The 576,716-nt window shown below is 35.5% G+C and overlaps 11 protein-coding genes across 67 annotated transcripts; 2 read left to right on the forward strand and 9 right to left on the reverse strand.

Annotated features, from left to right (window-relative positions):
• The first annotated feature begins 59,084 nt into the window (after nucleotides 1-59,084).
• On the forward strand, nucleotides 59,085-63,190 carry pjvk (pejvakin). The gene is made up of 6 exons (XM_088605086.1): nucleotides 59,085-59,455; nucleotides 60,191-60,386; nucleotides 60,650-60,791; nucleotides 61,194-61,311; nucleotides 61,781-61,924; nucleotides 62,810-63,190. Exons 1-6 carry the CDS (start codon nucleotides 59,245-59,247, stop codon nucleotides 63,109-63,111), a joined length of 1,113 nt encoding a protein of 370 aa, XP_088461212.1. The 5' UTR covers nucleotides 59,085-59,244; the 3' UTR covers nucleotides 63,112-63,190.
• Nucleotides 63,191-64,623: 1,433 nt separating this feature from the next.
• Nucleotides 64,624-73,456, reverse strand: fkbp7 (FKBP prolyl isomerase 7). Its single transcript, XM_088605085.1, has 4 exons — nucleotides 73,169-73,456; nucleotides 72,602-72,753; nucleotides 68,336-68,463; nucleotides 64,624-64,923 (listed from the first exon to the last, which is right to left on the reverse strand). The coding sequence occupies exons 1-4, from the start codon at nucleotides 73,387-73,389 to the stop codon at nucleotides 64,762-64,764; spliced, it is 663 nt and encodes a 220-aa protein (XP_088461211.1). The 5' UTR covers nucleotides 73,390-73,456; the 3' UTR covers nucleotides 64,624-64,761.
• Nucleotides 73,457-73,762: 306 nt separating this feature from the next.
• On the forward strand, nucleotides 73,763-81,238 carry plekha3 (pleckstrin homology domain containing, family A (phosphoinositide binding specific) member 3). Of its 2 annotated transcripts, none has more exons than XM_088605084.1 (8): nucleotides 73,763-74,093; nucleotides 74,680-74,796; nucleotides 76,168-76,323; nucleotides 77,720-77,856; nucleotides 77,959-78,123; nucleotides 78,452-78,495; nucleotides 79,593-79,708; nucleotides 80,718-81,238. In XM_088605084.1, the coding sequence occupies exons 1-8, from the start codon at nucleotides 74,054-74,056 to the stop codon at nucleotides 80,843-80,845; spliced, it is 903 nt and encodes a 300-aa protein (XP_088461210.1). In that variant the 5' UTR covers nucleotides 73,763-74,053; the 3' UTR covers nucleotides 80,846-81,238. The 2 variants fall into 2 exon arrangements, with proteins under 2 accessions (XP_088461210.1, XP_088461209.1); XM_088605083.1 differs by having other exon boundaries at nucleotides 73,764-74,093; nucleotides 77,959-78,129.
• Nucleotides 81,239-81,713: 475 nt separating this feature from the next.
• On the reverse strand, nucleotides 81,714-94,974 carry LOC148649022 (uncharacterized). Its single transcript, XM_088605081.1, has 18 exons — nucleotides 94,480-94,974; nucleotides 94,060-94,212; nucleotides 92,280-92,371; nucleotides 89,495-89,602; nucleotides 88,832-88,876; nucleotides 88,716-88,742; nucleotides 88,548-88,619; nucleotides 88,277-88,342; nucleotides 88,160-88,186; nucleotides 88,012-88,056; nucleotides 87,893-87,928; nucleotides 87,288-87,368; nucleotides 86,233-86,329; nucleotides 85,611-85,732; nucleotides 85,092-85,211; nucleotides 84,685-84,790; nucleotides 83,998-84,100; nucleotides 81,714-81,959 (listed from the first exon to the last, which is right to left on the reverse strand). Exons 2-18 carry the CDS (start codon nucleotides 94,154-94,156, stop codon nucleotides 81,887-81,889), a joined length of 1,317 nt encoding a protein of 438 aa, XP_088461207.1. The 5' UTR covers nucleotides 94,157-94,212; nucleotides 94,480-94,974; the 3' UTR covers nucleotides 81,714-81,886.
• Nucleotides 94,975-96,736: 1,762 nt separating this feature from the next.
• Nucleotides 96,737-267,813, reverse strand: ttn.2 (titin, tandem duplicate 2). 46 transcript variants are annotated; one of them, XM_088605089.1, is made up of 247 exons: nucleotides 267,610-267,813; nucleotides 265,052-265,155; nucleotides 264,639-264,842; nucleotides 263,455-263,742; nucleotides 263,103-263,191; nucleotides 262,785-263,011; nucleotides 261,933-262,200; nucleotides 261,462-261,605; nucleotides 261,059-261,193; nucleotides 259,419-259,559; nucleotides 258,769-259,026; nucleotides 258,588-258,668; nucleotides 256,982-257,260; nucleotides 256,592-256,651; nucleotides 256,208-256,466; nucleotides 255,859-255,925; nucleotides 255,512-255,730; nucleotides 255,268-255,410; nucleotides 254,678-254,862; nucleotides 254,300-254,530; nucleotides 253,700-253,944; nucleotides 253,275-253,495; nucleotides 252,762-252,926; nucleotides 252,235-252,403; nucleotides 250,234-251,924; nucleotides 249,618-249,899; nucleotides 249,151-249,417; nucleotides 248,605-248,877; nucleotides 248,243-248,506; nucleotides 247,886-248,146; nucleotides 246,939-247,199; nucleotides 246,481-246,744; nucleotides 246,140-246,400; nucleotides 245,690-245,950; nucleotides 245,334-245,594; nucleotides 245,108-245,249; nucleotides 244,716-244,884; nucleotides 244,393-244,624; nucleotides 243,622-243,906; nucleotides 243,293-243,418; nucleotides 242,934-243,122; nucleotides 241,963-242,352; nucleotides 239,606-239,659; nucleotides 226,575-230,489; nucleotides 225,566-225,844; nucleotides 224,677-225,240; nucleotides 224,032-224,313; nucleotides 223,652-223,930; nucleotides 223,270-223,548; nucleotides 222,895-223,173; nucleotides 222,497-222,784; nucleotides 221,958-222,236; nucleotides 221,587-221,868; nucleotides 221,213-221,491; nucleotides 220,820-221,098; nucleotides 220,198-220,476; nucleotides 219,812-220,099; nucleotides 219,031-219,309; nucleotides 218,652-218,933; nucleotides 218,269-218,547; nucleotides 217,890-218,168; nucleotides 217,503-217,781; nucleotides 217,118-217,405; nucleotides 216,699-216,977; nucleotides 216,178-216,459; nucleotides 215,516-215,794; nucleotides 215,142-215,423; nucleotides 214,750-215,028; nucleotides 214,360-214,647; nucleotides 213,932-214,210; nucleotides 213,535-213,813; nucleotides 213,164-213,442; nucleotides 212,793-213,080; nucleotides 212,375-212,662; nucleotides 211,923-212,213; nucleotides 211,291-211,578; nucleotides 210,733-210,846; nucleotides 210,352-210,634; nucleotides 210,016-210,199; nucleotides 206,777-206,866; nucleotides 206,422-206,689; nucleotides 206,055-206,315; nucleotides 205,242-205,451; nucleotides 205,076-205,153; nucleotides 204,962-204,988; nucleotides 204,763-204,819; nucleotides 204,588-204,638; nucleotides 204,135-204,209; nucleotides 203,690-203,770; nucleotides 202,891-202,971; nucleotides 202,552-202,635; nucleotides 202,225-202,299; nucleotides 201,721-201,831; nucleotides 201,422-201,502; nucleotides 199,911-200,030; nucleotides 199,250-199,363; nucleotides 198,658-198,741; nucleotides 198,193-198,291; nucleotides 197,080-197,940; nucleotides 196,590-196,673; nucleotides 196,082-196,165; nucleotides 195,845-195,928; nucleotides 195,469-195,540; nucleotides 195,123-195,200; nucleotides 194,907-195,002; nucleotides 193,083-193,130; nucleotides 190,645-192,765; nucleotides 190,158-190,208; nucleotides 188,918-189,313; nucleotides 188,419-188,688; nucleotides 188,017-188,292; nucleotides 187,788-187,927; nucleotides 187,395-187,521; nucleotides 187,035-187,301; nucleotides 186,343-186,609; nucleotides 185,925-186,188; nucleotides 185,670-185,809; nucleotides 184,946-185,072; nucleotides 184,582-184,848; nucleotides 184,202-184,468; nucleotides 183,621-183,887; nucleotides 183,349-183,488; nucleotides 182,918-183,044; nucleotides 181,779-181,921; nucleotides 180,370-180,493; nucleotides 179,739-180,005; nucleotides 179,540-179,637; nucleotides 179,177-179,345; nucleotides 178,612-178,878; nucleotides 178,244-178,510; nucleotides 177,752-178,030; nucleotides 177,224-177,632; nucleotides 177,006-177,130; nucleotides 176,635-176,901; nucleotides 176,272-176,541; nucleotides 175,871-176,170; nucleotides 175,407-175,709; nucleotides 175,096-175,283; nucleotides 174,880-174,994; nucleotides 174,479-174,763; nucleotides 174,236-174,387; nucleotides 173,992-174,139; nucleotides 173,595-173,772; nucleotides 173,294-173,415; nucleotides 172,887-173,174; nucleotides 172,478-172,774; nucleotides 172,080-172,266; nucleotides 171,868-171,983; nucleotides 171,328-171,627; nucleotides 170,904-171,203; nucleotides 170,699-170,804; nucleotides 170,295-170,491; nucleotides 169,876-170,181; nucleotides 169,498-169,776; nucleotides 169,097-169,396; nucleotides 168,696-168,998; nucleotides 168,089-168,469; nucleotides 167,687-167,989; nucleotides 167,276-167,575; nucleotides 166,854-167,150; nucleotides 166,465-166,749; nucleotides 166,066-166,359; nucleotides 165,661-165,960; nucleotides 165,247-165,555; nucleotides 164,965-165,155; nucleotides 164,428-164,857; nucleotides 163,692-164,000; nucleotides 163,455-163,603; nucleotides 163,121-163,153; nucleotides 162,881-163,010; nucleotides 162,494-162,793; nucleotides 162,049-162,366; nucleotides 161,638-161,934; nucleotides 161,251-161,550; nucleotides 160,833-161,147; nucleotides 160,578-160,726; nucleotides 159,749-159,899; nucleotides 159,372-159,653; nucleotides 158,971-159,273; nucleotides 158,383-158,685; nucleotides 156,972-157,253; nucleotides 156,575-156,874; nucleotides 156,172-156,471; nucleotides 155,769-156,077; nucleotides 155,392-155,673; nucleotides 154,931-155,230; nucleotides 154,536-154,829; nucleotides 151,474-154,437; nucleotides 151,058-151,378; nucleotides 150,630-150,914; nucleotides 150,234-150,533; nucleotides 149,831-150,133; nucleotides 149,442-149,717; nucleotides 149,045-149,344; nucleotides 148,655-148,957; nucleotides 148,260-148,559; nucleotides 147,864-148,151; nucleotides 147,459-147,755; nucleotides 147,069-147,371; nucleotides 146,654-146,959; nucleotides 146,198-146,485; nucleotides 145,791-146,081; nucleotides 145,412-145,699; nucleotides 144,730-145,320; nucleotides 144,533-144,637; nucleotides 144,239-144,436; nucleotides 143,822-144,118; nucleotides 143,140-143,727; nucleotides 142,754-143,056; nucleotides 125,223-142,331; nucleotides 124,821-125,117; nucleotides 123,982-124,569; nucleotides 123,578-123,880; nucleotides 123,166-123,462; nucleotides 122,790-123,077; nucleotides 122,326-122,625; nucleotides 121,939-122,241; nucleotides 121,521-121,826; nucleotides 119,651-121,417; nucleotides 119,240-119,533; nucleotides 118,861-119,154; nucleotides 117,476-117,775; nucleotides 115,291-117,357; nucleotides 114,896-115,198; nucleotides 114,499-114,804; nucleotides 114,104-114,394; nucleotides 113,678-113,977; nucleotides 113,278-113,583; nucleotides 112,875-113,180; nucleotides 112,377-112,658; nucleotides 111,670-112,263; nucleotides 111,281-111,568; nucleotides 110,897-111,196; nucleotides 110,363-110,665; nucleotides 109,947-110,249; nucleotides 109,250-109,834; nucleotides 108,858-109,163; nucleotides 108,460-108,759; nucleotides 107,796-108,371; nucleotides 107,362-107,667; nucleotides 106,671-107,264; nucleotides 100,951-106,571; nucleotides 100,698-100,854; nucleotides 100,017-100,552; nucleotides 99,775-99,928; nucleotides 98,223-98,507; nucleotides 96,737-98,100 (listed from the first exon to the last, which is right to left on the reverse strand). In XM_088605089.1, exons 2-247 carry the CDS (start codon nucleotides 265,140-265,142, stop codon nucleotides 97,802-97,804), a joined length of 96,429 nt encoding a protein of 32,142 aa, XP_088461215.1. In that variant the 5' UTR covers nucleotides 265,143-265,155; nucleotides 267,610-267,813; the 3' UTR covers nucleotides 96,737-97,801. The 46 variants fall into 46 exon arrangements, with proteins under 46 accessions (XP_088461215.1, XP_088461224.1, XP_088461221.1 ...); XM_088605098.1 differs by having other exon boundaries at nucleotides 241,963-242,061; nucleotides 258,555-258,668; XM_088605095.1 differs by having other exon boundaries at nucleotides 206,280-206,315; nucleotides 258,555-258,668.
• LOC148649024 (uncharacterized) lies at nucleotides 231,580-238,839 on the reverse strand. The gene is made up of 2 exons (XM_088605137.1): nucleotides 238,745-238,839; nucleotides 231,580-238,608 (listed from the first exon to the last, which is right to left on the reverse strand). Exon 2 carries the CDS (start codon nucleotides 238,286-238,288, stop codon nucleotides 231,929-231,931), a length of 6,360 nt encoding a protein of 2,119 aa, XP_088461263.1. The 5' UTR covers nucleotides 238,289-238,608; nucleotides 238,745-238,839; the 3' UTR covers nucleotides 231,580-231,928.
• LOC148649025 (telokin-like) lies at nucleotides 239,624-240,557 on the reverse strand (the record flags this gene model as incomplete). Its single annotated transcript, XM_088605138.1, has 1 exon — nucleotides 239,624-240,557. A coding segment is annotated over one exon (630 nt), but the record flags the coding sequence as incomplete, so codon positions are not given.
• A 963-nt stretch (nucleotides 267,814-268,776) lies between the features above and the next one.
• ccdc141 (coiled-coil domain containing 141) lies at nucleotides 268,777-309,778 on the reverse strand. 2 transcript variants are annotated; one of them, XM_088605140.1, is made up of 28 exons: nucleotides 309,279-309,778; nucleotides 308,015-308,137; nucleotides 302,918-303,109; nucleotides 300,588-300,696; nucleotides 299,619-299,872; nucleotides 297,982-298,101; nucleotides 295,784-295,978; nucleotides 294,330-294,502; nucleotides 293,800-293,941; nucleotides 292,061-292,180; nucleotides 291,700-291,891; nucleotides 291,125-291,301; nucleotides 290,295-290,474; nucleotides 288,709-288,834; nucleotides 288,209-288,397; nucleotides 287,722-287,883; nucleotides 287,484-287,633; nucleotides 283,006-283,146; nucleotides 282,551-282,748; nucleotides 280,406-280,589; nucleotides 279,440-279,552; nucleotides 278,994-279,110; nucleotides 278,293-278,832; nucleotides 277,133-278,007; nucleotides 276,204-276,376; nucleotides 270,088-270,242; nucleotides 269,833-269,962; nucleotides 268,777-269,183 (listed from the first exon to the last, which is right to left on the reverse strand). In XM_088605140.1, exons 1-28 carry the CDS (start codon nucleotides 309,378-309,380, stop codon nucleotides 269,029-269,031), a joined length of 5,487 nt encoding a protein of 1,828 aa, XP_088461266.1. In that variant the 5' UTR covers nucleotides 309,381-309,778; the 3' UTR covers nucleotides 268,777-269,028. The 2 variants fall into 2 exon arrangements, with proteins under 2 accessions (XP_088461266.1, XP_088461265.1); XM_088605139.1 differs by having other exon boundaries at nucleotides 277,133-278,076.
• A 6,359-nt stretch (nucleotides 309,779-316,137) lies between these two features.
• On the reverse strand, nucleotides 316,138-355,155 carry sestd1 (SEC14 and spectrin domains 1). 2 transcript variants are annotated; one of them, XM_088605142.1, is made up of 19 exons: nucleotides 355,003-355,155; nucleotides 349,347-349,413; nucleotides 348,049-348,133; nucleotides 344,460-344,568; nucleotides 342,595-342,685; nucleotides 340,933-341,046; nucleotides 332,560-332,673; nucleotides 332,036-332,130; nucleotides 330,793-330,848; nucleotides 327,133-327,344; nucleotides 324,531-324,653; nucleotides 322,960-323,154; nucleotides 322,750-322,864; nucleotides 321,632-321,791; nucleotides 321,267-321,348; nucleotides 320,665-320,787; nucleotides 320,343-320,534; nucleotides 319,197-319,318; nucleotides 316,138-318,339 (listed from the first exon to the last, which is right to left on the reverse strand). In XM_088605142.1, exons 3-19 carry the CDS (start codon nucleotides 348,101-348,103, stop codon nucleotides 318,189-318,191), a joined length of 2,109 nt encoding a protein of 702 aa, XP_088461268.1. In that variant the 5' UTR covers nucleotides 348,104-348,133; nucleotides 349,347-349,413; nucleotides 355,003-355,155; the 3' UTR covers nucleotides 316,138-318,188. The 2 variants fall into 2 exon arrangements, with proteins under 2 accessions (XP_088461268.1, XP_088461267.1); XM_088605141.1 differs by lacking the exon at nucleotides 355,003-355,155 and adding an exon at nucleotides 351,966-352,271.
• A 16,763-nt stretch (nucleotides 355,156-371,918) lies between these two features.
• znf385b (zinc finger protein 385B) lies at nucleotides 371,919-497,034 on the reverse strand. Of its 8 annotated transcripts, XM_088605145.1 has the most exons (13): nucleotides 496,897-497,034; nucleotides 493,131-493,244; nucleotides 463,984-464,068; nucleotides 460,672-460,971; nucleotides 410,414-410,553; nucleotides 404,992-405,102; nucleotides 393,047-393,171; nucleotides 392,225-392,333; nucleotides 385,169-385,334; nucleotides 379,244-379,510; nucleotides 377,957-378,138; nucleotides 375,425-375,526; nucleotides 371,919-374,647 (listed from the first exon to the last, which is right to left on the reverse strand). In XM_088605145.1, exons 4-13 carry the CDS (start codon nucleotides 460,967-460,969, stop codon nucleotides 374,435-374,437), a joined length of 1,713 nt encoding a protein of 570 aa, XP_088461271.1. In that variant the 5' UTR covers nucleotides 460,970-460,971; nucleotides 463,984-464,068; nucleotides 493,131-493,244; nucleotides 496,897-497,034; the 3' UTR covers nucleotides 371,919-374,434. The 8 variants fall into 8 exon arrangements, with proteins under 8 accessions (XP_088461271.1, XP_088461270.1, XP_088461272.1 ...); XM_088605144.1 differs by lacking the exon at nucleotides 463,984-464,068; XM_088605146.1 differs by lacking the exons at nucleotides 463,984-464,068; nucleotides 493,131-493,244 and having other exon boundaries at nucleotides 496,897-497,030.
• Nucleotides 497,035-509,394: 12,360 nt separating this feature from the next.
• Nucleotides 509,395-557,297, reverse strand: cwc22 (CWC22 spliceosome associated protein). Of its 2 annotated transcripts, none has more exons than XM_088605153.1 (21): nucleotides 557,190-557,297; nucleotides 550,039-550,129; nucleotides 546,480-546,682; nucleotides 544,700-544,755; nucleotides 542,518-542,631; nucleotides 541,566-541,943; nucleotides 538,999-539,127; nucleotides 538,722-538,890; nucleotides 538,573-538,626; nucleotides 537,291-537,426; nucleotides 536,758-536,964; nucleotides 534,845-534,907; nucleotides 534,364-534,456; nucleotides 532,098-532,182; nucleotides 524,004-524,064; nucleotides 515,673-515,750; nucleotides 515,244-515,396; nucleotides 514,870-514,997; nucleotides 514,549-514,650; nucleotides 514,046-514,254; nucleotides 509,395-510,366 (listed from the first exon to the last, which is right to left on the reverse strand). In XM_088605153.1, the coding sequence occupies exons 1-21, from the start codon at nucleotides 557,250-557,252 to the stop codon at nucleotides 509,813-509,815; spliced, it is 3,126 nt and encodes a 1,041-aa protein (XP_088461279.1). In that variant the 5' UTR covers nucleotides 557,253-557,297; the 3' UTR covers nucleotides 509,395-509,812. The 2 variants fall into 2 exon arrangements, with proteins under 2 accessions (XP_088461279.1, XP_088461278.1); XM_088605152.1 differs by having other exon boundaries at nucleotides 534,358-534,456.
• Between the last annotated feature and the right edge of the window lie 19,419 nt (nucleotides 557,298-576,716).

The raw sequence follows: 576,716 nt of genomic DNA on the forward strand, positions 1-576,716 counted from the left end.
TCTGTGTCTCTTGTATTTTTTTTTGCTAACCTATTTCAATACTCACATCATGAGTTTCATAAATATTCAAGTTCAGGCACACTTATTACTAAGAGGTGAATCCATTATGTTTGTCTTAACAGCTCTTAATCAATCATTTTCTGATGAACAGACACAGGTGGGAATGATAATATATGAAACACTCCCATAATTAACTTTTTTCTTCTGCAGAGTTCCATTGTTATATTTCAGATACCACATCTGAAACCTGAATAACTGAAACTCAGAAGCAGCAAAGGGGTTAATACAAATTACAGTAAATAAAAATAAAAAACAGAAGATTCAGTGATCCAACAGGACCTTGATTGGAGACCATTGCTGTAATCTATCCCCAAAAGCCACAAGTACCCAAGCAAGAAAGAACCTGGAAACTTGTTCTTCTCACAGTGTACATTGGAGTCTAAGCATAAAGACAGCCAAGCCGCCTGTGAGGCTCCTGCAGGCTTAAGGTCTTAGGCAACAATTCCCTTCACCCATAAAGTGAGAGAGGGGGAGTGGCAATCAGTAGGGCCAGGTATTGTTATATCTTTAAGACAGATTTGCTATAGAATTACTCAAGGTAGGAAGGGAGGGAGTGTCGCACAGATTATCTAGGCATAGATGAAACCAGAGAGGGAAGCTTGTGAGAGTCAAAAGTCTCTCAAACTCTCAGTGTGAAATCTCTAAAGCATATAAGGGAAGTGTCCTAGGGATAGTGACATGTGCATTAAAGATATGGAATCATGCCAGTGTGATATTTTTTACATGTTGTCCTCTTAATTTGAGATAAATCCCACATGCCCTGTGAGAGAGTGGTCTGTAGTTTATGGAACAAGTACTAGGTTTATTCCATGCTGAGAAGAGAAGAGAGAAAACACAATGTTTTGGCTGTGAAGCCTTCTTCGGGTGTAAGAAAGACAGGGCAGACAGCAAAGATTAAATTGCACAGAAGAACAAAAGCTGGGAGAGGGGAGGAGGCAGGAGAGGCAGAGAGGCCACTCAGGAAGTGCAAAGTAGAGAGGGGTGAAGAAAGGTGTGAGGTCAAAACCTGCATGAGAATAGAGAGAATAAGTCAGTCATTGAGAGAAGGGGGATGGTGTGAACCTAGTTTTAGGATGAGTTTAGTTTCTGTTGTGTTTCTGCTATGGAAGTTGAGAAACCCTTCTTTGAGAACAGAGACAGAGAGATCAGTGTGATCATGGCCATCTGAGGTGAAATGAGAAACTATGGCCTTGGAGAAATCTTTATTCTTTTCAGCCCTAACATGTTCTCTGAAGTGGTCTCCTAGTCTCCCCAACATAGATAGCTGGGCATTTTTTGCAGGAGATACAGTAAATGAGGTTGCTGGAGGTACAGGTTGTTGTCTGGGTGATCCGGAATTGACCTGAGGGGCCTTGAATGAGCCTGTCGTTAGATATGTATTTGCAGGTGATGCAGTGAGTTCTGTTGTAGGGGAAGGTGCCTGGTGGGGATCATCGCCCTGTAAAATGGAGTAGTTGTTAATAATGGTCCTGGGGATAGAAAGTGTGTAAGAGTAGTAGGGAAGTACCAAAGGAATGCGGTTGTGAGACCAAGAGTTCCTGGTCGAGTTGATGATCTGAGAGCTTTTTTTGGCCCAGGTGAGGGCCCTATCGATAACATGGGTGGGGTACCCTCTGTTGATAAAAAAATAATACATTTTGAGTGCTTGGTTCTGGAAATCCATGTCGTCACTGAAGAGTCAATGTAGCCGGAGGAACTGTGAAAAAGGGAGAGAGTTTTTGGTGTGAGTGGGAAGAAAAGAGCTTTACAGGAGATAGCTGTGTAAAACTGTGGGTTTGTAATAGACCGAGGATGAGAGTCATGGATGGTTAACAGATAGATGTATGTCTAGAAACGGGAAAGTGGTGCAAGATATGTTAACTGTATATTTGAGGGATGGGTGAGAGTTAGTGAATTGATGCAGGAAGTTTTTTGCTGGTTATTAGAGCATGTAGCAGAGCCAACGCAGTCATCGATGTATCGCTTGTAGAGTGCAGGGACAAAGCCAGTACAGGAAGCAAAGAAGCATTCTTCTACCCAGCCAACACAAATATTGGCATAGCTGTAGTCTATGGGGCAGACCACTGATGTGCTTTTTAGCATAGCACATACTCTAAAGATCCTGGGTAAACTCATTGCAACTCCAGCCATGATATGTGACTTCCCAAATTGATGCACAAAAGGCCTTGTTTCAGAGCAGGACACAACAAGTTTCTAGGTCAACTAAGTCCAGAGGATATAAAGTGGTGTTCAGGTTTCCACAAGGAACCAGCCTACATATTCAAATTCAAAGAGCTTTATTAGCATGCCCGATAAATTAAACCAAATTAAAAACTAATTTTACCAAAGAAGATAAAATTAACAGAACATTTACAGTACAAACATGTTACTGGACATTTACATTCAACTCATAAATATAAAACAAATTATGGCAGGTGTGGGAACTACAGGATTAGATTTGTTATTTCAAGTAAGAATATTTTCATAAAATCCCAGAATTTTTCTCACAGTGCAGCAGAAAGTGCATCTCTGTCTGTGCTTGTCCCTGCTGAGCTCACAATACTATACTCCAAGTCCCAACCAAGAATGCAGGACTTGGTGTATCGAGGTGCATAGATTGTAATCCTGCATCAAAACCGAAGACTCCACAATGAACATGATATTGGGTTTGTGATATGAAGTGTTAATGCTGTAATCAGAAAGGCAGTAAATGATTTTCTTGATGTTCTGCACCATGCTAAAATTAGGGACAACATACAGTATGTCCATGCTTGCAACTGTGTGCCAATGTCTGGCTGTTTTAGTCTACAGATCAAAGGGAGCCCAGTGCTTTCACCTGCAGATTCAAGAGCTTTACTGTCTGCAGATTCCAGGGAGAATTGGGAGGCAGGAGCTCTACCAATAGTAGATCCAAATCTTGTAAAGCCCAAGCTAAATTAAATTATTGAAGAAATTATCCTACCTTAGTACATTAGAAACTTAGAAACATTTCGTGGATGAAATTTTGCAGATTTTGGCATGTTAGGCCTTATGTCATTGTGATTCAGATTTATTCGATATACAATACAGTACATGATTGAAGCTGTATTTGACTCAGAGGGCCGGCCCTTGCTTTTAGTGAGCTCTAGACAAGATTTTGGAAAGGAGCCCCTCTAGATCACGATTATACACTACTATTATCAGCTCCCAACACAACCTTATTTTACTGTTAAGATCAATTAAATACATTGATTATATAACTAGAAAACGTATTTTTACGCTTAAAAACACATAATTAATTATGAACAAGAACATGAAACACAAATGTTGCAGGGATAATGTATTTTAACATTGAAAGTAAGTTTGAAAGCAAATTTCACTGAGACGATCTTGTGCCATGGCTGACATCAGGTATGTTTTAATCAACCTAAGCTCTGAAAAACTCTCTGCTCCTGCCACTGTCACTAGGTGAGTGACAGCAATCCGAAGAGCTACAGGTTGGGTTTACAGTATGTCCATTTAATGAAATACAGGAGAAACTGCAAGGAAAACAATGTTTTTTAATGATGATTACGTATAATTGCTGAAGTCTTTTGTATTGTACATTCACTTTCACGCTTTTGTTTGAGCAGGGCAGCTCTGATTTTTAACCAGGTAAAATAGCATACAGTATGTACAATTGTGGGAAATCTTCTAGTAAAACACCTGAAGTCGTCTACGTGTCAAGCTTGAAAATGCGACTTGTCTACTGTTCGCTAGTTACATGGATCTGACAGACTCCGAACCAAATGAAATAAAAATGCATTACTACAGTGACTTTGTTTGGCTTACCTCTGTTATGATATCTCTTATCCTGTTCTTCTTTTCTGTGCTTCAGAAACACATTACGTAATGGATTATGATTGTTCATTTTTTGACCAGCTTCCTTTAGGATAATCCACAGCAGCAACAGAAAAAGCCACTTTTCGCTCACATTTGAATGTGCCAATTAAAAAAATTTGTTGTGTTGCAACACAATCATGAGGTGTCCATGGAGGCCTCTAGACCCCAGGCAGTCATCTAGTTCACCTGTGCCCAGGGCCCACTTTGTTGACCCCAAAGCCCAAATACAAGTAGGAACATATATTGGTGGAGGTTAGGTAAAATGTAATTGAATGCAGGTTGCGTCACTCTTTTTAACATAAGATACAAGACAATAACAATTTGAGAGCTATGAAAGCATAACAAAAACACATTTTGTTTTGTTCAATAAAAAATGCTCATTATAGTGTCAATAATGTGCTAAAAAGACATTATTTTAATTACTTTTAATAAATACCAAGGATAAGGAGAAATCAAATTTTTGTTTTTTTCAAGGCAAAGCTGCTATGGTTGTAACATTTGTTTATTTTTATAAAAATCAAATTCATGCTCTTGAATTTGTAAAGAATTACAAATGGAGCCACCAAGAATAAACCCTTGTGTAATATCTATTAGTCTCAAACAGAAGAGGGACATCACAAGGGGACATTATACAACTGTTCTCAATCTTGAATGATACTGACAGAGTGAATAGACAACTTAATCTTCAGAAATGAAGTAAGGAATTAGCTATCAAGCCATTGAATTGGAATGTAATTTCTTACATTCTTTCAAATAGTGACTGAATGAGATTCAGCAATTATTAAACTCCTTATATTTTAATGAACAAGATGTCCTTTGTGACCTTTCTATTTCTTTATGATTTTCTGATATGTACATGTAAGTTACATACTACAATATTCTGGGACCACAAAAAACATCTAATTTATGAAGTCTCTGATAATGGAGGAAGCATGCTTATTATCCTCTATCTATGAAAAATTAAACACAGAGAAAAAAATCCCAATATTTACAGTATATGAATACTTTGAATATTGTTTAAACTAATTGTAATTTTTCTGTGTTTTGATCCAGCGCCCTTTCTCAGTATTGATGCATAATTCCTTGCTCAGCTGAGCTACAGTACAGAATAATGGCTCTACTGTGTGTTGTTACACCCACATCTGAGATTCAATTAAAAGTTATCTGGTATACATTCCTCTCATATTCACTGCAGAACTTGGGTCATCAGGGATTAAGCTGAAAACCACGAGTCATTTCCTTACAAACACAAATTGCAGTTCAGCACATAATAGTTAAATTTTCACTTGACTGCATATTATACTGTCCTTTAAACTTTTAACAAAGCAGACATATGAGTAGGGATCTCTGTTAATATATAAAATGCAAAGGAATAAGTAGAGGTTAATTCTATGCTGAAAGTAGAAAGAAATTAGAAAGTCTGATCTTGGAGCAAAGCCCTGTAAAAGGCCCAGGGGGGGAAAGAAGGAATGATGAAGACATCTATAGAAAGCTTCAGCAGGAGGTTTGATATGTTGTAGTTGTATTAGTAAGAAAAGGTTTAACTGCTGTAGGTATGCATGCAGCAAAGGAACAACTACAGTAAATCCATACTGAAAACTACTTTAAACGGGCCAGCTGTACACCAGCCAGACCGCTGATTAACAAAGACTTGTCTGCTATTGCAATTAATCTGACCTCATCTCCCAGACAAATTGTCTACTCATCTGCTATAGAGCAAAGGTTCATGGACAGCACCCTAAGACCAAACACCAGTTTGGCCACAGGGGCACAGGTCCTGTGAAAATTGATTTTTAATTCTTAGACCAATATTAAAGCACTTTACAGTATGTTCCATATAGTTTATTTAATAGTTTTCCTACATGTTTGAAGGCTATTGAGGAGCAACCTGACATTTATGACTCCTTTACACTGACTTTATTCCTGACATGATCCAAACCATACCAAGAAACACTGGCCTGCTAACAAACTGTAAGTAGTACAGCTTTGCACACTGGACTGACTAAAGGCTATGTAAAAAAGAATCTATAATGCTTAAAGTTTCCCAAACATTCTCTACAGTTGTTAATGAAGCACAATCTCAAGGAGAACAGTTGATCTGGTCAGACTTTTTTTTTCAGTTGGCTTTCACCTAAGACTTCAAATTTTTGACAGGCTAAATTGTTTTCTTTTGTATCTGTGCCATGTGCCAAAGAGAATTTATGGATAAGATAAATTGGTCATAAATATATGTTCATAATTAAATATCCAATATCCAATTATATAAATATAATTTCATAATTTCATAAACCTGATCAGATAAAGGTCTTATAATCATATCCTCCAAAGAGATGGATAATTCTGGCTTGCTTCTGTTAAATTGAATTGTAGCTGAAGACCTTAACCTATAGAGCTCCTGTGTTTTATATAAGACAGCTAACAGCATCACTCTTAATCTTCCAGTTCCAGCTTCAGATTTCACTGAAAGTGGCAATGCTTTTATCAGACTAGATATGCTGTAGAAAAAAGAAAAATCAAAGAATCATAAAGACTTGGATATGCAATATTCTGTATACTATTAGTAAAAATGTTAAACTGAACAGAAAAAATACTCTATTATGCAACACTTTGCATCCCATTGGTAATTGTCTCTGGATTAAGATAATTGTTGTTACGAAGCTTAGATCAGGACCCTATGTGGACGGTATAAACCGGAAGGGAGTGAAAGAGGCTAGGAACTGTGCAGAATGACAAACAGGGGGGTTTGACGACTGTGCACTGGTGCTCGGGGGGAGGCGTGGTCCAGGCAAACAAGTCAAAGGGGGTCCAAAGGGAAATCCAAGGTGAAGTCCAAAAGTCAAGAGCCGAGTAATCCAAAGAAGACAAAGACAAAATAAGGTTTAAAAACTGGAACAGGATCCGGTGCAGGAACGGGGAATAAAACAGGATCACGAGGCCAGGCACTCTGAACTCAGCAGGGTCTGGATGCCGATAGGAGGCCTATGCCCTCAAGCCGCAGATGTAGGGCGACTTGGTGTTAGGTAAGCTTCCAGGGATCCGTCTTCCAATGAGAGCCAGGAGTAGCGAGAGCGTCTGCCTTAAGTAAGGAGGGGCAGGATTGGCGATAGGTGCACAAAATCAACTAAAACGGTAAAGAGCTGGAGCACCCTTAAGAAGAGGGACTTACGATCATGACAATTGTGTTAATACTTCCTTAAATTCTTGATGAAATTTTAAATGACATTTTGATTGTCAACCTTTTAGAAAGTTCCAATTTGGAGAGTCAATAATGCTATTGTTTTATAGCCGGCCTTTACAATGGGAGCTATACTGTAATGGGGCAATACAAGTAACTGAAAAATTACTTTTTCTCAGCGATATGGTACTTGGTAATGAAAGGAAACAGCTGTGCACCATGTTCTTAAGATGCTAAAAGGATCAGGTGATTAACTTTCCAACATTCTAGATGTACAGATCCAGTGGGACTACAGGGAAGGCTGAAGAAAAGGCAGCTGTGGTCTTGAATTCCTTCCCGTAAATAACGTGGCTTCCAGCCAATCCAAACCTGTCTGCTATGGAGCTACAATCGGCAGTTTTATTTCAGCTCAAGGGAGGGAAATGGCAAATCTTTATATTTCTAGCTTTAAGACCTGCCAAAGATGTGGTCATTGGAGTAACTGGCCAAATGGAGGGTAAAATCTCTCACAGCAGACATTACAATGATTCACCCTTGATTCACAGCCCATTTTCAAAGCTTCAGCTTTGGCCTTTTGTTTTCTGAGTGCATTCACATTTTTGGATGAACATCTTTTTCAAGTAGAATGTTGTGTTGAACTATATAACTATACTATAATTACTATAATACAGTAATTAACCTAAAAAATAAAAAAAGTTTACTTGTACTCTGTTGTACTCCTGTTATATTAAAGAACTTTCTGAAAGTTCTGAAAGAAACATTACGTTTCTTTATTGTTCACAGCTCAGTTGTGTTGAAAGAAAAGTAACAATCTGGACTTTAGAGGTTATTCGATTGAGTAGTGAAACTTGTCTAAGATAAGTTATTAAACCAAATAAGACAGTGGAAAATATTACTCCACTAATGCATTCTGCAGTTTACATATAACTATATGTATAATGACAAAGAAGGTGGGATGGACAACATTTAACCAGCATAATTAAAATGATGATAAATAGTGAGTAAAGCACTATGAAGTGCAAAAAAAAAAAAGATTTTTAAGCAGCAATTTTCTTTGTAGAATCTAGCCAATAACAAGTAAGTAAGAGATAGCTTTTTGACAGCAAGAATTAGAACTAGAACAATTCAAGTACAGATATTGGATTCTCAAAACCATTTATAGTTAGAGCATGTCAGTACTACCATGGTCCTATTTAAAATGAATGTTATCTGTCACTAAGCGTTTTACAGGACCTTATGCAAACGGTAGAATCCAGAAGGGAGTGCAACAAACAAGTAGACTAGGAACAGGGCTGGTAGATTAACAGGGGGGGCGTGTCGACGGTACACTGGTGCTCGGGGGGGCGTGGCCAAGGCAAAAAAGTCCAAAGAGAGTCCGAAGGGAAATCCAGAGTGGGCTTAAGTCCAGAGCTGGGTGATTCATCCATGACAGAGACGATAAAAGTTAAAAGCCGGACCGGGATCCGGTGAAGAGTCGGGGAAATAAAAAGGGGTAACAGGGGTAACAGGCGCTCCAAGCCCCGGACCCAGATGGTCAGGACGCCTATGCCGTCGGGCCACTCCTGGACCCGCTGGTAGGTGGGCTTCTGGGTGTCTGTCTTCCAAAGCTGAGTGAGAGTGTCTGTCTCTTGTAGGGAGGGGCTAGAACAGGAGGCAGGTGCAAAAATCAACACAAACAAGGAAGAGCTGGAGTGCCATCGTGACATTATCCACAACTTCCACAAAAATAAAATGCTCAGAAGTGCTTCTTAAAATAATTGTAATGATATCACTTTTATGTCATAGTCCTGGAGAAGACATAGAGCAATAATGATTAAATTTGGTTCTGTTTTTACAGATCTATCCATCAATATATTAAGGAAATATGGCATTACATTTAACTTTTTTCATAAATCCCTTTTATAATATGATCATTAAAGTTCTTTCTTAAAAGTGATTTTCTTGGTATGCTATTAGGACAGCAGACACTAGTTGATACAATTGCTGAAAAAAAGACATTTGTCTATTAAAAATAGATTATAAATATTACACAATTAAAATCTCCAGTAAGTTAAAAAAGTCAGAAGCTAGAATTCTGACTAGGTCTTCTGGTGAACATTTAACATCTCTGTTGAAATGCACAAATTTCTTATAGACTGTAGGACATGAAGGGAGTCTTACCCTTACATTTATGACCTCTTGATAAATGACATTCTTTGTTGCATTCTTCAGTCCTCTGACAGTTGTTTCTTGTTGCAATTCTTCTGCCATATGTACATACAGGCAGAATATATTTTACTGTAACATTAGAGTCTCTGTTTCCAAAACTTGCTATAAAACATACTTTTACTGTATGTTTTTGCACTTAATCAATTTGACTAATTAATTTCAAGACAAATATCTGAACAAATTTGTTTCTCTAACCTACTCATATTCAGATGTGTGGAAATTATTTAATTCTTTGTTCAGCCACTTTCACCGATGTTCTATCAGTTGGTGGTAATGAGTGCCATTTTCTACGCAGTGGTGTGCTGGGGCTCTGGGATTAGAGCAGTGGATTCTAAAAGGCTGAACAAGCTCATCAGGAGAGCAAGCTCTGTCATTGGGTCTGACCTGGACCCCTTGGAGGTAGTGGCTGAGAGGAGAATGATGTCCAAACTAGAGGCCATCATGGACAACTTCTCCCATCCCCTCTATGACAGGCTTGCAGGAATGAAGAGCACGTTCAGCAATAGACTGATTCATCCACGGTGCGACAGGGAGCGCTACAGGAGGTCATTCTTGCCTTCTGCCATAAGACTGTACAACGCATCCACCTTGCGTCTTGGCAGAGGCAACATCGACAGTGACCTGTTTCTGGACTAAACGCATCTACACATCTACTGCTACATATGTTCTCTTTCTTTTTCTTTTTCTTTTTCCCATTTACAACCATTTTTTGTGCAATATATGCCAGGGACCTGTGCAATACATTTATATTTATATCTATATTTACATCTATATTTATATTCATATGTGTGATACGATTTTTGTGTGTACTGTTCTGTTCTAGTTTGTTCTTTGTGTGTCCGGACTGTGAGTAACTCTTGTATTGTATTGTATGTATTGTACTATTATTATATAATTCGTTACACTGTGGCTGTGTTGTGTGTGTTAAGCTGCTGTTGCACTGCAATTTCCCTCACGGGATCAATAAAGTATCTATCTATCTTTATTGAGAGTTTGTCTGATATCATCATTGTATCATTCATAACTGTGTCTGGACTTCAGTAGTTGGTCACATATTAAAAGCTGTTTGATGCAACTATTATAGACAGAAATAAGTCAGCTACCATTTAATAAGCAAGTTAAGCAGCGAATGGATCAATATGCTTGGCTATAACTATAGTTGTCGAAAAAAAGTAGGAAAATGTGTGTAAGTAGCTAAATAGCTTGCAAACACACCCTTCCATACTTGTACTGATCATCACTATTATACCTGCAAACAGAATATCACCAAGAAATAAGTGAAAGGTGTATTCAAGGATATACTGTAGAGTTATTAAAAAAAGAAGAAATATGTTTGAACTGTCACCATACATTTTAATGTGTGTCGTCAATCCAGTTGCACATGCAGAGCGTAGTGATAAGGAAACAAAGGAAGAAAACATCAGATCTGAAGAGAGAAGGAGAGGAAAAGCTATTATACAGGCACGTGGTTAATTTTATTAAAGAATTTGAATCTAATCCTGGTTTAAAGTACAAACTGGTTTAAAGATAGGCAATTTAGTGTGTTGTCTACTTAGAGCTTGTTAAATGTGGAAGAAGTGGGAGGTTGGCTCCATGCAGCTGAGCTCATCCCAGTTAAAAGATCAAGACTCATAAACTGTAGGGTTTAAAGAGACAGCAGCTTTCTGAGAGAAGCTGTCCTAGCACTGTTGGGTTAGGCACTAGATTAAATAGCAGACTGAGATATTGAGATGTAAAGTAGTAGCAGACTCGGTGGTTGTTGTGTGAGGTCCACCAATATGTTACATTGGTTATATCATTATTATATCATTATATCAACTTGGTACTATGGACAGAAAGACAGGTAAGTTGGTCCAAGACGAAGGAGGATGAATTAGAGGAGCTACTGTCTGTGTCTCCAAAAAGGAGGAAGAGCAGCTGTTAGCTCTCTTCAAAACACTGGTTAGGTGAATACCACAGTCAGCAACCTAGGCCTAGGAAGAGTCGGCTATCAACAGGAATTCATCTGAGCACCACCAGTTCAGTGTTACATTGTCTATTGAAACTGAGAGTATTTTGGATAGTAAATCACCAGGCTATCAAGATTAAGTATGAGGCTGAGATTTCTTTATATTATGTGCAAGGATAATTAAAGATATATTGAGATCCACGCTCTGGAGTGGGTTTGAGACAGGTTTAGTTCTTCGCTAAACTGTGGTATGGAGTATATTTGCTTAGTCATAATTCTGCTGTGCATGAGAGCCAGCTGTCAGCATACCAATACTTTGAGTTTACAAGAGAAGGGTTAGGGATGCTGCAGTTTGTAATTCCGTAGATATAGTAAGGTGATTGCATGGAAAACACTTTAATTCTGTTGTTAAAAAGCACTTGTTCTCAGTATTGTCAGAGTGGTGTCTGGAATGGACCAGTAAAATATCTTAGTAAGCTCAGAGGAGTTTATGGAGGTTAGGATTAAGGAACACCAGGAATATGCAGGGAAATTGTCTTTGTATGCCAAGCAGCCTCAAAATTTAATTTATAGTTCTGTCACACAATGACCTGAGGAAGGTCAAAGTAGGTCAGTTTTATAACAGAATGGCTCTGCCGCAAAAGCACTCAAGTAAAATAAGTGCAATTTATTTACAGTGATCCCAGTCTCCCACACCAGAAAACAAACCCCCAAAAAGAAACAAAACTAATTCTTCAAATAAAGATAAATCCTCCTTTTCTCACTGCTCTTTCTCTGTTTTCAGTCGCACTACCAAACTACCAACTACCGATGAGCCAGCTTAAATAGCTTGTAAACCCCTCCCCCTCTGGAACAAACCATTTCTCCAATTCAATGCATGTGGTTTTTTCCATCTCCTTGAGAACTGGGGTTAGGTTTGGTCTTCTGAGGCCACCATAGGCTGACCCACCCTGGAAGTAACGACAACAAAGAAACAAACAAACAAACAAACAAACAAACAAATAAACAAACAAACAGTAAGTATCATCCATTTTGAGAGTGCTCTCCATTCACACCACAATACTCACTCATACCTGTGTTTAATTGTGTATTTTTTGTATGTGAATATATATGAAATTAAGTAATAGCAGTTACTAGTCAAGCCCTGAGTGTGCACCCTCAGGAACTTATCTAGCAACCACTCAACGGAAGGTGTATGGATACTGTATCTCCCATGCTATCTGTACCTTGTGACAGGCTCCTCTGTCACAAGTTCCCTGAGCCTGATCCTATGTTAATGTTCAGGTGGAGTGAGGTTGGTAACTAAAGAATCTTCCCTGGTTGGATATATGGTGCCTCGATATCCTAATTATCAGCTGTCATTGAGATTTTCAGAAGGGAAACAATAACCCCAAAATACTCTCAGGGGAGTGTACAGTATGTCCAACACCATCAGAGAGGTTGCAGTATATTCCCTAAGGGGATGCCCAGTATCTGGCCCTGGAGTACACATAGTCCAGGAATAGGTTAGGACTTTAGGATGTAGTCTCGCCAAAGCCGTGTAGCAACAGGAACATTGAGAAGAAACTAGGCCACAGGCCACAGAAAAGCCATAGTTCCAATAAAATTGTATTGGACGGCTGCAAACACTCTGCAGAAAAGTTGCAGAAAACAGCATTTAGCTCAGAAGTAAGCAGTGACCCTTTTACAATACACCATATACTCCTTAAAAACGCCATTTTAAAAAACTAGGTTTTAAGGCAAGATATGAAGACTTAAACGTAGAATTTCTGATTGATTTATTTGACCTATTTTTGTCTTGGTTTCTTTTTGCTGAGATGTAATAAGATTAAATGTTTACAAAAGGATCAGCAATATAACACAATATGTCCAGTGGGTAAATCACAATAATCAGGTCAATAAGTAGCTGCATAGATTCATGCTTCTGTCTGATTTGATTGTTGCAAATATCTTCTACTTTTTTGCCAACATTTTCTTTTTTTAGTTAAAATGCAAGGGACGTTAGTACACTATTTCATTTGCTGCCATCTGTGTATCTTGCTTTTAGCTTTCAGTTTTGGAATCAAAATTCTGAAGAAGGAACTCTTGTCTGTAAATCACTAATAGTTACATCATGCAGACTGAAGTCAGGCCAAAAAAGAAAGAAATTTGCTATGTTAAATGTACTGAAGATTAAACAATACATTTTGGAACTAATAGCTACAAGTTCCTCAAGAAATGTCACAAAGTTGCTGTACTTCACTGTTTTAGTCAATGATCAAGATACTGTTTTACTGCATGAATTTGGTCATGTATTCCACCATTGTAAAAAAATATAATTTATTAATTGAAAGGAAAAATCTCTGCGTGTGTTTGACTATCTGGGAAAATATGTATGTCACGAATTGCACTCTGTATCACAAGCACCATTGCATTCCCACGCGCGGCAAGCACTCACTCCCTAATTAAGCCCATGCTCTTTTCCTATTTAAACCCCCTCTTCACATCTTCCCCTCGCTGGCTATTGAGAACTTCTTGAGAAGTACACTTCTTAACGTTGACGTTCTATTTCCTCGGCTATCGACTTTTGCTTATGAACCCCGGACTACTCCTGGCCTAGAGATTCAGATACCTCAGATAGGGTTTTGCTTTGTTACCAACAGACAACTCCCTGACAATGTGTAATGTTGAAACAAAAATACAGCTTATTCTAAAGGCAATCTAGTCATAAAACTGATGGTCTGATGTGTGAATTCCAAATCATTTAACTTGCTGGATTCATCTATGATTATATCAGATTTATAAGGAGCAGACAAATTGTTGAATAACTGCTTGTGAATAGATAAGACAAATCTATGCATCTGCATTAAGGAGCACATACAGATGTTATTAATTAAGCCTACACATATAAATCTAAGAAACTGACTAAAGCAGGAAGATTTTGCATTTTTCACATTTAATTATTTTATATACCATCATTCAAAGATAGATTCAAAGATATGAAGTTCAATTTATGCTAATAAATAATGTAATAGTATTCAGTTTATTAATGTCCATTTAAAGCATCGGACACATCTAAAGAACTTGAAGTGTTGTAAAACCTCATGTTCTAAACATGGATGATGATTCTTCCATTTTGTAAATATTAACTATATAATGTCTATCTCATACAGATACAATTGAAATAAAAATGCATCCTTTGGGTAGAAAACCTAAGATATTTCATCACAACGATTTCTTCTGGCCAGTAGATTTATAGCATAAGATGTAGAACACTTTGTAACATGCAGTTATGTTTGGAAAATAGGAATGTGGGTGTAATGAAAGACTTAAACATATTTTGATTATACATTATATGTAAGTAGGTTTCACCAACATTAGTTCAGGTTGCCTTCTTTGAAAACGTAGTTTACACAGTTAAGATTATTACCTAAAAGTTTTGAAAAATCATAGTTACATGAAAATATTTTTTTAAAAAAGAAAACACCAACTGTAAAACGGAAAAATCTAAATGGAAAAGTTAATGCATTTCTATATACTGTAGAGCTGTTGAGTATTATGGTTTATTTTCTTTGTATTTTGCACAACTGAAAAATGAAAACAGTGGTTCATATGCTACTGTATCTCTGAAGTGTCGAAGTGCAGAATGCGGAAGACAGCTTTTGAATGCCTACTGTTGTAGCTCAGGAAGTGGATCCAACATCACTCAGCCTGTCTCACAAGTGTCCTAAGAGGAAGTACTATAATATTGACTAATGATAGTTCATCTTACTAAAGTATGTGAATGCCTGTTCAGCAGACTTTTAAGCTGTCCTAAACTGAACTCTGTTCCTCACAATAGACCTCTCACTAAGAACCATTTAGTCTATTTAAAAGAAAGAAAAAAAGGAACTGTGAAAATCAGGAGAATTCTAGCTACTGGTTTTGTATAACAATGGTATCCAAAGTCTGGCCTACAGGCCAGATGTGGGTAGCCCACAAAGCCATATGCAGACTTATACTGTTCTCTGTATTGAAGTGAATGAGTTCCCTGTGATGATGTTAGCCTACAATTAACTAACCAGCTCACAACCCTTTATATCTAAAATGGTGCAATTCTATGAAGTACAAGTAAGTCCTAAAAGAGTACATAAATACAAGTATGTATGATTACACAGGGTTTCTTCATTAAATGCAGTACTGCGGGTAGCAATGGCTGCTACCTCTCTCATTATTATAACTTTAAATGTGGAAATCCTTTTGCACTGTAGCCTACATCATAAATCAAAATGATATCTGAAAAGTAATAGTTGTGTATTTATTAAAAATTAAGGTTTGTAAATAAAGTTCTGGAGTCAATTTCACCCAGCGTTTTAAAATCATAATCATTTTTTTTATTTCTCTATATGCAAAATCTCACACAAACACCTTTTCTCTCATTTTTGTTGCATGCGTGTTTGTTTAGACTACATTATGTCAATGCATGTACCTGATTCAAATAACAAAAAAAACAGAAGGAAAAACACAACATATTCTATTTAAACATAAGGAAAAATAAGTATTCTACCTGTCTCTGTTGTGTCTCATGCAGAATTCAACACATGGACTATGCTCCTAATGATTGAATAGAACAAAATGGATGAAGAAGGCTCTCCACGTAACTTGTTCAAACTGAACAAACAAAACAGTTTGAGATATAAGGACATAAACTTAATTATCACTATGGATCTCTAGTTCTGCTGTTCTGACAAAGAACTTTTGGACTCGAGCGAGAATCTCAGGGTTCTAGCATAATTTATACTGTATCTCCAATTATTGAAATCCCTAACATCAAAGTCTGGACTTTAGCTAAGTTGCAAAGGACACTCCAATCACAGTATACCTTTTAAAAGGAATGTACCAAAAATTCTCTCTCCAATCACAATGAGTTTGGTGCCTTCACCTCTAGTTTCTCCCCTCTTGGTTCCCTCTGCCCTTGAATCTCCTGGTCTTTGCAGCACCTGCCTGTGGCACAGTCAGCATTGAATGTTCACCTTTCTTTCACTGTGTCCACTGTGGCCCAACACTATGGTATCTTGGGCACAACCTTCTCAGCAGCATGAAGGTATTCTTTACCATTTAATTAAGAAAATCTGTAACTAGTCTTCAGAAACGTACATTGGAACCCTTTTTGGCATTATGGAGTAAGTATTTGTACAGCTTTATATACAATCACTTGAAAAGTTATATGCAGGCATTAGGAGAATATTCCTTCTGTCTGTCTGTGGGGTCTTTTTGGGGGGTCTGAGACTCCTTGTCCTCTGGCCAGAAGGCTACACCTTAACCAAGCAAGTTAAGGCTAAACATATTATACTTAAAACACTCAGTAAACATTTTTGGATGTCATTATTTCTTTGAAATTGCTTTTATAAACAATAGTCTTGTAATAAAAACAATTCGATTTGAATAAGTTACTTGCTATTGTTACAATTCATGGCAATACCAATAAGTGGTGATGGACTAGGAGATATTAGTTGGGGAATTTAAAATGCATAGCAATCACAACATACTGTAAGATATTTTATTTTGCAATACTTGCAGTTGTTGTGTTGTAGACCCCAATCTTGCAAAATGTTGGGTGAACTTTAATCTAAGATTACATCTTGTAGGGTAAATATTTTAGAAACATATTCAATGATGTTTGAATATAGAAATATTATGAGATATAATATAATTATATTAAAATGTTTAAATAATAAATGTTTAATAACTGAAAAATCCTTTGTGCCAATGTCATCATTGGACTAGTACAGAAATTTTACATTTACAATGTATTGTTTTTATTTCTCAAATAAAATCTTAAAATTTTCTAAACACCCAACAAGCAGATATCTAGGGCCCATTTAGAAAGGATTATTCACCAAGACATAGGTCCTTCAGATTGCGATGCTTCAGAATTTAAATCTCCCGTATTACATTGATTTTAAGTTTCTAAAAGAACAAATTTGTCAAATACACCAAAGAAATGGATGTAGAAGTTGCATTACAAATAAAAAGAAAATACTAACATAATATGGCAAACCGATTCCAAATAACTGCAAGGCATGAAACATATGTGGTTTCGAACTAAAGGTCTTTACAGGATACAGAATCAAAATGTCTGCACTAAACAACACCAATGTTAGCCCAGAACTACACAGAGAATGGAAATAATTAGCTAGGCCTTGGTCTCCAAGGGAACAGCTGCCAAATACAGTTATAAACAATTCTTCAAACCAGAACTCAATACAATTATAAGGAGTCTAAGACTGTTGGGTTTCTGTAGATTTAAGATAAGCTTTCAAGTTTAATTTATTAACAATCTCCTTTTAATAAAAATGTTATGTTGTTAAAGAAATGTAACTCCTATGCTATTCTATTTAGTTATGATTTCCTCTCATTCCTAGTATTGTGCATGGTAACATCCAGCTTGACCTATTTTTTCTGTCTTCCTACTCTGTAGCCCCATGCTGTCTTCACCTGCCCACCCTCCAAATAATCATTGAGTTCCATTGATACTATTGAATGAATGGATTAAAAACATATACATAAAATATGCATCCTGACACTGGAAATAAATGACCAAATTATAACAAAGCATTACTTTTTTCTTCTTCTAAATCGATGAAACTCATCTTAAATAATATAAACGCTTTATGTATCTAAATTTAAATGGTAAGGAAAACTGCCCCACAGCAGTAGTAGTTAACGAGATTGAAATATGATCTTTATTATAGTCTTCATGTTTGTAAGTGGCTTTTATAGTGACTCTTCCCTTACAATTACACAGAAATAAAAACAGAACATATTATAAAAGAAAAGTAGCATACTGAGTTCTCAGAACATGAAACGAATCAGAAGCATTTCTGTGTTTGCACTTTAGGTTTGGTTTTCCTTTTTGTTGTGTTTTTTCAAAATGAGTTAACACTTGCTGTAAAGGTTTGGGGATAGAAATGTTGGTTAACACATAGTGTTTTTTAGTTAAATAAATAGGAATAAGGTGTTCATAAATCTTAATTTCCCTTTCAACAAAGCATAAATATTTAAGGAATTTGTGAGATATCAAGATGAGCTGGAGTTTGGATTTCACTGAATATTCCAGGTTTAGTGACAAATGACCTTTCCAGTGTTCATCACACCTCATTCACACCACTGCATTCTTTACAGTCCCATGAACTCAGATTCAGTTAAATTAATTCAAAGTTAAATTAGTATTCCTACTACATTTTTGTATTTATGCTTAATATAAGACACTTGTATCATAAATGATCTTTAAACATTGTGTAATGTGTGTGTGATTGTCACAGCATTCTCAGAATCAACTAGTGCTTTTGATGGAGCAGCTGTCTCTCTCAGGCATCTGTATGGTTTGTGCTGTAGGTGTCCATCTTAGGGTCCAGACATAAGTTTAGGCATTTGCATGGGACAGTGAGATTATGATTTACTGTGGCTTTGTTCAACTATTGCTCTCTCTCTCTCTCTCTCTCTCTCTCTCTCTCTCTCTCTCTCTCTCTCTCTCTCTCTCTCTCTCTCTCTCTCTAAAAAAAAGGTTCCAAGCACAAGGTTAAGAATCTAATCAGCTAATAGTGTAGTCAGGTTAGTTTGAAGTTACGGTTAGACTAAAGAAAAGATCATTTCCCATAGAATTGCAGGAAGTAGAAGGTTCTCATATAGATTAAAAGAAAAAAAATGCATTCTCTTTCCTGTAAAGTTAAACTGAAAAGGGGAGGATCCTACCCCAGCTCTCCTGTCATTTAGGTGTGAGTTTACAGGGACATCTATTGAGGAAAAAAGCCGGTTAAAGGCCAAGTCAAGGTGGAAAGGTTTTTATATTAGGATATGTCTGCTCTCAACCTTGGTTTTCACAAATACCCTTTAACAAGGAGGTTTTGTGCATTGGTCCTCCATGCCATGCTATGTTAGGGGGACCTTCCACATGCTTCTTTGGACTTCTTTGATGTTTCAATTTACTTTCTTTTACTGAAAGGGCTTTTTCCATGTCACATCACCGTATTACAACTCTATCTCATTATGTAATAGTCTCCTTGGGATTTGCAACCTCAGTTATGTTACACCATTCCTTTATTAAAATAGGTAGTGTTATAGAAACTGTTACTTGTGACTGGTCTCCAATTGATGCTGTTTCATAAAACAGACCAAGCTTTAGAACTGTTTTCACATTTTGCTATTTCATACTTGTACATGATACAATTATGCCAGCCTTTCATTGTTTTTTTACTGATTTTAAATTCCAACTTCCCTACCTTTTATGGAAACATGTTTCATACTTTTCATACTAACAGACTTTTCATACTAACAGACATTTTTTCTGTAAAATTGTTTATATACAGTATGTATAAGTTTAGTAATTCATAAAATAATACAAAAAAATCATTTTAAACACTTCTATAAGTAACACATATCTTTAATCTAGGCAGATATCCAATATAATATCCAATATTTTAATTGATATAACTCTATATAAGAAAGTTAGGCTTCACAAAGTTTTACTAAATACTGCCAAAAAGTGATGTCAGTCTTCTCCTTGCAAAGAAATTCCTAAGCTTTCTTAGGTATTTCAAAAACATGAAAAATATTCCCCAGTTGAAATTTCATCAATGATTTATCTTCAGATTAATGCATACTATTGAAAAAGTCCTTCTCACCAAGTGAAGTTCTGTTTCCTGGTTTTAAAACTTTACATTTTCTTACTCTTTCTTTAGTATGCTCTTTTTTCTGATTTTCAGAATTTTCTGCTGTAAAATATACAGTATCTGTCCATTTAAAAGTGATTTTTAAGAACTACTATTGGACGAAAAAAGACATTAAATCCTATTTGCAATTAACTTAAATGGTGCTAGACTGTGTTAGCCAATTATGTATATGACCTGCCTCCTTCAATTCCTTTGAAAGATTTTCTTTAAATTAGTTGTAGCACCAAAACCTGAGATCTGTTTAATAAATTACAAACAGCTTAACTGATATCAAGGAAAATTATCTCTCTCTGTAGTTCTTGTTTTATTTTATATAGGAGAGTCTTCTGTGTTCCTACCCATGGAGAATGAGTCTTTTAAGAGTGCCTAAGCCTGGGGATCTCAAATGTTTTTTTGTTCATTCCTGTGTTTCCACATACAATTAACAACCATGGCTGGAGGACCTGAAGTTCTAAGATGACCCTCAGTTCCCATGACAGATGATGTTGATTATATTGTCTGGGTCTTTAACAGCTTGTCCTCTTTAGTATGGATAGTTTTATATTTTCCTTGAAGGCATGCTTCTTCCATATGTTGTGATAGTGCCACCTTGACATGCAACACACTCTTACATTGTAGCCCACTGTTATACTGTTATAGACTAGAGGACAAAGTTTCAGCTTCTTGTGCTTCAAATGGCAGTGCCTCAGTTTCTCTCCTTTTTCCAATTGAATTATTTATCATTGTTTCCTGACAAAAAACTGCAGGAGGGTTCAGAGCATTTCTATATGGTAGGCGATCCCAGAGACCAGACAAATATTACATCATCAAATGAACCAAGGCAATTTACTAATTTTTGAAGAATCCGTGGTATTAATTTAATAACGATTTTTAAACAAATCTAGTATCTTAACTCAAAGATCTCCTGAAGATCTCCTGTCATTTTCTAGGTCTGTGATTGTAAAAGAGGATTTTGTTTGGTTATAAAAACAAAATTATGCAGTTCTTTGGGTACAATAAAACTAACATGTTACAGAGTAGAAGAAAATGAATCAGAAGAAAAAACTAAAGTGGGAAATATAATATGTGCATATACACTAAAGGTATGAAGATTTATATAATTAAATATATTAATAATGAATATGAATGGCAAGTGCATGGCATGTACTATGTGTGTCAATAATAAAAGAAATTCCTAATCAAGAGAAGCAAGTAATCGTTATAGTTTAGATATTTTGTTATTTAACTTGCATTGATTGCATTCTTAGACCTCACAAGTTGCTTGTTTCCCTCTTGCTAGTACTTGTTTGCTCTTTAACCTTCAATAGCAATACCAGTTGGACTTTGTGACACCAGCATATCTTTAATCTTTGAGACCATCTTTTGAGGATCCAAAGAGGAGTAAATCAGATGGGCAGCACATAGCCTGCAGCGAGGAGATGGTAGAAAGGACTGTCGGTCCAAAGTGTTGATGAGTGTCTATGCCTTGAGTCATCTGGTATTGCAGTATTGCAATAATCCCACTAAAACTGCTGTAACAGCCCCATTGAAAGACCTTGTTCCACGTAATAGTACAACGGTCCATTATTACCATTTTTGTGTCTCTTATATAGAGGACCAACAATTTCAAGGCACCGTGTGATGTACAAGAAAAATCAACTGTGCTGCATTTCTCTGCTGTTATAAAAGCATTAGTGTAGCCAGCCCTGTGTCTGGTGTTGACTTTTAAGTGGCTGTTTTGAAACAGAAAAATTTGTAAGTTGACAGTCTGCAAGAACAATTGCAGTTTTACCTAGAAATGTAAGTAGAAATGAAAAAAAATAAATTAACATGAAACAATAGTAAAACAGTGATAACATGTCATATATGCAGTAATTCGCTTCATAAAAAAACTTTTAAAAAGACTGTTGTAAGAACTTCATATATGTGACCTTTTTAGCTCACACACACAATGACTGGTACACCTGTAATAATCATCATGGGCCACTAGAATTAGAAAGAGCAAAGAGGAGGGGACAATACTTCCTGAGTTAGAACACTTACTCCAGAAAAGCATGTAAATTGGTTTTACATGGCTACAGGGAAGTAATTTCCACCAAGTGGAAAACATTAGAAATGTCAGTATCAGCGAAAGTTATGACTCACTGCAGAGGTATCCGAAGGGGGATGGAGGTCTTCTAATTTAATGTTGGATCAAGGCAACTGTTTACTCTCTAGACACTAAGGTTAAGAGGCACAATGAAGGGAAGGCAGGGAAACGCATGTCAGAGAACGCAACACAGAGAATGGGATTAGATTGTGACTACAAAAGAAAGTGATAAAGGGCCTTCTGTGTTTAGGAAAATCCGTTTTTGGAGGAAGTTGTGTATTTCCTAGTTTTCTGAAATTATTCATGATCTTTGCATTGACATTTCTGCCACTTTCTCTAAAAGGATTTTGGCTTCAACCCAGGCTGATCTGTATCTTAAGTTTGAGAATCCACCCCGCCCTTTTAACAAGGAAGAGAAGCAGCTGTTACTTTTATGGCTTTCCGTTTAGCAGCACAGTCTGTTATTGTTCACTTGTTTTTTTCTTCAGCTGTTTAGTATTTCTTGTACAATTTTACGAAATCTCCAATTTTTATTTGATTCAGTCTTGTGTTTTGATTGCATGATATGATTCTGTTCATTATCAATACTTTGACATGCTATTTTAAACATTGTTTAAAAGAACAAAAACAAGACAAGACTAGTAGAACCTTTTGACACAACACTGCATCTTTTGACTAGTTTCTGCCAAGAGAATTTACCCTTAAATTACATATATAAAGCTAAAGTATTGTGGATAGTGACTTATATGATCAATGATAACAAATTCTTTGTGGATATATCATTTATTTAACCAAAAAGCATAGAAAAAGTCACAGTGACATAATAGAGATTCGCCTTTCATCTATCGCATTTAGATATTGCTGATCTAATTATCTTACACAGACATTTCTCAAAGAATCCAAAGGAGTGAGTTTCAAAACAGTAGCATGTAGCCAAACTCTGTGAAGAAGTAATTTCAGACCTAAATCCACTCTTAATTTGTATTGTAATGAACAGGACCATTTGTTAATATGTATACACATATAATACCAGATTTCAATGTATATGATTACAATGATTTGATAATGAAATATTTTAATGAAGACATTAACAAGTAAATTTATTCTTAAATATTCAAATCCATAACCTTCCTCCCCCTATTCCCCTAAACTTACATTAAAGTTCCAAAACACACTTAAGAAAATTAATACTTTCAATGCGTGCAAACACATGCGGTCAAGCAAAACTGAATATGAAATGTATTGAAGGCACAAACGCACACTCACACCAGGGCCAATGTTCCCAATTCATCTACCAGTATGTTTTTGGATTGTGGGAAGAAACCAGAGCACCTAGAGGAAAACCATGCAAGTACTTGAAAGCATGATTTCCACACAGATAGCACCTCAGAGATTTAAGAACATACTGTAACAAAAAAAGTAATCTGCCACACTTCCTTCACCTATAATGATCGCTTAATTTTCAGCGATTTAATTGTAAATACTGTAAGGCATTGATGATTACACTAATTTATTCATATACACTTGTGATTTGTCTTGCAGATGGATGCAAAATGAAAAGTACAAGAAGGATACAGATACTGTATATCTAATCTGAATAACTTCTGATGGCCTCAGAACTTCTAGGAAGTAAATCCATACTTGCGCACAAGCCTGAAGAGATTTTACACCTTCACCTGTAGGGTTTCATATACTGAAAATGAAAAGGAACTTATTACTTCTAACTTCAACAATTACACAGAATTATCAGGAAAATGACCATTTTTGTAGTAGATGCACTGAAATTCTAATAATGATAGGCATGATATAAATTCATTTTGATTAACATTAATCATCAACAAGGTTGATCAAGGCAGGGTCTACTATGAAACTCACAGTTTAGAAGCACCACAGCTGTTGAGTCCATCTGATGTATTATTCTAGCATACTAAAGGAACAAATGCATTGTTGGACCATATTGGTTCTTTTCTGTATTTTACTCTCTTGATTTTTGCCAAGCTTGACATTTCAGAGATTAAATCCCAGCATCACCTGTGCCCAATCAGCTTTCTTGATAATGAAGTGATTTAGTGCTTATTCAATGATCAGAAGCATTTAGGTGTATTGCACTAAGTGGTGAATGGCCAGTTAACCTTTTTGTGAACATCCAAAATCCTTATAATGTACATATTGTACATGCAAAAATAGTGCACAAATAATACACATGTAATAGTAAAAATAACTAATACAGAAATAGTTTATTTTGATGTTTGTTTAAGTACTGTACAGTACTTCACTTTTTACACTACAAACCTATTACTGTATGTGTTGTATGTATCATAGTGTATAATAACCCAATAGGGCTGGTTTTCTCTTTAAAGTAATTGCGACATTATTACAGAATATAAATAACAGTATTATTTACCTTTAGTTACTATAAAATGAAGTTATGGAAATTATAAAACTTTAGTTCCATGAATCATTCTATAATACTATGGAATTAAATGAGAGCTTTTATTAAGCACACCAGGGATGGAACTTAAATCTGCCTGTAAGCAACTTTGATTTTCTTATATTTAACTGTCAGTCTTATGGAAGGTGGCCAGCAATGGATCTGGTTTCTTACTTCTCTTTATGTACTGCCTAGACAGTATTTAAACACAATCTCCAATGTACTCTAGGGCATCTGATCTAAAGAGAGTTAAGGCTTGACAATGACTATACCTTGTTGACAGATGTGAATGTCAGTGACCTCTTGCAGGGGAACAACCTAACATGCAAAGATGGTAAAAGGCTCAGAATTATCGTACAATACAAAATATGGGGTTGATTTATGGTTTTGAAAATTTTTCAGTATATAGTGGTTAATATAATGTGTACAAAATGTATGGATTTTCATTGAACTGTGTAGGACATCTTAATAGCTTATGAATGTCATATTTTGCTGTGGTTACAAACAAGAGAAAGCTATTCAGACACTCTTTCATTTGATTTTTCAGTACCTAATTGATTCAAACATTTCTTGAAAGAAGTCATAAAATAAGCAATAGCTCAGATAAACCCACAATAAACCTAACAAATATAATCTACTTACAGCCTTAGGCAATGAATGATTTTGTCCAAAAATATTTGAAAATAGATTTTATACTTTAAGAACATTGTCCTATTGAATATTTTACTGTGTGGGTAAATTACTAAGATTGCCACCCTATCAAATTTCTCCATTGCAGAACATATCTACACCCACCTCCTAAACTGATTTTAAAGTGGCTAGATGACTTTGTTTTAGTGAAGTAACATGTATCTCCAAAACAGGGAAAGTAATAAGAAACCACATTGAATGTATAACTTATGCATTACACTGTAGTAGTTTAATCGTATTATCATGCTGTTTATGAAATGTCTTGTGCAATTTATGAAGCAAATGCAGTAAGAAAACAATTACATAATAATAAGTCATTCAGGCTATCTAACTTATTTGGTTACTAACAGTCAATTAAAGTAAGTAGTTCATGCAGCCACTTGTAACAGGTAAAAGGTTTTAAGATTGTTTAAGTCTTAATCTTACTGCAATAGACTTTATTCATGTATCCAAAATCCTCATGACATCATCAAACATTCATGACAGCTACACCAATATGTTTCTCTACTGTCAACTGTAAAAACATTAATCTGACAAAACAGCTTTCTCATTCTCCCTGATTAATGGTAGTGCTTCAGCATGGAGAACTCACTATCCTGCATGCAAATGAGGACATACTACAGTAAGTGCGGAATTGGAAGCACAGCTTCATATAAAGGGGGGATGTTGTTTGAAACAAGCTGCCAGCCATTTTGTTTGAAGCTGAGTCCATTAAAAGAAAGTAGTGTATGAGATAATCTGACAAATTATCTAGTAGCCAAATTAACAAAATGAAGTGAATGGTCTTGTTTTATTTATTTATGTGTTACTTAATTGCATTCTTAACAACTCAGACATAAAAAAACTTTGATGTAGTTTTGTGACCAAGTTTTACCACCAACATTCAAACATAAGGGTCTACTTCTCACTTAAAATGATCTACTTATTCAGTGCTGTAACAATGCTACAGTGAAGTTTCATTTAACAAAAACACTCCACTGAAACACAAGCCTGTGTCAATCTAACTACCCTAAAGCAAACAATTAGATTTGATTAATTTCCTACCTTCAATGTTTCATTCAAAGATAAAATAGTTACTCTCTTCGTTTAAGAAGAAAAAGTGCTTGCCAGATGTGAGGCAGTACAAGGAGAAAAGAAAATCTTTGACAAAACAGCTTTCTTATTTTCCCTGATTAATGGCAGTGCTTCAGCATGGAGAAGTCCCTATCGTGCATGCAACTGATGTGCAGAACATGACTGTATTGCATGAACAGTGATGAGGTTCCACAACATCAAAAGGATGTTTCTGCAGTTTAAGTTCAAAATGTACGTCCAAGCTTACTAACCACAGGCTTTGAGAGAAATTCCACAAAAAGGCAGAAATGTGGGTAGGAAGGAGGATAATAAATTCCATACGCATTACTTTCCTCTTATGAGGTCAAAAGCGATTTCAACAGATGAGTGACTGTGCATCTAGAATTCTGAAATGTTTTCCAATAAAAATGGAACTTTATGTTCAATAAATGTATTTTTAATAATATAATTGTAATAGAGTTTTTTATTGCAATTTGCTAATGAGAAATGAGGTGAATTTAAATGTCCATTATGAGTACAAAACCCAACAGTGTGTTCTGAGTGTCGTAACTTTTAATGCTGTTTGCTTGTTGACAGTTGCACATCAATTGGCACTAATTAAACTATTGGTAGAGTAAATTTGGACTGCCTTGAGCTCAAATCTGCTTAACATTACTGGCACATAGTTTTTAACAAATGATCCTATGTGTCCAATTACTAGATTTTTATTTTAAATAGTTTCTTGCAAATCCTGTGATTGATTTCTACTTCAAACATTTAAAGAGACATGGTATATAGCATGGTAGTATTTTATATTTGAAAATGAGGTGCATGTAAAAAAGCTTTAACAAACATCTAGTTGCAGCCCATACATAGTTATAAAGTTACAGTATACAGTTACCAATAACTTAATTTTTGTTCATAATGGACGTTTGGGAAAAGGACAATTCCCACAGATTACTGGCTCTCTATCACATATACAGTAGGGCTTTAGACCAATAGTTCTCAGCACTCATTATTGTAACACACCTTCTGTATTCCCTGAAACCTGGGAAATTAAATTTAATGTGGTTATGTACATAATTGGAAGGCATTACATGCTGAAAGTAAGAACATGAACTTTAAATATCAAATGAGTCATATTTTATTACAATATGCAAAATATGAGAACAATCTAGAAGGTTATGTAGATAATAGTTTTTTAAATTAGTGTGGGAAGCCAATAAAAATGTTAGATATATTAAGAATGTAGATTTTAACGTTACAATTCTTGAATGCTTTAGTTCGGCCTCACTTGGAATTTTGTACAGTGAACAGTTTTATACACCTATTGTTGAGCAAGGTATTTAGGTATGCTTTAGAGTCAGTAAAAATTAGAGCTCATAGACTAATTCTGAGGGAAATCTCATACCTGAACCGATATGGTAAAGAGACATTTTAGTCTGGTCATTTAGGCAGTTACTGTATGTGGGGACTTTATTCAGGTATTCAAAATCCTGAAAGGCATTGACAAAGTCAACTCAGGGGACTTCAAAATCAGCAGCAACAGAAGGATAGACATGAAAATGAAAGTTAGGACTATTTAAGAGAGAAAGCAGGAGACATTTCTTTACACAGAAAATTTTGGAAACCTCGTTCTAGATTTGGGAGTAGAACTCCATGGGATCCTTTAAGAAAAGAACAATTCTTAAATCTTCCAACTGCTAGCAACCAAATTATTTAAACTGAATGTAGTCTCATTTGTAAATTTTCCAATATGCCTGTGAGCCATCTCAGACAGGAAATAAGGTTTTCTGAGACAGAACGTTATTGAGATTCTAGAAGAATGAATGTTTGGTTATTGTTTGTTGTGGATTAATGCTTTAAATGTTTTAGTCTCTTCTCTTCTATTTTTGTTTCGGTTAAGACATTTAAAAAAATGTTTCTGGAAGCGCCTCAGTGTGCAGTGCTAAACACAGATGAAAACATTGATTTGAGCATAAAAGTATAAGAACACAAGAAAGTTTACAAATGAGAGGAAGCCATTTGCCTATTTGGCCATTGCTAGAAGCTTATCTATTCTATAGTTTAATCCTGCCATTTCTTGAAAGAAAACAGGGTATCAGGTTTTACAGCAAGGTTGGGTAATTTGTTCCTGAACCTCACCATCCTCTGGGAGAATTCATTTGCAAATGATGTAATGTAAGCTAGTCAAGCACTTTGAGCCTAAAACCCTTAGGCTTGAGACCATGCTTGCCAATTTCCACAGCATTACAAGCTCTGCAGAATTGAAGGAACTATTTAAAAAGCTTTTTAGTGAGAATGTACTGTATGAAGGCCACAAGCAGGGGGAACGCTTAAGACCAGAGAGGGAGAGCAAGCTGGATGATCATTGGTAGTCAAAGCAGGAAATGGTGTGCTCACCACAAAGGGTGGCATCTCAGACATTTCTATGTCCAACCTTTTTCAGGCTGTAGTGAAGACATATCTTGATACTGAAAGCTTAGACAGTAATATGGGAAGACTAAGGGGCCCATGTTGCAAACCTTCTCTGCAGGGTAGGTGCTTGACAGTGCTGTGAGGGATCACTTGTCATGGCCCTTGTTACAACAGATCACAAAGCAAAATGTAGGTCTCATCTGATTTTCCAGTATAATTATTAGAATTACATCAGGTGAATATTTAAGAATATTTCCTAGATTTTATAATAGCAGATTTGTATATTTATGTATACAAGTACTGAAAATATTTGCATCACTTCAAAAAACTCTCCCTTATTATTTTATATTGTTATAATTAACATCCTCTTACTAATAGAAAACACTTTCTGAAAACCCTTGTAGTCTCAGCAATTATTACAGGGGTCACAGAAATGATCCTGATGACCCAATATCAGGTTGTTGAAATTGATGCCTTCTAGCATTGCTGCTATTTATATAACAAGCCTTCAGCATGCCTTAACAAAGATTGTTGATACTTAAAGTACTGTTTAAGACCAGATTCTTTTTAAACCTGTAATGTGCTTGAATGATAGAGAAAAAACAGCTTTAAGCTAGTTTTCTGACTTAATAACTGATAGGTGAGTAATGACAGATACATCACGTTTACCTAAACGTGCTCAATCACAGCACAGCAATAATACTTTTGTGATTTATTTTTGTTTTTTAAGTATGTGCGCAGTTATTAACAATATGCATTGTCCCTACTTGGCATAATATGTCAAATAAAAAGTAAATAAATACTTCAAATAAATAAAAAGTAACCATAATGAGGTAAACTTTGAAGAATTACATATTTTAAAAAATAAATACACAAAGAAACAAAGTAATTTTATATAATTAATGTGATATTTAACAAAATCAGAAATCATTATCTAAAATATCTCATTACAGCATTACCAAGCTAATTTAATATACAGTAGTTGTTTTGGTAATGCAAACGAGGAAACGTGTACATTTAACTTGATTTTACTTTTATGTTCTAAATATAGGAAATCATAAGAAGTTTTAGTAATTACATTCAGTCCTTCTTATTGTTATTATGATATTAAGACAGTGACAGTGTAACCTTCTGATTCATATAATTTTTTGGATTTAATACTGAATACTGAAGTTCAAGTGAATTGTACTGTTTTGCTTCAATGTAAAAAGATATTTATTGGCTTTCCTTGAAGTACATTTTTGGCAGCTTTATGGAGTGGATGTTAGGACTCTGAGCCAGAGGGTCATGGGATCAAATTCTGGTTGGGATGCTTCTGTTATACCCTTGAGCAAAGTACTTCATGAATCTAAATAACTCCAGAAAATTACCCAGATACACAAACAGGTACTTTCAGATCATAGTTTTAAAATATATAGTTTTTCAATTTACATATTGGGCTGAATTAAAAAAATAATCTGCTACATATCTTCTTTGTTTCCTTCTTTATATTTGACATTTATCTGTCAAAATGGTAGCTTGTTTAAATGTACATCAAGTTTAATTTTAATTTTATAATTGTTTTTTAGTTATTACAAAATATTTGTGTTTGAGTTATCAATTGACTGGTCTGTATTGGATATAATTGGTTATTATTTTGTTAAACCAATAAATGCTATAAAAGTATCTAAACAACTTACATAATAACAACAACATTTTTCTTAGTTTGTTCTTATGGCAGTTTTCATTTTGCTTTGTCCAATCTTTTCTGGTTTCCTGATTTATTACCATTTTAAAAATATTTGTCCACAAATGATCCAATAGGCATTACATTTCAACAGATAGAGTTGATATTTGTTTCCTAATTGTAGGGGAATGTGGGACATGTTTTTACAATTTCCTGACAGTGTTCATAATTATTGATCCATTATTCAAAAAGTTTATATAAAGTTTCACTTTTTAATATACTGTAGAAATATAATGTGTACTTCATACAGTACAGTAGAGTATTTCACTTACAGTATGATTACAAGACCCACTTACAAAACAAATTGCGATTAGTGTGCAACTAGAAGTGCAATCGCAAATTAAAACAGCTAGGATGATGTAAACACTTTTGTAAAAACTACTGAAATAAAATACCACAGAACAACCCCCTTTTAATTTCAAATCTGAACATTGCAGAATCTAAAAATATACCTCTCTTTAAGCCAGTTAAACTATTGCAAGACTGAAAAAACCCATATGTTTCTTGTTTGGCTTAGTATCAAACAAATTTGGCAATACTACATATTTTTAGTTTGCTCGTTGCTCCTTTTCAATCATGAAAGGTATTAGTTTTGATATCATAGGGCTTTCACTACTCTTTGTAGCTATTTGAAGAATAAACACCTATATTGCAAATTATCTTCAAATATAAAACTTAAATTAAAAAAAAGGATTTGATAGTTCCTCTTTGAGCAGAACAGTTGCTAGGGAAATGATGAACAAAAGCTGCAGCAGCTCACAAATGTAAACATTTTGTGTTAAGTTAGTGGTAGCAGAAAGCACTCTCAGATCAACAAATATAGGACTTTTCTGATGATCTCCGTAAATAGGAAATCCCACAGCACTTGTGGGTCACAAGATTTTAATGAAAAGTTATCTCCCTCAGTCTTTGCCACTCTCAGTTTAATCCACATTGGTCTCTTCTGTAGCAATAGCCAAAAAAACAGAACGTCTTAAAAATGCATTTGAAACAAATAACAAATGAAACTTGCCATCTTTGCTTAACATCCTCAGTATCCAGTTCATAAATGAAACTATAATGAATAAGTCCCACTGGAAATTGGTCTGAATACAATCAAACTCCGTCTGGCAAAACTGCGCAAAATGCCAGAAGAATTCACTTGGATTGCAATGAACTCAATTCTGTATTGTCTGACAATGTGAACACTGTCAGGCTGATGTAATATTTCAGCAGCATTCATTTTCTACTTATGTTTTTACCGCTGGAGTTGCTCACTGCTCACATTGTATAGAAGCACACATAATGCAGAAACTGAATAGTTATTTCTGGAGGAACTTTACCTCAGCATTAACAGATGGATGCCAATGACCTCAGAAATATGATCTGTTCACCATATTGTCTTGACAGAAGGTTTCCAAACTGCTTATGTTCTGCTGAGGAAAGGAAATGATTAAGACATACCTCATAAAAAGTGTCCTGAGCTCCTTTTCTTATTTCCTATGTAAAAAGTTATTGTCTATTAAGGATGACATGGTGGTGCATTGGTTAACATTGTTACCTTTCAACTCTGGTGCTCTGTGTTCAATTCCCAACCTGGGGTGCTATCTGTGTGGGGTTTGGATGTTCTCCCTATATTTTTCTCCAGGGTTTCCTCCAGGCCCACCAGTTTCCTCCCACAGTCCAAAAACATACTGGTACTGTATGTTAATTGGCTTCAGGAAAAATTGACCCTGGTGTGAGTGTGTCTGTGTATGCCCTGAGATGGACTAGTATCCCGTTCAGGTTGTACAAGCTGCTCAAACTCCCCCATGAATTTCTGGTCTGAGAAAAATCCATTATAAAAAAAGATCTCAAGCAACTAAAAAATGTTTTCTACAGTTACACTGTAATTTTGAAAATGTTTATTTTGCTAAAGTTGGCAAAAATAGGGATTCTATCCATATGAAAATGAAATATGCACTGCTGTAATATTTTAAGGTACTTGTAGTTTGCATTTCACATTTTTTTTGCATCAGTTTAAAAAAATCTCCATTAGTAAACCATGATCTCATATGCTAGATTTAGTCGTTTTATTTATTAGAAAATGCGTTTGCTTTCATTCCTAATTCTTCTAGTAAAATAAATCTGTGTTCTTCCAAATTAACTTCCAAATTTGGATTTTATTTTGGTTAGGTGTAAACATAGTTTTGTTTTCTTCTAAGGCCATTCTAAGGCAAGATTTTCTGCTTCTCAAATCAGTTTATTATGTTATGGTCATTTTTGGAGAGCCTACTTGTCCGCATTTTGAATGGATTTATTGCATGAAGCTGGAGAATTTGATTTTGGACAAGTTTTGGCAGTTGGCTATTAGATACATTTTCACAATTACCGCCACCTTGTCTTTTTGGTGGAGGGGAAGCTCAGCTGAGGTCCTTTCTTTTTCCGTAATCCAGAGAGTGGAACCCCTTCTGGACTGTCATCAAGCAGCAGCGTACACTCTACATGAAGTGTAGCAGAGGCACCTTGTAACTGTCCCCTACATCTGGCTAGTTATTATCATCCCTCTCATATGGCTCAGACAATGTATGATGATGTTCCTTGTAAAGCTGTAATGATGATCCTTCTTTTTATTCTAATTTGGGGCACTGGATTTTCTCATCACCTTCCTCTGCAGTGGGGCTTTCTGGGAGACTCCTCCTCCTTCAGTTTCATGGAGCTGTCTTGAAGCACCACCTCCTCTTTTCTTGCCAAGTGTCTCTCTAGTGACTCCTCCTCCTCTTTTTCCTTGGTCTGTATTCTTCAGGCTGTGGCCAAGGCAGCAGCCAGTCATGTTTCCCACTATGGGTGAGGTTGTTTCCCTCTTGCTTAGGCTGTGGAGACAGCAGCTGCTTCTCTCTTTTCTCTTGCAATGCTAGCTCAGGGGACATCAGCTCCTCCCTCCATTCTCTCTGACCTGCTTTATGCTGGTAATTCTAGTGGGACCCCCATTCGGATCTCCATCCTGTTTCTCATATGAATAGACTGATACACTGTAACCATATTCAAATCTGCCTGGAAAGAAGGGGGTGCCCTCATACGCAAGCTCTAACTGTTCCTTTTCCAAGGTCTTCTGATGCCACTACCAGAATACCATTTTCATAGTTTGGATGTGGTATGGAAAACAATGGTGGATTGCTTTCCTCGGAAAATGCCTCCACTGCAGGATAGTTTCTGAGTAGCCTTGGGGCAGATGTTTCTTGCCCCCTGTTTCCAACTAGAGTTAAGTCCTGGGGTGGGTCATCCAGTCAAATTCCAGCATATACTTTTTTCATTCAGCACTACTGTACCTGATGTTTTTTAAAATAAAAATCCTCACCTTCACTCTTTCTGTCAGTCACTTGGTTGAGCTGTTTCAAGGACCTAGATATAAGGCAATAGATTCAAAGACATGTCAATACAAGTAAAAAAACTGTTTTTTTATTTAAAGTGGGGGGGGGGGGTCAAAAAGAAAAACAAACCTATTTTGCTTGAACCTTAGCTAAAATAAATCTTCAGTTGGTCTTTCTTAACTGCATGTGTTTTGCTCAGTTGTATCAAGCAAAATTGTAAAATTATTACAATTTTGATGATCCAGCATCGCTTAGTTATTTTAACAATTAATTATGAGCTGTAGAATCTCATTGCACTCACATTGTACCAGTCAAGTTTCAGACACTAACTTGCAAAGAAATATAGGAATGAAAGTCATGGAGAAAATAAGTATTTGTGAATCATCTTTGCCACAGGAAAAATATACAAATTATAACAGAAACCTTGTGGGAAATGGCACCCTTGACATTTCCTCATAAACCAACACCACATCAAAAGAGTTCTTTCAGTCTAGACTACCATGTAGCATTTTGTTATTTGTCATGGGATTCTGGACCCTAAACAGAATGAGTTAAAGACTAGTTTAACTTTTTGTAGTTAGTCACTGACTGACATTTAGGTAAGCCTAAGAAAAAGCTGATAATTTAATAAAATATATAGTATATATTTATGTTTATGCTTTAAGTTTTAGTATGTCCATCTCAGAAACATTCATGAAAGCTTTGTATAGTAGCATTCATGTTCCAAATGTTCAAAATTTCAACACTTCTACATGTTTCACAGGAAAATAATTTGTATCTAAACAATGGCAAATGTTCCCAAGAGCACATCTCATAAGTAAGCTCAAGATCCTGGCTTCTCATTCAGAGTTATTGCATTCAGCCCCCAAGCACCCTCTTTTCGGATTTCATACATATTTAAAACTGTATGACAGCACTGTGGACTCTGCCAGCTAACTATTCCCCTATGATGATCTGTTTCAGAATATATCTAACAGGCTTCACAGATGTTACTTTACTATGTAATGTGGGAAATGAAAGACATATGGTCAATCCATTCGCTTCCTTTGCAAAAATCCTTGAATCACTCAAAATGTTTTAATAAGATGTTTTTCTTCATTGTTGTGGAAGCTTATATCATGCTTGATACATACTTTTCCATTATTAGTAATAGAAATAAGTAATCACCCACAAATTAATGAAGACCTGTTTAATTCACCCATAGTAAATTTCCACATTAAGTGAAACATTTTGAAAGAAAAAGAAAATACACTGATGGAAACCAATTGTTGAATAACAGAATCTATAAATATCTTCCAAAACAAGACTGTTGGTATATACTGTACATCCAATAGAGCATGTGGATAAACAGTCTTAAGTTTCTTGAAATATACTATGCAAAATTATTAACCTGTACATGCTTTCCTAATAACTGATTTCATTACAAATGTATTATGTTCCCTTTTACAGATCTATTAAGTGAAGCTGTTTTCTGTTTGTCATTAGCCAGAGTTTCACATTTTGTATAATTTAAAACCTGTAAAAAATGGGAATAAAAATAATTAAACCTACTGTACACAAATTGTAGCTATTTTGCAGGGTCAAATATATATGCAAACCTTTGCTCATCTTCTACACTAAGACAAAATAGGATACAAAAAGAGCATGATAAAATATTTGTTCTGATTTGTATGGATACATTTTATTAGAACCATTTCCTACCCTTGGGTTGTTTAATTGCATATTCTATTACAGCACAATAATAATTTCAGAATTTGAGAAAGCATAAAGGACTCCAAACCTAAACTGTGAACAAGTATGAAGTTTAGACCACTTAATATTTCAAACAAGTAAATATGCCCATTCTGATAAGGAATCCATTCCAGAATGTTAAAGTTTTAGGGAGCATGTCCAGGTCTAAATACTTTTATTATTGACATATTACTTCTGTAAAAATGCATATTATTTCTCTAAATAAGACCAGGCTTGCTGGTGCTGTACATAATATACTCATAAATGCAGCATATCAAAAACAAGTTGTGAAAGTAATTGAAAATAAATAGGAAATATCCTTTCTTGAGTATATATCAAAACAAAACAGTTTCAGTTTACTATACTATACATGTTATTTCAGTGTGAACTATACTAACATGAACACCTGTATGGCACATTTCTTTTTCAGTTATGGTTCTATTGCAGCAAATGTTTCTATTGGCAGAAATTCAACACTTTAATAAAACATGTAGCTGACAGGAGAGGATCTAATATCAATAAAATAGATCTTTCAACAGGCAAAATGAAAACAGTTCAAGGTACATGCCTTATAAAATTGAAAAACAATTAATTTAAATTGAATGTGAATTGAAAAGCTTTAGAAATGCCATTCCAATTGTAAGATAAACATTGGATAGAATAAAGTGAGATAATTTTACAATTCATTAACAAGTTTCTAAATTGAAAATTAGAAAGCAAAGCATGGTATATCATATGACAATCAAGTACCCCTACATGATTGCTTGATGCCGTCAAATTGTCTAAAATATTTCATGGCATACACAGATACAGTTGTTAAAAGTGGCTTGGGATGTTGGATATTCATCAGATCATTTGTGTTATTTATTGTTGCTTGACAACGGTGTCTGCATCTTTCCAACATGTCCCAGCGGTATTTAATTTGGTTAAAACCAGGCAATTAAGTAGTCCAGTTAATGAGAATGATCATAGAATAATGGAAGAAGATTAACTGTATGTAACCCTCAGTCAGTGAGGCTGAGCTTTACTGTATTGAAAGATTATGTCAGGGGTACCCAAGGTGTAGCCTGGAAACCAAATGACCCAAAAAGCCTAAATGTGCCCCTTACTGATCCCTGTATTGAACAGCATGTGTGTCTCATGATGATTGTGACTTACTACTACTATTACTGCCAACCCTATACAAGGTAGCTAAACATGCACAAACCAGGTAGTACACATCAACAGTCATCCTGGATGTCTGAAATATGGCTGTCACCATTTTCATTTTTATGTATATGCTGAATGCCAGAAAGTCTTTCCATAGCAACAAGTGAAGAATATCTTACACCTAGCTTCCTTCAAAACATGCATACATCAGATGTTAATGAGAGGATTTTCAAATTAAATTTACACATTTTGGGCAGGGAAAAGACACTGATCGCTGCAAAGCTTTGCTAATTAACATGTACTGCTCAGCTCTAAACATAAAAGCAAGGGAGACAATACTGATTGGAGTGACTTGGAGTGTTTGACCTCTTACCCCAGCTTCGGAGTTGAAGTATTTTGGAGATTTTAGTATTCCTATTTAACTCAAAGCTTAAAATTATGTTTCTGAAATTAAAAAAAAAAAAACATTTTATAAGTATAAAGAAAAAGGTTGTTGGATATAAAGCTGCATTATATTTCAACATACAGTAAAATGTTCCAGATAAAAATGTATAAATTACTGTTAAGCATCTGTCTACTTTGAGTTATCAACTGGTTGCTCATAGCACTGAGTATTGAAGATCATCTATCAGACATGCAAGATAGGCAGACTAACCTCCTATTATTGGTTGCCTTTCTTACACATCCCATACATTTCAGAATGTGTCATGTGACAACAACACAAATTTACTACAGTAAATGAACTGTTGCTAGAAGATGATGGGCAGCTCCTGAGTTTAACCTCAGTAAGTCCAGCTGCAGCTCTCATCCCACTCGGGAGCATGACTCAGAAATTTTCCCTGTTCTGTTAAGGCTCCAGACAGCAGGGCTTGGGAGATGGAGCACACACAGTCCTATGGACTATGCAGTCATGCATTACAACAGTTTTTTAGAAACAAGCCCTAATAAGAAATAAAACATACTATATATTTTTTTAGCTATATTCATAAATATTTTTTTACATCTTTGAATGGAACAGTGGACATCTTTGGTTGTAGATTCCTCACTGCTTTAGTGACATTGCAATGTTTACAGAGCCCCGTAGACATACAAGAAAATTTAATGTAAATAATTCCAGTGTTCCTGTTTGTCTCCCCTGTGCTTTTCTTGTATAATTTATCTGTGTGTCTGTAGAAGCTTGAGCTTGCAGCAGCCCTACATTACCACCAGTGGCCTATTGAGCATTAGTAAATGGTGGTAATGGTCACTGCCCACACTTTTGTGGATAAATAAGAGTGGCTTCTCTTACCCATGGGAAAGAATTATTGTTGTACTGTAGAGTATATGTCAAGCTTTTTTTGGGAAATCTACTGTATTACAGATTTAAAGAGTCCCTCCAAGCCCTACCACTTACTTTTGTGCATTCGTCCCTGTACAGGACCCAAAGTCCTTTCCAGCATTCCCTCGCTGTGGGGAAACCCCATTTGGCAACATCGCACTTATCCTCCTTCTGAGGTCTGCAAGGATCCTCTCCTCCAGCTTCCTTGCTCCCCACTCTGTGTTGTGCCAGATGAGAGTGTTCCTTGTGTTCCACAGTCCCTGTTTTGTTAGGGACAACAGCAGCCACAGCAGGAACTGTGTCCCCTTGTCCAATCCAGTTGGTGCCAGCCCCAGCAGGATGCACTGTTAACTGAACACCACTCTCACTTCCAGGAGTTGCATAATTTTGTCCATTCTGCCCCACATCACTTTGGCAAAGGGGCAGCTCCATAACCATTGCTCCTGAGTCTCATGTGTCCTGGGGGCAATGCGGGTTCCTGGTGAGCGAGTGTCTGTAAAGAACCTTCTGTGGTTGCGAGCCTCTGGTGCACTGCCATCCAGTTGAGTTCCTTCAGTTTGTTGTCCAACTCCTTTGACTGCATCCTTTCCCAGACTTGTTTGGGAACCTTCAGCCTTTTCTGGGTGACTAGTTCTCCCCTTACCTCCTTGTACAGGGCTGTGTGGTTGGTGCAGAGCTCTGGCTGTCTCGTGGCCTCGTAGCTCCTGCTCCACATGCCAGCGTGGGTGCAGAACTCTGGTCGCCTCTCTGCTTTGGGCCCAGTGTTTGTCCACTGGACCAGGTGCCTTATCAGGGTGGAGAACCACAGCCTGACAAATTACTGGTACTTACTGGCTGATGGGCTCCCACAGTCCCTGACAGAGGTTGCAGAAGATGATGCAGTTGAGTTTCAGGGGGAAATGCGTCACGTCTCTCCCCCCTTCCCCAACTGGCTGGCACATCCAGTTTCTTGTGATGTACTTGTATCTGTTGCCCCAGACAAACTTGAAGACCATCCCTTGCAGCGCTCGTCTGAGTCTTTACGGCACATATACACCACCGCCAGGTATACCAAAGCCAGCAGGATATCTGCTTTCAACACCATCATTTCCTTGTGAGGGAAAGTGACCACATTTTCCACAGACCAGCTCATGTTCACCTTGGCGATCCTCTTGGTCCAGTTTATGGTCTCATTGTCCTGGCTTTGGAACGAAACCCCCAATATCTTGAGGGGCTTTGTGCAGAGCTCAAGACCTTCCGGTGCCATCGTCCTGTCCTTGCAGGGTATTGCTCCATGACCTGCAGGGCCCTCTTTAACCCCCTGTCCGAAATCAGGAACAGCGTTGTCGTCTGTGCACTGGGAGATCTTCAGGGTATCACCAGGCCATCGATGACAGGGTCCTGTCTGACCGCCTCTGCTAATGGAATTTTTCTATATACTGTATATAGATCCATGTTGAATGTTGTTTACTGCTCTTGACAAACCCCCATTTGAGCCATTTCATTCACTTGCTTTAAAGATTATTTTTCTAAAGGCTGCTTTCCTCTGCTTTGAAAGACAAATCACGTCCTGCTTTGTTTCCCTGCTTGCAGCCTGCTTGTCGTCTTTCTCAGACAACAGAATGAAGGTTAATCTTCACTCGAATCAAAAGCAAATGTGTTTCAAGCTTTCACATTAACCAATCTGTGGAAGTAAAGGCTTGCTAACCCCCCAGATCTAATTTGGAAAGGAAGTGGCAAGTAAAACCCAATTAAAACATAAAAATGTACTATGCAAACAGATGTGAAAAGTTGGAACCAGACAAAGTTGATGTTGTCTGTTATGACTCTCAATGACAGGGACAGACTCAAAATGATAGCCTGGTTATACCTCCAGGTGGCAGAGAAACAGCAGCTTTGGCAGCTCCAAGCATGGACTGCTGTTGTGGGGACCATGGAACCAAAGCTAGAGTTAAATAGTCAGTAACCCCCACTGGTGCTCACAGATTGGCTGAACACCACCTGTATAATGTCTACAAACCAAGTGGACCAAGAGGGGGTACTCTTGTGCCTTGTCAGGTTTGGTATTCTTATCCATTTGATAATAACAACAGCATTTTTATTTGAACAAGAATGTTGAGTTATGAACTTGGTTTTTTTGGTTTGAACACTTTGTAATTATATACTTTAATTGTATTGATATCATTATATTTTCCCAGTGATGGGTAATAAAAATCAATGCAAATGCATCATCTTTACATGCAGTAGTACAGATGGAGCTCATTGGGTGACTCTAATATATATATATAAGTTCAGTTAATTGGATAAAGAGGGAAATTAGATTCCCTTTCATTAGTGGTAATATTTTGATTTTAGGGAATCAATGTTATGTTAATAACCAAAAGTTTTCTTTTAGTCTTGATTACTTTTCATTAGACCTGGTGGTTGCAGTCATCATTCATCCTAGAACTTCCAAATGAAACATTCGTTTTGTGGCATTTATTTCTATTTTGTAACTTAAAATGTTCTTTGGAGAAGTATATTTTAAAAAGACAGAAGACAAGCTTCAAACAAAGCATTTTACGTAAATGACAAATTAACTCATTATGGGGGACTTATGAAAGAATTACAGAAGTATTGAAAATGAAGAAAACCTAATGACACAAAAGCAGGTGTCAGTAATCAGAGGCTATTATTTAAGCAGAACTAAATACACATCTTAGACCCAATAATCTAGTGTATACTGTATGGGAACTAAATAAAAAAGCCTTAAGTTTGCAGTAAGCCTGTAATAAAGATAATTTGATGCATCACCTCTTTATTTAACATACCAAAGGTCAGGTGTATATGGTATTTAAGAAGGGAGGAGCGCAAACAAGAGAGCACATCCTATCTGAAAGAAAAAGGACCGGTTGTGTTTATTTCACAGGAGAGGTATTTCTAAGACCTCTGCAAACTAAGAGAAAGTACATCTTGTAACATGTCTGAACACATACTGAGCTGTCAGAATTCTATGTAAGATGCACTTTCCAAAATGTAAATACCATTGACCCGAAATCCCCTTAACAGCAAGAATAAGAAGGTTTTAGACATGTGAAATACCAAAAACCATTTGAGCATTTACTTTTAGCACTCGTGGAGGTCAATTTCCAGTGACCTTTTTCATACGGGTAATACTGTTTTCTTTAATGTTATATTATGGTTTATTATATACAATATACAGTAATCAAATCTGTAGTGTCTGATGAAACTGTTAAACTCATTTAGTTATTCAGGTGACTGATTTACTTGATTTGTACTGCATAATTATGTTTGCTAACTCAGTACTGTACGTTTTTGCTTAGATTTTTAGATCTAAAACAGGGGCATACAGCTTATTTTTTATGAAGGCTAGTTCCAGATTAAATAACCAGACAAAGGCCACAAACTGGAAAATGACTGCAGTTAAAGTGGCTCTCCAGATTTACAACAGACTATTAGAATAGGCTTATGTCAAATATAAATGCCTGCGCTTACCTAAACCTTTGCATCCAGCACAAGGAAAAAATAATGAATATTAAACAAACATATGTTTACTTAATGGGTGCTTTTCTGACACCAGCTGCTGAATAATGAGCAACTCTGAGCACCGTATATGGGTTATCATCAGTCCTGTCATCCTGGGAATTATTAATCAAATAGCATATTTGCTCAAACATGTAAAAGCATTTGAACACAGAGTAATTTCAGTGCTTCTCTACAGAGATTGGTAAATTGATTGTAGTCCATTGCACAATTGGTGTCATTACACAGTTCCAAGAGGGTCACTTGTCAGAGCATTGCACTTTAATTACTTTGAGATGGAATTCATCAGAAACATCTTACAGGATGACAGGAGCTGCAAAGAGTTTGAATGCAACTTGCTCACAGTCTGAAAACTGTATGAATCTTATGCTATTTTCCAGCTTAAAAACTTTGTGCTCTTATATGATGATTCCTGTCAAAGGTCTCACCAACAGAGGTGTCCTGGCATGTTGTTTAACCATCTTCAAGTTAAAATCATTCAAGTGTGTGGTTATGTTTGTCAAAAGTACCAGATTAGCAATCCAGTCTTCCATGACAAAAATGTCCCTTCCTTTCTCTTCTAGAAAAGACGTTTTTCATTGCAGAACAAACCTTTCCTCCACTCAGCCAATACACTTTGGTATGATAGAGAACAGCACTGTATGGTGATGGCGCTGTGGTGATCTCTAGAAAAAAAATGGAATTCATTAACAAATTAAGTTAACCATGGATCCACAAAGTCTATTATTTCTTTGAATTTCAGACATTTCATACATAGCAAATCCATGTGGATTATGTACTAATACTGCTTCAGTAATGCAGCCTGATCATGCCCAATTTATGTATTTAAACATTTAATAACCATAATCTTTTATCATTGCAAACCATGTTTTGAGTTTGCCCCATAGCAATTTAATTCCACAGAAAAATGAATATTAAAAGCTGCACTGTAACAGTGACATCTGGGCTTTCATACAAAGCTATTGAAAAATTTCATGCATTCATTTTAATTTTATACTTCTTATATTAACTATTGGACATATTAACAGTGTGCCATGGTCATTCTAGAGAGGTCAATGTTTTTAAAGGCATCTTTAGTTTCTGACATCAGGCAGTCTTTAAAAACTCATCTTTCACTGATAAATGGGCAGCTTGACTTTCAGATGAGGTAAGTAGTCTTGAAAGTTGCAATAGTGCATTGCTGTTGACTAAGTTTATTTTCTATACAGTATAAACACTATTCATGACCCTGCAGCTGAGTTACCAGAGAATCTATCTTTTTCATTTTATTAATGTCATGAAGTTCTTTGAGACTAACATTTACAAGTTCATTGCTCTTTTGAGACAATCTGGGGTATTTCTGCTAAGGGCATTGTTTCACCTTTTATTTTTTTAAGGCTGTGAAAAAGACCAATATTTTCAATCTTATTAATTATCTAATAATTTTGGTTATTCTTTGCATGTCAAATATATTGAATAGGTCGGATGTTGAGCACCCCTAATCTGTTTTACAACTTTGAAATCTTTGCACCTTTGATTCAGTCAGCTGGATTTAAAAGAATAATATTCCATTCATTTTACACTAACTTGGATTATCATCCCTAGCCTTAGGACTTCATGACATCATTTTATTAAAGTAAAACGCTAAAGCACATCAATCATTAAAATCAAGAAGCGTCAGGCTTGGGGGCATCAATGCAACATTCTGTAACTTGTAAAAGCCTTTTATATTTTTGCATAGAAAATGTTAATCCTACCTTGATTGAAACCTTGGAGGCTGAGATGTTTTCCAGATGCTGAAAGATGAGAAGAGGTTAAATATTTGTGTTGTACAGCCATAACATTCTTTCAGATGACACGTATATTGGTTACATGTCTGTGTGGCATTAAAATAATTCCTCACAACCTGTTAAGTATAAAAATATTAATATGCACGAAATACATAATTTAAATAATACCTTCTGGAAAGCAGTGGGGTGGATGAAGGGGTGCTAGAAAACATTGTGTAGACTATAATATTTATGAGCAGCCAATGAGTATTATAAGTAGGAGAGCACAGAGCAAGATTGCAATTTGAAATAAATTCTTTCCTAATTTTAGGCTGTCTTATTCAAATTCGTGTAGCCTGCTGTCAATCCATCCATCCAAAGGCTTTCTAACTGCTTCATTCAATTCAGGGTTATGGGGAGCCAGAGCCTATCCCAACAAGCAATAGAGCAGCCAGATCACCCTGCAACTCACAACTGGCATCCCACTGAAGCTAAGCAGGTGTGTTAGTGGGGCCAGCAGGGGGCGCTCACCCTGCAGTCCATGTGGGTCCTAATGCCCCAGTATAGTGACGGGGACACTATACCGTAAAACAGTCTCCGTCCTTGAGACGAAAACCAAGGTCCTGACTCTCTGTGGTCATTAAAAATCCAAGGGTGTTTCTCGAAAAGAGTAGGGGTGTAACCCCTATTACGGGAAAATAGTGAATCCAATTTCCCATTGGCCCTTACCAATCATGGCTTCCTAATAATCCCCATCTATGAATTGGCTTCATTACTCTGCTCTCCTCCCTGCTGATGTGTGGTGAGCGTTCTGGCGCACTATGGCTGCCGTCGGATCATCCAGGTGGATGCTGCACATTGGTGGTGGTGGAGGGGAGTCCCCATTACCTGTAAAGTGCTTTGAGTGGAGTGTCCAGAAAAGCACTATATAAGTGTAAGCAATTATTATTATTATAGAGTGCAAGGCAGGATACATCCTGGATTGGTTACCAGTCCATCACAGGGCACACAGAAACACAAACACACATCAGGGCCAATTTTCTCAAAAGCCAATTGACCTACCAGTTTGTCTTTGGACTGAGGGAGGAAATCAGATCACACAACAAAAACCCTTCCAAACACAGAGAGAATATACAAACTTAAGGCAGATGCACTCAAGATCAGCAATTGAACCCAGGGCCCCAGTACTGCGAGGCAGCAATGTTAACCACTGTGAACCATGCCACCCCCATTGAATCATTAATCATTATTTTATGTTTGAAAATTACAATATATATTACAATGATATATATATATATATCATTACCTGTGTTTATTTTATTTGTGTCTCCTGATGGATCTCCTGGCAATGGATGTATGGACCACTTCCTGCTTCCTTTGAACTTCCTTGGATATGTTTGCTTACAGATTTTCCCCACATGTCTGCACAAATTTCCCTACTTCACAGTGAGCACCAATAAACTGTGTGTCTTTCCTGAACCCTGTCTATGGTCTTTTTTCTGGAATTGTCACCTCGCATAGGGTCTAAAACATCACCCTCCATGGGAGACCATCTGGCTTCCCAACATATTTTGTGTGTTGGAAAGCAAATAACACTTAAAATGATCATGGTAATGGCGAGAAATGTTTAATGTGTACATAGGAGTTTCAGAAATATCTTTCTGTGACTCACACCTATTCTGATATTTTATAGATTGGAGACAGTCAAATACTTTATTTCATACAGAAAAGATATATAGATATGTTTTATAGTTTCTAACATGAGCACGTAAACAGAGAAGAATGCTGGATTTACGTTTTGCTCAATAAACAATACAGTCATGTGAATCCTTAATTACCAAAGATACTGAAAACATTACCTGCTTTGTTAAATATTTTGTTTTCTGTCCTTTAGCAAATGCATATGTTCATGATTGCCAAAATAAATTACTTCAGGTTGGAAAAATAACATTTTCATTAGATTGGCCAGACAACTTGGAATGTGAAAAGTCTCCTTTCTTGTGAATGACCTGTCCTGTTTGTAAAGCATAGTTTTTGCATAGTTGTATATTTCACTGATATAATTCTTCTTTTGGTCATTAACTTTAAGATGTTTGGTACAGTAAAATATCAAAGTAAATACAATTTATGCCTCATAGTGCAAGATCACAATATAGCGTTTTGAAAAAAAATACTTTATCATAAAAGTATTGAAGTTTAGTCCCTGAAGTTTGACCAGTTGGAAATATTTTAGCACATCATTTCATAAAGTCACTTACAGGTAAAAGTCAGTCATCGTAGACACAATTTGGAGTTACATTGTGCTATTTGCATGAACAATTAAGTCAAAGTTTTCACTTGTGTTTTCTACTGTTATAACAACTTTTACTGTTATTCATACCACTTGGGTAAGAAACCAAGTTTAGCAATCTGCAATTCATGTTGGTCAGTATATAAAAAAAGATGATTGCAGCAAGACAAGGTAATCTATACAAGAGAAGCCAATATGAAGCATTGAATTACTAAGTGTTTCTTGTTAGCATAATTTGTTCCTCTCTACACATCTGCTGTTTAAAAGACTATGTTGCGTGCTTTAAAGATAAGATCGATAAGATCACTTTATTGGCCATATATAATTTCTTGTATTAGGAATTTGTATTTTTGCATACCCCAACTTGCTCGCCATGAGACACACAGACAGGGAGAGAAGCATGGGGTCAGGGAGTAGGGTCAGCCATGTTCTGTATATTGCACCCCTGGAGCAGTTTGGGTTAAGGGCCTTGCTCAGGGGCACAACTGAGTAGGATTCCTCTGGATACGAATCGGCAACCTTCCAGCCACAGGTGCAGATCCTTAGCCACAGAGCCACCACACTACTTTTTTTATTTCTTTCATTTTAAAATTCAGAGTTAGTAAGATTATTGTTAGTTGAAAAAATTGATATAATTTTATTTAAAGATCACAAAGAGTTGTATTTCTGCTTCATGAAGAAAAATACATTAAGTGAAATCAGAAGAACTATGTAAAATACAATTAATGTATAACTATGAATTGTAATGAGTAGTTGTGTTTTCTTTGGCTTAGCTGCATTGTCTCATTTTAGACACTGCCTCTCTCTACAGATAGGCTCTGAATCAATAGTAATATCAATCTAGTTATTCAAATTATTAATGTATAAATCAACTAATTTAATTATTTTACACTGTCTTTTGTGATTACAATTTCATGAACATAGGTACAATTCCTGAATATGGGAGTTTTTGAGATATGTAGACAGTCAGGAAAAAAAAAACGAACTACTCTAATGGTGTAACTTTAAAAATTGTCATCTTGTAATCTAAAACATATCTGTTTAAAGATAAAGCCAAAATTCTTTAGCTTAGCTAAATCTTACTCCAGTATTTATACAAGACTAGCTGCCTTTTTTGTAGTATAAACATGTCTGGATACATGTTTATACAAGACTCTGTTCTTTACATTGCACTCCCCATACCATTAATATAAAATGCTCACACCAAAAAATGAAACAAGCTAATTTCTTCTAAGAAGTAGTATTTTATATTCAAAAACAATAATCAAAATATACTATTTAGTATACTTTTATATACTGATTTAGTGTAACAGTATTTAGTGTAACTGAAATAGTTACACTAAATACTATTTACAATTTAGTATTTAGTGTAACTATTTCAGTTAGAAGGGCATTTATTAATACATTATATTATCCTTAAGTTTGAATCTGGGTCATTTCAATAAATAACTGTGGCAAGGATTCCCCAAGCAGTAGAGCTCAATTTTATCTGTACCTAAAATGGTCATTGCTGTGACTTTCCTTTCACCCGTGGGTTCTTTTACACTACTAAACAGCCTGAAATGTGTCCAAAAATTAGTAGTTTATTAGTAGTTTAATAGATGATGGGTCCGCAGATCCTCTCTCACATCTATTCTTTCCTTGTGGGTAATAGGTATCATCTCTGTGAACTGAAACTTAAAAAATACTTTCCAAATTGAGTGGGTATATAATAAAAATAATGGACAGCTCTAATTAAAAATATAATTTATGTTTAATGGTGTTATAAACTGAGATTGTTTGAAGTAATAAAAATAGATCATCACCAGCAATCTTTTAAAAATATCCACTTTAGAAAATGTATGATTAATATAAAAAAATTAATACAAATTAATCAGCAAAGTCATGCTAATCCAGATGAATATTATATTCATAATTTATAAATTCCCACATTATTGTAGTGGAAATGATTAAACCCAAAATGTTTCTGTCAAACATACCAAACAACATAGTTAGTGCAATTATTGGCTTTTAAATGTATCCCTTCTTTAAATTGTGAGGTAAGAACACACCATAAAGAATAAATCCCCAGCCACAGGAAATACAATTTGGGTGGTCCATTTGTTTTAAACGATAAAGTATACAAGTTACTAATCAAGTTATTTGAGTTCCTGAAATTCTTTTGCAATTACCTTTCTGAATAATAATAATAATAATAATAATAATAATAATAATAATAATAATAATAATGATGATGATGATATATACATATATAATGTTCCTTCTTAAGAATTTAAAATCACTGTTTCTGAGTCATGGTCATACACATTTTATGATATTCAATTAAAAACGTAAATTAATCTTGGTTATATTGAGGATTATATTTTCAGGCTACATACACTGTATTTGAAAGCATCTATTTATTTTTTGTTGATTTAAATGTACAGTAGAACATATATGTTTAAGTTATACACAGGGGCTACAGCCAAACATAGTTTTGGGTATAAATAAAACAATTTTCTTTTCTACTTGACACCCATTAAAGACCTTTTAATAAGTGTTTTAGAAGTTGTTAAAGAGTCTATATACAGTTATAGTGGCATCTTCAATTATATGTCAACATATACAGTAGTAGTGACCACTCTCCAGGTACTCTGTAGCTGACTATGCCACTTAGTCATTTTAAGATGCCAGAACCCATACCCCTGCACAATTTTGTTAAATCCCAAGAACTACTGGTATATACATATACAAGCGCAAGATACTAGATCACATAATTGCAGTTTTTATTGTAGTTTTTACTCCTCTAGCAATCACAATATGTTATCACCATCTACTCCAAAAAAAAGAAGAAAAACAATTAATATCATAGTCCCCAGTAACAAAAAAAGTCCCACAGAGCACTTATCACATGCAATATAGTCCCATCCATGTCTATTCCTTCTCACGTACCAAAACAAAATCCACACGTTTTCTGAATCAGCTTAGTCCAATCATCCAGACGCATTTCTTTCTGCTAGAACAAAGAAGGAAAACTCGTTTTTTTAGTTGTTTATAGCATTCTCTTCTCTCCCAAAATCCTTGAACAATATGTTCCATTATACACCCCCAACCCTGTGGTCGACAACAAATTCAGAGTAGGGGAAGAAAAAAGCTTCCAAGCCCCTGGCCTCCACCTACTGAGGCTAATATATCCTCTTTGCGGCCAAAACCTCAAGGAGAGGTGGGAATGTAAGACAGAAGCAGACACAAACAAGTAGGAGCCACTTGAGGAACTACAGTAACTGTATGCAGATGACTGTGTCACAGTGCACTGTGCTCCCTTCCTTTATCTTTTGTCTTTCCTCTCAGTCCTGCTCTGTTATCTTGTCTGGCTCCAGCCTGCTCAGCACCCCACATATCTTATGTGTCTCCTGTGACTGTGTGGTAATTTATGGAAGTGTAAGCAAACAGTGTGTCACTCAATCTGTGATGATTGTCGCCTGCCATACTTTATGCCTACTGGGCAGGCAGATCTTAAAGGGAGTGGGAGGTAATCAGACAGAAGAAAAAAAACACATTATTTCCTATCAAAAGCATGGGACATTATACACAAATGTCCAAGTAAATATAACCCCTAGGCCACTGCTCTACTTTAGTCACCATATGACATGTCCAATGACATGACATGACCAATCACACAGACATTGGAACCAAACAGCAAAGATGTTAAGCCTTACACTGGGTAATGTACTGCAGTTTTACTGTAGAAATTTGTTCATTACCAAACCCATTGCCTATGTAAGTCTACTAATTGAGTACTAACCCACATTAATTACTTAGTGTAAAAACAGTCAGAGGTAAATGAATGACAAATACTAACAAAATAATAATACCTAATACTAAGATAGTGCCCAAACAGATGAGATTTTTATGCTGTTAAAATTTACCTAAGGAAACATTAATTTCAATAAACTAGTTATTTTGTATTTTAAGTTAACCCTCTAAGAGTTACATGTAAAGTTTCAGAACAGCTTGTAAAGTGTAAATAGTTCTGACAGTATGTGTTGTTGATTGAGTGAGTTATTACTTTTTATTTAAATAGAAAGCATCAACAGGAACAACAGCCAATCCAGTACTGGACAGTTAATATTAGAGAATGGCATCTACCACAGTGATTCTCAAATCACATCCCAAAGCACCTCCTGGTGCTGGAGGATGACTCAGCCTTCTGTTTTTTGTCTCCAATTTTTCTCTTTCCCATTCAGGCTAATTGATCGCTCATCGAGATGTGTGGAATTAACTGTAAGTAACTGGACTTTTAAATCTCCAAATCTTTCTTATTGCAAGTATATAACGTCAAAGGCTACATCTGCAGCACTCTTTAGCAGTAAGACTGCTTAAAATGTTGATAAAAAGTCCATATAAAAATTTCCAGAAGTTGTTTTTTATTTGTGGTTTCTTAAGATGGAGCATGTGTTTCAAGAGAAAAATATTAGGAAATATTAGTTAATTGCATTAACCATCTCTCATGAACCCTGGAATATACGCTCTATAACAAAAACAGCCTCAAGCTGTTAAAGATTCTGTGGTGGCTATGAGGTTATATTCAACATTAAAAGTCCAAGAGTGTCTTGCAGGAGCTCTGTCACTGCCATGTTTGTGAATGATCAGACACTAGAGGTACAAAAACACACAACAAACAACAATAATGTTAGTATTGTCATACCTGGAGGTGTATCAAACCATCCCATAAATATTTGTATATTAACGAAACGAAAGATGACAATAAAATGAGATATGGGCAAAAATTATTGCACTCCTTACACCTTAATTACAATTTTGTAATTACATGATGGTAAAATGGTGCATTCCAAAAATATTTATACAGTATCCTCCCCTGTGTTTATGCGATACCTGTCTTCATTTAGAAGTTTCTTTTGTGTTTTTTTTCTCTAGCCTCTTGAAGGTGGAAAAACGTTCTCCCTTACTTTTCAAGAAACATGTAACATGTTATCTCCCAGATGAAACAGGATCCATAGATACTTTAGTGTATTTGTTAGATATTGTTTATTGGCTTTTATCCTAAATAGTTTGAGGTGAAATTAATATTAATTTGCGAGTAGATTTTCTTTATTATTTTCTTGATTGCTCTTTTTGCTTCTTATAAAAAGCTTATTTTGATGTTATCAAAACCAATTCAAGAAAGAAACAGTTAAATGTTTCTAAACAATATACTTTCAGAAGACGCCAACTAAAGACGTGTCAGTTTAGTTAACTCCAACCCCCACCACACACACATACTCAAAAATAAGAAACAGATTTGCCAGTGAGTCATCATCATGACACATGAAGGAACAACCTATAAATTGTAGCTTCTACAGTGGCCTCTAGAGCTGAATTTCTTATCTGCAATTATATTGGTATTATTTAATTTTCATTTTGTTGGATTTGTGTCAATTAATATTCCTATTTAACAGTGTTCTCCAGTTCTGGTCTTCCAGTACTCTGTGACTTCCATTTTTGTTCTGAATGAGCTTTTGACTAAGCATTGAAACCATAATTGAAACAGCTGTTTGATTCTGTTTAATTGTTCTCTGCTTTTATTTTTTTTAGAAAAAAACAATCTTCTTCTTCCTGTGTATCATTTGAAAGAGATGTTGCAAAGAAAACAATTTGAATTTGTTTTAATGTTGTTGCTTTCCCAAAAGTTAATATCAAGTTAAAAGTTATCAATTAACGACATGCTGTATAAGCCCAAAAGGTAATTACAGTACACTGTGTTAAACAATCATATTATAAGTTGGGCTAATGTTGTATAGACCTGTTTTTTATTTCTACACTGAGACTATAATATATATGTAATTAAGGGTAATTCTGAAACCAGGTTTCTGACATAGGGTTTTACCTGCAGATAGTAAAAACATATACTATAAATAAAAGATGGGAAATTCTGAGCTTGAATAGACTATTTGTGAAAACTCTTAAAATACTTAGTTGTTTATTACTTAGTTGTGACAAATAATTTACACCTTCTAGATAAGGGGTAAGCACCTGCTCTAGTAAAGCTTCGTTTTGAATTTTGTGTAGTATTGTGTTCACGACATTATAGAAAACATATTGCTGCTCTGGAATCAGTCTAGAGAAAAACATCCAAATACATTCCATGGCATAAGGGAATGTCCTACACTGACAGGGTGAGCCTTTTTAGTCTTGAATAGAGAAGATTAAGAACTCTTGAAAGCACTGACAGAGTCTTAGCAAATTCCGAATGAACAGTGAAACATGATCTAGAGGGCACAAATGTGGAAGAGGCTTTTATTTATCCAAAGGGTAGTGAGAGTGTGGAACAGGCTACTCAGCTGTGTTGTTGAAGCCAATACACTGGCTACTTTAAAAAAATAGATGGATGAGATCCTTTGACCTCAATTAACCCTAATTATGAAAATAAAAAATATTAAATGTAAGAACAGACATAAACTGTCTGACATTACTTTCACTACACGATTCAGGATATGAAACTTGGAAATGTTTTGGTGTCCATTGTAAACTGTCTTTAATTTTCTTTTTGTAGCCAGTTTTTGAGAACATTTGGCCTGATGTGTACGTAAATATGGGTTAGGAGACAAACACATGTTTTCTTAGTATTTTTAGTATACTCCCCACCTACACATGGAGACATATGGTAGTGTGTCAGAAAGAACTAACATTAACTATCACTTCTCAATAAGTGGAAGAGATGTAGTTTGCAAATGACATTTCAGTGGGACAATAAATTGTAGGAGATTGACAAAGAGAATACAGGCCTCAGGGACCGTTAATGCAAATACAGACTTTCCTTGTTGTGCACAGTTACAGGTATGTAAAGAATGACTTTTCTGGAGCTTTAAGTAAAAATCCAAACATAAACTATAGGCTTTTATGCAGAGACCTTTAAAAAACTCAAACACATGTGACAGAGCAAGCCTATGTTCCTGAATTCTGTTCAAATATTCTGATCAAGTATTTTCAGTATTTAGATTTGTAGATTCACAATGATTTTGTTGCTTTCCCCAGAGTGTCATTGTATTTTTGGACAATTTATCCAAATACTAGTGTATTTTCCTATAAATTTAACTCCTAATATCTTTAGATTTATCTTAAATTATTTTTAATATTGCAGTTTCATATTATATTTTTGAGTGCTACTTTTAACCAACCAGATTTTTTGTCCCTGTGCTCTAGATATTTGTTAATCATTTTCACTCTTTGCAATTTCTCAAAGCTCCAGTTTCCTCAAGTCTGTAAAGGAATACTGATGAAACTGTACAAGAAAGATTTTTTTCGTAATAAAGTTTCTTTATTACAATCCTTAAAATAAAATATTTGCTTTTTTTTAACCCAAACTGACATTTAGAAAGAGGTACAGGATTTAACCCACAATATTTTTTGGAGTTCCAGCTTTGCTTCTTTTATGATTGTCTTGAAGAAGCTTTGTAAAAAGAAACAGAAAGGTCTTTAATCATCTGATGGCCAGTTTTGTGTACTGTACTTAACCCCTTAGGGCAGCATATACCCATCAGATATGGGTTGGAATCTGGCAGTCAACCAGTATTTACATCACACAGGACAGTTGACAAAAGCCAGCTGCATCATTCCTTTCTGTAGGAAAAACCCATTAAGGACAAGGAGGCCCATGTGTTTCATGTAGATTTGCTGGTGTTCTTCTGGGAATGTAAATATGTAGTGCTTGGAACTCTGTTCTTTATTCTTAAAGATTTTCTCTTTGAACAAAAAAATATATTTTTGAACACAAAACCAAAAAAAGTGTACACATTATAGTGAGAATTTAGGAAATTATTTATTATTCTGAAGAAGGTAAGGAAGAAGACATACAGCACTGTAGCAGGATATACTGTACTACAACTTCAAATTATCAGACTAAATGATTACAAGTACAAACTGTTAGCCAGTGACTGAATTTGTTGTCTAAAAAATACCAGTTTTTTTCTTATCAAGTTGCCATTTGACTGTTCAATTGAACATTGAATAACGTTTTTAAGATGAAAAGAAAAATAATTATAAGGGTTTTTCTGGTTTATTAGTACATGATGTTAAAAGGTGTTTAATGAGACTATAGCAGGAAGTTTTTATATGAGTTCTTGACAAGGAGTAGAAAATAAATTTAAACTGGCTAAAGTTTACAAGAGAGCTTGTACCCCAGTGCCTCGCTTTCATATTTCCAGACTTAGTCATAGATAACTCACCTTGTATCCAGATGTTGAAATGTTTAGTTTCTGTCTGCACACTGGATCGTAACAGGACAATTATTTGATTGAAGTAAATCACTATGTTTCTTGGTCTGAAATATATTATACAAGACGTTTATAAGTTGAGTTTGTGTAAAAAAGAAGTTCACATGTAAAATGAAAAGGAAACCCAGTTCTTTAACAATGTACATGTTGATAGTTTTTGGTTTTTGATTGCTGTTACATTTTGTGCTTAACATTCTGTTGTTTTTTTTTTTGTGATCCTAATGTTTGCATCCACCACCTAAAACCTTTAAGATTCTATGTAATCTGTATTCCAGATTTCTGTTACTGGACTGTGTTTTTTGTTAAATGGTTATATAATAAAGAATAATCCACCACAATGTAAAACAGGAAAGTCTGTGATACTAATTTTTGCCTTTGTTTCTATTACAAATCTGGGAATCTAGGTGCTATTCAGCTGCACCTAATGAATCTTACTGTTTATTCTGTTGTTCTAAACAATAACAGTATTTTTATGGTTTTTATATACACTATACCAAGTTCAACTTTAATCCTAACGTCTTTAAGGCGACACTTTCATATTATAAAAAACTTTTAATCTGAAAAATATTTTGTCCAAGACATTTTTTGATTTATAATATGATTCTTTTACATTGACAGTACACAAGGATTTTTTCATTACCTGAAACAATAAAATAATAACAATAAAAATAAAAACAATAAAAATGAGACAATAAATATCTTGCAACCTTATTGTAAAGTGCTACCAATAATACAATATATTTAAAACTTAATGTTTTAAAACCCCATAAAACTTAAGTTTTCATGGGATGTAATCTGTTTCTTTTAGCTATTATCTACTTCTAACATTGTTGACAAGTTTACATGCACTACAGGCTGTACGTACAAATAAATGTTCTTATACTGCCCTCTAGCCACGATTGCAGTAACTGAGCAAACTCACAATAGCTAATACAAGAAGAGCATCAGTCTCATTATACTGTATAGACAAAAAGCCTTACTTAATTAAAAAAAATGTAGTAACTTAATTTTGAGTGCACTATATTTTAAACAACAATTATTTTAATAACAGTATTGCTATTGTCTCGTAGTAGTTGGGATACTGGGGGTGGGCCGCAGCCCTTTTATAATTCTTGATGCATAAAGAGGCACAAACAGAAAGCTTTTTCTAAGTTTAATATATGGTACATCCCCACTACAAATGTTGATGCAAAATAGTGTGAAATGCTTCTGTGAGCTGGGCAACCGCTAATGGATCTTGGTACATCTAGTTTGGTTTCTGTTAGTAGCTAGTAAAAAAAGTAAAAAAAAAAGATATTTTCTACTGAATTTCAGAAATCATTACATAGTATTTCACACTGATGTTGTAATCTGGCTTGCAATCAAGCTGTCCTGCAGGACCTCCCTCAGGCTTCATATATATTTGGACAATTTGCTCTGGCATTAGGAGACAAAGACAAAAAACAAATATTTACAATACTTTTGGATTTTATGAAAAGGACTTATTCATTCTACATATTAAAATATGTTTTTTTAAAGAGTCTATTTAAAATGGAACAGGTAGTGTCTTCTTTTTTTTATTAATTTGAATACATGGACCAAAAAAAAATTAGGAAAAAAATTTCCTGATGTGCCACATGCTGTAAAGAACACCTTGAAGGAATATCCACAGATATCTATACTGTTCATCAACTACAATAGAGTATTAGCGTCATTCATTAGTCAAACCTTCAGCTACATGCCATTACTTACACCATTGTCTTATTATTTGTCTAACAATCGCTTTCAGCTATGGTCCTGCACCACCAGGCAGTTTTAAAGAATAGTGCAGTCTTGCATCAGATGGTTCTAAAAAATAAAGAAAAGCCATGAAGTAGTGTTTTCTGGGATACGTAGACTTGTATACCGACTGATACCTCGCATATTTTTAGATGGCTGGATTCATACAGTAAGTGCACGTTGTCCACCATCTCTGGCGGTAGCCATTCTCTCATCTCAGGTCCACCCTGAGATGGCCCCCATCAGTCTCTTTGTGATTTTGTTAGTGCTCCCCCTTCTGGCAACAATGTTCTACCTATTCTTTCAATGCTAAGGGACAGTCAAACTCTGCCTCTTCTTTTTTCCCTAAATTGGGAATTTCTGGTAGTTCTTCCTCATCTGACAGCCCAGGCCTGGGCTCTTGGCAAAGTGGCAGTGACCAGTCTTCCTCATAATCCCTCTCATGTCCAAGGTCATCTCTCTCTGTTTCAGGCCAGGCAGGTTATACACTCTCCTTTAGTGATTCTGGGACCAGTCTCACTGGAAGTTCACCGCCATCATCTAGGTCCATTCTCTGACTTGAGTCCACTTCCTGGTCTTTACATTGTCACATGACTAAATGTCTTCTTCCAGCTGATCACATGACTGAGGGCATAGGTCATTCCCATTTTCTGGGTAATGTATCTGCCTTTATTTCTGTACCTGCAGTTCACAAGACAAACAACTATCTAAACATTAAAGCTTTTTGTACTGTAGTGATATAGTTTACATTGTGATGTAATGCATGCATTTTCAAGAAACAAACTTGCTGTTAACATATAGTATATATAAAAGGTTTAATCATTTAGGTCAACATCTTCTAGACTGTAATTTCTTTTGAATTGATATGATATGATTTATTTGTGCCTCTAGTACCATGCTTCTGAAGTGCGGTCATTTTTTTCTATTAATTGCCTAGTTAATTTGCTCTAATCTTTTAAGATCTATCTCATTATTGTAAAGTCTGTCCATCTAAAATTATAGATCTTTTCTAAAACCATCTAGTTTCACCTCAAAAGTGATTATGTTGTGGTCATTATTTTCCAAAGCATTTATTACTTCTGTCTTGCTACCTCTAGCTAAGTCGCTTGATAAGATCAGATCAATGCAAACACTTTCTCTTGTTGAGGCTCTGATAAGCTTGGAATGAAAGCAGTCATTCATCATATCAACTATTTAATCTGTATTTCATCTGTGTTTCCAATTGTACTATCCCAGTCTATGTGGGGAAAATTTAAATTTAAACAAATAGATAATTTTCCTCACAGTCTTTTAACTTTTCAAAGTTTTGTACAGGTGCTTTAAATATTTCCCTTAATGGTTTCTGATTCTCTCAGCCTAATATCATTAGTATCAATATGTAAAATCACATTTTGTGTGTTGTTCTTATTTTTGTGTGTATTACTTGTATTAAATACACAACATGAACCATGAATGTTGAAATGTAACTACAGTGGACTTAAAGAAACATGGAATGATGTGTACTTGGAGTATTGAGGATAGACAGTAAATGCATAAAAACACAATAAAAGATTATTTGACATAATTTTTAGAGACAAAAGTGTAGTTTTAGTGTAAAAATTAAAGCCCAAGGTTTTAGTATGCCTTCAGTGTGCATATTTACTCTGGCCTTTGAGAATACTGAAGAATTATGGTAGACATTACCTGAGCAACATTTAGTGCTTTATCAAGGCATTTTATTGGTCCACTGTAGTAAAGCACAGTTAAGGCAAGCTGAAACCATAGGAATGCTATCCTCAGGAATATTATGACCTCTTGTGCACACATTACTGTATGTGCTTTGCCCATGTTCCTGTAAAACATTATGCATGTGATTATAACATCTAGTGTAACAATTTAAAAAGTATTAAGAAGCCATTATGCAGCAGCATTTAAAAAATGTTAACATCATTTATTAAAAGCAGATATGTTTTCAAATGTATTAAACTATTTTCCAGAATTCATAAAGATTCAGGTGATACATGCTACTGTATCTGTCGCAGGATGTGGGACATTGAAGTAGTAGCCGGCTGTGATTAATCGGGTTATGTTGGTGGCCAGGATTGTGTCAATGTGACAGTAGAGCAGGCAAAAATTAGCAAGAATGGTCACTCCCAGATCATCCAGGAAACAATTAGATACTGACGCATGTCAAAAATTCAAAGTACTTTTAGATTTCTAACAATCTAAGTGCTAGCCAAACTCAGATCAAAAGGTCCACTAGTGAGCTATTATTATTAAAAAAAAAACTGACAAGCAGATTTATGGGAACCTACCTTAACAGTTAAAGAAACAGCAGGTGAAAGGGGCTTATGTTTATTTTGTACTTCCATGTATAAACATATTTCCATGTTTATACATGGAAGTATGAGCCAGGTTGTCAGACCTTGGGCAGAGGGGTGGGGGAGCAGTAAAGCAAACAAAGAAATGATAAGTGCCCACGACACCTACTGTAGGACTTCCAGTTCTCAAACGACCCAAGCTTCCACCTGGCAATGTCCTGATCACACCTACCAATGACAGAGACAATGGTGAAACTACTGAGGGGGAAACGGCTTATGAAAGGGATAAAAAGATCTGAGCCTGAATAGAGGGTGCTCTCTCCTCCTGATGAGTCCCTCGACACCATACAGGCAGCGTAAGGAAAGCCGCAGCCTGCGAAACCACAGAGGAGATTGGCCCAGGAACTGCACACTGAGGGACACTTGGTAGAGGAATGGAGGTACCATCCAGAGACGTTTAATACTCGGAGGCAATGAAACAGGCCTGGTGAGTCAATACTGACCAAAGGGGAACATAGTACAGTCTAAAGGAGGACTCCCAATATAGCCCAAACGGAGACTGGGGAAATGGGACTGTGTGGCATCCCCCTTCAATGCATTGCTGTCCTTCTCTGTAACACCAAGACTTTCTAACGCCCTCTCCTCATCACCTGAAAGGACAGCTGACCCTCAGGAATTCATTATGACCCTTGGAAGTACGTTTCGTTGCTGCGGATGCTGTTTTCGTTGTGTCTTTGGGTGATAGTAACTGTTAATGTACTTAGAAAATAAAAAGGGCACTTATGATACACATTTGTTGCTGGTCTGTGTGTGCACTGCTGATTCTGGGAGATTAACACAACCCATGGCAAAGTATTGCTAGTTGTATACAAGGCAGGAAATAATTCTCATTTGAGGGGTCACCTCACTGTGACATATCTATCAATGAAAGCAATAATCAATAATTCAAGTATTTTATCTTATAAACAGGTAATTAATGATGCTGAGTTATTTATGTGTCTATCTCATACTTATCTGCCATTAATTGTTTTTATTCCTGCACACTCTGAGGTCTTCCCAGTCAGTGTAAAACACAATATTTATTCAGATTTTTTAGATTTCAAGGCATTGTAACTCTTTCCAGTTATCTCCTAGTTCCACACACCCTCTGCTTGAAAATGTGAGTAATATAAGATAGAAAAAACTGAGTACAAATATAAAACAGAACACATTAAATATTTTTTTTTAGGAATTATAAAACATGTACAGTACTTGTTGGGAAGTAGGGCAAAAGTATATAATTACATTAGCAAAGTTCAAAGGGCATCCCTTATCCTCTTACAGTCTTTATCCATTATTCATTGTGTTGGAAGGAGAAACAAAAGAGAGTAAGACTCTATCATAAATTCATCTAGGAGAAGAGGGAAACATTAAAACCACATTGGTAGGAAAAAATCAGTTTGCTTAATACAATTATAAGATTTATATTTAAAAACTCGGTGGTCCTTTGATACAATAAACGATCATGTACTGTAACTGATTTTAAGTTTTTTAGAGCAGTATGTTTGCAGCAGCTACAAAAAACTTTGTGAAACAGGTTGGAGATACAGGAAGATTAATTCCTGTACCCAGTCTGAGTGAAGCAGACAGATATCAGCCCCTCAGCTTGGTAACCAAGAGAAAGAAGACTTATTTTTGGAAGAAAACTAAGTATTCCTCCACCCCTTTCTCTTTGAAGGATATACTTGTGGGAGAAAAGGAGATAACAGCAGGTAAGTCAAGAATTCAAAGGGATTTAAATTTAGACAAATGTTAAATGTTTAAGAAGGTGTGTTTAAAAATATGTATGTTTTTCTCAGCAGTTCCATTACTTGTGTTTTATGTTTAAAAACCACTACTGCAATGTTAATAGATGCCCTAGTTGCATTTTATTTGATATGCCAAGTACAAGACAAGTATATAAAAAGCTCTGCTTCACTCTCTATATTTTTATAGAGGGTAAAAAAAGTAAAAATGTAACACTGTCGATATACAGTACAAAGACTAAAGTCTAAACTTTAGACTGCAAATAACTGAAATGTTGGATGTGTGTGTTATATTATTACTACATAAAGGCATTAACATAAGTAAACAATAAAATAACATAATCGTAATTTTTGCAAAAACATAATCAAAAACAAAACTACGGAATATACAGTATTAAATATATTAACAAATGCAAGGTTTTGGAACGGAAAAAAATGAGTCATAAAATGATTCATTATGCTATGAATATATAATCACTATAACAGAAATCACAATTTCTGTTATTTTTGATTGCTCACAAAAAGGAAAACTTTTTTTGTTGTACTTATAATTGAGTCGGAAAATCTCAAGAGCTAATCCAACAAAAAAAAGTCTAAACTAAGACCTATCATATCATGTCAAAAATTGTAAGACTTCAATAGAGAAATTATATTGAACAAACTAATTTCTGTATTGCTTGATTTCTTTCCCTCTCAAAATAGGTGTTTCGTCTTATCAATTGCTTAATTATGAAGACAAGTCTGATGTATCACTGAATGGCAGACTGGGAAACCACATTATCAATGATGTCGGCTTCAACATAAGTGGATCAGACTCTGTTGCTGTAAAAGCCTCATTTGGAATTGTAACAAAGCATGAGGTGGAAGTACCTACTTTGCTTAGAGAACTCAGTTCCAGGTACTAATCACACAAAAATTCACAGTAGCTTTACACTAAGTGTCATTCCTCCTTGACTAGGCTTCATTGCTATATATTCTTGGTGTTTTTGGCATTTAACATTAATTTACACAACACTGATTAAGTTGTTAATGAAAATGCACTGTTGAGTTTTCAGTTGAATTTCTCTGTAAATAATTCCCAATCTATCCAATGGGAACATGCAATGTTGTTTGACACAATTGTTTGGGTTGGAATGATTGTAATATTTTCTTTCATTTCAGAAAAGTGGACCTTGAACATTGCCTGATTCGCCAGTCAAAGGGCAGCGGGCGAGCAGTGCTGTGTGTCGTTATGGAAAGCATCCGGACAACCCGTCAGTGCTCACTTACTGTACATGCAGGAATGCGAGGAAGAACCATGAGAGTAAACACACAACTCATATCCAACAGTATTAATCAACTGTGAATCTATTTCCCCCTGTTCACAAATCACGAATGTAAAAACTCTTGAAAGACCTTGAATCATAGTGTACCAAAGCAGTGACATTCAGTTCTAAAATCTGAGTTTTAGTTTGTGAATGTTTTCTTTTAGCCCGAGAAGGGTATTAAACAACATTGCTTAGTGAAAAGTACTTTAGGTTCGAAGTGCCTTTTGTCAAGCATTGTTTTAATAAATTAAGCTTATACTGAAAAATAATTTAAGTTATATGATATTGTGAAACCTTCTATTGTGAATGTTGACTCCACAATTAGTGTTTGCATACAGCACGCACCTTGCAAAAACCTGGCTCTAGCTCACATCTCACATTGTTTTTTTTTATAACAGTTTCAGATTGATGATGGCCGGAACCACAAGGGCCGTGACAAAGCCATTGTTATCCCAGCTCATACTACAATAGCATTTAGTATATTTGAACTATATATACAATTGGATGGTCGCCTTGGTAAGCAGCAGATTAAACTAATTTATATTTTAAGGTGATTTTTCAGTCAACTATTGTCTAGAGCTGGCGTGGACTGATGACTTAATGAATAACTCCTGTTAAGTTTCTGTCCTTTGTTTTTATTTTACTTTCAAGAAATATCAGGGGTTTATTGCAATGCAGGTGGGTACACATTTAGCCTATTTCATACAGTGACTTACTGTAAGTTATTCAGCTAATTCTAATGTGAATTCAAACATTTTAACTTAGTTTCACTTGACATTTTAATTATACTCTGTAATATTTAACTTAACATTTAAGTTTCTAATAAATTATCTTTGAATATAAAAAAGCATTTTTTTAAAGTGACACTAATATAGGTAATAAAATATACAGTGTAACCTTGAAAAAGTTGATGCAATCATCAGGTATGTAGTGTTGCCAGATTTTTTCAAAGTTTTGAAAATAACTTTTCTTGTGCTTTGGTAAGACCTGTGTGTCACATCAGAGTCAACAGGAGGCTTTGAAAAAGAGCAAATCCGTGAGCAGCTTGGAGGCTTTCTTGGAAGATTCTCAGTGGGAAGACTGAGAAGGTTTTTGTCTGGCATTGTTTATGGGAACCCATTCCGAGCAGGTAATTATTTTTTTAATTTCCCTGGACAAAAAAAACAAACATTTTTCTTCTAAATTACCTTGTAGGCCACCCATCCAGATATTAAGTTATTACAAAGCCACTTACTATATCTCTTCTCACTGGTGAGAAACATGGCCACCTGTTTGCTATCCTGGAAGTAGAGAGCATAAGAGCACAAGGCAGGGTTATAGACAGGACCAGTGTATTGAAGGATACTGTACATACAAGTGAAGCTGGAGCACTTGGCAAAGCTCCACACTAATGCATGCAGAACATGCTAATGCACCTGTCAGAAATACATCCAGGTCTCAAGAGCTGTAAAGTGTGCATGCTAACACAGCTCCATCTGTATTCTATGATAATAAAAAAAGTAATTGTTTTTTTTAAAAAACATAGAACTGCCTCAAGTTGGCAATCAGCAAGACACACTGTAGCACTTTTATTGAAGACTGGATTGCATTTTTATAATATTTAAGGAGACTTATGCATGAATGATTAAAATAATTTCCAAGTGATTATAATTTCAGGTTCTACGCAATATTTTCACAGAAATGTTATCATAGTGTACTGGACAAAATTAGATGAATAATGTTTCGTGCATGTCTGAAATGTTCTGTATTTACAAATTGTATTTGTTCAGTATAGCAGCTTGCATACCAACAAGGTTCAAGGAATCTTTAACTAAAGATATACAAAAAGTTTTAAAATATTGATTTACAGGGGAAAAAACAGATTACCAAAATATAAAAAAAACTGTTTTAAACTTGTATGATACAGCCTATTATTCACATTAAGGCACTTTTGGGGAAAAAATAAGAAATTTATCAGTTAAAACTTCTAGTCCTTTTAATTTCAGCTACTCTGTCTTTCTCTAATTTAATATAGATGATAGAACATTTGATGAAATGACCAATTCAGACATGTATCTGGAAGATTTGTCTGCTGACTATTATGAAAAAGCCACCAGCATGACAGACATCTCCACCAGCTACCTCAGAGAAGGCTCACATACACGCATCAATCTCCTTAACAATAATATTCCCAAAGGACCATGTGCACTCTGTGGGATGGGAAACCTGAAACGGGAGACAGTGTACGGATGTCTTGAGTGTTCCTTCAATGGAAATAAATATGTAAGGCTGCATGTTGTGCCTTGCTTTGACCTCTGGCACAAAACAATGAAGTAAATAATGTATTAGTGCCTAAAAAACAAGCTGAAACTGTGGTGCCACATTGTTTTCAAAATAAAATCACAACTAAAGCATTGACTGCATAGTTTGGTATTTGTCAATATTTAAGAAAATTATTACTGAAATAGTTAAAATACGGAAAATAGATGCATAATGCAAAGAAACAGCAAGACATTAAATAAATAAACAAATCTCCCCTCATGAAGCTCAATTAGCAGATAAAGGTTTGTGAGAAAAGCATCTGGGTTACTCATGAGACAGCAACATAAGAATTTTGTTATTAATAATTCAGCCTAAAACATTAACAATTTAAAGGAAGTATCATGTTTAACTCACACTACAAAATCACTAACTAGGTTCAGGAATACAGGAGAAGAAGAGTAATTTTGACATTTTTTGCAATGAATTGAACAGGATTTGAATAATATGGTTAACGGAGTGTTTTTGTGAAAATTTAACATAACATTACTTCTACCTGAATATTAAAACTATACTATATTATTAGTGTCATTTTATAATACTATCCTGTGGGTAGGAAGAGTAATAGAGTCATTAAAACTTAATGGTGTATGAGCATATTCTGTTTTTCAACACAATACATTTTATAATTTATTTAAATTTAGGGTAATTTACCCAAACCCACTTACAGTACAAATCATATATATATATATAAAGTAATAGAAACAGATATCAGAGCAAAAAAAGTGTGTAAATTATGCATTATAAATCCTTGCGTAAATATCCTTGTTTAAAAATAAAATGTGGTCTAATATAGTAGTACATGTAAGTTGATATACTTTGATAGTAGCGTACCACATAAGCATAAAGTATGGAGAAATATATTTGAAAAACTAATTAAAAACGTAATTGAAAAACCTTTCTCAATATGAAACTAAATGTGTACAAAGTGAATTCTATTGCCACAGCTACATTAGGCACAGAAACATGGTAAGTACCCAAGAAGGAGAAAGACAAATGTTAGGAATTACTTACAAGGATTGAAAGATTAATACTGAAATTAGAAAAAAGAGTGTTTTCACAATTCATGCATAAGAGAGCACATCAGTGGTTGGGCAACGTATTTTGAATTAATAAAAGTGTCTCAAGTACAGCCTCAGATGCAAGCCACAGAATACAGAAGACAGAGGAGAGGGACACCCAAAACAATATGGCAGAGGACAATGTCCAGCAATTCAGAAATGACAAATATATAATAGAAAGAACTGGAGACTGGAATGGTTGATTGACGAAGATGGGTAATGTGAGTGGTGAGACTAATATTGCAGTTATCTTACCATTCAAGAAAAATAAACTTCTATATTTTGTTAAATACTGAATGTACAGTATCTGTAGTTTTTATTTAAATTTTCTACATAAGATTAGTTCAGGTGAAACCTGAGATATACTTTTGTAGCTACATTAAGGTGTATGTTTATTTTCTTTACATGTATCAATGTACTAGGACAATTATTTTAAATATATTGTATGCGTAAATAATGCAGACAAGAGACATCTTGAGTGGTATTTATTTGACAAAACCCCTGCATATCAAATTTCTTGAAGAAACTTCACATTTTCATTGATATTTTCTTTCCAGCAAATAATAATTCAGGCTGATCACTTCAGCGGCTAATCTGAAGTGAAGCATTATAACTCATCATGATCATAGACATTGTATTCCTTGGCAGTTATGAAGCCATCTCCATTGTGATCGCTCTTGTGAAACACATCAGCTACTATAACATCATAGAAAGAGGCATCGCGTTTATTACCACCTTTCTCAAACTCCTTCTTCATATACTCTCTGACCTGGAAGTCAATTAACAAAAGTTAAGTCAATAAAAAACACAATACCTAGTTTAGTGAAACAAATGCAAAAGCAAACCCTTTATACTGGTACTTAATATGAATATACTTATTATTACTTAGAAACTGTAGAATTTACCCAGACAAATTATCATTTTAACTTATTATCAATTATTAATGTTTCACTTGTCTTCACTATTTTTGCTTTTTTGGAATATGCGTTAATATAAAATTCTATTTCAAGAAAAGAAACTGCAGGCACTACAGCATTTTACCAGATAAGTATGAATTTATGCCGGTGTTTGCCGGTGTTTGTTATAAAGAGTGGCTGTTTATATTGTAAGGAGTACGTCATGTTCTGTATTGTTCAATTGTTTGATAGTTGTCTGCTTATATTACTAAGATTGCTGTGTTTATAGTTACACATGAAAACAGTCACATGCAAGATCACTGAATTAGAGTTTCCACCTGCCATTCAGTTGTCCACCTTACACGGCTTATTTATTATATTAACACTATTTTGTGAATATGTATACATCTACACAAACCTATATAAATCACTAAAGATCAGTATTTTCTGTACAAGAAAGAAGAAACTCTCCAATTCTGACAGCAAAGGAGATGGCAGGGCAGGAACAAAAACAGTGAAGAGCATCTCCAGCAAAACAAATAAGTGGCGAAAACAACATTAAGGTGAATGACAGGGCAGGCTGCTGCTGTGCTGGTCTATCACAAATAAAAACATTTGCAATATTCAAGGCTAATGGTAAGCAGTGTTGCAGTATATGCAAAAACATAGTTCCATGCAATGATGGACAGAGGTCTGAGACTTAGTAACAATAACACTAGGGCAACTTATCATTTTTTTATACTATGGGGACAGTAAATATACACAAATGATACCCGAGAGAAAACAAATGTTAGCATAAACTCGAAAAACCACAAACCAACAGTAAGAACAAATAATGAGATACAGAAAAAATATAGCTTAAGCCCTTTAAGAACTCGCAGCTCGACCCAGACATATGAAAGAACTTGAAGACTATGGCTTCCCTCTTCTGTCCTTTCTTTTATCTTTTTCCTTTGCTTATCTCTTCCAAATCTCTGGTTTCCTTTTTTCTACTAATTTATTCCTGTTTGTATATTATTGTTTGATTTACACAGTTTAAGTACCAAGTCTTTTATGCCATGATGATTGTTCACATTTATTCATTGTATATGGTACCATGTAATATTCTTTCTTTTCCTTGAAAAACCGATAAACAAATTGAACATAAAATATATAGCATTCCATGTGAAAGAGCAGTTGCAGCATGCTTAAAACTACCTGCAAAACCTCTTGCCTTTGAAAATTAAAATGATCCGTGTTGGTTAAATGGATTTAACAGGGGTTAACTCTGCATGCCAGCATGAACTGTACAAGTAATCAGTATCAATCTGTAAAGCCAATTAAGTCTGGAAACATATTTTGCATGTGGAACATTGTGCTAATGACTGATGAGTCATTGAGCCCAGCTGACATTCTTACTGTCTGCATATGACTTGCAACAGAGAAGAAGGAAAACCTATGTTTTTTTAACTTCACCATTTTTACACATCTCCTGCAGAACACCATTCAAAACTTTCCCACCTGCTCTTCATCTTAACAGCTTTAATCTTTTCACTGTGGAATTAACCTTAACTTGTTACATTACTGTTATAGATTATCTCTAATTCTACCGCTAGGAGGTACCGTTTCACCCTTTTCTATTTCAAAGCCATGCAAAAGATCAGTGTTTTTCAATATACAGTAATTTTGGGGGGATTATTCTTTGGGGGCTGAAAATAATGTATTTTAAGAAAGAACCCATGGGTGAGCTTCTAGTTTACATATAAGTTGTTTGAAAGGAAACAGTAAAATATGAACATCCCTAACTTAATGGTTTGCTCTGAAATATACAGTATATATAATATTAAAGAAATCAGTATCATGTGTGTGATTCTGAGTCATGTGAAATGCAGCATTATGAAGTTTGTTTTATTCATGCTGAAAATGCACTGTTTAAACATACTCATGTATCTGGTTAGTATTTATAGTTAAAGCCTATCCCCTTGTTTACATTTTTGTAAACTTTCCATCCACCCATTTTCTAATTGTTTCATCCAATTCAGGGTCACGGGGAAGCCAGAGCCTATCCCGGCAATCAACAGGCGCCAGGCAGGGTACACCCTGGATAGGACTCCAGTCTATCACAGGGCACATACAGACACAACACACTCAGACCATGTCTTTGATTGTGGGAGGAAACCAGAACACCTGGAGCCCATGCAAACATGGAGAGAACACACAAACTCCATGCAGATACCACCCCAGGTCTGGAATTGAAGCCAGGATCCCTGTGTTGCGATGACGCAATGCTAACCACTCTATAGTGCACTATAGTCCATATATAGCGCACACAAATGTGTACTATATATTAAATTAATATTAAAACTACCATTTTAAAAGAATATGTATAGAATATGTATAGTATTATACATATTCTTTTAAAATTGCAGTTTTAATATTAATAAATGTTAACATGGACACACACATGCTAGGGGAACACTCTAATTCAGTAACTGTAAATGACCATTTTGCAATAGTTATGAAAAATTTAAAATTTAAGCAGACAACTAGTTAATTATTGTCAACAGAAATTCATGACCATGTTCATCAATTAAGCTTCACTTACAAGATTTTCTGTCTATAATTATATTATCTCTACTATCAGGTTATTCATTATATTTAACATTTCTATTTCTATACACAAAGAACGTGCACATTAATAAATTGCAAAGCCGTTTATTTTGTGGCAGACTGAAAAACACAGGTTCTATTTCAGTAAATGGATAAAAATAATAATCAATTTCTGACATTTACTTTGCTTCATAAATGTTTTTTTTAAATCTAATCACAGAAGAAAACACTTTTTAAAAAATATATGGACATCAATAGAATTATAACCCTATTTATAATTGTGCTTTTACGTGCAGTACTTTTAGTCAAGTGCTAATGTTTATCTCCATGCTCCAAAGCTTTGTTAGAAAACTGAAATAATTTACTGTTTGATTCGTATTCTCCACAATTATCAGAAATGAAAATTAAAGCTCAATGAAGATGTCCTTAACATTAACTTGAGCTTATATATTGTTTTTAAATGTATCTTGTAATTTTTACAGCCATATGTTTTTGTTTTAACCTCGACAATAATACGTATTAATTTCTTTGCTGGATAAGGCCGAGTTATTTTTAAACCCATTTTAACATACGTTTCAACCCAGCATGTGATTCTTTATCAGTATAATAATGAAATTAAAATGAGGATAATGCCTAGAGTGAAGTTGCAGCTTTTACAGAAGGATGATGAACAATATTAAAAATCGGGTAAATTACCTCGTGCTTAGAGAGAGATCTGTCTTTGTCTAGATCTATTTCCTTGAAAGACTCAATACTGCGGGGTCCTCTTGTTACTGTGTATAGTTCAACCTCGAAGATCACTGTAGCGTTAGGTGGTACATTTTCTGTTTGAAGGGAAAATTGGTTGTAAAATTAGTAAAAATAACTGAAAAGCAAATTTGTATGGTAAGTTTACAAAATATGTTCTTCAATGCATAGAAAACAGGATTCTGTGTCAGTCTTCCTGTCCCTCTTCTGCACCATTCCCAGACTGTAACTATCCTATGGAACGAAACCCAAAACTAAAACTGTTTAAGGATAGATTGTCTTTTCCAAAATCTCTCAATTTCCAAATATTATGTTTTGTTACATAACAGAGTGCTAAAAGATAGGGTACATTTGCTACTGTCTTAGGAACATAATACAAAATTGATCAGAGAGCACTTAATATTATTTAGTCTGTGCTTACATCAGGATGGGGATAAAAACCGTGTTCAAAATTCTACTGTACATGCAATTAATCCCTAGAAATTATTCATTTTGTAGAGGCACCGGTTTTATTTCATAATTATTTAAATATTACTTTGATATTTTACTTATCATCCTTCCCCAGTGTTGTTATTGTAATTGCACCTCCTATAAGTGTCATGGTATAAAGAGTATCCAAACATCTCAAAGCCTGAGATATTTAATTCATTGCTTTTAAATAATACAAAAAAACAACACTTAACAAGAGAAAATAATAATAACCATTTGAACTTTTCCAGCATTTGCTTTGTTAGAGCAGGTAAATCTATTGAATACTGTAGATTAAGTGAATACATTTTTTTACAAAATGTTTTCTAAAAAGATTATTATTGAAGGCATATGTCTTCTTTGTGTGTATGTGGCACTTGTCTTCTTTTTTAAAAAACATACCTTTCAAATGCACATGCACTTTCACCCTAGTGTATACCACTTATTCCCACATGCTGACATGCCAAGAGAATGTTGCCTAGAATGTGATTAAGGAAACGTTTTCTTCAGGAACTGTGTAGAACAAACAACAAATAATAATAAGGCAAGCATAGAGACAGAGTTAGTACATGCATAGTTATATTAGTAAGCAAAGCTAAAATATCTCCATAATACAAGCAAAATATCAATGCCCTTGACGTGTTTTTTCTTCTTTAACTACTGCAAATGTAATAATTAAAACTGTTGATTCTACTCTTATATTTTTTATATATTTCTTTTAGTTAGATTTCTTTAGAACAAAAGATGTCTTAAGACACCTAGAACTTATCCATATACTGAGAGACAGACAGTACAGAAAACCAAACTAGATATTCAGTGTATAGACAGAACTTTAAGCTTATTCCCTGATTATCATGGTGTAAACTCCATTTATCTTAAATTGCATGTTTATAGATAGGAGTAGATTTCCAAAATCCCAGAGAGTCAATACGAAATAAGCTAAGTGAGTCAACCATCAAAACAATTTACATTACCCCTGCCAATATCAGGAAGGCAGCCTTTGGTGAAGTTTTTTCAAATGACCCATCTACTGTAATATACAGGTACAGGTGGTCCCCTATATACATCAGGGTTAGGGACCATAAAGTCACCATGTATAGCAAAACAATGTACTGTATACTGTACATCTGAAATTTTCCCTGTAAGAATAATATAAATACGGAGAGTCTGGGACTGCAGGAGCATAAAATTTGGCCATCCGAAGTGGAGTGGAGGTTTTTTCCTCTGGAATTAGTACAATACAGCTGAGTTAGGAACCGTATGTTAAAGAATGTGTTTCACTTGTAGCTAGCAAATACAGTACAGAAGGTCCTATTTTAAGGACACGGTATGCTCCTAAATAATGCAACTTTTAACAAAATGACTTAGAAAAAGGGAATATCCATAATGAATAATGTAATCAGCTTGAAATACTTTCCCAACATACAGTGCAGACTTAAGTATATACATTAAATATACCTATAGGTTATAGCTGATGAAAAACAATAAATAGAATATCTTCACTAACTCCTTTCAAATTGTCATCTTCTTGAAACTAATAAAGTCAATCGTTGCTTAAGGGTATATTTTTTCTACACACCATTCATATATTTGAAGTTAATGATCACACTTTATCCACTAGTTGGATCAGCGATACTGTATATTGCATGGTGATAAGAACTCAACTTATCAAATGTTGATGCATAATGATTCATAACCTAAGTAATATGTTAACAATATTGTATACATGACACATTTTTTTTATTTTAAATTTTGTCCTTCAAAATATTTTTTCATTTCCGGAACAAAATAATTCATGGACCACATACATTGCTGGCTTTTGGTGCCTTGGAAAATGAATAACTCAGTTCATCAATGTCATAAGTGTGAAACAACCTATAGCTTGGCGACTTATGAAGGAATAAGTCTCCGCTGAACCCTGTTTCCATCCACGGTGAGTACATAGAGGGGGTGCAGTCCTACAAGTACTTAGGGGTACACCTGGATGATAAGATGTGGTCTGGTAACACTGACGCTCTGTACAAGAAAGGTCAGAGCCGACTATTTTCTTAGGAGGCTCAGGTCCTTTGGTGTTTGTGGAACACTGCTACGCATTTTTTATGACTCAGTGGTGGCAGCGGCCATCTTCTACGCTGTTGTGTGCTGGGGCAGCAGCATCATGACAAGAGATCCATATAGGCTTAATAAACTTATCAAGAAGGCTGGCTCTGTGTTGGGGTTGAGCCTTGACCCCCTGGAGGTGATGGCTAAGAAGAGAATGCTGACCAAGCTCACAGCCATCATGAACAACGCCTCTCATCCACTTCATGGGACTGTTACTCGGCAGCGGAGCACTTTTAGCAACAGACTGCGGTGTTCAAGGGAACGTTTCCGCAGGTCTTTCCTCCCGGCAGCTGTCAAGGTGTATAACGCTGCCCTAGGCTAGGACTGTTAGCCCTTCATTTGCTCATCTATGGACAGCATGTTGCTCCATTATACTTTTGGACAATCAATCTGTATAAATCTATGCACATTTTGCACATATTCTATAGTTTTTACAGTGACTATGATCATCATATTTTGCACACACCTATGTGTTTATTTTTATGTATTTATTTTTATTTATTTTGTATAATTTTTCATCTATTCTGATGTCTGTTCATCTATTTTTGCTTGTCTTGAGCTGGACTGCTGTAACACATCAATTTCCCTTCGGGATCAATAAAGTCTTATCTATCTATCTTATAATGGGGAACATCTGAAACATCCAACTATAACATAGGGGACACAGTAATAAAGTTGTCAATTTTCAGAATTTTCTTGGATTGGGGCTAGGCAGATCAAAGAGGTTACAATCAAAGAGGCTTTCTTAAAACTAATAGGATCACATCTTAAAAATGTAAAATGTATACATTTACATTAGCATTTAACTTTGCTTTTCCAGAAAATGGACAGATGCAAGGATTCAGGTGCTGGGACTCAAACCTCATCACCAACACTACAAGTAATCACTTTGCAACTTTACAAGTGTTTAGACACTTAACAAGGAAGTGTTGGTACTTTTTCCCCATTGCATTACCTAGGGCAACTATGTTTCTTTGTAGAAGAAATAATTTCATCAATGACTGTATTCTTTCATCTAAAACCTTACATCTTTGTGCCCTGCACAAACAGCTACTAATATCCCACCCATTAAAGTATAATACATGTTGTACATCAGGGGTCTCCAAACCTGGTCCTGGAGATGTCCAGTACAGTGGGGTCTTATACTGTATGTTACTCTGGCTTATTTAGTTTTAAAGCCTGGGAACCGAAATTTGAACTGAAATTTGTTCAGTTAAAGGAAACTGGTCCTTGAGGGCAGACAGGTATTTATGTGCCAAATGATCTTTACATTGTTAAATGAATACCAAGTCACCTGCTTAATTTATCACAATTTGTTTTATGTCTTTTAATATTACAGTTTTAATAGCTGTTTATAAACACCGCTAAATCTGGACACTCCAGGACCAAGCTGGAGACCCCTATATCCAAGTGTTGATTAAGAACAAGAAACACTCTCAAACCCACCAGAGCTGAAATCCAAATTTGAGGTACTAATAGCTACCATTTTCTTGGTTTCATTTATTGGATCACTTTTTTGAGGTTCCCTGATAAAATTAAACTGATAGACAGAACATTCTTAAATGTCTCAACAGATTAATGTGGTGCTTTGATTAGATGTATTTCCCAAATTTCCAATAGACACTTCCCCTCTTCCCAAAATACCTTTCCCTTCTTTTCCAAACGCTAGTGAAGGAGGGATGGTCAATCTTCTTTTTTCTCCAGCACACATGCCATCCATCCCTATATCCAGCCCTTTTATCACTTGTCCAACTCCTAATACAAACCATTTAGGGTGCCCCTTGTTGTCAGTACGGCTGGAACAAAACACAAAATATTCACTCAATATATCATGTGTTTTTTTAATTAAAAAAAAAACGTTTTCTTTTTCATTTGTTCTTCTGTGTTACAAAAATTCGGTAGTGCACAGCCTGGAGTTATGAAACAACTATGTTGTTGAGGTTGTGTAAAATTCTATGGTGAAAGATTTTTCAAATATTTATACTGTGTTCAATGCACAACTATTTAAATGCAAATTCGGTATTGCCTAAAGTGGTCATACATACTAATGTGCTTTGTTTTAGTCATTCACATTAAGACGAATAGAAAATTAGTCCTAAAATGCAATAGCGTCGCAATCAATTTTATTCAATAATGAAAAAGGATGATTAAACTGTGAATTATATTTTAACGCTCATTTTTACAGGGCCCAGAGTTTGTTTTGCGACTTACCTGCAGTAAAACTTTGAGCCATCTTTTTCTAAGAGCCCATCATAATGAGCATTCAGCATATCTCCTTTCTTGCTCTTCCGCGTACAGTTCTCTGGCATGTGCAAAACTTCTATTTTGACTTCGTCCTCCAGCTTATCAGCAAGTGCATGATCAACAAATAAACTGTACGCCTGCAGGTACAAAATAAAAGCTACAAACAACATTGTGAAAGTTTGATGCATACCGCTCAGTACCTAAGTGAATGCGTGGCATTGCATGACAAGAGTTGTGACGTTAGCAGTCCAGCCCTTTTACACTCGTTTGTCATCAGCATAGCAGTACTCCTGCCCTACTGTATGTATCTGCCGACTTAAACTTAGAACTGACAAAGGGCTTCGAGAACAGCTTTCCTATGTAATATACAGTACAAGTGGTGTTCCTTGCACTGTATTACAAATGATTATACTACACGTTAACAAGATTAATTTAAGTAACCTAGCTTTCACTGGTTAATAAATCCTTTTAACAGCGTTTCTGTCCCTTTAAAGAGAAGATCTGCCCACCGTTCCTGGTGATTGGTCAATTCTGTGTCAATCAGGTGTTTTCCTTTCTTTAGGATTAATCCAGGAAGTAAAACTACATGTCAGGGTCAATCAGAGAAAGAGGTTTCTCGGTGTGTGTTATCTGAATTTGCTCATGATGTAGCTTTACAAGGAGCGAGACGATAAGATTATGACTAACGATACCGTTCTGCAGTTCTTAAGAATGTCTCTATCATCTGACTGTAAATTACACCTTAGTAATTGTGGTTTAATAAGGCGATTTTGAATAGTAAATAACAGCTTTTGAAGGAGGGGGTGGGGGGGGGGGCATATCTGTATTTCGCTAACAGAATTTCTTTGAATTATGGAAGGAATTTTGTACAAGTGGACTAATTACATCACTGGTAAATATTGATTCCAGTTTTTTGTACGTTTTAATCATCATACGTATTATTATCCAGCAATTATTTCTTGGCCTTCTTAGTTGACCATATCACAGTAGTTAAGCAAAATCATTGCTCTCCGTATTATAAGAATATAGTTCTTCGCACTGAATTGGCGCTTAACCCAGGAAAACAAATTCGAATAGCAATAATAATGATCAATTATAGTAATGAATCTTAATATGAAGTTATTGGTATAACGATAAATATTATTATAGATGTGCGACGTTTTTCAGTTCATGTTTTCAGATTTACATTTATGAATTGGAGAACTAGATTCTTAAAGCTGATTTCTGTAATTCTGCATCGTTTCTACAACCTTGGCAGCAAACCTAAACAGGGCAAACTGAAATTATGAATCTATTAAAAATAGATTTTAAAAAATATATATTTGAAAATGTATATGCTTGTTTGTACAACTAGTGATAAGTTTAAATATCTGAATGTGCCTTGATGAACCGTTGAAGACATTTCTAAATTGAGTGCAGGAATGGAAAAAAAGTGTCATTTTGTAGTTAATCTAACTTACATTTCTTATTTCTTTAAGGATGGCAGCCACGCTGGTTTGTCTTGGACAATGGAATTCTTTCTTATTATGATTCTCAAGATGATGTGTGCAAGGGCAGCAAAGGAAGTATTAAAATGTCAGTGTGTGAAATTAAAGGTGAGACAAACTATTCAATACAATACAAGCTTCAGTGGTTACTCTTTCTGTGGAGTGAGCAACAAAATGCATGTGCCTTCAGCAGAAGCTCCTTAAGTTATGTTTGCTTAAATAGTTTATTGAAAACTGTTGATAAAAAGTTATTTTCAATATAAATTCCCTGGTAAAAGTCACTATATCCAGAAGTGAAGTGTGTTTTTTTTGTAATAGCAAATATGTTTTTTTTTAAATTGTGGATTATGTACTATTCTTGACCTGCAATAAGAATTTTAAAGAACTAAGAGTTCTGGGTGTGCAGGGGGGAGGGGTAGCATTGAAACTAGTCAGAAAATGCAGTTCTGTATTCTCTTCTTTGATGAGCAAACATAAGTCATGCTTATTGTCTGCTAAATGACAAAAGTTGCCATTTTTTTCACTGTAGTACTGTGCCTTGCAAAAGTATTCAGACCCTTACTGTGGTGTTTGGTTTTGTAGTATTACATAATGATGATTACACATTTTTAAGACTTAGTACTTTATTCAAAACCTGAATGCTGAAACTACAGACTTCTAAGGGTAATGGAGGTTACAGTAAAAGTCAGCACAAACTAAAAACGGAAAACTGAAATCTGTTGATTACGTAAGTATTTAGATATGTGAACTTTCTGTTTGATGGAAGCAACTTTTTAAGCAATTGCAGCCAGAAATCTTCTTGGGCTAGTCTTTACCAACTTTTCACACTGCTCTTGGTTTATGGACAGCAGTTTTTTAAGTCTCTTCAAAGATTCTGAATAGGCTTTATATTAAGACTTTGACTTTGCCTCTCAAAAGTGTTCATGGTCTTATTCTTTAGCCACTCCAGTATAACTTTGGCCTTGTGCTTTGGGTCATTTTCCTGCTGAAAGGTGAATTTTTCACCCGGATTTAAGTTTGAAGTGGGTTTCCTTCTTAGATCTGCCAGTCCTGTCAGTCTGGTCAAGCATACTGTAACTACTTCCCACTGAGAAGCAGAGCTACAATCTAATGCTGCACCACCATGTTTGACAGTAGTGATGGTGTTGACTGCATGATACCCTATGTTGAGTTTATGTCTGATGTCATGCTTTGCCTTTAGACCAGAAAGCTCCAATTTTAACTTGCCTATCCACAGACCTTTTTGCCAGATTTGCAGTATTACTGCTGTATGTGCTTTGTTGCAAACCCCAAACATTTGAGATTTTTTTTTATCAGTTCTATGAGTCCCCTTTGTGGAGCAAACAGGATGTTGTTTATAGGAATGAAACTGCAAGCACTGCAGTTGTATTCTTTTAATAGAATCATCATAAATGTAAGTAATTTCTAGTAATTACTCGACAGTACTGACTCTTGCTTTTTTTTGCTTCTTCAAACTAGTCCACCCTACTGATAATACAAGACTGGAGCTGATCATACCGGGAGAGCAGCATTTTTATGTGAAAGCTGTCAATGCTGCCGAAAGACAAAGGTGGTTGGTGGCTCTTGGAAGTTCAAAGGCGTGTTTGACAGATACCAGAACCAAAAAAGAAAAAGGTAATGTAATAAAACAATAACCATAACACTGAATAATACTCAAAAGGAGTAACTTAACATATATGCATTTATAAATATGATCACCATAGTTTATCAATGTAGATACTACCTAAAGAATGTATATTGAAAAATCCTCTTTGCTGTGCATTAGCAAGTATTTACACCATTTGTATAATCCCGGCTAATGTTAACGAGTGTGTTTGGGACTATTTCTAATCGGGGTTTGTGAAGCTGTTCTGTGAGTTTCAATCAAAATGGATTGAAGTAGACAAAATACAAAATGTTTTCACCATCAGAACCTCATAGGTGAAAGCTTTTTTAGACTTCCAAAGTATGATAAAGGTGATGAATAATAAATATTATTCATTTGGTTTAGTTTATTTTGGTTTTGTAGTAGTTTAAAAAAAACTGCTCAGACTGCTTAAAACTTGGTGTTGGGCTACATTAAGGTACAGAAACTCAAATTATTTTAGATTTCATGTTATTTTTTAGATAAATAGTGCAAAAAGTATAAGGATACTGGCTAAAAATGTTTTACTTTATAGTGAGACAGTGAACATAACCTTAAAATAACACTTTCAATAAGGCTAAGTAAGCTCAGATATCACTAGACTAGACAAAACTACTAACTTGTACATATGAGTTATAATGTGGTGAAGTTTATCATTTTGATGCAAAGAAATGGTACACATACAATAATCAGAACAAATTGCAATTGTAGCACAAGCAGTGAAAAGCTTTATTAGACTTATCTTAAGTTTTTGTTAATATTTCAAGAGAGGTTTCAAGTTGCAACTGTGAATGTGTCCTTAAGTGTTTGGTTTATGAAAGAAATCCCAAACCTTCAAGTAAGGTTATAAAGATACGTATTGAGAGTTGAGGAATGATGGTTAAGTTTTACATTTTAAAACGCTACCAGTATTTCATTGTTTTTCAGACCTTAGAGTTTTCATTGTTATAGTTGTTGTTCATTGAAAATAAAAGTTGTCTAAAAACATGATTTGGTTGTTTACAGTGGCAGTATTTATTATTCATTAATTCCTGATTGATTTATTGTGCACAAACTAAGGTTTATATATTGTAAATGTTGTAAAGGCAGCATAAAGCTGGCAACACATCCCTGGGTTTGTACCAAAAACATCAAGGCGATTATTTTTTTGGTGATCCTTTTGACTTTTGAACTACAACTTAATAAACTGAAATTTATTTTCTTAAATATCCATTGCTCATTTTAAATTTTCCCATTTTTGAAGTATGTTAAAAATGTTGGTATGGTGTGGTAAAACATGTTTAGTGAAAAAACAATTAGCTGTGAACTAAGATATTAAAAAGAATTATAAAAGGCTGATTAGCTTACAGCGAAAATATAATACATCATTTTCACTCTTCAATTTAGAAATTGGTGAAACTACTGAGTCCCTGAAAACGAAGATGTCCGAACTGAGGTTGTACTGTGATTTATTGATGCAGCAAGTCCATACAATACAGGAATCGGTTGATCAAGAAGCAAAGAACACACCACCCAGCATTGAGGTAATGCTTACACTCTGCCATCTCTTTATCCAGTTGTCACCATAGGAGAGTACTGTGACCATAGAGTAACCACGTGTATCTGTTGTATTATTGTGCTTCTAGAACATGAATGAAGCCTCTTCTTTATTGAGTGCCACTTGTAATACTTTCATTACAACACTGGAGGAATGTATGAAGATTGCAAATGCCAAGTTCAAGCCAGAAATGTTCCAGCTGAATCCATCAGACCCTGTGGTCTCTCCTGTTTCTCCGTCTCCTGTGCAGATGGTTCGGGTACAGTTAAACATCTTGTGTATTAACAGTACAGTACCTTAGGGTTGCTTGTTTGTACATTGTTCTTTTGTTATAGTGTTTGTTTTTCTCGGTACATATTTAAATACATTTGTTTTGTCTTGTCCAGTGATAATCTTTATATAATCCTGTGCAAGATTTATATTCAGATATGGCTAGAGAAGACAAAACTATAATTTTTGTCTTGTGTTATAATGTGTTATAAAAGTGTTATAATTTGGTTAAATTTATCATTTTAATGCAAAGAAATGGTACATTGAGCATTTTGAGCATGAGACAATTTTTTTCCCAAACTGTTTTTCAGATGAAACGTTCCATTAGTCATCCTGGCACCTACAATTTCGAAAGGTATGTTGTTAGCAGTCTTATCCAGTTCTAAAACTGCAGCAGTCTAGCAAAAACTATAATCAGGTTGAAAAAAATAGTTGATTGTAAATAAAGTATGTAGGCAGAGAGGGAAGTGACGTCTAAGGAATGAGTGTTAAAAGGCAAGTTCTGTACTACGCTGCCAAGAGTTCATGTATTGTACTGTCTAAAGAGAACTATACTGTTCAAACCCTTAAAAGTGTCAGTTAGGATGGGGTACAACATTGTGATTGTTTATAATAATAGCCAGTTATTTTTTGTTCTATTGAGTGCCTTATAATGTGATAGACATTTCAAATGCCCACAAGCTTTTTTTTGCTATTATTATTATTAAACCCTGTGTTTTGCATTTGTTTCAATCTCTCTATTTAGGATTAATTGTAGGGCCAGTTAAAATATTGGGGCAGGGGGATATAATCTCAATAAATTCTGTATTTGATGCACATTATCAGTATTTATCTTCCTTTAGTTACCACGTTTAAGAAAAATAAACTCAGAATGGCCACTTGATTTAGTGCAGTATTATTGCAATGAAGTGTTATATTTGACAATATTAACTGCTATACACTTGTCCTGAGCACATATATATCTATACAACACTGTTCAACACATTTATTAGTGCAATTATTTCAGATGTTCCTGGGATGAGGACGTGGCTACTTACTTGACAGGACTTGGAAATCAGTGAAAGCTCACCTTATTTTAATGTAATAATAAATGATGATGTGCTGCTGGCAAACATCCAGTCAGTCTTATGTTATTTCCTGTTCCTTTTTCTAAGTATTCTCTGGAATTGCAGTTAAATTATCTAGTTCATTGGGAAGGGAAGAGCCACTTTCTACCCCACATCAGTTTAATGCTGCTGATTTTGTTCCAGAACTGTTTGATATAGCACACTATATTATTCTTTTTATTCATGGAATAGACCTTATTGACTTAAATTAGTTGTGGACTGACGTTTCAACTGTTACTGTTACAAATGTCCAAGTTGGAATGCACTTGAATTTAATTTTCTCTGCAAGAAAGTATTAAAGATATGTGAAATGAATGTTTATAACATCAAAGGATTCTCTTTGCAGGACAAGCCACTCACCAAAGGAATCTTTACCTTCACTTCAGCGCTTATCACACAGAAGAACTAGAACTTATTCAGATACTGAATCACACAGTGATAGTTGCACTGAAGATCCAGACAGTAAGTGACACATTTCAGTATTTCACATTTGCTATCTGTGGACTGTTCCACATGTACACTGGAATAATGTGTTCCAAATTAATTCCAGAGAAGACACAAATTGAAAATAACAAGAGCCCAAATTGACCAAAATAAAATGTCCAGATTTGTAAGTTTGAAGGGAAATTGGTATTTTTAATCTTCCAATGCCAGTGAGCTATCATCCCATACCTTTGCAAACTATCACACAAGAAATGCAATCCCCTAAACATGATTTTGAAATAAACATTTGCAGCACAACAACATAATAGATTTATAAATTTGTAATACTTAAAGTAGAAAACCAGTCATGTAGGTTTACAGTTAGGCCAAATCACTTGTGCTTCACAATATTTTAAATGTCACTTTTGATAATGTAGTATGGATTTTTAATCAGTTTCACATTTGTGTTATTTATTTAATACTATTAGTTACTTATTTGATATTAAACTTTTCAGACTGTTTTCACTCAGGTCCAGTGTTTTGACAATGATTTTCTAATTATGAGTATAATGTCTGTTGTTTATATGATTCTGAAACAGTTTCGGTGATATTTAAATCTGAATAAATAGAATAAAAAAATCTTACAAGCATTTTACTGGAGATGCTATTTTTTGCTGTTCACCTAAAAGTTAATAAAAATTCATAAATAAGACTCCTCGAAACCAGTCAACCATTGGACATTTTAGGGTTCGTTGTGTTTGACATTTGTATCTGGCTTTTCTTATCATCTGCTTCTGTTTCCTCCTTTTAGAAGTCATCACCTAATACAGTTTAGATTCAAATGATTGAAATGAACTTAATTGCTTCCCAGATTTTAAAAGGGTTAACCTGTTTTTAGCAAACGGTAATTTTGCTCCTATACTTAAACAACTTAATGTTAAATGCTGTTGCTAAATCAAACCTGTTGGCATAAACATTGTTTGAAAAATGTAAAGCATTTTTAATAACAGATAAAATGTTCAGGCTCTTCTTTTTTTTTTCCCCAAAGGGATAGTACAGTGTTCCAAAAACAGTGTAAATGGGGATTTTGCTCCCACGACCATCCCAGAAGAAACCAGCATGGGCTCGAGGAAAATATCAGAGACGGATAGTCCAATTTTGGCATTATCTTCCTGAAAATAATAGAAGCCTGTAGTCTTAACTTTTTACACAGAAATTGCTATGCAATCACTGCTGGCATTGCATTACTTGCATTGTGGGAAGTACTGTATTATTTCCTGTAGAAGGATTTATTTGCACTTTAACGAATAATGTAAAAAAACTGAATCCTTATTTTATTGTTGTTTGTATTTCTCTAAGTATTTTTTTTTATCAATTCGCCTGAATAATATGTGAAGGCTGTAATGCGAGTTTATAATAACGATGTTAAATATTCCACACAAATTAAGCTTGTATATCTCTAAAGGTCTGTCAGACAGCTAAATTACTTCTTGTGTACTGGGAAAAAATAACCTTAACACAGAGGTTTGGTGAATGTGCCAAGGACCAATAAATAATATCTAAATGGTGGACTTTGTTTTTGAAGTTTCATGATTCAGTTTGCTGTTTTTGAAGTTTAATATTCTCTTTGATACTTGCTTTAGGTATTTAAAGTAAGGGCCGTTTTTATCTTTATCAATGTTGGTCCTGTGCAGGATTACAAATAAAATAATCATGTTATGTGACAAAGACTTAACACTCAAAAACCCTCCACTAATAAATATTTTTTTAATATCAGCCATGTCAGTATAGGGAGGCTTTCTGTAACTAAGATTCTTACAACTGTATGTGTTTCTATTTGTATTTTAATCTAAGTAAAAAGTGATTTTTAGTTACTGATTTCACTTTTGTGATGTTGATAGACCACTAATCAGTAATAAAGCACATTTTGAGGTTATATTTCAGTCCTTTCAACAGTTGAGACATGAAGGAAGTAATTTGAAAGAAACAGACAGTTCTGACAATATACATTTTGAAACATGCAAGGAAGCAGTGGAACAGCCTGTACATTGGACTGGTGTCATTTTTTTAATGAGGAGTATAGATGCTTATATACACATTACTTTCATAATTTGTCTTAATATGCTAGAATGCATTCATTTTTATTATTTTCCATAGTTAATGATGTTCATTTTGTTGGATAAATAAGATGTCAGTGCTTTTAAAGGAGGTTTGAAGTTAGTCTCTGAAAAAACGGCAGTCTGTTGAATCAATTTTGCAGTATCTGTCACACTTCAAGATCCCGTAAGACCTACAAGAGATCAAACACTTTTCAGTATAAAAGTAGCACTGCACTCATGCATATATTGTACGGTACATTTGAGATTTAAAGAAGTGGTTTACATAACAGTATAGATTAACATTAGTCTGAATTGGCCTTGAAACCTTGTGCACAGTATAAAACATTTTCCTTCTCATTATTGTATTGTACAGTATAGTTTTACCACCTCTAAATCATCGTTACTGTGGTTTCTAAAAATAAATCTTGGGTCATTTTGTTTAACAAATGGAAACATGGAAAGCAGTGAGAGACTGCACCCTGAATGGGGTGCCAGTCTTATCATATGGTCCACACATACTGTATATACAGCAATAAATATACTGATAACACAAAATTGCATTAAGATACTTATTAACTTTTGACCCATACAACATCTGTTTATCTGTGTAAAACAAGGGAAATCTAGTTAAATGGAAACTTTCAAATGACATTTATTATAAAATAATTGAATACATCTTCTTCGTTCCAATTTATCAAAGATTTTATGAATGTCTTAAAATGTAATATGTGCTTCACTTATTGTGTAGGTACAGTATTTAAACAGTTTATGCTTCTCCTTTATTTTTTAAGAAAAAGGTTATACACAATGACTGTGCTCCTCGGTGTCACATGAATTTTACTATGCTACTAAATCATGTATGCATGAAAGTTTGGGGTTCACAGTATAAACAATGACCAGATCTAGTACAGCAGCCAGCAGCCATATTTCTCTGCAACTCACAACGGGCAACCCACTGAAGCTAAGCAGGTGTGAGCCTGGTCAGTACCTGGATAAGAGACCATGTGGGTCCTAGTGTGCCAGTATAGTGATGGGGACACTATACTGTAAACAAGCGCCGTCCTTCAGGTGAGACGTAAAACCGAGGTCCTGACTCTCTGTGGTCATTACAAAATCCCTCAGTGTTTCTCGAAAAGAATAGGGGTATAACCCCAGCCTCCTGTATTTTTCCCATCCCAGTCGTGTCCCTTTTTAATTAGAAATGATATATTTGCATTTTTGAAGTGAATATTTCTAATCAAAACTTCAAAGCTCAAACTAAACACTAATGGGTTTAAGAGGTCGAGAAGTAGTAACAATATGATATGACCTCACCTCTGTTAGACCTCATTTCTTACTACTGAGACAGTTGTAGTGTGAGTAAAAGGCGATGTTGCAGAATATCAGATGCCACAATGGACATTCCCTATGAATCTATTAGGATTCATTGTGTAGTACAATGTCCTGAAACATAGTAATTCAAACAAACCCAAGCTACATGGATACTTAAAGGATTTAGAGGCCTTCTTTATGTACCAACAGTTAGCATACAATCTTCTACATTTGTTTTACATTTAATGCCGGAAGAGGAGTGGTATATTGTTGAACCCAAGGTACATGACCATGCTGAATTTGGTGGGCATCAGTTTCATTTACCAGTAAAAACCAATGCAGTAGCCAATTATAGCTGTAGATGTTACTAGCAGTAAGGCAGGATTACTGTAAATAAACTGATGTTTGTAGAATAGGTTGTCTGCTTGGAGTAAAACATTTGCCAAAAACAAAGTTAAAGAGCAAAATGATCCTAAGTATTGCTAACATTTGATATTAAATCAATAAAGTGTAAAGGCTATCCATCAGACACTGTAGGCATATACTGCTTACACTATACTATCACTGCCACCATTTTTAAAACTTGTCAAAAGACCTACATTATCTTTGCACTCAAGCTTAACAATATAGTTTTAGTTTTCTTAAATCAGTATGACCTGGCTTATTAAATACAAACAACAGTGAGATAAACCAAGCATGGCAAACATCTTCAGATCAAAGAAAAAATTACCCTAGTTGTTCATGCAAGAATAGTACATGCTGCTTTCTTTGTTGTTGTTTTTTAATTGTGAACACAACAGGTAAATCTAGACAGTATTTCAAGTAAAGAAGAAATTTAAATTTATACAGCTATGTTAATAAAGACTGATACAAGTTCATTTTAATATAATGCTTTATCATACGGTAAAATGTTCATACCCTGGCAAGTAAGAAGCGCATGTAAGTTGTCCTAAATCAAGTTGGTCACATTCTTCTACTCCCACGTGCCTGTGGCCATCTCCACAGAAAGCATTCAAGCAGTCTAAAATCAAACCCCCCCCCCACCCCAGAAAAAGACATTAAGACAATAGTATTTTTAAATTACCTGTGATCTGAAAACTTTAAAATAACTTTCTTATATAAAGAGTGGTAAAAATAATTATTTCCTTTATAGAATGGTTTCACGTTATTTAATTTTCATCTTCATGCATTTCACTCCGTATAATATATTTGTAGTTATTTCAGTTATAACTTCAGTATATTCATATATGCACTGCTATGCAAAGGTCTTAGACATCTTACACACAATCATGAGTTTGATTGTACATCAGCATTTCACTTAAAGCCTAACCATAATTTCCTACTATCGAAGAAACATTGTTACTAATATAGTTTTTTGGCTCAGAAAAAACATGTCATTAACATTTTGTTCGTAAGACTTCAATAAACTAAAAGGCTACTTTTTGTATTTTAAAATACAAATGTGTATTATATTATTATATTTATCCTTCTTCATTGTAGGTATGAATAAATCTGGAAGGCTGTTTACATTAATAGTGAAAGCACTATTGATATCAGTGCTCAGAAGTACTGGTTATTTTTGTTGGTCTTTTTATTGTCACTTACTTATACAATTGTCAGATTCATCCTGGTTTCCATCATCACACTCTTCCCCGTATTCTGAATGAAGAACACCATCCCCACAGAACTGATGAGAATCTGGTAGATATGCCTAAGGCATAAATAGAGATATATTTTATTCTGCTACAAATATTTATTTTGTGATGAATATATATTTTTTAATTTACATTTTATTTACATCATATGATTTACAAAGTTGGATTTATGTTTGGAAGCTCTTTAGTGTTAGAAAAATATTCATGATGCTTTAAATGATTGGTTAAAGCAAATAGAGATTATTAGTGAACCTTGATTAAAAAAATAACCAAACAATTATGATGGCAGTTGCTATCTGTCCTCACCAATGTTTCAGCTAATGTTGCTTCTGTATCATAATTGCTTACATACAGTACCTGCACTTTGATCCACCCAGCTTCATTGTAGACGTATAAAGTGCGAGTATCTCTTCTTAGGACCATCACATTTTTTGGTTTTATGTGGGACAGCTCCTCTTCATTGTTCACAATATATATCTATGCATAAGAAAGAGTTTGATAGAATCAGTCAACCGTTTTAAAATTAGATATGTGGTCTAGCAGTACCACCATATTGATTACATTACATTTATTACTATTTATTTATTTACGTAGTTCAATTATTTTCAGCTAGATTAATTTATTGGCCATGAAGATAAGGCTGTTGGATATATGTTGAAATAATTTGACTTTTTTTCCTTTTAAATTGATGACTTCTCAATATTCTCTTCAGCACGCAGTCCCAGTTAAATGGTAAGCCGATATCAGGAAATAAACATTCACGCTAAAAAGAACTACTGTAGTACAATGGGGTGTTATTAAGATTTTATAAGTTCATTTAATATACTGTTTACACAAAACCTTCTATAACTAAAAAGTGTGAGAAATAATACTCACAGATGAAATATCAATATATTCTGAGTTATTCTCTGGTTGATGAATATTTTGCTGCACACAGGTACATTTCTCTGTAAGGCCAGGATGACCTTTTTCTCCCTTTGGTCCAGGTACAATATGAACTAGTAAATCAAAGAACATGGACAATTTGGATGGTATATAATCAATTATAAAAACAATAAGATGATTTAGCATTAACATTTTATAATGAATGAATAGTGTGTTCCTCTGAGTAATACATTTCTGTAACTCACCATAGCAATATTTATTAATATGACTTATAGGAAAATCCAGACAGCCATCCATTTTCTAACCACTTCTTCCAATCCAGGGTTGCAGGGGAGCTGGAGCCAGCAAGCAACATGCACACTGCAGGATATACCCTGGATGGGACGCCAGTCCATCACAGGGAAGACACAGACTTACAATTTAACTAACAACTTAAGAAGCCAATTTGCCTACCAGTATGTCTGTGGGCTGTTGGGGGAAACCAGATCACCTGCAGGAAACCCATGCAAACACAGGGAGAACATACAAATTCCATGCATATAACACCCCAGGTCCAGAATTGAACACAGGGCCCCATTGCTTCAAGGCATTACATAGAAACAGGGATACTGACCTGGTCCTGGTGATCCAGGTCGTCCAGGTGTGCCACGGGCACCTGTAGGACCCACATGCCCCGTGATCCCAGGGACGCCAGAGTCACCATTTATTCCCTATTGTACATTGTGTAGGTGGGAAAAACAAAAATATGGAATAAAGTGCTGGCTGTGTAAGATACAGAAATTTATTAAGAAATACACTTATTTCTTATGAGCAGGTACACACAATAAGGCCGTGCTTGTATCCTGAAGCTTCTTTGGAAACAGGAGAAATATATGCGTCGATATAACCAAAACATTATTCCTTCATAAGTCACTTATTTTAGGGTTTTCATCTATTTTAATTAATTACCAAGCAAAAGTAAAAATAGAACAAAGAATGAAAGACAGCAGTCACAGCTCAAGATGGCTTCCATATGAAAATGTGTTTTCTCTGTTGTTACTTCTGTTGTTTCTGCATGAAAGGGTATTGCACAAACACAACATAGCTACTGTTGCCTTTTTACATTGTTCACACCAAATACTATTTAATTATTACAAATAATATACAATTTGGGTATTTCAGGAAAACCAGAAACTAGATTTTTTTATTTTGAAATGCAATATATCTCATTAAAAATGTCTTCAGGCCATTTCAGTCAATCCACCCATTTAGTCCAATACAGGGTTGGTGTTAAGAGCCTTCCCATGCAGTTAAGAGGCATACTCTGGATTGGATGCCAGGAAATCACAGGGCTACAAAGGGTCAATATCCTCCAGGGTTACAGGGGATCAATTTTTACTCTTATCCTAGACAAAATCTCTTTCGACTGTGGGTAAAAACCAGTACATTAGGAAAAATCCCCGTGAGACAGCTCCATGACCCCATGGCCCCATTTTTTTCATTTCAGGATCTCAAAGGTTTCTGTTCTGTTTTTGATTATTATTATTTACAAGGTATATTTATATTTTACCTACAGCCAGCCCCTGGCACCGCATGCAGTGTGGTAACATGAGTACATTATTACTGTTTATCATCAGGTTTAAATGTTGATATATTTAACTAACAATTCACAAATATAAATGTGCTTACTGATAATCCTCTTTTTCCTGGTATTCCTCTCGGGCCTTCTGATCCATCTAAGCCAACATTTCCTCTTGGCCCTATACCACCCTGAATGCATTCCATAATAAAACATTTAAATAACACGATATTTATATGTAACAGCAGTTGAACAAAAACAATTTCCCCTACTAAGTATTTCTACAGATCATGCATGGAAATCAAAGATAAGAATGAAAAAGTGTTAGTTAAAAGTTAGTTAAAAAGAGTTACAGCTCTCAAATTGTATTAGTAAAGATGTAAAAGAAATATGTACTTTCTTTCCATGTATTGAAATAAAATAACCTAGTAACTTAATGTTCGTCCATCTTTATTCATGGAAACTATTCTATGTCATCCACTAAACTTATGTTGCTGTCAGAATATAAAAAAATACTGTTGAATTTCCACCCTACCTGTAAAAATCTAAACAATCACAATATACAGTGATTCCAAACTTCACAAAAGAAAAATAGTTTTAATCTTCTTGAAATAGGAAAGAGTTCATAGGAAAAAGCATGTGTCCAACTTGATATAGGCAAGTATAGTAGCAAAAAAAAAGAAAATACATGTATGATTGTGGAGATTTGATTAACCTTATAGCCAATAGGTCCAGAATATCCAGGAGAACCCTACAAAGTAAAATAAATATTTTTAAGAGAAGCATAACGTGTTAAAAGTGATTAAAATACTGTAAATACTGTGAAGGTATTACCTTTCCACCGGGAGTTCCCTTTTTACCCTTTATTCCTTTTTGTCCCTGGTGAACACATCAAATATTTGTATTAAAATTTGGAATAGGGAGATTCAGAATGAAAACTGGCTTAATAAATGCAATTAAAAAAAGTAAAGTGAATGCTTACTTTAGCACCTTTCTGTCCCTGTTGCCCCTGAAAATAAATGTCAATAATCAGTTAAGCAAAGTTATGTACTGTAATCTTTCTAGACTTTCAAATGCAAAAATAACTTGTCTTGCTTACCTTTATTTTTCCTCGCATTCCTTTTTCTCCTGAAATACCAACCCAGCCTCTATTCCCTTTCTCCCCCTTTATATAGAAAGAGAAGCAAAACAGAAACTCTTTATAAACTATGCACAAAGCAATTTTATGTATTGTGTTAATCTCTTTATCCATACTGATTCATTCAAAGAGATTTCGTTTACAGACTATACTACCACTCTGTTGACTAAAAGTAATCAACTGGGTAACATTATTTTCAGGGTTGTGAAGATATACAGTAAATTCAAATGACCTTTTGTCCTGGAGGTCCAATAGAACCTGGCAACCCTGGAGGTCCTATTAATCCTACTTGACCAGGGAGGCCCTAGAGAGAACATGAATTCACTGTCACTGAAATAAAGATATGAAGAAACACAAGACATATTCCTCAACTATACAGGAGTTAAAAAAGTTACCATACCCTACTGCCTCTTTGTCCTCTCTGTCCCTGTAAAACAGACAAAAAGGAAAACACTTATTATTTCATGTTCAAAATGAAAATAAGTATAACTACATTCATAAAATTTACATTGGTACCTTTTCACCCTTTGGACCTCTAATGCCCAGCAATGTAGTGTCAGCCTGCAAGACAAAAGTGTTATTTGAAGGTCTAAACATTATTATATCATTACAAAATTAGTGATGATTCTAAAACAAGGAAGATATTAGGATTACAATGTTGATTCTTAGAAAAATAATATAAGTGAGCAGTGAGCAGTCATTAAGTTTAATGTGTGAGGATTTTGAGTCTCCACAACTAAGGCTAAAAATTAGCCAAGCACCACACAATGTGCTTATATCAGGTAAAAGGTAAATAGTTGTAGATTTACTTCAAAAGGAACTGTAGTGTTTAGAGCACTGAAGCCAAGGTTAGCAGCAACTGTATGTATACTACAGAAAAACATAAAGCAGATTATGATGTTTGTTTATATGGTTCTGATTCTGCCTTTTAATGCTGTGAAATTTCAGGAGGTAATTAATATTCACATTCCCGTAACTCATAGCTAAGTTTGCTCTTAGAAAACACCATATCCCTGAACGGTATTCTTTTTAATATAATAATTTGTTATGTAACATGGAAGATTAAAGTTAAGGTATTTTGTAAATACTCTTCTACATTTTTTTCCAATATCTCAAATTAGCCATGCCCAGTTTATGAAGGCGTGCTTAACACGCGATATTATATTTAAAACAAAATACTGTAGGAACAGCTGATAAATAGAGATCTTCACATCCATTGAAATGTTCAGTCATTGGTGCACAGGGCAAATGTAACAAAACCTCCTCCTGTCTCGCTTGGTTTCGTATCTGTGGAAAAGTAATAACAAAATAACAAATAAGAATATAAGAAGAATCTGCAAAGAAGAGGAGTTCATTTGACCCATTTTACTTGTTTGATAGCTCCAGAAATGGCAAATTGACCTGAGACATTTCATGAAAGACGTAATGATATGGCTTCAACAATACGGCAGAGTTGCAAGCTCCAAACTCCCACAACCCTTTGGGCAAAGAAATACCTTGATTTCTCCTCTTCTAGGTTTACTAAGCACTTTATCTTACTTCCTATTGGTGTTCTCCTTTCCAAGTTTAAGAAGTTTATAGGCTTGACATTACTTTTGAGCACGTTGAACAATTGAATCAGGTCACCTGTTAGGCTTCACAGTTAAAGATGTTTGTTTTGAGTTCTATCTAAATGATTTGAATTTCCTTTGCTCATTCTGCAGTGTCTCTTCATTGTTTGGTATCACTTGTAAACTTGGTTAGTTTACAAAATATACCAGAATCTCAGTCATTGACACAAATCAGGAACAAAGGGTGTTAAGACAGATTCCTGTGGTACTCCTTTGATTTCATCTGCAGAATTAGACATTCACCCCTTCGTGACCTTTGTCATCTCTGTTTAGTTTGCTTGAATCCCTGCTGCCTGTATTTTTACAATTAATCTTTTATGAGAAATACTGTATGATTAAACTACTTCTGAAAATCTAAGTATAGAAATCATATGCTTGGGTTATAACCCATTACTAGTGATTTTGATTAAAAGAACTAACAAATCAATTAGGCAATACTTGCTATACTATTTGTAAACTCATGATAATTATGTTAATTCTCTATTTTAGATTTGATTATTGTTTTTACAATCTTACCTGTCATAGAAGTAAAACTTATTTTTCTATCTTTATTTAATTCAATTTTCACAGCTGTTTATTGAATGCATTGCTACATTGCTACATTTTCTGGGTATTACTTCTCTTAGGAGTAATTCTTGGAAGAATTTTTGCTCATAACACCTTTTTTCTTTAAAATTGTTAGGCTACCATCATGCAAGGTGATATTTTTAAGTACTTTCAATACCTAGCTTTCTGACATATTTTGTTATTATTCAAGACAGGTATTCGCTTTTCATCAGTTTGACACCTTTTTGATTAATTCCTGAGTTAGTCATTTAATACATAAACCATTCCCCTTTCATTGACTAGATATTTCCCATAATTATCATAGACTTGTTTTACTTTATCCTTTATTGTTCTATGCTGTCATGATACTGATAAAAAAACTTTATTAAAAAAACATTTTAATTTATTTAGCCTCAGATATTGTTTTCTCTCTCTTGACCATTCTAATATCTTTTTTACCTGTGCTTGCAGGTTTCTGCAATGTAACTGGAGTCCATACTTTTTAAAGTATTTTATAAGTGCCATCTTTGTGTTAAATCTTTCCAAAGATGTTTATGTTATGATTTATGTTTTTAAGAACTTTGAGCACAAATTTCCCAAAGTTTCTGATTTTATATACAAGTGGAAAGCACTTCCTGATGACCAACTAATAATTTGCACTTGATTAGCAGTATCTGTTTCTAATTACCTTCTTAACTAATACGCAGGCAGTAAGGGTATAATTTTTCACACTAGCCTACTGAATTTTGACTGTTTTTTTGTTTAGTAAATAACGCCAAAAGTAAAATTTGTGTGTTATCTGTCACATGAGATTAAGTTTATCTACTGTTAGGAATTGGTGAGGACTTCAGTAGGTGAAGGTCATATATGTCTTAATATATAAAGCCATAGAATCTTAAGAGGGTGTACTTTCTTTTTTACATCACTGTATTATATTAAATTATGTCTCATTCTGTCATAGTCTTCCTCTCTGAAATTCTAAACGTTTGTTTTAAGCTCCATCTATATCATTTAAAAACATACAGTATTTTAAGGTCTTAAAAGTATAGTTGTTTATTGGCCATCTCACCTCTGTTTCCCTCACTAATTATCAACTCGAAGATCAATTCAAGTTCTTAGTGGTTCCTAAAATGTTTTAGAACTGTTTTACCTCAAATATGGTCTAATTGGCCATCAGGTTTTTGTGCCAGTTTAAGTTTGCTGGTTTTAATTTGTACTTCAAATGTCATAATAACTGGCTAAAATGGTTGGGAAGACTTGCAATGGAAACAGCTTTCTACAGATGTTCAAACTGTTCAGATGAGGAAACGAGCAAAGATCTTAAAGCTTACATTCACAAATGTATAACTAATCATATTTACACCTGTTGTCTTTCCTTTTTTCGCAAGCAAGCACCACAGATTTGTCACCTGTTTGTAAAATAAATGTAATCTACACACATAACGAAGACCCCACTGCTGAACTAATCACAATATGTTCCAAATTTACTGCAAGAAGGTAATTTGTGTGTAATTTGGGGAAGAAGTCCTGAATCAGTTACCTGTGCAATAACCAGTTACATATAATATGGTCTGACCTGATGAGTGACTGCCAACACAGTTGTATTTCTACAGGATTTCAGAGTGCTTCCATAACAGCTAAACTACCTACAGTATATACTTTGAAAGACAAAACCATGTGTTATTGTATAGAAAAATCTGTTATACCGTATATGCATTAATATTCAGCAGTGTTGATGTGAAACATCCAATATCCTTTACAATATCGATAAGTATTATAAAATTAAACAAAAAGAAGTAATACAGTACCATGAATATCCATTTTAAAGACTGTGGCGGGAAAGGTGGTGGAAGAGGAGGCTGAATGCAGATTTTGCAGCATTCCAAACCATTTGTATTCACTGTTTCGGAGATATAAGTGTATTCAAAGCTATTAAGTTGCTTAAAAACATTTTGACACATATTAATTCATCTATAGGTAATGCATTAATGAAAACATTTGATGTATTACCTCAGGTATAAAACATTCATTAAAAGATTCATTAAAAAAAGGAAATAACATTTCAACTGAAACTTTTTAGTGTTTTTGAAACCTTTTACATCAAGTCAAATTTTGGTAAAACTGAAACAATATATATAATAGTCTAAATTAGAAACTAAGTAAATTATTTCATTTTACTTTATTGCAGTAATTTATTATTTAGACTATTTCTAGGTAAACTGTAAATAGGCAATCATTTTATATTGATTGTACTTTGGACTTAATTAATGACATTCTATTGATGCTTAAATGGATGATACTGGCCATCTTTCAAACGGACATATTTTTCGGTACTAGTTTTCTATTTAACTAATTACAAAATACGAACGCTAACATCAGCTAAATCTTTAGAGAAGGCCAACATGCAGTATATTAGGTTAGCTAGGTTTGTAAATAGTTTCTTTCAAGACATATAACAGAGACAGCAGAGAAAACATAATGATAGCATTCTGACAATGAACTGCTTTGTAAATGTGAATGTGCCTTGATTTTTTGAAAGGTGCTTATACTGTATATGCAGATAGGCTCTAACTCCTCTACAACCCTGTATTGGATAAAGCCGTTAGAAAATAATGTATAGATAGGTATACATCCTTGTACTAAGCAGTTAAAGTAGACAATAATATTATCAGAAATAAAAAAATATTGAATACCTTTACTGTTTAGCATATTAAAGACCATTATGTGTAGTTTTTTTTTATTTTGAAACTATAAACACCTTTGTCATGATATGATGTATGTATGAACTTATCTTAAAAACTGTATGTGAAAATTTAGTCAGAGCTAACAATCATAACTATAGAGTAAATGTTATCTTTATACAAATTATTTTTACAAATAGAATTGCCTCAGTTACAATCCCTGTAATCACAAATTGTTCTATTGTTTTAGATTAGCAGCATAATTTTTTCCTGTCTTACTAGTAGCTTTAGCATTTTTTCAGTAAAAGCTATTTTGATGGTGATTAAAATGATCTGCCAATTCTGGCAGCCTTATCTTTGACATGTAAGGGGATATTTACAATTTTAATTTATAAAGGGGGCTTAAACAACACCAGCTATATTATTAACTATATACCAGGAAGATCAACAGTGACAGAAAGTAGATGACGGTTGAGACACATCTGAGGTTCAATAAACCATACCAGTGCCTTTTATATACTAATTAACCCTGTTCCAGATTGTGCTCAGTTTTTTAAATTGTTTTTAGAAAAAGTAACAATGTATATTTGTGTGTGTATCAAAATAGTTCAATCTTTCACATAAATGTTCTAATATTAGTAGACACAGTAGAATAAATAACTGCTTTAATTTGAATGTGCATAGTTTCCTTGGGTAGAATTATTAATTTTCACAATGTTGGAAGCATATTTGAAAACATTTAATTGAATTTCATATTAAAAACAAATTTAAAACTCAGTTATATTATTATAAAAAAATATTTTCTTAACAAAATATTTATAGTGTTGTATTCATAAACAATTACATTATATTAATATAAGAATATAAAGAATACCTTATATAAGAATTATTTTCTTATATAACATACCTGATGTGATCAACAAGGAAGCTGAAAGATGATTCACATGTATTAATATGTACCCAAAGAAAAACTGGGTAATGATGACAGCAAATTTTGATGTCATGTTACTTAAGACAGGATTAATACAGGTCCAGACCACATGAAAATTTCCAATGGCTTCTAAAAGTGAAAAAAGTATAAGCATTACATCACACCAAAGTATATTGTCCAAGATTATTTTGATAAGGTCATCCCATAAACTAAATGAAAAAGCTAATTTTATCCTCTAGTTCGTTTTTTATCTAAAATAGCAGTTTACAACCCAATAATGAAGGTACATTAGTAGAATTATGATTTAAAATAACATTTGGAATTGTTTTTTTTTAAATTACAAAACAAAATGATAGAAAAAATCCTTTATATTAAAAAGAAAACATTATAACATACCTCTCTCACTTGGATCTTCAGATGGATCTTAGTATATCTGAAAACCTGGGATGGAAAGGCACATGCTGAAGCTAAAACTGCAAGCTTGCAGACCTGTATCCACTTATCTGTATAATGGTAGAAGTGCATCTCAAGCATTTGCAGTTTTTAGAAAAGGCTGTGGTAGTGCCAAAAATGAACCGACTACTCAATTTCATTAATGTTTTTAAGAAAAATGTTTAGTGCTATTGTTTGTATTTAGTCAATAATAAGAAATATCATATGTCCAGGTATTCTTTTTTTCCAGGTATTCTCTTATATGTCTACTACCATGGATAAATATGAATAGTGAAACCAAAATCTACATGAACTGTATTGTAAAAAAATATATAAAAAAGGACCTGAAATAGCTTTCTTCACCTTCCAAAAAATGAAAATAATAATAGGGAAAATCCTTTATTTCTACTTTTGCATGTACTTACTGACCGTACTAGAAGGAGTATGTATGGTATTTAGGCAATAGAAAGGTGTGTTTTGCACTTTTTTCACTCTTATGGCAGTTGAAAAAAAGCTGTGCTATCTTCATTTCATTGATGGGTAGAAATAAAAAAGCCAAAGAAATTATGGCACAAGGGACAGCAAAGATCCTCCTGTCTCTGAATGGTCAGAGTTCTCTAAAAGACAACTATTTTTATTAGATCAGCTATTCCTTAGGCAATTCCTTTTGAACACACGGTATGAGGACCCTTCATTTTGTCAAACATTTCGGGACATAGAATATGTAGTGTATATGAAGGACTTTCAAATGCAATTGAACAATGGAATGTTCGCTGTTTCACAAGGTGGGCACAACAGATTTAATGTATTCTGGCAATTTTTTTTTGTTTAAGTGAATGTATTTAATTGGAAAATTGATAAATTATTAATAAACTTTGGAGCTTCTCTGAATTGCCATGCCAGATAAACATGCCGACATGCCAATAATCAGTGATTTAATGTTTTGATTTTGCTGGTAAAAATGCTGTCTGCATTTGAAATATTGTGGTCAGAGTAATGCCATTAATTTGTTATTACAAAATACTTTCACTGCTATGAAAACAAACTTAATTAAACTTATTTAGAGAGTATTGGAAATCACTTGCATTTGCAAGAAATTAAAAATGTGTTGTTTATGGTGATGAAAAGTGCAGCGATAACTGAAAATTCACGCATTGACTTGGATATGGATTGATTAGCAAAAACTAAATGACTAAATAACAAAATAGCAGCTGTGAAGAAGCAGATATTCAGTATCATTTAAAAGTCTGGAAAACCTATGATAGAAGCTGAAGGAGAGAAAGATATTGCTGATTCTTCTTCATTAACATGCTGAAGAAATAAGTTCTCTGGTAAAATACCAATGGGAAAATTGTTTAAGTGTGATTGCAGTCAAGTTTATCCTTATCAAGCTTATTAGAAAAGATGCACAGTACAACTGGGGATGTTAAATACAATTAAGGTTTAACAGCCTCATGGGAAAATTTTAAAGCAACTTACACATGTACCGCTTGTAGAGAAAGGTATTATACTGAGGCCATCTTAGTGAAGTACCTTCCATAAGGATACAGTGACTCTTGGGATTTGATCTCTTATTCTTCCAATCATAAGTGTTCATAGGTTTTACTGTAATATTACTCTTCAAGACACTTAAGAATGTTCAAACTTTCAACACGTGGTTGACCTCTTGGACTGTTCAAATCAAGCACTTGGATGCTGCTAAGAGAAAGGGACTTGAATCCAGGTCTTGGCAGTCAACAGTTACCACTAAGATAAAGTAGTGATCAATTAATCTGTAGTTAGGAACCATTTAAAGGCTTTCATATGCAAACTAAAAAGAGAACAGCATGAGATATAACTATACTTACATTGTGCTATCAATAATTTGTAAGTCCAAATAAAGTATTCAAATAATTGAAATGTAATTTCATTTTTTTATTGTAATGATTTAAAAAATATATTTTAAATTAATTAATAGTAAATATGGTTCTGTGGTATTTGCTATAAAAAGAGCATAATCATTTAACTTTTATTTCTATAATATTTATAAAAAAATACTTCTGTTGTTATTCTGTATGACTATTATTCTGTATAATTTGGTCTAATTAAAGTTTGTTTTCCTATTAATGAACTATGAATTTTTATCTTAGTAATATACAGGTAATTGCATATTTTATGTGGTTATACATCTCAAAATCTGTAAAATATAAAAGAGAAGTGGCTCAGAAAGAAAAAAAAGACATTTTTGAGGTGCAGAAATCATGCTTTATTTCAAATCAATAATGCTATAAATCTCAAGGAGGTTACAAATTACGTTAATGCTACATAATTAAATTAAATGAAATCATAGTGCAGGGCATATCCTTAATGCAATTGCTTTCTTTTAACACAGCAGGTTTTTTAGCTGTGGTACACTTCTTGGTTGCCCTGAGTACAGACAATGTGAAATTCTAATACTATCACACAAACACAAAAACACTGCACCCTTGTGAACCTCCGAGAGTTGGCACTGCTTCTGCAAGGGAGTACTTGAATTACTTGGTTGAGGGTATGGCCAGGTGATGTTACTTTTATAAAGTCAATCCAAGCAGTTCCATGCCAGAAACAGTGCACATAGTATTAACTTAGTGTACAAAGTGCAGGCCGCTTGCACTTTGCACATTAATTAATGTATAAGTGTCATTAAAATGGTAGTATGACATAGTCAGTATGAATACAAGGCCCTTTGGTGCTATCTACAGGAGGGTAAATGTAAACAGCACTTAAGGTCTTATAGTCATGTTACTCATTTGTAAAATGATTGCACATACAGAAATGCAGTGCACATTTTTCGGGTTCAGTCAGTCTTCAACAGGGAGCCTCTCTACCTGTTGAGGCATTCTTAGACATCAACATTTCGTTGAGGCACAAAGTTTCAGTTCAGGCTTTCCAGGGTATTCGTTTCCTAGGAAACTTTCTCCTGTCAACCAGTTAGTTTCATTTGTTTCAGTTTATAATGTCACAAATAACAAGTTTTATAAATTTTCCATAACCGGTAATCTCGGCTATATACATTATGTACATGTCACAGAAAAAACGGTTAAAAATCTTAAGTCAAATAGTTACCCAATATGGCACATTATGCATTGCCTTTAGACTTTGTCTAGTTTGGCATAAATTAGTGTCAAGTTTGGTACAAAAATAGATTATATTTACAAGAAAAGAAGTGTTAAGTCATCTTCAGTTACAGAATATGCAACTATTCATTTAATAAATAACAAGGAGGGAAAAGGGAAATGGACATCAGTTCAGGTTTGTTTTTTGTATTTTAAATAGAACGAATGCTGATGTTCACAGTTGCAGAGTCAGATCCAAGCTCATTGGATAGCTTCAGGGTGTACTGCCCAGCATCATTTTCCTTCACACTAGTAATGACAAGAGTGGTGAGGTCTTCAGTTGTTTCAATATGGAACCTGCCACTCTCTTCCTCACTAGATAGGGTCTTGCCAGCACGGGACCATTCAATCTGTGGTGCTGGCTCTCCAGAGAAAGCACAGGCTACTGTGAGAACCTTTCCTTTCTCAATGCTGATGTCTTCTGGGAGAGCTTCAATTTTGGGTGGTGCCCCTGTTTATAAAAATGTATTAATAAACAGCTGTAAATAGAAGAGTACAAGTGTGGTGATTACAAATTCTTAAGAACTACTTTGCACATGCAACTCTAATACTACAGGGTATTTGAGCTCTCACCTTTAAAACCATGTTTAATCATTCTGCTAGTAGACCCTTCTATGTGTGACAGACTTGACATTCCCATGACACTGCTGGAACTCATTGCAACAACTGATTCTTTCATGGAAGACATGCTACTGGCAGACATGCTTGCAAATTTAACTTCAGTCATGCTGGAACTGCTGAAGGAGGCTTCCTGCATAGAGGCTGCCTTGTGGACTGACTTGGAAGAGAAACTTTCTTTCATGCTCGCAGCAGCGCTTTTCTCCAAAACTACCTTTTTGACAGGTTCTTCAACCAGGGCTGTGAGAATATAGCAAACAAAGGAACATGACAATCACATCACTTTAGATGGGAAAGCCATCTTAGTCTGTTTACTTAAGAATTTGAGTCACCCTTGTCTTAGGCTGGATGGAGGCACATGTTAATTGCAAAGTAAATGAGGATTTTTTTCTAATTTTCTCTAACATCATTCTACAAAGAAATACAATTGAATAAACAATACCAAATAAGAACTGGTTAACACAGTTCACTGTAAACGTTAAGGTCTATAAATCTGTTTCTTTCTACTGTACTACAGACCTTTAAAACATAAATGTTATCAGTGTACTGTATTGTAAAAAAGCATATAATTGTAAATAATATATACTACATTGTATTTTGGCCAGATTTTGTGTCTATATTCAAGATCCAGTAACACTTTACAAAATGTGTGTGTTTCTAATGTAATTAATGTTAGGTTTATACATTATTTCTGATTGACTCCTTGTGCTCATTTAGTTTTGATTTATTCATGTACTTTACATTATTTTCTTTCTTCATCTGAATTCATCCTGAAAAACAACTTATTGCAAAGTGTTATTCTACCTTAACTTTGAATCATGCGATACATTTATCTACATTATGAGCAAAATATCAAACATTTATGGCCAGTTGTATTAACATTTAGAGGTAAATCAGTAATCATACTAAGACATTTAACTTTAATACTTTTGCACTTACAGTAAATACCATTCCTAATCAGTTCATTGGTAATTAAGTAACAACATATAGCTCCAGTTTTACAAATGTTAGCTGTGAAAAGAGGATTGCAGAGGAAATGCAACTTCAAGGAAATCTCAGAAATCAGGCAGGTAAAAAGTATTTACACACTGCAATTTAATTTTTTTTTAGGGTATTATATGATATGCTTGGTGCTTCATGTAAAACACAAGCATACCACATAAAATTTTACTTTAATTTCAGTGCTTTTGATTCCACACTTCCATTCAATGTGTACAGTATCTTACATAGTTACTGTAAATTGCTTTAATGTAAGTGTGCTTATATTTTATAACCTTTAAGTTCAGAAAAAGATTTCTTAAAATACTTACAAGTTACAAATAAAATTAAATGTTAATACTTTGGCTTCTAATGTTTGTCTGCAAGTACCACCACCACGATTTTATATATACAAGTTTCTTTAAAAAATAAAAGAGACACATTTTTGAAACTTGGAAGTCATAATAAACACAGAAAATTTAAAATGCAAAACATTAAAACTATAATTATAAAAGCATTGACAGCTTACCCAGTACATTTAAGGATGCTGTAGCAGAGCATTGTCCATACATATTTTTAGCTTTTACTGTATATTTTCCACTGTCTGCAACAGATGTATTACGGATTTCCAATGTAAAAACATTTCGAGATCGGCTCAGCTTCATATTGGGCATCAGAGATACCTAAAATAATCATAGCAATTTCAGTTAGTCAGTAAGCTTTAGTTTGTATTCATAACAGCAGTTTAACTTATAATTTCTAACTACTTACCATGAGGTTATCTTTAAGCCATTCAACCTCAGGAGAGGGTTCTCCTGTCACTTCACATGTAAATATCACATTTTGGCCTTCATTGACATTCTGGGACTTAGGTTGCACAATAAAAGAAGGTGCATTAGAACGCTTCTGTTTGACAGTGATATCAAACTGGCATTTCATGAGGCCATGTGCTGTTTTAGCTTCACATGTAAGAATTCCCTCTTCTTTGTAACTGACTTTCTTGATGGTCAATGAGTGGTCATTTCCTGACACACCATATCTGTAATCTTCTGAGTTAGGAATCTCTGTTCCATTTAGGATCCATTTCACATTGGTTGCTCCAGGGATGTTTGCTTTCAGTGTCAGAGACTGACCTTCTGATATGGTCATTTGAGAATGAGATGCTTTTATTTCTGTGTAAGATGATTTTACTTCTTCGTATACAATTTCCTTTTTAACAATTTCTTCTGTAACTTCACTTTTTCCATATGAGGTAGACATTGCCTCTTTTTTACTTGCCACTTTAAGTGCTTCAGATTTTGCAGAAGCTGAAAAACAAATAAAAATCCAAATGAAAGCCATTAATAAGTAATAATGGGTAAATAGTTTAGTTTCTTAAAGAATCTTAAAATGTATTTCGTAGTGCATTTACTTACAACAACATAATAATACAATAATTAAAAAAACACAAACCTTGAATGGTCACTTTACAACTTGTGTATGTAGATCCTGCAGAATTGGTAGCTGTGCATTTGTACACCCCGCTGTCAGAAACCTCTGTTTCATAGATTTCCAGATAAGCAGATCCATATTCTTCAAAGATTTTATACCTTCCACCATGTGAAAGGACCTGGAAAAATAGAGAATTGGATGTTTTGTTTTATTTCTGAATTCATTGATTTCAATGAAGAGCTTGACATATCAGATAAGAATGATTACAACTTACCCTTCCATCTTTGGACCAGTAAAGACTTGGTTTAGGTTCTCCAGTAACTTTTGCTGTCAGTTTCACAATGGTGTCAGAGGACACTGTGATATCTTTGAGACCTGTTGTGAATGAAGGCTTTGATGCCGATGACTTCACTTCTGTTTTCTGAGCCGCTGATTTCTTTTCCACAAATGTTGTCACTTTTGAGTAAATGCTCTTAAAAGCATGGCCAACTAAAGAGAATGATGTTCTAGACACACCTCCTTCTCCAACAATTTCACAGGCATATTGGCCCTGATCTGCCTCTGTGATACCGTGAATACTGAGATTGTAAGTGCCGTCAGCTGAATAATGAAACTTGAGGTGATTGCTCTCATTTAGCTTCTTGTCATCCTTGTACCACACTACTTCTTTGACATTTAACACAGTACTTTCAGTGACACATGACATCTTCACTATATCTTCAGAGGCTTCAACCTTAAGCTGTTGGAGAATCTTAGGAGGAGTGGTAGCTGGTAGCTCTACTCTTTCTGCAGATGGTGTCCTAACTGTTGGTGGGGACTTAACCCTCTGTGGGGATGTTACTGGTTCCGGGGATTTCACTCTTTTGGGAGATTTGAGTGCTTCAGGAGACTTAACACGAAGCTCTGGAGATTTAATACGTGCCTCTGGAGACTTTACACGGGGTTCTGGAGATTTTACTCTAGGTGGTGAAGTAATAGCTTTCTCCTTAGCTGATGTTCGTCGAATGGTTAGAGTAAATTGTGCTTCTTGTTTACCTTCAGAGTTTTCTACCACCACGGTGTAGCTCCCTTCATCAGATGATTCAACTGCTGAAATCTCAAAGGTGGATTTGTACTGTGTTGTTGTCACATGGTGGCGATGGGAGGTGACAATTGTTTTTCCTGCATGCATCCATGTCACACTTGGTGCTGGTTCGCCATCAATATCACATGCAAATCTTGCAGACTCTCCTTCTGAGACTGTAATTGACTGTGGCTTAGTAAGGATTCGAGCTGGAAGAGTGGTTTTTGCCTTCTCATGAGTTATTTTTTCTTCTGCTTTTTTTACTTCTAAAGCTTTAGCTGTCTTTTCTTCTGATACATACTCTTCATAAACCACAGCTTCCTTTGTTTCAGTCAGTTTTGATTTTGTTTCTTTAATTTCCATAGTTGACTCTGCTGCGGATGTTTTCTTGACTGAAGACACATGGTAAACATCAGTCTTAGTCATTTCAGGAACAATAGCTGTAGGTGGCTCCTCATCTTTGCGACGGGAAGAAAATGTGGTGTATTCTCCCCCTGAAACATCCAAGGTTGCATAGTCTGAAGCTTCTCCCTTATAATTTGAGCAGACAACACGATAGGTTCCACTGTCTTCTTTCTGGCAGTTTAAGACCTCGAGCGTCAAGACACCACTCATGTTGATAAAGCGGAATTTGTTGCTTTCTTCAATAGATTGTCCATTATGGTACCATTTTATTTCTGATTCTGGTTTGGCCTGAACGTTAAGTGTAAATCTGGTGTTTTGGCCACATGGTACACGATGAGAACGCATTCTTAGAGTAATGCGTGGGGCATGGTCAAGACTGAAAGGCTGCTGACTAACAACTTCATATTTTCTCTCAGTCTTCAAAGCTGATTTTCTTGACTCATACCTAGAGAATATGTCAAACCTTGCAGACCTCTCAAATCTAGAGGTTGATCTTTCACTTGTTACAGGACTGGGTGAACGCGGACGTGTTCTTTCAGGAGTGGGTGATCTCCTCTCTGGCACTTCCAGGTCAGCTTCTACTGCTGGACGCGGTCGAGGCCTTATCAGTTCAGACACTGGACGCATTAATTCAATGTATGTAGGAGATAATGACCTTCTCCTTCTTAGCAAGCGCGAAACAGAAGGTGATTTAGTACGAACATGTTCAGTCACTGCAACTCCCTCCTCGGTTTCTGCTGAAACTGCTACAGTTTCTCTTTCTCTTCTTGAGACACGTGTTTTTTCTTCAAATTCCATGCGCTTAAGTTCACTTTTGTATGATGCAAGTCTCTGTGTTGTAGCAACAGGACGAAGCAGCTCCTCATCTTCTTTCTCTTCATATACTTGCTGTTTCTGTCTTGGGGGTTTGTAGACAGCCTTTTCATATCGTTGACGGAGGTCAATATAACTTGGGCCAGCTTCATACTTAGAGGGAATATGATATGATCTGTACTTTGAAACATCTTCTTCTTCCTCCTCCTCTTCATATGCTACATGTGCCCGTGGTGAAGGATGGCGAAGTGCTGACAGCTCAAAACGTAGAGGACTACGACTAGGTGGAGAAGCAGAAAAGCCTAGCTCAAGCTCTTCTTCAAGGCGTAGCCTTTCCTCTTCGGTTCTCTTCATAGCTAAATAGTCGTCAACAGGGAGCAGAAGCTCTTCATCTGATAGATCACCAAGAGACCTCCTTCTTGGTCTATAATAAGTTTCATATTCAGGTGATGGTGTGCGCTGTCTAGCTGGTCTTACTGTTTCCAGGTCGTCTTGGGAAACTTTTGGTATGCGCCACTTGGGCTTGTACTGGTCAGTAATTCGTGGAAGTGGCATGACATAGAATTGCTCCCATCTAGAAAGACGAATACGTTTTGGTCGCTTCTGAACAATTTTCTCCATCGGCTCAGGTATTTCGTACTGGTCACGTAGTTTCCTATACCACCTCATTTCAGATAAAGGTACAAAGTGCTTTATCTCTTTATCTTCTTCAAGGGCTGTTGGAGCACGGACACGGGGTTCTGGAATTTCATATGGCATACGCAATCTCTTTTCTTCTTCTCTCTTTTTCTTTTCTTCTTTAGTGATTTCAAACTCACCCTTCACATGCTTGGTGCTTACTGCAGGTTTGTACATAATTGCAGCTTCTCTTAGAGCATCTTGCGCAACAGGTGTTAATGGAACAACATCAGTACCAGCAAGAATCTGAGCCATTCTCAAAGTCTTATCAATTTGTTTCTGAACACGTACTTGTCTCTCCTCTTCACTCTTGTATTCTCGCTTGACATAGGTGATTCGCTCTACCTTTAGATAAGCTTGGCAACTTGTAGATCCAGCTGAGTTTGTAGCGGTGACTCTATAAGTACCAGAATCTTCAGGTAGAGTATCTCTGACATGTAAAACATAGTAGTCTAGACCTTCATGAATAAATTCAACTTGGGGTCCAAATGCCAAAGGCATACCATCCTTCTCCCACTTCAATGTAGGTGCAGGTGTTCCTGACACTCTCACTTCAAAACGAACACTCTGGCCTTCCATACATTCTGCATTTGCAAGCAAGCGTTTAAACATTGGTCTCATTGTGTTATCTGCAGCAGCTGGATGAGGAGTAACAGTAAGTCGAGCCTTGCAGCTATCTTCACCGAATCTATTGCGAGCCACAACAGTGTACTCAGCATCATCTTCTGCTTCAATATTGTGAATCATAAGCTGATACAGACCTTTGTCAGTTGTGAAGGTATATTTCTTCTCATCATCTCCAGGTTTGATTTTCTGGCCAGACTTTAGCCATGTGACACGTGGTTCTGGGTGGACAGTTATGGTTACCCCAAAGCGTACATCTTCACCAATGTAAGCAGTACGGTTGTACAAAGGCAATGTAAATTCAGGTGGTCTCTCAAGCAGTCTAGATGTATCTATCCTGCGCTTCACTTTCTTTATAGTACGTGCTATAAAGAATTCCCTGTATTCTCTGACACCTTGTACAAACAGTTCAACATAGGAGCTATCTTCTCCATATTCATTAACAACTTTGCATCTGTAGGTGCCATCATCAGACCTGTTTATATCCTTAACATAAATGGTAGCTACTCCATCTTGGTAACAAATTTCATACTTGTCATTGCTCTCCAGTTGTCGTACTCCATAGTACCAGGTTACTTCTGTGGAGCTATCATAATTTTCAATCTTGCAGACAAATTTGGCATGCCCACGTTCTTCTCCAACAGCATGCATAATTTGACCAGCAACTGGACCAATTTCAATGGGTGCAACCTTTACTTTGCCCACAGTGACACCTCTCTGACTTCTGATTGCTCCACCAGAGGAAACACGGGCTGAGGAAACCACAACATTCCATTCCTTTCTTACTAAGCTCTGATAGTATCTCCTGTGTCGCAAGGTTTTGATGGCTTTGGTACTTAGTTTTTCTGCTTTCTGTTTTAACCAAGGATGCTCCAATGCTTCAGCCGCAGTCATACGATGTTTGCGATCTTTGGTCAACAGACGATCAATGAAATCCATTGCTTCAAGGCTAACATCCTTGAAGGCTTCATCGTCAAAGCTGTATTCAGCATTTGAAATGTTTTCTATCATTTGTTGGTTAGTTTCAGCTGTGAAGGGATTGAGTCCAGTTAGAAGCACATAAACCAGAACACCCACTGACCACATATCAGTAGTTGTGCTGACCATATCATGAAGATGGACTTCAGGAGCACAATATTCAGGTGCAGTGAACTGAATTCTCAGATTGTCTCCAGGTTTCAATTGTCTGGCCTGGCCCATCTCAATGATTTTGATAGAACTGCTCCTTCTTGTCACATAAACAATGTTCTCGGGTTTGATGTCAAAGTGACCATAGCTTTGACTGTGCAAGAACTCAAGAGCTTCACACACCTGTCTGATGTATCTCACAATTTCTCTTTCAGTTAGTTCAAAATTAGCTGCACTGAGGCGCTCAAATATATCAACTCCTGAGATGAACTCAAAGATCATGACTAGTTCTTCAAGACTTTCAAATGATTCATGGAGATATAGGAAGTTCTTATGACGAGCAATATTGAAGGTGGCAATTTCCTTCTTCACCAGTGCTTGATCTGCACCTTTCACTTTGACAAACTTGGCCATGTAGGTCTTCTTTGAGCTGATTTCAACAGAACGATGAACTATGCCAAACTGACCACGTCCTAGCTCTTCAGCAATCATATATTTGTTATGTAGTTCTTTTGTGGATGAATGTGGTGCTTTGCCCTTTCCAATTTCTCTGGTTTCATCAACTTCTTCATCATAATTCAACATCCTTGTCTTGTCTTCTTTTGTAACTATAGGATCAGTTGGTTCAGATGGCTGGCTTTGACCAAATTTGTTTTCAGCAATTACACGGAACTGATAACTTGTTTTGCCAAAAAGGTTGATGACAGTATAATGTGCATCACGAGCCTGGGCAACTCGGATCCATCTTTCTGCTGTGGTGGCACACTTCTCAATAATGTAGTTAGTGACTTTGCTGCCTCCATCGTTGGCTGGGGCACACCAAGTGAGATTTACAGAATCCCTTGATATATCGCTAGCTTTGAGACCTCTTGGTGGATCAGGTACATCTGCAACATCAAGTTCAACTGTCTGCTGATCAATGCCAAACCTGTTTTTGGCACAAACTATATAGAAACCAGCATCCTTCCTGTCAACTCCATTGGGGAATACAAGTGAAGTAAAGGATCTCGTAACGATGACTTGGTAGTGTCCATTGTTATCAATTAGATCTTGCCCCTTCTGCCATGTTATTACTGGATCAGGCTTGCCACTGAAAGGAATCTTAATGCTGACCACTTCACCACGAAGGGCATGGACTGCTCCCATGCCTTCCAGATGTTTGGGCAGGTGAATCTTGGCAGGAACTAGAAAAAGGAGAATTGCACACATGTATATTAATACATCATCATTAATGTTTGGAAAATTAAGAGAGGTAAAAATGTACTTGATTGTTATGTACTTACCTTCAACATCCAGAGAGACAGTTGTTGAAATGGATCCTCCCTGGTTTGTAGCTCTGACCTGGTATACTGTGGAGTCTTCTTCATTAACAGAAGTGATAACAAGTTGGTAGTAACCACCTTTGAATTCTTGTATTTTGATCTTTTCACCATCAGGCAAAATTTCCTTTCCACGCTTGAACCATTTCACCACAGGCTTGGGGTGTCCAGTGACCTTGCATACAAAAGTAGCATTGCTCTTGTATTTGACACTGAGGTTTCTCAACTCTTCCTTGAATGCAGGTGCTTTTATAGGTACATCTGATTTTGGAATAATGGACTCTGATATCTCACTCCATTCACTCTCACCTCCCAGATTTTCACATTTTACTCGGAATTCATATTCAGAGCCTTCAATGAGACCTTTGACAGAATAGACTGTTTCATGGATTTCCTCAGATGTCACTGTAATCCATTTGTTCTGTTTCTTTTCCCGTTTCTCAAGGTAATAATTTCTGATCTTTGCACCTCCATCACTTGCAGGGGGCTTCCAAGACACAACACATGAATCTTTTGTTACTCCAGTTACAACAGGTTGGAGTGGTGGTCCAGGTTTCTCTGCAAAATGTAAGTGGGAATAAATGTCACTCTTATGAAGTGTAAACATGTAATTATATCAATACATAAATATAATTTTTCTTTGCAAAAAACTTACCAAATGGACTCTTAATGACGACAACAGAAGAAATCTCCAGTGGTTCACTTGTGCCGTATTGGTTCTGAGCTGAAACTCGGAAGTAATAGCCAGCACTTTCAGTAAGGTTTACAATTCTACAGGAAGTTCCAGAAATTGAAGAAGATACCAGGTGCCATTGTTCACCTTCCTTTGCTTCACGTTTCTCAACAATATAATTTGTAATCAATGCTCCACCATCATCTGCTGGAGGTTTCCAGCTAATTACCACAGAGTTCTTTAACAGGGCATCAACAACCACTGGTCCTTCAGGTATAGCTGGTTTATCTATTTAGAAACAATAAAAAATGAATTATATACAAATTTTAAACACAGAAAAAATCAATTTGTTTTCTATAACAGATATTTTCCATAGTTATATGATTAACACAGTCAAAGTCTTTAAGAAGATTTACCTTGTATTTCAACATTGAGAACAGTGCTAACTGTTCCAAGGGTGTTGCTGATTTGGACTTTGTATTTTCCAGCATTCGTCTTCCGCTGCACATTCCTAATCACTAGATGAGTGTAGTGCTCAGTGTTTTCAATAATCACATTCTCAGATGGCTGCAAAGGCTTCTTTGCATAGAACCATAAGATCTGAGGTACTGGACGTCCAATGTACACAACATGTAGACGAAGGCTTGTTCCATATCCTGCATAGTATTTCTCTTTCAATGGGAATCCAGGATGGAACTGAGGGGCAGCCTGTAGGAAGAGTTTTCCGCTGGTCTCAATTTCTCCAGCATCATTGATTGCTCTGCAAGTATATAAGCCTTCATCTTCTTGTTCATCTGTTACCACAGTTAGTGAATGGTTGCGGCCATCAGAGCTCATTTTGTATTTACGACTTTGTATTAGCTCCTTGCCATATCTGTACCACTTAATTTCAGGAAGAGGTCTACCAATAATCTGGCATTTCAGAGTAGCTGGTTCTCCAAGTTTAGTGGTAACATCCTCAATTTCCTTCCTGAGAGATGGTGCTTCTCCAGCTGTTAAAAAAATAAGCCAGATGTATGAGTTCATTCAGGACGTCATATTGCTTGCCACCTTAATATAAATATTTTATGTTATACATACCAGTCAATTTAGTTTTAATTGTCATAGCTGTTCTGCGAGGTCTGCTGATTCCAGTTTCATTCTCAGCAAGTATTCTGAATTCATACTCTGTGGCCTCAAGGAGACCACCCATGGTAAACTGCCTGTCTTTCACACGTTCTTTATTGCATTTCTTCCATGCACTGTCACCAGACTGGCGATATTCAACCCAGTATCCTAGAATCTCTTTGCCTCCATCACATTCAGGACGTTCCCAATGTATGGTTATACTATCCTTGGTGACAGAAATTACATCAATCTCGCCTGGCTGGCTTGGTTTATCTAAAGAAAAAAGAGAGACATTATAGTTATTGCTGAAACAAGTGCCAAATTTCTAATTACAGGATGGATATTGTGTTAAACAATCACATTTTACTCACCAAATGGATCTTTGCATATAACCGGATCAGATGAAGGGCCTGGCTCACTTAGACCAATATCATTTTGGGCTATGACACGGAACTGATATTCTGCATCAGGCACAAGTCCAGTTAGAGTATACATGGTAGTAGTGATGTGTGTTTTATTATGACGGACCCATTTATCAGTGGATGTCTCTTTACGATCAATGTAATAACCAGTTACACGAGAGCCACCGTCATCCTTAGGTCTGGACCATGATAGACTGACAGTGCTCTTTGTAACATCCAGTATCTCTGGTGGATTGCTGGATGGCTCTGGAGGGCCTGTGGATGGAAGAAAAATGAATTCAGCCATGGACTTTAAATATGGTTCAGTAAAATCAAATATGACATACAAAGAAAATACTTACAGAGAGGTGTTTTTGGTATGACAGCTTCTTCTGATTTTAAGGACCTGCTAGTGCCAAACTGGTTTTCTGCTGTCACCTTGAAGTGGTACTCAACATTTTCTTTCAGGCCCTTGACGACCAGAGATGTCTCTTTAACTCTAGCATCCACAGTATACCAGGCAGCCTTGGGAACTTCTCTTCTCTCAACAATGTAACCAAGAATATCCGAGCCACCATCATCAGCAGGTGCTCTCCAACTCACTCTTACAGAGCGAGCCTGGATGTCATCAAACTCAAGTGGACCTTCTGGTGGATCTGGACGTCCAATTACTTTAACCTTGATATACACTGCCTTTTTCCCACACTTATTCTCCAGCACAAGATCATAAGTGCCAGAGTCATCTCTGTCAGCTTCCTTAATTACAAGCTCAGTGTGTGTTTCAGAGGTGGCAATCATGGCTCTGTGAGAAATATCCCGACCTTCCTTTGTCCATTTGCAGATTGGTATAGGTTTGCCTTTGATAGGCACAGACAGCCTGATGACTCCACCTTGTCTAACAACAAGGCCTTCCTGGTATTTTGGATCCAGCTCATAATCAGGATATGCTGAAAGAAATTAAGCAGAATTCCAGTCAATAATACATTTTAAGGAATATGAACTGTATATGGATAACATGAATAAAGAATCTTTGTTTTACAATTATATAATGTGCCTTACCCAGCATTTCTGTAACTTTTACTGTTCCTGGGACCTCAGCAGGCTCACCAGGTCCTCCAGCATTACATGCTAAGATGTGGAACCTATATTCAGCTCCCTGTGGCATATGGGTCAGAGTATATTCACAGATCTTTGTCGGGGTTGTGTTGCATTTTGTCCATTCATATTGATCAACCTTCTGCATTTCAATAAGATATCCAGTAACCTTTGAGCCTCCTTCTTCATCAGGTGGACTCCAGGCAAGAGAAACTGATGTCCTTGTTGTATCAGTAACCCTTGGGTTCTGTGGCTTTCCTGGTGGGTCTATTTGAAATATTAAAAAAAATAAAAAAGTATGGTTCAATTCTCATGATGTGCAAATGGCTATTTATTATACATTTAATCCGTAGTTTATTTGAAAAAGAAAAAATACATACCAATAGGATCCATAGCTACTGCAGGTTTAGAAGGACGACTGGGTTTACCAATGCCTCTTGAATTGATGGCTGTAACTCTGTGCTCATACTCCAAGCCTTCAATCAAACCAGTGGATCTGTATCGTGTCATTGTCACAGGATTCTTATTAGCACGGACCCATCTATCAGATCGAACCTCTTTACGTTCAATGATATATCCTGTCACCTGAGAGCCTCCATCTTCATCTGGTGGGTGCCAGGTAATTGTCATTCCATCACGGGAAATATCAAATATGTCTGGTGTGCCAGGAGGCCCTGGAATGGCTATTAAAAGAAAACACAACTTTATATTTGCTTTTCTACAAGAAATTTAAAAATAGATTTGGACCGAAGTAAGAATTATTATTAATAATAACAATCACTCAACCATGTAAGTGAATTGAGAACATTCATTCAAAATGATGAATTAGTTTAGATGCTCATGCTGTAACAGCAAAGTAAATAAAAAAAACAAAGAAAAAGCACAACACATACAATCATACAAAAAAAACTTACTCTTAGCACTCTTGCACTCTACAATTTCAGACTGCAAGAAAGAACCAATTCCAAAGCGGTTTGTAGCAGCAACACGGAATACATATTCTGTTCCTTCAGTCAGTCTGGTGAACTTGAACATAGGTCTTGTGACAGATTCAGATACAGGAAGCCATCCTGGACGATGGGCATCGCGCTGTTCAACAACATAACCACTGATTGTTGCACCTCCATCTTTCTCAGGTGGATCCCAGCTAATAGAGACAGATGTTGCATCCACTTCATCTATCCTTATAGGTCCTGTAGGCTCCCCTGGTTTATCTATTTTTAGACAAAAAGCAATAAATTAAGCATTTAGAAGCTCTTAGTAAAGATGCAGTAAGTACTTCTTTTCTAGATTCTTACCAAGAATTATCACTTTGATGGTTTCCATGGTACATCCTGTGACATTCTTCACTTCAAGCATATAGTCTCCAGTGTCATCAATTGTGGTTTCACGCACAGTCAGTTTGGTGTATTTTCCAGTTGTTTCAATCTTGACCCGATCAATTTCTTTGATCTTAGAGCCACCAAAGTACCATGTGCAAACAGGAGGAGGTCGTCCAATTATTGGGATGTGTAGTTCAATGGGTCGGCCCGCTGGTACATTAACAGTCTTTTGAGGAATGCCAGCCAGATCAATTTTAGGCATTACTAGAAACAGAAAGCAAGAAATAGGATCAGAAATAAATTCTTTAGATACATTAAATTTGAAATAACATGCAGTCAACATACAGCTATAGTATTTTAAATACCTCTTTGTTCTTGTACAGTAACAGGTGTGACAATCTCTCTTGGCTCACTAGCACCCTTTGTGTTTGTTGCTCTGACTCTAAACAGGTATTGCTCATTTTCATTCAGGGAAACGATGGTGTGTTCAAGGACTGTTGGTTTAACATTGGCAACCTTCATCCATCTGTCTGTGCCAGGCTTGCAAGCTTCAATGAGATAGCCGGTAAGTCTGCTGCCACCATCATGAAGTGGTTTCTCCCAAGCCAAGATCACTGTAGTCTTGGTTACATCCACAACATTCAGAGTTTGTGGAACCATAGGAACATCAGATACCAGAACAGCATCACTAGTTTCGCGTGGTTCACCTATACCATAGATATTTTCTGGCAAAACTCTGAAGTAATACAGCATTCCTTCTGCCAGGCCAGTAATTCTATAAAAGGTCTTGCTGCATTTAACTGTTACTGTCTTGTAGGCTCTCATAGATGCTTCACGTCGCTCGATGATATAGTTATTCACAGGAGCTCCACCATCAACACTTGGAACATCCCATGTGATTATCGCTGATTCTTTAGTAATTTCTTTAACTCTGACAGCTGCAGGAGGTCCAGGGGTATCTAAAAAATGAAACCATTGTTTTAAGTGCATATCAGCAAAAAACAATGAATTGGTTTAAAAAAATATAATACAGTATATAAACTCAAGTGATAAAGATTATATCAAAGCTTACCATATATCTTGACAAGAATTGTGGCTGCTTTCTTGCCAGATTGGTTCTCGGCCTCAACTGTATATTTACCAGCATCATAGCGGTTTACTTTGTCAATTGTGAGAATTGTGTAACTGTCAGTTGTGTCAATAAATCCTCGACTTGTGAGATCCACACCAGGTTTACTCCAGTTGATAATTGGAGTAGGCCTTCCAGACACAGAGATCATGAGGCGCAGAGAATTTCCAGCTCTCAAAGTAACAGTCTTTTTCAGATCATCTGCAATCTCCAAATCTGGTGGTTCTGAGTAACAAATACAGTAAAAGTTCAAGTATGCATCTGCATCAGCATGCATAGACTGCAAAGGAACAGGTAAAGGTTTATCTCATGCTGAAAGGAAAAGGTAAGAGACACAGAGAGAGAAACGTGTCTCTTTTTTGCTTTCAGCATGGAATAAAAGGATAATAAAAGTCCAAAAGTGACATAATCTAACCAAATTAATGTAGCTCAACCACTTACCAATTCTTTCAATTGGCTCAATTTCAGCACATGCCTCACTGAATTCACCAGTTCCATTCACATTAACTGCTGCCACTCTGAAGCAGTACTTCTTACTGCTCACAAGAGTGGTCGCAGTGTATTCTGCATTCCTCAAGGTTGAAGTGGTATGAGGCCTGTACCACTGATCTGTTCCTTCTTCTTTCATTTCAAGAATATATCCAATCACATCAGCACCACCATCATACATAGGTCTTGTCCATGCAAGGCTAATGCTATGTTTTGTAGTATCTACAACACGTGGGATTGAGGGTGCAGCTGGAGTATCTGAAACAAATCAAATCAGAAAGTAATTAATATTTTGTTTTCTTTCATGTTTCAGTTGAGCAGATAGATTTTGAGTAATGCTGAAAGTGTGACTTACATGTTGGTTCTCTGCAGCATGCATATAAGGATGCTTCACTTGGTTCACTGTTACCTGCTGCATTAACAGCAGTTACACGGAACTGGTAGTCACTACCTTCCAATAGACCAGTAATTTTTAGTCTTGTGTCATAGACAGTATATTCTTTGTTGACTCTGGTCCACCTTACACTCTTCTTTTCACGCTTATCAACAAGATAGTTGCTAATTTCACTGCCACCATCTGTTTCTGGCTTCAGCCACTCAATAATGACATGTTCTTTTCCAACACCAGTTATTTCTGGTGCTCCAGGTGAAGATGGTATTGCTGTGAAAACAAAAGACAATTTAATTTCATACTTCATTATAAAAAATTCATATTAACTAACATGGACTATTTCAGGAACAAATATAGAACTTACTGAATGCGTTTCTGGCAATAATCGGTTCAGATTCCAGTGGCACACCAGGCCCATACTTGTTTACACCTCTGACACGGAAGATGTATTCATTGTTCTTTATCAGTCTTGTAACAACACATGACAGGGTCTTGCACTCTGCTTCTGCTATTACCCAGTTAAGTCTGCTAGTTTCACGTCTCTCAACAATATAATGAGTAACTGCAGCTCCACCATCCTCGGATGGTATTTTCCAGGACAATGTGCATTTTTCTTCCGTCACTCTACTTATGGTAATCTTATCATCACAAGGTCCAGGTGTATCTAATTAAATGAGAAAAAAAAGGTTCAGGTGTTATTTTTCCAGAAAAAGAATCAAGCCACATTTCATTTAGAAACCATAAGGATAAGAACTGACAAGTAATTCACCATATTTATTTCTATACTTACCTAGAACTTTGACATTGACAGAAGCAGTCTTTACTCCACTGGCATTCTTTACTGTTAGTATGTATCTTCCACTGTCATTTCTATCACAGAATTTGATTATTGCCATAGCACGTTTGTTGGTGTATTGCAAGGAGATCTTTTCACAAAGCTCAAGCTCTTTCTCGCCTTTGGACCAGAAGACTTTGGGATCAGGTTTGCCTCCAACAGAAGCATCTAGAACAAGATCTGATCCAGCTCTGATGGTGATGATCTCTCCTATAAGTTTGCTGTCAAGCTCTGCTTTAGGAGGTGCTAAAAGGTTGAAAATGACATCATTAAAACAATACATTATAAACTAAGTGAGAACAAATGTTTGCACTTAAATATCATACAAATAATATATAAAAATATCTTACTGTATTCATCTTTGCATGTGATAGCTCCTGTTGATTCGGAAGGTGCACTGTGTACTCCAGATGCATTCTTTGCAATAACACGGAATTCATACACTTCTCCCTCACCCAATGCTGTTACAGTGAAGTTTGTTTCTGTAACTGTTGTGTAGTTACACTTTAGCCAGCGTCCATCTCCAGTTTCACTGTATGGCTTGCGTTCCACAATGTATCCCACAATCTTGCTTCCACCGTCACTGAATGGCACAGACCATTTCAGTGATACTGTGGACCTTGTCACATCTGTAACCTCTGGTTTGCCTGGTGGATCTAAATGTGAAAAATGAGAGAATGTTTACTTATTGCCAAAGATAGGCTGTGTTTTCAAAGGAAATTGGTTTTCAACTAATGTAATACTTACCAACTGGATTCTGAGCTATCATTGGTCTTGAAGCTTCACTAGCTTTGCTCAGCCCAGCAGCGTTCATTGCATATACCCTGAATTGGTACTCCAAGCCTTCTACAAGAGTCGATACTTTATAGTGACATTCAAAGCATGGAATCTTGTTCTCCTTCACCCAAAGAATGGTGTTGCGTTCCTTCTTTTCTATCCAATATCCTGTAACCTTGCTGCCACCATCATGATATGGTTCCTCCCAGCGAATGGACATAGCACTTGCCGAGACAAAGAATACTTCAGGTCTTGTTGGTGAACTTGGTGGAACTTTGGGGAAACAAAAATCAGAGTTATATACAAATACTTTTTCATAAATTCATTTATCCTAAAATAATATAACAAATTAAAATTATACCCACCAAATGGATGTTCAGCGACAATAGGAGGAGATTCAATAGGCTTGCTTACTCCAAATCTGTTTTCAGCACAGACACGGAATGTGTATTCCATGTACTTGGTGAGATGCGTGACTTTGATCTGTGTTCGCTTAACACTGGAGTTTACAAGCTGCCAAGTTGTTGATCCAGACTCACGCTTCTCCACAATATAGTTAGTTATTTCAGTTCCACCATCATCTTCTGGTTCTTTCCAAGTCAATACACAGGATTCTGAAGAGATTGATGAAACTTCAACAGGACCAGTGGCTTGACCTGGTCTGCCAATAACATTAACAGTAACAGTGAAGGTTCTCACTCCTGCAACATTTTCAAGGATGAGATAATATTTGCCAGAGTCGAATCTCATGGTGTCTTTTACAGTCAAGGTGGTTCTGTCTTTTGTGGTCTTGATGTTGACTTTGTCTGTTTCTTTTAGTCTCATTTCTTCAAGTTTCCAGGTTACCTTAGGAACTGGACGTCCACTAATAGGAATATCAATTGTGAATGTACTTCCAGCTTTGCAAGTAATAAGCTGGTTTGTAATTCCACTAAGATCTGCAGTAGGTTCAATTTGTGGCTCCTTAATAATTACAGATGAGAAAGATTCTCTTGGTTCACTGAAGCCAGCATCATTTTTAGCTTTGACACGGAATTCATATTCTGTGTTCTCTATCAAGCCTTCAATCACTATATTCAGAGCTTTAGTGTGGCCACCAATGACCCAGTGATCTGATCCCTTTTGTTTAGTTTCAACAACATAGCCTGTGATGCGACTTCCACCATCATGTTCAGGTTTCAACCAGGCCAAAGTGGCAGAAGATTTTGTTGTATCAATAATATCCAGTCTCTTAGGAGGAGCGGGTTCTTCAGTTGCAACAATTGGATCTGGCATTTCATATGGTTCACCTGGGCCATATTGGTTCTCTGCAGTAACCCGGAAGAAATATGCCACACCTTCTGCAAGGTCAGAAACTCTGAGGATTTGACGTGTGCATTTCCCACTGACTTCTTGCCAACTACGACGGCTAGCCTCCCGTTTTTCAACAATATAATGATTGATACGAGCACCTCCATCATTAGCTGGGGCATCCCACATCAAAGTCAAAGATCCTCTTGTCACATCCTTAAAGGTAATTGGACCTGGTGGTCCTGGGGTATCTTGTACCTTCACTGTGAAAGTAATAGATTTGCTTCCACTGTTGTTCTCTAAAGTGAGGGTGTATTTTCCAGCATCATACCTATTGCAGTCTTCAATTGTAAGTGTACTGTGGGTGTCTGTTGTGTGAACATCTGCCCTGACACCAAGTTCTCCATCTCCCTTGGTCCAGGTAGCCACAGGAACAGGTTTTCCTTTGAAAGTGATACGAAGAAGAATGGTACTGCCTGATTTCACAATGTGAGTCTGTTTGAAACTGGCATCAATGTCAATCTCTGGTGATGTCAGCCTGTCTACAGTCTGAACAGGATTAGGAATTTCACAGTACTCTCCTTTTCCAACACCATTAAGTGCACACACACGGAATTTATATTCTTCACCAGGTTCTAATTCCGTTGCAGTATATTTAGTGTTGATACAAGTTTCAAGATTGACTTTATGCCATTCTTCAAGGCTGGCTTTGCACATTTCAATGACATATCCAATTATTTCCATTCCACCATCAAAGACAGGTGTGGTCCATTCCAAGCTGACTGATGTCTTTGTAGTGTCAGTTACCTTTACCACAGTTGGAGCACTTGGTGCACTGGTTGGTTCTCTACATTTGATGAGTCTTGATGTTGAACTACATGGTCCAATTCCAGCATCATTTTCAGCCATGACATGGAACTCATATTCATTTCCTTCAGTCAGCCCAGTTACTCTGTATCTGGCTTCAGTTATTGGCCTCTTAGAAGATACTTTCACCCATCGTATGCTCTTCTTTTCACGTCTTTCAAGAATGTAATGCTTAATTTCATTTCCACCATCACTTCTTGGTCTTGTCCAAGAAAGTGTAATGCTGTCTCCAGTGACATGGGTTGCATCAGGAGTGCCAGGAGCCTCTGGTACAGCTGCAAAAAAGTAGCAATATTAAAAAAACATATATATATATAGAAATATGTTTTGTTATTAATTGATACATGTAATTCAGTTTTCAAGCAAATAACTAAACATGAAAAAAAAACTTACTGAATTGGATTTGTGCAACTATAGATTCTGATTCCAGTGGTCTGCCAACACCAAACTTATTCACTGCACAGACACGGAACTGGTATTCATTGCCCTTAATCAGCTTTGTGGCAGTAAATGAGCACGCTTCACACTTGTCATTAACAAGTGCCCAAGAGATTCTGGATGTTTCCCGTTTTTCAATCACATAGTGGCTGATTGCAGCACAGCCATCATTGTCAGGAGGATTCCAGTACAGAGTGGCCTTTTCTCCAGTAATGTTAGTGAAATGCAAGGGTCCAGCAGGTGGTCCAGGTGTATCTAAAAAAAACATAATCAGATGATCATGAAAATCAACGTAATTTGAAATATTTATATTTTTACTTGTTTATTATACTATATGTACTATGATGTGTAAAAGGCTGATACATATTGCACTGTTCATTGTTATTTGGGAATTCTCCACTATCTAGTATATGCTCTAGATGAATTCTTTAGTTGCAGCATAACTGATTTCAGTATTCAAATGTGCTTCATGCTCTTATAAATTTGAATGGGTTTTCTAATTGAAAGCCAATATTAATTAGTTTTTACCCAATTGCATTTCAACTGAAGGAAAAATGAGTGTCTAACATTGTACTAATTTAGAGTGTTTAAGTCAGAAGTAAAGGGGCCTATCTGTAGCCAGCTAAGGAGGGACTTAAAGTTCTTTATGTTCATGCTGCTGTAAATAACACACTTTAGCTAAGCACCTTTGAAACCAAAGCCTGATTGCAGAAAACAAATCTCAAGAGGCAAGCAGAACAGGTCCTGGCATCAATTAGCACCAAGGAGTATAAACTGCTCAGTTTGTAGAAACCACAAAAAACGATTCCTAACAACCAGAAGTTACATACACTTTTATCCTTCTTAATAGAGAAACATAATTCTATGGTAACCATCTACTGAAATTTTAGATAGATTTTGTAGTACCAATAATTATTCTTGATACATTATATGATTTGTGGTAAAAAAAGTAGCCATTTATCTTTATCGCTGAGTACAAAAGAAAAAATTATGCTCAAGATGTGGAGCTCTTGACAATGGGTCAATTAGAAATTAGAATTTGACTGGAAAATATGATGGATTTGCAATTACACTTAATATTGGCTGCTCATGTGTAGTTTATCTTATGGTTTTGAAGATCGTGATTAATGTGAATTAAAGCCTGTTAATTTTTTTACATACATTTTCCACATCCAAAGTTGTTATAATAGTAGTTATAATAATAGAAAGCACTTGTATAGTCATTAAATACATTTTTTATGCTTATTTTATGTATATATTACAACCACTGTCCCTAAAGTGTCTACAGATTTGTACAGCAGTGTATGTTAATACAAATACAAAAATACACAAATACACACCTTGTACTCTGACGTTAATATCTGCTTTCTTGGTTCCAGAAGAATTCTTGGCTTCAACACTATATATACCCCGGTGATTACGATCAGCATCTCTGATAAAGAGGCTGCTTGATCCAATGACTGTTTTAATGTCAATATCAACCATTGTCTTCTTATCAATTTCTTTTCCATCCTTGAACCAAGTTACTTGAGGAACTGGTCGACCCTTGATAAGGACTTTAAGCCTAATACTCTCTCCTGCTTTGACTGTGAGACCTTCAAAGTGTTCTGCACCAAATTCAATCGATGGAGGAACTATAAAGGAGAGAAAAACATTTTATTCAAGTTTGACTGTAGATTATTCTGAGCATTCACTAAGACAAACTTGTCAAATACTTACTGCTTTCATCTCTTGTCATGATGTATCCAGAGGACTGTGAAGGTGGACTAACTGTGCCAACTGCATTTCTGGCAATCACTCTAAATTCAAAGCGGTCACCAGATGCAAGACCAGACACAGTGTACTGGCATTCAGTAATATCGGTGAAGTTGCATCTCAACCAGCGTCCTTTTCCTTGACGTTTTTCCACGCTGTAGGCAACAATTTTGCTGCCTCCATCACGCAAAGGAGGTTCCCATTTAAGTGTGACAGAGTCCCTTGTTACATCAATGTAGTCAGGTGTACCAGGAGGATCTAAAATAAGTAACAATATTTTATACATTATTGTTACACAACTGAAACAAAAATCTCTAAGAAATTAGAAACTAGAATGCTTTTCCAAATGCAGATAAATAGATGTAAAATTCTTACCAACTGGAGAGACAGCCAAGGTGTGTTTGCTAGGCTCACTGCAAGGGCTCAGACCAGCATTATTCTCTGCACATACTCTGAATTGATATTCCAGACCTTCAATTAGACCAGTAATTCTGTAGTCTCTTCCAGATATAGGTGAAGTATTTATTTTCTGCCAGAGAATACTATTTCTTTCCTTCTTCTCCACATAGAATCCAGTAACCTCTGAGCCTCCATCGTACAATGGTGCATCCCATTGAATTGACATGCCATCACAAGTAACATTGTACACCACTGGCTTTCCTGGTGGACCTGGTGGACGGTACTGATGTTTTGCAATTACATCATGTGAAACAAGGGCCTCACTTACTCCATATCTGTTTTCTGCACGCACTCTGAATTGGTATTCTGTTCCTTTGATTAAGTTAGGGATCTTAAATGTTGCTCTGGCCACACTTGAACAAACCATCTTCCAAGCTGTTTGGGAAGTCTCACGTTTCTCTACACTGTAGCATGTAATTTCTCCACCTCCATCCTCCTCAGGCACATCCCAAGATATAATTATACTCTCAGCTCTGATTTCATCAAATCGAATGTGACCTTTTGGCTTAGATGGTGGACCAATGGTGTTAACTTGAAAACTGAATGACTTTCTGCAGACATTGTTATCAAGAACTAAAGTATATTTGCCTGAATTATCTTTTCTTGCATTTTTAATTGTCAGAGACACTTTGTTTTCTGTTTTCTTGAAGCGAATCTGTTCACTTTCTTTCAGAGGAAGATTGTCTTTCAGCCACTGCACAGTTGGCCTTGGTTTTCCCTTATATGGTATCTCTACATGAACATTATGTCCAATGCGCACACTGATTTGTCCTCCTGGGATGTCTGACAGGTTTGCATCAGGTGGAATAATATAGTCCTTTACGGTGATTGGTCCAACTTGGGCAAAGTCACTTTTTCCTTTCTCATTCTTTGCAAATACTCTGAAGTCCATCTCTGCAAGTTCTTTCAGTTTAGTAGCCTCAAACTCACAGGCTTTGGTAGTGCCTGCAATTGACCACTCTTGCTCATTTTTAAGTTTATTTTCAATTATGTATTCTGTGATGATGCTGCCACCATCATAATCGGGCTTCTTCCACTGTAATGTCACAGATGTTTTTGTTGAGTCCTTCATTGAAAGATCTTTGACTGGACCTGGCACCTCAGTAGCTTTAACTGGTTCTGCTGTCTCACATGGTTCACCTACTCCATTTTCATTTTCTGCCATCACACGGAAGAAGAAGGAAGTCTTCTCAGAGAGGTCAGTAACTTTAAATGTGGTATTAGAACATTTACTTGTTACACTTGAATAGGCTCTCTTTGTAGCATCTCTCTTTTCAATAATGTAGTTGGTAACTTCTGCACCACCATTGACAAGAGGTGGTTCCCACACTAAAGTTACATTACCACGAGTGACATTCTTGACCTGCAGTTTTTGGCAGGCGCCTGGTGTATCAAGCACTTTCACATTCACAAATGATGATTTAGGCTCTCCTACTCCATTTTCAATCTGAAGAACATATTTCCCAGTCTCATCTCGAGTGACCTGTGGGATGGTAAGTAATGTAGATGATTCTGTATTGTGGATGTTGTATCTTGGATCACTGCTGATGTTCTTCTCTTCCTTTCTCCAGGTGACATTTGGAGCAGGTCTGCCTTTAAATGGAATCATGATCTCTACATCTTGGCCTGCTTTAACTGTGTATTGTGTTCTCAGGGCAACATCGAGATCAATCTCTGCCTCCTCTGTAAAAAGTAAAGCAAAAACAAATTATTAGCTTCTGACAATGTTATGAAAAACTCTTTTAGTAAAAGTAAAGAAACTGTCACATGGTTGTTGAATACATACCAAGAATATCCTTAGCTTGCACAGGTTCTGTCATTTCAATTGGGTTTCCCTTTCCAGCACAGTTTACAGCAGACACACAGAAGAAGTAGTTGACCCCAGGTTTGAGGTGAGACACAACAAACTCTGTTGTTCTGACTTCACCCTTTGAGCTAACCACAGTCCATTCCGTTTCTTCACCTTCCCTCTTTTCAACTATGTAACTGGTAACCTCACTGCCTCCATCATACACAGGCTTGAGCCATCCAAGAGTAATGGATGATTTAGTTGAGTCAACAACTTTGAGTTTGGTTGGTTCACTTGGAGGATCTGAAGGAAGAGCAATTTGAAAAGTTCAGGTAATTTTTAAAGGTGCAAGGCACATCTTTAAAGAAACATAAGGACAGAAAGAGAGTATGATAAAGAAAAGAAGAATGCTTACCAACTGGATCAGCAGCTTTGTAGAAATCGGATGCATCAGAGAAGGGACCTTCTCCAGCTGCATTGATAGCACAGACACGGAAGTGGTATTCATTTCCTTCTGTCAAGTTTGATACTTTCTGTCTAGTATCACGGATGGAATCTTTAATAACCTTGAACCAACGTAAGCTCTTTTTCTCACGTTTTTCCAGATAATAACCTCTAATATCACTGCCACCATCAACAGTTGGCCTTTCCCAGACCACAGTCATTGAAGACTTGGTTATCATTGTGACTTCAGGTGTGCTGGGCTGTCCAGGAGTGACTAAAATAAATAAACATAGTAAGAAACTGTTTCATGAGTAAAAAGAACAAAGTGTCTTATTTTTTATCATTTGCATTCACTTACCAAAAGCATTCTTCGCAACAACAGGCTCAGATTCCAGAGGCTCTCCAACTCCATACTTATTAACACCTCTGACACGGAAAACATATTCATTGCCTCTTATAAGCTTCTGTACAGAGACAAGGCTCTCTTGCAGTTTTTCTGATATGAGGGACCAGACAACTCTGCTTGTTTCACGTTTTTCCACAATATAATGGGTGACAGGAGCACCACCCTCATCTGTAGGAGGATCCCACATTATTGTGATCTTCTCAGCAGTGACTGTTTTAAATTGAATAGGTCCAATAGGAGGTCCAGGTTTATCTGTTAATAAGAATATATAATATGTGACTTAAAATAATAAGTTATGGTAATAATCTCATATCAAGGTTACATTATACAAATTCCATCTGTAAAGCAACTTTCAGAAATATCTGTTTTTAACAAATGTAATACAATGCCAAAAATACAAACCACATAAAACATACCGAGAATCTGTACTTTAATAGTAGCTGATTTTGAGCCCATTGAATTCTTAAGTCTGAGCTCATAACTTCCGCTGTTGTTACGTGCAGCATCCTTAATAATGATGGCAGAGGAGTCCGTGGTATTTTCAATTGACACTTGAGCACTTGTTTCTAGTTCCTTTCCATCCTTATACCATTCAATTGTTGGCAGGGGTTTGGCAATAATTCCAATCTGAATTTTCACTGATGCTCCAGCTTTGTATTTTACAACATCTAAATACTCCGGTGGCAAGTCAATTTCAGGAGCACCTAAAAGACAATGATACAATTATAATGTAATTACAAAAACCAACATTGATTTTATTTCCCTTTTACATGTAGATGAAATAAAACTTACCAAATGTATCAACACATGTGACAGGTCCTGCAATCAGAGATGGATTACTGATAGAGCCAATTGCATTCTTTGCAAAAACTCTGAATTCATATTTTCCATCTTGGGTCAATCCTGACACAGCGAAATTGGTTTCTATGACATTTGTAAAGCTAGCTTTTGTCCATCTTCCATTTGGTGCATCTCTCTTCTCAACAATGTATCCTGTGATCTTGCTTCCACCATCATAAGGAGGCTTCTGCCAAGCCAGGCTTATGGAGTTCTTTGTGATATCTGTCACATGTACATTTGTTGGAGGCTCTGAAATACGTAATACATTAGTAGTTATAAAACATGTCCTAGCATAATACAAAAGTGAAATAAAACAATGACAAATAAAATTCCCAATTAAAATACAAAAAACAAATATATTTACCGCAAGCATCAATTGCAAGCACTGGGTCAGATGTTTTGCTGACTTTGCCAATACCAGCAGAATTTTCTGCCAGAACTCGGAACTCATAGATTAGACCAGCACTGATATTAGTCACTTTGAAGTGGGTTGCACGAATGACAGTCTTGTTAACCTTCTGCCACAGAATGCTATTTCTGTCTTTCATCTGCAAGTGATATCCAAATACATGGTTTCCTCCATCTGACACAGGTTCATGCCAGCAGACACTGATGCTCTCTCTTGTGACCATAGTAACCCAAGGTGTTGATGGTGGGCCAGGCATTGCTAAAGTAAATAAAATAAAAAATAATAAAAAATAAGTACTGTATGTTAACAATGTGAATTTTATATTCATCAATGCAAAAATATATAAGAAAAATACTTACTGTATGGGAGTTTCACGGTGACATTTTGTGAATCAATGTGATCACTGATGCCAAAGCGGTTCTCTGCCTTAATGCGGAACTGATACTCTTCTCCTGTTGTCAGCTTCATGACTTTGATTATGCTTCTTGCAACTGCTGCTGACACTTCTGTCCAGGCAGCAGTACTTGTTTCACGTTTGAGTACAATGTAATTGGTCACTTGACTTCCACCATCATATACAGGTGGTTGCCATCTTAGGGTCACATTGTCTTCAGTGACATCACTGATTTCAACAGGGCCAACTGGAGGGCCAGGTCTATCTAAGACCACAATGTTTACAAATGACTTTGTTGTTCCACTTGAATTAGAGGCAGTTATATCATATCTTCCAGCATCAGCTGCTATACTTTCTTTGAGATTGATGATAATGCTGTCAGCAGTGGTCTCTGTGTTGAATCTCATTGTTGATTTCACTGCAAGGTTATCCTTTGAAAGTGTTACTTTTGGTAGGGGTTTACCAGAAAGTGGAATTTCAAATTTAAGGTTTGAACCGGCTCTGACATAGACAGTATTGTGAGGAAAATTCTTCATATCAATTTCAGGTGATTCTAGAAATGCAAAAAAAAAAACATTGATTGCATGGCTGAAAAGGTTAAGAATAAAAAGAATAGTGAAAAAACAAACTGGCAAATCTATCTTTAAACAAACACTTTAAATATATGGTACAATTATTTCCATAGAAATAATAAATCGGGGAGTTAATATCTAGTTAGTACTGTTTAAAGCTCTATAAAATAAAAGGAATGAACCAGACAATACATTTTTTCAATGTGTCTTCCTTAGTTGTGAGGAAACTTACCAAGCTGATCTTTCACAACAACTGGAAGCAGCATTTCCTTCGGATCACTGAGACCAGCCTGGTTTTCAGCCCTCACACGGAAGAAATATTCAGCACTTTCTTTAAGACCAGAGACAATGTGATGTGTAGTTTTCACTACTGCACACTTCACCCAATTCTGCTGGCCTTTTTCAAGGGCATCAACTTGGTAACTTGTGATTCTGCTGCCTCCATCGTGTTCTGGTTTACTCCAAGACAGTGAAACACTGTGTTTTGTAACATCTATAACCCCAAGCTTCTCTGGTGGACTTGGTTTTTCTGAAAAAAAGAAAAGTGAACATCATGAAATATCACCAGTGCAAAATGTAAGAATTTCAAAATAAAATTTCCATTTAATGAGATTCAGTTTAAAAAATAGCATACCTGTAATTTTAACGCCTTCCTTGCTTTCAACAGGTACTCCTATACCATATTCATTTTCTCCAGAGACTCTGAAGTAGTAGATAGCTCCCTCTTGGAGGTCAGGTATTTTGTAGGTTAAACGGTGGCAGTTATTTGTAACACAGACCCATGCCTTTTTGCTAGCCTCACGTTTTTCAACGTGATAGTTCTTCACAGGAGCACCACCTTCATTTTCTGGTACATCCCATGATATCAGTGCAGACTCTTTTGTGACTTCCTTTACCACAATATTTGAAGGAGGGCCAGGAGAATCAAGGACTTTGACAACCAGTGTCAAAGTAGCAGTTCCAACAATATTCAGTAATGTTACAGTGTATTTCCCAGAATCATTTCTTGTTGCTTTCTCCACTGTTATAGATGTGCAGGAATCAGTTGTATCAATACTTGCCCTTAATCTCAGATCTACATCTTCTTTATTCCACATCACAGTAGGTACTGGTTTGCCTTTATAAGGTACGGTAAGAGTAAATGAGCTGCCAGCCTTGACAATTAAAGTCTTGCGCATTTCATTGTCAATATCAAATACTGGCTCTTCTTCTCTTTCTTTTGCAAGCTGAGGCTCTGAAGCTGGGCTTGGGTCACTGGCACCAACTTTATTGATTGATCTAACAGAAAATACATATTCTGCACCAGGTGTAAGTCCAACTACAGTAAACTCTGTACTTCTTGTGTTTTGAACAGCTACCAACCATTCTTCATCATCAGTTTTCTTATATTCAACACTGTATCCAGTGACTGGAGATCCACCATCAAACAGTGGTTTGGACCAGGCAACAGTAATAGTGGTCTTTGTGGAATCAATAACTTTAGGTTTAACTGGAGGGGAAGGCAGGAAAAGTGGGTCTTCTGCTTTCGTTAATGGACTCGGTTCACTTGGAGGACTCAAACCAGCAGCATTTTCTGCATAAACACGGTACTCATACTCACAACCTTCACGAAGATTGGATGCTTTAACTCTGAGATCATACACTGGTTTCTTATTCACACGAACCCATCTTAGACCTGTTTTTTCACGTCTTTCTATTACATAACCAGAAATTTCATTGCCACCATCACTTTCAGGTCTTGCCCAGCAAATTGTCATAGCTTCACTTGTAATACTGCTGATTTCTACATTGGTAGGTGCACTTGGAACAGTATATGGATCCAAAGCTTTAACAGGATCACTCTCAAGAGGTTCACCAACTCCATATTTGTTCACAGCCAGAACTCTGAAAATGTATTCATTGCCTTTCAGCAATTTAGTAACTTTGCAAGTTGTTGCTTTCATGTCACCATCCACCAGTGTCCAGGCTAGTCTACTTGTTTCACGTTTTTCTACAATGTAATGGGAAATTTCAGCCCCGCCATTCTCCTGAGGTGATCCCCAGGATATTGTACATTTCTCTGCTGTAACACCAGCTACTGTTAGTGGTCCAGCTGATGGTCCTGGTCTGTCAAGTACCTTGCAATTCACTGCCATTGATCTTGTTCCTGCAACATTTTGCAAAGTCAGGACATACTGTCCAGAGTCTCTTCTGATACAGTCTTTCACAACTATTGCAGTCCTGGTGTCTGTAGAGGAGATTTCAACTCTGGCTTGTACATCAATCTCCTTGCCATCTTTTGTCCATGAAACTATAGGCAGAGGACGTCCAGCAATATCTGCATTAATTTTCAAGATTTCTCCAGCCTTTACTATTACTGTGTCTCTGAACTTGACATCCATCATGATACGAGGTGGATCAACATCATCCTTCACAGTAATTGGACCAGTACATTCAGATGGTTCACTGAATAACCCAGCTGCATTCTTTGCAATAACATGGAAATCATAACGCTGATCTTCTGTAAGGCCAGTAACATCAAAGTAGTTTTCCTGAATGTTTGTGAAATTACATTTCAGCCAACGTCCATCTGGTAGTTCTCTGCGTTCAATTATATAACCAGTAACTTTAGCACCACCATCATATTCTGGCTTAGTCCAAGACAGAGATACAGATGTTCTTGTGATGTTAGTAACTGTAAGGTGACCTGGAGGATCACATGGATCTCTTGCAGCAACAGGTTCACAAGCTTTTCCACACTTTCCAATGCCAGCAATGTTTTCAGCATATACACGATATTCATACATTAAGCCTTCTTCAATACCAGTTACTTTCATCTCAGTGTCAGTTATCAAACCTCTGTTGATCTTTGTCCAAAGAATGCTGCTTCTTTCTTTGCGTTCAAGATGATAACCAAAGACTGTGCTGCCACCATCATTGACTGGTTCATTCCATTGTACTATCATGAAAGCTTTTGTTGCATGGACAACACGAGGTGTTCCTGGAGGACCAGGTGGTTTAAATGGATATTGAGCAACAATTGCTGAGGAATCTGTGTAATGGCTCTTTCCATAGCGGTTTTCAGCATAAACACGGAACTGGTATTCAGATCCTTGTGTCAAGCGTGAAACTTTAATTGATGTTCTGGCAACGGTTGCAGAAACAATTTGCCATGTTGTTGTGGTAGTATCCCTCTTTTCAACAATGTAGTTATTGATGTGGCATCCACCATCATATGTTGGTGGGTCCCAGGATATTGTTATACTGTCAGCACTAACCTCATCTACTCGGATGGGGCCAGGTGCTCCAGGCTTGTCAAGTACAATAATTGAAATCTCTGCTGTTTTTGAACCAGCTGTGTTAGACACTGTAATTGCATAATTTCCAAAATCATCTTTGGTGGCTTCTTTGATGACCATAAGAGTTGATGTCTTGGATGTCTGAACATTTACTCTGGTTGTCTGCTTTAAAGGCTGACCATCTTTAAACCATGAAACAGTAGGTAGAGGTCTGCCTCTGAAAGGAATATCAATCTTGAGGTCATCTCCAGCCTTCACACTGAAAGTATTGAAAAGTAGCTCCAAGCTGGGTTCTATTTGAATATCTTTAGCTATTACAGGCACTCCCAGTTGTTTTGGATCACTCTTGCCTTTCTCATTCACAGCAATGACTCTAAAGAAATATTCTTCACCTGTTGTGAGACCAGATATAGTTGCCTCCAGCGCTTTCACTTGAGTGCACATGGTCCATTTCTCACTGCCTTTAGTTTGCATTTCAACCACATAGCTTGAAATTTTGCTACCACCATCATGTTCTGGTTTCTCCCAAGAAATGGTTGCACTGTTTCGAGTTACATCTACAAGTGTAACTTTTCCAGGTGGCAAAGGTGCTTCAGAAACTTTAATTGGATCAGTAGTCTCTGCTGATAGCCCAACACCATGTTCATTAACAGCCAGGACACGGAAATAGTAACTACCTCCCTCCTGGAGCTGATCAACCTTGAATGTATTCTTTGTACAATTGTTTGTTACAGTGGTGTATGCTTTTCTTGTTGTCTCACGTTTTTCAACAATATAGTTAGTGATCTTTGCTCCTCCATCAATAAGTGGTGGCTCCCATGACAGTACAACTGAATCTTTCTTTATATCTTTGATTCTGAAATTAACAGGTGCGCTTGGTGAATCAAGTACTCTCACATTGACAAAGGCTGATTTTGTTCCGCTGTTATTTTCAAGATTCAATACATATTTACCACTGTCAAATCTGTTTACATTGTCAATGACAAGCATAGTGTAGGAACTTGTGACTTCAATCTGTGCACGTTCAGTGAGAGTGCCTTCTGCCATTGTCCACTTTACTTCAGGTTCAGGTCTACCTCTGATAGTGACAAACAAGCGAAGTGTTCCACTAGCACGTACAGATACTACTTTCCTAAGGTCTGCATCCAGTTCAATTTCAGGTGGCTCAACCTTTTCAGCTGCAATTACAGATCCAGCGATTGCAGCAGCTTCCCCAACTCCTTCAATGTTGATAGCACAAATGCGGAAATTGTATTCAGCATTTTCTTTTAGTTTTGTTACAGTAAAGTGTGTTGCTTGTACACCAGTTGGAGGTGTGCATGTAGTCCATTCCTCAGCTGAAGCCTCTTTCATTTCTACAATGTATGCCTTTATTTTGGCACCACCATCATAAATAGGCTTGCTCCATGCAAGAGACACAGAACTACTAGAAGTATCAGTCACTTTAGGATTGTTTGGTGGGCCTGGTGGGTATGTTGCATCACATGCTCTGTAGAACACAGATGGTTCACTTGGTTCCCCTACACCAGCAGCATTTTCAGCAGAAACACGGAACTCATAGAAGTGTCCTTCGGTGAGTCCAGTTACTCTAAAACGTAGATCACTCAATCTCTTTTTGTTACATTTTGTCCACCTTACTCCATCTTTGTCACGTTTTTCAAGGACGTAGCCATCAATTTCAGCTCCACCATTATCCTCTGGCCTGTTCCATGTTGCAACCATAGAATCCTTAGTGATAGCAGTGACCTCAGGCACTGATGGTGGGCCTGGTGGCTTGAATGGATTGCGTGCTAGAACTGGTTCAGATTCAAGTGGCTCACCAATGCCATATTTATTTACTGCCATAATTCTGAATATATACTCATTGCCACTTAGAAGTTTGGTTACTTTGTAACTGATTGCCTGAACATTAGAGTCAACAACTGTCCAAGACAGCCTGCTGGTTTCTCTCTTCTCAATAATATAATGAGAAATGCTGGCACCACCATCTTGTGAAGGAGGGCTCCAGGACAGGTAGCATTTCTCTGCAGTAACACCTGACACTCTTAATGGGCCATCAGGTGGACCAGGTCTGTCTAGAACCTTAACTGTGATTGGTATTGTTTTTGTACCACCGACATTACTAAGAGTGAGAACATACTGTCCTCCATCTACTCTAATGCAGTCCTTTACTATAAGAGTTGACCGTTGTAATGTAGTTTTGACTTCCATTCGTGCAGTAGCTTTGTCAATTTCTTTTCCATCCTTTAACCATACAACATCAGGCACTGGTTTGCCGTAGATATCAGCTTCAAGAGAAAAGGTTTCACCTGCATTCACAACAATTACATCTTTGTATTTTGGATCCATTGAAGCTCTTGGGGTTTCAATTTCATCTCTAGCAGTAATTGGTCCAGTGCTTTCAGAAGGTTCACTGAAAATACCAGCTGCATTTCTTGCAATTACTCTAAATTCATATCTTTGGTCTTCAGTTAAGCCTGTGACTGTAAATTCAGTCTCAATTACATTTGTAAAGCTTGCTTTCATCCAGCGACCTTCAGGCAACTCTTTCTTTTCTACAATATATCCAGTAACTTTGCTGCCACCATCATACTGTGGCTTTGTCCACTGAAGTGTGACATGGTTTCTGGTAATAACAATGGCCTCAGGACAACCAGGTGGATCACATGGATCACGAGCTACAAAGCACTCTGAAACTTTGCTTGATTTACCAATGCCAACAATATTTTCGGCATAGACTCTATATTCATATTCAATGCCTTCTTCGAGGTTGTTTGTCTTGAAGCGAGTGTCTTGAATAAGAGTCTTATTAAGCTTAGTCCACAGGATACTGTTCCGTTCTTTGCGTTCCAAATGGTAACCTATGACTTGACTGCCACCATCATTGACTGGTTCATGCCATTCAATAACCATGTGGTCCTTTGACACAGATGTAACAAATGGTGTACCAGGTGGTCCAGGTTCTTTATATGGGTACTGTACAAGAATGGATGGTGAATCCAAAGAAGAACTCTTTCCATATCTGTTTTCAGCAAATATTCTAAACTGGTATTCTGAACCAGTTTTAAGTTTGCTTATTTTAATTGTTGTCCTTGCTATTGTTGCTGATACAATTTGCCAGGTTGTGGTGGTTGTGTCTCGTTTTTCAACTATATAATTATTTATTTGACAACCACCTGTATATTGTGGAGGATCCCAGGAAAGTGTAACAAAGGTAGAGCTGACTTCATCGATCCTTACAGGGCCAACAGGTGGACCGGGTTTATCAAGTATGATAATTCCAATTTCTTCTGTAGTTGTACCAGCATTGTTAGTTGCTGTGACAGTATACTTGCCAAAATCATCTTTAATGCTTTCTTTAATATGAAGAATAGTTGAGGTTGGTGTGGTCTCAACATTAACTCTGGTTGTCTGTTTAAGTGTCTGTCCATCTTTTGTCCAAGCAATTTTGGGTCTTGGGCGTCCAATTACAGGTATTTCTACCTTAAGATCTTCTCCTGCTTGGACACTGTAAGTGTTGAACATAAGTTTGAAACTGGGTTCAATTGTAAGGTCTTTGGCGATAACTGGTGCAGCTAATGGTCTTGGATCACTCTTTCCTTTCTCATTGTATGCAATTATACGGAAGAGGTATTCTTGTCCAGGGCTTAGTCCAGAAACAACACCCTCACATGTTTTTGTCTGAGTTGCTACAACCCATTTGTCAGACCCTTTAGGCTGCATTTCGATTGCATACCCTATAATCCTGCTGCCTCCATCATGATCTGGTTTTTCCCATGAAAGAGAGACGGTGGTTTGGGTGACATCAGTAAGAGTGACCTTTCCTGGCGGCAAAGGTGACTCTGAAGCCTTTACTGCATCTACTGTTTCAATAGGTAGACCAATTCCAAATTCGTTCTCAGCCATTACTCTAAAGTAATAAATTGCTCCCTCTGTGAGATTTTCCACTTTGAAGCTTGTTTTGGTGCACTTTGTAGAAACATTTGCATAAGCTTTTCTAGTTGATTCACGCTTATCAATCACATAGTTCTTGATCTTTGCACCTCCATCAATTAAAGGTGGTTCCCATACTAAAGTGACTGCATCTTTCTTGATATCTTTCACTTTAAGATTTTGAGGTGTTCCTGGGGTATCCAATACTTTGACAGAGACAAATGCAGACTTGGCACCACTGCTATTTTCTAATTTCAGAGTGTATTTTCCAGCATCATTTCTGTCACAGTTGTCAATGGAAAGTTGGGTATAGTTAATGCCTTTTTCAATCTGAGTCTTCTCAGGTAAGTCTCCTTCATCTTTAGACCAAATGATCTCTGGAGCTGGTCTTCCTTTGAATGGTATATGGATTTTCACAGAGCCTCCAGCACGCACCACTAGTCCTTTCCTCAATTCTGCATCAAGGTCAAGTTCAGGAGCCTCCAGCTTATCTTCAGGTTTGACTGTTCCTGGTACAGAAGCCGGCTCACCTACACCTAATTTATTGATGGCACATATTTGGATCTTATATTCTTGATGCTCCACAAGTTTGATGATTTCAAAGCGGTTCACACGCAAACCAGTAGGTGGTGTGCACATGGTCCATTCTTCCTCATCAGCTTTGCATATCTCCACAATGTATCCCTGAATTTCACTGCCACCATCATAAATTGGCTTACCCCATGCAAGTGAAATAGAGCTTCTTGTGGTATCAACAACATGTACATTGGTTGGTGGTCCAGGTTTGAATATAGGATCACAAGCCTTGTAGTATGCCGTAGGCTGACTTGTTTCTCCCACTCCGGCTGCATTTTCCGCAGATAATCTGAATTCATATTCATGATCTTCTGTGAGACCTGTTACTCTAAAGCGCAAGTCTGTAATTCGGCGCTTATTGCATTTTGTCCATCTGATGCCAGTCCTATCTCTCTTCTCTACAATATAACCAACAATTTCACTGCCACCATCTGAGTCTGGCCTGGTCCAGCACACTGTCATAGAGTCCTTTGCAATGTTGGTTACTTCCAAACCTTTTGGTGGTCCTGCTGGGATGAATGGATTTTTCATTAAAACTGGTGCAGACTCCAGTGGTTCACCAACTCCAAATTTGTTAACAGCCATTACCCGGAATATATATTCATTCCCTTCCAGAAGTTTGGTCACCTTGTGCATGGTAGCTACAGCATCAGTAGCCACTACAGTCCAAGCTAGGCGGCTGGTTTCTCTCTTCTCAATGATGTAATGTGAAATGCTGCTGCCTCCATCATGTTGTGGAGGAAGCCATGACAGTGTACATTTGTCAGCAGTGACACCACTCACATGAATAGGCCCTTCAGATGGCCCTGGTCTGTCCAGCACTTTAACTTGAATAGGCACAGTTTTGGTGCCAGCAACATTAGTTAACTGAAGATTATACTGGCCACCATCAATTCTAATTGCATCTTTAACAACAAGCGTTGTTCTGAAGTCAGTGCTCTTGATCTCACACCTTGCTGAAAGTTCAACTTCTTTATCACCCTTGAACCATTGGATTGTTGGTATTGGCTTTCCGTAGACATCTGCATCAAGTTTGAATGTATCTCCAGCATTTACAACAATTGCCTCTTTGTATTTTGGATCCATTGAGACTCTTGGTGGTTCAACTTCATCCTTTGCAGTTATAGGTCCAGTACTATCAGATGGTTTGCTTATAGTTCCAGCTGCATTCTTAGCAATAACTCTGAAGTCATACTTAGAATCTTCAGTAAGGCCAGAGACAGTAAACTGTGTTTCAATGACATTAGTGAAGCTAGCTTTCATCCAGCGACCATCTGGAAGGTCTCGTTTCTCAACAATATAACCAGTTATTACACTGCCACCATCATATTCTGGTTTTGTCCATTGAAGAGTGATTGAATGCCTGCTCACAATTATTGCTTCAGGGGTTCCTGGTGGATCACATGGGTCACGTGCCACATAGCATTCAGAAACCTTGCTACTTTTGCCAATACCAACTATGTTTTCAGCATAGACTCTAAATTCATATTCAATGCCTTCTTCTAAAGGACTGGTTTTAAAGCGTGTGTCTTGAATGAGTGTTTTATTAATCTTTGTCCAGAGAATACTGTTTCTTTCTTTTCTTTCAAGATGGTAACCAATAATTTTGCTTCCTCCATCTGCAATCGGTTCATGCCACTGCACAACCATATGATCCCTTGATACTGATGTAACAAATGGTGTACCTGGTGGACCTGGTTCCTTGTAAGGATATTGGGCAATCATAGCTTCAGAATCTAATGCAAAGCTCTTTCCATATCTGTTTTCAGCAATGATTCTAAACTGATATTCTGCACCAGTTTTAAGCTTGGTAACCTTGAGTGTAGTTCTTGCTACAGTGGCAGAAACAGTTTCCCAAGTTGTTGTAGTTGTGTCTCTCTTTTGAATAATGTAGTTTGAAATTTGACAGCCACCAGTGTATTTCGGTGGATCCCAAGAAATAGTGATACTTTCGGCGCTAACTTCATCAAATCTCACAGGGCCGCTTGGTGGACCAGGCTTATCAAGGGTGACAATTTCAATAGATGCAATCTTCTGTCCAACAACATTAGACACAGTAATTCCATATATTCCTCCATCATCTCGGGTACTTTCCTTAATATTGAGAGTTGTGTGGTGTGCAGTATCAACAACATTAACCCTCGTTGTCTGTTTAAGTGGTTGGCCATCTTTAGTCCAGGAAATTGTTGGTTTGGGTCGACCAGCAATAGGGATTTCTATTTTTAGGTCCTGACCCACCTGCACACTGTAGTTGCTGAATGCTGGTCTTACATCAGGCTCTATAACAAGGTCTTTAGCAACAACTGGAACAGCAAGTGATCTTGGGTCACTCTTCCCTTTCTCATTCACAGCTATGACTCTAAACATATATTCTTCTCCTTGAACTAAGTTAGTTACAACAGTTTCAAGAGTTTTAACATGTGCACATGGAGACCACTTCTCACTACCCTTGGCTTGCATTTCCACCACATATTGGATGATTCTGCTTCCACCATCATGTTCAGGCTTTTCCCAGCTAAGAGAAACACTGTTGCGTGTTACATCAACAACAGTAATTTTACCTGGTGGTTGTGGTACTTCTGATACTTTAACAGGATCAACAGTTTCTGCGGGTAAACCGATGCCATGATCATTTTCAGCTAAGACTCTAAAGTAATAGTTACAGCCTTCCTGAAGTTGGTCAACCTTCCATGACATCTTGTGGCAGTTGGTCACAACAGCTGAATAGGCCTTTCTTGTGCTCTCACGTTTTTCCACAATATAGTTTTTGATCTTTGCACCCCCATCCAAAGTAGGTGGCTCCCAAGTAAGAGTTACAGATTCCTTGGTAATCTCTTTTATTTTAAGGTTTAGTGGTGCACTTGGTGTGTCAAGCACTCTAACACTGATGAAAGCAGACTTTGTCCCACTGACATTTTCAGCTGTCAAGGTGTACTTTCCACTGTCGAATCTGTTCACATTATCTATCACAAGTGAGGTGTAACTACTTGTAACCTCAATTTGAGCTGTTTCCCTAATTTCACCATCAGCTTTTCCCCATTTCACTTCAGGAGCAGGTCGCCCTCTGACTGGGATGAACAATCTAAGGGACCCTCCAGCTCTAACAGTGACCACCTTTCTGTGTTCTGGATCAAGATCAAGATCTGGTGCTTCTAACTTGTCTTCCACAAGTACAGCTCCAGCAACATCTGCATGTTCTCCAACACCAGCCTTGTTGATAGCACAGACTCTAAACTTGTACTCATGTTTCTCTTGTAACTTCTCAACTTCAAACCATGACTGTTTGATGCCAGTTGCTGGAGTACACATCGTCCACTCATCAGAAGTTGCTTCACAGTTCTCAACAATATATCCTTGAATCTCACAGCCACCATCATAGATTGGTTTACTCCATGAAAGGAAAACAGATGACCTGGATACGTCAGTTACCTTAGGGTTATTTGGTGGTCCTGGTTTGAAAATAGGATCACATGCCTTGTAGTAAATTGAAGGGGAGCTTGGTTGTCCAACCCCTGCGGCATTCTCAGCTGAGACTCTGAATTCATAGCTGCGGTTTTCAAGAAGTCCCGTCACTCTGAAGCGCAATTCATTGACCACACGTTTATTGCATCTGGTCCATCTAACACCCTCTTTATCTCGTTTTTCAACAATATACCCGATAATTTCACTACCACCATCTGAAGGTGGTCTTTCCCATACGACAACCATGGAGTCCTTTGTAATTGTTGTAACTTCAACAGCAGTTGGTGGATCAGGGACAACAAAAGGATTTTTAATTACCACGGGCTCAGACTCAAGAGATTCTCCAACTCCATATTTGTTCACACCCATCACACGGAAAATATATTCATTTCCTTCCAGAAGTTTTGTGATTTTCAGATTAAGAGCTAGTACTTTGGAATCAACTAACGTCCAGACTAATCTGCTTGTCTCTCTTCTCTCAACAATGTAGTGGGATATATCACTGCCACCATCATGCTGTGGTGGTTTCCATGAGATGGAACATTTCTCACTTGTAATTCCATAAACAGAAATAGGACCTTCAGGTGGGCCAGGTCTATCTAAAACTTTGACATTAACAGCGACTGATCTTTCTCCACCAACATTCTTCAGCAACAGAGTGTATTGGCCTCCATCAACACGAATAGCTTCCTTAACACTCAGAAATGTGTTAAAGTCTGTGCTTTTTATTTCAAGTCGTGCTGTGTTTGCTAATTCTTGATCTCCTTTGAGCCAAAGGATTGTAGGTATTGGTTTTCCATGGACATCAGCATCAATCTTGAAGGAATCTCCAGCATTAACTATGATTGTTTCTCTATATTTGGGATCCATGCTAATGCGAGGTGGATCTACTTCATCTCTGGCAGTTACAGGTCCTGTGCTTTCAGAAGGCTCACTGAAGACACCTGCTGCATTCCTAGCAATTACATGGAACTCATACCTCTGGTCTTCAGTTAAACCAGTCACAACAAACTCAGTCTCAATGACATTGGTGAAGCTAGCTTTCATCCAGCGACCATCAGGCAACTCCTTCTTCTCAACAATATAGCCAGTGATCTTGCTGCCACCATCATACTCTGGTTTTGTCCATTGTAGTGTCACAGAATTTCTGGTTACAATCACAGCTTCAGGACGACCTGGTGGGTCACATGGATCTCTTGCAACATAGCATTCTGATACTTTGCTTGCTTTTCCAATGCCTACAATGTTTTCGGCATAAACTCTGTATTCATATTCAATTCCTTCTTCAAGACCAGTGGTCTTAAATCTGGTGTCCTGAATGATTGTTTTGTTCAACTTAACCCAAAGAATGCTATTTCTTTCCTTGCGCTCAAGGTGATAACCCAGTATTCTGCTGCCACCATCATTTACTGGTTCATTCCACATGACGACCATGCTATCTTTTGTAGCTCCATGTACAAATGGTGTGCCTGGAGGACCAGGGAGTTTAAATGGATATTGAGCTACCACAGACTCTGAAACAAGAAGAGGGCTCTTGCCATATCTATTTTCAGCTGCGATTCTGAACTGATATTCACAACCAGTCTTCAAACGGCTTGCTTTTATGGTTGTCCTGGCAACTGTGGCAGATACAATCTGCCATTCTGTAGTAGAAGTGTCTCTCTTTTCAACAATATAGTTGTTAATAGTGCATCCACCATCATATTCTGGGGGCTGCCATGAAAGAGTTAAGCTATCAGCGGTGACTTCTTCTATTTTTACTGGGCCTGTTGGTGGGCCAGGTTTATCTAGAACAACAATGCCAATAGTTGCTGTTGCTTCACCAGCAGTGTTTGCAAGTTTTACAGCATACTGTCCAACATCATCTCTGCAAGCTTCTTTAATTACAAGATATGAATGGTTTTCTGTGCTTTCTGCATTTACTCTTGTAGTTTGTTTGAGAGGAAGATTATCTTTGTGCCATGTAACTGCTGCTTTAGGACGTGCAACAAAAGGTACATCAACCTTCAAGTCATCTCCTGCCAGAACACTGAATGTGGTGAACAACAGCTTGAACACTGGAGCAATAACAAGGTCTTTTGCAACTACAGGCACACCAAGCTGTCGGGGATCACTAGTTCCCTTCTCATTTCGTGCCGATACACTGAACGTATATTCTTCACCTTGTGTCAGTCCTGTTATGACTGCTTCAGTGACTTTTACTGTGGCACAGGTGGTCCATTTTTCACTGCCTTTGGTTTGCATCTCTACAATATATGCCACAATTCTGCTGCCTCCATCATGATCTGGTTTCTCCCATGACAAGGTTACACTATTTCGGGTGACATCTTGAAGGGTGATTTTACCTGGAGGAAGTGGTCTTTCAGATACTTTGACTGACTCTGAAGTCTCCACAGGAAGACCTACTCCATATTCATTTTCAGCGAGAACTCTAAAGTAATAGTTACATCCCTCCTGCAACTGCTCAACTTTCCAGCTTGTTTTGTGGCAGTTCGCCACAACAGTTGAATAAGCTTTTCTTGTTGATTCACGTTTTTCTACAATGTAGTTCTTAATCTTGGAACCACCATCAATAAGTGGAGGATTCCAAGTGAGTGAGACAGACTCCTTAGTAATTTCCTTAATCTTGAGGTCTTGTGGAGCTCCAGGTGTATCCAGGACTCTAACGTTTACAAAAGCAGTCTTGCTTCCTGAGCTGTTTTCAACTGTCAGCATATACTTGCCACTGTCAAATCTATTAACATTTTCAATTATAACTGAAGTGTAGGATGATGTATTCTCAATTGTTGCTCTGTCAAGAGGTTCCCCATTTTCTCTTGTCCATTTCACTTCTGGTGCAGGTCTACCCTTAATAGGTACAAAAAGGCGCAATGTGCAACAAGCTCTGATATTGACAGCTTTGCGAAGATCTGCATCAAGCTCAATTTCTGGAGGAATCTGTCTGTCCTCAGCCTTTGGTTGACCTGGAACAAGAGCAGGTTCTCCAAGTCCTTCGGAGTTAACAGCAGAAATATGTATTTTGTATTCCTGGTTTTCCTTTAGATTTGTTATTGTAAAGGATGTGGCTTTTAGTGCATCTTTAGGTGTTACAATTGTCCATTCATCTTCTTCAGGTAGGCAAGTTTCAACAATATATCCTGTGATCTCAGAACCACCATCATATATCGGTTTGTTCCATGCAATTGTAATCGATGACTTGCTTGTATCTAAAACTCTTGGGTTGCCTGGAGGTCCAGGTTTGAATATTGTGTCAGAAGCCTTGTAGAAAGGACTAGCTGGGCTAGGTGAACTCAAACCTGCAATATTTTCAGCAAAAACTCTATATTCATATTCGTGTCCTTCTGTTAAACCAGATACTTTGTATCTTAAGTCAGTAACTGTCCTCTTGTTACATTTTACCCAACGCAGACCAGTCTTATCTCTTCTTTCTACAATGTAGTTAGTAATTTCACTTCCACCATTTGACTCTGGATGTCCCCAGCAGACAACCATTGAATCTTTAGTTATGGCAGTTACCTCAGGCATTTGTGGTGGGTCAGGAGGCACATATGGGTTTGCTGCAACAGTTGGTTCAGATTCAAGGGACTCTCCAACTCCATATTTGTTGACAGCCATAACTCTGAAGATATATTCATTTCCTTTAAGCAACTTAGTCACCTTGAATCGATTGACCTGTAAATCTGTTGCTACATTTGTCCATGCAAGTCTGCTTGTTTCACGTTTTTCAATAACATAATAGTCAATCTTTGCACCTCCATCATCTTTAGGGGGCAGCCACGATAATACACATTTCTCAGCAGTGACATCTGTAACTTCTAAGGGTCCTTCAGGTGGACCTGGTCTATCAAGAACTTTAACATTAAACACATGCTTGGCAAAGCCACCAGGGTTGCTAGCTGTCAAAGTGAACGCACCCCCATCCCTTCTAATGGAATCTTTGTTGATCAAAACTGTTGAAAAGTCTGTCGTTCTGATTTCAAGTTTTGCAGTCTCTTCAAGTTCCTTTCCTTCTTTAGTCCAAACCATTGATGGTAGTGGGCGGCCAGCAACATCTGCCTCAAGCCTGAAGACTTCTCCTGCTTTCAATAGTATTACATCTTTAAATCTCGCATCAACCATGATTCTTGGTTCTTCAATATCATCTCTGCAGGTTACACTATCTGATGGTTCAGATGGTTTACTCACAGCTCCAGCTGAATTTCTGGCAAATACACGGAACTCATAAGCAGCATCTTCAGTGAGACCACTTACAGTGAAACATGTCTCAAGAATGTTGCTGAAATTTGCCTTGAGCCAGCGTCCATTTGGTAAGTCTTTTCTTTCAACTGTGTATCCAGTTATCTTAAAGCCACCATCATACTCAGGCTTTGTCCACTGAAGAGTTACAGCATGTCTAGTAATGTTAATTGGTACTGGCTTGCCAGGTGGATCAACAGGATCAAGAGCAAATATTGGTTCTGAGGACTTGCTTGGTTTACCCACACCAGCCATATTTTCAGCTGCAACTCGGAATTCATATGCAATTCCATCTGTAAGGCCAGTTGACTTGTAAATATTTCCTACTACCAAAGCTTTGCTTATTCTCTGCCATAAAATACTGCTCCTTTCTTTTCTCTCAATGTGGTATCCCAAAATTGTGCTTCCACCATCAGAAACTGGCTCATTCCAGCTAATTGTCATTGAATCCTTGTTGAAAGATATAACTTGTGGAGTACCTGGAGGACCAGGCACCTTAAAAGGATAGGCAGCAACCACATTTTCTGAACTGATTGACGGGCCAACTCCATATCTGTTTTGGGCTTTGACACGGAATTGATACTCAACACCTGTAGTAAGGCGAGCAGCTTTAAATGTTGTACGTATTACTGTTGCAGCTAACTCTACCCAGTTTGTGCCAGTGGTGTCACGCATTTCTACGATGTAGTTGCTAATTGGCACTCCTCCATCATTTTCCGGGGGATCCCAAGATATTGTAATGTAGTCAGATGAAATTTCATCACATTTAATTGGACCTTTAGGAGGCCCAGGAATATCATGGACCTGAACGGTAATAACTTCTGTGACCTCCCCAAGAATATTTTTTCCAGTCAGAGAATATTGTCCACTATCATTTCTTGTGCATTCATTAATATTCAGGATGGTTGAGGTTGCAGTATTTTCAATGTTCACTCTCTGTGTTTGCTTAAAATCCTGATTTCCCTTTTTCCAGGAGACTGATGGTTTTGGGCGGCCCAATATGGGTATTTCAACTTTGATGTTATCACCTGCCTTGGCAATGACCAGCTTTTGGTAGATTCCACGTAAATCAAATTCAGGAAGTGTTGTTTGTTCTTTAATTAGTATAGGTCTGCTTTCTCGAGGATCACTTCTACCAGAATTGTTGACAGCCATGACACGGAAAGTATATTCATCATTTTCATTTAGATTTTTTGCTACATAGTCTAGAGTCTTTACAGTAGCCAAATGCATCCACTGCTCTGCACCCTTCTTTTGAGCTTCAATGACATATCCAGTAATTTTACTGCCTCCATCATGTGGTGGTTTTGGCCATGCAAGACTTGCAGAATGTTTAGTAACATTCATGACATTAAGACTTTCAGGAGGAGATGGAGCCTCAGATGCCTTGATTGGTTCAGGTGTTTCAGCTGGTTCACCAATACCAAATTCATTTTCAGCCATTACTCTAAAGTAATATTCTGACCCTTCAGCCAAGTTGGGGATTCTAAGGGAACACTTTTGACAGTTTGTTGTTATAGTGGAGTATGCCTTACGAGTGGACTCACGCTTTTCCACTATATAGTTAGTAACTTTTGAGCCTCCATCAATAAGAGGAAGATCCCACTGAAGTGTGATGCTGTCTTTGGTAATCTCTCTTGGTTTAAGATTTATAGGAGGTCCAGGGGAGTCCAAAACCCTAACATTTACAAATCCACTCTTTTTGCCCGCAGCATTTTCTACATTCATTACATATTTTCCAGCATCATGCCTGTTGCATTCAGGGATAATCAGAAGAGTGTATGATTCCGTATTATCAATGTGCGCACGACCTTTAAGAGGAACATCTCCTTTCATCCAGGTGACTTCAGGTGTTGGACGACCTTTGATTGGCACAAAAATTCTAATTGATAATCCAGCCTTGACAACAAGTGTCCTTCTAAGCTCAGCTTCAAGCTCAAAGTCAGGTGCTTCTTCTCTTTCCTTTATTTCAACAACTTCTTTGATTTCTGCAGGTTCACCAGCTCCTTCTGCATTCACTGCACTAATTCGGAAATGGTATTTGCCTCCTGGCTGCAGATTGGCAACTACAAATTCAGTAATTCTGAGAGCTGTTCCTGTTGTGTCTTTTATCCAGTCCTCTTCTCCTTCTTTTTTATGCTCTACAATGTATCCTATGATATCCAGTCCACCATCGTAATGAGGTTTACCCCAGTGTAAAGTGGCAGTAGTTTTAGTTGTATCAGTTACTCTTGGATTTGAAGGTGGACCAGGCACATCTGAAAAAATGAAAATATAGGTATTTAAATTGAATTATAAATTACACCTTACAGGGCTCACAAAAGCTCCTGAAATTACGCTGTTTCATCTCCTAACACAATAGAAGTATTGTTGTGATTATATATGAAAATTATTACATTCAAGAAAAAATACATATACAGTACATAAGAATTAGAATTAAAGTTCTAAAAAAGTAACCCAAATTGACTAATGTTACATAAAATCTATTGCATATAATACATTTATTTCCAGATCAATTAACATAAATTTGTAATTAAAAATAAAAAGTATGCTTCAGGATATGAATAAAAATTGTCTTATTACAGTTTTTTTAATTATAGATATTAACAAAATGTATATTACTGTAATTAGGTTTTAAAACATTCCGTTACATTCCAAACATAGAAAAACATATACTTACATGCCACATCTTTGGTCAAGACATGCTGTGATGGCTCACTTGGTTCTCCAAGACCAGCTTTATTTTCAGCAGTGACTCTAAATTCATATTCAACTCCTTCAGAAAGGCCTTGCACTTTGAAACGGAGGTCAGAGATGGTTTTCTTTGTTGCTCTAACCCATCTTAACCCTTTCCTTTCTTTCCTCTCAACATAATAGCCTGTGATGTCACTTCCACCATCATCAGTAGGTCTCTTCCAAGAAATAGTAACTGTATTCTTGGAGACATTGTCAATTTCCGGTTTTGATGGTGGACCAGGAGGACCTGTGATTTAGAAAAATCTAGTTACAATTTTGCCAATAAACAGAATTTACACATGTTTGTAACTGATATGCTACTCAACTTACCAAATCTATCCACCATTCTGACTGGCTCAGACTGCACGGAATCACCAACACCGTATTGGTTTACAGCTGAGACACGGAAGACATACTCATTGCCCTGGATAAGTTTGGAAGCAACAAAACGGCAATCCATAATGTTTTCAGCTACTAGTGTCCAGAGGAGACGGCTAGTTTCCCTCTTTTCAAGAACATAAGACTTGATTGGAGACCCACCATCCTCATGAGGTGGCAACCAAGTAAGAGTCACCTTTTCAGATGATACATTGCTAGTTTCGATTGGCCCTGGAGGTCCAGGAACATCCAACACTTTCACTTTCACATTTTCTTCTTTAATACCAAATGGATTGCTGGCAGTAATGGTGTACTCTCCAGAATCCTTCCTGGTAGCATACTTGACTGATAATGTAGAAGAGGTTGGGGTGGACTCAATCTGGACAATATCTGAAAGTTTGAAGTCTTTTCCAGCTTTAGACCACACAGATGTTGGAGGTGGTTTTCCAAGGATACTTGTTGCTGTTATTACAATAGTGTCGCCAGCCTTAACCGTTAGTCCTTCCTTTACAGTTGGATCAATAACAATAGTTGGTGCCTCTGTTAAAAAAAAAGATGAAACTGGTTTAAATCATCATGTGACCTTAAATAAATAATAAATGCTAATAATAATAATAAATACTTTTAAACATACCATATTCATCTTTGCATACAATGGTGTCAGTTTGCTCAGATGGAGGACTTATGGCACCAGCAGCATTCTTGGCTCGAATTCTGAATTCATACTTGCAGCCTTCAATGAGATCTGTCACTGTAAATGCACATTCTTGCACATTGACATGGTTGGCTTTCATCCAGGCCTTTGAAGGTAGATCACGTTTTTCAACAATGTATCCTGTCAATTTGTGTCCACCGTCATATTTGGGCTCGCTCCACATGAGTGTTACAGTGCTTCTTGTAACATTTATAACATCAGGTTTACCAGGAGGATCTAAAACAAATTTTAAAAAGTTTGTAGGTAGTATATGATTAATATATGAAAATGAATAATGGTTAAAGTTTTTTTTTTATGGAGAAGAACTTAAACAGCAATTAGCAAAATGCCACTTACCAATTGGATCCAGAGCTACCATAGGTTCTGTCGGTAAACTTGGTTTACCAACACCTGCCATATTTATAGCCATTACTCTGAATTCATATTCAAGGCCTTCAGTTAAACCACCCACTCTGTATTCCTTCATTCTCAGTGGTGTCTTGCTGGCTCTTTTCCAAAGAAGACTATTCCTTTCTTTGTACTCAATGTGATAACCTGAGAATGCACCAAGAACAAATAATGTTAGCACTTTCTATGTATTAACCAATAACCAAAACCTCTTGTCATAACAACAGAAGTAACAATATTTACCAGTTATTGGGGAGCCACCTGTCTTTCTTGGATCTGACCAAGCCAGTGAAGCAGATTCATGTCTCATAGCAATAATCTGAGGTGGAGCTGGTGCATCAGGTACATCTAGTGAAAAAATATGTACAGTAGATATATTTAAAGACAAATTCTATGAGCAACTAATTTAATTTAATTTCTAAAAAGAAAAAAAAACTTACTAAATGGATGCTGTGCCACTATAGGATCTGATTTGAGGCCTACTCCAACTCCATATTTATTTTCTGCACTAACTCTGAAGATGTATTCAGTTCCTTCATGAAGTCTGGTAACCCGGAAAGTGGTTTTCTGTACAGCAGAAGCACAGGTAACCCATTTGTTGGTTGTGGAATCCCTCTTCTCAAGGATATAATTTGTTATTTCTGAGCCACCATCATCCTTTGGTGCTCCCCATTTTAAGGTTACACCATCAGCTGTGACTTCATCAAACTTAATAGGTCCAGTGGGTATTCCTGGTTTTCCAACGACTTTCATAAAGAGTGTGCATTCTTTGGTGCCAGCAGTATTCTTCAAGGTAATTGTATATTTTGCGGCATCACTCTTTTGACAATCATGAACCAGAAGAGTTGTATTGACAGCTGATGACTCTACAGAGACTCTGCCAGTGTCAGTCAATACCAAATCTTCACCTTTCTTCCATGTAACAGATGGAGTGGGTTTGCCAGAGATTGGGATTTTAAGACGGAAGGTGCTTCCTTCCTTCGCAAGATAGCATAAATCTGGGAAGTCTCTCAAATCAGCTGCTGGTGGAACTGTAAGAAGATGATAAAAATGGAAATTTTCAGAATAAAACACATTAAAAACTATGCTTAACAATATTTTAAACCATGTAAAAATGCTTACCAATGTGATCTTTAGCTACAAAATTAATTTCCTGTGGTGAACTGAAACCAGTATCATTTAGTGCTCTCACACGATATGTATATTCCTTTCCTTCTTCCAGATCTTTGGCACTGTACTGCATATTTTTGGATCTCAGGACCTCCTTCCACTTATCTTCACTAATCATGAGTTCTACTGAATATGCAATAATGCGACTTCCACCGTCACTGAGAGGCTTCTTCCAGGCTATTGTACATGAGTTCTTGGTAACAACCAATGCTTTAAGATCTACTACTGGCCCTGGTTGTTCTGGAAAAAAAAAATTGATTATTAATCAAACATAAACAATTGAATAAAGCATTAAGATTTTTAACGTTCATACATTTTCATTTTTACCAACCTGATGCTCTGATTGAATCATGTGTCTCACATGGCTCCCCAATTCCATATTCATTTTCAGCCAAGACTCTAAAGAAGTAGCTTTTGCCTTCTTCTAGGTTGGAGATTCTGAATGATGTTTTTGGACAGTCGGTTGAAACCGTGGACCATGCCTTTCTCTCTGCATCACGTTTTTCAACAATGTAACTCTTTACAGGACTACCACCATCAATAAGAGGAGGATCCCAAGTTATAGCAGCAGAATCCTTAGATGTTTCTTTGATAATAAGATTGAGTGGTGGCCCAGGCGTATCTATTGTAAAAAAGCAAATAAAGTAAAAACAATTAACATCAACATGAACAGAACATAAAAATGTTTATGAACAGCAAATGATAGAGTATTTCATAACACAAAGTAATGCAACTTACCAAGAACCTTTACAACTATTGTGTATGTCTTAATTCCACTGCTGTTCTCCAGGGTCAATACATACTTCCCAGCATCATATCTGTTCACATTTTCACAGTATACTAGAGTGTCCCACTCTGTTGTCCTGATATCTAGTCCTTGTCTATCTTTGATGTTAGTGTTCATTTTTGCCCAAGTAACCTTAGGAGCAGGACGGCCTCTTATTGGCACATAAATTCTCATTGTAACTCCAGCACGTAATACCAGGGCTTTCCTCAAATCAGCATCCAGTTCTGCTTCTGGTGCAACTGAAAAAAAAATAGATGCGTTTAGATACCACATTACAACAAAAGCCATTTTTGTGTTGGTTTTAATCACATTCAATTTACTCTCCTGCATAAAGAGTTACTTAAATTAATTCAATGAAAACATTAATTAAAATAAACAGAGAAATGATTATTAAAGTGAAAACGTACTCAAAATATCCTTTGCAGTGTGTTTCTCAGGAACTTCACTTGGGTCACTGTATCCGATCTTATTTACAGCAGTCACTCTGAACTCATACTCTGTATTTTCAATCAATCCAGTAACAGTGTAACGTGTTTCTTGAAGGTTCTTTGGTACATTGCATCTTATCCAGTCCTTGCCATCTGCTCTTTTAACCTCAACCAAGTAGCCCAAGATAGGGCTGCCACCATCATATGCAGGTTTACCCCAAGAAAGGCTAACTGTGCTGTGAGTTGTATCAGTCACCTTCGGGAAAGCTGGTGGACCAGGTGGATCTATAAGACAGCGAAATATATATTATAAAAATAAATAAAAACATATATCCATAAATAAATAGAATTTGGCATTTATAAAGTTTTTGAAGCCATTGTATAAAATACTTACACTGTGGATCAAGTGCAATGGCTGCACTGGATGGATCGCTTGGTTTGCCCAACCCAGCTTTGTTGAGGGCAATGACCCTGTATTCATATTCAGTTCCTTCAGAAAGCCCTGTTGCTTTAACTGTTCTTTCAAGTACTGGCCGTCTGTTGACTTTACCCCAGTTAACTGCTTTGGTTTCACGCTTCTCAAGCATGTATCCAAGTATAGGTGAACCACCATCATCTGGTGGTGCCTTCCAGCTGACAGTCATATGGTCCTTTGTGATGTTGCTAATTACAGGAGCATCACATGGGCCAGGAACATCTGAAACAAATTATTTAGAATTATTGCTCATGATTTTGATTTTTAAACTTGGCAACATGCATGAACACAAAATCAACATAGTCTTACCATATGGATTCTTTGCGACAACAGGATCTGTTAAGATGGGGTCACCAACACCATACTTGTTTTCAGCACTGATTCGGAACTGATACTCATGACCTTCAATCAGTTTCTCAATAGAGCAGCTGGTAAGCTGAACATTTGCTGTGACCTGAGCCCAGTTAGGTCTGCTTGTCTCACGTTTATCAACGATGTAGTTAGTAATTTCAGAACCTCCATCTGCAAGAGGTGGCTCCCATTTAAGAATGACACGATCTGAATAAACGTTGCTTATCTTGACTGAAGCAGGTGGGCCGGGTTTGTCTAAGAAAAAAAAACATTAAATTATGCATAATATGTTAACTATTCAGAAGTTTATATTTAAACATAAAGAACAAAAGAGCAACTTAGTTTATTTTATACTGTACTCACCAAGGACTTTAAGTTTAATGTTAGCTGATTTGGATCCACTTGCATTTTCTGCAAGAATTGTATATTCTCCAGACTCCTTTCTCTGTACACTGAACAATTCCAGGTTGCAAAGATTTCTCTTTTGTTTTATTTTAATGCCTTCAGCTGCTTGTACAGTGTTGCCATCCTTCTTCCATGTGATCTTTGGCATAGGTTTTCCAAATACATTGGCCTCAAGGCATACATTTGTACCAGCCTTTACTGTAATCAGAGATTTCATCGAAACACCCAAATCTATCCTTGGTGGAACTAAATTAATAGAGGAAATTAATTATAGTTAGATTAAATGCTTACTAGAAAAAAATAAAATTAATTAAAAAAAAACACAATTATCCATCATCACAAATGAAATCTTACCATTTTCTGCCTGAACTGCAATTGGGTCAGACAGCTCTGAGGGGCGGCTGAGATTTATAGCTGTCTTTGCAATTATTCTGAACTGGTACTGAGCACCTTCTTCCAGTCCAGTAGCTGTATACTCTTCTTTAGGCACATTTTGACTGCTTGTATTGCAACGTATCCATTTGTCACCAGGGAGCTTGCAGGCTTCAACATAATAACCAATTATCCTACTACCACCATCATGTTTTGGTCGGGTCCAAACAAGGGATACTGAATTTTTAGTCACATCAATGACTTCAGGTTTACCTGGTGGATCTAAAACGATATTACACCGATGTGTGTTAATTCTTTAAAAGTAATGCATCGATCGTAGAAGAAAAATAAAAAATACCATGAACATAAGTACTTACCAACTGGTGTTCTTGCTGTGACAAACTCAGTAGGTTTGCTTGGTTTACCTTGGCCAGCACGGTTTAAGGCTGAAATCCTGAATGTATATTCAAGGCCTTCAATAAGACCAGCACATGGATATTCAGTAGTGCGAACAACTGTGTCATTTGCCTTAACCCACAGCAGACTATTTCTTTCTTTGCGTTCAATGTAGTAGCCAGTAATTGGACTGCCACCATCACTCTCTGGTTTATCCCAGGCAACAAACATGCAGTCTTTGTTGACTTTGTTGAGGCGTGCATTCTTTGGTTCACTAGGTACATCTAAAATGAAACATACGCATTTATATTAGAATGTGCGATAATAATGCTAGTCAATAACAAATAACAATTATTCTGTGAATATCTCACCAAAGGGGAATTTTGCAATCATTCTCTCAGATGCAATCGGATCTGACACGCCAAAACGGTTCTCAGCACGGACACGGAAGATGTACTCCTTCCCGGGTACAAGTTTTCCAACTCTGCAGCTTGTCTTAGTGACAGAGGCAACGGCAGTAATCCAGTCACCTCTACTCACATCACACTTCTCAACCACATAATTAGTAATATTGCTCCCTCCATCTTCACGTGGCATGTGCCAGGATAGACTGCAAGCGTCAGCATCAATATCACTGATCTCAAATGGTGGTTCTGGTGGTCCAGGTATATCTGTAATACAAAGCAAGATTATTGGATTATTATTACTTTGTTATTTGTAGTAATATCATTATTAACAGTATTTCTATTGGTTTTCTGAAATACTCACCCATTATTACAACTCTCAGGTTCTGGGAAACTAGTCCAGAGCTATTTTCAGCAGAAAGATTGTAATAACCGCTATCCTTCCTTGACACATCTTTGATAATGAGTACACAGGAGTTCTGAGACTTATGGACTGCCAGGCGACTAGAAGAAACCACATCCTCTTCTCCTTTCTTCCATTTGCATACTGGTGCTGGTTTTCCAGACACATACGCTTCCACTCTTAGTTTCTGTCCAGCTTTAGCAGACACTGTGTCAGGCATGACAATCCTTGGTGGCACTAAATGAAACAAAATAAAGATTTTAAAACTGTATTTTTGTATGTACAAAACATAATGACAGGGGAAGGGTAAAAAAGAGACGATAATAATTTAAACAAAAATATGAACTTACTGAGTTGTTCTTTGATCTCAAACACTCCTTCTGCTTCTCTTGGCAGACTGCAACCCACTAGGTTTCTTGCTGCCACTCTAAATTTGTACTTTTTGCCCTCCTTTAATCCAACCACAACAATACTCAGATCTTTAACAACTGAATATGGTGTCCACCGCTCATCAGGCTGGCCATCTTCAATATAATCTATTATGTAGCCATCAATTTTAGCTCCTCCATCTCTGAGTGGGCGTACCCAAGCAAGCGTGGCACTGTTCTTTGTGATATCAATGACATCAACTTTTTTAGGTGGGTCAGGTTCACCTGAAATTCAAAAATTACAGAAAAAATTTAATTTCATTCTATTACATTATAAAAAATTAAATATGCTCAAAATAACAGAAGACTTTAAAAGAATACTTACTAATGGGATCAGTTGCCAGTATGGACCTTGGTGAATCTTTAGGTACTCCTGTACCATATTCATTAACTGCTGTAACTCTGAAATAGTATTCATTGCCAGGAACAAGATTTATAACTCTGAAGCTTGTCTTCTTTAAGTCACTAATGACGGTTGCCCAGGTCTTTCTGTCAACTTCACGCTTCTCAAGGATGTAGTGTGTTACTGGACTTCCACCATCATTTTCAGGAGGTGACCAGGATAATTGGCAAGATATCTTTGTTACATCAGTAATATTGAAATCTGCTACTGGCCCTGGAGTGTCTATCAAAATAAATAAGCAAGTTTGTTTAAGATACTGTGAATTTAAACAAATTAAAGTACACAAAATAAACAAATTCATAAATACGTAATACTTACCAAGGACTTTAACATTGACAAACACTGCTTTCTCTCCAGCAGGGCTAGTAAGTGTTAATGAATATTTGCCTGAATCTTCACGTGTACTTTCAGGGATGACAAGGAAAGTCATAGTGTCAATCAGATCTACATTTCCTTTCCTGACAACATTATCTATACCCATTCTTCTCCAGGTCACTTTTGGTGCAGGTCTTCCTCTTATTGTTGCAAAGAGTCTGATTGGACATCCAGCTCTGACTGTGAGAACCTTTCTGAGGCTAGCATCCAAATCAATTTCAGGTGCCTCTGTAAAATTAAAAAAATAAGAAAATATATTTATTTCATTTTTTATGAAAAGCAACTTAAATATAAAATCGAATCATCTGCAGCAACCAAATTTACATGAAAATAACAATGATCATCTAGAGCAAAAGGAACGCATAGTTTACCAAGTATCTCTTTAGGAGACACAGCTTCTTTCAGTTCTGCAGGTCGACCCAGGCCAACTTGATTTTGTGCAGAAACACGGAATTCATACTCCTGTTTCTCATCCAGGCTAGTAACTGTAAATTCTGTCAGAATGAGCTGAGCAGCTACATTACATCTCTTCCAGCCTTCATCTGGTTTATCACTTGCTCCTTTAGGTCTAATTTCAACTACATAGCCAATGATAGGTGCTCCACCATCATACACTGGTTTAGACCACCCAAGAGTAATGGAAGACTTTGTGCTATCAACCACTTTCAATCCACTTGGAGGACCCGGAGGTTCTGAAAATACAAATACAAAATTAATTAAAAATGATATATTACCACATGCAGAACATTCATATAAAAATGCATAGTTATGTAAATTAGAAACATACCTATTGGATCTTTGGCAGGAACAGATCTGGAAGGTACACTTGGATCTCCTAATCCAACTTCATTTTCTGCCTTAACACGGAATTGATATTCATGTCCTGGGATCAGATTAGTAACTTTCATACGTCTCTCAGAGATTGGACTCTTGGTAACTGCCACCCATCTCACAGCACGTTTTTCCTTTCTTTCCAGAATGTATCCAGTAATAGATTTACCACCATCATTTTCAGGTGGGGCCCATACAACTGTCATCTCTTCCTTGCCAATTTTCGTAACTTCTGGTGCATCTGGTGGACCAGGTCTGTCATACTGGGTCTTGGCAATGATTGGTTTACTTTCCACTGGTGGGCCAGTTCCCATTTTATTCTCTGCCCGAACCCTAAATACGTATTCATTCCCTTCCACAAGACGAGTAACGTTGATATAGTTAGTCAAGACAGATGAAGAATAAGTAGACCATACCATTCTCTTTGTCTCACATTTTTCCAAAATGTAGTTTTGGATTTCACAGCCACCATCATCTTCTGGAGGCTCCCACATTACTTTACATCTATCTACAGAAATCCCAGTGATCTTTAGGTCTCTAATTGGACCTGGTTTATCCAGCACATTTACGGTAGCATATGCAGTAAAGCTTCCAGCAGAGTTTGTTGCAGTTATCACGTATTTTCCACTATCTGCTCGCCTGGACTTATTCATGACAAATTTACAGTAATCAGTACCAGTTTCAATGCTAACTCTTGGATTTCTGCTTAAGTCAGTTTCCTTGTCCTTTGCCCATATGACTTCTGGCTGAGGTTTTCCTCTGAGACCAGCTTCAATTCTGATGGAATCACCAGCTTTTACAACCAACGCTCCAGCCAGTTTCAGGTCCAGAACTGGTTTCTGTATCTCTTCTTTAACTTGAATTTCACTTGTCTTTACCCAGTTGCTCTCTCCTCCTTCATTCTTGGTTTGCACTCTAAACTGGTAGGTCTGGTTTTCGATACATTTTTCCACTATAAAGTGTGTCTCTTTAATGCTGCCTTTGTGAACTCTTTCCCACTCCTCTGAGTCTTTTAGTTTCCTTTCTACATGGTAGGAAAGATTTGGACTGCCTCCATCATAGTCTGGTTTTCTCCACTTGAGGAGAACAAATGTTTTTCCAACATCGGCTATGTGGAAATTCTCTGGCTCACCAGGCTTTTCCACAGGATCAATGGCAAGAATGGGTGTTTTGGTCTCTATTGTTGGTCCAGCACCAACCTTGTTTTCTGCACAAACACGGAAGAAATATTCACGATTTTCCACAAGTGGAGCCTTTATTATACGTTTCGTAACATCTGAAGAGATCATTGACCATCCTCTTTGGCTGGGTTCACGGCACTCTACAATATAATTTGTTATTTCTGTGCCTCCATTATCTTCTGGATTTTCCCATGAAACCATACAAGATTCTTTGGTCGCATAAGTTGTCTTCAAATTCTGACAAGGTCCAGGCCTATCAAGGACATTCACTACAACAGAAGCCTGAGCTTGACCACTGCTGTTTTTAGCCACAATTGCATATTTCCCATGGTCTGCTCTGGTAGCTTCTTTAATTGAGAGCTCAACAAGAGGGAAGTTATTGTTCATTTCAGTACGCTTGTCTCTGCCCAGTGCTCTTGCATCCTTTGACCATGTAATGTCAGGATCGGGTCTACCTTTCACACGAGCAGTAATTCCAATATTCTGACCCACCCTGACAGTCAGCAGGTCACGGCAGGAGATATCAATATCTACCTCTGGAGGACAAAGGATGTCCTTTGCAATAACTGACTCTGGGAGTTCTCTTGGCTCTCCCTCTCCAATGACATTAGCAGCTTTAATGCGGAACCTGTATTCCATGCCTTCAATGAGTCCTGGTACCCTAAATGCACACTGCTTGATGAGTTCATCTTTGTTAATTCTATCCCACTGAGCACTGCCTGTTTTCTGGCACTCTACAATATAGCCTAAAATAGGACTGCCTCCATCTCTTGTAGGCTTTGTCCAGACCAAATCAGCATATTCTCTGCTCCAGTCTTTCAGTTTAGGATTGACTGGTGGGCCAGGTGGTGAGATTGGACGAGATGCTCTAACTGGATCAGAAGGAGGAGAAGGTTTACTTAGACCAGCGGTGTTTTCAGCAAAGACTCTGAATTCATATGTATTGCCTTCAAATAGTCCAGGTGCTCTGTATTTGAGATCCAGAACAGGTGTCTTGTTAACACGAATCCATTTGCCTGACATTTCTCTGCGTTCAATAATGTAGCCACTGACTGGGCTGCCACCATCAGTTTTAGGCATGGTCCATCCAATAGTTATAGCACTTTCTGTAATGTCAGAAGCCACTGGTTTTCCAGGCGGACCGGGTGGGTCATACATATGTTTGGCAACAGTAGGTGAACTTTCCAGAGGCTCACCAATGCCGATCTTATTCTCTGCACGGACACGCATTATATATTCACATCCTTTCTGTAGACGTGGAATCTTGACTCTTGTGTTGGTGCTTCCAGAGCTCACAACTCCCCATGTTTCTTTCTTAGATTCTTTCTTTTCAACAATGTAATTCATTACAGGGCTACCACCATCATCCTTGGGAGGCCGCCAGCTGATTACCATATGTTCAGGAGTTACTTCAAGGATGTTAATAGGGCCTATTGGAGGACCAGGAACATCTAAAACTGTGACATGCAAAGCAGCTGTCTTGCTTCCCGCAGGGTTAGACACTGTAAGAAGATATTCTCCTGAATGTTTCCTTGTGCATTCTGTTATGTTGAGAACTGTTGAGAAATTATCAGTATCAATCCTGTAATTGTTTTCAGTTTTTAGTTCATTGCCATCAGCTACCCATTTTGGAGTAGGAACGGGAACGCCTCTCATTATTGCAGGCAGTCTGATGGTACTTCCAGCTTTAACAGTGATCCCTTCAATTAATTTCACATCAACTTCAATGGTTGGTGGCACTGAAAATACAACAATAAAAAATAATTATATATTAGATGGCAAAATTAAATGGAAAAAAAAGTAACTCATACTATTTAGTAATAGAAAAACAACTTACCAAGCTTCTCTTGGCACAGAACTGGCACTGTAGTGTCAGGACGGCCTAGGCCAACAGCATTCTCTGCTTTTACACGGAATCTATAGGTTTTTCCTTCCTCAAGTCCAGTAACAACACATTCAGGAATCGTGACAGTCTTAAAAGTAATCCAGTCTTTTGCCCCTTCTTCTTGATACTCGACTAAAAATCCAGTTATGTCACTACCACCAGTACGGTCAGGCCAGTTCCATAGAAGAGAAACTTCAGTTTTATCCACATCTGCATGATGCAGATTCTTTGGTGGGCCAGGGGGATCTAAAGAAACCAAAGGAAAAATGCAGGTAAAATATTCCCATAAATATTAAGAAAATATTAAGAGAAGATTTATAATTGAAATGTATGCTTTGTATACTCACACAGTGGATCAATAGCCTTGACAGGTTTGGTAGTTTCAACATAATCACTCCTGCCATACTGATTTTCAGCAGCAACACGGAATAGATACTGGTTGCCTTCCATCAAATGTTTGGCCATGATGCTATGTTTTTTAGAAGAACTACTCATTGGAACCCACTTAATAGCTGCTACATCTTTCTTCTCCACAATATAGTTGGAAATAACAGCTCCTCCATTATCATCTGGCTCCTTCCAGGTAAGGTAGCAAGAATCACTTCTAACTTCAGAAACACTTAGATTCTTAGGTGGACCAGGTTTATCTAGAATTTATAGAAAAAAGCAAAATGTTATGACAAAGAAGTCATTACATTTGTTTTCAATGAACTAGTAGCTTAATCTTTATTTATCTTTATCATAAACTGTATTATGTACATACTTTTAGATTAGTTTAAATTATACAGTATATATAAAATCACATTACCTAATACAATCACTTTGCATGTAGCAGTTTTCACTCCAGCTTCATTTTCTGCTGTTATAGAAAAATCTCCTCCGTCAGAGCGAACACAGTTGTGGATTTCAAGTTTACTTCCTTTTGAGGTGACCTCAATATCAACTTTAGATGGTACATCCTGGTCATTCTTCTTCCAGGTTACTTTGGGGAAAGGCATTCCCTTGATTCCAGCACTAAGTGTGATAAGAGTTCCAGCTTTGGCATGATGTTCACGTGCCATATTAGCATCAAGCATGAGCTCTGGTGCTTCTGTAGAAGGAAATGACATTAACATGTAAGTGTTTTTCAAACAATATATTTAAAATTTTTAAAAATATATATAGGAAATGTAATGACTACGTTACCAAGTCTATCCTTGACTTGAATTGGATCACGGACGTAGGCAGGTTCAGATTCTCCAGCTGCATTTACAGCCATAATTCTGAATTTGTAAGTTTCTCCTTCAGTGAGATCTACAACTTTAAATTTTGTTTCTGGGCATGAGTCAGGTGTTTGGTTTGCCCTCTTCCATTCTTCATCCCCCGGCTTTTGGTATTCAATGACATAGCCATAGATTTTACCTCTTCCATCATGACGAGGTGGCTGCCAAGACAAACTTACAGAATTCTTTGTTTTGTCTGCTGCTTCTGGGTTTACAGGGGGACTTGGTTTTACTGTGAAAGAAAAAAAGAAATGAGCTTGTTCAGCACTTAATATTATTATAGTGACTTTGTTCAAGCAGTAACCTTAAAATGACATATAACTTACCAATTGGGTCTTTGGCAAAGACAGGTTTGGATGGAGGACTAGGATCACCAAGGCCAATTTCATTCTCTGCCATAACCCGGAATTCATACTGGCAACCCTCAAGAAGATCAGGAACTCTGTACTGGGTTTCAAAAACTGGTTCTCTTGATGCACGTGACCAACGATTTGACATAGTCTCCTTTTTCTCTACAATATAGTTAGTGATGGGCTTGCCACCATCACGGGGTCTGTTCCAAATCACAAGGGCAGAGTCCTTGGTTACCTCTTTAACAATAGGCTGTTCAGGTGCTTCGGGGACTCCTATTGAAAGAAATAGAATAATCAGTTATAGTTAAAATAAGAGCAGAAAAAGTGAAAGGTATTCAGAATTAACTTTCATGCTTCAGCAAGGACTGTTACGTACTGAAACGATCTTTAGCTTTCATTTCATCAGAGAATAGCGGGTCACTAATGCCATACATATTCTCAGCGCAAATCCTAATAATATATTCTCTTCCTTCAATTAGTTTAGGCACTTTGCATGTTGTTTTTGTAGATGCTGAGGTCACAGGCATCCAAAGTTCCCTGTTTGTATCTCTCTTCTCAATGATATAGTTTGATATTGGGCTGCCACCATCATCCAGTGGAGGCTTCCAGGAAACAACCATGTGATCTCTGTGAACTTCTTCAAATACAACTGGGCCTTCTGGAGGCTGTGGACGATCTAAAATAAAATAGATAAAAGTGTATTAAATTCCTTCAATCTAAGTGAACAGATAGATTTTAAATAAAAACAAAACAAAACAAAACAAAAAACTTACCTGCAACTGTCACATTACAAATGCCTTTACGTGACCCAGTACTGTTTTCCAAAAGCACACAGTAACGGCCACTGTGCTCACGTTTAGCCTTAATAATGCCAACACACAGTGTTGTAGGTGTTGTTTTGATCTTTATGCTCTCATCTTCTTTCAGGGTTACATCATCCTTTGTCCAAGTGACTTTTGGTGTGGGTTTTCCACCATAACGACCTTTTAAACAAAATGTCTCACCAACACGTACAACAAATGTGTCACGGAAGTCCAGCTCAATTGTTGGGGGTGCTAAAAGATAAAGAATTTTAAAATTCAGTTCTAGGACATTGTAATAAAAAACAATTAGCTACAACATCACCATTTAAGAAAGATTACAAATAAATATCTGGTTGTACTTCTCAGCACTGATTCCAGATATAAAATACATTGTGTAATGTGGTGATAGCATAAAATGTTATGCTATTAGTTCTTGGTAGAGTATTTTACCATTTTAACATAACATCTTTTGACTAAAATGCTACAGTTTCAAGAATATATCCTAACATTCACTAATAACACTAATAACATACACATAACACGGTTTTCCTTTTTATTGTTCCCTAACATTGACTAGATGATAAGAAATAAATGATATGTCAACATAAATACCAAAGACTTTCTCATAAGCAGATTTGTTAAATTCAGTTTCCAAACTTTTATTTTGTATGTGATATTTTGCTACTTGCGTGCTATGCACTGGTTTTTTAAATGCCAGATTTTTTTAAATTTTTGATCAGGTGACTTCATATTTAAGCTCATTGATCATGTCCCACTCAATAACACCCCAGGCAAAGATGGTGTTCTTAAAGAAACATTTGTCTTTTATATGGAAAGGAAATAAGAAGAAATCTGTGACAGTCAATATTTGCTAATGGTTGTACCCAGCTGTGAAATGGTACTAAGAGGAACATCAATCAGAGCCTTACAACTATGGCTATGTCTACATCATCCACATAACCTCAAAACTTTATGGACCTCTTTGCCAGTGTGGTCTACTTTCCACATTATACTACAACATTATTACAGCCTATGGACCTGTGAATCATATCTAAATTCAAGGTGTATTATCTAAAATACACTTTTAGGCAATTGGTTAGAAACATATTGTAATTGTAAGGCATAGTCCATCCGAAACTGTAGAAGGATTATAGCATTATGAAAGCCACTGAAAGCATCACTGGATTCTGGAAAGACATCACTACCACCTGCATGAACTATGTGTGGAGAAAGAATAATGAGTAGTATCACATCAATCATCTTTGAGGGGAATCGTCCATTTAATTAATGAAACTGGAATGAAGGAAATCAACATTGCTGATATGGATGTTGGATATAACAACAAACAGTAACTATTTGATTCTGGATTACCAAGACTTACCAAGCTCATCTTTGCATGTGATTGGTTTGGTACAGAAGGAAGGTTTTCCTTGGCCAATGATATTTACTGCACTGACCCGGTACTCATAAGTGTCACCCTCTTTAAGACCATCATTGGTATATTTTCTATCCATTAGCTTCTCTTTAGTGATTCTGTTGAATCTTTCCTTGCCAATCAGACGGCTCTCAAGAATATACATGGTAATGTCCGAGCCTCCATTATATTTAGGTGGCTTCCAGGTGAGACTAACTGAGTCTTTTGTCACCTTTGTGACTTGAAGGTCTTCAGGACGATCTGGTACAGCTGGTGAAAACAAAGTTATTACATGATTAGTAATATAATTTACAAGTAATAGATTTATTCCATGCTGAAAAAAAGGAAAAAAGAAAACACAACGTTTCGGCCGTGGAGCCTTCTTCAGGTGTGAGTCAATTTACATATATAATTTATTTGATATAGAATTTACATATCTTTAATTTTAATTTTATGGATAAAAACTGAAAACAACACAGAAAATTAAATAAATACAGATTCTAATGCACAAACTGTATGAACATATGAAACAAGATAAGATAACTTTATACTTACATATAGGTTCTTTTATGACAATTTCATCCTTGGTCTCAACAAATGGGCCCATTCCTATTATATTTTCAGCAGCAATTCTGAAGAAATAGCCCTTTCCTTGAATCAGACCCTGCACAATGGCATTTTGCCTAGTGACTGTGTAAGAGACTGCAGTCCAGCCTTTGCGATCTGCTTCACGCTTTTCAATAATGTAGTTGGTAACTGCAGAACCACCATCATCATCAGGAGAAAACCAAGTTAACTTGCAAGAATCATTTGTAAGGTTCTCACTGAGGAATGGTATGCCCACAGGACCAGGTACATCTACCAAGGAAAAAGAAAGAGTGTATTTTAAATTTGATATTTTCTTTGCTTTGGGATCTATACATTTATAGAGGTCAAAAATATTTCAAAGTACTCACCTAATACATCAACAATGATAGCCTTCTTTCTTTCACCTCCTTCATTCTTGGCAGTTAAAGTGTAGATACCTTGATGTCTTCTCATGCATTTCTTTATTACCAGAGCAGAGCTAATTGCTGTGGTTTCAATAACAGCTTCCTCTGGTAAAGGACCATCATCTCTAGACCATGTGATCTGAGGAGCAGGCTTTCCTGATACATAGGCCAGTATGCGGATTACACCACCAGCATGAACAACTATCCTCTCCTTTACACTTGCATCCAAATCAACTTCAGGAATAACTAAAAAGAATGAAAGCATTGTTAGTTTCCTAAAATCCCTTGCACACACAGAAAGTGTGATTTTCAAATAAACACAAAATATGTCGCTGACTTACTTGTTCTGTCTTTAACTTCAATAACTTCAGAAACATCTCCAGGTTCACCAACACCTGCAGCATTTACTGCTCTTACTCTAAACCTGTAAAGTGTATGTTCTTTCAGTCCAGCAACCACTAACTTTGTGCCTCTTACTTCTTTGTCTTTGGCCTGAAATAAAAAAATGAAAAAAGTTTAAAAAGTACCCTACTGTGTATATGCTTTATTGTTCTTTATTTTTGCCTCAAAGCTTTTCCTTCTTTATGCAGTAATACAATTTTATGTGTATTTTTTTTAATGCTGAAATGCTGGTTATTTTGTTTTATGATAACAGTTAATCCTGATAGATATGTAATTTGTAGTACAAAAGGTAGCATGTATGGATGTACAGAAGGGCCAAATGAGGCTAATCTAAAGGACAGTGAGTAATCAAATTAGATTTGTAAGTGTGATGGATTAGCTAATAGTTTACCTTGAAATTTTACAGATTTTTGCATATGTGTCACATGTGATGTGTCACACTAGAAGCAATTCTCCCACGTGAAACCCATGTGAACACGAGAGGAACATACAAACTCCACACTGATGCAGTTTTTGGCAACTTATCAATATCAGTTTGAATTAAAGATTGCTAAATGACAAGACTGTTTTCTTCTCATCCAAGCTAAGTAGTATTTGTATCATTGAAAGTTATTATTGATAAAAGAAAAAAACTATTTGAGGTTCGGAAATTGCTCATGGTCATAATATACTGGAACTTCTTATTGTGTCTAAGATATCTTTTGTACAACAATGTATTAATACTTGTATTTAAATCCCCCAAATTAAAAGAAAAGTATTTATGCTTACTTTTTCCCATTCTTCCTTGCCTTCCTCTTTATATTCAACAAAGTATCCAATTATCTTAGATCCACCATCTTTAACTGGTGGAATCCACTCAACATCTACAGTTGACTTGGTCCAATCAGTTACTTTGGGAATTGGAGGGCCAGGAGGAGCTAAAAGAAAACAAAGCAAAAATGTTATTGATCATTTTAGTGTCTATGTAATATTATAAATATTACAAATTGCATGGTATAGATTACAAACATGATGACAACATACCAATAGGATCTCTAGCAAATACAGGATCTGAAGGTAAACTTGGAGGACCACATCCTGCAGCGTTAATTGCAATTACACGGAACTGGTATTCAGATCCTTCAATCAGGCCTGTCACTTTGTAAGATACACCAAGAGGCATTATTTTGACTGGATCACGGTTCACTCTGTTCCATCTCTTTGCTGTTGTCTCTTTGCGCTCTAGCCAGTACCCAGTGACAGGTGATCCACCATCATATTCTGGTTCTTCCCAGTTGACAGTCATGGAGTCAATGGTCACGCTGCTAATGGTTGGTTTATCACATTGTCCAGGAACAGCTTTGGAATGAAGATAATTAGTGTTACTTATATCAAAGGAGAATCAGCATCATATAATTATAGAAAATTGCCAGTAATGTTATTTTATACCAACTGTACTTACTGAAAAGGTTTCTTGCTGTTTCTGGTTCACTGTCAAGGGGTTCACCTACACCATATTTATTCTGAGCCATAATGCGGAAAACATAGTCATGGCCTTCCAACAGTTTAGGTACAGAGAACAAGCACTCTTTGGCTTCATTGGAGACATGTACCCAAGTCTTTCTATTTGACTCCCGTTTCTCAATGATATAATTAGTGATCTTTGAACCACCATCATCTTTAGGAGGAAGCCAAGACAGAGTCATTCTTTCAGCTGTAATTTCTTCAAACTTGATGGGACCAACAGGTGGTCCAGGACGTCCTAATGAAACAGAAAGTTTAACATTAACAAAAAAAAGGAATACAATAAAAAAGTCTCAGCAGGTAGTTTGAAAATGTAAAAACATACCCAAAACATTCAGTCTCATTTCCTTTGAAGCTGTCCCAAGGTTATTTGTAGCAGTTATTGTGTACAAGGCTGTATCCTTCCTGTTGGCCTGCTGGATTAGCAATGTGCAGCTATCTTCAGCTACAATTTTGTTGACATGTTGATCATACTGCACCTCAGTTTTATCATCCGCCTTAAGTGGAGGTGCTTTATGCCAGGTAAGTGTTGGGAATGGACAGCCCTTAATTTTAGCAATGATACTGGTATCTGTTTTTTCCTCAACTTCCATAAATTCATTAAGTTCTATAGCTGGTGCACCTAAAATTGTAATACAAAACAGATTACAAGGCATCACATTTACATTCTATTCAGATTTCAATTTCCAACAGACATTTTTATTCTTATATTGACCCAAGTCTTTTGTTTACTTACAGGTCTGATCTTTAACTATAATTGGTCCAATAGTAGAAGATGGTCTGCTTGCACCAGCCTCATTTACAGCCTTGACACGGAATTCATATTCCCCTCCTTCTTTGAGGTCCTCAACTTTGAAAGTAGTTTCTTCAACATCTCGTCTGTTACATTGTTTCCAGGTCTCCTTTTCTTGTCCAGTTGTATCCCAGCTGAGACGTTCAACAATATAATGTGTAACTGGAGCACCTCCATCATTCTTTGGAGGTCTCCATGTCAGAGTGACAGTGTTCTTTGTTACAAGAGCAATTTTGAGCCTTGTGGGAGGTTCAGGAGGATCTGAAATAAAAAAATCAATAAAATTAAAACTAAATAAAAAATTAAAAAAATGTTTTTTGAGATAATGACCTAATTTCAGTCTGTTGTTCTTTTTAAAAAATCCTTTCAATCAGATAAGCAAACTTACGGATTGGATCTCTTGCCCTTGTCCTTTGAATAGTTGCCACTGGTGGACCTGTGCCAAAGCGATTTTCTGCACGGACACGGAAGAAGTATTCTTGTCCTTCAATTAGATCAGGTACCACAAAGGACTGGCTTCCACATGCTGGATTTACTTTTGTCCAGGCTTTTCCTTCAACTGTTTTCTTCTCAATAAAGTAGCTTTTGATTCTATCTCCACCATCATTATCAGGAAGCTTCCATGTAAGCCTGCATGTGCTTCTTGTAATATCACTTACTTTGAGGTCTTTTGGAGGTCCTGGCACATCTATAGACACAAATCACAAATATTTAAATTTCTTCTGAACAAATACCTGCAAATGAAAAAAAGAATTTCTGAAAAAATTTTACTTACCAAGAACATTGACTCTAACGTTCACTGTTTTTTGTCCAGCCTTGTTTTTAGCAGTGATTGAGTATCTACCAGAGTGGGTTCTCTTACACTCAGGAATAGTCACTGTTGATGTGGTTTCAGTTGATTGAATCTGAAAATTCAAATACATATTTACAATGCACCATTAATTTAAAGGTTTCCATTTTTTTAATTTTCAGTGAAAAAACGAAAACAAATATCAGCACATGATAGTGATCATACCTGTATATCTTCAGGAACATTGTGAATACCATCCTTAAAAAAAGGGGAAAAATAATTACATCTAATCCACTTTACATGTACTATACATTTATTGTACATTAGAATCCCAAGCTACCAACAAAACCACTTATGTTTATGCCATAACGATTTGACACTATTTAACATTTTCATGTGCATCTTGTCCTACCAGATTGCTCAATTTACAGAAGTGTAAATTGGTATATTGTGTTGGTGCATAGTGATTTGCTGACTAATGCTTTCAAATGTAACTATTAAACAATAGTATACATATTTTCTTCTGTAAGTGTTTATTTGTTTAAATTCATGTGGTTACCTTAATTTCTTTTTTAGCTTCTCCTTCAAATTCCCAAGTAACCTTTGGGACTGGGCGTCCTTTGATGAAGGCAGGTATCTTTATTGTTGAACCAGCACGACATGACAGAAGTTCTTGAGCATTGACATCCACAGTGACATCTGGCTCCTCTGCACAGGTAAGAAAAAACATGTTACACATACAGAAATTTTGAATTTGTCTTTCATGGGTATGTAATTTACATTAAAAAGATTTTACCTTGTAACTCCTTGACAAGTACTTCAGTAGTCCTAGGACTTGGCTCAGACTCTCCTGCTGTATTCACGGCAATAATTCTGAACCTGTATTTCTTCAGTCCTTGAAGATTTGGAACAGTGAATTCACAGGTAGGATGCAACTTGTCTGGTTCATTCACTCTAGTCCAGTCAGATGTGCCCTCATCTTGTAATTCAATAATGTAACCTTTGATTGGACTTCCACCATCTTTGTCAGGTGCCTTCCAGGTAAGAGTAACACTTGACTTAGTTTTGTCCTTAACCTCTGGGCAAGATGGTGCTCCTGGAGGATCTAATACAGAGAAAATTTTTTTTAAGACTGCTGTATTATAATACTGTATACAAACCTACAGTGGACCAAAAAGCTGTCTTAAGAATAAAACACTTGTTGCAGTTTTAGCAAACAGGAATTGTCTTTAGTTATTTTGATTAAAATACAATGTGATGATTTAAATATTTAGTTTTTCACAAACTTTATTTTATTTGATTTTTCTTAAAAAATGTAAGAAATAATTCTATAAAATCCCCCTTTTTGTGTGTGTGTTCAACCTGCAATGGGTTATTGTCACAGTAGAGGCTACATACAGAATGCTCCCTGGGCTTACAAGATTCCAGGTTTCAGTAACCCTTACCAACAATGATTGGCTTTCTGAATGGATGTAACTGACAAATAAATACAAACAATTAGAAATTTGGTAAATATTTTCATTTAAACTTACAGATAGGATCCAGAGCGAAAACTGGGTCAGATGGTTCACTTGGAGGGCCAACACCAGCTGCATTGACAGCCATCACTCTGAACTGGTACTCAACGCCCTCAATGAGTCGGAGAACATTGAACTCAAGGCCTTTGACAGCAGGCTTTGTAACAGGAGCTCTGTTTACACGAGCCCAATAAACACCACCCCTTTCTCTCTTCTCAAGCCAGTAGCCTGTGATTGTGGATCCACCATTGTCCAAAGGTGGCTCCCATGTTACAAGCATGGATGATCTTGTGTGCTCAGCAATCTTTGGTTTCTCTGGTGGACCAGGAAGACCAAATGGATCTTTAATGATTACTTTTTCTGATTCTGCGCCATCACTGATTCCATATTTGTTTTCAGCCCTGATTCTGAACTGGTAAGCACCATCTGTGGTCAATTTCCAAACCTTTAAGAAGAAAATATATATTACCATAGTGATTTCAGTTATTTCTGTTTCAGCACTACAGTATATTGTAATCATTTTATTTTCTGATTGTAACACTTTTCTCTTACCCCATATCTTCTTTCTATGATGTTATTTGTAATTTCTTCCCATTCAGACTTCTTCTTGCTTGCATCCCTGCTATCCACAATGTAGTTTGTCAACTCACTACCTCCATTATCCTCTGGAGCATCCCATGTAAGGTAACAAGATTCAGCTTTGATGTCAGAAACCTTAACATTTCGTGGTGGTGAAGGACGGTCTGTAACAATAACACATTGTGTAAGTTATCTCTGAATACTCAAATGAATAAAATCAATCAATCCAAAATGTCTTATGTTCAATACACTTACCTAGTACTTCCACATTAATTGAGTGATGGGCAGCTCCAAGGCGGTTAGAAGCACTGATTGTGTAAAGACCTTTATCTTGTCTGACAGTAGCAGGAATACTGAGCTTTGTCTTTTCATTGGTTCTAGATAGCACCTCTGTGTCAATCAAAAGTGATTCTGTAGGCTTGGCTATAACAACCTCATTTTTAGACCATTCAATTTTAGGCAATGGGAGGCCTGTTACTTCTGCTGGTATTTCAATTGGCTCCCCTTTCTTGACAGTTATTGCATCTCCTTTGAAGTGTTTCAGCAATGTCACAGTTGGAGAAACTAAAATACAGAACGCAAAAAAGTAAATAAAGTGCAGTAATGAAAATGTATCTAGGTCATCAGGTCATGTAGATAGAGTATATACTTCACACAAAAACAACAAACCTTCATCATCTTGAATGACAACATTCAATGGAATCGAAGGATCACTTTCTCCTATCTCATTCACTGCTTTTACACGGAATTCATACATGTGCAGCTCCACAAGGTTGTCAACTAGCAAAGTAGTGTCCCTGCATAGTTGTCGGTTGACAACGTCAAATTCAGTTGCGTCATGTCTTTTCTTTTCAACAATGTAGCCTTGAATTGGACTTCCACCATCATTACGAGGAGGTTTCCAGGCAAGGGTTACAGAAGTTTTTGTCCTTTCAGTGTAGTGAAATTTCTCTGGTGAAGTAGGTGGACCTAAAATAAATTAAATTAAAAAATAGAAGTAAATGTAAATTAATCATAAGTATATTTTTTCTTTAAATTAAACGTGAATGCATTTAATTTGGAGGAAGAAGTTACCTAGTGGATCCACAGCAGCAATAGGTCCTAGTTCAACTGGCGGACCACAGCCATACTTGTTCTTGGCAACAATCCGGAACATGTACTCCTGTCCTTCAAGCACACCTACGATGTCACATTTAGATGGGACAGTCTCAATAGGCTGTCTCCATGTATGCATTTTAGCATCCTTTCTTTCAACAATAAAGCCAGTGATATCACTTCCTCCATCATCTTCAGGATCTGACCAGTTCAACATGATCATCTTTCTTGTGACAACAACAGGTTTTAAATCAAGTATAGGTCCAGGAACATCTTATGGAAAGGAAAAAGCAAAAACACAAATGTTACACATATCCCAGAACACAAAAAGTATGTTTTTTTAATTTATAATACATACTTTTTTATTTTATTACTTACCCATTATATCCACTCTCGTCCATGCAGATTTGCTTCCACTGCTGTTTGTAGCAGTAATAATGTACTTGCCATGATCTTTCCTGAGAGCATTTTTGATAATAAGCGTGTTTGTTGTTCCAACACTTTCAATGGTAACGCGTTCTGCTTCTATTTCACCTTCCTCTTTGGTCCATTTTACTTCTGGTGAAGGTCTACCAGTTACTAATGCAGGAAGCTTCAGTGTGTCACCAGCTCTAATCTGAACTCCGTTTCTCACGCTGATATCCAGTTCAACAACAGGAGGTTCTGTAAATATAAGCAGACTTAAGCCAACTCATCTTTAAATTTATTTTTAATTTTGGATATGCTATAACATTCCAAATGTAGTGTTTTAGCTGGAAAACAATTACCTTGAGGATCTCTAACAGTTACAGGTTCTGTTATTCCAGGTGCACCTTCACCAGCATTATTTACAGCTATCACACGAATTCTGTAGTCAGCTCCTTCTCGAACTCCACGCACTGTAAGCTTCCGGTCCTTTACCAATTTCTCTGTGCAGCGTGACCAATCATTTTTGCCTGCCAGGACTTTATCAACGTGGTACCCAATGATTTCACCACCTCCATTGTAAATGGGAGGATCCCATGCAACTTCAATGGAGGATTCCGATGTATCAACAATCCTTGGAATAGGTGGGCCAGGTGGTACTAATGAAAATAACATGAAAATTATTTTAATCTGATTAACTAAAAATAAAAATGATAAAATATATACAGTACAAACTCATACATGCATGTCATTTTTATATTGCATTAAAGCCAGTTCTACATACATATTGGATCCTGTGCTGTCTTCGGTTCAGATGGAACGCTAAATTTTCCAGGTCCAGCAGCATTTTCAGCGCAAACTCTGAAGATGTAAGTCAATCCTCCCAATAGACCATCAACCCTTGTTTCCAATGCATTGAGAAGACTTCGGTTAACTCTAGCCCAGTGTGTGCTGTTAATTTCACGTCTTTCAATCCAGTAACCCAAGATAGCACTGCCATTGTCTTTAGGTTCATTCCATTTGACAAGCATACTATTGCTTGTCACATCCTCAACTTCAGGCTTATCGGGGGCCTCAGGTGGTTCTAAGTAAAAAAAAAGTATTTTTCATTTATATTTAAGAAAGATGTACAGTATAATAGAAAATAAGTTACATTAAAAAATAATATACATTAGCTCACTTCATATTGACTTACCAAATGGATCCTTTGCAAGAAGTGGCTGTGAAACAGATGGTCGTCCAGGGCCAAACCTATTCTCTGCTGTAACACGGAAAACATACTCTTTTCCTTCAATAAGTTTGGTCACAGGATATTTGCATCCCCTGAGAGTTGATGTCACATTAACCCATCCGATTTCAGCCTTGGAGTTATCTTTCTTTTCCAAGATATAATTAAGTATCTCACTTCCACCATCATCTAGGGGTGGTTCCCATTTACATATCACAGAATTTTTCCGAACTTCTTCAAAGATAAAGTTTACTGGGGGCCCAGGAACATCTGCAATTAGCAATATTTAAGAAAAAAAGTTATTTTTCATACCATCCATTTATTCACACACACATTGAAACAAAAAAATTAAGAGTACTTCTGTCTTACCAAGCACATTCACTTCGCATGAGGCAGAGGCAACACCGTGATCATTTTCCACTTTGATTGTAAATTTTCCATGGTCCGGTCTAATGGAATCACGCACCATAGCACAGGACTCCCCTTTCCTGCTGTTGTCAACTGTTAGACGCTCAGGCAGGGAAAGATAGAATGGTTCTTCAGGTTCAGCTACTGCATCCTTTTTCCTCCTAATAATTGGCTTGTCAGGTCTCTTCTTTATTTCTTCTGGTCTTATCACTTCATCGTTTCTATACCATGTTATAGTTGGATAAGGTGACCCAGAAATGTTGGCATCAAGTTTGATTTCTGTACCCCGTTTAACATCCAGGCCAGATTGCAGACTTCCACTGAGGAAGACCTTTGGTGGATCTGCAAACCAAGTATTAAAAACTAATTAAATAACAAGCACATGAGTTAATCAAATAGCTAAACATATTTTAAAAAGATAAGTAGAAAACATTGATTAATACAATACGTTTTCAGAATGTTAATTCATAATTAATAAGTATGATTTTTTGTTTTGATATCCAAAATATCTTGATTACTCCCCATACCCAGATAATCAATCAAAACCCTATTTGCATGTTGCACTTACCTATAGGATCAGCAGCCTTTACTATTGGTGTGCTACGCGAAGGATCACTAACACCTGCGGCATTTTCGGCACGTGCACGGAACTGGTATTCCTTGCCTTCTTCCAGGCCCTTTACAGTATAAGATAAAACAGGCACCAGGAACTCATTACACCTTTCAAATTTGTCTCCACCCTTCTCCATTTTCTCCAAAATATAGCCCATAATCTTGCAGCCTCCATCATACATTGGTGGTTTCCAAGTCAGGGTCACTGACTGTGAAGTAGGATCATGGGTTTCAACATCGACTGGTGGATCTGGACGAACTACATGGAAGAAAAAAAGGAGAAAATTACAGTTCAAACTGATTTGTAAAAAATACCATGAAATAATTCTATGAGAAAACTGTTTAAAAAACACATACCCTTTTGATCTTCAGCGATGACAGGGTTACGGATCTCATTGTATTCTCCACCACCAATCTTGTTAACTGCTTTAACTCGGAAGTAGTATTCCCCATTTGGTATCAGATCTTTCACTTGCCAGGATAATTTGTTCTCTCCAGACATGACTGGCACATAGGTTCTCCTTCCAGCTTCACGACGTTCAAGAACATAATGTAAGATAGGGCTACCACCATCATTATCTGGAGGTTCCCATGAAACCTTGCATGAATTTTTGGTGACTTCAGTTGCAGTGATATCCTTGCACTGACCTGGTAAACCTTTACATTAAAAAAATTAAAAATAAAAGTTAAAATATAACCAGATATTTTAATTTATGAAAATAAAAAAAAAACAGTAAATGGGAATGTATTAATCCTACCTATGACTTTTACATTAATTGTTCCTGTTGTGGATCCAAGTTTATTCTCAAGGGTAACTGTGTACACACCAGCGTCTGCATGTACACAACTGGTAATTTCAATGAAAGCTGCAGTGTAATCAGACCTCAGACCAAGTCTGTCACTAGGTTTTAGTTCTTTGCCATCCTTATGCCAAGACACAGTAGGCATTGGTACCGCCCTGTAAGGAATGGGAAGACTCATCTTCTCACCCTCTACAACAACAATGTCTTGAGTCTTTAACTCAATGGATGGATTACCTGGAAAAATAAGAAGGAAAAAATCTTTTAGTATCTTTAAATTATTTTATAACTTTAATCTATTATAAAGACAGCACAAGAAACAAAAAGGAAACTTACAATCAGGGTCTTTAGCAAAGACATTTTCTGAAATCTCAGAGGGGTCACTGACTCCAACACCATTGACAGCACGAACTCTGAGAACATACTCTTTATCAGGGATGATGCCTTCTTCTGCTTTAAATTTAAGATCTTTCACAGGACGGGAGTTTACTCTCATCCACTTTTCAGTTCCAGCCTCACAGAGCTCTATGTGGTAGCCAAGGATGGGGCTACCACCATTCTTCTCAGGTGGCTTCCAGGCAATTGAAATATGACCTCTGCTTGCATCTGTTACGTGTAGCTCCAAGGGAGGAGATGGTGGACCTATGACATAAACAATAAGGTGTTTTAGATATTTAAATATGAATGGATACCAAATCCAGTACTTACACTGACATTAACATATCAAGGTATAGTATAAAGGAAGGATAACATACTTGTTGGATCTTCAATTGTAAGAATGTCTGTGGGTTCGCTTGGATGTCCAACACCTGCTTCATTCTCAGCACAGACCTGGAACTGCACCTCTGTTCCCTCAATGACATCTGTGACTTTGTATGTGCAGTCTGGTCCTGATGTTTTTCCTGCTTTCACCCAACGAGTCCCAAGTTTCTCCTTCTTTTCTACGACATATCTATGAGAAAAGTGTTCAAAAATCAATCTCCATTTAGTTTGAGAAAAACTGTGACTTTTCCCACATTTGTTTCTTCAAAACTTACAAAATTGGATTGTGAATTTTTAAAAATGTTTTTCTACTTCTCTTTCATTTTTTGCAATTTCACTTTCATCTTTCACTGTCTAATAAGAAGTGAAGTACATTTAGTTTTAGTAAAAATATTACCTTAAAATTGGTCTACCACCATCATTCTTGGGAGCCTCCCATTTCAGATCAACATGTCTTTTTGTAACATCTACCACTGTAAGAGCATACGGAGGTCCAGGAGTAGCTGAAGAGATAAAAGATAAAAGAACAATTGACTAAGTGTTGACAAGCACGAGAAGTAAAATGCATAAAAAATAGTGAAGAGGGAAGAGAATTGACTTACTGAATGTGTCTTTGGCAAGAACAGAATCTTCAATTTCACAATAGTCACTCTGTCCAACAGCATTCTCAGCTGCAACACGGAAAACGTACAGTGAACCCTCATTGAGTGGACTAACAGTATACTTCATATCCTTAACTGTGGTGTCAACTGCTTGCCAGCCTTTGCGTCTAACATCCCTCTTCTCAACAATGTAGTTGGTGACAGGAGAGCCACCATCTCTTTCTGGAGGTGACCACTTCAGTTCGGCTGTGTTCTTTGTTACGTTAATAACTTCAAGCCAGCGTGGAGGCGACGGAGGATCTGGGAAAAAGAAACAAGGCATAGGGATTTTATTCCACTTTTATCTTTTTCTAAGATAATTTTCCCCATTTTTATAGAAAGCATAAAACACAAGGATGAGGTTGCTACAGATAAATTGACTTACTTAATCTCTCCTTGCAGAGCACAGGATCACTTGGTTCACTAGGTTCGCTTTCTCCAGCTATGTTCACAGCTCTGACACGGAATGAATATTCTTGCTTTTCCATAAGCCCTTTGAGGAAATGCTCAGTCATAGGAACTCCCTCTGCAACACGGACCCAGTCCTCAGTTCCACTTTTTAGTAGTTCAATAATGTAAGATTCAATCTTTGCCCCACCATCGTGTTCTGGTTTAGTCCACTGCAAGAATGCAGATGTCTTCATAACATCCTTAACTATTGGCTTTCCAGGAGCCCATGGAGGATCTGAAAAGAAAATGCAAATATAAATTATATTTATAATTAAAATATAATTTTTCTAAACTACCAAATTTTGTATATGACTAATTTTCAGTAGTCATTATGCTTTTTCATCTCCAATAGCAATTAAATTTGCTACGACTTCAACATATTTTAATAGTACAGGAGAGATTTCCTGTTTAGTCATGGCTAAATCATTTAAGAGTAAAGTCAATATAGCACACTTTTTACAGTTGATATCCTTACCAATGGGATCTTTAACCAAGAACTGATCTGTTTCGTTGCTTGGTTTTCCAGGACCAGCAAGATTCTCAGCTAAGACACGGAACTTATACTTCTTCTTAGTTGGCAGACCTTTAACTCTGTAAAACATAAAGAAGTAATTTTTCAATATGAATAAAATATGTTTTTAAGATTTATGTTATCAGTACATTTTCCCACCATCTTTGAATTCCTACCTGAAAGTTGTATCTTTGATAGGTAACTTGTTGCATCTAAGCCATTTATCATTTTCTGGGTCATATCTCTCAACCCAATATCCAGTGATGGGGTTACCACCATCTTCAGCAGGTTCATTCCATGTCAAGGTCACAGAGTCCTTGGCAATATCAGAAGGCTCCAGTCTAGTTGGTGGACCAGGTGGATCTGAGCAAAAGAAAAAAAACTGTAAGTCCCATTTTGTATTATACTCATACATTAAATTAGTAATTAAAGCTTGGTCAATGAAAGTAATGATATTACAATTATCTTATGTACTCTGAATGTAATGCCATGTATATGCATGAAACATATTTTTAAGTAGTTACATGTATTAGTGATTTGATATATTACATTTATACATATATCCATGACTTACCAAAAGAATACTTAGCAGTAATTGGTACGTGTTGTGCAGGCTCCCCAATGCCATACATATTTTCAGCAAACACTCTGAAGACATACTCCTTAAGAGGCACCAGATTATTGGCTTTATATGTAGTTTCCTTAATAGTGGAGGAGAGTTTATGCCAGACTTCACTGTCTGTGGCTCTCCGTTCAACAATATAATTAGTGACTTTTGATCCACCATCATCTCTCGGAGGATTCCATGTCAGGAAACATGACTCATTTGTAATATCAGTGATATCAAAAGCAGCTGGAGGTCCAGGTTTATCTGTTGGGTAAGAAAACAAATAGTGAAAGGGAAGTATTCAAAAGCACTTCTTATGGTAACTGTGGTATGTAATATGCATATTAACCAGAAAAAAACAGAAAAGATTAAATACCTAGGATGTTGACCTCAACGGTTGCTGTTGCACGCCCACTGATGTTAACAGCTTCAATTATGTAGGTAGCACTGTCATCTCTCTTTGTTTTAGCAATTGTCAGTATTGAATGACCGGGTTTGGTATCAATGGAAACTCTGTCATCAGGTTTCAGGACAAGGTCAGCCTTTGTCCAGGTAATCTTAGGATCTGGTTTACCCATAACTGTGGCTGGCAAGTCAATCTTTGTCCCAGCTTTTACTGTTAAACCAGCAAGTAATTTAACATCAAGCATAATCTCTGGAGCCTCTGTTGGATGAAAACAATCCAAAATTAGTTTACATCTTAAAAACACTTAGACTCAATTTAAATATTAAATATAATAAAAATATAAAATAATCTAAAAATTCAAATGTCACATTTTATACCTTTGGCATCCACAGCTTGGATCTCATCTGTAGGTTTACTGGGTCTGCTAGCACCCAGACGATTCAAAGCTCGTACACGATATGCATACCATTGTCCTTCACTGAGCCCCTTGACTTCATACCTGCATAGGAAAAATAGTATGTTTAATAAAAAACAATATATTACATCACTTTTATAAGCAGTAGTGTACAGTACATATGTTTTAAGTGTATAAAAATCAATATCAGCAAATCATGGCTTTAATGTTAATTAAATTATTTTAACTGTATTACAATGTGTTTATTGAAGATGAACACTCACTTCAGATCTACAACAGGGTCTCCACAGGGCTCCCATTTATCACTACCACGCTGGCACTTGTCAACAATATAGCCCTTGATGGCAGATCCTCCATCATATTTTGGTGGTTCCCATGACAAGAAGATTCCTGAAGCAGACCTATCTCTCCATTTCACATTTTCAGGTGGGTCTGGTACAGCTATGTAATGAAAAGAATGTTTTTTTTTTGTATTCTGTATGTTTTAGTTATTTACCACTGCATCATTAGGCTTTTAGAAAAAAGTCTCCAAACTTGTTAAGTTTTTAAACTTGAAAGATAGCCATTATCATCCATCTTCAACATAATTGACTTAAAAATCTTGTTGTCTTTAAAATTATACGCATTTGTCATTTCTTTTAAAAAATAATAAACACTTACTTGCTGGTGATGATACATTCACCGGTTCATCAATGTATGCAGGTTCTCCTGGACCACATTTGTTGCAGGCAAGAACTCTAAAGAGATATTCTTTGCCTTGAATAACATCTGTGACAGTGAACTCCTGGTCCTGTACACCAGTAATAACCTTAAGAGAAGTATTAAAGCATTTAAAATTATAATACCTGTGCTTAGGGTTTGTCAATGTAATTTTATAAAGACATTTAAAGCAAAGGGGAAGTACCTTAACCCAAGTCTTGCGATTGACTTCACGCTTTTCTACTTGGTATCCAGTCAATGGGCTTCCACCATCATGCTCTGGAGCTTCCCACATCAAATGCACTGAACTTCTGGTTACTTCAGCAGCTTTCAAATCTCTTGGTGCACTTGGGCAAGCTGAAACCACAATGCATTAAAGTCATGTATACTTAGAATTTCTTGTTACTTGTTTATGCAGTTTTCATAAAAAAAAAAAGATTTTACATACCAATCACATTCACGTCAATTTCTCCTGAGACTGTTGTTACAGGATTCTCTAACTGCACAGTGTAGATGCCCTTGTCTGGCCTTACACTAGGGGTAATGACCAATTCTGTATAAGACATTTTGGTATCCATTGACACTCGGTCTCCCCTTTCCAAGTCTTTTCCTTCCACAGACCACTTTGCAGTAGGCAGGGGATATCCAGTAATAGGAATACGAATCTTGAGTGGATTAGGAACAATGACTTCCAAGCCATCTTTAAATGCACTTAGGTCCAAAGTAGGTGCCACTAGACAAAATTGAAATAAATAGAATAATCATCAACATCATGGTAACTCTCATTTTCAGAACTCCAATTCATATTATATTATTCATATTTAAGGGCATTAAAAAAAATATATGTACCATGTGGATCATCTGCCATAAGAGGTCCTAATACATCAGCAGGATCTGAAACTCCAGCAGCATTCTCTGCAGACACTCTGTAAAGGTACTTCTGTCCATGCTTCAGACCAGTAACCTGTATGGTACATAGAAAAGTAACAATATTAGTGATGAAAACAATGTTATTATCCATTTGAATTTTTTTTTCTCTGAACAATGAGATCAGTACAGAAATACCTTGTAAGAAAGGTCAGGACAAAGCCTTGCATTGCATCTCAGCCATTTGTCTGTTCCTTCTTCACATTTTTCAATAATATAGCCAGTAATCATGCTTCCTCCATCACTCAAAGGAGTCTCCCATGTAAGCTGAACAGATGACTTTGTCTGGTCAGAATAATTAAAGTTAAGTGGTGGGCTTGGACGTTCTGAAAGAGAAAAGAAAAGTTATTCAGAATCTGAATTTTATTAGTATGTGTGAAATAATAATTATTTCATTCATCATTAATTTTGTGCTAAATATATGGGTAATACATTTCTGTCATATTTACCAATAGGATCCATAATCTTCACGGGACTGGAAGCAGCACTTGGTTTTCCAATTCCAGCTTTGTTTTCAGCTCTGACCCGGAAAATGTATTCTTTATTCTCCACAACATCATTAATGGTTGCAAGAAGCTCATCTGGTTTTGTCACAAGAGCAGGCTCCCACCTAACCGAAGTCCTGTCACGCAACTCAATGATATACGCTGTAATGTCAGATCCACCATCAAACTCCGGGGGTTCCCAAGTGACTGTAGCCCCAAACTTATTCACATTTCCAACCATTACATTTTGTGGTGCATCAGGAACATCTGAAAAGCAAGCAAAAATGTAATGCTTTAGAGATGAAAGATCCAACAGTTTACAAAAAGCGTTTTATTGGTCATAGTTGATAGTATTGCTACTATACATAACTATATTGGACATTAATATAATTATGTTTAACAAATCTGTGGCATTTTAAAATACTTACCAAATTTGTTCTTGGCTTGAACTGGTGTATCTGTTTCCACTGCTTCACCACTGCCTACCCTGTTGCGTGCGCAGACACGGAAGAGATATTCAGCATCCTTTTGAAGTCCAGTAACAGTGTATTCAGGGCTGTCTGCACGATCAGTTGCAAGTGTCCAGGTCTTGCGTTTGATGTCACGCCTTTCCACAACATAGCCTAAGATCTTGCTACCACCATCGCTTTCAGGTTCTTCCCAGGCAAGACTAACTTCCCCATCACTGGTTTCAACCACGTGCAGGTTCTTAACAGGTCCAGGAACATCTGCATTACCCAAAGTATATTATTATATCATACTTATACATCATATATATCAAAAGTTTAGGTGTTTAAGAAAGACTAATTAATTATTTAGGCCGCCTTACCAATCACATCCAGATTAATAATTGCTTCTCCCTTTCCATGTTTGTTTTGAATAACAATTTTGTATCGCCCCTGGTCAGACTTCTTAGGATCCTTTAGCCTGTAACTGGTCATATCCACTGTAGTGTCAATGTTCTGTATTGGCAGGCTGATGTCATCAAAGAACCATTCAGCCTCTGCTCGTGGGTAAGCATCATAGGGAACAGTCATTGTGAAAGACTTTCCAGCATCTGTCACAAGGTTTTGGTCAGTTGTCTTGATAGTTGGCACAGCTATGATAAATTAAAAAAAAAATCATCAGGTTTGTTTGCAAGAATGAAATTTTCAAGTCACACCAACTTTATGTTGTTTATATAGTAACTTACCTGCAAGTTCAAGCTTAGCTCTGGCATCTTTGTCTTTGGCAATAATTCTGTATTCTCCTTGGTCTCGAGGCCTGATTTCACAGACTTGTAGCCTGTGTACCTTGCCTTCACTCATCATTTGATATTTGTCACCCTGAACAATGATCATGTTGTTTCTTAGCCATTTAACCTCAACTCTGTCTTTGTTAAGTTCAGCTTCAAAGACAACATCTGATCCAGGGGCATCAGAGACATCCTTCGGTGGTCTGATAATCTCAACAGGGATTTCTGAGGTGAAAAAGGGAATGAATTGAGATTAAGGAAAAAGCAATTTATAGGTTGAAAAAATATTACATAATATATATATAAAAATCTAAATTATGAAAGAGTACCTTCAACAAAGAGCCTAGCCCTTGATCGTCTCTCTTCCACACCACAGGCATATTCACATTCGTCATCTGGCCTGCATTCTTTGATGCAAAGTCTGCAAATGTTGCCTTCTTTTTCCATGTGGTATCTTTAAAAAAACACAGAATAAATAGTAAGGAATCTATTTTTTGAGAGGCAATTCAAACTTTCATTTAAATTTTAGCAAATAGAAAAGACTTACCTTGGTCCTTCCCTAATTTCTCTGCCATTTCTGTACCATTTCACTGTTGCCTTTTCTTTGGAAAGTTGGCATGTGAAGATAGCATCTTCGAATTCAGTGACTGTCTGGTCTTGAAGGTGGCTGGTAAAGTCAGTGGGTGCTTCACTAATAATCAGCTCAGAAACAGCTTTGTCTGTTCCAGCAATTACAGTATACTCTCCCTCGTCGGCTAGGCTGCAGTCTTTCACTATAAGCGTGTGCTTGTTTTTATCTATCTTGTACAAGACACGTTTGTCGAAAGCAATTTCCTGTCCTCCCTTCATCCACTTCAGTGTAACATTTGGTCGGTTGACTTTGCAGATGAAACTGACTGTCTTCTTTTCCTGAGTTTCACAGTCTTCAGGAGGTTCAATGATCCTCAGGTCCTCCTCTGTATGAGGTAAATAAAACCCATTAGTCTCAATGGTAACAAACATCCCTTGTATTTTAAACAGAAAAACACTCTCAAACAATGAGAAATTCTTTTAGAAAACACAATCTTAAATATACCTTGAACAGTTAATTTTGCAGAGCATTTTGCATGCTCTCCTCTGTGGTTTGTCACTGTGATGGTATAAGTTGCTTGATCTTCCAGCTGGGCATCTCTGATTCTCAGTGAGAATACCAGATCTTTCTGGATGAGGATGTATTTTGCACTTTCAAATATTGTTTCATCATTTTTCAGCCACTTGGGTTTAGCTCCCTCTGTGTTTACTTCACAGTTAAAGACAATTTCTTGCCCTTCTTTAGCTTGTGTGTCTTTGATAGGTGTTATAATTCTGAGTTTTTCTGCAAAAAGAAGAAAATTTTGAAAATGACAAATAGTGGATAAAACTTGTCATATTTAAAATTTATTATTTAATGTTTTTAAAATCTTAAGGAGTTTTGACTTACTTTAATCAAGGTAAGCACAGAACATAAAATAATTACACTATGAATATATAAATTATATGGATGATTAGTGCAAAGTTCACATTAGACAAAGTAAAAAACAAATCTTACCAATTACTGCCAGGTCCGCTGATGCTCTTGAAGTACCAATTGAAGCAACAAATGTTCCTTCATCACCAGGGATGCAATTCTTTACAACAAGAACTCTCCTTTTGCCATCAGAGATAATATCATATTTATCTCCAGCTTCAATCTCCTTGTCACCTCTGAGCCATTTCACTTCATATGTGTCCTTGGATACTGAACAGACAAATTCAGCTTTGTCCCCTTCAAGTACTTCTTGGTTCTGAGGTCTGGCAATAAATTCTGCTGCGAGTTCTGAAAAAGTTAAAAAAGACAGAGAGTACAGATAATTATGTTTCTTTAAAACAACTAATTGTCAGTAAATTGGTGTTCTTGATGGCTCTAGCTTCACCTACCATTAACTTTGAGTGTTGCTGATGTCCGTGAACTTGGCAGTCTGCAGTTATACTCTCCTGCATCACTCATGCAGATACCCTGAATAATGAGTATCCTCCTTTTACCGTCAGTTATCTGGTCATGTCTCCCACCTTCAGGCAGTTCAGTGTCACCTTTATACCATCTGACTTCTGCACTGGGTTTAGAGACCTCACAGATCATTTTGATGCTGTCTGTTTCAGTGCCCTCAACATTTGATAGGTTCTTTGTAAAGACAGCTTCTTCTTCTGCAAAGGGAAGATGATTAAAAAGATAGTTAAGTACTTTTTGACCTACTGACAAAAATTGAAATGGAATTTCCTTGTCTGTCCCTTTTTTCTGTCACTAGAAAGTAATATTTTTCATAAGGTTCAGCTTAGTTAAACCTAGGGTTTAGTTGTTTAGCATGTACGCATAAAGGAGAATTGTATGTAAAGAGGAAACAGTTTCAAATAAGATATTCAGGTTTATTTTCATAGCCAAGACTCTGGCTTTTTTTTAAACATTTTCTGAGACCTCTTTAGAAATATTTTAAAATTCTCTTACCTATGACAGTAAGCATTCCAGAGGTTTTGGCAGTCCTTGCATCACATTCATATTCAGCTTCATCATCAAAGACTGACTTGCTGATTATAAGAATACGCTGGACACCTTTAGAAATGATTTCATACTTCTTGCCTTTTCTGATTTCACTGCCATCCTTGAACCAGCGAACCTGATCGCAAAGAGGAAAATAAAAAATGTTATTAGACTTGAGAAATGTTGCACAATAAAAAAGCCTTTAATAACAGACTAATAAAATTGGTATAGGAGGAAGATTCAGTTTTACCTTGATTATATTCTAGTGTATATCCAGCAATTACTATTACAGTATTTGCTAGTTAATAATTGTCTAAACAATTTACTAACCTTCGCACTTTCACGGGACACTTCACATTCAAATTTGGCTGATTCCTTTTCTTTAACCTCAACATCATGGAGAGGCTTTGTGAACTCAACATGTGGAGCTGCAAAAACAATCACATTTTAAAAACATGTCTTGAAGTAATTAATATATTTTTCACAAGTTATTAAATACTGATGTCTTTTTGTATTAGAATTCACTTACGCTCAACGTTTAGGAAAGCAGAAGTCTTAAAATCCTTGGCATCGCAGGTATATGTTTTAGAATCATCAAGGGTACAGCTGTGAATGATAAGTCTTCTGACTCTGCCCTCTGCAACCATCTCATATTTCTTTGTTTTGTGAATTTCTTGACCATCTCTAAACCACCTGACCTCAGCATTTTCCCTGGACACTTCACACTCCAGTATAGCAGTGGCCTCTTCTTCAACAGTTTGATCTTCAAGAGGCTTTGTAAATTCAACTGGTGGCTCTGAACAGTAAAATCAAGATAATGTTTGAATATGTGCACATTTCCATAGATTAGATTTAGATAATTGTATAGATGTATTGAATAGATAGACTGTATTTTAACACAGTTGTCCATTTCTGTACCATTCGTCTGCATGATTATGTTAACATTCTAACAAACAAAAGTTTAAAATTATTTATTAGAAAAATTACATACAAGCAGAACTATTACATTGACAAAGTAAATCATGATGAAACTAGTTAATGTCAGGTATTTCATTCACTATAAAATAGATATTATCCCAATTTTTCCCAAGTTAACAAAGCCCCCTTGGTTGACACAATAAACCTAACCATGAAATGGCACAATAAAATATTTTACCTACCTTTAACAATGAGGTTAGCCTGTATTTTGAAGTCCTTGGCTGTCAGTTTAACTTCACCAGCCTCGCCTAACTTAACATCCCTGAGGGTAAGTGTGTGAACTCTTCCTTCAGCACGAGTGACAATCTACACAAAGCATAGTAACACAACATTTATTTAGACCACTTCAATAATGGATAGCAACACTATTAACATCAATGTAACCTTAATAACGAAAAGAAATCTTGTGGTAATGAAAGCCTCAAGGACCATGTACTGTAATTATTGAGCTCTCAGAAATAATACTGAAACAATGCTCCCCGTTACCAAATTCTGCCTGTTCTACCTATAACTACAGTATAACTAATTCATTAAGTGCAATTAAAAAAACATTTGTTAATTGCATCTACAGTATATAGCAAGGATCTATTTAATGTTAATTTAAAAAAAAATACTCTAGAAAGTCACACCAAAGTTGGCAAGTGAATTAACTAATTTAACACATGGAATAAACACGGTATTTCTGCAACTCTATAGAAGTTACAAAATTAAGGCACATGCGGATATATTCTATTATCCACTCCAATGTTGATATATAATTCCAGGTTTCAGTTGTTATTTTTATATTTGTTTTTATTGTTAAATAGATAGTTAAATAATATTTTAATGAAAAAACATGACTGATGAACTCCACTTTTAGGCTTGCAATGTGCAGCATACTGGATTCATGTTTATGTGTTTAAAAACTTGATTTTTAAAAATAAACGTCAGCAAGTGCATCAAGCTTCTCACAAAACTCACCTACAGTACTTATGTAAAGAAACAGGAAGAATTCTAAGTGTTAAATGTTATTATTTTATATTAAACGTTTTCTGACATTTGAAATGAATTCTATTAAATAATTTTGGATTAATGTACAGCTTACTGTTTTAAATGATTGCTGTCAAATAACTCAGCTTGACCCCTGCCCTCAAAGCACGGACGCAAGCACTTGAAGTGGTTAAAAATAACCCTGTAGGAACGCTTGCAGGGCAGAATAACGCACCATGTTATCTCAAAACCCAGATCAAATGCCTGAAATGGAATTTTAATCCTTTGAGGACCTTATATGCAGAAAACACTTAAGTGACAAATGGTTTCAAGGATATTTAATTATATGAAAATAAATTATTTTTTACAGAAATAAAACTAAATGTATATTTATATTGTTAAAGGTAACACAATAAACTTAAAATGAAGTAAGCCAAATAAGATTTATTGATTCATCTTAAACATTGAAACATCCAAAACAATAACCACTTCAGATGCAAAGGTGTGAACTGCATGCTTGTTATTTGTTAACAACTACATAACTACATGGTAAGTTTAACACATTTACTACTCCACTCATTCTCATAATGTTATTATTAACAATATTAATTATATAACTTACTCTGTCACTTGGTTCCAGTTTCTTATCTCCAAGGAACCATTCCACTGCAATGCCTTCATAGGAAAGTTCACAGTCGAAGGTAGCAGTCTCTCCAGCAGTAACTGTAACATCCCTTAGGGGCCTGAGCAGGCCAATTACACGCGCTTTGGATGGAGGAGAAGACATGATTAGATCTCCTCAAGTCCCAGTAGAATTTTAATCCTGCATATCTTCATTTCGCAGTCCCATCAAGAAGTGGGCCACTGCACTGGAGCTTCACGAGCCTCCTCAACTACTGGGAACTCACACAAGGAGTATCTGTTCACTGGGGACCCTCTATTTGCATATTCAATTTCCTGAAGATGAATATGGTCAGCGTAATATGTTAAAGGCATCTGCTACTCCACCAATCACACATGGCCCACTCTAGATAAGGCTTGTGGCTTCCAAAATAGCCTGGGGACCTGATTGGGGGACATCAATTGGCACCCAAACTTGGCTATCTGTTGCTGTCAATCAGCCTATTGGCATTTTCCAAAAATGTTGGGTTGGCTGCTACTCAACTACTTGCAAAAATGCAGACACATCATATACAGAGGTTACGTTTCATAACACTGGTTTGCGCAATTATATAATTCAAACCAATTCTCTTTAGAGATTAGGGATACGAAATGTACACTTTTAGCAAAACATCTGGAAATGTTGTATTTACATGCTTTTATTCACCTCTTTAACATCCAGTTAACAAGTTAGTTCAGAGAGATAATATGTTCTTTGGAACACTGGGCAACCACATGATACTTTAAAAAACTTCTAATGGATTAATACAAACACTTTCAACTACTTCAAAGATTTTAACCTAGTTAATTTAAGATTTATTGTTCATTTTTAAATAATGCAAAACAAGTGAATAAAAGTAAAAGCAGCTTCTGAGCTTGATACTTTATTGTGTCTTAATGCAAACAAATAAATTAAACAAAAACATTTTCCCTTCTGTGTTTATATTTGTGTACTCCCTTTCTACAGATTTAGGCAGTGGTGTTTATTAAACAAAAGCTCTCTTTTATGTTTGTATATTCTTTCATGGAACACATTTAATGAAAAGAGAAATAATACCATTATATATTCACATACTGTAAAGTTCCATTCTATTTTCTTACCTTTTACTCTAAGATGAGCACTAGATTTAGCATTGGCAGCCTGAAAGTCTACTCCACCAGCTTGATCCATGCGTACATTGTACAAGATGAGCATATGTTTTGTCCCCTCTTCCTTAATTTCACAATCCTTAGAGCAGAATAAATGTATTTTAGAATTATTAAAAAGATTACAAACTAATACAAATAATTCCAACCATTAGTCACAAAAATAGTGTTCAATCACATTTGACAAGTTCATTTATCCTCCCTCCTTTTGCTTTGTAACCGGAATTCCTGAATTCCTGAAGTGTTTCATGGATTAAGGAAAGGTACTAACTTTACTAAATTCTAAATTATTTAATTGTATAATATTGAAATTAAAATGATATAGTCCCACAACAAGAAAATCAAATATTGTGTAATGATGAATTAAAAAAATATGTCAGCCTTACAGGTGATTGAAGAAGAGGGTCCCCTTTAAGCTTCCAGTTGCCATGAACATCTTCCTCAGAAATTTCTGTCTCAAAGCGAGCAGTTTCTGTTTCTGTAACTTCAACACTATATAGAGGACGCACAATCTTAATGTCACGCTCTGTATAGAAAAGAGGAGAATAAAAAGATCAAGATGAAATGTCAAATTAATAATTTTACTAAGAAATAACTGCTATAATTAATAAATATATATATACTGTATAGCACTAATGAAGAAATAAGAAATCCAAACCTTCAATGTTGAGTTTAGCAGTGGTCTTGTCTGAGCCACAGTCGCAGGTATATTCACCAATGTCTGCCTTCAGTGCTCTTTTGACAACAAGGATTCTCTTCTTTCCATCAGCTTTAATCTGGACATTCTTTGATGGTGTGATTTCTTTGCCATCTTTAAACCATTTAACTGGAGCAGCTGCCTTGCTAACTTCACACTGCAAAATGACTTCATCTTTTTCTACTGCTGTGTAGTCTTGCAATTTTGTAATGAAGTATGGCTCACCCTCTGTAAATATCAAGGGGAAAATAACTCTCAACTGAATTAAAGTTTTACATCATATGTATTACATTACCAAAAACAAGATATGGCTGACTTTTCTATTAACTACCATTTTATAGATATTAATGTAACTTATATTGATATATATATAATTTATTCTTTATATATATATTTAGAAAAATATACTGAATATATGATTTTATATTAGTTAATTTATATTTAATTGAAATTATGTTTCTATATATAAGCATAATATTTCAGACAGTGCAGTTAAAGCTCACTTTTAAAGTTTTTGATATATATAGGAAAAAAATACATACCGAGGACAGTGAGTTTAGCCTCTGAGCTTTTGCCCATTGCCTCCACTTTAATGAGGGATGTGTCATCAATGGACACCTCCTTAAAAGCAAGTGTGTGGACCTTGCCTTCATCTGTCATATGTATGACTTTGCTGGGATGTAGACGTGTGTCATTCTTATACCAAGTAACTTGGATCTTCTCATGTGAAAGCTCAACGCTGAATTCTGCAGTCTCACGCTCCTTTACTGTGACATCTTTGATAGGCTTGATAAATTCAAGACGGATTCCTAAAATGTTATGAGAAAGGAAAAAAATGAAATTGTAGTTTCATTCAATTACTCCATAAATTGCAGAATACACAAATAAAACCATGCAGAGTAAAATCTCAATTGCAGTTTACCTTGGATTATTAATTTCCCACTTGTTCTTTTATCTTCAGCTTCAAACATGTACTTTGCTTCATCTTCAAATGCAACAGATTTTATAACAAGGGAATGCCTCTTCCCTTCTGCAATAATTTCAAATTTATCATCCGCCTTCACCTCCTGAGTGCCTTTAAGCCAGCGGAAACTTTTGGGTTCCCTGGAGACCTCACACTCGAACCTAGCTTCATCTTTCTCATATACTTTCACATCACTGAGAGGAGTGATAAAGGTGAGTGGAAGCTCTGTATTTAAAAAACAACAATGAAAATAACAATAAAAATTCTGATCATAAGACTGAAAATAGCTTAGAAGCATGCTAAAAAGGAATAAGAAAAGCACCTTTAACTTTAAGATTGGCTGCACACTTAGCATTGGCTGCCTGGAAAGATACTTCTCCAGACTGGGGTATTTTGCAGTTGTACAAGGTCAAGATATGTTTGGCACCGTCTTCAATAATCTCAACATCCTGCGAATGCACATACAAGATATGGAGATAAATAAAACATGCAACTTGACCACAAACAATAGACAATTTTGAAAAAGAAAATAGCAGCTTCTAACTTTTTTATACTTAGTATTTACATTTAAAATTTATATTTGTTTCTCTTTCCACAACAGTATAATCCCATTGCCGGTGGCTTGGTTTAAGAAAAAAAAAGAAATGCAGTTTAGAAAACAATCTAATATTATTCATACAAAATAAAAATCCATCTCGCTGTGCATTCCTGCACATGACTTGCTATTTATCTCTCACAGTTTAAAGAAGTTCATCATCATTCTCTTCATCAACTTAATTTCATTCCTCAACATTCACTTAAAATTTCTAATTATTAATATGTATTATAATTTATCTTGTAATAAACAAATAATACTAAAGAAATAATAAAACATCTGTTATTCAGTAGAAAATAATGTAGGATTAATTTGTGTTTCTTTTTACAAGTAACAATCACAAATACTACTACCTCTAAATAGTCCTTGGTAATCTCTACCAAGTTATCATAGTCTGAGTATGGATCCATATTTTTTTAATAACTTCAAAAATGTATAAAAAGCCACATACCGGAGAGGGAGATAAGATTTCTCCCTTCAGCTTCCATTGAGGATGAACATCTGTTTCAGAGATTTCCACTTCAAAACGTGCAGTTTCCCCATCAAAGAGCTCCACACCATACAAGGGTCGAACAACCTTAATATCTCTAGCTGTAAATGAGAAGTTGGCAAAATGGAATTACACCAAATAAATAAGTACATCTATATCACATGAAATATTTGTTCATAAGAAAATAAAATGGTACAGTATGTACTGTATTCTTACCCTCAATGTTCACAGTTGCCATCGTCTTGTCTGTCCCACAGTCACATACATAGTCTCCCTTATCTTTGTTTTCCACTCTTTTGATAGACAAAATCCTTCTTTTGCCTTCAGTCTTAATAGTTACAAGTTTTGAAGCTTTGATCTCCTTCCCATCCTTGTACCATTTCACAGGGACATCTTTGCTGAGCTCACAGTCCAAAATGACTTCATCTTTCTCAACTGCAGTGTAATCTTGTAATTTAACTGTGAAGTATGGATCACCCTCTGGAAAATTAAAGGAATGGTCATGCATGCTGATCTAAGTATATGAAATAAACTTAAAATATGCATTGTATATATTTTTCTACAAATACACAAAACAGATTAATTACAAAGCACAATACTAACAAGCAAAAGGAAAAAATAGAATACACATTACCTAATACAGTCAGGTTACCCAATGTAGCAAGGCTAAGGGCTTCAGCCTTAACCTGGCAAGTGTCATCTAGAGTGACTTCTTTGATTTCTAATATATGCTTCTTTCCATCTACAGAGGTAAGCACTGTTCTGCTTGGGTGAAGTTTTCTTTCATTCCTGTACCAGGTCACCGGTACATTCTCATGAGACAGCTCAATTTCAAATCGAGCTGTTTTACCTTCCTTCACAGTTTGGTCTTTTAATGGTTTGAGGAACTTCAGCCTTATGCCTGCAACATATTAGTTTTTTTAATTAGTTCTCCATGAAGGCACTCTGTCACATTTGTACCAGGAAAAAGGATTTAGCATTGATAATTTTAGTATTGTTAGAGTACAGGATGCCCTAAAATAAAGAAGCTTTCTGGAAACTCAATTAATTAATGTACCATTACAGAGAGCAAACAGCCTACATTAGGTTTGCCAGCTAGTAAAATATAAGAGATCCTTACTCTAATTAAAACATTTAAATTGCTAAAAAATTGTGTCAGGTGCTAACAAAATATACAGTTTAGTCATTTGAATACTATTATCTATTAACTATTATCAAACAAGTCTTTTAAAAAAATAAATTTACATTTTTCCTAATTAGCCTTATACTGTTTTTATATGTCATATTTATTAAGTGTATTTATACAGTATGTGAAGCAACACTTGCCTTCAACGGTAAGTTTAGCTGTTGACTTTTTGCCATTAGCTTCAATTGTATAATCTCCTTCATCGTCAAAAGTGCAGCTGTTGATGACCAATATATGCTTCTTTCCATCATCAATAGTGTGAAATTTTTCACCAGACTTGATGATGTCAGAACCTTTGGTCCACATGACCTTTGGAACTTCCCTGGTAAGAAGGCATTCAAACTTTGCCTGCTTTTTCTCTGGCACAGAGACATCTTTCAAGGGTACTGCAAAGTCCAGTTCGATTTCTGAGGTGGGGGAGAAACATCAATTTCGTTTCAAGGGACTTTTCCTTTTCTCACCGGTATTATAAAAGAACAATAACTTTTAAAATTGTTTACCTTTGACTTTAAGCATGGCAGTAGTGATGGCATTCAATGCTTGGTAGGTAATTTCACCAGCTTGATCAACTTGGACATTGTGCAGAGATAGCATACGTTTCTTACCCTCTGCTTTGATCTCACAAGTCTGAAATGAAAAAAGAGCTTAAAATGTATATATATATTCTACATAACATGTCAATGACAAAAATTCTAATTATTTTATAATAACAGCTGACATTCTATGAAAGATCTTTCACACAAAGTAACAAAGGTATACTATGGCCTGGCATGAAACAGAAGTAAGATAAGAAATCATCAATGGCTGATTCAATACACACAGCTCCATAAAATAGCACATTAAAGTTAGCAAAGGTACAGTATATATGTATTTGTAATCTGTCAGTCTCTTACAGGTGATCTCTGCAGAGTTTCCCCTTTCAATTTCCATTCTCCTGGAATATCTTCCTCAGAAATTTCAGTATCAAAGCTAGCACTTTCTTTTTCATAGATCTCCACACTTTTCAGGGGTTTCAGGATTTCAGCCTCACGTTCTAAAATAAAACACAAGTAATGAATCAACTGGCATACATGTAAAATAGTAGGCATTAGACTTCATATATTTACAAACTACCTAACTTACCTCCAAGAGTGAGTTTAGCTGGATATCTGCGACCTTCAACCTCAAAGGCATAATCCCCAACATCTTCTGGAGTAGCATTCTTCACAAGAAGAACATGCTGATTTCCATCCTTCAAGGGTTCAGTCTTGTCATTGGGTTCTGCTGGGATTTCATCATCCCCTTTGAACCATTTCACATTTGGTGTGTCCTTTATAAGCTCACATGTGAACTTGGCAGTCGCTTTGGGTTTCACATGTTGATCTCTCAGGGGTTTCACCAGCCAATCTCGGATAACTTCTACAAGGTAAAAGTTATGCTTTTAAGCAAGATAACAACTAGTAATGAAAAACTATACCTTAAAGAAGATATTGAAAAAGTAGTTAAATCCTAAACACAATGGATTTTATCTTTTGTTATGCATACCTATTACTTTTACAGTTGTTTGGCATTTGATGTCAGCTGTCTCCACTGAGTAAACACCAGCATCAGAATCATCAGCGTCTTGTATGGTCACAGCTCGCTGCAGTCCAATGACATTCACTGCATGCTTGCCAGGTATCTCCTTTAGTGGCACACCATCCTTCTTCCAGATCACATCTCTGTCTTTACTCAGTTCACAGGTCAAGTACATAGGCTGTCCTTTGATGACTGAGTACTCTTCCTCAAGGGTCTTTGTAAAGCGAACAGGTAGTTCTATAAATAGAGTAAATCATGCATACAGTTAGTTATATATGCAAAACAATAATATATTTGGCTAACACATTTTGGCAGCAAGCCAAATTGTCCATTTATTAATTAATTAGTTTGAATTTTATAGATTTTTTTCATGTTTACATAAGCAATTTTGTAGAGAGCCACAATGCCCTTTGGGATGAAGTACTTATCTTTAGCATGGATTTTAAACAGGGCTTAATGAAAATACCTTCAACAATGAGTTTGGCTGTAGAGGTCTTTTCTTTATTGCCGAGCTTGGCTACACAAGTGTATTCTCCAGTGTCAGAAAGTTGCACATCAATAATACTCAGTTTCCGATCCTTCCCGTCTGAAGTGAATTTGTGTTTTGGACTTTCTCTTAGGTTGCTTCCATCTTTCATCCAGGAGGTGATAGCAGTCGATGGTGAGATCTGACACTCAAAAACAGCTGAAGACCCTATGGACTCAGCCTCTTGCAAAACAATGTCTTTCAGTTCCTTGACAAACTTCAGTGGGACAGCCTTGAGCTGGAATCCAAATGGTGATTCCTCAGGAGGTTTGTCACCCCCAGCTCCTGGTCTTAGCCTCCTCCTATCTGCATCACCAGGCGACGGCGTTTGCCTCGCTAAAATTTAGATTTGAAGACATTACCTTTTTTTGATTTGTTTTCATTCAGCGCATGCTCTGACGATGAATTGGCATGATGCATCCAAATAAAAGTTTTCAGTTTAAATTCCGGAAATGCGATTAGAGCAATTGAAAACAGAAGCCCTTAGGAAAAGCATAGCCAGGTTCTTCGGGGAACCATCCAAGAAAGCAATGCACGGCACCACAAACCTTAGTAGAAGGCAACTTTCATCCACTTTAGTTCAGACAGTGTTATTCCAATTTAATGAGAGGGGGGTTGCAACTATTTTCTTCTGAACTCTTGATAGACATTTGTCAGCAAAAGATACAGCTTTATTTTTTGTCATTAAAAGGAATACCTTTTTTACACAGATGTAGAAAAGGTTGTATTTGCATTGAATATCAATTATGAGTATTTGTTACAAGTTAATAAGATGCATTAAAAGGCATAAACAATTTACATACACATTCCAAATCATTTATAATATTTATGGATTTCATATCTACAGGTGAGTTTAAAATGCACATTGCAGGCAAACTGTTACATTCAACACCATGATGCTGTCTGATGTGTTTTCACTCAAAGAAAAGCAGTTTCTGACATTTTCAGATGATTACATGCAAATCAACCACAATTCTATCAGAGTAATAGTATAAGTGAAGTTTCTAATGTATGGTTTCCTAAGATCTGGATTGCACTTCTTATTACTATATACTAATGATGTAGACAGTGGGATGTACTGTACTTGCTTGTTGTGTAATTTTGAAATACATTTGAAGTTGATATAAGTTTTGCATGCATCGATCTTTGACAGTGAACATGCAATGGCTGGTTCTCTGACCTTTTGGTAGCCCTCTACCCCTTCCAGCTTCCTCTCTGGGTGCCTTTGCATCTGAAGCAAGATAGCAACATTATTTTCATTTCCTTGAAAATGTTAATGTCAAGTTAAAACAGTATGAAAAGACCAGAGTACAAATTTCATGACATTTGTTGAAGATAAAAAAGATAAAACATTATTGGGAAAAGCACCTCATGCCACATATTAATGGAATGAAATGTTACACCACAACGTAACATACAATTTAAGGACTTAATAGCCCTTAGTCTTGTTATTGATGGGAATGTTTAATGTTTACAATAATAGTATTCGTAGACTGTTTAAAAACAATACATATGGTATCATGCAACCATAGGCAAGACAAAGGAAGACAAACATGAATCTTTTTAAAACAACGGACGAAATGGAGATTATTGGGGTAAAACACTGCTTTTTCCGAAGCACAGGATATGAGGCAGACAGTGGTGAAGGGCTGCAGCAGCCGTCTCACCTCGTCTTTCACCTGGCTTTCCTGGAGTCTCAACAGCCCCCTCTTCTGTTTCTGCACTTTCATCCCAGTCTTCCGATGAAGTATATGAATCACGTGGACCTAGTTCCCATCCCCAAGTTTCCTCTTCATCCTCCTCTTCTTCGGGCTCTTCTTCAAAGACTTCTTCTTCTAAATGTGTAGGAATCTTCTTCAGCTGTACAGTTTCCGGAGACAGTTCTTTCATCACTGGTACCTTCCCTTTGCCAATTTTAAGTGGGACCTGAGGAGCTATTTCTTCTGGAGACTTGGTTTTCTTTGCTGCTTTCTTGAGTAGAATGGGAATATCCTCCACAGAATCTTTCGCAGCAGGTTTTTCTTCAGTTTTTTTGGCAACATCTGCAATTGGTTTGCGCTCCAGAGGAATGGATTCTATAACTTTTGGCTTTCCTACAATTTTAGGGGAAGGAGTCTTTTTCATTTCTATTCCTGGTATGCTGAGCTCCATGTGCTTAAGTGGTATTTCTTTGTCTTTTTCATCTAGTTCTTTGGGCACGTGTCCCACCTTCTTAAGCTGTACAAGCTTTTCCTCCTCCTTTGGACTCTTACCTTTTGTTAGAGGAATAACTTTAGGAGCTGTTTTTTCTTCTATTGGTATAATTTTTGGTTTCTCCTTTACACCTTTCTGTACCTTTTCAGGTTCTTTTATTGGTACATGTTCACCTGGTGATTCCGTTTTCTTCAGCTCAGGTTTTTGAAGAGGAACATGTTCTTTTTCCTTTTCCTGTGTTGGAATTCTTTCAACTTTCTTTAAAAACAAACCAGGCTCCTTTGGGATTCCATCTATTAGGACCCGGTCGGGCTTTTTTAGGGCCACTGGTTCTTTTTCTCCCTCTCCTGTGGGGATTTTTTCTACTTTCTTTAATGTTATACCTGCTTCCAGGGGCACTTCATCTTTAGGAACCTTTTCTCCTCTTTTAAAGAACATAGGCTCTTTTTCCTTTGCTTCAATAGGAATTTTTTCTTCTTTTTTAAACTTTTTACCCACTTCATCAGTGTGAACAGGTGATACTTCCTTAGGCAACTTTGGAACGGGTATCAGTTCCACTGTTTCTCTTTCCTTTTCCAGTGTTGGAACTCTTTTCACCTTTGTTAAATCTGTATCTGGTTCTTTGGGTTTTTCATCTTTTGGGATTTTCTTCAGAGGTTTTAGAGTCACATCTTCTTTTTCTTTTTCTTCTGTGGGAAGTTTTCCCACTTTCTTGGGTGGAATAGCAGGTTCTTTAACTACTTCATCTTTTGGGGGTCTGCCAACTTTTTTCAAAGTTACCATGTCTTTTTCTTTTTCTCCAGTTGGAATTCTCTCACCTTTTTTAATTGGAATACCTGGCTTCTCAACTTCTGGTGGTTCCTCATGTATAGATACTTTTTCAATTGGTTTCAGGGTCACTGTTTCTATTTCCCTCTCCTGAGTAGGAATTCTTTCCACTTTTGCCAGAGTTAAACTAGGTTCTTTGGTGATCTCAGTTTTGGGATGTTTTGCAGTTTTCTTTAGAGCATCCCTTTCTCTATCCTTTTCATCTGAGGAAATTTTCTCAATTTTCTTCAGAGGTACCATGGGTTCCTCTGGAACTTCTGTCTTGATGTCTCTTTTAATTTTTTTAAGTTGAACTTCTTCTATAATCTCCTTTCCTTCTGGTTTTGTGACTTTTCCAGCCCTTTTGGGAGGCTTAAAAGTCTGAATTTGCTCCTCTGTTTCATAGCTTGCAATTGTTTTGAGTTCTACATGTTCTGCTTCAGTTTGCTCTATTAAAATTCCTGAAGGAACCTTTTTCAGTGTTATACCTTCCTTTTCAGGTCCTGGCTTTTTTGGAATCACTTCAACTTTCTTGAGAGACACATGTTGATACTCTTCTTCCTCATACTTTTCTGTGCTCATGACTTGTTGAAAAGATATACTTAATTCTGGTGTTAGTTCTTCAGAAGGTACTTTAGTGACTTTTTTCAGAGTTATTGTTTCTTCTTTTTCCTTCTCCTTTGATATTTTGGTCATTTTCTTTAAGACTGGAACTTCCAGCTTATCTTCTTCTTCCATGTGGATTTTACCTTTTTGTTTAAGAATTGTCGGTGCCACACTGGGTTTTTCTGAGGCGATAAAGTTTTCACATTAAACATATATCTCAAAATTACAAACAGGGAACAATCTATTAAACACAATATTGGACAACATATATTTTGTGACACAACAGAACAAAAATCCATTCATCTTTTGAGGTGTCGCACATACCTCAATACGTTTTCAGTCACAAACAACGATATTGTACATATAAGCACAAAAAACACTAAAGGACATTTAAGTACTATGAACAACAACGAAACAACATTTCCTTCAATACATAAGACAATACAGTATGTCCAGTATAATTGAAGCTATATTGTGTCTAAGATGATGATCACCATACCTTTTTTCTTCTCTGGTGCAGGAGCAGTAACAGGGCCCTTTTCCTCATCTATCATAGAAATTAAAAGATAGGTCATAGTAAATTAATGCAAAAATACAACAAGAAAATATGTATATTCAACCAAATTCTTGATTTCATTTCAGTGTCTGGAATAGTGAGATGGAGTGCAGTACTGGTAGCCTCATCCTGTCATTCTCTCAATTAATCAGACCAAAAGTAAATCTGTATTATAAACTGGTAATATTTAATATTGCCTACCTTCTGAATGATTCAATACCATGTTTAGTCCCAGGATACTTAATTAATGAAACCTTACTAATGCTACTGTTACATTTAATCTAGTTAATCTTGCTTTGTACAAAGTTTTGGAATGAGCATAAGAGCCACTAATGTACTTGAAATCAAGTAAAGAGATTCTATTTTCACCGACGCATAGCTGATTTGCATCAACCATTTTCTTCACAATATTCCTGGAATTTAAAATGATTGTTTTTTGTGTCAGCCAAACACATCTCCTAAAGATAAAGGCTAAGCTTCAGGCATTAATGGTGGACAATATGCTCACTTAATGTAAGGGCAGGCAACATTTTCTTTCCACTTTATTGCATTTAAGTCTAAATATTTTAGTGATATTGAACACAAAGTGCATAACTCAAATAAGTAATCTGAATACAATTAAGAGTTTAAAGAAACAGGATGAGAATGTCTGGATCTGAAAAGATTATATGAGTAACACCCTAATCAAAATACATTCAAATTAATCTCTTTCTGTTATCCCTGACTCAAATGACTAAATTTTAGTCATGCTTATGAAATCAAATCATCTTTTTTATTATTGAAACTAATCAGTTGTCAATCTTTTCTTGTGGTGAGACTATCCATATAAATCTTAATCTGGGCAAATCAAAAATGTGATCTTCAGATTCTGTTTTGAAGTGATAAAGCAAAGTATTCCATTAGATTTTCCTGCTATTGCCAGGGAGACAGAGATATTTTGGTATATCAAGGAGATATCTACCAAAGAGGTATCAAAAATTTCATTTAGGTATTTCATTTCATCTTGGTAATATGTGGAGGTGTTTGACAGAATATCAAAAATTGCATTATCGTGCCACATATTTATACCATGAGCACTTTTCTTTGCTCTCTGCTTGAGATAAACAACTCAACAGACAACACCGGACTGGATTACACAATACCAAAGACACAATCCAATGGTTTTTAGAATTATGGCTCTGTAAGAAAGACTTTGAAAAAAGTATCCAAAAATGAACTTTTCAAGATGGAAATAATCATTACAGCCCCAAAGTAATTAAAGAGTCTTTGTACTTCTTTACTTTCTGCACTTTAATTCTGTAACTAGTGACTAGTTCAGTCTACATCTTTTAAAATTAACTCTTAATAATATCATCCAAAGACAAAAATTGAATACAATACATGTGGTACGTAGGTTTTTTAACATACAGTATACTGACAAGGACATAAAAGGACAGTCAAAAAACATATTTATAAAGAAGCATGTAAGGAAATTGTGCTTAGACAATTTTAAGACAATGACACATTGCTGGTTAGTAAATTATTGACACAACAGACAATTTATACAAACATCATTAATAAAAGGTTTTAAGATTCCAAAGATGACACATAATGTACCAAAGAAGGGGATCAAAGAATAGTGTTTGTGTTAAAACGAGTATTTCAATCCAGAATGAAGCAATGAAGATGATTACATTGGTAAGTAAGAGTTTAATACCTCTAAACAAATGAAGGTAAGAAGTAGCAAAACCATGAAGAATGAATAACGGACTGCCAAACACAAAATACCTTTTACTGGTTTAACCAATGATTTTTCCTCCTCTTTTATGGGCACAGGTTCTGGTGCCACTGGCTCTGATACTTTCATCTTGGAAGGTGTTGGAACTTTGAAAACATATTAATTGGTTTTCAGAATCAAAAGGAAAATTACATTACAATTGTTAAAGTAAATTATCATTTTAAGCTGCCAATATAAGGTATTTATTTTGCTGTTGACATCAATACCTTTTTCTGGTACAATCTTTTCTGCTTCCAACTTGGTGATGGGAATAGATTTTTCAGCCTTCTTTGTAGGTTCATGAACTTTAAAGAGAGTGTAGTTTTTATTTATAGCAAGTTTACAAAAGATAACAACAGAGGTATGGAACACATTTTAGCACGGAAGCATGAAGACATGAACAACATTGAACAATAACAAAGATAAAACAGCATAATGCACATAAATACAAGACAAAGTTATTGTGAATGTCAAATGTAACTAAAATGAAGAAAGTTTCTAATGTTTGTAAATTCAAAATGGTATGGATAATGTAGGGGTTAGTGATATTTTTCATGTTACTAAATTAAATACCTTTTACTGGTGTGGCTTCTCGTCTTGAAACACTGACTGAAGTAACATCTTCAAAAACAGCTGCTCTCACATCTTCAGTAGATTAAAAACATGTTTCTCATTAACTTTTTTCAAATTTGTATGATGAATTGGAATTTTTAGAGCAGTGAAATCAGATGTGACAATGATGATCAGTGTAAGAAGCTGAATTCAGTACAAAGATTTTGCTGTTGTTTGTTTCTAACACAAATCAATTCAGTTGAAATTGCAGAACATAAAACATTGAGAGATAAAATAAAGCAAAACAAGTTACTTAACACACAATGACAGCATTATTTTTCTAGTAGAGGAAGAGCTTATGACAAAGAAATCAAGAGAAAGGGTAGGTGTTTTGTACCTTTTTTAAGTGTTATTTCTTCCTTTTCTGGAACACGTACTTTTGTAACTTCTTCAATCACAGGCTTCTTTCTCAGCTCCGGAACTTAAATAAGTGAATGGATTGTCATTTAAGATACTTTTCTATAGATGTTGTATGGAACATGTATGACTTAATATTCAGTTTTCTTTAGGACCATTAATTACAGTCGAGTAATGATAAATGAATGAAAATGAAGGGTGTAAAAATATTGAATACCTGACACTGTTGGTATTTTCTCTTCTTTGCGTTGCACTGATGGTTTTGGTTTTTCGGGAGTGATCTTCCCTACCTCTTCTGGCACTTGAAAGAACATTTTTATTTTTAGTTAAATAAAAAATATTCAGAAATAGCTACTGTTTCAAGAGAAAAAAAAGATTTAACTTTTAAGACAAATTAGACAAAATAAGAGACATTTGTACATGAAGAACAAAGACAAAGACAAAGATTTAACACACTCTGTACCTTTGCTTGCAGGAACACTCTATGTTTTGGGAGAAATCAAAAGTACTTGAGCTTCTTGTGTGGATTTACACTTTACACACTTCCAATATTTTTTTTAACTTAAGATTGAAACTTTTGTTCAAGTAGTTTAATAGTTAAGAGAACTGAACACAAACACATAGGCAAACATACACTAAATAAACATGACATGAACACAAGAACAAGTCAAGAGAGAAAGATTTTTGATTGTTTTCAAAGAGTGTCCCAAGTGCATTTTCTGTACCTTTTCGTAGAGTAGCTTCTTCTTTGATTGAAACATAGACTTGTTCAGGTATCTCAGGAATGGTCTTCTTTTCTGGTTCAGACACTTTATAGAAACATTATGTAAAATTTTACAGAGAAGCATAAGAAGATTGAAACACAGAACACACAGCAACATTAAAGAAAAACTGAACAGAACATAGAATGATGGTTTGACTGTTATATGAAAATGTGATGAGACAAAGTACAGTACTTCCACAAACATGTAAGACAAAAACAAAAGACGACATGGTTTACCACTTGTAAGAACATGCTATTGTTTCATTTCAAACAAAATGTTAAGATCAGTTTTTATTCACTGCATTGTGTAACAACCACAGCAAATGCAACAAGACACATTATAGAGAAATATTTGCTTTTATGTAAAGAGGCAATGGAATGATGAAGTAAATGAATTATTTGCATCACAGCGTGGAATGAAATGTTTTTCTTCAAGGTGCTTTAAAGAGTACCTTTCACTGGAGCTACCATCTCTTTCTTTGGAGTGATTCTCTCTTTTTCTGGTGCTATTTCTTCCTTTTTGACAAGGATGGCTTTCTTTGGAGCAATTTCCTCTATTTTAGGAGCGACTTCTTCGATTTTAGGCACTCTTTCCCTTATCTTCAGTGCGATTTCATGTTTTCTAGTAGGAATGTCTTTTTTGGGTGCAGCTTCTTCCATATGAATGTCTTCAGTTTTTACTATTATTTCTTCTTTCTTTGGAGGAAGGTCTTCTATTTTAGGTAAAATTGTATGTGCTTCAGTGGCAATTTCTACCTTCCTAGGCAGAACATCTTTCTTAAGAGAAACTTCTTTAAACGATATCTCCTCTTTCTTGAAATAAGCCTCTTCTTTTTTAAGAGAAACTTCTTTTTTGCTGACAGGAATTTCTGCTTTCTTCAAAGGAATTTCTTCTTTCGTGTGTGAAATCAGAGAAACTTCTTCTTTGCTGACAGAAATTTCTGCTTTCTTCAAAGGAATTTCTTCTTTCTTGTATGAAATCAGAGAAACTTCTTCTTTGCTGACAGGAATTTCTGCTTTCTTCAAAGGAATTTCTGCTTTCTTGTGTGAAATCACTGCCTTAGTGATAGGAGTCTCCTCTTCCTTGAATGAAATATCGTCTTTTGTAACTATTAGCTCCTCTCTCTTGAGAGATTCCCTTTTCTGGAATGAAATCTCCTCTCTCTGGACAGGAAATTCTTTCTGGAGAAAAACTTCTTGCTTTACAGAAATCTCATCTTTCATGTATGACACTTCTTCTCTTTTTGCAGTTCTCTCCTCTGTCTTAACAATAGTCACAGCAAGTTGTTCAGGCTTCTTGGGGACTTCCACCACTTTAAAGAATATTTGAAATTTAACTTAAAGCACTGTGTAGTGCTACCAAAGAAATCAGATATTTTTACTCAACATATAACACAAACAATAGGTATATAATAAAAGGGACAAATAAAGAGCAATTTACTATTGCACATTTGGGTAATTTGTGACAGCTACTCATAAGACCATTGATAAAACAATTCTCAAGATTGTAAAAAAGCAACAGCTTGTATAAGAACAGAAGAGTTCTAGAGCTAAACTTCAAATACCTTTCATTGGAGGAACGTCTTTCTTTGGAACAGCTTCCTCTTTTTTAGGAATGGGCACAGCAGGTGCAATTTTCTCAGGCTTCGTGACAACTTCTGGCACTTCAAAGAATAATTACATGTAGCTTTCAGCACACAGTTGTGCTCATAAATAAATGTAAGAATGAGACACAGACAAGATACACAAACAATTCAAAAAGACAGGGAAGGGTAATGAATGACAAAAGTACAAAATATACTGTATGGCACTATGTGTTATACCATTATAGTTACTAATGAAAATAATAAAGAAATTAATTATCTAATTTATCTGTTGTATACAATATATCAATTAAATGTGGACTATGTTTTTAAGACATATAGATACAACTGACCAACTGTACAACAATGACACACAAAGAGTACATAAACAAAAATGAAAGAAGAGAAGATGGTGTTTTGATGATCATTTTTGGATTTTGTCTATACCTTTGGTCGGTGCCCTTTCCTCCACTTTAGGTACAGTGATGGGGACTTTTTCTATACGTGCTTCTTTCTGTTTAATTTCAGGTGCTTTAAAGATATTGAAGTACAAGAAATTATTAATGGACATATAAAAACAAAACATGACAATAACTTGGACAGAAACATTTTTCTTACAAGATTTGACAAGACTTTAATGTAAAGATTTAACTTGTGCTAGAATAAAAAAAAAAGTCTATGTGTAGAAAAAAAGGGTCAAGTCAAATTCTGTTTTGCAGAATGTTTACACTGCGTATAAATAGTCCCTTCCAAGGGCATTTTTAAATTAAATGTTAAAATATGTGGAATTTCTTTATACATTCTGAAGCGAAGAATGTTTTTCAAAGATTGATTTCATTTATTTTGAGGAACTTCGGATAACCAAACAAAACATACAGAATAATTGACATAACGGGAATAACGGGAACAAACCAGTGACAAAAAACAGAATTAAAAAATAAACTTTAAGATGCCTAAAGTACTTTGTCAATAAGAACACAAAATACAAGTCAAACAAAACATGAATTTGTGACCCTTCAAGACGAAAGTTTATGTATACCTTTTGTCGGAACGGCCTCCTCCTTTCGAGGTGGAGGAGCTGGCTTTGGCTCTGGCTCTGGCTTGCTAACTGGCTCTCGCCTTGCAGGTGCTGGCTTCTTTGGCTCCTCAGGAACTTTAAAGAACATTTTAATTTTCCTTTTTGGACATTCACAGATGCATGTTGAGATTCTTATAAGAATGTACTGTAAGCCATCTTGTCCATTCTACAAGCAAATGCATAGACTTTTTTTTCTGCACATGCCACTCTTTCCATAATGGCAGGCATATTAAAGCCTGTTTTTTTAGTAGAAGACAAATATGACAGAATGGTCCAATTTACAAAGACATGAACCACATATAAACTTTATCATATAAATGAAACAGACTCAACAAATAAGAATGACATGATTCACATATGAGTTTTATCACATTCATGAGGTAACAAAACCAAGTCTGACACTTAATGGACATTAGCCAAGAATGACAATGAACACTGGACACAGAGCAAAAGAATAACAATGTTACATTTCCAACAGTACTGTACGGAACACAAACACTACTTTTTCTGTTACAGTGAGATTCTGCATTTTCTAGAAAGCAAGCACTAAAAGACTGCACTGCAAGAGCTTGCATTACCGCAGACCATATGAAAAATCTCCTTACAACTGCTTTTCAAATACCTTTTACTGGAGCAACCTCTTCTTTCTTAGGAGGGGCTACCTCCTTCTTAGGAAGAATCTCCTCTTTTTTAGGAACAGCAACTTCAGCAGTAACTTCAGGCTTCCTGGTAACTTCTGGCACTTTAAAGAACATTTCAAAGTAAGCTTAATGCATATAATTGTGGTGTTAAGAGATGGAGTCCTTAAGTGGAACATGCAACATATAGACACACATACACCAAAAGTACAAATATTTTAATACAATGTGGCATTGTCCTAACAAATATACAAAACATCACATCACATGTTTACACTGTGAAAAACTATAAAAAGTGTACTTTATTATTATAAGTTGTATTCAAGAACTTAATATCATGTGTCGATACCTATTATTCTGAGCTACAGTATACAGAAGAGGATGGCATGTGATGTTGAATTGTTGCCTTAGCGTTCTTCGGTCCTGGATTCAAATTTGGCCTGGTGTGAAGTTTGAATTATATGCTACGGTTAAGTGGGATTTCACCAAGTCCTCCAGTTTCTTCACACATGTCATGTTGCCTAAGTGTGTATCTAGATTCTCAATTGTGTGTGTTCCCTGCAATGGATTGCCTTGCAGGGTGTATCTGGCCTTGTGCCAATTACCTACTGGGTTACTGCAAACTTGAACTGGATTAAGCAATAATACTAAAAGAGATGGAATCTTTGTAAGTGATCTGTGGTAGAGATTATCAAGCTTTACACTTTCTCCCATTAGTTCAATACTGGTACTTGTATGTCCAATGAAAATGGCAGTTAATGTAAGTTAGAGATTCCTTTTCAACACAAACACAAAAAGGCTTTTTTAATACAACAAAAAAGCCACAGAACCAGCCTAATGCTGTCAGACAAAGACATAAGACTAGGGATGACAGAAAAGAAGACAAAAGAGTGTATTTTGAAGACAGCTCACAGTTAATTCTTGACAAAACATTACTAACAGACAACAAGAGTACTCAAGACAAACATAAAAATAAAAAGGAACGGTATATTCATTGCCTTAATCTGAATGTTTAAATTTCTGCATTTAATTTTAAAAGATACTGTTTATGGCTTTCATACTTCTAAGCTTAGTCAGGTCTTTGGTTTTGTACATATTTATTAAATATTTATTAAAGAATATGAAAAAATCATCTACTGTATATGCACAAAAGTATTCAGTGCACTATTTGAATTAGTTTATGAACCATTAACCATTAAATACGAACTTGAATTCAAGATATATTTTGAAGATCTTAACAATGTTCTAAATTTTGTAACTCAAGGTAAATAAACACTTAGAATAACCAACAATGACGTACTTTGACATACAGTAGCAACACCTACACACTTTTCACAAACACATTTGAGGGCTATTTTAATAGCCCTATTTAAATAAAGAATGCTGAAGCAATTAGTCACGGGTTGCACAAAAGACAAAAGAAGGCAACGTGTGTACAGGGGTCTTTATTAAAAACCCCAAAGCACTGTGAAATATTTTCTCCTTTGAGTGATACCTTTTGTTGGAATGGTCTCCTTTGGAGGAGCAGGTGTTGGCTCTGGTTTTGGAGGCACTGGCTTCTTAGGTTCCTCAGCAACTTTAAAGAATATTTTTTTTGTATTTTAGACATACATTACCCAGATACTGTACAGTATTTAGTATATGCATACATACAATATAGAAAAAAAAGTAACATTAAGAAATGATTCCATCTGGGAAGCGACAGATCTTACAAAAAATGAAGATTGCAATAAACCTTAGCTACTGGTACTTGACTAGGAACAGAATAAAACAAAATTGCAGACACAACAGTACCTTTTGGTGGTGCAACTGTGGGCTTCTTTTCTGGTTCAGGTTTTCGTTCAGGTTCAACTTTAGCTGGTGGTGCAACTTTAGGTTCGGGTACAGGTTTCTTAACTTCAGGCACTTAAAAGACATTCGTATTATTTTAGACAAAGACTACATTGATGTCATAAGAGGCAAGAAATTAGCACAAACAAATATTGTACAAAACGTTCTGCGTCAATTACAAAAGAAAATCACAGACGACAAACAAACATTCTCAATTTTCAACGATCTACAGAGTTTTTTTTTTAATGAACACAATTAGAAAGATGTCTACAAAATATGGTACTTGGGATCCAAATGAAAGAAAGACCAATTGTGAAAAGACAGACATGGACAATGTCTTAGTTATTAAAACATGAGACAAATACACTAAAAACAAACGCTTATAATTACAGATATAAATCGACACAGACAAGTTAGTAAGCATAATGTTAACCAAGCATAGAAATCACTGCATCTTCTATATTATACCTTTTTTAGGTGTAACCTCAACTTCAACAGGAGAAACAATTGGTTCAGCAACAGGCTTCCTGATTTCTTCAGGTGCTTTGAAGGTATAAATTAAATGTTAGATAGAAAGAGATTTTAAAAGTGTGAGAAATAATAAGTTAATGGATTGGAAGAATCATGTTGCAATTTTAAGGGAACTTGAAGCACAGTAACAGATAACATGGAACAATTACATTTAAGAGAGCTTGTCACACACACGTAAGAACATTATGTTCCGACACATACAGTATCAGTGTTTCTGTTCTAACAGCAAGACAATAAGACACTTTTAGAAACACCAAACAATACCTTTAGGTGTGGGACGTTCTTTCTTTTCTGGAACAACTTCTCGTGTGGTCTTTTCAAATACTGGCTTCTTTATCTCTTCAGGTACTTTAAAATAGCATTGTATTCAGTGAGATCCTTTTTTATTTAATTGCTTAAAATATTTTCTAACTTTTATTATATCTCACATGTACTGTATAAGATTTTAATAGAAGTGTTTATTCAATTAAGAAAATAATATATTTTATATTAAATTTTTAAAAGATTAAATAAATAAGACTTAAAATACAGCAAAAAAAAAAAGAATTTTGCAAAATGTCTTCCAGGCACATATATTATATTTTAAGCATATTTTATTGTTACCTTTAACCACTTCAGGTGCCTCCTCCTTAGGTGGAACTACAGCAGGTTCAGTCACTTCAGGCTTCTTGGGAGCTTCAGGAGCTTTGAAGACATTTACTTTGCTAGACCAAATGTGCTAAAATAATCTTATTTATGCAAGTAAACATACAAAAAACAATATAAAAAACACAAATTATCTATCATCCATTTTCTAATTGCTTCATCCAGTGTAAGGTTGCCTGCCCTGGTGTGAGTGTGTCCATGTTTGTCTGTGTGTGTGGCCTACAATGGAGTGATCTAGGTCCCATCCAAGGTGTATAAGCCTATCCTGACAAGCAACGTGCACAAGACTTATACACCTTGGATGAGAGCTAGATCACTCCATTACAGGACACACACACACAGACAAACATGGACACACTCACACCAGGGCAGGTAACCTTATACTGGACCAGTTTTCCCAAAAGCCAGTTAACATAAAAGGATGCCTTTGGCCTGTGGTAGTAAACCAGAGCACTCAGAGGAACATGGAGAGAATGTACAAACCCCATGCAGATATAACCCCAGGAATTAAACTACTATGCCACCAAGCTCCCCTAACCCAAATTATACAGCAATGAAAACGGATCTCCTCAGTGGTTGGTGCAGGTTGAGCTCTGTGATCTTGGTGTTTGAGCCTGGGTCATAAAAACTAGATGACGGGTAACTGGGATTTCCCAAACACTGGCACTTTTTGGCTAAGCGCTGCTTTGAGCAAGATGGGAGTGGTCAGCATTTACATACATGTAAATGTTTGCCTTTAGCTATAGGCATATATTACCTCTTTGTGGAACTGTTTCTCTTCCTCCTACTGTAAGTCTTGTGACTGTTTCATCTACAGGAACCCTTGGAGGTTCAGCAGCTAAAAAGACATTAAGAATGATTTTAGATCAGTTTTACTCTTTATTTTTTTTATGGGAAGGAGACCAAAACACACAAAGTGTTTAAAAAAACACAAAATACTATACAAAGACACAAAATGTGTTTAAAGAGTGTGACCATGTTCAAATTTTAGTCAAAAAGTTTGGTTTAAGATAATACTGAAAGAAAATGCTGACATTAATGGTACTGTACAAAGACGTGACAACATAAAAACAACAACAGTACATAAATTACAATAAGATAATCACTCTATTACAAAGATTGTGTGAATAACATTGAATTCAGCATAAATCTGAGTTGTTCTAAGACCAACAGCAAATTTAAAATCTATATGTCTGTAATACCTTTTTCCACAGAGATTTCCTTTTCTTCATAGACATAGTCTGTTACTGTTTCTTGAATTTCCCAGCTTTTGTACTCTGGCGCATTAAAGGACAACAATGTACAATAAGAGTCAAAAATATATACACACTTCATGCAATGTTTGGAGTCCTTAAGAAAGTCAGAAAAAGATTTTGTTACACTCTAAAAGAAACACATACAGTATGATTTAACAAACGAAACACATACAGTATGATTTAACAAACAATGACACACATTAAAGTAGTAACAAACAATGACAATTTTTTTAAAGACAGGTAAACCACAACATTTAGTTCAATTAATGGTCAGCAACACCTAAAAGGACAATTTTTATAATTAGTTTCCGACTCAAAACCATTTTAGTTGCTGTCATGACAGTATGAAAGAGTGAGTAATGAATGAATTATGGATTAAATGAGTACTTTCTATAATACCTCTCGCTTCCATCTTTTCTTCATAATAATAGAAACCAGGAGGAGTCACATCTTTTGAAAGAGGAATTATATGTATGTCAGGACAAAATATCTAATGACATTTTAAAAATGCAAAATGTGATTTATTAAAATTCAGCCAGCATCCAGTACTTTGCCAGCCACATCCCTTTCTTACCTTTGGTAGTGATGGCAGAAGGTGCTTCAGGAACTTGTATAGCAGTATCAGGGACATCTAAGAATGTTAAATGTAGTTTAAATACATGAGAAAGAGAGTGTTGTGTGTGTGTGCATGTTAGCATTATGTCATCACAGAAATTAAACAACACCCCCAACAATTGGTAAAATGCATGGCTTTCCCAAATGAATCTACTTACCTTCAGGAGCCTTTCCCTCCTCAATTTCTGTAAAAGCATATAACAATCCATTTAGTGAAATGCACTGAAAGACATTTGAAACAAAAATATTTGCTTTCTAATCATACTACCTACCTTTGCCTGATACATAAAGTTCAGCAGTGCTACGAGCTTCACCCCTTGGCTCCAGACGTGCAATCACAGAGTAAACACCTACAAGATTAAGAATGAAGACAATTAAACTTACAGTCTTCCAAAATTTGTCAATGAAAAATTATTCTTTACACTAAGCAATACAAACCTTCATCTTCAGAAGTAACATTGTGGATGGTCATGAAATGGCGTCGACCTTCACTTCTAAAGCTGTACTTTGGGCTTTCTTTTAGTTCTGCTGTGTCTTTGTACCATGTAACAATAGCATCATCAAAGGAAACCTCACATTCAAAGGTTGCTGACTGATGTTCATTTACAACAATATTCTGGATCCTCTTGGTGAACTGAATTTGCTCAGCTGAAAGAAATGTACAGTACATAAATAAATGTAAATCATAAATCAGAATGTTTGTTGCAATGATTTTGTGGCAGGAACCTCATTGGATACATTCTCTTAAAGCTGTTCTTTTGCAGTGTCTATATTCTAACAGTTTTAAACTTAAGCAGCTTCCAGACAGATGTAACCTAAACAGCATTAATTGTCAAGCCTTAACCTTCTCTTGAATTTTCACAATAATTTTCACAATAATTTGGTGTTGACAAAAGTAAAAGTTGTAAAGTAAAAATACTGCCAAAAGGCATGAGATTAATTAATTGAAAAACAAACTCAGCTTTGTTAAAATATGTTGATGCAAAATTGTTGATGCACTACATCAAAAGGCAAGATTCAAAAAGACTTGGTAAAAATATATCCAAGACAAGAATGGAAAAATGCAAAAGAGATGGAAAACATGAAAAAAAGCATATCAAATATTTAGCATTAGGTTACAACATTAATAAATGTTAAAAATGAAAATGAAAAAGGTTAGAATGTAAAGACAAAAATGTTTGGTTCACTTCACCACTAGATGAGTTGATTAGATGTTCCAGTCTAACATGTTTTTAAGCAATAAATACAAACCTTCTACCCAAAGATCTGCAGTAGTCTCAAGGTTGTCATATTTGCAGGTAAAACGTCCTTGGTCTTCTGATCTAAGGTCTTTAATAGAAAGTTTCTGTATTTTGTCAGTCACATCGAATGTGTATCTGCCATGTGGGTCTAAACGTTTTCCATTTTTAAACCACTGTGTTTTTACATTAGGGATAGAGAACTTGCAAGTCAATGTACAGATCTGGCCTTCCTTACCAGCAACAGTCTGAAGCGGCTGTTCCACTACAGGTTCTGTAAATAAGAAATAAAATGTTTTAGCACCACATTAGTACTTTGGCATGTATTAATCTACGTTTTCATTAATGTGCCGCAAAAAGGAGAAAAAATGGATACCCACCTACAACAGTTAACTTGGCACTTGAGATGTGTGGACCACAAACAACACGATAATTTCCTTGGTCCCGAGTCTGACAGTTTTTAATTTTCAACAGATGACGGTCACCTACAATGCTTATATCATATTTTTCATTGGTATCAAGCTTTTCAGTTCCTTTGTACCATGAAAGTTTGATCTCAGGATAGTTGATCTTGATCTCACATTCAAATACTGCATCCTTATCTACAATAATTGTCTGATCTTCAATGTCCTTCACCAAAGTGACAGGCTAAAATGAAGAAAAAAAATGTAAATCTCACCATATGGAACTTCTTCAAAGTTTATTTTTTATCGCAGTTAGTAACATTATTCGTACCTCGGCCTGGGTCATTCTTTGTTGTAGAAAAGAAACAAGCTCATCAAACTCTTTTTCCTCTTTGGGAGTTCTTTCTTCCAGTTCCACTTCCTAAAAAAATAAGAAACCATTCTGATTCACTGGTATGGAAATATAAAACACCAAAGTACTGTATATAAGATGGGAATTTTCAAAAAGGGTTAGTTTCCCATTTGTCCACGTGAAACTTCTTTGTTTATGTTCTAGAACTCTTTGAATCCAAAAATCAATGTATAGTAGGTTATGTAGCCAAGCCTTTTCAAAGTAATTTCTTTCTAATGGAAAAAAATAAAATTAAAATAAAGGAATTAAAATAGCTTGAACACCTCTCTTTTACTATTAATCCATCAATTTTCTAATCACTTTATCCAATTCAGAGTTGTGGGGAAGCCAGATCCTGGCAAGCTACAGGCACAAGGCAAGATACATCCTGCATAGAACACCAGTCCATTGTGGGGCAGGCAGACAAACACAGACATGCACGCATTCATACCTAGTACCAGTTTTCCAGAAGCCATTTAACCTACTAGTAAGTTTGTGGACTGTAGGAGAAAACCAATGCACCTGAAGGAAACCCACACAAACACAGGGAGAACATACAAACACCAAACAGATAGCACCCTGAATCCAGAATTGAATCCAGGATCTGAGTGCTGTGAAGTGGAAATGCTAACCACTGTGCCAACATGCTGCCCCTCTTTAATTCATTTAAAAATTGCAAGTGCTCTGGAAAAATAGTGAATATGTATACCAAAAGAGAGCCTTGAGCAAGATTGATAACGTCTTCAGAAATTCCCAAGGAAAGCACTTGCTTTGCATTAACATTCACAACTAAAGTTTTCTATAACACCAACCTTGATGGTTCAGACCTAGGTCACTATCCACCTACTGTATCAGAACCTTAAAACAACTAGAGACTCCAGTTGTAAATAAATTAAATTATCAATCTTCCCTCATACATCAAAGACACCAACCACTCGCTCCAACTTTTTTATGATTTCCAATTTCAGGGTACCAAAATGTTACATTTTTACCATGGACATCACATCTCTGTACACCATCATTCCCCATAATGACGGCCTTACAGCCCTCAAGCACACACTGGACAAACGCACAGTGCTTCATTCACCCACCCACACCCTGGTACGCCTTGCAGAATTGGTCCTCACACTGAACGCATTTTCTTTCAATAATCTTTTTTACCAACAGGTTAGTGGAGTTGCCATGGGCACCAGAATGGGACCCAGCTATGCCAATATTTTTGTCGGCTGGGTAGAAGAACGCTTCTTCGCTTCCTACACTGGCTATGTCCCTGACCTCTACAAACAATATATTGATGACTGCGTCGGTGCCGCCACATGCTCCAACGATCAGCTTGAGTTCTTCCTGCACCATTTCACCAACTTCCACCCGTCCCTCAAATATACGGTTAACATATCTTCCACTACTCTTCTGTTTCTAGACATCAACTTCTCCATCAACTACCCCCGACTGTCCACTTCAGTTTATTACAAACCCACAGATTCATACAGCTACCTCCTGTACAGCTCATTTCACCCCAACCACACTAAAAACACTCTTCCTTTTTCACAGTTCCTTAGGCTACGGCGATTATGCAGCGACGACATCGACTTCGAGAACCAAGCCCTCGAAATGTATTCCTTTTTCATCAACAGAGGATACCCCAGCAGTGTGATTAACAGGGCCCTTGCCCGAGCCAAAAACACCCCCTGGACCATCAACCCGATCAGGAACTCCCGCAGTAACAACCGCATTCCTTTGGTGCTTCCTTACCACCCTAACACACTTCCTATCCCCAGGACCATTAACCACAACTTTTCCATCCTACAGGATGATCCCTCCATTGGGGCCCTCTTTTCTGATCGCCCTCAGGCCCCTCAGGACAATTCCAGATCACCCAGACAGCATCTTGTACCTCCAGCAACCTTATTTACTGCAGTAAATGCCCAGCCATCTACATTGGAGAAACAGGAAGGAGATTCGGAGATCGCTTCAGAGAACACGTCAGCGCTGTGAAGATTAAAGATCTCTCCAAGCCCATTGTTTCTCATTTCACCTCTGATGGCCACGACCACTCTAATCTCTCCGTCTGTGTTCTCAAAGACGGTTTTCTGAACTCATACATCAGAAAGACCACCGAAACCAAAATTATTCTGCAGATAGTATCACACATTCTCCCTTCTCTTAATGACAGACTACTGTTCTTTTAAATTTTCTCCATTCATTGGAAGTTTCATTTCACAACTCTCTGCACCCATTCTGACTTCACACCTCTTGATTGACCTCTCCCGCCTCTCACTCCTCCTCCCTCCCAACCTTTGTTCTCCCGCTACTTTACCTTTGCCTACTGCCCTGTCTCTCTCACACCTGAAGAAGGCTCCACGGCCAAAACGTTGTGTTCTCTTTCTTCGTTTTTTCAGCATGGAATAAACCTATTACTTGTTCCTTTGCAGCCTACGCATGCTGACGCAGCTTCCCACCTGAACTATCAATTAAATATATATTTTTTTATTTAAACAGTAAATAATAACATTAGTTTTTCCAATAGTTTCCACACTGTGGATTGTTACATTGTTTTTCAAATGCACATTTGATGGGGCATATCAATATGTTTATGCTTTACTGTGTCTAACAATTAGTGATTCCCCCTTGTATTGATAGATTTGTAGTTTCTAGTCCTGGTCCCGGAGGAATACCATGTCTGCTCTGAACTTCTGAAAAAGGAAAAATGCTCATTGAAGGTTGGTTTCAAATAATATCACTCCCACTGTCTGTTCATCATAAATGGATCAGCTAGTTAGAGCTGTTTAGTCAGTGATAGTAGGAAACTTGAAGTGAGGCGGAAAAGTCGTAACGTTCTGTCTGCTGAAGTTGTTGAATGAAAAGGGTACTTTTGAAGCAAATTATTTTTGACACTCAGGAATGACTGAAGAAGAATGTTCAAGAAAAATCCCAACAAGCAGTCAGAAAAGTTAAGTCATCAATAAGAACTGGAGGTTTAGACTTTAACTGGAAAGAAAACCAGCACGTACAGTGTTCCTCCTGCACCAGGAAACATTGTGATAAACAACAGAGCATAATTTAAAGAAACCTCAAATAATATCTATTTGAAGTTTACAAAGTATGCCCTTTCTGAGTTATAAAAAGAGTCATAGTATATTTTTTTGAGTTTTTAAACTGTACATTTCATGGCTACTTACTACTCTGTGAGTTTCCTCTTCACGCATTTTCTTTATTTGTTCAATTGCCTGAAGAAGACCACGGTAATCTGTGATTCCGTACATACGAGCATATTTCTCATACTCTTTAGGGTCAACGTTCTTCAGCAGCTCAACGATATCAATCTCTGGTTCTTCTGGTTGTTCCTTTTGCTTGGAAGACACTCTAAACACAAATAAAACAAAGACGTGTCACAACTACAACTTAATTGTCATTTGTATTAACTTATTATTAGAATTCCTTAAATATTTGTGAAAATGCACATGTAATGTGGGAAATGTGTTTAATATCGACAACAATCAAGAAACTTTACGTACTTCTTCAGTTTTGCTCGGAAGTCTCCTTCAACTACAATTTCTTTTTTCTCTTCCACCTCAAGACTGGTACTGCATTCAATTTCTCCAAAGTTGTTTGAAGCAATGCATCTGTACTGTCCAGAATCAGTTCTGGTCACTTCTTTGATTTCAAGTTTGGCCTCTTGTCCCTTCTGCTCGACCACTATACGTCCTCCATGATTGATCTGCCTCCATTTTCCCTTCATCCATTTTACATTTGGAATGGGATCTCCACCAACTTTGGCAATGAAAGTTGCAGTCCCCTCTAGAAATAAACATAAAGCAACAGCAAGAAATAAGAATTATTCATTGAGGGAAATTTAAAACATTTGTGTTTTATAAGATAATTTTAGTGGCACCTACTTTCTGACGCTTTGGTGCTCTTAGGTTCATCAATGAAAAACAGGTTGTCCAATTTTGGAGGTTTAGCAGGGGAAGGTACTCCTTCAACAGGTGTAGGTGCTCCTGGTTTTTTGTCTAAATCAAAAGTCAAATCAGTGCTTTAATTAGACTACATAACACATTGAGAACACTTTACCTACAATCAATCTCAGTTAAGAAGAAGAGTGCAATATCCTGACATTTGTATTACTATAAATCGGCTCAGTTTAAGATGTTTTCAATATAAAGAGGTCGTGTTTGTTTCAATGTAAAGAAAAAGACAGAAAAAAAGGAAAGTACTCTTTCCTTCAATGCTTTTCCCTAACATAATGATTCTTAAGATCAAGCAAAATATGAACATGACATGAGCTCTAAAATTTACTTACTGAAAATTACTTTTAAGCAAGAAGTAATGTCTTAAATTGTGCAAAGATGAAATGCAAAGAGATCAGTAAGTATAAGAAACTATTCATGATGAAAGGAAAAGCAGCCTTTAATACAGGCACACAAATCACATTTTGGAAAACAGAAGAATTTTACCTTTTACAGTCACTTTGGCCTTGCAAGAATCACTTCCAGTCTCATTGGTTGCTTTGCATAAATAATCACCAGAATCTGTTCTAGTTGCAGCACTTATTTCCAACGTGGCAGCACCATCAGCATAAATCATACTGCACTTATCTGAAGATTTGATTTCTTTCCTGTCCTTCAACCACTGTATCCTGATTGGCTCAGATCCTTGCATGTGGCAACCTAATTGTAGCTTCTCACCTTCATTAAGTGTTATTGATTTAAGAGGCAGATCAAAAACTGGAGGCCTTTTAAGTTCTGGAATTGAAAGGAAGATAACAACCTCAAAACAAACTCACTGGCAAAGAAAACTGAGAAAGTTAATTAACATTAAGAAAATTAATTAATATTAAGATAAAGCTTAATGTCATTTTTCAGCACGACTTAAAGATATCAATGCTGGTAAGTATGTATCATTAAACCATATAGACATTTAAACTCTAATTGTAGTCCAAATGAAATGTATATCCAAAATGCAGAAGATATCATTATAAAGTAAGAAGTGTATATCATACAAATAAGCATGGTAGAAAAACAGTATGTAGAACAGTATGAAGAAAATAGAAAATATGGAAGTCACAAGAAATTCCATGGAAACTAACCTTTAATAAGCACAGATGCAATACATGTGGCTGTTCCAGCTTCATTTGACACTTTGCAAAAGTAAGAGCCTGAATCAGACAGTGCGGCTTTCTTAATGTTCAATTGCACTACGTTGTTTTTGAATGACACATCATAACTGTCAGAGATTTGAATTTCTTCTTCATCCTTAAACCAGCTTATACTCATTGGCTGGGAACCAGAAACGCGGCCTTCTAGTTTGACAAGTTTTCCTTCAGTGTCCTCAATGGATTCTGAAGGCTTTTTTGTGAAGGTAGGTGGTATTTTGCGTTCTGCAACAAACAAGTAAACCAAGAAAATAATCACTTCAAGATTATAATCCAAAGAAAATGAAAATTCGGAACACTAGATAATCTAAACATTTAAGAAATGAACAATATAAAACCAACATGAAGTTAAAATCATAAAAGAAAAAGAACCTGTTAGGAAATACCTTTCACAGTAACTTGAGTTGAACAAGAATCCTTTCCAATATCATTACTAGCATGACAAGAATATTGGCCAGAGTCAGCCTTATCTGCTCTCAGAATCGTAAGATGTGGTGTGTTGTCAACACATGTGATCTTGTAATTTCCTCCTGCACGGATGTCTTTGTTGTCCTTTGACCACGTAACTTTGATGGGTAAAGATCCAGTCAAATGACACTCAAGTTCAACACAGTCTCCCACAGACACAGCCAAGGGAAACAATTGTTTATCAAATACAGGAGGAAACCGTGGTTCTAAAAAGTTAAATGAAAGAATAACACAAGAAAGAAATTGAGACATCAATATACTTACAAGTGTTTCAAGAATGATGAAAGATAATGTAAGTTAAAAAATTATTATTAATAAAACCAAGATGCAACAAACCTTGAAGTGTAAGCTTTGCTCTACAAGAGGCAGATCCAACAATATTAGAAGCCACACAAGTATACTCCCCTGAGTGTTTCATTTCACTTTTAGAAATTTCTAAGACTGCAGAATTATCAGTAAAAGAGGATGTGAATTCTTCATCTCTTGGCAAAGGTTCACCATCTTTAAGCCAAGAAACCTCAATAGGAGAGGACCCAGAAACACGACACTCAAATCTAACTGGAAGGCCTTCAGTCTGTTGAAGACTTGTAATTTTTCTTGTAAAGGTAGGTGGTGTTTTGATATCTGGAAAAGAATTGTTAATTGTTAAAGAAATTTGACTTTACAGAAATGAAATGCAAAACTTTGAAAAGAGAGTAGATTGTCACCTTGTACTGTTAAAGAGGCACTTGAAGAAGCTGAACTTATTTTGTTTTCAGCTTTACAGGTGTATTCTCCAAAGTCATTTTTGACAACCTTGCTTAGTTTCAAAGAGGCAATGCCTTTGGTGAACTCCATTTTGCATGTAGGACTCGATCGCAGTTTTGAATCTCCTTTAAACCAAGACACTTTAATTTCAGGTGTTCCTCCTATTTGGCATTTCAAGCAAACTGCATCTCCCACAGTCACATCCATTGCTTCCAAATTTTGAATAAAAAATGGAGGTTCTAAAGAAGGAAATAAATTCAGATAAAAGATGTATTCAAACAGCTTTAAATGGTGGTAATGTTTAGATATGGTTAAAGTAAGATACACAAACCTAATATTGAGACTACAGCTTCACAAGTATCACTTCCAGCTTCATTTACAACTTCACAAGAGTATTTTCCACCAGCATCTTTGTCACTGTGAATATACTCCAATATGCAGGACGTCTCTGTAGTTGTTATATTGTATTTATCTGAAGATGTAATTTCAATGTCATCCTTTCTCCATGTCACAGATATTTGTGGAGTCCCAGAATATGTACACTCAAGAAACAGAGATTTCCCCTTTTCAACACTAGAATCCTTCAATTTCTTCAAAAAGTGTGCAGATTCTAAAGAAAACAATATAGGAATAAATTAAAAGAAATACTTTCATAGCTAGACAGATCAAGAGCAACAAAGAATTTTCCATAAATAATGCATTCCCTTTAAAACAATGCATTAACCAACCTTTCACCAACAGGTTTGTTGTGCAACTATCCTTTCCAGCATCATTACTTATCTCACAGGTATACTCTCCAGTTTTTGACGAGTCAACTTTGAACAGTTCCAGGGTTGCTACTGTGTCTTGTAAAGAAATTGCATAGTGTCTTCCAGAAACAATTTCTGTGCTGCCCCTGAACCATTTCAGTTTAAGTGGAGGGGTTCCAGCAACAATCCCCATAAATGTAACATTGGACCCAGGTAGAGCTTCCAAAGGTTCTGGCTTTTTCACAAAAGATGGAGGCTCTAAATCAAGAAAAAAAGGCATCCAAGATGTAAAGTCAAAAAGGATAAACAATTAATTTAAGAAATACAAAGATGAATACTTTGAAGGGCATTTAAGAAATCACATTTTTATTATAAGATATGAGTCAAAATCGTGTGTATTTACTGACCTTTTACAATCAAAGAAGCACTGCATTCATCAGACCCAGCACTATTAGTTGCTTTGCATTCATAATGTCCAGCATCTGATAATTCTAGAGTCTGAATTTTTAAAGTGCATGTATTTTCACTGAACGTAACCTGATGTTTTATTCCATCTGCTATCTCTTCCCCATTATGGAACCAAAAAAGAGATAATGGTGGAGATCCAGATACTTTGCAGTCCAACTTTCCAGCTGTTCCCAAAACTGCAGTAGTGTCCTTTAATTTCCTTGTGAATGTAGGAGGTATAATTTTATCTGTTTAGAGAAAGGTTATTAAAGATGAGCTTCTTAAAGAAAACAAAGAGACATTTCCATAAATTTGTAATTGTGGAGCAAGAGAAGATTGTAATTACTAACCTAAAACAGTAACAGATGTTTTACAGCTGTCACTGCCAACATTGTTGTTTATCTCAAACATATACTCTCCAGTGTCCCCTTTTTCTGCAGACAAAATCTTAAGAGTGGAAACCATTTTTGAAAATGTAATCTTATATTTACGGCCAGATGCCAACTCTTTACCATCCTTAAACCATTTTGCTTTCAGCTCTGGTGTACCAACCACAGTACATTCTAATGCTGCAGGATCCCCTGCTGTAACACGGATGGGTTCTGGTTTTTCCACGATTGAGGCAGGTTCTGAAAGACATTCAAGATTATTTGCTTACTAAGACATGCATGTTAAAAACAATGGGCCATAATGAAATAAGAAATAAAAAGAGCATGTTTTTTTTTTAATTTCTTGTACTAACCTAAAACAGCTAAGGATGCCATACATTCCACCATTCCTGCATCATTTCTTATCTGGCAAATGTATTTGCCAGCATTTTTTGGTTCTGCATTAAATATCTTCAGAGCTACCACATTCTTTTCATAGGAGATTTTGGTATTTTCACTCTCTCGAAGAACATCTTCCTTGCCTTTAATCCAAGACACGGTAATTGGTTGTGATCCTTTAATAGTGGCACCTAAAGTTATTTCTTCTCCAGAGACAGCAGTCACATTTGAAAGTTTCTTCACAAACACAGGTGGCTCTGAATAGTTTAAGAAGACCAAGATTAATAAGAGTATTGTAAAACAGTATAGTGAACATTAAACATCAGTTCATATTCACATCTATACTAACCTTTGAGTTTTACAATGCAAGTGCAACTTTCACTTCCCACATTGTTTGCTGCTTTGCATTGATATTCACCAACATCAGAAGCCTCAAGACTCAGAATGTGCAAAGTAGCATGGTATCCCTCATGGGTGACTTTGTACTTTTTACTGTCTTTAATTTGCCTTTTGTCTTTGTACCAGGTAATATCAAAAGGTGCTGAACCTGAAAGTTCACATTCAAGACTAACATCTTTGCCTTTCATGCCCTCCAGGGGTTCAGGTACTTTGAAGAAAGTTGGTGGTTCTGGAAAAGGCAACAGTGATTCATATATTTCAGTGAGTTAGCCCCGCACTGTTTTGTGATTTTCTGAGAAATGTTTTTCTTCTTTTTCAAATAACGTATTATTTAATTTAACTTTACATAGCAACTTAAGTGTATCTTTACAAACTTTTATAAAACTAGTTGAATTCTTTGTAAAATAAACAGCTTCCTTTTCTAAATGTACAAAAGTAAATTCTGTTCTCTCCTAAATTTAATTTACTAGAAAAAAAGAGATCATTTCAACAGTTGTAACCAATTCAATGAGCTGGATAAGGAATAGGAGAACATTTAGACCAAAAGTCACTTAATCTTTCTAGAACTTTTCAGAATTTACAAATAAAACATTATTCATTCCACTTCCTGACCTTTTACTGTCAGTGTAGTGCTGCAGCTGACACTCCCAGCATCATTCTGAGCTTCACAGGTGTAGTCTCCACTGTCATCAAGGGTTGCTGACACAATTTCAAAAACTGCCACAGAGTTGATGAAGGATATTTTGAAATTTTCATTCTCTGTGATCTTATTGTCATTTCTGAACCAAGAAATTCGCAGTTCAGGTGATCCAGATACTTTGCATTCAAGGTGCAACTTTTCATGCTGCTTCACAACCTTTGAAGACTCAAGTTTCGTAACAAATGTCGGAGGTTCTGCAAAACCAAAATATTAAGACACAAGTAAATAGCAAGATAAACATGAATAAAACCATAAGAGGACATGAAAGGAACAAAGAAAATTGTGAAGATATGGATAAGAAAAATGGCTTTGGTTTAAGATGTTTAAGTTAAGAGCCTGCAACAGAATTGACAAAATTAATAAGCACAGTAAAAGCGGAAGTGGAAGATGATGAAGATGGCATAAATGATGCAAGAAAATAAGAAGTTCAAACCTTTTACAAGTAAGTTTGTTGTACAGGTTGCTGTACCAGCATCATTGCTAACTTGACAAGTATAAATTCCACTTTGTGAAACTCCAACAGAATAAAGATCTAAAAAGCAAGAGAGGCCCTCCAGTCCAATAATGCAGGTTGGTCCAGTTATTATTTCTTTGTCGTCCTTCAACCATTTCACTGTAAAAGGAGGTGTTCCCTTTAAGATGCTCTTAAAATGTACCGTAGAAAGAGGAAGAACGGTCTGTGGTTCTGGTTTCACCACAAAACCTGGTGGCTCTAAAAGTATATTAAGAAAAAAGAAAGAATGAACTACAATAGGCAACAGACACCTTCAGCAGTAATCAAGAAGAGTCAGTGATTTGAAAAGGAAAAAAGAGATTGAAAAAATTCTCAAATTAAATAATATTTATTCTGACCTTTAACCACTAGTGCACCATTGCATTCACAGCTTCCTGCTTCATTTGATAGTTTACAAGTGTACATCCCCGCATCAGTTTTCTCTAAGTGCTCAATCTCCAAGGACACAGTGTTCAGTTCATGGGCAAGATTATATTTTGTTCTACCAGATATGAGAGTGCCGTCCTTTTGCCATTCCACACTTATAGGAAGTGAACCAGTAATTTTGCATTCCATTCGAACAAAAGATCCCAAAATGTGTTGCATTTCCGTCAGTGGTTTGAGGAAGGATGGAGCTATTACTTGTTCTGTATACAATACAAAAAAAATGTAAGGATTGCATCTCCAATTTTATTTTATATGAATGATTCTTCATACTTTAAAACAAATAAATTAAGCACCAACCTAGAACGGTCAAATACATTTTACAACTGCAGCTTCCAATGTCATTGCAGACCTCAAAGGTATATTCCCCATCATCATCAATTTGTGCAGACTGAATGTTAAGGCTTCCCAAATTATTCAGGAAACTGATTTTATGTTTCCTGCTGGGTGTAAGCTCTTTGTCATCTTTAAACCATTTAACTTTGAGTTCAGGGGTGCCTGCAACTTTACAATCTAAACTGACAGGATCACCTGCAGTTACACTTATTGCCTCAGGTTTCTCTGTAATTTGGGCAGGTTCTGAAAAATAATATAAATTAGAATGTTATAAATAAGATATAATAAAAAAATATTAAATTGAATAAATCTGTGTCAGTCAAGCAATACAACAAAGAAAAAAAAACTAACCTTGCACCAACAGAGTAGCAAAGCACTTTACCATGCCTGCATCATTCATAAGCTGGCAAGTATATCTCCCACCATGACTTGCTTCTACTACAGCAATTTGCAAAGAAGCAACATTGTTCTCAAATTTCATCTCAATATTAGGACCTTCCAAGACCCATTCTTCATCTTTCTGCCATTTTACTGACAAAGGAGGTGATCCAGTCACAGTGCACTGAAATTGAGCTGAATTTCCTAAAACCGTGGCAACATTTTGGACCTTCTTCACAAATGATGGTGGTTCTGGGTTTAATAAGATACAAAAATGTTTCTTAGCTAAGTTTAATAAAAAAATATTACAACCCAACAAAACCAATAGTTTGGTGTTTATGTAAGTACTAACCTTTCATTCGTATCACTGCCCTGCAGGAGCAACTTCCCACTTCATTTGCTACAGTACACTGGTATTCACCAGCGTCTAAAGTGTCACATTTCAGAATATGTAGGTTAACAATACCATTTGACTGTGAAATTGTATGCCTCTTACTGCTTCTGATTTCTTTAGCATCCTTATACCAGTTAACTTCAAATGGGGCTGTACCAATTACTTGGCATTCAAGCAACAAATCAGAAGCCTTTACAACCTCAGTGGGTAATAATTCCTTTATAAACACAGGAGGTTCTGAAAAAAGAAAGAATTAATCAGGTTCAGCAGATACACTTACCCTTTTTAAGAAAAACACAACTGATATCAAAACTGCAGAATTCCAATCTCTGTATACTAACCTTTCACATTCAGTTCAATGCTGCAACTTTCACTACCAGCGTCATTGCGCGCCTCACAGACATAAATTCCACTGTCTCCCATGTCAGCCCCAATAACTTCCAAACTCACCAGGGAGTTATCAAAGGACATTTTATATTTGCCACTGGGACTTATTTCATTTCCATCTCTAAACCAGCAAACTTTTATTTCAGGGGTGCCTACCACCCGGCATTCAAATGTCTTGCTTTGTCCTGGCTTCAACAGTGCTATGCTTTCAGGCCTCTGTGTGAATTTTGGAGGTTCTAAAAATAAAAGCATGTATAAAATATCACAACATGGTAGATGACTTAAGTGGAATACAACAATAATTGAGAAAAAGATTAAAGATTAAATAAGAACCTTTGACAAAGAGTGTTGCTTTACAAGCGTCAGAGCCAACGTCATTACTGATCTCAAAAGAGTAATCTCCAGAGTCTGAAGCCTTTGCAGAGAAGAGTTCCAGCAAGCTTGCTGTGTTATCCTTCCAGACAGAGCAAGAGGATCCAGACACAAGCTCCTTATTGTTTTTAAACCACTTTATGGTCAATGGTGGAGTGCCACCAAAAAGAACTTTAAACTGCACTCGTGATCCAGGTAAAACATCCTTTGACAAAGGTTTTTCTACAATGGTTGGTGGTTCTATATACGATTAAAGAGAGAGAGAAAGCTCTTAAAAATAAAAAACACAATTATGCAACTTATACAGTATATATATATATTTGGAAGCTTTTATTAAAATTAAGCAATGTAAAAATCCATACTAAATTGTTTTAAGATTATATTCTGTAAAAATATAACTTTTAGTGTATCTCAACAACTAAAGGCTTTAAGAATTTTCTCCAAAATAATCAAGAAGTGGGCAGAATAAGCAATGGTTTGGTAGGATGGAAATGTGGCGCAAGTCCAGTTAGTCTCCTTTGGTTTTTCTCTTTCAGTTTTCAGTTCTCTCTTACTTTCATTTTAACATTTTACTAAGATTCAGGAGTTTAATTGAAAAACTACTCATTGTTGCTTGGATTCTTTTTTAGTTCTAGGGTGATCCCCTCAAGAATTACTTTGCAAACTCTAAACACTATAAGATTGACCCTGTCACCTTTGCAAAACAAACATATGAAGATGAACAACATAAAAGTCTGCAAACCTTTTACAATTAATGAACCAGAACACTGGTCACTTCCTGCTTTGTTTGTTGCAATGCATGAGTACGTCCCACTGTCAGAACTGTCAAGACGGCTTATTTCCAAAAATGCAGTATTTTCATAAAGTGTGCACTTGTGTTTTTCATCAGTTGATATCTCTTTATCGTCTTTGTACCAAACTACATTCATTGGGAGGGAACCAGACACAAGGCATTCCAGGTGGGCAAAAGATCCTTTGATACTATCCACTGGTTTGAGTTTTCTTGTGAAAGACGGCTTGATTATTTGATCTAGCCAACAAAACAAGAATCAATGTCAGCCATGTATCGTTAAACCAACCATATAACTTAAAAAATATAAATAAATTCTACTTTCTCTGTATACCAACCTAGAACTGTAATAGTGGCCTGACATGTGCTGGAACCCTCATCATTGGAAATTTCAAATGTATACTCTCCACCATCAATCTTTTCCGTTGAAACAATCTTTAACAAAGAGCTTTTCTCCGTAGTGAGGATTTTATAGTTCTTGCCTGATGTTAGTTCCTTCCCATTCTTGAACCACTTAGCTTTAAGTACTTTGGTTCCTGAAAATCTACATTCCAATGCAGCTGGATCCCCAGCAGTGACACTGATCGACTTAGCCTTTTCAGTAATGTTTGCAGGTTCTGTGACAAACAAGAGAATCATTTGTACAAGGACCATTTTTGTTTATAGAAAAGTTAACTCTAGAATGTATTCATGGTGAATAAAAATAATATATAATAAAAATGAAAAACCTATCCAAACTAAAACGTTTTAACATGCTTTACTTATTTTCTTTTCAAGGTCTGTCAAATTCCTTTAATTTATATTTAATATTAACACTGTACACTGTAATAAAAAGCAGTAACTGTGAACAATACTTACAAATAACATTACCATTTCTTCTGGACAAGTTCAAAATCCATAATTTTAAAATTCAATGTAATAATCGGTAAATAAGTAGAAAATATGTACATTACAACTAACCTTTTACTACTAACGAAGCAGAGCATTTCTGAGCCCCAGCGTCATTCTTTGCATGACATGTGTACTTTCCAGTATGATGTGTCTGAATATCACTGATATACAGTGTGGCAACATTGTCCTCAAAATAAATTTTTACGTTCTCATTGATTGTCACTTCATGATTATCCTTGATCCAGGAGACAGTGATTGGCACTGAACCTTTCAGGGTACATTGCATTGTAATTACACTTCCTACCAGGGAACTCATGTTTTCAAGCTTCTGCACAAATGATGGAGGTTCTAGTAAAACAAAAGTATACATTGCAAGAAGATTAGAAAACCCACTGCTTGCTATTTCTCAAAATGTAGGAATTCCCAAATATCAAGCTGTCAATTTTTGGATTTGCTACCAACCTTTCAGTGTTAATCTGCAGTCACAGGAAGACTTCCCTACTTCATTTGATACTGTACACTGATAACTTCCAACATCTGCTGCATCACATTTCAGAATCTGAAGAGCAACTACGCCATTTTGCAGGCTCATCTGGTGCCTTTTATCACTCCTGACAGGTTTATTGTCTTTATACCACATTATATCAAAAGGAGCTGAGCCAGACACCATGCCTTCCAAAATAACATCAGAACCTTTGACAACATCCTTTGACTCAAAAGCCTTTGTAAATTCAGGAGGTTCTAAAACACAGAAAAACAATTTAAATGTTTAAATATTTAAACATCCATTCACTTTCTCTTACTTAAAGAAAGAGATTTTAGAAAGTAAATCAAACCTTTAATTGTAATCATGCTGCTACATCGATCGCTGCCGGCTTCATTGAATGCTTCACAAATGTAATCACCACTGTCATCAACATCTGTGTTGACAATGTCCAAAACAGCCATTGAGTTGTCAAAGGACATTCGATATTTCTTACTCATACTGATTTCACTTTCATTCTTGAACCATTTAATTTTGATTTCAGGAGTACCAGTTACTTTGCATTCCAAAACAACAGGGGATCCACTCATTAAGAGTTTCGAAGACTCAAGCTTCTTTACAAATGATGGAGGTTCTATAAGGTAAAAGGCACTGGTAAGTTTGCAAGAAGATTTGGCATGGCATAAATACAAGAGAAATAAAGAAGCAGAAGAAGAAGAGCACCTTTCACGAACAAGACAGCGGTGCATGTCACGTTTCCAGCATCATTGCTAACTTGACAAGTGTAATTATCTGAATCAGAGGTTTTCACTGAATGAAGTTCCAGAAAGCTTGAGGATGTTTCCTTTTTGATAAAACATCTTCCACCAGTTGTCATTTCAATATCACCCTTAAACCACTTAATTGACAATGGGGCTGTTCCAGTAAAAGCACTCCGCAGGATCACAGTTGAACCAGGTATTACATCTTGCGAGTCTGGTTTTACGGTGAAGATAGGTGGCTCTACATTTTGTTCGGGGGGAGGAAAAAAGATGTTTAATCTCAAATAAATAACAAGATAAAAAAATTACCAAGAGGTTTGGTTTAAAGTTCTATAAAGAGGTTGTGTTTCCATAGAATAAATACCATAAATCAAAACTAAGAGAGGAACTTATAGTTAAAATATACTAAATGAACTAATACAGTGGATTGACCTTGAAGAAATCATTAATAAATTCAAAGATTTTTTTTAAAGATGTAAAAATCTGTGTTGTTCTTCAAACCTTTTACAATTACAGTTCCACTGCTCTCCTTGCTCCCTGCTGCATTTGTTGCTCGGCAGGTATAGATTCCAGCATCAGTCTTTTCTAATCGGCTAATTCCCAGTGTAGCTGTGTTTTCTTTGAATTCCATTTGGTGTTTCACACTTGCTGAGATCTGTTTTTCATCTTTGTACCAGGAAATCGTCATAGGTTGAGAACCAGAGACTTTGCCTTCCATGTTTACACTGGTACCTAGAATTCCATCGACCTTTCTTAGAGGTTTTGTAAATGATGGTGAAATGATACGATCTGTTTAACGAATAACAAAATGCTTTTTAAAGAACAGAATCCATTAGGTCTGCAGTAAACCTTATTAAAAAAAAGCTTGGAAACAATAATTAAAGAGGGTCAGAACTAACCAAGCACAGTAATAGAAGAAGAACATTTGTCCTTTCCAACACTGTTTGCCACTTCAACCACATATTCTCCGCTGTCCCCTTTTTCTGCAGCAAGAATCTTTAGCATGGCAATATTATCTTTGCAGCTTATTTTATATTTTCTGCTGGAACCCATCTCTTTTCCATTTTTGAACCACTTTACTTTCAGTTCCGGACTTCCTGTTATAGTGCACTCCAAAGTTGCTGGGTCTCCAGCTGTCACACTAATCGATGCCATTTTTTCTACAATTTTAGCAGGCTCTAAAAGGGATCAAAGCATTTTACATTATAATATATTCATGGCTAAAAAAATGTTTTATTTAATTTTCAACTTCTGAAATGAAGGTATGCACTAACCTTGTACTGATAAAATTGCTTCACATTTCTGAAACCCAGCATCATTTTCAGCTTGACATGTATATCTGCCACTGTGGCTAGGGTTAACAGTTGCTATTTTCAAAGTAGCAGCTCCATTTTCAAATGTAATTTTGGTATTAGAATCCTCTTTCAGTATCTCAGAATCCTTCAGCCATTTAACTGAAATAGGAGCTGAGCCTTTCAAAGTTGATTGCAATTTAACAGGATCCCCCAAAACCACAGAAGTGTTTTCAATCTTCTTAACGAACAAGGGAGGTTCTAGATTGAAGAACATTTTTATTAACAAAAAATGTTTATAGTTTAAAGTGCAATAATTTAATATTCTTTTTTTTATGAGAGCATACTCTTTAACCTTACTAACCTTTCAACTTCGCAGTAGATCTACATGAAGTTTTGCCAACATCATTAGATACAAAACACTGGTAATCTCCAGCATCTATTGTTTCAAATGAAGAAATTTCCAAAGAGGCAATGGCACCTTCACAGGTAATTTTGTGTTTTTTACCAGTTTTAATTGGTTTCTTATCTTTAAACCAGTTCACTTCAAAAGGAGCAGTACCAGCGAGCTCACATTCAAGTGTTGTAGTAGATCCCCTCACTACCTCTACCGGATTCAATTCCTTTTTAAAATAAGGGGGTTCTAAGGAAGAAAAGATTGAATGTAACAATGTTATATAGCCACAGAATAATAAGTCTTACTAAAAGGGTTAAAATTAAACTGATGAATGTATTAATACACACCTTTTACTGTTACTTGAGTGCTGCAGCTTTCACAACCAGCTTCATTTAAAACTTCACATGTGTAATTTCCACTGTCAGAAACACTAACATCACTTATTTCTAAGACTGCCACAGAGTCAGTGAAGATTATCTTGTATTTATCACTTGTATGTAATTCCTTGTCATTCTTAAACCAGGCAGCATGAAGTTCAGGTGAGCCTTTCACTGAGCACTGCATCCGTGCTGTCCCACCATGTTTCCACAGAAGCTTGGACTCCAACCTCTTAATAAATAATGGGGGCTCTATGGGAAGTATTTTAAAGGCATTAAAATTGAATGCTCAGGAAAAATAAATCTTGGTACGTACTGTACAAATACTGTAACATGCGAAGAAAAAAGTCAATTCAGAGAAAAGAATAGATTTCTGCACAGGAAAGAACCAAGAAGAAGAAACGTTTAGAGAAATGAAGATTACAGAACACCAATACCAAGCAATACCAAGAATACCAAGGCACCAATTAAGAAGACTGTAAAAGAGGTGTCTGGAAAGACAGACCTTGCATTGTGAACATGTTATCTTTTCACACTTCTATTATTGTTAATTTTCCCTCATTAAATAATTTGTATCCGTTAACATAAGAAAGGGAAAATTAACTCACACCTTACCTCGTACAATTATAGAAGAAGAGCAAGTACTGCCCCCAGCATCATTTGTAGCAGTGCAAACATAGTTTCCAGAGTCCTTAAGCTTTGCATTTGGAATTTCAAGAATTGCTACCTTTTCTTCAAAGATAATTTTGTAATCCATGGTGTGATGGAGCTTTTTTCCATCTCTGCTCCAAGTGATGGTTACTCCTGTATCTTCATCCACTTGGCACTCAAGTCGTATAGGGTGCCCGACAGCAACTGACAATGGTTCAATTGATTTTACAAAATGTGGTTTATCGATCACCTTCAGTTCAGCACTGCACATGTCGGTTCCAACTCCATTTGTTGCTTTGCAAAAGTAAATACCCTGATCTACAAGTTGAAGATTTTGAATTTCAAGAGTGTGTTTGTTGTTATCAGCTGTAATCTTATAATTTGCCTCTGAAGAAATGGCAACATTGCCTTTTTGCCAAACAATATGCATTGGCGAAGAACCAGTCACTAAACACTGTATTCTTGCACTTTTTCCCACAAATAAAGTCATTGGCTCTGGCTTAGCTACAAAGACTGGAGGGAAAACTTCTAAAAGATAAAAAAAAGAAATAAAAATCTGCATTATTATTTTTGAAGAATAAAACTGTAAAAATGATGTAGCTACCCCAACATACCATGAAGATGTCCAAAATATTTAAAATAAATTGTCATTCCTATAACACATAATACAAGAGAAGTAATTTCTTTAAAAGAATTATGACAAACCAATCAATCGAACACATGGTCAAAATGTAATAAAAAATCTTCTTATCTGAAATTTGTTCCTGATTTCATCAAGCTTCATACAAAAAATAGCTCATTGGGAAACCAAAAAAACACTAAAACTACCCAATAATCATAGAAGTAAACTTACCTGCAACTTTTAGGGAGGCCATACAGCTGTCACTGCCATGTTGATTAGAAGCTTTACAAGTATATTCACCACTATCTGTCAGTTGTGGATTCGGAATTTCCAATGAGGACATGTAGTACCGGCTGACAATTCGGCATCTGTCACTGTCTCGGATCTCACTGCCAGCTTTAAACCACTTAAAGGTCACGTTTGGTGCATCTTCAATCTCACACTCAAATTTTGCAGGATTTCCAAGAATGACTTCCTGGGGTTGAATTTTCTTCTTGAAAACAGGTGGAACTACATTTTGGCAAGGTGGGAGAAAAAAGAATAAAAAATTAGTATATTCACATATATAAAGTGTAAAATGTTAAGTAGGGAGGTGATCAGCTGGAACAAAAATGATAGGGGTGCAAACACTAGCAATCCAGGGAGTGACTGTGAAAAAAAGTGGCTGTCAAAAGAGGTTAGAAGGAAGAAAACCATCACCGTTTATAAAAATGAACGCTTAGTGAATGATGAATATATGATTTGATGCCCAACAAAGCATGCACACAACTGTGAATTCTTGTGCAGGTTGGCACAAAATGGACCAGACGATGAGAAATGATATGCATTATAGGGAATGATGAAGTGAATCAATGTCCTTTAAACAAAAAGGTGAATAAGTAAAAGAAAAACAACAGTGAAGTGGATATGGGGATGGAAGTTAGTCTAATCTTTATTTTGAGAAAGGAATTAGTAAAGATTCAAGATGAAAAGTGATTAAAGGTAATATTTCACAAAAGCTTCAGACTATATTCTATTGATAAGTAAGATGGGATAACTAAAAAGAAGAATTTCAAAAGTTCAAGATAAAAAGAGTAGAAAGATAGACCAAAATGAAAGGTCAAAGATTAAAGAGTTAAAAGGGTGTAAGATTATATATTTTGTGTTAAAAGTATAATTGAACTCAAAAAAGTAATTTTTTGAGTTATAAATTTAAACTTTGTTAGTTTTTTGAGTAGTTATAATATCCCCATTATCCAACCTCTTAAGAAAACTGTGAGATTCGATGATGTTGAGGTCTTTCCAGCTTCATTCACTGCCTCACAGATATATTCTCCTTCGTGCTTCTCCTTGATTGTTTTGTTGATTACAAGAGTATAAGTATCATGGTCCTTTAAACATTTGAACTCTTTGCCAGATGAAACCAATTTTCCATTGAAGAGCCAGTTTACCTTTTTGGCATTAGCTACATTTACACTGATAGTAACTTTACTATGTTCTTCTGCAGAAATGTCTTCCGGAGCCCTTGTTATAACAGGAATGTCTTTCACTTTTTCTTTGGCTTTGGATATAATTGTTTCTTCCTTCAAAATTTCCTGTTTTCTTTCTTGCATTATACGAACATCCACAGACTGTTCAACCGGAATTGGTGCTAAAGGCATGTCTGTAGTGATAACTGCTACCCCAACATCTCTCTCACGACCTTTTACTGTCACTGTCTTAACTTCCTGAACAGACAACTGCTCCTGAAAATCCATTTTTGTTTCTGTGGTTACTTCAATCACTTGTGCACTCATTGAACGCTTTGAAGATGAATCAATTGACTCCTGCAACAAAGTTCGATCTTGAGCCGTTACAGTTTGGATTGATGGCTGAACTTGGGTTCTAAGTGCAGCTGACTGTGTTTTGGGTGGTGCAAAGTCTGAGACAGACTCAGTTAAACTAACAGTTTCTATTACAGATGATAACATTTCTTTGGAAGGTGCACTGCTAACATGTAACCTTTGAGGCCTATCAATTTGCATGATCCCTGGTTGTTCAGAGGACAGGACGTGCTGTTCCCGATGAATAATAGATTGAAAAGCTGCCTGAAGTTCATTTTTTAGATCAGCAGTCTGAGGATATTCTCCTTCAAAAGCAATCGTTATTTCCATAGGTGGGGAACTGCTTGTAGTAATAAGGTATGTAAACATTTCATATTTTGGTTCTTTACAGATTTTTACATCCTTTATCTTTATGTCTTCCAAACACCCTAAAACTTCAGCCAAAAGTAAAGGTTGTTCGCTAGCTACTGCAGATTGCAGTGCACTTCTTAGTTGTTTTCTAATGTCCAAACTGAAAGATTTGGGTGTTTGGATAACAAAAGTAAGCTCTTTTGGTAGAACTCTAGTTTCCTGTATTTCATGGACTTGCATAGCTCCTTTTGTCTGTGTTTTTATATGAAGTGTTGTTGCTTCTGATCTAGTTAGCTCTTTAGATCGTTCACCAATTATAATTTGTTTTTCTTCCGTCAACAATGGCAGTCTTATGCACTGCCCTTCCTGAATCCAGTCAGCAAAGTCCTGTTCAGCAGCCTCTAAAACAATACTACTTTCTGTTGTAACTGCTTTCTCTTCAATGTGAATTGGCTCAGATGGAAATTTAGGTTCCACCTTTGCCTCACATGTGAATCTTTCAATTCCCTTAAAAGTATCTGTGTGGCCCTCTTCCAAAGCCTTGCTCTCTTCTACTGTTGTTAAATGCATTATGTTCCAGCGGTCTTCTTTCTGCACTAATGCACGCTGCTGCTTCACATCTGTTGTGAATGGGCTTTCCTTTGGTAATTGAGTGGATTCTGTAATTACTTGAAGACACGTCTGAGGCAGAGGTTCAGTTGTATGTTCAGTATGAATTCCTTTAACTGCTACATCAAGATCAGTAGAATAATCAGCTGAAAATTCCCTTTTTTCTTCTGCTATAACTGCCTGTCTACGTGCTTTTTCGAGTCTCTCAACAGCTTTGTGGGGTTCTGGCTTCTCAAAGCTTAATATACCTTCCTTTGGCAATGCACATTCTTCCTGTACAGACTGAAGATGTAACTTAGCTGGACTTTCTTTTGTAGGTTGAACAGAAAATGCACTTTCTTTGGCAGAAAGCAGAGAAGTCTCTTCACAAATTATAGATTTCTGTTCATCTGTGATTGATGTATGCATCAAAGTGGGGCTTTTTCGAATTTCTGCTTGTTCTTCTGGTGGTACCTCACAACTAAATCTACCTTCCGCTGGTAATGCATCTTGTTCCATTATAACCTGCAAATGCACCAGTTGTTCTTCTTCCTTTTGAGAATGAACAGAGACAGCACTTTCTAATCCTGGAATTTGTTCTGTGTGTTCACCTTTGAGCTGTTGCTTTTCTTCAGCAATTAAAGCTGATTTCCATAATGTGTCCTTTGTTAAAGTGACCTTTTCCTCCTTTGCTCTTTCTAAGACAAATTGTTGTTCTTTCGGTAAGGATTTTTGGATTTCAGTAACAGGTATTAAAATTGGCTTAGCCAATTCTTTTACTGCAGTAGCTTTTGTGGCATCTTCAGAAACTGATAGCTCAGTGGAATGGGCTTCAGAAATATTTTGCTTTTCTGATGCCACAGCAGTGTATAATATTTTAACACCTTCTTTAACCCTATAACCTCTTTCAACATCTGGTATCTGAAGAATGTATGATTCCTCTTTTGGAAGTGGAATCTTACTTTCCACTTGATGGCTATATACCATGGGCTTTGGTTCAAGACCTGGCACCAAATGCTCTGTCTTCTTGTCACTTAAAGTTTCTGATTTCACAGAACTTAAAGGGACTATTTCTTCAGCAACAGCTGAAACTAGTTTTGAAGGTCTTTCCTTTGATACTTCAAGTTTAATGGCTTCTGGTTTTTGTATTGGATCACAGTGCTGCTCTGTAAAGCCTTGGCTTTCTTGTACAGAAGAAGTAAAGGCTGCTGTATGCAGCTGTCTCATCACTGGGACGATTGATTCAAGAACAGCTTCAGTGATTGAATCTGTGACATGCTCTTCAACTTCTTGAGATTGTAAAATGGCAGCTTGGTGAGTAGGAACATGCTCCCTATGCAATGAAGCTGCTGAGATATCCAGTTCCCGTAATGAGCGTACCTCTTCACTGCTTACTGACTGTCTGTCCTCTGTACCAATTGTGTACACCATCTGATGTCTATCTTGGAGATTAACTCTTGCTTCCCCTGGCAAGTTTACCATGTATAGACGGGATTCAGTTGCTTGCTCACTTGTTGAAACTTTGTAAGCCATTTCCTTCTGAACAACTGTGTGCTCTTTGTGTCGAGAAACAGCATATGTGTCCCTAAACACAAGCAGTTCAGCACTACAGGAGGCTTCTCCGGTTGGGTTGAATGCTCTGCAAGTGTAAAGGCCACTGTCATCTTGCTGAACATTTTTTAAATATAAGAAGCCAGAGCCATCAGAGTTGTGCACAATTGTGAAATAGATATTTGGCTGAATCTGGTAGCTACCCCTGAACCACTGTATTTCAGGGAGAGGTTCCCCTGATACTTTGTATTCAAATTTAGCTTGACTTCCTTCTGTGCATTGTGCAGGTTCTATTGTTTTTATAAATCGAGGGGGTTGTCCAGTCACTTTGAAGGTTTTCTCTACTCTGTGTTCAGTCTTAATGGACGCAGATTCCTGGATAACTCTCTTTTCTACTGCAGATGTCCTTCTAAATCCACCTGTTATTGCTTTTGTCTTGACCCGAAGAAAAGCACTACAAGATGACTGACCATGTATACTTTTTGCAGTGCAAGAATACTCTCCTTCATGTTCAATCCTTACTTGGTGAATAGTCAATGTGTACTCATCGTTTTCCTGAGAAAATGTGTAATCTGATGAAGGAGTCAACATCATGCCATTATGAAACCACTGAATTCTGGGTTTTGGGATACCAGTAACCGTGATGGTAAACCTAGCAATTTCTCCAACAGTAACCTCTATGTGAGACAATTGTTTAAGAAAAACTGGCTCTTTTTCCTTTTCTTTCTTCTTTTCTACTGTGCTAGAATAACGTTTAGATTCTGGCTTGAGTTCAAATGTTTTGGTTTTTTCTGATAATCGTAGGCCACTGCTGTAGGATTCTTGTTTCTCTTCTTCAGATGTGACAGTCAAGCTAGAAAATTCTGTGTGAAAAATGATAAAGTTAAAAGTTTTACTAAAACATTCACATAAAAAGTCAAATAGATGTATTTATTATTAGAGGTGTTTTCTAAAGCACCCCCTTCCAATAAAGCTTCAAGAATCTTTTGCATAATGTTTTCAATAAATCAAAAATCATATAAATATTTTCTTCAAAACATATTTATTTATAGAACCATAAAAATGGCATCACATACACATCAGAGAAAGCAGAAACTATTTTACAAACAAAGCAGTTTCACTGAGAATACATTTTTATCTAACTTTCTGCATTTCATTCACTTTTCATTCTTAGTATTTTTGTTGTTTCTATTGTATACATTGTGACTACACTAAAATGTATTTGAACTCCACAAAAAAAAATTATTAATGCAATATGAACTGTGTTTTTATAATGCAGTTTCTCTATTACATCTGTTATTTTAAATCACCATACTTTAAAAAAACTAAACTATATAATGTAATTCAGCATTATCAACCAATAGATTGATCCTGTACAGGGAATGGATGAAGGTCTAATAGAGTTTTATCGAGCTAAGTTTCACGCATCACCTTCATTTTATATTTTGTAGAATATTAGCAGGCAAAAACATAAAAGTCTTGCATTTAAAAAAATACACTAATATTCCACCTAGCAATTTGAAGGCTGTAAGTTTAGCACTATAATGTTAAGGTTTACAAATGTAATCTTGTTTTACTTTGTTTTATTTGTTTCAGAAAACTAATTTTAAATAATTTAAACTATGGAAACCCGAGCACAGTTAGCCAAAGAAAAAGCTGGCTAATCTGTGCATTTTTTACAATGTACACAGGAAAGTAAAAATATTTATAAAATGATTAAGCAAGCAGTCAAAACCTTAGAATATAAAATGATAATATTTTAGAATTTTTTTATTGTTCACCCTTGTTACAGCTATTTTGTGGTGGAGGGAAGGATGCACAAAATAAATTATTTTTTAATACATTATATTAAATGACATGGTGTTAGAATTATCACCATAGTTCCTGGCTTCCAGTGCCTAGCCAAGAACAGTTTTGAATTTCCAAATTATTATTATCTCCCTTGTTACTCCTAAATTTGAATAAGTACAGTACAGAATTCATGACTACTAGCCTAATTATCTTTAAAGTCTTGCTGCTTATGATTTCATGACAAATAACCGCATTTGGTAATAAAATAATGCCTTTAACCAACCGATTTCACAAGACTCTGCTTCTTGTGTTGAGTTTTTTATTTCCTACATTAAATTATTTTTAATACATCCTCCTAATCTCTTCTAATCTTAAATAAAAGAAGAAAATGCATAGGCTAATTTGCCACGAAAACTAACAAAATGCAAAAATGGCCGTCAGCTTCTATGTGTCCATTTCATTTAGACAGCGTAATTTAATATTGTTTGAAATAATTTGTTTTTCATGTGCTTTAAAACACTTTCAACAAACAAACAGTTTCAGTGGAACCTGCTGTGTTTCGAACAATACACTTGAACTCACCAGCATCAGCTTTGTTTACATTCATAATAATTAAATTAAAGCTTCCAGAAGCTTTTTCCTGAATTATGTACCTGTCTTTTTTAATAGCTTTTCCATCTTTGTACCACTCTGCAGTAGGTCTTGGGGTACCAGTAACTAAGCACTGAAGCACCACTGAAGTCCCTAGAGCAGCAGTTATACTTTTAAGTGGAACCAAACATTTTGGAGGAGATTCAGTAACTTGAAACTGAAAACTACAAGTGTCTGATTCCTGAGCTTTAAATTCTATCATGTCTTCTTTGGAAGATTCAGCAAAAACATCAAAATTAATATTGACACATTTTTCCCCCTGTTCCTTATGCTCATGGTCTGTCACAGCTACAAGTCTCAAGGCTTTTTGGGATTCATCAGTTTCATGCTCAAATTCAAATTCCAGTTCGATTTCAGAGGTCTGATCTCCTTGCACCATTGAATTTCCCACAAGCAAGTCAAATTTCTGAGGTTGCTCTTTGGCACTGCCCAATGATATGGCAGTTATTTCTTTTCCTCTTGCTTTACCAAAATATTTATGTGTATCTAAAACAACAAGGGAAGCCCTACATATTGTTTCACCTACTTGGTTTACTGCCTGGCATGAATATATGCCACTGTCATAACAACAAACATTTTTTATCTTAAGATAATGACTATTGTTCTCTGAGTAAAAAATGTATTTTCTGTCACCTTGGGGAATTCTCACACTATCTTTAAACCACGCTACAGTGGGAGCTGGCATCCCTGTAACAGAACACTCAAATACTGCATCTGTGTTTTCTGGGGTCTCCATGTCAAAAATGGGGTTTATAAACCGAGGGGGCATTTCCGTCACTTCAAAAGCAATTTTTAGTTCATCACTATCCTGTGTTATAAAGTCTACTGTGTTTTCATCAAATAGGCAAGGAAGAACATCAAGAGAGATAATCATGCTTTTGTTGTCTGGAGTGTATTCTGGGATGGTTATTATTTTCACTTGTTTCTCAAATTCCTTAACTTCATTCTCATCAAGTTCCACTTCCAATAGAATTTCCTGTGGTGAGGGTGACCGTGATGTTGCATCATCTTCTACATCAAATTCTATTACATGCTGATGAGTAACTGCAGGAGAAGTTGGCATTAATTTGGCCTCCAGTGATATAACTTCAACCTGAGTGATGCTTTTTGCTTCCCCAAAACCATTAACTGCATTGCATATATACTCTCCTTCATCTGCCTTGCTCACGCTTTGAATTTCCAATGTACAAACATCCCCATCTCTTTCCATTTTTGTCCTGTGATCTGTTTTTAGCTGAATTTTATTTTGGTACCATTTTACCTCTGGGGATGGTATTCCAGTTAATTCAGCACAAAATATTAAAGCTTCTGTTTCGAAAACACTTTTTTTGGTTATTGGTTTAATGAAAGCTGGTGGAATTCCCTGGGGTTTTGGCTCCATATCCTGAAGTGTTCCAAAAGCTCCTGAACTACGTCCTTCTGTTGTGGAACTTCCTTCCTCTAAGCTGAAAGTGAGTGGTGTTGTTTCAATGCCTTCATCTTCAGGAGATCTGAAGATTTTGGGAGGAGAAAAGAGTCTGTCAAGCACAGTACCGTTGGAGGGTCTATTGCTCTCAATAGTGGAGAAACTGCACTGGGGAGGAGTGACATAACCTTCTGGAGTTCCGCATGGAGTATGAAAAGAATCTGGTGACTTTTGAAGCTGAGAATTTTCAGCTGATGATGGCGGTGTATAAAACTTTTCAAGCTCTGCAATTTCATCACTGCAGGTACTGCTCATTTCAATTGACATTTCAGATTCTGGAGACAAAGATCGAATCCACTCAGGTTGTTGATTATAGTAGTCATAAACAGCTTTAAATGTTACTTCTTCCTCTTCAAGTGAGCTTACACCAGGCTCATGATATACCTTTTCTTTTGCATTATCTGTTTTAGTAACAGATTTTTCTTGCTGTGCTACTGATATCAGATAATCAGTTAATGAGAAGGTATTATCTTCATGTACTTTAGGAGTTTCACAAATTGGTTTTGACATCTTTAAAGAAACTGCTTCATGTTTTAAGGGTTCTTCCATGCTTTGTATTTTATTTTTAGGTTCTTGACATTTATATTCTTCTACAACTTCTTTTACACCACTCTGTGTTTCACCTTTGTTTTTTAATTCAGTGGTTTTGGAAAGATCTGACTTTTCTGACTGTTCATTTTCTGGCATTATTTTCTGATTTGTGCCATCAGTGAAAGAATGAAAGTAGTCACTTAAAGAACAGAAATCTGTTTCCATTCCAAGTAATTCTGGAGCAGTAAGTGATATTAAATTTTGTTTGGATTTTACCACATCCTCCTTTGAAGATTCTGAATAAACACTGGAGAATACTGGAATTTGAGGCACAACCTCCAGTACTGGTGGCTGATGTTGCTCTTCTTCCATTTTTCCATCTCCTGCTGTATTCGTCTCTACATGCTTTAGCTGATGTTCATAGCTAAGTGTAGGGGACCTTTCTAGGGGAACGAAGTTGATATCAGATTTCCTACTTGTGCCATCTATCTTTCTTTCAAATTCATCTTCATTTGGTAGCTTTAATATGTTTCTTTTAATAGGTTTATCTTGATTTTTAGGAATAATTTCTTTTTGACACATAACAGGCAATATTGCTTCTGGTTTGACTAGCTTGGGTATTTCATAGTCCTTGCTAATGGTTTCAAATTCATTTAAATGTGCAAGTGAAATGAAATGGCTTTCAACAGTGTCTGTTCTTTCAGTAGAGGCGTCTCTTGATTGCTGTATAAAGCTTATTGGAGCAGATGTTTTTGCAGAGTCTGATGAAAACACATCTTTGGTTTCTGATGGAACTGACGAAACTGAGGCAATCACATCTTTTGTCTCAGGTGGAACCATTGATCTTAAATTATGGATAAAACATTCAGCTTCAAGCTTATGTTCTTTTGGGAGCACCAATACATTTGCTTCCTTTTGATTAACTGTGACTATTTCTTTTAGGGGATGGCTAAATCTATGTGGAACAGGTTGGACTGGAACAAGTTTTGCAAATCTTTGCTCTCCAGAGTCTGTAAAAGAGGATGTAAAGTCATGTGAGAAAAGTTCAAGAGGTTCATCTGATAAACTGACTTTTTTTGTTTCTGCTGCAATTTCTTCTTTTCTCTGCTGAATGAGGCTTTGTGACAGCACTTCTTGATGTTTAGATACATCTTTTCTACTACCACGTTCAAAATCCCTTACTTTGCCCAGTACACTATTTGGAGCTTGCTCTTCTGGAAAGTATAGGTCAAGACATTCCTTTCTTGTGTCTGCTGAGTGTTCTTGGACAGGAGACTCAAACATCTGCTTTATTTTTGAAACTCTAGTTACTGTTCCACATGATGTCAAACCACAACCAGTTAATTCAGACATATCTCTGGAAGCCTGTTCTCTAAAGCGTCTCCTTTTTGCAACATTTTCTGATTCTCGATTGGTGGCTTCTGCTGTATCAGTCTGTGTAAATTTTTTCGTGTCAACAACAGAGACAAAGGGTAGCTCAGCAGTTTTTTCAGAACAACGTACATCCTCTGTTTGCTTTTTTAAGAAAGCAGAATTTTTGTGATCCATGTGATAACTCTCCACAGCTGGCATCCTCCAATTTTTTGAGTTGGTTACAGGAATAAATAGAAATTCATGATGTCCCTCCTCCACCGTTGGCTGGTCATTTTGGAATTTTGGAATTCCAAGTGTTTCTGGTCCATCAGCAATTAAACTTTTTGTTTTCCTAACTTCATTGTCACCTGCAAGTCTATCATATAAAGTTGTATATTGCTGTGCACTCATTTCTGTTTCTTCATTCCACTGGCAAAGAGAAGGTTCCACAGTAACATTAGATATGCTTTCAGCTTTTCCCAGTTTGTTCTTAGCGATACACTTATATGTTCCTGCATCCAACTGCGATACGTCATCAATATACATTCTGTAGATTTTCTCATGTTCTTCAAATTTGTATTTGCTACTAGCAGTACTCAAACTTCTGTCATTGTGAAGCCATGTCACAACTGGAGCTGGGTCTCCCGATAAAAGACACTCAAGCATTATAGTGTCACCCTCTCTACACTGTATACTTTCTAGATCACTTATAACCTGTGGGGGCTCAGTGACAACATCAAAGGAAAATGTAAACTTGTGTTTAGTGGTTTGTGATTGGTTGTCTTTTGCTGAGACATCTGAAGTTTTATCAGAAGGTTCTCTTAAATCTTTTGCATCCTCATTTTGTTCTGGGATTGGTGTAGGGGCAGTAATCATAATCTCAACAGGAGATGAAAACAGAGATGTGTCTGAAGGTCTTGGCCTTGACAAAACCACTTGAGGGACCTGTAAAGTGGACTTAAATTCATCATTTGTATCTACATATGACTTAAGTTCATCTTCTATCATTCTGTCAAGTTGTTCTTCAGTCATCTCAGCTTCTTCAGTTACTTTAAATTCACATGTAACCATTGGCTGCTTCTTGTTTACATAATCTTTTACAATCTTAAGAGTAGCTGAACTTGTGGCTGTTCCATACTGATTAAATATGACACAGGTATACACACCCTGGTGCTCACTGGTAGGATAACAGATTGTCAATTTAGATTGAGTTTCTGTGGTATTTATATCATAATCCACATTTTGTGGAATAGGTCGGTCATCTTTATACCAAGTCACTGTTGGCTGAGGATGGCCTTGGAAATGACATTCTAATGTGCACATCTCACCTTCTGTAACTTCCAAATGTGACATTTCTTTTTCAAAAAAAGGAGAAAAAGGTTCCCATTTTCTCATAAAATAATTAGCTTCTTTTCCTGTTTTACTTAGAATCATAGCAGTTGCCATTGTTTTGTTTGAATGTAACTCAAGTTCATTTTTCAGATATCCAGGTGATAGTCCACTAACATTTATGGAAGGCTCCTTTTCTGTAGCCAGTCCTGCTTCAATTATGTTTGTTGTATTTTCAGTTTCATTTAAATCTGACACCAACTCAGCCTCTTCTTGGGATGCCGGCATATCTTCTTGGCATTGTTTTATGCTCAGTGTAAAAGATTGATCTTTACTCATGGCTAATTTCCTTTGAGCAGGCTCCTTACAGATGACTTCTTGAGAAACATTTTCTTCTATCTGTTCATTTTTTTCTGTTTTATCATGGTTTTCTGAAGCACTCTCATATGCAGGTGATAGTTCGCTGGCATATATGGCAACATTCTTCTCTGCAGCCAAATCTGCTTCAGTCATGTTTGTTGTATTTTCAGTTTTATTTAAATCTGGCACCAGCTCAGCCTCTTCCTGGGATGACAGCATATCTTCTTGCCATTGTCTTATGTTAAGTTGAAAAGATTGATCTTTACTAACTGCTAAATTCCTTAGAGTAGTCTCCTCATAGATGATTCCTCGAGAAATATCTCGCTCTATCTGTTCATTTTTTTGTGTGTGATTATGGTCTTCTGAGTCACCCTCATTTAGAAACTTTTCTTTCAATGTCTTTATTGCCTTAGATTCTTTGAATGATGTTTCTTCACTTGGTTGTGGTGATTCTTTAACATCTGGAGCAAGGTCTATAATTCTTTCCATCCTACCATGAATGTTTGCAGTACTCTTACTAATTAATGATTCACCCTGATCTGGTGTTCGGACATAATGTTGTAGGTCAGGCAAGGAGACAGGCTTGTGTCTTAGTCGTTCAAAATAGTCTGTATGGCTTGACTCACTTCCAACCGATTCAAGATCAAATTCAGATGATGACCTTGAGGAAAGAGACAGCCTCTTCCTCTCTTTGACAGCTCTTTTTAAAAGATGGAGTTTTACTTTAACATCTTCATCAAGCAGACTTTCAGTGTCACTAAGTTTCTCTGACAAATGAGGAGAACTTCTGTCGGAAGCAGCTTCACTTAACTGCCAGTCCTGTTTTATTGTTGGAGATGAACTTCTAAAATACATGGTACGCATCAAACCATGCTTTGGAGATGGCCCCCTAGATGATCCTTTAGCAATGTATTTCTTATCAAATGGAGACCCTACACATCTAAGGTCTATCTTAAACTTTATTTCTCTTCTTTTCTCCACTAATGAATCTATTCTTTCATGTGTCTTCTCTGACCTCTTAACAAAACTTAAATAATTGGCATTTTGCTCCTCCTTCAGTGCTACCAGTAATGAAGCAGTGGACTCTGCTGATCCTTCACTGTTAATTGCAAATACTCTGTAGCTCCCTGAATCTCTTTCCTGCACATTGTTAATTTCTAAATTGGAAGTATGGATATGCATTGTGCTTTCTGTTTTAACTACACGGCGGTGCTCCCTTGGAATTGGTCTGTTGTTATGAAACCATGAGATTTTGGGGGGTGGACAGGCAATGAGTTTACAGCGAAAAGCTACAGACTCCCCTTCAAGCACAGACTGGAATTTTATCTTTTTAGTGAATGAAGGCCTAATGTTCTCAGACCATGAGCTTATGGACGATGTTCTACTTGAACAACGATTTGCAGAAACAAAATCATGATCAAGGTAATCTTCAGTGTCTGAAAAGGCACCTCGCAGGTCTCTTCTGGTATCAGCATATTCAGTTCCGTCATTGAAGAACAGTTCTAGAAAAAAAAAGAAAAGTATTTTAATAACAGTGATATTAGATGGAAAATGAATGAAAAAATATTTGAAATGGAACATTAATGGAAAATTAAACATGCAATAAAATCATAAAGCTATTTAAAAAAAATCACTCACCATATTTGTTCGAATAAACGCAAGACTTGGTTCTTTTTAAAAGATTCTGACACGAATATCGTTGGTTGTTTTGTTCCTTCTTCAAACTGCAGAAATTTCTTCATAAAAAGTGTAAATGTTTCCAAAATAAATTGATGTTTTTAAGAAAACATGTTATTCTTGTGGTTTTGGAGTTGTTACTGAAATATTTCTTACCTGACTTGCAGACAGCTGAATAAACGCCCTTTCTGATCCTTTGAATAGGAGGTAAATTGTTCAGGCAAGGGACACATAAATTGCCATTACAAATATTAGAGTAAAAAACGTCCTAAAATTGTATGAGAAGGCGTTTATTCGAACTAATATAGTATCCAGATTACAAATGTTATATAAAGTGCAAACACCATTAATCACATACCGCTATCTGCAAGCCAGTCTAAGAAATGTTTGCGGGAGAATGAAATTCCAGATGCAAGAAACATAAGAAGCAATTAAATGATGTGGCAACTTCAATATCTTTTAAAGAAGATTTTCCCATTGCCTGGAAACTTTAAAAGATACACATCCTTCACCATTGTTCCAAAATACAGTCAAGATGAGGTTCTTTTCATGCTTTAAAATGACAATAGACAAATGCAAAACCCTGCTATTCAAAAACTGCTGCAAAGCAAGCAATACTAATTAGCCAAGAATGTCTGACAAATAACGATTAAAAATACTTATAAAAGGACAATTTAAACATGAAACATTTTTGTCATATAAAACCAAAATGTTGCATGCATCATTTATTTCTAACAAAAAACATTCATTGCTTCGTAATCAAATTTTTAGATGTTTAATATATATTACACTAAATGAACTGAAGACTTAAATAGATCTTACCTTTAACTTCCATCTCAATTTTGCGTTCAATCTCCTCTCGAACCTTCTTTATCTCTGAAACAAAACAATACAAATTTAAATAAAGGTTCACATATACTTTATATAATAACCATGGTAGTATGGCTCACTTGTATTTTTTCAAATAATTTACAGGAAAAAGTCTTACATGCTTGATGGTTTTTGTTTGACAAGTATAAGTGAAAAGTACCAGAATAGTTTAACTCTATAGCCAACTGTTTTATAGGCTTCGCAAAACTTTCCTTTATTTTTGTAACATGCCTTGTCATGCTGTTTTCTCTGAATGTTGGTTTAAGAACCTTTTTTACCCCCAAAAAGTAAATCCTTTGATATAATTGGAAAAAAGTGAAACGAACGATGAATTCACATTCACATTCTGAAGGACCAAAACATGCAGTTGCCAACCTGTGACCCTGAGATGTGTGCTGCACGCAGCTTCTCCTGCAGAATTGACTATTTTGCATATGTAAGAACCACCTTGACTGGGATCAATTTTCTTTATATTTAAACTGCAAAGGGAGCCATCGTGTTTCAATGAATATGATGCAGACTCTTGGACAATCAACTGATTGTATAGCCAAATAACACAAGGAGCAGGAATGCCCTTTATAACACAGAAGAGTGATACATCATCTCCTTCTTGTACAGTGATTTCTGGGGATAGTTTTTCAAGAAATTCAGGAATGGTGGCACCCATTTCTGGTTCTTCACAGGGCACAACATCTGGATAATAATCTCTGCTTTTCTGTCTTTGAGTTCCACTTGGTCTTTGAGCTGTAGATAGTTGAGATCCTGTAGTTTTTGCTGGGAGCTCTTGCTTGTCTTGGTCAGAGGGCATTATATGGGACACTTTGTCTGTTTTAGAACTTTTACTGCCTGAATCAGAGGGAATTTGTGTGTCTGCTTTGGCTTTTGCTTCTTTAGCTGGGTAAGAATAAAGTTAGGAAAATTATTATAGATTAGGTGCATCAGCAACAATATTTTAGATGTTACCTTAGCTTTAAAAATTTAGAGCCATTCTGAATTGTATGTGCAATGTAAAAAATGTCATTAGAGCTTATGTCTAGAGAATACTAGAACTATGGCAAAGGTTAAATACTGCATTATCTATTGCAAAATGTTATATGTTAAAGCAAATCAAAGTATTAAATGTCAAAAGCATGCAGTGATTAAGCATAGAATTATTTAAATTAAAAAAAACCTTATAACCACCTTCTACTGAAAGCTGTGCAGATGTTGTCTCTTCACCATATTTATTTTTTACTGTACATCTGTAACAACCTTGGTCCGCAAGTTGGACATTGAAGATCGAAAGACACAATGCACCTCCATTTTGAGAATATTTTGCTCTTTCTGAATCCATAAGTCTCCTTCCATTATGCTCCCATACTATCTCAGTGAAGGGCTGTCCATCAAAAGAGCAGATGAACTGAGCCATCCCACCAACTTTAACCCTTAGATCATTGAGTTTCAAAAGCAATGTGGGACTCTTTGGGGCTAGTGTCTCAGATTTTGTCACAATAGTCACTTGTCCAGCCTCCATCATTTTTACTGATGCAATCTTCTTAATAGTGGACTTTTCAGAAACACCTTCAAAAGCACTATATTCATAGCTGGGTTCCTCCACTGATCGGAATTCTTTTGCATAGGTTTCCATTTCCTTAGTGGTTAAAGGAGAATCAACACGAGCCTCAGATATGGTCTGTGAGGTGATTGTTTCCTTTACAGATTTTCCAGCACTTGATATTTTTGGCCTAGCTATAGTTTTCAACGTTTGATCTATGCAATAAAAAAGAAAATATTAAGAACTGATCAAAAATTCAATATATAGAGGTAAAATGGTTTACAATAAAACATGCCAATTTCATGAGTTCAAAATGTACTTGACGGATGAGATTTTTTTAGATCCATGAAAGGAATGAAGAATGAAAGACAGAGGACGAGTTTCTTCTTTTGCGAAATGTAGAGCATCCTTTTGACAGACGGATAGAATGGTGATGAAATGGTGTCACACGATGAGACATGCTACACTACAGAACCATATTTTTTTAAACCTTAGACCACATGTGATCCATTTCAAATTGCCACTTTTATCAAAAGAAACTACATTTGAGACAAGCAAGAAATCATTGAAGTTAAATTGTGAAATTAGTTGATGCATGAATGCAAAAATCACTGCTCTTTTAAAGAGGTCTTAGGGTTAAACATGGGTTTTGGTTACCACACCAGTCCAAGGAAAGAAGATGAAAAGAAGGTTGTGCCAGAAATGGGAAGGATTATTAATGGTGAATTATGAAAACACTAAAACTCTAAATTTCACCAAAAAACACTGGGTTTACCTTCAGTAGTTACAGCAAGAGTAGCCGTGCAAGTCGCTTCTCCAGCACTATTGCTTGCTTTGCAAGTGTATTGTCCAGCATGCTCAGAGAAAGCATCAACTATAATCAGAGTAGCGGTGTTTGTGATTTCATCAAAATAAAACACCACATTTTTTGTTGCTTGTATTAACTGCTGGTTATGAAACCAGCGGATTTCTGGTTTTGGCATGCCAGATACACGTGCATGAAATCTGGCCACTTCCCCATGATGTACAATGCAGCTCGAAATAGGCTGAATGAAAATAGGCCTCTGGCCTATAGGTTCCTTCTTTGCACTGGAAACACTTGAAGAGACACTGGTAGAAGTATACCACTGAGCCTTGGATGTAATTTCTTCAACTTTTTTAAGTCCTGAAAGGAAGTATGCCACTGTTCAATCTCACATCTTTAAGTATTACTCTTTACATAGCCAAAATGATTGCTTTATGACACAGCGGTTCACTATTCATTTTGATTCATTGTAGATTTAAATTATTTTCATTGGTTTACAAATTCATTACATAAATACATGGTTTACCATGAATACAGTGTCAGAACTCATGTTATAAATTTAAATGTGATTAATAATTTGACTTTAGAGGCCATATTTCGATTAATATGCATAATATATTTGGAAGAATAGTTTTGATAGAATGCCAACTAATTACATATCAGAAGCAAAAGCTAGAGAATACTACTAATAAATCAGGAAACACTCCACTGCACTGAATCTTATGAATATGCATTAAAGCAATCACTGGCAGTATGCTGTTTACCTTGAAATGTCTGAAACTGGAACTGGTTTCGTGCAAAAAAGTTGTATAATCTATTTTATTAAAGTAAAGAATAATTTGCATTTTTAACATTACAACAAATTTGAAGTCTCAAGGACATGCATCCATTTATAAGCAAAACAACAAACCATGCTTTCTTTTGTAATATTGAAAGCTTACCTTCAAGAGTCAAAACTGCAGAGCATGAGACCTGTCCAGCCGAATTTTTTGCTACACAGGTGTATTCTCCTTCATCCTCCGGGTATGCCTTAATAATTTCAAGCTGGCAGCTATCTTCAAATTGAGTCATTTTGAAAAACTCGGACTGTTTGATCTCCTTGTCCTTGTTGTACCATGTAATGGTGAGATCTGTTTTTAAAGTTAAATGACAATATAAGTGGCAGTTTTCTACGGTTTTTTATCCATTAAAAGTCCCTTAAGACTTATTATGGTACACTCAAGAGTGCTACAAAATGGCATTGACCACATTTTATGGTAATATCTTTAACAAAAGACATCGCAGGAAATACAGTACTCACCTTCTCCAGAAACCCTGCATTGGAAATGAGCTGACTGTCCCTCAACTGTAGAAGTGCTCTGAATAGGAGATATTAGCACAGGAGGGGAAAGTGGAGCTCCTGTGTCTGGAGAAATCACCTCTGGTACTGAAGAAGAAAAGTAGTATGGTAAACAAATTGATGCTTTTAGATGCAATCACTGGCATAAAATATACTGAAAACAATCCAAAAAGTCATAGAGCCAGTACTACAAAGTAAGAGATGTTGGCTACTGTATAAATATAACATCAAAATTATGAAGTTCAACACATATTTTATTTAAATATTTAGTTTTTTCAACAGGTTCTTACCTTCAACTTCAAGAGATGCTGAACTGCTAGCTACTCCATAGTCATTTTTGGCTTCACAGTGATAGGCTGCTGCATCTTCAGGGAAAACTTCAATCAGCAGGAGAGTGTACTCATCCCCATCATGAAGGAATTTGCACTTAAATCCTGCTGATAGTATCTGTGAATCCTTATACCAATAAACCTTAGGCTGTGGAATGCCTTTAACTACAACTGAGAATCTAGCAGGTTTTCCAGACTCCACTGTCAAGGGCTCCATGTGTTGTATAATCTGTGGTGGCTCTGGAACTGAAATAAAATAAGTAAATTTAATTTACGTATTAAAACACTTAATCAACACCACTAATCAGTTTCTTCCTTTATAATTTATAATAGATAATTGTTTTTATTACAATAGATACTTGTATTTTATTACCATGTAATGCTCCAAATGTCTATTGCAAAATGTTGCAAAATCTACTACCCTACATTTATATCAAGACTACATACTGTCTAAGATATATGCTATACACAGCTGTTTGTCTGTTTCAAAACTACTGATAATTACAGTGGAGGGTTAGTGTCAATCAGAGGTTAGACATGGCTACAAAACAGTTCTCGCAGGCACCAAGCAAACATAAAAGAAAAATAATATCTCTGTTGATTTCATTAATGTCCAGAATTCTTTGCCAAAGTCGGGTTGCTCCAGCCTCAACATGGTTGAGGAAAAAAGATATTTAGGATTAATTTGTGGGAAGTTGTTTAAAAGCAGTATAAGCAGATACAAATACTTACTATTCACATGGAGTGTAACCACACTTCGGTTCCTGCCAGCTACAAAGGTGTATTCACCAGCATCAGTGCGTATGGTTTCCGTGATGGTCAAGCGATGGAGCCTTCTGATCACCACATATTTGAATCTCTCTTCAACTGAGAAATTGATTTCAACTCCATTTCTGAGCCAGCGGGCTTCTGTTTCATCCTCATTTACTTCAAATTCAAGGACAGCTCTTTGTCTTTCCACAACCTATTTGTTGGAAAAAACACATGTATTAACCCATGACTCAGAAAAACCTTCTACTCTGCTACACACAAAGTAAGAAAGTATATAAACATACTGTGATGTCTTTTTCAGCTGGTTCTGTTATCTTAATATCACGGCCTTCAACGGTTAAAGTGGCAGTGGACATATTCCCGCCAGCTACCACTGAGTATTCTCCAGCATCAGACATGCGCACAGTAGGAATCATCAGGCGATGCAGAAATTTCTCTGCTGTGACTTTAAATCTGGGAAAAAGTAAAGAGAAGGTTTAATTTAGTTCATATCTATATATATATTTTTGATATTTCATAACCAGCTATCACAATGAGATAATAAGAAAATTTAATAATAAAAAAATAAAGAGCTACTTTTTCACAATACTTAGTATTTTGTATTACTGGTCCATCTTTAACTATATGAAGAGCACCGTAAAAATTAGAACACTGCAAAAGTAGTAATAATAATTACCTTTCTGCTAAGTCAATTTCTTGTCCATTTTTCATCCATTGCACAGTGACATTGGGCTCTGAGAGTTCACATTCAAAAACCGCTTTTTTCTTCTCTACTACTTTGATGTCTTTAATGTGCTTTCTGAACTCAATAACACGAGCTGGAAAAAATACAATACTGTAGTAAAATTGAAATAAAAGAAAACAAGCAATATCTAATCAAGGAAAAAAGCAAACATATTTACCTTCAACATATAAATTTGCAGATGTTGCTGCTGAGCCAGCCACAAAAGAATACTCTCCAACATCACCAAAGTGTACATTTCGGATTGTCAAAGAGTGTGTTTGTTGTTTTGACTTTATCTGGCATCTGTCTGTTGATCTGATCTCCACTCCATTCTTCAACCATTTGTAAGTGATTCCTTCATAATTTACATTTACTTCAAAAGTTATAGTATCTTTCTCCTGGGCATTAAGGTCTTCTAGCATGGATGTTATTAAGATGGCTGAAAAAGAAAGCATTGTATTATTTAGATATTTAGATTGACGTGTAAAAATTGTATTAGTGCCATGTGTGTAATATCTAGAAAAGACTACTTACGATTTACTGTGAGAGTCGCAGAGACTTTGTCGTTTCCACATATAAATGTATACTCTGCAGAATCTTCACTGCTTGTGTTCATAATTATCAGCTGGTGGAGCTTGCCCTGAACTACGATCCTGAACTTCTCACTCATTTCAATTTCAACTCCATTTTTCAGCCACAGGGAGGGAACGTTGAAGTGAGAGACTTCACACTCAAAGGTTGCAACCTTTGTTTCAGGAATCTCAATGTTCTTCATCGTCTTTGTAATACGCAAAGCTGAAATATAAAATATAATTAAAATGTCTACCACAAATGCACAAAATTTCTATTTAGTGTGTTTACTATAACATACATGTCCATACATGAGCAATTGGTGATGTTGACTCTATTTACAAGCAAGGGTAGGGGTTCCCAATAAAAGGATGATAAAATGATATGCAATTGTTTTACCATGAATATGCTTACCTTCAACATGTAATCTGGCTTTGCATTCCAAGTGTCCAACAATAGCTGTGTATTCTCCATCATCTGCAGAACTGATGTTCTGAATTATGAGTTTATGTGCCTTCCTTTCTGATAATATCTTGCATTTTTCACTTGGTTTCAGCTCTACATTATTAAACATCCATTTCACTGGTACGTCATCATGAGACAAGCTCAGTTCAAAGGAAGCTGTGGCATCTACTAAAGCTGTCACATCTTTAGGTTTCTTAACAATCTTAATAGCTGAAAGAGAAAAAAAAGTAAGGCATAGCACAAAATCTATACTTACTTTTTAAACAAACATATATATGGTTCCAACTTACTTTCCACATTAAGTCTGGCATTAGCTCCAACCCTTCCAAGTTTGAAACTATAAACTGACTCATCTTGTGTAGTGCAGTTTTTGATCTTCAGTGAATGAACTGTGCCATCAACACGTATTTCATATTTGTCACTTGGTTCAAGTTCAACACCATTTTTAATCCACTGTGAACCCTTTACATCAGCATGTGTGAGTTCCAGGGTGAAAATTGCATCCTTGGTTTCAGTTACAGTGAGATTCTTCAGAGTCTTCTTAACTTTGACAGCTGTTAAATTAGAAAATACCAATTAGTCACACAACAATGGCAGAGAAATTATCTAGTAAAAGATTGCAATTTTTAACATATATCCATGAACATAAAACTCTTCTAGTTTGCTCATACAGTTTCATTTTTCAAAACAATATGCTAACTTAAAAATTCTATAAATATTAATAATAAAGAAAATGTTTTAACTCTACCTTCAACTTTAAGATTGGCTGTTGTCTTCGAAGTTGCCACTTGGTAGGTATATTCACCAATATCTTGTGGTTTTGTAATGACAATAACAAGCCGTCTTTTTGCACCATCTCTTTCACTCCTAACGTTATCATTAAAGTCAATTGGTTTGCCATCCTTCAGCCATTTTCCCTCTGAATCAGGGTTGGCCACCTCACACTCAAATACAGCACTCTGAGACTCAGCTACAGTCACATCCTGTAGTGGTTTGTTAATTGCTCCACCTAGAGGATGAAGTGAATACAATATTCAACTGCTGTAACAGCAAAGCAGGATTTTTTTTTATTATTAATGCATTAAAAAATGCATTAACAAATGCAAGTTGTTCTTACCTCTTTCAAACTTGTTAAAAGTTAAAACTAAACTTTTTAATTAACTCATAAAATGTTAAAAAAATTTGATCAGATTTATTTGACATGAAATATTTTTCCAGGTGTTATGTGAATTATTGAAACACATTAACAAAAAATGTTAAATCTTTATCATAATGAAGTGGTAGAGGAAAAATGTATTTATTATGATACAGCAAATGTTTTACTATCCGGATCAGTACTATCCGGGATGTTTCTCAAATCGTCTGCATTTTATACATAAGTCAGCAGAAAATAATCTTTGACTATTCGGGAAACGTTCTGGTTCTGTCCTGTTTGCATGCTCAGTTGCTGCCATCTTTCATTACTGTAAACATCCTCATAACACAGACTTCATCTTTGCCTAGTTTTATCTTGTAATATTAAGACCACACAACATTTGTGTCTTTCATATCTTGACTAATCAACATAGTCAAGCAAAGCTTTTACTGTAAATTGATTTGAATTCCAAACAGTGGACATAGAGATAACTGCACTGAAATCAGTAAAGAGGACACTAACACTACTCATGCTGGTACACAAAATATTGTGTATCATACCTGATACTGTAAGTTTTGCAGTTGATGTGTGTTCTCCAGCCTCAAAAGTATATTCTCCTTCCTCATCTTTCATTGTATTGACTACTGTCAGCAAGTATCGTGTGTCTTTTGTTTCAATCTTGTACTGGGGATCAGCTTTGATGATCTGGTTCTTAAACTTCCAGACAGCATCAATTCCAGGATGAGACAGCTCAGCTTCAAAAGTCACATTTTGGGTTTCAGTGCACACCTGATCTTGTAGATGTCTTACAATATGAATTCCTTCAAAAAAATAAGAAAAAAAGAAATTAGTATCCTCATTAAACCCACCATACTTGCTTTAAAGATTTTCAGAATTAAAAAAAAATTAGTTCCTACTTTCAATAGAAAGGTTGCAACTTGATTCAGCCCTGCCAACAACAAGTCTGCACCGTCCTTCATCAGAGGCAAAAGTACGAGTGATCACCAAACGCTGCTTGGATCCTTTGGCAACAGCTTGAATCCTATCGCTTGGCTCTAACAGCTGGTCGTTTAGGTACCACTTCACTGAACTGATGTCTGCAGCAGAGATTTTAGCTTCCATTACAGCTTTTGTTCCCTCAACACAAGTGATATCCTTCAGTGGGATCACTATATCAACACCTGTTAAAAAATGCAATGAAATGTTTTTTTAAAACAAAAGTCAAAATTATCAACAGCAGCACATTAAAACCAAAGAAAATAGTATCTTCTGAGCTTACTCTGAACAGTCAAGCGTCCTGTTGTGGAAAGATCATGTCCTGTTACAACAAAAGAGTATGTTCCAGCGTCTCCCTTGGTGGTATCTTCTACAAGAAGCTTGTGTGTCTGCTTGTCAATCACAATGTGAATTCGATCGCTGGGCTGGATGGGTTGGCCACTCTTCATCCAGGTTCCTTCCACATTTTCTTGAGAAAACTTCACTTCAAGTTGTGCAATATCACCTTCACAAACAGTTTTGTCTCCAAGTCCTTGCACAAGTGTGACAGGGCGTACTAAAAGGAGATGCACATGGTTCAATTCATTGTTTTTTTTATATTTGAATACAGAAAAACACAAGTGTCCTATTCCCTAATTTACTCATACATCAGGGACATCTTCAAGAAGTAAATAAAACAGCACATAATAGGACTGACAGCTTTAAATATCTGAATTATGTTTTTCATTTCCATAATATTTCAAAAATATTGTATGCAAAGTATATATTTTTAAGTATGTGGATATATCAAATATATAATCTTATTTTAAAAGACTGCTAAAATACTTACATAACATTTTCAGGGTAGAAGTTGTCTTTATGTCACCTACAATGAAGCTGTATTGGCCCTGGTCTTCCTTTTTGACATCTTTCACTGAAAGAGTGTGTCGGCCACGCCGGGAAGAAATTACATATTTACTGCTTGGTGTAATCTCAACGTCCCCATGATACCACTTCCCCTCAGCATCCTCACGAGAGAGAATACACTCAAATTCCCCTGAGTAGGTTTCGGGTACTTCAATGTTTTCAAGTTTCTTTATGATTTCTAGTGGGGCACCTATGGAAAAAGAAAAAAAACATTTGAGAAAAAAGTGACTTCTACACTACTAATAGTGATTTTGAAAGCGTTTGCTAATTTATTAGTAAGGGAGTAAGCTTGCTTAATTACCGACTTAAAATGTGCATAAGCAGAATTGTCGAGAAGCAAAGCAATAATAAACAATAAAATCAATTTCTGTATCCTTCAACAAGGCTTACCTTCAACAACAAGTCTAGCAGAAGTTTTGATGTAACTGTCTTCTACAAGGGCACATGTGTATTCTGCTGCATCCCCCATATCAATGATTAAAACAGAAAGAAAATGAACTTTTCTGTCAGAGTGCATCCTGTATTTGTCTCCAGAGAAAATATCAACATTATTTTTTAACCATTTCACTTTGACAAAGGGCTCAGAGGTTTCACACTCAAAAGTCACCATGGTGTCCTTTTCTTTAGCACTGACATCTTCTAACTGCTGAGTGAAGGTAATGACTTGCTTAGCTGAAAAAGAATTGAAAACAAATGTTGTAGTTAAATCAAAAAATAAAAATCTATGTCTTATTATTCAGAAAACAAACTTTGCAATGAAGAATAAAAATCCTGCAGGAGTGAATGCAAAGATGTAATGTGAATAAACCTGTACTTTCTTGTTAATTTTCTGTATGTACTTTATGCATATAAATATTGTTACATTGAGTAGTGTCAGATGATATTATAAGCATACAATATACAATAACTTTTGTAAATGTTATCTACTTTATGTTCAATACAAAATTAAAATGTATGTGAATTTAGATCTATCATAAATAACACTAAAACACAATACAAGCAGTACCTTGTACAAGCAGGAATGCGTGGCTTGAAGTTTCTCCAGCAATATTGATGGCTTTAACCATAATGCTAGCAGAATCTTCTGCTGAAACATCTCTAATTACCAATTCACATACATTATCTTCAGGCCAGTACCAGTAAATCCGTTCGGTTTTCTCTAGTTTTATTCCATTCTTGAACCACTGGCACTCAGGATCTGGTTTTCCGACCACTCTAACACGGAAGCGAGCCTCATCTGCCAGGGCAACTGTCTGGCTTTGAATGCGTTCCAGGATCTTTGGAGCCTCCATACTTGGAGAGAGCTCCACTTTGTCGGGTTTAAGTATGGGAATGGTCACTTTGCCTTCAGGGAGGGGCTTTTTCTTCTCCTCCTCAGGCACTTGTTTGGTCCAGTGAAGAAGTTCCTCTTTCCTCTTCCTCAACATGTCCTCATATGATTCATCCTTTCTGCGAGACTTCAATTCTACAGCTGTGATGGCTTCATAGTAGCCTTCTTCCTTCCTGCGCTTGAATTTGCTTCTAAGCTCTTCTGACTCCTCTGTTTCTTTTTCATGAATAACTCTCTCAGCTTTCCTAAGTTTTACAATTTCTTTAGGCTGTGGGGCTTCAGGTGGTTTTTCAACTTTAATAACTTCATATGAGGCCTTTCCAACTTCTGCAGCTGTTTCAACTTTTGGCTCAGGGGCACGGCGTAGAACAGACCTGAAATCTTCCCTCTGCTGAATTTCAAATTTCACTGTGTGATCAACAACTCCCTCTGGGTTTTCAGCAGACACTTTGACTTCTCCCGAATCATAGGACTTGCATTCAACTATTTCCAGGTAATAAATACCATCATAACGAAGCCTAAATCTCTTGCTTTTGCGGATGAGCTGTCCATTGAGGTACCAATTGACCTTTGGTTGAGGATATCCAGTCACTCTGCAGCGGAACCTTGCAATCTCACCTTCCAGTACCCTTGCAGGTTCAGGAAACAAGACTATTTCAGGTTTGGTTTTCTCTGACACTTCTTCAGTGAGCCCTGTAAGAGCTCCTTCATGGGCAATACGCTCTAGTTCTTCAATTCTTTGCATTCCCTTTCTGCCTTCGGGCAACTGACTTTCTTCAACAAGACTCTTCTCATCCTTGACAATTAGAGTTGCTGAAGTCTGGTCAACTCCGTACTTGTTGGTGGCTCTGCAGGTGATTACGCCACTGTCTCTAGAATAAGCTACTTCATAGTCAAGACTGCAGTAGCCAAACTCATTTACCATGCGAAGTCTGTTGGCTGCTTCCAAAGGTTTGCCATCATGCAACCATTCAACAAACATTGTTGGATCACCTATTGGGGTCAGTCTGCATTCGAAGTGTGCAGGTCCAAAACGCTTCAGCCTAACAGAAGTGAGCTTCTTTTTAAAATGTGGCTTCTGCTGCTTTTCCTTGTCATATAAATCCCCTTCTTCCCACTGCTCTTGTCCGTAACGGAGATGAAGAGGTTCCAATTCAGGTGCTGCTATTTCTTTGGCCTTGTATGTTCCTTTTGGGATGATCAGCTTCCTTTCAGGTTCAGGCTCTGTGAATTCTACTTCCACATTGACTCTGCATCTTGTGGTGTCACGGCCAGCTTTGTTGATGGCTGTTGCCGTGTACCATGCACTATCAGCACTGATAGCTGAAGGTATTTTAAATGTGGCTTCTCCTTTGCCACCGTCAATTCTGAAACAAATTAGCATACATCAAATATTTCAACTACTGACAAAGTCTACAAAGTCTATCTGGAAATAGAAAACAAGATGTTCATTGCATACAGTATGTGCACATTTACTGTAAAATTAAAACTTTAAGACCACAGTGTTAAATTAATATCCTATGCTATATTTTATCTATACAGTATATTATTATTAATAAACTAAGAAATAAACTGAAAAGAATATAATTAACTGTTAGCCATCATTAATTTGCCTCAGGCTACAGTTTATAATTAGATTTTAATTTTAGGAATTAATTATTATAGAACACCGTGTACCTGATGTTTGGATATTTGTGAGGAGAGATGATATCACTGTTTTTTAGCCAGACAATATCAGGATTTGGGTTTCCAATAGCCTTGACAGCCAGCTCAACCAAAGAACCTTCTTTAATGCTCAAATTTTTTAGCTTCTCCACAAACTGGGGTCTCTGCAGGTTTTCCTTAGCTACAAAGGAAGAAACAAAAACAACAAAATATTTCAACTTAATTGCTATAAATAGTAAAACTACAGAAAACATATATACAATATATATCAAGTGGGTAGCTGCAACAGTATGCATAGGCTGCAAAGGAACAAGTAGTAGGTTTATTCCATGTTGAAAAGAGAAGAAAGGCTCCACAGCTGAAACATTGCGTTTTCTTTCTTCTCTTTTCAGCATGGAATAAACCTATTACTTGTTCCTTTACAATATATATCTACAATAGATTCAATTAAATTATTTATTGTATATATTAAATGAATCCATAACCCCTCTGTCATCTAGGAAAGACAAAAATATATTAACTTAATGTAGTATCCATACCATCCACAGTGAGCGTTGTGGAAACAGATGTTTTTCCTGCCCTGTTTTGTGCAACAACTGTCCATTCACCAGAGTCATTAGGCATTGCAGGAACAATAATCAAAGACTGTGTGCCATCTTCTTTTACCACAATTTTATGGGTATAATCATTAATCACTTGTTGCCCTGAATAGAAAAAAGCAGAAATAGGTGTCTTAAATGGTATTAAGAACTTTGTTTATGGTACAGTGTTCATGCATGCAATATATTTTCGATCTCTTTATATCAGACTGATAATATAAAATCATTTTAGGGCACAAATGAATCCATTTCAATGTCATTTCAGTGTTACAATGCTGCTTTTTGTATTTATTCACACAAGAAAACATTATATATATACATATATATATACATTTTAGTATATAAAACTAAAACTTGCTGCATCACATTGAGCTTTTGCAGAGCAATTTCATTTCAGAATAAACTGTCAATATTATCTGAGGCCATCAAAATAAAATTTGTATCGTCTCTTACCATTATGGAACCAGAAGGTCTCAGGCATAGGTCTGCCAACCACCTTTAAGTCAAATCTCGCAGTTTGGCCTTCAGCACACCTGAAGGATGAAGGCTTCATGACAAACACAGGCTTGTACAGTCTCTCCAGCTGACTCTCATCTGTCTCATCAAGTCTGCGAGCTGGGGAACGGCCTGGGGATCGTCCAGGAGAGCGACTTGGAGATCTTGGGGAAACAGAGCTGAAAAGGAATTAAAAAGTACTTTTACTATTTTTAGTATTAAACTGTAATCAGACTAGAAGACTAGAAAAAAAGAGTAAAAATAGAAGCTATTTTAAAAGGGACAAATAATTTGTGACTGAGAGAGAATTGACAAATGGCTGCTTTAAGTCAGTTTTGGCACAATAATAAATGTAAAAGTACAGAATGATAAGAAAACTGTACCGGATTCTCTGTACTGCTTCAGGTTGAGGGAAATATGGTTGAGCACCACTTGGTGCTGTGGGTTCCACATACAGCTTTCCAGAGGAAACAGCATTTGATTTCATGTTGCAGGCAAATGCTGTGTAAATGCCTTCATCCTCTGGCAGTATGACTGGAATACGTAGACTGGCTCTTCCATCCTGCAGAACTTCCATTTGGTAACGGCCTCCGTGTTTGATGCGTTTTCCATCTTTAAACCATGCAATCTTTTGCAATACAAGAAAAACACCAAAAAGAAACACACATGTTTATCAATGGGAAGAAAAAATAAACTTTTTGTTTTAAAACTAGACAGAACAGGTCAAAGAAATAAACACATGAAAACTTAAAACTTAAAAGATTAAAACAAAAGACAAACTTTAAGAGTACTCTAAGAGTAACATCTGTCCTCAACTGTTGGACAATATACTGTACTGTAGCTGCTAATGTAGCACTTATTAAATACTTTATTTTGGTCAACTGAAAAACTTGAACATACTAGCTGGATTGAAATTGCAGTTATTTTTATTTTATCTTATATTATATTTTTATTTTCACTTTATTTTTGTATTTTAAGTTTACCTTTGGAAGAGGATTTCCAGATACTTTGCAATGAAATGTAACTCCCATGCCTTCAAAAATTCTGTAACTTTTAACTGCTGTGTCAAAAGCTGATTCCACAGCCTCATGCTCTGGGACATCCACTATCATTTCTTCCCCATCTTCTGTTACAATCTCCTGGTAGGTAATCTTTAGAATTCGGAACTCAATCTCTCTGATTATCTTCTCTTCGAATGCAGAGATTTGATATTCCTGTGAATAACAGAAACATATTTTATTAAGAATCATACTGAACTATTGCCAAGTTTCATATTTAAAAAAAAACATGGAATCTTAATTATGAAGCCAATGTGCTATTTTTAGAATATTATTTAGTGATTTTTAATCTCCATTCCTCACCTGCTCCTGTACTAAAGTCTTCATCATGATTGTCTGCTGGGCCATTTTCTTCTTAATAAGAATCTGTTCTTTTTCATATTCAGTCATGGAAGGTGCAACATCTGCCACTTTAGGTTCTTGCACAAATGCGGTTACTTGAGTTTGGTAAGTTATCTCTTGTTGTTTCATAAAAGCCTCATATTCCTCTGCAAAACAAGATGTAATAAAATAATAACATTTTTCTGCTTCAATATATTTTTAATGTATCCCTATCATCAGCTGTTTCTCTGGGTAATAAAATGTTATCATGCTGGCATGTACTCAAACCACATCAAAAAAGACTATTCTATAAATTCTATTAATTTAATGTTGTCCACTTTCATTTTTAAAACTGTTTCTTTCAACTTTGTTTTGTCTCAATATTGAATCTCAATACCAAAGAGATATTACATTAAAAAATAAGCCCTTCTTTAATAAATGTTTTATATTGCATATATAGATTTATTTAAAATATACTTCTGCTTTCAACATATTCTCTATGAGTGCCTTATGGAGTTCAGAAGAAATTCATGACAAAGTGATTTTCTATGTTTCACAGGGAGCTTATTGACCTTCTTCAAGAAGATTCACAGTGGCAGATACTTCTCCAAGCTGATTCCGAGCAACAATGGAATATTCTCCTGCATCATCAGCAAATGTCATAGAAATTTCGAGTTTGCATTCTCCGCTTTCCTTGTTGTAGGCCACTCGATATCTAAAGTGTATAAAAGAAAAATAAAAGTATTAAGTGCATACAATTTGAAATTACAGGAAATTTAAAAGCCTGTATTATAAATTGCACTCTATTATAAGTACCTATATCCAGTTGTCAGAGGCACACCAGCTTTTTTCCAGTAAATATGTGGCTTGGGACTTCCTCCAATCTGGCAGTCAAATACAATACTTCCTCCTTCTACTAACTTCTGCACTGTGGGTTTCCTCACAAAGAATGGAACAACACCTGCTCCAGATTCCACAACCTCTGCAACACCACTAATCTCGGACACTGTCTCTTCTCTTGATTCAGCAGCAAAACTGCAAACGGAAAAGATTAAATCCAAAATACATATTATTCCTTTGCAATAGTAATAAAATAACAGCACAATCATTACAATTTTGTTATTGTAATTTGTACAGTATTTTCTGAAATTCTTTTAACTTACCTTTTCTCTACAGTCACAACTTCAGAAACAGCAGAGACTTCTTCTCGGCTCTCTATTTCTTCTGAAACTGAAATGCAAGAAAAAGGTTCAAATGCCGATTCCTGTGGAACTGATTGAGAATACGGACACAAAATGAAAAGTATTAAATAGGTAATTCAAACTCACGCCAACTATGTCAGATATGTTGCAACATTATATTGCCTGGTATTGAGTAAAGGTAATGACCCTAAATTTCCAATAGTATTTTCCTTTACACTGAAAATTAATTTAAGAACTTTCACATAAAGAAATATTTGCAATTATTATAGCTAACAGTATCCATTAATGGATAGCATATTTAAATTCTTACCCTGGACAAGCAGGTAGCAGGATGTGCTGACTGTTCCAGCTTCATTAGTAGCTGTGCAAGTAAAGCGGCCACTGTCTTCAGCAAAGGCTTCACGAATTATAAGACGTGCAAATTCATTTTCATAGGTAATCTGGAAGTCAATTGAGCTCTCGATCCTGTAGTCCTCTCTGAACCACATTATAGCAGGGGCTGGATGTCCAGAAATGTGGCATTCAAGAGTCACAGATTCTCCCTCAATGACTGTGACATTTTTCAAACCCTGAAAATTAAAATGCATGAAATTATTTTAAAATCAGATATTTTTTACAGAAGCTCATTTTGTGGAGTTAAAAGATCCACACCATATTTCCTCAAGAACACTACATGACAAAATTTAACACTTACAGCCACCAGTGTAGGTGGAAAGACAGCTGTTTCTGCAGGAGCAGGAATTGCCTCTTCAACCTGTAAAAGTGACATTTTGGGTTAGCATTAGAAGAGGTCAAATTTGAATATATTGCTTGTTTTAAAGGATTGGGATAACACGGCCAAGTAATAAGTCAAGCAATGGTGAAAGGTCTTCCAGCTGAGGGAGCTGAATTATGTTCCAGAATGTAAAGTTTCTTAAGATCACTCATGACTGCAAGGTAACAAAGAAGCAAAGTGGTGCTCAAGCAGATGCAATCCTTGAGGAGGGCAAAGATGGGTGGGTAACTGCGAAAGGGAAAGGTTATTGAAACTGGTGCACAGTGCCAATACAGTGTTAGGTGATGGAGAACACACTTTGTTACAAACCTGATTGTCCCACTCTTCCATGGTTTTGTACTTCTGCTCTCTTTCCATCACCCCTAAAAAGGAAGTACCTATTTCTTTTTGTAAGTGTGTGTCATAATGTGTTTGGTACTTTTCTGTGGTTTCTTTAAATGGAGGTGGAGTTGAGACCACATGCTCTGCCATCACCCGTGTCTCCACTGTCTTATGGGGGGGAGGCTTCACTGGCCTGGTGATCTTTTGAGCAGAAGAAGCAGATAGCTCTTTTTGCAGAGTAGCAATAGCAGAACCTGCTATTGAAACCTAACCAACCCAAGAAGAATACTGTTAAAATAGTGGTCCAAAAAATCACTTTTTTATTCAACAAGAAAATGAAATATATTAGTTATCCAAGTTAGTTATGATTCAAAAGAAAATGAGAAGGATTGGAACATTAAGGCCATTAGTTAATAAGGGTATGGATGAAAATAGGCATTTCATAATGGTGGGGTTTTTATTTTATTATTATTCTTTACTTGACAAGTTGTTACATCTTGATGTTATTGTTTGAGAGACATTGGTGAAAATGTAGATTTTTTTAGCAGGATAGACAGTTGCAAAGTCTCATAGGCGCCACCTTTTTCTAAATGATATGGTATAGGCTGAAAGGAGCAGCATCACCCATCCTGCAGAAAATTATTTCTTTATTAGTTGTATCATGATGACTATGGTTCTATTCATAGCACTTTTCCTAATACAACTCCATAAAGTACACTATTTTTAGTCTTCTGTTTACTCAACAATAAGTTGTTTAGGAACAACTTTATTTTGACTGGAACAGTTTAGACTCTTAAGCCTTTTTCAGATGTGAGCTCACAGCTGAAGAACACTTAACAGATCAATTGCTGTGCCTTTTCTAAATTTCTAATTCAACAGCGTGGAATTATCCATTGCATGTTCCATTGCAGCCAATGCACACTGATGCAGTTCCCCACCCAAACCTAGTTACATATTTGCACACTGTGTTTCTTTTTCCGAATCTGACTAATTTTTAATATTTTTTGTATGTAATAAATGCAGAACACACTTTTGGAGGTGCTCAAGCATTCATAAATCTACAGAGCTGGCGCCTATGCTAGGTTCAAAAGAACAGTGTTTAGACAACTATTACAGTTAGATGAATCAGTGAAACTGTAAACGGGTCAATTAACTTCTGCTTCAGAAGAAACAGGTTGAATGTCAGACAAGCAGGAACCTACTTTACACTCAGAGCTTCTAGACAGCTGCCTAAAATAGGCTCATATCATATGATCGTATGATACTTGCTAACTCATCGAAATAGGAGTCCAGCACCTGTGGTCATCTGTCTTCTCTGGCTTTCAAATTGCAGATCTAATTAGACCTTAGATCTGTAGATCTAATCCTAAAGTACAACCTGCATTAATCTTCCACAGAAACCTACTGTATATTTTGTTGCATTTGAAGATTTATTTTCCTTTATTTAAAATACAGTAAGTGCTTGATTGTTTTGGAGTTCCATTTGGATTTACAATGAGGACAATTAGCTCTGCTGTTTTAGAAATGGTTTCACTGCTTGCCTGATATTACCCATTCTTACCTCATATGTATGATCAGGTTTAGGAACAGTTACTTTTGACACTGTGAAATGAGGAACTGGGGATGTAGAATATGTGGTGTCCACGTGGGCAGTAGATTCTTTACTTCTTTCAATCTACAGCAACCAACAAAGTACAGTTTAAATGATGCCAACCAAACGTGAGATTTTAATTAGAATTATTATTTGGTGAAGATCCAGGTTAAAAAAGGCTAACCTGTGTAACTTTAAATTCCATTTGATCAACTGGCTTAATCTGAACTTCCGAAGGAACTCTCACAGCCTCCATTTTGATGGTCTTGGTAAGAACTTGTTGCTCAGAGGCCTGCTTAGATATGGCATGATGTTTATAATCATGCTCTACAGCCACTTCTTCAGAGTAAGCCCCTTCCACATGCACTGGCTCCCGTGTACGTGCTTGATCCACAGCGGCCAGCACTGTGGCCACTGCTTCAGCCTTTTTCCCAACCTCAGCCTAGAGACAACAAGCAGTATTTTGTGTTTGAACCTGCACATAGATTCTAATCATCCATGGCATTAAGATTAAATACATCAAGCCAAGGTAGATGTGTCAAGCTTAACATTAAAACAATCTTGATCTGTTAACAGTGTTAGATGACCTAAAGTAAGAAAACTGTCACTAAGGTTTAGAGTAAGATGTTAAGGTAAGCTGATATTTACAGTACTTCATTCTTGTGCATTTTAGAGGACAAGAACAATCCTTTGGACAAGGATGCATGCACCAGGATGTTAATCTTCTATCTTAGTAGCAATGATATTAGAGGGAAAGAGGGAAAGCTAAACAGAAAGATAAGGAAGGTGAAGGTGTAAACTGTCTTGTGTATGTCACATGTCATTGTGGGCTACCTGATCTTGAATTGCCTGCACATGTATGGCAGATGATGTTTCCTTTGTTGACTTTTCTGTCACCATGGGCACAGGCTCTTGCACCCAGGCGTGGTCAACAGCTGCTTTTACTGTTGCCAATGCTGTTGCTTTTTCAGAGTCCTGTTGTTGGACAATCAAATAAATGAGTTTTCAGCATAATAAATAAATAAAAATGCAATTAATCTGGTTTTGGCACTGCTAAAGCTACAAATTGATATTTTACAATCAAAGTGCTCTAAAATGTGGCGTTCCTAAAAGCATGTGTACACAGTGAAAGTGTTTACATCCAAAAACTTTACTTCTTATAACACTAAACAGGTTTAAGGAAACCTGAAACCTAACAAAATGAAATTGTATAATATACACCCATTCCTCAGATACTCTACTAATCCGTCTGTTTCTAAATAAAATGGGACTTATACTGCATTCATCTATAACTGTGTGGTTTTAAAAGACATTTAAAATAATAATTGTGTCCTAGAAAGTTATTCATTTTATCACGAATGGTGGCAAGTGAAATTCGGGATACGATACTGTGCTGTAATTATACTGAAGCGTGAAATGCACTCTAACAAAGTGGAGTGATAACTAAATTGAAATCCAAGCTACCTGATCCTGAAATAGATGAGCTTCAACATTACACCACGTTCTCTCCAAAGCGTAAAATTCATCAGTTCTTGAAATTACGCCCATTACACTAGCTTGGTCAATTGCAGCGATTACAGTAGCAGCAGCTGTGCTTCTTTCAATCTCATTGTGCAGCTTAGCAAGGCAAAATAAAATCAAATGCCTTAAAAACATACTTGAATTAATAATGAAATAAATCTGTCACTAAAACGAATAGAATACTCTGTATACAAGAACATTAAAGAACCTAACTTGATATTTCACTGTTTATAATTAATACTTTTTAATACTATTTACAGATTGTTTTACAACATTGTTCTAGGTCTTCAAGATGAATTGTGTCTGAAGACTAATCATCTTTTATTGCCAGATTATTATAGTGATATGTTGAATACCTAAATTAGAAAATTACACAGAAATGAATGTCTTTTTACAACAGGGACTCTTCACTTCAAGCTAGAATGATTGATTTACAAATGAAACTACATTTATCAGTCTTAATCCCCAACAATGTTAGTGACTAATTTGTTAATTGTAATACATATGTTTGACTAAGCTATAGTTGTTTGACAATAGAAAGTTTTCTAAATTTATTGAGCATTTAAAAGACTAAATCTAAATCTCTAGGACTATGGAGTTAAAATAAAAAATCATTATTCATATCGCTCAATTGACACCTTAAACTTAAACAACCATTTTCTTGTATAAATGGATGTTGAATAAATCTGAAAGCTATTGTGTTGTCAAAAAAGTATGACTTAACAACATTTATACATTTAATAAAGAAGTGAGTATCATTGTTAGAGAATGAAACTATCAATGCTTATATCTTTAAATGTAGCTGTTAGAGATGCATAACATTAACACATTTGAAATCCTCAATAACAAATTCAATGGGATGAAGTCATTGGTAGGAAAAATGCAGAGTGATTCTAAATGAACTGCAAAATAGAAATCTGGAATTAAATAACATTCTTCAGAAGACATTATACCTGGTCTTGCATTTGGACTTTCAGTTCTATTTCCGTAGTAGCATCTTCAACAGTGGATTTTAATTTGGCTGCTTCTTGGCTGATGCCATGAACCACAGTGGCTACAGATATTTCTTTATCTGCCTCATGTCTGGTCTATATGTATTTAAAAAAATGAATAAAGAATTAAATTGCATATTTAAATAGCAAATATAAGGTGAAGAAATTAGAATAAATGCTGAATGAATATAAAAGTTAAAAAAGGATGAAAATGGGGAAAATAATTATGTGGAATGGTTGAACAAATTGTTAGGGAATTGTTTTGGAGGAAGAGGTGCACAGTGTGAAGTGAAAAAAATAAATAAATGGCTGTGTGAAATGAGTGACCAGATGATAATGGATTTTTTATTTGAACTACCTGTACTTTCACTGGCTGTAAATGCATAGCAGTCAGACTTGTTTCTGTACTTGTCCGTTCTACAGAACTTGAAGGTTCTCGGCCCCGGGCCTGGTCCACAGCAGCTACCACCATAGCTACTGCAGTTGTTTTTTCACTCTCATGCTGATCCTATTATAAATTAGTGGGATTAGAAAACGTTTTTCATTTGCATGGCACATTCTTCATAAACAAGGCATTGTCGTGCCCCCTTTTGACAAAGATGAGCTTGCACTGATGGATATTTAGAGACGTTGTAAACATTTCCTTATACCTTATTAAGAGAGATGCAAAGCTCAAACCACGTAATGCAGACCTTGTGTCAATATCCAAACAGAAGCCATACAGACACATAACAATTGGGTATTTTGATGTCTATTCAACTTTAAATGTTTTCATACTCATGCTGGCAATACACAAGGATGAACAAATCAAGAATCTAGTAATTTAGTACTTTACCTCTTTGGTGGCAATTCTGACAGCACCAGAAACTTGCTGCTCTACTCCATACATTCCTTCCCATTGTTTTTCAATGTGAATTTGGGTAGCACCAGTAGTCACTCTGGTTTCTCGGAATCTGGTCTCAGTCCCAGATATATAGTCCTCCTGTTTCCAGGGAGGGCGAACGTCAGCAGCAACAACTGTGGTTGTGGTTTTGCGAGTCAGCAGTGGGGATTTTACAGGTCTAATTGGAGAAGTAGAGAGTCTTCCCGAAGGAGATACAGATCTTTGAAGAATTAAAATAAAACAAATTGTTAAAAGTATATAGAAAAACAGCAAACTACTATTCACAGTCTAGGACACAAAGGAATACCCCTTAGGTTTTGCAAATATTTAAAACTACTGATTAATTGAAATCAGTCCTCAAATGGGCAACACAGCTTTGTGCTGAAAGACAAATCCTGTAGAGTGCACTATTGTTCAAGGAAATTATTCAGGAAATATGGATTTTTTTATTGTTTCACAAGTTGTTTCCCTCAGATATATTTCACAGATAACGTAATTTCATAGATAACATGATTCTTGTAAATTGTATTTACTTGAAATACAAGATGGATACCTACATTAACATCCTTTATTTTTCCATTCACCTTTCACCCATAACTGTATATATTAATATATTAATCTCCTTTTTAGTGCTCTTTAGGTATAACATATATAAATTGCCATCTTGTCAATACCACTGAATAATCAATTACATTTTGGGAAACCAGACAGCAGTTAAAGAGCAAAACTGGTGAAGTATGCATGAACCTATTAAGAGGTAATACCCCAGAAAAAAAACATATGCATTAGACTGAATCTGTTTACCTGACAGGAGATGGAGCAGGGGCTTTCACATGCCTCACAGGGGAAGGCGACTGGTGGCGTGCTCCTGCAACTTTGGCAGCTGCAGATGGTGGAGTTGGAGATTTTGAAGTTGGTTTAGGTGGCACACGAGGGGGAGTCTTGTGAGGCAGTTGCTGTATTACCATGGTTCCATCCACAACCATTTCCATTGCTGCTTCTGCTTTAGTCTCTAAATGAGTTTCTATTCTCTGTAAGAGAGGCAAGGTAACATCACATCATTAATCTACCACATAATAAACTGTATAGAGAAACTGCATCCAAGAGGTGAAAATCACATACCTTCTCAATTCTTGCCTGTCGAGTCTGAGAAATCTGAGCAGTTGATACAATTGTCTTTGTCTTTTTAGCAGGTACTGCTTCCTCTTCACCTTTAAATGAAATGGAATAATATTATTGGACATATAATTAATACAATATCCTGTCAAAGTAGACGACATCTGTAGTTTTCCACTGCAATATTCAAAATATTAAAACCTGCATGTAATTGTTAAATGAAACCATTTTCTTTAACACTTGCTCAAAACATTTTTATTTTTTTTTTAAATAAAAAGACTTAATCTGTCTTTTTAGGAAGTGTAATTATGTCCGTTGAAAAACTACAAAGAGCAACACGAATTATCAAAATGTGTACCTTGAACCAATAGTTCGGCTGTAGAAGTAGCACGTCCACTGCTATTGGAGGCAGTAACGGAGTAGGTTCCAGAATCTTCTGGGAAGGCTTCTGCAATCAATAAACTGTAAAGGTCTCCTTCTTGTACAATCTGGAAATCAGGGGAGCTCTGGATCTCTGCTCCCTCCCTGTAGAACTTTACCACAGGTGTAGGGATTCCTGTTACACGAACATCCAGTCTCACTTGGCTTCCTTGTCTCACAGTCATGCTCTGTAGTCTCTGAATAAAGTTGGGGGGCGCTGTTTCGGCTACAACAGAAAAGTAATGAAAGCAACCTGTTAATATCATTTCAATTAATTTACTTAAATATATGCATTAACCTATAATGTTTTAATCACCTCTCTCTAACTTGAATTTTGCCTTCCATCAAATATTAAAAAGCAGTTCCATTGTTTTTTAAACACATAAAATAATATTTTCAAGTTATCAAGGAGGGCAGCATGATGGCACAGTGGTTAGCATTGCTGCCTTCCAGCACCTGGGGTCCTAGGTTCAATTCTGGACCTGGGATGCTAACTACATGGAGTTTTTATGTTCTCCTCATGTTCATGTGGGTTTCCTCTGGGTGCTCCAGTTTCCTTCCACGGTTCAAAAACATACTGGTATGTTAGATGGCTTCTCGGAAAATTGACCCTAGTGTGAGCTTGTGTGTCTGTGTTTGAGTCTGCCCTGCAATGGACTGATGTCCCATGGGTGTTCCAAGAGTGTACCCTGCCTTGTGCCCATTGCTTGTTGGGATAGCCTCCGGCTCCCTCACGTTCCTGAATTGGATAAAATGGATGGAACTTCTCAAGGAATAATCTGACATGCCATTAAGCCTCATTGTGCTTAGTAGTTGATATTGGATGACTTTAATCAACAACCATTTGTGATATGAAGCACTATATGTCAATATAGAAATTCTATTCTCAACAAGACTCAAATGTTTCAATTCTATATTCTATAATTTGAAAAAATAATTGAATACTATGAGAATTATCGAATTAATGTGGAATCTAAGGTAAATATTTTAACAAGACCCTAGTTAAAATGATTATAAATGTATTTTAAGTTGGTCTGAAAAGATGCCAAGGCTAGTGTCTAAGTGACTAGCACATTATACATCACACAATTGCGGTTCTCTCCATTCTTATCTGCTCTTTACCTGTCACAAGTAATTCGGCTGTGCTAGTGGCTTGTCCAGCACCATTGGTGGCTCGCACGGAAAATCTTCCACTGTGGGCAGCTGTCACGGCAGGGATCGTCAGTCGAGCGCGGCCATCGCTGAACGAGATCTGTATGCCGGGCAGAGCGGCAGTGGAAAGAACCTGGCCATCACGAAACCAGCTCACCTCAGGAACTGGAGTACCTTTGGGGATGAATGAAAATGCATGAAGCTAACTGCTTCCTGGTAAAAATCAAAATACGATCTGAAGGAGATTTTTAGAAATGTTCAGATCATCACTGCCATTGATATCAAAACAAGCTGTAAGTGTGCTACAAGCCACACGACCAGAGGGGACAGTGGAGCTGAATTGTGAGATTCTCAAGAAGACATAGAAAGAAAGGCTTCCTTACCACTAATTTGAGCCTCAAACGTTGCAGCACTACCCTCAAGTGCTACAACGCTTTGCAGCGGTTGTAGAAACGTTGGTGCTTGTGTCGACATGGCTTTAGGCACCCTAGAGAACAAAACAAAAACAAGACATTACTTTCAAAAGTATGTAATTTGAGCACTGCTAATGTTTTAGAGTTTATGGCCACTTGCTTATAGTACTTGATATTTGTACATGATGAGTTAACAAATGCCCTCATATAGCAGCTCAAAATTGTAAATGACTGATTGAATAAAATAGTCTTGATTTAAATGATTTAATAAATAATTTAGCCAATAATTCAGGCATTGTCATCCCTGCTCTTGGTGATCCCCAAACCAACAGATTTTACAGATTTCCCATATGAAATTGTCTAAAAACATCACCAATGTTTAAAGGTTTGGAAAAAAATGACTAGTTATCCATTACAGGTGGTTTGTTAAATGAAGTAATTTTAAGGTCCCTTAGGTGAACCAATTACTTGCTTAATCAGCAACTTACAAGTGCAACCTGTCTTTAGAAATAAATCATTTAGGGTAACTTAAATTACATTGGATCTTTCCAGGACCAGGGTTGCAAATCCCTTCAATAAATGACATTTAATTTTAATCATGCCAAATGCTTTCACACGGTCTCTTTATTCGTTGTTCATATATGCAAGGATCCCAAACAAATATTTTAAAAAATATATTTTAGCAGCTAGTTTATAAACAAGTAATGATCTAAAAAACAGAGGTGTCAGCTATTTACAGAGGCATCCCCCTCTCAAACACCTGCCATTCACTTGCAAGTCACCCCTTGGCTCCAGGTTGTCTCAATGGCTGAATAAACATACAGGTCCAGGAGCAACTGTCAGTTTACTGATGGATGGAACAACTGTGTATTGGGCATGAGAGTCATGTGGCCCTTTTCCTAAGACCCACAACAGGCTTACATTCCATACGCACTATGTTAAAGAAATAAAAGGACAGATTTGTGTACAATGGCAAACGTGAAATTTAAAATCAAGTTTCAAATTTTAAGTTCAATTTCCAATTGATTAAAATGTCTTGATTTAATGTTTTAAGAAATATTTGGAATAATGTGGATGTACATACATGCTAAGTCTTTTATATGTTTAAGAAATCTGTCATATTTATGATATATTAAAACATTAATTTCTACGTGTTATAAAGTATAATGGCAAAAACACAAACTTTTTTTTTATTTGATGCATATTTCTTGTAGAAAAAGGATGAAAACAGTTACTTATGGAAATAATTTATGGGGTATTAGTACCCCAATAATATATGTGACCACTGTTATATCATGAGGTTCAAGCTTGATAGAATTCTATTTAGCTTGTGGAAATATTTTACCTAATTTAACCTGCAATTTAAGTAAAAAACAAATAACAGCTTTTAGTTTTAGTCTTCTTTTTAATTTGCACGTGAAATGAAAACATGTTCCCTGATAAAAGGTGGCATATTTATCTTTAAACATTACTTCAAGTTTGTCTTATTTGGAGTTTAGTACTTTGAAATATGCTGACCTACAACCTAATGCATTGTATAAAATGCCTTTTTTGTTGAAGATCTCTAAGACCTGGTAAGCAACTTTAACAAACATTAAACACAAGTAATTTATACTGATTGCTTAATGCTTGTATAACCTCAACAAAATCAGCCATTCATCCTGAAAAATATCATACAATCTACATGGTAATCAAAAAGCATGAAATTATGATTTATGAATACAGGTCATATAAACTGTACATAAATAAATTAGCGAAAACCAAAAGCCATAGCTAATTAAACATTATATACTACAAAATTTATGTTAAAGAAGTGAAAACATAAAGGAGTAAATTATAATATGAAAGTGAAAACCAAATTCCTTTATACACATTGATATCAAAGCCAAAAATAACTTTGTGTTATTTAAAAAAAAATGTCTTTCTAAATTGGAAGTTGAATTGAAAAACTAAATTGAGAATGTTTCTGAGGCAATTTGTTCATTTTTTACAAGTAAGATTTTTAAGAAAACTGATCAATAAAAACTGTTCCTAAGTTGATAAGAGTGCCTGTTGCTAGGACTAAAAAAGCTATGTGACAGAAATGTCTGTTTCCAAAAATAGCATGTTCCAGTTTGATTGACAGTGGACATGTGGCACATAGCTGAAGGTGCAACTGATAGCTCAGCTGCTGATTCCCTTAAAAAGACATAGCAGCCTAGCTGATATACCACAGTAATGTTATCAGAGCTATTCTTGGCTTTTCACAAATTGCCTGACAGTATAGTAACCTTGAAGGATATAAAGTGCCAAATATCCCCATTATTACTGTCTCCAGTTTAACAGTTTGAATTTTAAATACAATGCTTGAAACGTATAGCTGTCCTCTACATATTGTAAGCGTACTATAACATTAAAATGAAGATAGTTTTTCACAAAGTATTTGTTTTTTTATAATTAATTTCAGTACCCATAAAAATAACTACATAAAATAAAACAGTAATATTGCACATACAATTTAGCCAAATTATTTAGAGAAAGTTACTTACTTGTGTTCACAAGAGTGCCTAGAAAGGTTGGGACTGTGCCCAGAAGTTTTAAATCTTCAGAAACAATTTCCTTATCCAGAAATATTTTCAGCAAATCCAATGTGAGAACGGTTGAGCCTCAAAAAACAAAACTACACAGTTGTAGCAGTGTAGTTTTGCTTTTCCCCTGCAATCCCTACACCCGAGGCAAGGCTGGGAATGCTCAAACTGCTCAGAAGTGCTAACATAGTTGTTTTAGTTTATATACCCCTGTTCCACTGACAAGACAGCATCATCATTGCATAGGCACATCTGATTGGCTACCACCTCAAAGCATCATGGGCCTTATGGAACCTTTTTATGCAACATCCCACCTGTCAGTCACTTCAAGTTATGCAGGAGGTGCTAAATTTGTCTGGGCAACCCTCTCTTGTGAAGGATAATTTAGAATGTTAAAAATATATGGTCCCGCTCAGTCGCAAAAAACATCTGCTTTGCTGTTGTCAAATTGTTGTCCACATAACTCGTTTTTAATGTCAGTAAAATAAAAGCAAAGCAAGAAGTTTGATAATTAACTGATACATGGTCAAAAAGAGACAGGGTGTCTGTTGCTGTCACTCAGACCTAACACTAACTCTGTGACTAAGCAGGGATCTGACAACTGCATCTGCCAATCACCAAACCAAATGGACACTTCCATTTTGCCTATTTCTACTTAAATGCAATATAGTCGCTACAAAAAATGTTGTAAACCAATAAACCATGGTCTTTACATGCTCTCCTTTTTGACATTATAGTAAAGTGTAGTCTTCATCGAGGAAGATTTCTGCTTCTGTCAGACGTATTGCGACAGGAAAGTTAAGTGGGGAACGTTTTTTTTGATAAAAGAACATCTTCAAATATTTCATTTGGGGAACAATACATCAGTTTAGATCAGCTAATATGATTTAATATTACAAGTAAACCATTGCATTGAGAAATACAAGTCTTTAATAAAATATAGAATATTTTATTTTACAAGAGATGTATTGTGATCTACATAATGTTACAAAATATTAAAAACATGTCAAAATACCTATTCATAAAGTAATGATTTAAAGTATCATGAGATGATGAATGTCTTTGTGATGTGTTTGTGTGTTTTGAAAAATGAAAACCAGTTAAAAGAAAACATTGGAGTGGACATAATAATAAAGAATTGAAGTTTATTAAAGAAGAGATGTATAATTCACGTGATTTAACAAAACAAAAATCCATTCTGATAAATCCTATATTTCTGAAGAGGTTATGTTTTCCTCGCCTCACTAAACCTCCCCTATGTATTATACACATATTTCTTACTGAGTGTGTCAGTTCATGGATAAAATGTTTTTCAGGGTTTACTTTTTAAATGATAACATAAATAGGTAATATAAACCTCAAATGCAATGCCGTTCCTGCTTACTTAAAAGTCTGTTTTCCATCTACAGACATTTGACCTCGAGGCTCACATGCTTCTTTAGTGTGCACATCTAAAAGCGAATGTTTCTTCTTTCCTTCAAGGCCTTCAGCTTTGGAATTAAGAGCACAGGACTTCTCAGATCCTTTGTTGTATTCTAAAATATTTCAAAAAGCAATCATGGAAATGAAAAAGATATTAGAATTTGCAGTCTACATACAAAATATTTTGGTCTTTGGTGTTATTTAAGCAAACATCTTAATTCATTTAGATGTATGTGACACAATAATAAAACAATTCTCATGTGTAGGGTTACATGTTGTGAATCTCTCTGTAATTCCTAATACTGTCTAATTAAAATTCACATAGTGGCATTTGCATACTTAAAATACATTTTATGTATTAATTGTCCTAAAAGAATTGTATTTTATTATCAATTGTTAATTTGCATTAATTGTTCTTAAAATCATTAATAATGCTAAAATGTTTTCATAATTTATTTTTAAAGTACTGTTTAGGCTGCACAAAAGTGAATCACACTGGCACTACTGTATGTATATAAATAGCTTTTGTTTCACAGATCTCCTTTGCCATTTAATTGTATTCAATTAAGATTTATTTTTAGTGGTCTTCATGCGATTCATGTAAAAATACTGGAAACAAAATAAAATGGTTTTCATCATCTATTACTGTTGAAATACTATGCCACAGTAAAAATACAAAAATGTTTTAAGTACATTCTTTACCAGCACTTTTAAAATTCTTATGTATAAAGGTAATTTAAATAGGTAAAATTAATAATTTACCTCTGACAACCACACATGCTGAACAACAAGCTTCCCCAACTTCATTTTTTGCAACACATAAATATTTTCCAGAATCTGAAAGAACAATTCCTTTCTTTAACAGGACATGGGTCTCCCTTTGAAGCTGAACCTGTGTTAAAAAGGTGTCAGTAAAATCCATGAGAAAATATTGAATATATTCCATTCTATTGCATGTTTCAAATAATGCTAGAAAGCTTCTCTTTTTTTACAAAAACTAATAATTGGATAACTTACTCTACTTTCTCCAGAAGCAACAATCATATGATCTTTTAACCACACGACAGAAGGTCTGGGTCTTCCTGATACAGTGCACTCAAGAAAGAGATCTTCACCAACAAATAAAATCTTATCTTCAATTTTAGATAAGAACTTGGGGGCTTCTCCTAAAACTGGGGAGAACATAATATTGTAAATGAATCAAATAGCTAAAAAATTGGCATTAAAGCATTTTACATTTCCTATAGTCTAAATCCTATCTTTGTAAAATACATCAGCATCTCCATTTGAGGTGATCAACATGCATTGCTGCCATCATGAGTAACAATCTTGTTAAACATCATTTATTGGGAGAAAATAAGCTAATATCTTTGAACAAAGCTATAAAAGGTTATAAAAACATCACCTCTTAAAATAATTGTTGTATTTTGAGCTTATACCCTAATTCTGTCTATAATGCCTTGTAAAACAAAAACAAACTCTCAAGATGTTACTTTAATTCACCTTGAATACACATACTCACCACTTTTTGAATTTTAACTACATTATAACTAACCTTAAGAGAACGTTCATGTGAAAATGAAAGTATATATAATATATTATTTTAATATTTATGTAATTAATTAATAGTTATATACTATATTATAATTCATATTAATTAAACTAATTATATTTTCTGTATATACTGGTGCTTAGGAGTTTCAACCAGATGTGGATGCACTAAGATGGCAAATTACTTTATTTTAAAATAACATCTTATGGGGATCATGAGTGATTCAACCTAAAAAGAGGTGCTACTTAGTAATTCGTAGTAGAGATTTAAGTCCTACAAACCAAACTTCCTGGGGTCAAATCAGAACTATGTCATTACTCAGGTTTAACCTAGACTTCCTGAAGCAGTACTGAGTGATTGTCTGGGTGTACTTGAGCCATATACTGTACCATCCAAAAAACAACCTCAGTTTTGGGGATCCTAGGGTGTTTTCAGTGAGTTTTACTCTTCCAAGTTTTAATGCCAATTATGGGTCTCACTCACAGTGCTACAAGGAAAGAATGTCTCTCACAGTGCACATTGCAGGGGAAAGAGTGCATGGTCCTCCTGTGTCCTTTGCTGGTAAGAAATTAAGGAGGCCATTTGGTTAATCTAGATTGACTGTGGAGCTCAGCTTCCCGCAACTTGAAAGAAACTGTTGAAGGTGACACCCTGACATGTTTAGGTATGATGTTCTAAACTCCCACAGTATTTTGTGTAGTGGTGTAGTGTTAAGTTTATTAATAACTGGCAATCCAAATTACTGATTTAAAAAATAGATGACAAAAAATAGTAATAGTTTCACCACTGAGATTACTACTTAACATTATTATGCATATATTATGATCCCCAAATAGGGATTGTCCTCTCACAACTTTGACTTTATAAACATAAATGTGTTTCCAAAAGTCTGGTTTAGCCAGTCCTGCTTCCTAGCATTAGAAAACAGCTACTTTTTGTTTGCTTTCCTGTAATTTCCATAACTACTTTTTAAACAACACATTAGCCCTGAAAAGTATTCTTTATAATATATATATATGTGTGTGTGTGTGTGTGTGTGTGTGAATTTATTGTTTTGGTGTTTTATACCATATTTGATCAGCTGTAGGCACAGGCATAACTGCTTCTCAAACAGACAATTAATGGCAAGAGTTGCCTGGACTCACAGCGATCTATCCTTCAGGCGAGAATAATTTACAGCACCCAGTCAAATCTAGTATGTCTCTGGGAGGTGTTTGAAAACTGGAGCATCCAATAAACGCCATACACACTGGTGCCATAAGCAAGGACTTTGGATCTCTAATGCAGCAATGCTAACCACTGCTCCACTCTTTACTTGATAATAGCACAGTAAGTCAGTCCTATTGAAATCTGTATTCTGCATGTTGACAATGGATACTGTAGGAGAATATTATATATTGTTTCTTTAAATCTAATAGTAGTCTTAGTAAGATGTAATGCTTTTACAAAGTACTGTTTTACTAAAACAAACTCATTTACTGTTATTTTAATTAAAATAAGCATAGTGATAAATATGCCATGCATTTCAAATTGCAAATAATACCCAAATCCAGATGCTGTTCTCTATTATAAAGGATAATTTAAAACATTTTCATTGGAGCAACCCAAGTTGCTTGCATTCTACAATGAATGAGAAGACCATTCTCATTCACCACGGTCTTCATGGTGAAGAAAGACAGCACTGTTACCTGAGAAAGTCTGTAAAAAAGACCAGTGTGACAACTCCTCAGGCTGCTCAGAACAGCTGAGGTTGATGTCAGCTTGGAAGGAAAGTAAATATGAATACTTCATTAGAATATTTACGAAGTATCAGGTCCCATTTCTGAGAAGCAACTGAAGAATCTAGAAAGTGACTTCAGAACTTCATATGAAGGAAAGAAAATATTATATGATCTAAGAAACTGAAAAAAAAACACTTAAGAAATGTTTCTACTTGCTAAATAATAAAACTTAGTATTAAACTACCTTTAATAGTGATGATGATTAAAATTAGATGTGATTATTACTAAAATCAGTCCCAAGCATAGGTTAGTAATTAAAACTAGTTCAAACTATTCTGAGGAGGCTTAAACAGATTCAAAATCAAAACTACAATCAATTGTAGGGTCCTTTTTCAAAAATTGAGCAGTGCAGAAGGAATAAAATTCATTCAGAGGCATGGATTCAAGGATATCTGAAATTAACTTACCTTATCTTAGTTCTGCCACTGAAGCAATCAAAAATGTGTGAAGTGCAAATACTGGTATGTTTTTTTCCTCTTTTTTCAATTTAAAACAGTTTTATTCAATACAGCAATGTATGGGTATGTTTTAACTCATGTTTTTCTCAAAGAGTGTTTTTTTTTAATGGCTTGTCAGTGTATTCAAATAAAAATGTAACAAAAAAGCTATTTCTAGGGAGTTCAAATTGTGTGAGACAAAGTGTTTTTTACACATTGTTGTTTTATAAAGGCAATAATCATCAAGGAGAAAACTTCTAACACCTAATTAAAAAATCTAATTAATTTTTGGTTAGGTTCCAGAATGTTTCTGAATACTTGTTCTTTGAAGGAAATAAAGTTTTTATGTTTCATTTTCTATTTTTCTGAGACCTTCATGTGATACAGAATATCTCAGCACAGTTCAGTTCACAAAACTGTATCATTTTTTGTATGAAAACCAGCCTCAACTTCTTATTCACACTAAGCCAAAAAATTGATTTTTAGTGAATTGATTCCTACTTGAGGTCAATATGTTGAGATTTATAATTTTGTAGGCATATGCACTGTTTTCAAAGTCTCCCAAAGTCTCCTTTTTTGCTATTTTGTGGTTAATGCACAGGCATGGTTAATGGCAGATAATCACAAGGGTGACTGGTTAAGTTGTGAACCTGTCACACATAAGTTGTTCTAAAGTTGTTCATACACACTCATATTTCCAATCTGGCAGTTTTTAAATACAAATCGTGTGACGCATAGCCTATGTGATTGTGATCCCTTCACAGGAATTACAGTAATTAAAGAATTATTATTTTGAATTAGATTAATTTTTTTTACAGAAAAGTGTATGATAAAACATTTGAGGCCTCGGAAGTTTTTTCTATTGTGTGCATGAAAAACACAATGCATTGGCACAGAGGCATACTGTATCTAGCAACCTCTCTTATCTTACCGTTATCTTTCCCACATTGAAAAGCACTAGATTCACAACACAAAACCTTACTTTCAAATACAACTTTATTTCTTCCCACCCTCCTGATTATAGAATTATGCGATTGTGATACACAACTTCAGTATTTCCCCTTTCTGTCATGCAATCTGAAGAATAGCTTAAAGCCAGATTCATCACTGTGCTATTGTTCACCACTGGACTGTTTTCTAGTCTTAAACCTGAGCCAATAACATATTTCTCACTTCGGCAAAAAAGTAGATGTTCATGATTGCTTCTTTAGAAGTACTCCAGTTCCCCAGATGGAGGAATGTAGTTCAATTAAACGTGTCCCTCACTTTCCTTTTAAACTACTGAAAGTAAAGGAAACAACCTTGAAAAGAGGAATCTAAGGATACATCTGTGCTGCACAGGGAATATACAACAGTTAATCAAATTACACGTTAGCATAAAGAAATCAAACTGTGGACACTGCATCAACCAAATATACATATCACTCCAAAGCTATAATACAGGAGCAGACAACACATACTGTACAATCGGTGATAAGTGTTCAAGAAATGGAACTGTTTAGCAATTTACTTCATTTTAATTGACTGAATAATGTTATTACATGAAAATGTATCCAACTGAAAAAAACAGACAACAGAAGTGCATAAGCATATTATTTTAGTGAAAAGCTTTTGTTACCTCAATTAAGTAAAAAAAGTAAGGTTTATATGAACTGAAACCATTAACAAAATACATAAGTGACAGTGAAACAGCATTTCATGCATCTCTTCTGGCTATTAACAGCATAAGCTTTCTCTACAAACATGCTGTGTTAAATAAGTGTGCTATCTGAAATCTTTAATCGAGGTTTATGTAGGTCATCACAATCACTCTCAGGGTAAGCCATCAGTGATTGAAAGCTATTTTGGTCGAATAGCTGCTGGAGGCTTTCGTGGTTCAGAGTACCATGACATTTAAGCACTAAATATACAAATGTGTTACAAATAAATAGTAGATTGACCAAAAAGAGGTGCTAAGCAATAGGTAGACTACTTGAAAACCTGTCCATGACAGCTATTTAACCCTTAAAGAGAATGGGATATCAATACAATCCTGTTGATTATAATATACTAAATATAATTCTATGTGGTAAATTTAGATATCAATCCATGCTGGAAAAATTCCATTCTCATTGAACCAATTCATTATAATAAAGCTGAGATTAAACAATTGACCTAATAAGTTTACTATATTGCACACAAGGAAACAAACTCCTCTATATAAAGTATTTTTAATAATTTAAAACATACAAGTAAGATTTCTTTATCTGTCACTTCTACTATCTTCATTCTGAAATTAAAAGGATGTCAGATACACATTTTAAAAATGTGTTAATATAAACATTTACCATGCATGTCCTGAGATTTAAGTACAATTTGGTATACTGCTTAGGCAACATATTTTTTTCATTTCAATGCCAGTATCAGAATAAAAAATGGCAAGCTAGACAAGGCTAGTAAAAAAATCAAAATTACAAATATCACTTTCATAATATCTTCGCTAAAAGATTTTTCCTCCCTATTAGAAAAATTACAGTAAAAGCTAATGTATTTCATTCTGGTTGCTTTGCTGATTTCATAATTGTGTCCAATTGCAAGCTATAACATTCACCAAGACAAATTGGTTGGAAATGGAGTGTTGATGCACAGTAACTGGGAGTTACAGCATTCACAAAAGCATAACTGTGCCCTCTCATCCTGTCAACATTCATTGGTTTCCTTTGCAAAATAAGGCTTTAAAATCTGACTCAGTTTTATATAAATCACAGAACGTTCTCTTCCTGTAACTGTTGAGGATTCTCAACATAATTTGAAATTGGTTTTACTCTTGTACCCCAATCATGCAGTTTTACTGGCATCACTGTTACTGTACATTCTATAAGCAATATTTTTTCAGATGAGCTGACACATGTTTGACATAAAGTATTATTATAGTCTTGGGATTTAAAAAAATGTTTTGTTGCATATTCCATGTTGTTTTCCAGTCTAAGCTGCGTAATTAAAGAGCTAAGCATTCATAGTCATTTCTTTCTACAAAAGCACAGGAGATAAACAGTATAAAGTTAGTAATACTGTGAAAAGTGTAAAGGTAAACTTAACACATTATTGGTTATATTTCAACATTGCACAGTAATATCATAAAAATTAAATTATAACACACTTCTACAAATTTAATGTAACAGTTACTGGGTGCATAGTGCAACTGTATTTAAAGGAAAGATCCATATCCAGGATTAGAAACAGCACACATTCAGTGGTGAAGTGAGCTCATAGACATGAACTATGTTAACATTAAATACAATAACCACAGAACAACACAAAGAGTGGCAAAACATGTGAACCAGTCCAGTCTAACAGTGTGTGTGAAATACGTTTGCCAGTTACCTTTAACGTGCAGGATTGCACTAGAAGAAAGAGTACTGCTAGAGTTTGTGGCCCGAACAACATAGAGGCCAGCATCGTTATCAGTGACCTTCTGAATGAACAAACTGTGTTTGCCTTCTTTTTGTGAAAGTTCTGTGTGTTCATCATTGGTCAGTTTCTGTCCATTCCTGTACCTAAAGCAAAAAGTGAATTTTCAAGTCACACAAATTAATGAATCAAATAACAAATAAATAAAAATCCTATTAAAAAGGTCAACAGCATTCTTAGACATACTCAGCAGAAATAAAATAATATAAGAACAAGTTGTAATTGCTAATTATTTCAGTCAATGTAAGAATAATAACAAAAACAGGCTCGTAATCAAACTAGGAATCAATGTTAAAAAAACATCTTGTTAGTTCATCGTGTTAAACAAAAAAGAAAATAAAATGTAGCACATACTGAAAAAATTGGAACAAATCAAATTTAAAGGACTGAAGGTTTGGCCATAAGGTTATTTTTTTAATAAACATTTTCATGCATCTTATCCTTTGTTTTTATAAAATTTTATTTTCACTGTGTGTATCTTTTATTGTTTTATCTTTTCATCTTTTGCATTTCAAAAAAATAATCTGAATTAATAAATGAATAAACTACTCAAGGTCTAATATAATCAGTAAAATCAATACAATACACCACGTATCTTAAAGAACGCTGCAAATTTTCTGCATGATTCTGCTATTTTCCATTTTAAATCTAAGCTGAATTCTACAATATATCATCTTTGATTATAGAGGGGAAACATTCATTTGCTTCCAAAGGAACCTGTTCCATTAACTTATTAATGGTGTCATTTATTCATGCTATCTGAACTTTTCTTAACTTTAAGAGATTAACTCACTGCTTAAATGTTTATGGTGATTTACTCTGTTTTATTGTAGGCTACCCACCAGGTTAAAGTAGGCTCTGGAAATCCAGTTACTTCTACTTCCAAGGTCACAGGAGAGCCTTCCATTACTGTAGCATTAGACAACAGTTTGGAGAAGTTAGGGCCCTGGCCAGCTAAGCTGCTCATGGCTCTGTTCCCCGATGTAAGCCTGATCTCTTCTCGAATGGATGTCGGCTTGCATAGACCTGGGTCGTGATCTGATTTATGGTTCAGGAGATCCGTTGTAACTGGGGAAGGTGAAGCATGCATTCTACTAGAGTTTCCCATGCATGGCTTGGCATCATGCAAACATTCTTGCATCTCTGTAAAACTCTCATGCACAGCATAAAGGGTTTCTTGACATTCACTTACTGTCCCACTGACCAAGTCATGGGCAGGTTTGTTTTTCAATATGCTAGAAAGTGTGCTGGAGACAATGCTGGGAGCAGACACTGTCAAGGGGCTTCGAACAAAAGAAGAGGACTCAGACCTAAATTTAGGATTCAGCCCCACAGTGGGAGAAGGGTAGCTTTCAGATTGACCAGAAGACCATTCTTGCCTGTGGTTTATAGCGTCACCAGGAGCAGCAGGTGCTAAGTAATCAGAACTATTACTCAATGTGTTATTGCCAAGTTGTGAGTGTGCATGTGGTTGCTGGCTGCACAGACTGACATGCAAGCTGTGAGAACTGAGGCAAAAGCCATCATCAAGATCTGTTTCAGAGTGGATGATGTTGGATTCAGGTGTCTCAGAGAGAGGGGGTAAGGAAATATCATCAGGTGATGTGCACTCATATTCATCGATGGACAGGGACTCCTCTGTGAGGATTTCATTCTGTACGTCTCCCTCTTCAAGCATGCTCCCCTCAGCAGTGAGAGGAAACAAATCAGTTGCATCCTGGCAAAAAAAATCATCTTCCTTTGAATGTGATAGCTCACTTTGCAGTACATTTTCCATTTTCCTGACCTATAAGTAAATAAAATACAGAATGTACATGAAATGTCTAGATATATACTGTAGAATGTACATAATGCTTTATCAAAATGTAAGCTTTTTTTCTAAATAGCATTGCTTGAAAACTCAACCCTGTTAATGCAGACCTACTTGGACCTTAATATATATATATATTCAGTTTATGAAATGACTATACTCGTCACCTAATTAAGAGAAAAAAGCACAAACCTGCATATCTATATATGATGTTGGAAAACAGACAAAAGCCTGATGTTTGTGATCTTCACTACTGTGATCAAGGTCCTTATTTTCCTTTGTCTGAAATTTACTTTGCATGAGTGCAAAGTCTGAAGAGTCATGAGCAGCAGGGCAAACCGGTGATGGGGTGGTCTGAACTCTATTTCCGGTCTGATGCAGAACATTTATCTTTCTCTCCCTTTCAACAGGAGAGCTTGAGAGATTAAATGTTTGCACACAGGAGTAGGTTGTGTGCAGTCGCTCCTTCCTTTTCAGTGTACAAAGAGCATTTACAGTTGTGGATTTGTCTGATGCCTCAGTCATGCTTCTTTCAGAAAAAAACTCTTGAGTAAAAGGTTTGTCATCAGCTCTGATGTTATTGGACAGTTCTTGACTCATTCTGTTGCTTACTTCAGTTTGTATATTTGAATTGTGAACTGACATGGCATCTTCAAATCTAAAATCATGTTCATTTTCAGCATCATTCTTTTCAAAAAGAGCAGGCCTGTTGTGGCATTTGTTTAGTTTCACCTGTATAAAGCATAGAACATGAATGGCATGATTGTTTTAGAGCAAAAGAATCAGAAAACAATTATCCTAATTAAAATGTTATTATTTGCATAATCAAAATAAGATAATGAGAAACTAAAAGGAGTGATTTAAAAAGAGCCCATACTCATGTTTCATCTTACCATTTCGGTAGAATCTGTAAAACTGGATTCTGCTTTTCCTGTTGTGGAGAGAGATTTGTTTGTTGTTTCTTGATTATTAGCATCATTTGTGTCAGATTGCTGTCTTAAAATCTCGACCTGAAAAGAAGTTTCCATACAGGAAAGATAAGTTTTCTTAAAATAATTACTTTTGCTATATGCGTCATTTTTATTTATTTAAATAAATAAATTATTTAAGATTTATAAAACTTATTCTATACTGTATGTTGATTAGTATATATAAACAAAACCAGTCTTGTCCATATTCAGTTTTGTCAGACCGATTTTGATAACACTTGGGTCTCCTTTAATTATTATAATATACAATCATAATACAAAATATATTTAATTAATTTGGCTAGTTGGTTCACTATTTAATATCTATGAGTTCACATATAATGCATTTGATACTGTTTTGGATTTAGTACCTGAAGTTTGGCTTCAAGATCCCTTAAACTGTTACATAATTCTTTTATAGATTCCAAAATTTCATTGTGCTTAGTGACAGTTTTCTCAATAAACTTTTTTCCTTCTTCTGGACCTGTGTATTAAAAATCACAATTAAAATACTTGCATGGCAATTTTTCATACACATGAAAAATATTATATGTATTGTTTTAGTAATACAACTGGGGAAAAGGAGAACAACCAAATACCTAAATGTCATACTGTATACTAAATATTGTTTAAGAGATAAGATTATTAGCCATATACAATTTCTTGCATTAGGAATTTGTCTTTTCGCATATCCCAGCTTGCTCTCCATGAGACACACAGACGGGGAGAGAGAAGCTTGGGGTCAGAGCGCAGGGTCACCCATTTATACGGCGCCCCTGGAGCAGCTGGGGTTTAGGGGCTTGCTCAGGGGCCCAACGGAGTAGGATTCCTCTGCCAGCCGTGGGATTTGAACTGGCACCTTCCACAGGCACAGATCCTTTAGGCACAGTGCCACCCCTCCGCCCCAACTTTGCCCTTGTTTAAGCAGTGAAGTCTGGCATTGAATTCCATATTATTCCCATGTTGTCATGGGTTTTCTTCAGGTACTCTATTTTCCTCTCAGTTATAAAACATTGAGGGATCTTTTGATGAATCGTATTGTAGTGATAGGTTAATAGGCTATGCTAAGTTTTCCACTTGAAGAAGGGGAGGAGTAGGGCCACATACTCATTAATCTGGACAGTCTGAAGGAGCTCAGCTACAATGCTGACACTAATATAATTAATTATACATTATTTAAATACATAAAAATCACAGTTTACATTGGATTAGCATGGTGAACATGTAAATAAAAAATTAAGAAAAGCTTTTATATAAACATTCACATGCTGAATCTCTACTAAGGCCTATTGTACTGTATAGTAAGGGCAATAAGTTGATATTTGGTTATTTCTCACCATGTAATCTTACAGCCAGCTCAGTGATTTGATTAATTCTTTCCTCTTGCTGAGGCACAGTAGGCCAGACAAATTTTTCAAATTGCTTGTAGAGGATCCCCACTGCTTCTTTGGTCTTGCACTCAGAAGAATATTTCCCAACACGCACAATGGTGGCGCTTGCTTCATCACACCAAAACTGATACTAAAATAAGCACAGAAAAAAGCTAATATAATGGAGAAAAGGGTACATTTGTAGTTTTTTAGTTCTGTATTTTTTCTAAATATCTCAATGCCCACATATCTAAGAGAGGTTATTGCTGAATAATTTCAACGAAAAAAGCAGCCATTGGGTAAGTCAGGTTATAAACCAGATTGCTTACCCTTGTCTGATAGCAATTATCAATGTTGATCTTATGCTCAGTGCAATAACACTATAAAATGTGACTCCTCACACAGGTTAAACAAATATTTAAAAGGATTAATTTAATGCACTACACAGCCATTCATATAATCTCTTGTTCATGAAGAAAAACAAACACTGGCAAAATGAAAAGGTCATTAAAACAAAAATCAGCTGATTATCATAGTTCCATATTGTCCCTTAGCCTGATTTACTGAGTAGCTTCTAATTTTGTTGAAGCTCATCATCATCAAGCAATTTCCTCTCTAACTCATATGGATACTTGAGAAGTCCACATCACTCACAGATAGTGGTGATATTAATAATGAACTCTTAAAGGGGGAAACATTCTGTAATTTCCATCTTGATACATTGATACTTTATGAATTAAAAACTGAAGCTATTTTTATTTAAAAAGTTGATTAAAATGATTATATTTAAAAAAAAATGATTACATGTCACATATATTTTAAAGTGGACTATCCTTAATACATGCACTGTATGTTAACTACACACTGTATGCTTGCATCAATTTTAAACCCATTTATATGAACATCTTAATGTTTGAATTAATTGAAGTAACTGAAGGGAGCTAACTGAAGTAGATTTCTAACATAAGGGATCAATTCACCCCTTGATGGCTTGACTGGAAAATAAGGCTACCTTTAATGTTTCAGTGAATTCATTTTTAAACAATCTGTTTAGCCAAATGTATGTCCAAATGAAGGTTTTGTGAGCTGAAACACTATAAAATCATCTAAAAAACTTATTTTGGACCAGAGAGTGTACATGCTCTTAACTTATTAAGAGCTTATTTGTCAGTCATTTGTTCTTCTTTCTGGAAGCTGTGAAACGAAATTGATATAACTAAAAATAAAGTTTTACATTAAAACAATTATAGCTTTTATAAAGATTAAAAGATTAAAAAAACAACTATTGTGCATGTTCATTAACGCATTGGTTAACATATGGGGTCAGACCACACCTCGGCAACTCTGAAAAGATATAAGGTGAAATATTATCACTGAATTATGTCTTTTTAATAAATGTTGGATTTCTATACTGAAGTAACCATATGAAAAAAAAACCTGTGTTGCCATTTGAAAAATAAATTCCAGGCATGCTTGTTAGACACAAAGGAATGAAAGAACAATGGTAGTCTCTAAAAATAAATGCTGCAGCTTTGTAAAAGGGATTTAGCAGGAACAGAAGTTCCCCGTCAATCAGTAGAGTTAGGAAAGAGAGGCTGGAACACTGGAAGGATCAATCAAGAGGTTCTAGAATGTCCCAGGCAAAAGACAGCTGTATGCATAGAGGAACTTCGATGAAGTTAAGGACCCCTTTCTAAAGGCTACAGGAATTAGAGTCAAGTAGTTAAGACTGAGAAATAGAAAAAAATCTGGAGGATTTGTACTACATATGCCTTTTTTGACAGTGAACAGAATGGATTGAATAAAATCAATTATTCAAGTCAGTTAGTCAGTCCAGTAATGTGGTATAGTGTCTTCTGAGATGTTTTTTTTACTTTGATAAAATTAGAATTGGCAATATGAGAAAAATAGTGTTACTGCTCAGAGAAACCCTATGTTTAATATACAAGGCAAAAATATACATGTAGAGTATACAGCATAACACATACTTCATAGAATTTAACAAACTGGAGCTACTGTTGAATACAATTATTTTTAACATCTTATATATAGTATTTACACATGACATGAAAGAAAAAGACTTTGATACTGTTTGCTTAACATACTACATACCTCTTCCATAGCTTGTTGTAGTCGCACAGACATATCAAGGTTCTGCTTGTATTCATCCACTGTCTTGTCAAAATCATTCACCTGTTTCTGAAGTTCATTTATTGCTTCCTCAATTTCTCTAGGACCACTTCCACTGAGATGTTTTTCTATACTAGTAGAAACCTTTGATGAAAAGTTTTGTATTTTCTTTTTCAGTGTCTAAATTAACAAAATCAAACAAAATGCATAATTTGAAAAAGATCTGTATTTTACAATGGATAGATATAGATTAATACAAAATATATATTCTCCTTTGCATTTTTCCTGCTGAGTTTCTGACATTAACAGCAATAGAGATAAAGAGCAAATCAACAGAGTAAATAACAGTAATTGAGAACACAATCTAATTTACTAAGACAAAAATATTATTCTGCTTCTGCAACAAATTCAGCATTACTGATGATATCTTGCTTTACCTGTATTTTCTCTAAATATATTTCAATCTGTTGGATTTGGTTTTGGACTGCTTTTAAGTTTCTTGATTTGTCGTTTTTCTTCATGTAATTAAATTTCAAGTTATTGAATTTCTTCTTCAGGTCCTTAAATGACTCTTTCATCTAAAATGAAAAAGACATTATCTGAGAAGGATGAAACATGAGATACTGTGCTTCGCCATACACTTGTTATATTGTAAAAAATGATAAGCACAAGTTTTTTTTTAATATTTCATTATTACTGCCATTTAATAAGAATATCTAAGATAATAAAACTTAATTTATGATGTTTTTGACAGGAAATACAGTAGGATACGTTACAATCATTAAACTTCAACAAATAAGATAAGTGTTAGGAAACTTGTCAGGGGACTACAAAAGTAAAAATAACTACTAAAGTTATTTACTGTGATTACAACAGCAAGTATTAATACCTTGCTTCTAAAAAAAATCACTTAACAGTTTTCATAATAAAATGAAATTAAGCCAATTTAAAAGAATTTGTACCCTGATGCTAGTAGTAAAATCAAGCAAAATAAAAATCCTAAAATGATGCTTCCTTCATAAACCTGGTTACTGTTACACAAATTCATAAGAACTTATTTTGGTACACTTAACAGCTTAATACTGCATATGATTTATAAAGAAGGGTCTTTTCTGTATGGCAGGAGGACTTTTGCAATGGTATCATGTTTCTAAGTGTATAACTCATGTGTCATGAAGACAGCTGCTCCCAGTCTCCCATTTTCCATTTTTGGATTCTCATTACCAGTGCAATACTTTTTCATCTGCTCTTCTCTGTGAAGGAAAACTCAGGCAAGTTTCTTTTCCAGTAGAGAGTGTATTACTAGGCTAGAGTAATACTAGAGTGTATAACTATAACTAGAAGAAAGGCAATATATGAATTATTATTGTTGATTTCCCAGAGGATAAGTGTGATTCTATTGCATTGTTTTTTTTCTTTTTGAATGTACAATTAGAGAAGATGCTCTGAATAACTCAATCTGACCTGTCATTAAACAGGAAGGGGTTCTGAGATCATGAAATTTTCCTACAGTTATAAATGTGGAAATCCATCTATTGGAATGCATAGGGGAACTGGAGTCATAGCCATGTAAGACCACTTGAGGTCGCCAAAGGGACAACCAGAAAGACTTTGCTTGTAAGAAACTGACATGTTACAGATATTTTATTAAGTTAATTGTAAGGAATGTGAGATATGCACATGGGATTTCTATGTATATAGCGACATTGTCTTACAGTTGTTTGCCTTACAGTGTGCTTGGTAGATGGTGAGTTGTAAGTGCTTATTTTTATTATTGCTTATTATTCTGTGACATGCATTTTAGATTTTAACCTTTCATTTGCAACTGTATTAAGTGGAGTCGATGAATTATTACCACATGCAGGGATCTTCCACACAAGCAGAAAATTATTATGTATTTAAATGTAACTTTAAAACCTTTTAGAGAAATTCACCCAAAGGCCCAAATAAAGTAGCACTCCTGGATCTGTTCAATGCTGGTCCTGGAGGTCTGACGTCTGCAGATTTTGCATGTTTCTGTGAAGTAGCAACTGAAGAGCTGGGAGAAGCTGTTACACTGTGTCCAGCTGAGCTAGTAACTCGCTGATCTAGCTCATTTAAGAATTGGAATTACAATCTGTAGACAAACTGGATTGGACAGATGTGTGGTACACCATACTCAAAGCAGATTCTGCATTATTTTTACAGCTTCATTAATGGTAGCAATGTTTCCCTAAAGCACTAAGAAATGAAGAAAGAATCTGGTAGTATCACATTTCTGTTAATTATACCTTCAAATGTCCACTGTCCACTCCAAAGCCTTTTAGAAAAAGATTTATTTAATGAGTTAAAGCAGTGCCTTATGTATTCAGAGCTATGGAATGTGTAACTCCTTCCAGATGGAATAATACTAATGGCTGATACGGCAAATTGCTTTCCAAATTTCCCTTTTTATGTGCTAGAGATAATACTCTACAAGCTCTTTCAAATTAAAATTGTAGCGCACACTGACAAGCAGCAACAACTGGCAAATCTCTGGAGAAGCTTAAATGTCAATGTGTTTACTTATGCATAATCATGAAGGTGCTACATGATTCATTAGCATGTCATCAGGGACAAATGGCAGAATGCACACAAGCCTCTCTAGTAGCCAATGGAGGTAATCTTAATAAGCCTCATATGTCAAGATTAGAACATCAAAATGTGGTTTACAGTAAGCCACATAAAGAAGTGGCAGGTACATTAAAGAGAGGGAAGTGCTGGGAAAGTAGAGGATACAACACAATACATTAAAAAATTTAGCATTTGTTGTAAGAGTGGTTTATGATAATGTATTACACTAAAGATTACAATTAGTAATCAAGCTACCAGGTGAATAAAAAGAAAAACACTCAGTAGAAACACTAAGTGACAATGCAAAAGAATCATGCAGTTGTTTCAATGATTATATTTTATTGTAAAAAGAAAAAGTTATATTTATGTATATGTATACTCAAAATACACATAATATAAATGTATATTTATATTAACATCCATGTAATTCATCTGTGTGTTAGATTTGTACTTCTTAATGAGTATTGAGTGAACTGTTTCTGACAAGCTAACCTTCATTAAGCAATGTCAGATAAAGGAATAGTACTATATACAGGATCCTACTTAAAATGTATTATAAATGTAATGTTTATATTTACAATTTTTAAGTTTTTTGATATTCGTTTTACTTTGATCATTAATATTAATTGGAAAATTAAATTAGTAGGTTTAAGAAAACATAAATGCAATGAAAGTGAGTAAATAAAAATAATGACAAGAATATCTACAGTATATCCCAATTTTCTCAGCCATAGAAATATGATTCAGTGGCCTACTTTTAGCAGTACAAATGCCTTTGCATAGCAATAACAAGACCGTCCCAATAAATACTGTAAATGCCTTTATTTATTATTTATTTCTTTTTTCTGTAAAAAACACTTTTGAAAATAAGATTAGTTGGACATGAGAGCTTTGTATGAGCAAAATAAGAAGTATTAGCAAACCTGATAAGAAGAAATAAGGCAACTGGCAACTGTCCCTAATACTATGTATGTCTATTGATTTAAATCTTGTGACAATGTGATCTTAAGTGCACCAGAGGGATACAGAGGCACAGGTTTATGAGGGTACACTATCTTTTTTTTCTTTGAAGTAGATAAGTTAGTTTATGACTTCTAGCTGTAGCACAGGTAATTAACATTGACTGATGTGAATATGGCTCAAAGGGACAAGAAAAAAATGACCGCACTTGAGTCTACTTTTATTTTGCATGCCTGTCTCAGGAAGATACAAACAGAATCTCCCTTCTTTCTGGGAAAGACAAATGGCAGAGAAGGCTGGACACTGGCAAGATAAATTAGAGACTGTAAACTAAATTACAAATGGCCATCTATCTAATATAAATATAATATAATATATAAAGAACAAGAACAATATAACTGTTCAAAAACAAACTATCCCTTTTAAGGCTACCATTCTTTGTCTGTTAATGAATGTCAGTGAAGTGTTCTGATAGGAAAGGCATTTAAAAACATGAATGCGATTGCATGCCAAAAATAGATGATCTGTTGTGGCAGCTACACAAAATAGTATCATACTAAATTAAAATAACTCTACTTATTACTTTCTAAATTGTCTAAAGACAATATTACTATGTACATAAATGTATTTCATATAAAACTCTTGCAAGCTTAATCTTCCTAATTATAATTATTTGTATAATCATAATTATAAATACTCTTGTTACATTCTTAATATAGTTACTCAATTAATATATTTTGCTGCATAAATATTGTTTTATCCTTTTCATTATTTATTCCAGTATACTAGCTATATTCATTATCAGTTACAAATATCCATGAAATGACCTTACTAATTACTAATATCCACAATTTCAATTTCATGAAGAATATGCTTATGATAGCAATGTGTTAATATGCCTAAGTTTGTGGTTGTTAATTTAGAAGGTTTGAGTCTGAAAACATGGTTTGTGTCAGACAATATGTAGTTTTCCGTTTTAAAAAATAATGTAGGTAATAGCATGAAAATAAGTGCAACGAAATACTCAACATCATACCAAGCCTACATCTTAAAATAGCCAGTGCATTGAATGAAAGTAAGACTCCTAAATTTCTGTATTTTGGAGAAAAAAATCAAGCACAACTTACTGTAAGTACAGAATGGATAACAAATTGTTGCTTAAAAGCTTTAACAATTTGTGAATTTATATTTATTGGCAGAGTAAAGCATCTTCAAGCAATTTTACAAAATACTTCATGTATAATCAAATATATAAAAATATTTCTCAATGAAAAAATGAAAAGTAATAAAAACAACACATATGCAAAATTACAAGACAAACAGTTTAAAAAATGTCTTGAATTATTGCTGTAGGCCAACATACCTCACTTATCTCCTCCTTGAATGCACAGTAATGCACATTACTCAGAAGGTTTTCTTTGCACTTGTCAGCTTCTAAACTCCAGTTCACACTACCACACTCCAGCTTCTTTAGCTTTTCTTGTAACTGGTGCACTGAAAAGCCTAGAGTTGCCTGTTTAAAGACAAGAGAAAAAAAAAAGAAAAAAAATCAACGTAATGTCGTAGGAGTATGTTACAGAGGGCATAAACACAGTCCTTACCGATTGTTCCACAGTATTGGAAATATCCACCCCCAAGGCAATAGCCAGTTTATAGACATGTCGAATGTGGTTCTGCCTCTCTTGGTGCTGACTGAGCTGGATCTTGGCTTGGCTGATGTCGTGGAATGCAGTCACTGGTTCTGATGTCAAGAGGTTGCCCAACTTTAAAAATGTCAAGAAATGTATTGTTATAATACTGATTAGGTCTGTTTTGTGGTCAGTTTTTTATACACAATCCAACGATAGAAAAAAATATTTTGAAAAGTATATCTGGTTGTTTGTTTTTTTTGTTGTTAGTTTTAGTTTTAACAATATGAACTGTAAAGCTTCAATTTTAGGACTGTTTCCATCAAAAAACTACATGTAATATTTTTTCAGATTTCCAGGCTCTGTGTGATTCTTCACCACATCATGTTGCTCTAGATACTTTAAAAAATAAAAAATACAGTTATTTAAACCAGCCAAACTATATGCATGAGCTGTTTACCTCATCAAATAGCTGATGAAATTTAACAGCCATGTTAAGAACTGCTTCATATTCCCTGGTTTTATCTTTCACTCTCTGATGCAACTGAAGAAGTTCTGTGACTTTTTCATTTTTCTCCTTTATTGGAATTCCTTTTAATGCTAATAACTCTGAAATCTTCACCATGTATTCCACCTCTGCATTCAGTTGCTAAAGAAATAAAAAGGAAGAAGAACATGAGGCTTGTACTACTGTATTAAATTATAACAGGTGTACTCATGGAATCCTGGACTTTGAACCTTCCAGTATTTTAAGTGCTGAAGTGACTCTTAATTATTTAACTATCATGAGTGCAGCAGAACATTTTGATAATTAATGATTAGCGCAAAGGTTGGCAATGCAATAGGATCCAGGGCCAAGGCTGACTGCCTCAGAGTTATAGGAGGCAATGCCTTCACATGATTTATTTGTCAATAAACTTTATTCCCTACATATCAACAGAAACTGCAAGCATTTCTTACCAGAAATTGTGGTTTTGCAAGGTTGAAATGCTCCTGTAGCTTCATAATAGCCTGAAGATCACTTCCCAGATCAACTTTGGATGCTGGAGCTAGTACATCTTCCACAGTTTTAAGATCATGGACTGTCTTAATGGGAAAAAAAACATTTTCGCAATCATGAAATATATGTTGAAGTAAAAATATTGGTCAGTGAGTAGTTTCTTTGGCCTTGAGTCATATCAAAAATGTCAATGCAAATGATTAAAAATGGCAGACAAGCATATTTTGAGTGTGAAAGAAGCAACATGTTAGGAATTCGGGGACATATGTGTAGACTAATAAATATTTCACTCTTTTATGTATTAACTGAAGTAAAGGGAGGTCTGTCATATTTTCTTTTCATATACTCTATTGAAAAGCCTAATAAGAAAGGTGACAAATGAGAGGAGTCAGTTTGTCCTGTCTGACCTGTCTGGCAAATAGTATCTAGTTGATCCAAGGATTTTATCCAGTCACTTTTTGAAAGAAGCCAGGATGTAGGCTTCAACATCAACGCTAGATAGTTTGTTACGTACAGTACAAACCACACTTTGAGTTAAGACATGCCTCCTCTTCTTGGTTTTAAAAGCAGTTTCACATAGTCTCTACTTGTGTCCTGTCATTCATGTTTCACTGTTCATTCTGATTAAATACGCTGTGTCAATGTCTTTGAGGATTCTGAATACTGTGTCAATGTCTTTGAGGATTCTGATACTGTATATCAGGTGACCTCATGATCTTTTCTGTTTAAGACTTAAATGTCAGATTTTTAGTGTACAAATGTATCTGGTTGCTATTCTCAGGATTAATTCCAGAACAGCAATATTTTTTCTACAAAGCAGTAACCAAAATTGTACAATGTTGTAAATGCAGCACACTAATGTGTTATATGCTTTTATCTGGATCCTAAAATTTTGTCCTTTTAATTACTTCTCCAAGACTGTAGAAGATATACTGTAAATGATATGTAAACATAAATACCAACAGGCTACCTCAAGTAGCCTCTTCTGGCACAGTGTTTACCTCAAAAGTTTTTACTACCAGCACAAAAAAAATCTTTGCTCTTCACTAGATTATAAGTCATCTCCCAGGTGGAAATGATAGCTTTTATCTCATATACTGTACATTTTATAATACGGCTAGCATTTAAGTATATGCACTTGTTTACCTGAACATTTGTTTTTACTTTTGATCATTTTTCCCTTTGGTTCTCCTTTGATCTTTCAGTGTAAATTCCTTTTCCATTTTCTTTGGAGTCTTCCCCTCATTTTTCATTCTAAATGTTTTGGGATTTCTTTGTGTATTGTAGCATCAAGATCAATGGTGTCCATTGTATTTAGGTACAGTATCATCTGTCACATCTGTTAAAATGGTGTTTACTATGGGAGCCTACGCCTTCTTTTGCACATTATTTCTTACTCCATGTATTATCTAAGATAAACATTAGTAGTTGGAATTGTAGAGTATATTGGAAGACTTTGTTCAATAATGTTGCAAAAATGATTAAATGATTGGGATGTTTTTTAAAAAAAGCAATTACTACTACAGAAAAAAAAATATTTTCTTACCTTTTTAAGTTGTTCTTTAAATTTCTTCCACTGTTTTTTAACAGATTTCATCTGGTTAACGTGAAGCTGCCAAGTGGTCCACATATCTGTGAGTGCAACTTTCTTCTTATTCAGGTCCTCAACTGTGTTTTCCACAACAGTTATGGCTGTCCTGACATTTAGGTTCAGGCTCTCAGTGACCTACATATCGTTGAAAAACAGATGTATCAGGGGACCTCAAACTGTTTGCAGCAGTCAAAAAAAATTTAGAGAGTGTGAGCTTTACAGTGAGACAAGGTATCTGCAGAATGGATACAAAGAATATTTTTAGTCTTGTGTCTTGTAAACCCTTTGAGGATATAATACAGTAAGTAAAGAACTGCTCTTGTGTTCTCGGTACTCTGTTAAATTATGATCCATTTCCCCTATGAATGATGGTTTCCAAAAATAACATATTAAACTCTGAAGAAAGGATTTGTGTATTGTCAATCACTGCATTTTCAGCAGCCTTAAGCAAATTATCCCAATAGTGAAGATCAATTAGTTCAACTGTTTTTAGAAGTAAAATGTTTACATATATCAAAAATGTCTTTCCATGCCACTATCTTGATTATATTGGTATGGATTTTATTGGGTATTATGTTTCAGCAAAGTTTCTTCATCTGATATTCATTTAAACAGAGAACAAATTATTTACCAATACACTGCCAATTCCTGTAAAACACACTTTTTATTTTCATCAGTAAAAATATATAAATGTACTGAGGACCTGGCCAAGAGGCTTACAAAATCATTCTATTCTATTTGAATAGATACCTTTTACCATTATTGTTGCAAATTATAATAGTTACCATTGCAGCTGAAGTCAGGAAATTGTTTCCCAAGTCCTGCATAGTAAGAAACCTCTCCAAAAGAGACTGCCACTTTGAGTCAGCTGTTTCCTTCACTGAATTACTGTCTTCATCATTGTTATCTTCAGTAGGCTTCAACTTGTAGTATTCTTGTAAACTTTGCATTTGCTCATCAATCTTTTCAAATGTGAAAGAACACAGTGTGAATAAAGTTATCACTATTTTACAAGGGTGGCTGTAATCAGTTAGCTTTCTTCTTATATTTATTTGTTGGCCATGTAATGCTTATCCCAGCCCTGTCACAGTGCTGAAAACCATCATCTTGTGGCAGCCTTCAACACAACTATTTTCTTCTACTCTGGCAAATGCTAAACATCTATAGATTATCACAACTCTCAAATGTGCTGCTAGATATTACCTTTACCTGTTTCCATTTTTCTCTTATTTTTCAAAAGCACGGCAGCTATTGTATACTGCATCAGACTCAATGTTGTGACTAGTCAGGTGCCAAGAGATTACATCAAAGCATGTTTGTAAGTTTAAATTTGTAATATTAAAATATGTAATAGCCTTACCTCTTCTGCAGACCTTAAGAATGTCACATAACTTTTCAAGTTTTCAGTTCGCGCACATATGTTTCTTGTGAGGGTTTTCAGCTCTTCCTTCAGTAAGCATGCTTTATTGGAAAGTTCTGTAACTTCTGAAGACTCATATATTTTGAGTTCCTTTATGATTTCTGCAATTACTTCCAACTCGTTTGCAACGCCCTTAGATGACAAATGCAAAAGAACCTGATTTTATATTGATCGTATAGAACCAAACTAGCATACCATGGCTTTTGTGCTCTTTCCAGAATATTCATCAGATAATTACTTATCGCATAAAACACATATTAATTTACTTTTACAAATTTCACACATACAGTTTCAATTTTACCTGTGCCTGAGATGAAAATTCCAAGTGTTTGTTTAACACATCTTCAGATTCTGACAAGATTAACCCAGGTTCCAAGCTGCTGGAAAGATAACTGCTGCAGTTCTGTATCCACCCAGATACCTTTAGAAAGAATAATAATAATAATAATATTAATAATTGCTTACACTTATATATAGCGCTTTTCTGGACACTCCACTCAAAGTGCTTTACAGGTAATGGGGACTCCCCTCCACCACGACCAATGTGCAGGATTCACCTGGATGCATTTTTAAACATTTTTGAAGAAAGTGGTTATGCAAAAATACATATAAAAAACTGTGCTGGAATCAGAATGTGTATTTTGCTGTTTTTATGTACTAAGTATTACATTTAGGGTGGCATGGTGGTGCAGTGGTTAGCATTGCTGCCTTGCAGTGCTGAGGCCCACAGTTCAATTATGGACTAGTGGTTCTATCAGTACGGAGTTTGTATTTTCTCCCCATGTTTAAATGATTCTTCCAGATGCTCAGGTTTCCTCCCACAGTCCAAAAACATACTGGTAGGTTAACTGGATTCTGGGAAAATATGCACTAGGTGTGTGTCTGCATTTTGTCTGTATGTCTGCCCTGAGATGGACTGGTGTCCCATCCAGGGTGTACCCTTGCTTGCCAGAATAGGCTCTGGTTCCCCTGTGACCCTGAAGTAGAAGAAGCAGTTAGAAAATGGATGATTAGATTCAGGAAAAGACTGAACAAGAATGGGTTCATAGACAGACAGCCAGGAAGCAATCAATGCTCTCTAAAAAGAATTAAGCAGCTTTTTTCAAGTCTCCAACGAACACCTGAACACATGATCCACTTGACAACTAGAAGAATATTCTCTTTACATAACAGACAAAACTTGAAATTGACCTCCAACCAAACATTCACCTCCAATGGAAGAACTTAATTTTGAAACAGTATCATGCTTTGAAGCTGCTTTGCTGCCACAGGATCTTGCCTTCATTGATGAAACCATGAATTCATTGGTATATTAGTAAAGTCTGGAAAAGAATGTCAGGCCATTTATTCCTCAGCTGAACCTGGCCGAAAGTGGTTATGCACAAAGAGAATGATTTTAACTTACAAGAGGATCTCATTAAGAAATTTCACATTTCACACTGGCCAAGTTAAAGCCTGGATTCAAACCAGCTTGAAGTATTATGGTAGGACTTAAAGTGAGCTGTTCATGCAAGAAAATGCACAAATGTCATGGTCTTGTAAGGAAGAATAGGCCAAAACTCCTTAAGAGTCAGAGACTGATGAACAGCTCCAGGATATGTCTATGAGGTAACTACTGGTCAAGGAGGTACTATCAGTTACTGAATCTTTTTGTGAACCATTTATTTTATTTATAGTTATTTAAACCCCAACCTCACAGGCGAGGGAAGGAATTACAGAAAAACCTGAACCACCTACTGTACACGTCATCCATAAAAGTACATTATGGATGTACATTATCATCAGCAGTATCTCGAGCCGCCAATGTAATGAAAGGCTAAGTGCAAACCACGTTCTGGGCCTCTCCAGAAGCAAAATTGCATGTAAATATCCTCACCAAAAATGAGAAAAACAAATAACAGACTCTATTCCAACTTTTTAGACTTCTCTGCAGTCACCTGTGCTAATATTCTCTTGTCAAACACAGACAGTGTTAAGTGAACCAGATAAAACATAACAATCAAGGAAAGGGTACCATTATGAAAATGACAAATTATATACCTTATCTACAAGGTCTTCAAAAGATGTTATAAGCTGCTGCCTCTTTGATGTGAGTTCTTTGTGAGCATAGCACTGACCACTGAGCTGCTCCACTCTCTCCTGGATATATCCCATCATCTTCTTAACTCCATTGACTTGTATGCTGCAGACAGCATTGTGAGGCAAGAAATGAATTAAACATGATTGTATATTTATATATAAACATTGTGTTGTATTTAGGCCTAGGATTTGTAAATCTTAGAACACCTTTAACAAGTAGTGGTAGCTCAATTCTGCAAACAGCGGTTCAATTCTTTTTATAATTATCATAATTTCATGCCATTTTCTGGCAACATACAGTATATTGTTTTCCTTGTTAAAAATGCCAATTATTTTAAAGATAAGCAATAGTGTCAAACTAGAATGATTGTCCTTATAAATTATAAGAAACTATGAGTTTAACATTTCCTTATTATTTAAAATGTAATACAGCATACATTCTTTAGGACTTTTGCACTTAAAAAATGCAATATAATCGATTCAATACACACCTTTGTGAACTGGTTTTGTTCAGAAAGACGTGTCCCCTTTGTAGAGCTTCAGCTGCAGTTTCTTTAATATTTCTTTGCAGTTCTTCATGCTTCTTGGCTAACTCAGGCAAGCTCAGACACCGTGATTTTAGACCCTTTATGTGACTCTCAATGTTCCCGAGGACTTCAAAAGCCTATTAGGTTTGAAAAGAACAGAATTTAATATGGTAAAAGGGATATTTTATATACAGAAACACAAATGAAATATGAAATATACTAAATATTTAAGATGTATTTACCTTTAAACCTTAATTTAACATCCTCAGTCTGACGATTTTAAAATGTTGTGTTAAAGTATTTTGTTGGGGCTTTGTTGAAGAGATGTTGAAAGTAAATTTTGCTGTTTATGGATTTTGCCATTACTTTAGTATTCAACATAAATGGCAACATATAATTGAGAAAATTTCTATAGGGATCTCTCACCATTCAAATTAAATTAAAGTCATGGAAAATATTTTAAAATGCATTCAGTTTCTCAAGTTAACTCTAAAACAATCACATTTAACTTATCTTGTTTTTATCGCAACAATGCACAATGATCTATGCCTCCCCTAATTTCGGCAGCGAGTGACTTACAAGCCACGAGTGGTTTCAATACCCTTTCCAACAATGTGCAGTAGATAAAGAGCCAGAACTTGCAATTAACAATGTTCTGGAAAGCAGCTTAATATCTGTCACATTGAGGGCCCAACATCTTTTGCTTTCTCTGTACATTAGACTCATAGCTCTACAAAAAAGTCATTTTAAAGAGTAGATAATTGTAACTTGATTTACCTCATTAGTGATAAAAAGTAAAAATATATTTTACTGTTATTTCTGTTATATTTATTTATTTGCTTTTTCCACTGAAAGTACAGAATTACAGTTTACATACTATATACAGTATATACAAATTTCAAATATATACATATTTCAGGGCATAGTCTATGATGTGGAATTGATTCCATCGATCTGCAATAATGAAGAGATATTGCTCAATATTCAAAAGGGCTCAAATACAAAATGACAGAGATCTATTAAAAGACCAAGACTCGGCTTCATCTTAAGTTTCTGAGGAAATTATTTATAATTCACTGTGATTAATCACATCAGATAACCATCCACAGCTATTCTAAAACCTTTGTCTATTTAGGTAGTGCTTTAATGTCTAATTACACCAGATGGCAGTGTTTTCATAACACATGCAAAACAGAAACGTACTTATTCCAAGGTGACAAAGCAACATATTAAGAATATTTGAAAATGTAATTATAAAGGACAAATGGACAAAGGGCAATTCAAATATTTCGAATTGTATATTCTGAAATGTAGTTAAATTGAATTTTCATAGAATATACTCTCTTTTTAGTAAAACAAAAATTCACACATTCTTGGATGGGTACCTTGATCAACTGAAAGAGCAGAGGAATACCTACCTTATTGGCACTGATAAAAAAAGCATTGGTTTCCTGTAGGTTTGCCCACCTTTCCTTCATTAGGTGCCAGAATTCTTCATGAAGTGCTTTAAGTTTTTGATTTCGATGCATCACAAACTCCTTTTCTGTATAGCTTTCTGCCATGAGAATTTCAGAGGCTTGTGCTATCAGCTTCACAACAGATGAACTCCAATCCTGGGTAAAGCAAAATCATTTTAGTGGTGATAATACGTGAAGATGAAGGGAATTAAGCGTTATTATTGTTGTTCCTTATCCATGTTGACTAGCTGAACAATTTAGAATTCCTAGAGGGCCTAATGGTTTCTGTTTTTGTTCCAACCTGAGTAGTCAATCAAACCTAATTATTTTCTTAGTTAGACATATAAATGACACTTCTAAATGTGCTTTAAAAGTACTAAAAGTACTCTCATCTGTACAACACCTCAGAAACAGGTAAGAGGTATAACTATTAAATAATTAGGCCAACTACAGTATGTAACTGAGAGCTCAAGAAGAACAAAAAGTCAGAAGACAAAAAGCCCACCAGGAATTGTCACCTCACCTGTAAACTTCTGTTTCAGAATTCTTTTATCAGCCATGTTCAAGGGGGATAATGACTGCTCTTTTCAAAACCTTACTGGTTTAGACCAGAGGTTCTCGAACCCTGTCCTGGAGGGATATAGTCTTGTAGATGTTCATTACAGCAAAACACTTAAAAATCTAATTGAACTAGTTATCATCGTTTTCTAAGCTTTTCAGGTGCTTTCTCTTTATAAAGTGATACTAAGTCTGTAAGAATGCAGAAAACATAGAAAATTACAAAGATTTATAACAATTTAAATAATAGTTTTTAGGGCAATTATTTAAATGGAGTTCTGTGTAGTGAGTTTAACACTTTAAGGTATCTCAAAGCTTTTGCCATGCATGCCCTAGCAACAGAACCTTTAACCACACAATAACATATGTATAGTGAACACAGCATTCAAATTTCAAATGTACCGTATAACCAAACAAAATAAAAAGAGTATATTCAAGGTTAATTGCTAATTTCAATTAATCCTGTAATGGTAAATCAAAAATTAAAACTCCAGTGCACATGAAAACAAGAATACTACTGTTAACACCATTTGTTTACTGTTAATTGACATATATAAACTCTTCTGAAGTGTATTATTTTAACTGGAATCCAGGATTCCTTAACTCATACTCTCTTCATGTTAGTTTGAGAAAAAAAAACTTGATGAAGTGCATTTCTAGACATTTTAATCAGATTTTGTTATCCTTTTCATTTATCATCTAATGCCAGAACCATTTTCTGAACCAGAATATTTTAATATCTCTATCATCATAAAATCATCATAAAAATTAGGGATCATCATATGCAAAGCCTAAAGTCATGAATCCATTTGCTTTAGCCATTTGGGTAGATGTTATGTTAATTATGTGATATTATGCTAGTACATTGGCTTTTGAATACCAAGATACAGAAGAGCCTTAATTCAGCAGAACACGTTAATGAGGAGAATTTATTCAACACCAGCATGCAAAGATTGAAAAATAGATGAAAGTAGAGCATCTGAGAACTCAAGTGAACATGACAAGCATGTCACAGAAGCCTGGACTTAAATCCACCAAGGAGAAAGTGAAGTGCTAATTATATGCAAGTGCAAAGGAAAATGAACACTCCCAATGGGACATAATTAAAGATTCCAGTTTACAATTTCAGAGTCCTGTCTGTATAATTCTGGGAATTACTAAGCAAGACCTTTCTTCATCAATATTTTCAAAATGCTTTGCTTTCCATATTACAACCTTTAAAATATGGGAATGATAATAAACCTAGATACCAGTAGTCATACAACTCATAAATAAACTATGTTAATATATTTAACTTGTTTACAAATTGAAATCCTAAAGATGTTTAAAAAATTGCTTTCCAGTCACAAAATCAAAATGAATTAAGAAATTAAATATATAGAAGTGTAGTTTATGATTTGAGTGTCATCTTTCAGACATAAAATACTTATTATTAATGAAACAAACAAGAAACTTTAAACATTCTCTACTTCTGTTTCCATCTGGGCCTCACTTACCTGATTTACTCCATGTCTGGTTTTAAAACTACTAAATTTAAAACATTCAAAACTACTAAATCTCATCAATGTGAAGAGTGCTTCCCGGCATGGCAGACATCTTACCTTAGCTTTTAATTCAAATACTCTGTATTCCTGAAGCAAATCTTCATTTTCTGACAGTGTTGAACCCAGCTGATCTCTTTCTAAGTATTCTTCAGCATTTTCCTTGAACCACTGAGTAACCTACAATTTTTTTGTAAATACACAATTTTTATTTTATAACAGAATTGTTATAACTGAGGCCTCAAACACCTTACCAACTGTTTATTTATACAGACTGTACAATTAGTCCTTCTTAGATTTTAACATAAATTAAAGTGATTGCTCATGACTAATTCATGTGAAATAAGGGAAATAAAATTAATAAGAGTGGAATATCATATGTACTCACTTTTTATTTTTTTTACCAAGTATTCTTTATGTGTGTAAGTCTTTAATTCCAAAGCAATTATTAGTGCAAATTGTTAACTGGTAAATTAATTAATCACACATATATGGGTCAATGCAATTTCAAATACATGCATTTATTCAACATTATAAATTGATAAAAAGCTAAAATATTCTAAATAATATTGCAGCACAGTAATATAATTAACTTTAAAGTATATGATTTCTTTCACAGGTGCTAAAGTCCAGCAGCTTTTTAAAAAAACATTGTGAAGAATTTGGCTAGAGCAGTGCAAGTCTACATAAAGGCATACAGGAAATCTTACTTTCCCAGAATCACAAGTTATTGTGTAGGACAGGTCAAACCAATATTCAGTACTATCCTGACATTGACAAACTGAACATGGCACAATTTGCTGCTTTAAAACCTCTTATTATTACTTATTATAAATGGTTGTTTTTGTTGTTTTAAAACAGACTGTCGTACAAACCGAAGATTTACTATGTCTTACAAAAACAGTACTGTCCTTGCTGTTTCTTATTTGATAAAATGGAGATTTAAATTCATAGTTCGGAAACAATATTAACAACATTACTTAATATTAACGGCAACATGTTGCCACTGCCTCAATATCCAGTGACAAGGTAAAGACATTTCTGTAATTGTTTCTGTAATCAGCTTTTGTGCATACAAACGTATTGCATGCATAAAAATGTTTGCCAGTGTAATCCAGCACTTTAAATAACTTAATACAGTGTATAAAGTACATTTCTGTGACCATGAATGTACTTTAGACAAGTTTATACAACATGCTTATGTTTTGGTGAGAGTGTACTTGATAGTGGCCACAGTACCATTACCTAATTCACCGTGGCCTTTGGATTGTTCAAGGAGCCACACTGAAGTAGTCTTCTTTACTCACATAACATGTTTAATCTATAATAATATAAATGACTAAAAAATCTCTTTGGAATGTATGAATCTTAGCAAAGCAGCTTCGTCATAGTAGCATCACACTATTCGGAGTATAATACCTTCCAACAGTTGAAATTAACTTGAGTTGCAAAGGCATGTGTGATGAGATATGTGTGCTATTCAAAAGGTAAGTTTTATTTAATTACGATTCAAGACAAACTGATATTTACTGACGTAAATATCAATATATTAGGTATATAAGCAAGCACAACACTAAATAAAAAAGATTTCTTTTATTTTTTACACGCAAAACTTCTTTTAAAAGCATTTTAATGATCATGATGTTTTCTTATCTGCATCTCAGGGAAATTTTAGTACTACACACTTTTCGACTTACTTCCTGTTCCTGTTGGTCCCAGTGACAGATGTGCAGAATTTGCTCCAGATCAAGGCGCTGTTGTTTCATCTGCTCCCCCACCTGCCTTCTCCTGTCCTGAAGCATCTCCATCAGACTTTCCACCTTCAGACAGCTGCTACAAGCCCCATTACACAAATCGTGGTTTATCACTGCTTCATCCACTTTAACATTTCTTATGAAGTCCAGAAGCTCTTGACTTTTGTTTAGAAGGGCCATTGATTTTTCTAAGAGAACTGTAAGAAATGTATATGAACAAAATCCAGATCTGTCAGAAAGAATAATAATTATATAATAATAATTATCAAGCCATCAGAAAACAAAAGTAATTAAGAATAAAATCTATTTACTTAAAAACAAAAGAAACATGGTTGTTTTTTAATTATTTGGTGAGCTAAAATGGAAAAACAGCATTTATTATGAGACAAAGGCAAAAAGAGGTGAAAATCTAAATGAACCGAATAGTGGAAAGTAACTTTCTTACATTATGATCAAGCTTCTAAGAACTTACCCTCTATAAATCCTTGAAACACACCAACCTCAGACAACCCAGGCCTAGACCTATAAATGTTATGTTGGACTGACTGCTTTCAGTTTGCTTATAATCCAATCTGTTGCACTGTCAATATAATGTGCTGAAGATTCAATCCATTACTCTTCTACACTGTCAATATAAAGCTAAGTGCACTGCCATTTGTTTCTAATGGATATTGCTATTTTATCTATCCCATGAATGTAATGCCCGAGAGACACCCAAACACCTTTTAAGTCAACATAAGAAAATTGTAGTTTGAGGAAAAGGGGATTTGAAAGTAATAATATTTTGAGCTACAAATATTAGAGACTCCACCATACTTCTGCAAGGAAATTACTATTCTCATGGGGCATTTTAAAGGTCTGCAGATGATTTATTGAAGGTTTATGAAGAGACCACTCATACAGGTTACTTGCCCTTTTTTATGCAATTCTGTTTCTGCAGAAGCTCTTTCAAGCACTCAGGTTTGTGAAACTCCTTGGCGTGATGATGGAAATCTTCAGCTTCATCTATTTTTATAGCAAACTGCACCAAAATAAAAGACAAAATGGATCAATGAATAGGTAATAATAATACAGAGATCATTTCCACAAAATATCTGTAAACTTTGTGTAGGACGTTTGTGCTTGGTATTTTCCTGTTGAGACCGGCAGTGGAACATTATGCATCACATTATCAAACACCACCAAAAAGAAACAGCTTTTCTCTCAGGATACAATATTTTCTGATCCAGCATTAATACCTAACTATTAGAGTACACGGACAGAAACACAGCATTTACTAAATATGTTTTACAAAAAGAGTCGAGCAATATCTCAAATGTGTCAAATGGTTTTAAAAAAGGTTTCAAATTTTAGGCTTGCTAGTAGATATACAGTAGATGGAGCAAGTGCTGAATATTTCAGATACTTTAAATGTTCCTGTCTGTATCAACCATTGTTTAAATAAAAGTGTACTTTTTTTGTGATGGCAAAATGTTGAATATGTTTAAACAATAATGTTCATTCTTCATGAACACTGCATTTAATCTGACATGATTAGTAAAATACTGCTTGATTGTAAGACAAAACCTGAAAAAGCAATGCATTTTTTAAATTAAACGCTAATTATCTAACATCAACTCCAGCAGACTCATTCAAGCGGGTGTTTGTTGTGACACCAAAAAAACACCTGCTTCCAGGGCCTTTGATGCTCTTCATTATTAACATTTCATCAAATCTCCATCAGCATGAAACATTTCAGAGGCTTCTGCATAACATGTTGGAGGTGGAACACTTGAACCTGGATGGATAAAGCCAAGGGCAATTGCATTCATTTACTCTTCCATTTGTCTCATTTCTGCTTTGTTGTTTATACCTGTGAAAGGATATGATTTTCTTGTACTGTATTTTTAATTGAAGCAGAAAAGCGGCTTTCAGCAGCACACATTCAATGAAAACGAGCCTTCTTTATTGTAATAGCTCTGCAAAATTAGGTTCCTTTCTGCTGGAGAGATTAGCAAAGACAACATTCAGAGTTGTTCTCCAGAAGTCAGAGGTGTCTCAATATAATATACACCGTTTAATGCTAAGCTCATGCAAACGTTTTGGTGCACTTCAAATTTATGATTTCACATGAAGAAGAAAGATAATGAACCATGTTTCAATAGAACACCCATAAAACAGCTTAAGAATACTGCTGACTGTGTACTAAGTAAGCATATATGAAAACCAAGACAAGAGATAAACATATTAAGTACTAGAAAACGTGAGTGCACGTATTCTGTTTTAATTTACAGTAATTCTAAACCTAACCCTCACTACTCTGGTTCATCACTTTGGCTCATTAAATGAGCTTCAATCTTTTCCAATTCCAAACCACTTTTTAATCAATTACAGGTAGCAGCTGTCAATAAACTATTCTACATTTGCCTACTGCAAATGAAATACATTATTTCATCAATGGTCATTCTGCAACCAAAAGTAACCACAATCCATATCCTACTGACAACACTTAAGGTTGATAAGTTTCTTCTTTAAACCTCAGGCATAGGTCATGTGGGAGCCAGAGCCTATCTCTGTAAGCAAAAGGTGCAAGACAGAATACTCCCTGAAAGGGTCTCCAGGCTATCGCAGGGCACACCCAGGCACAGACACGAACACTAACACCAGGTCATATTTTCCCAGAAGTCAATTAACCTACCAGTATGTTTTTGGACTGGATGAGGAAACTAGAGCACCTGGAGGAATCCCATGTGAACACAAGGAGAACACACAAACTCCACACAGATAGCATTCCAGGAATTGAAAACAGGGCCCCAACACCGCAAGGCTACAATGCTAATCGAATCGAATTGACATATTAGTTGAGCAGACTGCACAAATTTCCACCTAATCAACATCACTTTCATACTTAGAATTTGACTTTCAGCATCATAGAAAATTGATCATGGATCCATGGAAGTAAAGGACTTAATATAAAAGACTGCAAGAACACACAAATGTCTCTTAAATAAGAAACACATACAAAAGAAATTATACAGTAGCACCATGGATTATGCAGCATTAGGGCTCTGGGAATGGAGGGTTGTATTAAAGTCCTGATGTTGCTCTGGTACCTTTGAGCAATGTATTTCCTGCAAATTGCTCTAGTCAACACCCTGATGGGTCACCAGATAATCTGTTCTCAATTGACTTATCTGACAGAATAAAAAATGCCTTTTTTCAGAACATAGGAATAACAAGCAAGAAAACAAAAAAGTGCTCACCTCCAAGGCCTTGTCAAAGAATTCTGAGGCCAGATACAAGAGTGCTCTCCTCTTTTCCAAGTGGTCAATCAGAGCCTTCCAAGCTTCACTTAATGTTTTTGCCATGGCACCATATACATCTTTCTCATCTTCATTACCTTCTGCTATCTTGTCAGCTTCCTCCAGCAAGCTCCACACACCAGTCTCATGTTTCTAACAAAAAAATATGCTTGAGCCATAAAATAGGCCTTTGCTTTTAAACAACAAAAGGGAGGAGGAAAATTAAGAAACTCCTTCCAATACTACATACGGAAAAGTTTTTTTAAAGGTGTTGAAATCTACAGCTAAAGTCCTCAAATTTAATTTTAAATTTTGTATTTATTTTAGATAACTTGAGAAATAATATCAAAATTCAAAGTTAAACATAAATTAAGGATTAATATTGATGAAAAAAACAATAAAATAACATTTAAAGAATATTTTTTTAAATTAATGAATATTTTTATTACTAATTAACTGAGAAATACAACATTCTTCATAATTTTATTTGATATGATAAAACAAATGTTAAGTTTGAAAAGAAACATATTTATACCAGATTTAATTTGCTGTTTTTACATTCAGTTAATATATGATAATTAACATCTACATACATTTGATTAATTACAGGCAATGTATACATTCGTTTTTCAAATCAACATTATTTTGTTGAAACCTATAATGATTAGACCGAGCACTGCTATACATTATTGAGGTTGCATGTCAGCAAAAGCAGCAGTGAAGAAATAAAATTTCACCCCCATAGTTCAATACTTTGTAGATCCTACTATTGGTGCCAGATTTTTTTAGAATTCTACCAGTTTTGCACAGTGGGATGATGTACATTTTGCACATTCTTACTGGCAAAATTCCTCCATTTCTGTCAATTTCTTGTGAACTTTTGATGGACTGCAATCTTCAAGTCTTGCCATAAAATTTCTATTAGATTCCACCAAGAACTTTTCACTGGTTCACTCAAGGACATTAACTCTCTTCTTGTCAAACCAATCTAGACTGACTAGTATTGTGTTTCAGTTCATTGTCTTGCTAAAATGTAACTTTTTAAAATGAAACCCTAGTTCTAGATTCTTGAGTGATTATAAAAGGCTGTCCTCTAGGATTCACCAGCACTTTGCTAAGTCATCATTCAAGCCCAGGTAATTCTCATCACTTAGTCCCTACTGATGAGAAACATCTCCATAACATGATTCTTCCACCACCATTCTTGACAGTTAAGATGATATGTTGTGTTGAATAGGTGATGCACTGTGTTGCTCATGGTCTGTAAGTAACTATTTGCTTTTAGAACAGATGTTACATTTTTGTCTTAGAACATACTGTAAAACCCTCTACTACATGTCTGAAGCATATCCCATAAAAGGTTCAGATTAACTATTTTTCAGTAATGACTTAATTCTTGCCATTTGCCCATAAAAGCCAAGATAAAGGAATAAGTAACTTCTCCTGATCTGTGCTATTCATCAATGACTTGCTTCAAAAGCATGGTCTTGATGTTTGATTTGTCATATCACTATGTGAGTTGTGGCTTGTAATTTCATATTTGTGGGTATTTATAGATGCATTTACTCTGAACTATTCTTTGCACTGGAACAGATGAAGGTTTACCATAGCAAAGAAACATTTATAGATGCATTTACTCTGAACTATTCTTTGCAATGGAACAGATTAAGGTTTACCATAGCAAAGAAATGCAATACATTAGTACATAATACATTATAAGCATTAGTCTTGTAAATACAGTGCCCTCCAGAATTATTGGCACCCTTGGTAAAGATGGTAAAGATGAGCAAAAAAGGCTATGAAAAAATGTCTTTGTTGTTTATCAGCTTGGTCTTACACTGAAAACATGAGAGAAATCTAACCTTTCAGTGAGGTAAAATTATTAAAAGAAAAAAAATCCTTATAAAAAATATAAAAATTTTCCTCAAAAACACAGGTGTCACAATTATTGGCACCCCTAAAAATTCCTAGGAACAAAATCTAATTGACATATATTCCCATTCATATTTTACTTTTTTTAAGCACACCTGAGTCTTTAGGTACTCTTAAGTGGTCATCGATGACTTCCTGTTTCACTGGGGTATAAAATATGAGGTGACATGTAGGCCAAACACCCTTAGTCATCCATCAACATGGGGAAGATCAGAGAATACAAAAATGAAATGAGACAAAAGGTTATTGACCTTCATAAATCAGGCAATGGCTATAAAAAATAGCTTGACACCTGCAAATACCCATCTCCACTATTAGGGCAATAATTAAGAAGTTTCAAACAACTGGCGCTGTTGTGAACCTGCCTGGAAGAAGACACAAGCGTATTTTGCCCCCACGCACAGTGAGGAAGGTGGTTCGAGCGTCAAAACGTTCTCCAAGGATCAAAGTTGGACAAGTACAGGAGTTGGTTGCATCCTGGGGTCACCAATTCTCCAAAACTACAATTAGACGTCACCTGCATGTCAACAAACTATTTGGAAGGCTTACCAGAAGAAAGCCTCTGCTGTCGACAAACCACAAACGTAAATGCCTGGAGTTCGCTAAACATCACTTGAACTTTGATTGGAACCGGGTTCTATGGTCAGATGAAACAGAAATAAAGCTTTTTGGCAACAAACACCAGAGGTGGGTTTGGCATAAAAAGAGTCAAGGTCAAGCAGAAAAGAATCTAATCCCTACCGTGAAGTATGGTGGTGGATCTGTGATGTTGTAGGGCTGTTTTTCTTCCAAAGGCCCTGGGAATCTTGTTAGGATACATGGCATCATGGACTCCATCAAATACCAGGAGATTTTAGATCAAAACCAGGCTCCCTCTGCCAGGAGGCTAAGACTGGTCCTGGTTGGATCTTCCAGCAGGACAATGATCCAAAGCATACCTCCAAATCCACACAGAAATGGTTCACTAACCACAGAATCAAGCTTTTGCAGTAGCCATCCGAGTCCCCTGACCTAAACCTAAACCCCATTGAAAACTTGTGGGGTGAGCTGAAGAAGAGAGTCCACAAGCGAAGACTAAGGATCTGGAGAGATTCTGTATGGAGGAATGGTCTCAGGTCCCTTTATACTGTATGTGTTCTCCCATCTCATCCAGCATTAAAAGAGAAGACTCAGTGCTGTTATCTTGGCAAAGGAAGGGTGCACAAAGTACTAAATGCAGGGGTGCCAATAATTGTGACACCTGTGTTTTTGAGAAAAAGTTATATTTTTTATAAGGATTTTTTTTTTCTTTGAATAATTTTACCTCACTGAAAGCTTAGATTTCTCTCATATTTTCAGTGTAAGATCAAGCTTACACTGATTTGCTCATCTTTACCAAGGGTGCCAATAATTCTGTATATTTTAAATAAAGTATTTATTTATTATTTATTACTTTCAGCATGTACAGATCTATCGGTTTAGAGCATCTAGTGAAAATATTAGTCCAATTCCAAAAATGTGAAAACTTTGCACGGGGGTGAATAATTTTGTAGGGCACTGTGTATGTCTTCCGTGATTACTGGAAGAGCACACAAGGTGGGAAGCATTTATACAGGTTAGTCAAATGAGAAATGTATTTCTTTTTTAAGCTGTGCTTAGAAACTCCCCTTGAAACGCATGCTGGCTTCTTATCATTCTACTTCTAATTTTGTCATTTTAAAAATATGTATAAAAAAGCTACAATATCTCTTCAGGTAGTCATTGATTCTTATGAACCTTAAAGCTAATTTTAAAAATGGTAACTGCTATCGTTTTATTTTAAACAGCTTGCAGATTCTGGCAGAAGACAGAAGCAAAAGAAAGTAAGTTTTTACATGCAAACATTTGCATATTCTCATGCACATAATGAAATATCTTATTCAAATTAAGTGAAGCATGTTATAGTGTACTAAAATTCAAAATATTACATTTACACAAGCTGCACATTCAGCTTCAAATATGCTAAAGACTTCTAGTAACACAAACCATCTGTTTTTAAATGCTTTCATGTAAAAAACAGACACCATTAAGAAAAATGTTAAACTGGGACTGGAAATGACATAAAACACAAGCTATTGCTTTGCCTGAAATCTTAGGGAATCTTAATGTTGTTTAAAGTGGTTCTGCTTTAGATTATGTCATATAAGTCATGTCATTAGAACACGCAGCTTAGCACAGAGAGTCAATATACTGAGCTACGGCAGTATATACCATAGCCAGTGACCTAGTCAGCACGCTAAATCAATATTCAAAATTATGTGTAAGCAACATGTCGAGAAAACAAATTATTTCAGGCAATGAGATAATAAGGAAAGAATAAGGAAAACAATGTACTGAAACAGCATCCATTATCTCAAAAGTCACTCTGCACACAGTCAGTTTTATACCCAAATAATACAGAACTGGATATACTGTATCATTTAAAAGGAAATACATTGATCAAGCAGAGGATGGAAATCCTAAATGGATTTTGAAAATTAGCATGGCTTATTATGCTTGCAACTAGTATTAGAACAGTTCCAGAAAACATCTATTAGAAACTGAAAATATTTACAATACAATACTAATTGCCATGAACCTCAAAAAACTCATTCTCATTAAGAATCTGTACATACTGTTGGGTGATTCATTCAATTACAGAATTTCTTCAGTTACTTGCAGTTTCAGGCTGGGAGCAATTTACAACATAGCTACAGAGATTGAAAACATTGTTTTCATTCTGTGCAGCTGCTGAATGGATGTCTTTTCCAGCAGAGCACTGGATGACTTGGCAACACTCAGTAAAGAAAACTATGACGTTAACTGGTAATTAAATTGAGAAAAGAAGCTAAAAAAGAGATTGTTGTGGGGAAAAAAATAATGGGATCTGAACAGAAAAAATGTTTTTGAATCGGAACAAATACAAATTATCCCTTCAAGGCAACTGCAGAACTGTCTACGCCAACAGATTGAGGCAATAAAATATGTTTTCCAGGTGAAATACTGCACTGAATTAAGAAGAGATGATTCCCTGCTGACGCAGCACAGTGAAGTACAAAGAGTACTGCCTTAACTGACTTGACAAAGTATGTTCCTTTTATTGACCTTTTCTTATTATCTAATTAGTACCTTGAGTTTTGTCATCAGTAGCTCGTGTTCTGTAAGTAGCTTCTTGGTCTCATCTTGATTGCTTCCAATTTCCAGCAGACTTGGTTCTGATTCCGCTATCTGAATTTGCACCAATGATCCACTCTGCAACACAATATATAAGAGGATCAAAAACAGATAAACATCAGGCAGACATGGGTTGCAGCAATGCACCTGCAAATGAGTATTCTATTTTTTATCTTTACTAAAACCTATTAAAATTAAGCCAGCCATTTACTGGTGAATTAGGTCTATTATACTGTAAATAGATACCCAGGGTGTCTTGCTAATGTAAACAGGCCAGATATCAAATGTTTAACAATGTGACATCTGATTATAGTTATGACATTCCAAAATCAAGCTTCACAATTTCACTAGAGCTGAAGTTTAATGAACTTTAAAATGAAGCACATGGTACAGAAACAACTATCTAGTTTCCAATGTGGTATCAGGATAAACACCAGGGCAGTGCTAGGAAGGATAGCTGCAATTACATAGCATAAGTGAAAACAAGCAATTTTCTCTGTATAAGATGTGCCCCAGGATTTCTATTTTCCACGTGTGTTGCCCTTTTAATCACCACATGCTTCAGATTGCAGCATGTGCTGCATAGCAACTGCCATTAAAGGGGCCACAAACTACCACATTCTCTATGTCCCTATGCAGCCTGCCAAACAGCACAAAGAGCAACCACCCTCACATACCTGGAAATTACTTTAGCATTTCATTTTATTTTTAAAAATATACCACTCAAGTGAATTGTTTTTAAGGTTATTTGCTTCTTGGTTTGTTTTAAAAAGCACTACAGAAAACTCAATGAGAGAAATTTGTTTGTGCCTTAATTGATTGGATAAACACAGAGCTCTATTGATCACTGAGAATGTCACAGAAAAAAAAACAATGTACACGCATAACGTCATCGACTAGAGCTAAACTTTATTTTAATTTGGCAACTGCAATCTGAGGAAATCAATTCAATTTGATGATGCAGGCGGCTCACTGTCCATTAGAAGTACACTGATCATACATCATGTTATACAGCATTTCGGAAGAATCAACCGTGTTCCTGAAATGTATTAGAATTGGTAATATTTACGGTTTAACTTGATTTTGAAATGAGGTTCATGTAAATGCATGTATCAGTTATTACTTATGTAATAATGACTATATAGAAATTAAAACATAAAGATCTGAAACACAAAAGAAGTGACTAAAAGTTTTAAAGTGTCAGTACAAAAACAAATACCTTTAATATTGCTATAATTATCCTTGAATCTCCAGCCTGAACTGCAACTGTACTGACGGTTGTTGTGGAAGTCTGACCTCCATAATAACCTTCATTAGACATTGTCTCCTTTCCTTAGCCTTCATACACCTTCAACACCACAGAAGTTGAACAAAAAGGTCCTGACAGCAGCCAGTAAAGTCTGCAATCCTGGGTCCTCTCTCTGAATTCCGTTCGCAGATATTTTGCTGAAGTCAAGCAGCTTGATGTCATTTGCAAGTCCACCTTCTTTACACTATCTGTGACATCACCACCTTTTGGTCTTCTACACACAGCTGTATTCCAGTTCCGTGTTAAGACCCTGTAAACTTTTGCAGGAGCGTTACACAAGACACCACCAGTAAAATTCAGTCCCCACTGAGTTGCTGGCTTGAATGAATATACTACAGCAAACACAGACTGGAAGTTGACAGAGTAGAGAACAGTGAGTTAAAAATAGAAATATCCACCAGGATTATCGCTGTGCAGGCCATTTGACACACCCCTAGTTTGGTAGCACTGATCTGCACGCTCTCTCTCCCTCCATCTCCCACATATTGTCCGACCCCCGTCACACAAGAATGGTTTCTTGCCCACTTTCAAAAACTTTAAACTGCAAATGCAAATGCTGAATTGAAAAATAAACAATTTTTGTTTGTACGGAACTCATACAAATCTCCAGAGACACAGTTAAAGTCATCACAGCCAAACACCCTAAATGGTGTTTTATCCACAGTGTGGATCAATGCCTGTGCAAAAGGTTCAGGGAATTTCTCAGTGACTACATATAGATGTTTTCATGGAAACCAAAATATACACAGAATTGTTTTGCCATTACATCATCTAAAAAAAAGTTTCTATACTTCTTTTAAAAGTTAATTTTGCTTAAACTTGAATTCCTTTGGGTTGGTTTTATTTCCAGTCCAATTCCATAAAGCAGTTTAAAATATCTCCTTGGGGTATATGCCAGCAAGTTAAACATAAAAAGACTATTGTTCTAAGGAGACCCAACTACAGTACACATCACAGATTTCAGCACAATGGAAGGAAGAGATTTGGGTAAAGATTTACTGGCATGGGAAACAAGAGAGAAGTCAAACATCCTGAAACCCTTTTTTTTACAAAACAGATATATGCACTTCTAGGTTATAGCAGAAATTAATTGACTGCTTGATTAATACAAGTGTGTTCATTACACAGCATAACGCCTGTGTAACTTACAGGTATCAAACTGTATATATTTCAGTTGTCCTGGACACTTGTCTTATTTTTTTTAATAAACTGTTGAAAGCAAAAGATAAAAAAATCTAAAAACAACTGTATATCTATGGGTAAATGCAGCATTCCAATTTCTGCAGGAGCTACAGAGCTACATCAGTGAAGAATGGGAACAGCTCTCATAACAACTTGTACACTACTTGTGTCAGTGTCAGCAGACATATGTGGTAAGGTCATGTTTTTACATGAGAACCAGATTTTTAAAAACTCTGTGTGTCAAGTAAATACGGAAGACAGATACAGACTGACAGATACCACTGCTGAAAAGTCATATAACCGCATTGCTTGCTGGGTTATTTTTAGCATACTGAATTTTGGACATGCATTTTTCTTTTCTTGATAGCTCAGATGTTAACTGTAGAGAGGGTTTTATAGATGTAAGCTGCAACAGCACATCACAGCTTTGTAATTTGCAGTGCATGAAGATTTAATGGCTATTGTGTACTGTGAGATGATTTTACATTGAGGAAAAAGGTTTTGAACTAAAAATAATTATGTTCTGGGTTCGATGTGCAAATATATATTTAGTAAAGTTATTTGCTCATTAAGGAATGCAAAATGTATTGATATTGAACCCTGTTAAGGTTAGGGAAACATTTTTGTCATTGAATCAATTCTAAACTTGTACTTTTGGCACAGAACAATATATTAAAATATATAAAAGGCTACAAATGTAGAGGCAATTAGGCCTATCTAGCATTTTTAGTGGCTAAATGGTACAAGGCCTTCATCCAACAATTTGTTGAAAGAAACCACTGTATTACCTTCAACAAAATGCTTGTACCAGACCCCACAACCTTTTCTGTAAAAAAAAAATGTACCGCTGGCTTTCAGTTTTAAAAGGATGTTCATGATTTGTTGTTGATTCTGAAGGAGTCCCTTAGTTTGAATTTGTCAAAGCCTTCGAGAACTTTGAATATTCAAATTTTGTGGCCATGTAGTTGTCTTTTTTCAGGAAATTCCTCTATGCAAAAGAATGCATTTGCTTGCTCTTCTTTGGATACCAGAGTGGCAATATATTTGTTGTAGCTTGATGACCAGAATTTTACACCATATTCTAAATGAGAGTTGTATAATTGTAACACAGCACCCTTTTATTTAAAACACTTTTAATTATAGGTTCTAATATTGTTTGCCTTTTTTTTTGGTTCCCACATTGTCTAGAACACCAGAATTAAGTCAACATGAACTATATTTTTCTTAAACTGCAACTTATCCAGCTCCAACATTCTTATTTTGTTTAGTATATTGACTTCCATGTAACAAACTTGACTGCATTAAATGCCATCCACCTTCCAAAATGGTTTAAAAAATAAAAAGTGCAAATGCAAAAGTTTACAAATGCTTTCCAAGCATTAATTTCCTTAATTAAGCTGAGGTTTGTTTTAATAAAATTTTTCAATGACAACAGTACACTTGCAATGTATTTCCAAAAATAAATCCATTCCAGTTTTCATACCTCCGCAGATGTAGTATCACCTATCAGACTTACCATACAATTAGTCCCTTATTATGCAAAGCTAAAAAAACATTAAATTGCAAAGCAGAGTGCCCTTTCAAATTATTTGAAATGCAACATAGCAACACATATTCCCCAGGTTGTTGACATGTCCCAAAAACTTAATTAGCTTCTTTTGAACAATGAGCAGAAAATAACATTGATACCCTGGCCACTGTCTAGTAAAAAAAAGGTTAACATGTTTGTCTAAGCACCTCTTCATGTATTCTTAGGCTAAAAGGGATGATTCAAAGGGGATGTTTCATCTATGGAAACTGCAGTACTAAGTTTAATTTAGTTATTTTTAAAAAGTTAATTGTACAACAGAAATTTGGTTGTTTAAAATGCAGTACAGTGCTCTGAGAATATATGTATATAAATACACATTTTATGTTTATAGACTAGATAAGACATCAGCCATAACAAATGAATCTACAGCTATGTCATATGTTTGGAACAAATTACATCATAGTAGCAGTCTTGCCTAGGCTAAAGGCAAAATCATAGTATGACCTATTTGATTTTAAAAGTGGAAAGAAAATCTATCATGTTCTAGTGGGAAGTTGTCTCAGTGTGTGAGCTGCAAAGGAACAACTAGAGGCTACTTTAGATAGTAAAATTCTAATAAAACTTAAAATCAAGAACACAAATTATACATTTTCTCCATTTATCCAGTACAGGGACATGGGGGAGCATAAGCCTATACCAGCAAAAAATGCACACAAGGCAGGGTACACCCTAGACGGGACACCAGTTCATCCCAGGGTAGGCAGACAGACACACACACCTTAGCCAGTATTCCCAGACACCAATTAATCTTCCAGTATGTTTTTGGACTGTGGAAGGAAACCGGAGAACCTGGAAGAAACTCATGCGAAGACTAGGAAAAAATACAATATCCACACAGAGAGCACCCCAGGTCCATACTGAACCCAGGGCCTCAGCACTGAGACACAGCAATGCTAACCACTTTACTATCATGCCTCCCAACACAAATTGCACATAATTTGGTTGGAATGGATGGGATTTTTTTACAACATTTTGAAGATTCCTTCTATGCACACGTAACCATTTAAACTGTAATCAAGAACTTAGCTTTCATGGAGGCCAGAGTCTAGTTACCTTATTTTAACTGTTAACTTCATGAAGCAGAATAAAACTTTGCTCACATTGTACATTTTAATAGTGTTAAGTACAATTATATCCACGGTATCTTCAGAACATTCAGCAGAACATTCACAGCTGTGTACTAATTGTGGGTTTAGGAGCTCAAATGTCAGAACACCAGGAATTTAATACTGTTCCTGCAGATTGCTTACTCAGTCAGATTACAACAGAAAGAATCTGCTTCAATAAAAGATCAGATAGGAACTGGAAACAGTACAAAGCCAAAGTAAACAGGACATGCACAGATGCCACTAAATTATGTTCCAATGCATTATCTTTTAAAAGGGATGTAAGGCTTTCATAGATTAACACTTCTTCTGCCATTAGTTAACAGTGCTGCTCAAAAGTCATCTGAATTTACAGAATTGCTGCAGGTTATATTGTGCTAGTGACATGGCAGCTGTTTAGGTGAATAAACAGCTGAGAAAGTAACATCAAGCAGGGGATACCAGAAACTCAGATCTCAAGGACATCAGAGGAAATTCAGGCTGCGTACCGAGTCGCCATCTGCTCACAAGTCCTGATAAATTAACCTAAGTGACTGGCTCTCAGCATTAAATCACAAGAAGTTAAATTTAGAAGCTGTCATGGTGTCATGTCAGACAGAAAAGAGCCAGACTGCCCAGTAATTAAAGTAGCGCCAAATTAACATCAGATATATATTGATTTATTGTTTTAAAAAGACTCCCTTGTACTGAAGTTATGTTTTTGTTTTCAAGTGCAGCTCATTTACTATACTATATATAGCGAGTTTCCTTACTACAGTACATGATTTGATTACAAATATACAGGAAGAAAATTAGACGAAGAATTTAAAGGCCAGAAGTGATCTTCATACTTCTGGCTTTTAACTGTGAACTATACTTTTTAAAAACCTTTGTAGCTGTTTTGAGCATCCAACAGCATACCATAAATAACTAACTGCTTCCTCTCAAATACGGTGGCAGGACTTCAAATAAGAAATATTTAAGTTATAAAAAATACTGCTAAGTGGGAAAATCAAAATAGGTAATAACAGATTAAAGCCTCATTGGACTCTTCTTTATGTTTTTCCCCCTCATTCTGGAGTATTAGATTTACTTGCCAATTCCTTCTGATTCAAAGTTACACAGTTAGACAGAAATGTAGTCTGCCTTAATTTATTTGAAACAAGACATCTTTTTCAGAATTTTGGTTGCAGTATCAAGGGAATTATAATTTACATACCCCAAGTATATGTGGCTCTGACTAAAGGCCACATAAAATCTAAAAAGCATGCATAAAGTGCATGTCATCTCCTGGTATTAACTTATCAGTGCCTGCTATTTTTTACCTCAGCCACTGTAGAGCTGCCAATAACCTGTCATGGACACATCTGCTATCTGGCACTTCTCTATCTTCCAAAGACAAACAAGCTTTAAGTTGTCTATAAACTATCAGGATGCATGGTTATATCCGTCTGCCTCCCTGTTTACACTAGTGATTATGGCACTGCTATGAGCATGCAGGAAAGCATGCCTATAGCAACTAGAAGCAGATGGCCTAACACTATCTTCTAGTCCAAATTGCAAATTTTGCCTGGAATTAAAGGACTGTGTACCATAACTTGGTAAAATTATACGTAGTTACTCTATAAACAATCACGGACACCACTAACTGAAATTATAAAGAGAATTAAACATACAAAAAAATCTACAAATATTAGCTTCAGATATCCAGCTCATTTTTTATTTTTCTACCAATTCAATGAAAACAAAATTTGCCAAGATTTGTTTTCACTGAAATGCTATTGCCGATATACTTTTTTTCCCTAAATTTCTCAAAACCCACCTCAACTGTAATTAATCTTGCTGCTCTTTAAATAAACTATATTTCCTTTTTCTTCATTATATATTTTAACACACTGTTCTCTTCATCAAAGAAAATGCTACATAAGGTATATTACAGATCTTATCATATTGCATTATTCTTCATTTCAATTTTCCTACGAATTTCAAGAGAAATCCATTTTAGCTAAGTGTTTGTGAGGGAAACTGATCAACGCCTTTATTCTAAAAACAACAGGTGTCCTGCCTACATAACACACACAGAACACTGGGCATGAAGGTCAGAATTATGTTTACATTCCTTTACCTCATTTTCTAAACAGAATTAAAATTCAAGTCTTTAGAGAAACTCATTCAAAGCTATAGTAGAATTAGACTAAAATACAAAGGATTATTTTAAAAAATATTTGAAAGATTTAATTAAAAAAAACCCTATATATATATCTCTCTAGAATCTATACAAGCACTCATTTAATACTAAGTTGTGACATACTCTGGGTATTTTTAAAATTTTGTTGAGTCGCTGAAATTAAATCCATGCAAATCAATTTCTATATTTCAAATTCAGAGAGAAGAACAAAACAAAAAATCAGAGGGCTTCCTATTCAAAAAAACAAACTGAATAGAAAACTAAAAAGGCCATATTGTATTCTTTAAGGATTTTCATTGTGTCATTGCTTTGGTAAATACTGCAACTTTGCCTATTGTGTTGTTAAAACCATGTCTGTAACACTGGTTATGTTTTGATGACCAATTTGCATTATCTATAACATATAAAACACTAGGAAAATTTCTCTACAATTATAATTCAGGTGCGAAAAATGGTAAGTGATAAATCTGCATACCTCAATTCCAAGTGAGGATGTCTTTTCTTCTTAAATTACAAAGAAGGCTTTCCCAGGCTGATCAAAGCACAAACACACGTCATGCAGTAACAACTGCACAACAAATAGGATGTTGAAACCATCATTTCATATTCCTTTCATCAGATTTACAGTGTATGCAAAAAACCTTTAGCGTCCAAACCCAGTATTTGATAGTACACAACTTCCAAATGGTGATTAGTTATGACTAATTAAAATAAACTCCAAAGTTCTTTTAAACATTGTACAGCTGTATTTTAAATTTACTGAAAGAGTTAGGAATTATATTTTGCTAACACAGACTGTATTATATCAGTGCATTATTAGTGGGCTCCAGAGATATTAGGATCTATTGTAATTGAAATTCTTATTCTTTTAAGATTGTATTTCACAAAAATGTTGCAGCAGCCACAATAAAATGATTCAGAGAACATAGTCTGAAACATTCATGCATCACTCCTTTACCACTTAATTTCTAACATTTAACTGCTCTCACTTGAAATGTTTATTATAGCAATTACCAGTTGCCATTTTTCACTAGCAGCCTTTTTCTAGGTCAAACATTTGCAGATTTCAAACTGCTTCATCAAAACAGTCCAACAAAGCATTTTTGATCAATAAAACGCCTTACTTTATGAAGACCTAATACTTCTGGAGCCTACTTTACATTCAAAAGAAGACAGCTTCCATTAAGGTCATCAACTTTAACAAAAGTCATTACAAAATGTCTACATGAGTTATTGTTCTCTACATTTTATAACTGGGTCTCATATTTAATCAAGAAAACCAATGCAAGAGCAATATCCTGTGTACCGTATTTGCCATGCGTCACACAATGCCTTAAAGTGGCAAAAATACATTATTTTACTTACTACCATACCTAAACATAACATGGTATGAAAAAGCTGGAACTCCAGTATTTCCAAATTTGAGCTTTTAATTTAAAAAAAGTAAATGGTGAAAGTAAAATGGTAACACAGTTAACTTCTGTGACTAAACATGGTGACTTATCCACTACCTTTCAACCATACACAAGCACTTGCCATGCCTCAATTTTGGAAATGTTGGATTTCCTATGCAATACTACAATGTTATCACAATATGAAATGAATTTCAGGAAACAATACCCCAAAATATCACAAGAACTCACTAATTAGTATAAAATTACATTAATCATTTCAAGTAATTAATATGTATATTTTCAGTAACTTTAACTGTATCTTGTTTACAAGTACCCTAGACATTCCTCAGCTCTATCTACTAAATCAATGAGGAATCTAACAGAAAAGGAAAAGCATGCTTTCAATTTGGTTGTTCCAATGTTTGTTCATTTATTTCTACCGACCCAAATCTTAACCAAACACATTTGTGCAAACATGACTGATCATGCCAAAGGTATCAAAACTTTAAAAATTGCAGCAGAACATAACAAAACTAAAAAAAATAAAATATTTAACAGCATGCTTCAAGACGCAAGAAGCGCATATTATAGAATCACAATTATGAAAAGGAAGTGAATTCCCATTTAATGTTTTATTCATTGAAACAAAGCTTTTACACTTCTAATTATCAGGCATTAAAGCTTTGTCTCTACATTGTATCTTGATGCACTTGAGTATCACAGCAATCAGAGAACAATTTTAAAAAGCAGGTTTATTTTGCCAAACATCTGCTTAATATACAGTTGATACTTAAAAACAGCAGGTTAGGCAGTTTATGCCAGTATCAAAGGCCTTCAGGATAGGTTGCGTATTGGCACAATAAAAAAGATGCAGCAACAATTTAAGGTATTACAAATTAAGACAAAACTTATAAAATACATTTCTTACTGTCTACAAACAGGAAGTTTGCCTAAGGCCTAAAAGTTCTACAGCACCAGGTAATAATGAGGACAGAAGTGGTGCTTGGACATTCTACATTTTTAATAGCACCTTTCAAAGCTTGAGTCAACTGTTAGCAGCCAACAGATGACAGGCCAGGTAAAGCTTTCAGGGAAGTTCAGTGCAATGTCTGTAGTTTTTTTTTCTTAGAATATAAATGAAGGAGCCTATTATCTTTAACAGCACACGGTAAGTTAATATGGCTTGGCAAGGTGTATTTTTATGATGAAAGAAGTGCAGTAACGCACACAGAATTCCAGGTTACAGGCACATGGAAGTACAGGTTTTCCCCTGTAGCTAGGGAATACTTTCTAGTGTATTATAAGCTGGGACTTATGACCATGAGATGCCATGCTGACTTGCAGATTGAGGCTCCTTATCGGGTGACATAGGAGACACTATTAGCTGTCTTCTGAAGCACTCTCTGGCTGTTCCTCCTGCTGCTGGACCTCCTCCTGCTGTAGCTTTTTCAGTTCAACAAGCTTCATCTTGTCTCTGATGTGTTCTGCAGATGAAGCCATATCACTAGGACTCCCAAAAAACTGCTCACTTCTAAAATGATAACGACAATTGCGTTAGGAAAATGTCTCTGAACACCTTGGCAAGCTCAGTCACAGATTCTTGTCTATTAGCTTTGCAGTTGCTGTTTAATGCTGTTTAATCCAAATGAACAGTGTCGCCTATGAAAAGTAATGCATACGACAAAATGGAGACATGTAGCATTCATTCAGCAAACACATGTAATACAGAATGTCACTTCTTAATTTCCTAATTGAGAAATGAATGGTTTTAGACTCTATCAAGTGCATATTTGCAGTCAAGCAGAAAGTTTAATAAATTTGAGCTAAATAAAAGGAAATAACATTAGTTAACTGACTGCATTTCTTCAGTTGTTCAACCAATATATAATACATACTGTAACTACACCCAATACAACATACAACAATATACATGACATTCATAATACTAGTTGAATAAGAATTCTACTTGAAACCTTAATTTCAGAATCCCTATAAACCTTATGTTACTTAGATTCTTGTAAAGAAACTTTTTCAAAATATGGTTTGAACTTTCAAGATTTGCTTTGAAGTTAGAATTTAAAAACAACTGCAAACTCTGTAGGTACACTCTATTACATCAGGGGGGCCATAATTACAATCACCAAATCTGTGAAAAATTACACAGATATATAAATTATATATGTATAATAAACATAGGAAAATTGTAATATTTGTTTTTTTGTTCATGCATAGTTTCAAATTTCAAATTAATATATATTATTTATATTTCTTATCGGTACTACGTGACTTATTCAGTGTAAAGACCTTAGAGTTTTAGAATTCACTGCTGTAGTTCCTTTGAATATATACATCTTTATACAGCTTCAGATAATTTGACACAGCTCTTACCCATCAGGGAAAATAACGGGCACTGTTAATCTATCCAGAAGAGATTTTCCAACTGCTTCAACTTCTTCATATGTTTCTAAGTCAAAGCCTGCTTCACACTGTTCTGGGCATTCTTTCAGAATCTTTAAGATAAAAGATCAGAACATTACTGGAAACAAAACAACAGAAGAAATGTTAATGCTTGACACTTAACTGTCAAAAAGCAGACTTTTGTGAAATGCCAGAAACTCCCAGGGATGCTTTTAAGAACAAAACTGGAGTCCAAGAACATGTTATCTTAATAATTTATGTGTTCTTCCTGAAGAGAGATGCCAGAGGACCCTGCTTTCATCAGGCATTGAGACATAGGTTTTACTTTCTTGTCTCCCTGTCACAGTCTGCTTAGAGTGAGTGTGTTTCTTCAGAAGCATCAGACAGAATCAAAGGGGGTACTGTATAAACAAAATAAAAGCCTAAAAAGGTCTTACTTATAGGTTCTAGAGAAGAAAGTCTGGAACTTTGGCAATAGTTAATTCACTAGAAATGTTACTTTTTCAGATTTTCAAAGCTCAGAGTTCTGCAGAACTCTTAATTATTTACTTAAAATCAAACTAGCTATATTACTTCACTGTTTTGGACCTGTTTAAAATTACATAAAAAACATTCTTTTATTTGTAAAGCACCAATCACTTTCAACACTTTTTTTAGCCATTTGCCAGGCCCTTGTTCAGTACTATAAATATATCAGTCATGTTAAAAAGTTTTAAAATACTATAACAACTTTATTTAAAAATAAAGGCATGTAACCTTTGTCCTGATAACTATACTGGGGTGCCATTGCTACTAGCTTTATCTTTAGATGATACAATAACGTAATTGATTCTTTTCAATTATTTGTGGGGAAAAAGAAATAAGGAAATATTTATTGCTATTGTACATTACATCAGTCAACTGTTTCCATCAAGGACAACAAATGCCAGTGCTCAAAGGTTGTTGACTCCTTAAGTTTAACTTACTCTAATTTTAATTGCCTATATATATGGATAAGTTGTCTTAATATAACACTAACTAAAACGTGCCTGCATAACATGCCTCAAGAACTGCAGTTGCCTATCCCTGGTGTGGAAGTATAAATGGATTATTAACACCCAATTATCTAAACCTCACCTTTTCAGCAGCAGCATGAAATGCATTGGCCATCTCTAGTCTTTGGACCCTTTCCTCAGACGTGACAGTGAACTGTTTCCACACTCTGTTTAATCGTGGGAGGGTGTCTCCTGAAGACCTGGTGGTACATCTAAGGGACTGGCACAGGACCACTGTGGCCTGGAGCAGCTGTCTGCCATAATCGTAAGTGCTCTACAAGTAAAACAACACAAACAGTAAATTCATTATTAATTATGTTATTCATGAAATAAAGAATGGAAAAAAAACAAATCAAATACAGACAAAATCAAAACCGAAGGGCTCAGAATTCAACCTTACAAACCTGTGCAACATCGACAAATTTCCTGTGTTTTTCCAGTAAAATTTTTGTTTCCTGCGCATCATCTCCTAGTCTGATATGGGTCTTCAAAAGGGCATCCAGCAGCTCACCTAACCATTCCACTGCCTTCATTATAAAAGAAAAATTATTCAGACATTCAAGATGTGAAAGAGTAAAGTTTTACCTTAATATATATATAACCTTACAGTATGTTTATAGCAGGAAAACAAACAAATCTAATGTACAGCACACCACAGGATCCATTTAAATTGTCATGTAACAGGCTCTCGAACAAATTCAAGACATACTACCTCCTACTATTCCTACTAGTAGTAGGAATAATCGTATCAAATAATTTTTTATTTGTTTTCTAAATAAACATTAACATACAGGAACTCTACAGAAATTGTTGTGTATGTTATATTGTGGTTATAGGTCTTGACTACTATGAAAGCCTGCATGAGCTCCTTAGCCCCAAAATGGATCAGGTATATGTTGGAAGTTATCTTTCTCCCTGAAAACAATTTCATTTTCAGATTACCCAAACTAAAATGGAAATCAGCTTAACTAATCAAGCATTACATATACTGCAAAATACTGCACACCTGTGAAGCATCTTCTTCACACTTAAAAAGCTGTACCATCTGAAGCATTTTTAATCTCCTTACATCCACCATATCTTCACATCTGTAAAGGTCACAAAAAGAAAGTGCTTTAAGATTTTTGTAATTACTTTCATCAGTTAAATATATATCCAAACATTAAAATCTGACCCAAAACTATCAACAGTTCTTTATCAACTATTCTAGATAATGCTGAAAAGAATTTCTAAAAACTACACCCCAAACACTGACTTTAGGTAACTGTAAACTTGCTTGTGCAACCATGTACAGAGCATTATCATTCTCAATCAAGAAATAAACATTCCCCATTCATTTTCACTCATTATAGTTCACAGTTCAAAACTAACCTTTGTTTCCGAAGCTGCATATCCTCCATTACACTTTGGATATGTTCAATATTCTCTTTGTTTTCAATAGTGGTTTCCTTTCCATATGACCAGGATGTTTGGTTAGAAATTTGTTCTAAAAGAATTTGACCTTTTTCCCTCAGGGCTTGTAGAGTACCATCTAAATGAATAAAATGGCAATAAAACTGAGCAAGCAGAAAACACTTTCCTAATCAATTAGCATGTACAATTTGAATTGCTATCCTGTAAATTGTAAGCATCAGAATAAACATTTTAAATCTATATAATTACTCCTTTTCCATATGTACCCAGTTTGGAATTGGCAATTGCTTTACAGCTCAACTCACAGCATCAACAGTACTGCACAGGAATAATGATGAAGAGCAGTTATGCTCTTCCAAACTGCCCATTCAATGAGCTATTTGTTTTTTGACACATAGCAAGCTCTACACTATCGGGAAACCTGGAGTATTATTGGTGATGGAGAAGCAAAGTGTCTCTCGCCAATGTCACTAGTATGCAAGTATGCAATTACCTGGGAAGTTGCAGTAGTTGTTGTTTCACAGAAAATAAACAATCCCAACCCCACCACCAGTGCTATTGTGTGCTGTTGCTTGGGTGTTCCTAGCAATACTGAGCTACCTGGGCAATGTCTGGACAATAATGATATAATAATAATGTTTCTTTATTAGCCCTATACAATTTCTTGCATTAAGAATTCGTCTTTTCGCATACCCCAGCTTTTCTCCATGGAGACACAGACACACAGACAGGGAGAGAAGCTTGGGGTCAGAGCGCAGGGTCAGCCATTGTACGGCGCCCCTGGAGCAGTTGGGGTTAAGGGCCTTGCTCAGGGGCCCAGCGGAGTAGGATTCCTCTGCCAGCCGCGGGATTTGAACCCGCAACCTTCCAGTCACAGGCGCAGATCCTTAGCCACAGAGCCACCGCTCCGCCCGTGGACAATGTGGATTCAGAGCAATTGCTTTTGTTACCTGAGCCACTCAGCAGTCACACATATGTTTTTATAGTGTATGAATTTAGAAAATTTTTAATGAGTTCTAATCAAAATTACTTTTAGTATAGGAAACAATTGGGGGGAAAAAAATAATTTTCCTTACCAACACTCTTCAGTTTCTCCTCTAGCAATTTTAATGTTTGTTGAATTGCTGCTCCATCAGCTGGGGCAACATCTGCACAAAGCATACCAAGTAAACCGTCTAACTGCTGTGACAACTAAAAAAAGAATAGTTGAAAACATATCCAGTGTTATGAATTCATAAAAAATAGTCATTTCTTTTGTTAAATTAGAATACAACATAAAAACCTACATCTTGAGCAATTCCATGAAACTCATGGGCTGACTGCAGGACATTTTGCCTGAACTCCAGCTGGCTCGCCTGACGGTAGCACACGTCACTCAGCTGTTGCTGGAGGGCTTTCAGTTCCACCAGGTCTTCTTCATCTCCCGCATTGAGCAGGGCACCAATCTGCTGGTTCAACTCCACATACACGGCAAACCATTCCTAAAAATAGGCATAATGCATTCGTAGTGTTTAAGAGCAGGGAAAATCAAACCTAAAAGTCTCAAAACAAATAGTATTAAATGATTACAAAACTGTTAGTATGACCTTTGTTATGACCTATTGTGCAATCAAGATATTCGGTACAGGCAGAATGAACGTTCTGTTCATCCAAAACTATTCAGAATATACAGTATTACTGCCACCTGTTGGTTTTACCACAATATAGCACGCCATGTTTGTATCTGAAGCAGAATATAATCCAGCATTTTCCTTACAGGATACTTCTTTGCAATGGATTTAGAATTGAAATAATAAATCTTTCACTTTGAAACTTTGGAAAAATATTTTCTATTTGAGATTATGATACAATTTTCACGAAAATTAAGTACTGAACGATCATTTCCAAAACAGAGAAAAAAATGAAATGTACTGTTTTCAAGAAATAGAACTGGAAGAAACAAAAATGCTCACAGGCTTAAAAAAAGTGTGTTAAAGTGTATAAATGATTTAAATTTAATTCTTAATCTAAATAATACAATTACTACTAGACTACTTAAATTCTGAAAATATATAGATTCAAAACATATGCTTATTATGTGAATAGAGACACAATCCCCCAGCGATAAACTGATTGAAAACAAAAAAAGCAACTAAAACAACGCACTACAAATGTTATGTCCATAGTGCAAATATAAAGATTTCAGTGTCTCATTCATGCTGTCATAATTTTATGAAAACGAGACATTCTTTTTCCTATTTGTATTTTACCCACTTTTGCAGAGGTTGCGATTCCCCTTTTTCCAAATGACCAACCATCCCATAACATAGCAGAGTATCTGAAATGGATTTCCAGCAGGGAATTTAACAGCAATGGTCAGGATAAAACCTATTTTCTATCCAACATTTACTTGTCATGTTAAAGTCGCCATGACAACAAGCACTCTAAGAGTGGAGCTCAAACTTTAAAGGTTATACATGTATAACACACCATGGCTCTTAAAACACAGTGTCCTGTACTCATACATTATAAAAAGCATTTGTTTTACTCCCTGACTAACTCAAAGTTCTAAACTACATTCAGTAAAATGTGGACTCACTTCACATTCAAAAAGATCATTTAAAATGTTCTCCAAACAGGGTAAAGCAATTTCGCTGTTCATTTCATTAACATTACATATTAATTTATTCAATAAATATTATTAGTGCATGAGGAGCATTAAAATTATAAAATTATTTTAAATGAAATAAATGGGGAAAAACACATGCTTTAATCTGCTTTACTGTAGCTTGATGAGGTTAAGTACTTCATAATTTAAAATCACCAGCTTTATTTCTTTTTAAGGTAGAAAACACTGACAAAGAGGGAATAAACTTACACTGTGCTGACTCTCAATTTCCTCATGTTTCTGCTGTAGAGCCTGGGAAGCTCTAATGGAATCTCCAATTCCCCACTGAGTTCTAAGTTGTTCTGTACCAGGACCCTCCAGCCAATTTACAACCTGTATGGACGTGAAATTGAATAAACCCTTAATTACACTCCATTAGAACCCTGAAAGGCACAACTTATAGTACAACACAAGTAGCACAGGTCCCTCTACTTAAACTGAGGCACAAAAAAAAAACATGAAAAATAAAGTTGACTCTGTACTATAGAAAATTCTGTCTCAAAACAAAGGAATCTGAAGTGAAATAAAGATGTAACCTATTCAATGCATTCCAAGAATAGCAAATTTCATTAACCTCAGGTCATGTCATTCAGGAAGCTGACAGTTTACAAATGATCCAGCGCATTCGTGTGTCTCATTCTACATTTATGTCAATAAGTGAATTAATGAAAGTGCAATTCTCGCGAGATTGGAAAATTGAGTTACCCACTGGTACAAATAAAATTATTGCAAAATGCAAAATTACAAACAAAAAGCACTATTGGATTGTATAAATCGCATGCTTTCCTTCAAATCTAATTGGGTAATGAAATATAAATATTTTCTCTTGTACTATCTCTTTCCTATAAAGGCAATTTTCCATTTCTCGCAATTTCTGCTTATAAAACAAGCTTGGGGCTATTGAATCAATGCAGAGTACATAACCACTCAATCATTTTTTTTTATGAAAGTTGATGAGTAGACCCAGTTTATTCAGGATAAAATATTTGAACAAAAATAAAATGGGCATGCAGACATCTTTATAATTCTTTTATAAATGAAAATTTATTTTTTTCTTAAAAGGGATTAAAAGTCCATAAAGCATGAGCTGTTAAACTGAGAATGAGGTATAGATGACAATTTAACCATCTGTAACAATCGGATTAGATGTTTTAATATTACACCAACAATAGTATAGCAAGTTGCCACATCAGCCACCCTAGACAATGAAAAAAACTTCACTACTGTAAACTACATCAATCCCAGACCAACTCTTGACTACAGCAGCAAAAAGCATCAGCATCATACAAAAAAGCAGAATGATAATGGCAATTTATTTGAGCCCTTCATGCAAATGATCTGTCTTACTAACAAGTCTCACTTTATAACAAAATATAACTTGCAGGCAGAGGTTGGAACATTTATAACATTTTAGTAGCTTTAGAAATTAGCTAAAGTATTAAAGCTAGGAAAATGTACTGCCATAAAAAACATATACTATAGTATTTCTATAATATCCTATTCTTGGCTGCAGTGATATCATGTGATCTCCACAGAAATTAAGTAATGGTGCCTGCACTTAAGTCACTATCTGTCACATTCAAGGGCAAACGTGAAATATGACTGAATATTAATTATGCCACATTCTATCCAATAGCTTGTGCATAAAAGTATTTTTTTAAATCATTATGTGGATAGAATAAAATAAAATAAAAATAATTCTTAATTCTTAAATTCTAGGTTCCATGAACAAATTTTACTGTATTTGGCAAAGTTTTTTTTTAACTATACTCATGAGCTAACTGATTCAGACTGAAGATGTATCCTAATATCTCAGCCATGAGCAGTCTTTATGAGTGTCTTGATGTTGCCTCTCTTTCTTATTTTTTAATATACTAATCCTTATTTAATTTTTTTTCAGTTACTGCTTTATCTATTTATGTTTTTTTAAGTTGATATATTTCTATGGTTTAGGGTGTAGAGAGGAGGGTCAGCAATTTAAGGGATTTATAACTTGGAAAATGTGTTCAGTTGTTGATCTTGTAAAACTTCCAATAAAAGATCTGAACTAAAACATTCTAAAATGAGTTGTTTGAATAAAAGATAATCTAACAAGGCCTCACTATTTTATTTACTGACAGTATGGAAACAGTTAACATTTGGATTTCATTTTATGATTCACTGATTAATCCCCAGTATTGCCATTTTGTTCTTAGTTTTACTAGTTCAGTTCTAGTTCCTATTCAGTACTGTTTATACTTACTGCATCAAAATATATTTTCCAGACTATGAAAGTATATTTTATCTCTATGACTAAAAAATATCCAAATATAAAATGCCATTATGTCTTAAAAAAGCAGCATTAACACATTGTATTCAGTAACTCCACCAAGAGGGAATTTGCAGTTTAATTCACTCCTTAACCTCTATGAGGGGGTCACAGAGCAGCAGTGAAATTCAGTCCACTGAGTGACAGAGCTGTGTCAGGTGAGACTGATAAATCAAACCTTGCAGTATTCTTGATGACAGCCTGCCAAAAAATGACAAGGCATCATTTAAACCAAATGAATATAAAAATAGCAAAATATATAGAAAAAACACTGTACATACAAAAGTAATGACAAAAAATGTAAGAAAATCCTGTAGAACATCAATGTTAAATAAAACCACTCAAAATACTAATAATCCTAATAATAAAAGAGGTGATGCTGAAGCCCAAACTAACACATGTTGTTTCTGGGTTCATACCAACCACACATTAAACATATGTGTGGTAACAGTTAAAAAAAATCCCAAATGGCATTTGTCGGCCACAATCAGACTTGGTCTTTACCTGCATTACTTTTTGCTGAATCTCTTCAAGCTGGGTGCGTTTACTCCTCTGTCTGCAAACCTCCTGGTATTTAGTATACTGCTCTCTCAAGGAGTCCAGCAGCTTCATCACTTGTGGCTGAGCCAGTAGCTCATCATCCATGGGAGACCAGGATACACCACTTTCTGATCCATTGAATCGCCGCTGCTGCAGTTCTGAGAGCAGCTCATGGCCTTTCAAAGCACATTACAGGGGAAAGTTTTTGTGTACAAAATATGAGCTAAAGAAAGATTCACAGAACATTACATTTTTGGGAGAAACAGTCACATGCTAAAACGTAACATAGATGGTAAATGGCTGAGTAACTTGTTGCAAACTCCCCAAAACCTACTGTGTATATCAAATGTCTACACACCCTTATTGAAATTTCAGCTTTTGTTAACAAAGTTTAAAATCAAGGCAAATCATGTCATAACCAACTATATTTAAGTGAAAAATAAATTGATCATTTTTAGGAAAAATAATTAAAATTAAAAAAAAACTTTCAATGCCTTGGTTGCATAAGTGTGTACACCCTTTATAAATGGGGTTGTAACCGTGTTCAGATTTAACCAATCACATTCCAAATCATGTACAAAGGTAATTTGCCTTCACCTTATATCAGCTGAAGTGATTCTGATTAGCCCTAAATAAAATCAGCTGTTCCTATAGGATTTCCCTGAAGGTTTCTTGGTTGCATAGTGCAGAGATAACCAAGGTTCACAGGGATCTAATAGAAGATCTACGGGGCCTTATTGTTGAAAGGTTCAGATCTGGAGAGAGATGCAAAGGAATTTTGAAGGCATTACATATATCATGGAACACTGTAAAGACCATAATTAAGAAGTGGAGGAAATATGGCACCACCAGGATATTGCAAAGAGCATGACGTCCCTCCAAAATTGATGACCGGACAAGGAGAAAGATCATCAGGGAGGCTACCAAGAGACCAACGGCAACTATAAAGGAGCTTCAGGAATCTATGGCAGTAACTGACCACTCCCTGCATATTACAACCATTTAGCGTATTCTCCACAAGTCTGAGCTGTGGGGTAGAATGGCAAGACGGAAGCCATTTCTCACAAATGAGAACGTCCAAGCCTGTAAAAATTTTGCAAGATAACACCTTCAGTCTCTCAAAACCATGACCATGGTGGTGGCATCATCATGATATGGGGCTGCTTCTCTTCAGCAGGGACAGGGACTCTGGTCAGGATAGAGTGGAAAATGAATAGCTCCAAATATCAAGATATTTTGGCACAAAAATCTGTATGGCTCTTCGGCCAGAAAGCTAAGTTAAAGAAGAACTTCACCTTTTAACATGACAATGAACCGAAGCACACAGCCAACCTAACCAAGGAATGGCTTAAAAAAAGGAAGATCAATGTCCTGGAATGGCCCAGTGAGAGCCCAGACCTCAATCGTATAGAAACTCTGACCTAAAAAGGGCTGTGACTGTGTTTCTGACTTAAATATTGTTGTTTACAAGATCTTATTAAAGGAAAAAAAGATCGATATGATTTGTCTTAATTTCAGCCTTTATATCAACAAAAGCAGAAATAGCAATAATGGTGTGTAGACTTTTGATATCTACTGTATATGTAAAGAAGTTCCTCCTGTTCACCATTTTAGTTTCATTGCACGTGTTCTGGTTTGTGATTCATTCCATCGGGGTAACTTTGTCAGTGCCTCTGTGGATTCAGAACTGTTTGGCTGTAACAAGCTCAGTCCTTTAAACCAAGGAACATATCTGTTTGTCTTCTTTACACAACAAAGAGCTGCATATTTTTGTAGCTTGGTGAGAAACACCGTGAACAATATTCTAAATGAGGTCTTATTAGTGCACTTTATACACAACATCCCTTGATTAAAATTCTACACTTTAACTGTATAGCCTGATATTGTTTGCCTTTTCTATTGCTTTCCTAGACTGGAAAAAGTCATAAATGTATTAATATTAAAGCCTAATACTTCTTTATAAGTTTTTTTCTAGAAGTCAGTACTTGTATATGAAGGTCATATTTTTACCACCTATGTTTAACATTCTGCATTTCTCTACATTAAATACCATCTGCCAGATGTTTACCCAGTCTTAAATCTTAATCTTTATGAATTTATTTTGCAGGTTTCAAAATGCTTATACTGCTAATATTTCATTATCTAAAAATAACTAATCACATACACCAGAATCTACATCAGTGATCTTAATCAGTACAAGTAGTGGATCTTTGAAAAGTTACCTTCACTAATTACATCAATCCAATTGGAGCCTTCACTCTGTTTTCTATTTATTAAAGAGTAGTCAATTCAAACACCTGCATTACTTTGTCTTGCAGTTTTAAAAAGTAAGCATTTATTTTGAATTATTATCAATTATTGTATATAATATTCAGTTTGTGTCCAATATTGCTGCTGTTTTTTCAAAACTCTAATAATTTAAACTAAACTTACTTATTTCTAAATCCATGCTGATTATCTCCTAGAATCCTACTGCCATATAAATGAGCCATGAGTTTAGCTGTACTTATTGTTCCTAAAACATTACAATTGAAATAAGACATATTGGTCTACAATTACTATGTTCAGGTTTGACATCATTTATGGATGGTTGATAAATTAGCTATTTTCCGGTCGACTGGTACCGAAATTGAAGCAGGAAGTTTTGACTGAGCCTTGTTGTGCGGAGACAGGCTTTACTGTCAATGATGAAAAATTACTTTGAGACTGGTGTTGATCTAATGTTTGGCAGAGTGCAAATTTCTAGATGTTGTCAACATAACATGCAGGAAGATTAGAAATGTCTTGCATGTAGACATTTCATATCATCCACCTGTTAATGGAAAACGTTGTCTTCTGGCATGACAACTTGTCATCATATAATAAGTTTAAAGGGTTAATTAGACAGTATTAGATAAGTAGTGAATAAATAGTTGCACTTCTTTATCTTTAGATAACGTATACATAGTATATAATAATATAATATACAGTTTCTAAATGGTTAAATGGATTATCCATCCATAAATACAGGAACATTCATACATATCATAGGTAAACACCTACAACATTCAAACTATAATGCTTCTGTTATAGCTTTATTCCTGCTTGTTCTGACAAGCTCTAAATATTTTCAGCACAATAAAAAACTCTCAGGGTACATCAGTAATGTAAAATTGCAATAAGCATACAAAAGATTTGTATGGTTAAAGAATACTATAATACCAGTTCTAAAAACATAATAGTTTAAAGCTGATGTTCTGGTATCACAACAAGTTATAAACTTTGCTGCATTATGTAATTTTATAACTTGCCTTTCTACTGTATCTGTATTTTTGATAAAACAAACCATTAGCAGTAAATTCTAAGTTGCTGTCTTTCAATACTACAACAACATATATAACTGACCATGTATAATGACATCACTTTCTAAAAATAGATATGTTTACAATGTTAATAAGCTTTTTTTTAAAATGCATTATATAAGAGTTAGCAAAAACTATTTCTGTCAAACTCCACAAGACAAAAGTCTACGTTCTTTATCAAAATCCATCACCTAAACACCAGTTAAAATACAAAATTCAATCATATTAAAAAGGTCAATAAAGGCAGGACACATAGCTACTTATATGCAAATGATAAACTTACCGGTCTGTAGAACAGTTTCTGGGTCAAATGAGGGTAGAAAGTTATAATCTGCTGGTCTAAAACACAAGGGTAACAGTTATAAATTCACTGTCACTATTTCATCATGAATAATAGACAGCTAAAGTTAAATCTGAAAAGCAAGAATGCACACAGTGCAGCTGGTGGGGTGGGATTATAGACAGCTTGCCAATAGCTTCCAGAACTTGAACCTTTACTTACATATGTCATTAAATGTAGAGATCAGTTTCATTTCTTTATACTAATCCTCATACTGAGCTTTCATATTGCAGCACAAGACAAATCTGTTTTCTGTAAATCTACCCCAAAGACAGCAGTATAATACAACACTATTATACAACAGTTATAAAACAATAATAAATAGTTCTGCATATCATATGCATGAACTACGTCTTCTTATATTATTACACATTTGTTTACACTTCAACTTTGCTGGAGCACATATTGGGCCCTGTAACGAATATACCCCTGCGTATTACAGGGATCTCAGCCGCCCGGGCCGAGGGAGTTCTCCTTTAGCTCAGCTGGCAAGTTCCCTGTTGTGTGACGCAGGAGACCCGGGTTCGTGCCCACTGAGGGATGAACTGGCAGGGCAGGAGCGGCAAGGGCAGAAACCCCAAGAACCATGACAGCCCAAGAACATCATCACCATTCTCCTTTATTAACTCAATTCAATCATCTGTCCATAGTGATCATGCAATGCAATGATTCATAATAACCACAATTACAAACTGTATTCCATCAATAACGGACATGTTTACATTTAACTGTCTATTGGTTTAACATGTCTGGTATCTCTTGTGAGTAGACAAAAATAAAGAATATCAGGAACTGTTCATTAAAAGTAAAATCCATTAAACAGAGGTCCATTAAATTAAGGTTTAACTGTATATGTATTGCTATGATGGCCTTCATTGTAGAATTCAATCAAAAAAATGATGACCACAAAGACACAAATAGGAACAATAGACTTTTTTCACTGCTTATCATACACTGGGAAACTTTTTTGTCAACACAGATATTAGTGGTTCTATATACGCATGGAGAGTAGAAAATTATTAGTTCAGTATTTCATTTAACCACACATGTTTAAAAAGTATTGTTCAATAATTCACACTAAATGTATATTTTTGCAAATAATGCCTTTGCCAATGAAGACAAGAAAATAATTACTTTAATGAAAATTTTCTTTAAGTCAACTGGAAGAAAGTGTTTGTAGTAATACCTTTCTTTGTCTTGCTGGTTGCCTTTCTCATTCGCATTGATTAAAGCAAGCTCATCCAGAAGAGAGGTGGACTCCTTGGTGAATTTTTCAAATACCTGTTTTACGGGAAAGGAATAATCTTTAAATAGAATTAGCATTTTGGCCAAAAATTAAAACTGAAATATTATCCATTATGGCCAAGTGTGTCACAGTAGGTCCTAACTGCTGTACTGAATTCAAATAAATATAGTCTCTTTTATCAATCAAATGTCTTACCTATCCCAGTAAATTAATGTTTAAACAAATTTTGATTTAAATATTTTCAAAGAATGTATTTTTATATTAAAATGTCACGGATATTTTAATTGTTTCTGAAAAATATTAACATATAGAAAACAGAAGCACTTAATCTACCATCAAGATCAAAAGTAACAAGCTTTTCCCAGGTCTGATTATTGTATGATGCTTAACTTCACCTTTAAACAATGTAAAGCATTTTCTTATATAGCACATGAGGTTATGATCGACAAGTAATGATAACTTACCAATCTTTTGTTTAGCCAGTCCATGTGGTCATAGAGGAGACTGCCACCAAACTCTTCAGTGAGCTGGCATGGCTCAATGTACCGAGTCAGTTTATTGGCAGAGACTAAAATAACCTGCAGCACCAGAGAGGGAAATAAAACTAACATTATAGCAAAGTGTCTGCATTTAAAAAAAAATAGAAATATTTTTGAACATGTCAAAAACAACAATGAATAACATGAGTCACACAATTTAACACCATACAAATTGTGACCACCAAGTACAGTGCCAACACAAAACAATTACATGATTACTCAAGCCATTCAAATGTAAAATAGAAATCTGTGCAAACACCGGGCACTTCTGAAAAGCTTTCAATGCAGATGGCAGATGCTTACATTAGTTTTAGCTGGATGTGCTGTGAAATACGATTTCAAATTAGAAGTAGATATCAATACAAGCTAGTAGTGTTTGAACTTCCTCCCAGCTGGATTATAAATGTTAATCTTATTCAACGGAATCCATAAAACTCTGTACTGGTTGCACTTTATCCAGGTATCGTAAAGTAACACTTTCAAGCTCTCAAGATTTAAACGGGAACTGCAATGCTATTTTTAAATTTGGGGGTTAGAAAGAATCAGCATTTGTAATGGCATTTCAAACCAGAATGAAAGTAAAATGTACACAGTAACTTGTAAATTGGAGGTTTTACATCACAAACTTCCAGATATGAGCAGTGCAACATTGCTGTCATTGTCTGCGATTAAGAACGAGGCAACAAAACATCCAGTATGGTGAAGTGGCCCTTTTGCATTGTAAACAAACAGGCTTGTGAATACATCTCTTTTAAGCCAATAGAAATATTGCTCTCGGATGGTTTTGCTGACAAACACTGCTTACTTGTTAACTCTGTGTGCTGATCACATTGGAACACTTCTGTTGGGAAATGTGTGCTGCACAACCTGTGCTTATTCGCTCGTACATTGCATTACATTAGTCATTATAGGGACTAGTGAGCAGGAAGGGCTGCTTCATGTTGCAATTCATGCAAACTCTCACTCTTGCCCGTGGCGACACCAGTAGTTTGTGACAACAATACCGACTGACAGTACTTTCACAAAGTTCACAATTTTGTCCTTTATTCACAATTTGTAAAATTTGTCTATCACATCAATTAACTTATTTTGTTCCAAAGATTTAAAAAAATGATCTGAGAAATTTGGACTACAGTTCCACTTTATTTTTGTGATTTAATAAGTAAATAAGTTATTACAATTTCTGATTATTTGTAAAAGAACATTAAAGGAGTTTTCAGTTACTAGCAACAAAAGGATGGGATGGGAAAGATACAAACCCTGAAACACCTACATTTTATTAAATTTTCATAAATGTAATTAATCATTTAAATAAGGATGTTTTTGTTTCACCACTTTCATGCTTGTGATCCAGCTCAATCACTGTTTCTCACAGCAATTACATTTAAGAATAGTACACAATTCAAATTATTAACAGCTAGCTCACATTTTCACTAAAACTAACATCACTTTTAGTTAACGCTTAATTAAAACAAAGCCATAACATATCCCTATATCACAAAACCATATAAACGGAAAAATCTGGTTTATGTTAAATGTTACTGAAAAATGTTGCTTTTATCCAGTCCAATTAAAAATATTCTACAGGAAAACAAGGAAAAGACATAAGTTAAGGTTGTGCTTTAATGCCTGTTTCTACACAGATGGCCAGCTATGAATGCTACACACAGCATTTTTATTAGAAACTCATTCACAAACATACCTTGTTTGGGTTTTCAAACCTTAATTTAACAATTATGAGAAAATCAATAAAAAGTACAAAGTTTCCATTATAAAACAAACAATAAATTCAGGCCTATAACAAACATAAATATCACTCATTTACCTATTCAAAAAATGCAAGGGAATTACTTTAGACCCACAGCTCCTAGGGGACCCCTCTGTCTGCTGGTTTTCGTTCTAGCAGAGCTCTTAATCACCAGTGCTAATTGATGCCTTTAATTGATCTGCTTGCTTGTTAAGACATTTATCTTGTTCTTCACTTAGTTCTTGGCTTAAAAAATACCCTAATTCAGCACAAAGAACTTAATGCACTTCCTTCTTCATTTGTGTAAGAGTTCACTCTATTATTACTGACTAATAAATTGATAACCTATTATCAACTGTTGAAAATGTGCAAGTGTGAAACTCTGCATTAAATACTCCTGACAATGTGTGTCTTTTTTTCTGTTCTGTAGTGGACCAGTTGGTTACATTTACACACAGTTCTGAAACTCTGAAATGGGTACAGGGTTGGCATCTTTTACAAATCCCATACAAAATTTCAAGAGCTGACTACAGAACATGGGTAGTGCAAAACCAAGAGCGCTCAATTCCTTGTACCAGGATGGGGAACCACTTTTAGAATCTAATCAATCAGCCCTAATGGTTTTAAGAAAAAAACATACCCAGAGTGTACATTTATCTTCAGGTGGTCCACAGATGCTTCCTGTGTTTGAGAATCAATTCATTGATTCATTCATATATTGACTTCAAACCAATTTATGGAATACACACATATCCCAATGTAAACTACTGACAAGCTCTTTTGCTGCAGGCTTTTTCACATTTCTACGGCATGTTCTTTTATTATTTTTTAAATCTAGTTTGTCCTGATTCGACACTGCACTATAAGCATGCACAACAACAGTCAGCAGATGTCCCTGCAGATGCTTGCTGCTAAATCAACACCAGGCAAAACAGAAGTTGGCTCTTGTACAAACAAACCCCATAAAACTCCTAGAGCTAAAGAGGAGGAGAAACAGAAAAATATATATTTTAATCAGCTGCTTGGAGTTCTGCACATTACAGCATCTTTGAAAAATAGCAAGTCTTAAAACTATACTTTTTTTTAAAATGATTTTATTCTAAAGTCCATGCCTAATAATTTAACATTGCGTCTTTCATGTCATGGTATCTCAAAGAGCTTTACAGTAATAAGTCAGCAGCACATTAGTAGAAAGAACATGTTGAAACATGGGAAAAACTGGCATTTATGTTTTAAAATTTATTAAATGCTTGCCTGAAGAAATTTTAGAAAACAAATGGTGACAGGGAATTTTAAGTCTCATGTAGAGTGTTTCACAGTTGTGATACTATTTGTGTAGAAGGCCATGTTGTACTCTGTATGGAATCTTGTCGTAGGGAAACACAGTAAATGGGAATCTGTAGTGTAATGTTACTGTGTTTCACCAGAATGACCAGTACCAATCATGCTCAATTCATCCAGGTTTTCCAGTTTGTTTAGTGGACTCAGAAGCTTTACTTTTCTCTTATCAGTACTGAACAACAAATACATTGTAGAATCTGATCTGAGTGTCATCAGAGTGGAGTAAGAAACACAGTACCACCAAGGATGACCTGGCTTAATGGTAACATGCTAGATGCTAGAGAAAAGAGGGTTCAAAACTGAGTTTTGTGGAACACAAGAAGTCACTAAATGGGTGTCAGACACAATGCAAGGATTCCTTGATTACTTCTGTGACAAAGGGGACCAGACCTGAAAAACTGGAATGGGATAGAGGCAGCAAGTTATAGAACACATTTGATGTACCTTGTCATTCACAGTAGACTGAGATATTGCCGATAGAACACACTTTGCTCAAGAAGAACATAAAAAAGGTTATTCAGATCACACAGTTCCTCATGGTACATCATCCTATACCTCAATTAGCTTAGGAACTGTAAAACTGGGAACAGTTGCTGGTTTGAAACATTGTATATATACTTGAAGACGTGAAGCCCATGATTAAATAGAAATTCTCAGCATAAAGTAGATGAGATAGGATATCTTGTCCCTTCCAAAAATCACCTCAAATGCTAAAATAAGGGACAACAATCATTTATACAAAATGGATTGAGGAAGATGGATTTTATGCAGACAAAAAAGAAAAAAGCACCTTGTAGTATAGCTAAATACAGTATAAGTTACAGACTATAATTTGAAAGCAGTGAGTACAATTTCTAAAATTAAACTATAAGAAAATGGATAACCCCAGTATTTGTTATTGTACTTAAAAAAGCAAATGAAATAACCAATTATTTCAACCTCATGGAAAACAGTTTAATAATACCCTTGGCAGATTTCTCTTAAAGCACTGCTTTGATACCTTTGATTTATATTACATATTGCTACCATGATGAAAAATGCAATACTTGATTCAGTCACTAACTGATCAACTGCCAAAACACTTCACAGAAGTACAAGTTTAGCTCTGGGTGGGGGGTAAATGCACTACATTCTACATGCCATGGAGATAAATTCAAGTGTTTTGACAGCTTGTAAAGCTGTGAAATTCTATAGGATTTAACATCCCCCTTTGTCTTCATAGGGAAGCTCTTCATTTCTGTCTTTTAATCCTTAGGTAATACAAAAGAAGACTAAATGTGCAACCATAAACAAGCATTTCCACTTATTAACATTCCTCCACATGAAGGCCAATGAGAAACATGAATAACTCTGAATGAATCTCCGATAGCAGTTTCCTGTGTAGACAACAGCTGATAGTAATTCCACTGGGCAGCTATGAAACAAAATCTGCTTCTTCTTACCTTTAACAAAATAAAAACCATGCTAGCGTCTATAGCTATTGTTTTTACCCAGACTCACACAGCTTAAATATTTAAATAAAAATAACATTAAAAACATGGTTCTAACTGTTCTGGTCTCTGGAAGCATATTTACAATATATTAGCTCCCTGCTTGATGATACCTTTCAAATATAGGATTTCAGTGAAATGACATCCCTATCAACTTGTTGAGGTGCTTTCTAACCAATACAGCATTGTTAATGCAGCTCATCCTAAAGTTATTAGTTAAGAAATCTGTCAATTTCAACACTTCTGTTCTAAAAAAGCACAAAATGCAGAAAAAGTACACAAATATCTGGTATTCCTCAATACAAAAGTAAACAAACCACTGGTAAACAAACGTCATAAGAAAATGAGCTTTAATCTACACTATAGTGTTTGAAAATGCTTTGATAAATCTCAGTAACTATAAATATTCAAATATCAAAAAGTCAACTTTCCTAAATTAAACACACCCTTTTATAAAAACAATTAGATATAACATCCACACATGATAAAACTGAATCCTAATTCTGGATTCTAGACCATCTGGTGAACAAAATAAGTTATGAGGACGGCTTGAGGGTGATGCCTGGCCCAGATTGTCAGTCAAATCAGTTGGTTTGTTTCTTCTGTACTACCACTGGGGAAATAAGTGTAAGAGGCAGTCTCTGTTGAAAATACTATTCAGCTTTCTTTTTTATTACACAATGTAGTACTGTGCTAACATATCACCTGTGCAGTAAAAGCAAGAACCCCAAAAACTGCCACTAAATGTGCAATACATGTTGCAAGAACAGCAGGTTTGACTTGCATGCTAACTAACCTGTCTGGAATGCAATCTAACAGATTGGACAGAGATTGTGCAACATTCACATACATACAAACCTTAACCTACTTTATTTTTAAAAAGATAATATAATGCATCAATAAATACAATAAACTGTATTTGGATTATATACATATATGTCTCTTTGGAAAATATGAGAATGTTAAGCTATAACTACATGTTTTATCTTGCAAGTTTAAACATAAAACAGATTAAGGAAAGATACTGAATGATTTATGGAGAAAAGGAAAACATCATATCTGTCTTATGCATATTTCACACCAATATCAATTCAGTCAAAAGGCAATGGGTCAGAACCAAGAAAGGCTTGTTCTAAACTCAATCAAACTACATCGTTCTAGATTCCTCTCGATATTTTGCAATTTTTCCTTAAAATATCAAAGTTTAACTTCCCTAAAGAGTGTAGAATTACACATCAGCTTTTTCTAGTAGATAAAGAATAAAGTTATTTTTTAATGTAGTACAATAATTGTAGAACACTTGTAATGTATCCACAGACTACTTAAGACCCTGCTAAATTATATGCAGTAAAAGCATTCAATTCAAAATGGAAAAAAGAATAAAGAAAATGTATTCTGAAATGCCCAGAGTTTTTACGTATAGGAAAAAAATATCCGTATGTATTTCTATAGAATGCAAACCACATATCCAAGGAATACCTTCGAATTCAAACTATTAATAAGAACCTAGGGTCTCAACTGGCAAAATAAAAGCAGATGCATTTAGTTACTTAGAAAGTACCTCTTTATTCAAACAGTACTACTGTAAACTTTAAAAAAATGTACTATATTTTCAAACCTGTGAAACTGACTCCGGGAAGAGGTTATATACATTATTGGGACGAACTATAAGCAACAAAATAAAGAAAGTCTGCCCAAATAACCATCTCCAATTTGTGACCTCTCTTATGTTCTTACATTCAGTGTTTGCAATAAAACAGTAGAATTTGTGTCATGAATACTTAAAAAAAAATAATTTATAAACTTTCAGTCACTAGTTATCAGAAAAAACAGCACTTGAACCTTTAATTTAAGCTTTTACTCGATGTATAAACATTAAGGTGTGCTCAATATTTATGACAGTTCTGAAATTGCACATAAAAGGTATTTACCAGAAATTCTGTTAATCTCATTACAATTAAGGCACACGCTCAAACCACGTCGTCAGAAAGACTGCCCTAATTATCTTCCACTTTTAAAATTTAAAACTACCTCTTGAATATAGGATTCTGCTGAACTGCACTCTGCCTATAAAACCTGTGCAACATGGCCAGTAAGGGTTTCGATGGCAAAGAAAAGCAACCCCAATTATTTTTTCCCCTCACTTTAGCGAATTCAGAAACTAATGTACTGATCCCTGTAGGCCAAGGCTGATCACTCAGCACAACCAACATGCACCACCAGCAAACCTAACTGCATAACTCACATTGCATTCTTCCCTGAGTGAGACACTAGAGACCTGCTGCAACTACTTTTATGAAAAAAATAGGACAACATACATCATTCACAGTACATCAATCTTCAAAACATTTCAAAATTGTTATTCCCCAATCACAATAGCTGCTAAAATCTTGAAATCTGGATGCATAAACATGAGCCATTGCCATTAGCAATTGTTTATTGTACATTTGAATTTATAAAACATAAGAGAACCAGATTATCACACAATACTTTTAAACCCTTAATTAAATTGCCCTAATCTCAACAGGAACCCCAGCTAGCTATTTTTTGTTCGCCTTATTAATAATTATCTGTACAATAATTAGTTGCTTACATAGTCTAAACCTCTCATAGTCTATTTATAAGATAGAAGCCACACAAGTGTAAATTACAGTACATTGTATGTTTTTTATTCTAATATAGTGGCTATATGCATGAGCACCACGTTTCTTGTTCAAACCCTTTAACAATTAAAACCCTTAATTAAGCAAATTAAAAGCCTGTAATAAAGCAGTCATATTTACTGCTAACATTGATTCAGCCTATACAATACTATGCTTCTTCTTCTTCAGCACACATTTGCCATTATAACTTTGAATTGCGAAATAATGACTTGTGTTGTACAATACCTTTGTTTTCAGGCTGAACAAGGAATCAATTTCAGTTGGAGTTAATAATATGCAAAGTCAACTACAATGGATATAAAAAGTCTACACACCCTTATTGCCTTATTGAAATTGCAGGTTTTTGTGATGTAAAACCAGAAATCAAGATAAATCATATCGGACATTTTTCCATTTTTAATGTGACCTGTCATTTCATATCTAAATTTTTAACGCTTTTAATTACAGTTTCTAAATGACACCTATAGAACAAAATATTAAAACTTATCAACATTTCAAATTGATTATTATTATGCTGTCTCATAAAGATGTGGCTGTCCCTCATCAACATCATAAAATGTCCTTGTGCCCCTAGTGGCATTTTCCCACAATGGTCAATGAGCGCAGTGGTATTTTAAAAACAAAATTACAGCCTTCATTTGGCACAGAAAAAAAATCAAGGCTTAACCTTTAGATGGAAAAACAAAACCCAACCGATATATTTAGCCACAAGTCCAAAACTGTAAAATAATTACGGTTTAACCTTTCCTATCCTATTACAAACTAAAAGGATCCTAGAAACAACTCCTGGGCTTAATCCTTCCATCTGGGGAAAACCCAAGTCAAAGTTTCAGTATCCATACTTATCCTCAACAATGACTTTACCATCAACCATCAATGAACCACATTAGGGGTTTAAATCCCCATATCCCTGTGGGCAGTACCATTGTATCCCGCACGGAAAGGCTATGGATACACAGCAAAAACTAATACAAATACATAAGACACAGGCAAAGATCTTGAGGATTTTTCATTTAAAAAAATAATACATTTAAATGTCTTTAGTCACATTACTTACCTCAAAACCTAGTCTGTCCTTTTCTTTCCAGAAACAGAAATGGGTAACTTTCTTGTCCCAAAACTCATCAGGTTTCACAACACAAACCAGAGAGACTTCAGCAGGAATAACATTCTAGAAAGGTACATGAAAAATATTTTTCTTTCATGTAAGGATTTTCATAAAACAGCTATAACTTTAGAAAGTCACATTTGTATAAAAAGTATCAATGTTCCAATGGTTGTTTTCAGGCAATACGCTTTTAACAAAAAATAAGCTAACATAACATTGTTTTTTTATTAGATCACCAAGAACTTGTCCTTAAGAGGCAGTTATTCTCAACAAATATAACATATTCAGTACAGTACAAATTATGCCAAGAATAAGCACACAATTAAATCTGTTATGTTCAGTCTGTACTTATAATGAAAGGAGGCTTGTAACTACTGCCAAATTTACAATTCACAGTCTCAATGAGCTTGAAAGCATAACCTGCTGTGGGTTTAATCCACCTTGCCTATTTATAATTTATTATTATGATATCTACTGACTGTCTGAGTTGAGGTCCAATTTGGATATTTTCAGAAAAAAAACAAGCCTCTATGCATCTCATACATTTTTATATATAAAGAAAAAAGTACATGAAATTAAAGCTAAAAGATGACATAAGATGTTTAATGTATTTTCTACATACATTTCAAAACAGTACTATATACACAATACAATATAAAAAACATGTATTAAAGACACAGACAGCATTGTGGTACCCCTTCACAAGCTAAGACCACTTCAGAAAAAAATAAAATCTGTATGCCACAACAGATTAATGCTACAGCAAGTAGAGATTTTCTGTGTGTAATTTAGTCATGTTCAGAACCTTTTGGACAGTGAAAAAAAATCTGGCAAACACTTTTACACAACACATTCAATTTTCCCTGACAAAATCAGGTCATTGCAGAGCTGGCTTTAGTCATACTAATAATCCCAGGAACACAGAACACAAGAATTATAGCATTAATATATTTTTGTATTAATATATATTCATATATTCAATGTATTGGACATGTAATTGCACAAAAGAAAGAATAATAACAAATAATTATAATTTTCCATGTTTAACACTATGTCCAAAGCCTCCCTTGCAAAAAAAAATATCTCAGCTGTTCATTGCTGTACAAACACCAAATCTTTAGAAAGAAAAGGCCTGAATAAATATGAAGATTGTTTAGACTAAGAATTTACAATATTGTGATGTCTACATTTAGCTTATCGCCCCCAAAAAAATATTTAAATATTGTTAAACAGTAATAGAATTAAATAATAATCAAATTAATCTTTTTACTGTACCAATATTTTCAGCATGAAAATTTAGCCAATAATTCAAAAATACATGAACTGTTATTTTCCTTAGAATTCATATTATTTCAACTGCAAAGTACCTTCATATACACATTATCTTTTACTGTGAATTGTTTAATGTCTGTTTTGTGAATATTCATGAATTTTATGATTAACTAATTAGCATAATAGCAACTCCAGCTGGCTTGGACGCAAATAAGAATCAAATGTACAATGGGGAATACTTAACCAGTAGCTATATTAAAAGCCTTCCTCCCATCAAATCATGACCAAACACAATGGAGACAAACATAATACTGATGTTCTTTTTAAATGTTTTTTTACCTGCAGCATTAACACCACTGTCTTGACTATATTCCACTGTGATTTTCTTCCATCAACTATCACAGTAAATCCTCTAGCTTTGCATTTCTCACTGGAAGAAAAAAGAATGACATCTTTTTTAAAGTCATCTAAATGATAGAAAAGCAAAAGCTTATCTCACTAAAACACTAAGAATGAAGACTTGCGCTACATAAAAATATAAAGTCAGATTTGTTTCTCTATATGTGATGGAGAAGCTATGCTATTTTCGTACGAACAATTCAGATTTTTTGGTTGTTGAGCCTTCTTCAAGTGTGAGAGTGCAGCCGAAAAAATTGCTTTTCTTTTACATTTTTGTGGAATTAACATTTTCTCTTAGCATTTGTATGTAAACAGAACTCAAATTTATTACTGTTTTGGAATGAAGCCTGTCATACTGAAATATAATGCTCTACATTGGACTTATTTTCTAGCACAATATGTTACTCATCTGTCATCAAGAATACATTCCCTGAGGATTGGTTAGATATGTTGAGGCATTGTGTTCATTTTTATGTCAACAGAAGGACATGCAGTGCTCACATTCCCAAACAATACTGTGTTCCGAAACAGTGTTCCTAAAGCACATACCATGGGAAATCTCTCTGAAACACCAGATTTATTTTCCAAAAGCACAGCTGGCTTTAGGTTTTGAGAAAAACAGTTTATAATAAATAGCACTTTTTTTTTCCAAATTGTAATAAGAGAGCCAATTACGTTTTTAATGTAATTGTTCCAAAAACGAACAGGCTTCAAGTTTGTTAAAAGAATTCGCAAAGGTGCAAGATAATACAAGGATTGTTAGTAGGTACTTTTAAGGTACTGCTGTAGTCTACATGATGCAAAGGTTGGTTAACAATAGTTGAAGTGGATTATGCAAAATTTCAACTTGAAATCATAAGAGAGATGGATGAGCAAGCAATCAAAAAGAAAGTGAACTGCTTTTAAAATAATCAGTTTTAAACTAACATCTGCTCATTGATCTTTCTTTTACAATTTTAATGCAGTTATTTCCACGTACTGGAAAAATGGACTAAAAGAGTGAGAAACCACGAGTAAAGATTTTTATTTTTAACCAGTTCTTCCACAAATATGCAAAAAGGAACTACGAGAAAGCACTACACCTAGACATGTTAAGTGATAATCACAGTCACAACTATCACATCATATGCCAGATGCAGGATATTCAATACAGAAATGTACTTGGTGAAACATATTTTAGGACATAAACTGCAACACCACCAGATGAATGCGGTCAATGATTATTGTTCCACTGCTCTGATTCTCATATCACAGAGATTTAAATTTGGGTTGGGAGAGCTCCCCCGTATTAATGGTATCTAGAACCATTAATAATTTTATTAACAAAGTCTTCAATAAAACAGGTTTTTGACACACTATCATCAATAATATGGCTGACACATTCCTATTTCAGTTTAATAGACTATACTTTTAAAATGACTGACCACTGTTATCTCACTTCTCTCACTATGAATAAAAAGGATTCTGTACAATTTACAGTACAAACCCATGTGCTGTCAATAAATTGATTGTAACGCTTCCAAAGACCTTCAAAATATATTGCATCATCTATTTTAATCAATCCTACCTGAAAACATAAACTGATTTAAGAAAGCAGGTTAAGAGAAAAGGGTTTTTCCAAAGCAAGAGGATGCACATAGACACTGTAAACCAAATACTGTTACAAATTACAGACCATAACAGAACACAGAAAAAAACTAAATATTTAAATAGTTTTGTGTATGTTACCAACATATTCTTCACCATGGAAAACTGTACAGAATTATGCTTCATAAAAAAAATCAATAAGATTCCAACTCAGTCACCTTGGTATGCTAAGTAAATAGTCCAGCGTGGAGCTGAGCTCATCCATACTTGTCTGGTCTGAACAAAGAGGAATCGTCAGTATTAGGCCACTCCGTCTGTCTTTCCCTCCTAAAAATAAAAATTGAAATGACATGTTCATCAAAATGACTTGACTCCCTATTGGAAGTCTTAAGTGCTTCAACATAAAAAGGTTCTTACAAAGGTTCAGACAAACTTTTGTCCACAACCCTCCGACTAGCCCAGCCAACAAACTGAATAGTGAGAATAGGGAGAGCAGTGTCTTGGAAACAATATTTCAATGATCTCAGAGCATGCTTTAGTTGTTGTTTGTAGTTTGAAAAGAGGGACTGAACACAGGAACATTTGTTTATATACAGCACTTTGTCATTTAAGCATCATTAAGATGTCACTGTTATGTGCATGCTACACCTGCCTGAATGTCTAAGCCATTCATTTGGAAGAATGTTTTTGCAAGCAGTTCAATGATAATTGTTACTTAACTTTTACCAGATAAAAGTTAGAACACTACTTTAATTCACTCTACCTACAATACAAGAGAAAGTAATTGTTTAAAATTTAAGGCAGTCTTTATTTGTACCTCAAACCTAGGCACTTACAAACCTCTCGTAAACTATTTAATTATTCCCTTACTGCAGCACTAGATATATACGGCATTCAGAGTAAACATGCTAATATACGCACCTATCATTATGTTCTGAAACAAAAAAATCTAAGCAGTAACAGTTTAACAATATCTGTTTTAATCAAGAGAAAACATGCTTCACATCAAGCACTTCAAGAGCACAGTTTATATATCCTTCTCTGGATGTTTCTTTTCATGCACTGTACATCACTTTAGTCTAAAATACTGTGGTAATACGAGCCCCGAATTAAAAAATGAGGCTTTTTTTCATATAATCAAATAACAAAATTTCCTGTATATTTAGGGAAAAAAATGTTCAGGTGAGCCTCCACTTACTAAACAAAGGTTCCCATCCTTCACAGCAATCTCTAGGTATCAGTCCTTGTAAAGTTTTCCTCATACCTAGAGATCACTTCCAATGACTCAATGATCTAACCTTCCGTTCCATGCAAGTCAAACTACAAAAGATCTGTTCTATATGGATGGCCGGCCATTATCAGTCTATTTCCTTGGAATGTTAGTGCTGTGTTGATGTTGCATTAGAATATTAAAGATTTTCGCAGTTAAAAGTGCATTTTAACATTAAGGTGAAAACAAAACCAACATCCTCTGTATGTCATTCAGTTAAGGCTGTCAATATCCAAGCTGCATTGTTGTGTAAATGAATGCCTATGCTGTATATGAAGTAGAGCAGCAGAGATGTTGTTTTTCCACAGTTAACTCCTCACACCTCTAAAATACACACTACAATGAAATGGAGGTACTGGATTTTTTTTTAAAAGTATTCAGACACTTCTTACGGAGTTTTATTTTGTTATTCCAAAATGATGCAAATACTTTTTTAAACTAAACATTTTAATTGAAATCCGTGTGCTCAAACTGAAGACTAAATTCATGTCAGCAAAAGCTAAAGAAAAAGAAGATGAAATCTTTGATTGCGTAAGTATTCAGACCCATGAACTCAATATTTAGTGGAAGCACCTTGGCAGAAATTACAGTCTTTCTGGGAAAGCTTTTGCCCATTCTTCTTGAAAGAATTGCCCAGGCTCTCTAAAGTTGCTTGGAGATAGCAAATGAACAGCAGTTTAAGTTTTTCATATATTTTCAATATTATTCATGTCGTTACTTTAACTGGACATTCACTGTCTTATTCTTAAACCACTTCAGTGTAGCTTTGGCCTTGTGCTTTGGATCATTGACCTACTGAAAGGAGAATTTAGGTCCAAGTGTACCTCTATGTTTTGCCAATACTTTGCTCTATGTTTCCATCAGTCTTGAAGAGTTTCTCAGTCCCTGCTGATTGGAAGCAGAACTTTATTATGCTGCCAAAACCATGCTTGACAGTAGGAATAGTGTTGGTTGGGTTATATTACTATGCTGAGCTTTCAGTAGGTGTGATACTTCATATTTAGACCTAAAACGTCCAATCTTGTTTGACCACAAAAACAGGTGACAAATGAAAGCGAATGACCGCGAGAGTGTCACTTAAGTGGTCCATGGACATTTTCTTCCATCTTCACCAATGAATTCTATAACTCAAGTACTACTACAAGTATCTGTTGTCCTCACAGTGGCAACCAGCTGATCATTAACCAAGTCTAGGCAGAGTCTGGGTGCCTTCCACTTATTAATGAATAACATCTCCATGCTCAAGGAGATATTAAGGGCCACCTAGATAATTTTATGCTCTTCTCCTGCAACTTTATTATTACGCTGTTTTGAAAAATCCTTGATCTTCATGGTTGAGTCTTTGCTTGAAAATCCTTAACTGACTGAGGGACACAGATAGGTATATTTATTCTGAAATCATGCAAACACAGATTGAGGTCAAATAACTGTCTGACTCATGAACATAATTTTGTGCAACTACAATTATTTAGATTTGCCACACCAAATAATAGTAATACCTATGTAATCATAACTTTTAAATTTTTTTGTTCATATTATCTATTTACTTCTTTTGTATGCCATTTTTAATGTGTGGAATATGTTCAATAAATATTAGTTGCAAGCCATCATGGCTACAAGCTTTAAAACAACATAATGTGAGAACTGCAAGGATCTAAATACTTAGAAATACATAGTAGTGCTATTCCTGCACTTTAAGCATTCACCATACTGCATTTAAAAACAAAACATCTCTCTACAAGAAAATAATCTTTGGTTCAGAGTTGTTAAACGTGACATAAACATCTCCACCCAGAACGTTATGAAATTGTAATGCCAGAGGTAATTTGGAACACAAACTTAAATAAGTAGTAGATACACTGCATTGTACTTTTTAATAACTTGTACCTGCATGATTATTCCTTGTACTCAACAAGGAATTTACACTTCCAATTCAAATAATAATAATAATAATAATAATAATAATAATAATAATAATAATAATAAAAGACTAAAACTGTGCATGTTAATTAAAGAAACATTGTGTTCACTAAGAGATTCTCTCTTCCACGGAAATTATGTACCAGCTGCTCCTCTCTATATAAACTTGAGGCAATGCAGACACATTGATATCCACCTCTTTAAAAAATCACATATAAATGCAGGACATAATTAACTAAGAGATCGCTGGTCCAGGCGTGGATCTCATTACATCAAAGTCCAATACTTTCTGTTCTGTATACTTTATAATCAGTAAATAGCAATTCGTGTCTTTTGTGCATAACAGAATCAATCTGAAGGTTCAGTCCTAAAGAAGGTGAAAGAAATCTTTCAATAAGTAAAGTGGCCATCACACAAGCTTAGCAGTTATTCTCTGTACACTACTTGATGATGACAGCACAATTCGCTTTCATTACAACGATTTGAAAGATTAAATGCCATCATTATTTCACCATTGTACAGTATTTCTAAAACATTTCAAGTGAAATATGTTGCTTCAATGACATACGTCAGAAAAAACATAATGAGTCTAGTTAAATTTTGTTGAGGCATATTACCTGACAGAAAAGCCAATCTTTTCTTCAGTATAGGCAGTATAGCAGAGGCCTCCATGCTTGGTGGTTTGTCTTTCAATATTGAGACCTGAAAAATAGAAGTATCTAATATCCCAATTTATTTATTTACAACCTACAATACGCACAATTCATAGCTAGACACTGCATTCACACAAACGCTAAAAACACTAGCATTTTAAACAAGAAAGCAAAGTTCATTCCCCTTTAAACAGATTTAATATACTAATAGATCAATTGTCACTAGCTTTACACATTGAAAGTATCAATTTTAATCTATGACCACAATATGTAGCATTTTAAGATAGAGCACAGCATTAATACTTAAAATCAAGGCTAAATATGCTTTTCTGGGTTTATTGGATATTTCAGAAGCCGTATTAGCTGTAAGAAAAGATAATGCAATGGCCAGATGGTTTTTAGATAACCACACGTAATGTTTTTATAATAATTACAAAACTATTATGTTAAATTCTAATAAGGACTTGACTATATTTTATATTCTGTATTTATCTTTACTGGGTTATCCAACATATCCTTATTATAATATAGATGTACATCTTATTTTATTACTGTGTAATACGTATAGTCATAATATTTCTTACATTTCATAGATCATCAAACTTCCATGAGTCATATCTTAAATGCTTAAATTAATCTTAAATTAATCTGAAGAATAAAGTAAGTTAAAAACTTTTTTTGTTTCTTTTATTGATAAGGCTCCCATCTTCCACTGTTAATTTCTGTTCACTCTACCTGCCTGTAGAGCTTCAATCTGAAGTGTTAGTACAACATCTATTTCTTAATTAAACTACATGTATCTATATCGTTTACATGTATCTATATTTAGCATTTATCTATATATAATTTCAAAACCAGCATTTCAATTTTTAAGCCCTTCGATAGTTAAAGACTGTCACTGTCTCTATGAGAAGTCTCTGTGGTTACTTTTGGTTTAATCAATTATGTGATTTCAATTTAAGCAAAGCTATTTGAACTGCAATCCATTCCTTCACTACAATCCACCTGCTGGAGGGAAAGGAGGCTCACTGTTGCCTGATTTGAATGTTTATTGATTTGTTTAGTAAGCACTTTTTAAAGACACTTTTAAAGACAAACAGTTTTGGTAGACATTCACAGCAGGCATCACTTTCTTACTAAACTGCTAAACAAATTTAAATAGAAATCATTAAAGATTAAACATATTTATACAAATGTTAAAAGCCTTGACGCACATTTTATTTAAAGAGCACTTAGTTATTTGTAAGACTTTGTTGGCTTACCTTAAGAACTGATCCAATACTGTTGAACAGCTTTGTTCCTTCAAGCGTTTACTTCCCACTCCATGTTCTGTACGCAAAGAAAATTAACAAATAAAGCAAGTGCTAAACCTTCTGCTTAAATCAATATCAGAAACACAGTAGTTAACGAAAATAAAATTCCAATTTATGTTTACATATAGGGATTCTCAAGAAAAAAAATGCATCTTTTTTAGATTACTTGCCTTCAGCTAAAGGCAGTCAAAATATGGGGCACAGTGATTTATTTAGTGTGTAGCTGCCACTAAACTGCTTAAAAGGAAAAGACTGAAAGCAACCAATAATGACCCATCAGCAATAAACCCAGCTTTGTGCAACATGCCCACACTAAAGTTTTGGCATGTCACCAGCTTGCAAATCAAGAGGATAACTCAAAAAACACAAACTAGCAGAGAATTAATTCCTCCCATTCTACTGAACAGTCACAGGTCCAGGAGAGGTTTAGTCAGTTCATCACAAAAAGTAAAACAAACTTCTAAACTAACTGTAACGTAAATTATTTTTGATACACCAGCCTGTCTTTACATTTATGTATATATTGCATGAGAAAGGCTTAAAACCTCTCATATCTTAGCTTTATTAAATGATCTTAAGGCCCACTGTGTTTCCTTTCAAAAATAATACTGTTGCTCTTAAAATGTATCATTTGTGAGAAACCAGCCTTGAAAATAAAGTTATCACATTATCTCAGCTTAGAGGGCTCAAGGAATCAGCTCCTCAAAACTCCTCAAGTCCTGCAAATAGGGAACACATTCCATTTCTAAAGCATTACTGCTGAGACCTTGCAGGCTGCACTGCAAATATCTTTGGAAATGCAAGAATGTACAGTAAGAGCTTTGAGAAGCCACCTTTAAAGGCGCTATATAAAATAAAGCTTTTTATTATTATTTTTATTATTATTATTATTATTATTATTATTATAGTATTAGTAGATACCACTCCAGGGTTACACACCAGTCTGCAGAGTAAAGGTAGAAGGCAGAAAGGCAGAAAAGGAAGATGGCCTAGTGTGCTACAGCTACTGAAGCTTACTACTATTTAGAAAGCAATAGTGTCAGGGAGCTGCTGCATGTCTGGACACCTGAGAGCCAAGTGCCCAGCAAAAGGGTGTCCTATGACCAGGGTGCAGCCGTGAAGGATAACAAAGCTGTTATCCCAAACTGATAACACCACCTCTCATCTCAAAACAGCTGTCGGCACTTCTACGACATTCCCATTCAGAACAAGGGATTCCTATAATCAGTCATTTACAGCTTTGGTCCTGTAACCCCAGAGTCTTCTGGGTATTGTTCCAACTGAGCCCTTTATTAGATGGGGAAACTGAATTACTTGTTGTTGTTGTTGTTGTTGTTGTTGTTGTTGTTGTTGTTGTTTTTTAGATCTTCAATAAAGTTTGAGATGTGGTTCAGTACTTACTCTTTCTGTGATGTCACTTTCACATATACATAAAAAGTACCTTAAGAATTCAAGATATACCAAAATTATTTAACCAACAGACGTTTTCCCCTCTTTTTTTCTGCTGTTTTACCATGTAGAACAGTCCTGGCATTAATTGGAGCTGATAAGATGTTGGGTGGGAGTTACTTCACTTTGAATTTGTTGCAAAAGTGACCAAATAAATGTTGCTTTTAAAATTATGGTACATTTTACCATCTTGAGTAAAAACAAAAAATACATGTTTCTTTCAACTCCAATTACCTTACCTCCATGCAGACTACATGCTTTCATTACCCATGAGATAATACAAATGATAAAGGTTGTTATTATTTCATCAAACCAATTAAATTCCAAGTATACGATTATAATCGTGCACCATTCACAACCGCTGATCCTTAACTAAGGGCGCAAAGCAAGACTACACCCAGGACATTACACGACTGTCGTTTTATTATTATTATTATTATTATTATTATTTGAAAACAGAGCTGAAATTTGCCTCTAAATGTTGGAAATTATACCAAACCGCTTTCAGTCTTAAATTGTATCCTCAGTGATGAAGTATGGGTACACCATATGTTTTCCAAGGGAAAATTCTTTTTATTACCTTAATAACAGAGACCTTTACAGTAGCCTACAAAGTCCGTAATTACAACGTGCACTTCGACACTTAAAACATTAGTCTCGGGCATTAGTGTCATTATGTCAGCGTTAAAACATATCTAAAACACTATTAATATTGTATCTATATAACTACCGCTTGTGAATGGATTCTCATTACTAGGGCGCAGCCACGAAACAAAAGCTAGAGCCTTTGCCTAAGACCCACCTCCGTCCACGGCCTAGCATTCACAAACCGATCGTTTATAACTCTACAATTACAATTCTACACAAACACCGTGATATGAAATTATGAAACGAATTATACACATACCTTGCTATAAAACAGACTTGCTCACAGAACCGGATAAAGACACGGATCCACTGATTTTTTTTCCCTTGTCTATTTTTGTAGCCCTAGAACAGTAACCACACTGTTGCAGCATGCAGACACAATGACCTATATTCTGTAGCTCCAAAATGTATTTCCATTTTTATTGATTGACGAAAAGACCGTTAAGACTTCAACGCATATTATATACGTACCTCGGTAGAATGGGTGTCCTTCCTTTATCGATATATAATGATGCGTGGGCTTCTAATTCTATTTCCCGATGGCAGCAGCGCGTGGACAATCTTAAGAATCCAGGTTGCTTGTGCTCAGTTCTGCTGAGCTGTTGTGAATTGTGAGTTGTCAGCTCTCTACTTAATTGGTTTTAGAGCTTAAGAGAAATTCGTTGTTTCTTATATGCAGCATTTGCTGAGATTTTCTCAGAAATGTAACAGGATTTTAGCTACATGTTTTGTGTTTTTTAAGGGGCTGGACCTACACAACTAAAGCCACTCCCAAAAGGATAATAAAGGCAATGAGTTGTAATGAAGAGTTGGATGAGACTGGGATTTTGTTTGGCAGTACAGAAAGTCTGGCCTTTTTTTTTTGGAAGACTTTTTAACATGCCAGTTGGTGTTTAAATCCAAACTTGATCCTTTTTTGGAATACTGGATTCTACTAGCCATTGCAGATTTTTTCCCATTACATTTCTCATGTTGCACATAAAGGGAAATGCTAAAAAAGGGGGGGCACAAAATATACTATTTTTATATTTGCATCTTTTTTAAACCAAAGTGTTTTATATAGTGAAGATCATATTATGTTATTATTATTATAAATGACATGCAAGTGCAACCATTGTTTACATGTAAAAAATAAAACCATGTTTTAATTCACAGTTCAGTACTTTTTTTGCAGAACAGTAATGGTTTGATATTCTGTTTTTGTTGCTATTGCAATCATGTGTTTTATCTGAATGTTTCATTGAATGGCCATTTTAGAGCCTAAAAATGTCTGTAATTTTCAGTGGAGCCTTGTGTTTGCTAGAACTCCTGTCTTTTGTGATTTATGTACAAGCTATGGAAACTTATCTGTACAGTTGAACATCTTTGATAGATAAGAATATAATAGTAAAGCATAAATATCAAACATATTGCTACTTCATTATATAAATTAGCAGTACGTGAAAACAAAAGACTATGGAGAATTTGAGAGAATTTCTTTGGATTCCCATTAGATTTCTCTGACGTGATAAGAAGAGGAGAGAATATTAATGGGACTGATGAACATGACAGTGGGAAAAGACCAAAGAGGAGGACCAAAGAAAAGATAGGTGGCTGCAGTGAGAGGGGAAATGTGATAGTATATCTTAATATATTCAACTTTCATTGTGAGGAAAAAACAGTTGTAAAAGGCAATATTAACACTTTCCTATCCCCCAACTGCACCAATCAACCTCCTGAAATAGCAGGAGTAAAAACATGTACCTCACATGCAGTGATTTTCAATGTTAAAATTGATATTGTTTCATATGAAATTTTCTTTCCAGGTACAAAAGTAATGTTCTACCTAGAGGTATGCCATAAGTACAGCTACATGTGATGTTATAAGCTTCTGTGCTGATAAATACTTTTTCATGTTATGGCTGTATGGTGTTTTCATAGTGTGCTCCCCTTCAAATTATTTAAAATATACTGAGCATTAAAACATAACGAATGCCAATATTCATTTATTGCAGTTGTAATGCCCCTCCACTTGTGTTTACACTTAAAATTCCAAGAGTCTAGTTTTATAACCATGTCTAAAATCTTAATGTTGGGATAATGTAACCCTCCAATTACTGCAGTTACAAATGAAAAATATCAGTATTTACATTAAAAGAGTAGGCAGATTTATCTTGTTTCAATACAGATAATACTTGAAGGTACTGTAGATACTTCGCACAAATTCAAAATAATTTATTCTCTTGTGGCCTAGATTTGCTTAAGGGTCTCTAGACATAATCAAGAAACTTTAAATATCATAAGAACAGAAAAAGTTGCAAACGAAGGAGGTTTTTCAGCCCATCTAACTGTAGTTAGTGGCTAATTGATCCAAGGATCTTGTCCGTTCATTTCTTGAAAGAAGGCAGGGTATTTAGCAACAAAGTTGGATAGTATGTTCCATACTCTTACAACTCTTTGTGTAAAGATGTTTCCTGTTCTTGGTTTTCAGTTTCACATACTGTAACTCCCACTTGTGTCCTCTTAGTTCTTTTTTCATTGTTGCAATCATTTGCAGCATATCATCTGGCTGAATAATTTTAAAATTCTCTGATCTTGTGTCCATTTTTGCAGATTTATTTGCAATATGACATTTATTTTAGATAGTTCAGGTGGGTAGCTGCGTCAGCATGTGCAGACTGCAAAGGAACAAATAATAGGTTTATTCCACGCTGAAAAGAGAAGAAAGAAAACACAATGTTTTGGCTGTGGAGCCTTCTTCGGGTGTGAGCATGGAATAAACCTATTATCTGTTCCTTTGCAGTCTGCGCATGCTGACGCAGCTACCCACCTGAACTACTTCAACCTACTTCTGCTGCGACCCACTATGCCTTCATCTAAATCTTTTTCTAGATCTCTTCGTCTTTCCTTCTCTTCCTCCCTGGGCTACTTGCCCCCCTTTCTTACTAAACCAGCATTCCGTCTCTTCACACCGATCTCTTCTAAGACCAGGCTTTCTAACCACCTCCTATTCCTCTACAGATGTTGTCGTTATAATATAATTCCCAAAGGATTTCGCCTAAAACGTATCATTTTTTCCTTTGACTCTGACACCAACCAGAGCAACAATCAGAAAAAAAATGCTCACACCTGATGAAGGTTCCACCGCCAAAACATTGTGTTTTCTTTGTTCTCTTTTCTGCTTGGAATAAACTTATTATTTATTTTACATTATTTGTAAACATTAAAATACATAAAAAATGTATATACTTCTTATATTAGGCACTCCAGTACAATGGCCTGTGTAACAAAGAAAGACTACAATATTGAATCCAGTTTCATGCACTCTGACTCCCTTGAAAAATGAAAAGGGTAATCATTTGTAACAGAAATGACAACTGCCAGCAAGTGTCAATGGAATAACCTACAGCAGTTTGGTACTGCAAGGCTTTCCAAAGTGCTCCCTTGGAGACATACTGTACATATTTCCATAAATTAAAATACAGAATATACGAAAGAATAAAATAAGAATATATGAAATGCTACAAACCAGAGCAGGATATTTGGCCCATCTAGCCCATTTGGTAGTTAGTAGTTTGATCCAAAGACCTCATCCAGCCGTTTCTTGAAATAAATCAGGCTCTCAGCTTCAAAATCATGGCTGGGTTACCTTTTCCATAGTCCCACAAGCCAATGGGTACAGGAGTGCCTCATATTCTCAGTTTTAAATGAGCTTCCACGTAGTTTCCACTTGTGTCTACTGGTTCATGTTTCACTGTTCACTTGGATTTAATCTGATGGGTTGACTTTTTCAATGCCCTTGAGCATTTTGAATACTTGAATCAGGTCCCCTTGTAATCTTCTGTGTTCAAGAGTAAAAAAAAGGTCAGTTCCTTCAGCTTGTCAGTGCAGGATATACCCTTAAGCCCCAGAATGTATCTGGTTGCTCTTCTCTGAACTAATTCCAGAACAGTCATATCTTTTCTATGATGTGGTGACCAAAACTGTACTCAATATTCTAAATGCAGCCTTACTAGAGTATTATGCAATTTTAACATAGCATCATTTGACCTGAATACTATGCTTTTAACTATATATCCCAGCAATTTGTTTTAATTTTTAATTTTCTCCACATTTTTTTAAAGTGAATGATGGCTTTTTCATGAGCGGCCTCTTCTAGATCAGTGTTTCCAGTTTTGTATTTATCATTTATATTTTCACTCCCTACATTCAAAACCCTGCAATATACTGTATAAGAGTGGAAAAAATACATTTACTGACATAGATATATTTTACAATAGTCTAAGAAATGTATCTATAAGACTTTTCAATGAATCTGTACATACACAGGTTTCTATTTGCTGCAGAGAGGAATTCATGAGACTTCATACATCACTATTTCACAATATCAGATGTTCATAGCAACAGTGTTGTGGTAAACATGTAAAATGAGACAGAATTAGACGCCTTTCCCCCATAGTTAAGATTTAAAGCTCATAACAATAATGGTTTTTGAAGTGCTGTTTTCTTGTGTTGAAAATATATTTTACCTATACAAGGTACCATTAAACAGCTGCTGCTGCCAGGGATTTCAGCCACAGGACAGCCAGTGCCCTGCTGCTAGGAGACCTCAATCAATAAACTGTGGCAAAAAGTGACACTGAGAACATTCCCAGTCAATAGGGATTAGTTAAACAGCTGTCTCCCTCCACTCTACTGTAAATGCTGCCTGTGCATGTAATATGATATGAAGAGGTGACAAGCATTTTAATGTATTCCAAAATATTAGATATAAAATGTACTGCATTTTTACATTAGCATGCTTTTCACAAAGGAATGTTTTAAATGCATAAAAGTTCAAGATGATATTAATGAATTCCCTGTTTTAACCAAAGAGTAATGAATAGTGCAAATATACCAAAGATTAAAAGAAAGATCTTTGAGTAAGTTAATATAAAACTGTAACATATTAGGGAAGGACCTATCAGGAAAAATATTTTTTGTAGCAGGTGCCCTGATTTTATTCCCATAACATGTCTGTTGTACGTAATTTAATTATTAATTAATTCCTTACACTTAAATAGTGCTTTTCTGGACACTCCTCTCAAAGTGCTTTACGGGTAATGGGAACTCCCCTCCACCACCACCAATGTGCAGCCTTCACCTGGATGATGCGACAGCAGCCATAGTGCGCCAGAACGCTCACCACACATCAGCTATCAGTGGGGAGGAGAACAGTGATGAAGGCCATTCATAGATGGGTATTATTAGGAGGGCATGATTGGTAAAGGCCAATGGGAAATTTTGCCAGGACACCAAGGTAATACTCCTACTCTTTTCAAGAAACACCCTGGGATTTTTAATGATCACAAAGAGTCAAGACCTCGGTTTTATATCTCTTTTGGAGGACAGTGCCTTTTTACAGTATAGTGTCCCCTTTACTATGCTGGGGCATTAGGACCCATACAAACCACAGGGTGAGCACCCCCTGCTGGCTCCACTAACACCTCTTCCAGCAGCAACCTTAGGTTTTTTTTCCCAGGAGATCTCCCATCCAAGTACTAACCAGGCTCAAACCTGATTAGCTTCAGCAGGTTGCCAGTTGTGAGTTGCAGGGTGGTATGGCTGCTGGCTAAATGTCATTATGCTGATCGACATTTGTCATCCAAGGGGTTAATGAACAGGGGGTCTGCTGTGAAAGTCAATGGCTAGTAGTATGTGTGGTCATTGCTGGAAGCATTACAAGCTGTACACTTGTGATGCATGCTTAGCACCAGGTTGTAGACGCTGTCTTGAGGGATTCTATGATATTCAGCAGCCATATCACTCTGCAACTCACAACTGGCAACCCACTGAAGCTAAGCAGGTGTGAGCCTGGTCAGTACCTGGATGAGAGACCTCCTGCGAAAAACTAGGGTTGCTGCTGGAAGAGGTGTTAGTGGGGCCAGCGGGGGGCGCTAACCCTGCGGTCCATGTGGGTCCTAATGCCCCAGTATAGTGACGGGGACACTATACTGTAAACAGGCGCCGTCCTTCGGATGAAATGTAAAACCGAAGTCCTGACTCTCTGTGGTTATTAAAAATCCCAGGGCATTTCTCGAAAAGATTAGTGGTGTAACCCCGATGTCCTGGCCAAATTTCCAATTGGCCCTTACCAATCATGGTCTCCTCATAATCCCCATCTCTGAATTGGCTTCATTACTCTGCTCTCCTCCCCACTAATAGCTGATGTGTGGTGAGCGTTCTGGAGCACTATTGCTGCCGTCGCATCATCCAGGTGGATGCTGCACATTGGTGGTGGTGGAGGGGAGTCCCCATTGCCTGTAAAGCGCTTTGAGTGGAGTGTCCAGAAAAGCGCTATATAAGTGTAAGCAATTATTATTATTATTATTATTATTATTATTATTATTATTATTATTAATTATTCCTCTCATTCAATGAGAACCCCACAATCATTCATCCCTCAAAGGTTCAATGAAGATCAAGTCTCTTGAGTGGAGCAACTACTGCATACTGTAAATGTCACATTCTCATCTTGCTGAAAACCCATGTTACACTAACAATATTAGGACACGCATTTGTCCTGCTAGAATACTTTCACATCAAGATGTAGTCTGCAGTGCCTGTAGGAAATGCAGCAAGTGGGGTCTCAGGACTTGATCACTGTAACACTGTGCAGTCAGCTTACATCAATCACTTCAAGTGGAGTTCCATAGGAACTAGACACTTCAAGTCAGAAAATTACATTTGGAACTGCCAGTAAGTCCTATTAAGGTGTTGAAAGATTTGTGGATTCCTGTTCTATCATTGATGTACTGAGTATTCTGTAGCATGTAGCCAGTTTAGAAACTGCTGGCTCAGAACCCCAGATGGTGACCGACACCGTACTGACTTAGATTAGACTCTGATATACTGATAGCACAAATGTGTTGTTTTTCTGAAAAGTAAGGAAGATAGATTCCTGTGTCTTCCTTTCTTGAAATTCACTAGGCTTCACATTCAACAAGTTAAATCATGTCATGCTTGAATGGGAAGCTGCGTCAGTGTGCACTGGCTGCAATGGAACAAGTAAAATCCCACACTGAAAAACAGAAAAACACACAAGGTTTCAGCTGGCAAGCCTTCCTTAAGTGTGGGAGAGTGAGTGAGGTGGCAGGAAAGCAGAGAAGAACAAAGGGCAGAGCAGGTGAGAACAGGCACACTGTGAGAAAGAGTGTCTACATGAAGGGGGATCAGGGGGGAGAGGTGTGAACAGCTGAAATCTGTAAATGAATGGAGAGGATTTAAAAACAAATTAGTCTACCATTGAGAGAGGGGGGAAGGTGTGATCCAGGTCTAAGTATCTTGGTGTCTGATTTGTTTCTGGAAAAGGAGTCCTGACATTCCTGTAAAAGGATGCAGTCAGAAAGGTCAGTGAGATCATGACCACGAGAGGTGAAAAGGGGAGACTATTGACTTAGAAAGATCCTCGATCTGAAGAGATCACACCTGAGGAAGGCTCAACAGCTGAAACATTGTTTCTTCTTTCCATTTTTTAGAGAGGAATTATCCTTTACTTGTCCCTAAATTACATTGTTGTCTGTGCCCATTCAACTTTGTCACTAATGGTGTAAATTAATTGTCTATGCAGCAGTTTACAGTCACTTAAATACATTACTGTCAGTCAAAACAGTGCCAAAAGCACTTACCCCTTCCAATGATATCGAATTTTGTTGAATTGCATAGGATGTATAAACAATTTAATCAAAACTTAAATGCTAAAGCTGAAAAAGTAATTGGGGGAAGGAAAATCTTATTTTTTGCTGTTTCTGCTGACATTAAACTTTTAATTCCTAAAAGTCTTACGTTTCTGATTACACTTTTCAATTGGGAATAAAAATAATAAAATGGGACATTATTGTAACATCTGGAATACTTTTAGATGGCACTGTACAGGATCCATCAACCAAAATAATACTTAAAATTCAAATATTCAAAATCTGTTCACTTCCATCCTTCCAGTGTCTAACCACTTCATCCATTTCAGGGTCATGGGGGAGCCGGAGCCAATCTTGCACAATGGGCACAAGGCGGGGTACAAGATGGACAATATACCAGTCCATCGCTGGGGACACACACATGAACAGACTCACAGCAGGAGCGATTTTTCCAGAAGCCAGCAGCCAATTAATATACCAGTACCTGGATGAGAGTAGGACTGTAGGAGAAAACCAGAGCACCTGGAGGAAACCCAGACAAACACAGGGAGAACGTACAAACTCCACACAGATAGCACCACAGGTCCAGAATTAAACCCAGAGCCCCAGCACTAAGAGGCAGCAATGCTAACCACTCCATACCACCATCTGTACACTTATTTGTCTGAAAATTTAAATGCATAGATGGAGAGGTTAGTTTAATACCCATTATATGCTTTCCTGTTTGAGCACTTTCTTGACCACTGTCCCTGGCAACATCAAATCACACAACAGACAAAACTCTACATTCCAATTCCAGTGAGAGAGGTGCACTTGCTTGAGAACAATTGTTTGAGAGGGCTTCTTGGTCACAATAAACAAAATCCAACTGAGCAGCCTCTAGGAGAGATGAAAAAAATAATTAGACTCAGTGGATAGAGTAAGAAAAACAAACTTTTCACCTGAGTACAGACAGTTTTGCTCAGTGAAGCAAAGATGCACATGGTTCGGTGGTGAAGTCATCCTACAAACCTGCTAAAAACTACGAATCATTAATTCAATCAAAGGATATTGAATCAAAGCCCTTCATGACTGTGACTGATGATGGCATGATGGCAGGCATTTCATTTTATAAAGGCGAAAAATATAAAGTAGATCCTGGCAAATGTCTGTCAATCTGCAGATACATTTAAATTTGATACCATCTTTACCATGCCATCTAGTTAATCTCATGAACCTTGAGAATTTTTTATACACACGTGCAAACATCATATTTGAAAAAAAAATCTTAATTATGGACTGGTGCTGCAGATTACAGTTGCTATGGTAATAGTTCCAGTAGCAAATTATAGACATTTAGCAAAATAACCACTAGATGGCTCTGTCTAATGCTCTGACCTGAATGAACAAGCATGCACTACATTTTATACAGTATGGTGCACAACAGAATGATACATATATACACAAACTAATACACACAATGGGTGCACTGCACTGCAGTGCTTACATATAGTATAACACAGGTGGAATGGGGTTGGCAGCGGTAAAAAAAAATGATTTACATAATGACAACAACCTTCCTTTTTGAGCTCATTGGAAACTTTTCTAGCTATGTATCAATAGTTGTTAGGGAGTAACACTAAGAATAATATTCGCCATTATAAAATGTTGTGGCTGTTTTTAATATAATAAGATTTTAACATTTTTCTGAGCTATTTACGTTTGAGCAATGTTGCCATCTTGAGACTTACGCGATATGTTGATAGATATTAAATGTCAGTGAGAACGTAACATTCCCAACACACAGGAGATTGAGTGGGAACAGGGGAGTTGCTGCTTCAGCAGGTACAGTGTGAAAAACCCAGCCTCTGGTGTTTCAATCCTACTTGCTGTTCTGACTAAATTTAGAACCAAATTAAATTCAAATCTACCAATTCAGCGTACTTGCTGAGGCTTGCTCCTGTAATGAATAGATAGAGAGATACGTATTACAATGATGGAGATCCTTGTCTGTGTGATGTGCTGAGGTAATGTGTGGATTGCTTGCTGTCACCCTGAGGACACTTTGAAAATGAAATCTTAAAGCTCTTGATGTTATCCTGCTATTCTACACAGTGCTTTTCATATGACGCATAAATGGAATAATGGAAGTTTGTAAAATACTCATGCTAAAATGCTGCTGCTGCAAGTGATTATTATTGTTGTTTTTGAGCAGAACCAAAAGGTCAACAGATTCACCTCCTCCTACTTTCCCCCAAAAAATGTTTGGTTCCCTTATCTGACCTTTCCATGGGACAATGCCACCCATATTTTGACAGTGCTGAACTTATGGTTTTGATAAAATCCACCTTAACCCGACCATCTGTTGTTGTAATTCTCCTGAGTATAATGTTGCTGCTACTCACAGTGCTAGTGATAATAATTATGTATTATTGTATTATTTTATGTATTGTACAAATAAATAATGGATAAGAAATAGTGTTATACAGTATATTAATTAATGAAAACGAAAAAAAGAAAATACTTGAATTGATTCCAGTTGGGAAAATCTCACAAAAATAGCTTAAACTGAAATTTTATACTTTCTTTATAGTAAATGGCATATTTATCAACAACATCTGTTTATTGATTTGCTTTTATTTTACAGACAAATGAACATTTAAGTTTTGTATAAAAATCTTTGCTTAAGGCTTGATTAATTTGTGTGAAAGATTAAAACTGAACAATTCATATGGTCGCTGTCTTCTTCAAATATTTGTATCTTATCCTTTTGTCTTTTAAATGTACAGTAACTTCACTTGATCAAAGAGAAGGGTGTTGAATTACTTTTCTGCACTTCCAGGAAGGAATTTTTTTTTCTCGATACATTAACATTCACATATCTGTTGAGTTGTTTAAATATAGTCTTGAATATTTAAAATGTCTTATTCACCATACTTATTTTGAAGTTAATTGTAGTGCTCTTGTCACGTGATATAAACCTGAAGTATGAACTTACAAAATATCGCTGAAATGAACATGAATGATAATGTTTGTTTTGAATGCAAAGAACTTTTAATAATAATAATATACTAATAATATCTACTTTTAAAATAGGTAAGTAATACATTATACAGAGAGGATAATAATAACAAAAGATTCTAGATCTTGGACCAAAAAGAAACATTACCCCAAATACAAAGTAAATAAACCAAATAAAAATGACTGAAAGTTAAAATCTGCTTTATGTTAAATCCTTAAATAGACATAGGACATGACATTTGACATGACATGACATGTTCTCAGTTGACATGGCTGATGGAGTAAATAAAGAAATAAAAAGAGACACAGACCCATGTGAGATATTAGGATATATTTTATTCTACACCATCACTGTTATTTAGATGGTGATCATTTTTTACTGGCTTTTCAAGCTGCATCCATCTTTTATTAGATGTACAGTACTAATGAAGTAAGTGGAAGAATTTAAGCAACTTCCATCACGGAAAAGGGCCACTTTTGTTACTTGAATGTCAGATTTCATTGTCTTTTCAAACTGAGTAGATTGTCACACTATTTGTATAGACTGGATATTTAACCATGGAAGTCACAGGAAGTCCTTGAGGATATGTTTTGTAAAACATGGAATATATACAGTCACAAGGGCTCAGATATTCTACTTCTATTAATAGCAAAGAGAAGCAAAAAGCTCCTCTAGGATGAGATGTGGCACCTTATGAAAACAGACCTCAAGTCTTCATTAAATAGTATAGTGTAAACAGCACAACAAGCGTGGCTGGGAGAAATGAAAACCCAGATGTGACAGCAAGCTGTCAACATAAGAGGGTGCTGTTTTGCTGCGAGCCTCTGCAGTGACACAGTCTTGTTTCAAATTCAAATGGTATAAATAACACAAAGTGGTCTAATTTGTCTCTGCTAGGTTGTTGAAGAGCAGTGCAGAGCATGGTTTACGGACTAATAAAAGTTATTTTTAAGTTGATTTAATACCTGGATATTCTATATTTTTGCATTTTTAAGTGCAAGAGTGAAACGATACAAGTAAATGGGATCAATGATGAGTTTGCAACCTCCAAAGCAAAAAAAATATATGCAAATTTTCAACAAGGATAGCACAGTTACAGTTGGAATCTGAAAACTAATGGGTTTTATTCAAAACCAAAATTTAAAATGCAAAATTCAGCACATAACAAAGAACAAGCTGTGTCCAGAGGTGAATAATAAATGCCTTCAATTTCAATATACGTGACAATTTGTTATTTCTCCAATGTTTTAACCAACACAGAAACATATCACATTTTTACTTTTTGAGTGTTACTACCGTAATAATGTTGTGCTCAATAAAACAGATGTCTGAACATACAATCTCAGAATTAAAGAAAATTATAACTCTTCCTCTAAAAGACAATAATTTTCATTTAGAAATGTATAAGAAAAAGACTTCAGGAGTGAGGCGAATAAGGAAATAACAGTAAATTAAAGCAAGACTATATAATTAACAATAATAACCAAATCGCAGTTATAACAGTACAACCTAAAGGCATGCCGCTTTTGAAAAGTGAAGTGCATATTCTCATTATAATGTTATCTTCATGAACAGCAGCTAACAGTCATCTCATGACATTCATTCTGAGCTAAATCTAATTTTAAGAGGTCACTTCTGGTTTAAATGCCAGTACTTTATTACCTCAAACTCTGTATCATTCTTTACAATATACAACGCTTAACTGAATTCTAGAAATATTTTAAGTTATATCATCATTTTCCAAGATTAATTGTTTCTTGAGTTGCATTTATATTACTTATAAAAGATTGGGAATTTTGATTTATAACAAAAATACTTATTCATTGTAACATCTATTTCTACAGAACCTTTAATAAAATGTTAGGGCATTTTCCGTGTGCTTCAGTGTGTTACACTAAAATATGTAACACATGGAACACGACCAGGTCTTATAAATTGACGAATGTAAACATTCAGGTGTAAATTTTGCTTATTTGCTTTACTTTTTTGTCCATCATTTCAAGTAATCAGTTTTCTACCTTTGCAATTTTTGTTTAACTTTCTTACAGTGTTTTAAATCCATGTTCCTTGCCAGTCCCATTCTATGTTTCAGAGCAAAAAAAATCATTTAAGTTCTCATTGAAAGTCCATTATGTAACACAAAACTGTAAGTCTACACACCAATGTATTTAAAAAAAGTAAGAAAAGAATAAAAAATTAGAAGATAATGCTCAGCAGCGGCTTCCATTCGGCAGTTATCTGTTTTTTCAATGTTTCGATGCAGAATTGCCTTCTAAGATTTTACATAAAATGTGATTGTCTGAAAGTAGAGGTGCTATGATTATTATTTACAATTTCTATTTTAAAATCGCAAATTTCCTTTCTCCTATCTCTTGTATACTTTTTTTCCCTTAGCATTTTATATCTGTCTTACAATTTTATTGTGCCAAAAGAAATGTCTCCAATGAATAGTTTCTGTTCTGTTTAATTTATTTCAGTAACCTTTTCGTATATCTCCAATATGTTCATGTGGGCTTTCATGTTCCTCTTTCATTTTGCTAACCGATTCCAGTTTTATGTCAGTGCCACAACATTTTCAGTCACTATTGGAAATGAAACTAAACCTGAGGCTTTAAAATACTTCTTGTTCTTTGAGGAAGGGTTTTAAGTTTCTTATAAATAGCACAAGTAGTAATCCTACTTTTATTCAGCATTCATATTTTTTAAGTCCTACTGTTTGTTTCTGAGTCTTGTGCCAGACATTTTTTAACATAGAATTACCCTATAAGATTATCCATTTATAACTCCTGCAAAGTTTATCTCTATCGTGTCTAGTCCCTAGTCTGTAGTAGCCCTAGACACTGTTCAAAACTTACATCAGGCCAGGGCATTCTGTATGAAGTCACTCAAGATGTATATAAAAACTTTTTATAGAGTGTTGAACTAGCCAATTTCTATTATTAATATTAAGCAACATGAAACACAAGGTGTTGCATACAACACCATCAAACCTATTGTGCCAGTTGTGGTAGAATGAGGTTTAATGGAGACAAACCACAGCATTATAGATTTGGCAACAGGGCTCAAGACCAACACAAAACATTTACATTGTTTTCTTCTCAGAACAGACCAAATAACTTTGTTCCACAACTTAAAGGAATACAAAATGCAACTCAGATGATGTAGAGTGGGTGAGTGTTTGATTTAAATGTGTATTAGTTTATTAAGAAATTCCAGCTGATGCATTTTTGCTATCATTTCCCATACTCTCCTTAGTATGGGGATTATTTTAAACTGAATGATGACGCTTACTTTGCTTCATTTCCAAGATACAGTACAGTATAATGCCTCACAATTCCTTCAAAAACGATGTTTGGATACATGATTATACAGTGTTTGTTTTCCTGGTATGTACATATGTCTGGCACTGAACTCAGATGGTTAGATGCCACTTATAATGTCTCAGACATATTGTAAACCCTTCTGTAAATGTATCTCAGGTTTTAACTCCAGCACCCTAGTTCTTTAGAAATAGCATTATAAAAGACCCAAGTGAAAAATGAAATGTCCGTAGTGCTGTATAATAAGAAGTCTTAAGACAAAATTACTGATTACCTACAGTTCAAATTTCACAATAAAAAATGATGCTGTTAAATATGTCTAAAAGGTAAACCTCTGTATACTACAGTCAGTGCTTTATGTGTTTTTTATTCAGGTTTCTACAAAACCACAGTCATGCTTTTGCATGTAATATGCATTAATTTACATTTTACATGTATAGAAAATGATATTATTCACAAAATAAATAAAAGAAACAGAAATGACAGCATGTGTTGTAGTGTACATTGTTGTTACCAAGCCAAGCCCAGAAACAACGCTGTAAAATTAATTTTGTTAAACATACATTATACTGTACATCATACAGTATATAGTACTTATGGAATAGTAATGTTCACCAAGTTTGTTAGTTTGTTGATGTGCTGTAATGTGAAATGTGAAAAAAGAGGGCAGCTTCCCTTTCCTAAAAATGAATTTAAGAAATTCCCTGTTGCATTTCAAATATGCTAAAAATATTCAATAAAAAGTCATTTTAATTTAAATAAGGTTTAACACAGACTTCTATACTTCTATACTTCACCGCTCTGCTCTTCTTAGTACCACCATCCACGGTCTCCTCAATTGTTATTGTTGTATTGTTGTAATTGTATATTGTAATTGTGTCTTATCTTGTGTATTCTTCTTATTTATTGTTGTATTCTTATTATTTATTGTTATTGTCATCCTGTAAAGCGCTTTGAGAAGCCACATTTAAAGGCACTATATAAAATAAAGTTTATTATTATTATAATAATAATTATTATTATTATTATACTTATAAGGGACAATTCTTTAACTTAATAGGAAGATTTAAGAGATCCTAACACTGATAAGAGTGAAAGCAAATTGCTTTTGTTTTAACCCAATTTGTTATGACCGTGACATCTGCTGTATTTGATTGCACACCTTATTATAAGATAAAATAAGGTCACTTTATTAGCCAGCTTCAATTTCTTGCATTAGGAATTTGTCCTTTCACATACCCCAGCTTGCTCTCCATGACACACACAGACAAGGAGAGAAGCTTGGGGTCAGTGCGCAGGGTCAGCCATTTATACAGCACCCCTGGAGCAGTTGGGGTTAAGGGCCTTGCTCAGGGGCCCAACAGAGTAGGATTCCTCTAACAGCCGTGGGATTTGAACCAGCAACCTTCCAGCCACAGGTGCAGATCCTAAGCCACATTGCCACTGCTCTGACCCAATTATGTTAAAACCTATGTTCTGCTGGACTCCTTGTTTTAAAGATACTTTTTTCACTACTGTATGCTTAGGGTCACTGTCATTTCAGCAAAACAGAAAACATTCCTGAAAAAATCCACGGGTACCTGTTAACTCTCAGTGTAATTTAATAAACTTCCAAGACCCTTTGTTGAGATGCAGCCTCACACTTTATTGATCCACCCCATTGCCTCCCTGCAGCTGTTGTACATACTGCAGTACTGTACAGACTGCAGTATGGTTCTCTGTTCTGCTCTGAGACAAATTGTCATTGATTATTGCCAAACAATTTAAACCAGGGCTTGTTTGTAAAGATCATTGTAACAGACAGACCCCACCCCACTGGTTGAGCTCGTTGATCATGTCAGTCTCGCTCATATTGTTTCCTTCTTTCTCACACTTTATAACAACACAACTAACAGCCCCCATACACAGTTAACATTTTTTCTATTATACACAAATGAACTCAACAATTCACAGCCTGTTTTGTACTCAACCCTGCCAGAGTCCTTTGCTGTCCCTGCAGTGTAGACATGCCAGACATTGCTTGTTGCCAGAGAGCCAGCAACCAGCCAGGCACCTTCTGCTACTCTACTGACAGAGCTGTTGTCCTTCCGGCTGTTCTATCTACTCTGAGATCATCACCAAGATACTTCAGCAGAACCTAAAATCCGCTCCTCACCCTTCCTCTGAGGGATTCCATTCGAGTCTACCACTCTAGTTGCCCTATTACAGTACAGTATATGCATGCACAACAAAGACATTTCAATCTGCTTTCACTTGTCCAGAGGACAGAACTTAATTCTGGCTGCATTTCATGTATTTTTGTGGCAGTCACAGGCCACAGCACCACTAATGCTGCTGCACCCACACAAACTGTCTTGTAACACCCTCAGTCACAGAACACTCACACAACAGATACTTTTGCCTTTTCCCTGCAATTCAGTCTCAGTCAGTCTTTAGCTAACCAGCCACTGTCTCTGGCAAAGATACACACATCCTTCCCTGTAACTGTCGATGCTTTCTCTCACATCCAGCCAGCCTATGTACAATACTCTCGCAGTCGCCAGTATCTCTCTCATGCTGAAAAGGAACAAGTAATAGGTTTATTCCATGGTGAAAAGAGAAGAAAGAAAACACAGCTTTGGCTGTGGACCCTTCTTCGGGTGTAGAGCCTTCTCTCTCATGCTGACCCAGCCTGTATTACAAATGCAGTACTTTTGGAAGAGTTCTCCACTGACATGCATTGTTACTTTAGTACAAGTGTTTTACTTTTTCTCTTTTTCCCAGAGAGAGCCACTGCAATTACTTCAAGAATCTGAGAACAAATGCAATCCCCTCTCTTTTGTCTGAGTGAGCCCAGCAGTCCTCCTAGAGAAGTCAAACAGGCTCTATAAATAGGACTGACCACAACTGTAGTTCATTAAACCATTTCTGTACAGCTTCAGCTTCTTAAACAGACTCTGTCAAAATTATATTCTTCTGTGTTTGGACATTCAACTATTCCAATAAGACCTGTTTATAAGATCCCTTTGCACGAATGTAAATTTTACATTTCTAAAGTAACTAACTCCTGGACTTACAGTTAGTTCATTAAGAGAAATGTCTACTAGGTCATCATCTATCACATCAAGGATATGCCCTGAAATAGTAACATCACTTCTGGAGATTTTGGGCTTTCTTCTTTGACTGTTCCAAATATCTATATGGCTTGTATGTGCCATGGCATAGATGTCAGGAATTCTGATGGAGGAATGTATAGCCATTCTTCCAGAATATGCCATAAATGCTTGATTGGATTGAGATCTGGTGACTTAGAATGGAAACATATGGAAACATTACTGTGGCTATCCATATGTCATGACCTTATCTCAGGGCTGTAGAACTTTAGGTTGGTGCCACATGCGCACTAGACAGTTTGTCAGGCACATGGTGAAGGATGACCGTATCACATTTTTCCACTGTTCTAGTGCTCTTTGCACCTTTGGACTCACATACGTGTACAGGTGTGATGAACGTTTTTTCATGGCAACCTGCCTGTATTATCCCTTTCCATGGAGTTCTCAGTGGGCCATTTTTGATTAAACTGGCACTTCTCTCACCCCAGGCAGAAAGTTAAGTAATCGGGAGCTGCTTGTCCGTTTTACATTGCACTTCCACTTGTATGGATATCAGAGTTTCCATCCACCGTTGTCCTTCGCTGAAAACGTCTTTCCCTTGCTGTTCTATGCTTACATCAGCTTAGAAACTGATGTTACTCATGAAACATCATCACTGAAGCTCATGCCAACCATGCCCCAACAATCATCCCCCTTTAAAAATCACTTGAGATATTGTCACTTATTTACCCAGGTGTTTCAGTTTTTTGTCTACTGTCTATAGACAGCAACTGGCTATGGGCTACAATTAAGAGGCTTTTGTTACAAATAAAATGTGCAGTATGTTATTATACAGAAATTCAAGTGGCTTTGCTTGATTAAATAAAAAAGGCAAACATTATGATTAGTATTCTATACTTTATTTACATCCATACCAAACCCGACACTGATGTGGCTGTCTCTATTCTATCTAATTGCATCTCTGACATAAAAATTTGGATGACTCAAAACTTCCTTCATCTTAACTGTGACAAGACTGAAGTCATGCTTATTGGTACCCCCCATCAACTTCGTAAAGCCAGTCCTGTAACCCTGTCTGTAGATGGCTCTGTACTTGAGCTCCAATCAAAATTGAAAAACCTTGGGGTTATATTCGATTCTGGCTTAACATTCGACCCACATGTACAGCATACTGTCAAAACATCTTTTTTTCACCTTAGAAATATCGCAAGACTACGCCCTATGCTATCATTAACTGTGGCTGAAAAGCTGATCAACATATTTGTATTCTCTCGAATTGACTACTGCAATGCTCTGCTCCCTGGGGTATCTAAATCTACTCTGAACAAGCTGCAGTATGTCCAAAATTCAGCAGCCAGAATCCTGACCAGATCTAGTGCAAGTGTTCACATTACTCCTATCCTGGAGTCCTTGCACTGGCTTCCGGTCAAATTCCGCGTAGACTTTAAAATCCTCATGCTCACCTACAAGGCTTTACATGGCTTGGCACCTCAATACCTGTCTGAACTTTTATCGCCCTACTCCCCACCTCGCAACCTCCGCTCTTCAAATTCTGCCCTCCTTACTGTCCCCCAAGCCCGTCTACATTGTATGGGCGACAGGGCCTTCTCCTGCTATGCCCCCAAGCTCTGGAACTCCTTGCCCAAGGATATTAGAGAGTCACCTTCTCTAAACTCCTTCAAATCCAGACTCAAAACCCTCCTTTTCAGAAAAGCCTTTACTTAACTGGTTCCATTCTTCACCCCTCTGCTCTTCTTAATACCATCTTCCACGGTCTCCTCTATTGTTATTGTTGTATTGTTGTAATTATAATTGTGTCCTGTCTTGTGAAATTTTCTTATTTATTGTTGTTGTCTTCTTATTTATTGTTATTGTCATCCTGTAAAGCGCTTTGAGAAGCCACCTTTAAAGGCGCTATATAAAATAAAGTTTATTATTATTATTATTATTATCTTATAAATTGCCCCAGAAAAAAGTCACTGTCCTGATTGAACATACAAAACTTATTTTCCATAAGGGACAATATTTTCATTGATTTTCAATTCCTTATGGTGTGTTTTCCAAAATATTTTTTTATTTACATTGTTTTGGAAAACTGTATTTGTTCATTATTCATAGAACATTAAACAATACATTAAAGTGATTGTGATTGTTGTGATCCTTTTTTTGTAGAATTTTTTTACTTCCTTGCCTTAAATATGTTTTTAAGTATCAAGACAACAACAGCAACATATTTCTTGGCTACAGCATATTGTTTGCACTACAGATGCATTTCTGACAGACCTTTGGTAATATCAGAGCATGATGCATTTCACAGGCCTGTATATAAAACTCCCTTATTTCTCTATGTTTATCAGACCGTTGTGAGATGAATACTACACTTTAGCTGCAAAGAATGTGAACTCATGTTCTCAGGACCAGACAGAATAAAAATGAAGCTGCTTAAATTGTTAAGGAAATAACTCAAAAGAAAGCAGATGCCAGCATTTTCTAAATATATATTATGAATAATGCTTGTTTGTAATGCCCTGTGAGTTTCAGATATACCAGATATTATTAAGATGTACAATGTATGAAGCAAATACTCCAAGTGAGAATGTCAGACATTAAGTCATTCATATTACATTAGCTTATATAACATGGATGTTCTAAAGGCAGTCATAAATGTCATAACATATTTTACCAAAATAACCAAGATGATAGAGTTAAAATCTGACATCAGTCTTGTCCACAAAGTGATGCACTATGTGCAGTGTTTTGTTTCAGTACTGACAATTAACCCCATGTTTCAAACAGTTCACTGAGGAACCGTAGGTTAAAATACTTAATAAAACCATACTGCAATGAACTACAAAAATAATAATCTGGAAGTTAAAAGACTAAATCTTTTGTTCTTATTTGCATTATTATATTTTGACACAAATATAAGTCATGTATTTAATGAAGCATGCTTATTTGTCTTGGACTATGGTTGTTTAACCAACTCCGTACTGAAAGGATGGACCTTTTCTTCTCCTAAAGAAACATACTACTAATAAACAATATACTCATTGGTACTACGTAACTAATTATACCTAAGGAAAATTTTAAGTGTATTATATTTTTATATTTAAGTGTAACCGAATAGTCCTACAAAAATCTTTTAATTTTTTCAAACGTTTGCTGCATTGACTAGATTAAAAATATGAAAGGGTAGAACATAATCTTTACTTTCAAACACTGACACAATGACATCTTATTAGATAAGATAATATCCTTACTAATGAGATCCACTCTTATCTGACAAAAATCTTTCCGAAAATTTGAGAAATTTAAATGAACACATTTCTTTAGTACAATAAAAGGAAACATTCACAATCCTTTCAAAATGTTTAATGAAAAAATGACTGCTATGCATATGAATGAATCCAAGTGACAAAAAATATTAAATTAAATGGACTAGACTGGTCTTCACCTTTTGTGAGGTCACTGAATGAGCCAGAAGATGAATTTCCAAGCTAAAATTAGGTGACATTATGACTTTCAGTCATCCAGTCAGACCAAAAATATTGAGACATTTTCAGACAGCAAGGAACAAGGAAGAAATGATAGAAACAACTTCATCTAGTCCTTTCAAAGTAATAAGAAAATACATACATGGAAAGGGTAATCTTCAGTATTTTAGAATAAATTAACACTAAAGGTATTACCACTAGGTAAGAATATCTAGTCTTTATTTTTCTAAAACATGCTATCAAATCCAAACATTATAGAGTAGGCTCCCATTAGGATATTTCATTTCCTATGCTCCTTATTTATTATGCCGTCACAATACAATAATTTGATACTAAGACTGGCAAAGATCACCTTTTCCATGACATGTTTTTTATGTAATTAAGGGTGTTACAGATAGTGAATTCCAGCAATAACTTAAGATTGCTCTTCACACCCTTAATGCCCTTATTTTTAATAATAATCGTTAAATACCTTTATTATATACTTCCTTTAAAAGCAATCATCTTATAACTTAAAGACAGTTACATGTAAACATGTTTTCTTTTTTCTGACAAAACATTCAGGTTATGATTTGACTATAAAGAAGGATTATCTAATATTTTTATACATATATTTTCACTCTTATATTTTTATATCTGCTTTCACAGTATTCAGAATTTTTGTTTAAAGGGTAAACTTTTTACATTAGAAGTATGTCTTTCTATTGACATTCAGTGATGTGATAAGCTGTTGTTATTATTAATATTTACCAAAGAAGAATAAATATGTACCTTTACAGAAAGAAATTAGAAATGCCATGGAATAATGTTGAAAATAATGTTCTCTTAAATACAGTGATGCTGAAATGGTACACTCAGGTTTACATTGATACATTACTTCACATAAAAGAAAAGGTAACAGCAGGCACATATTAAAAGATACAGATATAAAAAACGATTAAGGGAGCTCCAAGTAAACTGGCTTCAAATAGCTCCTGTTTGGAAACATCAGTATAATGTTTTATAAAAATTTGCTTTAATATATTTTGCCTATTTTGTAGCCATGACAAAATGGCAAATACCCAGAAAATAAATACTGTACATAATTCATAAATGAAAGCATCCAGTTATTGATTCAAAGATGGCAATTCAGAAAAGTAAACATGCTTCATATGAAACTCTTCAGCAGGTTTGTTTTTTGTAAACTGAAATTCAAAATATAATACATTGTTATATCCTTGTGATCTTTAAATCTTAATAAAAAGTCAATTTATTGTATGAGAATAGTTAATTTAAATATTTTATTGAAAAGGTACATTTTAAATGTACAGACTTTTCTGTAATACACATTCTACACACTAAACAAATAACTCACAGACTGTAATGAACAAAAACTTTGATGTTTCTCTTGGTGCCGATTGCTTTTCAGATTCTAAAAATACAAGTAATCTGTGCACTACTTATTCGCTTCTCCTCTATAAGACCTGCAACCTGTTAAGTAAACATTAAAAACACTATAGTAAATATAAATATCTAATGTTCTGTACATTATTGCATCAAAGGGCCACAACATAATGCAGCACCATTACAAATGAAGGATATTTTAGAACTACATAAATGAAAGGCCCATGATTTCCCTGCCAGATAACAGGCAAGATTAAATGGTAAATGTGCAATTCTAGGATTTTATTTTGAAAAAAAAACACTTAACATACGACAACAAACCCAGTGAGAACGCTACCTAATAATTCTTTTTTGAGGCTGAAAAAGAAAATATGACTGCTGTGAGTTGTTTTTTTATATATATGGCTATCTAACCTTTTTTAGAGTTTAATGCAATAGGAAACGTGTAATGTCAAAACAAATGAAGCGGCTAAACATAAAAGCAGAAAGGTTTGTATTAGCTGTGATACATCTCAAACTACACAACAGACAAGGGCACAGAGGCCTAAAACAGCAGTATACAGTCCCTGACAACATCAAGACATTGTTAAAATTGTGTACTGTCCTTTTCTTAGGATGTTAGCCACACTGCTGTGCTTTTGGAATTGGAGTTGTCTGTCATAAGGTGATTAGGAAGACCATGGTATTTTCAAGTCATTCAGGAAGCAGTCTGATGCTCTTTATTTTCAATTTTAATTTGGATATCCAGACCTCTAGAAATCATTTCCATTTGACTAGCTCATGAAACAGGAAGATTATGATGAACTATTTTATAAATACATTGTTCAAAGTCTAAAAAATTTCAATAGCAATCCACTTGGACGGTGCTGTGTTGAACACAAGTTCAGATGTGTACACTACACAACATGACTAGGTCAGAGGAAGGGTCTGTAAACCAGTACAAGCTTGACATTCCCTTTGCTACTGGCCTTTCAATGTCATGTCATGCTGAAGAGTCAATACGGCGCAAAGAGGATTGATCCTGCTGTTGGGCGTATTGGCCCTGGTGCTGCCCTTAAGAGAGCGGGTGGTAATGCAGGAGTCTGAAAGATTGAGGTATTGGGTCGGGGGTGTAAAGAAAGAGAGGGCACAGCTGTTGGTGAAAATGGGGGTGAAATAAAAGCAGGAGATAACGGCTTAACCAGGTCCTTCTGGAATGCAAGTTTGGCCTGAAAAAAAATAAAGATCTAATAAATAAACAGCAACAAGCCTTTACATTTTATTTTCTTTGTTTAGTTAATGTTTTCATATTACTTAAAGACAACCAGCAAGCAACAATAGCATTAGGTATTTACAAAGACAGAATTTGCTTTTGTGTTGTTGATAAAAGACTTTAAGATAGTAAATAGAAATGTCAGCTTATAGCACTCAGCTTTACTGTTGCTGTCAAAATAAACACTTAGCCTAAAGTAATTATTAGCACAGTTTGAGTGTTTCAGTAATCTGGGTTTGTGGTAATCATGGTGACAAAATGTGCCTAGCATATTAAATCAGTATATGAACCCAGAAATTAATTTGCACTTGGGTATCGGTGTGGCTGCATTGTAAAAGCACTGTCTATGGTGGCCTAGCCTGTGCAAGCAAGCTGATAGTGACTTGAACCTGCCAAAAAAGAATACTCGGTATCCCATAACTGTTATTTCTTTAGTACACTACATTGCTAAGTAGTAGGATACTGTTGGCTTAATAAAGCATCATGTGAAATTACTTACCAACTCATATGTATAAGACACTAAAGAAAAACACGAACAGGCTTACAGAGAAAGAGAAGTATCTTTAATCCTTTGTGGAACAGTTTCCAGCTGTCTCTTTTTATAGCACACAATTGAATAAAAGAGACAAAAGCTACACAATAAGATTTACAATGCTATTCTTATTATCATCTCATTACCCACTTAAAACGATAGTACAACAATCAATTAACTAAACCGGAATGTTTTACTTACTGCCAAAGCAGTTGAGTTGCGTTGTTGTTTATTGTAGGGGCTATATTTGGGTTTCATGGGCTTGCCTGCTACTCTGTCCTTGTGCCTCCTGCTGGAAATGTGCTGCAATATAAAAAGATGTTAAATTAAAACCAATTAGATTAATAAGAAATCCTGATTGATGATTTCCTTGAATACAAGCTAATGAAAATTGACAGACTCATGAGAACAGTACGTTGCATAGTACAGCACAAAATATGTATCTCAGCATCATGAAAGATGCATACACTGTGTATCATGTTGACATACGTAATTAATTATTAGCAGGATCAATAAAACAATTAAGTTGCTAGTAGTGTAAAAGTACTCTAGAGCTGCTGATTTGAAGGCATGGTATGAATCATTGCATACAATTAAGGAGCTGCTTGAAGCAAAATTTTTCAGTGGAGTATGTTGGAGGGACTGCAAGTTGAGTAGCCCTAATACAGATGAAACTGGAATGCCTTTCAATAGTTTTTCAAAGAGATACTGCAGCATAATTCAGAACTTGAAGAGAACTTGCTTGTGACGACTGCATTTAGAATTCAGGAATACAGTCAGGGAAATTATAAAGAAAACTATGCAAACATAATTTACAAATTTTCAATGTTAGGATTCAGGTACACAAACTATGTCATAATGATATAAAACAACTATGGGTGGGCCAAAACAACATATTTCAGAATGGATATTGGTAGTTTTTTTTAGAATACATCCACACAGATAACAATAGTGTCCTACAAATGTTTATTAAAGGTGACTTCAAAGATGTGACATAAATACAAAAACTCCCACCAGACAGAGCACACACAGGGTACTTGAAATGATCTAGTTTTAGTTATCCTGCCTGCAAAGGTTTAAATAAATATAAGTTCTTTTGGAGGTAAAATTTGTATCATCCCAAAAATACTATCTGCACGAGGCCTGTAATAGAAAGACAAATGGAAGACACCAATCTCTTTGTTGTACCTGGTATTTAACAGATTATGTATTGGGTGCTTAGAAAATCGTGTCCCCCAGGGTGTTACTATAGGTGTCACCTGAAATATCGCCGACCACCTAATCTGCGTAACCTCCTTGTTCACAGCTCCCTTGACCTCCCTCAACAACCATCCACACCAGGCACTTTCCCTTGCAACAGAGCTCGCTGTATCACCTGCAAGTACACAGACACCACCACACTCATTCAAGGCCCCTCAGGACAATTCCGGATCACCCAGACAGCATCTTGTACCTCCAGCAACCTTATTTACTGTATCTCTTGCAGTAAATGCCCAGCCATCTACATTGGAGAAACAGGAAGGAGACTCGGAGATCGCTTCAGAGAACACGTCAGGGCTGTGAAGATTAAAGATCTCTCCAAACCCATTGTTTCTCATTGCACCTCTGACGGCCACGACCACTCTAATCTCTCCGTCTGTGTTCTCAAAGACAGTTTTCCGAACTCATACATCAGAAAGACCACCGAAACCAAAATTATTCTGCAGCTAGGATCACACATTCTCCCTTCTCTTAATGACAGACCACTGTTCTTTTAAATTTTCTCCATTCATTGGAAGTTTCATTTCACACCTCTCTGCACCCATTCTGACTTCACAGCTCTTGATTGGCCTCTCTTTCTGTCCCCTGCTCCCGTCTCTCACTCCTCCTCCCTCCCTTTGTCTACTGCCCTGTCTCTCTCACACCTGAAGAAGGCTCCACGACCGAAACGTAGTGTTCTCTTTCTTCTTTTTTTCAGCATGGAATAAACCTATTACTTGTTCCTTTGCAGCCTACGCATGCTGACGCAGCTACCCACCTGAACTACCTGAAATAACTAATTGAACTTCTGCCCTGGGAAAAATAGCTATATTAGTGGGAGTGTTTAATACCTTGCTATTCTCGTTCAACACGAATTTATGACACATTAAGAGCTGCTTACACAGAAATAGGGAGCAAACACTTAATGCTAAGGCTGAGGAGAGATGCATAAAGTTGTATTTTTTGTTCTTGTTTTTCATATACACTGGAAAAGAATGTGATTTTTTAACACTTGCGCCAAATCCCTATGCATGGAAAAGACACTTTAGAATGAATATATTCAAATACAGTGCTACATTTTAAATAACCAATTAGCAAACAAATAATTTGAATTTAATGACAATTACATAAATAATATTACTTCTAATGAAATTAAACTTTGATTGTGTGACTTCGGAGTGGCATGGTGGTACAGTGGTCAGCATTGCTGCCATGCAGCAGTGGGGTCCTGGGTTCAACTGTAGACCTGGGGTGCTCTCTGCATGAGTTTGTATGTTCTCTCCATGTTGAAGTGGGTTTCCTCTGGGTGCTATAGTTTCCTTCCACAGTCCAAGGACATACTGGTAGGTTAATTCGCTTCTGGGAAAATTTCACAATGAATGTGAAAATGGATGGATCAATAGATAGATGAGTGACTGCATTATATGGCATTATATTACTTAATGGAAGTAATATTACGTATGGAATTGTACTAAGGATGTTCATGTGGTCTACCTGTTTAAGCTGAATTTCAGAGTTGACATGGACGTCACATATTTCACAATGGAACGTCTTGTTTTGCAAACCCGACCCCTTGACAACTGCAGTCTGGACCTTGAGTTTTGATCCAGGTCTGGGATATGCCTTAATTGGGCCTGCTCCATTTCGAGCTTCCAGCATTGTTTTATGCTTTGAACCTATGTGGAGAGAAAAACAGAACAGACATTTTAATGTACAGATGAAATAAATTACAAAAAGGAGGTGATTTTAAAACAGAACCATGTACAGCACAGAAAATCATAAAAGCTAGTACAAATTTTGAAATAATGTGTATTCACTTTTGCAGAAATAGAAATGTACCACTGAAATACACTGTATAGCAGTACGTCAAAATATTTTAACTCACTGGTGCTACATTTTTATATAGGTCCAAGGCTAATGGGGTAATTTATTTGACTTCAGTCTTACAGATAATTTAAAATTAATTCAATAAAGATATTTGAAAAGTTTCCTGGTTACATAACTCACTACCTAATTGATATATACAGTACACATTTACTTCTTTTAAACAGCATCTCATTTATGGTATAAATACCAATTATTTTCTCAGCAACACGCGTTGTCATGGAAATAAATTGCACATTCTTCTTATGACTGAACAAAATCTCCACCGACAGTTATAATCTTTTATCCTATTTTTTATTTCTCACTTCACTGAAAAATGTTTTTATGAATACCTTTATTAAAGGCCAAATGTTAAAAATAACACACTCATGTTAGATTTATTACCATGCAAACTGGTAATTATGATGATTATTTTTTTACCCATTTTAAGCCTAACAGAAACCCAGCCAGTCAATGGTGCAATGAAATGAAAGAACACAAAATGCATACATAAAAATTGACCAAGAAGTTAACAGAAAATAATTTAAATAATGTATATACAAATGACCCAGCAGTTAACAGCAGGTACATAATAACATATGAAAAGCTGAAAACAAGAGGAGGCCATTAAGGCCATCTAGCCTCTTTGGTAGTTAGTTACTAATTGATCCAAGGATCTCATATGGCTTTTTCATGAAAGAATCCAGGATTTTGGCTTCAATGCGGCTAGCTAGCTTATTCCATACTCCCACAACTCGTTGTGTAAAGACGTGCCTTCTGTTCTCATTTAAATACAATTCCATTTAGTTTCATTGTTATGTAGGTAAAATGAATGCCTATACAGTGAGCAGGAAAAGTAATTCATGTGACTGAAATTTCTGTTTTTTAACACATTAAAATAAAAAAATAACTGCCAACCTGTGTTGTGAGCCTCCAGTTGTGACAAGGAGTTTACAGCCACTTTGCATAGGGAACAGTAAAGGAGCTTCTTGGCTTTCTCCTCTTCTGATTCTGTAGATGGTGCAGGCCCGCTGCCATTATTCATTGCTGGTCCATTTGCCCCTGTCTCTGAAATACTGGTTCCTTTTGCTGATTCAGAGACAGATGTAGGCAGGGTGTGCACAGCAGCAGTGAAAGTTTTAGGTGGAGCAGCTTTAGTAGTGCTGAGACAGTCCAGTTTTATTTCTACAAACAAAAAAACATACAAACTCACAATCATGGATTCATATTCCAGGTAGACTAATTTAAGTGAAGCAAAAAACTATTTTTCTGATTTTCACACTTTTGATTTCCCCTTTTGTCATTTGAATAGTCCAAATACCAAAAGCAGACTTGTTTTCACATTTTAGAACGTGAAATAAACTCTCCTTGATGAGTAATTCCATTGTCCTGTCTAGCCTTTTGTTAACAAGAGTGGTAGCTCTTCTGGCTATACAATCAGCACTCCGCCTTAAGACATGATGATAGGATAAATTCCACTCATTACCTTCAATTTACTGATGTGTGTGTGCTGGGAAACATTCTTGCCCTTAGCAATGTTGTTTCAACCAGAAATCAACCAGGAATCCAGGCTAAAATCTCTAGTTCCAGCAATTGAAACCAATTGTAAAAATTCTTTTGATCTTGCATCCAAAGTAATTGATTTGAAGCTTTTAAATAGTGCTTTAGATATAAAGTGCTTTAGACTTTACATTTCTTTCTAAACACCGGAAGCATGACATCTATAGAAAACATCCTGAAAAATATTTTAATCATTTAAACCTTTTGCATATTTCCTCCCATATTTTTTCTTGACTAAGGTAACTTTATCATAATAACTGTTTGTTGCTAGGAAAAGTCAAATCTACGAGGAATTCAATGTCAATTTGAAGAATTCATGATATTTGTTAAGATAATCTGCAATGCTGTCTTATTACATAAACTATTATGTGATATAAAGCACAGCAGATAGCAATTTCAATGACTTAGTTCTTCAAGTTTCTCAATGTAGACTAAATCCCACTTTATCCTCTGCTAGCAGAATTTTGGAGAGCAATTACAGACCTGATAGAAATGACAGTCTAAACAGAGCTTATATTAATACACTACATCACAGGACAAGGGCCAGAGAGTCCTCTGTGAATCAGTCTGGCATTAATCTCTGGTGATCTCCAAAAAGACACTGAATACAAATGAGGAACACTATCTGCAATAGCATTGTGATTGTATATAATTACCAGCAAGTTGCTAAACTTAGGCAAGCTGCAAACCCAATCTACAGCTTTCTCATCTCTTCAAATTTATATTGATCAGTTGCATTCAGTTTATCATAAACAGCAGCATAACTGGCTAGTTTCTGGTTTTGAGTGCACAACTCCAGTCATCTGACATCTGGCACAACAATTTTCATCTCCTCCAATGCTTCAATTGCAAAGCCTCTTTGTACACCTGCCTTTGCTGGTTCTCTTCTTTCCCAGTTTGCACAAATTCCCCCTGCATGCCTTGACAAAATTTGTATAACATATGCAGCCCATCTTCCCTATGTTGGACTCCATTCCCTGTGTTTTTCTCCTGTTATGGTGCCCTTTGCTCTTTGGCATTTAACATAATAAATGACTTCCTGAGCTCTGGCATGGTGCCAACAGCTTTTAAAACTGCTGCAGTCATACCAGTATACTTAAAAAAAAACAAGGCTTCAGATAATCTAAATACATATTTGCCCATATCTCATTTGTCTTTTTTATGATGACATTAGAGTGTGCTTCTGCAGTACACATAGAAATACTGTATCACTATAAAGTTTTCACTCTGGCTTTAAACATTACACAACACTGAAACTGCTCGTTAAAGCTGCTTACTCCTTCTTACCATGCCAGCAGATTTGGGTGTATAAAAATAAATTCACTTACATTCACAAATGCATGCGGCATTCAATACTGTAAATGATGGCATTTTACTTTGGTTGGAATGTCATCTCTACCCTTAAATGTTTTAAATATGACCTTGCCAAGGGATCATATTTTATTGTCTGGTGGTTTTAGTTCTGAGGTAGTATTAGTTAAATACTACCAATAATAGGCCTACTGGGCCTAATGCTATTCAGCATGTTCCCCTTGGTTATAATTATGTGAATCAGGATTTCTTTGCAGATTATACTCAAATCAATGTCAACACTACACCTAATACCAAGGCAGCAGTTTCAAAACGTTTTCTGATATACAAGCTTGGATCACACACTTTTTAAATCTTAATTCTGATAAGAATAAGATCAAGGATATTAGATCAAGGTTCCCCCCATCAGTTATGTAGAACCAATTCTTAAACTTTGTCTTTTGATGCCACTTATCTTCAGTTTTGATCCAAATAAGGAATTTGGTAATGCTCTTCCATCCTGGCTATATCTTTAAACCTCATTGGGCAGAACATTTTAGTAACTTTTTAAGATTTTCTTTCCAGTTCTGAAACGGCTGGGGTATGTGTTTGTATCTGAAATACTTTATCTGTTTTTTTTTGTTGAAGTAATTGAATTCTTGCAATGCCCTACTTGCAAAGGGTCTCTAAAATTACCCTGAAGTTACAATATGTTCAGAACAATGTGAATCCTGACTACAGTGCCTTGCGAAAGTATTCGGCCCCCTTGAACTTTTCAACCTTTTGCCACATTTCAGGCTTCAAACATAAAGATATAAATTTTTTATTTTATGTGAAGAATCACCAACAAGTGGGACACAATTGTGAAGTGGAACGAAATCTATTGGATTTTTGAAACTTTTTTAACTAATAAAAAAATGAAAAGTGGGGCGTGCAAAATTATTCGGCCCCCTTGCGTTAATACTTTGTAGAGCCACCTTTTGCTGCGATTACAGCTGCAAGTCGCTTGGGGTATGTCTCTATCAGTTTTGCACATCGAGAGACTGAAATTCTTGCCCATTCTTCCTTGCAAAACAGCTCGAGCTCAGTGAGGTTGGATGGAGAGCGTTTGTGAACAGCAGTTTTCAGCTCTTTCCACAGATTCTCGATTGGATTCAGGTCTGGACTTTGACTTGGCCATTCAAACACCTGGATACGTTTATTTGTGAACCATTCCTTTGTAGATTTTGCTGTATGTTTGGGATCATTGTCTTGTTGGAAGATAAATCTCCGTCCCAGTTTCAGGTCTTTTGCAGACTCCAACAGGTTTTCATCCAGAATGGTCCTGTATTTGGCTGCATCCATCTTCCCCTCAATTTTAACCATCTTCCCTGTCCCTGCTGAAGAAAAGCAGGCCCAAACCATGATGCTGCCACCACCATGTTTGACAGTGGGGATGGTGTGTTGAGGGTGATGAGCTGTGTTGCTTTTACGCCAAACATATCGTTTTGCATTGTGGCCAAAAAGTTCGATTTTGGTTTCATCTGACCAGAGCACCTTCTTCCACATGTTTGGGGTGTCTCCCAGGTGGCTTGTGGCAAACTTTAGACGAGACTTTTTATGGATATCTTTGAGAAATGGCTTTCTTCTTGCCACTCTTCCATAAAGGCCAGATTTGTGCAGTGTAAGACTGATTGTTGTCCTATGGACAGACTCTCCCACCTCAGCTGTAGTTCTCTGCAGTTCATCCCGAGTGATCATGGGCCTCTTGGCTGCATCTCTGATCAGTCTTCTCTTTGTCTGAGCTGAAAGTTTAGAGGGACGGCCAGGTCTTGGTAGATTTGCAGTGGTCTGATACTCCTTCCATTTCAAGATGATCGCTTGCACAGTGCTCCTTGGGATGTTTGAAGCTTGGGAAATCTTTTTGTATCCAATCCGGCTTTAAACTTCTCCAGAACAGTATTACGGACCTGCCTGGTGTGTTCCTTGGTCTTCATGATGCTCTCTGCGCTTTCAACAGAACCTTGAGACTATCACAGAGCAGGTGCATTTATACAGAGACTTGATTACACACAGGTGGATTCTATTTATCACCATCAGTCATTTAGGACAACATTGGATCATTCAGAGATCCTCGCTGAACTTCTGGAGTGAGTTTGCTGCACTGAAAGTAAAGGGGCCGAATAATTTTGCACGCCCCACTTTTCATTTTTTTATTAGTTAAAAAAGTTTCAAAAATCCAATAGATTTCGTTCCACTTCACAATTGTGTCCCACTTGTTGGTGATTCTTCACATAAAATAAAAAATTTATATCTTTATGTTTGAAGCCTGAAATGTGGCAAAAGGTTGAAAAGTTCAAGGGGGCCGAATACTTTCGCAAGGCACTGTACATTGCAAACAAGTGACCTTCATCATTCTTGTCTTGCAATCCTTGCACCGGTTTTGAGTTGATTTTAAAATCCGTCCACTGAATCTTCCACTATGTAGCGTGATAGTGCTAATATGGTATTTGTTTTCTCCCCAATATGACCCACATTTAACTGTTTCTAGTTTTCTATGTTCCCATTCTTAATCTACACTCTGTGTGTGACAGAACCTATTGTTCCTATGCCCTAAAGCTCTGGAATGCCATCCCAAAGAAATCAATGACTTACGCACTTCTAAGTGTAGTCTATGTTTCCATAAAGGTTTTTTGTGCATATATTGTCTGTATGTGCTTCTTGGATTTGTAATTTACTTTAATTTCAATGTGTTATTTGTTCATATACTGTAAAGCACTTCTGAGTTTACTACTGTGTTATATGAAATAAAAAACCCAACTTGAAACAATTGTCCCTCTGCAGTCAAATGTGTCAAGGCCAATGGTTTTAAGCTTTTAAAAGTACAATGAGACTGTCTTCCAAATATATATTTGCAAGAAAGAGCAACATTTTCTATATGAAACTATGTACAGACACATTTCATTGTTTATTCAGATGAACTGTATAAAATGAACTGTACAAACCGCCATTATTTGAAGTATTATCATATCACTTGTTTAATTCATTCAGAATTTAAAAAAAAACACACCACTGTGTGCCTGGCTTTAAAATAAAACAAAAAGACCATTAAATACTAGTGTAGCAAACTCTTGTCATTTTAACCATTGCTTTGTATTTATTTGACAAAAAAATCCATTCTCACTTACACTTAGAACAGGGCATTTGTAAAAATACTTTTTCCTTGCATATTTAAACAGAAAATATCCCTTAGATTAAAATCTCCTTTTTAAGAGCTGCAGGGTGTTGGTGGGGAAGAAAAATGGTTAAGATCACTCATTAAGTTCTGTATCTTTTTGAATTTATAACCAGTTTTGTGTTTGAGCCTGACACTAGGCTTAACATGGTACTGCAGGATCTTTAATGTTCAGGAAATAATATCTCATCCAAAGAATGACACCTAGAGCTTACTTCCTCCTCTCTTGCCCTCAAGCAAGTGAACACCCTACTGGTCCACCAATTCTGAGTTTTGTTTAAAAATACTCTCAGGTTTCTTTGGTTGACAAGCTCAGAATAAAAATAATTCTTCAAACTAAAGTAACTAAACTAAAGTTTTAAAAAGTAGCTGGTCTTAATGTTGCAATCAGGAATCATTCCAAAGATTTAAAATAATGAAAAGTGACCTTATTATATAGTTTCTATAAATGACCAGCCCTAAGTATAAATGGTACGAGTGGGACTTGAGTGTTTATACAAAGACTACTTACCTCTTACCTTAAGCATGAGATTGGACATTGGTTATGTGATTACCGAAGTACTAACTACAAATGAGCGCAACACCTTTTAGATGCCCCTGAACAAATAACAGCTCTGATTACAACACTGTGTAACTTGTGAGACTAAATTCATAAAAGAAGCAGATACATTTTACTCACTGACAATTACTCACTGACAATGAAAACCAACATGCAAATCACCCAAAAGTAGCACATGGAGGGATAAAAAATGTGAACAAGAACAAAAGTTGCTATTAACCTGGTTTGTCAGAGTTGTTGGCAGTGACTGCAGTGGAAGTGGTGGAGGTGGTGATTGTCTTTGCGTTGTCCTTGGGAGAAACAGTTTTCTGCTTATTTTTCGTGGACTCCTGTGCTTTGAGCTTCTTGGCATGTTTACTGCCTTTGTAGTGTGCCTCGGCTTGGCTCTACAAAGGAGAACAAATGAACCATGCAATCAGGCTCATTTCTCACACTTTAATGCACATCATGGGTGGCAGAACAGAATAAAAACAGAACTTTCAATAGAAGGCACCATTTAAATTTGCAGATATATTTTAAAGGAGGTTTTTGTAATTGCACTTGATTTGCTGCACACATAAATGCATTAAATGCTAATCGTTTAAAAGGAAAAAAAACACTGGAGGGTTCGATTAAATTATCTCAGGAAACCTTATGTTCCAGATCAATTTAAAAATGTAAAGGTCAGGCAAAGGATCTGATACAAACTGAAATATAAAATTTTCTATGCTACAAATATATTTTAAGATCCACATTTCATATGGACCAGTATTTAAAGAATTATTATCTTGAATATGTTCATGATTTGGTACTCTAAGACCTTTTTACTAATACAAAAGATCAAATATAGTGTATATAATGCAGGTATGTATGTATGTATAAAATTATCATGTTATTGATTTTAGAAGTACAGTAATGTTTTCTTAAATAAAAGAACAAGAGGGTTATAGCTCTGAACATAACATTGTGACATACCGTAGCTATATAACTAAGCATATTTTATTCATCTAATATGTGACTGGTTAGAATGCATAGATATGTTGCACATCAGATAGAAAATTCACTGTGAAATACCTAAACATTTGTTACAACTGCAAAGCTACGCACATAACAGTATCATTCTAAATATTTTTACGCTTTATACTCTCAGAGAACCGGTCTTACATTAGTCTTAGACTAGTTTATATATTTGAGAGTGTTACAGTTTAGTGTATAGGATAGGTACAACATTGCACAGTATTATATAACTAAAGAATTAGCACTTTTAAAGTTAATGTTGGCATTACTTTATTTTAAAGAGGAGCAATGGGAAGTCCATTACAGAAATTATATCTGTTACTCCATCTGTGACTTACTTGGTTTAATACAAAGAAAATAAAACATACTGTTCATGAGAATTCAGCTATTGTATTATAAATCAAAGCTGACAACAAAATAAAGAAAGATTTGTAACAGATGATCAGCAAAACAAATCAACTCAATAATAAATGGGTGCTTCTATTGAAAGAAATATATTAACTCCTGCAGTTAATATCATGTTTTTTTTATTTCAAAACAAAGGAAATCCATAAATAAAGCATGCTACTAATGTAATGACAAAGTGATTAGTAGCTATTGGTTTTCAGTAAAATTCTGTATGATACGTTTTCTGTCCTGGTTCATGCAGATCTATACCAAAAAATAAGAGTAAATATAACCTAGGAACAAGGGATACCGTTCACTTTATCTAGTGAAGCAGGCTATGAATATGCAAGCACAAGCAGTTTGCAGGAATAGCACAAACATGACAAGAGAACACAAAGCTAATGTTGCATTTCTCTTTAACAACCAGTAAAATTATTTATACCATCAGACTCCATTACTGCTAAACTAGTCGTTCAAGTGACAAAAATGTGCCTTTATATACAAGAGTTCCATATAACCATGACATACAGTAGCTTATATTACTATCACTAGTAGAGTACTATTACTATATATTATACACCTAAAAGTACCACAAATACGCTTAATATCTTACGGTGCAGTTTTTAGATATCAGTGATTTTGTAATAATTAGACCAATTTACAAGAGAAAACAGTTGGGATATTTGCAGTCAGTTTGTTCACATAATAGCATAATGAATTTTAACATATATATTTTGTATCCTAGAATGTTCTAACACAAAGCAGAAGTGTATTTATCAATATATTTTGTATATTTTTGGAATCATTGCACTGTTGCAGAAAATTTAATTTAAGTACACATTCCATATAAATGCAACATGTAATATTTACTTATATTGTTCATGCAGATAACGGTCTAATAATTTGAATTATTTTGCTTACATGTGAATTTTTCTGGGTTATAGGGTAAAGGTCTCAATTATTTCTTAATACACAAATGTTTGTTATATTGATACTTTTTCTGATGATTTTGCTTATGTGGCCACCATATTGGAATGTCCAATTATGTCTAATCACTTGGATCAAGGCTGGGAATCCTGCAACCACACATTGGTGACAAGGAGCAAGTGTAGGTCCTCTGTCCTGTCCACCTCTAGACCATTCATCTATTTGACATGTTACAGCCTCCGTAGCCCTGTAGAGGAGGCTCAGGAGGTACAAAATGGACTGTAGGAGAACCTTTCTCACTCAGACAATGGAGGATCAAGGAGGAGGGGCAGTGAAAAGTTTACTGATATCTCTTAGAAGATAAGGGAAGCAGAAATCAACACTGCCACACTTATACAATACATATATATTATTAAGTACAAATGCAGTACCGATAGCATTTTGGAAACAGGATGCAGAAATATGGACTGACTTGGAAGTAATTTGCAAGGATAATGTGCTAAAATAAAAGGAGATTTAAGTATACTCAAGAAAAAGGTTAAGATACTGAGAGCTAGTAAGCCTTTCTACTGATATTTGAAAAAAAACAGATGCCAGCAATGTCAGAACTACTACTGCCACTGATTCACCCAATTCAATCCTGATACACTGTAAAAAAGAACTGTTAAAAACCCACAAATTTGTATGCTAGTAAAGCCTGTTGATCATGGATATGCTTAAAATTCTCACTTCAGCATTTGTTTTCTGTGAATTCAATTTAAACACTTCCAATATGGCTTTTGCTAGAGTCCCACAATAGCTTTAAAAAGCAGTGGGGGAACTGTGCCAGCCCTGTCAAGTTGGAAGAATCTCTTTTAACAGGTAATGACAAAATGCTGGAACCCATTTATATTCTCTAGTTGTGTGTTAAGTTGACAGACTCCTAGGGCGCTCGAAGCACGGGCCCCTCTGCTGAATCACGGAGTCACACAGATGAATCAGCCAATTAAGCTGCATGAATGTTTTGTGCATTTACACCAACTGTCAAAAGTATTAGCCTTTCTTTCATTTTTTGTTCAGAAGTGCAATCTCTATTGGGCCAAGAATTAAAAACTTTGCTTTAAACTTTTAATTGAAATCCCAAATACAATACTTCCTGCTGAGAATCAAAGCAGTTTCACTTTGTCTTGGCTTAACTTTAACCCCTTCACTTTAGTCTAAGCTTGGAAAAAGCATTTTTTCTTCCAAAAAAGGTTAGATATCAATATTTCTTGAACACATATTGAAATGCAATGTACAGCACAGCAACATACAAGTGCATTTTAAAAAATCCCAAACTGGTGCCAATCAAGTTACCTTTAAAACAAGCTACTTTCTGCATCAAATAGCCTACTTTAATTTCACCTTTATCAAATCAAAACCTACCTTCCAAAAACCACATCAATCTTACTAGCTACACTTATATAAGATATAATTGCTACAGCTATTCCACAGACATGTTCACCAAGCTGGTATGCATAAAGTCATGCATGAATAGAAGAAGAAATTATATTTCATGTAGTGTTTGATTTTCTTTGTGCATCTTACAGACAAACTCAAAATACCAGGTAATTTTTCCTTGTAAATGTAATTCAATCCATTTCTCTCAGAATTGCTAGTAGTTTTTATAAATTGATGTATTTGTGAACTCATTTCCTTATACAAGCAAATGAATTTTAAATATCATAGTTTACTTAAGAAAATATTTATACTTTAAGTGTTATGATATAAAGTTATCTTACATTAACGTTATGCATTTAATATTTTAATTTGTAATCCTGTGAATAACAACATGGAGAATCTGATTTATATACCTTATTTAATTTCAATATATGAACAATAATACCCCTTCTAGGCCAGAGTGGACAACAGCAAAATGCTAAGTCCTACCATTGTCCATGACAGCAAGAAGTTGTAACTTAATGCACTAGACTAGACAGTTTAAAAGATTATGTTCTAAGCTAAAATTTGCTGTAGATATTCTCTGTTCATACTTGATTGTAACAGAAAGCAACTGTTAGGTTTAATAAAAATCTAATTAAACAAAAGATAACAGAGGAATTGGAAAGAGATCTGGAATTTGAAATAGTTAATTTGGAAAAATACAAAGCAAAATTGTGTTCCAGATTAAAGTTCTACAAATTGTCTTTTCAAAACTTTAACTTCCATTATCAGTATATCACTTGTGTAAACTTGTAATTATAAATTATTACATAGATATTATTAAATTATAATACAAAAGATACTATCATTGGGCCTTGGAAGCTTAATCAGTAAACTTGTTCATACCGCAGGTTGTACACTATGGGAAGTTCAAGCCTGAGTCAGGTCACTAGCTGACTGTGACTCTGATTCCTCAAACCCATGCACCCTATTGTCACAATCAGCACAACCTACTATTCTATTTAGAAAAAAAATGCTTATGTTCAGCTATTATGCAGTGAAGTTCACTAAGCTGATATGCATAACGTCATGCATGAATAGAAGAAGAAATTATATTTTTTGTAGTGTTTCATTTTCTTTGTGCATCTTATGGACAAACTCAAAATACCAGCTCATTTTTCCTTGTAAATGTAATTTAATCTATTTTTTCGCTTTGTTTATAGCTTTAATCCACTCTGCCCTCCTAGGCTTCTATCTTCTTCAAATCAGTATCCCCTGAGACAGCAGATTATCCTCTTATCTAGAAAGAAAAGCTCACTTTTAAATTAATCATACTTCATTCTAACTAATTGCTGCTACTGGAAACCTTAACATGGAAAGAAGACATCATTGGTTCTGAGCTCCTCTTATCATGTTACCTTTCAATCTTCTAATGCCTTTTAGACATTTCTATCTCATTTAAAAGATAAACATCTTGATAATAAATCACACTGTTTCTACTCAATACATAGTTCACACTAGTGAGGCAACCTACTATAGCAAAATATTACATAAAGCAAAAAAGTAATAATTGCTAATTAAATGGTCAATGAGCACAATAATATGCCTTCCCTCGTACACATCTAAAGGTCTTCCTATAGCTGTCTTCCATGGTTAATTGGTTAATTTATTTTAAAACTTCATTGCTTTCAGCTCAGTTGCAACAGAACCATAGTTCTATCTAATTAATTCACAAGGTACAATTATGCAGGGATCAGATAACACCAAATAGTATGTCAGCCAGGTGAGATCCATTTTCCATAGGTATCTCTTGTATCGTTTATACAATTTTTTACACATGATGTTTTCTTGCTATTTAATTATGTGAATCAGCACAGAACTGAGTTCTAAGAATGAAAAAGTTAAGCACCATAATTTAAAGGGCAAAAAGTCAGTTCAATAAAAAATAAAACATACAATATGAGACTAAGTTCATTGCATTACAATTTTTACATATGTTTGCAAATGCATACAATACATGCATTTTGGTATAACTAAAAATGCACAAACCAACTTTGACTTAGTCTGTCCCAGTTGGGCATCAGGAGTATACACACTATAAATACCTGTGCAAACACTTACTTGAAACATCATAGTTCAACAGTACTGTGCTAGTAATTCTGGAGGGAAAGCAATGCAAACAGTAAAATTGTTTTCATTTCTGAGTTAAAACTGCAAGGAAAAGTCAGTTCAAAGTCTAGATTTTTGTATTACAGAAAATTCAATGTTTTCACACTGAAAAGGATTGTCATGGAGGTAGGTGTTGTGACAGCAGCTTAAATACAAAATTATGAAAGTAAAAACTCACTAATCAGGGAATATGGAGCAAGGTCACATATGTAATTTAATTTCAACAACTTGGTGTTGGAGGAATAAACAATACCTTAAAAGACCAATTACAGAAAAATAACACATACACAAGATGTACAAACACAAACTAATACTTACAGGCTACAATTTACAAGAAGAATTAATTGAGCTGGGCAGCTTGGTGGCACAGTGGTTAGCATTGCTGCCTCGGTTCAATTTCTGGAGTGCCATCTGTGTGGTAATTTTTATGTTCACCCCTCGTTTGCGTGGGTCTCCTCTGGGTTCTCCAGTTTCCTCCCACAGTCCAAAGACTTGCTGGTAGGTTACCTGGCTTCTGGGAATTCTGGGCCTAGTCTGAGTGTGTGAGTGTTTGTGTCTGCATGTACCCTGTGATGACCTGGTGTCCTGTCCAGGGTGTATCCTGCTTTGCGCTTGCTACTTGCTGGGATAGGCTCTGGTTCCCCCATGACCCTATACTGGATAAAGTGGTTAGAAAATGGCCGAATTGAATCCATCATCTTCATCCTCTCCCACTAGATCCCTAACACTGATTTTAGCGCACCTAGAAGTGGATCTTTATAGGGGCAACTTAAAAGTTTACTAAACAATTCCCCACAGACGAGCCCGCCCTCTAAACAGATGCTAAAAAAGAACAACTGGCAGATCTTAAAACAAAAAATTAAACCTTTCCAACAATATATGGTTTCCCCCAAACTTAGTCTCTTTAGTGTTCAATTCCTGATAGCTTTAGGCTCATCGTGAAGGAATCCAGTGGTGAAGGAGGACTGTATGTGCTAACTCGCTCACTCCTAACTCTGTTGCCTGTTGTAAGAATGTAACGTGTTTAAATAAGCAGATCTAGAAAGTTTTAGCACGATATATTTGAGTTAGTGCAGCGGAGCACTAGAGGGTGGCTTAGGGACACTCCAACAAGTAAATAAATTCATACACAGAACTGAATGCAGTTGATTTTCATCAAGTTTCTCTATAAATAGGTTTAGCACAGAAGAGTAGTTGTCTTATGCTGAAGTGAGATAAGACTGGCAAAATCTTGTGATGAGACAAGTACATTTGGTTTAAATTCAGTCTTGTGGTAAGACAAAACCTGGGTTAAGTTAGTTTTAGAGTCTGCACAGAAGTGTGTTTGTTACTGATAATGCTCAGTGCTCACTCATCGTCTCAAGCTGAAAAAAAATTAAAGGAAAGGTTTAGCTACCCTCTCTCCAAGAAGCCAGTGCTCCCTTGAGATTAGAGGCTGAAGTTCTCTGGTGCAAGGAGCCACATCAGCCAATGGTTCAGGCTGAAGAAGCCCCATAAGGTTAAGACTAAAGGGAAAATAGAAAAAGACACTAGGTTCTGACCATACAAGGGTTATTGCACCAAGGCTAGGTGGTCTGGCCTTAGAACCAGCTCCATATTTCACTATAGCAAAGAGGGCTTCATGTTCATATATGATTTCTGCCTCTTGACTTTCTTGACTTGTTTTTTTAACAATTGCAATTAACACAGTCAACAACTGCACTTGTGCCTTTTTTCTCATAATTATACAAGGTTTTCCGTCGTTACTACACTGTAGAACATTCGCTAAAGTGTGCGAAACACAAATAACACCAAATCATAAGCAACTGACTTTCCCCAACATGGCACCATTGGTATTCCTAAATTTTCAAACTTACATAGTATTTATTTTTACTTTGTTTTATTATTTGTCATTGTTATTTACTGTACATTTACTTACACACTTTTCAGTACAGGACAATTACAGTGGTACACTATCAGGACTTTCATATAACTCTTGAAATATTTAACTTCTGATTTGAAATACTTGATTATTAAGAGATTATGTCAAATCCTGTTCACGTGCTTACTATATTATACATACAGTATATTACTCAAAAGCCCTGGTTTTATTACATAAGACAGTCAAAGACATTTTTTGATTTTTTCAAATATGTTGTCCCTGTTTGTCTGTGTGCAGCAATATGCATTTAAAACTAAGGACACAACCAAAGAGTCACTGAAGTATGGAACAAGCTACCTAGTTGTGTTGTTATAGCTGATATACTGGTTTCTTTCATCTCTGGATGAGATCCTAGGATTGGAGATCCAATTAGCCTTGGAGGGAGTGTGTAGCCAATGCAGGGTGCCATTTTGTGAATGAACCTGGAAGAGTTTGGACATTCAGCATTCATGAATTATGTGGACCCCAAATAGGGGTTTTTGTGAGTAAAACAAATGGCTAGAGATTCTGCAGAGCATGTACTGTAGGTCACAAACAGACAGAATACAAAGTAAGAACTAGTTCAAATATGTAACTTTGTCATGGGTGGGCATATACACTTGATGAGTAAAATCAAAACAATATCAGCAAAAGATATAATTCTTCTAGAAAAAGAACAGTGTGGAGAATCTACATACACATCTCCTTAAATTAAAATACTCGGACATTTTTGGAATGATCATTAAAAATAAATAAAACAGTATTAAAAAGATTAATATAAAACATTATACAATTAGGTTTTTTCAATATTGACAGTAGTTTTAATGTGATGTACAACTACCAGTATGCCCTGCTAAACAGATACAAGGATGTGCTCTAAACAAAGGTACCCAGAGGGACAAAGCAGATGTATGAAAAAAGTGTTATTTTTTTATGTTGATTAAGCTTCATTTAAACATAAAAATCTAGACCTTTCTTAGTTGTACAATTGTTCCATGGAAATGTCTTGTGGGAGAGTGTTTTAAATGTAAATGCTAGTTACTGTATTTCCAGAGTCAGAACAGCCCCACAATGAAACATTAAGAAGATTGTGCAAATAGCTAAAATCAGAACCAGGGCATTACAAGTCCCATTTGTCCAAAAGAAAGCAATATTGCAATTTAACACTGTATTGTATTTAAAGCTGCCACCAGAGCCACTGTGCAGGTACCTGGGCCAGGGAGAGACTAAATTACAAACAGCTTTTAGTTCAGAGGAAATAACATTTGTTTAACATTATGAACACAAGAATTAAGACAGTGAAATGGAGACATTGCACAAATGAACAAAATAAGTCTGTGAATCTCTGTTGTATAGGACTTGCCGCCAAACACAATCAACACATTCTGATATCCATATACTACTGCCAGTAACAACTCCCAGTGATCCAGTATACACTGGAGGGCATAGAAGACTGAGCTAATCAAGTTGTTTGCTTTTGTTGCTCAAAAACATCCAGGAATTCCACTGCATGAATATTAGCTAATATCTAGTCTTTGCACAGAAAATTAACAGCAAAGAGACAGCATAATCCAGATACTGTAGCTAAGGACCTCAGTTTGTGATACACAAGAATGGAGACCAGTTTGAGTCATTTTCTCAGGGGTAAAATCTTCAAATAAGGATAACAGGTCTAAATAGCAATTGTGACATGAAAAAGAGAGTGAGAGGAGTTTCCGACAACTTATAACATTGCAACAGGTACCAATAACAAAATGGAACTAGTTCTCTATTGATGAAAAAAGTCAAACCAGATTAAAGACTGAACATCTAAAAGAACATGGAAGAACAATATTTTAAAAAAATTACTAGAAGCACATTGTGTCCTCTAATAATTACAACAGCCAATGAAATACATTATGGAATTAGGGACATTTCAGATTCAGTAATTGCTTATTCCATATCTTCATGATAAATCTCTACAGTGAGACAATGTAGATTTGTTGGTTATTCCAAGGCAGGAGTTTCCAATCCTAATCCAGGATCCAGAAGCCAATGTGTCTACAGGTTTATATACCAACTTAAAACCTTCTCCCAGCTCTTTAGGTACTGCTGCTTTAAAGAGAACTTAAAAAACCTACAGATACACTGTTCTTCCAGATCCGGGATTGAACAACCGCCCAGTTCTAAGACAATCAATGTCACTTTGTTAGGGCTAAAACCGAAATCAGTAACTTTGGCTCTTCCATTGCAAATCTGTTACAGCTGATCCTTACATATTTAGGCAACTGTCAGCAGCAAAGCCAATTAGATAATTAAAAGCCAATTAAGCAACTTATGTTATGGTGACATCAAAGTTCTGCAGACAGGAAGAGCTAAGGTTACCTACTCCTTGCCTAGAATCTTCTTCAGCTGAATTTGTTGCCTGTATATCTCCTTCCCACTTTAGATAAGGAATGCCAAAAACTTTATTATTATAAATCAAAACTGAAAAGATACAATATCTTTTTGAGTGCACTTTTGTGTAACTGATTGAAATTTGAGTTTATTTTTGCTTTTCAGATATATTCTCTTTTTCATCTTAAAAAGAGCCCTAGGATGCCAAGGTGTAAATGGTAATAGAGAATAAAAACTGCACTGTATGGTAAAAAAGGCAATAAAAAGTAAAGCTTTTACAAGCCACTGAAATATACGTTTAAAGACTTATAAGAGACCTCAACATCTGCTAAGATGGAAATTCCTTAATTGCATTTCAGTAAGATTCATGTTATTTTTGCCAAGCTGTAAACATACATCGGTTGTAAAGCTTTTTAAACAAACTGTGGGGTACACAGAGGAATTATCATATCCAGCAAAGTAGACCTGTGTTATGGACACTTTTGCAGTATCTGTGTAGCATGAGAACGATTTTTTTTATAAATAATATTGTATGAGCATTGTTTGTTATTTGCCTAATGGCAAACTCAAATAACTCTTACAGCTGATCTAAGTCAAATAAACGCCAGGCAAAATGGAATACTAATAATGTTGGAGTTTAAATGTATTTAAAATCCATCAAAGTGGGAAATCTTTTTCTTTCTCTAACATATGTCCTGCTTAGATATAGGCTGGTTGACCTCACCAAATTGATGAGTTTGGCAACATTCAGCAAAAATTGTCTAAAAATAAACTATAGATTTTTGCTGTAATGCTGATAATGCTATATATTTGCTAGAGATCCAGTATACTGTAACTGAAGTGTTGACATATTATCTGCAGTATGGTGTTCTGGGAATTCATGAAAACAAAAATATAACATTAGTAATGCATAACTGTTTTAGTAATATGATAAAATTAGTTTACTGTATATTTTTAGATTCAGAATAAGATAATGCTAATAATAGATAAAGCTTTCAGCTTTGCTATACAGCTGTCATAAGAGACAGGAAAAAGATTCCCATGACATTTTATCCTGAATTTAGGAAGAACTTCAGAAAGGTCATAGATGAGAGGAGGCCATTCATCTATTAAACTCATCTGGTTCTGTATCTCTGCATCTCCATAGCCAGTATTGGTTGTATTGGATTTCCCCCAAAAGGCACAATTTGGAGAAGACAATAAAACCCAATCTGTATTTGTTGAGAGATGGAAGGAAACCAGACTGCCTACACGGAAAACCTGTGTGAATATACAGACAACCTGCGAATTTCACACAGCAGCCCCAGTGCAGGATGGAATTCAGGACCTGAGAGCTATAAGCTAATATAGCTAACCGTCATGTCAAAGTGTTGCCTAAAATGTAGAAAAAGATGGTTTCAAAACATCGACTTCTGGATTATGGGACAAGAACACTTCTGCTGTGCCATTCAGATATGCCTAAGAAAAGAAAAGGCCAGTATATTTAAAATAAGTTTCTCACAACACAATTTGCCATGGTTTCTAATAACTGTGTATTAGCACACCTTGACACACCTAAAGTGTGTAACAAGGCAAGCACCTACGCTTCAGCCAGAAAAAAAAATGTTCTGCTTTCCTCAGTTTACACAAATTAAATACTAAATGTTGTCCTATAAATAACTTGTCATGGTAATCTTACAAGCACATTCAGTATACAAAGAAAAGTTTTTTATTTTAAAAATTCCTTCTTAATTAAAGTAGATCATGATTTTAAACCAATACGTGCAAAATCTAATGTCTTATTCCACTAGAAGGCTGGGAGATTTCTTAAAAATAATAACATGTATAGGTTTGACAAAAAACGAAATAACATTTTCACAATATGCCAGCGTTAAACAGACAAATCAACATTCTTGCTTTAAAGAGACACCTCAAATAAAGCACAGTCTCAGATTTAAAGAAAACCAGGCCATAGATCATAAAGGAATTTTCTTTAGATCGCCGAAGAAAATTCACAAACATGAAGCAGAATAATAACATTACAACAGGACGTAATGAAGGCATACATCAGAGAACAAAGCATACTAAACACATGATCAGACAGTTCATGTAAAGTACAGTATTAGCAACACAAAAGCTCTGAAGCTTCTGTAAATAAAGTGTTCTATAGTAATTATTATAATTTGGCAATATGCAATATGGGGGGGGGGGGGAGTTCACCAAGAATAAATAATGAAAACACTAAAATAAAATGAGAAAAAACACCTCAAAAGAAACAGGATGGTTCAGATCTTGCCAAAAAAGAAATGCTGTGGTGTAGCAGTAGTGTATAGGAATCTGAAACAGTACCTTTATGACAATGCAGATATTTAGCCTCAAGGTTGGCAACAAAATATACAATTTCACTGAAAGTCTGAGCAGAAATACCAATAATTAATCATTATTGTTCTAGCATGACAAGGGACATAAGAATCATTGCATCTCAGTGTTGTTTATTTCTTAAGGTAATCACATTAAGATCTTACTGAATGGAAAGAAATAATCACAAGACATAAAAAATGTAATTTGCGAACATATGCTGAGGTATCAGTTATCAGTTAAGCAAATCTACTTTGTATTACAGTTATACCTGCAGGCTTCACACAGTATATTAAACAGGTGTCAAATAAAACCATTATTAGAGACCTATGTTAGAAAAAACACTAACATAAATTGTTTTTCATTTGTAACATCATTAGAGCTTTGAGAAAGAAGTGTTATGACCACAAGCAATTCACTCCAAGCTACCAAATATAACCAAGATCGAATGGCATTGAAATTACAAAAATCTGAGATGACAAATTACTTTAACAAAAATAGATTACGATGCTGCTGTGAATTCCACAACAAAGAGGCCACTAGTGACTTGTAGGGTTGTACATAAAACCTTATTTACAAACTTCTAAAAAATAAGAGGTATGGAGCTATCTGTATGGAGTTTGTATGTTTTCTCCATGTTTGCATGGGTTTCCTCTGGGTGCTCTGGTTTTCTCCCACAGGCTTAAAACATACTGGTAGGTTAATTGGCTTCTGGGCAAAATGGGCTCTGATATGAGTGTGTACATGTTTGTGTGCGTCTTTGAATTTGAGTTGTATTCCAGACAGAATTCTAAGAGGTGATTTTGGTCTGAACCACATTCACCTGCCATCCTCAGTTACTTGACTTACCGATCGAATACGATTGGCTGGGTGATACATAAAACTAGGAAGCAGAGGCTTCTCGTTGGTCACTGACCTCTGCTACATACTGAGAGAGAAGAGACTCTGATATGTGCTTACCCCCAAAAATGGGAGGATTGATTGATTTATTTAGTTTATCATTTAACATCTTACCAGTCAATCATAAGCAACTGCTGTTTAATGTGAAAAGGTGTCTGTACAGAGCTGCCGCTGACCATGAGTGAACCTAAGAAGAGCTATACTGTATATTTGCTGGAAAATTTGCTGTTTGGAAAACCAGCCCAAAGAAAAAAAACAACCCACAAAAACCCCAGTATCAGCAATAAATTTGACTTCTGATAGTACCTATGACCAAGATAGCAATCTTAATGATGAGAAGGGAATGGCTTTAAAAAAAAATTAAATGCAAAAGGTATGGCTTAATAACGTTTTCTGTATTTAATGAGCATGAATTTGATTAATTTTATTATGCAACAGGAAGTGTGAACAATATGACTATCATCATGAGGTTTCTAGCAAAATAAAGAGAGTAATTACACACACAATGTGTGTCGAGAAAATGTGTGTCTAGATATTAAAAATGAAATGCATTTCAGTGCCGCATGCAATTCACTGAAATGCGTTCAATCAAAATTTGTAAATGCTGTAAATAACAACTGGTAGGAACATTCTCCTTACCATGTTCTATTATGGCTATTTATGACCAGCAGCCATATCACTCTGCAACTCACAACTGGAAAGCCACTGAAGCTCAGCAGGTGTCATTACCTGGATGGGAGACCTCCTGGGAAAAACTAAGGTTGCTGCTGGAAGAGGTATTATAGGGGCCAGCAGGGTGTGCTCACCCTGCGGTCTATGTGGGTCCTAATGCTCCAGTATGGGGACACTATACTGTAAAAAAGATGCCATCATTCGGATGAGATGTAAAACAGAGGTCCTGACTCTCTGTGGTCATTAAAAATTATCGAAAAGATTAGGGGTGTAACCCTGATGTCCTGGTCAAATTTCCCATGAGCCCTTTCCAATCATGGCCTCCTAATAATCCCCATCTATGAATTGGCTTCATTACTAGGTTCTCCTCCCTGATGTGTGGTGAGCGTTCTGGCACACTATGGCTGCCGTCGCATCATCCAGGTGGGGCTGCTCACTGGTGGTGGTGGAGGGGAACCCCATTACCTGTAAAGTGCTTTGAGTGGACTGTCCAGAAAAGCAAATGTAAATGTAAATGTAAGCAATTATTAATTATTATTAATAATTAAGCCTTTAATAATAAGCAATACTCTACCTTCTTGTGCGAAGGTACGAGGGAGAGGAAGAAAATGCTTTGTTAATACATAAAAATTAATACATTTAAAACAACGCCCCAAATCATTTTGAAAAGTTCAAGCCTATTATTAAAAGTTTTTAGTTCAGAACCAGATTCAAGTAGTCAGAAACCCCAAAGGCACTGATAAAGCCAACCTACTAGATTTCTTTAGATTCAACGTTAAAACAAATGATTTTTGTTTTTTCACATGGAATGCATGTATTACAGCACGAAGCAGAGAAATGTTTTTTTTGCTAATTTGTATTCAAAAAGCACTTGAAATTAATGCATGTTTTGGAATTTACTCTGGAGTTTCAAATCACAAAGTATCATGACACTATGCTAATTGCTGTGAAACTGCTTTTAACTTTATTACTGATTAGCATGTACTAATTAGCATGTTTTAACTTATAATGGTATTAAAACCCACATTTTATTTTTGATGTGTTCATTCATATTATTCCTTCCAGATTTATACTTTATTCAAAACAAAAAATTGAATGGAAGAGGAATAAATATATAGAAAATCTGCAAGGAAGATAAACCAGAGTACAGTAAAAATAGAAAGCCCAAGGGAACAAAAACAGGACATCAGAGGACCAGGCAATTAAGTGCTTTTTCCAAAATGTCAGTAGTATTATAAACAAAAGTACAAAAGAACAAAAAGTATGCACAAAGTAGAACTTACTGTATGTGCTTTTGATTATGAAATAACTGGAATTGAAACTGAGAGTTATTTGTAACAAATACAGCATTAGTGAAGAAAGAGGAAAATGGGGGGAGTTGGGGGTATAGCAATATAAATCAAAAAGAGCATTCGGGTAAAAGCCTAGTTAATTGAATTCTAAAATGCTGTGTGTCAGACATAGAAAAAAAGTACTGCAGAGGGGCAGAGTGTTCAGAATACTCTACGCATCGCCAGATATGCATGTAATTCAGATATGAATTATAATACTGTCTTATATGATGCAATCAGGAAGTAGTTAAAGAATAAGTAGTATTGTTATCACGGGAGATGTTACATAGATTGGGAAAAGCCCTTAGGGACATCAGCAGCTGCAACAGAAAAGGTAAACCTGGCTAACGACTGTTTCTTTAGTTTGTCAGTGCACCTACTAGAGCTGGGGGCTCAAACTCAGTTCCTGGAGGGCCTTGTGCCTTCTGGTAATTGCTTCAACCTGAGCAGTCAATTAAATCTTTTACCTAATTATTTTCTAAATTAAGACATGTATAGAATTTTTCTTAAACTCTTTTACATTTGATTACACAAGACATGTGCTTCATTAAAGGTCCAGTTATTCATAAATCACCTCAGACCCTGGTAAGAAGTGTTACAATTATGTAGCTATTTAAATAATTAGACTATGTAACTGAGACTATGGGAGGGAAAGCCTATTTAATTCAAAACAAGGGTTTACAATTTCAGAAAAGCAGGCTGTGAGGGATTAACACAGACTTTAAGAAAAGGAGAATGAGATAAGATAGGTAGGAAATTGGTAGGAATTCGATGGCACGTTCAATATGTTCTGCTTGAAGCACCAAACATACTCATCCCAAAAATAGTTAAATTTAAAAAATTGAAAGCACTGCACCAAACTATGAATCACTAAATATTTACTGCTTAGTACAGTATATAATATTTTTAGTTAGACACATATACTGTATTTATTTGTATTTATTTATTAAGGTCTTTTGCAGTTGAATTCAGAATCACTGAAGGATCAATTACCTGCAAATAGCTTGGTTATTACAGTTATGCTGTTAATTAAATAAATTAGATCATCTATGTGGGAGGATTCTGGTGGAAAAAACTAAGACAATTTGTTCTCCAGGAACTTAGCTTGAGATTCTTGACTTAAATAGTAGTAATATATTTGTTTGCTCATTAAATTGAAAGCACAGATTAAAATGGACATTATAAAGGACAAGAAAGAGATAGTAAAGAATATTGCAATGAAGGCTGAAATGGATACTAAATATTACAGTATTACAATTGAAAAAGTACAGTAAACGAGTGTCTCAGAAGTAACAATGAGAAACATTTAGACTGTGAAAGTGAAACGGCAAATAATTAAATTGATATTTCACTCAGGTCTTTCAGCAACTGAAAAAATGCTTCAACCTGAGAGAAGAGAACTTCTTTACTGATTAGTATTAACATGCAAGAAGAAGCAGTATTATTAAAATTACTTTAGATAGTAAGTTGACTTAATGTACTGTATATTACAACATAAGACCTGATATATTAGAAGTATGTAAAGTTCCAGGGCCTGACAGTTTTATAACCACTTAAGAAAACAATTAATGCAATACATACTGTAGACCAAAAAATCTTTCAATAGTCACTCAAGGTCCACGTTCAGTACTAAGGTACTAATTGTATTAATTGTACTAATGGGTCAGTACAACAACTCAGTTCCAATTTCAAGTTTTAGAACTGCCCTCACGTAGGTGCAACGTAACCAACTGGAAATCTGCAGAAGAAAAAACAAAGCTTATTGTGTGTGTGTCATTCCCACCTGTTTCTGCTCATCATCAATTGATCGGATAGTTAGAATTGTTCAGTCAGAAATAATGACAACCTGAGAAGAGGGTCTGTAAAGCCAATAGAACTTTGGCAACCTTGAAGTAGCTTATTTTTGACACTCAGGACTGACCAAAGAAATAAGTTAAATAAAATCTAAACAAGCAAGCGGATCAATAAAGTCATCAACTGGCACTGGAGATTTAGAGCTCAGCTGGAACAGGAACCAGCAACCAGTATTCCTCCAGGACTAGGATTAAGAACCACTGTCCTACACAGACATGTTGAAAGAACTGAATCTTTTGATCCCAGAAGGCTATAATTCTTATGTTCTTATGGCAAAACTGTCCCTTTTTAATAGAGTCAAAAGAAGCCTATGCTGTACTTGAGAATAAAGTTAGAGGTTCTTCAACCACAGGTATTAATTGTAATAGGTTGGAGAAATTAATGAAAACAGGCATCAAATAATTAAACTTAAATATCCTCTAAAAAACAGAGGGATGTTAAGAAGGCCAAGAGCAATACTGAATGTGTGGCTCAACTCCACTATTGTGAATTTACATTATTACCATTTGGGAGATGCCTCTGTGTCCCTAGATGTAATAGTAACAGACTCAGGAAATGTTTCATTCCCAGTGCAATATCATTCTCAAGCGATTTAAAGTAACTCTCTTATCTCCTGTAACACTATTGTACTGTCTTCCTTGTTGATAATGTTTGTCTTTGTTTGTTGTATTTCCCTCAGGGAATAATAAACATTGAATTGAATTTAACTGTATCTCTACAGGTGCATTTATTGTACAAATTCCAGAATAATTTCACTAAGATTCTAGCACATTTTATCCTGGAACAGTGCATTCACACATGCATTATATGACAGGGAGTACGTTTTTACATGGGGACAGCTTGGATAATTTAAAAAATAATACATATTTTTTACATTATATAGAGTATAAAAATAGTCTTCAAATAGAAATGCCAGAATGAATTATGGGAAGGGAAGTGCAATGCCCATTACTAATTTTTTCCTAAGGTTTTGGACTATGTCCTCAATGAAGTTTACTCTAGCAAACATCACAGCTATTTTGCAAAATGACCTCAACTTTTTAGAAAACAAGAGGACACTATATAAATTGTGTTTGTTTACGTTACATTACCATTTACATCAAAGGTTGAATTAGTTTGATAGGTTTGCTAGCACCTCAAATGTCTGATATTTAGGCCTACTGGTACATACTGTAACACTTGTTCTGCTTGCACTCTTTGTGAATCGCACATTACTTTACTTATAAACATTTTCCTAGGTTATTTTGTCAAAGTATTCCCACTCCCAGCTTTTTTGTCATTTTGTCATTTATTTAACTCAACTTTCAATTTTTAGGTAAGTTTTCTTAACACATAATAAATCACTGTCTCAGATATACTAGATTTTAAGGTTTTTAAAACAAATCATAAAATATACCAAAAAACCAAAAGTGAAATAATTCTTCTCAAGTTCAGAATGTCTACACATATCTAATGTGCTAATACTCATGTGCAGGAAAAAGTTAAATAAGAGAAGTAATGTGCAACTGTTCAGTATATTATACTCAAAAGTATTAACTACAGACAAAAAAAATGTTTTTACCACAGCCCTCCAACAGTCTATTTATGCACACTAAGAAACCTTTTCTCAATTACCATTCACAGTAGGAGAACTGCAGTAACTGGGCTTTGTGCCACTTCTTGCCATCCATCTTAAATTAAATGGCTTAATCAGTGCCAAACAGAATGGAAAAACAAGAAATACTGAAATTAATTACTCTTTCTCCATATAACACACCAAAACAACCTATTAGGCAGTACTCTTTATTTTTTATGATTTTTTGTTCATACAGTCTTGAGCACTGCAGTTGTAATTCAAAATACAAGACGAAAATAGATGCATAAATTTGTGGACCACTGTTAAAATAGGTATAGATCTACTATTTAATACATGCCCAGCAGCTCTTCAGTAAAGACCACTGAATTGTGAATAGATAAAAGACACCTGAGGGATGATGTATAAAACAACAACCTAATCTCTAGCCATTTCTCTATTAGATGCAATTTCTTACTAGGTTGGGAATAAAGGCAAAATCAGACAGATCTGGCTTTATAATAATGAAGCCTTTACCCCCACCTTTTGTCTGAATTCAATACACCTGTCACTGCTTACCAGTATTTATTGATAGCATGTCACATTTATTCTTCAAGGCCAAGTCACAGCTCAGAGACCACAAGCACATTCTTTGCACTGTATCTGTATGATTATGTTAGAACATTTTTTAAGTAATGATGTCTAGTAATATGCTTGAAATTAAAGGGAATATTCAACATTAAATTGGGTTAATAACAAACACTTTATATGTAGATTGATCAAATATTTTTAACCTAATGATGTAATTACCACTTTTTTTAAGGTGAAGTATCACAGCTTTGAGATGTGTTTGTATTATTCTGTTATTGAATAACAGAACAGTAATCCGATGGTGTTTTTTCTACCTTAAATGACATCTTCAAGTCATACTGAACCCATTTCACCTGGAACAGCTGCTAACAACACTCTATCAGTATAACATTTGTTATACATTAATATGCATACTTACCTCAGAGTGTGATTACCTCAAGAAACTCCCATGGAAGAAATGGTTGTTCAGGAACTCATTTTGAAAAATCTTTCTAAACATCAAATATTATAAAACATGAACAGTGTCTTCATGCTTCTGGTTTTAAACATGTCGGGAATGAGGTAAGGGATGGATTCTTTATATGGAAATTATAACGTTCAGAAAGAATCTTAAAAAGCAAAATATCTAAAGGAAGGTATGCTTTACTCACGTCTGAATTAAAACGGAGCTGGCAGATGTTGCAGGAAATAACTTGCTTTTTCTTTGGAGGAATAGACACTCCAAATGTGTGGTTAATTACAGCTTTCTGTACAGGATCCATCTGGAGAGCAAACATCAGAAAAGCACACTTAGTACAGAGCTGGGGAGAACAGTCTAAAGCTGAACATTAGAGAGATTTGATGTTTTATCAGCTGACACATTATTGGGGTATTAAAAGCTTGCATATATCTTATGACTTATGACTAGATGACGCATGTTTAGTTGATTACTGTTTAATTATCCAAATGTGCCAAAATACTGAAATCACCCAGAACAAGAATTTTAATGCATGTTAATCATTCCTGAGACTAAAATAATAAATTGCATATGCAACAATAAATTTACTCTTAGTATTAATGCTAACAGGTTACAAAATTGGGTCTGAGTTTGTCCTTTAATTACACTGACAAATGCAAACTAAGAAAGCACCTGGATTTGCAAATAAAACCTTATCAATGAAATTTCATATTCACACAACACTTTTTGCAATGTAACACTGATAAATTTGTTTTTTTTGAGAAACTGTCTATGAATTATCAAAACATAATATATATCATAGATATAGTATATCACTGAAAGAGAAACAGTGAAAGTAAAGGGTATACTAATACTAAAACAATCACTATGTTGGTTTTGTTTAACTTCAGACTGTTACAGTACCTTAACAATGGCAACATAATATTAATGAAACAAAATGTACAACATTTAACTTTTGTTCTCAGATTGAAAATTAAAAAATTGTTCGCTGAAAGACTAGAGCCAGCAACAAAACTCAAATACTAGACACCACATTAAAAATGCAAAGTTCAAATATGGCTTAAAATTGCTGTGGTACAAATATGGCTTATAATGAATGAAGAGGCATTAAACTTTCAGCTGCCAAAAGTCATTCAATAGCTTTATTATAGATATACTATACATAAATAGGCAGCATTAAATAGCTAGGCAGATACTTAAAATCAAGCAGAAATATTGTTCATTATGACAAAACATACTAATAAAAAAGGAAAGCAAAATGGAAAATGTAAAGAATATTTTGAAAACTAATTCTCAATTTATTAGGCCTTGCATGTTTTTTTTTAATGTGTACATTATTTTTACCTTTTGGACTGTAATGTAGTTTCCAGCAGTTAATATGCTCCAAAATTAATATACAGAGAGGAAACAACTAGCAGTACTGTAATTAAAGAACAAAATTAAATAATTTCTGCATCAACAGAAAAACTCATAGAAAATAAATGACCAAAATCAAAACTAAAAATACCTCTTGCAATTGAAGATTCTCCTCATCAGTTCAGCATTGAAGGACGCACATATTCAAATATCAAAATTCTCTTGTATTTATTTCAAATGCTCATTTTAGGACAAGGATGTAAAAAAAGTCTAAGCCACAGTTCTGTGCAGTAGCACAAGGGCAAACTCACAAACAAAACAAGCTGACAGCTCTCTAGGGGCTGTAGCTCTTGATTACCACAAGGCAGTTGCTGCTCTTTCATAAACTAGAGTACTAGGTGTCATTTGGTCACAATGAAAATCAAGAATCTAAGCCATTAAAAATTTATAAGATATTACTCATGGCTTGGATAAATTACAGCATGCTGGAGGGCAACATTTCAGCTTTCTTAAACTCATAAGAATGGTTTTAATATTTAGGTTTTTAATTTGAAGTTAAACTCTACTATAATACTATTCTTTAATTTTATACTAAACACTTTTTGGAAAAACAAATGATAAAACCTCTGACAGAAAGGAAATCTTTCAAATTCTGCAAGACTTGTGCTTTGTGTCAACATCTTACGAACAAAAAGATGAGCGAGTCTCCTGACCTGCTGTTGCAATTTAATAACCTATAATGGCTTGCAATAATTGCACTGTGATTTTTAATTAAATCTTATCTTTGTATTTCATATTTGCAGGAACAGAACAACAGATTTTAAAAACAAGTCAGTAATGTTCCACATCTGAGATCCTACAATATAATAGTATTTAATTGCTTTTACCAGGCTGCTATACTATTCAGATATTGATTCATTACACTTGAAGATTGACTTTGTCTATCATTTCTGCACTGTTAATTACACTTTACTGATAAGAAGTGTTATGGGTGATGCTTTTAGTGTGGCAGGCTGTCACTATCCAATGAATTTCAATTACACACTTCTGTCATTTCTCTCTTCACAGCTCCTCACTCTGCTTTACAAAAATAATTGAAAACCTATTCTGCTAAGCAAACAGGGTCTGACTTGTTACTTTACTTAAGCAACATTTCTAGGGGGGAAAAACTCCAGGAAAAAGAAAGAGAAGATTGTGTGTTAAATTGGTCATGAGTTCTTTGGGTTTTGGATGCAGACATTGTAAGGGACTGGGTTCCAAAAATGAAATTGCAGCAAAGCTTTTCTGGCAGATTAAAGAGAGACTTGTTCAGGCTGTTTGAACTATGAACAAAGATGCTATGTTAGGTAAAAAATCTTTAAAAAAATCTTAACCCAGGGTGCAGGAGTTATAACATGAAACCAGAAAATATTCAAATGTAATGACTTGTCTAATGTACTGTATATAGACTGTAGTTTCCAGGGGTTTACTCGGTCTGGTTAAAAAACAGAGAAAAAAGGTTCATGTGGCTCATAATGTAGACTATGCATCTGACAAAATGATTGTAAACATTATTTAGAAAGCAAATGGCAATGTAATTTTTCAACAAGAAAAAAGCAGCATTAGATAACTTGATACTTAGCCAATTTTCCCTTGATACGTGGGATTTGCATGACATCCACATGATGCTAATCATGTAGCTTTTCTCCACCATATAAGATCAGTTTGATATTCATACTGTAGTTTTTTTTTCACTTTTAAGAACATATGGCTAGATTCTTAACTTCCATTATATGCTGTCTTTAATATGATACATCGGTTGATTGTACTGCAGTATGCAGCCTTTAGTACTGCAATCATTTATTGTCCATCCACAAACACAACCAGTCTGTTAATAAAATTGATCCTTTTGGTAATACTTGGAGGTTTGTACTACAAATTACCAAATTGTGTATTCAAACTAGAGCAGCAATCATCATATTATGTTAGCATTAAACAGCCATCTTTCTTGCCATTTAGAATGATTATTGACTGTGATATTTTAACCAAGTTGGCATCATGTTTGCTCAGCAAACAAGGCTTAGCATCTGATACACTCATAGTGTTTAAACATTAATATGTTATGTGGGGGATCTAGAACCTGTTTATCCTAACACTGCTAATATAAGCTTGGCTATATTGTATTACATTGGCCTGCCTGATCCTGGTTAGTCTCTGTGCTTCAAAATATTAAAAAGCACTAATTATAAGTGGTGACACCTGCACTGTACTACAATATTGTAAAAGATACTTTCAGATAACCGATGTCACTCTATAACATCCAACATTCTAGATAGAAATTTTCAGTTTTTAATTCAAGAACAAGTATCACATCAAGCAGCATAACATATCACAGTTACATTCAATGAATGAAAGGGAAAAAAATAAACAACTGTTTAGCTTAAAGGGGGGAAATATAGAAAAAAACTAAAGTTGTGTTTCTATGTAGATTAAACAATTTACTGAGCATAATGAATACAGTAAAAAAGTGAGTTTTAAAACTTTTTTTTTACTGAAAAAATCAAATGAATAAATTAAACACACTAAATCTACCGTAGTTTCAGGTACTGTATGGAACCAGCTTTTTACCTGGGTTGGCAAGACAGTCTGCAATACTATTCTCTTATATGAGTCACACTTAGTGTCTTATACATGAAGACTTTCAGTTCTTGAAATATATTTATTTTCTGTTATTTTGTAACTTCTGCCATTTATACAGTAGCTTTTTTCAGTTGTTAATTGTGTGTTTTCCAGATCTTGGCACGTGGCTATGAACTCTGTGATCTCACATAGGAGAGAATGAGAAAGCGCAGCCAGACAGCTCCAACCTGATTAAATTGAGGCACCCATCTTTTAACATGTCACAGTCAATGTAGTCCCAAAACTGCAAGTTCAGTGCCAATCAGCAAGGCTCTTCCCTCACCACTGCATGCCTGCAAGTACTCAGAAGGCCACAGAGGTTAGTTTGTTTTACCAAGAAAGCCCTGACCAACTGTTACCATCCTACCCTTGGCAGCACTCGGGCAGTTGTGGGCTGCCATTTGGGAAATCTGAGTCACAGTCAGCAAGTACTGTGACCCAGGCTTGAACCCATGAACCTGCACATGGGCTAACACCTTTATTGGTAGAGTTACTCGGGAGGCCAGATGTTATCTGTACACTATACATTCCCAAAGTCTGTATAAAAGGAGCTTTCTACTTCAGAAACACTCAGTATGTCTTTGTATGAACAGCTAATAGTTTAGAATTTAATTAAAAAAATTTCCTTTTATTTTTTAGCAATTGCTAAGTATTCTTACACTTTAAATAAAGTATATATCTACCAAATTTGTTAAAATTCAAATTAAAGTCTTCTTATATTAAATGCTGGGGCAGTCATGTGTACAAAACAGGAAAAGTGACAATAATGGTTTCAGAACTAGCCAATATTTTCAGGAGTACTAGAGGTTTCACCACAGTATCCTAGACAAAGAAATAAGAACTTAGAAAGCTTCATAAATAATACAGTACACGTAATCGTTAGCCAGTATTGTTATAACCATACTAACCTTAGCTTTCATTAAATGATAACAGAATTGATTAACACTTAATACTGCAATGTCTGATGAGTTTTTTAATTCTAAAGAAAATGCAAATATAAGTTGTGCTGGGCTAAAGAAAAGTCAAAACCAAGTATGAAATATTTTTAGGTCCCCAAGCAATGTTTTGGAAATATTTCTAGATTATAAAATTACAGATTATATTTTAGAAGACTATAAACCTGCAGACAACCCACCTTCTAGCTCTTCTGAGAAAATGTAGGAAGTGCATGGTAACGGAAGACCTATTTTTCAGTCTATTTCAGGTCACATCAGTTTCTATCTGCCATCAAAATGAAAACAGCTTTTGGGTAGATTAAGTCAAAAATCAATTTTGTTCAGTCTAGTTTAGGTAGTGTTAGGGGTGGGGAAATCAATGACTGGGTGCACACACAGCATTCAAGCACCACATGCAGTCTCTTCAGTTCTAGGAAAAAAACTATGATTTCTAAATGAAAACCATTAATGCAAAACAAAAATAATCACTGCAGAAAGTAATACATTATTCAGTCTCAGGAAAGAAAAAAGCAAAGTTCAGTTCCCTAAATTTTGATATAGTATGCATTGCTAAAACTGCAGAAATTACAGGTTTTACAAGGTATGCTTAAGTCACTCATTGCATTACAGTATGTAAAAAAGCAATTAGACAAAAGCGGCACTTACTGTATTGAAATTGGGGAAGAGCCCAACAGGAGAAGTCGTATCCACTGGAAAGGACATAAAAGGTTTCATATCCAATGTGGACTGCATCATCAAAGGTGTTCGCACAAGTGCAGGAAGTGTGGTGCTATGGCATGTACTTCCTGTAAGTGAGAAATGAAATAAATGCCTTTAGCTCTAGAGCAAGAGTCTATTTCTAGCACATGTTAAAGAATAAATGATTACTACACAAGCTCTTGCAGAAATAAAAAATTCTGAAGCGACGACTGTGATTAGGGAAAAGAAACACATCATTTTCTAAATGAAGCAGAACATTTCCCTGCGAATGGCTAAGTTTGAATCCTGGAGAGACATATGGTGTGTGAATCATCCTGGCAGGTAGAATGATTGTGTCTCTGAGTCTGAACAATCTGACGAGCTGAAGAGGCTGGGGACAGGCACCTATTAAAGCCAGATGCTTACTGACAGCATGCGGGCCTATCAAATCGGTGGAGCTAAAGGGCTACAGGGACTTCATGCAAATCTGGGGCAGCAGAGGTCAAGCAGCCTCTCAGATTATTGTTTGTTTATAGTAGTCAGCTATACTGAACTCCATGTTCTGTGTGAAGCATGTTAAAACACTAAACATATTTATACACTCGTGTATAATACTATAATTTAATACCTATTGTTCTCAGGCACAAACACATTAATAACCTAAAAATCCCAGAAATGCATATTTGTGTTGCCATTTCTGGAGCAGATAACTTTTCATATATGTAAGTCAATAACAAATTTTATAATACACAACAAAAAATAATATTCATAAATGAATAATACAAACATTTTAAGTTTAGCATATTTTTCCATGGATTGCTCCACTTTCAATGAATATTAGCAGTAGGTACCTTCACCATTAATGGATATTCTACTAAAAAGAAAGCCAGAGTGTACTTCAAAACTGCTGATGGTCTGCACAATATGGTTAAAACTAATAGCAGATGTGCACCAAACAATTTTTAAGTAGGTAATATTTTAATCTATTTTTGCATCTCTTATGTCTGTGTTTCTTCAGCAACACATCTGAATGATTTAGTGAATTGTGAAAGAATGAACAGGCCCATTAATTCACTGGGGACTACATGCTGTTTCTGGAAGAACTTGAGTAGTCATAGATATATTCAGATACCAAGAGACAAATGTGTTAGCATTTCAAAAAGCACTTACTGTAATATTCCTATGTATGAGAAGATTTTTATATAGCTAAAGCCTATGGCTATAGAGTTTGTACCTGTTGTTGGAAGTAACAGCATGACAACAGAATTCCTGTTATTAATTCAGGTAAAAAAGGTAATCAAACTCTACATCAACTCTTCATGAATTGAGAAACTGATGAAGACTATACTGAGGTATACATTCTAAAACAAAATAGTTGTTAAATTAAAATGCACATTAAATTCTTGCATTATATCTGGAAAAAATACAAATACAAAAAACTAAATAAGAAAACAATCAAACATGCACCATCTTAGTTATGAATTATATTGAAAATCATAAAAATCAAACTGTATTTCTAAAGGTAGCAACAAAAAAAATAGAGTGTGAGACTAATACATCCATCAAAAGCTTTCCTTAAAGCTACTAAAGACTACACTCACTAATCTTAATCGATGTGCAATGATAAAGATTTAAACTTTCACATGTCACCCACTGTACAACAGTTACTGTATATTGATTTTCAAAGCTTTTGTTTGGTGGTGTTATGAGCTTATCCTTGGCTTTAGTACAGTGGCTAGTCTTTCAAATCTATGTAGTTCCACCTTAATACCCTCGTTGCAGTTCCTAAAATTTACTGCTGTGTGACAGACAGGTTGTAAGACACTGACAATTTTGTTAACCAGCACTTGAATATATCTGGTGCCTTTTAAGTCCTGTGCAAATTGTTTTGATTGTGTCTGACAATTTTGTTTTTTATTTACCAAAAACAGACATTAAACATTTCCCAAAGGTTAACAAACATTCTGTCTCCAGTCACATAATCAAATCTGTATGCAAATATAACTCAAACAGGATAAAAAAGGCTACATTAATTTCCACAACATTATTAACATTTTCCATTTTCACATTTTTCTTGTTATCTTGTTATTTTGAAAATCCAGCCACATCATGAAAATAAAATAATTCTTACACATCAAAGTGATATACATTACATAGCATTTGGGTAATTAAAAGCTTGTTTAAAATATATGAGTCACTTTTACCAAGTAGTCTAATCATATTTTTATTATGTTCTTTTATTGAAAATGTATTATGATAAAATGCAATTCCACACTTTGCTAGATATTAATTTTGTCTCAATTACTGGGTAGTAGAGTGAAGTCTCTTGCAAATAAGCAAATAGATAATCTCAGTTTCCAGTTCCAAAACATTCTTACCTCTGACATAAATAATATATCTTTGTAACATATTATATACTACTTTTATTTTTATTTGCCTGCTGTAAAAATTGGAATATTCAAAAATATTTTGTCCCTTACATCTAAACTGAATTCTGCTTGAGGTTTACTTGAGGTTTATTGACCTTAACTAACAAAGGTAACTAAAAAGAAAACTTAAAGCAGTTTCACTTCCCAATTCCACAGACCTTAGACCAATTTGGAAACTAGATGCATGTTTGCATTTACATGCTGTACACATCCTGCACTGCATAGAAATACAGATTCCTTTGTTCACACTAATCATGTTTAATAGAAAACATATGTATTCTACTCCTTTGAACTGGTTTAAATATTCACAAAAGCAGTGATCTGTAGTTATAGACAACCTAGAAACAATGAACAATGAAACTGTACTGAACAGCTGCAGTTCAAATATTTTTGAACGTGTATTTATGTATATTGGATGTGTCAGATTTTTGTGCCACCAATATCTTAAAGAGAATATCAGAACAAGTTGACTGAATCTCCCTCTCTTCTTACAAGACTGATCATCTCATAGTCACATATGCTGAGTCTGTTGTAGTTATCTGATCTAATAGATCTGTCTGTCTTAGCCATCTAATGTCATGAGGACTCAACATCAGTGGGCTGTGTGAATACATTTTGCATATCCTCATGAATCCCTTGGATATTGTGTGTAAACATGCATTTGCTGTTCAGATAGATTACAATATGAGGGTAGGCTTTAGTACACAAAAACATTCTAAGATATCTAATTTCTGAAACCATGAAACCAGGCCCATGTAAGCCATTAAAATTAATACCGGTTTCCAGGGAAACAAGTTTGACAGTTGCCTTATGTGGCAAATACTATTGCGCATGTTAAAACCAAGTAGTGTAAAAGTAAAAGTATAAAACATTTAAAACTATTTGATATATCTTTATATGAATTAAACCAAAATATATATTTTTATTAGAAATGCTAGGAAGATCCCAGCAGGTATCAAACAGACACCTACATCATAAAAATAATCTCATAATAATCACTTGTATATTTTTCCAATATTGGCAAGGCAAATAAGAGAACTAATCATATATTTCAAAATATGTTTTTGTGATTTTTGGGATCTTTTAAAGTGAACATCAATGGGATTCAAGAAAAAAAACAAAAGGATTACTGACATGCATTTGACAATGTTGAATTAATACTTTATTCTCAAAAACGTCATCAACCAGAAACACTCAAAATGGAGGATGCAGTGATTGAGGTTATTCATACAAATTAATTGGATATTAATGGACACAGGGTAAAGGCAATGTGCTATCCTACAATTGACTTAAACTGAAACAAACCTTAAAAAACTTTCTAAGCTAAACAGATATCCTTGGATTTTATTAAAATCACAGTGTATATCACTGAAGTTGTTGTAACATTTACCATGTGGCTCTTCAAAAAATGTACTCACCTGTAAAGTTTTTAAAGGTGAAACTTGTGAAGCACATTAGGGGAGATGTCTTTCCTGACCAAATTTGCTTTTTGTCAAAATGATACTAGCATTATCACAAAAGCATGATCTACCAAGCAAGCCAGTTTCTTTATATGATAATCAGTGAGCCATTTAAAATGCAAATAATACAATGCTATTTAGTTTGCAATTAAATGTTTGCTTGCACTTTGCTCTAGTTCAAAGTGCAAAGGGGTGGAGCCATTCTGCGTGGAGTAACCTTTTTCTTTAGAGTAACTGTTCAAACACTTTAAACAATCCAGTTTTTGGATGCACAGAATGTATTTCCTCCTGAATCTACAGAGATACCTTTGGATAGGCACTACAACAATAATTTTATGAGAATCAAGGTGCCCTGTCCCAAAAGTTATAATTTAGTGCTGCCTTTACCAAGCATTTTAGTTAATTTGTTGTAGAATACATACATTTGTATATATACTTTTGTATATAGTATATATACAGTACATTATATACTGTGAGGCTGGCAGTTTTAGGTAAGATGGCAGCTGTAATCTGAACTACATTCCCCAGAACTCTGTGGGGAATGCCCTACTGGCCTCAGTCACCTGGCCAATTGCTAAAAGACAACTTGTACAGGGGAAAGTTTAAAAGTCATTAAGTGGAAGCGTCCACAGAGAAGGGAGAACAGACTCTGTGGCACAATGGATAATTTAAAGTTTTGTCTGGTGGGGAATTAGCTCTGTACTCCTGCACTGTAAATAAAATCTCTAGTTTTGTACTTTTCAGCTGTGTCTGTGTTTGTTTTTCCCGGGATCCACCTAAAATAAATTTCTATGAACACTCCCAACCTCAAAGTGTGTCACAATACATAACAGTAACATTAAGAACTTTTCTACCAACTGCAAACTCAGCTTTGTCTAAACTTCCTTTCATTTTTTTCATCTACAACGGGAGCATTGAGTAACTCATATTCAGATCTGTTTAATCATAAATTATCACACCCCTTTCATGATTGAAATTGAAGTATCTAAGCCTTGCGCACACACACAAAGTAAGAAAACTTACTACATTTATAGTTCTCTAAAATACAGATTTCAACCCAAACAGTATGCAGAATATTAAAAATGATCACTGTTCTAAAAACATCACTGTCAATGTGTTTTTTTAAAGCAAAAGTGAATCAGAGTGAATCAGATTAAAATTATTTTACTGTTCTGTTTACTTATCTCACCAAAGAAATTCAATTTTCAGAAGATACAGAGTATAAGCAATATAATTGCTATAATAACAGCAAAGGGAAAATCTTGAATGTCTCATCTCTTTCAAAATGTTTTTTATCCTCATAAATGTGTAATGGAGATAACACCACAGCACTTGCTTGAGGTTTGGTATGCTGAGCCCTTTGAATGGTGTGACTGCACGACCACTGGTGCCACTGTAAAATGTCTGCTGTTAACAGCACTGAATCAAAGTGAATGCAGCATGAAATTGCTCTTTTCCCAAAGGTTAACAAACACTCAGTCTCCAGTCACCCAATCAAATCTGTATGCAAATATAACTCAAACAGAGCATCTGGCAGAAGGAAAAGTGTAACTTCCAATGTTAAAAATAATTAAATAATTATGAAAGTGCTGGTCATTTTATTAGCATTTTAACAAGAATGTGAAGTTACTTTGTTCAAGATAGTATATAACCAAAGAAAATGTGAAAAGTAAAAATATTGTTTTAAACAGGAACAGAAATACTAATATCAGGAAGAATGTGTTCTGGTAGATTACAGGTAGATTAATTAATGCTACATTAAACTTTAATAATTACAGTTGATAAGACTGTTGTACAGTTGATTGTCAATATGCCAAGAACTGTTTTACACATAACTATGGGATTAAGCTCTATTGGCCTATATTAATTGCCATGAAACAAAAACAAAATTAAACATGAAATAAATAAAGTACCACATTCCTCATATTAAGTTAAGAATACACTAAGACAAAAAGGGTAAAGCTTTGCAGCAAATTTTTAATCGGTGTACATCCATTTTTAATTAAACTTTATCTTAAAGTACTGGAAATGATTTAAAATTATCTGCATTAAATATTATGGAAAACATTTTTTCAAAATGTTTTAAAGCATTTCTGACAACAGCACTATTAAATTCAACAAAATAAAAAAAAAAGCTTTCATTCCAACACCCTGAAGGACTGGCACAAACTTCCCTTTTAAAATAGCTTAATAGGTAATCATAAACAGAAACATGAATATTTTATAGATCAAAAGTAATTTTATTCCAACACATTGGCAAACTAAACCTATAAACCTATTCTACAGTTTTTATGATCTGCAAATTCTAATTCCAATTTTTGTAAAGTCGTAATTAATCTGTACATATTTCTCTGCAATTTACTTGCCTGTGTAAGTCTTGTCAAACAGTAAGGTTAAACAATCAATGACAATACATCATATACCCAGGCCACTTGTCCTAATCAGGTTCAGGGACAAAAGATCATTCAAATATGAAAATATGTTCTTCAATTAAGTCTTGTGTACTTGGAGGCACACAACTTGGAGGCATCTGGTCTGTAACATTGCTTGTTCAAGGTACCACATCCTGACTGGATGCCCACAGGGAGCACTGTTCAATACATTCTCACAGAGATGGAGATAAAAAGGGGACTTGTATTTTATCATTCCATTTAGCTGTAGAGCTAACGAAGGCAGCTGGATTCTAATGAAGCCAATTGCTTTCCTTATTTGGGACCAGAAGGTCAGCAGCAGTTTATGGCAAAAGAACAGTTGTAAATGCCAGCATAGCAGCTTGGGAGGGCACCCACCAATAATTCAGGCTGCAGACATTTGCTTTGAAAACTGATGAGACAATGATTGTTTATTTGGAATTGCCAAATATATTTAAGGCTTGGCTCTATGGTAACAACGCTGCTGTTACAGTCTGGAAGAGCATGCGGCATGTTGTTACTCTCTATCACTCTATCATTCCCACCTGCACATCCATTTGCTGTCTGCCATGCTGCAAACACCACAGACAGGAATGTTAGTCTGATAGGAGGAGCAGCCTGGAAGGCAACCAGCAAGTCACAGGAAATACTGGAAGTCACAAAGAGCCCTGGCTGACTCACCACAATACTACTCGCAGAGCTCTGGCAACTGTGCCACCAATTTGGAAATCAAGTCACAGCTGGCTAGGACCCAGGCTCGGGGCACAGTTGAAATGACCCAGGCTTGAACAAGCCATGTCCAGTTAATAGAACCCTACCTGTGCTCTGAGCATGCATCTTTTTATCTTAATTACTCGGGCGTCTACATGGTTTTATTAATAATAGCTTCTGTATAGTTTCAAATACAGAAATGTAGATATGTAGAATATGTAGATACATACTGTATGTAGATAAATGTACTGTCCCGAAACAAAGACAGTGAAGTTAGGTAGTGGTCCTTGTCCCTTAACCTCTAATTGAATGGCTATAAGTTCAAATCACAGGTAGGACACAGCTGTTATATTCTTCAGGAAGACACTTCATTCACTTCATGCCCAGTAAAATGTCCTGTTATGTAAATGGGTAAAAAGAAAAAGCCACTTGAGATGCATCAGTGGACATTGGTAGGGACATTGGTCTACCATAAATGTTTAATAATCCACTACTGTTTGCCATAGTATTGAAAGCTATTTTCCCCAGATTGATCTTTGATATGGTTCCCAAGCATTGTGTTTTATTTGAGTGGAGAACCAAACTGTTCCACAGTTGGTTGATGTGGCTGTGTACAGGCCACAGTGCAAGTGACAAATTTCTCTTTAAAACATCCATTTTCTAACCACATTATCTAATCCAGAGTCACAGGGAAGCTAGAGCTTATCCTGGCAAGCAACAAATGCAAGGCAAGATCCAGCCCAGACACAAGCACGCATACATTCACACCAGGGTCAGATTTCCCAAAAGCCAATTAACCTACCTATATGGATTTGGGCTTTGGGAGGAAACTGGAGCACCCAAAGGAAACTCATGTGAATACAAGGACGAACATAGAAATTCCAAGCAGTTAGGACCCCAGAAATTGAACCACTCAAAGATTTAGAACAATGCACCCAGTGCTGCAAGGCAGCAATTCCAGCCATTGTGCCACCGTGCAGCCCCTATTTTCCTGTTGAATAAGTATATTAGTTTATAGCCTACATCAAAAACCTATCCAGACTTTAGGAAGTTTTATTCAAGATCAGCTGACCCTACGAGATATTCAGCCATAAGAGCAGTTTACAGTAATTTGTTTTGCTACTCAATAAAACTCCAATAACCGTCCTGTGGATGCAAGGCAGTGGTAGTGTAATTGTCATTTCTTCACCACAGATACTTAAATAGTGGTTGTAGTGTCAGATCACGTAACTCCCTATATCCATCAGGCGCATAGCTTGTTGGATACATAACGTAGCAAAGCAAAATAGAATTGCTGGATAGCACTGGACACCTAGAATATACAGGTGGTACAGCGTCCATTTTTCTAACTCCACTACCTTGTACAAACTAATTTAGAAGAGCAGTGTAGATTACCTCCTAGTCTAAATATTGAGTAAGGTATTACATTTTCTGTAATACAGATGCAACTGTTTATTTAAGTTAAACTAATACAATTCCAATTCATACTAAAAAAAGATTAATAAGTCCATTTGAATCACCACAGTTTTACTAAAACTACAAGTAGGCAAAACTAAACTTCACTAGAATAAAACTAAACTGCACTGCTAGTATTCCAACTTTATAGTGCTTGCAATATCCTGATTGAACATGAACATGAACATTTTTACAGCGCATGCTTCTTGCTTTGACTGCATTTCCAATGCATCTGAAAGTGTTCTGGTTTCAACAATACCTACATTCCATTTGTTGAACAACTCTACACAGTGCTGACTTTGGAAGACCCTACATAACGCACATTTCTTTTACTGAGTTATTGGACATGACAAGCATATTTTTTCCCTTTCTCAAAAGCTGATGAGTCATGTTTTGAAGGCACACTGAAAACATCATAAATTAGCATGGTTACTCTCATCACTGCAATTCTATTACCTCAGAAGGGCACTCTGGAGGGCATTATGTACAGTAGGTTTACACATGCTCCACATACTCTATATAATGAGCATTTTCAAAATATACAATCATAACAACTTATAGACAAAACTGTAATTCAGAAAACCTCTCTTTCTTTCAATTAATTAAAATATACACAAAGTCAACAATACATAAATGTTTAGAGGATGTTTTGTTTAGGAAAAAAACTTTCCTAAAAAAAAGTAAACTGAATAGCATATGAAAAAAAAATGCAGCAATGCAAAAATTTCATGAAAGGTCATTCAGTATAAGAATATCATGATACACATGATACATACTGCACATGTGCAAGATAGTGAAGAGAAACTAGGGACTTCATCTGTGAATGCTGAATTCTACAGTAGTTAGTTGCATGTATTTTTAATGTCTACCTGGCAATCATTTGTCAACTCTTAGACTGTGTTAGAATGACTGGGAGAATTAATGATTATCCCTTTTCCGTGTAATGTGTCGTTACAACAAAATAAAATGCTATCATCAGGGCTCAAAAAAATTAATTAGGACTGTCCAATGACATCTGGAAGACTATGAATAGCTATTCTATAGACCTTACCATGGTCAAATTCTTACTCATTAATATCAACTTGCAGAGGAATATTGGTTAAAATGGAGGTAACCATGATCACAGAAGATAGGAAAATATCATTTTTTCTGATGAATCAAGGCTTAATCAGAGCTTTGCTAATGGTTAACTGATGCTACAAAGAGAGACTTATGCAGAACTATATTGTTGAAAGAGGTTATTCTGAAGGAGGAGTGATGGTGTAGAGTGTCTTTATTATCCCCAAAGGGAAACTTGTTTTATAGTAGCAGACAAAATAAATAAAAGCACACAAACAATACACATAATGTAAACATGTAAAAGAGAATCATCTTTTGAACAAGGCTGTAGCCATAAGTATAAATGAGAACTTGAACCTACAGTATTTGTTTTTAAACTGGGAAATCTATATCTGTGTTCTGAGGTAGGCAGGGTAATCTAGGATGGAATATGCTTTACGCAAGACTCATAACCTATAAACTTGGGGTAGGGTTGAAAAAATCAGTACCAATGACGTTCTGGTGCAATTAAGGGTTTTATTAATTTAGGGAGCAAATAGTGCTAATTTCCGAGCTCATTTAATAAATAGTGTTAATTTAATTTGCATAGCATAATATCAGTGACTGGGGGTTGACTGATAACATCTTGCAATAACCCCTACTTCTACCATTAGGGCAAAATGAAAGACATACTGTAGACCTTTCTCATTTTCCAAAATGACATGCTTGTCTCCATACAACCAGAGTTACACAAGAATCCTTTTCGTATGCAGAATGTTCATGATTTGAGCAGGGCTTGTCGATCTCATGGTACAAATTCAACTGAACACTGACATGACACAAGTTGAGGGATTCTGTTTGATAGCAATGTCCTCAACAACACACTGTTGCACAGTTCTTGAATAGTTCGCAGCATCATTGGACAGTTCTCCCACAAGTACCTGTAAGTAATCTGCCTTACTGATTGACACTTGTGTACTGTGTCAATAGAGACGTTTGTCAACCCTGCTATTAGGCAGTTGTTTTCATGACATTCTATTACATTACAGCTAATCCAAATGTGTGCACTGTTGTTGTGTCTTCTGATTGTTGCATTAATAAACTTAATTTGAAACTGAAAGCTGCATTTTGGTACTTTTTTCTTGGGCCTTCCTATAAACATCCCTGTTTTGAATATCTCACTCTAGAAAGAGTCACATATGATGAATTATGTATATATACAGTACATGTGAAGAGTTTTGGAACATACAGTAGAAGAACCCAAGGATAGAAAATAACAGAGTGGCTGCTGAAAAGCATCTCAAATAATGAGGATGTTGGTATGCTCAATAAGCCATAGGATTCATGCAGTTATTGCCTGAAAGGCATATGCAACCAAATAATGTCTTTCACACTCTGAAATTTACTTAAACTCAATGTGTCACAGAACTTATGGTCACATGGCATTTACTTTAACACATTTTTTTTGCATTTTGCAGTTTTCATATTTTCAATGATTTATGTTTTTATTAACACACATTATGGCAATCATCTACTGAAATATTACCCATGATGTTTTAGTTAATCCTGGAAGATGTGTATTCGGTAGAACAAAAATGAACCTTTTAGCAGTTTTGGCATCTGGAGAGGATTAAATAATACTAATGATGAATAACACTTGACAACAAGTCAATTATATGTTTAGTAATTGTGATGGATTATTATTATTAGACTAGCAAACACTAGCAGAAGATCTGAGTAAATTGATGATGTTCATAAAATGCATTTATTGGTACTTATTGTGTCTTAAGATTTCTAAGACTTTTGTCCATGGAAATGGCCCATTTAACCTACAGTACAATGTACTGTTTTGTCATTCTTCTAAATGTTTACTGTTTTTTTAAAAATTTACTGCAACAGAGATTTTGTTGACTTTTTCAAAAATATATTTATATCCAACAACTCTTCAAGTATTCTCACCATTCCAAATTCATGTCTTTGCTCAGTTTGGCATTGGCATGGCTGGATGTTGAGGTGTAGTTTAAAGTTTAAATTTACCCTCAAAAGCTGGTTAAGTTAAAAAGTTTAAAATGGGCAACCCTGAAGACTATTTGCATAAACTTTTATCTGTCTGACTCACTTGAGGCAGTCACAAAGGACAAAGATACAGGTTGCCAAACAATTGTACTAATTTTTAACTCAGAAGAACCCAATTCTTCATTAACTCATTTAGTCAGCCCTCTTAGAAATCTCAACAAAGACGACAGGATAAAAACCATACCCAGAGAGAGAAAAAAGAGAAAGGATAAGACTTGGAAAGGAATGAACTACAAGAGAGGAGAGACTCTTTAACAGACTGAGAGACCAGAATCTATTCTGGTAATTATTTGGGGAAATACTGATTTCCTGCTCATGTTATCCTTCAGGCTGAAGTAATCTCTCAATGTTCAGTAATGCACTATTTTGAATAGAGAAATTGGCTCCAATCTGTTTAGCATACACTTTAGAGAGTTCAGAAAAGAAATACTTTTTATTTGATAAGACATATTCCATCCCTCTTTTCCCCTGGACTGTCTCTTTGTCTCTTTTCCCAGGGAGAGATCTGTGTTCATCTATGCCTGCTGAAAGTAGGACTTGACTCACAGACCTGTAAATATTTGTACACTGCTGAAAACGCAGCATGTGCTGTGTAGTGGAAAGTTATTTTAAGTATGTGTTTGTCTTTTTAATCTTGCCCCCTGGTTAGTGCTTTAATACCATGCTGTTCTGGTGAAACCAAGAAAATACTTGCCATGTTAAGCTTGGTATTTCCAGACTATAAGGGGTGTAATTACTGTTGATATTTTTTTATTTGCTTCCATAGCAAGCTGATGTCATGAAATTTGATATTTGAAATTATGTGAATTTGATTGATACTTATTATTTAGTGATCTTATCAGCACCAGTTTGCAAAACTGTGAAAAAATAAAATCTATCATCCTTTTGCAACATTCAGTCAAGAACCTTCTTCATTAAACCTGCTTCAAGTGAAATTAAGGAAGAAATTAGTTAGGCTCAGTTCTGCTTTTCTACTAAAAGTTGAAATTGTCACGATTGTAGTCCCTCCCCCTTAAGGGCGCTCTGGCTCTTTCACTTCTGTGTTGATTTTGTGTACCTGCTCCCGGTTCCTGCCTCCCTACTTAAGCCAGACGCTCACTCTGTTCCGGGCTCTGCACTGGTTCCCGTACCAAGCAAGTCCGTGATCTGGAGCATCTGGTCCCGTTCCCCCTTTTTCCCTCCGACCCTCCAGTTTTTAATTCTGTTTGTCTTCGTCTCTGATGGACCGCCCGGCTTTCAACTTTTGCCTCGTCTTGGATTTCTCATTGGACTCTGTTTTGGATTGTTTGCCCCGGACACACCCCCCAGGTACACCTGCGCACCATGGACACGCCCCCCGTTTTCATTCCGGACTCCTGCATGCCTTTTTCCCTGTGTTTTCCTCACTCATCCCTGGATTGTGTCGTCTGCATAGGGTCTGGAAAGAACGTTTTCATTACAGAAATATGCATTCAGTTTAATAGAAGCTACCACGTGAAGCAACAAATTAATTTTTGTGTAAACATGAAGGCTTAAATTGCTTCTCAGAATTAGTTCTCACAAGTGCATGAATTAAGTACTTAAATCTACTCTTAATTTTAATGACTGAATAATTATTTCATGCAACCTAACTGGTGACAAGCTACTTTGTACCATTCCAACAAAAGTATGTGTTACGCATTCCACTCGCGTCTCTGTCCCTTCTTGCATTCCCACGCGCACACTCTTTAACAAATGCTCACGCCGCAAGTTATATGCCAATCACCGTTCACTCTTGTCCCTATTTTAGTTCTCCTCCTTCCTCACTTCCCTGCTCACTATTGCGGATTCTCTTAGAGCTCCCAAGTGCGCGTTATACTCTTCTAGTCTTCTCTTGGTATTGATCTTCTAGCCTGCTCTCGTTTTCGACTTCGCCTTGTGATTGGATTGTTGCTTCCTCGTTGTCTCCCCTGTGTACTGACCTACTCGCTCGCTTCCTGGTATTCGTTTTTGCTTGGCGATTGGTGTTTTCTCTGTCTCCTGAGTCCTGCACAGGATCCATTCACCCTATCAGCCCTATTCTGACAGTATATAATTGTCTGTATAAAGCATAAAACATTAAAATTTAAAACCACTCAATCAGTGATACCTGCAGATGACACCACAGAAAACTTGTCAAGAAGAATAATTCATACTTCTCAAGGCGATGTGAAATGTTTTTGATCAGACAAGGTTTACTTAAGTAGTTCAATCTTTATCTGAGTGCACTGCACTAAAAATGTGATGGTTGAAGTAAAAAAAAAACATAGAAAAGGGCTAAGTACTTTAGGAACACCCCTCTGTGCCAGTAATTAACACACTGTCCGATTCCATTATACCTTTGTAGTACACTGATGAAACAGAAGATAAAGATGAACAGTCTTTTCAAGTTACTATTCTGAAAAATAGCTTAATATTGCTTTTAGGATATAAACTCTGACCTAATATTTGGTAATGCAGTTTACTATTCCCAAAGTGCAGAGATACAGTATTACAGTATTACATTAATACCAAAAGCATAAAAGACCTAAAAACCAGTTGAATTTTAGTAATCTTAAAACGTCAAGTGTTGTTAATCTCTTTTTTTAACATGCATTTTTGCATGTGATTTTCAGTTGACTGTGTTCTTTTTATCTATAGTTTATTAATTATCTGCCTGCCTTTACATTTTTCTGTAACATATTGTATTTAAAATTAGAATTTTAAATATCAAAAAGCTAAAAAATGCTAATACACACTAATATAGTTTGTACCCTTCTTGTGCCACTAATATAGCTTGTGCACATCACTGGGCACAAACTAGAGCCAAAATCTTTATCAGCTGCTCAGGAACACGGTGAAGGGTGATTCATCTGACCATATCACATTTTTATATCACCAGTAGTCCATTGTCTCTGCTCTTTGCACCACTTGACTCACAAACCTTCATTGCTAGGAGTGACAGTTTAGCAGTTTGTGCATTGCAACCTGACTAAGGTATCCCGCTCTAAGGAATTCTCAACTGACCTTTTTTATTAAATTGGCTACTTGTGCCTCAGGTTGAAATTTGACCACGACTGATCTGCAGTGGCTTGCCTGTTTCGCCTTGCACTTTGAATTAATGCACACATCACTATCCTGGAGTATGTGCTTCCACCCACTGCTGCCTTGTGTTACTGATGTCTTTCCCTCAGAGGTCCATGCTAACATCACCTTAGACACTGTTGAACCTGAAACATCAGCATGTACAGCTGTCTTGGTCACTGAAGCTCCTCCTAAACACCAATCCTCTTTTAAAGTCATTGAGGTCTCCTATTGCAAAATATAATTTGCATAATTAATGCATGAGCCACTCTTGCAGCCACTCATTTAGAAACTCTTGCTTTCAATATGCTTGGAGTACATTTTACACTTTCTTGTCCACATAACTCTACTTTTTTGAGGTTTGAGAAACTACTGGTACATTTAAAACAACATGCGGATTGGAAACCTGCACTTGAATTTACACACTTTCCTAAATCAATATAATTTCAAACCAAAAACTGACATTTCTAATACTGATCATTCAAATATAAGCAGCTAGGCCTATTTACGTCTGTGTACGCCTTTACATTCAATAGATATCAATTACACACTTGCGCTAGTTTTCCAAAAATCAAATTAAACTACCGTATGTCTCTGAACTGGGAGGAAACTAAAGCACCTGAAGCAAAACCCATACCAAAATTGTGAGAACATACAAACGCAGCAATGCTAATCACTAAACCACTGTACAGCCCTCGACATTTATTATAGCATATTACAAAATTAAACTCAGACTAAACAAAGGCACCAACAGAGAGTGAAAGCAATTCAATTCAAGATAATGTTTTAAATGTACCTTTCAGGAAATGTTGCCGAAATGTAAATGCAAATTACAAATGAATGTTTTTGTATTAAAACCAAAAACATTTTTTTTACTGTTTTACTCAATGTGTGTTTGGATATTTTATCCTTGGGACCAAGTACAGTGGAGCAGTGAAAACACACGTGTAAATAAACATTAATCATATGGTATGTGTATTTAAGGATTGCAAAGGTTTTAAAAACATTGGAGACTAAAACTACTTTAATAAAGTTAAACCCTCATTCCCGCCATAGAAGGGATCACTTCTTTAGATTCTGAACTTCTAACAAAAAATAACAATGTTCATTATTTGACACCATAGTGTTAATGAACCAAAAAAATTCAGATACAATGAAAACTCACAGCATAGACTGACACCCACATTACAAAGGTGCCATACTGACATTAAGAATACATCAGTCTCTGGAAGAGGCATACTGTATGTTATGTGTGTGCTATTTGTGACAAGTATCAGACAGGTAGTGGGTACTGTATGAAGCTTGTGCAAATACCCAGAGAAAGAATGGTAAGCACAGAACACTTCTGCTGTACTTCTGGATGACTCAGTGTGTGTCTTGTTCAGCCCACGGACTGAATCAGTTTTCTTGTCTAAGTTATCGAAGAAAAGGAAAACCATCATCTTGTCCAAACTTTGTCACAGTTCTTTAATGCTAACCTGGGATACATAAGATAGCCAAGCATTTTGAAAGACCAGATGTCTGCTCTTGTAAAATTTTACAGTTCTCAGCTGGATATACTTTTTGTATGGAATTTTATATAAGAAAATGAGCTACGTATGGGTTTCTGTTTCCAAGCTTAAAAATATTTTTTCTGCCATCACAATTCACTGTGTTTTATATTTTGGCTATTCTGTTTTATATTTTGCTAACCTTTGTGGGATGTATTACTAACAATCTTTAGAATCAGACAGAATCCACCATTCTTAGAAAAATGAAGTGATCCGTCTGTTTGCTAAATATCTCCAAGCCCTGAATACCCCTGAAGTGTAAAAATAGTAAATGAAACTCATTTGGTCAAATCTAATGCTCAAGTAGACTGGACGACTAAGCATATTGTGGAATTCAGGTTTTGACATGATAAAATGGACACATGAAAGCCAATCATATTTGTACATCTGTTTAATTAATTTCAGTTATGTGTTATTATAACAGCAAATACAACATAAGCCCCAAATTAAAAATGCAGATTTTAAATTATACAAGTATGAACTTTTACATTGACAGGTAGTCAAAGGTGATCAAAATTATAGTTTCACTTCAAATATCCTCTGAACTAAACAAAAATCAGACGTGATCAGTTGCCAAGTGAGAATACGGGAAAGTAAACACACTGTGGAGCCTCACAGATAACACAAGATTGTGACATTTTTGTCTTGAATTCTTAATGACATCCAAATGAAGGGTTAAATATATTCTTAGAACTTAATGCTGCCTAACAGCAGTACAATACTGGTAACTCGCATAAAAAAGGTGTTAGAAAAACAAACATTAGGGATTAAAAAAACGAAGAATTAAAGTTTCTTCCACCTGTCAAACACAAGTTTGTAGCTATTGAGTCATTCAAATTAGAATGTTTTTCTAGCTGTGCAAATTACTTTCAGAAACTGATTTTACCAGCAGCTATTCTTCTGTTGTTCAGCTCTATAGTTTCCATGGAGACAAAGGAACAGCTGGAAGGGGTTTCTCTGCAATGCAAACTCCCTGTCAGAGATCCACTTAATTTAAAATATTTTTATTTTTCAAATGTTAAGAAAATAGTGAAAAATAAAAACCAAGGAAACAGCAGCTAGGCTGACGACCTTTTTACAGTTTATCCATGTACTTGTTAGTCTAAGAATGAAGAGAAATGTTGTTGAAAATACTGCTCTTGGATTTGGCACATTGTAAATACCCAGGGGGTTTTAACATGCTATTTAAAATTGCTTCAGTAAAGGATTTTATAAGATGCTATTTAAAATTTTTGGAAGCATTACAGTTTCTCTGTGTGTGGATTTTATGTATTAAGTAACTTGACTCACCAAAAGTACTTACTGGTATTACTTTCTCAAACATAATGGAAATTAATATGCAGCACATCACATAACATATGCAGAGTATATGGAAATCAAACCACCCGAGGAATTATCAGTTCATTCTCAGTTATGTCTGACAATCTATTTAAAAACATACAACAGTTTCAAACTGCCTGAAACTGGCTGATAATAGATAACCTGCCTTGTAGTTTTCCATGTTTTAAAGTGATCCGGAAGATTCTAATATAACAGTAACAGCAAATTTATTCTAATCTACATCCTTGCTCCCAATAAAAATAAATGTTTTTGGAACTATATAGACTTTGCTCTTTATTGCAGCAATTACTTTAATATTCTTAGCAAAATCTGACACATATACTGTACATATACAGTACGTTACACCAATGCCCGGACCATAGGTAAACATGAAAAACAAACAGTGGTAAAACAGTAACAGACATACATCTACAGTAAAAAATCTCTCATTTAGGTGTTTTTTTATCTCCAGCAATAGATCCCTCTTTAATTACTGTACTGTTTCATAGTCGATTTTGGAAGGACTATTTGGCATATCATAGTATTAGATGCAAAAAATGGAAATACTCCAAAGATTTTCAGCAACACGCAGTTGTTTTACATCTGGTTCATTTAGTGCCTCCAAAACCCAATCATTTCAGACAGAAAAAGGTTCACACATTTGGAAATACACAACATGGTAATTTGTCAAAAACACACTGTGAGCTTGTGTGGTTTGTGCTCCTCTGCTCCTGCTGGGATTCAATCACAGCTTCAAATTGAAGATACACAGTACCACTCCTCAGACCGCAGAGAATTCCACCATGCCAAAAGGTGGCATCACCTTCTGTAACAGACTCCGCATCAAAGTTATATTCTCTCTCTACTTCTGCGCTTCAGCAAATTCAGAGACTGATAGACTCTGATGGGGTGAAGCGGTGGCTCTGTGCCTAAGGATCTGTGCCTGTGGCTGAAAGGTTGCCGGTTCAAAATCCCGCAGCCGGCAGAGGAATCCTACTCTGTTGGGCCTCTGAGCAGGGCCCTTAACCCCAACTGCTCCAGGGGCGCTGTACAATGGCAGACCCTGCGCTCTGACCCCAGGCTCTCTCCCTATCTGCGTGTCTGTGTGTCTCATGGAGAGCAAGCTGGGGTATGCGAAAAGACAATTCCTAATGCAAGAAATTGTAATGGGTTAATAAAGTGATGTTATTATTATTATTATTATAGACATCAATCTTTGCAATCTGATCCACAGCATTTATGTGACAAGGGCAGTTCTGCCTACACCAGGATTTAATTATGGCCAATCATGGGCATTCCGGCTTTAGAGCCACAAAAGGTTCTTCTCCAAGCTGCAAAGAAATACACTGCTCCAAAAAACTGGCCTTCTGCAATGGGAGAATTTAACACTGTGCAGGTTCCAAGAGGGTGATGTCACCTCCTGTAACAGGCTCAGTGGTGATGAGCCCCTTTTCACTTGCAAATTGAGTACCATAAACACCCCGTTATAGATAATACACACACTGGAAACATATCACATAACATAGCTCTAGCAAGGTAGTAAGAGGAATAATGTTGCAAATATTTTTTTTTAATATTCAGGGAAAATATTTCTAAGAGTAGGTCGATATAATTCATTTTACACTGCAATTAAAGAAAATCAGGGACAGATAAGAAAAAGGCAGAGTTTGAATTCTGATGGAAATGGAGTAAAATGGAGAACAATCAGGACAGAGCATAAAATGCAGCAACAGAAACAACTTAAACTACATCCACTATTCAAATGATTAATATACTTCTAAAAATGGAAATAGCTGTTCCTCTTAATGATAGATGATGTACTTGTTCTGTTTGTAAATCTATGCACTGATCCATGCCCAAACCCACATTACATGAGCATTAAAAAAGAAACAGCTATACAACAAAATTATTCTAGTTTCTAGCCTTACCCAACCCTACTGAAATTTTTCAGCTAACGTATCTGAGTTTCCATGCCCATTCAATGAATATTGAATTGTACCAGATAGAACAAACAAAAATTCAGTACTTTGAGCCTGAGATTATCATAAAAAATCAAATGTAAACACAAGCCTGCTATTGCCTTCTGAGTCATGATAAAGACAAATTACTGTATTTCTACTTATTACAAATCATGAAGTTCTATTTTGTTCAAAACATACAACAAAATTAATTCTGCAGGTTCCTTGTTGGTTAGGTTTTTTCAAGCCTACTTCTTTTCCAAGAACAACTGACCATTAGATCTAAATGTATTGACTCATATATAATTTCATATCTGCTTTGTATTTTAAAAATTGTCTGGTGAGTTAAATTCCTTTAATTCTTGAAGTTTTAAAATAGTTTCAAAGAATAAGAAATAACAAACAAAAACTTGGAATTTTCAAATCAAACACCAAACCTATATTTTTTAATTTTATTCATAACTGTTGAATAAGTTGTATTTATATAAATAACCGAAGTTTAGGGCTGCTATTTTTTCTCTTATGACTGTGCACATGTCCTACCAATCTACAACCTGGTGAAGACTTACTTTCAATTTATTTCTAATTATGTTAATTTCATGTCAGTTAAAATAGTAAGGCGGAGATGGGTATTACCAACAATTATTGTTTTATACTGCATATACCGTAGCTCCACTGAAATGATGTTAACATTAATTAAATGAACTTGATAGCACATTAATGTTGTATTAAAATTTAACTATAACCTTAGAGCTAAAAATTATATCAAATAGTGCCAAATTATTTTAGCATCTTTATTTACTTTCCAATAGATGCTACTTTAAACATTTTTAGATAGCATTCTAAAATTAAAGGAAACTTAGATTTAGCTTTGTAATATAATATATAATATAATGTAGTATAATCCCAGCTGCTATAAAATGTTAGATATACAGCAGACCTTGGAGTATCAGCCCATCACCTGTCCTTCAGCAGCAGTGCTGTAAACATAGCAATTTAGCCTCTACTAAAACAATGTAGACTTAATTTTGAAGCAAACTACAAAATTACTTTTTGTGAAGTTTTAAAGTTTATTTGTAGTGTTATTTTTAAGTTTATTTATAGTGTTATTGGTGCCAATCCTTGCAAAACATATCAGTATTTAGAAAAAAAAGCTGCATACATAAGGTGAAAAACTATCTTACTGCCAGTTTCAAGTGTAGTTACCATAAAAAATGGGTGGATTTTCCCCAGAGAGCTGTTCAACTGGTATAGAAGCTTAATACCTTCTTTCACAGGCAGTTTAATCATGTCCCAAAGGATAAAGGATAAAAAAAGACAGCTACTCATTTCTTGTCACTGAGACCATTTTTCCAACTTACTTTTAAAATGCATTCTTATTTTACCATTATGTCACGTAAAGTTACTCTTCAGTAAGGAAATTCCAGAGTGAGTGTGAAATGTTCTGAATAAACATTTTGAAAGCTGTTGCACAGCAATGGTATTTGACAAAAAAATTGTTAAGCTTCAACTGTGTGGTATAAGATAACCTCAAAAAAATGATATGTGGTCAAGTTATTATATTTTTACAAACTTTCACTGCAGAAAAAATATCTCATGTAAAATACTTGCTTGTTGCTGTAACTTTACAATAAACACTACTGCCTATTTCACTATGAAACAATTGTTAATATTTGATTATACCTTGCCTTCCCATATGCTTACAAACTACCTGAAATACAAGCAATGCATTCAAGAAGTGTTTACCTTTGTTAGTTTACATTTTACAATTTCCAAGTTAGTGAAAAATCAAAATCTAGACAGCTTAAAATTACTACACCGTTAATTAAGTACTACAGAGCTGTGTTTGTACTGTAAATCAAAATCACAGTATTGTAAATAGTTATTTCATAACCTTTATGACAAGCCTCTAAATGAGTGTAGTCAGCTAAATATCCATATAAGCAATGCTTTGGTAATAGGTTTGTTACAGGAAAGCACAAAGTCACATTTTAAGTCTGGAAAGGCTCATTTTTTGCATTAATATTAAATCAATGTAAAATGAAGAATACAGCATGTTATTCCATATCACCCCCTATGGTTTGTTAGCTAACACAACAATGCACAAGTCTTGTTTCTTAACACAAAAGTCATATTTTCAGACATAATACTGTCTTACCATTTTAACCATGTCATAAAAAAGTTAAACCAATATTAAACTCGTATGGATCTACTTACCCAAAAGCATTTTTCAACCATGTAAGTAGTTCAGCAACAGTGCAGGCTTTTAGCTTCAGATTCGGCAAGTGAAAAGCTCCAATAAACCTTTGTATTGACCCGTCCAGTCCTGCAATGTTTTCACCAAGTGTTGAATGAGAGACTTCAAAAACATGCATTTACTGAGTTGTACCCTGAGGCAGCTGAGGTACTTAACGACTGTGTTAGAGTGCCTCAGATGAAACTAACTGAAACAATGGAGGGACTGTCGGCAGCTGCAGCCACCTCAGCATGCTGAGCCACGAAGCGATGAAAAACTAGGTCACTCCACCAAGATTTTTAATGTGAAGTGCTAAAAACTGAATTGAACTGATAGCCTATTCATTGGTGGGTTTACAGTCTGAATTAATCAGTTTTACTGCATACACCTTCTGGCTCTGATTCAGAGCTAAAAGGAATCTAGTTTTCATAAATCAAGGTCTAGGCACTCTGCATGATCTGTAACACATTACTGTGCTGGCTAGCAAAACAATGTTCAAAAATTGAACATGAAGTGACTGTATTACGTGATTTGAACAAAGTCAAAACACTTACCTAACTAGACGTAGATGCGTAAGACAGGTGATATAGAAAATGTTGGGTTTTTTTGCTGTATTATTGTAAAATCAATAACTGTGTAATGTCAGTCTGATTCTTTTACAATTCCTAAAGTAAATTATAGTCTACAAATCCATTCTCGTGATGTACACTACGCAGGAATTTTAGTCAACAGTGTGCTCTAGGAAAATGCAATCAATTTACAGTAAACTTCATTATCATTTAGCTTGAGGGATGCCTTGCTGTATATACTATATGAACAAAAAACTACTGTCTTACAAACTTCTACTATTATTAGTTTAAAGTAAGTAAATCTGACTAGTCTAGAATAAAGGAGATTGAGAGGTGATTTGATTCAATTTAAATTTGTATAATTAAGTTCAAATGAAGGGACTATTTCATATTCACTAATGAATTAAGTCCATGGGGTAACAATAGAAAAGTAAAGTATACGTTTAGGACAGAGAATGGGAAGCATCTGTATACAAAGAGTTCTCGATATCTGAAAAAGCTTCCCTGCCAAGTAACAGAAACCCACACTCTGGGCTCATTTAAGAAATGGCTCAACAAACTTCTTCGATACTAAACTATAAGACAAATAGGCTGACCCTTTCTGGAGTTTACAACAGATGTACAACAGATGTTCCTGGTGGTGGTTCCTGGTGGAACAAAGATGGTTAATAACCGAAATTAATAATAATTGCTTCCACTTATATAGCGCTTTTCTGGACACTCCACTCAAAGCATTTTACAGGTAATGGAGACTTCCCTCCACCACCACCTGGATGATGCGACAGCAGCCATAGTGCACCAGAACGCTCACCACACATCACTATTAGTGGGGAGGAGAACAGAGTAATGAAGCCAATTCATAGATGAGGATTATTTGGAGGCCATGATTGGTAAAAGCCAATGGAAAATTTGGCCAGGACGAGAAACGCCCTGGGATTTTTTATGTCCACAGACAGTCAGGACCTCGGTTTTACGTCTCATCTGAAGGACGGTGTCTTTTTACAGTATAGTTTCCCTGTCACTATACTGGGGCATTAGAACCCACACAGAGTGAGTGCCCCCTGCTGGCCCAGCACACCCTGCTTGGTAATCCAAGCTGTATCCATATACTGTATATATGTATTAAACAAACCAAATTTAAAATGATAATGATGAAGAGTTTTGTTTTTAAAGGTATTTCATAATAATGCATTTGAAACATATAATATGCATCTTGCACCAAAATTAACCTAGTTTGTTTACCTTGATTTTCCACAACACAGAAACATTTTACAGCTGCAATAATTATTCTAACATTTGAAATGACATGTTTCACAGGAACAATAGGTCTATCATTGATTCTGCCTGTTGTTGTCTTGGCAGCAATCTATGTTTTATTATTTTTGTTCAAAGTTGGAGCATCAGAAAAATCGCTAGTGTGTGGGAATAGGGAGGCAGTGAGGTTTTGTAGTGTTTCTGTGTTTTTAGAAAAAAAAATCACATTTGTTTAATAATATCAACCTTTTTTTACTCATTTCCATTCAGAGAAAAAATTGTTGGGAGGTACAGTATATGTGTATTTTCCAATGATCCATGACTGTATTCTTTAATTTCTACATTTTATACATGTTTTGCTATTAATTGAGCAGTTAAACATCAACAACAAATTGAGTGTCAATTAATAAACATCTTATTAATAATCTAATTAAACTGTACTCAGAATAATAAATATAATAAAAATATTAGCATTTAATTTTATTGCAAATTTACTATAATTCTTTGAAATTATCCTTATGATTTTCAAACCTGAGGTACCCACCTTGCCATGCAAAAAAGAGATTAGAAAAGCGGTTTTTAGATTTTCATAATGTAATAAAATATGATTTTAATACCTCTATACATATAGTATTAATTGGTATCACATGAAAGATGTTTCTCAGAGGATAAGTTTAGAATTTGCAATATAAGTCTGAATAGAGGAATTAAAAATGCAACCGGTATAGGTCATAGTATTGAACAAGTGGTCTAATTGGCCACCATTGGAAGCAATACAAGCTATAAATTGTTGCAGATGGTGTCTTGTGGGATTCTGTCCCATTCCACCTGTACAGCTTTAGATAAACATTTGCCTGCTCATTGGTCTCTGAGCAATCCCAGTTTACTAGAGTCACACATGTTCAATTAGATTCAGGTCTGTGGATTAAGGCATCTATGGAGTACAAGAGCAGTATGTGTATTTTCATTGTATAGCAATTTATTGTCTAAAATGCTGGCATATCAGAATGAGCCCACAGAAAAGGCAGTAAGGGAGGTCCAAGGACTTGATCAATGTACAGTAACACTGTGCAGTCCGGTTGCCATTAACCACTGCAATTGGAGATAGAGACAAGACTATCTGGACTTGACCATCACACTTGGACCAGTGTTGCACTCTAATGTTCCATATAATTATATACTACAAGAAAATAACCTTAATAGGTACATTAACGAGTGTTTTTAATATAATTTTGCTGAAATGTATGTTATAAACTGGGTGAGAAAGCTTGTGAATAATGGATAAAGTATTTTCAGAGATGAAAAATAATTCAATGAAGCTTGATATACATTTACAGTACATATTCTTGAGCCAGCTAGGGTTGCTTTTGCTTTAACTGGAGATGCAAAAGTGTGAAAACAGTTAAAGTAAAAATAATTATAATAAGTGGATGAAGCTTACTTGCATCACTGCAATGCCATGATTATTAAAAGCTAAGAGGATTCAAAATTCAGGATGTGTACTGAGATATTCTGCATTTTTTCAAGAATTTTTAAAATAGTGTAGAACAGATGTTTCCAATCTTTGTAGATGCTGGGAAATGTGACTTGGGTCACAACACCTGAGTTACAACACCTTCAGAAGACATTCTCTTTAATCAGAATGATGTATTATTTCTGTCACATTTAAAGTGCTAAAGAAACTGCAGAAGAAATCTCTGCACATAGTAGGATTAGCACAACTATTGTTGTCTACGTGAAGTAGTAATATATAACAACATATACAGCCACCATATCTTACTTAAACATATTTATCTAGAGTTCAAAAAGCCAGCCAACAACCACTGAATTCAGTTTCAATGGACCAATGTGCTTTTCTATGGCGAAAAAAAATCTGAATCCCATTAAGCATTTATTGAACATTTTGGCAGTTCCAGTCCCTAGCAGAGCTCAAGAAGAGGGTCATAAGAGAATAGGATGCTATTTCTAAAAGGTCAAACACAAGCTATATTTAGGTGACTGATGCACTGATGCAACAGAGACAGTACTACAAGCAGTGGACATCTCTTGTATTGAAGCTGTGACTTCTTTGTCTGACCTTGTCTAAGGAAAAGGTGCTCAGACAACCATGGCAAAAGGCAATTTGACATGAAATGTGAATGCAATTGCTTGTAAATGATTGAGAGATACTGTAGAAACACTACAGAATTATGTAAGGCTACAGAAAAATGTCACAATACTTATATGTGATGTGTACACTTTCTTTAAATTCTTCAGAGAATATTTAACAAAATATGGTTGATATTATAGTTTGATGGAAATACTACTAAAATAATCACAGAGATCAAACTGACAAAACACAAAGGTGTATATTGTGTAAGTACAACTAAATCTAATCTTTTAGCAGTTACATGTAACAGTATGAACACTCTACGTGTAAGGCCGAAGCAAAGCACAAACATAAGTGAGTAAGTGTGAATGCACTAACAGAAATAATTTAATATTTTTTCCTATATTGAATTTTTCATGTATAAATATATTTCCTAATTATTTTCCCCTACATTAAGTGTGCAGAACTATTGCAAACTATTCTCAAAGGATGTTATTATTATGATATTCTGGTAATCACAATAGCCACAGCTTCACCTTATCTATAGAAGGAACATTCAGAGAAAGGCCATTCATATTAACCACCCTTGACCAACGTGGCTCTGAAAGTTACTTTAAATAGAACAGTCATTAATAAGTATGCATATTGCAAGGAACATCATCAGTAGCTTTTCCTCTTAGTTGATGACATGATTTATTTCCTAGGGACACCACCTTCTGCATACAGCATTTCAGCAACAGGAGTTTGCACGATCTAGAGTTACAGCTTTGAAGAGTGTGGTCATAACTAAGACAGTTTGCTACAGAGATATGCATGTACAACCAATGTAATATCACTTTAACCTTTCTCTATTTACAACAAGATGCAGAGCTCAGGAATAATTATAAATAAGTCTTAAATATCAAGGATTCTTTCCATTAAAATACATACTTATTACTGCATACAAGTAAGCTCTCATTTATTTTTACTTAGAAAAGTATTAGAACTTATATATTTATATTTAATATTGGGAATACGGCTGGTTGTAATATAGGCCTAAGTACTTTAAAAATAATATGCTCATATCATGGTAAATATAACAATTAAAAAATTGATTTGAAGATAAAAGTGAAAACTGGCCCAATACACCTGCTTCTTGCTGTCTATTGTTATTATATTGAGAGAATGTACTACATGTAAATGCATTTGAATCACAATCAATAACTGTTCATACTGTAAACAACTACAGCATGCTTATTTTACCATCTTCCCCAAGACTTGTAAACAAGACTTGTAAACAAATCACGAACCAGTGGTTAAAATGTGGAAATAATTTGAAAAACAATAATCTTTATATTATGCACTACAATGCTGTTTTCATACTGAAGTAGTCTCTAATAGACAAAGAAATATCTGATGTAACCAAATAATGCAAAGTGTCTGAATCAGCCAACAAAATAAACGTTATGTCTAAATGTCAAGCAGATTAAGAATACTGTTATAATTATAAAAATATAACTTATTGATCCCCTGACATAAATGAGCTGTATAGGTTACCCTAGAATGAATACTTCTAACCATGAGCATTTTTATCCATATCTAATTTTAGCTTGACAGGTCTAATGTAATCTAGAGGAGTTATACATTTTAGAGAGTGTTGGGAGTGTGATATGTTTTTGTCTATGCCTTAACAGGATGGTAAAGCTATAGAAAGCAATGAGTACTGTATGAAGTATATCTGTCTTTAAAGACACCGTGAAATAAATATTTACAAAAAGCTACGTTTGGTTTTGTATTATGGAATAGTGACAACATAGCTTCAAAAGTGAATTTAGTAAGAGTTAGACACAATACTGTGTGGTACCATGTGGTACTTTTCAGTAAAACATTGTGTACAAAGAGATCATCTACGGCAAACCAGACTACCCATTAACACAAATTAATGTAATAAAATCAGTGCCATGAATATATCACATCTTTTGTCAAACACAATCACTAACATGTGAACATCACATTGCTTAACCTTTATGCTCTGAATTTTATTAAATGTATTTTTTTTATAAAATAATTTTAATTTACAGCTTTACCCCTATGGGCTAAATATTACCATTATTAACTGACCATGCCCAGGACTCCACAAGTTGTTTTGAATCAGCCAACATAACCAATATGTCAATTTGAGACCATACCCAACACATGAGCTTTCTGTAGGATCAAATAAACAGGGAAAGCAGTTACCATTACCATTACCATTTGGTGCTGATGGTAAAAAACCCTAAGTGGCTCACTTATAGGCAAGCCAAGCTGAATTGACACTGGAATTTCCCAATTAAAAAATAAAATGGAAAACAACAGGTGCCAGTCTTTGCAGGCTCTTATACTTAAATTAGAATGTAAATATTTGTATGATTTTGAAATACAAAGCAAAGCATGTTTAACATAAAATATGATTGATTTCTTTTAATGGAAAAATATCAGTTTACTATAAGTATCTGCTGAATGTTCATTTGAAACGTTTTTTTTCTGATGAGAAAAGATAGGTATGAGCAAAGATAAACACATTATGATGTAATTCTGCATTGCCCTAAAAACAAACAGAAGATATCAAAGCATATCAATTTTCATATCAGCCTTAAGAGTAGGTAGTCAAAAGCATAATCTTGGATAAATGGAAGTATTGCCATATCTTGGGTGGTGTTAGTAAATGACTAAACATCATTGACAAATTACTCAGGAAATGTATAATTTGAAAAGAAACTGCCAGTAAAACAGGCTGTAATAGTATCACATTTTACACTACTCTGCACAATACCAGTTAAAATCACAAACACAAATTAAATGTGAACCAGCAAAGCAAAACTGAAGGAACAGCACAGAATTGTTTAGTACAACATAAAGCTTATAGTACCTCGAATGAATAAAAGGCACCTGTGTTAAATCAAAATTATAAGCTTATTTTGGGTAGAATATTAAGGTAATTCCTGCAAGACATAATACTTGAAACAGTGAATTTTTAATTAAACTAAAACATTCTCAATAGATTCATCCAGTTCAAATAAATTAATCATGTGCCTTTAGTTTCTGTTCATTCACTAACGGGTGCACCAACCCCACAATACAATCATGCGTACTAGATTATAATGGGTGATTTTACACACAATAACTAATGAGCCAAACAGTCAAACATCCATACCTCAATGAAAGATTAAAGGCCAGGAATCATTTAATGCTTGTTCTGACAGGCCTCCTCCGCACATTTAGGATCAAAACCAAGACGAAGTAAGAGCAGCAGCAGGCTGTCCACATTCAAATGTTTTCAATTTCAATCTCGTATCCTGTGCCTTCATACTGAGGACACAGGTCTGTGTCGAGCATTAACTTGACACACCATTAAAAAGAAGGCACAGTGGCTATACTACATTATGATAGCCACTTAAGAAGGAAAGAATAATACCTTCTTTAGAAACTGGGGTAATACTGGTCAAGTTACCAGTGAGCTGTTCATATCCTTCCTAGCAAAAGTAATTTGTGCTGTACGTAACACATGATGATCACCAGTGTCAGGTGTGGCACAACTGCTTAATCCCACTGGAGTTTCCTCTAGCTCCAGAGAAATTGTAATATAATACACACAGCAACTTCAATAATGTAATGCGAAAGGGACTGAGAAGGGTCACCATTTCATGCAAAAACATTTCAATCCAACAACCAAGATCTTTGTAGTGATATATTGTGTACATAGTAGTTTAATTTTAATACTAAATGATTAAGTGTGCTGATTTAAGATTCAAACTTTAATTTTTGTATGAATTTTAGCAAATTTAAAGTGAACTAATATAAGCATATACTGTATGCTATACTTCATATTTACCTAAATAATTAAGAGCTATAATTATTGTGCCATAATCCCTTAAGAGCATTGGTGTCAAATAACTACACATTTCAGTAATGTTGACAGGTCTTGAATGAACTTGAACTCTGTGGAATTTCTAATCCGCACAGAGGGTAATGAATAGAAGTACGACCTGTACAATGCACAAGGACAGAACAGAAGGACTTAAGAATTCTTAAGTTAAATATTTTTTTCTTCATATTGTCTGCTGCTGTAAAACAAATTGCCCCTTGGGGATAAAGACTCTCTCTCTGACTTCCTGAACACAATATCACAGAGTAACACTCACAATTCCCATAAAAATGGAATAAAACAAGGCTGTTTTTACATGTATAGACTATGCTTTCATTATTACATTTTGCTGCAGGGTTTTTACTAATTACTCCACATGCATTTCTGAATACTATTTCTGGTACTATCATCCCATGAATTTCAATATGTATGACCCAAATTACAATTTTTTCAATATTATAAAGCAGAACCACATAAACTGACTTCCAATTCTACTTAACAATTACAGAGAACAGTAGGGCATGAGAAATTATCTCAATGCTAGGAAAAATAATCAAGAGGAAGCACTCAATGACTTGATAACAAAAGAGATTTTAAGAACTTTGAAGCTCAAGGCAGCAGTTCCCACAGATCCCATATGATCAAAGACTGAAGGCCAGTCTTAACATCTTAACACTGTCAGCAACACCAAAACAACCAGAGGAAGAGAAGTGGTCAATGGTGGACACTCTAAGAAACACAGCAAGTGAAATATGTTTCAAAGACCCTTCAGTTGAGGTAGTTGACATCATCCAAAAATAGACAAGCAAGAGAAGCAACCAGGATTCCCAATCTCAAAGAAATGTCCTATACTGACAAAAAATAAAAGATCTGCATCTCTTTAACAAGGCTGAAGGGGTCAACTATTACCTTTCACTACTGGAGATGTTTGCAGATTGTGGCGCTTGTTGATGTGGTTATTACTGAGTCCCCATTGGTTGGAGCAGGATCTTTAATGGGAGGGGGGCTACACAATCTGTACAATTATGGATTTTAAATGTTTAAGAGATAGGTTTTATCTAAATTGGAGGGGTCCAACAAAAATGAAAATGAAGACCAACAATTTTTTATTTAAAAGACCAACAGCCTAATTTGATAGGCAATAACTTAGTCATAAGCATGATTAAACAATGATTAAACAACAAACAAAAACAATTAAAAACTTTTTAAATAATTTAATTATGCCATTCATCATGTTAAGTTTGCTATCACCCTAAAGCAGGTCACACATTTTATACCATAAAATGCATTCTATTACCCAGGCAAAATGTCTGTAGCAAATATGTTACCAATTTAAAAACTTAATTAAAATATTTATTACACACTGTGTTTTTTAAATGAAAACCAATTTAAAATGGCAAACAGCATATGTAAAATGGAAGGAAAATATTTGTGAATATTCAAAAATAGAGCAAATCAGAGCAAATTCTTAAATGTTTGTGCCTACAAAATATTGTGTAGAGCCCTATACTGTGTACAATTTTATAAAACAGCTCATTATACTTAATTTGGAATTTACTATTTTCCACATTACATCTTCCTATTTTGTAATGACTTATCAACTCAACTTATCACTGCAAGCCCTATACCTCACAGGCAGAACAGGATCCTGTATGCACACTCCTCTGACCCACCCACCTGTCTAAAATATTCTTCATCAGATATGCTGTATTACAATACATCTCTCCTAACATCAGAACAAGGTTCTAGAACACAAGAAAGCCAGAGAAACTCCAGCAGACTCCAGCAACGGCATTTGGGTATTGTGCCTTGTCACCTGGGAATCCTAGTCCCAAATGGGCAACTCAGTAGGTCCATGTTGAACTAGTCACATCTGGACACCAGAGCTCAACTTGTTTTCTGAATAAGCTCCTTTACTGGTTGAGTCACTGAAGAGGCCCCGTAAAGTATTTTGAAATTACTATTCAAGGGTCACTGCAAAAAACATTACATAACAAGAAGAAGGTGTTATGTAATGTTATAAGAACTGGATTTTTAAAATAGAAATACACTGTAATTCTAATTAGAAATCTTTGCTCAAAGATATAAAAAAAAGTTACTTGTAAAAAAGACTGGCACTAGAAGGCACAAAAAGAGCTGAGAACCCAAAGCAGCGGGGGTTATCTAAATTAAGAGCATGTGGTATATAAAGCAACATGAAAGCTTGTAAAATACAAACAGTTTAAAAACAGAGAAGGTGGTTGTGCAGCCAATTGTATTAACACAAGATTTAGAATTTCCCTAAAATCAGCCAGGCACTGACTCCCTGCTGCGTGTTAATTTGAATAAATGGTTTGACTGTTTTTGAAAAAGCAAATAAACACCATTTGGTCATTTCAGGACATGTAATTTATTTGTAACACAAACTGAACCAAATGGGGGCCCCAAAGGGCCACTTTCCAAGAATAAACCACAGAAAATCAGTAAAGCTAATTGTACTACATTTTACTATCTCTTAATTTTAAAAAGAAAGCATCAAAGATGGAAACTATAAAGTTTCAGTAAACTTGTTTAATTTTTATATTTTTACATCTGAAGGCTTGGATTCTTCCAACAGTCACTCAAGACAGGGATAGCACTTGGACTGGAAGATTGAATATGGTGCCCCACCATAAGAAAGGCATTGAAGCTGAGTCAAGTTATTATAGACCAAAAGACCTGACTTCTATCACAGGTAAGGGTATGGAAACAATTATTATAATTAAACTAGAGGATCACCTATAAAGAAATAACATCCTTGGGATATAGAGTTCTTCTTCTGATCTGGTGTATTTAGATTTTCAAAAGGCTTTTAATAAAGTTCCCCATAAAAGATAAAATTACAGGTGGTAGGCATTCAGGAAACTACATTTAGATTGAGAATTGGTTAATAAATAGGAAATTATGTACAGATGGGAGGAAAATGTTCAAATAGGGGTGGTGTAATTAATGGAGTATCAAAGGAATCTATACTAGAATCATTTCTCTTCCTAATATATATCAATGATCTACATTTTGGCATATGGAGCAAACTATTCACATTCCCAGATGATCCAAAAATAGGAAGCTTACCTAACACTGAAAAAGCAGCAACTGAACTAAAAAAGAATCAGATAAACTTCAAGACTGGGTAAACACATTGTAGAAGACGTTTAATGTAGTGAAGTCCAGGATTTTGCATACAGGTTGTAAAAACAAAATAGGAAACACTGAGCTGGAAGAGATTACTTTTAAAAAGTGTTTAAGTAGATACTTAAATCTTCTAGATAATATAGGGAAGTAATTAAAAATGCAAAGAAAATGTTAGCATACATTAAAAAGACAATTTAATCAAGGGAGCTCGTTTTAAAATTGTATAACAAACCAGTAAGACCACATTTAGCATACTGTGTAAAATCTTGATTACTGTTACAGAAAACAGACACATTCCAGGACTTAAGGGAATGCCTTACACTGACAGGATAAAGTAACTGACCATTTTTAATCTTGAACAGAGAAGACTACAAGGGGAAATCATACCAGTATTCAAAATCCTCATTGACAGTTACCAGAATGGACTTCTTAAAAATGAAGCATGAAACATGATGCAAGTAGAAACTACATGCAAATGCATTTTAAAACCAAGAATAGCAGAAAAGGGTTGTGGGAGTAATAAAAGAACTACCTACAGTAGCCATGTGGTTGAAACCAATACTTTGACTTACATCAAAAAACAAAATGAGAGGCCTCATCTCATTCTTAGGCTCTTGTGTTGACCACTGTGGCAGAAGCCATTGGCCAGCTTGGAAGTCAAGCCTGTTTGCTCACATGTAAGTGTAAGAAGGTATTATTTGTATCCATTTTGCAATTAACCAAAAGATAAAATGCTTTTCTCCATTGCTGATCAATTACGAGTTGAAAAGGTGGTATACAAGTTGCAAAGTCTTAATGAGTCTTTAAATAGTCTCCACCTTATTCAAAAGATTTGGATGAGTTTACCTAATTGATGAGTGAAACCTTCACCTTTTTAGGCAACTATCCAATTATAACATAGAAGAAAAGGGATAGAAGATAGAAGTAGATTAATCAGAAAAATAATAATAAACCATATCATTTGATTTTGCCTGCCGGTAACATTGGCACAGTGGTTAACATTGCTGCTTTGCAGTACTGGGATCCTATGTGCTCTCTGCATAGAGTTTATAAGTTCTCCACATGTTCACGTGAGTTTCCTCCAGTAACTCCTCTTTCCACCCACAGTCAAAAAACATACCGGTAGGTTAACTGGCTTCTGAGAAAATTGGCTCAGATCTGGCTCAGTGTGGACACGTCAGTGTTTCTGTCTGCCTTACGATAGACTGGTGTCCTGTCCACAAACTGGCAAAGGAGTTACATTTACAATAAAGAAGATTTTGACTGCAAGCATGACAAAAACATCACAGATATAGATTCCAGAACAATAACAGTACTTCGTGATCACGGTGAACAAGATCAGATACATGTTTTTACACTATACACATACTGTACACCTTTTTCTGTTTGACTCATAGGAGCACATGCATGATTACTATCATGCTTTCCCAGATTTCAATGTATGGCAAATCAACATGGGGTGATTTACAGTAACTGAAAAGTTTGCTCAGCTGCAATTAAAGATTTCTAAATAATCCTTAATCCTTAATAATGTAATAAAATGCTGTTCTTAACACGTTACAATGGAGTACACCTTGAGATGCCTGATGAGACCTTAGAAATAGTTAGAGGAATTTACCCAAGACAATGGGGTTAACACCCCTGCATGTTCAGAATGTGGAATGGGATTTTTAATCACCATGTATTCTGGCAATTCGTTTAATATCATCCAAAGAATGGTATCTTAGGTTCAACTGTAAAACTAGAAGGTCAGCAGATGCTGAGACTATATCTTTCTATGGAGCAACTGTTGACATTGTGAAACACCTCCATGTAACACAAAAGATATCACCGTTTACAGCGGTGTCAGAATAATGTAGAATAAGAAAAATACAGACCACTATGATAGACACTGGTTAAAACTGAAATATTTGTCATGTCAAAGCCTTTACTAATTTTATATATAACTCATACCTTTATTTGGTCATCCTTGCAATAGCACAAGATTAATAATCACTTTGAAACCTTTTATGACTTTTAGAGCCATAATGACAGTCTATAGTTTGAAACACAGAACGTGAGAGAACACAGAAAACATCAATGAAACCCAAACGCAGTGAAACCAGGAAATATGAAACATTTATCTTAGTTAAAGACTAAATGCATTTAACATAACTAAATGATGGCTAAATCTCATTATGATTAAAACAATTGCCTTCAGCTTCATTGAAAGACTGCTTCTGGACAACATAGTAGTAATTTGTATTTGTATTGGTTTTAGTTTCTTACATAACATTTTAAACAACCTTATTCAATTTACTCTATGTGTAAAATTGATCAAGTGAATATAATAGGTTGCCACTCCATGCAGGAAACGTACATGCACATGTGCCAAATATTGTGATTGTGAGAGCACACTATGAGAACAAGTTTTTTGTTGTGACTTAAAAAAAATTCTAGATAACTTTATGTGATGGCTGACAAAGAAAGCAATCATTGTTAAATTTTTACAACAGTTTAATAGAAGTAATTTCTTAAACATCCTTGCTTAGTTTTGAAGCAGTAGAAAAGGAAAACATTGTCTATTAACTCATATTTCTTCAACACAAAACTACAGCACCACAGATGCTCTTTCAAATATGTTAAAATACACAACATTTTGAGTTTATAACCATCTAGAACTAGTGATAACTAAATTTAAAGCAATAAAACAATAACCTTTGCCTTTCTAAAAATCAGATTTGACAATAAATCCAGCGTTACAATTCAGTATCAGCAAGTTGGTAACTATGCTGAGTTCTAAATCCTAAAGACTTACTGCTCCTAAGAGATTAAAACAGTCCTCATGAACTGCCTCTCTGCACTTTGTTTCTCAAAATAAATGGAGAATAATTATAATAATTGTTTTTCTATCAAGTTCTTTCAAAAGTCAATTTTCCTGAACACAATATTAGTTCTAAGTCTTCAAGCACTGTGAATGTTAGACAGAACACTCTATATTTAATCCGAAGCAAGCAAAAACTATATTTAATTGGTCTTGGTGACTTGGTACTACACAAAAGACACATCAGAAATACTGTTGGTTTGGGATGTTTTCTGGGACAGTAATACTTTCAGTAAACAATACTATAGTACAATTGTTAAAATTTATGTTCCTCTCAAAACCTAGCACGCTGTCTAATCCATTTTAAACTTTCTTTTCTATTTCATTGTGTTGTGTAATACTATCCCGAATTTTAAAAAGAGAATGTTCACAATACAATACTAGAGGCTGATGATTAAGGTTGCTGCCCTCTCTGTGATATACAGTATGCACTCATGGTGTTCCCAGAACCTACTCACATGTTTATATCATACACTATGTTACATGTTTTAGCAATTTTTACTTACAAAACATTTTGCATATTTCATACCAATCTTGATATCCTAATAAAAGTAGCTGGAGTTGCAATTATTTACAACCCTCACAACAGTTTTGCATAATGTGATGCCACATGGGGATGTGCCTTGTGAAGCATGGCTTTCCTTCTGGTTCCTGTTGTTTTTTTTCAAGCTTTCCCCTGGCCAAGATGGCAGCATGGAAATCACAGGCAATCTGGACAGGCCAAGCAATCACTGTAGCAGGATCAACTGTGTGTGTTGCTCCAAAGCAGAATAGAGACCCAAGCAGATACTGAGATGGTGATGACCAGGAACAGAAGCCAAGGATAGATTGTTGGATCTATCCCAGATGAACCTGTCACCTGCCTGGAGGCTGCCTATGTTTTCCAGTGCAAGAGCTGGAAAACTCAGTCACCTGCTGCAGCAACTGAAGTTTGATTCCCAGCAACAATGGTGCTAGGAAGTTTATGAACCCTTTAGAAATTTCTGAATTTCTGCATAAATGTGACCTAAAATGTGATCAGACTGCCATCTAAGTCATAAAAATAGATAAAGAAATAACACACAAAAGGATATATGTTTTCATTCATTTATTGATCAAACTGATCCAACATTCAACAGTCTTTGTCAGAAAAAGTATGTGAACCTCTAGGATTATCTGTTCATTTAAGGGGATAATTAAAGTCAAGAGTGTCAATCAATGGGATGACAATCAGGTGTGAGTTTGGGTGGCCCTGCCTTCTTTAAAAAACATAAACCTGAGTCTTCACTATCAAAGTCTGGTCTTCACCACACAGGTTTGTGAATGCATTCCATGCCTTGATCAAAGGAGATTTCTGTGGACCTCAGAAAAAGAATTGTCGATGCTCAAGGTTACAAAACGATTTTTAAAGACTTCGGGCTTCACCAATCCACTGTCAGGCATATAGTGTACAAATGGAGAAAATTATACACCATTGTTACTCTCCCCAGGAGTGGTTGTCCAATACAAATCACTCCAAATTCAAGGCTTATAATATATATAATATAATTTCCGGTAGGTCACAAAGAACCCCAAGGTAACGTCTAAGGATCTGCAGGCCTCTCTTGCATGGGCTAATGTCAGTGTTCATGAGTCCATCATCAGGCAAACACTGAACAAGAATAGTGTGCATGGGAGGATAGCAAGGAGGAAGCCACTACTCTCCAAGAAGAACATTGCTGCCCGTTTAAAGTTTGCTAAAGACCACCTGGATTAGCCAGAAGACTATTGGAAGAATGTTCTTTGGACGAATGAGTTGAAAATAGAACTTTTTGGCTTAAATGAGAAATGTTATGTTTGGCGAAAACCAAACACTGCATTCGAACATTAGAACCTCATCCCAGCTGTGAAACACGGTGGTGCCACTATCATGGTTTGGGGCTATTTTGCTGCCATGGCACCAGGACGGCTTGTCATCATTGACAGAACTATGAATTCTGGATTTAGCAAATTCTACAGGAGTATGTCAGGGTATCCGTCCGTGAACTGAAAGCTCAACAGAAGGTGGGTCTTAGAGCAAGACAACGACCCTAAACACACAAGTCAGTCTACCAAAGAATGGTTGAAGGAGAAATTTTGTGTTTTGGAATGGCTGAGTAAAAGTCCAGACCTTAATCCAATAAAAATGTTGTGGAAGGACCTGAAGCGGAAAGTTCATGCAAGAAATTACACCAACATCACTGAGTTGAAGCAGTTCTGTAAAGAGAAATGGGCCAAAATTCCTCCAAGCCAATTTACAGTAACCGTAAATGTTTGGTTTAAGTCATTGCCACTCAAGGGGGTCACACCGTTACTGAAAGCTTAGGTTCACATACCTTTTCTGATAAAGACATTTAACGTTGGATCATTTTGATCAATAAACGAATGAAAAAGTATATCCTTTTGTGTGTAAGTTGTTTTATTGGGTTCTCTTTATTTTTATGACTGATCACATTTTAGGTCAAAAGTATGCAGAATTTCAGAAAATTCACAAACTTTCTAGCAGCACTGTACATAGCAGGAAGAGCCTTTTTTATATAATGCAGGGTTGTTGATTGTCTTTTCTCCCCAGAATCCTGCTGGAAGAGCACTATTTTTTGGCTATTGTAAATAATATTGAATCATTTTTAATCTTATGGTTGGCATGTGTCTGTGCTCATGGGCCTCTAGAATCTGTACACCTATTGAGGGCCGCCCCATGCAGTATTACAATATATAAACAAACCAAAAGGGATCCAACCCATACCATTATATGATCTCACCAAGATAACCACTGTTAATGACTGGCTGCTGATTTCTTGCAAAAAAGCAGATAACCTATTGAGGCTATTTTAAGGTATTATTTTGTGAATGAAGCAATCCTGCCATCAAATTAACAACAAAAACTTACATCTACTAAACTGTACAACAATCTTGACAATGTTTATCCTTGGCCTTTTCAACATTGACAGTGAGAATGTTTGCAAATAATACCTTCAAAAATAATATTTTGTTTTCATCCCAATTCATCTCCTTGTGATAAATATAGATTCTCAGCTGCTGGGGCTGCAACATTACACAAAGCACAATTATGGAATAATCAGAGGCTATAAGAATTCTTCTAAAGCTGATTTTAAATTTTAACAAATATTTCAGATGTCATTGGCATTAAGCTGCCTACCAGTTCGTTGTTTATGAATCTCATCTTTCTGAGAGTGACATTATTTTACCACAACCTGGAAAATGTACAAAGCAGAGCAAAAAGCTGATTTGCTGAGTGCTGCTAATCTTTTAGCAACAAAAACATTTTATGTTACGATACATTGATTATATAAAACCATGGACTTATGGACATTTTTGACATTGAATTTGTTACTATTCTTTCTCCCATTTCTATCATTGTTTAAATAATATTGAAACAATGGAATGTGTTTTGCATTATAATATTATTAAAGGTTTTAAACATCTAGAATACACTCACACATATGCACAGTTTTCCAAAGCTGAATTTCTTAAGATGGGTAATTTGCATAACAATGACTGGTTCTGAGGGAGAATTTCTAAAACCTTTATTACATACATATTGATTCCTAAATGCAGTGCACAAGCTTTAGCAGATAATCTTGACTGCTGCAATTAATTTTCTAAATAAACACAAGCACTCAATTCCCCAAAGGCAGGAAACACTATTAATGTACTCTAATGTTCTCAGACTCTTGCAAAATAACCCAGCTGAAATTAAAAGAATGTATAGCACATAAACATTAAACAGCAAATCGTTAATACCTCCACTTAAAAATGTCTAACAAACCATATATGTAAAATAAAATTACAATGTCACATAAAATAGGTAAATTATACAGTTCTAAAGTGAAAAAAAAAGTTAAATATTAGATACTGTGATTGGGTATTTTTTAAAAAGTATGAGAGTAGTTCACAATCAACTGTCCACTTCCTCCACTAAGTACTCTTTGTTGTACCCTATAGGCTTGGTCTCTAACTCTGTTTCTACTGCCCATTACTTATTATTGTCCTTTCTTAAGAGTTCTCCACACACAGGAGCCCAGAACCCACTTTTCCTCTCTCTCACCAGACTTAGTTATCTCTGTATTAATTACATTCATTCATCCACTTCTTCCAATTCAGCGTTGCGGGGGAGCCAGTGCCCGTCTTTGCAAGCAACGGGCACAAGGCAGGGGGCACCCTGGCCAGGGTGCCAGTTCATCGCAGGGCACACAGACATGCAAACACTCACACCTAGGGCAGTTAACCTATCAGTACGCTTCTGGACCCCAACTTCAGGGGTGGCAGGACGCACCCCGGCTCTTTAATTAAAGCCAGGGCCCCAGAGCTGCAAGACAGCAATGCAAACCACTGAATCACTGTGCCTCCCTGTCTTTAACTATTTGACTCCCTAAATTTCAAGGTCTTATGGTGTCAGTCTCTATTTTCACTTTTCTGTCGGAGTTCGCCAGGGATCAATGCTTTCTTTTGCTTGACATCTACTCCTTTTGGGTTCCCAAAAGATCTTTATGATAATGATATGCAGATTTTTCCCTTTCATAATTCTTCTATTCCTCATTATCCAACTGCTTCTAATAATATTTTCTCGATGATCTCAAATACAATCTCAATCCAAAACTGAAATACTTTGAAATGCTACTTATTCTTCCCCCTCTCCTCTGATCAATGAATCTTTTAATCTCTATTTACCACAATACTATTAACATCACCTCTTTCCCTCCTCCTATGTCAGAAACATTTGCATTACCCTTAAGTACCCTCTCTTACTCTCAGTAAATCATTTCCCTGTAATTTGTCTGTTGTTTCTCTCTGAACATCCAGTGTTGTAAATAAGCCAGAATAGCCTTGAGAGCCATGACCAGAGTGAAAATGTGAACCCTGCTGTGTTCCAGAATGAGTCAGTGACAAACATTTCATTTTGAATTATTCATTTTTCCTTCTATGGTTACTTTAGCTCAGCATATAAACATCTACCTTTTACATACGTGAGCTCTCCTGTTATGGCTGAAATGCCTTGACCACACACCCTAATCAACCAACCAATAGGACACCCAGATAGCACTCTTGCTTTTGCAAGCTGGAGAAGTGCTTTATATCAGGAAAAGTAAAGCATTGTAAAGTTACAGTTGATATACAAGCATGTGTACTGTAAATAATTTATTTAGTGACGTAAAAATCTGTGACTAAAACATAAATAATATTGTTGAATCAGTGTAATGACAGTTATACATGAGGTATGACAGTGTGTCTGATGGGTGTTTTTTTATTTAAAGTAAAAATACAGCATAAAATGCCCTCTATAGTCAAGAATGAAACTAAAGAAACATATCACATGGTTTCTTTGTTCCTGGCACAGCGTGATGGCATTGCAATGAGCAGACAGAAACGTAAAAGACAAAAAAATTACAACATTTAACACAACACATTAATATTAATTTTGTTTTTACAAAAACAGTCACTGAGTCCATACATTCTACAGGCCAAAGATAACCTTCCTTATCCTTTAAAAGATTGACCAATCTTACTGAAGAGAAACCACAGAGAAGGCACTTTAGCAAGGTAATTGGTTTTTATGCAACAAAAGTCCTTCCGCAGGACAGTCTGATGATGATAAAACTGGTGCTAAAGTATGAGAACTGTATTGGTAAACCTAAAAATGCATACTGGGGATAATATTTATGTCTGCAGGGTATTTAAAGAAATAAATATTTTCTGCTAAAATACAAAAAAATCCAGCCTTTTGTCCCTAAATTAACTTCGAGTCTCCTCAGTGCTCAGAAATATCCTTTGTCTTTCTCCTTCATCTCCAAATGATGGGAGAGATAAGAGTTATGGTTGACCCTACAGTACTTCTGATATACTGAGTTGATTTTACTGGACTGGCCATTCACCTCTTAGCTTCCTAATTTGTTACCTTGTTTGGACATCTTTCATACAACTGACATCTTAGACCATCCCATGTTCCAGTTCTGCCTAAGTGACAGATTTCTGATTCGTAACGGCAAAGAACACATTAAACAACACCTGCAGCTCTCCAACCTGTATAACTCTCTGAGATAATGGAGACACTCAAAAGTGGCCTGCGGTGGCCAGCTGTGCTTAATCCTAGTTACTGAAATGTATTGGCTAATGTACAGAAAATTCAATGGGTTATGTTATAATCCATATTAGTATAATATGTAGACCCCCCAATACACAAAAATGGGAATTTGATAATAATAATAACGGTAGTAACAATTTAATAACAAAATGATTTGATTATGAATATAAGAGTAAAGAAAGATAACAGATTTAAAGTGTTGAGGAAGGCTGGAACAAACCACCCAGCCATATTGGTAAAGCTGACACTCTTGGACTCTTTCAAGAAGTAGTTGGAAAATACCCTTTAATCACTACCGCTCAAAAGAGCTTGATGTGCTGACTGGTTTCTCTCCTTTGTAACCTTTCTTAAGTGCTTTCTGGATCTTGAATTGTATAATTATCCAGTGCACATTACAAAACATGCCAGCACTTTATGACCACATAAAAATACTGTTGACATTTCATATTTAATGCTACACAGAGTGTTCCAAATTTACAATAATGAACAAAAAAAGACATTGTTGTTGAATTCTGGTCTGGGTGTTTCTTTTTGAGTGGAATATACTTGCGTTCCACTCAGAGAAAGTAGTTTCTAATCCTTTTTCTTTCTGTCACCACCACTATTCACCCTTTTTTGTACAGTTGATGAGCGAACAAAGTATAAAACAGTTTACTTTAGTTCTGTAATAATAAGGTAATAAATTCATTTCCAATATATAAAATTCGTAAGAAACCCATTTAAGAACACTAGTAAACAAATATTTAAAAACAGATTTTGACCTGGAATGAACAAACATTTTAAGGTCCTTGATCACATTTATCCTGAGAAATGTTAAAAACATCTTTTTACTTTATAGTGCATTTAAAACAACACTGTAATCGCCAATCTTGGACTAAAGCATCCTTGGGCTCTTGTCAATAGGATTCAGGAAATGACCACTCCTCAAATGTAAATGGCCCTCCTAAATTGAATGGTAATGGAGGTGAACCGACAAGTGTTTCAGACCTGTTCTTCTTAACATGGTCAGAAAGACCATGTGAGGTGAGAAAAAATGAATTACGGAGACACTCAAAACAAGACTTGATAAGCACACAGCTGGAAACAGACGTACCATGGCATGATGCTGTCGACAAATCCATCCTGGCCTTTTCTATATAGCTTCAAGTATAACAAAACTAAGCATATATCAGGCAAAAACATGTTATTTCAGAGCTTGAAAATGTTTCCATCTGTAATGCACAGGGCATACAAAAAGTCCCATTAAGAAGCATTAAGTAACTGAAATAAATTAAGGGCCTTTCCCAGCATCAAGAGTGATTTCAAAGAATTAATGCAGTAATGCCCTCAGCGTTTCAGGTCAGTGGTTAGTCTCTCCTCTGGGGTGTAATTATTTTTTTTTTATCTCAAAGGGACACCTTGGCACAACTGATACACCAATGACAGAAAAACTAAAATCTTGTCAGTGAACCATAAATTGACCATTACCATAAAAAGCGCTGCTAAATGAGAAACCATGCGCTTGGTATAAACCTAATTTCATGCTTTCAAAGCACACAGCAGCTTGAAGCAAGATAGCGGCTGGGGGAGTTGCAATGACAGATTGGGTAACACAACTGGTTTGTTTGTGATGTCGACCGCTTAGCCAAGCTTTCCATGTAACAACAGAAAACAAACATTCGTGAATATTCAATTCAATGTACAAATGTCCCTTTATCTTTTCAATACCAAAATCTGCAGATATATTGTCAAGTAAATTAAAAAAGAAAGAACTGACAAAAAAATGATCACAAAAATATATACAGACGGGATCTTCTTTCCTCTTTTGTTTTAAAATAACAGGTCAACTTTCATTTTCGCAAAATAAACTTTCAGTTAATATATGCCTTTTTAAGGTAGTATAGCTCATTATATCATGACACTAATTCATAATGTATGTAATAATTGGCTTCTTCAGAGTTAACTATTACATTAAAGCAAAGGTTAAGATTCCAGCGTATATTCTAAATAATCATTTACACCGAGAGCCCTTAAATAGACAATGTAGCGAAATCAAACTCTTCTGCATAGGTCTGTACAGCAACAGCAGTGAGATAACAACAGTAGTATCAAACAGTACATCAGTCACCGTGTAATTAGAAGTCATGGTACAGTATCTCACAAGTTCTTATATCAACCATTGGAAATCTCAATATAGACACACAATAACCTTCAAGGTTCAAGACATTTCAAGCCCAGGTGATTCAGTAAGCTATACGAACTGTCTTTCCAGAACATCCCACATACTAAGAAATGTTCAAGAAAAATATAAATATATACCAAAGTACAAATATCAATTTTAACTTAGCTTGTAACTGAACTTATCATCACATTGCTATTTTAAATGGTGGGGCAAGAAGAACAGAAACAACTCAAACTGAATCAGTGATGTTAAAACAACAAAATATTTATTTTGCGAGAGCACTTCCTAAAACCTGTATTTCAAATAAGAACAGTTTACAAGAACAACTAAAGGTATCGCATATACTGTATAGTACAGCTAGCAATTGTTAATGTCTCAAATAATGTCAGGAAATTCTCACAGCTCTAGTATTTGTAATTCTATGAAAATGCATAACAGAAGTAACATTATGAGTAAAGCATCAATAACAGACAAGATAAAATTCCTAAACTGCAAAATATAACAGAAAGAGCAACAGAAATAAGTATACAGTACAGCTACTGTTTGACACTGATTAAATAAACAAGAAATATAAGGATTTTATAAAGAGGAATTTTAACATAAACAGTGCTCACCTCTGCTCAGAAAGCTGGTCCACATCTTCCCAACAGTATGTATTCACACTGTAAAGAATTTGTATAGGAAACAATCCCAAAATGCAGACAGTGTGATGTGAACAGCTAGAGAGCCTTGGCTTCAACCCTTATCATCTGTGTGACAATATACTTTAAGATCAATGCAGCTCCAAACCTCCCCAGATGCTGGTTCATTTCACTACTCATTGAAAATCCCTTACACATTGGCAACATTTTAGGAGAGGACAGGCACATGCAGTCACCCAATTGCAACAAAAAGGAAAAAAGGCAAAAGCAATTTCAGTTCCAGTTCTTGATTCTCATTGTAATAAACAGACCGCACATATGGCTTGAAGCACAGGAGGTATTACACAGAGAAAAGGCGAACACAAACCTTATTTCCCACACTTGCAAGTTCTTGTAAATACATTCAGCACACCATGAAAATCTATCTTTATAAATGGCTCAGCATATTTACTGCAAACACAGTGAATGAAGATTCATGTATGTGTATTGTTCCAGTGCTAAAAATAACGCTTCATCTTTCTACTTTAAGCAGCTGATACTATGAGGAATCAATGGCTGATTTAACTCAAATGGAATGCTAAGAAATAGAAGATGATAAATTTAAGGTCTGATGACTTATTACTGTACGGACTGCAGCGAAGTAACTGCAATTATCGGGGAAACAAACACGACAGATGGACAAGAGATGTCATTTGTAATGACAGATCGAGTGAAAACTGACTTGTGTGAAATGGCACATCTAAGTAAAAGAAGATCAGGATGTACAAATCTATATATGTAAGTTATTTAACAAATGCTGTGACTAAAGGCCACTGGTTGCCAAATAACATACTCACAGTGTGTAACTGAATATTTATTGCGGATGGTGTTGCAGCTGCATGACTAATGTCAAATACTGATATCACAATTACAGCAAGTCATCAATTTAAAGGTATAGTAACTCAACCTAATACAGTTCTCACACCCACCAAAGCATAAAAAAGATGGAAAAGAGAATATCAGAGACTTCCACATTTACTGTTAAACACCTTTCTGACTCCTACTAAGGTCTTAAACATTTCAGTTTTGTTCTATTTTATTTCCCGTTATATCAATTCAGAAACATTTAATTAAGAAATTCACTTCAACTTTAAAACTTCACCAATTTGTCAAAGCCCATTTTAAAATTAATACATTCCAACATTGGAAAAAAGATTCTCCCTTCAGACTACAAGCATATTTCATGTTACAAACTAGTACTAAGAACCATTATGTCATGCATATTTAATCAAGACCCTTCAAAGTTTTTTGTACAGTCTCAATGGCGGTACATCGCAGGGATTGACAAACAGGCATTGCAAGTTTAGAGAAGAGACCTACAGTACATTAGTAGGGCTTGGCAAAGCCCAGGACTGGGATAAATTAAGCTAATCTACTGCAGAGTCAAAGCCACATCAGCAGGCGCCTTGGAAGCTATTGAGTGTGTGATGGGTACATCCAGTGCCTAACAGTGAGTGAGAGAGAAAATGAAGGCAGCTTCTGCCAACCCTAAGCTGCTTGATGAAAGAGCATCTACCCTGCCAAAGTTTTACTTAGAGGATAAATGCAAAGTCCTCTTTTTTTCCCCTTTTTGTTGGGTATATATAGTACAGTAATATTAACAACTCCACATGCAACGGTTTTTGTTTTCATGGTACAATACAGAGCTAAAAATGGAGCTATGGAATTAGAAAGGAAAATACATCAACATCTTCAATAAACAGCACATAAAAAACAAAAAGCTTTCAATACTGTTTTTATTGTTTTCCATAGTAATAAAAAAACAATATTCATAACCTCACTTTAAAGTTAAACCTGCAAATAGAAATTCTGCAAGACTCAATGGAATAATCAAAATTGAAAACTATATTGCCTTTCTAAAAGACCTACTTTTTCCCCTCATTATAAATCAGTTACTTTTTGAAAACAAAACAGTCCCCACACACTCAATGGCATTAACACATTTCCAGGTTCCTTCTTAACCCACACCTCTATCACATAAAACTCAGTCTTTCAGAAGCATTTACATTGCAAATGATTCCTACCAACTCCACCTTCTTTTTTGTACATTTAGAAAAGAAAACATAGCTCTCCAGCAATCTCAATAAGGCATTCCTTGACAAATCAAATTACATGTTTGTACTACACAGAATTAAGGCCTACAAGCAACATGCAGAAAAGCATTAAGTCTGTTTCCCTACATAACTTCATGGTGTTAGAAACTAGTTTCTTGTACTACTTTATCAGTGACTGCACAATATTAAAACAATGTTTAAAATAATAATGAAAAATATATTTAACCTCCTATGAATTAAATAGAGAGACTAAGATAGAAATAAATGAGTGTCTTGCTTATTCAGTAAACAATTATGCATTCATTCACCTATCTGATGTTGGGCAAAAGTATATGGCCTAATAGGACTGCAAATGTTACACAACACTATCTTAAAGGAAATTAAATTCTAAGGTTAACTACTCATAACACCAATATAATACTCATTTTAAATCTGCAACCATAAAATAATCTTCTTTCATTCAAAACACTTGCACAGTTAAATCCCGATTGTTTCTTATGGATGTTATAGTAATAATAAAAACTGTTAAAGTTTGACAGTGATCATCAAACATAAATAACAAAAACATTTCAAAAGTTCCTTTTCCAGTAGCATTTAAATATAAGGCATCTGACATAATACTGTCTGTAATACAGGTACAGCAACTACTTGGTGAGAACCTGTATCTTTTATATCTCACCTGAAGCACTACATCATTTCACTATGTTCATGAATTTTTCAATTTAATTCAAAGATTTTAAGCTGTTTATACAAAACTGAAAGTTCCCTGGACTGATTAAATCATTGAAGTAGTAAATATAGAAATTAGCATTAAATAAATGTCTTATGTTCTTTATCTTTAGCAGTAAGAGTGCAGTGTTCTTAATGAAATAACATCAGATTCTCAGCCCCTCCTTCATTTTCAGACATTTTCCATGTCTATACTCATAAGAAAATCTTTTAACTGTCTGGCAGAACTTAAGTCATTTAAGCTAAAATTTGCAACAAACCAAACTTTCTAGTACATCAGAGAATCCTGACTAATTTTGACTACATCTTTTATCAGTACACACAATTTTGATCAGCTGCCTCGTCTGTATAGTATTGGTGTTTTTAATTTGAAATCCTTTTCTGCACAAAAAATGTAAAAAAATATTTTCGATCATAGTTTTATTAGTTTAACCATGTATCGCCTCAATTACTATGGAAAAAACAGTAAAATGAACATAAATTAAAGTTAGATTTTTTTTATTTTAGAATTGACTGTTTCGTGGGATAAAATACACTTGTTAATAAACCCTTACTACAGTACACGTTTAAGATTGTCAGCAATGTTCAAACATTTTGTAGTTTTCAAATACAAAATGTTTATACTGCCATCTAGTGACATCTTTATTCCTGTTCTTATTGCATAAACACTAAACACTGAACAAGGGATTTATTAATGCAACATACTGTATATAAATATATTCATCACATCCTTTCACATGATCTTTCTAAGAATCCAGTGTTTAACATGACACCAAAAATGCAGAAATAAGCGATGGGCCTTGTAATGGCAGAACGGGAATTGTACATCTGTAAGCAAAATTTAAAATGATTCAATTTAGCATTTGCATAAATTATATAGTACAACACAGACCAAGATGACTATAATAGGAAGCTCATAAAAAGAATACCAATAACAGCATGAAAATGGTAATTGAATCCTTTGTGTCACAGAATTCAAAAGGGAAATTGAACCCTCCTCTCTCTGTCACAGAATTCCAAGAATGTATGTAAGACTTGACTCTTCTCGGTAACTTAATTTTCAGACAGCAAACTTCACACTCAATACCTAGGATTATGGTACACCTAAACAGAAGAAGGGTAGCGACTTTCTTGACTTTTTAAAGTGCAATGGAAAAAGTGTAATCTGTGCTTGTGACCTGAATTAGCGGCAGTTCACTAGTTTATCACTGCCAGCATCTAAAATAAATTTTCTCTTGGGTTCTTGTGCGGATTACTTACAAATATATTTATAATTTCTAATTGTTAAAAAATGTTTTTGGACTTTTCCATTGTTTACTGCATTGTATGTAAATACCTTTTAAAATATTGTATATTCATATATTACAGAAAACCTGGCTTTTCTGTATCTGTAATTCAGGTCAATGAAAGAATTAATTTGTTGTTTTTTTTCTAAATTACTTTAAATATCTTCACAACAATGATGGGACAAATGCAATAGGTTTTGAAAAGCAGATTACAAAAGAACAGGATTATAACTCAAAATTCTATGAAGGTGTGTTGACACTGCATAAAGATTTCTAATGTGTGATAAAGTCCCAAGATTGCATATACAGTCAGCTAGCACCAAGCTAGACCAATCACAGTTCTTCATTCAGGCTGAAGAGCCAAAGCTGGATTATACATCCTAATTCTGTATGAATGCAGTCCTAAAACATTATTAGACGGGCAGGGTGAAATACATTATCCTTAGATATCCTCAGCAACAGCTGTTCGTGCAACTTTTCATTACGTCTACAGGTTTACTACAGAATTCCTTAAAATAAAAACATTAAAATAGGTATAAAAACAAAATTGACAAAATATACCTTTATAAGTGCTTACTTTATCTACAATACATAATAAATAATCTAGCCCTCATTAAAACATACTTCTAAAAGTTTAATGACAGATATTGCAGTTTAATTTTGAACAATATAGAAGTGAATATGTTGTATCTCTATAGACCACTTTAATCTTACTGTACCTCCCACTAAATTTAGGAACTGACAGCAGGGAGGTTCTCAATGGCAACAGCATTGAAAAAGCAATAACCTTCCCTTTACATTTCTGACTCTGCTTTATGACCAATATCACATCACAACATAGTTACATTATGAAACCCTGTTTCATTTGAATTCCAACCCTCAAGCTCTCTTTCACTCTAAATGTTCTTTCATTCTAATAGAATGAAAACATTTCATTGAAGCTTCTGTTTGTAGTTTGCAGGGAAGTCTTATTGGATGACAGGTGCATGTGAGCTCTTACCAGAAACACTACAGGGACAACAGCTGTCAGAGTTACAGAGTGTCATTTTGAAGTGAAAGCTGTGCATTGAAATATACAAATGTTTTTTATATATAATTATATATATATATCTATTATATAATTATCTGCAGGCCTCAGAAGACTTAAAAATGTTTCCAACTGCAATTTAACCTTACACTGATACTGTTAACTTTTTTTTAAATGCAAAGAATGAAAAGTTCTAGAAAGAACACCATATTTTTCTTGAATTTGTTGGTATATTGGTATAACTTCTTGCAGTGTTGTTCATAATTCTTAAAATGTGGTTTAACAACTCTTGGTTTGTACTAGCACCAAAAAGTCTCCAATGTTTTCTTCACAAAACAGATGAAGGTCCTAGGGAATAAATAGCTTCTACCACTCTTAAAAAATAAAGGAACAACATTATAATTTCCATTTATTTATAAGTATTTGATATTGTACATTATTGTACAACAGTAGTTCTATTAAATTTTTAATCAAGAAAACTGATAGAGGTTGAAAGTTGGTATGGAGTGTAAAATTTAGTAGATGGCTGCTTCTGTTTTTTTTTTTAGGTGGTTAAATTAAGCACATTTTAAAGAGAAATTTTCAACAGGCAGTAACAAATAAGATCATTCTAATCAAGTAGTTTCAGCTCTCATTACAGTTTAGTAGTGGAAATAATGCAATCATTTCTGCCTACCTGTACTACTGCTGGTGGCTGATGAGCTTGGGATTGTGGCAGGAGGAAGAGTCCCGTTATTAAGCTGTTTAACCCGTTTCAGGTGAGATTTCCCATTGTAATGCACCTGGGCTTGGGCTGCAGAGTTCAGCTGAATGTTACAAACTTCACACAGTGAGAAAAGCAATTTCTTCTTCTCCTGGTTAATCTGTGCATCCATGTGACCATTGTGTGGTTCTTTGAGGTCCATGCAGTTTGTAAAAGGGATGTTCATCCTGCCATTTTCAAGGGCGTGATTTGGACTCAAAGGTCGCTTCATACCTTGAAAATAAATAGAATTAGAATTATGTTCAAAAAATAAAAACTGGCACAAACGCACGTGAAGTCTAACAAGTGTTATAAAGTCATACTTCCTTACAGCCTTTATTTCCAGTTTCCAAACCACAGAAGCAAAGTTCTGGGAGGCAGCTCTGAATGTATTTGGCACTGCTGACAGCAACAGTTTATTTAGTTTTTCTACTAATTTTCCAAGAAAGTAAAGGAGGAATATTGAAGTGTAATGACAAGCAGCATACCAGAACATACTCATTTCCTATGAATAAAGCAGTGTCGGAGATGTTAAAACCACACACTTAACTGCAGCCCCACCAAATAGTTGAATATTGATTTATAAAAGAGCTCTTTATCTGACCCAATGGAATCTTTGGCAATGAAAAAAAAAAACCTGAAACAGTATGATCAAAGAATAACCCATAACTACCTCATAAGTAATGCTATATAGTTTTCAAACGATTTCCTTTTTGCTTGGTGTGGGCTCATTCTTAAAAGATTTATTACACTGCATACTGTATATATCAGAATCAAAATGCCCTTATGCAATCTACAGTTAAGTATGAATATCAACTTGTTTGTGTGCGTTTTCCAGTATAATACTGGTACTTCACTTCCTCTAAAGCTATGAATAACAGCAGTCGGGTGACTCAAGCAGACTATAAGCTTCCCCACTGTGAAAGTCTCCAATCTGTGAACCTCACAACTAAGATGCCAGCTCTACCTACTGTAGGTAACTCAGCAACTGAAATTTTCACTGGAACTTGTAGAGACAGGAAAATGCTGCCAGCAGACCTTCTATGCCCATCTGTTGCCCTCATAATGAATCTAATTCATATGCTACATACCCATGTGTATTATGTAAGCTGCACAAACAGCAGAGGCAAGTATCAAGCAACATGGTCAATCACAACTCCCTATAGATGTAAATATTGCAGATTGTTCTTCACACCTTATCAACTTGTATTGAAAATTGTATTTTCACCAGGTTTCCACAAATATACAAAGTGTACATATTACAAGTTTTATATACAATTTATATTTTATTACCATAAAGGAAGTTTCAGTAAAAAGGGATTTCGATAAATTTTAAGTAAAAGAAAATCTATGATGATGATGTGGATATAACAATATATTGAACCCTGCATCTAAAAACAATTACAGTGCCTTGCGAAAGTATTCGGCCCCCTTGAACTTTTCAACCTTTTGCCACATTTCAGGCTTCAAACATAAAGATATAAATTTTTTATTTTATGTGAAGAATCACCAACAAGTGGGACACAATTGTGAAGTGGAACGAAATCTATTGGATTTTTGAAACTTTTTTAACTAATAAAAAAATGAAAAGTGGGGCGTGCAAAATTATTCGGCCCCCTTGCGTTAATACTTTGTAGAGCCACCTTTTGCTGCGATTACAGCTGCAAGTCGCTTGGGGTATGTCTCTATCAGTTTTGCACATCGAGAGACTGAAATTCTTGCCCATTCTTCCTTGCAAAACAGCTCGAGCTCAGTGAGGTTGGATGGAGAGCGTTTGTGAACAGCAGTTTTCAGCTCTTTCCACAGATTCTCGATTGGATTCAGGTCTGGACTTTGACTTGGCCATTCAAACACCTGGATACGTTTATTTGTGAACCATTCCTTTGTAGATTTTGCTGTATGTTTGGGATCATTGTCTTGTTGGAAGATAAATCTCCGTCCCAGTTTCAGGTCTTTTGCAGACTCCAACAGGTTTTCATCCAGAATGGTCCTGTATTTGGCTGCATCCATCTTCCCCTCAATTTTAACCATCTTCCCTGTCCCTGCTGAAGAAAAGCAGGCCCAAACCATGATGCTGCCACCACCATGTTTGACAGTGGGGATGGTGTGTTGAGGGTGATGAGCTGTGTTGCTTTTACGCCAAACATATCGTTTTGCATTGTGGCCAAAAAGTTCGATTTTGGTTTCATCTGACCAGAGCACCTTCTTCCACATGTTTGGGGTGTCTCCCAGGTGGCTTGTGGCAAACTTTAGACGAGACTTTTTATGGATATCTTTGAGAAATGGCTTTCTTCTTGCCACTCCCATAAAGGCCAGATTTGTGCAGTGTAAGACTGATTGTTGTCCTATGGACAGACTCTCCCACCTCAGCTGTAGTTCTCTGCAGTTCATCCAGAGTGATCATGGGCCTCTTGGCTGCATCTCTGATCAGTCTTCTCCTTGTCTGAGCTGAAAGTTTAGAGGGACGGCCAGGTCTTGGTAGATTTGCAGTGGTCTGATACTCCTTCCATTTCAAGATGATCGCTTGCACAGTGCTCCTTGGGATGTTTGAAGCTTGGGAAATCTTTTTGTATCCAAATCCGGCTTTAAACTTCTCCACAACAGTATTACGGACCTGCCTGGTGTGTTCCTTGGTCTTCATGATGCTCTCTGCGCTTTCAACAGAACCTTGAGACTATCACAGAGCAGGTGCATTTATACAGAGACTTGATTACACACAGGTGGATTCTATTTATCACCATCAGTCATTTAGGACAACATTGGATCATTCAGAGATCCTCGCTGAACTTCTGGAGTGAGTTTGCTGCACTGAAAGTAAAGGGGCCGAATACTTTTGCACGCCCCACTTTTCATTTTTTTATTAGTTAAAAAAGTTTCAAAAATCCAATAGATTTCGTTCCACTTCACAATTGTGTCCCACTTGTTGGTGATTCTTCACATAAAATAAAAAATTTATATCTTTATGTTTGAAGCCTGAAATGTGGCAAAAGGTTGAAAAGTTCAAGGGGGCCGAATACTTTCGCAAGGCACTGTAGGAAACAAATTAAAGACAAATTATATAAACAATATTAAATGTCTTCCAACTAACTACTATCAACAGAAATAATTACAGTTATTTCTGTTGATAGTAGACACAGTATCTATCAACCTACCCAGAAATAATTCAGGTTACTTCTCAAACCAGAATAATAAATTATTCCCTTGCATTTACCCATTACTTTTAATCTCAAAGGAGCCCAAATCTACCTTTTTCACCAGTGAAGTACAGAAAGACCCGGGTGACATGCGGCAGCCACTGTGTGCTAGCAATCCAGTCCTATGTGCAGCAGATCTGGTAGAAAAGCGAGAAACTGCTTCATGAATTGAGGACTTTAGGTGAGACAGATTGTACAAGCCCAGCATGGAATCTAGCCATGACAACCCTTACTCTTTCAAAACGTGCCAAAGAATCTCTGATGACCAAATAGTCAAGACCATGGTTTAATATTTAATTCAAAAGATGGCACCTACTACAGTATGGTGCTCCTGTCACTACCGGCACGAGACTAATTAGTATTCATAGAGTTTATGCATTTTAAAAGTACAAGGAAAAATGTTATTAAATGTCCAGCTTGAACTGAAATTACTATTAACCAAACACTAGTTTAATTCTAAAATATTTAATTAAAAACAATAACTCTGAATCTCATGTTGTATATCTTGAATATAAAAAAGTCTAAGAATTACATAAGACAGTAAACAAAGGGTTTTTTAGTCTACCAGTAAAGATAAATATTTTATAACTTAAGTCTTTGTGAATATATGTGAAACAAGGAAAGCGTGCTATAGTTTTAATATTAGAGATCCTTTGTAACTAAGCCATGTGTTCATATCTCTCCTTAATCCTGCTGACACTGTGACTCTCCATAATCTCTTGTTGCCAGATGCAAGCTATAATCCCAAGTAATATAAACAGACAAAATGTCCATAAAGTTTTTACATCTTCAGCTCCATACAGATATTTTCCATCTAAATCTTAAGAATTTAAAAGCCTCACCAAAGCTTGTTTTCATATTGTTTTTAAGTTTTTAAAACCTTTTTTTATTTTAATGCCCATTCAATTTGATTTTGATTTTAGGCAGACATCTATACCAGACTTTCTGACAGCCTTTATTAAAAATATTCTGCACACCTTCCAACAAGATGTGACTGCTGTGTATTTCCAGCAGCTGCAACAGTAGAACATCCCAATGCTTTTTCTGGACATTTTTCTCAACTGGCATGGAACTAAACACCCTTCAAGCCAATTTAACATCAAAACATCTTCAGTAATTAGAGGATTTTCTTGTTCACAGTCGTATGTTTACACCAGAAACTCATTTCAACATTAATTATAACAATGGGGAGCAGATGTATATTGCAGCTATCAGGCATTATACAGCTGTTGCTTTTTGTTGGCAAAATTCTGCTTTATGTTTCAGATGACGTACGGTAAACATGAATCACACATGACAAACACATCAAAATCTGTTGTGTTATAAGAAAAGAGGCTAAACTGATCTTAAATTTATGATTTTCTGTGACAAAGGAATGGTGAGAATCATTGCTGAGGACAAGAAAAGTCTTTACTAAACCTTCTGCAGTTTTATGAAACGGGCTGTTAAACTACACAGTTAAGCTATTAAATACAAAGCAAACATACTCAACTTCTGACAAATGTAAAAAAAAAATATTTTTACACCTGTTTAATGAGGTGGAGTCCAAATCAAGAGACGTTGCCATTTGACAACTTGACTGACCAGTCAGCAACTACATTTCTTGCATTCTCATTTAATCTATTGAACTTCCCCAAGAAAAACACAGAAATCCAATGTGTTTCTTGAAGAATGTATAAACCCCACAATCTGTAAAATCGTAATAAATATGGATGAAAATTATAGGTAGTCGCTAGACTTAAGCAAAAAACAGCCAACATATTGATATTTGCAGACACTTACAAAAACAATTCACTTTTCCTAGTGATCAAGGTTTTGATTTTCATTTGCAGAGGCTCTAAAGGAGACAGCAAAGAGCTCTTTTAGTTTCTATATAAAGATCTTGCACCACAGGAAGGCTTATAATATTATCTCCAATACCCCTCCCTTTCATGTGCATTTCTCAGCTTCTTAAAGCCTAAGTGGTTCCACTATTCTCAGGTGGCTATTTAGATCTTTTCATCATATTCTTTGCTCCTTCCTCAGCCATATAACAGAACCTTGGTTGACAAATTAACAGAATGCTCCTGGTCAACTTCTAATGTGATATAAAGGGTCTTTATAGCCCCCAGGGAGGGTGACCTGCAAGGTGTAACATTTATTGAAGATACATCCAGCGAAGCAAGCCCAAAATGGAGGAAGAAAGTTAAGCATGTAGTCCTACTGTACATACACGTCCATGATACTTAAAGCCAGTGTTTGAAAAAGGAAATAAGAAAAAAATCTTGAAGTCCCTGTTCTGTGCATCCTTAATTTTTTATAGGAAGGCACAAGGATTTCAGGGAATGTCTGAAAGCACAAAAATGGGTCAATGGATTTCTATCTTTAGCACATTATTTTCTTCCATTAAAATAATAAAGTTAGTCTTTTAATATGACAGAGTAGTACAGGACAAATTATATAAAAAAACAAGTAATGGCATTTAACATGAAAAAGATCACAAGCTGGAGAGAAACCTTTTGTAAATGCCCCTGATACTACAATTGAGCTAAAAAAATCATTATCTTTAATTATTTCTTGTGCATACTGTATAATTTAATTCTGTCCTTCAAAAAATACTTTATAGTTTTTTTCAGCATGAAATTTATGCAGTGCCTTTTTAACTCCCCTGGTATTAAAGTTAAACCCTTTGGTACCTCTCACAGCACTAATTTGTCCACAAATTGTCTCCAACATTTAAAGGTCAGGAGATTACAGTTTTACATAAATGGGGGTTGAAAACTGATGAGCTTTGATCAAGTCAAGACAAGGACCTGAGGAAGACAGGGAAAAAAAACCTTGTTCACGCTCTCCATTAGCTTATGCTGCTAATCAAATGAAGAACAAATTAAAATTCTAAAATGAATATAAATCTTCTACAGCTTCAAGAAACATTCAAAAGTTTCTTGTAATAATAATAAAGGTAATTGTCTTCCTCAATGATCTCAACCTTCTTCTCAACGGAATCACTCAATTTGTCCTCATTTGCAACTTGCAATGCCCTGATAAGACCTTCAGCCACTCAATGGGAATGGCAAACAATACTACACTTTAAGGAACTGTGCTCTTGAAACCATTTGCACTGTGTGGTACACTTCAGATGTCAGAACAAACAATTGTCACTTGGGACATTTGTCACAATTGTCACTGTAGACCGGATTTGGGTAAGTGTGGTCTATAGGGCGGATGAATCAACTGTTTAAACAGCTGCCTAGTGTATTACAGGGGATCTCTCCTTTGCATCTCCCTGCTTTTATGCCATTGACTTTCTATGACCGTGGACATAAAAAGATCCAAAGGACTAAACTGCAGCCTAGAAATTGAATACATAGCATAAATATGTATAATATTTGTATTACATAAAAATCATTTTAGACATTTTACTGTATTGTTTCATAGCTGTATATATTTGAGATGACTTTGTGATTTTTATGTTTTCTATGCCCCAACTCAGAAAAATGGTGAGAAGTACAAATGTTGCTAGATAAATTAAGCTGTCATAGAGCTGATATATGTATAGTATTAGGTGTTCTTATTTAAATTATTTACAGTATTCAGTGTAACTTTATGTAGTATTATAAAGAACATAAAGTTTAATTTAAAATACTTTTTGCTGTGTTTGCCTTTATCTTCATGTGAACTGTACATATACGATACAATATGCCGTGTTGTACCTGTACATAATGGGACCCATGTCATCCAAAAATTCCCACTTTTGACTAATCTGTTGATAGAACATTCGTCCAAAAGGCTTGGGGTGCTACTTGGCAAATGAGAGACGAGCATTTATGTTCTTCTTGGTTAGCAGTAGTTTCCGCCTTGCTACTTTCCCATGAAGCCCATTTTTGCCCAGTCTGTTGCTGACTGTGGAGTCATGTACAGTGACCTTAGCTGAGGCAAGTTGGATGTTTTTTTAGGATCCTTTGTGACTTCCTGGATAAATTTTACTCTGCGCCCTGGAGAAATTTTGGCAGGCCGACCACTCCTGGGAAGCTTCACTACTATTCCAAGTGTTTTCTATTTGGACATTATGTCTCTCACTGTGGTTCGGTGAAGTCCCAGAGCCTTAGAAATTGCTTTGTAACCCTTTCCAGACTGATAGATATCAACAACTTTTCTGATCACTTCAGGAATTTCCTTTGATCGTGGCATAATGTGCTTGTTGACTCTTTGTGCTGGCAACTTGACTCTGATAGAAAGGGTCAAAATAAGTGAAGTTTATATTGAGCAGGGCTGTCTTAATCAATTAGGTTGATTTAAAAAAGCGGCAATTACTTTTTCACACAGTGGCAGTTGGTGATGGATAACTTTGTTCATGAAATAAATGAAATATTTTTCACAGCACTGTATGAAATCAATTTATAGGGTCCTAAATTGGCAATAAAGTGTTTTAATCCCACAACTACAAAGTAATAATAATAATAATTGCTTACATTTATATAGCGCTTTTCTGGACACTCCACTCAAAGCGCTTTACAGGTAATGGGGACTCCCCTCCACCACCAATGTGCATCTTCCACCTGGATGATGCGATGGCAGCCATAGTGCGCCAGAACCACACATCAGCTATCAGTGGGGAGGAGAGCAGAGTAATGAAACCAATTCAGAGATGGAGGCCATGATTGGTAAGGGTCAATGGGAAATTTGGCCAGGACGCCGGGGTTACACCCCTACTCTTTTCGAGAAGCGCCCTGGGATTTTTAATGACCACAGAGAGTCAGGACCTCGGTTTTACGTCTCATTCGAAGGACGGCACCTGTTTACAGTATAGTGTCCCCGTCACTATACTGAGGCATTAGGACCCACATGGACCGCAGGGTGAGCGCCCCCTGCTGGCCTCACTAACACCTCTTCCAGCAGCAACCTTAGTTTTTCCCAGGAGGTCTCCCATCCAGGTACTGACCAGGCTCACACCTGCTTAGCTTCAGTGGGCTGCCAGTTGTGAGTTGCAGGGTGATATGGCTGCTGGATGAAAGTACACTGACAGAATGTAAATAGCTGACATTGAGCCTGAATCACACTGACTGATATAAAAGTCATTAAAGACATAAGATAAGAGACTAGTAGACATGTAACTAGTAGCACACCCACCCAACATGGAATCGCCAATTGTTCATCAACAACCAACTACACATGATAAGTGAGAATACACTGTATGCACAGGCATAATACACACCAATGACATTCATTTATTCCTTAAACTACTTTGACCAATACATTGTTGTGCAACACAGCACTCAGTGGCAGTAATGTGAGATACTACCTGTTTTGTACAAGAGAGACCTGCGGTTTCTTGTAATAAAGTAAATTTATGGAAATATTTTATGTATAAAATATCACCTCTGATACTTGCATTTTCCTTTTATTTTAAAGCTGGAGCTGGAGCTGGAGTCATGCTTCAACACCAATGTTTAGAGAAAAAGCTCAAAACAAAGCATTTTATCAGCATTGTTCTGAGCCTTTTCTGTAATGCTAAAATATCAGTTTTATTAAATAACTGATTTCTAATCATGGAGTCCTAAAAGAGCAATAATTTAAAAAATGTCACTGTGATTACAATCTTAATATTAATTAGCTGTTGCACACCTGGGACCGGCATGTCATAACAGTATGTTAAAATAGGCTGGTCTCAGGGAAAACAGGCACAAAATGCAAGGCTAAAAGAAACTGTGCTATTTTATTTACAGTATTAGGGAAAAAAATCACACAACACTGAAACCAAAAAATAAACTCTTCTTTGACCTTCTAATTAAATGTCTTCTCTGCATTTCCCTTTTAACAACCAGGTAGCTGGTTGCTAAGCTTACTACAAAACTCACAGGTTCCACAGTATCCATGGTCATAGGATACTCTCTTTCCTTTTCTCCCTCTGGTGCAGGTGCTGCTGTCTTCCTCATATAGCAGACACTGGAATCTTAAGCTTCCTGGATTTAAATGTCACCTGATCACTGAATTGTTTTCAACATACCAGTTAGGCGAAAGTGGCAGTTCATTTCCTGCATTTGCTACACATTTATTCACAGAGCTCAGAATTTATGCTCATAACCAGATGGAGTAATGAGTCTAGACAATTTAGGTTTGAACTGTAACCTCGGCTTTCAAACATAACTTACATTTTGTAGAAAAAACAAAGGGGAAGATTTAAAGCAAGTACACATTTCATATTAACCACTATCAGTGCAAGCAAGAATGAGAAGAATTCAAAAACAAAGCAAAAGGTGTCTGCCTTTGCTATTATATTTTCCAGAACATTAAAATGGTGCAATCCTTTCAGAATTTAACATATCAGATTGGATAGTGAAGATTATCCTGACAGTAAATGACACAGGGCACACTTTTGGTGAAAGGGCACATTTTGGGGTGGAATTGGAATCAACAGTTTGGTCCTGTCTGCATACAGTAGCTGTTAACACAGTGAATCAGGTTTTGTTACAAATGGCTCAGAAAACATGTGGCTTAAGAAAGAAAAAACTGTTGTATCCATTTACTGGCAAGCACAACAACAAAACACTTACTCACTGAAAATAATATTACACAAATACAATATTTATACAAAATGAATCATACATTACAGAAAGTGAATCAAGCATCTTTGAAAGGAAAGGCCACTACTTTCCTTCCTACAAAAGTTTTTGGTGGCACAGTCATAATAACACATGCACTAAATGCATTTGCATTAATCAGACGTAGATCAAGTCTGTATATTTCTAATGCAACACCGGTATTTTCAGCAGCTGAAATTTCTTCAGGATAGTTCTCATAATTACAATACTGAAGTTCTGATCAAGCAATAAAACCATCTTAAACAATGCTTAATAACTAAAACAATGTGTGCAAATGTTCCATACAGTATTTACATTACATCAATCAGCTTTATTGTTCCACTATGAACAGGGATTGTATTGGTCCTTCTTTTTTAGATGGTGGATATCAAGAAATTATGGTAATATACTGTACAACTATTCACATGGTTGCTGCTTAAGCTTTGATCTTAGGGGACCTGTGTTAACTTACACGTAACCTTCAAAAACCTTGTGTTTGCCTTGGTGAACTCAGCAGTGGCAGTTTTCAAATTGGTGTGCCCGGAAACTTTATTAAAGTTATGCCGAGATGCAATATGGTTCTCCAAATTACCTCTAAATGTATTATGGTTGCTTTCATTACATTATCTTGAACTTAAAAGTAAGCTTTTCACTTTCCATTTATAATAATTAATTGTACTTATATAGTGCTTTTCATTCCAAAAACACTTAACATAAGTGGAGGGAATCCACTTTTTCCAACACTGAAAACCAGTACTCACTTTGGTGATGAACCCTGGAAGCCAGCAGCCTCGAACTATGGTAGATTAAATAAAGAACTCAAAAAATGTTTCACCTATTGAATTCATCTAATGTGTTAATACCCCTACTCTTTCAAAGAGTGCCATAGGATTTTTAATGACCAAATGGTTTTATTTCTCATCTGAAGGATCATACCTCCTACAGTGCAGTGTCCACCGGGTCCATACTGGACCATCTTTAGACATTTTAAACATCTGGTGCGTGTGCTTGGCAGAGGAGCCCATGGTGCAAAGCTAACAACTGTGTGATTATGACTGAAAGCCTTTAAGTCAGAATCCTGCCTAAAACCAACGATGCCCTTGTGCCGTGGAACTCCGGTTGGACTCAGATAGCCAGCCGCCCGCCCAGCAAGGAGCGTTGTTCAGCCCTCGATCCAAGCTTTTGCATTATTGCCAGCGGCCATATCATCCTGCAACTCACAGCTGGCAGCCCACTGAAGCTAAGCAGGTGCAAGCCTGGTCAGTACCTGGATGGAAGACCTCCTAGGAAAAAACAAGGTTGCTGCTGGAAGAGTTGTTTGTGGGGCCAGCAGGGGGTGCTCACCCAGTGGTCAATTCAGGCCTTAATGCCCCGGTATAGTGATGGGGACATCCTTCGGATGAGACATAAAACCAAGGTCCCGACTCCCTGTGGTCATTAAAAGTTCCAAATTTCCCATTGGCCCTTACCAATCATGGCCTCCTAATCCCCATCTATGAATTGGCTTCATTACACTGTTCTTCTCCCCACTAATAGCTGATGTGTGATGAGCGTTCTGGCGCACTATGGCTGCCATCGCATCATCCAGATGGATGCTGCACATTGGTGGTGGTGGGGGGGATCCCCATTACCTGTAAAGCGTTTTGAGTGGGGTGCCCAGAAAAGCACTATATACAGTAAGTGTAAGCAATTATTAATTATTATTATCTTTAGATGACTCAGGAATTTTTATTTTCCTCAAAGACCTACTGTACTATCACAGTATTGACAAGTCACAACCTTGCTTAGATTTTGAAATCTGATGAGATCCAGCTACAAGATGAAGACATTTTGTCACAAGATACTGTTCCCACCTTGATTTTAACAGTAGATAGAATATTTTACTTTTATTAATTCACACATACAGGCTAAAATGTCATCTAAGGTCAGACTGAGACCAACCTTTTTTCTGAGAAGCTAAATGAAGGAGGAAAGAGAGTGATCTTAGAACCCTTTTTTCCCCACAATTGACAATTTCTTAAATCCTTTTAATAGCATGACTGTAGAAAAGACAATAATTCAACATGATCGTTTTCTTGAAGTATTACCAAAATTGGAAAAAATCTGGACTCAGACTGTATCTTTTGATTTATCTTATTAGAATAACGCATGTATTTTCAGGTTTAGTGCATCTCTGTTTGCAGCACTTTATGCAGTCTCTACATAGAAGCAGATCATCGGAAATGATTACTATAACGAAACCCACCACGTTCCCTTGATCCTATCCAACTGTCCTGATATGTTCACAATTTGCAGTTTTCTGTTGCATTATCATGCATTATGGTGTGGGATTGCTCCCTATGCCCTTAAACCCCTCTTTTAAAAAGAAGAATTTGAGATCAGAGTAATGTACAGAAACAGCTTCTGTGAGGGTTACTAACAAGCTTTTTTTATGTCCTGCTAGACCTTAGCGCTCCCTTGACACTCTAGATCATACTATCTTCCTGAAGGGATTACAGAGGACTGTTAGTTCAAATGGAACAGTTGAACTGCTTTATTATGGTTTAAATCTTACAGTATGTGGTCAAAAACAATTTTATCTAATTTGGTCATTGTTCTTGTTGCTCTTGTTGTGGTTTTTAGTATTCATATGCTACATTTAAATCAAATTCTTTATAGATCAGCATTGACTTCTACACTGTAGAAACCCAAAGTTACATTTGGATAAAACCTGACATTTTTCAAGCACTGAATAATGCCTTGACAAACTTAGATGATGTTACAAAAATGAGTGCACAAGTTTTCTTAAATTATAACTCTCTGACAGGATCAAAGATATGTTGATAAATTAAACTGTGCTGAATAGATAAGCTCTACTTATCACCTCTGTAAATGTGCCAACATAGGTTTGGTTACGGACTGTCCTGGAATCAGTGCTAATACACAGGTGACGAATCTTAGGGTCATTTTTAACCTGAGCCTTGCATTTGAAGCTCATGTTTGCTTCAGTGTGAGTTGTGAGGAGTTTTTTTCTCCCCATCTTCATAACACTGGAAATATTAATACAGTACCCAGACTGATGCAGAAAAACTAATCAATATTTTTGTTTTGTAATTGTAATAATCAATAACTGTACTGTAATGGTTTGGCTTGGCAACTGCTTATGTTTCCATGGTTTTAAGTTCTTCAATTATTCTTAAAATGTTTGTTTTTTTTAATGCTGCAGTCCAGAAACAGTCTCCAATGTTCTTTTTGGATTTAAAAATAAGATTCAGAATATTGCTTCTCACCTTTGAGGGCTTGAATTGTATGGTTTCCAAATATATTTGCATTCTTAAGACGCTGGCCTTCTTTCAGTTCCTTATATAAGGCTCTGAACACTGTGAGACCATGCTTTCAGTTCATTTATTAGATCTTGCAGATTTTTCAGATCTGGCAGGTTAGTCTGCACTTTCAAATCTCATCTTAAATCTCACTTTTGTACTTTAGCGTTAATTTTATTTATTAAACTCATTATTTATTAATGAAATTAAATGTAGTTTTAACCTGTGTATACCTGTTTCACACTTGTACTTTTATGTGCAGTACTTTTAAAAATATACCATTAAATCTTTATATTTCTTCCTAAACACAATAGCACATTTTGGTCATTTCTATTTTTGGTATCTGAACGAGGTCTTAAAAAGACATTTTATATGAAGCAAGCTATCAGGTACTGTATTGTTTATTAGTCCATTTCATGTCTTTATAATTCCCTTGTTGGCAACATTTAAATTTAAAAGCTTCTTCATCCACTCCCAGTAGAAGCCCTCTGGCTGCTGTGTGATCTCCAGTTATATAGCCTCCTGGACCTAATAATTCATAACAAATCTTTGTTCATCAAGGGGTCCAAAGAGGGAAAAAATTAATGGGGTAACTGTAGGGAAGAAAAGGAAATTCAATGTGAATTATGTTCAAAATTCAATAGTCACACATAGTCACAAATGCCTTTCTGCAATCTACCACCAAATACAGTCTGTTTTTTATAAAGACCTTTCAGGTGGCTCTCTGACAAGTCGCTGTTTGTTGTGGTTGTGTTTGTGTTTCTAATGTTCTATGAAGCAAGCAAGGATTTGTCCCCAGGAGTCCCAGAATGTGACCCTACCACAGGATGGTTATATTGTAAATATCTCACACAGGAGAGACCCATAGTGTTTCTGTTGCATGCTTGAACAAATTAGAGATCACTGCTGTTCTCTAGTGCACACTGACAACTGTACAGCTGTTCACTCAATTGTAGATCCACAAGAGCTCAATGCGTGAATGACAAGGTGTTTTTAGAAGTATATACATCAATGTTGCTTAGTAGCATGATGTTTACTGCTGTGTTGCACATTGAAACCACTAATATAAATACGTTCTTTACATTCAGTAACATCCTTTGAATCCACTAGAAAGCCCCATTAATGAATGTTCTCCATCTTCTGAAAATATGTTGGAGAAAGTACCAAGAATTATACAGTAATGTCCTTTTAAAGTTTTCAAATTATAAAATAACATAATCACGTACAAAAATACAAATTATATATACAAAAACACTGCATGTGCATTGTTTTTCAAGGCAACAAAAGTCAGCAATATACAGTACATGGTTTGTGGATCATTTTGTTCTGGAAAAGAAAATAATGAAAAGCAAAATCTAACATTAAAAATTCTTCCTCTTAAAGAGAGTCCTCATTCACTTGACTTAGATTATCGTTTTGCCGCACAATTTAAATGCCTCCAAATTAAATTCTCATTACCATGCATTATGTCACTGATCCAACCAATGGATTAAGGTTTGATTGCTAACTTTAGACTCATAACCTAAAGCAAATTACTTTAATGACTGGACCATAGAGTTAAAGGAGTAAGTAATGCTAATTTTTTGGATTTAATGTTTTTTACGGATGATGGGTACATTAAATGTATATACCCACGTAAACTTAGGGGAAAAAAGTGTATTTTCATATTGCTAATTATTACATTGTGTCTGTTTTATTTTGTGACATAAATATTTGTCTTTTAAGATAAAAGCCCAAACCAAATTGTTCATGGAAAGTTAAAACAAAAAATGACTTGTTCAGTATTACCCGACTTGAGGGTATTTTATTGTTTAAATTTCATTAATTGCTTGTACAGTATACAAGCTGCAGCCTGAAAACCACCACCCATATAATTGATAGTATTGTTTTGCCATTTTAGGAATTATGCTGGGCTGTGTCTTATCCTGTCTTTGTAACAGAAAAACTGGCTCATGATTTTTTTTACAGATGAATTATTGTAATGCTCTACTCACAGGAGTCTATAAATCTACACTTAAAATGCTTCAATATTGCAGTGGTCATGCAACGTGGTCAGGACCCATAAAACACTTTTGAGTTTTTTAAGGAATTTGTATGGTTCTGTTGTTGGTATGCCCTTAAAAAACTACCTGAAAAGAAATCAAGGACAACTTTTCTTTTAAGTCTATAATAAAATATTACTTAGATTTTATATTAAAATTATTAGAAAGGCTTTCTGTGAATGTCTTATCTCCCGTTTAAGACTTGTTTTCTTATAATATTGATTTTCATCTTATTGCGATATACACTTTAAATGTGTCATAAAGTGCTTTAGAAAAATGGGATAAAGATTATAAAAATGTTCTTATTCTTATTGTTAAAATAGTCCCACAGAATATAATGCATGTTCCCACATACACCATGCTTTTGCATTCCCTCAGTACTATTAAGAGTGACACAATGGCTAGCTGATTGCATTATTAACCATTTCAAAGAATATTATTTTTCTATTTATCTAGAATATATAAGTATTTAATATAACTGGAATTAAAATTAGCCAAATAACATGCTGGGTTTACATCAATATCTCAAGGTATAGCTTCAGTGCATAGTCTAGACTGCTATACAGCAAAAGTATTTCCTTAAGTGAATAATCACATAAATCAACATTTAAAATCCTGACCTAGAAAAAAAGTGTGCACTGCTTGTAATGTATTTTCTGAAAGGTTTTAACCTTAAACCTTAAATAACTTAAGGTTATTAACAATGCATAGTACATAATTACCAATAGCCATTTCTCTATATTATTGATAAAGTTAACATTCATATAATAAAGCTGTCACATTTTCTTTTAACACTGCCCATCCCTAGAATTAGGAAATCCTAAAAGCAGCACTAGCAGAGTGACCTAAAGTGCCTTAGGCAAACATGCCAACTTAGAATATGTTTATACTTGCACTACTACCAACAAGAGAACTCTGTTTAAATATGTTTTCAGTAAAAGGTTATCTTTCTGTAGGTTGCAGGGTTAGTGGTGTTTTTGGGCAATGTGAGCCAGAGTCTTAATAAATAACAAGACTGGTGATATTTATTGATTTTCCCTTGAAAACAAACTTTGGCTTTAAGTATTAGATTTCTAAAGGTAATTGTTATATTATGAACACGATATGTTTTACTATCAAAAATGAACGGAACAATCTGTGTAAAAGAACTTTACCTTCATATGCTATGAACATGCATCCTCCAAGAGAGGTTTCAGACATTCTTCCGGTAATACGCTTGTTCAACCTGACATACACAGTGACAAAAATCACTGCTCTGAACACACAAGCCCAAAAAGGTTAAGATGGGAAATCAATCACTAAAGTCTCTTGCACTAGAGACAGGTGTACCCAAAGTAAAGCATTTAATTAAATATAATTAAAGGCGAGAGTATGAAAGTGAGTTTTAAAACAGGATTTGAAACTGACTTAATTGCAAGATTTGATATGGGCTGGGAGATCACAATCCTGAGCAACAGAACAGAAAGCAAGGTCTCCCAGTGTTCAGGCTTGTATTGGGTAATGAAAAAAGGACAGAGTCTGAAAGGTGTAAATGACATGTTGGTGTATAGGGGGTTAACATTTCACTGATACAAAATACATAAAGAACCAATTAAAAAAATGTATTAGCTTTTCTGCATCAGTCTGGGGATATGTGCAGAAATATATGCAAATACCTGTACTGTTTCAAAGCTGAAAACAATCTTCACAACATGAGTTTCAAATGCAAAGCCCAGGTAAAAAATTAACCTAAGATTTCTTACTTGACGAGTATTTGCACTTATTCTAGGTCAATCAACTACAGTATATTTCATGTTGAAGGCTCTTCTTCCAGTATCTAGTCCATACTGTATGTATACTTGTTTTGTTCCTTCCAAAGCAACCTTTATTCAGGCTGATTTTGGTTGGATTTCCACCATTTCTCCATATACAGTATGCCCCATATCCCTGGAAAACCAACCCAAATGATATTCAGGGACTCAGGCATATTCATTACTTTTATGTTTTGCCCGAAAACTCATTAATTTAATCAAATAATTTTTTCCTGCAATTATTTTAAGATTCTGTGCCCACTTTAGTTTTCTTAGTTTTTTATTTTAATTTAGGTATTATTTATGTCTCACAAAACACTTTTAGATCATAGCTTTTAAAGGCACTATATAAATAAAGTTTGGGTGGGGAACTGCATCATGTGTGGGCTCCAAAGGGAAAAGTAATGTTTAAATCCATGCTTTGTTATTATACTAATTTAATTAGGCTTATTACCACACTATTGTAAGCGCATATACAAAATGAGCAATGAGCAATAGAAGTACTCTCAGAAAGCCACTTTTTTGTTAACAACATCTAGAGCATTAATTCCTTGCTGATATGTCATAACTGAATAAGTCTCCATATGCCAGATGCTGTGTTTTTCTTTGTTATTTTTACTTTCCTTAATGGAATTAACTTCTACCTGTTACTTTGTAGCTTACATGAATGAAATTCCCCACTCTGACTTTCAAGCACTTTGACTTAACCTCCCTCAGTTCTACTCTGAAACCAAAACCTCATAAACATATGAATAAGGAATTCTCTGCATGCCATTATAAGACACAAATCATGTGCTATATCTTTAACTGAAGAATGAGAAGTACAGTATACTGGAGGGTTCAGGAGTTATAAACTTGTTTTCATATATTAACTAAAATACTAAAGATTGATATGATATTTTGATTTGTGGAAAAGGTAATACTCATGAGAGACGCAAGACTGATGTTTCATTACTCTGTAAATTTTCAAGTAATAATAGCTCTTGCTCAATGTCCAAATATTAAAGTTTTGCAAACCTTAACCCAGAATAACAAAAACTGGGTTTTTATATCATATCAACCACAACACACTCTGCTATAGCAGGGGGTAGAGATCAATAAAATCACTATGTACCACTGAAGAAGAAAAGTAATAATCTAAACTCTTGAAAAATAAACAAATGAACATTAAATCCTGCTTGTTTATAAAATTAAATTCTTAATTCCAGCACTGTGGCAATAAATTGCTACTCAACAAATATATACTTAAAATAATCAAATATCCTTTAAAAATTTAAATACATTCAAAAATGTTTCTGCTTTTTTTAATATATAATATTATCAGGAAATTGACCAAATATTTTTTTTCCTGTGGTCTAAACCAATTTCTAAATTGACCACCAGAATATCAATATGAAACAAAATATATTTGATTACAAAAATATATTTAAATATATATATTTTTTTACTGAAGTGTAAATAACTATAATAAGCCATGACTGGATTGTTGTCCAGATATCTTCATTAACAATGAAAGTCCCAGAGAAAGCATAAGAGTGAGCTGCCTCTATGAAAGAATAACTCACAGCAGGTGCTGTGTGTGGATTGAAAACAAAAATGAAGGGTCCCACTATGTTGTCAGCTAAAACAAAACAATACTTAAAGAGTTAAAAAAGACAAGATATTGAAGCAACAAAAAGTGATATTCACCTCTTTTTACTCTATTTTTTAATAACTGAATCCATTTGTAATAATAATAGTAAGCACTGCCTTAGAAGAAATTGCAAATTGGTCATTTAAAAAACAGCATTCTATAGAGATTTAAAAATGTCTTGTGGACTTAAACCTTAAGATCCTCTTTACACCTTTAGACTGCTTCAATCAAAATCTGAAAAAGACTACTCACTGAAAAGTCATCACTTATGATTTTTTTCAATCCTGAATTTCTGTTTCTGTATTATTTTCAAACTTAAACTGTATAAATTTGATGCTCTTTGCAAATGTATTTTAAATGCTGTTGTTCACATGCTATAAGAATATACGTAAGGTATATCATTGTGTTTAACATGAAATACACCACTGAAAGTCAGCCTATCTGAGCACCTTCTAAACAAAAGGTTAACGTTGCCTCAAAGTATTCCAAAAGGCATTTTTACATTCTAATCCTGCAACATGACATGGCAATCCAAACTCAAGTTCAGCTGAATTAAACTACTGTAAACCTCCTTAAGAGCACCATTCCTTCTTATTCACATGAAATAGGTTCCTGAACTGTGAGGATATTGAAAAACCCACTTTGTTATACTATAAATAAACCATGTGTATGCCTAATGCAACATACCAATGGACAGAAATATGCCAAATAATGAAATAACATCACATAAATTAAATACAGTACTGCACAGCTTTTTAATTTAAAAAGGAATATTATAAAAATGAACACACACTTTTACAGTGATTAAATGTAATACTGTTTGAGCCTTGGAGATGGTCTGAGAAACCACAGGTCTCTGAGATAGTTGTAGAAGCTTCAAGAACGTATACAACACCCATAAGGATTTTACAATTACTTCAGCCTACTGACTTCTCCAGGCTAAAAGAGGTTTGTGTTTTACCCCTGTATCTGTCACCTTCTCGCCATCTCCATAAAAATCATTCTGCTTCAACTACTACATGACATTTAGGTGTCCTGATCTTGTTTTTTGGGGACTTGAAAACAACTTTCTCTTTTACAAACTCAAACATAAATGTGATGTAAATGTAGGTCAACATAACAGGATTTATCAGTTTGATACAGACTTACAGAATTGTACTTAAAGTCAACGTGAACAACAAAGTGAATCACTTTAGTTTCAAAAAGTATCCCTATCCTCCTTCACGAAACGTTTTGCTTAAATGAAGTGCAAGAAAAGCAATTGCTGATCATCATTAATTCTCTTTATAGTTATATTTCCTTCTAATTCAAATGCAACTTTTTTTTAAATTAAGAAGTTTATTGGGGGGAAAAGCTCTTAAGAATTTCAGACAACTATACAGTATGTGATCTTCCTCAAAGACAGTCCTTGCAAAGTTAGAAGTATTTAAAGATGGCTTCAAGTCTGGATCCTTGCTTCACATTGATCTGATGCAAGGAGGAAGAAGTGCACAGCATGAGGGACAGACTGCTGACTGCTAACAAGGTCACCTCCCTGCTACCAAAAATTGCTGACATGACTATATCCCCTCCACCAAGGACACTCATCCAGCTTTTTCATATTCAGCCAACTGTTCCACTGAGACCTGCAGCAATAGTACCACTACAGACACCTCTCCAGAAATATCACAGTACCTTGAGCAAAACCTCTCTGCTAGAAGATCCACTGGCTTATTAAAACCTGAGCTGTGCAGCCAATTTGATGCAAAATTCTAAGAGCTTATGATAGTCAGATGTAAGAGAAATGTTGCTCTTTATGGGTGTATATATTATATATTAATGCTTTCTATTAAGGGCACAACATTGTCAATTGTTTATGCAATTAGTTGAAGTAAAGATTGCAATATAATAAATGTAAATATTAATTTATGCTGTGATGAAGTGGCAATGAAAAAGTATGTGTATCTCATATTTAATGCAAAATTCTAAAATGTCATGGATTACAACTAGAATTGGACTTGGAATGACAATTGAAAGAGAACTGAACATTTAAATAGGTGTAGGTAAATTGTTTTTTTAATGGAAGTGGAACTAACAGAACTAAATGAATCATATGGAGAATGGCATTTGAGTTGTAAATGAACTCGTAGAACTGACTTCAGCTTTGACATTATATTGCTAATTATACCAAAATTATGGTATGTAAAGATACCATTTTCATGTAACCTGAAAAGGGGATTTCTTCCCTGTTCAGTAATCAACATGTTTGAAATCCATTAACCAGGAAGTGCACATGCATGCCATCTCTGATGCTGCAGCATTGTTAGTAAAAAGAATAACTGTGCTGGTGTTATACAATATACAGCAACTCCCTAATCAAAACATTTCTACAGAGAAGACCAGATCTATTCATTAATATGGGTCTATTAGTAAAAAGGGGATTAGAGTGAAGCAAAAAAGAACAATGTCTCCACCCCCATCTCAGACCACCTGCATGTAATTAATAACTTCAGTACTGTGAACAGCATGCTACAGCATGTATGGTGAAGTAGACAAAGTATATGAGGCTATGAAGTCATTTGTATACATCAACTATTCTAAAAAAGTGTATTTTAAAAATGTTCAATTCAGGAGAGCAATGACCATAAGTACAACAAGGGTAACTCAACAGGATTGTACGAATTATTGTATTGAAAGTGCTCTGAAGAAGAAACAAGCTGACAGGACACTGAAGAGCCTGAAAACAAAGATGTGTTTGAAGCATAATCTCTGTGGGGAAACTGAACAATGACAGCTTCTTCAAAATGTTTAATTTAGCATCTGCTCCCCAGGACAGTGGAAATTCTGCAGCTTGTCCATCTGCTAGCCGGAATATACAGAATCAAACTAATGATCAGAGATGGGGGTTACTACTTCCACAAAATAAACACCTGCTTTTCTCAATCTATGTCAGTAAATTATAATATAGTATGAAAAACAATTAATGAATTGACTACAGTATTTGTGTGATTAGCAAAATGAGATGGTCACGTAAGACAGTGTTTATGTCTGACATTGCTCTAAAATCCTCCATACTGTCTTGTTTTTCAAGATGCTAGCCTGTGTGAGTTATTACAGGGGATAAAGCCTTTGTTTACCCACTATAATCCTCTTGCATGCTTGTGTTCCTACTGTTTCATAAATAATTAAAAATGATCAGATACAAAGATAAAGACAAATATAATAGTTAATACTACCTCTGACAGCAAGTTAAAGGTTTACTTTGCTAGCCAGAGCAATGCTAATTAGATGTATAATTACACCAGGTCTGTGTCATTTATTATAGAGGAATATCACAGCATTCATTGCATGACTGAGTCTTTACAATGGCAGTGTGTGAAAATATGCTTGGATAGGTCTCTTATAAAATGAAAAAACAAAGGCATATATTTCAGGTGGTCACTGGATGAGGCAGTCTAGACTAGAATTGAAGTGGATCCTCAAAAACATATAACTACTGTTCAACTATAAATTACTTCCAAAATATACAGTAGTGAAAGAAAGTATCCATTGACCCACCATGAAAAAATGCAGTCATGGCAATTTATTGTTCATTCGGATATCCTTGAAAGCATTATAGGACTAAATGATTTTTTCAGGAGTGATTTTTTTTATCATTGATTGATTGGTAATAAGTACAGTGCATACTTTTATTACGTTTAGTTATACGTCTGCAAATTATATTCAAATTCATTACAGAGCTAGGGGTCGATGTCCCTCTATTGCTGTTTTCACCCTTTAAAGTTAGCTTAATACCATTTTAAAGATCTCATATTATCCATCCATTTTCTAATCTGCTTTATTCAGTACAGGGTCGTAATGGAAGCAAAGCCTAACCTGGCAAGCATCGGGCACAGGGCTGGATAAAGGCACACACACTCACATCAGGACCTATTTTTACAGGAGCCAATTAACCTACTCGTATGTCTCTGGACTGTGGGAGGAAACCCATGCAAACATGAGGAGAACACACAACCTCCACAGAGATAGCCCAGCCCACCCAAGGAATGGAACCCAGGACCCTGCTGCTGCAAGATCGCAATACTAATCACTATGCCACCGTGCCTTCCGCCTTTCTTCAAGAGGATAAAAAAACATAGAACACAAAAAAATTACCACCATGACCATGTAAACTGCTCCAAAAGTCTGAATATGAATTATTTTTGTGAAAACTGTTCCTGATATAGTGGAGAGATTAATATCACCTTCCATGAACAGAAAATGAAAGAAAACTAAAAATTGTAAAGAAAAAAGATAAGAACTGTTGCTACATGCCACTGTAAAATGCCCATATGTAGCCAGAGTTCCCAATAACTCACACATTTGCAGAAACCATCCAAAAAGCTGCCATTGCTGAAAAATGATCTAGACTACACCAACTGTATATGTTCTGAAATGTAGATAAAAGTTGCCAATGTTACAAAATAATCTCATCTGGTCCCCTATGTTCTTTCTTACTCCAAAATGTTCCTTCATGCTTCCAAATGCCCCCAAATTTGTACCTAGTGAAAAATGTTCATGATATACACTAGGGGTGAGATTAATATTACCTTCCATGAACAGAAAATGGAAGAAAACTAAAAAATGTAAAGAAAAAAGATAAGAATTGGGTCAATCAAAATCAGTTCTAAGATGTTTTGTCTGAAAAGTGACAAACCTGACACGAATCATTATGCAAATGCCAACAAAATACAAAACTTTTACCCCTCGCATCAAATGCACAACCATACTGATTGCTTTGGCAATTCTTCAATAGTGGTATTATCCGAACACAATTCATTCAACATTACATTGTACTATTAGGTCAACACGAAGAACTATTATTATAAGAAATATAATATTTATAATATCAATATATTATATTAAATAAATATATCATAAACTGTACAGTATATTATATACAACAGATGGATTACAGTTTAACAGCAATCAATCAGCATGATTGCAAGTCAGAAAATGATTTTACTGTCAAAATAAATAAACAACACAGCACTGCTAAAACAAACCTGCATATTTAGTAATATGGCTGTTATGCACTTGGGATTTGGATTTAACCTCATAATTATCTTTCTGTTAATAATCCTTCACGGACCAATCAATTCAGAGAAGGCATTTACAAAGCCCGGCTGTTAACCCACTTGTATAGCCCTTTGTGCTATAATTTGTACCTCCAAGCAATCAGATTACTCTTAATCTAAATGACTTGTGTCCTCAGTGGATGGATAATCTTTAAGCATTAGGATCCAAATGTGCAGTAAGCCTGCATGCTGTAAAATGCTGTGTTGGAAATATCTGTTTGCTGTTTTATGCTAAGTAACAATTGCAGTGTCCTTAATGTGAAAATAAGGATACAAAAAACATACAAAAAATAAAGTGTTTGAAGTGTTAACTTCTGTTTCCAACCAATACTACACACTACACATAAGAAGGTAGTTATTTTGGTGTCAAACTGAAAGATCCAAAAGCACCTGACATGTAAACTGAGAACGACCTTTATATAAAAAAAACTATTTTTTTCTGAAATGAAATCAAACCATCAAACCCACAGCCACCTGCAGTGATTTCTGTTTAAAATTAATCTAAGTCCTGAATGCTCACTTGACAAATGAGAAGTGAGAGAAGTGAGCAAGGGTAGTGAACCTGTTTCAATTACAACAGTTCCCTTTTAACTGCAGACAATTTCTAAATAATTAATGTCAATGCACTTTAACTAACGGAATATAAATTATTTTTACTACCTATAATATTAGTCCACATAGCAACACTTAACTGCAGAACACCAGAGATGAGAAAAATCTTTCTTTAGTGAGAAAAGAGAATTCTATGATAAGAAATTAAAATTGAACAGAATTGACAAAATATACTTAAGTGAATGAATCACTTAATTTTATATGTGGGAGATATGTATTCCCTAAATATCTAATCTAAGAAAGGTTATATTGATAACTTAATTTATGTACCATGGGACAACAGTATAGTAAATTTTCTGGTATGGTACTTGAAAACAAATTGATCATTTGAAATTTCTGCTGTGATCTGAGAACAAGCACATTCAGAATGAGCGTCATGAAAAATGCTAAAACTGCTAAAAATGCTCAGAGCTCCAAGTTTTAAAACTGAAATCTTCCGTGATTATGGTTGTAAGAACACATTTCTTAATACACTATCCCAAAGTACAATGTAACCATTACGTTTTTTCACGCCAGTTCCTAAGTTTCAGTCTAGATGTATCTTTATTTTAATTATGTCTATATTTTCCAGATGATGTATCACCTATGGTACATCAAATAAATCATCAAAACAATCACTGTGTTCTTGGGAATGACCGAACAGCACAAAATACAGCGATGATGAGTTGCATGGACAGTTTTGTAGCATGAAAAGGACAATATACTTCAATATCCATCAAGGAAAACAAATATTTTCTTTTGCCGAAAAGGAGGTCTATGTAGTGCCCATTTTTACTGTTTATTCTGTGTTCTTCTGCCCTTATGCTAGAGTACAGGCAGTAATATTTGTATGCATCGAACTATTGTATGTATTCAAAATGTTTAAATTCAACAAAACATTAAGAGTACACATGTTTAATGGAGCTTAAAAGGATTGGGAAACTGTACCTTCAGAATCCAGTATCCCAGAACCCAAAGGAGCACCTGTTACGCAAGATGGGGCCAGTGTGAAAAAAATGTTAATGTTTGAATTACAATCCTTCACGAGTCTCCCCACTTCCAACATTTTTCTCTACACAAGCATTTTGAAGACAAACTTTTTGCTAACAGGACTGGTGTGGTCTCCCTTGTCACTGGAAGCGACTGATTTTTACCTACAGTATGGGGGCACCTGCTGTTGAGTAACAGCAATTTGTTAAATTAAAAACTTGAAGTTCAGTAAATCAGGTTAGAAAATGTATTTAAAAAAACATGATAGTATATTTTAGTTTCAAACAGCTTTTACACGAATGCTAATTCATTTTTGACAATTCATGTTATTTACAATTTTTTGACAACTGGGTACTACCTGATATCTAATTCCTGTGACTTCTAGTCAGATTCAGTACAAAAATAAAAATTTCTTAGTATGACTTTCTTGAAGGAATTGGAGAATTCAGCGTTATGTCATTATATTTTCTAAATCCATCAACATTTAGAAGAACACAGATAAGTTCAACAAACTCAGGATATGCTAGTAAATTAGTAAATTTAGGCTGTGATACCACGGGCAGCTCCACCATTTTTTAACCTGGCTTATGACAGAACTTGGCTCTGTGTATGCAAGTAAGTTCACAGATGAAGGGATGCAGTGCTATGTCTGGCTGAGCCTAGCAGGAGTATAATTATGAATAGTCTGGACACAATTTATCTTTCTGTTGTAAGGATTGTAACATCATAGATCACATGGTTGTTTGGTGGCTGTTGTTGAGGATTCTTCCCATTTCTAAGATCTTACTGCACTGTCCTCACTCTATCCTCTAACAACTGCAGACAGGCTGTTGGCATCAGAAACTAACTCACCAGGCTGGAAAGGAAGACAAATTACTAGGGATGTATATAAAACAAGAGAGGGCATTTTTAGTAACCACAGAGAAAGCGAAGACTGGCACCAACCTACCATATGAAAAAAAAACAACAGTTGTTTATTTTTCATTCAGGAAACATTTGGTTAGAAACTCTGATGTAAGAATGACCATGTCAGAGGAATATAACACACTTTGCCAACCAAAGGTTTTTCCAAAAACCATACCGTTTGAAGAATGTAGTAATTCCAGGAAATGATTCATTCCAAAAGGGAACAAAAAACTGTTTCTTTTACTATTTTTGAAGATGACTTTGTTCTTGGTATTATTTCCCTACTATTTTCCTCTTAAATACCCACTGAACAGCTAACAGGACTATAAGGTATTACGTTACTGCCAAAGTAGTAACAGCATAACAAGGGGACAAGTGAATCATTTTAAATTAATACCATTCCTCAATTCTGCCAAAAGAAACAAGTTTGCCTTTAAATTTAAAGGATCAATAGTGCAGCATGTGGAAAACAAAAATATCACCAGTAATACTCTAAACTGTTGTCAGTTTTTGTTTTTGGAAAACAATTTGTTTAAACAGCCTTTTTTAAACACCAGTTCATTAAATAATTTTTGTAAAAAAAAAGATAAAGACAAGGCACCAACAAAAAGTGGTCTTATTTATAAACCTGTCGTTTTATGAGGCAGAGGGAGGGTATGATTTGTATCTCTGTTTTGTGCCTTAATGCAGAAGAATTGGTACCATAAAAATATTTCTTTAACTAGGATCACAATGCTTAATAATTATTTCCTCTGTGTGCCACAAATTACTTTAGTTTCATAATGTATGTACTTTGGCAATACCAAACAAAGTTATACATGTTTCATCTGTAGCGATCCGGAAGGTCCCGCAAGGAGATTAGACCCTATATAATGAAAATTATATGGAGAGTGGATGCCGGGTGTACTTAGCCGAGTCGAGTTGCCAAGGGTCATGGTCAAGAGGATGTGTAGGCCAAGAAGCCAGGTTTTCACAAGACAATGGGTTTTCTCAAACGAGAAGTATATAAAGTAGGGGAGCTCTACTTTATTAAGTGCGAACCTAGTACTGAGCGAGGAGGTGGAGGTGAGGAGCTTTTAAGTAGTGGGTGGTCGGAAGGTGTGGTGCAGGACTAGGGACGTGGTTGGATAATTGAATGTGCATCGGCGTCATTGGGAAGAACCAGGGGCTTGTGTCTGATTAGTGGAGGCCGTGACAACCCTACTTCAGAAACATGAGGACACACTGTTATTTTCTGCCTTCACTGACAAAATGTTTCTTGCTCTTCATATTTATTAACTCCCAATGACTTGGCAACACTTAACAGACCCACAGGACTCATCTTGACTTAGTTCAAAGACATGAAGTGTACTAAAGTCTTTATACAATCAAGTATTCTCAAAATGTGGGTGAATTTTTGCCAAAAACATTCTCCCAATTTATAGACAATGAATAACAACAGTTTAACACTGGCATACATAAATAATATGAAGGTGCAATATTCATGCTGAACTGGGCAACTGGGAACTACACTACAAAGAAAAAAAGTTAAGCCAATCGTGCTTGTTTACACAACTGCAAGAAGGATTTTGATTGCTCTTGACTTTTCTTCCTGAAATGCCTGCTAGACATTATGTTGCAAGAAGCTGTAATGTCACTACTGAGCTTGCAATGTGGCACTCTTTACTCAAGTTTTATTAAGCAGTTAAAATGTGATTGTATTCAATAAAAAAAACCAACTGAGTTGAAGCCAATGAGAGTACAAGTCTCAAATCTTAAGCCTCAATTGTCATACCAATAGCTAATTGGGGACATAATGTAATTTACATTTAGAACAGTAAGCATAAAGTTTTGTTTATTGTTTGAGCAGTATGTTTCCTCAGGATAACAAAACAGAAATAAAACTCCATCATATGGCTTGAGCTTTGCATTTTGTTATCCTAAGGAAAAATACTGCTCAAACAATGAACAAAACTTTAAAATAAATAAAGTAAAATAACAGGGACTGAGTGTATGTTGTGTGAATTGAAACCACAAAAATATTAGCACAGAATCTATAAAAACAGATATTTTAATTAATGCAAAAAGAGTTAAAGGACCATACCCATCTTGAGTACTGGTTGCTATGGTTGTCTTTTTATATTGTTACAGTTATTGGAAGTGACTATTGAAGTGTCTCAAGAATCTAGGGACAATGGTTAACACCTGGCTTATGTTAATATTCAGAGTTCTCGTGAGCTTACTATACTTACACTATACTGGGTGTGAGACACATTGATCAAAGGAATTGTCAAGTTGACCTTGATTAATTAAGTTCTGGATAAATGATTAATCAAAAGAGGAGGAATAAAGGATAAAAACAGGCAGAGTGATGGACAGATGGGGTGACAGAGAGATACGACATGGGAGAAAGGACAGTAAGACACAAGGTAGAGGAGAAGTGACTGCCAGTCAGGAGGGTCCTTGTTCCAATCCACCTTTAAGACCAGATTTGAGTTAAGTATTTGAAACCTTGTGAACTTTCCATTCTATTGTTTTTTAGGTAATTCGGATTTCCTGTATAGAGAATCCCTAGATTAAAAAAAGAGTCTCTGCTGATCAGTGGATACATTTTTAGAATAGAGAGGAAGGCTCCATTAATTTTATAGCATCTGGGTTATAAAGAGAGAGGTTTAACTCTAAGTTCTGTTTGGTAAAGATGACAGGTTTATCTCCATTTAGTGGCTGGTTTGCATTACTGTATATAGGATTCAAATCATTTTTAACATCTGATCAGGACACGGCCCTTCGTAAAGCCCTGTTTGTAAATAGCATGTTTTACGTTGTGTTGTATGTTGTTTAGTTTGTGTTATACAGTATCATTAATAATACATATCTGTTTAAACCATTGTGCCTGACTTATTACTCTTTTCACCAAATCTTGAATAACGTACAAAGAACTCTGGTGCCTCTAATTATACCAACCACTATCTTAACCTAGCCTTTTGTCACATTAAGAACACATTTAGTGCAAACTGCTCAGCAATCCATTGACAAAGTCCTTGAGCCAGTAGTTATTTCATTCATGCAAACCAATCTGTTCAAATTTCCACAAAACAATGGAAAGGCGCTATAATTACAATGGCACAACTTCAAATAAACAGTGTTGGATTTTTGAGATTTTTCTCCTGGCCCTAACTCCAACAGAACTTCCTAATGCTGTTAACAAAAGACAATTGCAACTGACCAACCAGATCTGACTGTGGCTGTGCAGTCCAGAAGGTCATCAGGTCTATGTGTCAATAATAATTGTGTTAATACTTATGGATAAATTTTGCTAACTTCATTACGGTTCACACAGAAACTGTATCATGATTCTTACAGCATATCAACTTTACTGTTTTCTGATTGGTATTTATGTTTAAAAAATGAGATTTAGTTCACTGGACAAGAGTGTTGCTTTTCTACATTATTACAGACAGACTGGGACGGTTTACTTTTTGCTATATAAAGATGCTTTTGAAATGTTTTTCATTTTGATTTTTCCAGTCAGCTGGATAACTAATTAATATTATGCAGCCACAGTAATTCTTGAAAAGTGTTTCAGAGGATATCACAACAGTCTGTTAAATTTAATATGTTTACAGAGGTTGGATTTGTATAACGTCTAAAGAACTGCCAGTAAAATACAAGTAAATAGTAAAGAATTGGAATAATCACAAACCTAGGTTCAAAGTTACAATTACCTTCATTCCAAATAAAATATTTACAAAGAAAATTATCAGAGGTTATTTTAAAATGCATAAAGAATGAAAAAAGCATAAAAATACACAAACCCTGTCAAACAGAAAAAAAATCTAATTTTACTCACTTCAGCAAAATGTCTCCCATGAATTAATTCCTTGCATTTGACATTCAGATATACACCGTTCTCATTGCAGTGACCTTGATAATGCAGAATGTGCTATCAGGAGTTTTCATCTCTATCTTACCGGTGAAGAATATGTATTCAGCCTTAAATTGTGGAAAATGTCCAGATGTATGCTGCACCTGGCAGGGGATCTTTCTTTACAGGGAAGGGGTGACCATTTGCATCTTGAAAAAAAGTGTGAATACAAGATTCCCATGAAATCACAAATTCAACTGTTTGTGCCAACCTTGAATGGACAGAAACAAACAGGCTTGTTTTCACTCCCCAGCCTTTCAAATCAGAAATGTGTTTAAAAATCCCTGCTGCATGAATTTTGGTCAAATGAAGAGGAATAAACCATTCAGAACATACTCTGCATTGACATCAATTTTAGCAGTTTTCGCAAAAGAAAATAACACCTTTTCATAGAAACAGCAGAAGTACTGTCAAAAAACACTGCACCGCCATGATTAATTACCCATTAAGAGAAGTCTTCTTTTCCCCCACCTTCAAGCCTGTCCTTGCTGCTAATTACTGAAAGCAGCTGACCTTCCCATATCCTAGTTTCTTTGCCATGGCCATCATTTGTTAAACTCCATAGAGACATGCTAGACATGGAGCCAATTTATTTCTGCCCCATTCCCACTATGTTCTGAATTGCAGCCCCTAGGCTCCTCCAAGAATAAAAATGATAATTCCTACATGAAATATTTCCGTACTCCCTACAAACGCAGTACTAACAGAGATATAGGGAGGCTGCAGTGTTACCTTGTGTCCAATTTTCTTCAGAAAAACTAAATGTGAGCTAAATAATATATAGGTATAAATTTTAATGGCCTTGGCTGGCAAAATAGTTACACTGAATTATGAACTCACTGATAAAGTTTTCATGGGCAATTTGCTGGGTACTGTTAATTTTCCTAATATGATCTGACAACAAAGACTGCTTGTGCCACATCTCACACACACTTAATTTCAATATTTTCTTCACCTAGTTTATGAACATTAAAAATGGTAAAAAGGCATCAGAACAGAGAATTTCTCTCACAATAATGAAAAACATTCTCGCTTTCCTGAATAATGTCCAGCTTATTTTGTTTGTATAATTCTAAATGGATACCCACTTTTGATTGGTGATTCCATGTCATTGCATAGACAGTTCAACCAGTCACACAAAAATACATTTGCACAATTACAGGTGCAAACTAATGCAGTCTTTCTACTTCATTAAGCAATAGATCATTTCAATATAATAATAGGAGGCCCATAAATCACTACGAGACAGAATGAGAACTAATTAAACAGCCACCTAAGCACATCACTAGAATTTAGAAGAAAAAAAAACAGAAAATTAAAAAAGGCAACAATGCAACATATGACATTACAGATATTATAGAGGAAAACACATTTCAAATAAGGTCAACAGTAGTACACAAATTTATTAAATACAAGAAGAATACATAACATAATATTACTAATAGAAGTGCTGAAAACCTTCCTACATCATATATATTCTTTCTCAATTATTTACTTAAAAATCTATATTGTCTGTAATGGATTTAAGGTAAATATTAAATACATACCAAAGCAAAGATTTTGTACAAAATAATTCAGTATATACACCCACTTATTTGGCGATTTATCACAATGAATCTGGAAAAGATTATATTATTGATGTGCATCACTTCATTGTACAACTAAAAGTGAAGCACAATGTTTGGCTAAAGTGTGAAGTGTGACACCTGAAGGTATATTTAGTGAATGCTGAAAACAGTTTGTCAACCTTAGTCTATTAATCATCACCATTATACAAATTATAGGGCTATGTCATAATGCTTAAATTAATATGAAACAAAAATCCCATATAATAAAAATAGCCTTAGGGGATGTGTCAATGTAGATCACACGTCATTATGGTACTGTTAATTGATACCATATGCTCTTACATTTATGATTAATTGATTCCCAAATGTATATGTTTCTAATTAAAATAATAAAACATCACCACAGTTCAAATGTACATGCCCACAACTAACACAATCTGGTAAAGCATTCAAAACTCTGAATACACATTGTGAACCTTTTTCACAGGCAAAACTACAACTGATCATGAGTAATTTTATGAGTATATCTAACAAAATGCATATCATAAAAGTCATTCAGCAATGCCCACACAGGGTGCCAGATGAGCAATGTTGGTCCTTTTCAAAATAAATAATGGAATTATTTTGTTTTCTGCCACTAAAAGGTTTGAGCTTATTTATTGAAGTTTGCTTTATTTCAAGTACTTCATACAGTATTATGTGCATTTTCAAAAGGGTGAACTATTTTTTCACTATCACGGTTCATTTTTTATTCTGCACTGAACTAGGCACACATACATGACAACCAGTGCTGAAACACTGCATGTTCCGTCCCTACCTTCCTTGCCACTTCCATTCTCTGAGCGCTTTCAATCACTAGCTGATACTGAGCCGATTTCACATACTCATGACTCTTTCACCAGTGCCGTTTGATGTCATGGGTAGGGTGATACTATGAGAAAAACAAATACTGCACTTAGTGTTATGTTTGCAATCATTTTATACTGCACTGACACCATCCTGACAGAAGCCAAGTTTTGTTGGGCTTTTCTCTGGAGAAAGCAACAGCACAAAAAGGCTGAAGTCTGAAAAGCATCTTTTTTAACAACTGCAAAAGTTAAAATGTTCACACCAGCACACAGCTGGGTGGCCTCCTCCGTCTGGTCTGGTCCTTCCCAGATGATGTTACTATCATGCACATAAAAAATTCCATTCACTGTTTCATGGAGTCCCATAAAAGAATTAAAGAAATCCATGAATGAAAGAACTCTCAACTAAATGACAACATAAAGTGCTTAAATCACATATGAGCACACTATTTTGGATGAGTTACACCTAATGTTTACACATATTAGTGTGTAATGAGTATTAGTAGTATTAGTTTTCAACCAAATACATATACTAGAGAACATGTAAGATATCTGAAAGCCCAACTGTAAAGTCAGTCCCTGCCTCAGGATGGCATCCACACTTCTGCCATAAGAGACTAAAATCACTGTAATTAACAGTATCAATACTACATAACAGCATTATGGCAGTAAATTAACATAACGTTTGACAATTAAGGCAGAAAACAGCCATCATTGTTAGGAACATGCTGAAGTTTAGAGCTCACCTCAAACAGGATTGTTCAACATGAGACTTGTTTAATTTTAAAAAAAAGCATAATCATAATAATTTAAGGTAATTTTCACTTTTAGTATACTCTGGCAAGCAATTCCAAATAGGGTAGCACTGATGTTGATGTGGAGAAGGAAACATTTGTCCTTGTTTTGGATTTATTTGTTTATGTTTTGAAGCATGCTGCTATAGGATTTAACTTTAATAATAATGTAAACAATGAAACCTATGGAACTGACAATAGTTAAATGACTGTTGAAATGTCAGATTCTCAAACTATGAAAAGGACAAAGGGAGAGGCTGCATTTCTTACAGAATGGGAATCAGCTTCACATCTCATCTGTGGCTGCTTTGGTCTATACTGTACATATTACAGAATATAATTTCTGGTAATATATAAGAACGTACAGCACTCTTCAGGTGTTAAGAGGCAATGTTCAGATTAACAAAAGCAGAACAATCAGCACCGATGTTCATAATAGTTGTGGTAAAAAAATATTCTTAAAGAATGGAAATCTGTCTTTGAACCCAGTTTAAAGAGGTGGTTCAATGAGATAATCAATGGAGATCATTTGTTTCTATATACAGTACAAGCACTCTGCAGTGATTCCATGTGATCTAGGGTACCTTTCTTGAATGGTTTGAAAAAGACTTAGCTTTGGATGTATGAAACAGTCAGGGATAAATACATTATCATTTTGTGATCCTATCACAGATTTTGATTTGATTCTTATCTCAACCAGAAAATCATAAAAAGCCATAAGCAAGTCTGTGTTTTCTGTGCATTGTCTGGGTGTTTCTTTTTGTTTGTATTTTTTAGTTTGTATTTTTTTAAAATTGCAAAACTTCTTAAATAAAATACTTAAATGTATATAGGGAAGTAAAACAATTAGACAAAGTACAGTGTGGTTGATAAAAGATCAAAGTAGGTAAACCACAGATCTAAAACTCCCACTGCATGTTATCTTTTACAACAATTATTACTCTAAATCTTTTTATGTTTTGTTTAAGAATTCAGTTACTTATTACACACTGGCTTGAACTAATTTGTTACTATGGTCATGTGCTAGGCTGCTACTTTTCAAAAACTCAGATTCATGTTTTTAACAATGCAATCTTAAATATTGCATCAAGTCAATCATGTTAACTGCATTTAGGCAGTTTATTTAATTTGGGCAATGCATATACCAATCAAGAAAATCTGCATAATAGTTCCATTTAAACAGTCACAGCAATACATAAAAGAGGCAAAATGTTTTTTTAAGTGGCCTGAATTATTCTGACAATTGAGGACTAAACAGCTATTTGAATCCACACTGTACCTTTTGCAATAACTAAAACATGCAGTTCAGCTTTAAACGAGAATATACTTTAGCAGTTTGAAGAAAACAAATTTGTATACTAAACAACAAATAATACAATTATCACTTCAAGAATATGGTACTTCTGAATACTGCCTTTCAGTCAATCTAAGTGTTAAGTAAAGTATCCACATGTACCATACATGCCATAACAATTTAAAATAAAACAACACACCATTTACTAGGTAACTACACCTTTATATGTAGGACTTTCTAAGGTCATCCAAAGCAATGTCTGTGCCCAACAAAGAAAAAAAACTCAGACAGATGATAACAGCAAGAGACCTTTTTACCATTCTGCATGAATTTTGGCAAAAATAAAATATCAAATTCAGCTAAACACTTTTTATTGTATTTGATCAGTACAAAAGAACAGGCAGTCAGAAGTAACTACTGTATACCATTTGAAACTTACAAATATGACTGAAATCCATGTGCTCTACTTCTAAAATGGGCCAGCCCTTGCATATTAAATTCCTCTCCAAAGATTTATTAATTTTTCTAGGGCTTATCCCTGGAAACAAAGCGCTGTTTTGGTGAAGCATGTACAGTAACTGGTCTTCATACAAACTACGCTCACCATTGCTCAATAAATTAAACAACATTGTCTAAACATACAGTTTCTGTAGCCAGTCATTGGACTAATCATGTAAGAAAGCTGATCAGGAAACGTAACGATAGGTCATTTTATGTTGATGCATCTTTATACTATATATAGAGCAGAAAGACTGATATAGGACCAAAGAGGATTAGAAATAAAATGTGACTCTAGCTACCCACTACAGCTTGTCAGATTGAAAAGGTACTTTCAAAAGGACGCATTTTAATCCTCTCCCTTTCATAATTCAGCTCTTTAAAAAACATTAAAATATTAACGACTACTTACTACAAGAGTACAGATCGTAGAAAACACGACAGTAAAACCTGTAGCATTCTAAAGACTAAAATGTGTTAATATGGTTTGTAAAAATATACATTTTTGCTTTTCCTGTTTCCATTGTATATATGAATGACTGAAAACCAGAATTTTCACGAATGAAACAAAATACTGTTAGAAAAGCAGCCAATTCTGAAGTGTCAGAAATGTAAAAGTACAGCGGAGTTTGGTAAATAACGTGTTTTTCTTCAACCTGGAAAGCCTTATGTGTTGAGTATTCGGTTCGTATTTTCTTTTTAAAAATTTACGAACAAAGTATAGCATATAAATATCTCTGGGAAACATAAAGAATGAAAAACACTGTTTCACAAAAACACCTTATGAAAACCAGTTTGAGGTGTGTACATGAATGCAACTGAAACGTGAATAAAAAAAACTTTGGCATTGGGATTGGGATACTGTTATCTGCACAAATAATTTATTTAAAAGTGCCAAATGTACATCAGTTTCTAAACTCACCTTACATTATAAAACGCTAGTACTATATAAAGACAAAAAACAACTACAATCAAATTACAATGCATCTTTTTTTGCTGTGTATGACAGGTCGTTTCTGGTGCTTGCCTCTCACATGCCCCTACACAGCATTCTCAAACTCCGTTCGAAAACGTACAGTATGCAGGCAAAACTTTACTTAACGTATGAATTAAGCAGCGTGTTGCAAATCAACAAATGTGTTTACTTACCTGTAATATGATGAATTTTTTTGCCAATATTGAAGTTATTTAAGTTTGTTGTCGTACTGAGCAGGTTGAACTGTTCTCTTCTGACTTGCTCTCGGAATGTTTGATAATAATGATGTAGTGCGCTCTGGTTAGCCTAGGATCTTTCTACGCATGCTCATCCCGAGCCCTTAAGGGGCAACTGTACCTGAACACAGAAATGTCCTACTTTCTCTTTGCTTGCTCTGTGATAGTGTCTACTGCCTATTTTTGTGGTGAGCTCTGCATATCAGTGGAAATTTTATACAACTTAAAATATTTTGTTTCAGCTATATTTTGGCGCTGTCTCGTACATAGAGTATCAAGAAATATGTGTAAAGCTATAATTTTTATTGCTGAACTTGAGACAATATCACAATTTGTTTGCAGTCCAATGCCCAAAATGTGGTTAAATGAGGGTAAATGATTTTTCCATACACATCACATTTTATGATCTAATTTGGTTTGTTTTAAATCGATAGTTAGGAAAACTCTGATGTACAATGCATTTTATTAGCCTATTGCCTCACTCTGAGTAGAATATATACATATATAATGTACATATATAATATACATATAATGTAATAAGGATGTACTTAATACAAAAAAACACACATAGCAGAGGGAAGGGCAACAGACCCAAGGATGTATGTAAAGTTTGTATGATCAGTCTTGAGATGAGATAAGGAGGCCACTGTGTGAAATGAAGACATACGTTTAAAAGGCAAGGTCCACTGGACACTGGAGAGATGGCTCTTTGTTGTAAGTAATATGGTGTCGTGTACAGTATCTGGCGTTTTGCTCTGCTGGAGGAAGGGGGATGGGAGTTGTGCTTCTTTAGAAAGTAGGCCATTTCTGTGTATGACTATTAAAGCCTACTGTAAACTGCAAATACAACCCAAGCAGGATATCCCATAACCTCTAAATATGGTCTTCACACTCTAAGTACAAAACCCCTACCGGTTCGTATTTTGAATGATGGTGCAGTTTAATTGTGCATGAATTCCACACAAAACACTGTGTAAATGAACATTGTTTTTTTTGTGAAAAAATAAATATAATTTGTTCAATTCAGCATAATGAGAGACAGTCAACTTCTTAAACAAACTTACCTTTGAAAGGAGGGCATAATTTACTGTTCAGAATGTTGTTGAAATTGTGATTTCTTCTGTGGTAGCTCTTGATGATTTTACAAGATGTGAAAAAAAGACTATTTCACATCTTCTTAATTGTATGGTGTAGTAATGGTCTTTGCTGGAAAGGCTCTGTAGTAAAGTCAGAGTTTAAATATAGTGCTCTAAGAGAGAACCCACAGTCTCCACCCTTGCCAGTAACTTTTCTGTGGTGTTCTTGGGTATACTTCTTATAATATTAATTCTCCCAGTGTCTTTTTTTATTTTACACACTCAGAGGGCATGAATCATGTTGTCCTTAAGTTGCTTTCAGTATGCCCTTTTACCTAAAATATTTCCACCTTCTGCATTACATATGTTCAAAGAAATGTTCCCTGCATACCTGAGTTACACTCTGGAATTAAAAACAGAGGTATACAAAAGTTAATTTAATATCATTGAACGTAACATAAATTTGGATAAAGAGTTCCATACTCCAAAATGTCATGAAAGATTTTTATATGATTTTTTTAAGTAGGAACTCTTATCAGAGCTGACTCAAAGAGATGAGGGTTCAGCTATTGCTTTGACACAATGAGCAAATGCATATGCTTAGTTAGTGTGCACACTGTGTATAAAGCCTAATCTTCCTTTCTGTATTGCTAACTCTCTGTTGCATAATATTGTAGTGATTTTATTTCTCAGAATTTACATCTACTTTTTCTGTACTGTAAATACACATCTTGACTGAGTTGTAAGGGGTTTGTAATACTTCCATTGTAGTATGTTATCTAAACTTTTGCACTCAGTTTCACATATTTTTGATTACCTGACATGCCACAACAAGCTCTTGTGTACGTCAGTGTTAAATAGTGCTTTAACCATTTTTAGTCAGATCTGTGTTTTAGAAGATTTCCTAGCAGATCATTTGCAAAGATGGATTATATTACAGAAATTCACAAAAAAAGAATATGTGACTTTAAAGCATATAAAACATAATGTGCTTTTCTCACATACAACAAAGATGTAACAGCACACCTCATCTCTTTACTGGAGTTCTTTCAAACAGAGTAATCAATTAGATACCAGGCGTGAAATTACAGTGTCTCAACTGAAATCAACTCCTGATGCTATAGTGTTACATTCCTTCATAGGGCCACAACTGTGCGTCTCTGCCATTCTGTATGGAGAAGTTTGGAAGTGAGCTCAGCCAAGCAGCATTTCTACTGCTCTGTTTTTGAAAATATACAAAATCATATTTGTGTTTCTCTTAATTTGCTGAAGGCTAAAAAGATCCTTAAGCAGAGCATGGTCACATTATTTAGCCATTTCCTTCATCATGCTTTATCTAGGGAATGGATTTTGTTCTTTTTGAAAACAATCTATATCAAAATTAAAATATTCCAGTGGAAAAAAAAAGTTTAATTTCAAAACACCACCAATATTAACTAATACAATAAAGAAATGAAAATTCAGTCAATATTAGATTAACTAAAATAAAAAAATATTACATGCCCAAGTATTATGCAACTCCATCATCAATAAGACTACAAAGTATCAATTTTTTCTGACACTTTTAAATTTAACTTAATATGGCCATGAAGAAAAAAAGGACATTAAAGCCTAAAGTCACTTAGATACATCAAATTTTAAATAATGATTAATATTTTAAAGGAGAAGTAGAGAAGAGTGCTGAAGTCTTGAACCTCAGTGAGCCATTCTCAGGATATTATTTTGTTTATACCAAACATGGAAACGACACAGTGTTTAGCATCACTGCCTCACTACGCTGGGGTCCTGGGTTCAATTCTGGATCTTGGGTGCTATCTGCGTGGAGTTTGTATGCTCTCCCCGTGTTCACGTAGATCTTCTCTGCGTGCTCTGGTTTCCTCCCATAATCCAAAAACATACTGCTAGATAAATTGCCTTCTGGAATAATTGTCCCTGATATGAGTGTGTACCTATCTGTGTTTCTGTCTGTGTATGCCCTGTGATGAACTGACATCCTGTCCAGTGTGTACCCTGCCTTTTGCTCATTGCTTCCTGAGTTAGTCTCCAGGTCCCCGGTAATCCTAAATTGGATAAAGTGGTTATAAAAAGGGAGGATGGATATGATACTGTATGTAATTTTTAAATTATTCCTAAATGCATTTTTATTGCACAGTTCTTTTGCAATTCTCCCACAAGATCTACGCATATTTCTATGTAATACATAAGAAAAAAACTAAACTGAGGACTTTGCAGTTACTGTAATTAAACCTATAAATGCTGCTGGAAGCAGTGTTGATAGACCAGCGAGTAGCACTCTTCCTTCTGCAAAACCATTTCCAGACAAATTCCCTTGTGTTCTGACAGGGAACATTGTGCTGTAGAAGGTGTCATCTTTCAGGTGAAATGTTAAACCAAGATCCATGTCTACTTGGTAAAGATCTTGTGGCAGTATCCCTAATAGATTCCCTAATAGGTGTTAACTCCAGTTACTCCACTACTGTTGACTAAATTTAATTGTGGATTTACACAATCTGCCCTACCTAGAGAACCGCCTTGATTACATTTGTGAAAAAATGTATTACTTCTTCACATGTTAGTTGATTTCTGTCCAGTCCTAGTCAGTGGGTCTTCAGAGTGTCTTTGATCAAACAATTGAGTAATCTTCTGCTCCCTACTTTTAAGTGTCTATAAGGCCCCTGGTAATAGGTACCAAGGCTATTTTCATCCTGAATACACTCCTTTTGTAAATAACCCCTTCTAAACTAATCTGCTTTTATGGGCTTTACAAAACTTCATAAAAGGGCAGAACAAGATTATGAAACAGCATAATGAGTTACATTATTTCAAGACATTTAAGAAAAAGCAAACTGTATAGGACATTAATACATATACAGAGATGTGTTTCCCTTATGATCCACACTTGTTAATACACATCATGTTCAGACATGAGGTTCTCTACATGTGGTAATGTCTGATGCAATTATACAATGTGGCTTACTTTTCCCCTAATCTGTCAACAGGTACTGTTGGTGGAAGTTAATGTACAGATCTCTGCTGAACTGCTGAATAGGCTGAATAGGCACTGCCATCATAATGACCTGCAGCCTTGCCATTGTGGAGAAGCTTGTGTCTCATTTGCCTTGATAACTCAACCGGCAGACTCAGCCTAAGAAAATGTTTATGATGAACTCTCTAAAGTGGGAGGGAGGAATGATAGAGAGCACCTCCTTTGGCCCAAATTAGAAACTCATTATAGACATGCAATGTTGGCATTGATCGTGAAACATCAAAGTCTGCTTATTATCGGTAAAATGCAAAGATTCAAGCTCGACTGCATCTGGTTGCATGAAAACCAATGACAGTAACATTAGCGTGCATTCAGAAAGACAGATTAACAAAAACTGTAAATAAGCTGTCTTGGTCACCAGCATGAGTGTACAAGACTGCACATGAACTGTACATTAGAGGAAGAACCTCCAAAGAAACGAATAGCCCATAGCAACTGAATGTGAACAAGCTTTAGTATTTCCCGCAGGTACTGTACAGACCAAAGTCAGATGAGCCAGAAAATTCTTAAGGTTGTACAGTATAGATACCTTCAACATTAATACTGAACCATAGACATCACAAGACGTAAGTGCAGAGTCCAAGATCATGAAAAATCACCCAAGCAAGAGGTTTAGATTTAGGTATAGTCTACGATGTTCCAGACTTATCCATAGATGTACTGGCAGACTTTCATAAGACTAGGAAAAGAATGACATCCTCAAAGGCATTATTGTCAAGCTACCCAAGAATAGGTACTGTATGAAGGACATTGTGACAATTGAAACCCTATTCCCAATAATCAGTGAAGTATTAAGTAGGTTACTTCTCAACATGACAAATCAAGACTTCAGAAGGCCAGGGATTCCAAAATATCTGAAAGTGCAGAAAACCAAAGATCATAATTTATAACAGTAATGTTAAAGCCAACAAGCTATGTGGGAGTGGATGTTGGCAAGTAACAAAGGAAAACATGAACATGTGCTTTTTTCCACCAAAGATGCCTCTGGAAAAGGTGCTTAATCTTTTGGCCAAGTAAGATATGAAAACAAGGACAGACAAGAAACCAGACAAGAGTCACAATTCCCAGAGATGTAGACTTTCAGACTTCAAAGGCTTAGTCATGTGTGTTTGGAAGAAACACCAAGTATGTGTTTGATGGACACCCCAAGGGAACAAAAAGAAGGGTAAATGAAGAACAACATGGTGGTACAAAGTTCCTGGCACACTTGGGCAAAAGGGTTTTCCTTTGGCATCCACAGACTCAGGTCAGAGATCAGAACATGTCAGTCAAGGGACAATGATTTACTGTAGACTGCCAAGTGGCAAGAGTTAATTACTTTATCTCCTTCAAAGGATGAAAAGGTAACAGGTAAAAGGTAACAAAAGGGTAACAGCTTCAATTTAACAGAAAAACAACAGTGTCACTACAGAGACAGACATATACTGTATCTCTATGTGAGAAATACAAAAGTCATACTTTTTCAATGAAAAGGCAGATCTTTATCATTTTCAAATAACAATTACATAATGTAATTATATTTTAATATTTTACATTTTATCAGTAACTGATAAAATTGTAATACTCAGTTTTGATTTCTTCATTATTTTTCTTCTTTGGATATACATTCTATGTACGTACTTCAGAGCTTTAATGGAACACCATGTCTAGCTGAGGCTGTGAAAAGTTGAACAAATGCATCACACATGACTGCGATAGCTTATAAATCAATTTAGGTATCTGAATAACAAATAAAAATAGGCACAATATTGTGGTCATGTGGTCGGCAACATCAGTAATGAGCATACGCACAGAAACCACATACAATAAACTACTCACACAGAGCAATGTGGTGTACGTAGATCTTCTCAAGACTTTTGATAATTATACACAAAAATTATTTACTAAATTTGTTAGTAAACAGAGTGCAGACAAGGGGTGAATGCTCAAATTAGGCTGATGTAACTAGTGGAATACCACAAGCCTCTGTTCTAGGACTACTGCTCTTCCTAATTTCTATTAATAATATATTGTCGATTCTGTCATGGTTAGTAAAATATTCAAGTTTGCAGATTCCAAACTAGGAAGATTATCTAGCACTGTAAAAACAGCAATTGGAATTCTTAAAGGATTAAGATAAAAATCGATGCCTGGCAAAACCTGACAGATAATATTTAATGCAGACAAATGGAGTGTATACTGTAACATGCAGAGAGCAATAACATAAACTATAAATGCTGAATGGGAAGTGCGGAACTTGAAAAGACTAGTTCCGAAAAGATGTATGTTGACAAATCACTTACACCTATTGAACAATGTGAGGAAACAAAAAATGTAAACATGATGTTAAGATATATTGTTAAAAGCTTAGAATCTAAAACAAGGGATCTCATGTTAAATGCTGAAATACACTAGATAGACCTCATGTAATTTTATGCAGAATACTGTCCTTGGTTGAGCAGAAGAGAACAATTAAATACATTCTTGGATTTAAGGGATTGTTCTAAACTAAATTTCTGAATGACCATAGACTTTTTAGTCTTGAACTGAGAGGACTATGTGGAACTTGATTCAAGTATTCAAAGTCCTCAAAGACATTGACAGTGGGATGTGAATAAACAGTGAAATACAACCCATAGGACACAAGTAGAAACTACGTGGATGAGAAATTAAATTGGAGACAGGCACTTTTCAGACAAAGGGCTCAGGGAGTGTGGAACAAGGTATTGTACAAAACCACGTTGTTGAAGCTGATACCCTGAAAATAGATGAGATCCTTGAATCCATTCTGCACTTGTTTCTGTTAAATGTCATCTGCCATGTTTTTACTCAATCTTAATATTTTTCTTATTTTTTTCTGCAGGGTTTCCATTTTAATATCATGTTTATATTTGCCTAGTGAATAGACCACAATCTAAAGCATTTTATAAGGGCAAGGGTCCTAATATGGATGTCTGTGGTACTCTAATAATGATATCATCCCTATTTGACAATTCACCCTTTATCTTCACTAATATCCAGACCTCAATGTAACATGTACAATTCCTTGAATGCCTACTTCCTGCAATTTGAGAATTTATCTTTTATGAGAATTTTATGAAATTTGTCCCATTCCTTTACAGTTTTTTTTCCAGAATTTGTCAAACTTCCTGGGGGATTTTACCTGCATAATTTCAAAATATACTTAAAAAAACATAACATACTATGGACACAGTTCCTTGACAAGACAAGGTAAACTGAATAAGGAAGCAATCATTAGCCTATTTTTACCATTAGTTTCTGACATTTCTGATTGTTTTTCCATATCTGAGGAAAATTAAAATCAACCAACATATTTCTTTATATGTTCTCATTTCTTCATATCACTTTTTTATTTTAAATAAACATCCCTGATCAAATAGTTTCAGTTTTCAAAAAATTGGAAATCAATGACTACAGAAGGTGATTGTCATATGTCAATTGATTTCTTATCCCAAAAGTTCCTCTCTCTTTGGTACAGCTTCTCCCACTGAGTATGCAGGATTATCCAGGTGGATGCTGCACATTGGTGGTGGTGGAGTCCCCATTACCTGTAAAGCGCTTTGAGTGGAGTGTCCAGAAAAGCGCTATATAAGTGTAAGCAATTATTATTATTATTATTATTATTATTATTATTATTATTATTATTATTATTATTATATGGGGATTCATTCTCATGAGGCAGGATTCCAACAGGACAATCCACACCCTCATACTGCTCCTTTATAAAAAATAGTTTTCTACTTATATAACAATGTGACAGTTATGCCCCGTATGCCTTACCTGAGTCTCAAAATCTAGCCTGTGTAGATTATGAGACCCTTGATTAATCTAGATTAATGTGGCTTCAGTATTCTGTATGAAAGTCAATGAAGATAAAGTTACATTAGTCACTATTACTGTGTCAGTAATTCTAATTACAGTACATTGCAATCATGTAAAAACACAGTAGCTTCTATTTCTTGCATTTTGTTCCTTACACTCCAGGAATTTAAGAATAAGCATGCAATTACCTGGGTGTTCAAGTTTTTTTTTTCTTGATCTGTCTGTTTGATCCTACACCCTGTATCTCCCTCATAGATTTTTTTTTTGATTCTCCACTATTCCATCCTAGTTCAATATTTTTTAGTTTAGATTTCTCTGCAGATCCTTGCTCCAGGTCTACTGATACGCATATGATTTAGATGTAATCCATCACAGTCTGTACAGATGGCCTTTGCCATTAAAAAGTTTTGTGTGATGCAGACAGGATTCTTGATTGAGTTCTACTCTTCAGGCTGTTTCCAAGTTCTTTGAATTTGTTTTAGCATGGAAAATGTTCTGTAATATGCCAGTGTTGTAGGTCCCAAAATGAGCCTTCACCTGCCTTTTGCTACAAGCTTGTCTGCTCCTGGATGATGTTCGCCACCTCAGCTCTAAGAAGATGGTATACCATTGCTGACTCAGTGTCCCTGATGTAATACTTCAATTGAGTGGGAGCTGCTGCCTTGAGGTTCTTAGTCTTGACTATTTGTTTCCAGGTTTGGGAATGGAGCCAAATTGTTTGGCAATGTAATGTTAGCCGAGGTATTCAGGATAGTCTTCAGTGCTTCACCTTTTTGATGGACTTTTTAGCTACTGTGTTACTGTTCTGTTAACGTGGGGTAAATGGCTCTATGCATATTGTCAGATCCTCAAAAATATAAATCTGCAGTTCCAGTAGCTCCATCTCCAGCGCATTCTTTTTTGCCTAACTATGTAATGTCCTAACCGTCTCCTCAACATAAAGTTCTTCCAGTTACTGACGTTGCTGTGGCTAGATCAAATGTTTTTGTTTAATGTTCAGTTTGTCACGGTGTTATGTCATGGTGAAAATGCTGATGTTCTGATGCAAGCAGACTTGAGCTTCAGGAGAACATCTCCTGTTGATTTTGAAGTTGTAAAAGAATGAATAGGTGGAAATGCTGAAAATGTGTGAGGAACATATTCCGTAAACATCTGAAAACTGTTCCCGTCAATGGCATCATAAGATTAATGCTGAAGGAAAAGCAGTAAATGGCAGTTTTTGTTCAAGCATGGTACCGTTAGGCTGGCCAAAGTTTAAACAGCAACCACTGCTGCAAAGAAGAGTTCCTTGTTTTTAGTTGTCCTCTTTTTATGCAGTTGCAGGCATAAACAATTAAAAAATAAAAACATACACAAAAAAACATACACAAAAGTTTATTATGATTTCAATTATGGTGTTGAAAAAATTTCAACTTTATAAACTTTCAACTTTTTACACACATTAAAAAAAGGATTTAATGTTTTAATAGAAAGATTTTGATCAAACCTAAATTCACATTCTTCCCTTCCTTTTTTTACTACTTGATGAAACCTAACCAATATTCCCAAGATGCTTTTCCTATTCATCAACTAATTTCAGTTCTGCAGTCCACTCTGGTTTCCATCTCGCAACTACACCCATCAAGTTGATTAACGTCTCAATGCGATTCACATTAGGGGGTAAAATGGCCAATCCATAACTGTTATCACACTTTTCTGCAAAACACAGAGGGTCAGTATCATGCTGGATACAAACATATTCAACAAGTCTTCAAGGGCTGGGAAATAAACTCAGATTTTCACACCCTCACACTTAGACTTAGTTGTACTAGTAAACAGAGCTGCTCTGCTATTCAGTATCACTCATTTCCCATTATGTTTTAGCATTTGATTATATATTTACTCTACAATTATTAAAAATTCAACAAGCTTCTTCTTTTATGCATTCTATGCAATACTGTCTTATAAAGCCTAGTTTTTATTCTTTCAATACAACCTGAAATTTACTTATTGCAGTTTTGTTTTTCAAATATTTTAGCATATAACATAATCCAGTATATCCAAACAAGAAACTAGCTGAAAAAAATCACTCAATTTCGAAGAGAAAGAGAAGCAGGATAAGGGATAATATGGTTGCCACACTAATGAAGTTCATTTCAAATTGGTTTCCTTTATTGTGAAGTAGAGTTCTAAGTGTGAATTGCTGTCTTTCTGATCACATAAAGAATACAAAACATTTCTCTCATTTAAAAATTAAATTTACACCTGTCATAAGAAGTATGCATTACAATATAAATTCTTAATACGATATATATACAGTATGTAGTGTGTAGTCAAGTGAATATTAGAGGAGACAAGAAAGTGAAGAGCAGTAAAATGGCTGTTCTTCCCGTTGAGCTCAAATTACAGTGTAAGAATAATTGAACAAATGTTTAAAATTGTGTACAGCATAAATAAGAAGATTAAGAACTTAAGTTGTCAGCTTTAGAAATGAATGTATTGCAGTCATCTGGAGGAGGATCAAGAAAGCAGCCCCCCCCAGCTGCTTGAAATAATGTTAAAACATTGTTTAAAGTATTTCTCTTTTGTTCAAATTAAATCTTCCAAAACCTCTTAAAATTTCAACAGCACTTCTAAATCATGTTTATAAAGTACATTTCCCAGGAGCAGCATTTTCAGGGTTGTCGATATAACATCTAAACATGTTCCTCAAGACTGCAACGTAATTTTTCTAAAACCCGAGACGGGCATCCTTTAAAGAAAACATTTTTGCTTTTGAAACAAAAAACAAAGTTTGAAAATGTTAATGGAATATGGTGAGATGTAAGGACATTTCCTATTAATGCTACCAATGAGATATATCCCTTAAGACTGGAAGATTTATGAAAAAATGTCCCATCAATGTTCTCTCATTTCCTAAGAGAAAATTGTCTCTTAACAATTCAGTTTCCCCTTGACAGACCTTATACATCAGCAATGTCTGCACGGCTTGGTATCCCATTCAAGTTATCATAAAGCATTTCATCCTCCAGAAAAATTAAATTTCTGGAAATGTAAAAGCATACAACAGCTAAAAAGAACTGGTGAGTAGTGAAGTTTTTTTCCTCAGCAAGTTTTCAACTGCATTTTGTCCATTCCAGGAAGGAAGAGCTTTATGTGTAGAATTATTTTCCGAATAACATCCTTAAAACTGACAAAACAGACAAATTTCATTATGACTGCAATGTTTATATTTTTGAGCAATTTCTTGGCTATGAATATATTTCACATGATTCTTATCTTTTTTTACAGGGATCCGCCCGGATCCACACTAATGATGTATATTTAACAAACTATATGCAGGCAGCGGATGAACTTTCCAAATTAATACCAACACTGGATTCTGAGAATCTGATGAAAAAGGTCTTTGTGTTATTTGCAGTTATTTTATCATCTTCATAAACAAGTTTGCAAATAATTTGTAGATCTTTGGGGGGTGGGGTGGGGGGGTCCATTTAAAAGTGTAATATTAGTGCATTAGTATTTTAGTGATTCTTTTGCTTATTTTTTGTCTTTATGAATCATTTCATTATCTTATAATACATGCAGACCGCCCCCATCCTCGTCCTGGAAGGCAGGTGTGTCAAAGGGCTAGTCACTTAATTTTTGTACCAACATAACACCTTCTAGCAGTCTTTCCCATTCTGCTGCTTTAAAGAGACCTAGAAAACGTCCAAATAGTCCTGTCATCCAGGACCAGAATTAGACAGCCATGCAATATATACGGAATTGTTCAATTTGTTCAAAGAAGGGAGCACATCCACTCTTCAGGTAAAAAACAATAAAAAACATACTCAAAAAATTACCCCAACATTAAAATAATGTCAAGGTCTACTACTATTCATTAAAACCATTAAGGAAACTCAAACACATGGTCTTCACCAGGCATTAACAGCAATATATACAAATTATTTTTCTTGGGGAACTTCCAACCAATTGTTTTACCTAATCAGCACTTTGTGAAAAGTACATTTTAACTAGCCTTCTTGTTATACGTTTTCAATTTGTACCCTCTCGTAAAACACTATATGTAATTAATTTCAACTAAAGAAAGACTGGCTTACTGAGCCTGTCTCTTCCTTAGTGCACGTGATAATTCAAGAACAGTTGTAATTACTTTTAACATTCAGTGTCCCCTAAGTGATTTTAAGACAGATACAGCACAACTGGTTCATGAATAGTGGAAAGCCATGGTACTGAGTACTGACAGCACTGTACACTCCTCATGCAATAATCACTTAAGCTAATTACTGTAAACCAATCACGCTCTCCTAATTTTTACATCACTTGACATTAAGTTCCAGAAACTGTCATCTGCTCAGCAGTATTAAAAGTAGGTCAAGCAAACAATGTTTTTCCAGATAGTATAACTGAGGTCAACTACAACACCAAGTTTAAAGATTTTTGAAAACCAGTTTTATAATGATTTAAATTTCAGAATGGGTTTCTAAATGAAAAAAAAAAAACGGGTCACAGGTTTCTTATTTTAATATATTTTTGACAACACCAGTAAGAAAACATTAGGCCAAATCATAGAAAATTGCATTCAATTACAAATATTTCACAGGTTGTTCATATTTAAGTAATAATACCATATTAAAAAACCCAACTGACATGACAAAGTAAAAAATGCAACAATTTTTAAAAGAAATCATTTTCCCTCTGCTGATACATTTTTCTAAACAATTCTAGTTTTACAGAGTAACCCTAAAGTAAAGCATTGACCTCCTGTATAAACATTTCAGTTACTAAAACATTTACATATCACCAGAAAAGAAAAGCCCTGGGAGTATGCAGTAACTGATGCATCAACAGCAAAAAATAGTCTAATACATTTTTATCATGATTTTAAAAAGAAACGTGTAGTACACTTGAATTTGCAATGTGGATGTTATCTTTTTCTCCTGGGAGAGCTCTCCTTATGCCTGTCTTCAGGTTTCCTAGCATCCCTGTATCTATCGGAGTGTCTGCTCTGTTTGTCAGATTTCTCTGTTTGCTTTTCAACTCCATTTTTATAGAAGTCCCTACTGTCTGTTCTGGAGTTTGTCTCTTTGCGACTCCTTTCTTTTGACTTTGACCTTTCTCTCCAGCGACTTTGCGGCTCCTCTTCCCTGCTTCTGTATCTGTCTCTGTCATAATCAGACTGGGAGTTATTTTTCATGTTTTCTCGTTCTTTTCGAGAGTCAAACTCTTTGTCCTCACAGTCTCTGTTTTGCCTGCGGTGCTGGTCCTTGTGACTCCAGTCAGGACTTTTTGGCTCTTCTCTTCTGTCTCTGTGTCTGGAGGTTTTGCTGCTGTTTTTTTCAGTTGGTCTTTCTCGTTCCTCACTGCTGCTGTCTCTGCGTATGGGGTCTTGCTTCTTACTGGAATATTTCTTTGTGGTTGACTTTGCAGATTCTTTGTCTTTCTTCTTGCTTTGCACTTTTTTGCGCCTTGAATCTGAATCTGTTAAAAGAAATAAGATTTTTTTAATAAGACATGGTGTTGCTCGATATCTCTTATTAGTACGGTCCTATCTACCCTAATCTCACAACACTACAAAACATGGAAGTATGCAGTAATTGATAACTGAGAAAGAGGACCAGCCACATTTAACAAAGCCACCATCAACACTTTGGCAGAATTGTCATGCCTGAAGTCAGAGGACTGCCAGTAGACTTAGGGTTATTAAATGATTGTATTGACCCAGATCGGTATAGATCTACTATTTTCAATTATTGTAGGAGCAAATTTACAGATTATAATGCTAACGATTATTTTTGCCTTTTTTGGGGTGGCATTCTGAATTTATATGGTCAGTTACTACTTTCATACCTAATAATCAAACTAGAAAACAAATGTAAGCTCAATGGTGCAAACGTTTACCTGCTTCTATTGCAGGCAAAAATAAGAAATAGCCTTAAGTAAACACATTTAAATATGTGCATCTTTTTACACACACAAGCCGTGCAGACTATTTTTCCATTTTCATATGCTTTGGATTAGACATATCCCTCCTAAGTGCTATGTCAAGAAGTTCAGCAAAGCTGCTGCCGTTTACTTAGGTGCCATCTGGTTCTTTGCTGAATCAATGGATTTGTGGTCAATTCCAGCTGCTGCAATTCTCTCCATGACTTTATAATCTCTGTAATCTGTTATTTGTGCAGATGTATTTTATTTCTATAATACACTTTCATAATTTGCAACTCATATATTATTTGTGGCTAATTAGGTATACTCCAGTTTTTTTCAGAATGAAATTCTTGGACTCTTTTTCAGAGACAAAATCTCAACTTCATCAAATCATCACTAAAGTGCATTATGTCACATTAGAAACACTAGGCACTTTTTCATGAAAATTATTTCGCTAAGATCTACACAATTCTTTAGAAGCCAAAATGCAGAAATAGACATACACTTATTACTATGTTTTATGTAGGCACTGTTTTAATTTTAGCTCCAGCAAATTTGCCATCTTGCAGCCTGATCTTACAATTTTTCAGAACCTAAAAAAGTGTGCTGAGGAAGGGAAACATCTAGGAAAGTCAGTGGTGCTGGAAGACCAGTAAGGCTACTTCTCCCTAGAACACAATTTCCAAAGTAGTCGTAATAATAATCCTTACACTTATATAGCAAGTTTCTGGAAACTACACTAAAAATTCATTAAGTTAATAGGGACTATGCTCCACCATCACCTGGATGATGCAAGGCAGTGTACCAGTACACTCACAACAGATCAGCCACCAGTAGGGAAGAGAGCAGAGTAATGAAGCGAATTCATAGATGGAGATTAATAGGAGGCCATGATGGTAAACATCAGGGGGAAATTTGTCTAGGACCCTAGGGTTAAGACCTCTTCTCCTTTTGAGAAATGCCCTGGGATTTTGGGCCATGTTCACGACTGCTTTAGTTCAGTGGGTTGCCATTTGTGAGTGGCAGGGTGACATAGCTACTGGAAATGCCCCAGTATGGCGATAAAAGACACTGTGCTGCACAAAGTGCAGTCCTTGAGTTGAAACTTTAAATCAAAGTCCCAACTATTTCATCGCTGAAGATTGAACAACATGTAAACGTGTTAACCCTGTTGTCCGGGCTTAATCCACTTAATCCACTAATTTAGCTTCTACAGTCTGGCCAACCTAAATATCGCCCTTAACTGGTGCAGGTTGCTGGTTGATTGATCAAGGCTGAGTGCTTTACTTCAATGGTGGATAGGGGTGTGTCCTCTTCTATATGTAAAGCAAATTGAGAATATTTGGGATACAAAGTGCTATAGAAACGCAATGAATTAATAGTGCTATTAGCAAACAGAGGTTATATAAGCAAAATATAAAAAATAACTACCCCACATATCTAAAGAGACTACAAAAATGTAATGAAACATGTAATAAAAACCTTGCAGACCACTCAACATAATACAAGTGTAAATTCCCTTTGAAGACTTCTAATTGTACCAATTCATTAAAAGATTATAAATGATAAATAGTCAATTAAAATAATTTGACTCAGCTGAATGATATAAGTGGGACACGGCAGCTCAAAGCCCAGAAATTCCTCACGGTGAAATAACAGGCAACTCATGACATTCCCAGGGCAACACTGCAGGCAGGTCAACATTGCAAAAACAGCAGGACCCCAGGAAGTGAAAAAGCCATTTTTATGGACCACTTAATAGTATTAATAATTATACAAGCTTATTCCGATTTCTTCTACTTAGTTACACTGAAAGATTAACAACATTTTGAAATGTGGGAAAAACACTCAACTCCTTAAAATATATTTAAGCTTGAGTTCTAAAAAATATACAGCTTTTCACTTCAGTAGGTATAGCAAGACTGCAGAGGAGGTGTTACTAATGGCGACATGCTTTGCATTAAAATTAAGCAATGATCCTACTCTGTTTTGATTGTCAAATCTTTCACTTTTGATTCCTAAAAATATAGGAAAGTATTTTAGTCATATTTGTATCTTAAATTTGTATAATGTCTGCTGTTTTTAAATCATAGTTTAGTATGCATGGGACAGTCATAACACAACTGACGACATAAGCCTGATAAAAAATTAAGAAACAAACATCTCCAATTCTACATATCTTTTGCTAAAACATTTCTCAATGATTATTTATTCATCGATAGTCCTTTATTTTGAAAATGTTAACAGCAGTCGATATGCTGAAGGAAGTAAATATAACAAAGCAGAAAAACTGTGGTAAACTAGTAACGGCAACTGCACACAATAAAAACATGTGTTATGGCAACATACTGATAGAATGAAACAAAACAACAACTTTCTTATATTAATAATGCATGGTGACTGCGTCTTTTAATAGATTTTATTCATTTTTTGAATAAAAAAACTTGGTTATCTATCTTATTGGAGCTCAGAAATATTTCATATACACTATACGTATTTTTACTATGCTGTGAAGTGCTTTGAGATATTGTTACACTGTAATCTGATAATACATGTTTACATATAATTCCCAAAGATTTTAAGAACATCATAATGGTTAAAAAAGGCCCATCTAGACTGTCTTGTAATTTGTAGTTAATTTTGCTCATCCACATTTCAATCTTTAATGCAAATTCATGCAATTTCCAGTGCTCTCCTCTGGTGTTTATAAAGCACACAGGGTTTACTTTGAGGATTCTGAATATTTGACTCAGGCCTCCTCAGTCTTCTCTGTTTAAGACTGTCAATACAAGAGATTCATTTAAGGTTGGGAACGTATGTGGTTCCGCTACTCATTTCAGAGCAGCAAATATTTTGTAAAATGAGGTGACTAAAACTGTAGGCACTATTCTTACTCTATGTATGGCTACAAGATGTACCTCCTTGAGATTACTCAAAAGATGGTTACTAAACTGTCAGTATATATATATCATTTAAAATGTATGCAGCTGTTCTACTTCTACATACAATTGTAACTTGGTGTAAGTGATTTCTTTTGGAACACATAAGCACTAGTCAACAGGAAAACAAATTATTCCAAATTAAGGATATTTCGCTGATTGCTAGACCATACAAACCTCTTGGGAATTTACTTACAATTACACTGTAATTAGGAATTACTGCTTCAGTAACACTATAAACTTTAATTAGACCTGCTGACTACAGCTCACAGAGCAGGGTGCTGTGTGGGTACCTGAGCTACTGCTTCCACTGCTGGACGAGGACTCTGATTCACTGGAGGAGTCCGTGCTGCTCTCACTGTCACTGCTACTACTGTCCGAGCCTGAAGAAGAGGATGAAGACGAGGAGGAGGACGACGACGAAGTATCTGATGACTCCACCTCTTGTTTCTGTGTCATTATCATTTTTGGAGCGTTTTTCAAATGCTCTCGAAGTTCATCTCTGGTGAAATCAGAAACAAAACCATTGTGTGCTTATTTATGTACACAGGAAGCAGTTCTCTGTGAGGTGTACAAATACCACTAGAAACACTGAACAAAAAGCTTAAGAAACAAACAGAAAAGTTACAAGCCTGTAAGGAATTTATTAAAAGTGACATATTCTATGATGTATATGTACAATGCTTCATATAAATACCAGAACACCATGTGATCAATTACTTAGCACTGACGAGAAAACATGGACTCCTGTGCTCATCTGAACAAGAAGCGTGCAAATATCAAGCGTTTCACTTACGTTAGACCTCCCAAGCCAATGGAGGTGAAGAAATTAATGGCAAATCTTGTGTTCCTGGGATTGTCGCGGGGAAACAGCCCATCAAAGAACTGCTGCAAAGTGCTAAAAAATGGAAAGTTTAATTTAAAATAATTTATTTGGAATCATATCCTACAGCATGTTGGCAATCTCTGTAGTTTCCTCCAACATTCAAAATTTCAATTAAAAAATAAAATCTTACTGTAGAACCAGTGAAACTATATCAGTTTGGAATCTGAAATACGAGATAAAAACTGTTTTCAATTTTTACTGGACAGCCAGGTTCTGTGTCATATAACTTACACATCTTTAAGCCGTTCGTTGAGTTTAGGAAGTCCCATGTATGCACAGAGCTCTTGGAATAAAATTTTAACAAAGATTCGACTTGATGACGTAGTAGTTTCTTCACTCATCTTTATACACTCCAGGACCTTAAAGAAAATACATTAAAAATAAAATCCAAGTAAGGGTTCTGTTTACATCTTAAATGTGATTTTTGCTGGTAGGGCACTTTACAGTATCTAAACTGCTTTAATATGAAATTATTTTTTAAAATAAATTCTGTATTCAAAGTTTTTCTAAATTAACCTATCTGTTAACTTATTTCTGCCAAAACTGAAAAGAAATTAATATTTTATTAACCATTTCAATTTTTAGGCACTGGTTTTGCTACTTACACTCCATGGGACAGAATCCGTATACAGCAGATGTGCAAACATTCTGGCAACATTTCTTAATTTATTGGTTTCCAGTCGGTGAATGGTTTCATACTGTTCTTTAAATATGGCTTCAAAACTCTCCATATAGTCTTTCTTTAGCAAACAGAATCGCTGCAGATAACACAAAAAAGGATGTTACTGAACAAGACACATTACAAAGTTACCACATAAAATTCTTTTAGCATCAGATATATATATTAAAATCCTTCATATTCGTATCAGCATCATCAGTAGTTTAAATCAATCATAAAGAGGTTTTTATGACTTCCTTTTTGAAGTATACTTTTTGTTGACAAGCTCTGGGAAATGTCTGCAAAAAAAGGCAGTCTTTCACCTATCAGAGATGAAGGGTAAGTGTAAAGATGACAAAAATAGTATTGGACTCACCCCAGCAAGAAGACCAAAAAACTTTTCATATGTTCTTTGCTGCGCACAGCAGTCCAAAATCATATTGCATAACTCTTTCTGTGGGAAGAAAACAAATTTTCAGTTACCTCAACCTAAAACATTGAGAGGTTTATAAAAAATGGCTCAAATACAAGTCTCTGTTTTGTGGATAAAACAGCAGCACTACCCCAGACAAAAGTGTGATGTAGTGATGTATAAGTGCAACAGTCTATGAATCCCATGTGTACGCACTCAGGCTCTGCAGTTATCTTCAGAAAAGGCTTACCCACTTCCCAATATATATAAAACATTTTGAACAACTAAAGCTGCTTTCAACATGCATCGACTGCCTGTGACCTATTTGAAATCCAAGTTTTAGGCAAGAGGGTCCAATAATTTTAAAAGTAGCGAATACAGTTTTAAAACAATCCAGTTCTTCAGAAGAGCATTCACAGGCTGGTAAATAATTTAAAGAAACTTTTAGATTGTTTTCATACAGAAAAACAAGACAAGTCTATGCATTACATCACGCTCACCTCTCAACAAAGACTCAGCTGAAGTATGTACCCAAGGTTTAAATATTATGTACTGCAGATAACTGTACTGCCTAAGAATAAGCTTTTCTTTACAGTTCATGGTGTTCATGTGTTTTCATCTACTATAGTTGTTGTGCAAATCAAAACATCACTGATTATAGTAATCTCTTTCTATTACAGTAAAATGTTCACGATAATAGACTAACGGTATTGAGTGCACTTATCTACTGTGGAAAACATTTAATTTTAATGTAAAGCTATAACACATCAAGGAGAAACATTCTGCTAGCATCCGCATATTTTCAGGTCAGGGATTGAACCCATAGTCCCAGCACAGAGAAGCAGCAATGCTAACCACTGCACCACCGTGCTGCCCTTAAAGCCGTCATTATTTTTTTTTAACAAAGTAATTTCCACAGTTGAGCATAAGGATACAAATTAATTTTATAAATGGAAACTACATTACCAAAACATTACTTTCAATTTTGACTATGACATATATTGATTTATATCTGACAAACCAATAATATGAAATTCTGAGTTAAATTTAACCTATTTTTTCCACCCATGAGGAGCAGATATCTCTCCCAGTAAAGTAAGATATAATAACTTAATAGCCAACAATAGTATGTACTCTAGTTAAATAGCTGCAGGATGTTTAGCTATAGCTGTTATACCAAAATTGGGGTTTTTACGAGTATATTTCAATGAGCAGCTAAGCAATACCCTGTTCAATTATGGAATTCAGAAGAAAGGTGGCAGGAAATCCAGAGGACCCTCAGGCCCTCACGTGGTGAAGTTACTTATCACTCTGGTGAGTGTAACACTTGCCAAAATCTGGCCTTCCTAAATTTTTAAATAAAACGTTGAATGTTGAATTTAGTTTCTCTCTCCATGGAGAGTTAGATGGAGATGGAGTTTATTTCTCCATCTAATCTTATGTGCAGTGGGTCTGCTGGGACATAATTGCTTACACATATATAGCGCTTTTCTGGACACTCCACTCAAAGCGATTCACAGGTAATGGGGACTCCCCTCCACCACCGCCAATGTGTAGCATCCACCTGGATGATGCGACTGCAGCCATAGTGCACCAGAACGCTCACTACACATCATCTATCAGTGGGGAGGAGAGTAGAGTAATGAAGCCAATTCATAGATGGGGATTATTAGGAGGCCATGATTGGTAAGGGCCAATGGGAAATTTGGCTAGGACGCCAGGGTTACACCCCCTGTTCTTTTCGAGAAATGTCCTGGGATTTTTAATGACCACAGAGAGTCAGGACCTCGGTTTCACATCTCATCCGAAGGATGGCGCCTTTTTACAGTATAGTGTCCCCGTCACTATACTGGGGCATTACGACCCACACAGACCACAGGGTGAGCGCCCCCTGCTGGCCCCACTAACACCTTTCCAGCAGCAACCTTAGGTTTTCCCAGGAGGTCTCCTATCCAGGTACTGACCAGGCTCACACCTGCTTAATTTCAGTGGGTTGCCAGTTGAGTTGCAGGGTGATATGGCTGCTGGCCCCTCATTAAGGTGCACTTAAGTGATTGATGGATCTTTCCTATTCCAGGGGTTCTAGGCAGCTGATCACCGATACCTCATATCTTCTTTTACCCTGTGGTGTGTCTGGGTAAAGAAATTTGGACTACTGGAGCTGGGAAGCAACATGGATGTCATACACGCCTGGGCTGCTGCTCTGTAAGTGAGCTAGCTGTGTTGCAGCATCTGGTTTAGAGAGAGACGTAACTGAATGTTATCACCTGGTGACTCTGAGCACCTGGATTCAGTTTACCACACCCACTGCAGGTGCTCTTGAGAATAAATACACGGATCTGACAGAAATCTAGGGTCTGTCACTAAGTTTGAACACTGAGGCTCTTGAGCTTAATTCTTGTATGATCACTTCTTTGGTACTTTGACTCCTGGTGGCTTGTTACTACTTCATCTCCTGGATCACCCCTTGGTTTTGACCCTGACTTGTCTCTTAAGCTGTCATGCCCCCCATGAAGGGTATGGGTAGACACGGGTGGAGAAAACTAAAAAATCTCTGCGTGCTGCAAATGATGGAGAAGCCAAGAGCAGCACTTGGGTGAAATGATATTTAATGATTCCCAAAAACCAACAAATGTGGAGAACACCTGGTGGCAAGAAATTTACATAGTTGAATATATACAGTTGAAAACAATACCATTTATATAATATAAGGTTTCACATACGCTATTCTATGTAGCCTCCTTTAATCCGATCCAGAACCTATCTTTTCTATTTAAGCCCCACCCTTAAGAGAGCATTTTTTTTCATAGTGTATCCACTTACATGCATGCACCCATGAAATAAATCACTAGATACAAAGCATACAAAGTGTTTATTTACTTAAATAGCAGCCTTGTTGTGAAATATATTTAGTTGTGTGTGGGTGCGCTTCAGTGTGCAGGGGACAGAGCATGTGTCACATCAACCCATCTACCAAACATTCCCTTGTGCTTTGCTAAATTGTCTTCCTGGTTACAACCCTTGCTTGCTGTGGATAACAACCCTGGACTGTGTTTGCCTGCACCACACTCTGGTTCCTTAGCAAGTACCATGTCTGTCTGCATGTGTGGAACTTGGCTCACCAGTCAGCAAGAAGCCTGCTACTCATCCCCAGAGTGCATGCCCCCAGTTCCCTCCGGTTGCAATAACACGCAGCTCTGGACATTCTCTGTGTGCTTCATACAGGCTCTCAGACACAGCTGCCTTTTGTGCAGCAAGTGGGCTCTTTGCGTTCCTGGATTCCACCTCAACAGTGTCATTACAACGGACATTTATTTCCATAATCTTAATAACAATTCCGAATCTCATGAATTTCTCAATCAGTGCTAGTTACAGTACTGTCTAGCTATCTGTGAAATAGCTCAATAACAGACTTAAAAAGTTATATTTTAAAAACATCATGTCCCTCTCTTCAAAAGATTAACTTTAAGACCCTGCTATCTAATATTCATGTATATCAGCACAAATCCGTCATTTAGCTTATACACTCTTGACAACATTCACAGTCCCTAACAAAAAGGGACAGGATGAGGGGCAGTGATTTCAAAGAAATGCATGGTAATATTATATTGAAAGCCAGGATGGCCATACTGTAAAAAAAAAGCAACTCATCCAATGCTCCAAAGCTAAATGTGTAATGGCGTATGAACAGGCGAAATGTTTCAGAAACAGCACACCACCTGGTCTGTAAAAAGCATGATGCCATATCATCAAAATCAATTCCATGAGGAATGGAACCTGACATGGTGTTCACAAGCCTCCAGTATATGGACAAGCTGAAAATATGACCCAACCCCTTGGGCACTGAACCCTTGAAAAGCCCACACATTGGACAATAAGGGGTATTCTGAAAACTGCTGTAGAAAAAATGTTGTCTCATTTAGAAATTTGAACTGCAAACCGCAACAGTAAACATTTCTAAGAATTTCCATAAGGCAGAGTTGTAATTTCTAATACTATTATCAAAACTGCCCAATGAAAATGTAATTGCTTAACGTAAGATAAATAATCTAGAAAATCTGTTTTGTACAATTCAGATAGAATTAAGTACTTCAGATCTTATGATGGAGGTTTTACATGAGGTCATCACTATTTAAAGAAAAACTGGAATTTAACTCATTTTACATAAGGCTTTATCGTTTGTGAAAGTAATCATGCTACCATTTTAAAAATGAAAATAATATGAACTGCTGATAGGAAACCTGAATTTTTAAAATTGATATCCCTGCTTCTTGCATTTTTGCATGTAAATTGTACCGTTTTTTTAATTTCATTAAAATAATTAAATTGTCTGGCAGTTTCTGAAAAGCAACAGATGTGCACTGAATACTGAGTGACAACTGTTAAATACAAGGATTAACTCCACTCCAGTATTTTCAACACTAGCAATAATCACAAAACTGCAGTGACTTAAACATAAGTCTCATTAAAATATACTATTAATAATCACTCCCACATTTCAGTAAGGTCATTCTCCAGCATTCCCTTTTTAATTGCACACTTGGGATAAAAATGGACAAACTTCACAACACTCCCATCATGAAAACTACTGTTTAAGTCAGAACTTGGTTTAAAACATACTCCTTTCTTTCTAAATCAAATGTGGGTATTTTAGAAATGATCCTTGGAGGCCTCAGGAATAAAGAGATTTATTAAGCAATCTTAACAAGAAAACTGTTTAAGTTTTAAAACTTTACATTAGTAGATATGATGCATTGAGATCCCAAATGTTTTAAATGCAAATGTGTACAGATGGGCAGTCTGTGTGAATTTTGATTTACTATGCATGTGAAATCAAATCACTGAAGGATCTTGAAAACTGCAATACAAAAATACCACACAATTTAACAAAGCAGAAGCATCAATTGGTGTAAATACACAAAAGTGATAGTAACATTTATCAGCATTATTGCTACTGGAAACCTGTTCAGAGTTCAAAAGCATTTGGAAACTGTCCAGATTCAGGATTATTCGGCCCTATTCATGACCTGCCAGTTGCCTTACCACTGGCTGCCATCTATTTAACTCTGCAGTGAACTGTTCGACAGTGGTAAAGAGTCTTCAGCAGGTGAGTTAGACCGAGTTAAATTGATATTTATTATTGGATAATAACGGATGAATAAAAGTGAATACAATATTATAAAGCAGTGTGCTATGCATCTGTACCTCTGTCTGACTTCAGGATGTTAGTTCATCCACAATAAGTATGACTGAAAACATTTCCAAGAAATATCACAATTGTTTTTATAGATCTTTTTGCAAAGTGATTTTTCAAAATAACCAATGTATATATTAAATTATAGGGCTTGTGTGTACCAATTCTACCAATTCTGAAACGTTCAAAGACATTTCTTGTACGTTAGGCATATTTACTGTATTTTTTAGACTTTTTTTCTAAAAATCTCTAGAACAGATTTTACTGCTATAACAATGAAAATACCTTTATTAAATGAGCCACCTTTAGTGTCTGTTTTGCAGTTTTCTACCCCTTTGGAAAAATAACTTGTAAAAAAAGTATAAATATAACTTCATTATTTAAAAAAAACTTTGCTACGATGTGGCAAGATATCCAAATCATGGAAAAGAAAAGATTTGTAACTTTCTTTTCTATATTTTTCTCGATATTTTCCTTTGACAAAAGGAAACAAAGGTTTCAAACAGCTTTTCGGTGTACCTTTATTCAGATCTAAATTCGTTAAATTAACCTTGACGTGTCTAACCTTAATGATCTATGGAGGAAGATTGCAAAGCAGTTCAGGGGCGATTTAGAGGCATTCAGTCCCGATTAGATCCAATCATTTTTTAAAATAGGTAATGCAAGAAAAGTACCAATTGGTCAGGAGAAGAGAGGTGTAAAGAATATAATAATGAGAATAATGAAATATTGAAAATGATGCAGGACATAACGAAGCCTGCAGCAATTCTGTATCTCAGTCACTCAGTTAATGGTCTTAGGATGTTACCAAGAGCAGACTATATAGAAATTAACTGGATTGGCAAAGATTCTTTAAAAGAAATCTCATTGCTCCTATTTGGTAACTTAATATAACCCTTTACTTTTACATTAAAAAGATTATCCACTATGGTAAAACTAAGTGGAATGGCAAAAAGAGTGGCAACAAGATATTAGTAAAAGTATATTATTTGCATGAAATAGTATGTTAATTTTGTATATGTGTACTGTATTATTTCACCACAAAGGTTGTTTTGAAACATAACTCATGCAGCAAAATTTTAAATCTGCATTGAAGAGTGCAGAACCTGCACAGATAGGTGCTCAACAAGATGGGTCACATTATAAAGTCCCTGGTGAATGTCACAGGAAAGTCAGGGACCTAAAGGAAACCCCCATCATAGCATCAGGAATCCAACAAATATATATACACAATATATTACAAACATACAAACTATTACAGATATCAAATGCTTATCAAAACCAAAGTAGCCTATTCACAAGCAGATTAATAAGATAGTAAATGTGGGCAACCACTTGTGCATTGAAGTGATTGAGTGCGCATAATTTACTTTCTAGTCTGTTATTACCATCTACAATAAAGTTTGACAGCACAGTAGTGCTGCATCCACAGAATAATAGTAATAAAAATGTAAAAAGTAAAGAACATGCACTTTACCAAGAAATCAACTCTAATACAGGGGACACAACAATACCATAACAGTGATCTAATTTGTTTGTATATAACTTTAATTATGGGGAAAACGATGCTTAAAGTTTGCAGTTTTCATTTTCATTAAAAATAGTTTCTACCATTAATTATTAACACTGTTTCAGAAACAGTTATATTACTACAGAAATGCATGATAGAAACAAGAAGATGTACAGTTAATGTATAAAAGGTAATTTTCTGGGGATTGTTGCTATCATTGTGGGTTTTAATAAGTCAGCTAAGAGGTAAAGCAAACAGCATATCAGAGCACAGAAGCTTTAGTGCCATAGAGTCTTTTTTTCCTTAAGAAACAAAAGCACCAGCCAACTCAGCAGGAGTTTCATCAAAGTCTGGGTTCCATAATGTCCTTGTCACAACTGATTGTGTATCAGCCTATGAGCACTGATTCAGAAAAAGCCACCTTTACATTGAGCATAAAGCCTTGCAATAAATTCAGTAAACACTGCTTTAAATGGGGACTCCTAAAGTGAATGATATTTGCACAAGAAGAGGTAAAACCTTTGCTTAGTTTGGTGTACTGTATATTTATAATACCACACACATTTAACGTGCTCATTAATTACTCATACAACAGAATTCAATCCAAATAACTTTCTAGCAATTATAACAAATCTACAGCTTAATAAATGTTAATTAAAAACAGTGATTTAACACCACATTCTATTTTTTTATCAAAATGTTTAAAATATATAATCCTGAAAATAGACGACTGCACTTCATATTTGATAAAACTGTCATGGGTCTCAGAGTGCTCAAGGAAATTTAAAAAAGAAAAAAGTGAAGGTAACAATGTCATTCCATATTTCCGGCAGTGTTCCCTTGTGAGCTTGAATTGCAAAATCAGACTGCTCCACAACCTGATGTCCCCAACCCTCACAGCAGGTGCTGCTGGCAAATCAATATCTCTATAATGCATGGGCACACAATTGTGTAGTCTGCTTGGTCTTTCCTTGTTCCAAAGCATCAGCCCATTTCCGACAAATTTACCATTTTAAAATATAATAATGCTGCAAACTATGCATATAAAAGTGTACTGTAAATCTGAAAATATTCAAAAGAAAATATCAAGAACATGCACTGCTCTTACGTCTTAAATTAAATCTGGGGATTTTCTTTAAAAAGAAAACCAAACTACGTAAGAACACTATTGAATAAAGTAAAATGCCAGTTATGTAAAGTTCCCTTTAATAAATTTAATTTAAATTTAAAGTAATTAAACCAGAGCCAGAACATAATGGTTTCTATTGATTATTAGGTTTAATGACTTGCTACAAAGCTCGAAGAAATACTTAGTGTACTGCCTTACCATTAACAAGCTATTTCAAAAAGGCATTTCATTTGTTAAGGGAACACCCAGTTCTTAAATGAATCATAACTCCATTTTCAAAGAAAACAACCTGAATGACCAAGATAAATATCAGTAAATTCCTCATAAATTGCTCAGGAAACAACAAAAAAGGAAAAAAAAAATGTTTACAAGTGATGCTGCAAGCACTGGATTAAATATGCTAATTAATATCACCGAAGTTCTTAAATTGATCCTTCAGAAAACCATCTTAGTAAAACATACCGTTTGGCTATCAGGAAAATCCATTTTTATCAGTTTGTGAGCACATTCTTCGAAATCCAAGCTGAAAAGAAAAAAGTAAAATGCGTCAATGTACACTGCTTTCATTTTACGGATACCTCAAGTGCTTCATTTGTTCAGTTTTGATATATTGAATTCTTTGAGCTGAAAATAAAAAAAACTCACCTAAGACCTCAATGTTCTAAACATAATATCACACTCAATAGTGTGTATGAATAAAAACATGTATAGATGGCATTTTCTAGCCACAATTCACCTTTCATGATGAGCACCTTTGTAACAAGCAATGTATTTTTTTTTCCATTTTTAACACTAATAAAATTCCCATCATTTGAAGATACCTTGGAAGACAAGTCCAGGTCCAATGTTTGTTAAAATTGCCTAAATAATTAATAGTTGCTTAAAAGTAATGTTGATAATATCTTTGCAAATTGTTATATATTGGCTTCTACAACAACACAAAAAGATAACACAAAGGTCTGAGATCACCACGAGTCTCTGTTAATCTTGAAAGCCAATCTACTCCATTTTTCATCTGGTTTCAGTTCTATACATGACAGAGCTAATGACATTAAGTTTTCATCAAAACAGTTAAATGATCACATATATCAGGAATAACTATTTATAACAGATTGTATGTACCAGTCATTCACTACTAGGAACTCACCAGGACATACTGGATAGATTGAGAACTGAAGTACTTTGTGTATAAACTCATTTGATTGGCAAGAATCTCTTATAATTTGTTCTCAAAGTATACCTGGTTAATTAGTGATGATACGAGATATATTTAGTAACAATGAAAAATTACATATTTCAGGATACACATTCCATCCCCTGCAATAAAAAGGGATTTCTTCTGGAATACTGCCTTTAAAAAACTTTTTTAAAGAAACAGACTAAATAGTTTCCATTAATAAAAAAGTAATAAATATTAATATACTAAAACCCATGTGTAAAAATTTCTCAATATGAAGCTTAAAAACAATCTAGCATATCACATATATCCAAATGCCTCTATCAGATCTATGTATTTTCTTCATCAAATTAATGCCTAGCTTCTATAAGCTTTGAAAAAACACCTATTTCCTTGCTCCTTGTCTCAAAGTATTTCTACTAATGGAAGTTAATTAGCGTTAAAAAAATGACTGAGAAGTACACAGTAATTTTGCATCTCATACTGACATTTTCAGAAACATACTGCATCTCTTTCTTACAAAACAACACAATTCACCTCTTACCATTAACAGTAATAACATTTTCCATTTTTATTTACCATACAATATACAATTCTGATATTTGAAGCAGAACATAAGGGTTTTATGTAATCCATTTAAAACATTTCTTAAAGTTAGTCAACAAAATGACTGGACTAAAGAACAAATAAAAATAATTCCTATAGTAAAGTATCTCATTTATCACATCTCACTTAATACACCACAGGTCCATCTTTTCTTGGAGAGTTGCTATTTCTATGTTCTCGGGTTTGACACAGCATAAGATAGATCTTTCAGTTGTCTCTCTCCTCTTTGGATCTTAATCACAATTTTCAAAGCCCTCGTCTTTTAGCACAAATGTAAAACTGCATTGGCTTTTAGATTTTTTTTTAAACAGTGCCTTGAGATAAGTTTCCCACTAAAAAAAGCTTATAGTTATTTATTAACAATATTAGCTGTTGCTTCTTAATTACTGGTATATGTCAAAAGCTTGAACATTCCCAACACTGCTAACATCTCACATTTAAATTAAAATTACTAGTGAATATAATAGTTAAATCATTGTTACAATTTTTACATTCAATGTGCACACATTTTTCAAGTTACAAATGAGATCAACAATGGTTGATTCTTATTTTCAGTTATTGGATGCCTTAAAATGATGGCAACAGCTAAAGTAAAAACTTCCTTATAATACATTTTGGCTAGTATTTGTTAAAATAACTGCTGACTATTTGCTTGGCCTCCTGTTATGTTACACATACACACATTCCCCAGTGGAATGAAACACAGTTTAACAACTTCTGTGGGTTTTTGAGCTGATTGTCCAGTAATCTATTTATCACAGTTGTAAAACTGAAGCCATAAGAAAGGAATGTGGTGCTAGCTTGGCACTAAATGTGCTGCACTCTCTCAGTAAGCAGTTCTGATATTTTAATAGGTCTGCACAATAACAAATTCTAATTTGAAAATCCCCAAGGTTAAGAAAAGATGATTAGATCATATCAAACTGTACTGCCCGTGGAGCATTTTGATAGGTCCAATTAGCCATCATCCACTGACAATTACAAGCTGAGTCCAGTAAACAGCAAATTGAAAAATGTTATATCTAAGAGTGCACACATCACCATTTATCTTTATATTCTATAGTTTGTAAGGAAACTAAGCCTTCTGCATTCAGCACAGCACTCTAAATTTATTGAAAATTATTTGAAAAAATCCAATAAATGTTTTGTCAGCTGACAGTTGTAGCCATAAATATATATGGAGAACTTGTCTGCACCACACATCTAATAATTCATCTTTTGATTAGTGTTAACCTGTGCATCAAATAAATATTTATAACTGCAACCAATTCACAAAGATGTCAGGAAATGACTTTGGTAACAAGCGTATTAGCATTATATTGAGGTAACACAGGTAAATTGTATGTAGTGATTAACTTTTGTCACTAAAGTATACCATCCATAGTATAGATATCACAATGTCATCTTGCCTTCCTCCTCCTCTCCATCTCTGGAACACTCTGCTTAGCCAGATCCAAGCTGTGTTCAGCTGAGATGAAACAGATTGAAACTGCTCTCTTCCTTAGACTTGCTCTCATACTATTTCTTCAGCTTTTTCCTATGCAAACCACTCCCATTATAAAACAATCCAGTATTCTACTAACAATCCATAAAGACTGCTCTTCATCTTCCCGTCTAATCCCCTCTCTCTTCTTCTGCTAATGACTTTACTTCTCTTTAAAGTTTTGGACATTTGCAAGCTCTTCACCATTTTACCTCCACCCTCAACCTATTCAATCCCCATATTCTCAGTCATAAACTGTCCCTGACACTGACACCAGCACCTTACTCGTGGGCTATATAATTACCGTCTGGGGACCATCTCCCAACCTATTTTTTCCAAATCAGCTGTCCTATATCTCCATCGTCCTCAACACTTCTCTTCCCTCAGTCTGTTTTTTCTTTAAAAAAACCTGCATCACACCCTTCTTAAATTCTACCCTTGATCCATCTTCTCTTTACTGTGCACCCATCTCTTTCACCCTTTTCTCGCTGAAACCATCAAACAGGCAAATGTACTCTTCAGAAAACGCTATTCTGTCACCAATACCCCTCGAACAGCTCATGTCGTTTTCCTCTCGTCTCTCTCTTAATCCTTCTTGAACTTTCTGTAGAACTTGCAGAACACACTTTCCTTCTGTAAATACTTGCTGACCTGGAAGTCTTTGACACAAGGTCTCCCAGCAAGGCTTAACGCTTGCACCTCACTCACTCCTCTAGTAATGTCCCAGTAGGCTCTATTCTGGATCCCATGCTGGCTTCTTTACACTTGCTTTCTAGGACTTCTGATGCCTTTGTGTGATTTTTCATAGCACTTCTATGCAGATGCTGTACTCTATTTTCTTCTGATAAACGAATCTCTTATACTAATGTCTGGCTTTCACCCATCTTCTCCTGGATGCACTCCTATTCCCTTAAACTGAAGCTCTTCAAGTTTGATCTCATTTTCTTCCTCTTCTGCCAACTTCTCCACCTCTATATCTTTGAATCCACCTCTCTTTCCCCTGCCTCTTCCACCAGGAACATCATTGTCATTTTTATCCCCCTTTATTCTACTCTCATCACATTATTACTCTAGGCCATTCCTGGCTCGTCCTCCTGAACAATTTCCACAGGATTCACCCCTTCCTCACTCACTTGTCTACACTGATTTGGTTTGGGCCCTGGTGATCACCCAATTAAACTACTCCCTCCCAGTGAACTCACTCCTGGCTGGCCATCTGCCTCTCTCTTGGTCTTATTACTTCATTCCATGTCATTATTCTGGCCCTTATAGTTTCACACATATATTTCAAAACACTTGTTCTTGTCTACTATTATTCTAACCACTCTGCCTCTGTTTCACCCCCTCATCTATCCCATTTCCTGTTTCAATTTCTCTGTTCTTCCAGGCTGGTTCATTCTCATCCCTGGCTCCAGATTGGAATGAACTACCAGCTGGAACCAGAACTCCACAGTCCTCAATCAAATTTCATCATATCAAGACTCATCTGTTCAGCCCACATCTGATCTTTCACATTTCCTTGAACTTCCAGTCCCAGCTATTGATGTACTCTTACTCTATGCTCTACTGGTATTGCACTTCTAACATGTGCCTTTCTCATCATTTTGTTTCTTTTGTTTCTTTTCACCTCAATAAGACAGCCTGTTAAACGTATGCAAACAATAATAAAGGGCAGCAAGTTAGGTCCAAAGACTTGATCAACTAAGCACTGTGCACTCACGCTGCCAATCACAAGTATAGTTCTGTAGAGACTAGACACTCCTGCCCAGCCCAACAAACTTGGATCTTCCCATGAAATGGTCTTTTGTACCATTCTGCATATCTATATCTCACTCGATGCTATCCATCCTGGATGGTCTAGAAAAAATATTGATTTATTGCTAAACAGGACTTGGCTCCATAGCTGGAGGATCCACCTGAGGTGCTTCTCCAACATACTGAATGCACAAATGATAAGCTCTTGATAAGCATGACACATTTGTTACTTTGTCTTTTATACTTGATTTTAATAAGACATAACATTCAACAGTTTATATCATAACATCCAATCAACACCTGATGATAACATGGGTTATATTTGTATTATTATACAGTAATACAAATCACTTGTTTATCACGGTCTCGATCAATTAAAATTATACTAAAAGCATTTAATCAATATCTAAAATCCAAATTCATTTTTCTAAAAAAACGTACAGGTATAAATAGTGATAAGCCTCTTTTGATGCTCTCTGTACAAGGTACATACTATTACTGAGCAATCTCTGTATACAAGTAATAGGGTAGGAAGTTAATGTACATCTTCATGGAAAGCTACATGTAGCTGAGCTTCATTAATAAATAGCCTGGCAGGTCACCTGTCAAGATTTTTTTGTTCATTTCTTTACCCCTGCTGATTCTAATGTTTATGCACCAGCTGCTCCTCCAACTGCTCAAGGAGACAGTACTAAGAAACAGAGTATCAACACTAAAATAATCCCAGTAGTTGTATAACGTATCTCTGTTGAACACATCTCAGGCTTAATGGATTTTTCCAAAAGTATTTTATTAAATCTCTCAAGGATTTCATACAAAGAATTCATTAAAGAGAGCAAGACTGTACAATGTCACACATGGTAACGAATCACTACTAGATTTCTCCCGCAGTTTAAAAAAACAACTTGAGGTTTTCAAAACTGCTTGCATGTTTTCATTTGCATATTAGGTTCTTTACATTTTGGGTTTAATTATTGCATGATAGTTGTGCCTCACATTTAACAGAAATTTTATATAAACTTCTAAAAGTGCACATCCCTCATTTTGTATAGTTTGTACTGAATGATTAATATTTTTACATGTCAGTCTGAAAATGTAATTTAAAGTGATCAAAAATGATTTTCAGCAAATAAAACACATTTAGGGCAAAAAAAATCACTGCTTTAGTGAATAAATGGTTAAGAAAGATAAAAACCAAAAGAGAGCATGAATTTATTATACTTTTATCTATGGAAGTCAAGCAATTGAAAGGATTTTTCAAATATTAACATCTCACTGGTCAAATGGCCTCAAGCAATCTATTTGCTAGGACCTGAATGTGGCGTTTCTAAACAGCTTTTCACACACCAATCTATTTTTCTACATCTTAGCACAAAAAGGTTCTCAGTATTTTAGACAAAAGATTATAAAAAAGGGTGAGCTGTAATGATTAACTTTCAAGCTAAATCTCTAAATGCCCTGTATAGGCTGCTACTAAAAAGAAATTTCAGGTATTCTTACAAAATGAAACAAAATCCTACTGCATAAAAATTCAAAGGGTTTTCTTGCCATTTAATGCAACTCTATTAAGGTAGCTTAACCATTTGTTCAGGCTAAAGACAAATGCTTAGTTCTAATCTGAGCCATCACTGTTTTATTCTTAACTTGAACCACTGCACTGTTTTTTTTCTTAATCAGTCTGAAGCCCAGTGGAGGAAGCCAGATAAAGATCCTTCACATTTTTAGTAATATTTACTTTCCTGTAATGACACTTATCTAAATACAGACCTTTCGATATAGCTTATCCCTGGTCGGCATACCAGTTCATCATGCAATTTGTTTAAAAAGCAAACTCTACTCTAAACCTTAGTAAATCAACCACTTGAATAGAACAACTGCTTTTACTTTTCTTCTAGATATTTGCCTCTTAATGATGATTTACAGTGAAAATATTTTTTTGTCTGAGCTGAATAGCTTTCTAGAGATCCTTTCAGACATGTCTCTCCATTCTGCAGTTGACTCACCCCTAAGATCTGCCATGCTCTACAAAATTGTGGAGTGAGATTTGTCCCAGGGTCACAGTACTACTTTCATCCTGGATTGAATATAGAAATAGCTATAGAGGAAGCATGTTAATAGGTTCATGTATTAGTATTCAACAGTACGATTCTGGCACAGCATCTGTTCTTTCCCTGGACATGCATTTGTGTCTTTTTCTGTGAAGGAAGGCTAATTTAGTGTGGGAAATGACAACGCGCTCTGCGTGAATTTGTTTTTGTACTAGTTTGAGAGTTTCACTCAGGCTGAAAATGGAAGTGTACACATACTTGTCTATTACGGGTACATAAGAGCCTGAAATCATGTTTTAAATAATAATGAGACTTAAGATTCCCATACAATTTTGAACTGTACGTAATTATTTAAATTGTTTCCAGGTGAACAGAAGCAGCTGAATAAACAGCAGTTTATCAAAGGAACCTGTTATTAGCAGGTAGTTCAAGCAATTGCGGTTTTCTTCTGCTTATTTTTGTTTTTCCTGTTTTGTAAAGGATACTTTTTCTTTACAAAACACGGCGCACCTGAGATCTGTGAAATAAATTCAAATAGCTGTTTCCTTCAGGCTTTTTAAGGTACAAGTTATTTATAAAGTTATCTGACCTATTTAAACAACTGTATTGTGAAAACTGAACTCCAAGAAACAATTACATTTGAAGCAGAAAAACTGACCATGGGGAACACATTCACATAAATAAAGACACTACACACAGAAGTTGCTACATTAGGTCATGGAGACACCATATGTCTCCATGATGGCATGCATGCTTAGAAAGAACTGACACCATTCAATACTGCATGAACGTGTTTAGTGTTCACAGTCTATGGGACTGTTACCCACGGTTGATGTGGTCCACATTCCACAGTATGCAGTTTTAGCAATGCAATTGTTTGAATAGGCCAACTTACTTTAAATGCACTCTGTGTTTATTGGTTAGTGGTTACCCACCTAGAGCCGAAACCAGACTAGCAACGTTGACACACACGCCCCAAGAATAAAAATCATTGAACTTAGTGACTTCCTCCAATGAATATCTAACCCAAATTACTGTGTTGATTGGCTTGGAATACAAATCACAGCACTCATGTTCCTGACCCAAGAGCATTCAGTTTAATGATTATTTCAGTTTCTGTGCATAAAAGCCTGAGAAAATCTTTTTTTTTTTGTTTGGACAAAATGACAGTACAGCATACAATGAAACTACTGCTTCACACTAAAAAGAAAGCAAAAAAATCTATAGAACTTTTTACAATTATTCATTATTAATATTTCTGAGAGAGTACAGCATTAATTAGTATTTATAAAGTATTTTACTTTATAATTCAAGTTGATTTCAAATTACTAAATTGCACCTGATAAGGAGAATACACTATAACATGGATCTCAAATGCAGCTGGATAATAAAGTTTGCTTTCAACCTGACTTTTATGCATTTATCACCACAGCTCTGTAGAAGCTATAAATTTCATGAAATCAGGAAATGCATAAAGGTCGACTTACCTTGACTGGATAGCAAGATAGATGGTACGGCGGAATGCAACCAGATTCACCTCTGTCTTATCGTGAATGGTGATTTTCTCTTGTTCTAAAATAAGGAAATGCTGTTTTACATGACAGTTAAATACATTTTGCTTCACAGATTACAGATTAATGATATGACGGGTACATTTATGCTATTAAGGTGTATAAATACAAGGGTTTTCTGAATTATTTTAAACGTTTTCTACTCCGCAATTGTGATAAGCTTGTAACTCACCTAACAGATCGATCATCACATATGAAGACAATATAAGATTCACTTCAATAAGAATAAAAGGTTCAAAGTATTTTATAGTCCTAAAAATAAACCTGTGCACAGAACATTGTGTTTTACACTAGATAACAAATAGTAACAATAACAAGAGGATATGACAAGAAGAATAAGCAGACTGTATACAATCCAAGAAAACTGATATTAATATCTGCATTAGTAATAATAAAATATCAAGATGGGTAAATAGATCAAGCAAGAATTAAAATTAGATATAGTAAGGTTGAATACAAATTACTAAATTCAAAAGCACTTAAAAGCATGAAAGCCTATCCACCAAACTCAAAAGATGAACAGTACTTAGTTAGCATAAAATCACTCTTGCATGGACAAGTGTTATTTTATTAAGGGTGTCAAAGTTGAATTAGGATTAAGCTAATAATATCAGTGTTTGACAGTAATAATATGAAACTATTTGACGATGTTTTAACAGAATAAAAGAAGCAAACAGACCTATCATATAACTTGATTAAAGGATAATTTCATGGTCCAGATTTTAAACACCTGTTTAAAATTCAATATAATTAAAATTAAATATCTATCTCCATGTACATTTTTGCCAATAAACATTTTTCCATTTAAAATGCGTTGACAGTGATAATTTCAACCAGTTAATTATTTACTTAGTTTTAAAAATATTAAAATAGTCCGAACATTGTCATAACTCAGCCTTGATATGAGTACTGTGCCCTGAATTTCCTTTGCGTTTTTACCTTCTATTACCAGATTTCATATGGATAATCTCAATATGTGAAGCACCAATACCACTTGATATATTATCTGATCTTTTTTATATAAAATCTTAAAATTGCCTAAATAGAAGCATCCAACAGTAATGTAAGAAAAGGCTTTAAAATGACAGAATGACTTACACACGTTTGAGAAAGAACAGATGCTATACTTTACACAACATTACCTGTTAAGGTTTCACAAAGAACATTTAAAATTGCTGACGCAACATAATTCGAAACACTGCCGACTTAGCAAAAGTGGTAAAAAAAGAACAAGTTATCATGTAATGAAATACGGATAAAAATGGTCAAGTAACAACATAGCAAAAAGTGGTTTAGCAATCAGTGTTAAACTGAAAATACATATAACTTTTTCACAGTACAGTGAAAAGGTTTACAACTTTCTAAAAACAGGCTAGCACGACTAGGGTCTCAAACCAAACCTCACTTTCTACTGTGAAACTACTGCTTTTACTATCCAAACATAAAATAACTTAAAAATACCCAAGCAAGCTTTTACTGGATACTGTTCACTCAAAACAACTTGATGATGTAATTTGAAAACACTTAGATTTAGTCAAGTGGATAACACTATTGAAAAAGTAACTCCATTATCAAATATCTAATGCGTGTCAATAGTTTTTCACCACTTGTTCTCATCAGTTGATTGCTCTAAACAAGGACTACTGGAATAAACAGTTTTTAACTGGTACACAGAGATGAACAGGTATATAGGACACAGAATAAATTAAGAGATCCTAAATGATTTATAGTTAAAAACAGAATAGACTTATATTGCATGCACACCATGCCGCTTTTAATGATAAAAATCTAAGTGCTTTCATCCACAATAAATATATAAAATTGCTTTAATGGTAAGCCAGTATTGGTGAAATATGAAGGACAACAGATGACTATGCGACAATCCTAGATTTAAGATAACGAGCAATTTAAATAAAGCTTTTTTTAAAAAGCAGGAGAAAATACGATTGAATGAAATATTCAATTTCATCATTTATAATTTTCAGGTAGTGAATACTTTTAATTAATATCAGTACCTTTTGTTGACAGCTCCTCCCCCCATTATAGCATTATAAAGGTAACCAATGTGGTATCTTTTTTAACTGGATTAACTTGGACACTTGCTATTGATTAACAATGATAATGCAGTTAGCATACAATATATCAAAATTCTGATATATCTCGTGAACCGCAGCACCTGTACCTTCTTCTTCATTGTCGTCATCTTCTTCATCTTCATCACTGCCATCTGCATCATCTCCAGAACCTGAATCACTGCTGCCCTCATCAAGAATCTCTAAGGCACAGAAATCAATGTGACTTGAATTGACTTCGTTACCAAGCTCACCAAAAACTTGACTTTTGTCTTCTGATTCTACAAAACTTAACTGATATGCTGATTTTAAGACTGAACTTTAAAGTTCTTCCTGGTATAAATGATTAGTCTAAAAAAGACATTGGCACAAAATATTCTCCAACAAGACAATAACTAGCCTTCTACAGCAGGAATGGGTGGATTAATTTTGTTAATTTAAAACCTGAGAAAATATATTTACCATCTTTCATATTTCTTTTCATAGAAATATTCACAATGCAAACACCTAAACACTTTTGAAATAAAAGCTTTACATTGTATACATATTATTAATAATATATATTATTGCTATAGCAATTCAGAACTTTACCCTTTTTAATTGTTCTGTACTTCTCTTCATTTTCCAGAAAGTTAGGGTCCATCTTGAATACATCTGCAAAAATTAAACATTGTTTTTTAATAGCAAGAGCATTAGTTTGCAATTAGACATTTTACAGCAATTAAGTAATTATTAATGAGATGTAATCAAAGGCAATTACCCATAAAATGCATTTGCAATCTATTAGAAAAGTATTATTCATAACACACTTAATATGATAACAGCTTCAAGCATACCCTGAAGTGTTTTTTGCAAAGATTTTCAATTATAGCACTTTGTCTTTGGAACCACAGAAGCAGCTTCTCCAAATATGGAGTACCAACAGCAGAGTTATATTCAGGAAGGATTTTTACACACAACATTACACGTGTTAAAATTCTGCTCACGCTTAATTAGATTTGAGAAAGTAGAGGCTCATACTTGCCATCCTTTATACATAATTAGTCTTTGCCCGAAAGAGAGAACTGCTTACGGATATGTAACAGGGCTCTCTACTAATTCAATTTATGTGATTTTGCAAAAGCAGACAAAAACTATCAAGGGGATTTAAGTTACCCCACATCTCCAGGACTTAGTGCTCTTGGAACTCACTTATTCTTTTAAAATGAACAAAAATATTTCATGTTTCGTATACATTTCTGTGTCAATGTACAATAGGGATTACTCCTAAATTACTGTTGCATTAATAAGAAACTGCTTAAGATATAAAACTTACTTTGCTATTACAATGAAAACATTTATAAGCACAGAAGAATATGTAGAAATGTCAACGAAGAAAATTAAACAAGATTCATGAGAATCCAATGTAAAGCTTCCTGTATTAAATGCATGCTAAAATCAGTAACATTAAAGAAATGAAAATGTGAAAGATATCCCATATTATCAGCAATATTATTTGACACTTGCGAGTATAATAATAAAATACATTACTAGCTCCTTACGATTAATACAACTGGCCATATGAAAGAAGCAATTTCACAAGTACCTTGTTGAAGTGTACAATAGTTTTGCTTTACCTGGGATTTGAACCTACAACCTTCCTGTTATGAGTTCACAACTCAACCTACTACTCCACAGTGCTGCAAATTTATATAGGTCTGGAAATGTTTGATACTAGAAATATTTTAGAGGCTGTTTTTACTATTATCAGAAATATGTGCTTGCCTTTTTTATTACTCCCGTTTGGATAATAATTATAATAATTAATAATAATTGTTCACACTTATATAGTGTTTTTCTGGACACTCCACTCAAAGCGCTTTACAGGTAATGGGGACTGCCCTGCATCACCACCAATGTGCAGCATCCACCTGGATGATGCAACCGCAGCCATAGTGCGCCAGAATGTTCACCACACATCAGCTATCAGTGGGGAGGAGAGCAGAGTAATGAAGCCCATTCATAGATGGGGATTATTAGGAGGCAATGATTGGTAAGGGCCAATGGGAAATTTGGCCAGGACGCTGGGGTTACACCCCTACTCTTTTCAAGAAATGACCACAGAGAGTCAGGACCTCGGTTTTATGTCTCATCTGCAGGATAGTGCCTGTTTACAGTATAGTGTCCCCGTCACTATACTAGGGCATTAGGACCCACATGGACCGCAGGGTGAGCACCCCCCTGCTGGCCCCACTAACACCACTTCCAGCAGCACCCTTAGTATTCCCAGGAGGTCTCCCATCCAGGTAGAGACCAGCCTCACACCTGCTTAGCTTCAATGTGTTGCCAGTTGTGGGTTGCAGAGTGATATGGCTGCTGATATGCCATATCAGATAAAACAGATCCAAAGGAAAATATTTTGCAGATCATGCATATATTTAGAGTTCCCAGAAAAACACAATTTCTAAATATGCAAGAAAAACATGCAAAAACATTACTGGATCACACTCTTTTACAAAACTTACTGAGAATATCCTCTGGATTGTAATCATCTTCCAATGGAAGCATATGAGTAAACTGATCCTCCTCCTCTACTAGATCAAGACCTTCAGGAATGATTGGATGATCCTTAAAGCCATCTTTACGAATTGCAAACATAACCTCAATCATGTACTGGACACGTTTGTCAATTTCTGACTCATGCAGGATGTTTCGCAACCGTTCAAATATAGCTGTAAAAAAACAGAGCATCAATAATAGGACAATAAGACATGACAAATAAAATCTAACAGTAAACCTTATTATAACTACTACTATTATTACTACTTATAACGAACATGATAACCACATAAAAAAATCCCATTCATCAATATGGAACCATACTATAAAAGGGACATAATAAAATATAGCACAGTGGGGTACACTTCATGTTAAAATCATCCACAACAAAATTATAACAATAGTTTTTTAGAAAACTGAAAACAGACTGCATCTGATCTGTCAAGTTAAATGGATGGATTGTGGCTATGTTAAGCTCTACTGTACACAATGTACTTACCATTAATGCCACGTGGTGAGACCTCAGTCAATTTGAGACCACATTCCTTCAGAAAGCTGATGGCCACTTCCACACTGTCATCAGTGGGCCTTTCCAATAGCAGAGTGAGCATTTCCAAACACAAAACCTCATGAGCCTGTAAAAAGTCACACATATTTTCATAAAATCTTAAATGTTACTGAATATGCTAAGTCCAGGCTGCATAAAAGTATTAATCTTTTTTTAAGTTTAGCATTCTCTGTTCTCCAGATATATTCATTCCCCTAATTAATTAGGAACAGAAACATCATTTAACATGAGTAAATTGGATTAAGTCCTTTAAAAAAATAATACAGCATACTATTTTAGATTATAGTTGCACAGAGCAAAGTTTTATTACAAATAAAACTTTTATTTGTAATAATTGATTTCCAATAATTGAAGGCCATTTGCCCCCTGCCAAATTTGCCCATTTAGTAGTCAGTCGCTAACCGATCCAAGGAACTCATCTGACTATTTTTAAAAAAGAAACCAGGGCATTGGCTTCAATGACAATGGAATGGTACTTTGTTCTGTACTCCCACATCCCTTTGGGTAAAAAAGCCCCATTTGTATTCTTCCTTTAAGTAAAATCAGACAAAAACAAATCTACAATATAATTCTTCTCTATGGAAGTGAAACACGCACCCCCTGAATGATGCAGAGACCTCCAAGGGTGTTCTGTTTATCTTTTGGTCTTAAACAGGAAGACATTTAGTGGTAGCAGCCACCATCAAGGTTAAGGTAAGAGAGGCATTGTATATTTAGTACCTTACAATGATTTATTACCCATTCTTTCACCAGTTTGTACATTATTTTGAGTCATCTTCCTGCTTGTTTATTCATATACTGTACATCTGTTTCACTGACAATGCTGTTAATTGTAAATACATATAACTTGTCTTACAACCGGTAAACAGACTTGAGAATATTAATATAAGCTTTTTCCTAACCTTCTAGAAGCAAGCACAATCAAATTAAACAGCTTTATTCTTCATAATATTATCCTTCACACAATGTTCAATTACAAAAACATCTTAACCAAATATTAATGAAAACCGAACACTTATGGTGCAATAAAACATTTAAATTAATGACTAAATGATAAAAACGTCGGCAAAATTGTGTTATTTAGTTTAGTTGCAAAAATAGATATTGGCTAAAGTTACTCCAAAAATTGGTTTAATTAGGATTAGCCTAAAATTTGTAAAGCACCATGCCAGTATCATTAAAAACAAATAAGAATATAATTAAGTATACTTACAATATTCTGATTGATCAGGTGGGCAACAAACTTTGATGCTGTCAGACATTGTTGCTGGAAAGAAATAAGATACGTTAATGCTTTCAAAGTAAAATGCATTCAATTACAGCACAGAAATAAAGCATTTTAAAAAAACATTATTCATTTACCTTATCGTTTCTTCGGTACCCCTTCCGGAAGTTAAGAATTAATCTCTTAAGAATGAGCTCTCCAATTTGAGGAAACTTTGAATTAATAATTGCCACAACTGCAGCATATACATGAGTGAAAATAGGGGAGGCACTCTGTGCTTGTAACGTTGACCTGGCCAAAAGACCCCTGAAACAAAACGACCACACTGTCATCTTCTAGATCGCAAGAAGTTTTTGGAAAGCAGAAGTATTACAGAAATACACACTTGCATTTATGGAGAGAAAAAATACCTACCTTCCTCTCACAATGTTTTCTTGTAGAAGTTCGTTGATAATATTGGCAATGTTGGAGACGTTCACTTTGTTGATGAGACCATTGATGGATTTCTTCAAGGCTTCCCAGCTCATTCTCTGATAAGCCAGACTGCAATAAAAAGTAAACACAATGAACTAGAAATAGAGACCACAATGTAATATGCACCTTTACAAAAATCCTTCAAATGTACAGGATTATATTGTTTGTTGATTGTACTTGTTTTAAGAAGGTGTATTGCTTTATTTTGTCATGAGACACAAATACTATGTACAGTATGTACAGAAAGTAAACCCTCTTTCAATCCTATGGTTTTATATATGAAGACATAACAAAAAAATCATCTGGTCCTTACCAGGTCCTAAAATTAAATCTAACCTCAGGTAACAAAAAACACATAGATTCCACTATGTCATTATTTAATCAGCAAAAAATAAGCCAACATGCAGAAGCCATGTGTGAAAAACTAAGTACACCCCATGATTCAGTAGCTTGTAGAACCACTTTTATCGTTTTCTGTATGAGCTTATCAGTCTCTCACATAGTTTTGGAGGGATTTTGGCCCACTCTTCTTTACAACATTGCTTCAGTTCATTGTTTGAGGGCATTCGTTTATGTACAACTCTCTTAAGCTCTCGCCACAGCATCTCAATGGGGTTGAGGTCTGGACTTTGACTTGGCCATTCGAACACCTTTTTCTTTTTCAGCCATTCAGTTGTAGATTTGCTGGTGTGCTTGGGATCAATGTCCTGTTACATGACTCAATTTCGGCCAAGGTTTAGCTGTCGGACAGATGGCCTCACATTTGTCTCTAGAATAGTTTGGTATAAAGAGAAGTTCATGGTCGACTCGATGACTGCAAGGTGCCCAGGTCCTGTGGCTGCAAAACAAGCCCGGATCATCACCCCTCCACCACCGTGCCTGACGACTGGTATGAGATGTTTGTGGTGGTATGCTGTATTTGGTTTTCACCAAACATGGCGTTGTGACCAAACATCTCCACTTTGGTCTCGTCTGTCCAAAGGGCATTTTTCCCAAAATCTTGAGGTTTGTTCAGATGTAACTTTGCAAACCTAAGCCATGCTGCCATGTTCTTTCTGGAGAAAGGGGCTTTCACCTGGCTACCCTTCCATGAAAGCCATACTTAAGTCTTTTTCTGATCGCACTGTCATGAATTTTAACATTTAACATACTAACCGAGGCCTGTAGATCCCTAGATGAAGCTCTTGGGTTCTTTGCGATTTCTCTGAGCATTATACGGTCTGGCCTTGGGGTGAACTTGCTGGGACACCCACTCCTGGGAAGATTGGCAACTGTCTTGAATGTTCTCCATTTGTAAATAATCCTTCTCACTGTAGAATGATGGATTTCAAATTGTTTGTAAATGGCCTTATAACCCTTCCCAGATTGATTGTTCCCACATAGGTTCTGCATTTTGGCTTTCTTTTTGGTTGATAAATAATGACAGTGAAATCTGTTATGTGTTGTCTGTTATCTGAGGCTAGATTTCTCTAATTATAGAAGTTGGTGAGGACCAGATTATTGTTATTTATGCCCTGATATGTAAAACCATTGAATTGAAAGAGGGTGTACTTTCTTTTTCACATTACTGTATCTTTAAAACCTTCGTACAGATATATCGTACATTTCTTGAAAATTAAAAGTATTACTTTACAGAATAAAATAAAATAACATGTAAGAATAATCCTGCACTGTTATTTTTTTAATAGGTACCACAGAAAGCTGTACCTTTAAATATGATTTATAGACCTTATGGTATAAAGGACTAAAAGGCCAAGCAACCACAATTTAGCCAGAAAGCTTTTCACCAAGTCTGAAATTCTAAAATAATGCTAAGCCTGTATATTGTCTTGAAGTTTTTACATGGCCTTTATAAGACTGAAAATTCACCATCTTCTTAAAGGGTCCTTCTGCTCTTCTAACAGGAGCTACACAGAAAGCTCAGTCATAGTATGACTGCCAATAGAGAATACAGAATGTTGTTCCAAAAGATATAAAAAGTGATACCACAAATCTTTAACAACAGGTATCCTAAACATTTAACCACTAGCAGGGAGCAAACTGGGTGCATCTAATTTTAGAAGAACTATCCCAACCCTTGCTTCAAGAAAACCACAAGGAAAAAAAAATCAATCACATTATATTCTATTGAATTTCTCAAGAGTGTTTAGCCACAAGCTATACATCAAATTTGAGGCAAACCATATTTCATTCTCAGAAAAAAAAAAGTCAAGCAAGTCAAAAATCCTCCCTGGAATCAGAGACTCTGAAACATCCTACCAATGTCTGCCATCCACATCAGTTTGAATCACCTTTCACTGCCAAATATAATAACCAGAACCAATTTTGCCTTTAATGGAATATCTGGAAATATGAAACTTGTCAAAACTGACTGAATTAATATCACTATTAAGATTTATTGTTTTGAATCTAAAACACTTAAAAAGGATAAGTTAAAAAACGTAAAAAAGGATTTTTATTTTCTCCAAAACATTATTGAGATGCAATGGGAAGGATTTATGGCTTACCTGCTCTTGTCTGTAATCTGTTCCTGCATCATGCGCAGTTTGGCAGGGGGGATGTAGGCTCCACCTGTGCGAGTCAGGATGGGGTCCAGCTCTTCTTTCTTCTTCTTCACTGGAGGCTCTTCAGCAGGGGGAGGTTCTCTCTGGAGAGGGGATGGAGATCTGCCTCTCCTCCTGGAATCCACCTCCCTTTCCCAGCTGGAGTGACGCATACGATCCCTTTCTCTGCTGGACCGGCGCTCACGGCCCCTGTCCCTGCTTGAATAGTAGTCTCTGTCCCTCTCTCTACCCGAATACCACTCTCTCACGTTGTCTCTGTCCCTCTCCCTGTCAGAATGTCGCTCTCTCTCTCGGTCTCTTTCTCTGCTGGAGTGCCGCTCTCTTTCCCCGATAAAAAAAAAATATCCAAAACAAGAATTAAAAACTTGTTTTCCAACTATATGAAGATGTACAATGGGTTTGCACGTTGTGCTTATTTTTTTTATTTTGTTGCAAATTTTGCTTCAAGCTGATAATGAAGAGACTAATACAGTACATTAAAAATAATCTAAAAACTTTACCATGTGTCCTTCTACCCACTCAAATACAAATCAGAAAAATAAGCAACTATGATTAGAAAATAATTTAGTTTAAAGGCTAAGTTTATATAGCCTTAAATGTATACTGATGGAAAGGTCATCAAAAACATTTATGTTTTTGACTTTAACATGAACTTCTATGGGTGTTCATCAATATTGTTAAACTCACATAAAAGTCATTATTACAGCAAGTGGACATAGAATAAAAAAGCATTTTGATTTATCATTGCAAGAAATAAGCTCTCAAGATGAACTAAATGAGCCAAAACATATACTATGAAATAACCAGTCATTATATCCCGCTCCTACATTTTTGAAATTATACTTTTAGCATGCTCACTACATTACAACAGACAGTTGTGTAAAGAGCAAGTCACCTGTCACTGTATCTTCCCACGGCAGGACGTCCCCGCTCATATCGCCGATCACGATCTTCTGAGGAACTTCGATCCCGCACTGGAGGTGAACGCGACCTTCTGCCTTCTCCATCCCTGAAAAAGATAACTATTGCTTTAAATACAAAATAAAGTGCTCAAGAATATTACCAACAAAATTATTGATTTTTACAAATGTCTTTCATCACAAAAATCATTGTTTTAAAAAACGTCCCAAGAGAGTCTTAAAACTTATACTAATATACACTAATAAAGTTTGTTTGCAACATAAATTCCCCTGCATGCATTTTCACAGTGTTTTATGTCTTTAGTTGGGGCTGATATGCACACATAATGGGATAGAAAGTGAATGGCACTTCATTTTGACAAAATTAATTTACTTAATTTACTCATAATTCACATGAAGTGTCTGACTCAGCAGTTTGTACAAGATCTCCCCAATGGATACTACCCAAGGCTATAAGAAAATGTGTACCATTTACAAGTAACAATACCTGATATTACTAGACATTCTGATGTCTGATGTAAAATATGCTCAGAATAAAAAAAAAAACTTAAAACCACTTAAGTTTTTTTTACAACCTTAAAGCAGTACAATGTCCATTATACCGGTATTGTACTGAATAGACATCTGTAAATATATTAACATGTTATCAACAAGGTTGATCAATAGGGGGTTTACTGTGAAAGTTGCAGGATAGTATCTTGTGCAATCGATGCTATAATGCAGAAATAATCACAAGCTGTACATCTGTGATGCTTGGTTTGCACCCGATTGCAAATGCTGTCTTGTGGGGTTTCTTCCTGTTTCTCTCAAAGCCTGGACAAGCACGTGTCTTTTCACCGGTGTCTGAACCCTAGTTGACACACTTTGCCCCAGATCACCCCACAAATGTTCTACAGGGTTCATAGGGCATAGGGCATGCACAGCATAACTACTACACTTACTGCAAAACACAAACCAGCAAGATTAGTATTTTCATTGTTCTGCTGGAATTTTGTCAAATCAGGATGAGCCTGCTAGAAAGGCAAGTGACGTCCCAGGACTTAATCAATGTAGCACTGTGCACTCAGGCGATCATTAATCACTGTAGAGCAGTTCTATGGCAATTAAAACATTCCTGCCCAGACCACCACCCCTGGACATTCCCATCAATTTTGGAGAGATGGTGTGACTCAAATCACAGCCTATCACTGACAGACTGCATTTGACTCTAATGAGTTGTTAGGTTAGAAATTGTCAGAGGAATACACCTGAAAGTGAGCAACATTGCACTTAGTTTGACCTCCAACCTACCAATGCCACAAATGTATTTTTCTTTGGAAACACATTGCATTTTTGTAAATGTATGCCCTTTTCTTCTTTTGATTTATTCCAGGTTTAATAAATAATCAAACTTGGTCTTGGGGGACCACTATATCTTCTGGCTTTTGCTCCAGCCAAGCCTTTAATCATAGACTAATTTCTGATGTTTTTACTATCAGCTTTTAAAAAGCTGATTGGCATTTGTAATTGGTATCAGCCCTGTAACAAATCCTGAGTTTTAGAGCTGTCCTAACTAAGGTGTGCTGTATGAAAACAAAGTTCACTTCTGAAGAGGGTGAAAATATCACTGTATGTCTGATACATTATCTTTATTAGTTGAGTCTGTTCATCAGAAATATCAACTGTAATAAGACCTGCTTAGACAAAAATAAGAGTAAGCAAGTTGTGGAAAGACTGCTTTATGTTCTCTATGCTGAAGCTGTTAACACATTACCTTTGAAGTGCTGCATTTTTGAAACCCAGGACTAAGTGCAGAAAAAAGGAAATTGAAAGTAAAAACAAGGAATATGAACAATTAAAAGCATCAATTAGCACTTGATATTTAAAATGAAAACCATCAGACTTGGAGGTCCCTCAAAGTACCACTGATCAAAGCACTCGAGTGTATCATGATCAGTCGTGATTCAAAGAACACCAAAAACAGTCAATCATAGCCAAAAGCTATATACTTTGTTTTTCTTAAGACCCAAGCAGGTAAAACAAATTCGTTTAATGTTCTGTACATATAAATCACTAAAATCCCGTCATATGCACTAAGCAAATCCTTGCTGACAATGACTGACATTAAAAACAAAATACTCAGAGTACAATTAAAATATCTTTGCTGCCACATTATACCTGTAACTTGGAGAAGGACTGCTGTGTTGGTCTTTTCCTTCCTCATTTGAGCGATGCTGAAATAAAAGGAAAATAAATGTCAATGCTTAACTTTATATTCACAAACAAAGGTGTATTTTAGATATGTATAGATAATAAGATAATATTATCTTATCTTACGATGTGTATAGATAATTATTATATATTTATTGTATTTCTAGATATATTTTAGATTACCACTCACATTTTAAAGTTGAAGAACGGCTATTGCTGTTGTAAAAGAGGACACAGCAACAAAATTCAGATACATACTCTATTTCTATTCCCAAAAGATTCTATACCCAATTAACACCACAGCTCTATAAATATCCCTAGAAAAAGTACCTGTATATAAAGTAAATCTATTCTTAGTGTACCATTAATCTCAAATGTTGAGAATTGCAACATTTATTAAATGGTTTCTGGATTATTTTTAATGTATACATTTAATTATATAACTTAATATTCATACTGCACATGGTCATTGTTTTTCTCCTCTGAATTCATTAGCTTGAAACACCTATTACATGAAGCTGAATTTACATTTGGACTAACAGTTGCCCCCATCTTGCAACTTTCCTTTTTTTTTCAAATTTACCCAGATTAAGTAATTTGAATTTTTCAGATATGAATTCTTAATTTAAAAATATGTAGAAAATCTACTCCAATAGCTAATTAAAAAAGCTTAGAACATGAATGCACACAGCATATCAGAAATGAAACTGAAATGAAAATACTGAAGGCATGATAGGGATATATATCACAGTATCATATTATAAACATCTCTTGCACTGTACTACAAGAACTAAACAAACAATTATAACACAACTATTCCACTGTTTTTAAAGTCTTAGATTAGATGAGTTCACAAACCCCAAAATGGCTAAATGAACCTCTAAGGCTGCTGAGGCATTTTATCACTGACTGGTTGAAAGTATAGATATTTTTACTACTGAAATTCTTAAAGGACACGAAACAGGCCTACTCACAAAATGGCTATTACTAAAGTACAGCAGAATGTTGTGGTTTGCTGATCCTCTTATGTGCAGTCAACATTTTGAGACCTGTTTTACCATTCTCAGACAAAAACCACAGCTTTTTTGACAACTTGGCTGTGTGGACAAAGTTTATTTTGGATCCAGCAGAGTCTGGTTCAACAATATTAAAAAGCATTTTAGCTTCCATAAAAATGATGCACAATCTGCATCAGCCGATCATAAAGCTGATTCGGAGTTTCGCGGAGCACCTGTGAAATTCACAGAACAGAAGGGATATAAGATAGAATATAAATGTTTAACTGATGAAACGTCCAAGCGCGAAATAGTTTAAAGCACAAAAAAGGCTGTGGCTACCACTTTGTTTGAATGCCTCATGGTTCTAATGCAAGTTTACAGCCCCTTAACCTGATTTTTTTTACGTTAAAATTGGAATAATAATAGGGTCGGAGCGGTGCCACTGTGGCTAAGGATCTGTGCCTGTGGCTCGAAGGTTGCTGGTTCAAATACCGCGGCTGGCAGAGGAATCCTACTCCGTTGGGCCCCTGAGCAAGGCCCTTAACCCCAACTGCTCCAGGGGCGCTGTACAATGGCTGACCCTGCGCTCTGACCCCAAGCTTTTTTCTCTGTCTGTGTCTCTCATGGAGAGCAAAGCAGGGGTATGCGAAAAGACGAATTCCTAATGCAAGAAATTGTATTGGCCAATAAAATGATTATATCTCTTATTTCTGTACTTCACAGACCAAAAAGATGACTGGGAGCCTTACTTTGATTTGTGCCACTCTACTTCTCATTTTACTGGGTGCTCCACTTGAGCGACTCCTGCTGTCTTTACTGCTGTCGCTGTCTGAGCCACTTGAGCTGCCATTTTCAGTGTCATTGTCACTGTTTGCAGAGGATCCCCTCCCACTTCCAGCATCAGGACTTCTCTTTCTGACACCCGCTGAGCTTCTCTCTCCCTCCATATCCTCTGCAAGACAACAATAATGAAGCACCCTTTCATTATTTGATGGAATATTTTACGTATTCACCTTTAGATATTCTGATTTTCCTGAAATAAAAAAAACAAATGATTTATTAGAAAATATGGAATTATGTATGGTACAACATGTATATGACTTATGCCACGCCACTCAGTTGCGTAAACAAACCAGATATTTTGAGAAACAAGTTTATTTTTAAAACTCCACTGTTTTATCTTCTGTCATATACTTATTTGTGCATTACATGGGCCACATTCTGACAAACCAAAAGACACTGATGTAAACTGCTGAACAATCAAATTAAGAGAGCTACATTTAAAACAGGTAATTAAAGAAGTGAAAAATGAATGCAAAAATCGAATTTAATCAAATCCAAAAAGTATCAGAAATGGTTTAGTAAACATATCTGCCGTATTTCAAAAATGCATTTTTTGAACCAAAACATTTTATGTATTAAAAGCAGCACCTCTTCATGCAGACAACCAGCTCACTTGTCACATCACGTTGTGATTCATGATATATCTGAATATTATGTAAGCCTACTTCAAAGCCACTTTCCCCATGCATGGCTAACCAAAATGGAATGAAAATTTTCAAATGTGCAAAATAAAAGACCAAAACTCTATTGTTTGACTGTACTTACCTTTAGTGAACCACTTAATTCAGTTGTTTCAAATCACAAATTTACAACACAAATTCAAGTAAGAGGAATTCAATCTCAGATATTACCACCACTTAAACAATAGCAGGAGATCTGATGAAACCTCATGGCTATTTATTTCAATTTTGAGTGACTTTTGGGAATGTATTTTGGGAATTTATGAAAAAACAAAACCAAAAGTACTCTTCTCCACCAGTGAAGCAAAATATGTTTATCTTAAAATTCATAATTATTAAATTTTGTTTACTATGAACATACCCTCAATGCTATTTTCAATCAATTATGAAACCATAGTAATAGTCTGATAACATTAATCCCTCTCCTCCACCTACTGTTGTATTCCTCTAGAGTGGAGCTTGGAAATGTGCTGAGTGATGAATTGTTCTGTGCTGACACTGCTTGTATGTGTAAATTCTAATGCCAGCTGTTACAAAATATCTGGAGAAATGTGATATTTTAAAAGATGTATGAATTTAACTGAATTATCTAAGTAGGGAAAATTAATCACAAAGAATCCCAAAAACACACAGCAGATCAGGTAGGGAAGGGAGACATTTCACCGATTAAATTAAGGGAGAATGGAAGGGGGGGAGGGGAGGAAAACTGACAGACCAACTCCAGTTTCAGTTGAAAGCCAATTTCATTTGTAGTAGAAAAGTACTCAAAACAGAGGACAACAACATAACATGTAAAATGCCACACACAGTCAAAACAAGAAATACAAATGCATATACATCTAAATTGTTTGCTGCACAAATTAACTAACTGCATCAAAAGGAACACATCTGGCAATCTTATTTCACTTGGCTAAGATTATACTATTGTTCTAATTGTTCTTTGCTTGCTTACTTCTAGGTTTTTTACTTTAAGTAAAATTTTGGTATGACTCGATATACAATACAAAAAGGTTATTTATAGAGAAACAGTTTTTATGGAGCATCTTTTTCCCATAAGCATAATGTAAAATGGAGGGACAGGGACCAAAAGAACATCCACTCAGACTGCAACTCAATGCAGGGAATTTTCTCTCATAAGAAACAATCTAATATGATATAAGGACTGGAAGATGGTAACTTTCACGTGTAGGAAACAAAATATAAGTACTTTACTGTAATAACACGTACACATTCAAAACTATTTTTGAGTTCAAGGACCTTTTAACTTAACTATCTCTAAAACACTGAATTGATATTTTTCTTAACATTTATAGGCATAATAAAAGCAATTTGAGAATGCTAATAGAAAACCTGATATAAAATGACATTTTTTTAAAACTGCTATCCTATCACATTTCTCATTTTCAACAGCAACCCATTTTTGTTATACAGAAACATTTTGGACTGCATTTCAAAAATAATATACCTTAAGGTATCAATCATTTTTATGACCACACCTTGAGAAGTTTACAAGTTATGCTGGATTGGTTTATACTGAGCACTAGTTCCGCACAGTATGACATAGAACAGACTAAAGAGAAAAATGCAAAACGTTGGTAAAACTACACTGGCAAGAAAATGACATTACTTTATATATGAATATGGATATGAAACATATAGGTACTATATGTACTGAGATTCATTATTTTACAATCCATAACACAACTGTTTTGCCCTAGAGGTTTAATACTAGAATAACACATTGAAATATGGGCATGGATTTTGGTTAAAAGCCAAAGTGAAACAAGACACTAACAAACTGACTGCCAATACAGATGGACATACAGATGTTTTAAAAAGACTGATCTGTAAAATACTATTTTTTCATTTTACATAGTCTATATATGCACATTGGATTTGATTTACAACAGTACATTTTAAGGAGTTTTAAAGGGCAGCATGTTAAACACTAATAATCCTCTAAATAACTTTTTATATTGTAGAGGACAACAATGTGTTCTATGTTATCTGACTTTGTGAATGAAGACCGAGATGGCCATCCTTTTATAGGATGCAACTGAATTAAAAAAGGCACCGAATATCACCAGCAATGCGTTCTAGCGCATTTAAAATGCCCTTGAGCAGGAACTGTCAAGAAGCATGAGGTTATACTATATTCAGCTCTAAGTCCCAGCAGTGAGGCAGATGCAATATCTCAGCAGAAAAAAAGGTTATAAACATTATCTAGAAACGAACAGATCAACACCACCATAAAAGCAACTCCAATGATGATAAGGAGAGTGCTGCTGACTTTTATATAGATGAGTTACTAAACAAAATACTTTGATACAACAGAAAGAAGAATCCATTTAGCAGAATTAATTACAGCATACTTTTTTTGGTAAAATCCCCTTCTTATGTAATTAATCCTTGAAGAATCCACATACTCTTTGTACAAAAGGTGGCACAAGTCACTTAAATTACCTAAATTCTAATGGGATCTGTTCAAAACATACTGTAGTAATTGTAACCTTACCTACTTCCTTTTATGAATAAGTAGCACAGTAAAAGCTCTAGACAGTTTTCATCTAGCCATATTAATCACTAGATGGTCTTCCGAGAGCCAGGTGGTCACGTTCACGAGAACCCAAAACACACAAGCCAACTCAGACCATCCAAAAGCCAGGAAGCAGAAAAGTAATAAATCCATCTCTGGCATGCCTAAAATAATTAGTGTAGAAAACAAATGAAGAAAAGAAACATTCATTGAGGAAAGGTGCTCTTCATGAACAAATTCATAACTTACCACTCTTTCTTCCTTTGCTTGTGCTCTCTTCTTTTTCCTCAGAGGAGCTCCGGCTTCTTGGAGACCGATCCATGGTAAGAGAATTGGAAGCCTGTGCACAAGAGACAAGAGAAGTAATGAAGATATGCTGAAACTGGAGCACAGGTTTGTTGTCAACCCCATGTATCTACTATAAGAGCTACCACAGAAACCATAACTATGCATAATAATGCCAGCACTGCATAAATTACACCAAAGAAACACTACATACACATTAAACAAAAAGGCTAAAACAATCTAACAGCAACAAAAACTGAAAACTGCAACTCTTAAATGTATATACAAGCCAAAAAAGAATCAAGTGATGCAGAAATCCTATGGTCAAAAAGGAACAGAAGCGCAAAAAAAAACATTACATAATCATGTTTAACCATAAATCATTCAAAAATTCAGAAATTACATAAAAGAAAAAAAGCTTTCAGAGCCCTTTATGCGATGCAGCACACAATTCTCAGCAGAGACCATTTGAGAAAGGACGTATTGAGAAAAATCTCATTTTTTAATGCATTTCACTGTAAAAATGTGATTGAAAACTTATTGTAATCAGGGACAAATTTCAGGAAAATAGGATGCAAATCTGACTAGTTGAAGTTGTACTGATATAGCACTGTGAAATATAAAGGACACCTCACACAAAAACAGCTCGAGGTGTACTGTCCTCGGCACAAATGAAAGGTGTCTGAGAATCAAAGCTCAAAGCTCCTAGACAAGCTTTTCTTGTTTGTTTAGCAAACAGCTTTGCTAAATTCAGGCATTATGCTACACATTTGTGCAACAACTGCAGATCAGTTCAAAATACACTGAATTAACAAAAATGAAAATGTAAGAGACATAAGGTAATTTTTAATCATTTCAAGCATTCAAACTTTTCCTACATATTAAGTTAAAAGAATATATTTGGACTCTCAGGCTATGCAAAATATATTACACATCAATTTTACATAGGATTTCTGACTCATCTGACCAAAGATAATACCTGGTAAAAGCAGTGGCGGCCTCTAGCGGTAGATAAGAGAGAGAGTCTAGGATAGGGAGATGCTTTTTACATTTCTGTATGCTAAATATTCCAATTATCATTGATATCGATTCTTCATAGATCTTAAATATCTTCAAAACAGATTACGGAAGCCAACGCAAACAACTTTTATTAAAGACCACAAACATTTAACATTAAGATGTGTTGTGAGTGTGCATTAGTGACTTTTGCATTGGATAGTTTGAAGTCCAGGATGTCCTAACAAATTTCTATAAAAGAAAACACAACTCTGGCATTCTTTCAAACAAGTTTCATGACATTACTTATTTTTTAATCACCCATAATTTCTTCCTGTGGAAATACCTGAAACTTTTTTGCAAAATGTTTTTGTGAATGTGAATATAAGTGTATATTTCCAAAGCTTAGGATATACTTCCTTCTTTCCAACGAATACAACATTCACAGATACATCACCTTAAATGAATAACACACTCAGAAGAAGAATTCAGGGAGCCCAGCTCATTAAAATGTTAGCCACAATAATTCAAACAATTCAGGTTTAAAACTACAACTATTTTTTTTTTATTTACTCTTCAAGCTTTACTGATGGTGCAAAACATTTTCGGATTGCAATAGGTGTTTTAACCTCCTCTTTCAACTTCAATATAAACAACTTTAAAAGACGTTTATTTTTTTTGTCACAATACCTACTTTGTCAGCTGTGCTGTTATAGGTTACACACATTGCAACGTTTCGGGACCCACTTGCAATGCAATAACGCTGCTGAGTGTTTTTTACGCCCAGTAGGAAAAGCATGCTACAAAGAATGTCAAATTTATAGCAGCAGGAGTTTTCACAAACATGTGATACTTCAATTCCACTCTGAAATAGAAGGAGTGGCTTTAAGTTATCATATTTATATAAGCGCTATTTGCAAAAAAAAAAAAAGCCATGTGCATCAACTACTGATGCAAAATCTGTTTAAAGGATAACACATTTATCAGGCCTGTAAGTGGATATAAATTTGATGTAATCCATGGTAAAAGGCTGTAGAGATGCGAATGACTACCATTCACTAATGCAGCTTTCATTATTCATAAGTCTCAATATATACATTTCTGAGGGTTTTAAATGTAATAAACCATAATACCCTACAAAAATTGGAATTATATATTTTAATAGCTGTGCTGTTTCATTACCTACTGCACTTCCAAATCAACATCACAAAACTGTATGGACCTGTTAGTAATATGGAATATTCAAAGCTAATGCAATTAGTTCTCTGCACTTGTTTTCCCTGAGCTAATTTTAAGGTTACCAGTTGCTCTGTTTCCATACAGGTTTCTAGTCACTTCTGCCTATAGCCTCAAAGGAAGTGCTCAAACCTCAAGTGCTGATCACCTCTAGATACCAGGAAGCTTATTACAGCCCCATCTTGCACACAGTCAAGTCACCAAACCAGAATTATTTTAAATCTCTCCGAACCACTTGACAAAAATTCACGTCCAGCTGAATTTTGAATACCCACAAGCCAATATGGAATTTAAAGACCGAAAAATTTCTGTGGAGTAGGAAAACTGTTGGATCACTTTTTCATAAAGTAGATGATTTCAATTATTTGTGCTCCCCATTCATAGCATTATTCTTGATTACAGGACAATTCTTCGGGCTAATACTGACACCAAAATATATTTCTTACTGAAATGCATGTTAAAAATGCTGTTTATGGTAAAATTCCAAGGCAGCTGACTGGATGAAGCAGTAACGGCCTCATTGCAGAGGGCAAGCTAGTCCAGAATTGACATATTAGCCATCTGTGACCAGAAATCCACAGTTGTTCATACATACCATCCTGATGTCAGGCTTGTGGGGGTTAAAGAACCTTAAGTAATGATCCCTCTGTGGCCTGCCAGTTGCCTACATAAGATGACATTCCCTTTCTTGTCCTTTTTCTCATTAGTTTATCATTTCACCTGTGTTCCTACTATCCTTTTTTCAAATCTAAAAAATACTAGGCTGTAGCCATGACAATACTTTCACTTGAAGTTAAACGAAGATCCATCTTAAAATTTTATCTCCTAGTTGAACTAGCTCATATTGAGTGAAAATATTTTTTTTCCAGAAAGCTCTGATGAGTAATGCATTCTACTTGTGTCCAAGATACTCATAACATCTTGTATCCACTTTATTTATCCCACAGGGAAAGAAAATGTCAATTCTGCAAAATGCATCTTTTGAAGTAGATGTCATGTCATTTATTGAACAGATGTCACTGCATGCGTTATTATGAAAATCTCCTCAAGAGACCAAAATTGTGTTTTCAATAGGAAAAGGGCAGGTGAAATGCTTATTGGTATATTAAATCTAAGTATTTATTACTGCACTCAATCACAAACCCTAATTGCCATTACCAATGGTGCTTTACAATGACAAAAAAATATTAGAGCTCACAGACAAAAATTGCATATTCATGTCATTTATAAAAAGAAATATCTGTCTGACTATGTGACGTGACAACACCCTCAATTTCCAGCTCATTGTACATGTCAACAATACAATATCCTGACAACAATAGTTTTAAACTTTTAGAACACTATAATTCTTAAGATGCCTGGATTAACAGCAGTAGGAATACCATCTGGTAGTATCCCTCAAAATGCAAACAATTCCATGTTGAGTTGCATTCCCTTACTTACAACGGCTACGGTGCAGTCCGTATGTATTTGGACAGTGACACAATATTTATTGTTTTGGCTCTGTACTCCAGCACATTGGATTTAAAATGAAACAATGAATATGAAGTTAAAGTGCAGAATGTCAGCTTTAATGTGAGGGTTTTTACGTCTATATTGGGTGAACCACAAGAATCACAGTCCGTTTTATACATAGTCCTCCCATAGTCCTAAGAGTGAAATTTAGTCAAGCTACTGGATTTAATTGCATCACTGTCATGGAATCTTTAATCACGATCTTGATTTAACACATTGGCTGAAGGATGGTATCTCCTACAGCACAATGCCACCCTGTCACAATACCAGGCCACAGGTGTTGAAATTATGGCCCAGAGGTAAGAGGACCATTTACTTGTCCACCAACACTTACAGCAGCAGGCTGGCTTTCCTTAGAGGTCTCCTGCCCCAGCACTGTCCAGGACAGAACCTTGGCTTTCACTACTTAGAAGTCTAATTATTGCAATCACTACAGCTTTCATTATTAAAAAGCCACATAAAAACATACGGTTAATTTCAATTTACATAGACAATAGATAGCTGAATGATGTTTTGCATATATTCACACGTATCCAGTAGATTCAGAATGTATCAAATAAGAATAACCTTAAAAGTAAAACACTAATCCAGTGATTGCGCAACATATATACAAAAAGCCTGGGATGACATTAAAACTGGAAGATATATGATTCATACATCCCAAGTACATGGCACTTTGTCCATTTAAAGATTAAAATAGCTACTATTAAATATCTGAACATTGCTGCCAAAGCATTACTTCAAATATTTTGTGAAATCCTGGGATTTGTTTAAGGTTGTAGGCATTTGTATAAAGGAAAATATAACTTTCACTGGCTGGTTATCAAATTCTATTGAAATAAATTAAGAAAAACAAGAAAATAACAGATGCACCGTTATCAGAGAACGTTATCTCCTCAACCTGTCCACACACTTCTGTCTGCGTCAAAGGTCAACTAAAACTTATAACACACAAAACACTATGGTAAATATAAACCTGAATAAGAACATAAAATCCAAAACACTGCTTAGCAAAATGTTAACTTTGCAGTCATATCACTCTGCAACTTACAACTGACAACCCACTGAAGTTAAGCAGGTGTGAGCCTGATCAGCACCTGAATGGGAGACTCCTGGGAAAAACTAAGTTTGCTGCTGGAAAAAGTATTAGAGGGGACAGTAAGGGGCGCTGATCCTGCGGTCTATTTTGTGGGTCCTAATACCCAGTACAGTGACGGGGACGCTATACTGTAAAAAAGACACCATCCTTCAGATGAGATGTAAAACCGAGGTCCTGACTTGTTGTAATTAAAAATCCCAGAGCATTTCTCGAAAAGAGTAGGGGTGTTACCCCAGTGTCCCGGCCAAATTTCCCATTGGCTTTTACCAATCATGGCCTCCTAATAAGCCCATTTACGAATTGGCTTCATCACTCTGTTCCCTCCCTACTGACAGCTGGTGTGTGGTGAGTGTACTGGCGCCGTTGCATCATCCAGGTGGATGCTGCACATTGGTTGTGGTGGAGAGGAGTCCCCATTCCCTGTAAAGTGCTTTGAATTGAGTGTCCAGAAAAGTCCTGTATAAGTGTGAGGAATTAAGAATTATTATTAACTCAAAGTAAATGTCTCACAATTCTGTTAAAAAATAAGTCAGCATATTCAGCTTCAATAATTTTATGTCAGTCTTAGATGTCATTGCTGCTACAGAAGAGAATAGATTTTGCAAACATATCTAAGTCACACCTGCCTTTCAGTACCACCCATGAGATTTGCACTTTTTAGACAGACTGCTTATTCCTTTCAAAACATTTTCTAAATAATAAGAATGCAAAACATTTTGAAAACATTCAGAATTTAATTCTACACTAAGATAACGAATAAAAAGATAACATTCCGACAAAACTAACACACGCCTTTGACTTTTTTACACTATAAGACTCAGTGATTTCCCTGTGCTGTGACACTTCATTTCCTTAACTACATTTCCCCCACAATAAAATTCTATCTTTCCCACTCAATTTACCTCCATTCAAAAATCAGTTCAGAATCTGCAGGTATGAGATGGAACTAGAATACCATCAGAGATGCTACATAAATTATATGTATAATGCAATCAAATTGATCTTGACGATAAAATGTTTGAAGATCTCATGGTTCACAACTGGTTTTGGTTCACAAAACCACAGGTATTGGGGAGAAAATTCAAACAACTTGTACTGTCTACATATTACACTAGTCAAAAGTAAAAGCAGTGCTAAGCAACAGCTGGCAATGTTCAATGTTCATTAGTGCTGCTATCTTATTTGACTATTTTATATTAATTGTATCAGAAAAATACGGATAAATACTTGAATTTTCAACACCAGTCCATTTGGCATTAAATAGTTTTCCTCCACCACAAAGCAAATGAAAGGGTGTTTTACATATAATCAATAAAATACATAAACGACATAAATTCACCATAAATGAACCCAATGGCCTTTACTGAACGATAAACAGTTATCGTTTAGAAAATCGGTAACTGACATGCTCACAATTCATTGAGGTAACTGAACTTCTCCTTATCTAATGGAGTATGCTGCTACTTCCAATATTCACAGCATGTAGGCCTACATTTCAGTTTATCTTGAGAAAATCCGCTAAGAGTGAAGCAGTGCCACAAGTGTATATTAACTGAAGGAAAAGCATCATCTACAATCTTCCTGGAACCAGTAACGCATCACAGATAGGACGAAATAAAACTCTTTATTTTTTTCCAAAACATTTTATACAATCACCGAATCTAAACCTGCACTAGATCTATAAAAACTTCGTCGCCATAATTTGTGTACTTACGGATCTAGTATCCGAGGGAAAAATGGAATAAATATACCAACACCTGTTCCTATTAAATTCGGCCTAACAATAACAAAATGCGAGAAGCTTACGTACACTTTCCTAATATTGTTGATAACTAAGCTATCGTCTCTACAACTCCAGATTTACCTTAGATGATGCAGACAAACGCGTTTTATTCAACAATGTTTTAGTTATAAACTAACCAAAAATGCGTATACTAGTAATAGTTTATTTTTACGACTAATTAAACCTGGGTCATATTAGTAACTGGGAAAAAACTTTTTTAAGCTAGGAAATGTATTAAAATCATAATGAAGAAATATTTTTAATAGTTTTTATACCCAAGGGAAGAAATGTTTACTTGCATTGCGCCATGTGTGACAGACCGGAGTTCTTTATAGTACAGGGAAGGCCTGTACACGTTTCGTCAATGCTTAACCTTACTACGACGATCAGAACGCCTAAACATTGAAGTGATATTATATAAATAATTTAACTATGAAACTATGACAACAATATCACTCAAAGAACATGAAAATACTTTCTTTTTACCTCCTCTGTTGCAGTCAAGTCGCGTCTTGTTTCAATTTCAACTTCATTCGATTCCGCGGCCATCTTTCCTCAAGTGAAGATCACCTACGGATCCTTGTAGTGCTCAAAAGGCACGAATTGGTGAGCCTCACGCTACCTGCTACATCAGCAAAAGAACGCGAAATTCGAAATCACAGTACAGTGTATCGAAATCTAAAATAAAGACCGTTACTTTACCAGCACAATAGGGAGTGATAAAAAGATAGATGTATTTATGTTCTAGACAAGATTTAACTAACGTGTCTAGTGATTTTAAAGATCATTAATTATTGTCTTCATCAGCAATTTGTAGATCATTTTTAAAGAAGATTTCAGTGTAGTCTACGAACACAGCAGAGCCGGAAAGCTGCAACATACAAAAGAACAACAAAAAGACTGCTGTAAGTAGCAGTTTTATGACTTCTAACATTACAGTAATATTTTGGGCTGAATGCTTCACAGCAGCATTAACATCTTAGATCCTGACTTGATCTGATCTCAGATCTCAGAAGTCTGGTCATTTTTGGGATAAAGATACTAAAGATACCAAGGTTGCTGCTGTATGTGTTTTAAGTAGACCAGTAGGTGTAACTATTTCCTTTGAAGCATGATTTCTAAAACTAATACCCCACTAAAACTAAAACTTTCTAAAACTAATATGGCAATAAGGAATACTGTGCCGTACGAACTGCTTTTCTGTCCTGGCAGTTTGGTTGTTGTTAAAGTCCCTGGACACTGTTTGTGAGACTACGGGGATGAGCTCTGTTTCACTAGATAAGTTCCATTTTAGGTCTGCACAATTTGTACAACCTGAATTTTTTAATTTAATAGGTGAAGCATTTTCTCACTGCTCCCCCTGATCTGTTGTTTATGGGGCTAGTGGTGCAGAATGGCTGCCACACATTACCCAGTTGAATGCAGTTTTCCATTGGTGGATAATATGGGTCCCTTCAAATATGTAAAGTTCTTTGGGGTGCAAAGTGGCACATAAATGCGACGAATTATGATTTTCCTATTTATTATGGATATATGGATAAGGCATTTGATTACTGCATATGGAGACATTGTATACTGTACATATTACAAAATATCCATAGTATATTATACTTTAAATCTTAACTAAAATACCTCCATTCTTTTCTCATTTTTAGCTTTAAGTATGAATGCTGAGAGAGATTTTATGTTGCTTTGGGAAACCTGCTGAGCTGTGAACATATAAAATTGTGAGCTAATTAGCACTGTACAGTATGTGTAAATATGAAATATTATTAACAAGCACTGTTTATTTCTCCTTACCCTAAAGTTAGGTTTCCATTCATGTGTGTGCATGTTTCCTCCTCCATTTTGCCGATTTTCGTACAACCTAAAATGATGGTATAATGCTTTTGAAACTAAAAAAGATTCTCCTTTAAGTACAGGATTTGCCATCACAGAAAAAATACAGTAAGAACAAAACATAGAAAATGACTCAATGAGTCAATGAGAGGAATAAATTCATACTCTATTTGTATAGGAATTCTCTACAAAATACTCCAGAAGAGCAGAATATTTTTTGTCTGTTCATGAGAAGAAGACGTTCACATTTAAGGCTGGAATACTGTCCTTTCTACTTTTTTAAGCTTTATTGAACAAAAAGAAAGAAAACCACAGGAGTCTTTGGAATAAAAGCTAAGATGTAATGGTTAAGCATTTGCTTACCCTGGGGCATTGGCCTTGTTTTCGTGGTTTACATGAAAACACATTTTTTATTGACAAGAAAAACTAGAGCAGGCTTTACATCATGGGGCAGAGGTGGCATTAATGATGAATCTCACATCCACTTTTATGGCAGTGTGTTCCCTAAGGAGACACTTTATGCTTTACGATGCTGCCAGTGAAGCTTCTTTGGTGGAGTAAATGGTGTGGAAAGGACCAAAATATTCTTGATTTTCAAAAGAATAGCATTTTTTAACAGAGACATTCTTTTTTCACAGTTTACTTGAGAAATAATTTTTTTTACAACCATAAAGTCAGTAATGTCCATAGAACTGAAGCTATGAGTGGCGTTAATAATTTATTGTGTTAGCCTTTGGGTAATGCAAGGTGGCAATGCTCTGTGTATTGTGAAAAAAAATCCCAAATCTGTAGGACAGCAGCCTATACATAGCACAAAACCGGTATGACAGTATCTCGGACAGTTGACTTTCACAGAAATCGGTCAAGGACTGGTCACACATATGCAAAATAGGGCTCTTTAGCAGTTGCTGATCAGGTCAAGACCATAGGAGTGCCATGAATTGCATATTTTCAAGCAAGATAGCTTTAGAAAGGTCATGCTGCTTATACAAGTCATAATGATACCATCATATACATATATTATACTAAGCTTTTATTAATAACATTGTGTTACAGACTAATCTGTTTGCTGAAATGATTATATAATCACTTTCAATGCAATCCATCAATCTGAACAGCCAGTGATTGCAGTTTTTACATCAACAACACTATTAAATATTTTACATGTCTCTGCTAGTCTAATTATGAGAAAAATAGCTACTTCCTAAGATTACCATTCCATAGAAATGCTGGGTTTTATTTTTGCATGATCAATATAGTGCAATGAATTCATTTGCTCTAGTAAACATTTCTTAAGATAGGGAGTTGAGAAAATTGCTTAGAAACTGCCTTCCTTTTTCTTTCTTAATTAAGAACTTAAATAGCTGGAACCACATTTTAAGAAAGTTATTAAATGTTCTTGCATCTGGAAGAGGTCTTAAGTAGAACATGTTCACAAAAGAGGATGTTCAAAAATACAACATCGGGTTCCATATAGCCAAGTGCAAATACTGATAGATTGAATGCAAGCATTGTACTATACTTAGAAAAAGGACAACTGTGACATTTGAGCTTTTTTTATAGCAATGTCAAACACATGAATTTCTTTTCCATAGAAGATTCTCAAGATCATAGTCCATTTTAAAAATGAGGCCTTAAAACATCAACCTGCAATTGATTTTCATGCCAGGGAGAATTACAAAGGCTGAAAAACTACAACCCAAGTAAATGCAATAATAAAATAACATGTTTACATGCATGAAATACTATAGATTCCAGTGCAATACTACTGCAGTACTCATCTAAAATACAGTACAGGAACCGTATGAGTAGCTGTAACACTACGAGGAACAGCAATGCAATAGTTCAAAATTTTAAAAAATACATCAAATATACAGTATTCAAAATAAAAAATGCAATTAATGCTCAAAACAAAAATCGGAATCAGTGTGAGTTAAAAAAGTTTTGTTCAGTTTTTTTTAACAGTTTTCCATGCGTTCAGTAAAGGTGTAAGCCCACATCACATTTATAGGCTGTAGTGCAAAGCAGAATGAACATGTGAAAAAGGTGTGTAACAGTGCTTAACATATAAACCCTTCTTTTCAGTAAAATGTTAAAATTGTGAATAATTTTGTCTCTACAAGCAGACTTCCATCTCTTTGTCAGCCATATCACACATCCATATAAAAAGGCGGTACTTTTATAATCATTAAAGGATATTTTGAAGGGAAAAACAATCCAGCTTTCCTCAGAGTGTATGGTATATTACTGTCACGTTCATTCCGCTGGGATTGCAGCTGTCATGATCTTGGATCTGAGTACTGTGATCATCAGGAGCTTTGTACCAAAAAGTAGAAATCCATGTTTGTTTGACATTCGTCAAGAAAAGAAAAAATAGCCCATAAAACACCAATTGCTGGTAAGAAAGGTTACAAATAAGAATAGACCATTCTGCCCATTTAGCCAATTAGGAATTTAGTAGTTAATTGATCTAAGGATCACATCCAGTCATTTTTTAAAATAAAACAGACAGTTCTAGGTATTAAATGCATTAAGTTCACATGTGTGTCTTCTGGTTCATACTTCTCTGTGGAGTCTTAAGAAGTCAATAGGATTGACTTTCTCAAAAGATTTTGTGGATTTTGAATATTTGAATGAGGTGCCCTTGTAGTCTTCTCCATACAAGACTAATAAGGCTAAATCTAAGGTTAAGTCTATCAGTGTAGGAAATTCATCTAAGCTTGGGACTGTGTCTGATTGCTCTTCTCTGGACTGAATCCAGAGCAGCAATATCTTTTTTATATATTTGTGTGTAGAACTAGACACAGTTCTCTAGATGAGGTCTTAGTAGGACAGTGTATTCTGAAAGAACAGGAAGGACTTTGTCATGCTTGTATTTAGATCATAGTTATGCAATTTCCAGTCATGTAAGGTTGCTTACATCTGTGAGATTAGCTTAATAAAATATGCGTAAGGTGTGAAACTGGGAAAAAACAGCCAAAGTATGCTTCTTAGCTGTATCGTTGTGTTCTCATAGCTTCAAAATCTGAAAGTAATAAAAACAGCAGTCAAGCTACTAAATTTCAAACATTGAAGACTTATCAATGTGGATTTAATGTCTGCTTAAAATTTCAGTAAGTAGGACCTCACATCTTGTCACAAAGCAGACAGCTGAGATGTATACTCAGATCTAATCAGAACCAAGCATCTTTGTAGCCTTTTCCAACATGTTTGGTATAGTGCATAAAAATACCCCATGTATTGCACTTTACTACAAACACTGTCCTTAGGTGCCTACATCTTGACCTGTTCAGCATCCAGGACACATCCAATCCTGAAGACAATGACAATGATTACAAGTTATGAACTCTTTGAGAGTACCATAAAATTCTAGCCAGCATCAAGCAGAAGTAAATCAGTGAATTGAACATCATTACTCAATTCCCAAAGTTATATACAAATTCTGATTAGGTTATTAGGACACTGAGGCAACAAAAGTAAACGATGGACATGACCCAAATTAACACTGTTGCATCTTCAATTGACCACTTATTTGCAAAAAGCATGCTAATGACTAAGGTAATGCTTAATTACAAAGTGAATTGCAAGTGTTTGTAAGTATGTTAGATTTAGTAACATTACTGTTCATTATACATTATTAATAAAATAAATCCCATAATTAAAAGTATCTGTGCCAAGTATGTGGTTTATTTTGCTGGGAATATAGTGTAGAGACAAATATTGTTTTTTTTTTTATTAGATGACTAAAACCACTCCCAGGGAATCTGACAAATGAGCAGCATACTGTATATTTTTCAATGTACTGATAAATACTCTCAAACATAAAGGGATGTACAGTACATGGATGAACAAACTGCTATAAATACATATTTTGCTTCAGTAAAGCATGTTTGTTCCTTGGTCTATTCACTTAAATGTGAGAGTTGTGTAAGGTCGTTCTTTGATCACAGTTGGTGGTATGTGATAAAATGAATTAATCATTTATTTGATGCCCATGTTCAACCACTGTAACAATGTCACAGTAAACCAACTTCCCAAAACTAGATAAAAGTAAGTGATCATCTGCCTTATACAGTATAAGGCAAAGTCTTATTCTTCACATTTTGCTCCCAGGTGTTCTTTCTAGATCTACGAGTTTGTGTTATTCAACAAATATGGTTTCAAATAACCATAATACTTTTATTGTAATACTATACAGTAAATGTTTCCAAAGATTAACCATTTAACAAATCTAATTAAAAATGAATTAGTTACTGCAAAATAATTCAAGTTCACAATAATATTTACAAGTGCTCAATCAAAATCCCAGATGAAAGAGCTTTGTTGATGGCAAATATACTCCTGCACATACAGTGTGCAGTTATTACATACATTCAGTTACTTCATTACTTGTTTGACTTTAGTTTTATATGCATTTCTGCCCTGAAAGTTTACATTTTTCTTGCACCTATATACACTTGAAAATACAAGCAGCAAGATGCCACAGGAGAATTGCTGTGAGGTTAAGCACCCTTCTCTGACGTTAATGAACGACTATGTGACTTAATTCTATCACCTCCATATCAGGGTGCTTTAAAGCATTTATTTTATTACTTGCCTTGAATCCATAATGAAAATGCTATTAGGAAAACCTTAATTATAGGAGCAATAGGCTGTTAAAATATAAAAAACAGGTGAATTTTAGTTTAGTTATCTTTTAAAAGCTTAGGTGTTTTTTCTTCTTTTTTTAATTCATAAGGATTCATTTATGTTGTTATTCATTTCCATTAATTTCTTTCATTACTTTGATTTCTTCTCAGCCTTAACTTTTCTGGCTTGTCCTTGTCAACGTATATGCTCTTCACGGTAACTTAAATGGCAAACGGAACCCCTCCTTTTTTCATTGTGCTCTTTTTTACCCCATGAGGCTAAGAAAAGAATACCATTGACACTAGAAGATCAGGCCTAGCTTTATGATTTGTATTGAGAAAGTCATTCCATTTTCGTGCAATAGGTTCTATACTGATCTGCAGCACTTGCTTTTGTCAGTGTGAGATTTTCTCACTAAATTGAAAGGAAGCAATGTTTACATCAGTTGAAAAAGCCTTTTATTAAAGGGCCTCTCCATGCTACCTCTGAATTCCTGGTTGGAATAATTAGAAATGCTTTTTGTTAATTTATGTTTCCCACATTTCAGGTGTAACAGGTGGAGAAACCAAGTATTTTTCTCTTTGAATACTGCCTTCCTGATTATTTAGCAGCTCATTACAATTCCCAGAGGTGTATTTCTCCGAACATGAAGCATCATGCAATACCTTTTAACAGAATAGTCATGCTTGCCAGGCACATGCACATTTAATATGGAGTTTTCTGGAGGAATTTAGCCTTTAGAAGTATTACAGCTCTTATTCTTGTTTACGTGGAGCACTCAAAATGAACACGATTAGATCATATGTCTTCCCATGAGATATTACTTTGTTTTCCATTTTTTTAAATATTATTTTTATTTCTAAAGGAAAACTCACAACATAACAGAATCTAAAAGGAATAATATGCAATATTCTGTTAAAGTTCAATAAGACCCTGGAGTGAACTCCAAAAAGGGGTCTGGCTTTAGAAAAGCAGTGTCATTATTAAGCAGAATTATTTCCGTAAATCTGACTTTGAAGACTGCCGTGTCAGCATACAAAGGCTGTAAAGGAACAAGTAAAGTGACATCACCTGAAGAAGGTTCCACAGCCAAAACGTTGTTTCTTTTCTTCTCTTTTCAGTGTGGAATAAATCTTTACTTATTCCTTTGCAGCCTTATGAATTACACTCCTCCATCCCAGGGACATCTACAGGAAAGGGAATATTGTACTGTATTTTAGATTGGTGGGCTTGTCACTAGATATATACAGTGGTGTGAAAAAGTGTTTGCCCCCTTCCTGATTTCTTATTTTTTTGCATGTTTGTCACACTGAAATGTTTCAGATCATCAAACAAATTGAAATATTAGAGAAAGATAACACAGGTAAACACAAAATGCAGTTTTTAAATGAAGGTTTTTATTATTAAGGGGAAAAAAAATCCAAACCTAAATGGCCCTGTGGCTGAGTTCAATTTCTCTAGCCAAACCCAGGCCTGATTACTGCCACACCTGTTCTCAATCAAGAAATCACTTAAATAGTACCTGCCTGACAAAGTGAAGTAGACCAAAAGATCCTCAAAAGCTAGACATCATGCTGCGATCCAAAGAAATTCAGGAACAAATGAGAAACAGAGTAATTGAGATTTATCAGTCTGGAAAAGGTTATAAAGCCATTTCTAAAGCTTTGGGACTCCAGCGAACCACAGTGAGAGCCATTATCCACAAATGGCGAGGAACAGTGGTGAACCTTCCCAGGAGTGGCAAGCCGACCAAAATTACCCCAAGAGCGCAGCGACGACTCATCCAAGAGGTCAGAAAAAACACCACAACAACATCCAAAGAACTGCAGGCTTCACTTGCCTCAGTTAAGGTCAGTGTTCATGACTCCACCATAAGAAAGAGACTGGGCAAAAATGGCCTACATGGCAGAGTTCCAAGACAAAAACCACTGCTGAGCAAAAAGAACATAAAGGCTCGTCTCAGTTTTGCCAGAAAACATCTTGATGATCCCCAAGACTTTTGGGAAAATACTCTGTGGACTGATGAGATAAAAGTTGAACCTTTTGGAAGGTGTGTGTCCCATTACATCTGGCATAAAAGTAACACAGCATTTCAGAAAAGGAACATCATACCAACAGTAAAATATTGTGGTGGTAGTGTGATGGTCTGGGGCTGTTTTGCTGCTTCAGGACCTGAAAGACTTGCTGTGGTAAATGGAACCATGAATTCTGCTGTCTACCAAAAAATCCTGAAGGAGAATGTCCGGCCATCTGTTTGTGACCTCAAGCTGAAGCGCACTTGGGTTCTGCAGCAGGACAATGATCCAAAACACACCAGCAAGTCCACCTCTGAATGGCTTAAGAAAAACAAAATAAAGACTTTGGAGTGGCCTAGTCAAAGTCCTGACCTGAATCCGATTGAGATGTTGTGGCATGACCTTAAAAAAGCGGTTAAGGCTCGAAAACCCTCCAATGCGGCTGAATTACAACAATTCTGCAAAGATGAGTGGGCCAAAATTCCTCCACAGCGCTGTAAAAGACTCATTACCAGTTATTGCAAATGCTTGATTGCAGTTGTTGCTGCTAAGGGTGGCCCAACCAGTTATTAGGTTTAGGGGGCAATCACTTTTTCACACAGGGCCATGTAGGTTTGGATTATTTTTTTTCCCTTAATAATAAAAACCTTCATTTAAAAACTGCATTTTGTGTTATCTTTGTCTAATATTTCAATTTCTTTGATGATTTGAAACATTTCAGTGTGACAAACATGCAAAAAAATAAGAAATCAGGAAGGGGGCAAACACTTTTTCACACCACTGTATAACATTTAAAATGTATTTGATTTGTTAGCATTGTTGCAATATATCAGAGTACTCCACAATAATGCATGCACAATGCATCTAACAGAAATAAAAAGAAAAAGAGACCAATAAATCAACTCAACACAATCAAGTAAAACCAGGAATAAAGCTAAATTATACCTTAAAAGTTATGGTGAAAAGAGATAAGCATACTTTGAACACCGGCAGATACTTAACATATTTGGGCAATGAGTTCCACAGACACCAATTGTGTAGAGGGCTTGGTCTTTGGTAGAGTAAGACAGCCTGAAACAGTGTTAGGCTCTGAGAAGCCCTAAAGACAATCTGGAGCCAGACCAAACAGTGTCTCATATGTTAGCAGGGGAACCTTTAAGTCCCTAAATTTCACAGTGCAATTTACATACAGTAGAATGAGAGTTAAAGTGTATTCTAGGGGAGAGTAGCTTTAGCTAGCATGTGACATACAGATTTGTCAGACAGAATCTAATTTATTACCTAAGTACATACCCCTGTAAGTACAGTGCATATCCCAATACGTACAGTGTTACAGTTGTCTAGACTTAATGAAAGAAAGATGCTGTATGTATCAATATGTCAGCCTATCAATAAGATACACAGAGTAATGGCTTTAAGTGTGCAATGTTATACAGATGAAAATACTCCTAAGTCATACCTTACATAGGCTTTAAATGACAACATTATTGACAACCATACAGAGACAAAAGTAAAAACAAGGTACTTAACTTCCATCAAATTTTTAATTTTAGTGGTATTAACAACAACTCTGATGTCACCAACTTTGCAAAGCTGATCTTGGGAGCCTGTGAGTAGAACCACAGTTTTGTCACAGTTTAAGAACTGTCTTCAGTGTAGCATTTCATTTTGTCTGTAAGTAAGATCAGCTTAGTAGTGTAACCTAAGTCAAATGTCAGAGCTGAAAACATTTGAGCATATCATGAACCTTGTTTCATTTCTATGTCTATAGAGTGAAATTAAGCTTTCTACTGTACCTCTTACTCTCTGGTCAAGCAAGACAAATGGCCATTGGAATACACTGTCTGCCTCCCCTTTTTTACTATTACATTTAGTATCATGTATTCACTATTGATAAAAAAACAGTAAACAAGGTTTTCTTGAAATATGTCACAGAACAACCAACATTTTTTAAGTTTTACTAAATACATTTTATTATTTTGTTTTCTGCTCAGACGTTTAGTTTAGTTCCATTATTTTCAGCTGCAATTTGCTCAGTGAACGAAAGAAAAGGAGACAATATAATATGTATTTTGCCTTTAAAAAGACTGTAATGCAATAATGGGAACACATGGGAATCTCATTCAAAGGCGCCCTGCTGCAAGATTCATTTGAAATACAATACTGCCACCTACTGGGTAAAAAAAAAAAACCGGTTTCTAAAGACTCCAAAAATGAAGTAGAGACAAAAAGAAAGATACGACAAGAAAAATATGCATGATAACAGTTTAAATCGTTGATATAAAAGAGTAAGTTCTGGGCTGAAATCAAAGTTAAGTCATAAATTGTAAGTCTATAATACACTTTTATTGCGACAAAGTAATCGAATTGTGTATGTGTGTCAATATTCTTGTACAAAGGATGTACAACAGCTTGAGGTGCTGCACAAGAAAAGGAAAGGAATTAAGAAAACAGTATTTTAGCAATAATGAAAACATAAAAATGTTTACACTTATATGTGTTGAAGTCCCAGTATTAAACAACAAAATGCTTTTTACTTATTCTTCTTTTCATGTTGCCATAATTAATATGCTGCTACAATTCAGAGCAAGCTTAGAAATTATAACCAGTTTTATATTTTTCCTTCCATCTTCTCTTAATATATGATTTATTGAGATCTTAATTAATGATTCCTAGTATGCAACAATCATTAAAAAACATCAAATACTGTAAATAAACTGCATGTCATCTCCAGTTTACTGTATAGATTTACTTCACAAGTTAATGTTAACCTTTGCTGTAGATTTTTTGTATGTGAAGTGGAATGAATTGTCAGGTCTATCTTAAGATAGTTGTGCTTATATCAAATTGCTTTGGCACACAGGCATGCTTTTTAATGTTGGGTGAAGAAAAGTATCTGTAAAGGTCACATCAGTAATGAATAGGAGTGTTCTAGGCAATTGATTTACCTCACGGTAGAGAATCACCGGTCATGATCACCAGTCAGTCTGGTGCTATGATTAGATGGAAAAACATTTTCCTTTTCTTCTGTAACATTTGTAATAAGTCCAGGCAGACATGTTCACTAGTCAATGCAGAAAGAGTATTTACGTCAAGTTGGCTCTTTTTAATGCAAAATAACAGTAATTCTAGCAATTTAACAATCTATGCTTGGAATGTTTTTTCCTAGTTTAAAGGCAATTGACTTAATTGAGACACATCACTGACTTGTGTATACATTAGCATAAATTATCATTACTGTGCAATCAGCTTCAGAAATATCGTATTTTTTAAAGCACTATGCCAAAATTGATAAATACTTTAAAGTCCATCCATCCATCTATTTTCAACAGGCCCAAGGTGGGATACACCCTGGACTAATGCCAGTCCATTGCAGGGTGCACACAAACAAAGACACAATCACAGATATACACAAACTCACCCCACGGCCATTTTCCTAGAAGCCAGTATGTCTTTAGACCCAGGACCCCACCACTGCAAGGAAGTAACCACTGCGTCACCATGCCACCCTAAAGTGATCGTAAAAACCAGTATTAACTGTTATGGTTTCATGTCTTGAAGTGTGTAACATGATAAAAGAAACAAGAAATTACAATTATTCTGGATTCAGTGGTCTGACAAGGATCAGCTATAACTGAACTAACCAACCTCAGGCTTTCAGGCTACTCTATGGTGTATTGTGAATATTTCATTGCTCATACTTTGATATTTTGTTTTGTTGTTCAGTAGAAGTCATCTTCATTCTACAGTATATGAAAATATTACTGTACCTTTCAGGGTAATCTTAACAATTACTTTAGATAGGTCAACTTAATATATTTGTAAGAGGACTCTTTAAAGAGCAAATATAGAAAAAATGCAGTAGTTTAAAATATATTAGTGGTTTGATATTGCATTTGTATTTCAGAGTAGTTGTGCATAATGCAATCGAGTTAAACTGAAGCATATGAAAGGAAAATGTAATAGACTGAGTTGCATTCGAATGAAAGTGAAAGGGTATTTTATGTCATTCTCTGAAAGTATTCTCTCTGAGCAAACCTTTGCCCTAGGAAAAATATAAATAAACACTTCGAGAGTTTTATTTCTTTTTTCCTTCAACAAATAAGTACAGTATTCTGAGGTGTCTTGGCTTGGTGTTAACAGAACCATGGTATTTGTTCTAAATAGATAATGATGTGCACTTTATATCTCTCATTTACAAGCCAGTCAGTAATTGTATGTTCTTCTCTACTTCTACAGAGACTGCTCTGGTCCTCAGTAATACCCTCTGGAAATGAATGTTTATTTATTCACAATGGCTGCAATTGTGAGTTTTGAAACGTGACAGAATGATTGACAGAACACATTTTTTTTTCAGGCTGCAATTTCATAAAAACTAAAAAAGAAGTATCTAGATCCACCCAGTCTAAAATAATTGAGTAACCGCCAGCAAAACTATACAGTACTAACAGCATATGCCTAAGTAGTGCTATATGCCTTTCTGTAACGACATTATTTCTCTGATCGTGTTTGACTGCATCAAAAAATGAAATTATTTAAGCTATTTATTTTTTGCATCACAACAAGCTTAGCTTGAAATGTAGATGATCTGACAATTCACAACCTCGTGGTAACCTTTATGAATAAATTTAATTCTGCCTGAGTATACCAGAGGGGATACACTGCTACTGTTCTGAATACCAAAGCGGATTTTAAATTGTAAGTTTTCTCTACAGCCTGTTTTTCAACAGTGATTGGTCCAAGATGAATGGAATTGAGAAATTACTCTCTGCTGACAGAAGGCCAAATGGAAAAAGGAACAGAAAGTCCTCCTTAAAATGAAGGTTATATAGGTCCCACCAATTAGCTAGAGCGGCTTCAATTTTTAAAACTACACTTTCCTTTACTTTGCGTCACTGGGTTTCCATTAAGAATTTTACAGGAAACCAAAAGATCCTGGAAGTGTTTTGGTATTTGGCAGAGGCATTATTTTCTATGGGGGATAAAGACTATAGTAGTGGATTGAAATAATGCAGTAGTGAAGACCTTGAAAAACACTTGGAAAATTCTGCAAAAATAAAACCTCCCATAACAATAAAATACAGTACATACAGATCATGCTTATTATTTGCGGAATTGCAGAACCTTAACAATAAATGGAAATTAATTGGGACTGATCATTTTGTATTGATCTCACATAAAGCTAGATTTGAAAGTTTTCATACAACTCAATATGTTTTGAAGCTTATAGAATAAGAACTTTTTGGAAAGAAACTACAAATATATTATATTTCCCTGAGCATTTTTACATTGACCTTTGGTGACAGAAATCAGAATTGTATTTTTTCACTGTTTTTTTTTCCCTTGGTTTAGGTCTACCTTGATCTACCAAATTTAAACTAGACATCATAGCATCATAACACCCGAAGAAGACTCCACAGCCAAAACGTTGTGTTTATTTTCTTCTCTTTTAAGCGTGGAAAAAAACTTAAATTGTTCCTACACAAACACATGCTGACACAGCTACCTACTGTACCTGAACTACATCAGTGAATGTTCCAAAAGATTCAATTTCGAATGCAAGAGACTTACAGTAAGTTTATACTGAACTGGTCTGTTCGCTGTATTGCTTCTGATAAGGGCTCAAAATGGACAGGTGACATTAATTAATAAAAGCTGTTTTTACTTGCTCTTAAAATGGGGATATCCAAGCCTATGTTGAATTTCCTATGGGAATCTACCCATCAACAAAGACTAAATATGATAAAGACTCAAACTGTCTGCCATAGTTTCCAACACACCCAGAGTATAGCACAAGGCCTCATAGCAAAGCAAACCACTTCTATCATCTTAAGATAAGAAATACAAACAAATGAACCTCACAGTTGTTTGAACAATATTACAACACTGTATAGAATTACATTTTAAAAAGGAGAACATGAAAGAAAACCAATTCCATGATTTTAAAACACAACCTTTAGATCTAGTGACTAAGAGAACACAAGCTGTCCCTGTTTAAAAAGCCTTAACATTAAAATCTCAATCTTAGGGCAAAGTATAATAATCACAATGAAAAAAACAGAATATTGCAGAATTAAGTATTAATGTTTGTTTTGTTTTTGCTGTGATTTCAATTTAGTTTCACACCTCTGTGCACAAGAAAATCTTGATGCAGATACTTTCTCATTGAAAGACACTTGGAAAGGCTAGGTGTTCATTTCACTGTGCATATGGTGGGTTGGCTGCCCTAGATTTTTTGATTGTGTAATCAGACTGAATTGCAAGTCTGAGGTACCTTTTCATTAAATGTGATTTAATGTAATTTGCACTGTCATTCTACAAAGTCGCATTATGAAAGAATATCATTACTTCCTTCCTCTAAGCGAAAGGCCCATGAGAATGATTTTATCTGCCAGCACCGCTCAGCTGGATTTAACTCTATCACTACTACTTTTTTCAAGATACTTAATCCCACGCGGAAAGGAGCACAGGGGCTCTGTGGAATATGGATTTAGAGGTTAAATCTTTCTATCATTAGCCAATTTTATCCCTATGTATAAATACCTGTGTAAGTTTTGATTTTCGATTTCTCCTTTGTGCTGAGACTATGCAAGGGTCAGTTCCTGGTCAATTACGTATTTCAACCTGAAGCTGTGAAAATATCTCAGTGAGCCTCTAAGGCTGAGTCTGCCTGGACTTCAGAATTAATTTCAACGTGTTCTATAGAGGCTGGAAAAGCCTGATCAGTCCAAGCTTCACTCAAGCAGAGGTCAGCTAAATAAATTAGCTTAATCCCATCAACTGCAACAATTACTGTCTGCTCACATTACCCACTCTCTGAGCAGGAACAGAATGATGTTGTTTGCAGGTTCAGCGGCTTCTCTCACTGTCTAAGGCCTGCTATAGCCTAGAAGCCCTTCATCCCCTGTTGTCTCTGAACACCCTGCTGAGACGAAGCGTCTTTTCTGCTCTGGTGTATTGAAAACTCCTGCTGAGGTTTCAGCAGCTGACTGACAGGCTGCTAGCTTCAACCAAGGACCACATAAAAAGCAGAGGTTCCATACTGAGCAAAAGCATCCCCTGTACTGGGGGAAATAGTAGTAAAGGTCAGACAAATGATAGCAGAACTAAAGGTGCAAAGTATTTGAGGCTGATTCAGTGTGCTAAAAAATATGGATTATCCCATGGATGCTGCAGTCCAATGCTTTATCACTACAGAACAGGATATTGACTGTTTTGCTGGAATGTCTGTGGAGTGTGAAGTCTGACCAATAGACAGCCATTAACTTGCAGCTGATGGTTAATGAGCTTTTCATCATCTATGTAAATGTTTTTCATCACTCTGGCAGCAAATAAAACTAAAACAAATATGTAAACACCTTTGTTTTCTCTGGTTTCATCAATTGATTGTAGTATTTTTTATTATTGGTTCTCTTTTTCATTATATGAAGCTCAAATCTGAGTGGTTGGTCCTTTAATTAAATAATCGATAACAGCAATTTCACTCCTTTTCCTGCATTGTTGAAAATGCAGGGAAGCTATGATGCAAGGAATAATACTTATTCACTTACAGCTTACTTATTTATTAGGTAACCAGTACTGTATATGTTTGAGGTATAATACATGGCAAATAGTCACTATAGTAAGGCACTTTTATTTTTCAATATCACATATGTATAAGCCTTTTGTCAGTAGTGAGAAGAAACAAACTGAATGAGATCATCTTATGTGGAAAAATAAACAGCTGCAAAAATAACACATGGCCTGTCAGAATCCCCTTTTAGCTGTCATTCCTTTGTGTGCAGATATGTGGTTAAAGAATTGGTTTAGTGTTGATAAACTTACAGATCACTTACAACAGTGCATTGCTGCCAATTTAGAACTCATGAACTTCTTCTTGTAGAGATCACATTCCCCAACAGAACAAAGTTCACAAACACAGCTGTTGTAAAAATATAACGTGTGTACTTTAAAGGTACTTTAATAATCTCATACTGCTTTTAATGATGTATCTCCCTCAAGGCATGTCTAAAGGTTTATTTAACATTGAATATCTGTCAATATAAGCTGTTGATGACAGTTTCATGGTTAATGTAATTTTGAAGAAGCCAGCCAGCAAAGCACGGATAGTTCTCAATGTTAAAAGAAAATTTTGATCACTACTATCAGTAGAACCTTTATGGCTGTTTCTCAGATTTCTCAGTCACTCAGTCTTCCACCTTTTGATCAGTTTCTGAAAAGAATGCTTGAAAAGATACATGTCTTAATCCTCCCTATAAAACCCTTTTTTCTGAAGCATGTAATGTATTATTTCTAGGAGCTTATTAATTAAATTTAGCATGATGAAGTTATTGAACTTAGGCAAGAATTGTTTTGTCCTCGTCTCCTGATCTTGTTTCACTTTCCTTTAAAAATCAGACCTTTCACAATAATACACTACCCATTATGATATATAGCTTTAAGGTAACATGAAATGGTACTGGAAAATACACATTTAAGTTAAAATGGCCTGTGCTGTAATACAGTATGTACTCGTGGTAATTATTAATTCCTAGCATAAATAATAGAATCATTGTACATTATAGAATTAGTCTAATTCTGAATTATATCAAATCTGTTTTAAAACCACTTATTCAAGGATTTAAAAAGTCAAGTAGAAACCTTTTTAACAACTCATTAATGTGATAGTCACATAAAATCTAAAATCATGTCTTATTCACCTCAAGTGCCTTTTTGAAATAATATGTACTGTAATATCCTTGCCTTTGAATGTTTTTCTGACTATTGGTTTTACTGCTTAGTTAGAATCCAGTTATACTTCCTTTCCTTACAGAAATTACTTTCAAAGGAAATCCTATCCATCCATCCTTTTTCTAACCCCTTTACGCAATACAAAGTCATGTGAGAACCAGAGCCAATCACAGCAAATAACAGGCGCAAGTCAGGATGCCAGTCCATCGCAGGGTGTGTGGACACAAAGAAGCACTCACACAAGGGTCAATTTTCCTAGATGCCAACTAACCTAACTGTCATGAACAGTTCTTTCCGGGCCCTATGCAGAGGACACAATCCGGAATAGTGAGGAAACACTAGGAAAAAGTCATGCAGGAGACGGGTATGGAGACAGGGGGGCGTGTCCTAGGTGTGTAGGTGTCCAAGGGAAGCGAGTCCGGGGCGAACAATCCAAGACAAAGTCCAAACAGGAAACCAAAACAGAAGCATAAGTCCATGGCCAAGCGATCCATCCAGGGGATTAAAAACCAGGAACCGGGTTGGGACCGGCAGGGGGGATCAGGAACAGAAAGTTAAAACCATAACGGAGCCAGATGCAGCAAGCCTCTCACGAAACGGAATTCAATGAAGAGCCTCGAATGACGTCTGCGTCTGGCTTTTAAGGGGGAACTAAAGAGAGGCTTGAATAAGGAACAGGTGCGGGTAATGGGGCAGAACAAGGAAGGGCTGGAGCGCCCTTAAGAGGAAGAGTAGCGATCGTGACACCTAACTGTATGTCTTTAGACTGTGGGAGGCAACCAGACCACCTGGAGGAAACCCATGCCAACAAGTGGAGAAAATACAGTATAAATTCTCCTCAGATAGAACCCCAGATCCAGGATTGAACCTCAGGCTCCAGCGCCTTGAGGCAGCAATAATAACCGCTGCCACATTCTGCTTAAATCATATCAGTGTAATTAATGTAACATAAATTGCACATATTTAGTTTTGAATGTGGATCAAATATAACAGGGGGTTGGTAATGCATTGTCCTTTGGCAGACGTGTTGTTCTCCTTAAATTAAACTTTTCTAGATATTAGCTTTATGAGCTTGGAACAATACTGTTAAAATCTGTCTTCACTGAATGCTTAATCCACTTCAAATGATTTAGGTTAGGAAGATGGGTGTTTTCTCATGGTGGGGTTCCCTGAAAGACAAAACTGAATATGACTTTGTATAATTCACAAGAAGAAGGAAGAATGTTCATTTTTCATTTGTCTATTTGGCTTCAAACTTTAAGAGGTCTTAAAGGTGTACTGTATTTAATCACTGACCTGTAAAAATAGAAAACTTGCCATGTAATTACGTCTGGCATCATCGATAATACTGTTAATTTTGCTGGAGTTATATTTAGGTATTTTCTAATGCTTAGACATCACAGTGTCCTTATTATTTTGAGATTTATCAACTTCAACTCTGATAGAGGACATGACCAATGTTCCCTCTCATTTTTAATTTTTAATTCAAGTTGTGCAAATGTTTTCCCCAGTGACAAAAACTTTGTGAAATTGTAAAACTGAAATTATTTTTTGTTAATATAGTCATTCTCATAGAAGCATAGAGATCCAAAAGACTGGGAGAGCGAGTCAATGAGCCCAGTCATAGAGAATGAGTGTCAAGCGAGCATGAGCAGTGAGGTACGAGACTATGAGAGCATAGATATCGGTTATCGAGTAGCAGTAATAATACATAAAGTCAAGTTGGGCCCCTCGCAGCCAGTCTCGTGGTCAATTTAGCATTTTTCAATTGACGACCGTGTTTGTTTCATTATTATCATTTTTTAAATGTAATTGTTTGTGAGCAGTTCGATTTCCTATGTGCACTGATTTCATAACCTGTGTGCACACACACACGCAGAGCTTAGGGGTAACATTGGTCATGACCTGTTGCATTTTCTAACTGTTGAAATACTTGTATTCTCAATGTCTTAGGTTGTCTTCATTATTTAAAAGCTGTTTCTCAACATATGTTGGATTCACAGTGAGCATCATAGTAGTTGCAAATGTCAACAACACAGAATTACAATCACTTCTAACAACGCACAAGGACAAAAAATGCAAAAGTGCAGTCCATTGGAAGACTGCTATTCTCTGTCTTTTGCTTGAAAACACAATTTCCATTAATATAACATTAAAACTACCTAACATTAAATGACATATTAATTTGGGTTACCCTTCTTTTGTATATTATCCTTTGAGAAACTGATATACTGAGAGTATACATTTGAAATTTTAGTTTGGACATTCTTTGCAAAAATGCAGAAACATCTTCTATTTAAAACAGACCTATAGAAAATAGTGCAGAACTAAATATGAACAGTTTTAATTTATATACAGTTTTATAAAAAATCCATGTGTACTGAGAGAAAGGATGGTTTTGGAGCTCACAATTAAAAATAAAATATCTGACATATCATGAATTTGCAAATCACCATAAATGTAAGAATTCTCTCATTCTATGTTAAATTGTAGTCCTTCTACTACATTGTACTGTAAAGTCTTTCAATTAACAGTGATAACAGCAAACAATATAGGAAATGTCATGTACAGTAGATCAGGTGATAAAATTAAACATCCTTTATCCAATTGCAATGTCTCAGTTCAAATTGAGGGGAAAGTAAAGCAATATGATCTGCTACAAAACAGACATCAACACCTATCCTTGGAGTGTACATATTGATTCTCATCTTTAGCTCTCTGTTTGGTATCTAGTGTGCAGACCTCTCTGGTTACCACACTTGACTAGACAGAGTAATGCCATTAAGATTACCTTTTTGCC

The sequence above is a fragment of the Lepisosteus platostomus genome, chromosome 14, assembly GCF_059453375.1.
Source record: "Lepisosteus platostomus isolate fLepPlt1 chromosome 14, fLepPlt1.hap1, whole genome shotgun sequence".
NCBI classification, from domain to species: Eukaryota; Metazoa; Chordata; class Actinopteri; order Semionotiformes; family Lepisosteidae; genus Lepisosteus; species Lepisosteus platostomus.

Excerpts from the sequence above, each read along its gene's own strand:
- fkbp7 (XM_088605085.1), bottom strand. The coding sequence starts at position 73,389 with ATGCATCAAACTTTCACAATGTTGTTTGTAGCTTTTATTTTGTACCTG. Across the intron at positions 72,754-73,168 it reads GGCTCAAAGTTTTACTGCAG|CCGTACTGACAACAAGGGGC; the intron begins GTAAGTCGCAAA and ends GTTTTGTTCCAG. Across the intron at positions 68,464-72,601 it reads GTTTGGAAAAGAAGGGAAAG|AAAATGTACCACCTAACGCT; the intron begins GTATTTTGGGAA and ends CCCTTCAAACAG.
- znf385b (XM_088605144.1), bottom strand. The coding sequence starts at position 460,969 with ATGAAGCGACCTTTGAGTCCAAATCACGCCCTTGAAAATGGCAGGATG. Across the intron at positions 393,172-404,991 it reads AGCTCCGTTTTAATTCAGAC|GTTCATTCACAAAATGGCAC; the intron begins GTGAGTAAAGCA and ends AAACTCTTCCAG. Across the intron at positions 379,511-385,168 it reads CAACAACTCTGACAAACCAG|AAATAAAACTGGACTGTCTC; the intron begins GTTAATAGCAAC and ends TTTTGTTTGTAG.
- cwc22 (XM_088605152.1), bottom strand. The coding sequence starts at position 557,252 with ATGGCCGCGGAATCGAATGAAGTTGAAATTGAAACAAGACGCGACTTG. Across the intron at positions 534,908-536,757 it reads CAATCCAGAGGATATTCTCA|ATGTATTCAAGATGGACCCT; the intron begins GTAAGTTTTGTA and ends TAATTTTTGCAG. Across the intron at positions 510,367-514,045 it reads CAGTGGAAGCAGTAGCTCAG|ATTCAGATTCAAGGCGCAAA; the intron begins GTACCCACACAG and ends TTCTTTTAACAG.
- LOC148649022 (XM_088605081.1), bottom strand. The coding sequence starts at position 94,156 with ATGACATCAAAATTTGCTGTCATCATTACCCAGTTTTTCTTTGGGTAC. Across the intron at positions 88,343-88,547 it reads TTGGACCTCCAGGACAAAAG|GGGGAGAAAGGGAATAGAGG; the intron begins GTCATTTGAATT and ends TTCTATATAAAG. Across the intron at positions 88,187-88,276 it reads GAATGCGAGGAAAAATAAAG|GGGCAACAGGGACAGAAAGG; the intron begins GTAAGCAAGACA and ends ATTTATTTTCAG.
- ttn.2 (XM_088605087.1), bottom strand. The coding sequence starts at position 265,142 with ATGTCGACACAAGCACCAACGTTTCTACAACCGCTGCAAAGCGTTGTA. Across the intron at positions 245,250-245,333 it reads TGCAAATTTATATGTTGAAG|CTCGTGTTATTGAGTTCAGA; the intron begins GTAAATATGTTT and ends TATTTTTTCCAG. Across the intron at positions 158,686-158,970 it reads TGTCATAAAAGAACCTATAT|CTGTACCAGATCGTCCTGAA; the intron begins GTAAGTATAAAG and ends TGTTTTCACCAG.
- LOC148649024 (XM_088605137.1), bottom strand. The coding sequence starts at position 238,288 with ATGCATATCCATACTTCCAATTTAGAAATTAACAATGTGCAGGAAAGA.
- pjvk (XM_088605086.1), top strand. The coding sequence starts at position 59,245 with ATGTTTGCAGCAGCTACAAAAAACTTTGTGAAACAGGTTGGAGATACA. Across the intron at positions 60,387-60,649 it reads CTTAGAGAACTCAGTTCCAG|AAAAGTGGACCTTGAACATT; the intron begins GTACTAATCACA and ends CTTTCATTTCAG. Across the intron at positions 61,312-61,780 it reads ACAATTGGATGGTCGCCTTG|ACCTGTGTGTCACATCAGAG; the intron begins GTAAGCAGCAGA and ends TGCTTTGGTAAG.
- sestd1 (XM_088605142.1), bottom strand. The coding sequence starts at position 348,103 with ATGGAGGCCTCTGCTATACTGCCTATACTGAAGAAAAGATTGGCTTTT. Across the intron at positions 341,047-342,594 it reads CAGTGGTGTTAATGCTGCAG|AATGTTATTCCTGCTGAAGT; the intron begins GTAAAAAAACAT and ends GTACCTTTCTAG. Across the intron at positions 318,340-319,196 it reads CCCGTTATTTTCCCTGATGG|AAGTGAGCAGTTTTTTGGGA; the intron begins GTAAGAGCTGTG and ends TTATCATTTTAG.
- ccdc141 (XM_088605139.1), bottom strand. The coding sequence starts at position 309,380 with ATGTCTAATGAAGGTTATTATGGAGGTCAGACTTCCACAACAACCGTC. Across the intron at positions 280,590-282,550 it reads TACAACAAGCTATGGAAGAG|TATCAGTTTTGGTGTGATGA; the intron begins GTATGTAGTATG and ends TGCTTATTTTAG. Across the intron at positions 269,184-269,832 it reads AGCATGTGTGGTTGTCAGAG|AATACAACAAAGGATCTGAG; the intron begins GTAAATTATTAA and ends GAAATATTTTAG.
- plekha3 (XM_088605083.1), top strand. The coding sequence starts at position 74,054 with ATGGAAGGAATTTTGTACAAGTGGACTAATTACATCACTG. Across the intron at positions 78,496-79,592 it reads GGCACCTACAATTTCGAAAG|GACAAGCCACTCACCAAAGG; the intron begins GTATGTTGTTAG and ends TTCTCTTTGCAG. Across the intron at positions 79,709-80,717 it reads TTGCACTGAAGATCCAGACA|GGATAGTACAGTGTTCCAAA; the intron begins GTAAGTGACACA and ends TTTTCCCCAAAG.